General features: G+C 40.8%; 14 protein-coding genes, 2 long non-coding RNA genes and 1 pseudogene across 30 annotated transcripts; 8 read left to right on the top strand and 9 right to left on the bottom strand.

Annotated features, from left to right (window-relative positions):
- Window positions 1-26,262: 26,262 nt before the first annotated feature.
- Window positions 26,263-27,833, bottom strand: ascl1b (achaete-scute family bHLH transcription factor 1b). The gene has a single exon (XM_040025267.1). It carries the CDS (start codon window positions 27,593-27,595, stop codon window positions 26,984-26,986), a length of 612 nt encoding a protein of 203 aa, XP_039881201.1. The 5' UTR covers window positions 27,596-27,833; the 3' UTR covers window positions 26,263-26,983.
- Window positions 27,834-33,935: 6,102 nt separating this feature from the next.
- On the top strand, window positions 33,936-39,089 carry irf7 (interferon regulatory factor 7). Its single transcript, XM_040025264.1, is given in 11 exon segments — window positions 33,936-34,149; window positions 34,360-34,513; window positions 35,084-35,255; window positions 35,349-35,449; window positions 35,561-35,612; window positions 35,697-35,813; window positions 35,925-36,115; window positions 36,349-36,464; window positions 36,466-36,551; window positions 37,160-37,275; window positions 38,182-39,089. Coding segments are annotated over 11 exon segments (1,359 nt in total). The 5' UTR covers window positions 33,936-34,084; the 3' UTR covers window positions 38,371-39,089.
- A 2-nt stretch (window positions 39,090-39,091) lies between these two features.
- phrf1 (PHD and ring finger domains 1) lies at window positions 39,092-59,369 on the bottom strand. 4 transcript variants are annotated; one of them, XM_040025263.1, is made up of 20 exons: window positions 59,247-59,369; window positions 58,390-58,512; window positions 58,148-58,270; window positions 56,697-56,893; window positions 55,283-55,366; window positions 55,052-55,185; window positions 52,973-53,064; window positions 52,504-52,682; window positions 51,870-52,002; window positions 51,631-51,746; window positions 51,309-51,502; window positions 50,319-50,441; window positions 47,652-47,806; window positions 45,291-47,205; window positions 44,002-45,185; window positions 43,552-43,628; window positions 43,015-43,068; window positions 42,919-42,984; window positions 40,748-40,876; window positions 39,092-40,617 (listed from the first exon to the last, which is right to left on the bottom strand). In XM_040025263.1, the coding sequence occupies exons 2-20, from the start codon at window positions 58,475-58,477 to the stop codon at window positions 40,450-40,452; spliced, it is 5,211 nt and encodes a 1,736-aa protein (XP_039881197.1). In that variant the 5' UTR covers window positions 58,478-58,512; window positions 59,247-59,369; the 3' UTR covers window positions 39,092-40,449. The 4 variants fall into 4 exon arrangements, with proteins under 4 accessions (XP_039881197.1, XP_039881194.1, XP_039881196.1 ...); XM_040025260.1 differs by having other exon boundaries at window positions 42,919-43,068; XM_040025262.1 differs by having other exon boundaries at window positions 42,919-43,068; window positions 52,519-52,682.
- A 2,954-nt stretch (window positions 59,370-62,323) lies between these two features.
- On the top strand, window positions 62,324-66,588 carry LOC120729567. Its single transcript, XR_005694952.1, has 2 exons — window positions 62,324-62,529; window positions 62,926-66,588. It is a non-coding gene; the product is annotated as an uncharacterized LOC120729567 (long non-coding RNA).
- On the bottom strand, window positions 65,256-70,933 carry rassf7a (Ras association domain family member 7a). Its single transcript, XM_040025266.1, has 5 exons — window positions 70,799-70,933; window positions 69,169-70,097; window positions 67,414-67,573; window positions 67,215-67,322; window positions 65,256-65,567 (listed from the first exon to the last, which is right to left on the bottom strand). The coding sequence occupies exons 1-5, from the start codon at window positions 70,899-70,901 to the stop codon at window positions 65,536-65,538; spliced, it is 1,332 nt and encodes a 443-aa protein (XP_039881200.1). The 5' UTR covers window positions 70,902-70,933; the 3' UTR covers window positions 65,256-65,535.
- Window positions 70,934-109,713: 38,780 nt separating this feature from the next.
- On the bottom strand, window positions 109,714-119,256 carry lrrc56 (leucine rich repeat containing 56). Of its 3 annotated transcripts, none has more exons than XM_040025251.1 (13): window positions 119,127-119,256; window positions 118,760-118,932; window positions 118,239-118,326; window positions 116,407-116,467; window positions 114,398-114,494; window positions 113,755-113,952; window positions 112,385-112,559; window positions 112,061-112,291; window positions 111,793-111,860; window positions 111,061-111,203; window positions 110,586-110,791; window positions 110,118-110,433; window positions 109,714-109,951 (listed from the first exon to the last, which is right to left on the bottom strand). In XM_040025251.1, exons 2-13 carry the CDS (start codon window positions 118,922-118,924, stop codon window positions 109,789-109,791), a joined length of 1,911 nt encoding a protein of 636 aa, XP_039881185.1. In that variant the 5' UTR covers window positions 118,925-118,932; window positions 119,127-119,256; the 3' UTR covers window positions 109,714-109,788. The 3 variants fall into 3 exon arrangements, with proteins under 3 accessions (XP_039881185.1, XP_039881186.1, XP_039881187.1); XM_040025252.1 differs by having other exon boundaries at window positions 112,391-112,559; XM_040025253.1 differs by having other exon boundaries at window positions 114,464-114,494.
- A 1,832-nt stretch (window positions 119,257-121,088) lies between these two features.
- On the top strand, window positions 121,089-135,373 carry LOC120729563 (GTPase HRas). 2 transcript variants are annotated; one of them, XM_040025259.1, is made up of 6 exons: window positions 121,089-121,383; window positions 128,163-128,316; window positions 129,097-129,275; window positions 130,623-130,782; window positions 131,475-131,599; window positions 132,574-135,373. In XM_040025259.1, the coding sequence occupies exons 2-5, from the start codon at window positions 128,206-128,208 to the stop codon at window positions 131,592-131,594; spliced, it is 570 nt and encodes a 189-aa protein (XP_039881193.1). In that variant the 5' UTR covers window positions 121,089-121,383; window positions 128,163-128,205; the 3' UTR covers window positions 131,595-131,599; window positions 132,574-135,373. The 2 variants fall into 2 exon arrangements, with proteins under 2 accessions (XP_039881193.1, XP_039881192.1); XM_040025258.1 differs by having other exon boundaries at window positions 121,090-121,383; window positions 128,160-128,316.
- A 725-nt stretch (window positions 135,374-136,098) lies between these two features.
- Window positions 136,099-138,561, top strand: zgc:123278 (uncharacterized protein LOC641569 homolog). Its single transcript, XM_040025257.1, has 6 exons — window positions 136,099-136,606; window positions 136,727-136,811; window positions 136,909-136,974; window positions 137,092-137,255; window positions 137,397-137,499; window positions 137,679-138,561. The coding sequence occupies exons 1-6, from the start codon at window positions 136,565-136,567 to the stop codon at window positions 137,795-137,797; spliced, it is 579 nt and encodes a 192-aa protein (XP_039881191.1). The 5' UTR covers window positions 136,099-136,564; the 3' UTR covers window positions 137,798-138,561.
- A 1,967-nt stretch (window positions 138,562-140,528) lies between these two features.
- Window positions 140,529-148,318, top strand: tsg101a (tumor susceptibility 101a). Its single transcript, XM_040025254.1, has 10 exons — window positions 140,529-140,937; window positions 143,024-143,111; window positions 143,199-143,264; window positions 143,741-143,904; window positions 144,151-144,277; window positions 144,546-144,603; window positions 144,839-144,933; window positions 146,382-146,584; window positions 146,716-146,955; window positions 147,052-148,318. The coding sequence occupies exons 1-10, from the start codon at window positions 140,896-140,898 to the stop codon at window positions 147,139-147,141; spliced, it is 1,173 nt and encodes a 390-aa protein (XP_039881188.1). The 5' UTR covers window positions 140,529-140,895; the 3' UTR covers window positions 147,142-148,318.
- Window positions 148,319-149,042: 724 nt separating this feature from the next.
- On the bottom strand, window positions 149,043-154,343 carry ldha (lactate dehydrogenase A4). Its single transcript, XM_040025255.1, has 8 exons — window positions 154,213-154,343; window positions 152,091-152,216; window positions 151,741-151,858; window positions 151,467-151,640; window positions 151,196-151,369; window positions 150,990-151,107; window positions 150,135-150,258; window positions 149,043-150,019 (listed from the first exon to the last, which is right to left on the bottom strand). The coding sequence occupies exons 2-8, from the start codon at window positions 152,214-152,216 to the stop codon at window positions 149,855-149,857; spliced, it is 999 nt and encodes a 332-aa protein (XP_039881189.1). The 5' UTR covers window positions 154,213-154,343; the 3' UTR covers window positions 149,043-149,854.
- A 21,784-nt stretch (window positions 154,344-176,127) lies between these two features.
- Window positions 176,128-353,295, top strand: brsk2a (BR serine/threonine kinase 2a). Of its 6 annotated transcripts, none has more exons than XM_040025242.1 (21): window positions 176,128-176,493; window positions 176,630-176,730; window positions 276,665-276,759; window positions 292,575-292,660; window positions 297,175-297,315; window positions 313,849-313,965; window positions 319,489-319,522; window positions 319,653-319,721; window positions 321,215-321,361; window positions 326,185-326,216; window positions 330,019-330,183; window positions 331,334-331,431; window positions 332,374-332,524; window positions 332,765-332,830; window positions 338,828-338,888; window positions 340,823-341,030; window positions 341,182-341,230; window positions 342,135-342,258; window positions 343,414-343,594; window positions 345,682-345,771; window positions 349,170-351,177. In XM_040025242.1, the coding sequence occupies exons 2-21, from the start codon at window positions 176,637-176,639 to the stop codon at window positions 349,388-349,390; spliced, it is 2,229 nt and encodes a 742-aa protein (XP_039881176.1). In that variant the 5' UTR covers window positions 176,128-176,493; window positions 176,630-176,636; the 3' UTR covers window positions 349,391-351,177. The 6 variants fall into 6 exon arrangements, with proteins under 6 accessions (XP_039881176.1, XP_039881175.1, XP_039881177.1 ...); XM_040025245.1 differs by lacking the exon at window positions 349,170-351,177 and adding exons at window positions 352,171-352,210; window positions 353,184-353,295 and having other exon boundaries at window positions 176,134-176,730; XM_040025241.1 differs by having other exon boundaries at window positions 176,130-176,730.
- LOC120729557 lies at window positions 263,152-268,218 on the bottom strand. 3 transcript variants are annotated; one of them, XM_040025249.1, is made up of 6 exons: window positions 267,114-268,218; window positions 266,179-266,301; window positions 265,952-266,021; window positions 265,369-265,543; window positions 263,646-263,811; window positions 263,152-263,493 (listed from the first exon to the last, which is right to left on the bottom strand). In XM_040025249.1, the coding sequence occupies exons 1-5, from the start codon at window positions 267,189-267,191 to the stop codon at window positions 263,646-263,648; spliced, it is 612 nt and encodes a 203-aa protein (XP_039881183.1). In that variant the 5' UTR covers window positions 267,192-268,218; the 3' UTR covers window positions 263,152-263,493. The 3 variants fall into 3 exon arrangements, 2 of the variants coding, with proteins under 2 accessions (XP_039881183.1, XP_039881184.1); XM_040025250.1 differs by having other exon boundaries at window positions 266,136-266,301; window positions 267,114-268,212; XR_005694950.1 differs by lacking the exon at window positions 267,114-268,218 and adding an exon at window positions 266,762-266,908 and having other exon boundaries at window positions 265,952-266,301.
- On the bottom strand, window positions 352,081-391,108 carry abtb2b (ankyrin repeat and BTB (POZ) domain containing 2b). Of its 2 annotated transcripts, XM_040025240.1 has the most exons (18): window positions 390,829-391,108; window positions 389,645-390,736; window positions 366,573-366,722; window positions 363,756-363,966; window positions 358,465-358,617; window positions 357,930-358,095; window positions 357,610-357,699; window positions 357,314-357,415; window positions 357,109-357,205; window positions 356,275-356,410; window positions 355,495-355,772; window positions 355,234-355,412; window positions 355,026-355,131; window positions 354,561-354,663; window positions 354,395-354,482; window positions 354,229-354,297; window positions 353,610-353,723; window positions 352,081-353,434 (listed from the first exon to the last, which is right to left on the bottom strand). In XM_040025240.1, the coding sequence occupies exons 2-18, from the start codon at window positions 390,534-390,536 to the stop codon at window positions 353,201-353,203; spliced, it is 3,168 nt and encodes a 1,055-aa protein (XP_039881174.1). In that variant the 5' UTR covers window positions 390,537-390,736; window positions 390,829-391,108; the 3' UTR covers window positions 352,081-353,200. The 2 variants fall into 2 exon arrangements, with proteins under 2 accessions (XP_039881174.1, XP_039881173.1); XM_040025239.1 differs by having other exon boundaries at window positions 389,645-391,108.
- A 1,985-nt stretch (window positions 391,109-393,093) lies between these two features.
- Window positions 393,094-535,585, bottom strand: b4galnt4a (beta-1,4-N-acetyl-galactosaminyl transferase 4a). The gene is made up of 20 exons (XM_040025237.1): window positions 533,947-535,585; window positions 487,729-487,841; window positions 454,641-454,739; window positions 446,497-446,592; window positions 445,553-445,643; window positions 442,661-442,761; window positions 432,602-432,669; window positions 416,366-416,444; window positions 403,056-403,122; window positions 401,103-401,267; window positions 400,668-400,777; window positions 400,017-400,117; window positions 399,688-399,761; window positions 398,086-399,604; window positions 397,288-397,670; window positions 397,014-397,167; window positions 396,853-396,925; window positions 395,950-396,103; window positions 395,611-395,737; window positions 393,094-394,958 (listed from the first exon to the last, which is right to left on the bottom strand). The coding sequence occupies exons 1-20, from the start codon at window positions 534,086-534,088 to the stop codon at window positions 394,844-394,846; spliced, it is 3,831 nt and encodes a 1,276-aa protein (XP_039881171.1). The 5' UTR covers window positions 534,089-535,585; the 3' UTR covers window positions 393,094-394,843.
- Window positions 429,583-458,095, top strand: LOC120729558. The gene is made up of 4 exons (XR_005694951.1): window positions 429,583-429,754; window positions 430,332-430,338; window positions 452,952-452,961; window positions 458,084-458,095. It is a non-coding gene; the product is annotated as an uncharacterized LOC120729558 (long non-coding RNA).
- Window positions 535,586-547,215: 11,630 nt separating the features above from the next.
- On the top strand, window positions 547,216-558,417 carry LOC120730465 (annotated as a pseudogene).
- Window positions 558,418-560,149: 1,732 nt separating this feature from the next.
- tmem86a (transmembrane protein 86A) lies at window positions 560,150-572,683 on the bottom strand. The gene is made up of 3 exons (XM_040025247.1): window positions 572,255-572,683; window positions 565,177-565,441; window positions 560,150-564,879 (listed from the first exon to the last, which is right to left on the bottom strand). The coding sequence occupies exons 1-3, from the start codon at window positions 572,273-572,275 to the stop codon at window positions 564,452-564,454; spliced, it is 714 nt and encodes a 237-aa protein (XP_039881181.1). The 5' UTR covers window positions 572,276-572,683; the 3' UTR covers window positions 560,150-564,451.
- Between the last annotated feature and the right edge of the window lie 4,033 nt (window positions 572,684-576,716).

Below are 576,716 nucleotides of genomic sequence, written 5' to 3'. Positions count from 1 at the left end.
CTCCACATTTTCAAGCAATCTCAAGCCGACAGCCATCAGTGAGAAAAAAGCAGAGCGGATGTAGGCATTCGAAAGAGCAATTCATTCAAGAAATCATTCATGACAGAGTGCCGAATTGCATGTGGTATATGCAGTGAATGCACAGCTAGAATAATACAACCTGAGTTCTTCTTAGTGTAACCCACCGTCTTCTAATATTTGAATACATTTTATGTTGTTTTTAAATAATGTTTTCAGCTGACATATATAAATATAGCTTGAATTACTGGGTACTCGTTGAGTGTTTATGGTCAAATTTGGTTGGAGAACATTTGTATGATAGAAAGTGCACAAGGCTGCTCTAATAGGTCAGTGTTTGGTCGGCTATTATTACAAACTGCTTCCATAACTCACACAAACTGTGGCTCAGGTGGGAGAGTGAGTTGTCTGCCAATCAGAAGGTCAGTGAGTTAATCCCTGACTCCTGCAGTCTACGTGTTGAAGTGTCCTTGAGCAAGGTACTGAACGTGAGTTGCCCCAGATGCAACGTAGCCATTAGATGTGTACGTATCAGTGCTGAAAGTAAGACTGCACCTTGAGTGCTTAACTGAGTAGAAAGCTATAGAAACTTCAGTGCATTTACCATCACCTCTAAAAATACAGCTCCAATTTATAGAGTGTATACATTTTATACGAATGCCTTTATCACTGTATATGTACTATAGGTTTCTGTATTTTGATCTGTCCAATAACGTGGGGTAAACTTAATTACACTGCCCATGTTATATTACCATCATGCTTTAATTATGTTAATAATTGCATTGTAACCTGGTAACTCTCAAAGTCACTTAACTAAACCTCTGCATTCATAACTTTGGTATCACTCAATTCATGATCACTCAGTATCCCTTTCCACTGCCATGTCTTCATCATGGCTCATTATGACACAGTATAAAGTTGTAAGAATATACACATGTTTCCAAAACCCTTTATTTGACTTTGTTTTTCTTGCCAACCTTGAAAAGTGCAAGGCGGGCAAAAAAAACTAATAAAACCTCCTCTTCTCTGAGGTTTAAAAACACTCTAAAATAGATCGCTATGCGGCAGATTCAACCCTCAGGGAAGAGCCGAGAGACGCTGTTCTTCCCTAACAAATTCAGCCATTCAACACTCATTCACACAGTTCACCTTTGCAGAATAACCGAGTTCTTGTGTAGCCTCTCGGGACAAGCATAAATTTAAAACAAACATATAAACCACTTTTTAAATAAATGGCTGAAAATCCGCAACGAGCAGTGCAACCTTTTGTCTGGATTCTGGGTTTTAATGACATGTCAACGTCTGCACCAAAGAGAAATACACGAGTGTACAAGCAGGAAAGAAAATCGGGAAAAATAAAAAGGCAATATACAGTATGTAAAGTTCCTCACTGGGTGTGTTTTTCAAGCAGGTCATTCTGGACTTGGATATTTGCATTAGATGAGATTATGTGTATTTTATTCACACAAAGAGAAAAACTTTGCATTTTCATGGCTTTGCTTCTTCCCCTCTTTCCACATCAGTACGTGTGATGACACGCTTGAAACAGTTAACGGTCGCGGTGGTGGGAGTGTATTTGTGTAAAAATCCTATACAAGTGTTAAATATAAACAGACTTATCTGTTAACATAAATACCCTGCAGACACGGGGAGGCAAACATGCTGTCTGTAGTCTGGCAAGTGAGAAGTTCTTTTTATCTTGCTTTTTTCAGCTTCATCTGTGCTGTAGAAACTAAATAAAGATGTATTTGTTTTTTTCTGCTGTTTTAACTTTTATTCAAATTCCTACTCTGAAAACAAAATCAGGGCTTTGTGATTTCCTGTCACTGCCTATCAGATGTTCACACGTGTCAGGATGGAGGGAAAAGCTACGTGCATACCTGGCCTCCTTCCCTGCAGGTTACCTGTCAATCAGCAGGTCACGGCTCACAGAAGCTGCCCTTAACACCGTGAACTAGACAGATGATTAGTGCTCACACAACATTAGAAATGTTAACCATGTAGCTTCAGACAGTTGTCAACTAAAAAAATCATTTGGCTAAAATAATTATTTTACAGATTTTCGCTGTAACTGTACGTCTTTTTGCAGATATTAGAGTGTAACTGCATGATGCTTGTGATGATTTAGTTAGATACTGTCACCTATTTCACCCATACAGAGCTCTTATTCTAAGCATTTTAGCTTTGCATTCATCTATCACACATGCACACACACACACACACTGGGAGTGCAATTGTGGTTCAGTAACCCACTTAATGACACTTTGACAGGCAGACCAGCAAAGCCTGGGGATTGAACCACCAACCTTCCAATTAATGTTGGAGCCCATTTGTCAGATGGTTTGGTGGGAGACCCACATTGCCTCCTCAGCATAGTAAGGTCTGCAGTTGGCACTGTTTTACATAGATTTGGGTTCATTTGTAGCCGTGAGTCATTCCAGTAACTCTTTCACCTGATTTACAGATGAAAAAATGTGAGGAACTGAGAGACATGTATCAAAACCTTTTTGTTCAGAGCTGTGATCAATATTTTCATATTACTGTGTGTAATGTTATATGTTTTTTTGCATTTCTGTTGTAATTTTATGTATTTGTTGTCTGGACTAGATTGCTTTACATTGTCTGATGGTGTGCTAAATTCCTTATTTTCTCGTTTTTGTCTGACCTGCCAGGGACTACAGATGAAAAGTAGCCTTTTGCCTGAATCTGACATATTTACATTGATATATGTTCATTAACATACACTGTCCCGTTTCAATAAATAAATTCAAATTCAAAATGTTGTTATAAACAGTTTAGATTACACTAAGGGAACTGATTAACAGCATCTTTTTTACTAGCCTCTTGGGGCTCCTCTACACTATGTTTTCAGAAAATCTGAATTCCTTCACATTTGTTGTAAAAATGTGTAAAAATGGCAAATCAGGATGGTGAGAGTGTGCATCATCCTAGTTCCCTTATAAAGTGGGAAGTTTTGATGAGCTGACTCTCATCTTCATTGTTGTTCTTCTTCTTCTGACTGGTCCCTTTAGGGGTTGCCACAGCAGATCATCCGCCTCCATTTCACCTTATCCCGAGCATCCTCTACCGTCATGCCAACCCTCTGCATGTCCTCCTTCACCTCCTTCTGATGTGTTCATTTCTAATCCTGTTCACTGTGATCATTCCCAATAAAAATCTAGTCACTTTTGATTCTGCCACCTCAATCTGCACCTCCTGTCTTTTTGTTAGTGCCACTGTCTCCAATCCACACATCAGCTGCATAGTGTAGTGGTAAGACCACACACCTTTGAAGCAGACGTAGCAAGTTCGATTCCCTCCCAGTATCCAGTAAAGGTAAACACCAAGCCCTGGAATGGCACGGCTGCGTCTGCAGCCTGTCCGCAGCTCGGACATGACAGAGTTCCCTGCATGTTGTACTCTGTGTGATTGTGTATGTGACCAGTAAAGCTTCTTTCTTCTATCAAAACAGGTCTAACTACAGAAAGGGAAGGTTTGCAAGGTGGTAGTGAGACCTGCGAAGGAGATGTGACCCTCTTTTTTATATTATGGCATTTGCTGATGTGTACAGTCTTTTTTATCCAATTGTTTAGTAACTGTCCACAACTAAACTTATTTAGGGTGATAATATAAATGTGTGTATATATATAAATATGCACTGAAAGGCCTAGATATATTCATATATTGGCATCAACACATTAGTTTATAAAAACAGAAGATATGTGAAAAGTCGCCACTGGTCTTGAGAAGGCAGGTTTTGTAAGCAGTTGTGAGATTACATCAACCAGGATAAACGTTACTGGCTTTGAATAGAAACAGGCTGTTTACGCCCTTGAGTTTGCATTACAGTTCAAATGGCCCGGAGCTTTCCAAATATCAAAAGCTGAAATGCTGAGAGAAATAAGAAGATGACACTGTTATCTGTCATGATTGACAAAGTGATGGATACTTCACCTCAAAGAGGGTTTGGTGGGAAAAAAGAACAACATCCCGGAGGGTCTAATTTTCATGTAACTCCCTTCTTGTTTTTCTTACTTCATTCTGAGTCCATTTTTTTAAGATCATACTTTCTTCATCCTGTTCAAAACAGTCGATAGTAGTGAGTTCAGGAAACCAAAGTTAGATACCCTGGCAGCAACCGCATTTACATATCTGGCGCAAAAAACTTGTCTTTTCTATTAAGTGATGTGATAATCCAACTGTAACACAATCTCTGATTGGGTGGAATAAAAAGCAGCTGATCTCTGAACAATTTTATGAACTCTGTGCCCAGTTCTCTATAATATAATCTGTATGAATAATGCCTCATTTATCCTCAACAGTCACTTCATTAGGTACACTTTGTTATTCTATATCCACTTAATTCCGTTCGGTTTTATTTATATGGCATCAAACCACAACATCGGTGAACTAACTTTATATACTCACTCAGGCACTTTATATTGTACGGTAAAGACCCCACATTAATACAGATAAAACTCCTGCAATAACACGAGCAAGTGCTTGGTGACAGTGGAAAGGACAAACTCTCTTTTAACAGGAACAAACCTCCAATATGAACCAGTGTCAGGTAGGGGCAGGTTGGGGGTGACGGGAGGAAGAAGGGACAAAAGACACACTCTGGAAGAGAGCCAGAGATTAAAAATAACTAATGATTAAATGTGGTGTATAAACACACTGAGAGTGAAAAGAGATGATAAAGAATAAACACGCAGTGCATCTTTAGATTATTAGATATAAAAGAAACATTTTAACCAACATGTTTCCTGTGCTTTTTATGTGTATAGTATCTATATCTGCTTAGATTTGCTGCCGGAATCAAAATGAAATAATGCATGCTTTCGGCTATCTCTTTCTATTAGCTTGGTATGAAACTATCTGTTACTCAGTCTCAACCTGCCCACAGACTTGTGTTGATGCAGTTGAGTAAAAGGAGAAATGGGAAAATGGATTGGAAGTCAGAGGAAAAAATATGTAATGATGAAAATTATACAAAATAATTTATGATAATTTTGAGAGAAAAAAAACATATTTGTCCATATTTTAATGTAATTTATGTTATATGATTTTGAACTTACATGTGAACTTATATGTGCACGAATGCATGCATGTATGCCCACATGGTTGAATGTGTGAATAGGGTGGGGGTACCCAGCAGCGTCAGGGACAGCCAGCAGCCATTTCTTGTGCTTGATGGAGCTGTCAGAATGCATTGGCTTGTCCTCTCTCTTTTGGGAGAGAGGGCATGTACTCTTCCATCAGAAAATGGAAAGATGAGACCTGGAAGGTGTCTTCATCTATAAGGAGAGACATTTCTTTCACAAAGAAAGGTAGGGTAGACTTGCAAACATACAGAATATGACAGGGTGAGGCCCTGTGAGCCATCCTTTCTGCTGGTCACGCCAGTGCCGTTCAGTATTGGACACAGGGACAAAACCTGGTGTACAAAAATGTGACATTTTACTTTGGAGAAAAACTGTGTTCAGACTAAAGTTCAAACGTGTGGTTGGAAGCTTTTGCAAACAATGACAGCAAAAACTAGTGTTTATAACTTGTCTTTGAGGTTCAGTTTGAGGTTCAACTTGCTGAAACTGACACGAATGCTTAGAGAGTCACATCCATTCTTGCTCCAGGCTACTTTCATGCTCTGTGTTCTGAGACAAGAGCAGACCTGCCTGTCATATCCCAAGCCAATTATACTTAGAGAATGCTCTTAACTGCCAAGTGACTCCGATTATGTGTTTGTGAACGTACAGAACAGTGTATGTGTTATGGTAAATGCAGACAGTCAAGAAAAGTTGTTTTTATAGATGCAAATAAAATTTCAAGGACATTCAGTCTTTGATCAAGTACAGAAACCCCGGAGCTGCGAGTGAACCTATTGCCAAAGGGTTATATTCATTAATCATGCTTTACAACTACCATATTACATTCCTTGGATTTCATTTTCCATAACTATGACATATAAAACTCATAACTCAGTTGGATGGCTCTCACTACATTTAATTTAATACGGGATTTTGAAGGAGCACTGGTAATAAAAAAAATTAAAATAAAGAAAACTGATAAAATCTCTCTGTCCTTATTTGTCAGGATTTTTCAGGCAGAAAGAAAAAAAACTGTAAATGAAAAAGTCGTTGCTGAACTCTTGTTTAGTCACCAGGCCTGAATCCACATGTCACAAAAACAAACCACCAGTATCTGTCCTGGTGGTTGATGTAAACACGTTGCCCTTTTGTTTACCGAACCATGAGATCAGCTAAACTCAAAACATAGCAAATGCTCAACGTGCTTCAACGATCCTTTTCACTGGAATGACACTGAGCTTCCCCGAAGGTAGTCAGGTTTTACTGGAGTGGGTGGGTGTGTCTCATATTTACACATATGCAAACAAGGCTAGAAACTAAGTCACTGTTGCCAAAAGGGAGGGGGGGGGAACAGAGAAAAAGATCATTCAAAAAATTTTAATGTGTAATTACATTTTTGGGAATGGAAAGGTAGACAATGACAGTTTCAGAAGGAAATTATCAGTCAAAGTAGACTCTTGGGAACTTTGACATGCAAATTGTGTCATGGCCATGCATGTTAGGTGGCTGGGTGAAAGCCAGAGAACCATAAAATATCTGTAATGAGAACATAAAAGGTGCAACATGTACTTTTATTTAACCTGCCTCCCTCCAGCACAACTATGCTTAACTACCCCACACTCAGTCAAGTACATCTTCTTTGAATTCTAAGATTTTCACATATCAAGACGTAATACAAAATTATCTTATCTTCATACAAATAACACGACATATAACACTGTAACATTACTCATTTCACAAAAACTAAGCCAAAACCCAAAAGCACTGTGTGAAAAAATCAGTCTCCAGCCCTTACAGTGTGACCATCTCTATAAGAGCAGATGTTTTAGCAATTTGCTGGTCCACCAATGAGGGAAAACATCAGCAATGAATCAGAGAAACAATTAGCTGGAGCCTATCCCTGCTACCACAAACCTGACAGTTTTTTTGCTTCAAGGTCAGAGTGGACAGTCAGAGTTAAAGACGTCAAAAATTCCCGAAGTGTGCAATATCTCACACTCAGTAAAAATATTTCTAACAGTATGAACAACTCATAGCCTTAGTCACAGGCAATTCATCTAAAGAAAACAGAGCTATTTCTACAGTAAAAAAAAAACATGATGTAGGCCAAATCAGTGCTGACTTGTATTTTTTACTGACCCCGCCTCCGCCTTGTATTTTTAGCAACCATGTCACATTGCAATGTCACTTAAATTGCTTCTCTTCCCCACTCTGCTGCACAGTTTGAACTTCAGCAGGTCATATTGACTACGTCTACATGATTAAACACACTGACTTGCTGCAATGTAATTGGCTGATGTTTGGACAAACATGTAGCTGAACAGGTGTACCTAATAAAGAGGCAGTGGCATGTATTTTTTTATCATCCTTCTCACACATTGATAAACCACACTCACCACTGTCAAAACTTGAATAAAGATATTTATGATGCAAGCGTTAGCTTTGGTTTACGCCTTTGAAACACTGATTCTCTGGTGGTTCCGTTTAATCTGCAGTCTCAATCACTGATTCGTGATTTCATTGCAGAGCAACAGCGGTAACGCCAAGGATCTCATGTAAATCATCCAACATAACCAACACACATCAGCACACACGCACGCAAATGCACAACATAATCCTGTATCTTTTGTTATCGAGGGGTTTTTTTTTCCTTTCTTTTCTTTTTTCAATTTATGCATTCCTGCATCTTGGCTGGTGTATTTACAGAAAGCGTAACAAGGTGATTGGAGCCAATTATACAAAGAACGGTCTCCATACTTATCATCCAGGCGGAGGAATCACAGAAATATTTATCCTGTTTAATAGTTTAGGAAGGAGAGAAAGGGCCTTGGCACTAAACCCTTTAGTGAGGCAAGGGGAATGAAAAACTCCAGTGTAAAAGGACCTATTAGTCTCAGGACATGGGCATTAGCATGACAGTAGACTTATCCTCAGGGCTGAAGGGGAGGGACGCTGTCTCTGTGCTTTCAGCTAGTGAGAGTGAGGGAAGGGGGGTTTCTATACATAGACACACACATACACACAAGCACAACCAAATGCAAAGTGGGGCCCTATGCAGAGCATGAGGCGCACCAGCACCATAGTAAATAAGGAGGAGGAGGAGGCAGGGAGGAGAGAGGGCGGGTCGGGGAGTGAAGGAGGGTGATGAAGAGAGAGAAGATTTAAACTTGCTCATAACAGACCAAGAAGAGCCATTAAAAGATGCAAGGAGCAATTTGTAAACCTGCAAAAGAACAACAATGCTCTGCAAGAATGAGTTTCTAGGGGTTTTTTTAATCACTTTCTTAAAGCTGAAAACGCCTTAATAGTTGAACATTACACAACTCAGTGTAAATCCTGTAACAGATGCACTAAAACTACACTGTAGCACTAAGTCCTGCAGTTTTAGAAGGTCACCTGGGTCTAAGTTTCATATTATTTCATGCACATGAGAAAATAAAAGGAATAGATAGCAAAAAAAAAAAAGCTTAACGAAAAAAGAAAAACACCAGCAAAAAGATGAAGGGGTTAACTTGCGCAAGAATACTTTACCAATACTTCATAGTCCAAGTCTGAAGTGAAAATGTCCACATGGGAAACCACCAATCAGATATCACTATTCTAAACACACACGTAAACAAACACACAGCGTAAGCAGCACACACACACAAGCTCAAAACTGTGTAATTATGCAAACATGGAAATGTGAATGGGGGTGTGTCAGTGGCAGATGAAGGGAGTTTCCTCAGCCTGGGGTCACAGAGGGCAGTTATGTACAAAGCTTGTGTTGATGTAGTTTAAAGATGGAACGCGCACACAAGCTACCCATGCAGAGAGAGGGCAAAAAGTGCAGAGAATGAACCTCATTGTATGTCAGCTAGAGAGATGCTGTGCATGGTGGTCTGGCAGTGGTGGTGGCAAGAATGGGGTGTTGAAAAACCAAACAACTGAAACAGAAAGTGTGCAATGGCACTGAACTGTGCAGTGGCTAAACAATCACAAGGCAGAGTTAGGAGGGAGTGTAGGTTATAGAGAGGAGACACCTCCAGTGAGCCTCTGAAAATATGATAAATGGGCTGTTTAATCACAGCATTCAGAGTTTGGAGACAAGGCAAGACATTGAGGGATTAGACCATAAAAGTCAATATTAGTGTTGGTAGTATTAGGAAAAGCCCTGCCTGGTTAAACAGAGCTGGGAATAAAGCGCTTCCAGCTGATGTCAGTGTTTGAACAATGATTCTAATCATTTGCACAGAGATGAGGCCTGTCTTGGTTTATCTCATCTCTACACACTGATATCTGTGCATTATGCAGAATGTGTTGGCAACAAACAGGATTTTTTTGGTATAAGAAGCACTCTCTTTTTTATTTTAGTCTGAGTTTTATTGACAAATCTTAGCAAACTTTGGCTGCATGCAAGGTGAACAGCCCAAAACGCTGTCTCAAAATCTTCAGCTAGTGTCTGATGCCAGCAAAGCTACACGTATAGTCTTACTACAATCAATAACAGGCACGTGGAACAATCTGTTATCCAGATAACAGCTCTGAAATATTGGTCACTGCTCTGTCCTACTGAATGATCATACACTAGGCTTCAGCTCTACTAAAGAACTCTTGGTTTCCCAAACACTCATTACAAATAAGGTTATTATCATGGTAATGTAAAGAACACTGATGCATTCAGTGTTGTTTTGGTCAAATTGGGGTCTTGGAAATCCTGTTGATGTTTTTTTGACATATAACACCTACTGAATCATTATTGCCTTACCCTTTAGGAGGAGGAGACCTATGCAGTGATAGGCAGATGGTTTTAAAGTTGCAAATGATTGGTGTATATTATATATGCAATACATTATACTTGTATGTTATATTTTTGTTTGTTTTTGATTCAGCAAAGCACATATTAACTAGAATCTCCTCATCAGCATCCACAACATTGGGCAATAGCTTGTTTTGTCAGTTTAGACAGAGATGAAAAGCATAGATTAAAAAAGTGTATGGTATCATTTGATCCATATCTAAGAGAAAAAGTGTTTATACCCACTACAAATGGAAATACTTGAAGGAAAACATGTTGTGATAGTTTTGTCCTACCTGCATCCACCTAACACCCACATGGGAAAGTTGCTTTGAATGCTTTCTGCTTGACAGCCTCTCTAAGACGCGGTTAACATTTTTTTAAAGGTGTATTTGAGCCCAATTCATGATTCTTTCATAGTCCTACCCAACACTTCTATCCACCTAAACCTAACCAAAAAAAGTGTCTGATAACTGAAACTGATGTAAAGGAAGAGGGGGCTCTGTGCCAAAAAAATCTGCCCTAGAGGCAAAAGTCTCCCCCTTGTCTTTTTCCGATTGTTGGATAAGATCAGCACGATTATCACATTGTGTACTTCTAGTTTTTTCAAACACTGACCGACAACAAACAAAAGTAGGCTTAAATCTGATCTTTTTTTAAATTAAAGTTGCATCAATAACAGAAATAAAACAGTTACATTCATGACAAAAACAGCACCCAGAATGGTGACTTTGTTACTTCTTTTCATATCTTATTTATGAAAAATCTGCTGTAGTTTTTATTTATTTTCTTTTATTCTGATCAATCGAACAGATGAGAATATAACAAAACATTGTCAGACGTGTCATCCACTCACACGACTACCTTTATCTGGCTGATCTTTTAACCGGACATAATGGTTGTGCACAGACTTTGCTGTGACAGTTTACATGGTGTTTTCTTTAGTTTCTGGTTAATTCACTTTCATTGTTGCACAGTATTAAGTGTTAAGATTGTATATTTATAATTCATACTGTAGAGTTCAGACATCTCAGTTCCATCACTTTACTCCAGCTTGAGCCTAATGTGTGTCATACTTTCTTTCTCTTTCACATCTCTTTAGCCACAACCATTTTAGCTCCTTGTCATTAATTTGAGTAATTTAGCAAAACTGTACCTAGAATCTGAGTTGCTGTGTTTTATAAACATTTCATTGTGGAACATGTAGGAGGGAAGACATTTTTTAAACCGACATGTTGAAATGATGGCATCCCATTAGTGTAGCACGCTTTAATTCAGTGAGAAATCCCTTCTTTCCCAGAAGTTTGCAACGACAGATTGCATGGCCATTAGCTTGATTTTATACACCTGTGGTTAACGGGCTGAAACAGTTGGATTCTTTCAGTCTTGTGAGGGTGCACGGGCGTTTGCAGTTATTTCTAGCCTTTCATGCAAAAAATAAAAAAATAAAGCTAATGTCCATTTCGCCTCTCTTCAAAAGCCATTTTTCTTTTTCCTGTACGGGTTGCGCAAGTTCAGGGGAAAAAGCTCACTCAAAGGCGCAAAAAAAAGAAACTGAAATAAATACTGAAAAAAAGGCTGCCTTGTTATTTGAGGGGGATTCAGAGTCATGTTTCAACAGTTCATCTAAATAACTGAAGGTCTTTATTGTGTGGGAATCCCAATTTTGCAACCGTGAGCTGAAAACGGTTCCACAGCACAGTACAGTTGCTGCTACGGTATGCCATGTAAATGAGGCTAGCTGGTACTGCAGATACACAGATAACATGCAAATAAATCCACTTCTAAGATGCCACTGATAACGTGCAGTATTTCATCGAGAGCTATCATGACTCACGTTTACTGTATGAATAACTGTTCTACAAGTGTTTGCATACACACACCACTCAGACCATAACAAACTGGAATCGTTCAGTGTGTGTGTGTGTGTGTGTGTGTGTGTGGAGGTATCCCTATAAGACAGAGGGAATATGCTTGGCCCGCCTACAGCTGTGATGAATGGGTCTGAGGCTTTGTGCCACAATGCCCCTCACTTCATTACTGTCACATGGAACAGATGGTGCCTTTCACCGTAGTATCACACATACGTACATGCACACACACACACACACGCTCACTTTAACTGGGGATGCCGTCGTTATGGGATGTGCGCACACACAAACGAGCAGGGGGACAAGCAGGCTTAATGAATTCTACACCACATGCAGCTTCTGCACTCAGCTGAGGCATTAATTTACAGATCTGAAGAGCAACCAAATAAAAAATTAGACCATGAGTATGAAATGTTAAACAAACTGAAGAGGGGGTAATTGAATGAAGCAGGGAATAAACAAAGACCTGTGTTCCATCTTCTGAATGGAAAATTGTTTTTGGATGCTTGGGAGTCTTAATTTGCCAGCACAGCAACTCCAAATCCCAAGATGTTTGAGGAAAAACAACAATGTGTTTGCGTGCATATGTCTGTGTTTGTGCACTAATGCCTCGGAGACACGGCAGCTTACACACTCTTCTTTTCGCTGTGTATCTCAACTGGTGGCAAACACACTTAGACCGAGTTCAAAGTTTGCACAAGTGCTTTTCTTTATTATGCAGGCAAACACATTTACTAAATCAAACTGAAATATATGCCAAGAATAACATTTAATATTGCACTTGTTTTTACACAAAAATAAATCAGCTGCATGTCGATGAGCTGAGAATAGAAATCTGTCCATCTTTTTTCCCCACTTTCCTTTTTTTTTTTTTTTTTTCACTCCAGTGTCCTAAACCTGTGGCTATGTGTCATATTTGTAAAGGACCACTGACTTTCTGCTCCCTCCAACCAAATTTCCCCCAACATAGACTATCCCCTTCTCTTCTGCATGGGTCACAAACTGGGAGCATCCTTGGAGCGTGAAAATGTGGTCAGGAAATGGGGCACAAGCCCCGGATGAGCTGTGTGGTAGAGAAGTGAGAAAACAGGGTGATGATGGGTGGCAAGATTGCCCCTGGTGAGGTGTTTTGGCACAGTATACATAGCAGTCTATTCCTCCTGTATTAGTCATCATCTTCTATATTATCATCACTTTTCTTCTGTCCCAACAAAATGAGACCGAGCAAACACAACTTGAGGAGCAGAGTTCACAGGTTTACTCACTGCACTTTAAAGTCACACCTGCCGGTGAATGGGTGCTGTAAAACCTTTTAACACACACACACGCACAGACACAATTTGGCTCTATCTAACTGAAAATCAGAGCCACTGATACAGGGACCACACGCCACACAATTCTCTGTCTACGTGGTCCCTGTATTATCTTATTAGTTTAACATTAAGCAAACTCTGGCAGCACACTAGAAAACCAACTATTAGTTCCTCTTTGCTTTATCATATTTCTGTTTATCCGCCTGTCTTCTGCTATCTTTAAGGGACCAGTTAAAGACGAGTCTTTCCTAAGTGAACAACGACAGTTTGCGAGCAACTTTCCGTGTGTTTAAATGTGTTTACTTAAATGAAGGTTGGCAGTAACAGAAGAGGTGGATGAAACCTGGGTAACTTAAATTTTATTTTAACCCATCTTTAAAAGACAGGATATTTTAAACTAATTCATGGCGCCCTGTTTAAAATGAAATTCATATCTACCTCTTTATTCCATACAGCTTGAACACATCGGTTTACTGAGCACCAACAATACCTGAATGAATGGAATTTTGGAGGGACTGTTAATGGAGTAACTGGTCCCAGTGGGCAGCAGATGCAGGACAACCTGCCCACCGTGTAACAATAGCACCAAATACATGCTGTCCATCCATCTGTATTTGTCGAATACAGTAAAGAATCCCTGCAGGAAAACCAACTGCCATTCTTTTGTTGTCTATTGTGATGAAACTATCACAGGAATGGATTACTAGGAAGACAATCCAACTTAACTCTCTGATGTCAACCCATAAAGGACTTTGATTGATCAGGGAACAAATGAACCAGATTCTCTCTGCCTGGCTTCCTCTGCACAGACTAGCAACTGAAAGGCTAACTTAGTTAATTTTCACAGCCTGTGGCTTCGTTCCTGTCAAACTCTGATGGAGTTGCTTGCCTCGGTAGGTGGCTATCGTAATTGTTTGCATGGGGGGTGCAAACATGCTACTGCTGCTGGTGCAAGTTGCTGCTGTTCATGAGATAAGTGAATGTGGACCCCCCAGTAGAGGCGAAAGCATATCACACATTCTTGTGTCTACAAGGAGATTACTTATCTCGGCACTGATACTGGATGCCTAAGGGTTAAATAGACCTGTGTGTTTTAGTCCTGTTGTAGGACACCTCTCTAATTAAAGGACCTGATTCAGGGATTATATACACATATATAGATATATAAATCCAAAAAGATCTACTTTAGGAATCGGGGCCAGTGATGTATCTCGTGACTATTTGCTTGTTAAGGCTGACAAAGGCTGACATCATTAACCGTTTTCAGGTCCCAATGCTCTTCTAGTTCCCAAAATCAAACAAACTCTGAGGCACCACTGAGAGTCCAAAGTCTTACAGCTCCAATAAAATCAGTGTGGCTGTTCCTGCAGCTCTTATAATTAAGTTTAACATCCCGTCATCCATGAAAAAGAGCGTTTACAAGGTTTAGCAGAGCTAGCAGGAAGTTAACAAGCTAGTTTTCTCCTAAAGATGATAGCTCTGACACTGGGAGGATTCATGAATTTGGACTAGCTGACATATAATGTCCATAAAGCTTAAAATGAGTTTTATTTAGCTGAATTTTTCATTATAAAGTAAATGTTAATTATGCAATACTGGCAATGTAGGTTGATAATGTATGCAGCTTAGAGGAGGGCTAGCGGTGGGTTTCGTCCTTTCTTGTCAGAGAGGACTGGAGTCACTGGTGTGTAGTTTAAAAAAAACACCTGCTGGGATGTTGACTTCAAATCTTTATCACCAATAACTAATCGCTGAGCTTCTCCCCCTGATAAATGGGCTCATGTTGGAATTTTCGCTCTCCAGCTAAAAGACATGCTGAACACAGGTGTGTCTGAGTATGGGTCAGATGGAAAGGGTATGTGAGGACCTGTGCATTCATTCACTTATGGAGGACATGGTTAATGCTTAAACGGGGGTGAATGCTGCCTTCGTGTTTGGCTACGAATCCTCTACACCCATGGAGGCCATGAGCAACCAAAAGAACAGAAACAGTAAAGAGTGAGACTGAAGTTGTTATCTAACAGGCTGTGATTAATGGTGAAAAGGTCAGACTTGTTGCTACTCGCCTTAAAGATTAAAGATTAAAGTACATGCATGAAACTAATAGGCTGTTTATTCCTATTATATGGTGGATAAATAAACTGAAAGGCTGTATTGAGTCATTTGTTTCTACTGTTTTTCTTTTTTGTAACTCTTCAAGAAATGACTCTGAAATTCCTCCTTTGAGAGTAAAAAATAAAAAGAATAATCAAGTGAAGTTCAAAGCTGAAAGCAGCCTGGTGGTTTCTTTAAATCAATATCAATGATAGGGCTTTTCAGGTGCTCCGTGTGATGTGAGATCGCACCGTCTTATGCACTTCAAAGCGTTAGGATTACGCTCTTTGCTTCTGTTAATCCCTGGACTCAAATGACATGACCAGTCCTGTTTGCTCACAGTGATGACAAGAGCCAAAGAAAAACTGCTAAAGAAAATACAGAAGGGAGAAAGTAACAAGGATCTAAGTTCAAATATTGACTCTGATGTCTATCGTTGCATACATGTTTTTGCGTCACTTCTGTTGACACGATAACAAGAAACTAAATTAGGGTGAAAACGCTTAACCTTGAGACCATACATGCACAAACATGAAAAAGGCCAAATCAATGAGTGCTGTTTCAGCCCATGCTCATGCATTAATAATCGATACAGTATCATAAGAAGAAACATCACCCAAAAGCTCTCCATAGACAATGGTGGCGGTAAGGGTAATAAACTGGACAGGTCTGAGGTCTGATAGCAGTTTGTCATTGGCAGCACAGTGCAGCTCAAGGTCCTCAAGATAACCTGGAAGGGTTGTGTTATTGTGTCTGTGTCATAGATGTGTGAACAATGACACTGTCCGTAGTGTGCTATAATGGTTCAAATAGAATGTGAACACACATGTGGGTGCATACACAGTGACCTACATTGTCCGATGGGGTAAATTTCCAAGTCCAATGTTTAAGTCCAGTGGTGGAATGTAACACATTAATGCTACTACTTTAAATTTTGAGTCTATTTTTATGGTACTTTACCCAGCGATATTTTGGGGGAAAATAAATGTGCTCTTGAACTTTTTTTTAAATGTTTATATGACATCTAGCTGTAGGGTGACCAGATCAATGCTGAGAGGTAGTCTGAAATTGTTATATCTTACTCAAAAATACAATAAATTGTGTGTGTTACTGCATTACTCTAATTTTCTCTGATGAGTACAGCATTACACAGGCTAACCTTCTTCTGACTATACATTCATATACACTGAGTAAAAGCCAGACTTTAGAAAAGTGCATGTCCTGCAGAACCAGTCAAAATGTGGGACATTTTCTCAACACGTGGGACAGGGGGGACGAGGAAAAATGCAGTGCAGTAAAAAAGACACATCTGATCACCTTATCTAGCTGTGCAGTGGCGGCTCCTGATGAAAAAGCTCCCATTGCCAGGTTTTTAATTTCTGTGCTGGTGAATAATTGTGGTCAGGGCTAGGCTCGGTGAAATATACTTTGCATTTCCTGTGATGCTTTCAGATAAAAACCAAAAAAGCCTAAATTAAAAATAAGACACAGTTAATTCAGTAAAATTGTGTAGTTAACTGTGCATACTTGGTTTCCTGTGTGAACATATTTAAAGTAATTTTCTTTAAATATGCAGTGAAAGCAAAGAAATTTTGAATCCACCATGACAGTAAGTCTGTACTTCTGTACAGAGGCACAAATATAAGCACAACACAGAAAAAGGATTTTATTTAATTTTGCAATAAATTTGGTAACAAAGCAGTTTTGTGTTGTTTTTATTGCCCGAGTTAGTAAAGCCAAACTATGAGCCTGCTGTGCTCTGGTGTCATAAGTCTCGTAGTTCCTTATCTGTATGCTAACGATATCTATTAGCCCGCCCTTCATTAATTTTATTACAGGCCTGTCGAAAATAAATCACTCTCGCTTATAGTTTAACTTATGGTTTTACAGTGTTTAAATGACATTTATCTTTAGCATCCGTAAAGGATTTTTTTTATCTGCGCCAATGAAGCCTAATTACTCTTCCTGCCTACATGTGACAACCCCTGCCATGTTGACTGTTCCACAAAGTCTTTACTGGCTTATCTGAAAGCAACCCAATAAAGGGGAACTACAAATCAAACAAGTAGAGTTAAATGTATGAATTATGAGGCAAACCACCCACTGAGCAGGTGAGCATACACATGAACACACAAACACACATATCTAAAAATGGTCAGCAGATAGAGGCTGAACAATGGAAGCAGGGCCATTGCTCCACTGCCGGGATTCACAGATGGAACAGCAGACACATACTGATAGTCAATGACCTGTTAAAAAGAGAAAGCAGAAGACTGCCTACGAACAAGGCCACACAGGATCAGCCTCGTGTTGCTAATTTACCTGACCCTTGGTTAGCTTATGTTTGTTTGTTTGTTTGTGGGTGGTGATAGCTGTGAACTGACCCCACTCTCTGTCTCAAACACTGGGCACCCAAACTGGCATTGGTGAATACAGCCGAATGGGATTACACACTGACTTGTCCTCCACCTTTGTTTTTTTAGAGTTCTGGTCTGGACCTGGCTCCATGTCTCAGGTCTATAAAGCCACATTGATGAGACTGACTGGCCGTGGCCTCTTAGGGGGCAGTAATAATCTCTCTTTAGGAGGCTGAGAGGGTGAAGTGAGCCATAAGAACCCTCTCTGTCAGCTTTAACCAGCCAGCAAAAAGAAAAAGTCATAATTATAGTACTCTCTCTGGCTGGATTTAAATAAAGCTTTCTGGCTGGGGCCCTATAGAGACACACAGTCTCTGTTGCTCATACACACACACACACACACACACACTTCAATAAAGAGGCACTAATCAATCAGGGGGTTCCCCTTCCACAGCTTCATTGGAGCCCCTGTCTGAAAGAAGGACTGACAGCCCTCAACCTCCCAGTATTGTCACAGGAAACTGATTAGGCTTCTGACTGGATACCTCATCCACCAGCTAGAAAAGCACGAAGGTTAAAGGGTCTCCATTTGAAATCGACGAGCACTGAAAAGTTGTAGACACCTGCTTTTTAAAGTGATGCTTGTCTCTGCTGTGCTATCCTCCGTTTTTTGTTATCTGCAATTTGAGGGCAGCACGGGGGAGAGGGACAGAGTTGTTTGAGGGAGTAAAAAAGGGGTGAGTGGGGTACTGTGTGTGCGTGTGCGTGCATGTGTGTGTGGCTTAAGTTTTGAAGGGGGGAGCTTGGCTGTGGGCCCAAGACTGGAACAAAGAGGGGACACTCTTTACATGCATAGCCAGACAGAGTAAACTGGCCAGCAGCAGTGCCAGCAAGGCAAGGCATACAAGGCAGGAAAGAAGGAAGGAAAAAAACAGGGATATCAGGCAACCATCGCACTGCACCACCCTCAAAACTTTTCATCCTTCATGTTGGGATAAAAAAAATAAAAATGCATTGGTTGGCATGCTTGTTAGGCATTAAATAGCACAAGTTGCAAAGATTATTGTGTTTGCATTTAGTATGGAGCTGTGTGGCCACGGTCAAATGGAAACTATCCTTTTGCAAACACCCACAGGATGGACAAATACAGGCAACTGGTGCATCAGAGCAACAGATGGACAGGTGGACTTTAAAGAAAGGAGCAATTTGTTTCATAATTCCAGCTACATATGCATGATCAGAATGTGAAACTGTCAGAAAGTGGCCACAGCAACAGACTTGACATTTGAGCGATTCACCTGAAATCGCTTGAATTTTTTCAAGCATTACAATTTTTATTCTCTTGTCGACTTCACGAGTGAAAAACAAAAGTGTATTCTGAGGTCTTAACACCACCCTGCCATCACCAGGTTCCTTTCAATACAGCCTCTGCCTGTGACTGATAAATGCCACTTTCAGTTTTTCCCATTTCGTGCCTCTCTCCTATTCACGTCTCCCATTTCTTACCCTCAATGGGTGTGTTAAGTATTGTGCTTTCTGGGGAGGGGGGGGGTGAGTCAGTCAGGATCATCAAAAGCAGGCCAAGCCTTTGGCCAGATCAAAATAATTAACTGGAGAGGTCACAAGCTAATGAAATGAAATGGAAGGCTGAAAGGAAGCCCTAAATGGTGCACACTAATCCTCCCTCTACCTTGTCTTAGGGAGGAGGGTGCAGGACTCTAAGCCTGGGCATCTCTGCTGATAATAATGCACGGGGTGCAGGGGGACCTGAGACTATGGATTTGTATGTGAATGTGTGTGTGTGTGAGTGAACAAGAGAAGGAGAGAGTGACCAAGTGCTGCAAATATCTATATATCTCACCATATATTCACATTTCAAATGCATTTGTCACATTCTGACCTTTCTTTGGCTCTAATACAGCTTTTTATAATCTTTATAAAAAGCTGAAGTGACCAGGAAGCATAGCTGTCAAAAAATGTAGTTGAATAGGGTGCAGTATTTGATGCTGCCATAATATACAGTAATTTAAAAATGTAAATTAACTCCAATTAAGCATGGTGCCCTGTATCTTGCTGTAATTTTGAATACCTACAAAGGTTCCAAAACAAGATCAATATATGAATAAGAAGTAAGTGAATAAAATGCATCATCAATACTGCGAAACCAGACGAATCAAACAAAACATCATTCATCCACCTGTGTGTGTAGTATCTTTTTTTACCCCAATCCTGCAAGCACTTTCATGTTTCTATTGAATCTTTACACCGCAACCTTTCATAACTACAAGCGAGGGTACACTTTGCTTTGACGCCATAAAGAAGGCACATCTATTGTGCCATGCAGAGTTATTCACAAGCCATATAAAGGAAAATATCTAAGTGTCCTACTGTCTGTCTGAATCAAACAATAGAAGAATGAAGCGTGTGATCTAAAAAGCTGATGGCGAAACATGTCAGAAACCGATGAAGCCATGGTGTGTCACTGTGAACAAGTTCTCCAGGGGCAGGCTTGAACCTGCTGAAGACCCTGGGACATGTCTGCATGCATGTATCCAGTTTGTGCGTTTGTGTGTGTGTGTGTGTGTGTGAGAGAGAGAGCGGGGAGGGGCTAGAGCTTGTTTAAGTAGAGCGTGGAAAGGTGTTTTTTTAGAGTTAGATGTGCGACCTTTGACAAACACACAATCATAAATATTTGCACACCGACCCAACACATACACAAATGTTAAAACATTACATATTGTTGAGTGATGGAATGCACCTGAACTCGGTAAACACACACACACGCAAACCTTTCTTTTTTTGTTGATGACTTACCATGTTATCATCACAAAAGTGAGCACGGAACAAGTGAGGGTGCGGTACTAAGGAGCTCCCAGCAGCTCTCCAGGGGAGGAAATGCATTTTTAGTTAGGCTGAAATTAAACTGACAGCATGAAAGTATTTAATGAATATGACTTTTGGAGTGTTTTGTTTTTTGCTAATCAGAGAATTATCACTGCAACTTCTGAAACCAGTACATTTCAAGTGCCTACGGTGCAGTTCCACTCTTAGCCACTAGATGCTGCTTCAAAGAAAACTTGTTTATTTGTCTGTCCTGTGTACCACTGTTACTGCACTGCCTCTATAATAAGCCTCACTTTGACACGCTCTGTACTTCTGTGTGGTGCTCCCACATCAGCACTAAAAGTTCACTGATCTTACATTCTTCTAGTCATCACTAACTTGATTCTTGTGGTTATATTAAATTCATCCTGCACTTGTAAGAAACCAAGCACTGCTGCTGGACGCATCGGTTTGAAGTCCCTTCATTTTTAAGCCTCTTTCCTTCAGCTAACCCTAACATCAGGCTGAGCTCTGCTCTTCATTTCCTATCAGCCCATACAAATCTAAAAGAAAAAACATCTCCCTCTCAAGCTCTATACAAGCAGTCCACTCCAGGCTGCAGGCTGCAGTCTCTCTGAGCCATCATTACAGTCATTAGGCAAGGATAAGCTCTGTATCACAGGAGTCCACCAGCATCCAGTTTAACCCAGCACAATTAGCACATCCGTTGGAGTAGAATTACCCTGTAAAATGAGAATGCTCTGGACAAAAGAGGCAGGAGAGTTGGAGCTGAAAAAGGAGGGTAAGTGTGAGGGAAAGGGGGAGAGAGAAGAAGAAGAGAAATAAGAGAGGACAGGGTGAGATTAAAATTGTTTGAATTGAGTCCACGCTCGCCCCATTCATTTGGTATTCTGCTCAAATCAGGGCTTTTGTTCGGCCTGGCGTAAAGTAGTGTCAATCATCTCGACCCGGTTTTGTAGAATGGGGAAATTTATTATGAATTTGCTCCTGCAAATAATGAGGACTACCCCCTGCCTGTTCTCCCTTTCCCTCCTCCTTCTCCCTCTAAGCTACCTCTTCTCAGTCCCCTTTGCCTCCTCCCCCATATCAATGCTGCAGAATAGGCAATAGAGAGTGAAGTTAGCAATCTCAGGGCCACTCGCACTCTGGACCCACATCAAAGTGACAGAGACGTCCAATCAGATTTGTCTTACAGGCATTACATGATGAATATGGTGCGGCCGTAGCACAAAAGCGTCTTTGTGTCTCCTCCAAGCAGAGACTATTCACAGCTCGCCACAGCCAGCCAGAGTGGAAGTAAATGGCCAAAAGGGCCCAAGCCAGAAAAAAAGCACCCAAACTTGTGCAGCACAATGGCCCATGCAAATCACAGCCCCACCGCCTCCACCCAATCACACATCCCTACCTCCTCCATCCCTCCAACCTTCAGGCCTGAGCTGGGTTCTTCCTCTACTGGGTCGACCGAAGTTTAGGGCCTATTCACACACATACAGAGGTGTCAGTTAAAAGTGCTGAGGTGAATGCATGCATGCATTCAAACGTCCTTTCTCCGTTAAGCTAAGAAAGAAGACTTTGCTTTCTTTTAGTTTGGGAAGACAGAAGAACAACATGAGTCAAATTGCTGACTTTTTTTTTTTGTCAGAAAGCAAAAGTGACTTGGGCAAGATTCCTACTAGTAACTAGTAACTAGACTTTAAGGCTTTTGCAGCATTCTTGTGTGGCCCTGTAATATTTGCTGAAAAATACAATGTGACAGGCCCAATTTGGCAAAGATAAAGATCTTGTGTTGACACTTATATTCAAGTGGGCTTTCAGTTCTAACTTTAGGACACCTTCAAGAGATATTCAGAAATTAGGCTACAATGAAGGAGTTAAAAAAAAAAAAACAGTTTAGTACAAATCATAAAAACTGTAAAGAACAAGCAGGTTTCTCTATGAAAGTTTGATTTGATCATCTTAAAAGCTCGTAGGAAAAAAACATGTTGCTTACTCCAGCGTCCCTAGCAGTTAACTGAATGGGTGCGGAGTCCACACACCACGCTTGGTGTTAGTAAATGACACATTTGCTGAGATATGACCTCAGCTCATGTTTAGCCACTTCAGCATTAGATTAGATTAGAGAAACATTTTGGTATCTGAAAACTCTAAAGCTTCACATCTATGAAGAAAGTGTATGAAGAATAGGAGCAAATCTATTGCTATGAAGAATTTTCGCTTTTTGGAGCACCCCCTGGTGGTTCATTTTCACACTTTGGTCCGAAGATCATTTACACCAAATTTGTTTAATATCATTTGGAAGCTTTTAAATGGGTTTCTTTTTTTAAAAATGGGTTTGAAAGTTGCATCCAAAAATAAATACCTAGACTAGACTTTTACTTACTTGGTGAAATGACTTTGGTTAGTTTTGACCCAGATTTCAGTTCTTTGTGGCGCCAATGAAAGAAAAAATAAATACAATGTATAGACATTTCTGTATCTCTACAGCTTCACTGCTTAGACCCCAGTAATGCTTAATGAAGCATACGGCAGCTCTGAATTATTTCCAACATAGAGAGAAAGGTCACACCTTCATGATAAACAGTTTTTTTTATTGTAATGAAAGCTTGAGTCATTGCTATACTTATTTTAATGTTACCTGTTAGTGTTTATGGATTATTTTGTTGTGTTAGTAATGAGCCACTGTCAGATTGTTACTGTTGACAGGCAGTGTTGTGAGCGCACTGGTACAAGAGTCGATCCTGTGATGTGTGTCTTTTGGTTGTAACCGGTGCCCAAGGAGTGGGAGATTAAGGACTTTGCTGAGTTGCTTGTTAGTGCACAGCTTTGGGAAAAAATGAACTCTTCGTTTTTTTTAAGGCAAAAAAAACCCTACAACAATAAACAGTCTTTCTACTACCTAGCTCAGGTAATAGCCGCAGGGTCCAGCTACAATAACTCTTTCCAAGTGTGTGTGTGTGTGTGTGTGTGTGTGTGTGTGTGTGTGTGTGTGTGTGTGTGTGTGTGTGTGTGTGGTGTTTCTATGTTAAACAGAAACACATCTGTGCCTCTGCTTAAACATTAACACCTCTGTAAGCATCGCTCAAGGTTGCACACCACCTACTCATCTGTCTTCTTCTTGCACTTATCTCTAAACATCTTCTCTTGTCTAACATGCCGCTAAAATCCTTATATTTGGTACCTCTTGAAGTTTTCTACCTTGTTTATCATATTTGTCTTCATTTAAAATACAAAAGCAAAAAAAGGAAATAGTTTCAGTGCACACACGTTAAGCACTCAGACTCTCTTCACTCACTTAAAAATGTTTTAAGTGCTTCTATCAGCCAAAATGAATCTGTTGTGGATTGTGTACATTTATTTTGATCGTGTTACATCAATGTTAAGTTTGAAAGGAGGTGATGATGTTTGTTAAGGTCATTATGAAAAATCAAAAACTGTGACACACTGACAAGGTGGTATTAATCTAAAGCAATACTTTCAACAGGAGGATGTGACTCTGAGCCATGACTGGATGAGCCATTCACTCACATCTTACAGATTCTGACTATGTTTGGGGTAGTATTACTTCAAAACATCCATCCAACATCTCTGCAACCAACATCCCTGAACTTGTCTTCACTAATGACCATAATAAGAATCCTTGTCCTCACAGACAACATCACAACAGTAAACTCAAACCCCTTTACAAAGAATTTATGTTAAATGAAAAGCAGAAATTTCATCCTGGGCTTTTTCGGATCCTGATTTAAAAACAGGACAAAGTAACAGTTGTCTCACATTTTAATGCAGCCATGACTTTTATTTTGATATGCTGAAATAATATTTCTATAACCCACTTTTTTGTCTTTTTTTTTGCTAAAAAAGTGATGATTATACTTTTTTGTTTCTATGGGAATCATCCCGAGTTGCTCACGTTTTGATTCAAGGGAAAGATAATGAAAAGAAAAACTGTTTGGTAAATAGTGTCAGTTAGACTGTAATTGCGTGTTGTCTGCCTTCGAAAATGATTCATGTTGTGGGATAACAAAGATAAACGTTTTTGCCGAAGGGGTCAAAACATTCGTACCCAACATATCCGAAGTAGCTCATTAATGTGCAAAATACGCATGCAAAAGCGTCATGAAAAATAAGCCAAAATTCACCAGGCAAACTCAATACTGCATTCAAAGCAACAGATGACCTCTCATCACTCCGCTCTTGGCCAGTTTATCCCTATATTATACGTTCCCATTTGGCGTTTCCATGGTTTAAGCGTAAATCATGGCTTTGCGCACGAAAACGCATGCATAAATGGGCTCCATGTGATTGATATTCACCAGTGGACTATGGCTAAATTAACATCGCCCTTATGTATTGTCAAAGTGAAAATGAGCCATGGACAAAATGACATGAATAAATCTACTTTCGCCCCTTCTCCTCCCTACATGGCCGCGGAGAAAATTGCATATCAATCTTAGGAGGACATGAGACAAGCGCTTATTTTTACTTTGTGCCGTGGCCTCTGCCTGACACTGAAGGACATAGCAAACGCCATTTCAGCCGAATAATAATGGACCAGCGGGGTATTTTGCGCCTAACATTGAGTTGTCTCTTTGAGGCGCGGTGACGTAGGAGGTTATAATGCCGAGCGTAATTAATGCCATTTATCACTTGTTTGATTTTGTCACTGCCTCCACCGACAGGGCTCACATTCGCGAGCCATTAACCAATGGGAGAGCCGGAGCCCTTTGTGACCAAGTACAGGCACGTGGCTTACACCTGCAGGCTCCATTGTGTGTGTGTGTGTGTGTGTGTGTGTGTGTGTGTGTGTGTGTGTGTGTGTGTGTGTGTGTGTGTGTGTGTGTGTGTGTGTGTGAGAGAGAGAGAGAGAGAGAGAGAGAGAGAGACATCTTACTCATCTTGACTTTGCTACTTTTTAACGTTTTTGTCCGGATATACAATTTGTTTTGATATCGGGCTATTTTGTTTACATACTTTTTGTTTTTAAGTAATATATGAAGTGATCAAAAGTGATTTAAAAAAACGTCTCTTCTTTAACAAGAGCAGCTTCTCTTGCTCCCGTTTTCCACACCCCAAAGGCGCGCCAGGTGAGAATAAACTCGTTATACTTCGTTCTGCTTAGTTGAACACGGAATGAGTGTTTATTTACAATAGAAGATCTTCAATAATTCGTATAATGAGGCGCAAAGGCGCACACAATAGTGCTCACAATGGGGCGTTGTGCTCCCCATTTCGCAGGAGATGGGCTTTTTGATTGGCCTGTGTGCGCCATGAAAAACACAGTTGGGGATACAACTAGTCTACAACCCCAGGTTTCATTTAGATTGATCTCAATCGGGCAATAAGAATTTTGACCCCGTCTCATTGTCTTGCTGACTTTCCCCAGGCTGTATTTCAAAGTGTCTATACCCTTTGAGTGAATTGCCACCCCCACCCCCTCCTTTCCCTCAGCTCCAGGCACTCTGGGACATTGGGTAAAAGCAGAGTACGCAAAAGAAACAATGCATGGATGAAACGTAATATTAATCTCCCTGCCCTGAATGCAGACAAAGCGCCGTGGAAGGTGCGCGTTTATAATGGTTGGTGAGTGTTCGCCCAGCTGCGCAATTTTCTCCCGTGTGCCCAACCAAGTCGGCAAAAGGTCATGCAGGGGCTTTGAATAAAAGAGAAGCTCCCTCGTTTGCTCAATTAGCGCCGCTGCTGACACACACAGACTCACACGCACACGCAATATCAGCTAAAGAACCAAGCCACTGCAAAAACATATAATATAAATAGATTAATCTTTATTTATAAAACTTGTTTTACACAAAATATATCTGTTAAAATCAAATATTTACATTTTAGGCTACGGGAAGCTGAGAGTGCATACATTAATAAATGTCTCCTTGACAACTATTTTTAAAAAAAGACATACACACACAAATAAACTACAGGCAGTAGCCTTGATGTTGCTGCCCAGTCACACAACTCATACATGCCAGCTCGCCGCCCCGCTGACAGCTGGTTGTCAAAACACTGTCAGGGAAAAAAAGTGGCAGTGAACGTTCTGCTACAACACTGTTTGACTGTATGTACAAAAATATGTCTTCGTGTTAAAACAGTTTGTTGTATGGTACAGCTTTGTTATGAAAGGAGAGGACACGTACATCACGAAAAAAGAAAAACAAAAGTCTGTTGACGCATCTTTTATGTTGTACATCTTCAACAGATGTGGCAGCTGAGGAAGGCAGTCCGGGTCTGATGAACTACTGACGAACAGATCTTGTAGACAGCGCCGTCCCTGCAGAGTCTGCTGTGTCACATTTTAATTGCACTTATTCAAACAGTTTTTTACTTCCACGCGTCAACGTGTCCAATTCCCTCCTTCCTGTGAGGACTACGCTCTATGCAACAAGATGCTCCCTCTCTCACGCATTCATACTCATTCTCCCTGTTTGTCACTATTGCTTTGCTCCTGCAGAAGCAGCCCGAGTGAGGGAGGCAACAGATCACTTGGAAGCACAGAGAGCAAGACAGATCTGATGCCTTTATCGAGTCTTTCGAAGCATTTCTGGAAGAAGTCAGACGCTTTTCTTCTTTTTTGCGCGCACACGCTGCTATGCGGTTCATTTACATGACAGCCTCAGTACCTGTCAAACCAAGTTGTGAAGTCCAATAACTCCTGTTCCTCTGAGCTCAGAGGCTCATAGCCACCTTCATCTGATGAGTAGGTGGAGTGAGGCGACTCCGGGTCGGCAGAGTAGCTGTTGGACAGTGTCGGGGATGGCAGTCCACACTGGAAAGCAGCCGACACCGCGTCGTGTTCGTCTAGAAGTTGCTGTAAAGCTCTGATGTACTCCACCGCGGACCTCAGCGTCTCCACTTTGCTCATCTTCTTGTTGGCGGCGCCGTTTGGCACATGCTGACGCAGAGTCTGGAAGCCCATGTTAACCTGTTTGACCCGGTTCCTCTCTCTTTCGTTCCGCCTGGCCACGGCCACAGGCTGCTGCTGGGGGATGGAGTAGCCGAGGCCGTTGAAGCTCAGGCGACGCTTGCAGCGCAGGAGCTCCGGAGAGCTGGAGCGCTGTCTCTTCAGCACCTTGGCTTTGCTTTGGTAGCCGGCAACGTTGGTGTTCTGGTGCACAGCGCTCACCGAGCAGTCCTGGGCCGGGGCGTGCAGGCTGATGCTGGCGCGTCTTTCGCTAAGTCCAAAGGTGAATGCAGTCTGAGTGGTGGTGATGGTCGCGGTTTCCATCTCGCAAAGAGGGACAGCCTGAAACTTGTGGCAGGAGGAGAAGAGTTGGCAGTGTACAGCTCTCGTGTCCTTCGCGTGGGGACCGTGTGGCTAACTCTAGTCCAAGTCTCTCTTGACTGCTTACTCCACGAGCCGATCTGACCCAAACTTTGGCAGCACTCCTCTTTTTCAACACGCGCCTCCAACACACACCCCACCCACCCCTTTTTTGAGACGCACGCTTCGTCGCGAGGCCCCGCCCCCGCTGTGTGATTCTTCTGCACACCGACTCCCCCGGGCCAGGCGCGTGGCTCCGGGAGCTCAATAAACAATCCCGGGCTTTCACTGCGCCGGGAGCACGCGCTGGGCTCATTTACATTCCAATGTCTCTAACTTGAAGGCCCATTGGTCGATTCAAACGGTCTGCAACCGTGCGAAAAGAAAGAAAGGGAGGAAAAAAAGACAGAGAAAGAAGAAAAAAGAAGATAGAATGAAAAAGTGAATGGTGTGGTTCTTTGAAATGCCTTTTGAATTTGACAATGTACCTCTGGCAAGTCTTCAAATTATCAGTCTTACCCCCCCCCCCCTCCAGCTCTTTACAATCGCAAATGCCAAGGACGCTCTCTGCTGTATCCAGGCTACAGCTTTGCAAACTGCAAGCGTGTCTCTGAACACAGTTATAAAACTCGCAGAGACGCGATTCATGAGATGATTGTGAAAGGAAATATAATATTACTGCTACCTCTCGAGTCTGTGCCCTGCAGGTCCACTTTGTTTGCGCTTAATCGACAGGTTATCCCGGAAAAATCTTTTTCAGATGCACGGCATCTCTTCATTTCCCATCTGTGTTTGAAAAAAGATTCCCTTATGTTATAATAATCCCATTTACGTCTGTAGGATGATACAGGCTAGATGAACCCAAACCCAAATGTGCTGGTGCACGGATGCAATATTTCAGCACCACAGCGTGACTGGACAGCTTCATGCAACCATTTTCTTCTAAACTGAAGCCTTTTTTGTTTGTTTGTTTTATTTGAATTTAGTTTCATTCAGCATCGACTCGAATCTTAGAAATATATTTTGTATGTGTAAAACTTTCCTTAACAGCAAAAACACCAACAGGTCAGCGTGGAAACGGAGAGTTTTGCATCGTGTTTTTCTAAAGGACATTTGCAGCATCTGGCGGTGAAAAATAGCAATTACATCATCCAAAACCACTTTACACTTTTGAAGAAAACGAAATTCCCTGATAGTTTTTGCCCCTCTGTGCCTAGATTGCGCTTTTCTACTGTACTATGTGGCTACATTTAGTTTACACTTACATTACATGTTAGTTAAGGCAAAGTGACTTCTTGTTCGAGGTTTCTGGGACAGAATCTGAAATTCGTACTCCGGTCCTGCTGTTATTATCGCTCCACTATCAGCATTGCGTCCTCCAATACCGGAGGGTAGAGTCACACCCGGTTACCCTAAGCCTGTTTATTGGCTCACATTCAGCTGGAACTTCCATGAGAGAATTCACAATCATTTTATTGTCATTTTTTAATGACATTTTATGTCATTATGTATGTGTATGTTTGGGGGTTTTTGCATTTTGTGTTTACTTGCGTTATTATTTTCTAATATTTGAATTTATTTGATTATCTGAAATATTTAAGGATGACACACATAGAAAAAACAGGAAATCACGATGGGGTAAAGTTTATTTTACACCACTAAATATAAATAAAAGCTTAAGTGGGTTCACTTTGGGGACTTTCTAAACCTGCCTTAAGAACCCATACACTCCTGCATTCATATGCTTGAGTGCCATATAATAATCAGCTGTGTTTTGATGTTGTTAATTTTATATGCGTATTTTCCATGTAATATAATATAATTACACGGTGATAAACATAATAACCTGCCTTTTCCAGCTTGAAGGATAGCGTCTTGTAGCCTATGGCAAACCCCGGTGTGGTGCCAAGGTTTCGCTTCTCTCCGTAAAAACAGCAGGGGGCGCCGAGTGAACGCTCTGTAAGAACAAGTTCATTCAGCACGGTCACTGCCACGACTGATCTGTGGACCTTGATAACCTCATCTTAGGGGAAGTCATATAATCCACACTTTATGCTGCTTTCTCGCTTTGAGACATCGTTAAAAAAAAAAAAACATACTGCATCATACCTCCAGGATTTTAGTTTCTGTTTTGAACAAACTGCTTTTGTTTTGAGACACGCTTTCATTGGAACCTACAGTGCAAGTCAGTCTTGGCTCAGCAGATGTCTGACTTCCTGACATAGTGCTGATTAGGCATATCAAACATTATTAAAAATTATATTAGAAACCATCTTAGAGCAAAATTGTAGAATATGAAATCTGTTTCAAAGGACAGTCACTGGGCTGGACAACTGCCCAAAAGACGCACCTGATCACAGGATATTATTAGAGTATTATCAATTAACCAACAATGACACAGGGCTGGAAAAGAGGTATCCTATAAATGATCCTAAAACAAGCAATATACAAAAGGATGGACAACAATTGCCAGAACTCTGTGTGTGTATAATGCAACTCAATAAAGGCAAACATCGTTGCCAGTAAATCAATAAATCTTGAATCAACAAACGCTATCTTCTTGGAATATCAACCCATGTTCATACAGCTTCAGGTGAAATCTCATTCACCTGTAAGGGCGTGTCTATTTACGAAAAAGCGGTGGTTCTCTTTTTTCCAATCAAACCTCTTTACTCCAGTGTATCAACACCCCCGCAAGTCTGTTTATTTTTCTTACTTACAATACGTTAAGCCAGCACTGCTCCCTGTTAAAGTATGTGCGTGTATGTGGCATGATATAGCACACAGAGAGAAAGAATGCAAAACAGAGAGATGAATGTGTGTGTGTGTGTGTGTGTGTGTGTGTGTGGAGGGAGGGGGGGGGGGCAGAATCTATATTTAAAATTCCCAGTAGAAATCCCCTTTAAAAGCATAACAAGTCTGACTTGAAATGCACCTGCTTAACATAAGTTTGTCTTTCAAGGACTAGCTGAGTGCTTCTTATGTTGTTTGTATGTTATCTCTCAAACGCGGGAATGATCTGCTGTTGTGTTCTGCAGACAAGTCAAAATATTACCCTTGAATTATGCATAAACTAGCAAAATAGGATGTAACAATCTGTGTTCTGTGTCAATATTAAAGCCAGATCCTTCTTGATTAGCTTCTTTGAGCCTTGGGGGGGGGGGGGGGGGGGGGGGGTTCTACAAGGTCCAACTACAAAGACTACAAACACACAGTTTTCAGTGAGCAAGAAAAGAGAAGTGCTCCATCTACAGCATGAATCACTTCCTTATTCCTGACACAGATGCTCGGCCCTGAGAGCTATATTCCCTAAAAAGTGAGAATGTCAGCAACCCAATCTGTGGTCAGAACATGGTTGTGCAATCTGAATATGTGAAGTATCTAAAGCACACAAAGAAACTGACATTTTGTGCTGGGATTGTGGGTGAAAGGTAGAAAGGGTTCCTAGGAGGATAAGGTGAAGAAATTACCTTTCAGTTAGTCTTTTGTGCACAGAGAAATTCTAAAAACACAACAGCGGAAAGAGGAAATGATGCCTGTGTTGGATCAAGTAGCTCAACAAAGGTTTATTCTTCAATAACGCAAACTACAATGCATGCAGCTGAGACGCCCCCAAAGCAGTATCACTGTCAGGTTATTAATATTCTTTCTGATTCTACCGCATGACACAAGTCTGTACAACACCTGCAGAACTTTGACTCAGAAAGTCTCAAACACAGAGACACACAGCTTTTAATACACACTGTGGGGTATTCACTGGTGGATTTATTTTTCTGAACTCACTGGAACTTGGTGGTTTCAAGGGGGACTCGTTTAGCAAGAGTTTAAAAAAAGTACAGACAAGGTGAAACCATTCAATAATGTAGACTATTCAGAAAATCAGAAACATGTCAGGTATCTGAGTCGAAACTGCTTAAGTGATGTTTAGCAGTTGCTAAATCATATGATACGTGTGAAAGATTAACATATATATTGCTATTTGATATTCTGACACTATAATGAAAACATTCACCCTATTATATAATATAGCGTGTGCACTAGTGTAATTTGTATATCTCTTTTTACACATTATTAATGTTAAGATGTACAACAACACTTGCAATTATTCAGCATCATATATGTGTAGAAATCTTTGAATACACCAGATTTTTCATATTTAATAAACTGGCAATATTTACATAACACTGAAATGCATAACTCATAAATCCATGGAAGTGATGTATAGAGTCTACTTGATCAGTTTAAAGTTTATGGTAAACAATAAACATTGTCGTAAAACTTTGTATTGATAAGGTTTTCAAATATGACTCTACTACTGTTGACACTATGTACATTACCAGCCACTGTTCAACTATTTGCTAACACAAGTATCCAGTCCAAACAGCAAACATCAAGACAGCCTGATGAAGTCCAAACCATGCATCAGAATGGAGAAGGTGATTACAGTGACTTTGAACATGTCATGTGTATCGGTGCAAAACAGCCTGATCTAAGTATTTCAAAAATGCTGTTCTATTGTAATTTTCATGCACAATCATCTCTAGGGCTTACAGAATATGCCCAGAATATAAGAAAGTTAGTGAGTGGCAGTTCTCTGGGTGAAACTGGCTTGTTTCACCCTTGTCAGAGGTAAGAAGAGAATGGCCAAACTGCTTTAAGCTGACAAGAAGGCAATATTAACTCACTTGTTACAACCAAGGTGTGCAGAAGAGCTTCTATGCAGAGCACTTCATACCTTGAAGCAGATACAGGTCTTCTGCTATCAGCTGAGAACGGGAAACCAAGGCTACAATATGCACGGGCTCACCAAAATTGAACGATAGAAGATGGGGAAATGTTGCTGTTGGGTCTCAGTTTCTGCAGTGAAATTCAGATGAATGCCAAAATTTTAGACTTAAACTACATGAAAGTATGGCTCCATCCTGCCTTGTATCAAGAGTTCAGGCTAGCGGTGATGCTGTTGGTGGTGTAATGTATGGAGGATATGCCAGCACTGGTTATATGGCTGTTACTGTCTAATTCATATTTTTTTCATTAGATGAATGTGAAATTTCAGCTAGAATTTGTGGTGATGTGGACAGAGTCTTCAAAATTCTCCAAAATGTCACTGATATATATATTGTAGAGCCTAGGTTTGTAGACCACATGATCGCAAAATAGGTCACGTTTGGAATGATCCACCGGTTAACATATCTGAGCCTTGGATGCAGGCCGTTAATAATACGCTAAATGATGCATATTTTTAATCAGATGCTCGTGAATTTTCGTGACACTGGTGAAACTCCCAGCTGATCACTATAACTGAGCGTGACCCAAAGTTTCAGCGGGCAAAAAACTCTTCGAGTAAGCATTTAACTATGGGACAGTAATCCTATGGGATGATGTAATGATTCTGACGGAGTGACGAAATAGTTACTCCAGTCCCGTGTTTCCCCGCGTCGGGAGCGCGCACTGAGCAGGGAGAGCGTATCCGGTTGAGCCTGGCTCATATTCCAAACAACCAGACGCGGAAGTAGTGACGTGTTACTTTTGTTTAAAAGTGAAAGATGGGTTTCTTTACATTACCGTTCAGTTTTTGGTTACAACAGACACTGATATATCATTACGGATTATTAAGAGATAAGAGAATAGGAGGAGAATCTTTATCGCTCAATATACCAATTTCTCAACAAGTAGTCGTTTTCAGACGTCCTATAAAAATACTATTTGCTCGGATTTTTGCACATCGCCAAAGGTTATGTCTGCTGAGCACATGACTGAAAACAATTGTCAACTGTCTATTTATTTTTATAAAACAGATTTCTGTAGCTAAAACACAGAAATCCCCCTTCCCCCAGATAGACCACATGACTGAATACTGGTCGAATGGATATACATTTAAAGTGTTTTGGGGTTTCTTCAAAAAAGAAGTCGGTATTTTGACATTTTTCATTCATCCAGGCTGCAAGGCCTCCTTGTCATCACCATAATCTCCAGCTCACTGCACAGATTCTGTATCAGATTGAATATGACGGTCTGGCTGGGCCGCTCCAAAATGTTTAGATTACTTCCAGTCAGAAGACAACTTTAAGCCTCCATACGGCAGGGCGATGAAGCATTTGGAGCTCTATGTTTGTGTTGCCTATTTGCACAGTAGACACGAAACCTGTTTATGTTATATTCTCTTCTATTAAAAAACAAAACAAAAAAAACCCCACTCCTTCTCACTGCAAAGTGCGCGCTCCCGACGCAAGAGAAACAAATTTCGCTTGGCACGCAGCCAGCGACTTTCAGATCTCTCCCAGTAATCTCCAGCGAGAAATTCCATTATACAAACCCACTAACACGCCCATTACATCCGGTCGGCGAGGCTGTCTTGCAATTTCTCTGTAAGAAGCAAACACCCGTGCCTCGAAAATCCCACGCCGGTGATGCTTCCACCCTCTGAAGGAGGGACTTATAATCGGAGTATAAATGTTAGAAGACGTGTTCGGAAAAATCAGACCGACGGCTTTACAGAGAATCGGTGAAATGCAAAGGTAAGAAGAAACCCGTCTTGTTTTTCTCCCTTGCACATTTAATAGTTAATATTACTGCGGTTTATTGCTGTAGAATAAATCTGCAGCTTCCAGATTTAGGAGTTTCTTTTTGAATGTCTTTAGATTTCCCCTTGTGCGCTCGTAAGCCGTCTCTTTATTCACGGTTGTTGTCGCTGTAGAACAGCACTGACCTGTCGCGTTTCCCTTCAGCTTCCCAAAACCTCAGTTCTCCAACTGGCTATTAGAGCAGGTGGAAACGGGCCAGTATGCTGGCCTGTGCTATGTTGCAACAAACAAGTTCAGAGTCCCCTGGAAGCACAACTCCAGAAAAGACTGCAGTGACGAGGACAGTAAAATCTTCCGGGTAAGTTTATTGCCAGATTAACCTTTGTTATCCGTGCGATCAGATAAAAGGCTTAAAATGACTATGATGACATTTTTACTGAAATAATAAGCTACTACATTCATGAGTAAGCGACTTACAAACTAAGCGTGTGCTTTAAATAGTTCCAAAAATAGTTTTGTCGTGTTATTTTTACTATCAGGCTGGAGTTGTTTGGCTTGTTGCAGCTGTTCCCAGAGGCATCGTTATGGCATACCATCTCTAGTAGTGACACTTGATCTTGAGTCAAAGAAATCCTGTACTAATGTTTTTGATACATTTGATGTGCAAAACCACAGCTTGTTTTCATACTTGGAGCACAATTATTCGCTGGTGCCAGTATTATTAAAGGAATTCTACAGATTTCAGCCAAGTGTCTAAATCTTTCATAAACAGCCACTTCTTCTTAGATGTGAAATGCAAATAGTGTGTAAAACAATTAGGAGGTGCATGTGAAGTCTAATGTGTGTAATTATCTCATAAAATGTATAGTAAGTCTGAATTTTCTACCCGGCTGTCATTATGTTTACACCTCTCGGCGTTCCTCCATAGGCCTGGGCAGTAGCAAGTGGGAAAATTAATGAGTTCCCTAATGACAAAGCCAGGTGGAAAACAAACTTCCGCTGTGCTCTGAACAACCTCTCTGTGCGCTTCAAGATGGTAAAAGATAACTCCAAGAATTCTGATGACCCACATAAAGTCTATGAGATTATCAACACTGCACGTAAGCTAATTGTCACTTAGGCCGAGATTCTGGGGTAAAACCGTTCCGAGTTTGAATGTATAAATAACGCTGATCTTTCATCTTTCCCTGAAGAAAACCAAGACGGTCTGGCAACACGCGACCCTTGGGAGGGCAATGACATTATACCAGATATATACAGCTCTTCCACAGAGTACCTCCTTTCAGCAAATGAGGTTCAGCATCACATAAAGCACACTTTCACTTCTCTTTGTTGGTGTAATCTCACTTGTCTTTGTGCTTCTGTCTAAAAATTAACAGTTTCACTGCCTCTCCCCAATAAACAGCATGATCTGGTTAACGATTTGATGGCCTTGGGTCTTGGCAGCCAGCCAACAGGTAAAGTTTGTCGATTGCATTTGGTTTTCTGTGGTTTATAATGGAGGTTAATTGTAGTTTAAAATGATTTTACTGTCAAAACAGAGGAGCAACTGTGGACAGAGAACTATGGCCAGCAAAATCCACCCCCAACTGAAAGCTATCCTGTAGCAGCCGGAAACAACCAACAGCTTTTACCAGTTCAGCAAACCTGTTATGGGGGTATGTTTATACAAATTTATCTTCCTAGATGAAAGGTTTACTAAAAATATGTGTACATAGTTACCCAAGAAGGAGGGATCTGTTGTCTATTAACTGTTTTGTTTTGTACAGTAACTCCTGCACCAGTACCTCAGCCGGGGCTATTTGACCTAGAGGTATCCATCCACTACAGGAAAAAAGAAATGGTAAAGATGACTTTGAACACTCCCAAACTGCAGCTTCACTACAACTCAGAGGCCCTTGAGTATGACACATTCAAACTCTGCTTCCCCTCCACTGATGGTCTGCTGGACCACAAACAGGTATAATCATTGCATTAGCTAGATGCATGTTTTACACAGTTGTACCATCCAAGCAGACACTAGAAATTATTTTTTATGTTACTTCAGGCATGAAGCTGACAGATTCTGATGTGATAAATAAAATTTGACTTTAGAATAGGACAGATGGATTTTACCCCTAATTTTAGGTACAGTATACTGCTGTGTGATGAAGCATTTTCATGTTTTACTCACCACAACCTTCTTATTACCAGGTTGAATACACCAACCGCATACTTAATAGCATCCAGAGAGGTCTATTCTTGGAAGTGCGAGAAACTGGTATTTATGCCTGGAGGCAGGATAGATGCCATGTGTTTGCCAGCACCAGTGATCCCTAGTTTGGCTAATGCAGAGCCAGCAAAGCTTCCCCAAAACACCATGGTGGAGCTCCTTAATTTTGAAAAGTTTGTGAATGGTAGGTGTAGATCTTTGCTCATTTATATATTTGTATATACACCATATACTGTCTGTGAAGGTTCTTAGTCATCTAGGTCATCATAGTCTAAGGAGCTTGGAAAGAAAAGCGTCTGGGCTTCTTTGAGTTGCTTGAAGACGTTTCACCTCGTAAGCCAACACCTCTTTTCAAACAGAGGTGGTGGCTCACGGCACCAACTGCCATCCATAATCCAGTTTTGAGATCCCTTCCCAGGCGCCTTAATGCCCACTCACATCCTGGGCCTTCTGACCTCTGGAAATCACATGATAGGGTGGCGCTTGGTTTCATAATGAGTTCACCCGAAAACTTGGCTGATTGTGACCTACACCCATTTTCACGCCTTGGCTCATGTGATTAGGTAGAGGATCATTAGGGGGTCCATTGTTCCTCCTGAGGGGACACTCCCATAGGGCTTAAATCTGGGACTCTCCACCATTTGACCTTAGAACTGAAGAAGCTTCTCGGATGACAGGTGAAACGTCTTAAAGCAACTTAAAGAAGACACTTTTCTTTTCAAGCTCCTTAGACTACTGAAGTAAAAATGGATTTCATCCTGAAATAAATGACTCCCCCTGAATTTGTTTCAGAATTGAAACAGTTTAAGGAGAACAATGGTAGATCTCCTGAATACACCATCACCATGTGCTTTGGAGAGAAGTTTCCAGATGGAAAACCGCTGGAGAAGAAGCTTATTGTAGTGAAGGTAACACCATCCCCCGAGCCATGCTTCACCTCAAAGACAGTCAGTTATTCGATTTAATTCAATTTTGTTTTATTTTCTTAGCAATAATTCATGAAAAAAGCACAGCTGGGTACTTACACTGTAAGACAGAGACTGAACAAAAATAACCCCAAAATTCCCTTTGAGGAAACACCTGGCAACACTTGGCTTTTGGCTGCCATCTGGTGTGGGCTGCCAACTGCCTCAACCAGTTAAAGTTAGAGGGAAGAGGATTTAAAACAGACTACACAGAATATAATAATAAAACAACTGGCGTGTTGGGGAATCCAGTAATTGCAGATAAGACCATGCAGGGGCCGAATGACAGATAACAGTGAAGAAGACTAGACTAAAGGTGCTCTGTGCGTAATGGAATATGACCAGTCAGACCTTATAGTAATTAGGTTGTTTATTAGCATAAGTTATCCTGGTCATCCAGACCTTTCTCGCTTCATGGTATGCTTGTAGTTTAACTACCCCAGTTGTTTCAGTGGGTTTCATCTGCATAGAAAAATGTATCCAGCACTTTCAGTAGCAAAAGAACCAATCATTGATATGAAAAAAAAAAAATATATATATATATATAGAAATAAAGTGTATATACAAGTTTAAATCAAATGTAAGCTTAATTGCATAAAAGCAGAAGGGTGCATAGTATAGTTATAGTTAGAAGAAGTTTGGTGACAAAACGTTAGAGGCAATAGTTTAGACGTGCCGAGGAGGGATAGTGGATATACTGGACAAAGAATGTTGAATGTCGACTTGCCAAGTAGGACATGTTTTTCCTATAGCTATTGTTGCTTATCATCAGCCGTCACTTTCAATGGTTACTTTGTCATCAGCAGTTATGCAACTCTTTACCGTAAATCTTTCTCTCCATTTCTGCAGGTGGTACCTTTAATCTGTCGACATCTTCATGAGATGGCCCAGATGGAGGGAGCGTCGTCTCTTTACAGCTCCAACGTCAGCCTACAGATCTCACATAACAGCCTCTATGATCTCATCAGCTCCTGCTTTCCCTTGCTAACAGCTGAAGACCCGATGCGGGATGCTGCACTTTTCCCGAACCAGATTTGAAATTTGATCTTTCACTGACTTTTATTTGAAACCACTTTAATTTCCTATGGGGTAATGGGACACATTCTACACTAGGTTCTGAATCAGCTAAAAAGTTGGCCGCTCAGCAGCTGAATGTGATTGTGTTATAGCTGCCAATACTGCCATGTGCCTGCTTTTCACTACATGAGGGGAAATGCCCCATCTACTGCTGTACTGTTACATTACTAACCTCAGTTTAAAAATCGCTTTAGAACTGTCCAATTGTCTTTCATCTAATGTATTGTTAAACTGATATCATTCTATATTAAATGAAATGAATGCTTATTATAATGGTAAATCCATTCTGACAAGCTAAGTTTATATTACTGATTACATATTTATAGAACTACTGTGTGTATGTTTGAAGATAATGATGTATGTGTATAGTAATATTTTTGTGTCATACTGCCACTGGCTATATATGAGAAACTGACCAGCTATTCTTCTTTTCATCTTGCACTTTTTATACTGAATAAACTGCCATTTCCATACCCTTTGCTGTATATGAGTTATGCACAAAGAGTTATGTAAAATCTAAAATAGATTATTTTAAACTTGGTATAGTTTCGTCTAAAGCTAAGACTGTTAATAAAATTTTAAAATAAAATAAAACTGCTAATGTTGAAAAATCCCGAAAACACAACTGTAAAAAACAGGACAGACTGTAAGTGAGTACTTGAAATAAACTAAGACAAACATCTCTTTGTCATCAGTGATTTATTATTTGATGTTTCCCTGTAGAAACACCTGGACTGATCAAGTAAATAGAGAAAAAAAAACAACAAAACACATACATTCAGATAACATGAGCACCTATTTGTTAAATTCTTCCATTCCAAGTTCCTGGCTTTATACAGCACAATTAAAGATAATGACAAGGAAGTAGTACAAGGCAGGTCCAGCAACCTAATTAATCAGTGTTTACAGTCGACAAACTAGTAGAGATAACAGAGTGGAAATTTGCACCACATTCTTTGCAAAAATAACTGGGGTTTTCCACCTTTGCCACTGAGAAATGTGTTGCCCTCACTCCTGAGTAAAAGCTATATTATTTACTATGGAATTGTATCCCTTGTCTAAAAACATAATACTGAAACAAATGAAATCTCACCTATGGATCTTGTATTCATTTTACTCCTTTGGCACAAAAAACTAATATTCTCTGGTTCTTTTAAAAAAATTATGGGTTTAAAAGGAGCTGAAGCTACAGCAAAGGAGAACAGTGAATATGACTATTCACTCCAAATTCACCTGCATTATGCTGAACTGAGCTCATTAGACATGGATATTAGAAATATGAATATGAAAAGAAGCGCTAAATTTAAAACATTAAACACAGTCAACTTGAACTAAAACAAATTTATGTCAATCATTCGCAACAGGCAACACGGATGAAAGGAACATACAGGTGAATGTATCAAATCTATATATTATATTTACAACCAAACCTAAAATTATTTTTAAGTCTACTGATAAATTTTCTACAAAAATTGCATAACCATGTGCTCTCTTAACATGTAATTTTCTTAAATATGCATATTCTTCATATTTTCCCGCTTCTCGTCTGACAAATTGAGTTTTGCCTATGATAAATACCCCTTCCCTCTCAAACAAACAAACAAAAGAAATACATAGAAAACTCAAACGCCACGCCACATTGTATCCTACCAGTGATATGCCGGTGGAGAAAGCTACCCGGTTTTTACCTCTATGGGATGGTCTTTGAGTTTTGCCTCTTTAAGGCACACTCTCAAAGTCTCCCATTAAGTTTCTCAGCTGTGTTACAAACGGAGAATAGTTCTTGGCAAGAGACACCAATAGGTACTGTTCAAGTCATCAATGAATAAAGGTTGTGTTCAAAATACCATTAAGATAGAAATCTCAACATTATAGAAAATGTTCCATTTTGAAACTGTGAGCAAAGGTTGGTTGACCTTTTGCACTTGGTATGTTTAGAGTGTGATCACGCCCAATTCTAGGACATAGAATAATATAGCATAATATATGAATATGAAGTGAATATTGTGGGTGTAGTTGTCCCTGCCTATAGTTCCTGCCTCATCGTGGACTGTCAGAGGTTTTGGCTGCTTCAGCCTGGGTGTCTGGGGCTTTTCCTAAATCGTCTCCCTTTTTATGTTTCCTAGCATGTTTATATTTGTCCACATATGCCTTAACCAGATTTCCAACTTTCACTGGGTTGATTTCTCCACTCTTGCTGTGGCACACCTGAGAAAAAGATCATTTCAAATTGTTAAAAGAGACACTGAGAAACTCCTGAGTCACACCTTAAAAAAAACTGTTTAAGCAAATAAAGAATTAAAAAGAATTTCATCATCATCATATTTTTCTAACCCACCTTCTGGACAGCTTTGCGAAGAATCTCCTTGTATTCATCCTTGTTGATATCTCTCCTTTGGTAGAAAGGTTTGATAGCTAGCTTAACTTCTTCTATCGCTCTCTCTTGCATGTGCAGTTTTTTCAAATACTGTTAGGAGAAATAGAATCATAATTCATGCAGTGACATAATTTTTTCCACACGTTCATTTTGAAACTAACATTTGTGCATGCTTTTGCTTTCATTCGAACTTCAAATTCTTTGATAAATTCGTTCTTCAGTATAGGAAAATGTGTGAAATTTAATTGCACAAAGGTTCCCTGCAGCATGGAACATTTGTGCAATTAAATTTCACACATTTTCCAAAGTGTTATCCAAGCAAGCCCAAACATGAAGCATGGTGTCACAATCTTTCTCTCTCTTTCGAATTTGGGGGGCTGGCCAGAGAAGTGATTTTGCACAACATAAAGTGAAGCTGAACGTTGACATTTCCTGCAAATAAAAGGCTACCATGTCTTCCTTTCATTTTGTTGGGCACTTTTTTAATAATTACAGTTCGAAATAATAATAATGATGAAAAAGAAGAGAAAGAAACAGCTTTATGAAGTTACAGGGACCATAACCTTTTACAGTTAACATGTAATTAGTTCATCATTGTAGGCAGCACGGTGGCACAGTGGTTAGCACTGTTGCCGCACAGCAAGAAGGTCCTGATTTCAATTCCACCATCAGGCCAGTGTGAGGGCCCGGTGGCGCCAGTGTCCGGCAGCCTCGCCTCTGTCAGTGCGCCCCAGGGTGGCTGTGGCTACATTGTAGCCTGCAATGCGTCCTGTCATAGAACCCTCCAACGCATAGTGAGAGCTGCAGAGAGGATCATTGGTGTCTCTCTCCCCTCCCTCCAGGACATTTACAGCACCCGTCTCACTAAAAAATCCCTTTGCATAGCGGCTGATCCCACGCACCCAATGCAAAGCTTCTTCAAGCTGCTGCCGTCGGGGAGGAGACTGCGGAGTCTCCAGGCCAGGACCAGCAGGCTGAAGGACAGCTTCATCCATCAGGCTGTCAGGAAGCTTAACTCCCTCCCGATTCTGCCCCCTCTCCCCTCTCTCCTCCACGGTCTCACTGAACTCTGTCACACACACTCACACACACACACACTCTCTGACTCACTCACTGGCCTGCACCAGTTACCAGTCACTTTGTGGAGCATTGGACTGCCATTACCTCATAAGACTTTGTTGTTACACTATCTCTTACCGTACATTACTAAATCTCCATTTGCACTATTTGCCTATTTGCACTACTCTGCCTGGTTTGCACTCAATGTCATTTACCCTTATATTGTATATTGTATAGCTTTCTTGTTATATGTAAAATTGTATTATATTATTTAATTTTATTTAATTTTTTTTACTTTAAAATATTTTACTTGCATTTTTAATCACTCTTATATTTAAATGTTCATTTTCTATTTTATCTAGGGATTGAGAGTAACGAAGTTTCTATTCTCTGTATGTCCTGTACATGTGGCAGAATTGACAATAAAGTTGACTTTGACTTTGACTTTTGACTTTGACTTGATTGTAGCTTGCCATCACCAGTGTGTGAATGTGTGTGTGAATGGGTGGATGACAGGTTGTGTAAAGCGCTTTGGGGTCCTTAGGGACTAGAAAAGCCCTATACAAATACAGGCCATTTACCATTTCTGTGTGGAGTTTGAATGTTCTCCCCGTGTTTGCGTGAGTTCTCTCCGGGTACTCCGGCTTCCTCCCACTGTCCAAAGACATGCACTTAGTGGGGATAGGTTAATTGGTTAATCCAAATTGCCCATAGGTGTGAATGTGAGTGCGAATGGTTGTCTGTCTTTGTGTGTTGGCCCTGCGACAGACTGGCGACCTGTCCAGGGTGTACCCTGCCTCTCGCCCTATGACAGCTGGGATAGGCTCCAGCGCCCCCCGCGACCCTGAAAAGGATAAGCGGACGCGAATGGATGGATGGATAGTTCATCCATGTATCTCAGTTATCTGAAAAAATTCCCATACAGCCTTCCTGGGATAAAGTTAATGGGAATGGCCCAGACCAGCCCCCCCCCCAAAAAAAAACAACCAACAAATTCAGTCTGCAGGGGCATAACATGAAGGTAAAAGTTATAATCAAATATTTATTTAAGCCGAAAATGCATTTCTATTCACCTTGTCTTTCCTTGATAAATCTCCTTCTTCTGTCTCTCCTTGTGCAGTGGCCGATAACTCCCCAGAATGAAGACCATCAGATTTAGAGGAAGTACTGAGAAGACCATCAGCACACTTCTTGGAGGGGTCACTAACAGCTGCAGTAATATCCTGTAAAAGTCAAGGGAGATTATACAGTGACCACCACCTACAAAAATTCAAAATATTCCATCATATAAACACACAGAAAATTGTGGTCATGAATTTAAAATCAAGTCACACTCCAAATGCACAATTATTTAAAATTCAATTTGTACACATTTGTCCTATATTTAACAACCTGTGTTTTATTGTGTGTCTATACAAATAATTACTAATACTGATGGGTCTAAAACAATACTGTTGTGTCTCTTACAGATACTTGTATGGGGACACAGTTTATAAGTACTGCTTACATGCACAGTTCTACTTTCAGTTACTCTGAAACTGCTTTGGTATCAGTTTCACTTTCTATCACATGTCTCTATAAAAACACCAAACTTGCTTCTTCTGGATAAACACTGCCACCTTCCTACGAATATTGCCATTACATAAGAAATAGCACATGCAAAAAATATCTGGTAAATACTGCAGTGGCAAGTAGCTCAGACCTACCTGACTGGATGCCTGGACTGTCAAAGAAGGTCTGCGAGCCCCTTCCTGCTTTAGCTTCAGTTTATATAGAGCAAGTTCTGTGCAAGGGGGCGAAAAGGAAAGCACAAAAACACACAATTAGCAACATAAGATACACAACACACCTCGGATCTCGGCACATCTTTATACTTGTACTGTAAAACATTAGTTCTGCATGTCTTATGGTAAAAAAAATAAAATAAATAATATTATTTATTTACATATTAAAAATCTTTGCTTAAAGACTAGAAAAAGCTGCTAGAAACAGTGTTCAGAGCAGTTTGAAGCTTGAGTTTTCAGTTTATAGGGAACAGTTGTATCCAGGCTATATTGAACAGCAATCACTTCTAAAGGCATTTAAAAATAATGAAGTGACTTAAATAAAAACACATTAGTTAGCATGATATAGTAAAGTAACAATATACCACTTACTGCTCGCAGACTTCTCTGGTTGCGGACCCTCAGGCTCCTGTATATTCCAGGTAACACGCTTCACTTGTGTTTTGGATGTTTTTGCTCCTGCTTTTGTTGATATCTGCTGTACCTCATTCTTCCCGGCCACTACTTCTTTCTCTTGTACGACAGCTGCACCACTACTCTCTGTGTGCTCAGATTTCACGTAATCCAAGGTGTCTAGCATCACATCAATATTAAAGTCATCATCAGAGTCTGAAGGCTGCTGAACTTCCAGTTTTACAGGGACAGTCAATTCAGTGTTTTGATGTTTGGCCACGGCCAACGGCTGAGTCTCAGAGACTGTGTCCTGGTGGCTTTCGTCTGCAACAGGAGGGGTCAGCGTAGAAAAGGAAGTATCGGGGGGTAAGCTGGATACACAGACTGGTTCTGATTTAACAATTGGAATTTCGCAAGTCTCGGTCTTAATGGGGACTTCGATATCCTCTTTGCTTACTGCCAAAGAACAAGTGTCTGTTTCCTCTTTCTTAATCGATATACTAATAGGATTATCTTCAAACATGCCAACCGATGCCTGTTTTTCTTTCTTAATTTCTTTTCTATCCTTTGCTTCTTTTGTACTTTCTGTAGTTTTGAACTGGCTCTCTGCACTGAGGACTTTGTCCGGCTTTTTTACTTTAGAGGTGAAAGAACAGGATGGACCCTCCTTTTTATTCAGATTGGCTTCAACTTTTTCATCTTTACTGTAGCTTTGAGAAACATCTTTCTCTTTTTTCTTGTCTTGCAACCTCTTTGCGTCTTTAGAGGATGAAAGAGAAGTTGGGTGTGAGCTTTTGGATGATCTTTCTTCTTTCCTTTTCTCTCTTGAACTGGATCTAGACCTGTTTCTCCTCTTCTCTTTAGATCGTGACTCCACCTTGTCTCTTGAAGAGAGAGACAAATGTTTGCTGTGTTCTCTCCTCCTCTCCCTGGATCTGGACCGGGATTTTGACCGACCGTGCTTACGGTCCTTTGATCTAGATCGGGTTCTGGACCTGGAACGTGAATTGGACTGGGACTTTGACCGAGACCGACCACGTCTTTTGTCTTTTGAAACTCGTCGTCTTTCGTGGTCCCTCTCTTTGTCATCACTTCTCTCCTTGCTCCTTCGTTTATGCTTCTTCCTTGTTGAATGGTCTCTACTGCTGGAGCTGGAAGCAGACCTAAAATTTCCACAATTATAAATCATTCCAGTGAAGGTCAAAATAAAACACAGCATCACTGCCTAATTAGTATAAAGTATATTTGAAAAACTGTTATATATTTACCTGGATCGCCGCCTTCTCCTTTCATCTTTTGATCGTGACCTGGACCGCCGTCTCTTTCTGTGAGTCCTATCAGGGGAATTGGGTTGAGAACTGTCTGAGCTTGAGTGTGCCCTATTCCTCTCTCTAGACTGTGATTGCCTGGAACTCCTTTCTTTCTCCTCACGGTCTACTTCTTTTTGCTTTGTGACATGGCCTGAACCATGCTGATCTCCTCTCCTGCCTCTGTCTGTCTCAGATCCACTGGAGGACTGCTCCTTCAAAGCTTTGGAGCTTTTCTTCTTATAGTCCAAATCTCTTGAAGGGGACTTTGAGCATGACATAACATGTGATTTAGTTTCTTCCTTTTGTTTCCTCTTGACAGTTGTAGAGTTATCCACTGATGAATCTTCCTTATCCTTTGAGAGAGATCTGCTGGGAGTTCCAGCACGTTGTCCACGCTTTGCCTCTTGAGTCTCTCTCTCAGTCTTTACAAGATCCAGAGTTTGATCAGCAGGCGGTGTGGTGTCTGTGGTCTCTGAATTAAAAAATCTGTCACCACTGATTTCAGATTCACCTGCATTTTCACAAGGTTCTTTCTTGACTTTGTCAAGTGATACAGTTTGTTCTTCAGTCTTTATGCCTGATAGTCTTGATTCATTTTCAACCTTTACAATGTCCTCCAAGAGTCTGGCCCCAGATGTGGTTTCCTGAGCTATCCCTGGTCCTTCCTGTGTGACCTCAATCTCTGATGTTTCAGTCTTCACCTGTACTAGGTCCTGCTCGTTTTGCATTATAGTCTCATTGTTACTTAGACTAGGAGGCTTCCTGTCAAGTGTTACATACTGAGAAGTGCCATCTGGGCTTGTGCCCTCCGTTTCGTCACCTGAGCTGCTTGAATCTGACAGAGTAGGATTAAAGGGATCATATATATTATCTTGCTCCTTACTACCCAGACTACGTGATGCCAAAAGCATTTGTTTATCCCTGTCCAATTGTCTCTTTTTAGCTTCATCATCCTTCTTCCTCCAGTGTTCCTGGAAGGTGCCTACACTAGAAGAGGATGATGCAATGCCTAGCCGCCTTGATTGCCATGGGTTCCCACTAGAGTTGATGCGGAAGCTCACTGATGATGACGACGATGATGACGATGATGACGATGAGGAGGAGGCATATCGTGGCTGGCCGGCAGGACACCCAGCGGACGAGGATGAAGAGAATGAATTAGAGAAAGCTGAAGATGAGCTACCTCCATCAGGCCTGTGCCTTGGGGCCTGACCGTCAGCCTGGCCCCTTTGCCGGTCTACACTTTGCTGCCTTCCTTTGTCCCCAGAAAGATTATTCATGCCCGTTTCAGGCATGCCATAACCATTACTATTAGGGGTGGATCTCCTACCCTGACCCCTGCTGCTACTAACTTCATGACTGCCATCTTGACTAGTGCCATCATTTGTCATGCCACTACTTTCCCTTTTTATTTTTGGTATTCTAGGAAGTTCTGACACATCTACCCACATGGGTTTTGTAGGTGCCTTTTTAGATTGGCTTTGTGATGGGATCATTCCCTTGCTTTTGGAGCTTGACTCTGCAGTTGGACAGACAGATGACAAGCCTTCCCTAGGGACTCCAAATCCATTGCTTACACGGTGATTAGAGGGTGTGGGTCTGTTTGGACGAGGTGGATGCAAACCTGGATGCCCTCTGAGATCAGAATGGAGAGGTGTTTGTGTGTGGCTAGTTGAAGAAGCTGCTAAAGGAGGTAACCGAGTTGAGCTCTGGGACAATGGTGTGCTCACAGAGGCGCAGGAGGGCCCTGGTTGATCTCTGTTGTAGTTCACAGACACAGAAGTGTCTCCTAGACCTGCTGACATCCCTGGGCTGTTTGCATCTCCAGAGCTACTGCTTTTTCTACTGCCAGGTATTAATGGAGATGGCATCACTGTAACAGAAGAAAGGGAAAAAAAACAAAACAAACAAACTTTAGTTTTCTTGCTAAAAATAAATTTAAGCATCTTAAGGTTTATCATGGTACTTTTTTAAAATATGGACCTCTGCTATGAGGTATCAGGCTATTCTAACTAGAACTGCAATTAAGCTAAGGCAGATCTAGTTCATGTGCCACTAGCTCACCATGGCTGCAAAGAACAACAAAGTATACTATCTCACAGCAGAAGCAGATACTAAACTGCCTGTTCACTTGGCAAAAAATAATTATAACTTAATGTTGCAGTAAAATATAAACAGTAGTATTTAAGAACAAATGCGTGCACCCCGAATGTAAATGTGTGGGATATACTGCACACAGCTAGAAAATACAAGTACACACAATATAAATGCATTTCATAGTCTGGATATGTGACACAAAAATGTATTACATACACCTACTTGGTTTGGTAGCTTTAAGCGAACCATCTCGATTAATGACAACATCAGAACTGTCCATCAAGAGCATGCTCTGTCCTGATAGGATGCTGCCCAGCAGATCAGGTACAGGAGCTGCCTCCACAACACCTCCTGATGGGTGGACATCCATACCCCTCCTGGTATAGCATAGCAAACCTTCAATAAGATTTGTGAAGTATTTACGGATATAAATCAAACGTAACGTTTGTAGATTCATATGTGCATTACAGAATGTATAGGATAAAGGTCTAATCATCTCTTAGTTTACTCAGATTGCACAGAGTGTATATTTGTTAATAATTCGAATCATTTTGGATAAGGATAAGTGTAAGATAATGGGGAATTTCAGTTTTTACTTTATAATTTGTTCAGCGTAAGATTTACAGTTAAATTGTATTTTTTCTTGCCTTATTTAATTTTTATGTACTGTTCCTTTAACACACGGTAACTGTGCACGGGGGGAGCGTTCGCGACGGGCAGTGTGGAGCTACGGGGGCTTTAACTAGTTTCTTACCGTGTTTGCAGTGTACAGGAACATTCAAATGGATCACCGTATTTCAAAACTGTGGAAATACATGTTTGCCTGTTTGTTTTTCGACTACAAGCGGACTTTGTGGATTATGTTCAACTGCACTAAGACACGCGTACGGCCCGACTACCAGCTAGTGCTTCCGCGGTAATAGATATGTTTTAATGTTCACCAGAAATTTCAAGCTTTAAAAAAATGGCAAGTTTTCATCTCCTATCTGGAGCAGATTTAATATTCTATAACTACAATCAAGGGTGAAAAATGGTCACAACAGATGCGACAGAGAGGTGAATCGTTCTAGACATTTGCATGTTATGTTCAAAAACCACAATCAACATAAAAGTAGCTGTCGGGTGTGGCCATTCATTCTTTTGAGGTAAAGTTTTTCCTTACCTTTTCAGCCATTTCCATCTTAATTTCTAAGGTTTACAATTACAAGCCCCTATCATTGATATTAACTGCCTGAACTGTACCAAAATGTTGAAAGTCATGTTTTTTCCTCTCATAGTGACCAACTGAATGTGTAGTTTTAAACACGGCTCAAAATCATATTTAGGAGTAATTTAATAGTAATTTAAGGTATTTATGCTCATGGTTTTTAGGTAGATTAACTTCTACAATTAACAGAAAAAAAAAAGATATGCATACCAATATACGTAAACAGCTGATAATTGACTGTGTGCACATTAGCATATGCTACTTCCGGTGCGGAAACTCCTGTGGGGAGCTTTGTTTCCGGTGTCCTATTCACGCCTGGTTTATGGTCCAAAACAAGTTAAGCAAATGAATGAATCAAGCGGCGATTTACATTTCTATAGATGTCTAGGGCATTTACCCAATATATCTGTAAATGATGTTCATCGACTTGTTGATATTTTTTCCCTGCACCTCAGGGCAAAAGAGAAAATGGATTCAAATGTTATATTTCTCAGCTGTCCCTCGTTTATAGCGGGTGTTATGTTCTAAAAATAACCAGCAATAGGTGAAATCAAGTAGCCAATTTTATTTTTTGACGGTGCAAAATGTTTCGTGGACATCGTGGACATACAGCACTGCACTTCAGAGTCACACTGCTAGCGATTGATGCAGCGACAGGAGAGACGTCACGGAGGAGATCGTCTGCAGCGATCAGGATGCAGGACACAATGTGACGTAAAAAAAAAAAAAAAGCATGCAAACTTGCACTAAAAAAATCTGCGAAACAGCGAGGTGAAAGGTTAACCGCGTTATTAGCGAGGGACCACTGTAATTTTTAAGGTAAGTCACAACATACCCTTCGTAAATACTAATGTATAGAAACCCTTACCAGCAATCATTCATTTTTTGTGTGGCTTTTTTCACGGTTTGTTAACATGCTGTGTAGGTGTGTACTTGACTAGCTGATCTCGACATAATGGGGGAAACATCTGGTTTGACTATTCTTCACCTGTAGTTTGAATGCTGAACATTTGCCTGTTTAAAATCATAAGACCAGTCACTATACAGAGATGTGCTTCTGAATGTGGACGGTGTCTCTTCTGCATGCAGTAATGCAGTTCTGCTCGTGTTGAGTGATGTAAACAACTGATTGATCTAAACTCTTTAAACATCATAATTGATCATTAGATTTTTTATGACACAACAGTGGTGAGTGTTCCCACCTTCTGCTTTTTGTAACTTAACGCGATCTTTCCGTTTTCGAGTTTTGGACATGATTTTGGAGTATATCGTCGAAGTAGCGATTGACTGAAAAGTAAAGCTACCAGAAATGTACAACCCCACATCCGGTCTCAAACCAGGAAGTTAGCATTTTCTCGTGCACAGGGTCAATATGAGCCTTACCATATAAAATTGGGGTTGTTGATAAAATGACTCACTTTATCAGTAGTAGCAGTAGTAGTAAAACAACGTATGATGCATCAATCATGTTGCTTACATTTTTATAAACAACAGTTAGCACAATAGCACAGATCCAACTAAAGCTACCTGTATTTAATTAGTTTGTTTAATACAATAATTATACAGATGAATTAACTATGAATGTCTGAGCATGAGCAAAGCAAACAAATACTGCAAGCTTTATTCAACTTTTCAGTTGTTTTTAACCTAATCCATGTCTCAGGGCAAACAGGAAATGATACCTGGAAAGACTTGCAGTGATTGGTCGAGCCACGGGCTGATGAGAGCGAAGCGCTGAGCAGGAGATCCCTCGTCTCTTGGCCTCCAGTAGCGATGAAACATGAGCCTGCTGTTCATCCTCCTCACTGGTCAAATGGGCACCATAGGTTCAAAAAGAAAAGGAAAAAAGTTAGCTTAATACAGTGGTTCCCAAACTCCCCTTTGTTTTACAAGACCTGCAATAAATTACAGGTTACAATAAAATAAACCACTACCCTCTTGTAGATAACAGAAAAACAAAACATCTTTACGGTGTAATTATTTTACGTTTTTTTTTGTGTGTGTGTAAGAATATTCAACACTGCTATCAATACATCTGGGTTAATAGTTCTAACCGAATAAGTTTAGTGAAACAGTGAGACATACAGGTGCTACTCAAATTTTGAAAATCAGTATTTTTCATCAGTTATTTAAGAAATTAAACATTCAACATGTTCTGCACTTGTGATATGTAAAAAACAAAAACATTTCATTTTTCATTTTTATAATTGACAGTTTGATAAATATTAGAAGATTTAATTTCAAGCTTGAATAAACTGCTGTTCAAACAGGTAAAATACCAATGGGTTTGCTGACTGTCATTGCTGTCATGGGCCAGACACCCAGTCTTTCCTGAAACCCAGAGACAATCTATGGTTTGCTGCCATTATGAAAATGAGAAACACCCAATTTTAAAAATACAGATGAGCTAAAGGCTACTACTAAAGCAACCACCACAGCAGCACAAAAAGCTGATAGCTTTCATGCTACACTGCACTGACACAATAATTTTCTTAGAAATCTGTCTTTGATTGATCTTAGAAAAAATAAATAAAAAGAAAGGCTTGAAATATTTCACTTTGCACGTAACAAATATAGAATTATAATGAAGGCTGATTACTTTTAAATGAAACTACATAAATATGAACTTAATGATATTCTAATCTTTGTATATAGAGCTGGGAGTCTCTTACCGATCCACAAATGGATCCAAATCAAATGGGTCTCCATAGATAGAGAGGGATGCAGCTCCTATGTCAGCACGCATATTGCTTAGTGTGTGCTCTGATGGCCTATAAACTGTTGGAAGCGATGAGCTCTTCTTGTCCTTTACAATTCCAAGACTATTAGCAATACGGCTTCGTGGAGTGGCAACCTTCTTCATCATCTAACAGGAAAAGAGAGTTGTTCTTGAAATCTTTCATAGGACTACAATAGAAATTTCCATTGTTGAAATGAAAATGAAGAATGTTTAAAATCACATATATAAATGTTTGATGTTGATAATAGACTTACCATCCTTCTCCTAGATTTATTCCTCCTTACTTTTCGTTTCCTCCTCTTGACTCCCGTGCTAGACACTTTACCATTTTTAGCAGATGTCTTCCTACTTTTCACCTTTTTGTGCTTTCCTGGACAGGTGACGAAACAGAGGGGAGAGAAAAAAAGCATTTTATCATCAGTTTCTTCACTCATCATCTGTTCATGCAAGTACTTTTATCTAAAATAATTCCTTCATATATGTCCTTACTTACCAGTTCTGCGTTTACGGCTAGATGCTAAACGAGGTGTTAAGTCCCGTATGTATACAGCTGTGTTGAGCCCAGCAACCACAGCATTAATCGTTTCATCCAGCCAAGTGGACTGTATCAGATATGTCGGGGCCAGCTAATGGGAAAAGGTTTGCGTTACTCCACTGCTTTGCTTTCACAACGTTCTGCAAACTTGACTCTCAAACATTAAATGCTACTTAGCAAAAACATATTAGTTGGCATTTAAGACACTTAAAAGTCAAAAATGCATGCCTTTTTTTTTTTTTTGCAGTCAATAGCACTAAAGTATATTATCCAGATACATGACAATACCAACAGCATTCCCAGACTGCATACCTCCACCAGGGCTGAAAATTTGCAGAAAATTTTCAAGCAAATCTGTCCATGACTTTTTGATAGATCCTGCTAACAGCTAAAAAACAATCAAGCTGCTCCAATCACATAATCCCCGTGGTAGAGGTAATAAGTGTTTAATGGTATTAATAAATGTATTACGTGGAACAAATAACTTTGTTAAGCTTTGACAAAATAAGCTGCAAAATCCAACAACGCATGAATGCAACAGTAATGAGTTAGAAAATAAGCCAAGACATAAGCATCACGCTTCATGCCAAACCTGCGACGTGCGTGCCTGTGTGATGCGATGTCGGTTGACATTGGCTCGGACCCTCTCACTCTGCTGGGTACGGGCAATGGCTCTGGTGGGGCCTGAAGCACGGGCTTGTGATCGACTGGCGGCAGGACGTGCAGTAGAAGGCAGGCTGTCAGCATCACTGAGTTCCTCAGCTGAACCTCCTGATAAAAGGAGATTTTAAAGTTTGATTTGTGAAAGGCTGTATTAGGGTGCATTTTTTCCCGAAATCTTTTTTTTTTTTTTTTTAAGAAAATTAAAAGGTATAAACATCAATTACACAAAGAATAAATTTTTAAAAGCAAGATAAAACAAAATTTAAGCCAACAGGGATACTTTTCAGTATATGTACAAAACGGTATATTTATTTAATTAACATTTAGGTTTTGTTTTTAATTACTATCAGTGAATGATCACGTGCTGCACAAAGAACTTCATTAACTTAAAGGCTTACTTGAGTTACGGTTGTTGGCTTCACACTCAGGACAGAACCATTCCTCTACAGGAACAGAGTCAAGGGGCGGCGTGAGGCACTCCATGTGATATCTATAGAATAAAACACCTTACTGTTAAATATGCAAGCATTCATATGCATGAGTCACAATATGAAGGCTATTTAGCAATGATAAGTAGGTTGAGCGATTGGACGAATATTTTTACAAGGGCGATTTATTTATTTACCCGTAAGTACGTTTGCTAATAGTTATGGAGCTAACAGAAGCAGTCAACAGAAAAAAATAATAATAATAGCGCTGTTGTAACACCACCCTCTTTCATCTGTGAGCGAAATGCACCCTCCTCTAGTGATGTGTCGGTCGCGAACAAAACAGCTCTTAGAACCGGATCTTTGACGTGAACGACGCGAGCCGGCTCCTTTTTCCCCCCCCCTTTCTCTCACCCTCTTTCTCGCACGTTGTGCTTTGCGGTGGGAAGAGGGGGGAAGGGGCGGTAGTTACACTCACAGTAGCACAGAAACAGAGCAGGAGGGAAAGACAGAGAAAGAGAGCCAGGGACAACAACGTCACATTAGAAAGGTATAGTAATCATCCACAACTATTTTCAGTTGCAGATGATAAAGGATTCAGAAAGTTTATTCATGCAGGCCCATATGACAGAGAATATGCATCTTCTTTTTGTTTTCATATTTTAATTTATATTTAATTGTGTTGTGGTTTGTAGTGTTTTGTGTTGTTTCACTTTAAATTTGTTTAAAAGGAAAAAGCTGAAAATTTAAATAGTTACAAGTTGAAATGTGAATAGTTGTTTTTGTATTAAATGGTAAATGGTAAATGGCCTGCATTTGTATAGCGCTTTTCTAGTCCCTAAGGACCCCAAAGCGCTTCACACTACATTCAGTCATTCACCCATTCACACACACATTCACACACTGGCGATGGCAAGCTATATTGTAGCCACAGCTGCCCTGGGGCGCACTGACAGAGGCGAGGCTGCCGGACACTGGCGCCACCGGGCCCTCTGGCCACCACCAGTAGGCAAACATGGGGTTAGTATCTTGCCCAAGGATATTTGGCATGCAGCCAGGAGGCAGCCTGGGATCGAACCACTGACCTTCTGATTAGTGGCTGACCTGCTCTGCCACCTGAGCTAAATGATTTATTTATTACATTTTATGTGGAGTGAAAAAATAAAAGTATATTTACAGTGGCCCCTAGAGACAAAGCACGTAAAAACTCCAAAACAAGTACAAAAGACAACAGAAGTGCTCCAGGATGCTAGGCGCAGTGTTGAGCTTTTGTTACCTACTGGCTACACAAGCCAGGAAGTACCAACGACTGGATTTGGTGTGTGGTAGTAACAGGTAAATGAACTTTTTAAAAAAAATTATTTTAATATATATATGAGTGCTTGTGTATAAATACACAAACAACACACACATGCTTTTAGTTGTGTAATTTAAGTGATCTAGGTAGCTCTGTTTTCGAAGGTCAGTTAACGCTAGAAATGTGTTTTGGAGTTTGTACGTGCTTTGTCTCTAGGGGCCACTGTATATATTTATATATAAACATATAATAATTACATCCTTAGATTTACCTCTTTCATCTGGTTTAAAGCCAAAGAAATTCCAAATTGGTGACATTATATATTTTTTTTAGTGCTGTCAGCGTTAACGCGCCGTCATCACGACTCACGCGATTAACAATTAACCCATCTGGAGCGCGGACTGAGTCAAAATACCTGAAATGTCTGTGTCAACGCATTTCGGCAGTTTGTCCAAATTTTGTTCATTCTGCACTCCAGATGGGTTGAGAATGTTAAAATTTTAATCGTGATGACTGCGTTTAGGCTGCTTTAACGCTGACAGCGTTTCGTTTTTTTTGGAAACTAGTTCGTCCATGTTTGGACTTCTGTGTTGTAAACGTGCGAATCAGTCCGTGGATGTTTACATAGCCCCGCCCATCAAAACGTCTGCGCATGCGTGAATATATCACCCATCTGCGATTGTTGGACTGACAATTGCCGGTTGGAAAATTTCTACATAACGCCCAACCCTAAATGATAATGTAAACTTCACCCTGCATCACAGCCGTCACATAGCAGCAGGCGGTCCTCTCGGTCACTGCCCCCACAAACTTCACAGTTGGTCTGTTCCAAGTCCAAATTAACGGTTTCCTCTTGCCCTTCCTTCACAGGCTTTTGCACAGTTATCTAAAAAGAAGCAATAATCATAAAGACACGTAGGAAAATAGAAAACATAACACAATGTACTTTGAGTAAAATGAGTTAATAATTGTTTCAAACTCACCATTTTTTTCACTTTGCCTCCATAACATTTCCTGAGGTATATACTGTTAAAGGCCATACGGTCGACAGGACACGAGTTTGCATTCTGGAGGAGAAACAAACAAAAAACAAACACTATAACTGAGCCGCTGACCTTCCTCTTCCTCTGATTTCTCATCAGTGTTCAACACTCTGCAGCCTTGTATCCTGGCCACTAAACTTTCCTCCCAATTTCACCTGGATGATCAGCTAATCCTGTGGATATTGGACTTTTTGACCAACAGGACTCAGAAAGCTTGGACCAACAACTCTCTTTCCGGTGTCCGTTCCACCTCCACTGGCTCCCCCCAGGGCTGTGTGCTCTCCCCCCTGCTCTTCATCTACAGCGATGACTGCAGATCCACACAGCCCAACTGTCACCTGGTGAAATATGCTGACAGCACAGTTCTCCTGTCACTGCTGTCAGCCCCCCCCTGAGTGGTGTGACAGCTCCAAACTTGAACTGAACATGAGCAAAACCAAAGAGATGGTGGTGACCTTCTCCAATAGGCAGAGGGATCTGGCTGCTTCAGTCACCACTACCATCCATGGGAAGCCAGTGGAGGTAGCTGAGGAGCACAAATACCTGGGAACCATCTTTGACAACCTCCTGAAATTCACTGTGCCACCAACGGCTATACCTCCTAAGGAAACTCAACTCCTTTGGAGCCAGCACACCCATCAAGATGACTTTTTACTATGCCTTCCTGGAAAGCATCATGAGCTTCTCCATTACCTGCTGGTTCCACTCCCTCAGCCTTTAGAACAGGAACAGACTGCAGCACACTGCATCAGTGTGCTCTAAAATCATTGGACTGCCTGTCAGAAGTCTTGCACAGGTTTTCAGCCAACGGGCACTTAGACAGGCAGCCAAAATCATCAATGACCCCTCTCACATTCTTCACCCCACATTTCAATAGCTCCCCTCTGGGCGGCGGCTCCACTGCATTTCCTGCAGGACTAAGAGGAGGAGAGCCACCTTTGTCCCCAAAGCCACTCTGCTTTTTAACTCCAACCGATAAGACCATTTCCCACACCAGAAACATAAACTACTCTACACTCTTTTATATTGCTGACACTTTATTCACTTTTAGTCACTTACGGTTATTTATTCACCTAGTCACTTTAATTTTAAAACTGTGTAATTTTAAAACTGTGTATATACTGTATATTCTGTGTATTTATTATGTCATTCTTATTGCCTGTTTATGCCCTGCCCTTATCTTTAACGTCATGCTGCCCTGTTGTATCCTAATTGCGCCTTGGGGATAAATAAAATCTTTCTGATTCTACCACAAAAGCATAAAACTGCAGAGAAAATAGCGATTATTAAAAAATGTAAGACACTTCATAAATAAACGTTTTCTTTTGTTCATACATCATAAATTCAGACCCACCTTGGCCCATTCCAGGATGCAGTCGAAACAGAAGTAGTGCTCACAGTTCTCTGGTGTTGCCACAGGCTGACTGTTGAGAGAGTTAAGGCAGATGGGACACTTTTCTGCGTCCTCATCAGAGCTCATCATTGCAAGGTCTGCAGAGGTTCCTCCAAAAGCTCCATCTTCCGGCTGAGCATCTTCTTCTTCTTCTAGATCTAATAAAAATTACCAGAAATATATTCTACATAAACTGGCATAAACAAAACAAAAGTTGTGCACAGAGTAGCACAGATCCTTAGGAAAAAAATAACTCTTTACTTTTTTCCTACTGATTATCAGCAAATTTTACGCTTTTCACTTATGCAAAGCTGGGTCATGGGGGCTTAGCCCAACCAACATACACAGGAAACTCATGTCAGCTGCTTGTAACCAGGATCTTGTTCTTTCAGTCACTTCCCCAAGCTCATAAACATAGGTGAGTGTTGGAACATAGATCAATTAGTATACCAAAAACTTTACTTTCTGGTTCAGCTCTCTCTTCACCACAATGGTCCAGTACAGTGCTCATATTACTGTTTCCCATCAACCACACTCTCCAACTTTCCATCACTTACAAACAAGAGCCCAAGATATTTAAACCTGTATGCTCCAGGCAAACAACTCTCCCCCAAACCTGGAGGGATCTGTCAACCATTTTCAAGTAGAGAACAATAGGCTTTAATTTGGAATTTTCTCATGCCTTAATAATAGCATTCAGTCTATTAAATTATACAGTCTGCATTTTGGCCAGCTTTCCTTCCTGGCTCTAAGCAGACTTTTTCAATAAAGCACTTATACGGTAAAGGCACATACTTATTCAAACATCTTTTCTTTAACGTAAGATATGGCATTTCTCCTATCATATACACACTGCAGTGATACTACGCATTTAAACTCATACTTTCATATTTTACAGTCTCTCTTTGTAAAACATGCCATTATGCTGTCCATGTTTGTAACTGATCATGTGATACTAAACCGCTTCTTTCATGTGAAGGTTGATGGTTTGATCCCAGTCTGCATGCCAAGTGTCCTTGGCAGGATACTAATCTCATGTTGCTCTCCGATGCATCCATCGGAGTATGAATGTGTGTGGATGGTAGTTAGGAATCACTTAGAAACAGTAGAAAAAAAGTGCTCATATGAATGGGTGAAAGTACTAGTTGTGTAAAGTGCTTTGAGTGCTCCAGTCCATTTACCATGTGAACACAGTGATAGAGTAGGAAACCCTGCGTTAACTTTGCAAATTGAAAACCACCTTCATGAATCAACTAGCCTGACTGCTGATTTTAAAGTAAGCAAATATAGGTAAGAAGAAGATGTCCTAAGTATGCAAACTTCGCTTCTCAAATATGCTTATGATACTTAAGGTAAGATTCAGATCACAAAGATGTTCAGCCAACAAAAAATACATATTGAGTCACTCCTACCATCCTCTTCTTCATTCCCTTCTTCTTCTTCCTCCTCATCTCCATTTACTTGGCCATCCTTTTCTTCATCCCCACTTTCAGATTCTCCCTCCTCAGACTCCACGTCTGAGTCATCAGAGTCATCTAAAGGGAAAGGTTAACGTGGAAAAAAAAAACAAATAAACAAATAAAAAAAACAAACAAACAGAAAATGCAGTAAAACTTTAAAGTATGTGGGGCTCCCGATCAAGGGAAACTACTACCTGATATGGCCCACAGTGCAGCTCTTTTTCCTCTGCTGTGAGATGTGCTGCAATTGATCAGCTCATCTTGGCTGTCGTCTTCATCCATGGTTGACCATCAGAACAGCATCAGCAGCAACTTTTCTAATACAATATAACAATTCAAATATTTAACACAAATGCAGAAATAAAGAAGGTAATAACCGTTTTCCCCTAATGAAATAGATCGTGATAATCATGTATTGCTGTTAACATATACGCGAATCTACGCACTTAAGGAATTTTGTTATTTACACCCGCCCCTCTTTGCCCCAATCAGGAATCGAAAATGGTCTCAGAGATGTATTACTAGAATGAAGTGACAAATCACTTTTCTTAAGCGACACAAGAGTCATATCACTGTATATGCAGTCATTTCTGAGACGATATTTTCACTCTTTTTATGGTTTTTAATTGCTTGCACACAAATACAAAAGGCTTTCATAACACCCGGTAGCTAAAGGACAACCTATGGACTCTGCAGGAGCTACATTTGTAAACAAAGAAGAAACTAGGCACCAAACATTGCGTTTTTCCTTTTCTCACAGATAAAATAAGCAAGCAGCACATATAAAAACATCCACTTTAAAGCTATCCGCTGCGACAAGAACATAGCATTTTCTGTATAACCGTACTTAAATGCCGCTAGCTAGTAACGTTAGCACCAGTGTAGCATGTTAGCTAGCATTGGGACGCTAAAATTAGAAAACGTCAAGTACAAGCTGGCTTGAAGTCTTTACTGAAAGCACTCAGTGTGTCCATAATTTATTCAAAGTCTCCGTTTAACCCATGTAACTGTGGCGTTCTATTAAAGCAATTAACAGTAATATAAGACCTACCCTATTCAGAGGTGTAGGGTATATGTTCAGAGTGGTTTGAAGTCTCCAGGGTTGTTGACTGACACCACCGGCTGGTTGGAGACGGAAATGGCCGCGTGCAGTCAGAAGAATTGGCTCTTAAAGAGATAGTGTCCTCTTATTTGAAATCAGCTTATATTTAGTGATCACTAGGTTCATTTTTGTTGTTGTTGTTTTTCTTAAAGACACGTTTGAACAGTAGGCTATTTCACGCAAGATTAATTAGGACAAAACGAGTAGTCAAAGCTGTCAGCTTGATATCCAAGGCCAGATTTAGTCATGTCTGCGCCAGCACAAAACCCTAATGGCAATCGATAAAGCTGTTATCAGGGTTTACCAAAGAGGCGCAGTGTCAGTTTTGTGACTGAAAACTAAATAGGGGCAAATTGACGTAATGATGCATTCCCAAAGATGTGACCATAAAAAGTTATTTTGGTAACCTATTGACAGTGCGATAATTCATGGGCCATTCTACGACTGCACAACATTTTCTGTTCCACACGTGATTTTTAATGCACTTTTTCTTTTTTGATTTTGTTTTAAAGAACACTGCCAGTTTTGACCCACAACATTGAGTGGCACGACAAAGAGGAATTGGCATGATCCAGTCATGTGCCAACACCATGGGTGGGACAAAGGTCAGTCTTCTTTGACATATTTTATATTTCATTCAGTCTTTTCTGATTAGACTGGGTGTAATCTTGTTTTACCATATAATTTTTTAATAGAATAATCATAGATTTTTCTAGCTCACAAGTGTTTACTCTATTACCTTTGTAATAGTTCAATTCACTTCAATTTTATTTATATAGCGCCAAATCACAACAACAGTCGCCTGAAGGCGCTTCATATTGTAAGGTAGACCATACAATAATACAGGGGAAAACAACAACAACAACCACATGACCCCCTATGAGCAAGCACTTTGGCGACAGTGGGAAGGAAAAACTCCCTTTTAACAGGAAGAAACCTCCGGCAGAACCAGGCTCAGGGAGGAGCAGCCGGTTGGGGTGAGAGAATGAAGACAGGATGAAAGCCATGCTGTGGAGCCAGAGATTAATAACAAGTGTGATTCAGCAGAGAGGCCTATTAACACATACTGAAAAGGAAATACTCATTGCATCATGGGAATCCTCCAGCAATCCCCCAGTTCATGTAATAGTCTGAGTTATTACATGAATACTGTATTTGAGTAAAGATTTAAGAATGAATTATATTTTTTATTAAATACACAACAGAAACATACAAAATAGGAATATTTAGTTTTAAAATGTTGCTTTTTTTTTTAAAATAACATCTCAACAGCAGTGCAGAGTAGGAGCTCAGAAACTAGCACAGAGGAGCATGAAGGAAAGCATAATGCTTACAGTGTAGATTTTAAACAGATTTCTTCTGAAAACAGTGTGTTAAAAAAATCTATGGGGATTGCATGAGGTCTGATTTTAGGTGGGAGAACTGTATACCATAAAGCAGCTCTCTTTCAATATAACCCTAACCCGAATTTGAAGTCCACTACAATATGCAAGGGAGAGAAATTAAGTTATAGAGAGAGGACACGAGCATTCAGGGAGGAGAGATCTGTAGCAGGGGAATGACAGAAGGGGCAATGAGGTGATACCTCTATTATTTGGCACAATTTGTAGTTCAAATGTAATTTGTAGTTCAGATGTCCAGATGCTAAATAAACAAATAAACCAAGGCAGCTGTTTTTATAGTAACAGCTTTAGAGTGGTAGTCTATTTGAGGTCTTCATTTTTAATCAGAAAATTATGATTAGAAAAATACAGAATGACATTTTAGATGGACACAGTGTAGTCTGGCAGTAATCAACCACAAGACATTTCAAGAAAAACGCTGTTTTAGATTTAACAGTACTTAATTTCAGTAGTTTAAAGTTCACATCATCTTAAGTGGCATGAGGTCAACGAGAGGTCAAGTGCTTTGCGTCCCTTTTTAAAACCGATTTCTTTATTTTTATTGGTTCGTGCCTATGCGCTCCACAGTAAAGGTGATATTTTAAGTTCACTTGCACAAATTCATAACAGTATAGAGGGGTACACCTCCAATAACACCAAGAGGGTCTGTGCCGGATTGTATTGAAACGCCAAACTCTGTCGCCCCCTAGTGATAACTCCAATTTACACAAAATCAACTGTTACGTAATCCTGATTTTCTACTCCATGTCACGGGTTATGTGTATCCTGGCTGTGAATAATCCTACAACGCTCTGACAGTCTAAGACTGATTACAAGAAAACTCCAAAACCGAAAAGTCTGATAACATCTTGGAAAGAGAGAACATGTTACAGTTTAAAAATGGGTTAATTCATCAAAGTAACATTGTTTCACTTTAACAGATAACTACAACTAATTAATCGATGAATAAATATGGGTGGGCGGGGGGGGGGGGTAATGTCATCTAATCGGGGGTCGTTCACAATCACATTGCTTTAACTCGCTATGATATTATGTCATTTGTTAGGGAGTCCTCAACTCTCCCGTCGTAAATAATTGAGAGTTTATCCCCGTCGTCCTCCTCCTCCACCTCCTCGTCACCGTCAGATCAGGCTGTCATGCAGCATCCTTGGTACGTGCTCAGCCACACTCGGCTAATGGCAACACTGTACACAAGCGAGTCGAGTTCAACCACTTCACATCGTAGGGGTAGGGGCGTCTTTTATCAAACTAGCCTAAAGTACAGATATGCCACCTCCAATGGCAGCTGTCGCATCACATGATGTCTATTTAAGGGCAAAGAAACCTGCTCGGCGTTGATGCTCGCAATAAATAATCGAGCAGGGCAGGAAACTGTTAACAACATAATGGTTCATTCCTAATGTACGACGTGCAAAACTGAACGCGCCGCACCCCAACTATAACAGGAGAACTCATCCGAACGGTGCTCTTCTAAAACCCCGCCTCTCCCAGGCTGTGATTGGTCAATTATCCGTAAAAGGTGGACCGTTCAACCCCAGCGCGGGAGCCCGTTGGCTGAGCGTGATGTCAACTTCTTCCTAATTTGAATAACCAGGTCGGGTTGCAGATGCAGAGGAGTGGGCAGGGTAGGGGTAGTGCAAGTGAATTGAACTTCTGCGTCGGTGTAGGCTACACTATATTCTTAAATGCACCCAACTTTAATCATGCTCTGAGATTTATAATAGAGGAAAAAACTAGTTGGATGTTCGGATTATGAGCAGACTGGGACGTAGGCGGAAAACTTCAAGATTTTTCCTAAAAACATATTCCAAAAAGAAAACTTGGGACTGGTAAGTAGCTCTGCTTTATCTGCCACTATTCTTTATTCTCTCTATATGGTGTGGGGAACAGGCCACATATATCCTGCATGTCGTTAGATGTTCTATTTGGTTACAACAGCGTAATATTGTGTTTAGGGTCGCCAAGTGTTCACGTGTGATTATATGTTAATTAGGAACTTTTTTTTTTAATGCCAATTGAAAATGAAAGCATTATTATATATTTCCGTAATCCATAAATCGTGGGCAGGAAGCTAAGTGTAATGTCTTATTCTGGAAGAGACTAGTTTCCAGGAAACCATAGAAGATTCCATGATGATAATTTCATTATCGTGTCGTTTTGTGTGTGTAATAACTTTAAATAATTCAGCTGTTTATGACACAGCGTTTGTCTGTATTACTCCACAGATTGTGCGCGCTTTGAGGCCAAAATCTGCAGTCTAAAAGCAGGTAAGCCACTGACTAACGCACATTGTGCCAGTTTCCAGTTCCACTGTGCGTGTGACAGCGGCTAACCTGGTTTTGGGAACACCTCTCATATTTTTGACTCGTCTGAGACCCAGCCAGAGCCGGATTAGACAGACACCTGTTTACAAGCAGCCCTTGATCGTGGCCCCGTGAGCACATATAAATGCTCTCCCAGTGGTCTCCATGTGTACCGTAACCTACTTCCTACTATGTTCATACAGTACCTTATTTAGGACCGTGTGGCGTTTGCACTCCCTCCTCTTTAATGCCATCATTTGAGACTCCTGGTGAGTGTTTCGTTTCTGTTTCATCTGTTGGGTTTGGATCATGTTCACGTTCACTGGTTACCAATTTGAGGTCAGGGGGCCTCCAGAGGGTTCTTCCAAGAGGTTCCTTTGGGCCCATAAGGAAAAGATGAACAGTGCTATAAAGAAACTCGGTTTCAGGACAGAATGAATAATATTATGCGATATTATGATAATATTATGCATAGTAATCAGACTATAACCATATATAGACTAACTATATTCTATATAGTGACACAACCTTACCGTGTAAGAAAATACATACGGATTGCAGCAATACAGTATGTACAATGTATGCTTGTAAGTAACCAAAGTAAAGTTTCTGCTCAAATCAACTGTCTGTGTGTTGTGCCCTGTAGTGCATTTCTTGGTGTGAGGATGTTTTATCCCCATCAGTGCATAATGACTCACAGTGACACAAAGGAATAGATAAGTGCAGTATGTCAGACTCATTAACTCATGGCCTCATTCATCATCATAACGTGTGGACGTGCAGATGCTCACTCCCATTCCAAGGAGGTTCTTTCCCAGGCAACCAGTGCCCGATGCACATGGTGAGCTGATGAGTTTTTATATCTGAAAGCAATCAAATTTTAAGCTTTGCAGCACCTTTTATGCGCATTTGTTTGATGAGAAAAGATTTTGTCAGCACGTCGTCCTAAAACATAGTCGTAATCTGTTAATGTGCCCTTATGAGATTGGAGCCCTCAGGGTTTAGATATGAAATGGGTGGATGCCTCATTTTGCACGTGGGATGTCTGGGGTGTGGGAACATGCGTAACATTATCCTGTGATAATCTTTTTTTAAAAAGAAAGAAAAAAGTGAAGGGTACTCAAGAAGAGATCAGAATATTACTGTTAATATAGTGAAAGGAAACTATAAAGGTTCCTTTAGGAAAAGGGCACATTTTGTAATTCCTCCTATGTCCACAGGTTGGCATCAGTGTCACATGAGGCTCGTGCTTGTCCAGACACCGGGACCTAAACAAGGATTTGAAGCTTATCTAACCCTTACAAAGCCAGACAGCTCTAAATCTTCTCAGGATAATCCAGTTCCACATAATTGATCATAATATCAAAACTGGCAGTCTCATCTAATTTTCCATAATTCACAAGTCATTAAAATTGGCACAAAGCAGAAAAGGCAGATGAAAAAAAAAAAGAAATCAATGTTTTTGATGGATGGACACAGTTTCTAATAGACACACCTAAATGGACAGACAGAAGAAAAATATTTACTCTCCCTGTAATTATACCTGCTGAGTATCAGTACATGAGAGTATTTATAGACGTCCACAGGGTTTCAGGTGGGGGTTAGCCGGAGAGAGAGGAAGGCTCGCGTCACTCATTGTGTGACAGCCAGAATATTTACCCTCCAGAGTAAACAAAACAGGAAAGGGGTGGAGCACAAATGTGTCGTGCCTTTTTGCACAGGGTGATTCTTATTGCAAATTACATAACAATCAAACTACAAATTGCATAATAATTTAGCACGTCTGCAATTTAACGACACAAGACACTCGATGCACCTGACCTTGTTGTAGTGAAGCAATGGCATCTCCTCTAGTGGAAAGAAAAGAAAAGCCACTGATTAAACAAAGGAACGCCAACATTATTTACAGCTAAACAGATCATAGAGCAATGCTCCTGTTCCTGTTTTTAGTTTCATATAGATGCACTGTGTGACTGCATCCATAACAGGAACAGCTGTGATGCATAGACAAGCAAGGATGCGCTTTGTGAACTTTGGAAATTATTGTGTACTCTCACATCATGTACTGTACCACCCGCTATGAGGAAAACATGCATATTTCAGTACATATAATATATTCATAATGCATTTTGCATGCTGTGTGCCACTGTCCTTTTTAGAAAGTGGATTCTAATGGACTGCACCATTTAAAGAAATATGTCTGTAATAAAATTTGAACAGGAGTGTAGCAAAAACCAGTCAGACAATAAAAGTTTATCTAAAACACTGTGGACATTTTATTATATTTAAATACATAGTTATTGCAATAATTTCTCTAGGTCAAAGGTTCCTAATTATTTTACATTTCATACAGATACTCTGCAGTGTTTACAGTAGGAAAACTCTGTAAATATATTTGTCTTATTTATATACATATATATATATATCATGGTATATTGAAAAAATAAATGAGCGTTACAAAGGAAAGGGTTAAATAAGAGGTGATGGTGACAGAACAGTGAACAACTTTTCCTTGGCCCTGCGGTCCATGTTTTATCTCCATGACGAGTCTCGGGATGTCAGGACTGCAAGACACAAAAATATATGGGGATGATGATCCCTTTGTATTGAGGGAAAGAAAAAAATAACACTTTTCAGCTAAGACACAACACGAGAGATTTGGGTCAATCAAGATATTCACATAACCCTATGAGAAACACAGATAGACCCAAACCCAGTCACTGGGTTCATTCCTGCTCCCACAAGGCTTGAGCACCATGACTGTAGTTTTGCAGTCAGATGAGTATTATTGAACACACGCAGTTTCAAGCTGTGTCTATAACAAGCACTGGGATGCAGTCTGTTTCCAAAGGAGAGAGAATTGATATAACCCCAAAAAGAAAACCGCATCACACAGCAGAAGGTAAAGAGAGTGCACACTTCAACACACGTCACTTTGACCTGTCAGCAAACAGACACATACAAAGATAATATAATGAGATGTTACGTGCTAAGACACAATAAATATTGATTTAAGGTGGTTTGCAGGATCACTTATGGATGATAGCTCCCATTGTTTGTTTGATTGATGATTGTTATTGGAACCTACGTATGTGAACTAAGCTGATCCTAAATCTACAGCACACTGAGGTACAGTGCGAATTGTGACAGGTCAAATGTTAAGTGTGACGAAAGCAAAGGAACCAGGCGGATTCATTCCAGTGGAGGAAAAGAAAAGCATCTTAACAAACCCTGGTCCTGTGGCACTACTTTTGAAATGAATCTCTTCTTTTAGCATGGAGTTTGGCAAAAATGGACTTGCGAGAGATACAAGCTCACCAAATACGATTCACTGTCTCCAGAAAGAGAGCAGGAAGATACCATTTCTTTGCAGGCACACAGGGACCAAGGCTTCACATGGGAAGAGAATGGGACAGTGCAATATATTTTGCAGAGCCCTCGTAAAAGGCTCTTGCTCTTTGGTCAAGCATCACCAAAGTACAAGGCATTGTATAGATACACCCCTCTCATAAATAGTATCCATACATAAAAGGCAAACTGAAATTACATTGGTGGCATGTATTTTCATGTCAAGAGTAAAAAAAACACAAAAACAACAAACACAATCAGAATGCCTGCCACAGTAATTCCCAGTGCGATTGCTGTGTTACATGGAAATACTTTGAAAAGCAGCTGTTGATAGTCGATTATTGACTCGAGGGTGGAAAGGCCACTCTGTTATTACAGAGGAGGGGAAAAGAGTTAGCAGCAAATCCCTAAATGCATTAAAGGATAACAAAAGCAGCTACTGTTAGTACAGAAGCATATAGTAAGATGCGGAGAACAAGGAGTAAGGGAAATTGACAGAGTAAACAGACCCACAAAAGTTAAAGCATACAGGAATATGTGACAAATTGGATGGACTTCTAAGAATACTGTAAAAAGCTGAGGACAAGAATCTGCAGAAGACTGAAAATTAGCCATAGAGGTCTTTATGTCTTTAAATGTAGAGCAGAGGAAAGCTGCTGGGAAGCAGCAGGGACAGCCACCATAGGGATGCTTCGACTACCCAACACCATAAACGACAGCTGTAGCCCGAAACCCAATCAATCAAGCTGGGGTAGAAAATATGGCAGGGGTGAGGGGCTCTGGGACCAAGGGATGGACAGAGCAGGGCAGGAGAGGAGCAGGGTTGTGGACTTGAGAAGCAGCGGGGTCTCACACATACACACCCTCAGGGTTGAGGCTGGACACTAGAGGGTTTTGAAGGTTGCGTGGATGTCCCAGGAACTGCTTTGCAGTAGGACGAGGTGGAGATTCAAATTGAATTACACCCTGATCTGAGTTAAAAGAAGAAATATCTTTAGATGACACAAATCAAGTATACCATAACATAATATTAATATTTGAGGGATTGTTTTGTTTCCTTACTTCCATCCCTGTATCCATCCTGTAGAAATTGCTCCAGTTGCTCCTGAAGCTCTGTGCGTGAGTTGGTTTGAACAGGCAGGACACCCGCCTGTTGAATAAACTGCTGCAGGTTACACTGCCTCAGCTCCTTATTCAGTTCCTCCAGCTCATCCTGTTTGTCCTGAAATGGGAAGAATGTGGATCAGTGAGAGAAATCTAAGACAAGTATTTTACCTGTAAAGTAAAGTGGGTGCAGCATATAAAACCATTACACATTTTCAAGTATGGATGCATATTTAAGGATGTTTAGTAGTGGGTATATGTCCCGTCTGCACAATTGCAGGGACAATTTATCACTGCATTTATAAATGAACGTTTTTTGCTTTCACCACAAGGGGGCACTAGACTCTAAAAGTCTCCCTTCCAGTCACTGATTAAGATTACTGCCCATCACGTCACCACTAGACAGTTTCAGTTGCAATGAATAATCAAATCACCACAAGTGCCATGAGACTTTTTCTGATTCAGTCAGATTTAAGCAGCCTGATGCAAACTTATAAATAGATACAGGCCAAAGCTCATTTGCTTTTTCCCTTTAAATCTGTCTTCAGATGCCTTCAGATTACTGAAAAGCTGGTGTTCAAGAACATTGTGAAGCAGTGGCATCACCTTTAGGCTCGCAGACTAAACTCAGGTGCACACAAACAAGCCATTAAGTGTGTGTCTCTGAGTAATTGATGTTGGACCACAACATTCTGGTGAGGCAGTTCATACCTGCAGGTCTTCCTCCATTAGTCTGATGGCAGGAACACTGTGCTCATCACCACCAACACTTTAAAGACTCGGCTGGCTGCCTCAACCGATCAGCTGACATAGACCCTTTCCATTACTACGAACGGAGGTTTATTATACCCTGTCAGGTTAATATTTCATTTACAGGAAATACTGGTTTCTCATTCCCTCCATACAATTACTGTCTGGGTGGCAAAATGCCTTTGGCGCTACTTTTGGATTATAAGCACTCACAGTGCTGTTGGTTACCTGTTATGACCTGGTGTTTTTATACAGCCATGTACAATCCCCCCCCCAAAAAAACCTGACATCTCTGTTCCGCAGCAAAATGTTTCATGACAAATGCATCCCCATTAGCATGAGTGACGATATATTTTGATATTTATTGTGGCCTACAGGACAAAGAATGGGACAGTCTGGGCTTTCAGTGCATGAGGATTTGAAAAACTGAACTATCACTATCATAGAGGAAACACACGTTTCACTTCAAACTGATGAAGCCACATCTAAGACAACCAAAAGCAAACTGACTTTCTAAACTACAACACGCTGAGGCTGAGAAATAGATCCAATAAAAGAGGCTTTTGTTCTACAAATCAAATCTTTTTAATATTTTTTTTAAATCTATAAACAATACAATATGCATATATAAGCCGACATAATATAAACACAGTCAGTAACCACGTATTTAGAAAGTGCGATACATAAAAGATGATACCTGCTAAACCAGTTAAGCTAGGTTGTAAATAGCTCATGACAATGAAGCACTTTCAGACATGGTAGAATATGAGCATTCAGCAATCATATTACTGCAGTTTCATCAATATGCACCAGGCTTCGTGACGTACTGTTTATTGGAGTGTATAACATGAATACTGTTTTGAGTAATACAAAAAAGGGTATGGACTGCACCCCTGAAATGACAACAGAAGGGCTTGTGTGGATTTACAGCCCTTTTTCTAAAGCACAGACCTCTCTCCTTACCTGCAACAGAGACTCTGCTTTCTCCAGAGCCTTGTCAGTCTCAGATAGCTGTTCCTCTAGCTCTGTCCCATGTCTCTCTTGACTTTGTAACTCTTCCCTTACAGCGTCAAACGACTCCTCAGGTCCTGTGGCTTTCCCTTGTGTCTGGGTTTCCCGCTGGATCTCTTCCTCCAGCTGAGCAGAGCGAACTGAGAATTCATGGAGCCGCCGTCCACAGTCATCTAGCTTTGTATGGAGCTCTCCAAGCTTCCTTCGCATTCCTCGCTCGCTTTCTACCTCGGCTTTTAGCTCCTCCTCCCAGTACTGCTCATGTGCAAGCTCTGCCTGGTTCCTTCGCATTGCTTGCTCCAAAGCGTCCATCTCGTCTTGCAAACGAGCATCAGAAACAGGTGAGGGACATGGAGATGGGTAGGGACGCTCCCAGGTGTGTGACTCCCTCTCTAGGGCTTCTAGCTGGGCCTCAATGGCCCTTAGTCTCTCCTGTTGCTGAAGAACTTTCCTGAATACTTCATCTTTTGAAGGGCCTATAGGTAGTGAGGGAGAAGGGGATGACATATGAGGGGACAGAGGGCTGGATGAAGGAGAGGGGGAGGCTCTTTGTTCTGGAGAGTCCCGTGGAGACCTCTTAAGTTGTTTGGCCTTGGTCTTAGGAGAGGTGGAAGGCCCCAAGTTAAAGGTCAGGGCTTTTTTAGGCTGGCTACGTTTCAAAGGCTCTGGTTCAGGATGCTTAGGCAATGGAAGGGGGTTAGGTCTCTCTTGTTTTGAGCCAGGTCCATCACTGCTGCTGGGGCCAGTGCGACGTAGAAAGAACTGAACTTCATTGCCATGTTGGCCCAACTTTGCGAGAGACTCCAGAGGCCTCTCTGTGGCCAGCAGCTGCCTTTCTGTGTCCCTTAGACGCTGAATAAGAACATAACGGCCTGTCTGACCTGTGACAAAGACAGAAAAAAATAAAGAGTGACTATAAAAAACCTCCTACCCTAAATATTTCCATACAAAGAAGTAGCACACCAATATTTTTATTCCTAAAAAATGATATACATCAGTCAATTTTTTTGTATTCTTAGTTGCTTCTCTCTTTTATTTTTAATAAAACTGTGGGGTTATGTCCTCGTACCAATTCTAAATAATGAACAAATGACATCAGATGCATTATGACGATGCTGATACGTCTAAATCTCTGCCTCTGTGGACTGGAATAAAAGGCAGCTGCGTAAGAGCCACACAACATGTGAAAAATGTTCAAATAAACTGAAGTTTCCACAAGGACCTTGAAATTAGGACAAACCCTCCCTAATGACTTGGCAAGCAGCTTGCTCATAGAAGGAGGAGAGCGCTAAAACTGGAGTTCTGTTCAATCCTACCGCAGCGTATAGCTCAAATAAAGCCGGAGGATATAGGGACAGAGTGCCGGCTCAAATTCAAACTGACCTGCTGACAATCCAGCAGCGTACTTGATTTGGGTCAGCGGAGAGCAAAAAGGTTAATAAAGAACAGGATGAGGGCAATTCTGCGATGCTTCAGTACACTTGTTTGTGTATGCATAAAAATCGAAATGCCAAGCTTTTATCTAAGCAGGCTTAAAGATAAGCTGGTGTCATGAAATGATGACAACGTTTGAGGTACTTACCAATGGCCTGTGCTAGAGCAATGACCACATCCTGACAGGAAGTCTCCTCGGACAGACCGCAGACAACCCGCACTACTCCATCCACCCACACTTTGAGCTCCATCTGGGACTGATAGGGTAGGGTGAAGGGTAAGAAAGTCTTCAGAGCAGATCAGTTCAGCTTGGCTTTCCTCAGCTTACCACTGCATGGCACTAACTCTGTGAAAAAAAAAATTAAACAGCAGAGAAGAAAGTAAGAGGTGTGCTACTGTAACAAAGTTTCCTCAAAGTAACAAGAATACCCAGCAAACAAAAACGTGAGCTCAATGTGCTTATGCAATCCAACACCAACACATGGGACACAACTTGTTGATAACCTAAACATGATGCATCGAAACGTTGATGTACAGTACATATTGCCCTCACTTACTGTACGTTTTGTAGAAATACCAGTTGATACAACAAACAGCACTGACATCCAAAATCTGCTGTGCTGAGACATGGATCATGGAATTAGAAAAGACTGGCAGCTGATGGGTACAGCATTGTGGCGTTTTATTAAGTTCCCAGTGGTTAGTTAAAAGCCCGGCAGTATCGTGTGGACCTGGGAGCATAAATGCCAATCTGTAACCCAATTAAACGCTCTGCTGCCCTCCTTCAAAGCCGTTATGATAGCTTAGTGCCGAGGGGAACAGACAGGGAAAGTGGAGCAACTCAAGTGTGTCTATGTTTTGAAGAGGGTGTTTGGGAGAGTACGAAACATAGCAGGAGAGATGGAACAAATGTGTGTACGTGTGTTCAGTTTGACGGGCCTCAGCAGGACCACAAGTAGGTTTCATCAGACTTCCACAGTTGATCAGCGGGTAGTCTAAAACACGTCCAGGCAGCAGGTTTAACCTAAAGAAATTTCATTATGTGCAGTCCTGCTGTCAGTCTGTACTTTTACAGCTACACTTCAAAACAAGGTAATAAAACACTGTCGTACACATAAAAAGGCCTCAGGCAGAGTTATCTGTAAGGACTTGGCACAGCAAGTGTAGCCTAGGTGGGTAAAAGGCAACTCTTTACCAAACAGTGTGACAGATGGTGTTCTCTTTCTGTCTGTCTCTCTGGTTTTCAATGGGAGGTGTTTAAAACTGAGCCCCAGCATTCACCATGGCCTTCCTTCAATGCTCCACTGACTATTGGGAGCTGCTCTGGAGGAATGCACTGACTTCATCTTCCAGCCGGAAGAATTCCTGTTTTTCGTAACAAAGACCTCGCCCCACCCTTCCTCTGACCTGCCTGGTCCACACCACCATTACTTCTGCGCTGTTTAGATGCCAAACAAGAACTCTGCTCCCCGGCAAATACAAATACAGGCCATTTACCATTTGTTTGGCATCTAAACAGCATCACAGACCCGATGGATGTGGCAACAGCATCCCAGAATGTGGCACCAAAACACATAGCTTAGAGATTGATCACATACAATGAGATCATAGGAAATAAAGCGGGAGATAGTGATGGATGATCACATGAGGTAAAAATTATTTTGAATGAAACGTGTATGATGATTTCATCTGGAATGAAACCTGATATGAAAAAGGGAGTGCATATCAAACTCCAACGCCAGAAATGTCAACGCAAGCAAAGATGTCAACGCTCTTCTTTGAGTGGGCACACAGTGTGCTATGTTGTAATGCACAATCAAGCCTAACAGGTTGACAGAATGTGTAGACAATCGTTTATTTTAGCTCTGAGGCTTTTTATGAACACATACATATGAACTTGAAGAAACATTCATTTTCAAGCATGGGAATGAAAACTAAAGGCTGGAAACCAAACTTTAATTTATAGGAAGGCACCATCATGGATCGGAAACAACCCTGAGAGAAACAGAAACGGAGCTAAAGGAGAGGTTGAGCTCTTGACATTAAGGCTTATTCTGCAACTTCTTCGCAGCACCTCATCTAAAACTTCCTACATTAGACATCCAAGATTTTTATGCACCATAACAATCAGATTAAATGAGAATACAAACACAGAAACATCTCCCAGCACAGAATGTCACTCTCCCATGATATTTAGCTCTTGTACCTCCTGGCTAGTGAAATGTGATAAACTAACAGGAAACAAACGGGCCTGTTAGTCTCAGGTTGCTGTCTATTCTTTTTGTCAAAGGCAGAGCAACACTGACAACCAGACATCCGCCTGACCCAGCTCATTTTCTCAGAACAGCTCTGGAGTCCTGTGTCAGTTCTCGTGGAAAAACAGGAGGAGGAGAACCAAAGGTACCATTAAAAACATGGACTAAAATCACCAAAGATAAAGAGTGGGAATACACTGACAATATAACACATAAATATGCAAATGCTACGGACAAACACCAGCTGCAGTTTGCTGTGCACATGTTATGAGCCTCTAAACATGCTAGAGCCTGATTTTAGCCTATTACAGATATCAGCTGCCTTATATATTGCCTGACAGATGCATCTTATGTGTGTCTTGTAGAACAGAGTCCAGTTGGCAATAGTTATTCAGGCAGTAAATCCGCTGTTTCCAAAAATCTCAGGACTGTCTGGCAGCACATGCAGCAGAGTAGCATTCACAGCTGAGCAGATGATGGTGTGAAGGCAATCACTCAGAGTCATCCTTCATTTATTTTACTTTGTGAGCTTTATTACTTCACCATTATACCTAATAAGGCAGAAAGGAGAACAAAAGCTTGTAAATCAGCAGGAATAAAAGACAACGAAAACATAAATAATTAAGCTTAAATGTACTCAACATTCTCCAACGCTTCACTTGGCAAACTATCAAGGTTAATGAATCCGCGTGAGTGACTCATTCTAAATGTAGGAAGTGAGTCTCCTGTTGTGTAGTTGCTGCAGCAACAGAAAAGTAAATGTTTTTAGTGTTACGAATCAGTTTTGTCCCCACATGGGAATTAAATTCCAACCGTACACCTTAAACTCACATTGACCCACCCTACCCAATTCTAATGGAAAAAAAAACATAATACACCACCACATACCCAACTTTACCCATGACAAAAAACAGGTTGCAATTTTCACTGAAACTCTGACCAGTCACAAATCCCCTGAAGAGAAATAAACAGTAATCAATAATCTCTGACTCCAAGCTCAGATAAGAACACACTCACAAAAGAGCCACTTGAGGAGCTCATCTGGTGAATTTCACAAGGAAAACACATAAGTCATTTTTATATAATGAAAGATAAAGAAAGACAGTGACAGTGCATAAATGAGAAAGCCAACGAATATATAAGAAAAAATGCTGACAGTTTAAAAAAAAAGAGAGTGGTAGAGAAAATGTGCCACCCTTATTATCACTCATCCATCTAGCAAACCTGCTTTGTGTCTTTCATCACCCTGTCTATGCCTCTGTTTGTGTCTCTTCAATACAGGTCTCCCATCTGCTTTGTAAATTTGACTAAAAGAAAAAGTGGCTTTTATCACAGCACTGCAAATACACAAGGCTTGATCTGTCTCAAGCTGTGAACTGATGGGAACTTAAAGCCTAGATTATACTTGGTTGCATATACGGACAGCGGGAGACCAGAAGACCGAGTTAGCCACTCCTGTAATACTTCTTTGAAGTCCGCTTGAAATTTGCTGCCTGGACGCATGCGTAGTTGGTGCATTGCAATGTAAATTCTCCACAAACGAGTCCACGCTGTCAATGGACCACCTTGGTCGTGGTCCGATGACGACATTTACGTCACAAGGACCCCAAAAAAAAAACCCCCTAAAGTTCAAACATTTGAGGCTGCTCAGACAGGAATCAAGTGTTTTGAAAGACACCCAATCCCCTTTTTTCCTACATACATATAAACACACAAGACATGTAAAGACATAAAAGCTGACACTCAAGCACAATGCACTTGGTTTGATGCAGCTGGGCAGACACACCTTAACCTTCAATTTCCTTTCTAAAGGTCTGAACAAGTCATTTCTGTTAGTCATACACAATATTAGGAAACCTGCGGAAACAAAAGCTTTGCAGAAAAATTCCAAGCAGGGTTAATAATGTACTAGAGCTCCTAAATGCTCGAGGCTACGTGTGGCTGTGTAATATGAATGTGAGTGTGTGTGCAGGGGCAGTACACAACCCTGTGTCATGCACATGCAGTGGTCAAAGGTTGGGAATGCACGCCTGTATATGTTTGGGAGTTCACAAAAAGAAGACAGACCGTGTAGGCTTATCTTTATAAGAATCTGCTCCAGCTCTGAGTAAGGGCAGCAACACGAGTCTGAGGAACAATGGCAGGAGTAAAGGGCAGAGTTTACATCGCATTTGTCAATGGATCGTAGCAACAAATGCATGCAAACATTTATCCCTATCAGTATACGCAGGGGAAATAAGACCCTGTCCCACGCTGCTTTACATGTATATAATAGGATAAATATTGTTGTTAAAGGACAATTAAGAGTACTGGGAGAAGCTAGGCCCTCAGTGCCACTCTGTTCCAGGTTGGCAAAGACAAACACTCAAAGAGACAGCAACACGCTGGCACAGAACAGCCTGGTCTCATCTAAACTGCAGAGAGACTATTGTTGCTCTGGTTCTACACTCAGCAGACAATGCTGTCTCTTTTGTGGCCTCTGGCATCGCTGAGTCGTCTGACACACCAGCTTTTACTGCCATTCTGGAGTGTTACCACAGATAAGCACTGTTACCACCAATAAAATGGAATACAGATATTTTATTTCATTCTGCCTGGCTTCCTTGTTTCGCATTCTTTGTCACACCTCCTCCTATTTCATTTTTCAGTATCTACTACGTCAGCACAGGTTATGTTGCACAGAAAGATGAGAACAAAAAGTTCCATGACACAATCAGATGAGAACAGCACTAAAAATTGTTCACAGTGGCAGAAAAGTGTTCTTTAGCCTCAGCAAATAGAACTGGTTTTACATGTTGAAATCTCAATTGTCTTGCACACTGGCTGCAAAAGAGTTGCAACGGATACAAACTAAAAAATGGAAATGTTCTTAATTTACACATTAAACTGTTCATGTATTCACTGATAAGGCCAATGATGGGTCATATCTGAACAGGAGAACTATGACGGAAAAAGCAACTGAATTTAAAGAGAAAAAAAAATCATTAGTAGTCCCAGTACCCATACATTTAAATCTCTCTTCTTCCACCTGCACATTTTTAACTAAAAGTTGCCTCTGGGATTGAACTGTACTGTACTGGATAAAACATCTGTGCAATCCCGGATCAACTCAGCCTTCAGGCACAATTAGAAGGTATTCAGGGAGTTGCTTTAAATTAATAACGCTAACAAGCCTAGCCTAGCCTCATGTATTTATCAGCAGCGATTGTATCTTTAACAGAGCTCCTTCCAAACCTTACATGATGAAAACATGTAAGAAACGCTTTCTAAATTCTCCAACGGACACCAGCAGCTCCTTTGCATAAGTTATTATCAGCAGGGACCAAGTGCCAGCAGCAGACAGAGGCACACTGAGTATTGTGAGGAAAGTGCTGTACATTTACAAGGGGTGAGGGCTTCTACTGCACAAATTAACACTAAAGTTTCCATGTATACACACCTCTCTAGTGGTCAATAAGTTTGTTTAGGTGTTAGGAAAGCAACTCTAAAAAGGGTCAGTAAGTGACACATGGAAACATTTCTTCTACTTTTGAGAATAAACATTGGTTTCCTCTTGCAAAGTCACATTTAATTTAATGCGAGCATTAGGGTAGCCTTATGTGTAAAATTATGTGTGACACTGATGGTGACACTTCTTCCTCACAGTCCAGGGCCAGGCTCCAGACACGATGTTTGCTGATTAGAGACTGAACAATTGCCTGTGTTTCTACTAGCAAAGCTTCAGTGAAGCTTCAACACACGTGATGAATAATGCAGTTTTTCACAGTACACTATTTTGGTAAATATTTCTCAGAAAAAAGTCCAAGTGCTTGTTACTGACAAGCCCTTTTGAAAATGCCTCCATTGACATGCTAATGACTGAGCGCAAAAGAATCAGAAACAGCATTAATAAGCTTTGGTTGTCATACTTCCATACAGGGATCTGTCACTCCAGCCTTTTAGCCTTCTCCATTATAATGATTACCTAATCCAAGTGTGAAATCTCAGTGAAAGTGGATCAGTGGTTCATTAACGCAGGCAGAACCTTTGCAAGGGCAAATATAGGAAACAATATAGTATTAATAGAATCAGAGTAGTTATACTTAGCTGCTAAAATGAGCTTCATGAGGGTGGTTATACACATTTAAAAAGTTGCTCTTGATATAGATTAGTTATGTCATTTGTTTTGCTCTTTTTTAAATGTTAACTCTAAATCAGATGGTGCAACTCACTGCATCATACATATATCTAAAATAAAATACAAGCTGTCCTTGCGCTAAGCATGCAACTGATGATCAGTGAGAGTTTACAGCTTAAACTCAATTACTTCCACTTGAAGGACACCTTGAAATGGCCGTTCAGAGTCTTGCCATCACCCTTGGCAGTCAATACCCCTGCAGTCACACTGTGAAAAACAGCACTTAGTGTAAAATCCCACTCACCGTGAATCACCAGCAGCACTCACAGTGGCAAATCGTAACCTGCCCTTAACCACAAGGGAGGAAGAGCATATGTAGATGTCATACAAAGAACATTTGTTCAAATTCAGTTCTTGAAATTACAAATTCTCGCCCAACACCAGCCTGGAGAGGCTCCAATCCTACCGCGATTATGAATTTGAAAAGCGATGAAAACAAAATGGACCGATGGCCCAAGAAAGTAGGTTTTGCTTTTATTATTCTACTCTGGAAATTTAAAGAACTTGTGGCACAATTTTGGATTTCACTGTAAGCCAATAAACTAGACACCTATAAGCACGTGGTCACAATAGTTTACACAGGCCTGGCCGCAATACAACAATACTGCATTATTCACCGCACTGTGATGAATACTTACTCATACCTGATTTGGCAGTTGCCATTCACTTATTTGCTTCAAGCCTGGAAGCCGAGCGGAGGTGAATACATTACAGGGGACATATTTGTTTGCGCTGACTCATGGATCTGCCCATAGAGCCAGCAGCTAATGGTGAGAATGATAATAAAGTCCTTTTCACATAGCCAATGAGAGGTCAAGCAAAGCTGGCCTCCACTGAGAGCTCAGCTCAGGATGACTGGTTTGGTTGCCTGCAAGCTGAGCCATGCAAGCACAGGAGTTTATATTGTTGGGTGAGCCATAGAAGAAGACTTTCTGACTGCTGATGGGTACCCATATGTAATTATATACTCCCAACCTGACTCAGCAGTGCTTGCCAGGGAAGGAGGATATCACTCTGTTCCCAGCCAAACTCATATAAAACACATAGTAGTGGCAGACCCACTTATATAGGATGCGCAATAAGTACATGGTCATATATAGCCTACGAACAGACACGCAGAAGAAGATATTCAGTTATCAGATAGACTAAATAATACGTTACATGAGAATAAGTATAGACACCAGGGAGCCTGACTCAAAAATGATTATGCTTGAACCCACTAATTTAACAAATGCAATTTACACAGTACATAAGTGGAAAATTTGTATTTTCCAGCACACGTTATTTATGTGCCCATGCATGTGCCATTGAGGAGGAAAGCTATCCTCCAGTGTCACAAGTTTGACGCTAAACTCATTAGTAATTTAAAGGTCGCTTCCATGTCTGCTCATATCAATTATTTACTCTTGTTTTTTTGTTTTCTCGTTTTTGTTTTTTTTTCCTAGATCTTAAAGCAAAATCAGAATAAGGCCTCGAATGCAAAAGAGCAAAACAATGATTAGGGTTGACAACATGCAATCTTTATAATTAAGTATTGAGCCCTGTCTAATTACTTTTTATCTTTTGATATGATTAACTGTATTTAAAGTATATGGAATTAGCAACTCCTTTGACTTTAGAGCCTCAGAACTGAGAGAGGTGGTGTTTTGTTCATCACACTCTACTAAGTCCATGCAATCCATGATGCAACATACACTCGTCAATCCTTATAAGCTTAAGAGCTGAAGGGATTGTTACCATTAGTTGCTCAAGTTTGAAGAAAAAAATCGCACATATAGACACACACACACACATACATACATACATATATATATATATATATATATATATATATATATATATATATATATATATATATATATATATATATATATATATATATATATATATATATATATATATATATATATATATATATATATCTGTGTTGCAGCAAGAAAAATAGCACAAAAGAAATCTCAAAGCATCAGATCATCATTATCAACACACCTGTCCATCACAGGTCTGTTTGCCTGTTAGGTGAGGCAGTTATTACTTAAGGATACAGCAGGTACTCATTCTTGCACAGCGATGAACTATTACAACAAAAAACACACAACTCCAGCACATACATCTCTCTGTGTGAAGCATGTTTTCACAGATCAAAGTGAGGAATTCCACTTGTCTCTTTTTACAGGCCGTGAACATTACATGGGTAGTTCACATGTGACTACTATAGCTAATGCAGTCCATTCACTGCTGGTTTTGATTAGACTCGACTTTGAAACTGAAAGCTGGGTCCCGACCGTGACAATCATTGAAAGACAGCCAGAAAGTTTGAGAAGCAGCCACCAGCTGTACAAATTAACATGTTATTCCATCGCTAAGGACCTTCAGCTATGCAAAACATTCATCCTCACACCTTTACAGTATTTACCTAGGGAGTTTCAACATGCCTGGCCTTTAGCTAGGAATACAGCACAGCATTAGAGTGAGAGCAACCAAGAGTGTGCATGTGCATGGCTGTGTGTAAGTAAAACTAAAGGTAGAATATTGCAGCAGGACCTTGTTAAGTCTTGCTACAAAGATAAGATCCGCAGGAAAGGAGATTCATTCCACAAAGACGCTATTTGTGTGCGCTAAGATAAAGGCTCCTAAGGGGTTAAACAGGTAAACACTTTGGTATTTACAATGCGTCACAGAACTGCGATGTCACATGTGTGTGGTCTAAATGTTACATGAGTCAAACAAAACATCAGTCAGAGAGTGTAGCAAATAAACATTAAAAGATAAAAAAAGATCCAGAGTAACTTAGGGAGTACATTCAAGATATATATATTTAACTATTTAAATAAAATAAATAAATAAAAAACACGCTACATTTTTAGATACCTTACTTTAAAAATGTGTGCTTATTTTTACAGGATAAGTCAAACTCTGAGTAAGTATAGAGAAGATTAAACAATACAATTGAAATTGATACGAGCTTTCAGACCTGTTTCTTATACACAGTGCTCTTAATAGTATAATTTTGAGTTTTAATACTCAACTGCACAGAAAGTGAACGATGAAATGCCTGTGTTGCAAGAAGATCATAAGGTTCAGGTGATTTATAGTTTGATGGGAAGGTGGTGTCACGCATGACTTTCTCTCCCCATCATTACTTTGAGAGGAGTAACAACGATGCCCGAGCAGTGCAGCAGACGGATGTGTGCATCAGAAAAAAGTAGGAGAGCATGCAGGGTGCCGATTTCTAGCATCCTTGGAGCACCTTTGGGACTAAGATCTTCCACATGATCACCACGGTGATCTTTGGTATGGATACACAAGTATATACACAAACTGACAAGGATCCTGTGGCTGAGTATACTTGTGAGAGATATGTTAGCTACCCTTTTGGAATAACAAGGACAACAAGGACAAGATGGAACAATGACGAGGTGTTTCTTAATGAAGGAATATTAAAAGTAGCAAGCATAAAGATGGAAATACCAAATGTGAGATATATCAAAATAAAACTTACAAAAAATATATATCTTATAAATAACACTTATGACATGCTCCACTTTTGAGGGTTTTACCCAGATAAGATATCCAGGAAACTCAGTAAAGTTAAGTCTTGGAGCAGGGCCCAGGTATGACGGTAATCTGATGCTGAAAATATGTCTGTATCTTTCCTATATCTGCTTATCTCTCTGGATGAAATAAAGGACCAGTTTTGGTGTCTCTGTCACAGGGTTAAAGGAAGTGCAGTAAAGTAAACTGTACAGGTGATGAAGACTCAACTCCATAGGGTTGCATGAAACGTACTGATACTGCTTACAGCAAGGGTAGGCAACTCCAGGGCTCAAGTGTTGGTGTCCTGCAGGTTTTAGATGTGTTCTTGATCCAACACAGCTGATTCAAATGGCTAAATTACCTCCCCAACATTTCTTGAAGTTCTCCAGAGGCCTGGGAATGAACCAACCACTTGATTCAGGTGTGTTGACACAGGGAGATATCCAAAACCTGCAGGACACCGGCACTCGAGGCCTAGAGTTGCCTATCTCTGGCTTACAGGATCATTAGACTCTTGTAACTTTGTTTACTTAGAACCTGTTTTTGTACTTCAATCAAAATGAAGTAGCAATATTATGTATAGGCTGTAATGTTGTCATGTTTGGTGTATTTATAAGAGGATGTATAAGCGAATCTCTCAGACCAAAAGTTTCCAGAGAATTTTTGTTTTACCTACATCTACCCATGAGCAATGGTGGTTTGTTTTGCATGTTTTATGCTTGATCTACCATATCAACATTCAGTGACAGGTCTACCGTCAAGCCTCTCAGCATGACGGGCAAATCTGTCAGATCCACCTGCCTCTCTCCTGTCCTATATGATGATTTACTATCTCTGCTCCCAGAGGCAGATATTTTTTTCGCTTTCTTGTTGGAGTCTTGACCCCCCTCGTGGACCTTTCCAGGTCCCCCGGCTGAGGCACCGTGTTATTTACTGCCCAGAGAGCTCTGTGTGCAGAGAATCGGTATAGCATGGCTGGTTCAGCAAGGGAGCAACTAGCTGCTTGCTCGCTCACTCTCACACAGATTCACAGATCCACACAAACACAAACGGTCACATGACCATCCTAGCGGGAATAAGATGTTTACCGCAGTATAATGACTACACATTGAGTGTCTGTCCATGCGTCTCAAGCCTACAAACAGACACAGATTGTTCATTACCTCAGCAACAGTAACCTGCCACTGGTGTCAAATAGCGACAGGAAATACGACGCTATTGGTTTGACAATGTCACAAGAAGTTTATCCTGATAAGACATGAAAACATTGACTCAGATGAACTTTATAGCCAGCTGGGCTTACTTGGGAACATATCCTAAGGTGGACCAAGTCTGCGTAGTTCTGAGAGTAGATGGCTTTAGGTAACCTCTGACCTGAACATGTTAGATGAATGAAGGGAGATTGTGGCTATTTGTGTCACTCGGTGACCTCGAATTATTTCAACAGCTTCCCCTGAAAGGGATAACTGAGGACAAAAGTAAGCACAATTCAGAAAAGTTGGCATAAAAAACAAAAAAAGCCTCACTGCCTCAGGGAAATGCCTCTCCAACTTCAAGGATCAAAAGACTTCAACACTTGTTTATAATCAGTCCACAAATTTCTGTACAGCTTTACAACTCGCACATAAAAAGTAAAAAGCCAGGTGCTCTTGAAAAGAGAGGTTTCTAAAAAATCTCAAAACAGAGCCACAGTGAAATTCCTTTTTTAAATCCTCCCTTCCTCTCAGTAATTATAACCTCTATGCTGACAAACTACAGGTCTGCTGTGTTTGTCTTTGCCTCTTCAGATAAAACAGGCGAAGAAAAGGCCTGTGTGTGTGTGTGTGTGTTGGGCTGGATGCCAGTCTCTCACTGGTTCTTCTAGCAAAGTACATACTACCCTACCCGATACAGCAAGAACACTAAAGAAAGGAGACACTGAAACAGAGCCGTCCCAATTTTTTCTTTTTTTAAACAAACACACCATCGAGAACATTTCATAAGTGAGAACTTGTAAGACTCTACAGCATCCTACAAGACTGTGTTCTCCTTTATGAAATCCTGTGGGAAAACGTCTGCCATAGTAAACTCGGTGAGGATGATTTATTTAGAGGAGTACAAATGATTTGATAAATTGAAAACTGGGTTGACTTTGGATTGGAAAGAGGGGTGTGAGGGAGGATAAGGGAGCAAGATGTGAGGGATGTGAATGTGATGCAAGAAGTACTGGATCAATCTTTTATCACTGCAGTGTGCTTTCATCCCTAATGGATCCGACATGAGCAAGGCACAGCATTACCTTCCGTCACATTGCACAGGCAGGGGGAAGGACGCACGGAAAAGTACAGGAGAGAGCAAGTGAGGTAAGCACAGCAACACACGAGAAAGAAAGACAGTTTTATCGGAAAAGACGAGAAAGTGGCTCAAACCACCCGCCTGAAAATAATCACAGCCTCATACATGCAAAAATATTATTTCACCAACATGTGGCCGTAGAGTTTCCAATTACATCTGCACCTGAGTGCATCGGCAGGAGTACGGAAATGCTACTGATAAGGACTGTGAGAAATTCAGACGCTTCACAGCATGAAGGATGACTTCGAAAGTTCCCATCAAGAATCCCAAGAGATATCTTGCTGTGCATGGGCAGGCTTGCCTTCCTTGCCATGTGAGCTGAGTGACAGACAGACACACTGACAGAGACGGAGAGAGACAGACGGACTATTCTAGAAGAGGAGTCCATCTGTGTATTCAAGCAGGAAAAGAGCATTAAAAATAACACTGCAGAGAACAAGGCACAACCACTCTCACAGGACACTCTACTGTCTCAATGCTAAAAAGGCTCATTCATGTGACAGAAAATAAGAAATATCTAAGCACTTGATGGAGACTTGAAGGGTAGCAGAGAGAAAATAAGGCTGAGAATAAAAGTTGAACGTTTTATGATGCATTCCTAGGAATAGGGAGTATACCGCCTTTTAAATCACATTATCTCATTTGAAAATATTTCAAAGGATGAGATAATACCATTTATATAGTTCATAACAGAGTTCCTACCACCGGGCCATGCAGCAGTGAAAGTTTTAAACATTAGCATTAATATTTTCTTAAACCTGCCGCTCAGCCGGCTTTACCTTGGTGATGATAAACTGGATACTCTTCCCTTTGGCTATTGTTGCATATTAATAAAAAATTGCTACAGAAATATAGCCGTTGAAGTTGAAAACATCGAGGCAAGTGCTACCACTTAATATAGTTTCAAACCTTCAGCAGATATGCCTTCACATATGTTCATAGTACAATAGAGTTATTTATTCATAGTTTTACGTAAACAGAAGCCACAGTTTGGTGCCAAAACTTTCTTTTGTATCTGCAACCAAAGCCCTGCTTCACTTGCTCACAACTTCTTTTTATTGTTGGGAACTTAGCGACTTTGTACCTCCTGTAGTGACATAAAAAAAAAAATGACATAAATAAATGCACCTGGCAACAATTCGAATGATGTTTTGAACCAACATTGATCGTTTCCTTTATAATCGCTTGATTTTTTTGCACCAGACAAATGAGCTGTGCATGTCCACCAACTTCCTTTTTTTTTTTAATGGGACATCTTACATTTTCCTGTACACACAACCAAAGTCATAATGCAGCTCTACTTTCAAACTATTTGTATGCGTTATTTTTAAGTGATATCGCATATATAGAAGCACAATTTTAGCCATGAAGAGCAGCTGCTTGGAAATGGCTTTGAAGTGACTGCAGTAATCTAATCTGATTTAATATAATAACATAATAACGCAGTCTTAATGGGCTGCATTTCAGTCACTATTACTTAACAGGAAAATAAAATAAAATCATGTATGTGAGACGAACTTTTCCTGGAAATTCAGGTGGAAAAAAAATAAAATGTTTTTATAGCAGCTGTGAAAGGGCAAACACTAGGCCGAGGCAAATATGATGCGATTACATCATGGATATGCTAAGTGGCACATGGCATTATTCAAGCAGGCTTTAGTCACTTTCTACTGACAGCTGGAAACACTTGAGCAACATAAAGGGATCTTATTTTAACCACAATATGTTTAATTAAAAGTGCCTTTCACGTTTCACATGTGGCTTTTTCTTATGACTATAATAGCCACTCTGTTTTCTAGTACATTAAATCGTCATACTTCTGTTCCCTTCAAAGATCTCAAGCAAACATGGTCCACTACATTTACTTAGGATAATAAATTTACTGTCCTTGATAACTCTGAGCAAACATCAGGTGGGACTGATCATTTGAATAAGGGTTACACACTGTAGTATAACAACTGCTAACAATTACATAACCTAAAACTAAACTAAAACTAAATAATTAGAACCAAGCGCATGCGTCAAAGTCCATATGGCTCCCTTCCCTTAACCATCTATTATTCTGACACTATCTTTCTGGAAACAAGTCAACTTTGTGAAACATACTAACAGAGATAACACACGAGGTGTAACTGTTTGACTCCCACAACCTGGAAAAAAAAATATTCCCTCCTGGAGAGAGGGATTTAAAACCAGCAGCCCTGATTGGACAACAAATACAGCCTGCTAATGAGCTTCACTGTCTAACACAAACCATGCTGAGAATCTGTAACTAAGATGCTAGCCATGCATAATGATGAGTCAACGTTTATATAGGTTCACTTCCACTGGATTTGGTGCATTAGATTTGCACAGTGTTTGAGATGTATAGCACGGAACGTGCAGTAAGTGAGCTGAACTCTGCCCGTGACTTTCATAAATTAATCTTTAATCCTGGGGTAGTAAAAAGAGCAGCCTGTGATACATTACACTTGTGGACAGCCTCTATTTGCACAGGCAGGCTGGCTTTGTGACTGACACAAGAAGTTTTTTGTTTTTTTTTAAAGAAAAAAGGGGGGGGAAGGGGCATAATTGCACAAGTGCACAGTCAATGAGGTTTCCTCCAAACAGGTTTGGGTCCTTTTGTCTCAGGCAAGAATACTTGGGTGACGGGTCTAGTGTCAACAGGTACATGTAAAGACACAGTTCATCACTCTACAGACATAACACAAGAGTCTCTTCATTATTATGCCATTCAAACAACAATACAAACAGAAACTCGCCATTTATAATAAAAACTAACAGTATTTATAGTAGTAATAATAACAGGTTTTTACGTGCATGCTGGAACATATGGCAAAGCCGGCTGTATTCAGAGAAACTTCCTGACACCGTGATTCAAGCAGTCAAGGACACGTTGAAACAATCACCAAAAGAAGCCCGTACACTTACCGAGTAAAAGAGAAGCCTTTCCGCCTCTTCAGTGATTTCAATTTCTTTTCCTCAATCTGTTTTTTTTATTCTTTCTGTCCCTGTGCCTCAATCGGGGAAATCCTTTACTTCTGACAGGGCAGCAGAGCTGGTTGAGCGGCTGGTGCGTTACGCAGCTTAGCAAGTGTCTGTGTGAGCAGCGCGTGAGCCGAGAGGAGGTGAGAGGCAGTCCTATGTGGTCACGAAGAGATTTAAAGGATGTCGCGACTTCTCCTCCGCACTGTCCCGCTGCCTTTTCGTCGCTGGCTGCTTGAGGAATGTGCTTCAACCAGGAGCCCTCGCCACAGCCGAGATCTGAGAGGTGCCAGAGTTCTCTCTCCCTCTGTCATTCTACACTCCTCCTCCTCGCCGTCTCTCTCACCCACACAGAAACACACCCTCCCCGCCAGTCCATTCTCTCTCTCTCTCACTCTTTTTCTCCCCACCCTTTCTTGCTGTGCTGACAGATCAGATCACCTCCCCCCTTTTTCAGGTAGTTGAAAGAGTGTTTTGTGTGTTGCCGTACTCTATCAGCATCAATTTTTGCAGTTCTTCTGTTCACAATCTGTATTTCTGAATGACACAAAGGACTACTTAGAGGAGAATTTAAAATTTAAGAGCAGTATAAACTCCCTGCTGTTAGCACAATCAGTAGCTCGAGGCATTAGACATACACGCAGTGGCCTCTGGTTACAGCTGATTACACAAATGAGTCTGTCAGGTGATTTTTCTCTTCCTTTTCCTGGAATGAGGTCATAGTCCGACAGACCAGGTGGAACTGGACAACGTGTGTGTGTGTTTGTGTGTGTGCGTGTGCGTGCGTGCATGTGTTTGAGTCAGGCAACGCCCTGTGGGAAAATGAGAGAAAGAAGCAACTTAAATCTAACGACTACTGTCCAGAAAGCAACACAGTCACATTATAAGAGAAACTCATTACTTTACAAAAGTAGGATAGAAACTATTTAACATTTTAAAATAATGTAACAATCTTGAGTTGTGCTCCTACCTCCATAACCTTCTCTCACAAACACACACAGAGCTGAGACATGCATGACCAATGGGCTAGGCAGAATGTGTGGGAGCCCCCAGCATGAGCCATACCCCACTCTCTTGACATTATCCTCATCTTTATCCGTACGTCTCCCTCAATCTTAACCGTAAACTAATTTTTTTAGTGTCTTATTTCTCCCTCACTATCTTCCCTACAGAAGAAACTAGAAAATGGCCACTTAGACGTTATGTAAAAGCAAGCAAACATCTCGAGTTTAAAAGGAGGACTAACTGAGGCCCAGATAATGAAGCAAAACAGCTAATATATTAGCACCGAGACTATAACAGCCTATATGATGCTAAATAAAGCACACATTAAAAACTGATTGTTACCAGTTTTTATAGCAACATAAAACAACACCCTTCAGACTGTCACGGCTTAAAATGAACACGTTCATGGGTTTTAAAAATAAATAAATAAAACTTTTATGGCTCTTTTCAGTATGAAGCAATCCCCGCTCTCTGTCTGGCACCCCTCCACTGTGCCTCGCACATGAAAAACAAAGTGCAGCCGCGGAAGTAATAAGTTCATGTCTAACACATACACCTGCATACCATTTAACCACAGTGGTAGTTTTCTTATGTGAACTACTGACAACCTCATTATAAATTTGAGACACAGGCTCAGCTCAAAAGCACACATGTTATATCTTTTCCTTTGACTTTTCATAATAATACATTTTCAAAATGCATAAAAAGAAGAATTTCAATGAATCTACATATCGCCCTGAGGCTTTTCTGATACCAATCGATCGCGCCACCAATTTGTACCCATGGACATTTTACAGCTCCAGGTGGCATGTCATATATTTTCCTCCAACTTTTCACCTAGAGGCAACATGTAATCTCAAGATTACAGATTTGCATGTTAACCAGATAATTTATTTATTTTTTTTTTTTTAAAAGTAGCAGTTGATACACTCTTTTACATGAACAGAAAACATACGCAAATATTTCTGATGAGAATCCCAAAAATTTGCTTGTATTAATAAGACTGAGACCAAATACTCAGCAGCATATCTTACAGGAACACCTGCTGTTACCAGAAGTTCTTTTTAAACTATAAAGTGGTGTTTATACCACTATACCCACAGTAACTCATAAGCAAATATATATACACCAATACTGACATATAAGTGACATTTAGCATTCTCAATTAATACATCAGTTCTTATTTAGTTACACCTCTTTTTAGTTAATTTATAATCAATGTGTTTTGTGGCATTAATTAAGTAAAAACTAACCAAGTCCAAGGGAATAAAAAGGCCAATTTCACAATTTTCCTTTAGTGTCACAAAATATCAGAGCAAATTTTTTTACTTCCCCTCTACTTTAATCCTTTGTAGTTTTGGAACTCTGATGCAAAGATGCAGCAGCAGACGATCAACAAAACCTTTGTCATCCTTTTCTTTACTTTGCCTCCATCTGACAACAAACTGTATTCCAACCAAACTAATGAGGACACGCAGTCACAGTGCCTAATAACCAGCGCGCACATTGTATAAAGCAGATGTTCCAAAAATAGATGTTGGGGATTAATTGCATTAATTTCATGAATTAAATCATGCAAAAAACAAAAGATCCCTGCGAAGAATTCTGTAGCTTTTAGCCAGGCTGACTCAGAGGCTCACGGAGGGTCAGTTCCCATCAGTGTAAAGTGTTTCACTGTTCTGTCTATACAGCAAAGCTTTTGACACATCTAAGAGCTATGATGTCTGGCAAAATTTAAACCCCTCTTGAATAAAATAGGGGAACAACCTCCTGAGGTGGTGCTTAGGTCCAAAAGGCCACAGTTAAAAAAGTAACCACACTTGTTGGGTCCTGATGGGCTATTACTTGTAAATGGATCATCTGCTCGTCCGTCCACAGACCCACATCCACTTAATTTAAGATAGAGGGCATTGTGATGTAAAGGATAATCAGTCCAAAGCCTCCCAGACTTTGCTGACACCTTCCAGGCATTCCTCAGGGTACCTCCCACTGCTGTGCCCCACCCCACACCCCCTTGTCAAGCTCTACATATCATCCCTTTTTTCCTGTGACTCAAACATTCCTGCAACCCCCTCCCCTTCTCAATTTCCAGCTCCGCCTCTGCATTCAGCAAAGACGCTAAAGAAAACAAAGATGAGGCCAAAACAGCTTTAAAACCTGCACTTTTTCGAGGCAAGTCTTTCAAGTAGTTCTTTATCATTTATCCGCATTCAAAAAGTAAAAATGTCACGCAGCTGTTTCGAAACACCAGCTATAAACTAAGGTAATACTTCAACGAGCAAGTGGTTGTAAATCTGTCTAAAGATGACCCATCCATAACTCGACTCAGGAGAGGCAAGAAGATGGCTCTGAGAGTGAGAAATAGACTGGCTGTGTCTGGCAGCAGTTCAACTTGGGAGCAAAGAGAGGGGAATGCATGCTGACACTGTCTTTGTTGGCTATTATTCAACAACAATGAATAGCATGAAGTTGCTCCTGAGGCTCATCCATTTCCATCTCCCCTGTTGAAACCACCACCATTTTCTTCCCTCAGTTAATTCAACCCTTCACTAAAAGCACTCTCCAACAAGTAGTCAACAGGTTGGCTAAGACTAAAACCTGGACAATGAATGGAATGATACACTTCTATTTTCAGAACGCCAAACAAGCTTTAAAAAAATAATAATAAATAAATCCTGAACTTTTGTTGACATCAGTTTTCATTCTCAAGCAACACAAGGTAGTAATGCTCTGTTTTTCCCAAACATGGCTAAGTATAGGGTTGCTGTCTCATTATGGTCAGGCCAATGTTGGTGCTCCCATATTGCAGCTATGTCTTGTGTATCATTATGACAGACAACATGGTTTTGCCAGTGAAGGTAATTGCCCTGTTGAGATGTAAATATAGCACATCCCACATCAAGAACAGACAAAGACTTTTGTTTTCTTCCCAGAAACTTGGATCACAAGATGATTTGTGGTTTGAAAGCAAATACATGTCACCGCATTATCGCCTGACAAATAACAACGGGTGATTCGACAATCTGCCGCCAAGGTGAATCTGAACACAAAGGGATGACAAGTGAGCACAAAAGGAAAATGACAGCAAGATACGGTCAACTGGATCAGCTGATACACTCCAGGTAAACAAACTTTGAATTCTTCTAAACAGGATAGAAAAGACAGAAAAAAATATACAGAGAGCCGCCTCGCTCTCTGATCACTCTTTTTAAGACCGCTTCAATGAAGCAAAAGAGATTCTCAGTTGGCTTTCACAGCTTCCAAGTTGTCAGGACTTTGGCTACACTCTGGCACTTTCTCCATCATCTCTTTTTCTGCTTCTTTATTCAGAACCAGTCTAGACTGGCTCAGGACAAAGTTACCACCATTCAAAAACACTGCTGCGTCACACATTGCATCACGTTGCATTTTGAGCAGCTGAATGAAAAGCTATTTTGAGAGATGAAATACATTTTTGGACAGCGATCACACGCTGCAGTGTGTTTATCTTCAGTGTCTTCGTGTTGGAAGCAGCAAACTAGTACTTCAAAATATCTCGACTGCTTAAAAATCACGCTTTCTGGTAAGACACTGTCTCTGGAGAAAAAGCTGTGCCATTAGTGTCACACTGTGTTGCCCCATGCTGTTCCTATCAGTAAATGGATACTACAACCAGCCTCAATGCTACAGGGAGAGAGAGCTGTGACACACAAAGTTGGGTAGACTGTTTGTACCAGATGTAGCAGCCGTTTCCAATTTTTCCTTTCCTTCTCCCATACAAGAAAAGGAAGTGATCGGAGGGGACAAAAAGACAAAAACCAACAAGTCATTATAAAGTGATTATAAAGGGCTTCATCTGAATTTTATAGTCCGTTTATGAATACGAATGCATCATATTATATGCAAAAGCATGGGGTGAAGATATGGAAACTGCAACCTCAGCAGGTGACTTGATATCAGCTTGTGCTGAAAGGGAATTGTGAATAAACACCTCAGATTAACACACTTTAGTTGCCTCATGAGAACATGCGACTCTTGCCACATTAAATCACTATAATAAAAACACACCAGACATATTCTTGTTGCTATTTGTTACTATTGTTTCACATTTTTCTTTTTTCGGTTTAAGGGAGCTCATTTTTGTGTCATATTTTAACATTCCGAGCTACTTGGTTTTGTGACAGTGAATTATTATTTCTTTTTATTTAGCTGCAAGGATATGAATAATATAGAAACATTTTATTGTTCTTTTTGCTGTTTATTTGTTACGCCCTTTAAAAGTTCAATAAAGGCATTATTAACCTCCTAAGACCCAAACTCTTCCAAGACATGCATTTTTAATTTCTCTTTGATATTTGGGCATATTGGGGCCCAATGAATGTAAAAACAAAGAATTACCAGATTTTTTTTTTTAACCTTATTTTTGTTTTTAAGAAAAATAAGAGCCACATATGAGGATATTTGTTTAAAATTTTGATAGAACAGTAGCAGTATAATGTCCTCGTAAGTGGATATCAGGCCCTTGTAGAGCAAAATTGAGTATTTTAGTCTAAATAACCCAAAATGTGATGTCCACATATGTGGACGCCAGGTCCTAGGAGGTTGAAAAATACTTGTAATGATCAAGACAATCCTGTGAGGGCCTGTTTGTCTCAGCCTCAGGGCCTGACTAACCCAAAGACTTCTTTAGAAAAAGGGAGGACCCAACCCATGAGTTACAATCCTAGCTAATGTGCGATTACAGAGCGAGAATACAAAGAAAGAGAAATTAGTGCAAGATTAAGGTGTTGTCTTCTACAGGTAGTAATCACTAGATTGTGATACAAAATTATCACAAAACCTCACTCATAATACAAAGTTACTGTGATTTTTTTTCAACATTTTTCAATATGCTGAGTAAAGCATTAACATATGTTGTGATTTATCATGCATGCAAATTATGTCCTTTGTTAGTATGTTTCACTCAATAACAAAGAGGTAGAGCCAGAGGTAGCTTCATCACGCCAAGTGTGTCGAGCAAGCCCAACAAAGTGAAGAAGTGGATGGACAGGAAATCCAGGTTACAGAGAGGGGAGTTATCAGATGGGTGCAGGTTAGGGGTCGGGTCAAATGTGAACAAAAGCTTTGTAAACCTCACACAGTGTGAGGCAGAATCCAAACTGAACACTCACAGATACCCAGCCTGTTCGTCTACACCTTTGTCTCCAGTCTTCAGTTTGTTGATTTACAATATTCCTTACAACTGTTTGTTGAGTCTAAATCCTTTTCCATTTGTCCTCCATATGGTCTCAGATGTCACACTCCATTTTCTAACCACTTATTCTTAACATTGTTTACAATACTGGCCTTTGCTGTGAAAGGACTATCCAAGCACCTGCGGGAACAGCAGCGTTTAAAAGCTTTCACCGCAGCAGGCCTGTCATCTCTTTCCTTCTGTGGCTTGGCTGAATCAAAGGAAAGCTGTAGCTGTACTATAGCAAGTCTTTTGTAGTAAAATAAAAATAAGCATTATAAGCAAATACTCAAGCACCCCAAAAAAACTGAGGCGCATAGAGAGACAAAGAAGTGATAACACTAATGCAAAATGAATCTCTAATCATACCATTTTAACGATAGACATTTTAGTTTGAAGGACAGAATGAATGCAAAACTGATTCACCGAAAATTCAAGCAGAGACACTTAAAGATCTGTTGAATTTTAACGAAGCTGATGAGACTCGCCATCACCGTCTTTATTCGGCTTGTAGAGCATTTGAGTGTGCTGGAGTGGGCATATGCGTGAGACTGAATTAATGACGTGTGTGTTGGTGTATATGCCAGATTACTAATCAGTGCTTAGACAAAGGCCGTATGTGTGCAAGTCTGTGCATCTCTCTCACATATTGCCCTCCACGTCTGCATAAAACCTCTATCAGCAGGAATGTCAGGACTGTCGGGTCAGCAGTGGTGACATCATGGCAGCCAGTCAGAGGCAACAACAAGGCCTCGGCACCAGTTTCCTCTTGGTTGCATCAGCAATGCAATACCAGACTGCGGATCAATGACACCCACTCCAGCCCTGTTTCCCGCTTACTGAGTCTACAAACGATTAATGCAGACAAGAAACGGATATACTTAAAAAAAAACAAAAAAACATTAAATTTAAATCTTCATGAACTGACTGTGCAGAGTTAAACCTCAGTCAGTAACAACAGGCTTGAAATGCTTTAAGCCCTAAATTTGGCCCCAATGTAAGCTGGCAAAAAAAAAAAAAAAAAAAGCACAGATAAATGGCTTTATACAAAACATGAACGCAGATGAGACTCAAATCTTCATTAGTTTTAAGAGATTTTAAAGTCAGGAGTGAAGAAAATATATCTGCAAAGGCTCCTTTTCTTAGAATTAACACTGATAAACCTAAGAAACCAACATATATAACAACATTGTTCCCACTACACCGTCACTTCTAGAATGGACAAAGTCGTCTTTCATATTTCCCCGTGTCAGCAATCAAGGTCCTAGTGTGTGTTTGTATATGGGAGTGCAAGTGTATGTGTATTTGTACGTGCAAAGTGTCCTTCGGGTCATAAGATAAAGTACACCTGAGGCAGGGGCAGGGAGCCACTTTGCAGTGTTACCACAGTAACCAAACACAGAAGCAACCACCTGGTTGGTAGAGCCTAAGAAATGAAGCTCAAGGGGAACCACTTCAGGACAGCAACCAATGTTTAAAATCCTCTCAAATTGGCCTCATTCCCAAACACAGGCCTTATTGTGTCCGTGCCACGATGAGTGGAGCACAGATCACAGACAGCTGTTGAATCTTTCATGGAAATTCAAGAATAACCGAGGTTATTGTTCAGCTCTCATTACAACATAGAAATAAGTTAGGCCAATAATGTTCATATAATCTCCACACAGTTTAGGGCACAGTATATCCTGTGAGACATTTAAAAACCCATGCCAGCCATGACTGTTTTAGTTCTCTGCTTCATCATAACCAAGGACCTACTACCATGCTTTGAGCCTGAAAGCACTATGGCAGTTGTACTTACTTGTATAGCAAAATTCATTGTACTTAGGCTACGTCCACACGTACCCGGGTATTTTTGAAAACGGAGCTTTTTCTATGCATTTGCACCTTTCGTCCACACATAAACGGCGTCACTGAAAACGGAGATTTTTAAAAACGCCTGCCAGGGTGGATATTTTTGAAAACTCAGTTTTTGCATGTACATGTGGACGAGGAAAACTGAGAAAACGCAGCGTCAAAGGTGTGTGCCATTTTTGACGTCACACTGTGCGCCACGTTATTGTTTCGGTGAAATGAATTTCTACAATACTGTTAATTGTACTCTCTGCAGTGTTTAAATGCTTACATATACACACACAGTTACTGTCCCTCCACACATACGACTCGGTTCTGTTTCTATGTCCTATCTTTGTTTACCATTTCCCACCGAGGCTTCTAGACTTCTGATTGGCCAACATTTCTACACGGTTAGGAATATATCGCCACCTGTTGCTTTGGCATATTCCTAGCAGTGTTTTCCTTTATTTTTGCGCTTACGTGAGGACGGGATTTTTTTTTTTTTTTTTTTTTTTTTTTTTTTTAAACGAAAACGGAAAATCTCCATTTTCAAAAATACCCATGTACGTGCGGACGTAGCCTTAAATGTGCATAAGACAGAAGATGAAAAGATAAAAACCTATGCAGGTTTACAGTGAAAATGCAAAGTAGTAAAATACAAGTTAAATACATACAAAATACACACACACACACACACACACACACACACACACACACACACACACAAAAACCTACAGCTGTGTAAGGCTGGAGAACAAGAAGGCAGAAGTAGACAAAGGAGCTGTTGGGACGCTACTATACAGGTAATTCCAGCGGAAGGGGTTACATGAAGAATTAAAGGCAGTAACCCCAAACTGTGTGAGCGGCTCCAGCAGATCCCAGGAACGACATCCGAGATCCTACTCCAGCAGAGTGCAGTCGTTGGAACCTCTAGCTCCCAGACCTCTTGTAGAGGTCTGGGAGCTAGAAGGATAAAGACTGCCAGCACGGATGAGTGGGGAAATATATATAACAAGACAGAGGCTCTCTATGATGATGTTCATCTAACCTGGCACAGAAATCATATTTTGAAGATTAAAGATTAAACGTTTTTCCAAATAACAGCTTTACCCGTGTATTTATTTCTAAGAGCAGATTATACAATTTTTTTTTTCTCTGTGCAAAATAGTTTTTAGTAATCAAATTCTAAATATATAGAAAACCTCTGCGATGTCCCAAACATGAAGCAGACACGTTGTATGAAAAATAAAAACAATATAATGAATAACCCAGACACCTTAAAGATTTATGAAAACATGGGCGCCAGTTTAGCTCACAGGGTGAGCAGGCAACCATACGCTGCAAGGCCTTTTCTACTCTCCACTACTGCACCATCTACTAAAGTCAGAAGGCTCCAAAAAATAATTAAAGTACAGCATGTATGACTAGCTAGCTTTTTCCCAAGAGATTTATTTAAAAGGTATTTATTAGAAATTACCCACAAAATAGCTTTGGGCTCTTATGGTTAATACTGATACTTAATTAAATTACCTGTTTGCACTAGTTACTATCAGCCCCTATGTGAACCAGCCAGTTTTCCCTCAGAGACGACTTAATAGACAGCCGGCTTAATTACAAAATCCTAAACACAAAGTTATAGACCTCTGTCAAAGACCGTGTTTTTCCCCATCCATATCTCGAAAGATCAAATCAACAGTCCAAACAGGAACTATGTTAGCCAATCATGTTTTTGCAGTGATGGATGCAAGTAGCAGAGAGGAAGAACAGTTTCAACTTCACTGTAGCAAGCACACTTCTCTATTTTTGTGTGTTTGACTTCCATGAATAACATGAATCAACAGAGTATTTCTTCAGTACTCTCACTGGATGGGCAGAAATGTAATCGTATCAGCGCTCTGAATTAGACCATTAATGAATTATCATTCTGTTCCGAAAACAAGCATCACTTCTTTCATTCAGTTGGACGGGGACTTAAAAAGTTACTCCTCACATAACTACCCAGAGACATCAGCAAGATGCTTATTAAGAAGTGAACTTGCCTCTTGATGGACTTTGATTTCCTTCCTTTTTGGAATGTGTAAAATGAGTGCGTGATGCCACATCTTTAAATTTCAAAATAAAACATGGATAAAACTTTGTGCTAGACACATACAAGTTAGCAGGAATCCCAGTAGATCAAACGGTTAGAGTTAAAAAAATATTTTTTAACAAGCATCAAATAGTGCTCCCACTCTATTGCTAACATGGACATTAGAGTTAGAGTATCTCTAAAATAAGGCCAATTTATTTTTTAACTTTAAGATTACTGTTCCAATTAGTAATGATTGTTTAATCACTGACTAATTTGTACTGGATGCTCTATTTACTTAGTAGGTGGATAGTTTAGTACTTAGTATTTTAAACAAGTTCAACCATGTGCTCAGCTAGAAAAGAAACAGTGCAACGCAACAAAAAAAAAAAAAAGCACCTAAATCTAAACAAATAAGGTCATTTGTTTCACTCACCTCCTGCAGTCTAATGGACTCTGCAACTGCCAGCCTGATGAAAAAGGAGAAGAAGGAGAGGAGGAAGAGCGAGACAACCCTCTCACTGCATGTGTGTGTCGTGCTCACAGGCTACCTGATCCACAGCCTGACGAAGAGACGGCGACAGAGAGAACGAGAGAGAGAGACCAGGTCAGAACAACGCAGACGGGAGGGGGCAGCTGGAGAGAAAAGCGAAGTGGTGCCGCCATTCCCCGTTACCCGGGAAACCAACGCTCTTTCAAAGAAAAATGGCCAATGGCAAACACCGGCAATTGTGTTCAGACAAAAAGTCACATGACTGCCCAAACACCACTCCCTATACACTGAGAGAGAGGAGAAGAGAATAAAAAAGAAGGATGGCGTTTTTGGGTGGAGGGGTGATAGAGGACCTAAGATAAAGAGACAAGGATAGAAAGGGAAAGAAACTCAAAGTATAACTGACCTGACGCTTGAGTGAAAAAACTTTTTCCACAGTCTAAACTCAACACGAAATAAATTGGAAACTATTTTTTTTTCCTGTTAACAATAGGATATTAAAAGAACAGTTGACGCACTCTATAACTTCCTTTCCACTTTAGTAATGTTTTATTACATGTAGTGCATTAGCATACACTTTCTGACAGGACACCATCATGACCAAATGACACTTGTTGTCATCATGAAACATTAACCAAAACCACCCGTCACACATATACCAGCTTTAATAAAAACAAAACAGCTGTATGTGTAAATGTTAGATTAACATTTTATATTCTGTTGGGCCATCATTAGACCACTATAATCATGAAAAGGGAAAATTTGGGCTTTCTCAGTCATCTCAGTTTACTATGCCCCCCCAATGTAATAAGATACTGGCTTCAGCTGCTCTCTTGCAGAAGAAAAGGATTAAAAAAAAAAAAAAAAAAAGGCTGAGAATATGACTGAACAGTGGTTGTGGTGCTAGCAGCAGGGACTCGTGCCGGTTTCATTACCAACAGCTCAGTAGTGCATTTAGAATTACTTGAAACAATCTGAGGAACCCCCACTTAACACCACACACACAATATTGCCATTAACAGTGTGTATAGCTTGTAACTGTGTGATAGCAAAAAAAATGAATCAATTATCAGAAGAAAACACTAATAGACCATTTAAAAAAAAAAAAAAAAAAAAAACACACACACACACACACACACACACACACACACAATTTGTAACTGCATTGAAAAAATAATGAGTATTAATACTAGGAACTTGGGAAAAAAAAAGATTCCATCTTAACAGCACTCATGGAGGTACTTCTCTTAAAACCCAAAGGAGTCGATCCAGTGTTTACCGAAAGGCTTGAAGACTTGGAAATCGGTAACTGCATCATCTCAAACACTTCAATACGCCCGACTTACAAACAGCCCCAGAGCACAGCAGATGTCTGAGCCAAATGAAGCCAGCAAAGCTGCATCATCTGTAGGAAGTGGCGATGCAGAAATCCGTTTTCAGGTTGATTTATTTGATCCAATATCAACAGATGACTGAAGCGTGATCTGAAATCCATGTGCACAGGAGAACTTATTACTGATCCTATCCTGGATACGATCACTCCCCCACAGGTTAGTGTTATCTCGGCGCATGAATGGCCAACGATTCTTCAGTCTAAACGGATTCAACTGTTTTAAGCTAAAATCTTTTCAAAGCTACTTTTACATTTGTTTATTTTATTGTTGTCATGACTTATTTATGTTTCCACTTTAGACCATTTTAATAAACCTAAACTTCAAAATTAGTTTGTATTTTTTTTTTTTTACTATGCACTCCCTGAATAGTCAAGTAAATTGTAGTGAGGCTTTCCAGCTAACTGTAAATTCCCTACAAAGCAGTGAGACAAATATGGTCTACAAGTGATAGGCAGATGGTTTATTACCCTGATGATATCACACATCCATCACTCTCTCTGCAATATAGTGAACACTTGAACACAATCATCTGCCTTTTAATACATTGCTTCAGTGACACTAAATTACCCTGCTTCAGCTGTGGCTGGTAGGTCTCATTCTCCAAAGGCATCTAGCAAGAAATAAGGGGCTCAATTACCTCCCTACAACATGAATGGCGACACAATAACAGCAATAAGCCTCAGCAAATGAAGACGACAGAGCCGCCTGTATCAACTGCATGGACAGTCATGAAAAAAAAAAAGAAAGAAAGGTTATGGGGAGGTCTGCCAGAGGCTTAACAATCCTGTACCAGCTTATCAATAGATAGCACACACATTGTAGCTCTAGGCTTATCACAGATTCTTGTGATATGCTTGGGGATACCTGAAGATTGACCCATTCATACAGTGACACATTGAGTTATTTGTCAGTCTTTCTAAAAGTGTGTGACCGACAGTCTTAATAACTTTCTTCTATGAATATTCAGAAGAAATAGGAATGCATTTTCTCAATTAAATTAATTAAAAGTCAGAATTACAAAGTATCCACGTGCGGATTTGCTCCCGAGAGTGTATGATGTGACTGAGTTTGAGATTATTTTCTCCTGCCTTATTGGATTGAAAGAGAGAAGGAAAAGCAGGAGTCTGGAGGCGAGAGTGAGGAATTTAAATGTAAGGACTCACAGATGTAATGAACAAGGCTATACAGAGAGTTGGTGTGACACAGGAGGATGGTAGGGATAGGCTGATGTGAGGGAGATGATCCACTGTGGTGGCCCCCTAAAGGGAGCAGCCGAAAGATGAAGAAGGAGAAAAAGATAATTGACATTTACTTATCAAATAGTCAGAAATTGCAATATGATGCAAAGCTTTGTGTCAAATATGGTAGCAGACTCAATTAAATTTAAAAAATAAAAATTCCTCAATTTAAAATTGACTAAACTGGGGGTAGTTCACTGGCCGACATATACTGGTGATTGTTTATAGAAGAATACTTATCAGTGAGCACTGGTATTGTGGTGATTGTTGTATCTGTCAGGAGAAAGTATCTGATGCACTGTTTAACATCTGCAGTGGAGCGTACTGTTGCTGGCTATCTATCCTTCATTTCACAAACACAAAGAGCTGTTAAAGTACAGTGTGCTGCATGTACCTGTTCCAACGTTTTCAAAGCACGGTGTTAAGTTAAAAAAAAAAAAAAAGTTTGTTAAAGGGCGTTGCATTGCACTTTTGCATTAATCTGAATGGACTAAAGGAGACCACTCAGTACTCGGTTTCACTCAGTGATTCCAAGTAAAACATGAAGAGGAAACAAAAACAGTTTACAGAGCTGAACAATTGTTTTAAAAAGTGAAGTGGGAAAGTTTTTATTTTTTCAAAAGAAGGAAGAAGCCAATATAATACAACATGGTGTGTGAGGGATGGGAAAGAGAAGTACAAACAACATATGAGAAGTGGAGGAGATACATGAAATCAATACGAGGAAGAATCAAATACCAAATACAAATAATCAATCTTAAAACGCCTCACATCAGAATAGCTAGGCAAACATAAATAACAGATAAAAAGTAAATAAACTGATAAACGTCTTTGTATACAGGTATACTTTGAATACTTGGTGGAAATATATGTGATATATTTATAAAATCAATTATTTGCATCAGCAATTTATGAATATTTTTGTTGCTTTTCCATTTATTGGCCTTTAGAGTTTTGACTGTCGATAAAGACATTTGAAGAAATAGATAACGTGGAAAAGTGATGTGTACTTTTCCTTATTATCTATCAAGCCAAACAATAAGCAGATTGTAAATCAGCACAAAACACAGATACATCAGTAGGCCAATAAAAAAAATGGCTGACAACTACAGATCGGTGTTGACGTAACGTATTTAGATTTTAAAAATAATACAAATGATGTGTGAAAATATGTCAACGTGTCAGGTGTACCAATGGCCAGCACCTCCATCAAAAATGTTTAGTCTACATAGACACTATGGTCATGCCATACCATACCGTCCCTAATGATTCCAGTCATTGTCATCTGACATGTATGATAGCAAGAGCTGCACGTCAACCTCCAGTGACGTTATAGCAAAACGAGAACTACTTCACCAACCACCAACAAAACACAGCGCTATGGAAATATGCAAGAAATCTGTTCCTGCTGAAGGTGGAAACAAAATAAACATACTTGTTTCACCAACTGAGGCGAAAACACACCGTCATGTGCAACCAGGCTACAAGGAGAGCAGCTGCTAATGTGTGGCCCAAAAGTAAACAAATGACTCAACCGAGCATTGCTGAAGCACTTGCTAGTTGCACTCCTTTTGACGGGAAGAGCAAACATGGAAATTGCTGACATGGTTACGCAGTGGAAAAGCACAGCTTTAAAGAACTGGTGAAAAAGCTCAACTAAGGTTACAACATCGCAGGCTGAAAATATTTTTCAAGTTCCATTTGAGTATGTGTGAATACTGAGCGTCTCCTTAAAAGTTACAGGGTTAAGTTACTTCGCTTATTGCTGTTGTTAAAGTGTTAATCAGTTATTTATGCTTTTATTTAAAATTTCACAGGAAATCACTACATAGGCTACTTTTGTCCTTACACTTGACTTCTGCGGTGTCACTGCTATTGCCCTATATTGTTGGGCGGCCTTGAATAAATTGACAGCTTGAATTCTGTTACCCGTTTGGTGGGTGGAGTGGTTGGTGTTCTGGCAGTAACTCACTGAAAAAGGAGGACATAAAAATGCCCTTCATTTTGTTTGCACTACTAAATGCTGCTTCCTTTGGGCTGCACTCAGTAAAACGTTTTTCAGCATTAATTTTCTATGCTGACAAAAAAAAATGTATATACCGGTATACACATTACAAATTTCCTTGAAATATTGTTATATAACGTTGATGCTAACAAACATGAATCAGTATTTCGAGACCTGGAAAGATGAAAAATCATGTTCTGGCAGACAAAAATAATGTTGGAAAAATTTGTTGTTCAGGAAAATAAATCAATAGATTAGAGGTTATGACTAATTCCCAAATCGTTCTATGACATAATTGCATATTCAGCATGATTTGAAACTAGTTACTGAGTGCATAGTGTTGTTAGGAAAGTGTTCATTAAGGTGACTGTGCAAGGAAGCAGAGGGTCATTTTCCTATGGACTTCTATAACGCTTCAACTGTCTTCTGGCAACCAGAGAAGTGCCCCCTACTGGCCAATCAAAGGAATGAATGTTTACTTCACATTAGCATTGGCTTCATTTTTGAGACCTGAGAGCTACGTCCATCTTCTATATGCAGTCAATGAGCATCGTGGAGCTTTGTGAAATGATAACGCTCAATGATAACATTTCTTCTCATTGCCAGTAACTTCAGTGTACTGTATAAACATCATTTAAGCGATTATTTGTAAAGCTTCAGTTGATCTATTTACATAAAAATATATTAACATAGCAACAATCCAACTAAACCTACACAGGAGCTGCTCCCATCAACATAAGTGGACCATTAACACCACAAAGTGGGTAGGTAAATTTTGTATCCCAGTTTATCGTTAGCCTGTCACCATACTGCAGGTGCTCTGAGCTCAGTTGCCAGCACTTGTTGCATTACCACCAGTCTTAAAAAACATTTCCGTTCAACTTTATCTTGATATAAACAAAGATTTAAAAAAGAAAAAGAAACGAAATGAAATGAAAACAACTTACAAGTGAGTTAGCAGGCGTTTTCAATTCAGCGGACAGTCGAGTGCTTCATCTCATCTTCCAGCTGCTCACTGTGGGCAAAAGTCCGCACTCCAGTCCGGTAAAGGCAAACTACACGACTTCCGGTTCGCCCTTTCAAATTAAAGGTCTTAACGACAAGCTTGTGAAAAGATAAAATGAAATAACGTGAAATGCAATGCTTCTGGGGAGTTGTACCTCCCCAGAAGCGAAAATTATATTGGAAATAAACAAAAACTCGTGAACATCTGCATTAAAAATAAGTGAGTTATAATAATATTAATGAGCAAAGATCTCCTGTGCCCCAAAGCAACATGGCTCCGAGGTAAGGAAGTAACAATTCACCTTACACCTCACCTAACAATTGCTTCACCGCACACAAAGGTGTGATCTGACGTCTGTTCCTCCTGTCATCTCTTACTGGAGTCATTTTGTTAGGGAATTTGGGAAGAATTTGGTCTTTCTCACACTTTTTTTGTTTGTTTATCACAAACAAAATGAAGGCGGTCTCTTTCAAATTAATTCATAGGTTTTAGCCTGTGAAAAACACTCGTTGTGAGCCCTTTCTAGAGACTTGCTCCCATTTATTTTGGTCTTGTACTTACGCACAGCTTTCATGGAAAGACATTGTTTATTTTATTTCTAACAAAATCTTTGTACTTTTCTACAAAAAAAAAAAAAATCTTACATGGTGTACTGACTCAAAAGCTTTTTACCTCATCTACTTGACTTTACTCCTTGCCAAACACATACATAAATGATAAAAACATTAAAATTTGTAATGCTTGTAATATCTTTGTTTAATGTTACCGTCGCTCTTTTCTTTTTTTTCTTCTTCCCCTATATGTATCTGTATTTGTTTATATACATGCTTGTATATAAACTGACTCCTTTAATCCACTCACATTAATGCAAAATTGCAATGCGACACCTTTTCTAAAAAAACAGGTATATGCACCACGCCGTCCTTGAACAGCTCTTTGTGTTTGTGGAATGAAGCATTGATAGCCTGTATCACAAAGCAACAGTACACATGTTTATTTGTGAAAAACAAAATCTGGGAACAACAGTGATAAGGTATAATTTAAAAATACCAGTGTAAAGTACCAAATAATTTAAAAATACCAGTGTAAAATACCAGTTCAAAATAAGGCAAGTGAAAGGGGATAAAAATGTTTTCCAGAGGAAAGCGGGAGCTATCACTTTCCTGTCATTCTTTTTAATTGATACCCATGGTTGCACTGATATGATAAGGCATCAACAAGTGGGGCCAGTGCCACCCCAGGCTATGCCCTGTGCGTCCATGCATACTTATACACATTTTTATAGAAATGACTAATGGCAAATGATTAACCGCCACTTTTGGAGGAACAACCTGGAGCTGTGTCTCCATGGCAGCAGCAAACACTAATAAGCCTTTTAGGATTGGCTCATTGTTTATTATGATAAAAAGCTAGTTAACCTGTGTCAGCACATAGCTTTAGGTAGTCACAACAAACAGCATGATGGATGTAGCAGAAAAGCATTTGTCCTTCAGACTGTTAGATCATTTAATGGATTGTAAGTAACAGCAGTTTTAATGATTTTGAAAGTGAAAATCACCTCTCTCCTCCTCAAACAAATCTGATTTGATCTGACAGGAGGAAGTTGGCACTATTAATAGATATTTTTCTGACTAAACTGATTGTGTTACATCACAATCTCTTCAGTATCTATGTAATGCATGAATATTGACTGTTACCCATGACTGATCTTACATAAGATTGTTATTCATTTAATTAAAAGAATGTATTTGTTGGTTCAAGAACATGTAGAACAACAATATTACTGAGTATTACTGAGTATATAGATTTTTTGCCAAATTGTTATTAATTGTAACAGTTAACATTATAACTGCTGTTACAGTTATTAATAATTATTGTTTCAAAATAAAGACAAAATCTAGGTCTGTGAATGTTAGCCTAAGTGTTTCATTCACATCAGTTTGAGCAAAAAAAACAAAAAAAACACTAATGAATATCGGTCTGTTTAAGACTCTCTCTTGCACATCAGGTAATCCTTGTTGCCTCTGTTCAAAGTTTCTGAACACACGGCATTGAAACACAATGAGTGGTAAGTGCTATATAGCTCCAGTATGCCAATTTAAGATTGCAAAACAGTGACTCAAAGCAGTGCCTTAGGTCATCATTCCTGATATACTCTCTCCGTGCAGTGTGAAGCTGCAGTTTTTAATCTATATTATCTTACGTTTTATATTGCAAAAAGGCAATGACAAAGAAATCACGTTTCAGCAGCTTTACGTAATGTGACTTTCTCTCATACATAACGTGACTTTCTCCTAGCCACTCTTCAGTGGTTCCCCGGTAAATCCAGAATTTCTCGACACATACAAATGCTTCAGGCCCTCATACTATCATATTATGCCCACAGTGCACTATCAAAATGCAGGCTTGCTTGTAGTTTCTAGAGATTCTAAATTGGGAGGCAGAGCCTTTAGCTACCAGGACCCTCTCCTGTGGAGTCAGCTCCCTATTTGGATTTGGGAGACAGGTGTCTTTACTTTTAAAATAAACCGAAAACGTTCCTTTTTCATAAAGCTTAGTCAGGACAGGATCAGGTGCCCTTGAACCATCCCTTAGATATGCTGATATTGGCTCAGATTGCTGCGGGACTTCATGTGATGCACAGAGCACTTCTTCTCCATGTGTTTATATACCTCTGCAACATGTCATTATAATTTTATCTTCTCTCTCCCTTAGTGTGTTTGGTCCGTCTTCCTATGCTTTGTTTTCTTTTGTCTTCTCTTTCTTCTTTTCTCTTTCCTTTCACCCCCAACCGGTCCTGTCAGATTGCTGCCCCTCCCTGAGCCTGGTTCTGCCAGAGGTTTCTTCCTGTTAAACGGGAGTTTCCCTTCCCATTGTCACAAAGTGCTTGCTCATCGGGGGGGACTTGATTGTTAGGGGTTTTTCCAATACTTTATCTTAGAACTATGGTATCTAACCAGATTCTTACTCTGGATGGCATTACCTTGGCCTCCAGTAACACTGTGAGGAACCTTGGAGTCATTTTTGACCAGGACATGTCCTTCAATGCACATATTAAACAAATATGTAAGACTGCGTTCTTCCATTTGCACAACATCTCTAAAGTTAGAAATACCCTGTCTCAGAGTGACGCTGAAAAACTAGTTCATGCATTTATTACTTCCAGGCTGGACTACTGTCATTCATTATTATCAGGATGTCTTAAAAATTCCCTGAAAAGCCTTCAACTAATCCAAAATGCTGCAGCAAAAGTCCTGACAGGGACTAGAAAGAGAGAGCATATTTCTCCTGTATTGGCTTCCCTTCATTGGCTCCCTGTTAAATCCAGAATTGAATTCAAAATCCTGCTCTCCACATACAAGGTCTTAAATAATCAGGCCCCATCTTATCTTAATGACCTTATAGTACCATATCACCCCATTAGAGCACTTCGCTCTCGCACTGCAGGCCTACTTGTTGTTCCTAGAGTATTTAAAAGTAGAATGGGAGGCAGAGCCTTCAGTTTTCAGGCCCCTCTTCTGTGGAACCAGCTTCCAGTTTGGATTCGGGAGACAGACACTATCTCTACTTTTAAGATAAGGCTTAAAACTTTCCTTTTTGCTAAAGCATATAGTTAGGGCTGGATCAGGTGACCCTGAATTCTCCCTTAGTTATGCTGCAATAGGCATAGGCTGTTGGGGGACTCCCATGATGCATTGAGTTTTTCCTTTTCAGTCATCTTTTTCACTCACTATATGTTAACAGACCTCTCTGCATTGAATCATACTTGTTATTAATCTCTGTCTCTTTTCCACAGTATGTCTTCTATCCTGTCTTCCTTCTCTCACCCCAACCGGTCACAACAGATGGCCCCGCCCCTCCCTGAGCCTGGTTCTGCCGGAGGTTTCTTCCTGTTAAAAGGAAGTTTTTCTCTCCCACTGTCGCCAAAGTGCTTGCTCATAGGGGGTCATTTGATTTTTGGGTTTTTCTCTGTATGTATTATTGTAGGGTCTACCTTACAATATAAAGCACCTTGAAGTGACTGTTGTTGTGATTTGGCACTGTAGAAATAAAACTGAATTGAATTAAATTACAGTATAAAGTACTTTGAGGTTACTGTTGTTGTAAACCTGAATTGAATAGAATATATTTTTACCATACAGATCAAATTAAATTCAAATTAAACACCTGCAAATGTAAAGGAATAATTATTGTGTTCATGCCTTTTGTTTGCCATTATGGACAGCATGTCTGCATTTGGTTGTAAAGGTGTCAGTGGAAAATGAGTTATGAAACCTAAATATCTTACAAAGGAATGTTCCTCGCGGCAGAATCGTGTGGTACTGTACAAATGGCGTCTCCCAGACCTGTCTGAACTCATGTAGGTATTTCCAGTTCCAACGCCTGATAGAAAAAGTGACTCGTCTCAAGTCAAAACACGATGATATTATCATAATATCTCATTTTCACTATCAATTTTCCGTTAATTTATTTGGACATTTTTTTACAGCAATTACAGCAAGAAGGTGCGGCTTTGATAGTATTCTGAAGAATGTAACCTGGGTCCTATTCACCACATCTGGAACTTATTATTATAAGTATTCATGGCATGTGCTGACATACAGTATGTGCTGCTCCACTTCACTGTTGACAAATACTGTATGTGTAAAGTCTATTGTGTGGGTGTATTAGCGGCAGACAGGAGCATTTTTTCTTGAAGTCTACTTGATTCTCTTTTAGAACTTTCTGAATAATCTTATACATTTTTATAATTAACAAGTTTATGATTCAGTTTTCTTTGTACATTGGTACTATATATGATGCAACTCTAAAGATAGAGGGGGGTTTTAAATTTAGAAAAGCACCATGTCTTTTGACGTTAAGGGCAAATAAATCTGTTGTTTTTAGTACATGTACAACCCAATTTGCTCAGTTCAAAAGCCTGTATCTTTGATGTTACGGGAGTGCATGGGTGTCTGTGGAATGCTTCTAACTGTCTTGCTACATACTGTTACAACAGCATGGCTTTGTAGTAGAAGAGTCCGGGTGCTGAACCTGGCCCGCCTGTAGTCCAGACCTTTAACCAACAGAAATATCCAAAAGTATTGAGCAGCAAGAATTCTATATAGGAAAAAAAAACTTTCCTCATCTAAAAATCTAGTAACGGGTCTCCTCAGTCTACAGACATTTGCAGATTGTTGTTTTAAAAAAGGAAGGCTGCTATACAGCAGTCAGCAAGGCCTGTTCCAACTTTGTTGTTTCAGTTTAAACATCGGATATTTATCAATGTTCTGTTGTGAATAAAATAGGTTTTGGATTTTTTTTTTTTTACTTTTACATAAAAAATTAACTTCAAAATTAATTAATTATTTTCTTGTTGGGTTTTTTCCACAGTGTTTACCACCCCTAAACATTAGATAGAAACACACCTTTATGGTTTCTGACAACATTTGGTAATAACTGAGTGAGTGAAGAAGAGGCCAGGTTACGTCTCTAGTCTTGACAAGCTAGGAGAATGATCCTTTTGAATAAATTACAAGACTGCTCAGACAGAGTAGGTGGACACCATCCCACTTTCCCACCATAAAAGGCATTGCATTTAATTCCATTCTCCTCTACCTGCATCCTGAGATGTAATACAGAGAGACCAGAGTGATGGGAGTGTGGCTACAAAAGCCTGACAGGGTGTGAGAAAATTAAACAATCCTATAGACAAAGCAGTTATGTGAAAAGATGGGGTGGCTGCCTGATGGAAAGTGCTGCTAGAAAATAAGAAAAGAACTAACGTGTTACATAACAGCTGGATGGCTGTAGGCAATTACATGTTCAAACATACATAAATTCCTACTTTAAGAGCATGTACATCTCTTAAACCAGCACTGTGGTCAGAAATATTAGCAATACTATCCTGTGGTTCTTTTTTTGTACTTTGAGTCATTTATTCACATCCTGTTTCTGTGGACATAAGTGACGCACGACAGACACAAATATGGGACGCGCGTTCTAACCTGTGTGTCCTGCTGTGTGTGTGTGCTTATGTCAGGTGTTCGTACAAAACACGGGGCAAGTTTGGAGACATCACTGTGCTGGTTGTCGGGGTTTCCTTGAAATGAAGTTCCATGTTATAATTATTGTGACGGCTTCAAAACAAACTTGTCCCGGCATAATTTGCTCTTAAGAACCACTAACGAATTAGGCTGCCACTCTGGCCCTCATTTCCACAAATGCAGTGTTGTTAGTTCCAGTTGTTTCTCAGAACAAATGAGTCTGAGATTGACCGTCACAGTGCAGGCGATGGGTAATTCTCCATAGCACTTGGAAAACAAAGATTATATCATAGTTAAAACATATAAACTCTACATGGACTTGATTTTTTTTTCATTCTATTGCGGCATTGCTGTATCAGTAAAATATGAAATATGCTTGTATGTTGTACATTTAAATGGAAAATACTGTAGCATGCACTTTGAGGTAACCCCAGCCGTAAGTGTAGTCAAACAGACAAAAAAAATAATGAATGTCACATGTCAAGGTGGTAGGTTTGAAGGATTGCTTGCTCAGTGTGGTTGAAGCAATGGATTCATTTTCTGATTTAATATTTACACACAGTGCCCTCAAGTGACAATATGAGACTATTACACATTGAACATCAGGAACTTTACCATCACTGCAGGTAGTCTTTGTGGAAGTTCATATTTTACATCTTTCCAGCTAAACAGCACAGGGCTGCATTTGTAAAAATTCTATAGAGCATCCTGAGATGTGCACTTACGGTCTCTTCGATATTTTAAGAGTCTATTTAAAAGCAGTTCTGTGGTGTGAGAGGTTTTGTCTCAGTAAAGGAAAATATCCAACGGTTTTCAAAAGGTTGCAGGTTTTATAAAACAAACATTTCTCTAATCATTTCTGCCGTAGCACTAAATCTGTATATTACTAATCCTCTCTATTGATTATAGTTAAAATGGTTTGGAACAATAAATAATTTTGAAATAATTGGTTGGCCAACTGTCTTGTTTTTTATAGGAAATGCAGAGCATTTTTGAACTGAAATAAAATGAAATGTAAAAAATATAGTTTGAATATATGTAAATCAATTACCTGGCTTCAACACAAACATATTAGTTCATGTTAATTTGGTTCGATGTGAATACATTAGGTTGGTTAAATTTCAATATATTAGCTTGGTTCAATAATTAAAATATGGTTCTATGTAAAAAAAAATCAATTTGGATCAATGCAAAATTTAAAGTTTCAGTCAAGTCTAGTAATATTGTTTATATCAACATAAAAATATCAGGTCATATCAAGTGACTCAATTTGGATTCTATGAAGTCAAATATTTTGGATGTGACAATTGGACATCATTTTTTTTAATTTGAATAGGGTTATTCTTTTTACATGTACTGTTTGTGCTGTGAGCTTCGTGAGCACTGGATGCTGTTGAACTGGTGAACAACAACAGTATCTTCAGTTCTTAAAAAAACAGAGAAAAAGAAACGATGGTGGTAAACTATGACAAATCAATATACGGCTGAGTGATGAGTTGAAAAAGGGGAAAGACCCCATTTAATTGAGCAGTTAAGAGCAGTCATACTGACAGGAGACAGTCAACAGTCAATCTGGCTGTGAGCTCCCTCTGCAGGACTGGAGTATGTGGTGCTGGTGATGTTTCTGTAAAGCTGCCCTGGCTGTGTGAGGGCGAGTTATTGCTGGTCTCTTGAGGATTTTGGATATCTCACACTTCTGGCCTGGCTGCTCACCAGAGTCCATCTTCACACTAAAAGATAGAGATCTTTTTTAATGTCCACATTCCACTGACCAAGTTGAGATCACAATATGGTGATGTCACTGATTTACAAAACTCAACTAAACCTTTTACAACAAAATGTGTTGTTTCGAATCTGACTATTTGAATATAAAGATACTTTTTAATAATGACATACCGTGAATGCTTCAGCCTTTCACTTGGGGCAGCTGTTGGAGGTGGGTGCGGTATGGGTGCAGGCAGAGTCATTGGAGGCACACTCATTTGCAGGTCTGTATCTCCTGAAGTCCTACATATTTCAAAGGCGCTGCTGAATTCAGGTAAATATTGTGGTCTGGCCCGGCTAAGGTGAAGCCTCCGTGCACGGATCCCTTGCGGTTTCAAATCAACAGCAGTTGCACTGCCTTTGAGAGGAGGAGAAGGGGACACTGCGGTTTTGGGGACCAGCGACAGTCGAGCCATATCTGAGGGTAAGTTTTTTCTGGGAAGCAGATCTAAAAATAAACAAACAATAAGAATAATTGAAATAATTCAGTTATTTTTCTCCTTACATTACAAAAAGATCAGACATTACAATTACTGCTTTTATTCTGTACAGCCTTATTTATAATTTGTGAAGTTATAAATAACTTCACAAAGTTCTCACCTGGGGAAAGAGACTGGAAAGAGAAATCTAGTGAGGCTGCATCTTGGTTGTCACACTTTTTCTCCTCTTCATGTTCTTCATTACTGCTGTCACTCCTCATAGCACCACAGCCATCTTCTTCCTCATCACAACGGGCTTCTTCATCATCAGAGTGCTGAATGGACAAGATTTGTGGCAGTCTGTCTTTCGCTATGGCCTCAAGACGTCTGAAACAAAGAATGATGATATTTAGTTTTATGTGCATACAAGTCTTCAGACATAGCCACGTCGACAGCTTCTGCGATTTTAACTGGCTGTGAAGAGGCTTTGTATTTGTGAAATCCTCCACAGCCCTCTGATGGTATTCAATGGACAACTGTTTTAATATGCAATTAATCTATTGCATGGTCAGCAATGGCAAGATATAGATTAAAATGTAGCTTTTATTATTTTTTACATGTATGAGTTTTTAAAAAAGTAATTCAGCATGTAATACCTGCTATGCTGTTCCCTCCAAGCTCTGAGCTCTGCAAAGACATCAGCACGTTCTGTCAGATCAGGCTCCTCGAGGTCATATGTGTGTTCTGGTACGTGAATGGGAATGTCTCGGGGGGTGAAAGTAGACCTGGTGGGTGCTGTCTATCAGACAGTAGAGAGGCACAACAAGCATGAGTGGTAATAGATGATGGTAGGAAACTTAAAGTAATAGAGGCCTAAGAGCATATTAATTATGGATAGCAAAAACAGTGAGGAACAACAAACACAGCAAGGGCAGATTGAATGAGACAGAAAGGTATAAATAAGATGCAGAGTGACAGTGGTGGGGTGTATTTATGCCAGTTATAGCAGATCAGAGGGTGGTGACAGTGATAGCCCCGTCTGTCAACTTCTTCTGACACAACCCTTCTCACATTTCCATCACCCCTCACTATGCTTGTCCTCTCAGGTTGTTTGTCTGCCTGATAATAATTAGCTGATTCTTTTTATACTGACATGACATTAAAGAGACGAGCTGCTGGTGCCAGGCATTCATAATGGCCTGTCAAAGCTCATAAAGCTTGCTGTTCCTCTTAGTGGACAATGAAGACTCTGTTTTATGGGGAACAGCGAGACAGAAATAACTCATGTATATGGATCACAGCGTGTGGTGTATGGATTCATCTCATAATTTATTAAGTGAGATCAAATTATTTTCTCCACTGCATTGCAGGACTTTGTTGCTACTTACCCTTAACTTTTGTCGCTTTGCTCGAATAGCCTGGACTGGGTTCCCACAGAAGATGATGTTACCCGCTCCTTCAAAAATTGACAGAGTAAAACAGGCATCAGTGATTGAAACTGTCATTATTTCATGGCACAATTAAGTCCTCTTGGTGGCACTGTTGAGCAAAGATTGGTTTTACTGCTCCAACAGTTCACCTGCACAGAGTAATGCTAATCAAAATAAAATGGAAATGGCACTAAGACTAATGAGATCAACCACAGGAGTGCCTAACTGTGAGTCAGATTGCTGGTTTCAGCTTCCACTACTGCCAGATCTGAGTCTGCAGAACCAGGTCTGGATCCAGAAGGGGAGAGAACTCCAGGCCTGATCGCTGACATGAGTCTTGAGCCTGAGTGTGGTCTGGTGCCTGACGATGACATGGCCCAGACACCGGAGAAGCTGGGAGAAGGGCATGTGGCTGAACTGGGTCGGCTGTAAGGACGTACACTGTCGGTTGTCTCCTCTACAAAGACAAAAGTGAGGTGTTTGTTAAATCGTCATCTGAATATCTGGACCATGTTGATGGATTTAAAACAGTACACACACACACACAAACCATCACCAGCAGGATAAGAGGAGTTAGAATCTCTAATGGAGTTTCTGAGAATGTCCCAGTCTTCTCCCATGGTGGTACAGCAGCTAAGCCTGTCCTCCTCCACCTTTACATCATCAAGGTAACGCAGCTGAGGGACCAGATCCCTCACCGCTGCCCGGTAACTGTAGTCTGCCATCTGGGCAGGAGGAACGAAACAAGAGAAAATGACAGAGCTAAGGTGTACGACAAGATTCAAGATCACATTTTTTTGCAACAGTGACATTTTTAATAATACGTGGTATTTTTAAATAGGGGGTGCCAGACAGCATAAGCTGATCCCAGCTCGTAACAGCTAGCGTCTGTAAAGTCTTGCAAATAAATAAATAATTTATTTGCTATAAATTCTAGACTTTTATCATTTGGAAGAGAGCAGAGAGCGAGAGAGAGGCCAGTGAATCGCTGGCCTCTCTTTGGTTTCACCAAACCACACAGATGCAGAAAATGAAAAGGAGAGTGTGAGAGGCCTGTAAACAAAAGCAAGAAAATGAGAGAAAAGAGGAGGAGAATGAGTTTTAAATAAGAGGAAGTGAGAGAAAGACAGAGCGCAAGAAGAGTGATCACTTGGCAAGGGAGTAAACCCAAGAACCCCCTCAGTCGTTACAAAGCACGGGCCTAATGCATATTCAGCTCAGCATCTCTCCTCATTGCCCTAGTTTCTTAATTAATGCTCTGCTGGTGGGTGTAAATAAACACATTCACAGTGGCCCAAAAAACTCAGCTCACTGCAGCTTCAGCCGTGTACCCAGCTACAATCAGTTCCACTGACTTGGCCCATGATAAGCTGTTTAAGGCTTTGTCACAGAAACCAAAAAATGCACCTTAACATAAAAATAAAGCATTGATGTTTACATATATACTATTTCAACAGTATGTTATGTCTAATTATTTTGGAGTATTTTGATGTCTCCTGCTCTAGCAGAGTGTTTCTGTTGAGTTAAGGACCCACATACAGAGAGTTGCGATCGCACACATGCTCTCATGTCTCAGCACAAACTGATTACATGTTAGAGATTATCTGTCTTCAGGGCTGACAGCCAGCACAGGCGAGACTGTTGAACGATTAGAACCACAAGTTGCATTTGCAAGTTGGCATTTACAACATCAAATGAATACAACACTTCCTTTTCAGGAACTCTGCCCAGCTCCTTGCTCAAGCTCTATTCAGCTGCAACCATTCTTGGTTTCGTTTTATCTTTTGCCAGACTGCCACTCTGAGCATTGCACCACTCTGTGGCGGTTGCTTCAAGATGTACTGGGTATGTTAATCGCAACAGGAGCATCCGCTTAAAGTCTGAACAACAAAGGACAAACACATCGCATAATACTCATACCTGAGTTGATGTAGGGTTTGGGCGTAAACAGACAGGGTTTCCCTCCAGGGTAAGTCTCTCCAGTTTGCTACATAAACTGAGATACTGAACCTGGACTAAATCATCCACGTCATTCCCTTCCAGATCTAACAGCTGCAGGTTCTCCAGCATGCCAACCTGACTCAGGTCTGACACGTTGTTATAGGACAAGTACAGCTCCTGAGAAGAAGGACAGGAAATAAGTGTTAAGTGGTAGAAAATGTGTGATTAATGAACTGAACCAGCAGAAGGAAAATGCACTAAAGAAAAAAAACATGTTGGACCCAAGTCACACTGTGGTATCGTCCCATGCCACAGACAGTTGGACGTTTTAAACAGCGAAAGTTCAATTACTTGAATCATATGTTACTACCTAGGCACGTTCAGTATTTGCCGCAAAAACGAGGAAATGATTTGGGAAAAAATGGGTCGCTCAGGTACTATGACAAATGGAAATTAATGTTTGAGGTATGAAGGCCTGTTTGAAATGTATCCAAAAATCCTTGACACAATTTATTTTTTGTTCCGTACACACATTTTTTAACATTTGCAAAAAGAGAAAAGAAAGAAGCTACCAAGCTCCTGAATAGTTCCTACAAAGCCACCTGTAACCTATAAAGTCTACCGTAACAGCACAGAAAGTAGTAATCCCATCTAGGTCTCGTAGGCAGCACCGAGACATCCATAGCACCTGCAGTTGGGAGATGGTGGTTCCCAAGTCTCTAGGGAGGCAAAATAACACAAACTTGATTTAGAGGCAGGAAAGAGAGTTACATAATCATGGCTAAAAAAAGGATACTTTCTTGGCTACTGAAGCTTGCAGCTCCTTTCTCTTCGTGAAAATTATGTCCTGTTCACTGTCTCCCGCTTTCCTCCCTGCCTGAACCTTTCCACAATAGTTTCAGTCAGTGTACCTTACACTACAACACCAACTCCACTACAATTCCCACAACCCAAAGCAGGAAATGCTATCAGAGCCGGTGCATGTCCGGCTGACTCTGCTCTGCTCTGGTGCTCTCGGGGTGGAGCAGACAGTTCACTATCTATCTCTGTGTACAGTTCTGTGCAAAAGTCTCAGAGTACTCTTCATTTTATTATATTCTGCTAGGAAAAATTAAAATTAGGTGCAGGGATTTATTGAAATGAACATAAATACAGTCTGTTATACCTGGGGAGGCCAATCCATGACTGACAGTGTTGCAGTTATTGCATTGGCAGTGTGTTGGGGATCGCTGGCGTGTTGAAACATGAAGCTGTTGTCAATCCAGCAATTTTCAGATGGCATTGCAAGGTAGATGGTACTTTTCTGTGATCGTATCGCTATAGACACTAACTCTTGTACATCTCTCCTGTCCTCCTCCATAAATATTGATTATTAGATAGTTAGATAAACGAAACAATTTTTCTCATTTTCATGTAACACTTGTGTCATTGTCCAATTTCCTTATTTTAATTAAAGACACCCTGCCCACCATGTTTAGATATGCCATGTTTTCAGCTAACAGCTCTTTGGGAATCACATTGGTGGTTCAAATATATTACTTTATTGCTTGTGTTATCTTTTGGTATCTTTTATTATCTGTTCATAGATACAACTACAGAACTGGGAACGGATTATGTTTTTTGTGACAGACTGCTACTAACAGAGTGCCTACAGATACAAAAATTCTTCCTTCGCTAAACTTTCTGTTATGTGCACAACATTCACGTTCATCACTTCAGTTGGGTGCATTTTTTTATGCTCGAATAATACATATTTCATATTTCTATGTTAACTTGTTTAACAAACAAACAAAAATTCCTCTGAAAATGGTTAGGTGTAAGCGATGGATTGAAAATGAGTGAAAAACTGCCGATGTCTAAATTAAACCTTTTCAAGACTTTATAACCTATTGTTTATAATTTATTTAAATAGACCACATTCAAGAAAATCTGTCTCGTGAGAAGCAAAATATAAAGTAATGAGAGATGGGTCAAGACTTTTGCACAGTAATGATAAAAAATATTCTCTCCATCTCACTTACTGTGACAACTATTTGTAGCTTTACTTCAATATACGTTTGATGAAACAGCTGTAGCTATGATCACTGGACAAGCTAGGAAAAACTTTAGATATTCCCTGTCTCTTTCTGAGGATCAAATGCATGATTTTGAAATCTGATAGTACCTGAACCCCTCTGTATCCTATTGTGAGAAAGGTGGTTTAACCTGTTCTCTGTGTATCTCTAAACCTGTACACAGGTCTCACCTCCATGGTGTCTGGTTTACAAGTTGCAACAAGCATCTTCCACACATAAATATTGGAAGTCCCTATTTCAAAACCTTGTCACTATAGCCATACTATACTTCTTTGGGTAAGCTCATAACTTTTGACTTCCTGTAATGACAGAGTAAACCACGACAGCATTCACTAAACTATGTTTTTTTTCTGTTCTGGGTTAACATATTTATTTCTCTTCAAGGAAATATGTGGGTTTTCCTATTTTGGAAACATGTATAAAATAAGATAAAAATGACGAGAAGCATGTGTCAGTATCATCTTGGAAATCTATAATTTATAATAATTTGTAAATTTGTTTCTCAGGAATACAAACTTTGAAGTAAAGAAAAAGATGGTATTTTTGTCTTACTTACCTTACTGACAGGATCCTGCTGTTGTTCATTTTTAGCTGCACTAATCCAGGCAAGTAGACACCTGCAAGAAAATTCGTTAAACAAAACTATTTTTCTCATTTTCATGTAACACTGGTGTCATTTTAACATGGTTTCGTTCTTATCACCTGATTTATTTGCTAATCAGATGTTCAGCATCATTTAAGGAAAAGAAAGCGTCCCTGAAGTGGCAGGTAAAACATGACTCATACATGTACAGACAGTGTTTGTCATGCCTTACACAATCTAGGATTTTTTCTGAGGGCAAAGCTCGGTCATAGTAAATATATCCCCCTACCATTATCTAATGATGGCTGGCACACCTGTGAGGTAATCAGGTCTGGAAATTTATGACTGTCTGCTCGTTCTATGTTGTGATTATTACAAGTATCTGTTATGAATCATTACTGTAAATTGTGTTAACAGTTTCTCATTGCTCGTTAGTTTAACTGAACTTAAATGAGATAAAAGTTACTGTATTTTTGTAGCCTTGGCTACACAAAGAAAACAATAACACCACTGATCCTGACTAACAGTTAGTTCTAATAAGTACACATACAAACAGACACCTATTGTTTTACTGTTTTACATATTCAGCTGCAGTACTGTGCAAAAGTCTTGAGCCATTCCTCATTTGTTTGTATCTTGTCTTCAAGGAACCAGACTTTGTTGTATTTAATTATTCTTGAACAACAGGTCTCTAAGCTTTCTGAAGTTTTTCTTGGGACACTGGCTGCTTTTTTACTTATTTTCAGTACAGTCTTTGTACTTGATCATTTTCTTAGTTATTAAACTACTTAACACTGACCTATGAATCATTCAACAACTATAAAAGGTACCTAACTCAAGAGGTGAACTAGTTTTGTGTCTGCACACAACTTACACAACAGACAATTTAGAAAAGAACCAATTTTAATTTCTATATTTAGGGACTTTTTTTACAAGCTGCCTGTCACAGTAACAATTCATTTGTTTAGTCGAGTCTACAAAAGATAACACAGTTTGACAGCCGCAAAATAACTACAGCAGAGGAACAGTATCAACAAGTCATGTATTTAAGAAATTAGAAAAAAAAATCCAGCAAAATTACACAAAAAAAATGGACTAAAAAATTAGTGGCAACAGATCTTGTGGAGTGATAAATACAAATTGGACATTTTTGGTTCAAGTCATCATCAATATGTATGGAGAAGGTCAAGAGAGAGGTAGAACAGTGAATGTCTACAGACATCTGTAAAACCCAGTGTCATGGTTTGGAGCTGCATTTAAGCCAGTGAAAGACCAATATGGGCCAATTTTGATCACAATCTAAAAAGTGTTGTATTTGCAACAACTTCATGTTTAAGCATGCTAATGATCCCAAACACGCTGCCACTGCTGTAAAAGCATACCTGGATAGAAAAACATTCCATGGCCTCTCCAGAACACGGACTTCAACATTACCTAAGCAGTGTGGGATCGTGTTGACTGAGAACAGAACAAAAGGCAGCCAAACTCCCAAGAAGAGCTTTGAAATGTCCTTCTAGAACCCTGAAGACTACTTAAAGAAATGACAAGAAAGCTTGCGTAAGAGAGTTGAGACTGTGTTGAAGAATAAAAGCGGTCATGCTAAATACTGACTTTGGTAGACCAAATCTTGTTAGATTATTACAAATGCTGATTATGGTGTATATTTGTGTATATTTGCACATACTTCAATGAATCACTGCACCTATTTCCCATATTTCTTGCAAAATATAACCGAATGAAGGGTGCCTCAAGACTTGCACAGTGCACAGTACTGTATTTAATCAGTGACATGTCATATGTCTTACCAAAGTTACCAAGTGTGTTTTCTTGAGTGTCTACACAGATCTCCAGTGAGGTCACATTAGAGAGGTCTTGTGTGCCACACAGCAATTTCTGTAGGAGGAGAATAAGAAGCTGACCTGGGCAGAAGGGCACTGTCTCTTTACTGTATGTGGTCTGTATCATTCTGTAGCTACGATTAACAAACATGACTTTGATTTGATGTAAAATCTTTGAAGATTTTTTTTTGCCCAATTTCAGTTTCAAACATAATCTTTTTAAGCAAAAATCAAAGAGGATTTTAATTAGTATAAGAGACAACACTAACGGAATTATTTCAGGAAAAATAGGCATTATAATACAGGCAAGATGTATATGGTAGATGTTATCCAGATGCTAACATTTACTATTGTCAATTTAGAATTATGCTAAACTAACTAAATGCTTTCACTAGTATATTATATATATAGTATATTATATTCGTATAAACAACATGATAAGAGGTTTATAACGGTGATAAATACTAACTGTATTTAAAGGTACCTACCAACTTCTCCGGGGAGAGATAAAATTCCACTGGTGTTTCAGAGTCCTCATAGGGTTTACTTGCAGGAGTTGGGTTGATGGAGCCTGAACCACTCAGCTCAGTCACCAGGACCCGTGCTGTACCAGACCTGACCCCGTGGGGCACAGACCCATGACAGTAACTCATGTTTCACGCTGTATAAAATAAACAATCATAAAGTTATATTGAAAACACCAAAACGGCTTGTGAAACAAAAGGGAAGCAGTGAGCAGTACCTTCTCTACAGCCAGATATTCTAAGTAGCGCTAAATAAAGCAGCATGTACCCTAGCTACATGCTGGTGTATACGGAAATATAATATTATATCTATAATAAGAATATATATCACCTTTTGCAGAATTTTCCCGTCTGTGTCACTAGATAGTCTATACATTTACATTCAAACCTACAACTGAAGGCTCGCAAGCAAAAGTTTCCTTGGCAACCACAGACGACTTCCTGGATACGGCACAAACTGACCCCAGAGCCGCTGAATGGAATTCATTCAGCGGCTCTGGGGTCAGTTTGTGCAGTTAGACCCAGTTAGACCCGTGGCTCCCTGGGATATGTAGTACACTCCGGTATTTCTTATGGTTGGCACTCATCTAATCTATTATCCAGTAGTTACTGGATAATATTCTGTCGATATTGATGAGATCAATCCAGGACTGATAACGTTTTCTTGTGCCTTTCTTTTTTATTTAAATATTTTTTTTGTGTGCACTAGCAGTCTGTTTGGGATCATCAGAATGCTGAAAAATGAAGCTGTTCCCAATCAGACGATTTAGTGGATCAAAATCTAACAGAACCTTTCTACATTCATAATAATAATAATAATAATAAGTCGTTTCATCTCAACATAAGATCTGTTTCCATTGATTTTCAGCCCAGTTCTTGTGTAATTTGGCATACTCCAACCTTTTTTCCCCCTGTTTCCCTTCATGACAGCCACTGAGAACATTTCTGATGAAGATTCAGCAAACAGTAGATTGATCAACTGAAGGACAAGATACATCTCTTAGGTCCTGTGTCGGGTCTTTCTTTCTGTTGATTAGCTGTAAATCGTTTTATGCCTGTCACATTTTTTATTGTCCTCCACTGCCCCAGATTGCCCAGATTTTTTTAGGGGCACACTGCACAGTATTAACGATTTTCCAAGTTTTCAGCAAACAGTTCTTTGGGAAACATCAAACACTGCGTTAAACATGTGTTATCTTTGACATTTGTCATACATACAACTAAAGAAAATGATGCTAGTAACAAAGAGACTAAAAATACCAATTTAAATTATGTTTAGACACAACGCTGATTCATGCCTCGAGTGAGGTACATTTCTTATACTTGAATGATTCATACAGTCAGTGTTAGTGAGTGGTTGAACAAAAAAAAAATATTCCTCAAAAGCATTTGGGTTATGTCTACAACAAGTCCTCAGCCTTGGTCAAGCACATGGACTGGGCTACAAAATGAGTACAAAAAAATCAGTCAGTGTCCAAAGAAAATTGTTGAAACCGTCAGAAAGACTAGAGAACTAAAAGAATTAAGAAAGTCTGGATGAGGAGGGGGAAAATTACAGAAAGGATCAGAGCACAAGCATAAAACCACAATGAGTGGCCAACTGTTGCACTTGCATGGAATAAAAAAAAAAAAAATCCCAGCACCTGGAACAGAAAAATATGAAAAAAAAACATACAGTTAAAAAAAATCAACAATCCTGAATAATTAATCTGTGAAATTGAATATGAAGAGGTTAGAAACATTACTACTTGGAGTGGACCAATAACGGTATTTTGTTTCAAAATTACATCCTACTGAGTTGTAACTACTGAAACAAAAAGTGTTACAATCACGCCTGCTCTCCCCTACCACATAATTTCGACATTACCTTTATAACTATCACCGGTTCCCAACCTTGAGTCATCACATAGAAAAAGAATCATAATGTCTGGGAAGTTTTGGTGATTTAGTTTATTCGTTTTTAAACTTTGGATATTCTCAACCAAAACACTGCTAGTCATCTGTTTGGGTGGCACTTACTTTTCAGAGTGGCGAAGGGTTATGCTGGGTAGAGATGGATAATAGTAATTTTAAAAAAAAGACAGCGTTCCTGTTTGTCAAACGAATTAACTTGGCATTCATGACTTTCAGGTTTTTGCATGAATTCAGATTTACGTGCCTCTTTAAATACTCGGATTTAGCGTTTAAATGTGTAGGTCCAGTGGCCTTCACAGTGGAGTTGCCAAAAATCCGACAGCACAAGAACGCCACGGTAACATGCTTGGTAACCGGGGCGGATCTATGTTTGATAGAGCTGGGCGTGGGCAGTACTCTCCTCATCCCCTCCGCTCTCTCTGGGAAGCACATTGTTCAACGCGGGCACATTATAGGACCCAGGACCAATGAATGCCTTGGTGCAGTTTAGCTACTTAAAATTACACAGTTTCTTACAGTGAATAGGACGCAAATACCTGAAGAAACGGGGAAAGAGACTCGGAATATTTTGTGGCTTTTTTCCGATTTCAGCGGAGAAGCAAAACAATTGAAAGATTTTCTTCTTCCTCTCCGGTAGAAACGCCGCTCCTGTCGCCAATAGACCTCTGCCTGTTGTAAGTATACTGTACACATCCTTGCTTACGAAAAATGTCGGTTTTTTTCCCCTCACCGAGAAATATGTCCTCTCTTAAGTGCTTTCAGTGTTTTGGGCACCGCTGGAGATTGCGGTCCTTACAGAAAAACAGGTTAGCTAGCTATCATAACATTTTTTTAATTCACGCCCGGCGAGCTTGAACATTATCCTGCTTAGAACTCAGCCTTCTTTCTACCCTGCCTACATAGAATGATTTTCCTCCCAGCCCCTGACTGTTTTAAGCCAATTATATATTTTCTGGTAAGCGGTCTTCCTTGAGTTTGGGTGTTAAAACTTGGCTATAAAGGGATAACATGACCATCCAGGATTTCCCCCCGCTTTACCTCACTTTGAAAGAGAAACCGAAGACATTTGCAAGTGCCATTGCAATAGATGCTAATGTACCTCTGTCTTTTGTATTGTATAAGGAAAAGACTGGAGCAGGCTGTGAGGTTGCTGGTCTCGATAGTGGCGTCAGAGACAACTAGGGTGACGCCCCGTCACAGTGAATAAAAGCTATCACTGCGGAAGTGAGATTCCATTACAAGGCATTCACAAAGATGATCATTTCAAGTCTCGTATCTGATAAAAAAAAATGGCTAGTAAGGTGAAAGGGATTTACAAAGACAGCACCAAACACTCAGCGAATGGCCATAGAAGCTGCTGGACAGTAAACAATTAAATGCACTCAGCATTCAAAGTAGTATCAAACATTTGAATGAGTGCCCTCTTAGGCAATACAACAGAAAGTGTTTCACTCATGTGTTTTTCTTGGGGCTTTCTGGTACACGGTTTCTTTTTTTTAATCCGCCACATCGTCACGTTCGCTGACCACAGCATCTTCTGTGAAAGTCATAATCATGCAAGTGAATGTGCATCAGTCTATATGACTACGAGAAGGAGGCTTTGCAGCGATTCTGTGTGAGTAAATATTGGTGTTGGTGTCTGTAGCGTTTTGGCAAGTCAGCTGGAAAACAGTTGGAGGTGGTCCAGTGATTGAGGTGTGAGGTCAATGTGTCTTCGTTTTTTCTTTGAAGGTTTTTATGCAGCCAAGCAGTAAGTGTGACTCTAAAAACCAAGATTTTACGAATAACACCGTTCCCTGCTGGGTTTTAGTATTGATGTGTGTGTGTGTGTGGGGGGATGTTGAATGGACATTAGGTGTTTTTATGTGACCCAGAAGATGCTTTCTTTGCTTTCACATTGTTTCATGAACTAAAACAACTCATTGAGATTTACCCAGAGCCCACATTTAGAGTTTTGGGGGTGTTAGGTGTCTAATGATAACCCTTGCAGCTCCTCCAACCGGCAGGCTTTTGTGTGGAGGTCAGCTGCTCTTTTTATCTCTGCTGCTGCCTCCACTGTGTCACCCTGTCCTACAAACTAAAAGGATGACCCAGTAGGGAAAAGGTCACTAGAGGCTAGTGGCTTTCAGAACAGCTAAAAGGCCTCTTTAGATAGTGAAACATTTAGAAATTTGGAAAGAAATGGTTTATTAAAAGAACCAAATTCAGCTTTGTGTTAAATTCTAGAGAAAAGAGTAAATCCTGTTTTTTAACTATGTTGTAGTCAGTTTGACCCTCCTACCAACTTCATAAAATCTGAACCAATGTCTTCACGTAATTGTGTTTCACTGGCCTGAGAGCAGAATAGCGCTTCATTCCTAAGCTGGTGGAAAACACTTAGTGTTTTGGATGCTGTTTAGAAGAATGATGTCACTGGAAAGCAGAGGGAGGGTGGGGTGGTTATCGAGACTTTAGGATGGGTCTTGGAGTCTCCGTATTTGACCGTGACACCTCCCTTGAGAGGGTCTCCTTACCATCATAGCTCCATTAAAAATCTATTATCTCTACAGTGGGCTTGTGGCTCTGCCAGTATGGAGCCTTTAACCAATTAAGCACTTAAATGGAGACCAGAGTGCATGTTGAGGAAGACGGTCATCCATGTACCTAGCTCCTTGTGTCACGTGTGTTGAGAAGATGAAAAAGATGCAATGAAGTTTGGCTTGGAGGATTTTCATTATGTTTAATATTTTTCACTTTCTTGCTAGACTCTTCTCTTCTGTGTTTGTTATGCCCTTGGTATATATAGAGAGCAGTCTTCTCCCTTGCCAATGAACTCTCCTGCTACCATCTGAATTGCTGCTCTTTGCTTGCACCCTCCGTAAGCTGTCACGTAAGATTATCCTTTTGGTCCAGGCGAGGCTCTAGGGTTTCAAAATGGACTGTTAATTTCAGACCGGCGGTGGTGCACTATAAATAACCCTAAACTCAAACATGCTAAATAGTGGCCCTTGATCATATTAGAGAGCTGCTCTACAAAGGTTTTGGGAACTTTGGAATGAGATAGGTGCGGCCTGTGTGACAGCTGTGGCAGATTCATTACTGTTTTTTTGTTGAATGACTAACAAAAGTCACCCTGCTGTAGGATAATTACTTTGGTCACATGTACACCGTGTGTAAAAAGGACACAGACAATTGCCACATCATGAATGCAAGTTTTTACATGTGTGCAAATAAGGGCAGCAGAGTTTAACCATATGCTGAGAGCAACTCCACTCGGGATTGCAGAGGAGAAGATGGGGATATATTGTGTTTGATACAGCTATACCCAACATACCCATCTGTGTGTAGAGGAGAGAAATGTAGAGGAGAGAAAAGCTCAGACAAAACGCTCTTTTGCTTAGTCCCTGAGTGTGGATGAAATTGATGCAAGTACTAATGATTTTGACCTCCAGAGGCTGTGTCCTCGTCTTTCCTCTCTAACTACACAAAGACCCGCTCAGTATGAGCCCCTCCTGACAACAAGTGGCTGTAGAAACGCAGCACTGTCTGTGTCAGTGACTGATTTTGCTATTCATCTCCATATGTATATGTGGATTATTAATCAGCAGCTGACATGGCCTAGTTTGAGAGAAGACGGCTGTCTGCTTTTCCTCCTCTGAACTCCCAGTAGCGATGCATGGATGTGTTGAATTTGCATTTTTTAGGCTGTAAATATCACTGGCTTGGCAGGTGTACACTAGAGATCTGGTTATGTAGAAAAAATGCTGTAACCACGTGTGTTAAATGTTGAAGAACTGTGTATGATGCTGTATTCGATTATGTAGCTATCTTTTTTTTGTTTTTGTTTGGCCTACATTCTTCATACTAATCAGTTCAGCGCACGAGTTATCACTGCCATATTGATGAATATCGGGTAAAAAGGAGGCATTTCATGCATATTTCTGTGTGAATCTCTCATAGGCTTTGGCAACATTTCATCTTTTGGAAAAAATCTCAACCCAGAATGATTTAGCTTCTTTAGTTTTAGTGCTGTGACCCCATCTAGCTCTTTCAGGCTTGAGTTTCCCTACTGGCTAACTGTCCAGGCCGCTACTGCCACAAATAGAATCCAATTCTGTGAAAAACAGTGCTTTTATTGTTAATTGTGAGGCAGCGAGTGAAGATAAGATGCACAAGTGCTCACCAGTGAGGCTTGTGGCATCTGATCAATCTCTGATTAACAATAATGTTTAGATATGACAAAACAGAGCGAATACGTGGAACAGCTGACCAACAGTATGGTTGAGTATTCAGTTTTAGTCATCAAGTGTTTCATCCTGTATGATGGCATATTGGTCATCCTGTCTTTTAGTGAACTGGAATTAAGTCATATCAAATCTTTGATCTAAATGACTTGTCTATAGTTGAACATTTTATCTTGTGTCCACACTAAACGTGAAATAACTGCCGATGAGTCTATTATTGTTGATCCTTGCCCTGTCTGGAGTTTCAGCAGCCAAAGGTGTTCCAGCGTCTGCCTGCCCCACACAAGTCTCTGTTCGCCACACAGCTGCTGTTTATTTAGTTAGAGGGGGCTCTAAGGAGCTAGACTGGCTCTGCTACTCCACCAGAGTCTGCAGTCCAGCCAGGGCAGGCTGCACTGTGTACCAGGCTGATTTATTTACACTGAGGGAAAAGGAAGCTAAATGTTTAACCACAAGTTTGAGGGGTCAGTATAATTCCCTTCCTGTTGTGTTTCAGAGTTATAGCAGCGAGGGTGTTTTGACAAGGAGGTCGTTGTTGGTAATGGTGATGGTGCTCAGAGCTACCTGTTCCATTAAGGTGAAGCAGTGGCTTACGGGATGCAGGAGTGTGTGCGTTTGTGTGCTTGCGTATCATGGTGATTGAATGAGAGCAGTTAAATGACTGTGTCCTCAACTTAGCAAGTCTGGTTGTCTCTCAATCATTAACATTATTGCAGTCTTGGTTAATCTTAGTTTGTCCTAACGGCACAGGCACATACAGCCTCAGACACAAATAACCCAAACAGGACTTTTTTTTTTCTTTCTGAGAATGCAGATTCTATTAATACAACACCACACCCAGAGACAAATATAGAACGTCTGTTATTTTTTTCCTCTCCACAGCTAAATTGACCTTATATGTTTCATTTTCTTTTGAAATTCTGTGTCTTGTCCGGTTATTGAACTGACCACGGGCTGTGTTTATGACAGTCCACCTGTTACTTCTCTCTTTATACTGTTAGAGTTCAAGATTCACCCCAGCTATTGCTTGTACTTTCATTCCTTTGGGAGTCAAAGCACAAGAGAGAGGGCGTGAGTGTTTACTGCTCAGGTCAACTGAAGCCCTGATGTTTACACTCTTAAGCGCGCAAGTAGTTTGTGTAGCAGCTATAACAAAGAGTGCATTTTATATGAGGGATGACACACGGCTCCCTGCGGAAGGTAAAAGAGCATATGTGAACTGTGCTGCTCATGAAATCCTGACAGATTGATTATACACTGCAGCAGGTGGTGCAGGTTAATGATTTTCCTCTTCAGGACCATTCAGCAAAGTGAGACACTATTAATGAGCATGTGGAGATGTTTAACCCACATGTGCCCGTCTTTTATGCTAAATGAGACATAGTTGAAACTTTTGAGGAAGAGAGATTTAGGGTTACACTGGGTGTTAAGTAAAGTTAGTGTTAATAGTGAACTGTTTTGTTTAGGAGGACTTATAATATACGAGTTTTCACCTTGAATATTTATCAGAGTCATTTTGCATTAGTCACGGTTCAAAATGAGTCTTATTTGTCTCATGCTGGGGGGCTCACTGTCTGAAACAAGCTGTTTTAGCTGCTCTCCCTTTAAGGTCACCCTCCCTTTTTTTTTTTTTGAACCAGCCCATATTATATATAGACTGTATATACACTTTAAATTCATTGTATAGTACAATTATGACAACCGAGGCTTTGCTGTTTGAAAGACAGATATTTGACGTAGAGGTGGCGTCTAGAGGTTGTTGGTCTAAATTGTCAAACAGAAAGTGAAACTATGCTTCTGTTAAGACACATGGCTTTCTATCATTTATAACTGTTCTCAGTTACTTTCCTCTTAGGTCTTTAACCAGATATGACATCATTATTATTCCACTCATTATTAGTACAATGTCAAACTGTAACCATAGTAGAGTCCTGTAGTTACAATGGGCCTCCAGCACACTTGTTGTTAGTCATAGATTTGTAGCCGATTTAATGTTATAAAACCAGCACAACAAGTTCATATCAGTCAGTAATAAATCTAACTCATCATGTCTTCTACTCAGAAGCTATTTGGTCATTTTTAGCTTGCATATTTGGTGAGTTTGTGGTCAGCTGTCCATACAATGAGTCTCACTTTGCCACAGAACATAACAGAAAAACCATATGACTACTTTCTCTTTAACACTGGAATTTTACTGGCCAGCAACGCTGTGGTGGGGGAAGCTGACCTGTGGGTACGTGTCTTTGCACTGGTTTGTGTCTGTACATGAATATTTGCAGCTTCACCTAGTTTGGTGGTGAAATGAGCAAAATTGTAATATACATAAGTTTTCCCACATTTTTAAGCATGCAAAAATCTATTACACTGGAAAAATATCTCATTAATATTTGAATAACTTGGTTTTTCTCCCAGTTTTAATCATTTCTCCTAAATTTATGTAGGTTTGAATGTGCCCGTTTCAGGTAACAGAAAATTGATATCGCACATGTTTCCTCGCGAGACTTGCGTATTTCTTTAATAACATGGGTTGATTTATGGTTAACTTGACCACGTTACATCGACTGGACGTATTAAGTGGGTTTGGTGGAGCGTAGGGGGCAACTGCAGGCACACCTGGGGGTCATAAAATCGTAACCCTCCTGGATGGATCGCTGTAGAGTGAATCAACAAGAAATCCTTCATAACAACAGTCTCGTAGATAGTGATTTACCTCATCGTTAAAATGAAACGGTGGAAGAGTTTTAAATATATTTTTAGAATTATTTTATTAAAAATGTTCTAGTATTGACTCAATTTGATCTTTATTAATATGTATTTATTTATTTTTGGATCACTGTCCCTGTATGGTCTAGGGTAGACCTCAGTAATCTAAACCCTGAGTGATATGGATCTATCTGCCAGTGTGATGCCCCTCCTTTTTCTCTCTTACTCCCTCTCATGCACACTTTTTGCTGCTAACACTGAGCGGGAGAGGACTGGAACATTGAGTACCTTCAGCACATTTTTCACATTCCCCTTTGAGGGTCTCAACTACAGCCCCCACTGCATGCACACACTTCAGCATACACAACCACTCGTGTTTCTCACCAGTGGGCATTAATGGTATTGTCATATGTTTTGTCTGTACCACCAATTGAGGACACGTCAATCTTGACACGTGCTTGTCAAAACTGTGTGTCATGTTTATTTTGGTCATTATACTAACCTGCACCTTTCCCTCTCTCCAGCAGCGGTGGTTGTGTGTGAGTGTGTGGTTGAGCTGCAGCTGCAAACATGACGGAGTATAAGCTGGTGGTGGTGGGAGCTGGAGGCGTGGGCAAGAGTGCACTTACCATACAGCTGATCCAGAACCACTTTGTGGATGAATATGACCCCACAATAGAGGTATGACGTGCTTCTACGTGTTCTGTACATTATTCCTGCAGCAGTTATCTTTAGATGAAGTATTTCCCCTTGAACTGTTGTGTGCTTCTGCGACATTCTTTAAAATGGTTCATGTGCAGTCTTTGCGTAATTAGATGTTTTATATAAATGTCCAACCCCACAGTCTAAACCAAGTTACTTTAATTAATTAACTTCTGTGGCAATCCTCCAAATGACAAGGCTTGAAAGAAATCCATAATTTCAGAAAAGAGAAAAGCATTTTCTCCACCTTTTACTCAATATTTTCCTGAGGAAAAAGACACTGGAATATATTGCAGAGCAAAGAGGAAGGCCAGTGAGAATGTCTTCTCCTGTCTTTTCTCCCCTTTTTCTCCCTCTCTATCCCTCTCTTTCTCACCACGCCTGCCTCTGGCCAGACAATGTCCTTTTTGTGTATTTGCATTCCTGGCCCCTATGCTCTAACAAACAAAGGGACAGCACTCCCATGTTTTTGTGACTGCATGTTGGAAGGCTAAACATTGGCTCTGATACCCTGCTCCTCTGATCTCTTGATTTTCATTTGACCTGAAAGTGAGGAGGGAATTTAACAAAGTAACCTAAGTTGATTACAGTCAAGCAACATTCAGTCACTGACATAGTGTCCCTATAGTATACTTCTTTGCCCTGAGTGACCCAGGGTAACAATCTGCAATGGACCACCGGTTACATTAAGGTGAACTATCAGTTTTGTGTGATGTCTTTAGCACTTCTCTAAAAGTGCAAGTTTGTCTTTTTCTGCAGGACTCATACAGGAAGCAGGTTGTGATCGACGGGGAGACCTGCCTGTTGGACATCCTGGACACTGCAGGTCAAGAGGAGTACAGCGCCATGAGGGATCAGTACATGAGGACGGGGGAGGGTTTCCTGTGTGTCTTCGCCATCAACAATACCAAGTCTTTTGAGGACATTCACCAGTATAGGTGTGTCTAAGAGTAATGCAAAGAAAGAGAACTGGAAAATGTGCACCTCTGTATTTCTTGGCCAGACCGTAGGCCTGTTGGGGTGGAGCTCCGGTGCTAAATCATGTCTGTTAGCTTCTCTGGATGTGCATATGCAGTGTGTGTTAGAGGGACTCCCGTGGGGTCTGCAGGAAAAGGGCTTTATATACGTGTGTGCCAGCTCTCTGCAGTAGTTGATGATGTCATGCTGTAGCGTTTAACACGGCTAAAGAAAGCTTAGCTCCCAACTGGAGGCTTACAGCACGATGCCAATGAAATCGATCCTGACTCAATTAGAGAAGCAGGGAGAGGTAGCGCTCCCAAGGACAGGGAAGGAGAAAGGGAGGGTGGGGGTGAGAGTTTCAGCTGGAAGTGACAGTGTTTTCTCTCTTTGCCACATTTTGTCTTTCTCATCACATTAGGCATCCACTTGCTGGTCTTGCATGAGGCTACACTTTAAGTCACAGGTTTCCAGAGTGTGTAAATGTAGATTTGTTTGGCCTGTCGCCATTGCAACTCAGCTGTTTTGGACCCTGCTTTAACATAACTGCTCTTAAACCATACAGGTATGCAGTGCACTTTGGCTCAGTGCCCAGTTAAATGTTTTGAGTTATCTAGACATCTGCTGCCTGTATTTACAGGCAACAATTGTTTGTGACAAGAAATAAAACCCACAAAAACTTTCCCCCCCACTATCAGTGCTGACTAGCGCTACATGGCAGAGCAGTGTTCATCCATGTACCAAAACACCAAATAAAGACCAGTCCACAACTCTTTAAAGCTAAACTTTAAGCACTCGCCTTAATACCAGGTATACAGGTATCTGTGGTTTGATAGGGTAACTTGTTTGCTTTGACATCAAAACTCAGAGCAAGTGTTGTCATAATTACCATTGGCAGTATTGACTGCAGATGGGTTTGGCTGACTGTACTGCAGGCTATACTGGGGCTGATTGAGAAGAAAGGCTGGGCTGATGGAGTGATCTGACCCTCTCCTCTCACTCAGTCCCCCCTGGCTGCATGGCATTTGGCACTTGCTGCTGTAGTGATGAGGTAATGCTGTTTGCCGCCTGCCTGTTGTCCACCCACCCTCCCTCCTTCAGCAGTGCAGCACAGCCCAGCACCGGTAGGCACTAGCTCTTCCTCTGGGTCCTAAAGTTCCCCGGGTGGTTGGTTCTCCAGGGGTGGAGCTGTTGATGATGCTGGGAGGATCTCATCCAACAGACATGCAACTGTGGCTAAATAAAGTGCTTGGATGTATCAAGGAACAAAAATAATAATAAGGAAATGAAATAAACTAAATTTTCAATTTTCTTGTTTTGCAACGCAGAGAACAGATTAAACGTGTTAAGGATTCCGATGATGTTCCCATGGTCCTTGTGGGAAACAAATGTGACCTCCCTGCGCGCACGGTGGACACGAGGCAAGCCCATGAGCTCGCTCGCTCCTATGGCATCCCCTACATTGAGACCTCTGCCAAAACACGGCAGGTAAGCAGTTTACATAAAGTAAGGAGCAACATAAAGTTTTTCCGCAGAGGAATACTTTTCTCGTGTCCTGCCTCTTTTATTGGTGTTTGAATCTTTAAAATTCCTCATATGCTAATTTTGCTGCATCATCATTATGTTATCTGCAGGTTATGTCAGTGTTCTTATTTAGGCTGTTTAATTTCACATTTTGCAAAAATATTCATGCGCATCTTACAGCAGACCATGCGCTATGATGTGATTTGTGTTGCTGGGAACATTTTATTATGCTGCAGGCAGTGACTCATAGCCAGGTTACCTTGGCTTGAGAACAGAGCTACAGTATTTGAAAGGGCTCATAAGGACCAGTTGCCTCACAGCTCCCACTGTCTGTGACTCACTGTGACACATTATGTAGGTACATACATACTCGCATTCATCGCTACACCTGCAGAATATCTGTCACTCAAAAGGAAATGCAAGAAGTAAAGAAATGCAGTCTTTTTAGTCATCATGATTTCTTGACAATGTATTTAATAATTCTCAGTGCACGCAATGATTAAGGTTGTCATGGTAATGTTGCCAATTAGGTGAGCACACCTAAAAGCTTTGCTGTCAGTCAGAAGACGTGCATTTAATATGGGAGCCTTGAATGGGAGCGTTTTAAGTGCCTGGATTTTTCTGTAACATTTTTGTGTGTTTGCGTGTGTTTACAGGGAGTAGAGGACGCCTTCTACACACTGGTTAGAGAGATCAGGCAGCATAAGTTGAGGAAGTTGAACCCACCCGATGAGAGTGGTCAAGACTGTATGAGCTGTCGCTGTGTGGTGTCGTGATGCAGGTGAGAAATTATATACACAGTAATGGTCACCAAATCAGTTTGCAAAGCTAAGTTGTGAATGCATGGAATGATGGAATTCACTGGCTTTGGGGAGGGTTTACCTTTAAAGGGACATATCATTACAAGTTAATACAAAGTTGTTCACCTTTATCCTGTTAGGGTGGGAGCTGGCCTCTTCCAGGCTGACAAAGCCCCCAACCATAGAGTACAAGCAGCCACTGATTGATGAGTATGAAAATGATGTTATATGCTATTGTAACTGAACATGTAAGGGAGATTTTGGACTGATATGTTAGGTAGCACCAGAGTCGCACATAAATTTTGGGAATATTTTCTCAGAGCTCCAGAGCCTGAGCGATCAAAGCACATGGTAGCCCAAAGCTCTATTGCAAGGGGTATCAAAAATACAGCCCAGGGGCCAGAACTCACCCACCAAAGACTCCAATCTGGCCCACAGGACAGCTTTGGAAAGGCCATATATTTTGAAGTTTTACCATTTTTCCTTCCGATAAAAAACTTCATATTACACTAAAGTAATTAACAAATAGGTGAGCATTTAAATAAGAAAATGTCTATGATTTTTCACCATCTACAATATAAAATTCCATTGTAGATAGTCCTTTTACAATAAAAAAGGCAATGAGCTACTTTTTCTGTAATTTAATACATTTATTACTTATAATTTAGTCCCAAAGAGTCGTGCTGACAGATTTCTTCCATTTACTATAGAATTATTTCTTTATCATGCAGAGAAAACTGAGACATAGTACTTGCAATGGCAGAAAGGGGTGCTTCACTGGGTCAAACATGGAAAATGAGCTTGATATCTCTGTTCTGTTGGTTTCACCATTCATTTGTTGACCACCTGTAACTCTGTGTAGATGATGCTCATTGTAAAAAAAAAAAAAAAGCACTTTTGAAACAATCTGAGTTTTAAAACTTTAATTATATCTTGTGTCACTTTCTTTGCCCAGCTCACTGCTACATGGTGAGAAACGCTACGGCACAAAGTGGCAGCATGGACTTAAGGACTGGAAGATGAAACAACCCAACGATGAAAACAAAAACTTTTCCAACAAAAGGATGATTGAAACAAAAGCCCTGACAGAAACCATCAGGGCTGACTGAACTATAGACTTGTATGGAAAGGGGAATATTGGACTGTTGCCTAAGTGGCTAGCGGAACTCGACTGGTCCAGCCCCATCTTTTTTGTTGGTCCACATCGACCTGTGAGCAACACCACTAATGACTCTTTGTCAGCTGCAATGTGGCGTCGCTGGGTAGCTCCACAACTTTCCTGCTAACTTATTGTTTTCAGTCTCAACACTGGTAATTGGGGGGGCGGGTATCTCACCTCCGCCCTCCTTAAAAGCCTGATTCCACTCCCCATCCCCCACCTAGCTGCTGGAAGGAATGAGTGACTTCAGTGGAAAGAACTGGAATTGACTTTTAGTTAACCCAACACCTCTCATGCTAACCCATCCCATTCCCTGCTTCACCCTACCTGCCTTTGGTTTCTTTTGAATGGCAATGAAATCCCTGCGCTCTAACTGGATACAGGGGGTGGATGCTGACATGGGAAAGACTGTATTTTTTGTTGTTTATCAATTAGCCTACCTGTAAAATAACAAAAAAAATCTTTGATTTTTGTATTTGATATGAAACATTTATTTTTGATTGGCAGTTTTGAAAGTGCTTATTTCAGCTGGCACCTGGTTTGACATTTTTTGACCTGCCTGAGGTAGTTGAAGATCCTTTTGGACTAGATCTCTTGAATGGAGAATTTCTAGATAGATGGCTTACCGCTGCCTTCTCTCTTTACAGATGTTTCATTGCGAGTCGTCTTGTGGAATAATAATAGTAATGGTTAGTGTACGTAGATTCTGGTGCAATAGAATAATTTACTTTCCAAATTACAAAGTATTGGGAATATACCCTCTGTCATGACTACTTATTTTTCTGCTTTACTTTTTGTTTAAGAAGGAGAGGTACCGTGCGTGAAAATGTAGTTGTTGTTGTCTTTGCAGTTGCAAAAGCACGATAGGTTGCCTGTAGAATGGGATAAATACCTTAAAGTTGGCAGCGAGTCGATTTAAAAAAAACAAAAAAAACAAAACAGCAATGCAAAAAGTCTCTGCATTTCATTTTAGTAGCTGTATGGTGTACAACAGCTATTTTTAGATTGCAAGAATCACTCCTTGTGGACGATAAGGCTCAGGAATTGGTGTCCCGGAGGATATCTATCAGTCCAGGAAACCAGGGTTAATAGATGTCATAAGTTAGTTTTTGCAAAGTGTAATGCACAAGTCCTGCCTCAGAGTAAAACTTCAGTTTTTCCACACACCAGACTATCCTCACACTGCTCTGCTTTATCTGCCACTTTCAGCTTTTCAAAGGAACAATATCAAGTCAGGTGCTAGTCATGTCAGAACCATATTTACTGTATATGTGGGACTATTGTGTGTAACAGGTGTAAGGAGCGGGATATGGGAGTGCATTGTTTTGTGTTTCTTATTACAGACAGGCTTGTGCGCTCCGTAACCGGATTAATTTGCTGCCTGAATAAAAAGACTGATGTGTGTTTACTTTGCCTTATCTGTTAGCTAGGTCGTACCTCATGTGTGCAGCGAGATGGTCATCTGTTCAGTTTGCTGAATTGTTTGTTTGTTTGTTTTAACTATGTGTGCAAAAAAAAAAAAAAAAAAAGACACGAGTGTGTTGACTTTCGACATGCGCTGTACAGAATTTGAAAGACAGGTCCCTAAAAACACTACACAGACGGGCTTTTCTGTAGTAATGAACTTTAGAGAGAACCCAGCATAAGCCAATTTGTCATAATCAAATATTCATGACATTTCAGTTCTATCACATTGGAACATGTGATAGTGATTTGACTAAATTGTTGCATTTAGCACAGATTATATCTAGATTATAGTAGTTCACTGAATTGGGCATGTGTCAAAATGTACCGAGTCCTAAACACTACAAGCCTGTTGCTTCAAATCCAAAGCTCTGATGTAACAGATGACAAACTTTATCTGGCCATTGTCCTTGATATTGTTGATAATTGATATTATACATGCAAATGAACTCTCTTTCACTCCCACCATTGCTTACAGAAATATGACCAGTCTAATTACTGTCTGGATGATGGTGGTCAGGTTTTGTGTTCTTTTCTCTGCTTGGAGGAAGGATATGAACTGTGAATGTGTTTGACTCTCTTGATACTGTTTGAAAGAAGCCTCGATTTTACAATTTATATTGCTTACATTATTTGAGGGATAATCGTAGGGGCCCTACTTTTGGCTGTGTTGTACCCAGCTTTTATTTTTCATCCACTGTACTCAGACATTTCAATGGAAAAGGAGCGTGGAGTTTGTAGTATGTAATTACAGTCCTTGTGGTATCCTTGTTAATCTTTAAACAGTACATCCGTGATATAATAATACCATAGAATTTCACAAATCTATGCATTCAGATTACCATTGCATTAGAAAAAGCATCATGTTGTCGCAATACTCAGCCAGTGAACCACCAGTATACATGTCTGAAAACCTGGCGAGCATGACAAAGACTTTCAGGACCATTGGGGGTTTTGCACAAGGATTCGGTGGGCTCAAGGGCTTGTTTGTCCCCTTGCAGACTGTGGAATGGGCGCGTGGATGGATTTTGTGAAAAAATGTCAACTGTTTAGCTATTTAAGATGTATTTACTCTTTGAAAATGTGGCAAATGTATTGCAGGACAGGAATAAAGATGTCAAGATCAAACTGCTTTGGTCCACTCGCCACCAAACTTTTGTTCTTAAGTTTGTGATTTGCTTCCCCCTGCAGGCTACTGCCGTGAAGTTGAAGGACTGGGACAGCTTTGGTTTAAAAAAAGACAAAAGTAACTATTGCTTTTGTCTTATAATAAAAGCTGATGACATATATAGATATTCTTGATAAATGTTTTATATTTAACTGCTTATAAAGAAGAGTCCCAGTGTACAACAGCATGAGGCCTATATAATGTGAGAAAATACAGCTCTGATAAGGGGTTCAAAGGGCAATCATAAACCCTGTGTTTACACATGACTCTACCATATAACACTGCAGTGACAACAAATTTAATATTGCACAACTGAACATTAACGTGTAGTTTTTAAAACCCTTCAGGATGGTTAGATGTTAGAAGAAATTAAAATATTACATTTAAGTTATAGTGATAACAAGCGATAGGGCCCTACATTCATTAATGAAAACTGGGCGGTGACCACGTAGTGAATAAGGGAGCAGGCTTTCAAAAGAAGCCTTGGTTTAAAAAAAAAAAAGTTTGATTGATGTGGGATTCACACTTGTTAGTTATTTGGCTTACTTTACAACTGAATTCAATAAAAGTCAGCAATAGTGGGTCAGGCTTGTGTATTTCAGTCACCTCCAGCATCTGAAAAAGAAGGAAGGACTAAACAAGGAACATTGTATAGTATAAGAAAATCACTGAAGTGTATTACGTATTTCCCAGTTTTACATGAGTAAATGGTATCTGTGATATTAAATTAGCTCAACTAAAGCAGAGCATTTGGAACTTATTTCTATTCTGTCACTACTGGAGTTGACTGTTATTTATATTAGTGCCACAGAGTCAATGGTATGAATGAAATGATTTATTTGACAGTGATAAGTTAGTGTCATCACTAAATCAGGAAGCAGAAAGCAAGACACATGCTAGCAGATTGATCTAACAGTGACCCATGATACAAGTCACTTCCTGTTTTTATGCCTCTTCTTTAAGCCATGTAGAGTAGTTATTGGTTTTCAGCACGGAAGATTTGCATACTCTCTCTTCCTGGCTTTCAAGGGTCATAAAAGATAAGAGGTTCTCGAAAAGCCATGACAGGCAGACATTCGCAGGTCTGACACAGTCAAACAAAGTTTTACTGAATGAAAAAAAAGGTGGCATTTTCTTCTCAGAGAAACTTTAATCATGCCATACAGCGAAGATACGATTAAGAAAATGCTTCCTAAGGTAAGGAATGTTTCATTTATCGCTGGATCAGCGGCTGTAGTTTCATGTACAGATTTCTCCAGTGTTTGTTTGTTTTTTGTCTATTCTCCTTTTAATTTTTTGTTATTTTATGTTTTGAAGATATATCTTCGGAAGTGTGTGGCTCATGAAATAAACGTGGCATTAACTTACTTCAGAAACCTTGTGCCCGTAATGGATAAATATGGTAAGGTTCACAGTCCAATGCTGCTGAACTTTGTAAACTCGGTGGAAAAAGGACCGTTGCATTGTAACAGTAACTGCCTTTGCTGTGTTTTGTACAGTTTACAATGATGGAACTACAAAGAACTTGATGAGCTTAACCGGAACCATTCCTGCCACGATTAACAGTAATAACATTTACATTCCATTTTGTTCTCTTTCATAACAAAATAACTTCAAACAAAAAATATGAAAGGTTAAGAATCTCTCTGATTTTGATATCTTTCTCTTTGCCATTATACAAGATATAACATATAACATTCCCATTTGCCTGTGGATTGAGGAAACCTACCCCCAAACTGCTCCCATCTGCTATATCAGACCCACACAACAGATGATGATCCTCAGCGGAAAGTATATCTCCAGCAATGGTGAAGTCATGCTGCCTTACCTGCGAGAGTGGAAGAATGTGAGAATTGAAGCAATATTTGTTTTCGACAAAGCTGCATGTGGGGTTGATTAGGGGTTGATTTTGCTGGCACTGACACAATGTGGCTGCATAACTCTACAGCCAGAGCGCATGAAAGTGACCCTTTCCTTCTATTATTAGGGGGAGTGTGACCTAATGAGCCTTTTTCAGGTGATGGTTGCCGTGTTTGGAGAATTTCCTCCTGTGTGTATGAAGCCTTCTCCAGAGCCTGAGCAAGCCTCTTGTAAGTAGCACACACAAGCACGAAAGAAGCCTCTATGCTGTCAAAAACAACATCTGCGTCCTGATAAGATGGAGCCAATAATCGAGGATCCGCCTGATTGAGTTTGAAAATACCTTTCACTTGTCAGAATGTCAGACATGATCATTATTTGATTAACGATATTTATTCTATTTGTTCAGGTTGGCTGCAGTTCCACAGACAACCAGAAGTATTTACAGACACAGATGGAAGTTTATATCTGTCTTTAACAAGAGAAGACGGGCAACCTTTTCAGCAAGAAAATGAAACTAATTGTTAGTATTTTGTGCAATTTGGCAACAGTTTGTGAGAGAAACGTTTTTGTCAGTTTTTTTCCCCCCATATTGTGGATATGGTATCTATTGACTGTGTGTTAAATAGTGAAGTCTTCAGATATGAAAAAGCATGCTGTATTTTTATATTTCAAATGATTTTCATCACAAATTAGCACCCTTTCATTTGATTTTGTGTGGTAGCAATAAACATTTTAACCACCTTCATTGCTTTACAAGTGCCTCATAAAGATGTTGCTCAACTGCATCAATATTTTCTGGGCTGTTTGGACTTTAGATGGGTGTGGTCCTCTGTCATTTTATAAAAGCCTGTCTTATTTTATAAACTGATATAAAATAGAAAAAAACTACCTCTGTCAATAGAATATAGGTATAAGCTTTTTTCATCAGTGTAAACACATACCCGGAAGGCTCTGACTGAAATATAATCTTTTGTAAAAACTGACTGATTTATTCTGTTATTGAAAATAAATTGCTATGTTAAACCTGCATTGCTTGTTATTGTTGAAATAACTCTCATGGAATTGTAGTTCACTAACAAAACATTTGATTTTTGCCCATAATATTTAATATAGCAACTATAAATGGCTGAATAAATATAGCCTATGTCTTCCTTGTCCTGCTAAAGAATATAAATGATGGCTAAATGTGTGATTGATGACTATAAGTATGATTTTGGGATACCACATAAAGTTGTGGTCAGAAGTTTCTATACACTCATCATGGGAATCATGGGAATTAGAGGCTTTGCATTTTTTTAAGCTTAAACACACATGAACACATTTGAATTTATTTTGAATTTTCTCTAATCCATACCGGAGCAAAAGTATACATACAGGCTCACATATACGCATATATTTCCACTGATATTTGTTTAAATGTCCTAAGTTAAGTCAAGTGGCTTTTATTGTCATTTCCAACCATGTACAGTGGTACAGTACAGAGTGGTAGTGGTAGTGAGAGCCCGAATGCTCTGGTACCTCTTGCCAGAAGGCAGCAGGGTGAAGAGTGTGTGTGAGGGGTGTGTGGGGTCCTCCACAATGCTGTTGGCTCTGTGGACGGAGCAGGTGCTATAAGTGTCTGGAGGGAAAAGAGGCTTCAGTGATCTTCTCAGGTGCTGTCACGATCTGTTGTAGGGTATTGCAATCCGATACAGTGCAGTTTGCATACCAGACAGTGATGCAGCTACTCAGGATGCTCTTGATAGGCTCTCTGTAGAACATGGTGAGAATGGATGGAGGGAGATGGGCTTTTCTCAGCTTCTGCAGGAAGTAGAGACGCTGTTGGGCCTTCTTATTTATGGAGCTGGTGTTGAGGGACCAGGAGAGGTTCTCCGTCAGGTGGACACCAAGGAATTTGGTGATCTTGATGACCTCCATAGAGGATCCATCGATGTTAAGTGGACAGTGATTGCGCCATGCTGTCCTGAAGTTGTACCTTGAATAGACTCTTTAGCATCAGTAAGCTTCTGGCATACCTGTGGCTGAATATTTGACCAATTCATTTAAACTGGTTGGCTTGCTGGCATGGCCCAGACTTTTAAACATAATCCATAATTGGGACTTTGGGAAGGCCTTTCCAGAAGCTTGATGTTAGTGGCGATCATGGCTCAAGAGTTGGGAGTTTGCCCTGTAATTGGAAGGTTGCTGGTTCGAGCCCCGGCTCGGACAGTCTTGGTCGTTGTGTCCTTGGGCAAGACACTTCACCTACCAGAAGGGCCGATGGTGTGATATGGCAGCCTTGCTTCTGTCAGTCTGCCCCAGGCTACAACTGTAGCTTGCCTCCACCAGTGTGTGACTGGGTGTGTAAAGCGCTTTGGGGTCCCTAGTGGGGACTAGTAAAAGCGCTATACAAATACAGGCCATTTAGTGTGCTTTACTAATTTCAAAGCCAGTTTTGATGTATGGTTTGGATCATTGCCCTGTTGGAATATGGAATTGTGTTTAAGTTTCAATCATCATCATAATTTGAGGTAAAAGTAGAAGAATTTGTAAATACCACTGGCAGCAAAACAGCCCTAAAGTGTGATCCTGCCAACACCATGCCTGTCTCAATTTTACTTTAATATGAGATATTTAATATTTAATATGAGCTCTTAAAAATCTCATATCATATTATCCCAATATTATCCCAGTAGAGCACTAAACTCTTGGAATGAAGACTTACTCATGGTTTCTAGAGTATCCAATAGTTGAATGGCAGGAAGAGCCTGCAGCTCTCTCTCTCTTGTGGAAACAGCTCCTTTGGATTCAGGAGACAGATACTCTCTAGTTTTAAAATTAGATTTCAAACTTGATAACACTTATAATTAGGGGTAGAGCAGGCTTCCTTCACTCCTAATGCATTTGGATGCCACTGCAACATGTGAATAATTTTTGTATATTCTCTTCCATAATGTTTGTTTTGTCCTTGTCTGCTATGCTCCCCTTTTGTTTCTTCTCTATTGCCTCACCCCGAGTCCTGTTGTGGCAGATGAGTGCCCCTCCCTGAACATGTCATGCTTTAGGTCACTTTTTGTAAAAAGGGAGTTCTTCCTTCCCACGGTAGTCAAGTGCTTCCTCGTGGGGATTCTGTTTGTGTGCATCTCACGGAAGTAAAAACAGTAAACATTAAATAAGACGTAATTATTAATTCATTTAATGTGTACTTTTACAGATTTATATCACGGGCTATCGTAGAATTTGGGGATCTTACATTGACGTGTTAATCACATCACGTCACACAGGGACCGGAAGCACTAAAGAGAACTGCCGGAAATTCCTTTTGTTGACCATCGGATTTTTGTTTTCAAGCTCCTTTTTACAATTACTCGTTAGCTATTTTGTCGATTTATGAGTTGTTTTTTGAGTATTCGCGTGGAACACAGATACAGTTCCCGTTTACAAGACTGGAAGATTTCTCGTAGTAGCTGAATCACGCCCTTGTTTGAGTCCGCCCGAGCTAGGGCTAACGTTAGCCTTGCATTTACCGGAGCTCCGCTAGCCAGCTTTAGCTTGCATTCGCTGTCACTTTAGCTGTCATAAAAGTCAGCTGTTAAGACGCTTAACTTATTAATAAGAAAAGTGAAAATAAACACCTGAGAAACATGGCAGTAGTCAACGAAAGTAACCTGAAGAAAATGCTAAAGGTAAGTTTGAGCTTGAGTGTTGACTCTTGAAAAACGATAGCAAATTAGCTCATAGCGTCCTGTTTGACACTGGCTAACGTTAGAAGCCAGTTTAACATTTCCTGGTACGGTTTTGTTTAATAGACTGTCAATTTTCGCCAAATTTAAGATAATAAAGTATCTTAAATATTGTTTTGGTAAAATATATTGTACTAAATTAGATTGAGGCATAACTGTGTAACCATAGAACACACAGTTGCACATATTATTAATTGAAGTTACTTTGGTTAAAAAAATGAGACCACAGTTTTGGAGGTTACCGTAGACCTGTATTTATATTGCCAGTCGTGTTCAGAATACTTTAGAGAATTGTTTATTACCAGGTTTGTGATGCATCGGTGGGAAAAAGCTAATGACTCTCAATCGGTTGCCAGACCAAGGGACTCTATTGACACTAGGGCTGCCACGATTTGTCGACTAGTCACGATTATGTCGACTATCAAAATCGTCGACGACTGATTTAATAGTCGACATGTCGTTTGAAGCTTTGTAAGATCGCAAAAGACGCAGGAATAAGTAGTAGGATTTAAGAGTGTAATAACGGACTGAAACAGAAGATGGCAGCACTGCATGTACAAGGATGCCAGCTGCCGTTAAACCCCGAAGAAGAAGAAGAAGAAGAAGAAGCAGCTGTGTCCCAGAATTCATAGCGCGGCCCAGCTTAGTTTCCAACAATGGCAGTAGCTAGTTAGTTTTAATATTACTCTTATTATTCTTTCTGGGTCACAAAATAAACGTTTAACATATTTTCAGGCGAGAATGTAGCTGTTTAAACCTCAAATATCGGCTCAGTTTATCAGGACACCACATATTTTCAAAAGTGCTCCGACGTTTTCGGAGACGTCTGTTACCCACTAGCTCGATAGCTAGCCGGGGGCTAGGTCACTAGCGCTGTGAGAACACCGGACTCCCGGCAAATTGTTTTCAAACCCACCGCCGTCTTTCGCGACTCAGGTTAAATATATATGAGTCACTTAGATAAATTAAAAATGTTGTTGTTTGGCTTTTTTTTTTTTTTTTTTTTTTTTTTTTTTTTTTTAGTATTTTATTTGTTCCTGAGTAAATCGGTTTGGCTGAGATTAAAGTTATAGTTTTTACACAGCTGAATAAACGTCAAGCAGACAGCTGATTATCAGAAGTGTGAGATGCTGGAGAATATACTAGGGTGTCCTGTTATATTTTAGATAGCAAGGAGTTTATTAAACTTTACCGAAACAATCTGCAAATTTCATTAAAATTGAATAAACTATCATCTTGTCTTTATTTTTAGTTAGCACCTTAAAAGCTTAAAGCTGTAAGCTAATGATAGTTATATAAGAGCAGATGCTGCTGTTGACACTGGTCTTAAACACTTCTCTGATAAAAATGAGTTTAATATGGATAATTGTATCCATACTGGTATTGTACTAATTTACGTTCACAAGGCTTTTTAATTGGATTATTCTAATTTATAAGCAAATGTATAGAGGCAGTAAATTTAATCTGTAAGGTGTTTCAAGTCCTGTTTACAGTATGTAGAATTAAATAATGGTTCTTCAAGGTCACCCCTTGGAAATTTTATCTGTGGTGTACCACAAGGATCTGTTACAGGTCTATTACTGTTTCAGATTTGTCTTTTGAACATTTCCTTTATGTACGTGATTCTTATCCAGCTCTTGTAGTTTGTGTAAAAATCCTAAGGATATTGAGCTTAGCTCAGTAATAAGAATCTGTTATCCCGCGGTTAGAAGAACAGTAAGCTTGCACTTCATTTGTTGAAGAGTGAAAGTATTATTTCTGATAGTAATAAAACAAAACAAACGTGGCCTGTCAGTGAAATATAATTCAGTTAACATTAGCTCAACTGACAGTGCAAAATACCTATCAAATAAGTTGACTTTTATTATTAGTTGTATTTTTTTTAGTCATTATTCTGCTAATTAAGTGATATATGTTTTTAGTCTGTGATATGTTTTGGAGTGAAATAAAATCAATCTTGGTAAACAAAATATTTAAAAAAAAAAAAAAAGTAAAAATATTAATTTTGTCTCCTCTACTTGTTGCCCAGCAATACAAATACAGAGACCTGACTGTTCGTGAAATAACCAATGTGATCTCCCAGTACAAGGATTTGAAGCCAGTCATGGATGCTTATGGTAAATTAAGTAATATTTATCTCGTGTTTTTAACTGCTTGGTTTCACTTGTATGTTGTGTAATGGCATGCATCTGCTTGTATTTCAGTATTTAATGATGGCTCCACAAGAGATCTGATGAGCTTGACAGGAACTGTTCCTGTGAGCTACAGAGGTAATGGATGTTTCTTTGCTCTCTAAAAAGAGGTTTTCCAATAAATTAATAACTTTATATATATTTTTGAAAATTTCAAGCATAATTAAGTGAAGTTTTTTTTTTTTTTTTTTTACTACTATTTATAATGTCTACTAGACTACTTTTTTTTCTATCCGATGTGGTCACTCTGACTTACTGGATTAACTGCACTTTTTTTTTCCCTTTTTACACCATTATCTCAGGACAAATGCCAAACCTAAACTTTCTCACCTTGTGGATGTGGACAGAAAGCAGTTTTTTTAATCTTGCTTGAATATCAGACTTTGTAATTTTTTTAAAATGTGTATTTGATGTACAAAGATACATAAAATGTGTTTCACTTAATATGTTCTTGATAACAGAATATGGAGTTTGTTAAATATTAAGGGAGCAGTGAGGACATTAAGGTTTTGGACAATAGCTATATTATAACACTGTGTATTTGATTTCTGTAGGTAATGTGTACAACATCCCAGTGTGTTTGTGGCTCCTGGACACATATCCCTACAACCCACCTATATGTTTTGTCAAACCTACCAGCGCTATGATGATCAAAACTGGCAAGCACATAGATGCTAATGGAAAGATTTACCTGCCATATCTACATGAATGGAAACATGTAAGTAGTAATTCTTTTAATCCATGTTTAAAAACATGTTTTAAGGTATTAAAAGCATGTAGTGTGACAACTAGAGTTTCTGCACACAAAAATGTAGCTCAAAGAATTTACTAGATGGAGAAAAAGGCAACATTTCGGTATGCTGGATTATAGGACAAAAAAAGGGCCTTTGTGGCTCGAGATGTAATTTGCATTCTTAACTTGCCTGGCAATTTGGTTAATAAAATGTGTCTCACTGTTTTATAGCCTCAATCAGACCTGTATGGTCTGATTCAGGTGATGATTGTGGTGTTCGGGGAGGAGCCCCCTGTGTTTTCTCGTCCGACCACACAAGCTCCTTACCAAGCCTTTCAAGCAGCCGGACCCCCAAATTGTGAGTGACATACATTTCTTGTACACAGTAGTCTGTGAATTCTTTTTCCCAAAGTGTTAGAAATGAGTTTTTTGTTTGTTTTTTTAATGGTGCATTTACTTCCTTGGGCACCAGATGGAGCTCACATACTATGGCAACACAATACTGAAACTGATACTTTATCTCTGCCTCTTCTGTGTGCCTGTGAGCAGTCCCAAAAAAAAATCAATGAAACCTTTGACCTTTGTGTCCTGAGATCTCGTTTTTTGTCTCTCTCTCTCTGCTGCAGCTTCCTACATGCCTGGCATGCCTGCAGTGTCACCGTATGGCCCAAATCCTAACTCTGGGTAAGATTTCTCCCAAGCCCTTTTATTTGCTGCCTACAGCTAACACTTATACGCAATATGTGTGACACAACAAATTCAACATGTTTGATGGTGGAGTATTCACTGACTTTTATTATCAAGACACTGCAGCACTGGCTCTGTTACATGTACAGCTGAATTTTGCAAATACGCTCTTGAAATGTTTCAGAATAGAAAATGTAAAGCATTAGCTTGACAATCATCTAACTATTTTCAGAGGCTACCCAAGTTATCAGTACCCAGGGGGGAACTCTTACCCAGCCACTGCTGGACCGGCACACTACCCCACCCAGACTCCAGTTTCCACAGTGGGTAAGTATTACATCCAGCATCTGGGTGCATATGTTTTCTACTTCCAGGTATCTTTGAAATATTAATTTAGAAAAGTTTTAATTCTCAGCAAAAAACATTATTCACCCTTGATAAAACTTTATGATCTTTAGTTAATCCATACTGAGACACTTGACCTTTTGACTTCGACTCTCTCACCCTCTGAATAACTTCAGTAGCGTACCAAGTCACCAGTGAAAGGTCATTAGTGTAACTAGAGTGGGGTCTATTAAAGGCCAAAGGGTGGGATGGCCCTGAACGGAAAGGGAAAGCTTCTTTTTGCCCCCCACAACTTAAACTTCAGAAGCACACAGGTCTATATTTAGGTTTGGAATGGTAAAGGAGAAGAAATGGGGTCACCTAGTGGGTGAATTAACTCTGACATTTGTGGCGCTGACTCCAGACTGTACACAAGGTGGTCTTGACTCTGCAGACATTTGCCAGTATATTTACTGCTATATAATCTGGAATTTGCCAGTCCTTGAACTGTCTTGTGTAGCTAGTATAAAACACTAATAAATAAACATGTAAATTGTTTTACAATACAGTCCAAAATACCAGCTGTAATGCTTAGTAAGGTTGCCTACATGGAATTTGTTTTTCAATAAAAGTATGAATTTGTTAAGATGTAATTTTCCTTCTGTTGCTTTTTTCACCACCATCCTACAATATTGTTGTCACCGTGGATAGTGCTACAACCAGAACATAAATCATAGATTGGCCAATGGGTGTTAAACTGAAACTAAAACTGGAGGCCAATAAATGGCTTAACTGGGAAAATCATGTGAATACTTCATTCATTTTCCATCATTCTGGAAAACACCCTTTTGGACCCTTTTGTTTGTATATAAACCTTGTTGTCAGATTTCTCTGTGGTGATGCCTTGCTGTGCCTATAAATACTGTTGATATATTTTAAATGTAGTGTGAATTGTTTGAACTGAATAACTGCAATGCAAGGAGGAATAGTGGAGAGTTTTTCTTGGCTCATAGTGAGCTTTAGGGAGTGACTATGTGCGCTGGTAGAGTTGGTCTCTGTATATAGTAAAGGCCACAAGTCCATGTTACCATATTTGACAGAAATCTGTGCATTTTCCTCTTGCCTCCACCAAGAACCTGAAAAAAATGTCTGTTATGGTTTAGTCAAACATCCTCACCTTAGGGTGGCACAGTTTCTCTGTGGAAGAAAAGCCTCCACAGAATTATGATTTAAATTATCATTTTTACAGTTATCTGAAGATGATTAGCTTTTGTCAATTTACAGTAAAGGCCCTTTTACATAGGACATGGTATGTGTAAAAGAGACTTAACAAAATCAAATATAATTATATTTGGGTGAGATTATGATTTAAGTTGTAGTAGTATCTTTTTTTCCATCTGGCTCTCCTGTTCACTGTCTCAGATGACTTATTATAATCTCTTCCTCTTAAGGCCCAAACAGAGATGGCACCATTGGCGAGGACACCATCCGGGCATCTCTAATTTCTGCAGTGAGTGACAAGCTTCGCTGGAGAATGAAGGAGGAGATGGACAGAGCTCAGGCAGAGTTGGATGCCCTGAAGCGAACAGAAGAGGACCTGAAGAAAGGACATCAGAAACTGGAAGAGATGATCTCAAGACTGGACCAGGAAGTGGTGAGAGATGATCATACTTTCAGTGTTAAATCTTTCTGTTTGTTTTGTTCTCTATTCACCACAGTTAACTGTTACAGCAGTCATTTTTGAGATTTGCTAAATATGTGCAATCATCACGATGTTTCCACTAGACTGAAGTTGACAGGAACATCGATCTGCTGAAGAGAAAAGACGAGGAGCTGAGCGAGGCCTTGGAGAAAATGGAGAACCAGTCGGAGAATAATGACATTGATGACGTCATTGTGCCCACAGCGCCATTGTACAAACAGATCCTGAACCTGTACGCTGAAGAGAATGCAATTGAAGACACAATCTTCTACCTGGGCGAAGCCCTCCGCAGGGGTGTCATAGACCTGGAAGTTTTTCTCAAGGTAACCAGATCTAGATAGCTGCTAGCACATATAAGCAGAAACAAGTATACAGACACTTTAACCTACCTGCCTCTTTTTTTTTTTTTTCTGTTATAGCATGTACGTCTTCTGTCCAGGAAGCAGTTCCAGCTTCGTGCTCTTATGCAAAAAGCCCGCAAGACTGCTGGGCTTAGTGACCTCTACTGACCCACGCTTACTACCTAGAAACATTCATATCTTCATGCTCTCTTACTCTCTTCTATCATCTTGTATATCAACCAGCTGCTCTATTTTATAGTCTTATATTGAATTTATTCTGATAGAAATTTGAACAGCACCAACAAAGACAAAATACATATTTGAATGGTAAATTGCAGCCATAGTTGTAGCTAGACAGTTTAGATTTTAAACTAACCAAACACTCCTTTGAGGTCATTGTGTAAGGACATGACCTAAACATGAGAGGGTTATTTTTATGACCAAATATTAAAAGCAAAAAACACTGTCATGACATTAAATTTGGCCTGAAACTAAAGCTTACAGGTTCTGTTGGCAATTTCTTTGCCATAACACATGATTTGGCTAGTAGGTACAGATGGTAGGGGCTTAAGTACAGATGGTAGGGGCTAAAAGTGAAGAGCTTTGTAGAGAGCCCATATGATCACTCCCTTTTGTAATGAAAAGATATGTCTGTAAATACACAGGAGTACTTTTCAGGAAGGGAAGGGTTCATCCTCAGGATTTCTGTTCATGTTTCAGTAGCCATGAAGTTATATCCATTAACCTGAACCGATTTGTTTGGGTCAGACATTCAGCTTTAATTTGAGCTCTTATCCCACTTGCACACACTACTATTACTACATTATTTTCCATTTGTATGTCTCCTTATGGAGGGTGTGTGTGTGTGTGAGAGAGAGGTTCTTTCAGTGTGTGGCGGCTGCTTGTTATACCCGTTGACTGCTTTAACCAGTCAATCATGTACATTTTTTTGTTTCACTCTGTAGAGTGTCTCTAAGGTAGGTGGCAGGCTTGGCATACATTACTGGATCGTAAAGGAATTTCTCCATTGTATCTGATTTTTTTTTTTTTTTTTTTTTTCCCCCCATGCTGTCCATTCTCAGTCCTAGTGAGAAGGTTAAAGTAAACATAAGTTAAAAATTTGTGAATAAAACTGGGTGTTAAGAGGTACAAAAGTAAACAAATGTACTAATCAAAACTTTAACTTGTGTAAAGTTTTTTTTTTCCTTGAATTTAGCCTTTTACTAAATGCACTTTGAATTGTATTATAGATTTTGTTTTGTTGTTTTTCTCAGTTTAACCATAGGCAACTTGCTCTTTTATGTAAAGATGTAAATCAGTACAAATAAATTGATTTAATAGGTCATCTCTTTTTGGTCATGTCATTCATGTGGCTTGCATAATTGATATTATTCAACGATTTTCTGTGTTGCACAACCAAAAGGTAGCGGTGGTTCAGAGTGGGTTGTGTACCAACTTGAAGATTGGTGCTCTAGTCTGTACACCAAAGGCCAAAATAATGAACTATAATTTCCTCCACTGGTTTGTAGAACTGCTTTCTGTAAGAAAAGCAGTTTCATGCTCTTGACACAGACCACTTATGAAACCAGTGATCGTTACATATTAAAATGCTAGTGGTTGTGAGCAGGTAGAATAGTATGAATACGAGTAATTTAAAGGCAAGTTAAATATTTTGATGTCTTGCATGAAAAGCTCAGATCAGCCTCATATTGGGCAACAGCTACTGACCCAGCAGCTCCGCAAACAAACAGACCCCCCACCCCAGGTTTGATGGTAAATGCAGGACAGAACACAGGACAAACTTGAATCATCCTGGCAGATTTATTTGATGTTACAGCAAACAGCTCAATATCCAGCTGCCATGACATGTTTCCCAGTAATTTATCGATAAATCCTCTTTAATATTGTAACATTAATACATAAATATATCTAACATTTATAAATAGAATTTGTTTTTAATGTTCTTTTCCAGAGTCAGGTGGTGTGTTTAAAAAAAAAAAAAAAAAAAAAAAAAAAAAAAAAACCTTGTTAGAACATTTAGGGTACACAAGCAACTTTTTTTTTTTTTTTTTTTTTAAATGGACTGTAGCAGTCTTATGATTCATAACCCAACCCTTTTCCACTGGCTCTGTTATCTGAGTTATATTATGGCAGTCACATTTTATCCTTAATAGATGTAAACTTTGCCAGTTTTCTTTTTGTGCGCCATGAAATTTGCTTTCAAAAGTATTTTGTCAGTGCACTTGTGGTTAGGCTTTTTAAGAAGGCTTCAGTACTAAGCAAGTTTATGGAAGTCTGCTTTACTATAATATAAGGTACTTTGGTATCACAAGATTTTGGACCAGTGACATATGCAGCAGTGTTACTGTGGGTGAATAGGAAGCCCTCCTCATACAGAATGGAATGTCTCCGTTATACTCCAAGATATAAACAGAGATTACCAAGTGGAGAAACATAACTTCAACGGCCACAGAATGCATACAGACTGACCTAGGAGTGTACAGAAAACGCAATAACAGTACTCGTAACATACAGAACACAGAATATATATATGCACAAAGACTGCATGATTTCAGAGAGGACAAATGGATGACAAATACTTGCTCTCCAACACAGGCTGACTTTACGGATACAAGCATGAGTTTCCAAAAATTTCATGGAAGATCAAGGCCAGGTTGAAGGAAGCAAAGGAAAATGACACCTGTATGTGAATCTCTCAAACGTAAAACCCAGCTTTGAGAGGTTTAGTTAGAAGCACTTGGCCTTTTAAGAAATTCACAGGTGACATCAACCAATTACAATGAGAGACACAAGAGGGAAACTAGGAGGGAGTCACATGGTGTCATTTTAGGGACAACTGGAGAATTCAGAGACGTGCTTTTCACAGAGTGAGCTCCTTCTGTACACCCCACAGGGTCTCAGCACTCTTCACCAGCTGCTTCTCCTCCTCAGGCTTCAGCGTCATGTGAATGACATCTGTCAAGCCACTGTTGCCCAGGATACAAGGGATGCTCAGGAAGACTTCCTCCTTCACCCCATGCATGCCCTATACAGTAAAAGGCAAGGAAATGTAATCATTACAAGCTGACCTTGTCACATCTGCGGGAAGTATAGCATTTTCTTTTCAGCAAGTAAAAATAAAGACTGAAATCCTCATCTACCTGGACAAGTGTAGACACAGGGTGCACTTTGTGCAGATTCTTCATGATACTTTCCACTAGGTCAGCAACAGACATACCAATGGCCCAGGAAGTATAGCCCTTCAGCTTGATAACCTCATAGGCTCTGCAGCATGGACAAGAAATAAAAATGAGCATGGCATATAACAGACTGAAAGGAGAAATGTGTCATGTTGTGCGATTTCTTTTTTAAACAAGTTTATAGTAGACATTGATTGCAGCCACTGGTATTTGCATGAGAAACTTAAATTTGACGAGTTGCCCATAAGAGTTTTGAAAACAGGGATACAAAATTGACAAAATTGATTTTTTTAATTAAAATATTTAACTGCCTTTAAAAGATAAGACAAATGAGTTCTACTAGTCATACAGAGGTGCACATTTACAGATACCATTTCTTCTGTTGAAACAACGCATGTGGATTTCTCTCATCTTTGTAAAGATAAGTGAAATGATAAGACTCAACTGGGACACAAAGAACATTGTATTGCACATGGCTGAACTCTAAAGACCCAGCTATTACAATACAAGTCTACGGATTGGCAGACAATAAATGATGGTGCAATATTAACCTTTCTGCTGAGAGTTGCATACAACTTTCAGACATACCAATACAGATAATGGGTCATACGGCGTCATTACTGCCATTTATGGATTCAGTGTTAATCATTGTCAGGCACTTCAGTTAGACACAGGAGTCAAAGAGAACAAGTGAGCTTTAGTCTAACACAGCATTTCATGGGGAATAGTATAGGCACTCCATACATGTTGTTAAAAACAAAAATCAGTACGTTTGAAGAGGCTGACAGACTCCAGCAAATAAATTGCAACACTCACCCATCAACCACCATCTTGTGCACTGCCTTCCAGTCCTCTGGGTCACCCTCAGCCCCCATCTTTGGGTTGAGGCCTTGAAGAGAAACTCCAGCAACGTTCACACCACTCCACACAGGCACTATGAGAAAGAAATACACCCCACTGAAACAGGAAATTCCGAACTGTACGTGACAGTATAAATTTCGCAAATAATGTCGCTAGCGTACCACTAGAGTCTCCATGCTCTCCGATGATCCAACCATGGCAGCTAGAAGGATGCAGGTGGAGCTTCTCTCCCATGATGTGGCGGAAACGAGCAGAGTCTAGGTTAGTGCCAGAGCCAATCACACGGTGACGGGGGAAGCCACTCAGTTTCCAGGCAACATAGGTCAGGATGTCCACTGGGAAGGTGCCAAATGAGAAATCATCAGCCATTAATCTGCTTCGAACAGGAATTGGACCATGTAAACCCCACATGATGTAGACTCCTTGTCTAACCTGGGTTGGAGACCACCATCAGGATGCAGTTGGGGCTGTACTTGACGATGTTGGGGATGATAAACTTGAAGATGTTAACGTTACGCTGCACCAGATTGAGACGGCTCTCGCCCTCCTGCTGGCGGGCACCTGCAGTCACTACCACCACCTTAGAGTTGGCTGTCACACTGTAGTCTGAAGAGATGGAGGGAGAAAAGACAAAAAAAAAAAAAAAGTTGTATTCCACTCCAGGTTAGTCAGTAAGTAAACTAAATGACAGTTTGTCAATTCTCACCTTTATCAGCTACAATCTTGTGCGTCTTAAGGAAGAGGGATCCGTGCTGCAGGTCCATCGCCTCACCCTTCAACTTGTCCTCCATCACATCAACCAGTGCCAGCTCATCACACAAGTCCTAATTATCATATTATAGGTCATTTTAACAACCAAACAAACTTTACATAACACAGCAAACACATCATTTCTGGTAAATGTCGTTGGATCTGGTAAGTCTATTGCTCTAGCCATCACAACCTTTACATCTATCCCAGTGAAATCCTATTGAGTAAACCTTTTTCAATCCCCAAATAAGGATAGTAGCAATCTTCTTAATTTCAACAAGTTTATTCCCCTCCTACCCGTCTTACCTTGAGCAGGATACTGACAGCAGTGGCCATGCCCACCATGCCAACACCCACTACAGTCACTTTGCACCTGCTGCCAACAGGCTCCTCCTTCATCACATGGCCAATGAGCTTCTCCATGGTGGACATCTATTAAGAGTAAAGATAAAAGGAAATTAAGGATATGAGACACAAGACGTAAGGACGCCATGCAGAAGTATAAAGGGGAAGAGAATGAAGGGAGGGGGAGTAAACAGAGGGGAGTGAGAGAGCATGAAGAAAGCGAGACGCATAATCTATGAAGCAATTTGAATGTGTGGTTACTAGTTGGCTCACAAAAAAAGTTTCCATGACTGATTTCACATCCCACAATGAATCAAGCCTGGATTTTATTTTATTTCATCATTACAGAACTGAAATGTCATTTTCATTTGAACACTTTCATTAAGGTTGAGAGATTGAGCTTTAAAGAGCCTCTCCTTGCATCCATGGCAACCACTGCTTGTGAAAGCACTGCAGCTTGCCTCTGTGCAACAGGGAACATCCCCAGATGACCTCACACATGCACACACACTGCGTTTCCTGGCTCCACCACCGGTGTGACAAGGCACAGTTTCCACTGAGACGTGTAGATGAGCACGTATGGCCAAGTACAGGCCCAGATTAATGCACTGAGACATCTACTAGAGCTCACTTGAAACCTCTAAAGTGTATGAATGTGACCTTACATCTTCCATGATTTATGTCCTCGGTAAAGCTTTCCCAAACGGGTTTATGGTGTTAATTGCTCCCTTCTAGTCTTAAATGCTGCGCGTTAAGAGAAGAGGATAAAGCGGCCTCTGCATTAGGGTGCGGCTTACTTTTGAATGAGCATCCACTAGTGTACAAGTGACCAGTGTCCTTGAGCTGCCAGGCATCCATCAGTTTACTTGAAACAAACAAGATGGCTGGAGCCAGAATGTCAGTCTGACATCAAGGTGACCATCTACAGCTTGTTTAATATACAGTTTGCTCAAAACTGTAGGATAAAAATGTAGTAGTGTAATCCATACTACATGTACCAGCATTTGGACCCATTATAATCTAGGATTATTGCCAGTGTTCTATATGGGACAGTGCTTCACTGCTGTGCTCCACAAACCAGGCAAACTGCTTCCTTAGTTGCCTGAATAAGAGGATGACTTTTAGTAGCTGGAAGAGTATAATGGGACATTACACACAGTCCTAGTGTTATCATGTTTCCCAACATTATTGTGCTCATTTGGTTAATTCTTTTGCCAGCAGGCCACTAAAGGCTATACAGGGTGTCAGGTAACGGCTGCCGTTCAGCATCTCAGTTACAATGCTGCTGCACATCTCTTGTCCACATCTGAATTCAAGAAAAGACAGTTGTTGAATTTAAGTCCTAGAAAAGCTTTACCGCCCTGCAGTCGTCATAGAACCAGACATTAGTTTCCCCACAGTCTGCATCTATCAAATATTTATCCACAACTCTGTGCCAAGAAAGGTCCGATGAATCAGACAAAGCCGACAACGCGGGGACGGCATTTCTGGCAAAGCCATAAAACACCAACGAGACAGTTAAAGACACTGCGTCCCTGCGATAGACAAGCACGCCCAAGCGCAGTAAATTGCAAGGGCCAGGGTCATTTATAGCTGTTGGAAGATGGTCGCCACCGCGGCTGTAGGCATGCGTAGCCAATGCGCATTTTACGTCACCAAAACCAAGCGCCTCGATCACGGGGATGGATTCAAACAGAAAGAACATAAAAAGGTTTTTAAACACCAACGAGTCGGAATATTTCCTGTTTTTATTACATTTTATACAACGGGCGAATAAAATACTCCATAACAGCCCACAAGTAACTATGCATCTGCAGAATGCCCAAGACAACCTGTTACCTCTGCTTGACTTGTTTACTTACGCTATAAGGAAAATAAAGAAATAATACTGACAGAAATCTTAATTGAATTTAATCTGCAGTTGAACCCAATTAATGCTGATTACACATCGTCACGCCCCGGTCTGTCCTCTAGCACGCGGTTTGAGAGATTCAGCTTTTAAAATCTTTAAATAAAAACAGTCTTTAGAGAGTCCTGGGTGCAGATGTGGTGTGTAGAGTCAGAGTAACGCGACCCATCTTACCTTGAAGGTTTCAAAGAAACGGGTGAAAACAGGAGTTGGAATGTGTCAGCTCCACACTAACGCTCTTTGACTGAAGTGCTGCCGGTGTGGGGGTGTCTCCCCGTATTTAAAGACAGCCTCCGGCGTGGACGTTACGTACCTACATATTAATGAGGTCGGATGGTTGTGTGGGCACTAACCCGTGTTGAATGTCACGTCCACGGCAGGATGCGGTACTGAGGTCTGGTATAATCTGCTCTGTGTCCTTTAATATTTTCAGGCAACTTGCATTTAAAACGATGGAAAACACGCACTCCGTTCTCGCCCGTGATAGATTAACGCACAGGTTACAGTGTAAGGTGAAAGTACAGGGACGCACTGCGCAGTCTGTCACAGTCCGCACATAGAAGAAATAGTTCCCACCTAAATTACTTCAAAAAGCCTCAGTGCTGGTTTCTAATGCAGTTCTGTCATCCACACGGACACAGTAACAGATAATGATTTTAAATGAGGGTAGCAACATTCTCAACATATCATTATAACCGCGGCTTGGTTGCCGGACGTGAGTGGATATTTCGTGACAATAATAAGGGAATTTGTGTTAAAAGTGTGTAAGTCACCGAGATAAATATCACGTGGCTGTTAATTTAACAGGAAACGTTACGGTTTTGATTTGAGGATAGCCTTTCATACGCCGCCCATGTGGCCGTGACTGGAAGGAAACAGTGACTGTGTCGTCATACAGTCAGACGAGCAGCATTTCGCGCCACCTCCTGTCCACTCTGAGTTATTTCAAAACTAGTCGAGTTACTCACCCGTGTGCAATAAAACAACTCATTTGTCCTACATGTCAGGGGAAGTTTTCTTACACAGATATGATTCGGCTGACAAAAGGCGCGGAAACTAGCATCCCAACCCTCACCCCGCCTTATTAAAATTCGGTGTTCTGAATCATCAAGTGGCTTACACTGGCACAAAAAAGTGTGCTCTCAGACTGTCGATTGCTGTTGGCTGCTCTTTACACCTCTCCCGACTTGAATTTTTTTGTTGCAAAACAAAAGCTTTCAGTTAGGACTATTTCACCAACGTGATGTCCTCTTGGCTCACAGCTTTCAATGCATTTTTGAGCATGTGAGAAAAAAAAAAACACATGAAAATAAATGGACGGTAAAAGGTCAAATCGGGTCGACTTTAGTTAAATCGCTTTTCTGGGCAGTTTAAAACCAAAGATTTAATAGTGGAGTGATTATGCACCCTTTTCTCATTTTAATAAGGTTATCAGTCATTGCTAATTGAAAAGTTCACTCAAATGAATGTACAAATTATGCTTTAACCAATGTGTAATTTTCTAAGCATGCCCGTTTAATATATATCCTTCTGGAAGCAATGTGTTTGATGAAGTTGGAAACTGAAATTGTCACCTATTTATTTGACACAGTTCTTGGAGGATATGGAAAAGAGAATTCAAGTATCCCAGAGGATTTTCTGTCAGAGCACGTGTGAATAGTGGAATATGTTAACTTGCCCTTGAAAGGATCATAAAGATAACTTAGGTATTCTTCAGTCATGACACCTAAAATACGCACTCACACAGGCCCTGGCCACTTTGTTAGGTACACCTGTTCAGCTGTGATTCACATGGCAGGAACTCACTCCATTTACTCATGTAGACATAGCCAAGGCAACCTGCTGAAGTTCAAACTGAGCATCAGAATAGAAAAGGAAGGTGATTTAAGTAACACAAAATGTGACATGGGTTTTGATGCTAAACAGGCTGGTGTGAGTATTTCAGAAACGTCCAGTGTACTGGGGTTTTTCTATACTGTTTACAGAGGATGGCCTGAAAAAAAGGACCTATCCAGTGAAATGCAGTTCTCTGGGAGAACATGCCTTATCATGCCAAAGTTCAGACAAGAGTGACCAGACTGCTTCAGTCTGATAGGAAGGCAACAGTAATTCAAATAACCATTAGTTATAACCAGGGTATGTAGAAGAACATCTCAGGTTGCACAACACATTGAACTTTGAAGTATAGGAGCAGCAAATCACACAAGTTGCCACTCCTGTGTAAGAACAGGAAACTGAGGCCACAGTTGGCATTAGTTCACTAAAATTGGACAATAAAACATTGCATCATCTGATTCTGACATTCTGATGGTAGGTTCAGAATCTGGCAAAAAAGAAAATTATAGGATGAAGTCATCCTGCCTTGTATCAAGAGTTCAGTCTGGTGGTGGTGGGATCTATTTTCTTTGCATACTTTGGCTTCCTTAGTACCAATTACTATTAATTCATTATTTGGAAGTTTGCTCATTTACAAAGACATGAACACCAAAATCCAGGAAAAAGCACATTACATAACAGTTATAGATTGATTTGCTTGTCATTGAGTAAAGGAAGTATTTCATCCCCAAGCAAAACACGACTTACTTGGAGACGTACTTGGAGAAGAGTGCCTGCTCGGCAACTTGAAGCTTCAGCTCCCTCTACTGATTTCCTACAGAACTGAGGTCTGGAGACCAGCTAGGCCACTCCACAACCTTTATGTGCTTCTTCTTTAACCACTCTTTTGTTGCCTTGGAGTTACATTTTGGGTCACTGTCATGCTGGAAGACCCATTCACAACCTCTCTTCAGTGTTCTGGCTGGGAGAAGCAGGTTTCAATCCAGGATTTTACATTAGTGCAGCAAAGTCGCCATGTAAAACCACCTCAAAGCATCAGAATCAGAATCAGAATACTTTATTGATCCCTAGGGGAAATTATTTTATGTTACAGTGCTCCATTATAAACAAACATTAACAAGACAGACAATACGCTAACTAAGAATAGTACAATATATACATATATATATATATATTAGAGATTGCACGATACCACTTTTTTATGTCCGATACCGATATCATAAATTTGGATATCGGCCGATACCGATATGAATCAGATATAGTGTGTTTTTTAATCAATAAAACTGTTTTTTTAATATCTTGCTGCTTTTTGTGTAAGTTCATACTCAAGTTAAAAAAACAAACAAAAAAAAAACACTAAAGCTATTCTGTTATACCTGTATGCAAAAAATGCACTGCACCCAAAATATTTCATAGTTCAGCAATACTGATCAATCTAATAAACTTAAACCTACTCCATCCTCCCTATTCTGGTATTTTAAAGAGTAAGCAACCTAACTAATAGGGCTCTAAAACTCCCAGCAAAAAAAAAAACGAAAAAATAAGGAACCACCCCCCACCCTCCACCTCATGATGCTTAATCGACGTAATCAACTTTAATTTGATGCAGTGTGAAAAAAAATGCCCGGAAATAAATTATTTTTCAAGAATAATTAAATAGATTCAACATCTTTCTTCAACAGAACTGCAGACTGCACAGATGGTACCTTCCCAAAGGAAAAAGTACTATAGCTTACTAGGGTATATTAGACTTAATAGTTACTATATACAGTAATGGACTTCTATTCATTTTACATCAGATTAAAACTTTGGGTGTAAGATTCAGATAATTATTTAATAAAAGCTAGACATTTTAAATGAGAATAAGAAAGAAAAGTATGTCTTTGTGCCCCCTTCTCCCTGTTCATGCCCTATCGGCCCCCCTGGCTAAACTTTGCTAGATCCGCCCCTGCACAGTTACCAGCCGTCAGCTACATAGAAAAGGATCCTGGTCTAGAAAGTAATATTAAATAAATTCTAACAACAGATTATCAAGCTTAAACGTGCTGCTGTTATTCAGCCGCTGGTTTCCTCTTTCTGGTGCAAAGTGGGAGATAAACAAACAAGAGAGACGGACTGATCAGACTGATCACTGATCAGTTTCATGATTGAAGTAGCAGCAGGAGAGGGAGGAGGAGAGAAGAGGCAGTCGCTCCATATATCGGTTGTTAAGCTTAACCTGGGAATGCTTTACAAACATTCAGAGATGAACTTACACACTTGCTTTACTTCCTCAGCCTGCTCCCCCAGCATGCAACAGCATAGAGGATCACACTGGACACAACAGACTCGTAGAAAATCCTGAGCATTTTCTGGCAGATGTTGAAGGACCTCAGTCGCCTAAAAAAATAGAGACGACTCTGGCCCTTCCTGTAAAGTGCTATGGTGTTTTTAGCCCAGTCCAGTTTATTGTCAATGTGTACTCCAAGGTATTTATAGTCCTCCACAATGTCAACACTGACCCCCTGGATTGAAACAGGGGTCAAGTGTTTCCTGGTCTTCCTGAAGTCCACTATCAATTCCTTGGTCTTTGCCACGTTGAGCTGCAGATGATTCTGCTCACACAACGTGACAAAGGAGTCGACCACAGCCCGGTACTCTGTCTCATCATCCCAGCTGATGCATCCAACCACCGCAGAGTCATCAGAAAATTTCTGAAGATTGCAGGTCTCTGTGCAGTGGCTGAAGTCTGTGGTGTAGAGGGTGAAGAGGAAGGGGGAGAGGACAGTCCCCTGTGGTGCCCCTCTTTTGCTGATTACCTTGTCAGACACACACTGTGGGAGACGTACATATTGTGGTCTTCCTGTCAGGTAATCAACAGTCCAGGACACCAGAGAAGCATCCACCTGCATCGCTGCTAACTTATCACCCAGGAGGATCGGCCTGATGGTATTGAAAGCACTAGAAAAGTAAAAAGACATGACCCTCACAGTGCTCGCCGGCTGGTCCAGATGGGTGTAGAGACGATTGACCAGGTAGATGATGGCGTCCTCAGTTCCGAGACGAGGCCGATAAGCGAATTGAAGGGGATCCAGATGTGGTCTTACTATGGGTCGCAGCTGGTCCAGGATGAGCCTTTCCAGGATCTTCATGATGTGGGAGGTCAGTGCCACGGGCCTGTAATCCTGGGGGCCACTGGGACGTGGCGTCTTTGGTACAGGGACGAGGCATGATGTCTTCCACATCACTGGTACCCTCTGCAGACTCAGACTCAGCATAAACAGTTTATGAAAGACCCCACACAGCTGGGGGGCACAGGTCTTGAGGCCGAGGGGACTCACTCCGTCTGGTCCAGCAGACTTGCCTGAGTGAAGTCTCCTCATTTGCATCTCAACCTGGTATAGAGTGAAAGTGATGGGAGGGGTGTCAGGAATCTCACAGGAGGCAACAGCGCCATGTGAAGAGAGAGGCTGGCACAGTGGTGTGGCTCTGGATTACAGGCTGACTACAGGTGAGGTTGTGGGGGTGGGAGCAGACACTGTGGTGTCGAATCTATTGAAAAACAGATTCAACTCGTTAGCTCTATCCTCACCTCCCTCAGCTCCCCTGCTGTTGGTTGGCCTGAATCCAGTGATGGTCTTCATGCCCCTCCACACCTCTCTCATGCTGTTCTGCTGGAGCTTCCACTTCCATAATGTTTCTACCTCCATGCTTGTCTGTGGGGATTGTGTTTTTTGGGTCATACTCAGCATTTCTCGTCCTCCAAACACGATGGGTTAAGTTAAGTGTCAAAAAGTTTGATTTTATTTTCAGCTGACCACAGCACTTTCCCCTCAACCCTTTTCTCAATCATTTAGATGTTCACTGGCAAACTAATGATGGGTCTGTACATGTGGGTTCTTGAGCAGGGAGACGTTGTGGGTGCTGCAAGTTTTCCATCTGTTGCGGTGTAGTGTGTTACCAGTGGTGTTTGTGCTCCCAACTGCCTTCAGATCAGTAACAAGCTCTACTTGTGTGGTTTTGTGCTGATCCACCATCTTTCTCATAATCATCCTCCCACCATGAGGAACAATCTTGCATAGAACTCCAGACCAAGGACAATTGATAGTCATTTTATATTTCTTCTATTTTAGAATAATCATATTGACAGTTGTCACCTTCTCACTAAGCTTCTTGCTGGTGTTCGGTAGCCCATTCTAGCCTTGTGCAGGTCCACAATCTTGTCCCTGACTTCCTTTGACAGCCCTTTGGTCTTGCCTACGGTGGTGAAGAGGTTGGAATGGAAGAAATTGATTCTGTGGATGGGTGCGCTTTATTCACATAACAAACTGAGATCATGAGTATCTGATATTGATTGACTGACTGATTGTTTAATTGGCTGTAAGCTGTTTGCCCCATGAGCAGACCGCCAGTCTGTGGGAGCCAGAATTCTGGCCGGGTTGTCAGTGATCAAATAAAGCACCTTTGGGATGTGGTGGAGTAGAAGATTCACATTATGGATGTGCAACTGACAAATCCACTGCATCTGTTAGAACATTGCCTGTCTAAGACAGTGCAGACAGTTCACTGTTGTGCAGTCATGGCTGCTGCCCCCTGAAAACCTCCGTTGCAGCTGCCGCTGCCACATGCTGCCACTGCTGCTGTTCACATAACATTTCCTAAACCTCACCTTTACCACAGTCTTATTCTTTTTTCTGTTAGCTAGTTGGAGCTTAATAGCGATGAAACAGTATAGTCAGAAAGTTAATAGAATTGTTATCTGCTTCCTGTTGTGTCTGCTTTGTGTATATTGTGCATTCATGAAACAATCCATTGCGTGTGATTTGGCTGGGAGAACTGTGTGATAATGTTTTGTGTGGGTTGTTTTTTTTTTTTTTCAATTAAATTGATGTCTAATAAATGAGGATATTGTTAAAAGCCTAAATGAATGAAATTAAATCAAGTAAAAAATGCAATTACACTTAGATTTTAATGCATATAATTGTAAACAGTGGTGTGGTGGTTATCACCGTTTACAGAAAGAAGGTCCGTGATTTGAATAGAGTCTGGGACCTTTCTGTGTTGAGTTTGCATGTTTTTCCTGTCTCTGCATATGCCATCTTTGAGTGCCGGGCTTCCCATCTACAGTCCAAAGACATGCATGGCGTTAGAATAATTAGTGATTCTAAATTGACAGTAGGTGGGAGTGTGAGCATGAATGGTTGTTTGTCTCTGTGTATTAGCCCTGCGACAGACTGGCATCCTGTCACGAGTGTGCCCCGTCTCTTACCCGTTGACAGCTGGTAAATGCTCCAGCACCCCCTCGTGCCCCTGAATTGGATAAGTGGAATAAAATGGCTGAGTGGATGGAAGCTGCTTTATTCATTACTCCCAGGTTTTACCACAGCTATCACATTCACTGATGTTCTTCATTGATAACCTTTTACATGTCCATTTATCAATCCTAATGCAATGCAAGCTGCTCACCAGCAGGAGGTGCTGTTATAAAAGCAGCAAAACTAACTCAGCCTCCTCTTTAAATTGAAATCATTTCCAGTTGGGTTTGATTATAATGCAAGCAGCATCTAAACAGTTATTTCATCCAGCAAAATCCTGCACCAAACTCGCTGAAATTAAATCATTCGCAATTATGCGGTAAATTGAAATCTCTCGTAAGGCTATGAATTATTCATCACATTGAGTTCTAGTCTAGTGGCTCAGTAGGAGTCCACAACGAGTAGTGGTTTTAGACCCACAGGGGTCTTCTACTTTATCTTAGTGCAGCACAGCTGAAGAAAATTTGTTGACTGAGATGTATTTCACAGTTTTTAGGTAAACATTTTAGATCAACTACTCCTGCGCAACAATATACCCTGCTGTATCAAATCAGATGTAACAAATTATCCCAAGAACCCCAGGCTGTTTCTCCTTAAACTGTAGCACCAGCTGTTGACATTCAACAAGCTCAGTCTCACTGCCTGTGACTTTAAAAATAATAAACACTTCACTACATTGTGTTGAGGTGATCCAGTGTATGGCAAAGACAGTATATGACACTGCTGAAAACAGATGAAGTTTCATTAGATGTGTGAGAAATCATGCTTCATCTCCTGGCGTTTAATGTTCTCAGTTTGCCTGCAGCGATATATATACTCCAAACTTTCCCAGACTCCAAGCAGCTTCTTCTTGTCCTTGCTATTGAATTTCTTGTCTTTGCCTCCATCATGCGCCGTCACTTTCAATGCGCTCCAGAGAGTGTGTAAATTGAGTCACTGCTGGGCCCCACAGTGGAATAAAAAGACACCAGTTTGTCATGTTAGCTTCCCCTTTCTCACCACAGCATCATTTGCCAACATACAGTTATTGCACAGGGCGTTGGGACCGGGGGGTGTCTGTTGTGGGTGATATCTGTCTCAGGCTGCTCCAGTAATGGAGAGGAATCTAATCACCTCACTACAGCCTCCTCTTCCTCCTCCAGCCTGTGTTTAGAAATAGAACTGTGGCAGAGAAAATAAGGCCACATCAATCATAAAAGGATTCTCCAGGGAGCCACTTGATGCTCAGAACTCTGGCAGAACAACATCCAGCTTACTGGTGTTACCTCATTTTACCTCTGATGCACACAGTCTAATTTATAGTTTTCCTTTGCTCATTTGTCCTTCGGTTTCTTTCGGCACGACTCGAACACTCTCGCTCCTCTTTCCCTTTCTTCTCACAATCAAGTTGCATCGTTCTCATTCTTACATCTCTCCTTCCTTCCCAGCTCCCAGCGCTCCCTCTCCTTTCTTCTCCTTGCTTCCAAATTTGCTTCACACACACCTTCTGCCTAAGACTGATAACATCCCTGATGGAGTTCCTTTATTAGCCACCCACAGGCAGATTAACCAGAGCAATAATACACCAATCAACAGCAATTACGCACTGATAAGCCCAGGGAGATCTCTGCTGGGTGTGGGAAAGGATGTGGCATTTGTAGAGTGATTGCATGTGTTTTAGTGCAGGATTAAAGGTTGTGTGTCTGTGCATACATTTACACGTGTTTTACAAGTATATTTAATTGAGCACGCTTTGTTTTTTGCCTGCGGTTTTAATCCCTTCATAGGGCATATTATTATGATCAGATGTGAAATCAGTCCTAGTCTCAAGGTTCTTCTCAGGTGCTAATTGAAGCCATGACTAGGCAAGCTGTATTCTCATCTGTGCAGTTGCAAAGTTATTAATGAAAGCATGAGTGCAGCAAACCAGCTGGGTAAACAGGGGCTTAGAATCAATATGGTATATCATTTATTCTCCAAGTATACCATTATGATTGAAGACATCCTTTCTCCCATCATTACACATTAAAACACTTCATTTGCAATGTTGGCACTTGTTCGTTTTTGGACATCACAGCTTAAACAGCAGGCTGGCATTGTTATAGAGCACCTAAATGATGATGAAAACGAGTGGAAGCATAGATATGAGTTTTCCCCCTGCAGGCATTCACACACCAGCCAAGTCTGACTTCAACAACAGCTGCATGAATTTAACCTGCTCCCCTTCCAGTCTGTTTTTCTGTGCATGTGCAAAGACGCTTTCACGTGCATGCATGTACACACCTGCTTGTGCACAAACTCATGCGTTTGCGAGCACAGTCTTCCTTTTAATGCCAAACCAGAGACCTTGGAATCTGTTTACTGCTGTGCTGCTGGAAAGCCCACCAATCTTTCAGTTCCAGATTTGCTTTAAGTGAACTTGGCGAACTGTGTGTGGATACAGCAGATTAGTCCTCCTTCAGAAACAGTGATCCAGCGGACCTCTGATTATTTTTATTTTTTTTAATTTGCTGTTTTATTCAGTCACAGGGCAGCAGATATTGATTAACTATGGTGTTTTGTGTCTGAATGTTTGCCATGTTGGTCTTCTGTAACTGTGAGGCAGCTCCAGTTGTGACCTCAGAAAGTTATTCCGAGAACACAAAATAAAAGACATTCAATTTCGATTTCAAGCCTGAAACTGAATACATTTCCCGTTGCTGTCCAATCTCTAATTATTTCGTAGGACTTACAACTGTGCCACTGTTTAAAGACAGCGTGCGCACATGCATGGTAGACTGCAGCAGGTAGCCTCACATTCTTTTATATGTCACTGGAGATGCTATGTGAAGCTTCTGCCTCCCAGTCCGGTGACCTTAACACCTGTGATTGATATTGGAAGGGAGATGTATGTGTGCAGGCACGGTCTAGGTGGTGTGTGTGTAAGTGTGTGCGCTTGCGTGCATGAATGGTTAAGGTTAATTGAAGTTGTTAGAGTGAAAATGATTCCCTCAGGGGGGACGTAGCAGGTGGAGGCAATGGGTGGGTGCAGCAGCCGGTGACGGAGAGAGGGGTGAGATGGAGGAATAAAGAGAAGGGGGGGGGGGGGGTCAAAGGGATTGCTCGTCCCCTCCAGTGCTAAGAGGCAGTGATACATGAGGACGGAGAGATGATGTGATTCATCTAAAGGTCAAGTTTGTCTGTCCGTCCCTCCATCTGACCCCTCCACCCATCACTGTTTCTTGCCTCAGAGCTCCTTGTGTTTCTCCTTACTTATCTTGAGTAAACCGGGTCCAAGTGAGTCTTTTTCACATAGTCATTCACACCAGAGCATCTGTTAAAGCACCCTCATCCTGTCTCACGCATCCTTCTATATCTCTTGCTCTGTCTGTCTGTCCCCCCCCTGTGGCCTTTCCCCTCTCCTCCCATACTAGCCTTCATTTCACAGATGACAGGTTGGCTGACTGTAATCCAACAGATGCTGGGGCGGGAAGGCCTGACCAACTGTTTTAACTCCAATCAGCTTTTATTGCTCTCCAGAGGAGCCCCACACAACCCCCTGCCAGCATGACATTTCAGAGAGCAGGAGAGTAAAGGCGAAAGTAGGAGAGAGCAGTAGCTATACTCTGCGTATCTGTATGCACATGTGTGACTATGCGTGTGTGATGATAAAGGTAGGGGGCTGATGGAGAAAAAGGGTGACAGTCATTACCCTCTGTGCCTGGTGTGGAGCCAAACTGCTGGCCTCAATCAACTTAGACACATGTGTTTGTGTGTGTGCGAGACAGCGAGAGTCCAGTGTCAGCAGGGATGGAGATGTCGCTGGTAATACATCTGCCACCGTTGCCCGCTCCCGACAGCCCGAGCCACCCCTGCATCGCCCACGTCTGTCGCCTCCTTCCCGCTCTCCATCCATCTCTGCAGCCCACCTCCATTCCACAGCCTCTCAGCCTCTCAGCCACAGCCTCCCACAAAGACAAAGGAAGCGGCAACTTACAGTAGTGTGACTTTGAAGCTATAGTTGCTTGTGTCATACGTATAATCTATGATCCAAAGCCATGTATTTGAAGGCGTACTAAATGTTACTGTATGCACAGTTACTATCAAAGGTGCTGCATGTTTAGCAGTCTTCCTGAAGTAGCAATAGTATGTTTTTGTGTTTTTGTATTAGTAAAACAATGATAGTCTTTCAGATATTATGCAGGCAATTTTATGTTATTGACATATAAATCCAGTGAAAACTAAAAAACAATTACTTGGTAATGGCATAAGTGTAGAACAAAGCATTGAGGCTAAGCAGCTTAGCTTTGACTGGTGATTAATGCACTGATTTACCCTCTGGTAATTTAAACTAGTTATGCTAACTGCAAATGGGGTACCTCAATGTTTGTGATGTTGTGATGGAGTACCTACAGTAACAAAAAATAATAGAAAAAAAGAGTGTTTACTGAAGCACAAACATTTAAATGGCACATCTACAAATTCTCACTGGGTTCTGCTAAGTAGCACAATAGCAGACACCAAGAAGCAATTCAGTATTTGATATAATGGCACCTCTGTTTATTGGATGATTAGTAGGGTTTTACTGCTCTCTGTAGAAGCGTGGGCCACTTGAACTCTGCAGCTTGACCTGCAGGCAATTAAAAGCAGTGAAAGCTAGAGAAAGATTTATTGGGGTGCAGGAGAAGCTTAGCTCTTCTAATCACTTTTACTGGTGCTGCCACAAAGAGGTCATGTGACCTTGCCCAGGAAGGTGTTGTTCAACAGGACATTATACTGTCACACCTCCACTGAGACACACACGCCTACTGTACATTCTTTGAAGCATGGCCCTGTTCATGTTCCTCTGAATACTTCTTCACATGAACATGTACTGTACGTTCTAGCTGTCATTTTCGGATTAACTTCTCTGCCCTTTTTATCATAGCAGCAGAAGATGGTGGTAGAAGTGGTTATACACGTGACAATTCCTATTACTTTCTTTGTAATACTACTTAGTATTGGACATGTTTATAGAGAGCTTGCTAGTTTTGGATAAGCTGACTATTATTTTTAGAGTCAACCATTCAAGATGTGCTTAAAGTGCACATTTTTCATCTTAAATTCAAGGGATTTCACTAAAGTATTTCATTAATCCAGATTTTCTGAGGTTCCAAAGTAATTAGACAAACTAATATAATGTTAAATATACTGTAAGTATTACTGTAGAAGGCATGGACCACCATCACTTGCATTTCCTCCCTGCCTGCTCTGCTAGACCTGTATCTTAGTTTCCTTTATTGGCTGCTTGTTTGTGGGTCTCTGCCTTCGTTTTTGTCTTCAGTAATGGAAAAACATGCTCTATTGGGTGAGATCAGGTGACTGACTTGGCCCTTGAAGATTATCCAATTTCTTTGCCTCGATAAAGTCTTGGGTTGTTTTTGCAGTATGTGTTGGGTCATTAGCCATTTGCCCTGTGAAATGCCATGTGATCAGTTTTGCTACATTAGGCTGAATCTGAGCAGAGAATATAGCTCTGTACACTTCAGAATTCCCCCTACTTCCTCCAGCAGCAGTCACATCATCAATAAACACTAGTGACCCAGTTCCACTGGCCCTGCCGTAACATTGCCTCAACAATGTTTGACAGATGATGTGCTATGCTTTGGATTATGAATTGTTTCTCTCCTTCTCCATATTTTTCTATTTCCATTATTCTGGTAAGAGTTAATCTTGGTTGTTTTTCAGAGCTGTGCACAGTCTTTTAGATGTTTTCTGGCAAAATCTAATCTGGTGTTCATGTTCTTGAGTATAAACAAGGACCAGCCTTCCACTTCAGTTGTCCACCATGATCTTTCAGACATTTTTGTGTTGAACTGGCTGGAGCTTTCCCCTTTTTGAGAATGCACTGTTGTTGATTTTTCATACCCAAAGATATATTTAAATTTGCTTTATTTTATTATTTAAGTCTAATGATGCCTTCTCCACTTGCAACATTGTCTTTTGGAATATGGAGAGTACAAGTGAAAATCTACTAAATTCAAGTTCAATCAACTCCAGGTCTTTTGTATTCTTAACATGTCATTGAATAATAAGGGGACCGGCCTTGCTTGGCCAAAGTGTTCAGTGTTTTGAGCCTCGGAAAATAAGGGAATATGTATGAAAATGCCTCTAATTCTTAAACAGTTAATACAGTATATTTTCCAAACCTCTTGAGTTAAAGCTAAAAGGCTTCACTCCAATCACATGTTTAAAATCCACTGTGGTGGTGCACAGAGACAAAATTACATAAACTTTTGGTCTTACTGTATTTGCCTTGGTCCAAATACATGAATATGTGATGTTCGTAGGGATAAAATTGTATCACCACTGCCAGCGCAGCGATCTGCCACTGTTGGAAAAAGAGGTACAAAAAAGCTTCATCTCTCTGTAAGTTTTTGCCTATATTATTCTTTCAATAATTCTACGACAGGCAACATGTTAACATAAGACGATTCCTTAAATGTCTCCTCCTAAAATTTGTTTGGAGGAGACATGTCACCGCTTAATGCTCCACTCTGTTCGATGTACCAGGGAGTGATGAATAATGAGGCTGTATTCAATGTACATGATACATGAGGTTAAAGTTTGTTTTTATTTTAAGTAAGACCATTAGATCATGTAACTGGCACACGTAGCCAGGTTCACAAGGCTAGCGAGAATGACATTGCCAGAAGCAGATTTCAAATTGGCTAGAGAGTGAAGCTTGCTTCAGTACGTGTGTGTGAGTCATTTTCAAGGTTACTCAGCTAACAGAGAAAGGTCACCCGTGTTGCCAGCTCCACATGCAGCTGCTTTAAGTCCAGACTAAATAATATTGGCACATGTTCAAGAATTTAAAAGTGTCTGTTTTCCTTTTTCTGATAAGAACTTTATAAAAAGGTGAAACAGCATGTAAGAGGACTTTTTAAAGGGTTAAGGAGAAAAAGAGTAAAGAAAAATGCTTTTAAGTAACTATCTGCACTTCATACGGACACTCTAACATCTCCAACACAGGCACTGAAAACTGTGGAGAAACAGTGTTAACTTGTAACCATTGCTTCCACTATCTTAATTGCTGAAGAAAACATTCCTGTACTTATATGTGTTTGTACTTTAAACTCAAACTGACAGTGTGGAAGAGGGTTTGTGCACGCTAAATCAATGATCAGTAAGTTTATTACGGCTAGATGTAGTTGTTTTAGTCCTTCACCCCACGCTTCCATTAAATGTCCCTGTGATTAGCGAGGCGCACACAGCCAACCTAATTATCCAACGGCACAGCCAAACCCTCTACATGATTACTAACAGTTTGCTTCTAATACTGCAATTACATTCTTCGTAATGGCAAAAAGCTATGATTAAAGAGGAAATGCCTGCTTTGTGTCTGAGCATGTTTGTAAAGGCACAAGTAGCTAGCTGAATGCAGTTGTGTGCTTAAAACTGAGGTATTTCTCCATGCCTTCATAGATAACACCATTGGTCGCAGCCCCCGCTTAAATTTTGTATTTAATTCTAAAATTGAAGAAAAAAATAGGGCTTGAATGAAGGTTTCTTTTCTGTTTGATATTGAAAATGTAATCATCTCTCTCATGAGTCACAATAGGAAAGAGCAGCACACCTTAATTCTAGCATATTTCTCTGTTAACTGAAGTGTTGAGGGCTTAAAGGCTGCAGCACCACAGAGGAGAAACAGAAGCAAACTGGGTCAGATGAGTGTGGTTGTGATTTCATGATGTCAGTGAAGAAAGATGAGATGTGTGAGACTGTGTGAGAGCCGAGAAAATCTGAGACAGAGCGTCACTTATTCTGCCAAGATTTTGACTGGAAATGTTTAAAAAATTGTATAAATGTGTCTATTGTCATAACTAAAACGGGGCGATCAGCATTTCCTTATCCTATTATTAGAACATTGTGAAGATGGATGTTAAAGAGGTGCTGCTAGTGGTAGAATGTAAATTATTATTATTATTTTTAACCAGCAGGGGGCAGTGGAACTGCAGAGGTGTGACAGTGAAACACAGAGACAGAGAGGCTTATTCCCTGTGGAGAATATTCCTTCCACGGCTCCACTCCCGGGCATGTCAGTGTACAACTAACATACTGTGGTGACATTTGAAATGAACACCAGCTGACCACTGATCATGGTACATGAACATGCTGGATGGTGGAGCATATGTCTGTGTGTGATTGTGTATGGGTGTGTTTTTCAATCAATGTGTGTGATACCAGTCATTTGCATATATATATATATATATATATATATATATATATATATATATATTAGGGGTGCAACGATACACAAAATTCACGGTTCGGTTCGATACTTTGGTGTCACGGTTCGATATTTTTCGATACAAAAAAATGTTCATGCCTTTTTAATTTGTCATTTATTAAAATTATAAATATATATTTTAACTCAAAAGTACAGTTTTTAAATTTAATGTTGCTGAAACAAAAGTAATTAAAAAAATAAATATATCACTGTGATTGAGGAATCACTCATCTTTGGAAAAGAGAGTTTATTACAGAGAAATGGCTCTTTCCAAAATAAAAGTTATACTATACGCTTCTTCTGGGCTATATTCTCAGCAGCATATTGTAGCGGGTCAGGGCTCTGTTTGTATAGTTATGTTTTGTTTATGTTGCCATAGTGACGGGTGACGCCCTCTCGCTGCGACGGTGTGTCCTTCCGGGGTCAGAGGGCGCCCTGTGTGTTATTGTTGTTGCTGTGCGGTTGCCACGCTGAGCAGTTAGCTAGCGGCAGTGTTCTTCTGCAGATGTCAATAAACGGCTGTGCTCCCTGGCTAGCTCATGGAAGCAAGACCAAACAACACCCCCGTCTCCTCGTTGTCTGAGCTCGCCACATTGGTGTCAGAAGTGGGATGATGGTGGCACCCCATGTTCTGACCCGAGTGACTTTTTCCCCCGCCGGTCGTGACCAGCCGGTGCGCCAAAAGAAGGCACCTGGACATTTGCAAAGTGAAAGCAAAAAACAAGTGCAAATTCAAACGCGATTTCAATATGTCACATATTGACAGTGGCTCACCGATGCCAATGACATAATTACCCAGCTACATTTCCGAAAGAATGCAAAAGCATTGACATATATTTTTCCTTCCTACAATAGCCCGACGGGCAGGGCAGAGATAGATTTTGGTAGTACGACTGGAAAAATCGCTAGCCCCGGGACGTCGGGCTAGCGATTTTGCAAGCCCTGTGTTACAGGCATGGCCCTTTAAGGATGAAGCCTGATGGGAAATGTATTCGGGATGTGTGTTAGCGGGACTGCCTGGTGTGTGTGTGTGTGTGTGTGTGAAGAGAGAGAGCGGAGAAGGGGAAAAAGTAACGGTTAGCTACAGAAGAGACGGAAAGAAAATAAATAAAAGGAATATAATAACTCCCTCGACAGCCAGAGTTGTGTCGGCGATGCTCGCTGTGAGTAAACTGTTTCAGCCCACTGTACGCGGTGTTCGTGCCTTAGAGAAGAAATAAAGTTCGGTGAAGCAGTTTCCTATGCCTCCTTCGATCTTTTTGCTAGCTGAGTTGACCTGTATAGTAAGCTGTTGCCGGCTACGAGTCAGTTACGGAACCTTCAAGTAACTGCCAGAGGTTTCCTTACTACGGTTCGGGGCCGCGGATCTGGCGCGGTAACACCTGTATCTGATTGAGGAATCACTCATCTTTGGAAAAGAGAGTTTATTACAGAGAAATGGCTCTTTCCAAAATAAAAGCTATACTATACGCTTCTTCTGGGCTATATTCTCAGCAGCATATTGTAGCGGGACAGGGCTGTTCGGGGTTCTGTTTGTACAGTTATGTTTTGTTTATGTTGCCATAGTGACGGGTGACGCCCTCTCGCTGCGACGGTGTGTCCTTCCGGGGTCAGAGGGCGCCCTGTGTGTTGTTGTTGTTGTTGTTGCTGTGCGGTTGCCACGCTGAGCAGTTAGCTAGCGGCAGTGTTCTTCTGCAGATGTCAATAAACGGCTGTGCTCCCTGGCTAGCTCACGGAAGCAAGACCAAACAACACCCCTGTCTCCTCGTTGTCTGAGCTCGCCACATTGGTGTCAGAAGTGGGATGATGGTGGCAGCCCATGTTCTGACCCGAGTGACTTTCCCCCCGCCGGTCATGACCGGCCGGTGCGCCAAAAGAAGGCACCTGGACATTTGCAGGACTTTGTGTGGGGCAATGGGGTCATCGGGGACGACTGACCCCTTAGGTGGGGGCTATGTAGCGGGTCAGGGCTGTTCGGGGTTCTGTTTGTACAGTTATGTTTTGCTTATGTTGCCATAGTGACGGGTGACGCCTTCTCGCTGAGACGGTGTGTCCTGCCGGGGTCAGAGGGCGCTCCGTGTGTTGTTGTTGCTGTGCGGTTGCCGCGCTGAGCAGTTAGCTAGCGGCAGTGTTCTTCTGCAGATGTCAATAAACGGCTGTGCTCCCTGGCTAGGGAAGCAAGACCAAACGATACCTCCGTCTCCTCCTTGTCTGAGCTCGCCACAATATTAAACATATCAGGTCCCCATAAGGAGAATCATGTGCTAACGGCTGTCTAAATGACCCGGGTAAAGTTTGTAGCATGCATGCTTGTTGTTTTTGTCTGCTTCCACTTGTCTTTTCACTAGGATGATGTCGGAGTAAATGTGCAGTCATATTCGTTGTGTTCCCACTAGTGCTGTCAGCGTTAATCTCGTTGAAATGACGTTAACGCCACAACAAGGCAAATCTCTATTAAGGAGCTACCCCTGCTTGGGGCTAGACGGCTAACACGTTAACGAGCTAACTGCGCGCTAACACACTAGTTCCCACCCATGTAATTGAGCATTGCGTGGCACATCCAACATACTGTTTTACTTTAGTCCATGACCAAAATAATTCCAAACGCCAGATCTGAATGAGGGTGGGGGAGCTTAACTTCTGTCTCGCTAGCTTGCCCTGCTCTCTTCCTTCTGATGATGCTGTCTGTGTTGAGCGCTCAGTGGATCTGCGCTAGACAGTGCAGCCTAGGCGGAGTAGTCAAACGCATATTCACTGAGCGCTCAACACAGACAGCATCGTCAGAAGGAAAGTTGATAAAATAAATTGCAAATTTTGTATTGTTCGATACATATGCGTACCAAACCGAAAGCACTGTATCGAACGGTTCAATATCGATACGAGTATCGTTGCACCCCTAATATATATGTATAAGTGGCTCATGTGTCCCACATTTTAAAGTCATCTTACACCCTCTGAGATGTGGACAAATCTCCTCTAGCCTCTTGATAATTATGATATTTTATCCCCAGATATGTACATGTGACCGTGCAATGTGATCCTGCTGTGAACATGTAACCAGCCTTTTTGTGTTATTCTCAAAGCTATCAGCCTTTCTTGAGTATATAGTTACCCTGCTTCTGTTAACTTTTGTCCTTTTATTCACCTTTTTTTGTGTGAACCTCAGCAGACAAAAGCACGTATATGCCCACAAACCTGCACGCAAGGTGTGGAAATGAAAACCTCACTATAGAAGTCCTTGGGTGGAGATCTGCTTGAGACGTGGAGAGAGTATTCTGTATTATTTCCCCTTGGGTGCTTGGTTTATGGTTCACCTTCACTGCCCTTTCATTAATCTCTCTTCTCCCCAGTTTTGTAATGTTTGCAGATGATCGCTAATAGTCTCTGTATGTGGATGACACTCTAATTAATCAAGCACTCTATGCTGGCCAGTCCAGTAGCAACCAACAGCTTCTGACATGCAGCTAGCTGGCAATAACCAGTTTGTACAACCCTGAAGGGCTGCAAGTTCACACATATGTGTTTGTCCGTGTGTGGCAGTTGTTTCTGGCTGGAAACGCTACACTACAACAAGAGAGTGAATTTGTGTGTTGGCGAGGGATTTCCTATGTGCACACATTCGGTATGAGTTAATGTGTTTATGGCCCCCTCTTGATTTGGTCAGACTCTCCTATAAAGCTATTCATTACATGGTAGTATGGTGAAGTAATTATGCAGTCTGGGCTTCCTGTCACGTCCAGAGGTTATTGGACTCTTGCCGCACATCAAATATGTTGCACTTTTTAGTAAACCTCTCTCTCTCCATATCCATCTCTCTCCCTCCCTCTGTGTTTTACTCTCTGGCACACCTCGTCTTTCATCACATTTCTGCAAAGCAGACAGAGAGAGAGAGAGAGAGATGTATCAAACATCAAACCTGATAATTTCTGTTAAAGAGATCTTACACCTTTCTTAGGCATTTTTATATCTTAATTTCAGAATTGTTTATTTGTTTGGCAACACACTATTAGTATGCTCATGCTGTGGAGTGTTGGAGGCTCCAATTGCAGCCGATTGCTTTTTGGCCGTTGGTAAATTTGTGTTATCTAACACAACTCTTTGATAATTCTTGCTCCACTGAATATTCAGCAAACATCCAGAAGACAAGAAGCTCTTTCTGAATTTTGTTTATCCTTCTGATTGGATTTTGCAGCTTGGTGGCTCTGTGTGTGTTAACGCATGTAAATAATGCACATAAACACATTCGCACACGAACTAAGAAGGCTCCTCGTTAATTTGTGTGCAGAAAAAGGGGGTGGGCGTGGGGGTGTGGGCTGTGAAGGAGTGGAGATGGATTGATAGGAAGCAGGGAGGTACAGGCAAGGTGATTAAAAACTCAGGCTACAGATGTTTCTGGAACACTTCAAAGTGTTGCGCCTGCCAGTGCTGGGCATGATGCATTATTGAAACGGAGCCCACCTGGCGCTGACATCACATACCCTGTCCACCTGGTGCCGCGCGGTCACGTGGGTGACACTCTGGGTCACACCTCCTCACACAAACCTAGCTCCCAGTGCGTTGAAGGGCATCAGGGGATACAGCACACATTCTCAACATAGACCTCAAAGGCACTAAACTGGGGCATGTGCAGACTGTAAACTTGGCCTCATGAATTGAAAGTGAGGAGGAATAATTTGCCAGTTGCAAAACTTTTTTTCTCCTATATGTGGAATTGATAACATGAAAAATATTATTTCCTTATTTGGCTTGTACCTGCTTCTAAAGTTTTTTTTTTTAAGTAATCTGAGAAAAGATTAAAGAGGACTGTTCTGCTCATTTCCCATTCCATGTTTTGACTATCACTCTACTAAAGTAGCTTTGCATGATTTACAGTTTAAAATAATGCTTGTTTGTCTTGCACTGGGTTTCGGTGCGGTTGCAACCTTCCCCCTCCATTTAAGTCAACTTTTCTCTGACTGGCTGGTCCTTCCAGAGAGTCTGAACAGCAGCGGAGGGGTTCCTGAGCTGTGTGCCTGAGCTGTGTACCTAACGTGACCATGTTAAGGATGTAACCTACAACTGACATAATCCAAAACCAAGAAAAAACTAACTGAAACTGAGTGGTTGCAGAAGTCCGAGGCCTGAGCTTTTTACTCAGAGAGTTACTTGCAAATCTGCTGACCTCACTGTTTGAAATTTTGCCTATGTTTAATACAAGCATCCATCTTGTAAGAGGATATAAAAATACAGCATAAAAGGTCTGTTTTATGGTCAAATTCATGCAAACATGCACAAAGATGCAGCAGCGTAACAGTTTAATTTCTTATGGAGTCAATAATTGAAATGCAGTGACCATGATTCAGTAGAGTCTGCATTATTGAGCATATTCAGAGGAAAGCCTGTGAATCTTTCTGGAATATCCTCATCTTTGAAGTAACCTCCAGTGTGGTGTTGATGCAATTCTTGCTGCTTAATATTTCAGCAGCCTCCTCAACCTTGTTTTGTTCAAAAAAAAAAAAAAAAAAGGAAAAGGAAAAAAAAAGTAACTAGAGGTCACGGTTGTGTTTGTGCGTGTGCATGTGCATGAATATATGTGCGTGTGTTTCTCCTGCATGTGTCCCCTGACACCTGTACTCTCTCAGGGTGTGAGGAACAGACAGAGGCCAGAGCCACAGTCACAGGTCTCAGACCAGTGGGGTGTGAAATGAATCACAGGGCCAACACACTCTCCCACTGCTGCACACACTCGACTCGCTGTGTGGGTGTGTGTTGCGTGGCGTGTACGCGCGCTTGCGAGAGACAGAGGAGCATAAAAGGAGAGAAAGGACACTGAAAGAAAGGGAAGAAGGGGAGGTAGAGACAAGAAACTCCTACACTGTGGTTTTAGCTGCATTAATAGGTCCTCAGTTAATAAAGTCAGTATAAATATTTATCAGCGCTGTAACGCTTTCTCATGAGAGATGCCGTTTGGACTAATTGCGGTGTAGCTTTGGCATTTCATTTTCGTTCAGTCTTTATTGTCGACAAGACTGGGAAAGGCAAATGTGTAACAGTCTCAGGACTTCAGACCCTGCAAGAACCAGAGTCACAACTGCTTTTGTTATTTTGATTAATTTCAGTGTCATTAGGGAATTTGAACCTCATAAGTCAGCCCTAAAATCTTGTTTTGTGGATTTTTTCCCCCCACATTATGCTCACGTGGTGCAAATTCATAAATAAATTTGTGTTTGAATGACCCCAAATGAATTTAAGTCTAGCTTTAATATAACACCGGTGTACTGCTTGCACGGGTTTGCCTGTGAGAAACCATAAAACACAACAGGGTACAATTCTTTCGCTAATTTTTATTTCACTTGGATATTTCAGCTTCCTTTTGTAGATAGCAAAAATGATCTCATTCATCTGCCTAAGGTGAAAAGCTTCTCGGTGCTTACCATAAATCTGAATTTAAGATGTGCGGGTGCAAGTGACCTTTTGTGACCTGTAAGGAGAAAACTTGAAATCAGTTTTTTTTAAGCTTTTCTTTTCAGCATATTTGCATACTTGAGTGGAGTATTTGAATGAAAGTGAGACATATTTGAATAATCATGGATAAAGGGTTTTTATTGCACGACAGAGAGTAAACATACAAATATTTGAAGAATTTCAAATGAACTTGATCAGAGAAGCTCCTTAATAGTAGATGTAAATCTTGGGCTTAAGTTGAAGATTTACATTATATTTCTTATTTTTTAAAAAGGCTTCAGTTGATGGGCACATTCACGGGGGCATTTAAATTTTGCGGCTTATGCTTTACATGTTATTAGGCACTTACCTTGCTTTTAATGAACTGTTCATTCGGGATTAAACTCTTTAAGATCACAACCTGCAGCTCTTCTGGAAAAAGCAAAAATCCTCCAGCAACAAGAAACGGGGCGGCAGAGTAGGGGATCCGGTGCTCTGGTTGGTTGTATCGGCTGTCAATCATCCACGAGTACTCGGCAGCACCTCCCACAGACGCACAGCGGCAGCGCAGCTTTCACCCACAATGATATTCAAGGCACTTGCGGCTCGTCTGCAGCGATAGGAGAAAAGAGGACAGAAAAGAGAGCCTCACCTCCTCTAACAGCGAGTGAGGTAGGGAAAAAGAGTCAGAGAGCGAGAGGAAGACGAGAGGCTGTGGAGTTAAAAGAAAGACAACGGCGGCTTGGACCTCCTGCCAGGACTCTTTAATTGTCTGCGCTTTATTATAAAGTGTCTAATTTTCACACAGATTCGACATGTCATCATCCGGTAAAGACAACAGCGGTGCCCAACACGCCAATTACGTGGGACCTTACCGTTTGGAGAAGACGCTCGGAAAAGGACAGACAGGTTAGTTGGGACAGCTTGCTCGCGGCATCCTCTCTAATTGCACAATTTATTTTCGGAGCGCTCCGCAGCGAGTTGAAATTTGGCCGGCTAGGGTGTCTGCAGGTGATAAATAACTAACCGCTTAGTTACAAACACCTGCCCAGCCTTGTGGGGAATTTGGAGGGTTGTTTCGCCAGCGGTCTGACATAATCATTGTTCACACAGGATGTTGCTTTACATTGTTTTATTGGCTGTGCGTTGGCGTTGGACTGTGTGTGTGTGAATTAAGGAGCAGCAGCGTGGAAGCCGTTCAGCAGCAGAAATGATGACAGTGTGATGGGCAATGAAAATGAACTTTTTGTGTTTTGGCTCCCCTGTTTGTATGTGTGTGCGTGTGTGTGTGTGCTCTGTGATTGGAGCACAACGCCCGTTAATCCCGATTTGCCTGATACATTGATCTATTCTTAGTCCGCAGGCACGCAAGGGGGAGGCAGGCGTTTCTCCTATAGGCTCTGGCTGCAATACGTGGGTTTCCTCCGTTACGGAGTAACATGTCCCACCTTGACAGATGAGCTGTTCACAGAGCTGGGAAATAAGAGCCACGCTGATGTATATTCATACACCCCCAGCCAGGAGATGCGACTGGGGCTTCCTATACGAGTCACATGCTTTATCTGAGCCTAGACAGCAATGACACTGCAGTTTCTAAAGTTGCATGGCACATGCTCTCTCCAATCAGCAGGTCTCGATTCCATAATATTTCACGCTAGGTTATGAGTAGCCCACAAGGCAGTAGCACATCACTGTCCAGTACGTCCCCCTGTTGAACGGTGAGAATCCTCTGCGATCAAGTACATGCAGCCAGTGGAGCCATGTGAAAGGAGAGGCAGGCACAGCCCTGTGTAGGCAGAAATAGCAGGAGTGATGCAGCATGCTCTGTAAGCTCAACAGCACTTAGAATGAGAGAGGGAGTGGGACTTTTTCTTCTGCTCTTTCACTATCTCTCTCTGTAGATTTTTCTTCCCATCTGTTGTCTAAAATGGCTACAACAGGCGTCAGTTCCCCTAGCCCGTCCAGCTGGTCATGCTGAGCAACCCTGTGTGTATGTGCAAATGTTTGTGCACGCTCTCAGACAGTATGCTTTCTTAAAATGACCACTTAGTCACCTGACCAGCGCTCACTGTTCATTAGTGGGTCTGAGGGGGGAGGGAGCACGTCTTCATAATCCCTCTTTAACTGTAGAAGATATTTGAACGAGTCCTGTTTCGCACCATGACGCCCACAGGTGGATTCAATAAAAGTTTGTTAACCAGCACAGTGCGATGCATAATGATTTCCATATGATCTATTAGTCGTAGTTAAAGTTTATGCAGCAGTTGATTTTTAAAACAACCTAATAATACACGCAGTATTCACATCCTCCTGACACCTATCTATTTTATCATTTGTATTTATAGGAACCCCTCACTCACTTTTAAATAGCTCTCAGGAGTCCCTAATGTGTGTTTATGATGGTGCAGAGCTGGTTCCATGGCTGGATATTTAATCATATGTTGTCTCTGTAATCTATGGCACAGTGTGTATTCATGTGAATGCTGGGGCAGATTTCGATGAACGTTTCGTACTCTCCTCTGAAGTCTAGTATGGAGTATGCAAGTTACAGGTCAGCTTGCAAGATATAACTTTTATCAAACTTACTTGGGCTGAATTTATCAAAAGGTTTTTACTTTTTAAAACATTTTTCAGTCAGACAGGTTTTTCTAATTGAATAACAGTCATTTAGTTTGAATGCTTTTGCTCTGGTTTTTCAATTACATCTCGGGGCTCATATGCACTGAAATAACCAGGCCCAGCGTTATGTGTTTGTCCATGTTCTCTGTTAGAAAATTCATTTGGTTATTGGCATCTGTGGTGCTAGTCCACGCCAAACCTATTCAGATTAATGACACTGCCTAATATCCCATTCTCCCATTTACCATTTGTTAATCTGTCAGATCTTTTTCCCAGGCCCCACGGAAAGGGTTGGCCTGGCAACTGAGTGCACCCAATGGGCTGGTCTTAACCGCAAGTGGCAGCTGAGACTGTCCAATGAGCAAAGTCCTCTGTGAGCTTTCCCAGGCTATGGTTGGCTGGTATTATTGGAGGGGAGAAAGCGGAAGCCCTCTGGTAGATCTGGCGATCCTGCTCAGAGGAGTTGTGCTTTTCCATGTTCATTAAGTGATTAGGCCCTGTCCTGACATATACACATAAACACACACACATGGCCACCTCAGTAATTCTGGTTGGCTTTCTGATCTAATCCTCTACACAGCCAAAGCCCCGTCAGCTCTTACTCACACGTTCACGTGGCCCAAAGGTAGCATTCTAACTCCTGTCCCACTCTGGCTTTCAAACTCCACCTTCATGTTACTGTGCAGCTTGCATACAACAAGTCACATATACTCTTTTGCAGTGATGCAGTACAAATAGTGGGATGCATATTCTATATATTCCCTTGTCACAGAAGAGCAAGCGTGTTTACTCAGTACTTGTAGACCATATGACGATTTCTTTGTCAGGTGTAAGATGGGGCCTGAAGCAGTCTTGAAATATTGAGTGTTCTTATCGGGGCTGAAGCATCAAAAGTATGGAATCCAGGTTTTGGCCCAACCTGCCCAGTGCACTGTCTACGGTTCTATGTAGTCAATGAGCCTAAAATCCAAGATTTAGTTCATTCTGGAAGGTGGTGGGAAGACTAAGGAAAAACTCATAATTTGTTTTGATTTCACCATGATTTGATCACGACAGACAGACAAACCCTGTTATCCTGATGCAACTCTAGTTCACGCTTTACATGAAGAATATTTAAACACCACAGTGCTCACCGGATTAACATCCTTAACACCTCCACATGGCTAATTAGCATGAACAACATGAACACATGGCTAATGATTGTATCATTATGCATGATATAAACTTGACTGAAGCTACTTCTCAGTTGGACTTTCTCAGCCTTTATTTACATGTGTGTTGTTTACCCCAACACAAAACGTGCTCTTAATGGCTAAAAGTTTTGGCTAACACGGTGGTGTCTTTGCAGTTAGCTACAGGGCCGAACTGGTCTCATTTTAGCGTCTATGGAGGATCTGAGAAGCTGTGTTTCACAACTTTCACTAGATTTCTTCCCTAAAACATCCTATGAACAGCTCTGGTAGCCATGGGATGACAGGATGAGGGCAAGAAACGTACAATAGATGCAGAAGGTGGAACATTTGCATTGTGGATTCTGGATTTGTATTTGGTATATGTGTGCATTTACTCTCTCAGAATTCCCATTCAGCTTTACTTTCTGTCAAACACTTAAGTTGAACTCCATGCACTGTTAGGCTGTATTATATCCTATATTAGCTTCACGAGCCTCTAATCTGTGTCACGATGGCCTAGAGACTGAGGTAGCACTTATTAAAACCCTTATTAAAATGTAGAACTTGAATGTCTCCATCACGCTGGGATTTGCAGTCACAGCCTTCTTGCATTTCAAAATCGTGTAGCTTTGTTTGACAAAGCTGAATATGTTTAATTTGTGTTTTTGCCAGTGCACTGACTTAACACAGGCTGAATCACCGCTCTGTTCCTTAATGCTTTGGAAAACACTGCCTTGCTTTGCCTTTACTTTGTTCCTGAAGGCTGTTGATTAGTGAAATAGAGGCCTATTGTCTGGAAAACACTGCATGCTAATCCAGCGTAAATCCCAGTTTTGTTTTTTGTTTTTTGTTTTTTCATGCTAGACTTGGATATTGACAGGCTAAGCGATGGAGGTTGATGTGTAGGCTCCTTGATTCTTTGGTTGACGTTTAGAGAGTGAAATCATTTGTGCTTCAGTGACTTTCATATTGACTGCTCAGCTGATAAAAAGCTCTGCGTGAAGTTGTGTCTTGCGTTCTCTTTCTCTCTTTAGGTCTCTCTGCTTTTATCTATATGCTGGAGAGTTCTTGTTTTGGGTTTCCTGTGCCTACCAGGCATTGGAGCCAGCATCTAGCTGGTCTCGCTGTTTTAGAGTCAGCAAAGGGCCGGCTGGTTTCTAACTCCAACTGCCGATTTCACTATTTGTAGTATTGGGTTGTGTTTGTGCATCTTTGTGTATGAACGATGGAGGAAAATCCATCCATGTATACATTACCCAGATTGTTCTTGGAGCCTGGTGCAATGGTGATGCACAACCGTTAATTCTGCATTGATTGATAGCTAGTAAGCCGGTGATTTAGTTCATCGGCCACTCCCAAAGATTTCCTGTCAGGTGAAATAGATCCATACTGTTTCACAACACATGATATTCCTGATGATGACAAGTGACTAGGACATGTTCGTTCAATGCTGTCAATGAAAAGCCACTTGGCAAATCCACAAAAGTGAAATGCATTTGGGTGCTTACACGTGTGCGTCTTGTGAATCGAACAGGTGATCGTACTACAGGTGATCTATAGCCTCCTTGCCATTTTTTAAAAAATAAAAATAAAAAAGGAGAAAAAATGAAACACAAAAAGCTCAAACACAACTCTCTTACTCCCCCGTGTTCACAAGATTACCCAGAAAAAGTTGCCAGGTTTGACCTAAAATTGGTGAGTGAGGGGAAATAAATGAAAGGCTGCGATGATAGGCCCATGTTTCAAGGGGCCTGTTCAAAGATTCAGGTCAGAGAAGCCCTGACCCAAAAGCTGTACTCTGTTGCTCCCAGCTGGATAGCACCTCATGTTAGGATGCTGGATCAGAGCTGTAGAGCAGGAAGGCAAGCTTCCTCGGTCTCAGCCGTTTGGCTGTCTAGCTAAAGCTGAAGCCCTGCTCTCTCTGTATTGAAATGTATCTGAAATAATGGGAGATGTGTGCGTGTCTCGCCTAGGTTGTTATATTTTGGATAAAAATATATATTTAATGTGTATTTAGGCTGTTGCTTCAATGTTCTGGTCATTTTTATGGGTTCTTTAAGTAACTCAAACCAAGAATGTAGTCTTTTCACAGTCTGCATCGTTGGCTGACGTTATATAATGATGATGGTCTCTGTCATTTAATGTCCCTCTCTTCTCATCTCCCTCGCTCCATCTCGTTCCCTCTCTGTGTCCCTCTTCCCCATGGCCAGTCAAGATTCATACAGGGATTCAGCCATGTGGTAAATCAGACAAGACCTCAGTGGAATTGCATCGATTGGGAGGAATGTATGTAGCCAACGATTTTCAGAGATTAATGACGAGGAAAGAGGTGGAGAACTGGTGCAGGGGGGGCAAAGGGAAGGAGGAACCTTGAACCGAGAGAGCATGAAGCTGTGGTGAATGTTCTGACTGAAGTGGAGGTTATTAATTAAGGCAAAGTATCGATCATTCTCTTCATTATTCTCCCCTCCTCCCTGATTTTCATCTCTCTATTGCTGACCTCCAGGCCAGGAAAGGGTTCAGTCTTTAAATGGGAGGACAGTGAATAAAGAGCGGGAGTGCTGGAATAGTCTCTGTGGCTGATCATGAATGAGGGTGTTTATTTATTGTGTGTATTTTTTTGGACAGGCCCTATCACATCCTATTTGGTTTTCAACCTAACTCAGTGCATGTGCTGTCACTACATCTCTGTTACATTACATAGCATGGAGAATCGGGTTAGGGCGACGTGATGCTACGGTCTGTTTTCCCTGAGTTACAGCGGGCCACATACACACCCACGCAAACAATATCTGTTCACTCTGTCCATATCTTTCTCTCTATCACTGAGGTCCCCACTTCTGCTCAGCTTCTGTGTTTCGTGTAATGTGTTATCGTCTCGCACTATTTAAAATTTCACACTGCTAGTTTTGCAACGCAGCACTGAGAATGCGAGCAGAAACGTACCGTTTTTCTTTTCACGGTGCAAAAACTGTTACATTTATACTTGATTTTGTTTGCACTGTTCAAACAAAGTCACTGTTTAGTAAAACATGCCTCTTGTTCGGCTTTTAAACATCCTTCTACCAGCCGCAGTCTCTGTGAATGTTTGATGCTGCCAGTCAGCTTTTCAGTCAGTCAAGTCAGCTGCCACATCTTTTGTTCTGTGTTAACTTGGAGCATTTAGGAGACACTATAATGTATTAAACGTCTGTGCGCACAGCAGTTGTCTTAATCAGCCAGCCTCTCTTTCTTTCGCGCTCTCTCTCTCTCTCTCCTCTCCCAGTTCAGATTAACCCTTGCTGAGCTGCTTGTCTGGCTCTGACTGTGAGAACACCGGGTTGGTTGCCAAGGTTGGCTGTCTGGTTGTCATGGTTTCCCTGCTTCTTGCTGGTTCCCAGTCTTCCCTCATGAAGAAATAAAGGGAATACTCTCTCTCTAACTCTCTCCTCTTACTGTCTCTCATGCTGTCTCTATTGCTCTCATTCCTCTCGCTTTCTAGCTCTGTAAGTGGCTGCAATCTGAAGTTAGCATCGTAACAGTCATGCTGCAAAGTCCTCCGCTGCTTTTCGCAAGCTTGTCTTTGTTTCTGTTTCCCTGCCTCGCTGCTACATGCCTCTGGAAAAAGAGTCTGTGAACGACTGTTTTGAAGAAATGCTGCATGTGTGTGTTGGCCGTGTGCTCGCGCGTGTGCTCAGACATACGGTCATGGATCAGACCGGCTTGCCCTGCTCTGTGCTCTGCGCTGTGTGCTGTGTTCCCATTTAAATCTGGGAGATTAGCACATGTGGGGAGCCTCGGCTTTAGTTGCTGTCAGCTCAGTTAGCCTTGGCACGCTGTCCTCAGATCAGGGGGGAATCTCTGCGCTCATCCCCCCTCCAATGCTGTCTGTCGCGCTGTACCTTATCCATTAAAAAGTAGAGGAGTGGGCCACTGACCTTGACTTTTGCAGCGTTTTAAAAAACACACACATCACGTTAATGCAGGATGTGAATTTAAAGATATTTTTTTTAAAATGAAATTTTATAAGATTCCAAATGTTAAGTAGCATTATTTAAAATGCTTATACTCCGGCAAGCTTTAAGTGGTATATTTAATTTTGTGAATCTTCCTGTTTCTTTTTAACTAACTAACAAATATCAGCAGATGCACACTAAAAGCCTTTGTGTACTAAATGAATACATTGGAAATCAAGTGTGAAGATAAATGAAAGAGTCGTGTTTGTCATTTTAGGATTCTTTTTAGCCAAGCTGGCTAATTCACCTGGGGTGCTTTGCCATTAAGAAAGTCAGCTAGCCTGGAAAGTTTTGCTTATTGAAGTATAATTGAATTTCCAGTATGAATACACTGAATGAATGACTATTAAATTGCACGAACTGGTGCCTTTGCTTTTGCAGACCTGCTGGCAACTCCCTTTGGACTGCATTCCAAGAAAAAAAAAAATACATGAATGAAAATGTGCGCTCATTTACTGAGTGAAGCGCATCCCAGATGGCAGGGGCAGGGTAATTGTGATGCATTCAGAGTTTCCACTGCCACGCGCTCTGTTGTCAGCTCTTTAGGATATGGAGCACAATGTCATCCACGAAACACCTGAGACGTGGCTCGGCATGTGAAGTGAAGCAGACAGGCCTCAATAAGATTAGGTTAGATGAGCATGACTGGTCACAAACCGGGAACCTGCACTGCCTTCTTGTCTCTTTGACACTGACTTCTAACACTTGGCCGGACTTAAGAGACTTATCACAATGTTTGCGAGCTCAACTCATTTTATCCCAGCGTGAAAGATGAAGGTGACTGTTATTTATCGAGAGAGGGAAGAGGACAGGTTTGGTTTGATAATGGGCCTGGATCACAGGTGTACCACAGTTGTTCGGCCAAAACAAACAGTTTCTTTTGTGTTGCCACTCGATCAGAGACGGGGTCAGCGCTTTGAGCCTGCTGCCAGGTCACATCCTCTGTCATGACTACAAATTAGGATGAAAACTGATCTGAGATGACAGTGAGTCTAGTACAGTGTAACTAATTATTGGGAAAATTCAGAAACTGTATTATTCTCATACATTTTAGGTAAAAAAACAAAACAAAACAACCAATCTGCTTCATATTTTTGCACAATCTTTGCTTTGGTTTGCTCAAAGATTCTGTTAAATTACTACTTTAGAAGTATAGGGGTGTTTATTTCAGTTATTTTGTGTGTAGGCTTTGATTGTTGTTTGTTGTGGCTTCCGGTGTTCAGCTGGAAATGTAGATTACAGTAGCTCTGCTGTGAAATAACAGTTCAGTGACAGCTAAATGTCAGTACTTTACTACTGTAGTTAATGTGTGTTTTGAATGTGTTTTTTCCCTCTTTTGGCCTAAATTGTTGGTTCATCCAGTGCTACTTTCCTCAAAATCTGTGGCCTTGCAGTACTGTGCTAGTTTGTAAAAGTATTTCAGCATAAATCTTTTGATACCACCAGAAAGCTTTCCTATTTGGACATTGCACCAACCAGAATTTAGCTTTCTCCCTGTATTATTATTATTTAACACCAATTAATAGGGGACAGCATTAGACTAAAGATTAGGTGCTATTTATTATGCATCATTACCACTGCACTGCTTGTTCCTTTGTTAATGTTCTCATATGAACTGACTGGAAATATTAAATTAATTCTCATATAATTCGATTATTAACTCTAAAACTCACATTTATGTTGCAGTTGAAAATGAATAGCTCTATTTTTCTTTCAACAGGCTTAAAGTCTGAGTCAGACGAAGTAAATAGAAGCCCTATAGAATCTATTCAATACTGATGAAAAAATATCTTCAAAGGAGCCCAACTTTTGTTGGTGTCAGATCTTTATCTTTTTTTTTTAAAGTTTTGCAATTTTTCTTTCTTACCTTACGTCTCACTTCCCTTTTCACACTCTTTTTTTTTTTTTTACAAATTAGACAGTTTGTGGGGTAATTGTTAAAATAAAAAAGCGATGAAGTCATTGGTTGTTTCATCTTTCGATCCCAGCTAGTTGGCTTTGTTTATTCATTGCTAAGAGCAGCTTGCTTCTGCGGTGGCTGTTGCTGTGTGTTAAGCCACTGTGTGTGTATGTGAGAGTGTGTAGACTGGTCTGACTGCTGGAGCTTTAGTGTGCACTGCGTGTTCCCATTTCACAAGCTCTCTGTCGATACATAACAGCATCTGAGGGCTGTAACTCATGGGACAGGGGTGAACATGAGAGAGGCAGAGAGGAAGGGGGGTACAGCCTTGCCAAAGGAGAGAGTTTCTGAGTGAGAAAAAGAGTCACAGCAGTAAAGCGTCTCTCAGGGTCAGTGCCTCTATTATCATTCAAATCCAGCATGCACACCAACCACGTTGATGCACAGTTGCACATGGTGCACAAACACGAGCACACACACAGAGACTGGAATGTGCTGTGTAGCAGTACTGTGGTGGATTTTTTTTTCTTTCTTTTAGTTATACAGGAGTGGCTGCAGCAGAGCTTCTACGGCATCAGTGGTGGAAATGCATCCACAGCAGGAAGGATTGCTCTTGGTACAGAGCCTGAAGACACACAAACATGTACACACACTTCTTCATGCCCGTAGGATATTTAGGAGGCTTGTTCCTCTACTCTTCACTCCCGTCCTCCGTTTCACCTCACAAGAACTTAACTGTCAGTGAAGACGCGTTGGAAAGTGTTTCATACAGTCTGTATATTTGTAAATTGCACATGTATCTTCTCACTGCTATGATGTGATGAGTCAGTAGCCATAGCAACACAGACACACACTCTTCATGTGTAATTTCACATGCCAGGGGTACGATTGTGGCCAAGCCCAAATAAGTTGTTGTTTTGATTGGTCAGCTGTGTTTTCTATCCTCGGTGCTGTTTTGATGCATTACAGGGTGTGGAATGAGAGCACGATTGTGAGTCAACAGTGTGTTCGTGTCCATTTGGCTCTGCAGACACTGCTGCGTGTTGTAGAAAAGCTGACGGCATATGCAGGTTGGCGTGTGGCACCGCATGACTCATGGGTACATTATTATAATCATTATGACAGTTACTGTCCGTATATGATACTCTTTCAACCCGTCTGCTGTGGTGCAGACAGTACAAGTTTACCTTGAGTTTATATAATATCTCTTTTGGGAAACATTTAAATGACAGTACTTGGACCAAACCACTGAAGGAAAGGCTTTGGTGAAGCTTTCATTCAAAATATTTAAAATTACTACCGAGGATTTCAACGGATAAATAATAAAGCTGAACTTATCCTTCTTACACTTGTAATCTCCAAATTCATTTCACCTGTAACCTCAGAATTCATTCCTGTTCTCTTGTATTTCTGTGTCCATTACACTCTGTCCGTACATGTCTTGCAACAGTCTCCCTTTCTGACCCTTCCTCTTCCTGCTCCCTCGTTTCCTCGCTTTGTGCCTAATGGAGGTATTCCCCTGCAGCCTTCAGACCTCGCACTGCCATTCTGCTCAGGTAGGGCTCATTTCATGCAGCATGATTAGATCTCACTGGCTGCAATTCAGGGCTGGATAAGCCAGAGTGCTGTGGGCCTGCATAGTAGCAGAAGGAATTCAATTAAATCTTTACATATACTCCCCTTGCAGTATATACCTGCCAATCTGCACATAATATGCACATAAATTTTAACCCACACAAGCAAGCATGAATGTAAAAATTCTCATACATTACATCAGGCTTTCATTTTTGCACACTATAGTGGCCGTGGCTTAATATACAATGAAATTTGATCTATGTATATATGATTAACCTTGCATAATGCATTAACTCTTATAAGATTACCACCTCCCCTTCTTTTCCAGCTCAGTTTCCACATCTTTCTCACTGTAACACACCAAAGACCCCATTTGTAACATTAAAAATAGTAAATCACACACACACACAGCCATTCATGGGTGTGTGCGTAAATGGGTTAATTTGATGTGAACCGAGGCTATCACAGTGCATCTAATGAAAGACGCATACCCTGTGTTGGCTTTATGGGCCAGTGCTGGTAATTGCTTGTAAAGACTGATCTGAGCTGAATGTATCCTCATACTTCATGTAACAAACCACAAGGGAAGACACTAATAGTAATTGGACAATGATATAAGACTAAAGTGTGTGCGTGTGATTTTAACGTGGCCTCTTCTCACATTTTATTATCTCTCATTAAAGTTTTTTTTATGTATCTGAGATTTTGTAATGCGTGGCATTTCATATGTTTGTCAGCATAAAACAGAAGTGAGAACTGCACTGCATTATTACTTGATGTTGTTCACTCACGTTTCTGATGCCCTTAAGCTTGTGACTGTGTCTGTACAACTTGAGCTGATTAGCCTTGCAAGGGACCTGAATTTATTACTCTGTCTTCACCAGTGTCATTATACCTCAGCCTCTTATATTCACTCCGTAATGAGACTTTATGAAATATTCTAACCTTTACCTGGAGGTGCTCATTGTATGTGTGTTTCTGTGTATCGGCACTGACGGATACAGCGAAACGAGGGACAGACAGACTCGTGAATACATTTCCACGCACCTGCATGCGGACATAATTCGAGCCTGTGTAATGATTTGTTATTCCAGAGTTTATCGTAGCAGCCGATGAAGGGGTCCAGGCTAGATCAGGCTCATTAAACCTGAGCGAGAGATGTGCCTGTTGGCTGGGTGTGTGTTTGCTTTAGTCTGCGTCTCCTCTCTTCTTACACTTCATCCCCGATCACCCTCTCCCTCTCTTTCTATCGCTGTCTCTAACGGAGTACAACACTAAATCAGCCTGGCCTTTTAATTAAAAGTCACATTTTCTGTGCTCTAAGCGCGCTATAAACAGGCTGAGCTGCACATGGACACCTCGCTGCTCCCTCTCTAAAACATGTACAGTAGACTGTAGACTGTACGTCAGACCAGCGTCGTGAGAGGAATGTTGATCTTTAAGAAAAACCTCTTCATTCGTCATGTACTTAATTTTCTCACTCGTCTAAAAGAAGTAGTTAATTTACCCCCCCTTTGTCTTGTTTGACTTTAGGAGTAGACCCTCTCTGCTGCCCTTGCCCCATTTGAAGATCGCTTTAATGAAGTGCTCTTGTTCCCTGTGAATTATACTGCAGCAGTTTTTATGTCACGTATGAGAAGTCCCATGTATGAGGGCATGGAGGTGAGAGATGAGTACAGAGAGCTCACCGAGGCCCTCTCCCGGGGCCCGAAGTTATGTGTCCAGACTACGGAGCGATTCATTAACCGATTCCCAGCACTCGCATCAGGCCTATTCGGGTTCACACAGGCTCTCAGCCTGATGTTGATCTTGCCTTTACATGCCCCTCACACACAAGGCAGTCTCTGAAGTCTTATGGAGAGGCTAAGCATGGTTGGTGGAGATTGGGGATGAGGGTCCTCCATCTAGTTGGTGTTATATAAGCACAGAGTGATTAGTGGTCTCCCTGTGGGTGTCGTCTTGGTTTAATGGCTAGAACCTCATGTCAAACACAGCTGCTATTTAGTTTTAAGTGGATTTTACCCATTTCTGTTTATGTGGACGCATGCGTAAAATTTCATTTCTGCAACACCAAATCGCATGCAGGGAGTGTTCATAATGTATGAATACGCATAACCCGCATTGTTACTCTGAGAGCAAGCATATGCATAGATATAACAGTGATAGCTTGTATGTGATTAATCTCTGAGGCCCTGAGGTGATGGGGTCAGAGTGGAGTTGCCTGTGGTGCTAATGACAGTGATTAAAGTGGGGGTCGCTGGGGCTTAACCTTCATCAGATTCTTCTCCTCAATATGCTGTCCCCATGGGACATGGCTAACCTTATTACTGCTGAGGAGACCCAGTTTTACTCTTCATAGTCAGCGTGATGAGTAAATTGATGTTTTTTTTTCTTCTTTCACTTTATAATTTTTTACACAATGCCACATCATAACCTTAAACTTTTCTCTTTAGAAATTACATTCAGCAGAAGTAGAACTGGTAGCATTGTAAAGCACTCTACCAAGGCTAGCCCTTATTCTTTCTAACATCTAGTTATTCAAGCAGTTAAATATTTGGCAAATTATTCAGTGATATATTACCTCATTTAGCTGTGGAGTGTATTGCAGGGAAAGTTTAAAGCCTCTATTAGCTGTTCACCCTGTAATCTGAAACAACCCTGTTTGATTTCGTCAATTTATCATATAATATATAAGCCTTTATCACATTGCAGTCCATTTGGCATATTAAATCTTGTAACCCACATTATCCATTGTGGCACAACCCAACATCCACAATGGCAAAGCAGAAGCTGATGACAAGACAATATTTAACTTCAAAAGTTCTTTGAATGTTAATAATCTGGATGAGTGATTAGCCCAATTATAATAATACAAATAATGGCCTACATTTATATTGGTTCAGCCAGTTAGCAAAACAAGTTAATTAAGCCACGCCACATTAGTCTATGATTATTTTATTTGGACATGTAATAGCTTCAGAATGCCTCAGTGCTCACATGTTTCCAACCAAACATTGCAAATGATCCCCATCATATTAAAACCACTGGCCGCTTTGCCTTAATAGGGGTTTCCCATATTCCCCAAGCTTGCGGTAATATCTGAGTTGGATCCACATTCTCAGCCCAGCACACTGGTGAGACTGAACTAAGAGCTGAAGTCTTTTTAATGGGTTTTATCAACCATTTTCAAAGGTGCTTTTTCCTGCACCACTTGCTTTGGTTTTTTTCCATCAACTTCTTCCTCGCTCTCTCCACCCCCTCCCTCATTTCCATCCGCTTCTCCTTTTTTTTTTTTTTTTTTTTTTTACCCTGCCTTTCCAATTCCTCCTTCCTGTCCTCAAACTCCCTCACCATTTTCTCTGCAGCTCTCAGCGTCACCCTGCTGTTCCTCTCCTCCTCCATCTCTCTGTATTACCCCTTTTCAGCCTAATGGGATCATCGGTTAACATGTCTCCCTCTCTAGCCTAGGTCTCTACTATATCCTCGCTTATCGCTGTGAAGTTAATGAAATGGAGTTCAAGAATGACCTCTTCCCTCCATCACTCCCTCTCCACTTTCTCACCTATAGTATCTTCATCCCCTCATAGCAGCCTCCTTCTCTAAGTATCTTTATTCTTATAACCTTATTATTTCTTTCCTCTGACTTTAAATCTAAAGTCCAAAGTGAGCAACCCTCAGTTTTTTTTTCCTTACTCGCCTCTCTCCTATCTTTAATTCCTAATCCTAGTCTTTGCACACAATCGATGAGGCTGTAAATGAATTTCTTCCCTTCCGTCAGTATTATTATCTCCCCAAATCCTTTTTAAATGTCTGTATTCTGTAGCTCTGCCTAATACTGAAATAGAAAGGCCTGGTTGCACATAATGTTGTGTGCTCAATAGGTATAAACACCACCTGCCTACTCCCTTGGCCTCCTTTTAAAGCTTTCTTTCCTCTAACTGCCAATGTTGCGCTTCTATCAGTGACCCTGAGTCTTTTTGTATAAGTTGTAAAGCAGAGAGGAGGAGGAATTCTGCATGTGTTGGTGTATATGTCTTGTGCATGCACGAGTGCTGTCATCTCAAGCCTCCCTAACTGTCAGAAATGTCACATAAGGGTTGCCCACACAGATGGCATTGTTGGTGGGCTGTGTACGTATAATGCTGTCACCGTGTGCGTGTGTTCGTGTGTTAGAGAGAGAGGGAGAGTCTGGCTGGCCTGTCAGACTAATGCACAAATATACTGCCTGTAGCTTGGCTCATGGGTTAGTCAATGAGGAAAATGCATATGTGGATAAATGCAAAGGATTATCTGTCACGGAGTCCCTGAATATAATCACGCACGCACATGCATCCACACACACACACAGACACACACAAAGCAGCAAACCGAGCAGGGAGCGTGTGCCGGCACACCTGGTGAGTTCAGACAGCATGTCAGCATCTCACAGCAAGAGGTTCCAATCAAGACAGCGATGCTGACGTCCCCACCAGCCCCACCCCCACCTGGCTTGTATTCAGTCACCCTCCTTTTACCCCACCTACCCATCCATGCATACATTCCCCCACGCATGAACACTGATATATCTTTACACCACACTTGAGTGCAAAAAGATTCTGCTTTTTTTTTTTTTTTGTTGAGTTGCTTTATTCAGAAGTACACGCGGGTGAGTGAGTGGGAGTGCCGGTTATTTTTATACTGTGCATGCGCCTGTTTGCGTGTTAGTGTGCGCGCATGTGTGCATATTGTTTTCTTCTATACCTGGTTACCTTCATTGCTGGACATCATTATAGTCATATGGTCACCATGGTAACTAGCATAGTGTGTGTGTGTGTGTGTGTTGTTGCTGGCTTTGATGACGCACCTCATTCATTCATTCATTCATTCATTCATTCATTCATTCATTCTTATAACTGTTACTGGGGCTTTGAAACTCCAGGCCACATTACACTTGGGGGTTAGCTATAATTGATAGGACGGTTATGTGATCAAAGGCCCATGTGATCTCTGAGATGTCACAAAAATTGTCAGCGATCGCAGTTTATTGCTGATATGTTTTTAAAATTTTGCTGTCACCCTGCTGTCGCCTCATTATTAACAGCTACCTCATTGGTAAGGCACTCATAAACTCTCTTATGCTAGTTGTTCTTTATGCAATGACAATAAATTAATATTTAAAATTCTCAATAAACATATCAGTAACTGATTTGATTAAGTTATAAATAGTTTGGTATGTAGCCCCCAACACCCAAAAACCTGCCAAAAATGCAACACTTAAATGTCTTAGTCGAAGGGTCTGTCTTCACATTACTTCCTTAGACAACCTTAGATTTTTGTCCTTCCACAAAAATCCCCAAATAAACTAGATCTAAACCAGAGAAAAGAAGCTATTTCTTACATTTGACATGTTGACAATACAAATATTCAGAGAAAACCACTCTAATATATGAAGAAAACAGACCATTAATGGGGATTCAGATCAGTGCAGAATAAGAACAGAATATCATCATGGATATAACACTTAGGAAAAGTAAAAGGTAAACTATTTGGAGGAAAAAGAAGAAAACCATCTTTACAAGAAAGAAAATAGATGGATAAGGCCTGAGAGAAAAGGAGATGGTGGCTAGCTGCAAGGATTAAATCTCACTCAGGCCCAGCCCTGTGAGATTACCAGCTATCCACTCGAGTGCTATGAAAACACCGGCAGATTAGGCGTACACACATACACATGCAGGCACACCCACACACGCACCCTTATGCATGCACGTAAATACACAAACAATGTAGTGGATTAGGTCCCGTTGCTAACCCAGGGGCCAGGGTGAAGCAGATGGCTGCCCTTTGTATTGTTATGCAACCTTACTGAGAAGCACTCCACATTCATGACTCCACAATTCATTTTCCTGATGCATAGCACCCATAAAAACAAATAAGTATAATTACATTATATTATTTTATGCATACTTTGTGAAAACAGTTTGTAATCTTCTCTCACTAATCAGACATCTATTAAAAGCTGTGAAAAGATGAACCGAGTAACAGAAGAAATAGAGGAGGAAGAAGACAGGCGGCCCAGGTAGAGCGAGGGTAGTTGTGGCACAGCGCCACAAGGTTTGGAAAAGTGCCAGATAAGCATCCTTGCGCACACACAGATATACGCATTAAACACTTGCAAAACCCTCCCGGTAGGGTGCTCGGGTGAGCCAAGGTGACCTGACTTGGTGATGGAAGGGTCACCATGCCAACAGGCTGACTGATGTCACCATGGCAGCCTATGTCTGAAGGAAAGGGGGGAATTGAGTGCAGAGGTCTGTGTGTGTGTGCGCGCCTTGTGGTGGCAGGCCCTGTGTGTGTCAGGAGTCAGATGGAGTCAGGCCCTCAGAGTATTCACTGACAAGCTGACATTGAGAAAGTCTGTGTGGTACAATATGGAATGGTTGTAGGGCAAGAAACCGATTAACTGTGTAACTGTGTTCAGCTAGCTCTGAACACAGTTACAGTATATACATTCACTGGCCACTTTATTAGGTATTCTTTGCTATTATCAGTTTTGTTTTGTTTTTTTTACCCCTTTTTGCCTTCACAGTGCCTTAATATTTTGTGGCACAGGTTAAACAAGGTGCTAGAAGCACCGCTCAGAGGCTTTGCATTGCTTTCCATGTTGACATGATAGGGTGACGTGGTAGGCCATTTGATGTGTTATCATGCTAGAAACGGCCATCAGATGATGGGTACACTGTGGTCATAAGGTGACGGGCATGGTCAGCAACAGTACTCAGGCAGGCTGCGGTGTTTAAATGATGTCGCAGCAGAAATTGAGACCGATCAGACCCGGCAACAATTTTCCAATCTTCGGTGTGAATTTTAGCCTCGGGCACTAAGCTGACAGGAGTGGCTGCAAGTGTGGTGTTCTGCTGCTGTAGCCCATCTACTTCACTATTTGAAGTGCTTTGCATTCAGAGATGCTCTTCTGCATGCCTTGGTTGTAATGAGTGGTTATTTGGTTTACTTGCCATCCTGTCAGTGCGAAGCAGTCTGGCCATTTTCCTCTGGCCTCTGGCATCAACAAGGCATTTTTACCTAGAGAACTGTCACTTACTGGATATTTTCAGACCATTCTCTCTAAACCCTAGAGGTAGGTTTGTGGGGAAAATCCCAGTAGATCAGCAGTTTCTGAAATACTCAGACCAGCCCCAGCCAGTCTAGCACCCACAATAATGCCACACATAAAGTCACTTAAATCACCCTTCTTTCCCATTCGGTTGCTCGGTTTGAACTTCATCCATTTCTGTTGACTATATCTACATACCTATGATTAGCTCATTAGAGACTTGTGTTAGCAGGCAGTTGAACGTGTGTACCTAATAAAGCGGACAGTGCTGTTTAAGTGTGTAAATATATATTGTTTTTTTTGGTTCTTGCTGTTACCCTGCTGTCGACTCATTAATAACGGCTACCTCATTGGTAAGACGCTCATAAACTCGCCTCTTTCTTCTCTTTCTGTTCCCTCAGTGATGAGTCTTTAGATGAACACTCCCTACAGTGATTCACTGGTTTCAATTACAGATTATAGAAACACAGACGGCGGGCGATCTGACCAAGCTCTCTGTGTCTGTGATGCCTCGCTTTTTATATATTCTCACCAACGCACGTAACACAAAGGAACTAAAATATCTGTGACTAAGATGATCATTGCCTATTTCCAGTCATTTCACACAAAATAGTCACTTGCTGCTCATTTCTCAAAGCCTGTGGTCTGTCATAGCAACACAGCCTACTATTATGCCACATTTGAAAGATAAGAAGAAATGATAAAATACAGTATGTCCTTTACTCTTTTTTTTTCTCTTCATTTGTTGTACTCGAGTACCAATTTCACATTGGGACACATATTTCTAAGTGCAGTATTTTAATCTGCCGTGAGGTATGATGGGAAATTTCAATCATGCTGGGACACAGTGAATGGTTTCTAGGGGGGGGGGGGGGAGAAAGATACGTGGTGATAAAGAAGGTTTAAATAGCATTACTGTCAGAATAAACCATGAAGTAGTGTTAGAATAAAACCCAGAAGTTAGCTTTCTATTGATTTTTAACTAACCACTAGAAGGCCTTTAATAGCTCTTTGGGGAATAGACTATTTATGTGGAGTGTTTATTTGAACACACTGAGTAGAACTTTTACATGTCATAATGTTACGTAGTTTGTTGCCCGGCATTATTCTTTAACAGCTGAAGTGTTTAAGTATATGGACTAAACCCAGTGTTTTATAGAACTGAGAGCTGGCTGGCCTTACTCTGTTAATGCCAGAGTTTACTGAAAGGTCAGGTCAAAATCACGAGCATGTCTCTGTGTTTCAGTGATTCTCTTGGGAAACAAGTATTCAGCTACTTTTCTCTACCACCGTTTCGCTCACTCTGCTTCTCGCTCTTTAGTCTCTGGTTTTACATCATCTTTTATTTATGCCTACATATCTACAAATGCATATTCAGGCTGTTTCCGAGCCTGCCATTACTTACTACGAAGAGAGAGGCTGGATTTATACATTGGCCTGAGTCTGACTGAGGTCATTCTGAAAAATGGGTGTCAGTCTCACGGTCACATGCGTTGCTCATATGTGCATGCACGTGTGCACATTAAAACTCTGTTGCAGGCACAGCAATAATAATAGTCTGGCATCCATTAATTTTTTTGGGTTAGAACAGTCATTACTGTCATCACTGTTCCTCTCTGAATCACTTACTGTCAGAAGATGTGCACACACAAAGACACTCTCACTCACTTTGAATGTTGCCTATACCCTTTCAACCTCTGCTTCTGTATTTCTGTTTTTCTCCCACCCCCCTCAGAGGTGGTGAATCCCCAGGATGACAACCCACCCACCCCCCTTGTTTGCCCCCCTCCATAGCTGCCTGTCAGCCAGGAAACAATAGGGACTGGGGCACATTTGCCTTTAAAAAGAGGCAACACTGACTTACCCTTCCTTCCTGCCGCACTGGGTGTCTTTCTCCCTAGCTTCTTCTTGACTCTGTCTTCCCCCTCACTTTCTATCAACTGTGATAACTCATTAATGTCACAGACCTGTGTGTATGTGCTACAGTTGGCCTATTGGTGCAAGAGAGCCAGTGAACTATGCGATCAGGTTAAACACAATGAAATGGAAAGAGGTAAAGGCCAACCATGCCCTATCATATGAACAGGTCCATTGCAGTGTACATGTCAGACAAGAAAGAAAGGTTAGCAAAATGTAACGTGAGCACTAACACATTTGATTTGTTTATTTATTTAGGATAAATAAAAAATGTGTATGGCATGCTGAAGTAGACTGATGGAAAAAATGAATTCAATTAATGAATTCAATTAATTAATTAATTAATTAATTCAATTAATGAATTCAATTAATAAGATTAAACCTGTAAAAACTAAATTTTTGAGTGGCACCTGTTTATCAGTTGTTTTATCATCAGTATAACTTAAAGTAAATTGTTCACTATGAGGAGGGGCATGTTATTAATTATGCTTTTTTTTTTTGCTTTTGCAACTGTAAGAATACAAGAAGAGATAATAAAGGTTAAAACATACAAAGAGGGAGACGGATCGAGCTCTTCTAGCACCATCACCCCTGCCCCCCCTCCCAAAGGAAGACAGATTTATGTTTAAAACATCACTCTGACTGAGCCAGGTTCAGCTAGAGTTAAATGCTTTGATCAGCATGCTGATTATGCTATGTTCCGGACACCTCTGTGTGTGTTAACCTGTCCCTTTTTTTTTCCAAAGATGGATGCTGCTTAGCATGGGGACCCTGTAGTCCTACAAACCAAGCTGTGCTGCACTTTAGGCTGGAGAGTGTATGTGTTTTTGTGTGTGTGCCCCGGGCACTTCTTCCTGAGTGGTCCCTTGGTGCTCCTCAAACTGACATAACAATCATGCACAGACACACACTCAAGCAGTTAGACAAGCACACCTAGGGACTGGCATATGAATGCCCACGCCACACACATGCGTACCCATATATCCGTAAGGTAGAGACACACACGCACAAACTAACAGACAGTCATGCACAGTATAGCCGCAGGCAGTATGGATCAGTGAGGTGCTTAGGAAGGCTAAGATAAGGGTGAGGACAGGGTGAATACAACTAAGTACTGCAGAGTATCATTTCAGTATCAGATGAGCTAAGCAACCATGAGAATCCTGCACATTCGCCAATATATAAGATTTTTAGAATTCTTCTAACACCAGGCTGATTTTAAAATGTTCTTTTTTTTTTTTTTTGTTATTGTTGTTCCTCATCGCCATTGATTGACAAGCCACCCTATCAATGCACTTGAAGGATCGCTATTTTCACGATTATACTGCAGCCTAATGGAGGTGAATCATCTGGTTGCAGATTGTTTTCTGTCAGCGCTGTGGGGAGGTGGTGGGAGTTGGTAGTGGCAGCTGCGTATGTGTGTTGCTGAACTGTAGAGCCCTGTAGTTGATTCCTGTCAAGCCCATACCACCACACTCAGATAGAGCTTGACCAAGCGTTTAAACGCTGCTCCAGGATTTCCCGCTGGTATGGGCTGAGTGGAAGTGTCAGTCACTGAGAGGTGTGTTTGTGTAGAACTGGCAGCACTGAGGGATGCTGGCAGTTTAGAGAGGTCGAGAAGGTTCAGGAGGCTAGCTTTTGGCATTAAATATGAAAAGCAAGAGAAAAGATGGGTTTGATTAAAATACAGAGGGCGATTTTAGGAGCATGGAGTGTGAATGACCATGTATGAGAAAGTGGGTCATTGAATACCTCAGGCTTGGGAAAATCTCATAGCAGATACCGAAAGGGGAAGTACTCTGTGTGTGTGGTATACACACAAACCCTTGTTTATATGCCCTTAAAAGTGCATAGGCATGCTGACTGATAGTCAACCTTCAAACTTTTACAATGCTTTATAATGTAATTTTGTTTATTAGAACCACGGGTAATGTTAAGCCTTCAAAGATGCTTTAATAGTTGGGTAACTTTACTTTTTTACCAGCATAACCTTGGTAAGCTCAGTTTATATTAACAAGAAGTATATCTATGACCCTGGCAAACAGATATTAGTGACAAGGAGCAGCACTATATTTATATATATTTTTTTTAATGAACCAAGAAAAGTCTGTCAGTCTTTAAACTGAAAGCACTCATTGATAGCCAAATTCTGCCATAGCATTTCCCTTTATAATAACTCTCAACAACTCTCATTTAGGATTGAAGTGCTTTGCAGACACTTGAAACTTACAAAGTTTTCTAAGGAGTCAATCCAAGCAAACCCAGTTACATTCCAACCTCCCATTTGTAAGCGATTCATGTTGCTGTTTTCACATTGATGGTGCACTTTAACCATCTGTTGGTAGTAAAACAGAATTAAAATCAATGCCGGGGAACGATCATCTTATTACAAAGACACCGGAAAAATGATGGCATCTATTAGGCTGCAGGAAGGACACAGAAAAAAGTAGTTGACTGCTGTAGCAGGTGCTTTGACAAACACTGTGACTGTAACATCAGTTAGGCACCACTTGGAAAGACTTGCTGGTCTACTATTTGGTCTTATTTCAGTTAATTGCTGAAAAGAGAGACTGCTGCTGAGATGGTAGGAAAGAAAGCCCCTAGTGTGTGGATGCTCTGACATTTGTTTGGACCTCGTACCAAAACAGCTTTATGATGTCTGATGTCTTTGGCCATTTTCAGATGGTTAGGCACACTGCCACACTGCCTATTTCTTCATGAATTGTTGAAGATTATGAGAACAAGAGCTCAAGTTATTGATCTCCAATTTCCTATCATCTCAGATGATCGAGCAGCTGTGGGATTTTCTGGGAAAAAAGTGGTTGATAGAAGCCACACGTCTGCGGACTGAAAAGATCTGCAGCTAAGAATTCTGTGCCTGACACCACATAACACCTTGGTAGATTAAAATCCTTATTTTGCTGGGAAATACTTGGAGCCACCACCTGTGGCTCCGTTTTACATGCTATATAGGTAGATGTAGTGCCACCATCTCTAGTTGAGGTGATGCTTCTGTCCACAACAAACCAGAGATGACCTGAAACCAGAGAGAAGGAATGACTAGGGCAGCCAAAGAGTGTGTCTTGAAGGTTAGCCCGACCTCTCTGACTGGGCTGGTGTGGCTTAGAGATTTAAAGGCATCGTATGTATGTGTGAGCCTTTTGTGCCCCTGCGGCATTAAAGTCGCTTTAAAGCAGGAGGTGGGCGGGGGTGGTTGGAGTTCTCACTTCAGAGGGGCAGCTGTGATGCGGGGGTGGTGAACAGGGGGGGGACTGACTCTGTGAATTGGCCTTGAGGGAGCTGAAACCTTGGGAGCGTCAGTCATCCACTGCAACAAAGGAGACTTTCTACGTGTTCATGTATACGTGTGTGAAAAAGTTAAGAGCCTGAGCAATTGTTTTTTAAATTAATTGTTTGGTTTTTTTTGTATATGTGACTCTGTGTTAATGGGAATAAAAAAAAAAAGTGCTGCCACTGCAAGATTTAAATCATAATGAATCTACTGACCCTGAGAAATGCTGCATTTGCGAGTGTTCGGTATGGTGACTGTGTTGGCGTGGGGTGGGGGCAGCTAATGAAAGCGCAGCTTGTATTTGTGAGGGTTTCTACGGTGACCTGCTTTGTCCTTTATACATTTGAAATGCACTGAATCAGGAGGTGGTGGAGCTGTTATTGTGGATGTGTTTATTGGGTGAAATGTGTTTTCCTGTTTTGACTGTGTGAGGGCTTAAGAAGGTACCACGAGAGGCACTCGCACTCAGACTCACTTGGCTTTTATTGGAGCAGACAAAGCACACAGTCAAACAGCTGGCAGCCCGACGGCCACGATAACATTAACGAAACATCTATCCAAACATATTAGTAAGCATTTGGAAATAGTGTGTTTGACGGTGTCCTTGTGTGTGTTTCTGCTGCTGTCAAGATCTATGTCTGTTTGTGGAAGTGCAGAATCTTAAAGTCCAAGGTCAAAGTGTTTTTTTTACAGTCTTTCTAGCAATCTGCCAATTTCTCTGGTACAAGTACCCTCTCCCTCTCATCCCTTCTCTCATTTGTCCTCTCACTTTTTCCATTTCTTTTCCTATTGTCACTTTATCTCCTCTTTCATCCGGCTTTTCCCGAGTTTGGCTTTCCACGTGCTTCTGGCTAGAGGACAGCCATTTCTGTGTGTGTGTTTCTTTAACCTCTAATTCATCCACTTCCTTTTATTATCACTGTATTCATCCTTCTGTGTCCTACTCTTTGTCTCTCCCCCTCTCCTTTTTTTCCCCCTTTTCCTGTCACTTCTCTCTATTGTCCTGCTTAATCTGGCCTGCTCTCCGGCTGTGCCTTGTGTGTCCAAATGATGCATTAATCCAGGTTACCCTGACCGATTGTTCATGCTGAATATGCCACGCAACACACACACCCACACCGGCTCCCCACATCATGCAGACTTAACGCATGTTGCTTGGAACATAGCTGAATGTAATCTGTGATCCTTAAACAAAAGGCATCACTGACAATGAATGAAGCCATCATTTCAACTCCCAGCCAGCTGAAATCACCCTGATAAATACATGAACTGGTCGCCTGTGATGTATCACCCTGGACTATTTGAGTTGCAAGTTAAGTGCTTCTCAGTGCATACATCTGACTGTTATCACATTGAAATACTCATTGTCTCCAAGTAGCTTTGATTCTGTTAATTGTGCATGCTTCGTGTGGGCTGTATCAAATTGTAGTTTCTTGTTTTCTTCTTTAATTATTTATTTTATTGCAAACATAAATGTGATATAGATCAGAAACTCTGGGCTTTTCTGTTTGATCAGTCATAAACTCCCCATTCCCTAATATTCTCATTTAGTCCTTGTGGCATTTAGAAATGTATTTAACTTATATTATTTCCAGCTGTGATTAATTTCCCTACGAGGTAGATCTGAGATGGTGAATGCTGTGTGTGAAAAGTGTGTATGTGTGTAAAAGACATGGTGTCCTTGAACAGGCTTATTGCTGCAGCTGGAACACACTCGCTTACTCTCTCGCTCTCTCTCTCTCACACACACACACACACACACACACACACACACACACACACACACACACACACACACACACACACACACACACACACACACACACTCTCTCTTACAAACCAACACTGCATGCCTACCACCTACCAGAGCTGTTCTCCCTCTTTTTCTCCCCATTTGTCCCAGCTTGACTGAAGATGTGAAAGTTGTGAGATGGAGGAGATGGTAACAGAGGGTCATTAAAGTGGCTGGCATTTTTACAGGGCAACATAAATCAGAGAAGCACAGCAGAAGTTTTTGGTCAATGGTTTTCTCTTTCGCACTGAAGGGATAAAGAGGCAGATAGCGAGAGCGATTAAGCTTTGAAGAGACTACCCGAATCTCATAGGGGGAACTGATCCTGCCTATTTAAGCCAACACGATTTTGCAATAGGCCCAAAACCAAATCAAGTGCTTTAGTTTATTTTAGCAGAACACAAACCAGTGTTATATTTAACTCTTAGTTGCATTTTCTTTTTTAAATGTCAGCTGTTACAAACGGATATTTCTCGAAAAACTAAACTGAAGGCACAAAAGCACAAAGCTAGTGTTAATCAATACATACAGAGTTCAGACTTTATTGGATGTCCTCATACGCACAGGGAAAGAAGCCCGAGGCTGCAGGAACTCTTCCTCTCGATCACGTACGTGCACACAAACACACACACTCACACATACTTCCTTCAGGCCCCTTTGCATTTTAGCTGCAGGTCAATCCTTATGAAATGCTCTGAAATAATTTCTCTGCTTCATCCTCTTTTACCATTAGAGCACAGATTTATAATGCAAATGAGTGTGACCTAAGAGCTTAAGCAAGTTTTAGTAAATGGGGCAACTTTTTTAGCCTTGGTGTAGTCATCCCAGGGCGCCCCACCACCCCCACCACTTTCTGTATTTGAAGCTGTCATGAACGCTTCTCTAAATGTGATTGGTCTCAAAAACATATTTTTAACACGAGCGTTTACACCGACTCCCTTGCCCCACAGATCTGCGCTTGTACCTTCAGACTCCGTGTCCAATGGTGTGATTTCACTGTGTTCAAATATTTGTTGCATGCTGAGGTTTTTTCTTTTCTTTTTTCTGCAAGCGCAGTATGTTCCCATGATTCCATTTTGCAAACAGATCATTTCATGGGTGTCAGTACAAGTTGTGTTTTCTGCTTGAGTAACGATATTGAAACCTCTTCCACTACACCCATTTGTGGATTATTGTCCAATCTGTTTGATGTCAGTCTCTATTCCAGTCTCTCTCTAGCACCTCTCCTTCCTGTCTTGCTCTCTTCCTCGCTCCCTGATGCCTTTGCTTTACTTTTGTGCTCATGATTTCCACTCTGCATACCTTAACAATTCCCTCACTTCATTAGCTGGTGACAGAGAGGAAAATATCTCCCTTCCTTTTTTTTCCCCCTTTAAATTCACACCTCACGGTGGCACAAACCAAGTGATATAAGGAAAGGAAAAGAATTCAAGCTCTGGTAAGCACATAAGGGCTTCTAATAATTTTATATCTACTCTCAGCAGTTTCCCCAGAGGCACTGTCCTTGGTCTGGCGTGGCAATGGCTTGGATGGGCTGACAGTATTAGCAGGAATTCTTCGTAGAGCCCTGGTTTAACTTTGGCTTTGATAGCACGGTAGCTTACCTTGAGTCTTTTAGCTTGATGGGTTTTACAGTCTCTTACCATTCTTTTACTTTGTGAAAGGACTGTCGTATAGCAGCAAGTGAAACATTTTTAAGTAAGAGTAAGACATTGCTATTTCTGCTTTGTCCAGGCCTAAAAAAATCAATAAAAATCTTACAGAAAAAGCTGCAGTGTGTCCCCGAGTAGCTGCTAAACCTCTGTACCCAAATGCAGTCTTATCTGCTTCTCCCAGCTGGGCTTCTGTTTGCGGAGTGTTATAAAGCATGTGTGCATGTGCTGTGTATGTGTGTTTTTAGAGAACGAGTGTATGCGTGCACAGGTATGTGTTTTTATGAAGCATTCTTGTTTTAAATAGTGTGTGTGTGTGTGTGTGTGTGTGTGTGTGTGTCTTCACTGTATTTGTATTTGTGTGGTCATAAACACGTCAGTGGCACTCAGAAATTGAAGGTGTGATGCTCTCTGTTAGATGCTGGTAAGGCAGCTGTCAGAGTCACACACACCCTGTATCTGGACCATGATGCATCAGTTCTGAAGCGTGTAGTCTTTGACAGTTCATAAGTAGGGATGGAGAAGGACAATTTGTCACAGAGAAATACTAGATATTCAATAACCTAGTGGCTTTGGCAATACAGGATGCCATTCTTTCTCTCACTCTCACAGTCTGTCTTGGTCTCTGTCTGCTTCCGAAATGAAATGCTTGTCACTATCGCAGATTATTCTCAAAGAGAATAGTCATAAATGAACAAATCAACCTGGATTATTGTCATACTCCTGGAAAGATTCACATTACCGACACAGTTTCCTGCCTAGTGTTTGACTAAACAGGCCTTCGAGTGGGAAATGACTTGTTTCAATAGAGGTCCCAGAAACAGCACAGCAGGTCCTTGTGAGGATGAAGCACTTCTTTGATCATTACTTAAGAGGCAAAAAGACCTTCTCTCTGTTTTAATTTCTTCCCATCTTACCTGGGACCGGAGGCTAGAGCACAGACAGGGAGGCAGCAGAAGAAAAGCATGCTCCCTTTGAAGTTATTGAAACAAGAGGAGGGAGGAGTGGGAAATACCAGGGAAGGGTAGAAAGTTGTTGGGCTGCTGGAGAGGTTGACCCAAACTGTCAGGTTCAGCTTTCTCTCTTTGGAGTTGAAAGTGAGAGCATTTGATAGAGTTGAGCTGAGTTGGTACTTGTGGAAAAATAGTAAATATTTTGGACCTTTTTCCCACAATGCATCAATTCACACATCTGCACTGAAGAAAAACCACCAGTTGCTGTCTGCATTGTCTGTAATGAGAGATGCCTCCGCGTGCTTGGCTGTTTGCACTCAGTGTGGTGCTGTTTAGTCAACATGGCGAGAAGCCAGTGAGATTCCATTGATTCCATGGACAACAAATCCCACAAAAACCCTTCATCTTGAAAAGCATTTTTCACGGCTCTTAACCCTTTAGAAAACGCTTGTTTCTGACAGGGTCAGTGTGATGTCATTTGAAAGCAATGAGGATCTGACACCAGTGACAGGCGTAGAGAAACCTCTGAATGGAGCCATATGCATTACTGGCATTAAGCCTGTCAGGCTGTGGCAGAGCGTAGAATGTTCTGGAACATCGTCTTCAAAGAAACGAGAAGACAAGTTTCTTTATTTGAATACGACATCAGGGTTGGTGTGAGTCAATCATAACTGAAGTCTGGGGATGCATAAAGAACATGAGAGGAGGGAGACATGGAAAATACATCATGACTAACCTCCATCTGTCCAGCAGATAAGAATATTCTTAAGAGTCAATTTTTTTTTCCATTTCTGTTGCATTTTTATTGTGAATATAAATTGAGCTTGAGATGAACATATCATTGCAGGTATGCATAGTAGCGTGGTGCACAGGTGGCATAGACGCCGGTCTTATTTTTGTGTGGGCAGATGGACCTCATACTATTTTGTGCAGGTAACATGAATGATCCAATTACCATGTTCCAGGCTGCAAGACAAAACCTGCCTCAACACAGAAAACAGCAGCTTATCATTCCAAGAGAGTTGATTTTTGTGATCGTAGGTAACTTTCTCCTTTCCACCACGACTGAAAGCAAAGTGGACTAAATGCCTTCAAAACTTCAAATTGAATAAAAGATGTCATTTTTTGCGCATTACACGTGGGAAGAAATGTAATTCTTCTCTCGGTCTGCCTTCAGGGACACAAACAATTTGTTTACTCAAATTCAGCAGATTTGTGACATTCAAAAACACACACGCAGATGCGACTAAGACTTGACTTTTTAATTCTCTATAAATTAGAGTGTAGATGTTTGTGCACCTCACCCAGATTGCTTCACGGCTTAATGTGAGTCTCAGATCTGATAAGTGCTCTCCAATTTCTCCACTAGTCCCTCCTTAATAATAATTTTGTGTGTGTAATGTGTTTATAGTAGCCATGAATAACGCACCATGCAGAGAAAGATTTTTTGTTTTGATAATCATAATGAGGCAAAATAGCAGCTTTGATGCATGCAGCTTTGAGATAAATTGTTGTGATCTAACCATTCTACTACAAATATTGGCTCTATCCAACAAAATGAACTGCTAACACATTTTTAACCTTTTCCCTGTATTTTTCTAAGCTGTGCTGACAGATATGAGTGGCATCAGCAATATATTATGGGCTGGACTTGCAGAACTAAAGAGTGCTGTTTACTGAATGCTACGTGTACGTGGTTATTATGCTGTTAAAAGCTGCACAGTGCATCTGTGATCATGCATGAATCTGCGTGTGCCTGTAAAAGTTGTATTGCGTTGGCATTGATGTTAATTAGTCCTGATGCGTTTCCTGTTTCATCCACAGCAGAGCGTTCCCTGTTCACAAACCTTGAACAACTCTCATTCTTTTGAGCCCATTACTCCCCCATCCGCCGCCCATCTTTCTCTCTCACCCTCTCTGACTGCCTCTGTCTGTGTCAGCTTGTAGATAAGTTGGCCATTAACCCTGCTAATTTACACTGCAACAGGGCGAGAGGGAAATGAGCAAAGGGAGGTGAGTAGAACACAGTGCCCCGGTGCTGTTCTTCCTAATAACCAAATGTTTTCTCTAGCTTTTTCATGTGACACCAGCTTGGAAGGCTTTCACTGACAAAGAGGTTTTAGGATGAAAAATAGCCAATTAAGTATTTAAATTTGCCTTCTTGAGGAAAATGTAGAAGTTGATGATGACAGATGATGGGTAGATGGGGGAGCCTACCACCACATTTTCTGGCAAAATTTATCAAAGTTAAAGAGCCCAGGTGTGCACTGACTATGACTTATTCAGCTATGCTGACAATTGCTGGTTGGAAATCTGTCTATTCAGACTTTATTCCCATCACGATTTTTTTTACAGGCCTTTCTGCTGTCAGTTGTTTTCTGTGTGTTTGTGTGTCACGCTGATATTATTATAATACATAATATTAAAGACGGTCACGCTTTCTGCTGGTGCAGCAGACAAATTGAAAGTCTGCACACTGGTGCAATGGTTAGCAATGTTTCCCCACAGCAATAAGGTCCTGGGTTCAAATGCACCAGCTGCGATTTGAACTGAGCGCAGTTGCATGCTCTCGTTGTGCCTCTGTGGGTTCTCTCCAGGTACTCTGGCTTCCTTCCACAATCCAAAGAAAGCATGTTAGTTAAACTGGTGATTCTAATGGGTGTAAATATGAGTGAGTTTGTCTGCCTCTGTGACAGGCTGGCAGCCATCGTGTACCCCATCTCTCGCCACATGATGAAATAATGAAACAATGAAAATTTGGCAAGTTAGAAAAGTCTTTAAGAAAAGGATGAATGAATTTTAACAGGAAAATCCGATTTTTTTTTTTTTAACATTGAAAATAACAGTTATAGATCTTCCATATGTGGAGACCTGTGTGCATTATAATGCATCATGCTGTTTTGACCTTAGACCTTGTAAATCATTCAGTTATTATTCACCAACAGAAAGTAGGCCATGATCCTATACCGTAGATGTAGGACCACACTGTGCTACACATGCACACATTGCTGTTACAGCCGTTCTCAAGGTCACGGTCCTCCCATCCTCCTCTGTGTTTGTCCCCATTTATCCCATGTATAATGGGAATTGCTGACTGGTTTAGGACATGCATTTTCCACCCCCGTACTTGCTCCCTATACAGGCTTTTGTAGATGCATGACAACTACATTGACACATGCAGGCTTTTGTGTTCAAAGCTTTGCTTCTATGTAATAGTTGTTTGTCAATTATAATCAGTCCGACTCTGCATAAACGTAATGACATCAGTACCACAGTACCTTGTGCTGTAATACTCCACTGTGTTAAAATACCTTCCGGTTTGACATCCGTGCTTTGATTTAAAGCCTTCAAAACATAGATGTCAACAGTAGCGACTAGTATACCTGTTTTTTTGTTGTTGTTTTTTTTACCTCTTCCTTCTCTGTGTTCTCCCCTTTCTTATTAACCGTGCACATTTTTATTAGGACACTCACAGTGAAGAAAGAAATTAAAAAATGGGTCGGGGCAGAGCCTGACACATTGTTTTATTGTGCCTTTCTGGATTGAAATGCTCTTGGTCTGGGTGTGTGCTGGGGGGAAGGGGTGTGTTGGAGGGTGATATAGGGTTAACGACTCCCAATGCCCGAGGTCTAGCTGCTGTAACCTTGTCAGTTAGTGAGGCCAGGTAATTACCTTAGAATGACAGGTCTGGAGGGCAGTGTGTGCGTGTGCGCGTAGACAAGGTATACAATCGGTGTACACAGATATGTGTACACATGGAGGTTTGCGTGTGTATATGTGTGTTATTTGGGAGGTTGGAAGAGATAGGAGATGGATGGTAGGAGGCAGCATTTCTTATCCTATTCAATTAGGCAAGATAAATTGACATGTGCAGAGGAGCTCCTCATTGTATATGCAAAACACTCAGCAAATGGTTTCACTTGAGAGCTACATCCAAATGCAAACCTCGCCTAAGATAAATTAATGTTATTGTGTAGACATTTTGCTCTAACAGGCCTTTCCTCTCCTTTCCTTTCCCCTGTCTGGTTGCTAGTACCTGAAAGACATCTATGTGTTTATCCCATTTTCCATAATAACAGCTGCAGTTATAGACATAAAGTGACTTGGAAGAAGTTTTGATCACAGACATTTTTTAACAACCTTTCCACTTATCTCTCCCCAAGCTGTTAGTTTCTCCCCTGATGCTACACGCGCATTTCATTTCTTGCCTCCTCATGTGTATCAGTACAGGTAGGGGTACGCCTAGGCTTGTTGATCATTCGGGTTTGTGTCCCTAGTGATTTAAGCTACTCAGCTCCCGTCATGGTCCCTACAATGCAGTAGGATTTATCCAAGGATGTGTTTAAAATGACGCCTCCAGCACAGTATGTTAGAACACCTTAATCCATAGTGGGTATACAGGAGGAGGAGAGAAAACGAGAGAGATTGCGGTCAAAAAGGACAAGAATAAAGGCAAAGAGTACAAGGAAAAGGAAAACAAGGAGAAAGAGCGCAGAGAGAATGACTTTGAAAGTGAAAATGGATTACATGCTGTGTGTAAATGTTGTCATCAAATACTCTATTAATACACGCTTGTGGCATTATTGCAGTACTGCTGCTCCAGAGGAGGAAGTTTCTGTAAACTGTAAATGTGAAGGGTTTAAAGGAGATATTTATGGCACAGAAAATGAGTGATTATTAACAGGGATGCAACACTTAATTTTTTTCCAGTGCCACTACCAATGTGGAAACCTCTGCTTTCCTGATACTGAATACTAATCCAGTTTTAAATTATAACCTGTATTCCTGTGATAATTTCTCTTGCGTTCAAGGCTATACCAGGCTTGACTTAAACATTGATTTCTCTACTTTTTAAAGGAAATTGCAAGAAATTCACATTAAAAAATGTACCAAGTGTTATTTTTTTTTTAATACATAACAACATCTCTGCCGTTTGCTTTCACACTCTTCTTGTTTCTTACACTGTGTGCAGGTGTCTAGCCCTTCAGAGGAAGGTGTAGTGAAACTAATATTACTCTATTTGATGACAACTTATTACGTTACTACAACCTTTCAAATTAGTTATTTTTTAACAGAAATAAAGGAATGAAAAATGTAATGAATGAACAGGGAAAAGTCCCACCGGCAATCACAGTTAGTTTGGTGTTAAATCAAATTATACTAAACTCATGTAAGCAAATAAACGTAACTCCTTGGAGTAATGGTCATTGTCACAGGTAACTAATGCAGTCTCGGTATCAGCAGTGAATTGATGCATCTCTAATTATTAGGCTAAAGATAAGCAGCGTCCTCCAGGGTTTAAAAATTAAGCCACACAGACTGAATCAAAAAATGGTTTTGGCCTCTATAGCTTATTTACCCCTCCATGACTACATTATGATGGATGTTTTATTTTTTTTAAATTTGTTTAGACAACTAACTCCTTTACATTTTATTGAGATTTAAAGGTGCTGAGGTGGAGGTAGCCAGTAGCTATCTGCTTGCCCACACCATAAGTGTGTTTATGCTGCTGGCACCTTTTGGAATCATTTTAAACTTGGTCCTGCAGTTTTGCCACACTGGCAAAATTTTGTTTGGTTCAGTAAATCTGAGATTAGTGTCAATGATATTTTTAACATTTAGATCCACTGGTTATTTAGTACTTTTAAATGATCAGAACCAAATCTGTGCGTGCCAGTGGATGTAAAATTGTGTTGCACAGTTGTTCAGAAAATGACTCCAGAGTGATGCTGGAATTTCTCCTCTCAATCCTGCTTTCACCTCCTGCTGCCCTCTCCCCCAGCCTCTCCCCACTTCATCCAGCCTCTTTTCTGCCTGTTGAGTTCTTAAGGAAAATATCTCTCCTGACCACACATCACGCTTTAATCTCATTTGTGCTCCTTTTTTCACAGCAACTCCAGAGTTGGCAGTGACTGGTTCAGAGTATTTGCAGTACTTTCGCAATTCCCCGTGGGGTCCAACTTTTTTTTGAACACTAATTCTGTGTTTGTGGACCGCCTTTAGTCCTATGATCACAATAAGGAAACTAATTTAAAAAGCTTCCAAGTGTAATCTTTTAAGCTACACCTCTCATCCATAATACCTCTCCTGTGACTGCCTGTAAAGGGCTATTTAAGATGCTTGTTTCTGAGACTTAGACTTTTCTTGATCACTCTGATCTTATTTAGAGGGGCTAAGCTGTCTTTCATTCAGCGAGATCTTAGCAGGGTAGAGTAGCATGATTAATATATACAGTTAGGTCCAGAAGTGTTTGGACAATGACACAATTTTGTAGTTTTTCTTTTGCACACCAACACAGAGGAGTTTAGATCAACCAAGATGTGAGTGAAGAGCAGACTTTCAGCTTTATTTCCAGGGGTTTAATAAAAGCACTGCATGCATTAAGTCTTTAGGAGCTACAGCAATTGTTATTCATAGTTGCCCATTGTCAGAAGCCTAAATATAATTGGACCAGGGACAGACAGTCTGTTTTGTGGCCAGGTGAGGCTTGTCCCCTTATTATTTCACAACAGTTTAAGCAGAGAAAAGATCTGGACTTGATTTCAAACAATAAACTTACATTTTTTTAGCTTTTCATTAGAACTGGAGCCCAAAGAGATGTTGCTGCAAGTGAAGCAGGTTGTTATTAGAATAAAACATCTAAATAAATGTATCAGAGAGATTGCAAAAATGGACAAATCCATAATTCGGTAGATTCTTAAAGAAAGAATGCACTGGGCAGCTTTGCTGTGGACTAATATCCTCTTTCTGCTTCACCTAAGAAGGACAAAAATGGGAAACAGATGGCTGGAAATGTTTTTGATTCTGTTGGTCCTCAAAACCTTAAAGGTCAGTGCTGAACCTGTTATATTCTGGAATCCATTTCATGTAATTGCCACCAGTACTGCACATTAGATCATAAAATAAAATAAAATATTATTCATAGACTGAATGTGTTAACTGTGGAATTGTTCGATTTTTGCCATCTTTTTGTTCTTAGCTACTAAAAGTGCAAGCATACATGTAACTCCTATGGAAATACGGCGCATGTTTAAGCTAACCACTTTCGATTCGGGTTCGGGAAATTACTCCCAGCAAAATGAGTCTCATTCTGTCCTGTGGAAAATGTAGGACCGAAGCGAGGCAAAGAGAGAAAACGAGAAAGGAAGGGAGTGTTATTTTGGGAGAAAAGAGAGGGGATCTAATCCACAGCTATTCTCCCTCTTCTCAGTCATTGCTGCCTCCCCAGACAGATTACTGGGCTTTGAAGGCACCCTCCAAAGAGGCAGATTTTTAAAATGGGGGCCATTGGTGAAATAGAGAGGGGAGCTGGGGTGGAGAGGGGATAGGATATATCTCAGAGAGGAAGATTAGTATTGCTCCTCAGTATTGTGTGTCTATGTGTGTGTGTGTGTGTGTTTGTGTGTAGGGAGGGGCTGTTGTCAGACAGAGTGACAGAATGAGTCTTTATCAGTGTATGTTTGTGCACTTCTTGTTTCATGTGCAGGTACTTATTCCAAGTGTTATATGTTTGAAAGGTCTGACAGCCTCTCCAATCCATCCATTTCTTCCTACTTTCCGTCTTTACCCTCCTGCTTCTTCCTTCCTTCCTTCCTTCTTTCCTCCCCTCCGTCCTCCCACACCATTCCCCTGTGACGCGGTATAGTTATAATCCACTCAGACATGTTCTGATGTTTTTTTTTTCTTTTTCTGCTTTCTGTTGAGTGTTGGTACTCACCCACACACTCTCTTTCACTCCATCTCTCTAAATCCCTCACTCCGTCTATTTCGACTTTCCCTAGAGAGAGAGAAAACGAGCAAAAGAGAGAGAGAGGGAGAGCGCTACTGTATGGTCTGGTATTTTTGTGGCAGCCATTATGTGAATCTGCTGTTTGTTTGTCTTTGTTTGTTCACTGTGTAGCCAGTAAAGATGTCATGATAATGTGTCTGTGTGCTTTGCTTGTGTGCACATTCATCTGCAGTACAGTGCATCTATTTTGTCAGATGAAGAGTAAATATTGTATCTCTATGTATCTTTGAATGTAACAATTTGTACACGTGGGTGTGTGTCGCTGTGTGTCTGCTGGGCGCTGTGTGGTCCACAGTGGGTGTTCCTTGTGCAGTGCAGGCCAGGTGTTTCTCTTCTCTCCTTCTTTGCCTCCTAGTGCTCGGCAGACTGTTTGATCTCAGGACAAGCTGTGAGCATGTTTATTCTGATGGGTGGTGGGTTTTTTTTTTTTTTTTTTTGCCTGCCCAATAAATGGAAAGGTCAGTTTAATATGTTTAATTGATACAGCTTTATATATATCGCATAATTTCTTTGCAAAGTAATAACATAAATGTGCAGTTTTAGCTGCAGACATCACCTCCTGACAGTGATGTGATCACTTGCTAACAGAAGATTATGTGAATCAAAGTCTGTCCATGAAAACAGTTGTTACACATGACACGTATGACTAAATTTACAAGTTTATGGTCTCGGTTATTAAATTCTACTCCTCATCAATATAGCATAAAAATTTAGAGGAAAGCAGACAATAGTAGTATTAATACTACTAATACTGAGAACTAACTGCTTTGCTGGTTTTCAAGCAGATCCACTCTCATGTGCCACCTGTGGCTCCAGAAACTCAAGATGGCAACAGGGGACAGAGGAATTGATCTTCTCATCTGTCTTTTGTCAGGTTAATTTCCCACAGTATGATGAATATGAATATGTGCTTGCTGGTGGTGCATATTCTCTGTTTTCATGTTTCCTGTTATTTAAGCCTCTGTGCACATTTTTTGGCTGCATGTCTTTCGCTTTGGATGCTAAATTAGATTCAGCCTGGAGTCGCACAAAAGATTAGACACATGGTGTGGGCACTGACGCCATGCATCTCTCCTATTGCAAATGTTTTCCATTTATTGTGGTGTGATCTATGACTACCAATGAATGGATGAGAGATTCAGGTCACACTCACATTTCTGTCATTTTCTGCTTCGTTCTTGTTGGTTATCTATTCATTGTTGCAGAGTAAAACCTTAGTGAGTGAGCCATAGTTTTCTGCTCGAGGATACCCACAATGCAACAGTCTCCATGGTTAATCCTATTGGCTACTGACGAATCATCAACATTCTGCAGTATGCGTCACTGCTGAGCAGAGTGCCAGAACAAGGCGAGACCAAATACTTAACTACACCTTAAGCTTGTCATATATGAATGAGCTGGAGAATGTAGAATAGAGCTGGGCCTTAATGTCTGGCTTTTTGTTAGTTTGCGTGCATGGTTTTCTTTGCAGAAGAGTATGTATGTCTACATTAAGTTATCGGAGACTGCGTGGGTGTTGTTTGAGGGGGTGAACCTCCCATCTCTTCTAGTGAAGTTGAATTAGCAGAGCTTATGGAACGATTTCATGTTAATGCTGCCAAATACAGTTCCTTAATCTGCCACAATTCCCTGTGCAGCACGGCCTTACTGCTTAAGAATACCCTGATTACTCTTCTATCGCATACATTAACTTTTACTTCTCCCTGAGTTAAAAGCAGAAGTGGCGAAAGGTTTTGGAGAGCTGGAAGACCCAAAGGGAAGATGAGTTACTGGAGATGCTGTATGACAAAAAAGATGATAAAGGTGTATTAGAAAACAAAAGGAATAGAAGGAAAACACAAAGACTGCTTTTGTCAAAATGACCTTGACATTACAGGTTGTTCATACTTTTTCAGTCATGTGAGTGGTGTAGAAACCTGGAGAGCAAAACGAGTTTCAACAAGCCAACAAGAAACACTATAAAGCTGAAGCACAGGCCAATTTCAATTTGAAAAAACAAAGCTATATAAAATGTGAACACATTCCCATCACCAAAACAGGCCCTGCGTCAATATCACTCTGGCAACATCCATGTAGATCTCATCCTGTATCCCTCCCATTACACTATCGCCCTAATAAAAGCATGCAAAAATTACATTTATAATTATGTGCCGATCATAGTGCTGCTGTTTTGTGGGGGAAGGACAAGAAATGCTTCAATCAGACCAGGGTGGCTTTTGATTAGCTAACATTAGCTAGCTACCTGGGTTTTTAGTTTTGTCAGGATTGTTGTGATGAGGGTGTTCTAACCAATAAATGTTTAGATTTGGTTTAAGTCCGTGCAATATTATATGATATAAATGTAATCAAAACTAATACAAAATGTCAGTTTGCAATATCTCGTCACTGATAGTGTGGTTGGAGTGCAGAAAGAGAAAGATGTGTGCACATTAATAGACATAACCTACCTTACACTTGACTAGCAGCTGTGAACAAAATGAGCAGCAAATAAACCTGTCAAAAACAGCTGAAAAGAGCCCTTTTTGCACTCCAGGTGTGCAGTTCCCGTGTGTATGTGACATCAGGGGAAAAACCCTGAGTCAGCTGCATTTCCACAATGATAAGCACTTCTGATTAGCTGTTTATTTCAAACTACAGAACCATCAGAAAGCAGCTATGCATTATGATTTCTAATTAGTAACAAACACAGCAACAATGCCACACACACAACATAAGCATAATTTACCGTCACTGACTTGGTTACATGGATAGGGAAGAGGGGGGGTAAGGAACAGAAAAGGGGCAGAGGCAACAGAGGGGGGTTCGGGGCTCAGGATTTAATTTCCGCTTTGCACTGTGAGATAAGTCAAGCTTAATGAGCTGACAGAGAGAGATGGGGGGGATCGGAGGAGCTATGAGAGCTCGGCCTCAGAGAACAAGGGAGTGAAGAGGAAGAGCGAGGAAGGCCAAGAATGGAGGAGGAGGGTAAATGATTGTGGAACTTGGGGGTATCTTGCCAATTCTTTCAGGCCTGATATGTGATGAGAAGGAGAAGTGATGAAGAAGACAGAGGTAGAAATCTTTTCTCTTTGTGCCCTTGTGTGTATATGTACTTGTATTACTCCACAGTATGGAGACAAAATAGCAACTCTAAATATCATAAATTTGAAAATTTTAGTGCTAATATTGGGTTTGGGTAAAGGCTAAGCTTAGGAAAGTAGGGGCAGGTTTTAAGATATTTCTCCAGATAATGAACGTGTCAGTGTAATGTCCCCCGAAGTGACGAAGCCCAAATAAGTGAGCTCATGCAGGTGAGATCCTGAATTTCTGAGTGTAGAAAGCCCGTGTTTTTAAGGAGGTATTGAATGATTTAAACGTTTGCTATTCTCCTGTGTATGTGTGAGTGCCCGTCTGTGTCTGTGTGTGTGTTTGTGTGTCCATAGAGACTCTGAGATGAACACTACTGATTCATCTTATGCTGACAGTAGCTTCAGGACTTTTTGCTGAAAGCAGCTTATTTTACTGACTGTGTGTGTGTGTGTGTGTGTGTGTGTGTGTGTGTGTGTGTGTGTGTGTGTGTGTTTTCCTTTTTGTGAATATGTTTACTTGTGTTTCAGAGGATATCTAGAGTTACTTTATTGTAGATAATTCGATTTGTAATATTAATCGAACTTCATATACTAATTTTACACCGGAGAGAATGCTATAGAGAAATGCTCGATGTGAAGTAAGTGAATTAAAACCAAACGCAACAACTAACTTGGGACGCTTTGTTTTTCCTGTTTTCTTAATGAATGTGTCTGTTTGTGTGACTGTTTCCACTCAGCTGCCTGTTCCAAGCAATCCTGGCCTGGGGCTAAATTAGTTGTTCCTTCTCCGCAATTACAACTTTCCTGCATTTTTATTAAAAAACGACTGACTGCGGTGCTGGTTGAAAATCATAGCAATGTGAATTTAACAGGTCTTTAGGCGAGAGGTTGACAGCTGCATGGAATAATAGAATAGTGTTGCCTTGAAAGCGGCTGAAAGCACTCTTGGGCTTGAAAAAGCTGTCCCAGTGCTGTTTGTGTGCGCTGACACTAGGAGCTCTCCTTGGTACTGAAGGCACCGTGCGCTCCATTTGCTTCCACTCGCAGCCCTTTCTTTTTTTTTAAGACAACTGCTGAGCTGTATTGACATCGCCTCACATTATTGCAAGGTGCCAATAAATCCTCCCTTTATTAGACCTCGTGTATTGATCCATGTTTTTTCCTCTTTTCAGATCTCTAACTCTCTCTGCCCATTTCGGCTTAATCCTTGCAATTTTTTTTCTCCTGCTTTTGCCTTCTTCATCATTTGGAGCCAAATGTCAAGCTCTATATCTGTCGCAACTCTGGGAGCTGCATAGAAGGAGAAGGGGTTGTCCGATGGAGGAGGGGGAGGGGAGACATGCCATGACCTGCTTTTCTGGGGCTTAATGTGAGAGATTTGCTTAAATGCCAGCAAGGCTTTGATGCTGGTATATATGGGACGGAGGCAAAGGGAATGATTTTTACGTTTTTACTATTATCAAGGTCCGAAAAATATTCACATAATTATTGCTTAGCATGCATCGACAGTACTTTGAACCCCTTTGAAAGCATATGCTTGAGAGTTGATGCTTTCCTTTGTGTTGCTTGATGCTGATATGCTGTTGCATGCACACATGGGCACATATCTAAAACTGCTAAAACAGGTGGGAGATAAGCTTGAATGATTTGCTGTGTGTGTGTGTGTGTGTGTGTGTGTGTGTGTGTGTGTGTGTGTGTGTTGCACCTGTTCCCTCGAGATGTGGCTCATGGATGTATGATGTGCATGTGCATCTGTGTGAGACTGTGAGTGTGATGTTAATCAGACTGTGACACTAAGACAGAGTCCTGCAGGGAAAAGCTTGTTGTGTCTGGAGTTCTCCACAGGACACCCCTTCACAAACCTAAAGTGCACGCAGACACAAAGACGTGCGCACACACACGTGCATAATACACACAGTGTTTGTTTTTTTTTTTGTCTTTGTCTTTGTTTTCCCATTTTCTCCTCAAGCCTGTGTACTTAGCTGATGAAAAAGTTTGGGGTCTTATAGCAATTCAAACTCACATCAGTTAAACTGACAAACAGAAAGTGTCTGCTAAGTCTTAACGCATATGCATCAAAATAACAATCTTAAGAAAAGAAGAGCTGCAAATAATGGCTCCTATGTCTTTTTCTTCTTCTTTTCCCTCTTTCCACTGCTTCTTTTTCTTCTTGTTCGCTTTAGGGGTGAATCAGTGAATCATCTCCTTCCCTCTCACACTATCCCCTGCATCCTCTTCTGCCGTAAAAACCTGCATGTCCTCTTTCACTGCATCCATGAATCTTCAAGCGGTCTTCCGCTTTTCTTCTTGCCAAATGGCTCCATATTCAGCATCCTTTGTCCAGTATATCCACGATCCCTCTTGGCTCCTATGTCTTTCGCTTCTTCTTTTTCCTCTTTCCACTGCTTCTCCTTCTTCTTGTTCGCTTTAGGGATCAACAGTGAATCATCTGCCTCCCTCTCACACTATCCCCTGCATCCTCTTCTGCCACAAAAACCTGGATGTCCTCCTTCACTGCATCCATGAATCTTCAAGCGGTCTTCCTCTTTTCTTCATTCCAAACAACGCCAATATTCAACTTCCGTCGTATATGCACGATCCCTTTGTGTACATATCCAAACCATCTGAGCCTTGGCTCTCTATATTTGTCTCCATACCACTATTGAGCGATCCCTCTGATATACTCGTTTGTAATTATGTCCATTCTGGTCACTTCAACAAACTCCTGTGTACGTAAATTAAAGTGGGAAAGCGGAGGAGTAAGCGGGATGCAGCACAGCATATTATAGGAGAGCAGCATCATTCGCCACCTTTCCTCACATGAACCACAGCTGTCTGTGGTTTCACACAGTTATACACACTCACACACCCTCACAAAGCCCAGAAGGGCTTTTGTCAAATCGTCACCTCGGCTTACACATGTTCTAACTGGTAAAGTCACTCACACACTAACGCCCGATTCTAACACTTACACATCATACATTTTTCTTCACGCTCACACAAGCATGAATACATTGACAATACTCCAGCTGTACAAATACAGATGAACACACACACTTTGGCCTCTGGGCTGTAATTTGTCTTCCGTTATCCATTAGAGCAGTTGGATGGAGCAGTGGGGAGAGACTGGAAAATGGCAAACAACAGTGAGGAAGTTGTAAAGAGATATAGTTTCTTGCAGCATGGAAAATGTGGCACATAAAGAAAATATCAGTGGGATATCTGTGTGAAGGATATTTACCATCTTCAGCTTAACTTTAAAAAACAAAACAAAAAAACAACTCTGTGTAATCCCCTGTGTAAACGCGAGTGGTAACAGACAGCATATCCTAAGGCTGCAAAGGCCAGTGAACCCTTGGCATTTGCATTATTAGATGTCTGCTTGTATCTTCTTTGCAGCTGTCAGGGTCATGGCTATAGAGGTTACTGACATTTCTGGCTGTCCAGTTAGCCTCGACCTCACATGCTTTTTATTTTTTTCCCTTTTCTCTCTCTTTCTTTTTTCACATAAGCACACACGCATGGTAGGGGATGATTTTGTATTCCAGATAAGATATCTGTTTAATGGAGATAATCCACTTTTGAACTGCTGGACATCTCTTTGATTTCTGTCTTTAACACAAATGTTACACACGTGATACACGTTACCGGATTAATTACCAAAGCGAGCACATATACAGTTGCTTTTAAGGAGTCAAAATACCAGGCATACTCACATCATCAACAGCTGACATCGTTGTCATCAAAGCCACTACCAGCATGGATTCTCACTCTGGAGAGCAGTGCATGGCAGGATAAGGTCACCCTGTTCTGAGAACTGGCTGCTTCATTTCCCAGAGTGCTGCTTGAGTGACTGCTTCAGTGGTTGTGTGTGTGTGTGTGTGTGTGCTTGTGTCTGTGTGTGCTTGTTAGAAGTAGAGTGAGTGATGTCAGGGCCCTGAGCGGACAGCCTTTTTTCAGCTGCTGTTAATCACACTCATCTCTGACAGAAGCCCAGTGTTCAGGCCTTTACTCTGCTCTCTGTCTTCTTCATACACTTCTTCATGTCCTCTTTCTTGATTCGAGAACGTAAAGAGTTTCTCTTCTAAATGTAAAAAGATACTGTGCTGCTTCTTCCTAAGGAACTACTACTTGTTGACTTGACAGACTCGTAGAGCATCTGCCCAAACAACATGTGGTACTGGAAGAAAGACGAACAGCTACAGTTATCACATATGTTAAAGGAGACTCTGTAACAGTGAGCACGAGCAAAAATATAACGTTTCATAGGATCGCTGTAGCACAGCGATTCTCTCACAGCAATGGGCAGCAGCACAAGTAAAGCTGATAAAATGCGATGGCTGACCTTCTCAATAGTTAGTGCATTTTAGACACACATTCATCCACAGGCAGTTAATACGCCCACAGTCCCCAAATAGCTACATGCCTAAATTTAATTTCTCTTGTGCACTCATTCCTGAGAGGGAAATGAACATTGTCTACTTCTGATAGAATGGAAAGGTCACAGTAGCATCTGGTCTCAAAATAGTTTTCAGATATTTTGTCCCTTTTCTAACAAAGTTGCGCAGATTACTTTGGGGGCTAACAAAACACTTTCTGTAAACTTCACCATCACCCCTCCTGCCTCCTTATTCAGCTCCAGCCTCCAGCCTCTCTTCAGTGCCAGATGGTATAGACCATCACTGTTAACAGGCAGAGATGGGAAGAAGAGAAGAATAGTGAGAAGGGGATAGCCTGCCGGGCTATCCATTTATTATTAATTTTGAGTAATAGAGGCTTGTATGGCTGCATACATTATTGAGGCCAGGTCCTTCTGAGGGCAGTTAAACTGAAGTGATGCTCGGCTTAATGGATTGGGACACAGTCAGGCTGAAAGTGCATTTACAAAGTAGCTGATGTAAAGTTAACACCTGTTTACACTTGGCTGCAGATGAGGAGAATTTAAAAACTTTTAAATTACTTTGCAGTGGTAGAGTTCAAAGACATGATGAAACAAGCGGGCCGTTTAGGGTTTGGTGCTGTTCACTTACTAAAGCTGTGGAGGGATTAAACGATGACGCGAGGTAACTTTAAGTAAATTCTGTTTTCGAGGTACGTCAACATTATTACTTATGTCAGGCTTATACCTTTGGTAGTTGTGATGAGAATGTGCATGGGTCAGAGTGATGTCAATTTTGCCATTTGGCATTTATTTATTTATTTATTTATTTATTTATTTATTAAAGGTATGCAAACGTCTGGCTGGTCACTATATCGCAAGAGCACTAGCTGTATAGACTTCCTTCATGCAAACTCCAACCAGATAAGTGGTGCAAATGTGTGCATTGGGTGCTTCTGCAAGAGTGGACAATCCCTGCCCCTGACATTGAATTAAATATTTCTTGGACTGCACTGAAAAGGATCCATGTTTGGCAATCGGCACTTAACTCTAACCACTCAAACTCCTACTTCAGCATCATATGAAGTACTTATTTCTGGGAGTGCATTCTAAACCTTTCTTGTACACGAGGCTATAATAAATATCTGCCATACTTACGGTGTGATAAAATCTGTCTACTGCTTATATTGTGTGGTCTTAATATTGCTGCAGATATCTGCCTACCTTTCACCGGAGGGATCTAATCTGATATTAGTATTGTTTTCTGGCCTGCATTAGCATGCACTGTCGGCTTCCCTTGTGCTTCTTGTGTAGGTGTATAAAAACATGACACTGATAAAGAGAATCTGATATGAAGGATGTCGAGAATCTTAATGTGTTTGCTGTTGCATAAGTAATCTCAGATTTCATCTGTATTGGCTGACTTCTCATGGGCACGCACATTTACAGTGCATACATGCACAGCTGTTGTAGTGTGGAGAAGCCTGGATGTGGGTTTGAGTGGGAGGAGAGTCGGGTGATCCTCTCAGCTCTGTGGCAGGTCCTGTCATTGGAAAGAACAGTATCATTCTGCATTTACATTGATCCTTATTAGGCCTGGAGATTAAACTCTAAGCAAGTGTGAACTAGCTCGGGCTGCAGCGCCTTGAAGTTTTCGCTGTACCACTCTTACATAGACCTCAGCTCCCACACACACACTCACTCAACACTCTTGCTGTCATGCTTTGGCGTTAATCTGGGACACAGTCACCAGGAGATGTTTCTCTGTCTAAACCTTTTTTAAAAAAAAAATACATTTTCTAATTCACGCTCCTTGTGATAAATGTGGCAGACAGGAGTTGTTTCTCTTTAATTCAGTTTTTAAAAATAATTAGTTTTTAATCAGCAGAGGTTGCCTTTAGAAAATTATTTTTTTGTGTTACTCACGCATTTTTTTTTTTCTTTCTTTCAGTTAAAGCCAGAATTGCTACTGTTACGATTCATTTCATCGTTACTTATATCCTATAGCACCGCAGCCTCCAATCAAAACCGTCTTTGTTTCAGAGGGGAGGCGGGTAGATCTGAGTATGGTGAGATAGAAGGAGGTCTCCTGGGTAACAGGACAGGTCATGCCATGTTGTCATGTTGTACAGTTTCCAATTATATTATGGGCTGTTTGTTTCCCCAATCCTGAGTTGCTGGTGTCACCCTGGCAACTAGCCAGTGATGCAAAGTGCAGGACCGCAACATCCAAGGCACCTGTTTGTGTGTGTGACTTGTGTTTGTGTGAGAGTCACAAGAAGACTAACATGAACGCAAAACATAGTGAAGGTGGAGAAAGGATACAATCACATATAACCATAGCCTCAGTAGAAACTACATCTTTTCTTGACCTTTCAAAAATATCTTTGGCAGGGATTGACTTTCCCCCCCCACTTGGAGTAATCCAAACCTTCATATCAGCATACATATCTTTTTACATATGAGCTCATATCATATTGAATGTAACATTTTCCAGCATATGAATTGACCCGTGCTGTGTAAGCACAGAGACACATTAACACATGTGCCTTTAATGTTTGTGTGTTTATTATAATGCCTTATCTGTTCCTGTCTCTCAGAAAGCCTCTTCTGTACCAGTGATGTGAGCTTTATATATTTTCCTCCCCAGGGGGGGACAAGAAACTGCGATCACATGGTAGACGTATACACACGTCGACTTACATCACATGAAGAGGCATAGAGAGAAGGGGAAAAAAGGATAAAGAGAGATATCGAATATCCTTTTCTGGGCGTCTCATGTTGTGTATTCTTCAGAGAGCAGAGATGGGTATCAGGGTGTGTTTCTCCTCTGACATGGACGAAGAGCCGCAGAGCACAGACCAGAGCACAGATAGGAAGGAAGGACTTAAGGAGGGAGGGAGAATTATGAGGGCAGGGAAGGAGGGTAGGAAAAGAGGGAGCAAGGCGAGGGAGAGTGTTCAGGAGATACAGATCAGGACCTGGAAGCAGTTCTCCTGTGTCCTGTCATAGATGAAATGCGAGGTGATAAGAAGAAAAAAGTCAGAGGACAGAGAGACGAGGGCATGAAAATGGAGGGGTGAGGAAAGGGCAACACAAGGCATTTTACTACTTGTTCTCAAACGGAGCAGCAGGTGAAGAGATCAGTACAGGAGAAAAATGTCAGAGAGTCACTGCAGTATATTATGCAGAACAAGAAAGTTCAGCAGGAACTCAAATGGTTCAGATGTTCTCTTTCTGTAGCTCTACATTTTAGAGCAACTTATATGTAACTGCAATGTGAAAGCACAATTTAAGTGCCTCATTTAGTACAACATTAGCGCATGCAGGGTATATACAGTATACAAGTCACTTTGTTAGGTATACCAGTTTCACTGCCCGTTAATGCAAATATCTAATCAGCCAATCATATGGAAACAACTCAGTGCATTTAGGCCTCTACATAGGAGATGATGTTCAAACCAAGCACCAGAATGAGGAAGAATGGTGATTTACGTTACTTTGAATGTGACATGGCTGGCCTGAGTATTTCAGAAAATGCTGATCTGCTGAAATTCATTCACACAAGCATTTCTGGGGTTTACAGAGGCTGATCCGAAAATGAGAAAATATTCTTTGTCACATATGCTTCCATGTGACAAAGTGAGAATAATAATTTTTCTCACTAAATCAATAGCAGTTCTGAAACTGAAAGGGGGTCCAACCTGGCACTACCAAGGTGTACATATAATGTTCTTCCTGTACGCCCCCCCCCCATTTTTGCACATGTCGAGGAGCGTGTCAGGCTACATTTCACTGTGTGTTATACTTGTATAACTATGCATGTGACAAATAAAGAACCTTGAACAAGTGGGTTTGGGTTTATTTACACTTACCTGAAGCATTGGACATTTAGGATTCCACCTTTCCATGCATCCAATTCTGTTACTGCAGTAGCGTTAGGTAAGTGTATGAGTAGAAACAACTTCTGAATTAAAAATGTTAGTGGCAGTAGAATTTAGACAAAAGAGGTTTAAATATAATCAAGTCAATGTAAAATCACTAAACCCTGACAAATACTTTCTAAGTCCTTGTAAGGTTCTTATAGAAATATTACACCCAGCTTTAAATGATACTCTAAATGAACACCGTGCAGTGGATTCTTTTCTTTTACTGTTTCAGTAATGGCATTTCCACCCAGCATGTTGCTTGTCTTTAACACATAGTCAGCCAAAAACCTATCAAGTTTACTCAAGTGTATCCTGTTTATTTTGTTGATGCAAAAACCTCTTTATAACCTTGATGGATAAATCAAGTAGCTTTTAACAGCTTATTTCTGTTATTTTGCCATTTGTCTGTTGAGTTTATTGGGCTTTAAAATTAAATTTGTGCTGTTTTTGTAACACACAGTCTATAACAACATTTGCCCTTAATTATCACTTCTCATACAAAGGACAATGTGATGAGTTCTTCTAGGGACACACTGCACTTTAACACTGTAAATAAGGTAATTTGCAGAGTGCAGAAGAGACACACAATTCCTGAAGTCCCCTTTGGTTTCCATGCTGATAACAGGCATTTTGGAGTTTGCAGCTTTCAGTCAAAAAATAGTCCGGCACAAAACACATCGTAAAACAAATGTTTTCACTATACTTTAGGATTTTGTATCATTTTTAGGTGATCGCTTTGTATAGAGTTGGGCTAACTGTCTGCTTGTTCCCTGTGCATTCATAGGAAGAGTATTAATCAAAGAATGGGAATAGTTGTTCCCAAAACGATTCTGCTTTTCCTTTATTCCATTGTCCGGGTGAGGATTTCTTTCCTCAAGTGGTTTAATCCTTTGTGTCCAGAGGCCAATATGTCTCTTTGTTAACTGAAACTTTACCTTTCTGAAAAGAGCTAAACGTGAAATGTATTGCAGAGCAGTATACTGCTTTACTGGCTTTGTTTTTCAAAGCACTTTAATTTAATAGTGGCCACAGACTGTCCCAGCATTACAAAGAGTCTATATTTGGTGAGCTTTGAGCTCCTTAAATGTGTTACTGTGTCAGTTTCCCTTCACACAGAATGCGTATGTATATTCAACTCCTATTATTAGAAGAGGACATTCTCCGCTGGCTGTATTTACAATAGAGGTGTTGAATATTGAATTTCACTTTAAACAAGGAGCTTGAAAATACTGCTTTACCCTGCATGGAAACACATGCTCACACGAAGAATCAGCAATGCTGGGTATCACCCTGACTTCTCATTGCTGTTATTCCCATCCTGTTGCCCAGGAGACCAGTGGCATGTAGCTGCAGGTGGGTGTCGATGCCTTCCTGCCTCCCACTGGAGTTCAAGGTCTGCAGATCACATGCTGACATCAAACAAAGGATTTGTTCTAAAGACCGTACGTCTTTCTTGGCTAATCTCTACATTAATCTTCATCATGAAGTCTTTTTTTTTTTTTTTTTTTTTTTTTTTTTTTTTACAGTATGACATTGTTTGTCTCTCTCACCTTTTTTCTCTGTCTTCCCCTCCGTCGCTCCCCTCTGTGAGTACCATTATGTTACTAAGCAAAAGTCTCGTATCAGTATGTTCATTGGCGGAGCTCATCTTTGGCTGGTATTACATAACTGCTCCCCTCTCATCTCAGTGCAGATCGTAAGATAAATGGCAGTTAAGCAGAAGCAGAAAACTTTTCACTGAGTTCACCACTCTTATTTGCTTACATCTCCTCTAGCACATCGGCATGTTGCTTGAAAAGGGCAATAGATAAAGAAGCAGCAGGGGAAAAAAATACATCTAAATTCACTCACTGCTCTAAGCAGATCTTTTTTTAAATGGAGCTCAGATATGTCAAAGGGATTGGCTTAGTGAATGCATAAGCTTCTACTTCCTTTTATTGCCCTTTTATTCCTAATGTTGGATAAATATGTATTTTACATAGTGGACTAGATAGAGATAAAGTTCAGAAGGGGGGGTGGTGAAAACATTCTTGGACCACAATAGTTGTCAAGGTACTTTAGTTTGCAGGAGCTTCCCTCGTCTACCTATGGAGGGAACAGTTGCTGTTGCATGCACTGTGACACTGCTGATTCATAGGTTTTTTTTGTTGCCAGGATGTAGAGGATGCCCCATCTGTCAGATTGTGATCTGTCTCTGGTTTTGTTCACATAGAGAGGGACAGAGAGGGTACAGAAAAGCAGTAAAAAGACCTTCTCATTTAATAGTTTTTCTTTTTTCTTTTTTTTATTTTTTATGTCTATTTACATTGTAGATTCTCACTGAAGACATCAAAACTAATGATTCCACATTAAACTAAAAGTGTGAAATAACTCAAAACATGTTTTATATTTTAGATTCTAAAACAACAGCCACCTTTTTGCTTTGTACATTCCTGGCATTCTCTCAATGAGCTTTGCAAGGTAGTCACCTGAAATTTTTTTCAACAGTCTTGAAGAAGTTCCCAGAGATGCTGAGCACTTGTTGGTCCTTTTGCCTTCACTCTGCGGCCCATCTCATCCCAAACCATCTCGATTGGGTTTAGGTCAGGTGACTGTGGAGACCAGGCCATCTGGCGCAGCACTCCAGCACTCTCCTTCTTGGTCAAATAGCCCTTACACAGCCTGGAGGTGTGTTTTGGATCCTTGTACTGTTGAAAAATAAATTATGGTCCAACTAAACGCAAACCAGATGGGATAGCATGTCGCTGTAGGATGCTGTGGTAGTCATCTTGGTTCAGTGTACCAACAGTGTCACCAGCAAAGCACCATCACACCACCTCCTCCATGCTTCGTGGTGGGAACCATGCATATAAAGACTATCCGTTCACCCTTAGAGGCGGATAGAACCAAAGATCTCAAATTTGGACTCATAAGACCAGAGCACAGATTTCCACTGGTCTAATGTCCATTCTTAGTGTTTCTTGGCCCAAACAAATCTCTTCTGCTTGTTTCTTTTCCTTAGCAGTGGTTTCTTAGCAGCTATTTGACCAACTGATGGTCCCAACCCCATTAAGAAGGCAAGAAATCCCACAAATAGAATAGAATAGAATAATCCTTTAATTGTCCCACAAGGGGAAATTTGGTATGAACCCTGACAACCCTGACAAGGCACAAAGCAGTCAACAAAGCAAAGGTTGGCTTCTTTTAGGAATCTAAAATTAAAGACACATTTAGTATTTTATACATTTTTTTTTCTTTGCTACATAATTGCAGGGATAGCTCAGTAGGTAGAGTGGTGGCCCCATGATCGGAAGGTCGGGGGTTTAATTCCCCTGAACAGCTACCCTGAGGTAACCCTGAGCAAGGTACCATCCCTACACACTGCTCTGCAGGCGCCCAATGGCTGCCCACTGCTTCACTGAGTGAATGGGTTAAATGCAGAGAGGAATTTCCCCACGGGGATCAATAAAGTACACTTTCTTTCTTTCTTCTTAATTCCAGATATCTTGCTTCGTATATTTGATTTCTTCAGTATGTATCTGCATTGTAAAAAGTAGTAAAAATAAGGAAAACCCATTAAATGAGAAGGTGTGTCCAAACTTTTGACTGTTTATATCTATCTATCTAGATATATAGCTATATAGATATACATACATACATACATTTTACTGTTCAGATTTTAGGTTGTTTGATCTGCTGTGTGGAGCAAGCTTTTGTCTGATAGCTGCTTCTTATCTGTAAAACCATAATTTTGCTAATCTGTTGTGTCTTTCCCTGTGCTGCAGAAGATGCATGCATACATTCGCACCCTCCTCCATCCTTCTTTCCCCCCCTTTTCCCGTCCTTGCAGGAGCCTTTGAAAAGTAATGGGTGTACACAGAGTACGCTATTGATTTAGTCTTGCTGTGCTCAGGGAAAAAGTGAGCTTTATTTTCTCCAAAATACAAACCAAAGAGGAAAACATTGGCCATGTTATAGAGGGCTTTTCACATTCAATTTCTGTCTGTTTTCTTTTTCTTCCCCTTTTGCTGTTTTGTCCTTCTCTTTGTTCCGCCTGTCTTTCTTGTCAGTCTTCCTTTTGTTTATGAATTTTCTTTCTCAATTCATGTCTCTCTCTCGCTGAGCTTCAGCTGTCTATTTACTGCGCGTTTTGTATGTTAGACACCAGGTAGTGCCCAACACTGACCTAACACACCCACATACTGCATGCTACTCCTGCATCTGTAGCTGCCTTTGTGACCTAAACTTGAGTGAAACACACATCTGCACAGAATGGAAACACAGGCACATACACTACACATGTAGCAGGGCTGTGTTGTGGTGTGTTGTGCGCCTTGGGCAGTCCTTCAAGCTACTGATAGAGGTTTAAGACAAGTGGCTGCTCTTTCATGTTACCGAGACAGTGTGCAACCACCCATACTAAACGTTTGGATACAGAAGGGGTGGATGCATGGTCAGGTTGAAATCGAATGGATAAACTGATCAATAAATTGATGTGTAGGCATACACAGGCTTGAACACAAAAAGAAAGCCTTACCAACTTTATAAATAAATCACTTGCTGCTGTGGGACTAACCACAAAACCACAGTGATCAAATAAACAGCCTTCTTTCAAATTAATGGATCTGATCTGAAGAGATACTGAGACAGGTTTTTACATATCTTGGTGTCATCTGTTATGTGGTCTTTCTCTTTACTCCAGGGACTGGATGATTATGAAGTGTGCCCCTCTTAGAATTGAACTCGCTTTCACTGCAACGTGTCATCAATAAATTGTTTGTGAATAAATAAATGAATAAATATGAACCACAATATGTTGTGCAAGACGGTATTCTTTGTTAAGAATTTCCTCCTCCTCTATCGGCAGCCACCAGCGTCATCACCCTGATTAAGTTGCATAAGAGAAAAGAGAAAATTTGGCCTCATTTACATCCCCTGGGAAAGAACAAGTGTGGAGAGGGAGCTGAGGGAGGGAACGAGGAGAGAGCGAGGGAGCGATGTAGAAAACAAGGTGTCCTTGCGATCACATTGCAGTTTTTCTTTAAGTGTTTGTCATTTGATTGCTCAGCGGTGGAAAGGCTTTTAGAGCATATGAGGAGCAAATTAAGAAAAAGGGAAGAAGCTGGAGAACTAGAGCTCTATAAATAGTGTTTGTGTTTGCGTGTGTTATCCCTGCAGCCTCATTGCAGCAATATTGAGTTTGAACCTCAGATTATGCAAAAGGGATTTAACCTGTGACATCAGCCCAGGGTGCAGCTTATACATAAGGTGGTAGTCCACATGGCTGGTGTTTGTGCTATTTGTTATTTTTACCTTGGTTATGTGTCAATTTTAAAAAGTAAGAGCTTGCATTCTTTTGGGATGTGCAAACAAATACAGAACTGTGTATTATTTGAAATGTATTCTTATCCCTTTAGGAGGTATGACTTGTCACCCTCTCCATTGGTGTTGTTTACTCCCCCCTACTTGGCTACATGGGGGAGAAGTGTAGCCCTGTCACTGTGTCCCTGCAGACACCAGCAGCTTAGCTGTCATGGAAGTTTCTTAGCTACTTGAAGCTGTGGACCCATTCACACAAATGGGGAACAAGCCAAAGAAGAAACTTGAATTGAATATAAGAAATATTTCTTGAATATGAAATAAGGACACAGTGTTAGAGTTTATATTTACGCGTATGCACCTTTCATGTTAATCCTTTAATTACTTAACACTGCTCAGAACTCGTTCTGCCTTTTGGTTTTGTAGCTGTGACTGCTCATGTTAACACAATACCCCGTGTTCTTGTTGCAATAAGTGTAACGTGTATGACTTGTGTCCGTGGATTGTAAAGGGTGTGCTGAGGCTACTCCAGCAATGACAACATTTCTTATGTTTACTGTCTAAGAGAATCAGCCAGATAAAATCAACAGGAGTAATCTCAATATCTGCTTGAAAGCCTGAAATTTGGCACAAAATAACCCCCCAACCGCCCCATCCCACAATCTGGTACATGAAGTCAGAGAGTGTTAACTATTAACCAGGCAGGGGAATGAAGGCTACGGTTGACTTTCATTACAGGGAAATGTAGGATTCAGCATTTTTGGATCTCCACCAGTGCTCTGTAACAACACAGTGTTATATTTTCCACATACGTGAATATGCAAGGGCCTGCCTGGGCCAGACAAAAGTCTACCTAAACAAAGGTGAATGCAGACGTCTGCGTTTTGTCCAGTGTGTTGTTGTAACACTGCATTATAAGTCACAAACTCTCCATGTTTTCTCCATGTAGACTCAAAATGGACTATAAAATAGTATAAGAAGAACTGCTCATCTGTTGTGTCTGCAGCTGTCAGAATAACCAAGCCTGTACCTTTTTATTTTTTTTAATTTTTTATTATTATTAAATGTTCACCAACATCCTGGGATTCTAGTTACAGTGAGTGATGCTGTGTTTTCTCGGTATTTAGGGATATCTGACAGTCACATTCCAGACCAGTATCTAAAATGACAACACTAAACTATATCAAATAAATTGAACAGTATAAGAATGATGAATCAGTTTCTGAGAGAATTCCCTAAAGGCACGTAAGTTAAGGATCAACCCTGTTGAAGCAGAACAAGCCAATTCCCTTAAGTTACATTTAATATTCACTACATCTATTTAATATCCCCATATTGTGCAGCTTGCACTTGTGTTGCGTTTATTGGTTATATAGTTTCTTGAGCAAATAAAGATGAAATGTAGTACATTCGACTATAACCCACCCCGCTACATTTATGAAATGACGCTATTTAAGTTGATGGGAGAGAGTTAGTCTGGCTGCATTAGGTATGAGTGCATTAATGTCATGGAAATACTTAAACACACTAAAATATAAACACTAAACATGTGCTTATATTTTATACCCATGCAGAAATACTAAAGAGTCAGGATGCATTTCTTTCCTTTACATTTATGGACATGTCCACAGCTTAAAGACTGCTGCAGCCAAGTGTAGATTTCTAATCACCTCATTGTCTAATGAGATGCTGATGGAAGCGGGCATGCTGAGTATATTAAGAGACCGTAAGAATTCCAAGCTGCAGTTAACATCAGAGGGTGCAAGTGTGTTGGCTTATGCTGGCTTGACTTGCAGTACCACACTATTTTATGCTACTGCTTTGATTAACAATGGATGACTCTGCTTTGTTCTTTTCTATCTCTCTCTGTCACTCTATCGCTCATCCTTCTTGTTTTTGAGTAAACTCAGTGTAGATATGTGAGAGGAAGAAAGATGGGAGCTGAGACTGAAAATATAGAAATATCGAGAGGGAAAGATGAGGAGAAGGAGAAAGTTGGGTGGCAGAGTAACAGGTGAGTGACAGGAATGATGGGGACAGGAAATGGGGTGGGGGGGGGGGGCAGATGGATAAAAGAATTCGGTCCATTTCTTGCTTGTATAAATGTTTGAATTTCAAAGGTGCTACTGCTGATGTGGTGAACACTACACCCCCACCCCTGCTCCTTCTCTTAGCCAATCATCGCACCACACTGCTGTATTTGGGTCATGGCAACGTGTTGCTACTGTCTCCACTGGCAGATACAATGTGCTGTAATCTCCAAAAAATAGGTTGGGAGAAAAGTGAGGAAACTGGAAGAAGAGAAGAGCCTTCTTAAAAAATTGAACCTCCTCTCCTATGATTTTCTTGTAAACACAGTATCATTTTTTGCTGTTATTTCCCTTTTTCTTTCTTTATCTGAGAAATTAACAGTTTTCCCAGTTTGCCACAGGATTCCCATTCTCCCATCCCATCTCTGGCCTTTGCTCACTTTTATTCACAAGATGTGAATAAAGTGTCATCAATGAAATCTTCACAAAAATCACATGTTTAAAATGAATCTAAAAATCGCTGGTGTTTAACGGAGACTGAGCCATTGATTTTCCTACTGCTCACAAACCCTGCTGATATTTAATGGATGGTCCATCGGGAGAAAGAATTAGAGATGGAGGCAGTGAGAAAGATCAAGTAGAGGGGAGAAAGGCAGACGAGAAAGAAAGACAGAGTTTACAACACACCTAGATAGAATTTCATGTCCCTGTGTGACTAAATTGATTGTTGCTGCTCGTACATCCTTAAATTAATCAAGATTGTTGTAGTTTGGTGACGGTGGCCACTGTGCTCCTTCATCTGCACCTTCCCTTGTAATTATTTTGGTCCTAGGACAATGCTTGCACTTCTGAGCTGACCCCAAAACACGTTAGTGTACCCTATATGATTTATTTGTGTTTATTCATCTTGTCCTTTAAATTACTACTTACTGTATGGTTGGTATTTTAGAGGGCTCTTCTTCCTGTGGATGTCAGTTGATAGGGTAGATGGTGTTCATGTAGTTAATGCCAGCTTGCAAATCTGTAGCAAAAAAGCAAACAGCTATGTAGCCACACAAGAGCCAAATGTAAAGACTGACTGAGCAGTCATAACCAACACAGTAGAAGTGATCATGTGTTTGTTAAACAAATGCACATAGACACAGTCTGCATAATTGTGTTTCTGAGACTAAAACGAACGCTGTATTTTCAAAAAAAAGTACAGAGCAAAACTTCCAAGATTCATGCATAGAAACATGAATTTGTATTTTATTTGGAGTTCTGAAACTTGATTATGTAACAAAGGTTTTTATTCTTTTTGTATCAATAAAATGCTGGTGTGGTTTGTGTGGTTTAAGCTAACAAGATAAAATCAGTTATTTTGGGTTTGTTTTCACAACCGCTGTGAGTGGTATGCATTTTTGCCAAATCTCAGCAACACGGTGCTTAAAGAAGCAAATTCACAATTCATTTCTGCATGTTAACTGGCAGTGCCTCATTTTGCAACCTTTTGAAACCCAAAAATCATGAATCAACCAGACTGACACAATGTAAAACTCCACCAAACTTTTCGTTATCTGTGCACTCTGCTGGTGTTTGGATACTCATAAATATGAATAAGGTTATGAGTCACACAGAGTTCAAACGTGTGTGTGTGTGTGTGTGTTCTTCCTGGGGATGTTGTGTGTTGAGGTAGAAAATGTTTCCCTGAAGGCTCCTTCATGCAGTTTATTACACATCAGTCCCATAACAACTATAATCTCTCTTCCTCTCTCTCTCCCTGTCTGTCAGTCCGTCTATCCTTCTCCCTTCCCTCTTCACTACATCTCCTTCTGTTCACTAGTTCTTGTTGCCCCCTTACTCTCAGCACTCACAATCCCTCTCCTCTCTGTATGTTGATTTTCTCTGAGCATCCTCCCTCACCCACCCGTCTTGCTCTCTCTCTGGTAGCGGATGTGGGATGTTGGGACCGCTCCACAATTTTCCCTGCATCATTGCTATCTGGTGGCAGCGATAATGATGGCTGGAGCGAGGGATGGAGGGGTAGAGAGAGGGAAGAGGTGAGATGGAGTGCTCATCCACAACAGCTGCCAGTGACTGCATTAAGCAGCCTATGTATGTTGCAAAGGGTCTGACGAGGGACATTGTCATCTACCCTCTGTTGCTTTGCTCTTCCTTACACACATAGAGTATAGATGAGAGTTTGTGAATGTGTTTTTACACGCTTGTGTAGAAAAGTACCCTGGACTCAATGCTGCACACAAGAATGTGTAAAGGTGTCGTCATTCAAATGGAGGTTTTGTGCAATGAAAAATGCTAATATTCAAACCGTCAAGCTAAATTTATCTAAGGCTCCAACCAAGAGGCTGAAAAGGACTGGGGGAAAAAAAAAAAGCCAGTGTGGGAAGTGGCAAAAAAGAGCAGGTCTTTGAATGGCCACTTTAGACAGGCTCTAAGAATGAGTCAGTCTCCATAGACTCCATGATAAAATGCAAATATACAGCAAAAATAAAGATGTTCACAGCCTGGCACTGACAATAGATTTTTAGCTAAATTCCCCATTCTTTATAACTGTGTAGTGGTAAATTGTTTTATAGCTCAACTATTTTAATTCTTATGCCTTAAGGTTATCATTATTGGGGTTGTGGCTGTTTTGATTGACAAGTACAAGCCAAGGAGGCTTCTGTAGCCAATAGCGATCTGCTATGCCTCATCTCACCTAATCTGACTCACTGAATCACTTGTGGTGTTGCTGCTTTTTCAAGCATCTCTAATGGAATTATTGGGCAAATTATTTTGATTGCTGTGCAACGAGTGTACTAACAGCCAAACCAAGGTGATTGTGCTTATATTTGGGTGAGTGAATTTCTAGTAATTTTTATATTCTTGGCACTAATTAGTAGGTAAGTCTGTAGGTATGCAGCTTGGTAACACAGTGAGGTACCTGATAACTATACTTCCTTGTCCAAATATGGCTACTTCTGAATTCAAAACAGCAACACAACTTCACAAATAAATTGAAGAGGCCAACATATACTAAGAGTGGGTAATTATCCTCAAGATTACATCAAGTTTTTGGATTATTTCAGTATCTCAAGAAAATTTGCTATAAAATGGGGGGTATGTTACATCCTTATGTGAGCACAAAATTAACCTTCATAGAATTCACCATTGAAATATTAAGTAAAAGCCTAAAATAATTGCTTAACACAACAACAACTAAAGTAACCTAACCCTTTAACTTGACAACAGTACGTTATTGTCACGTAATCAAACTGAAAAATATTTTCTACCTTGGATTTTGTATTTCGCTTAAAGCCCTCCTTTTTCCACTATATAACCACATTAGTAATTTCCATCCACCGATTGCGTTTCCTGTTATATGGATTCTAACGAGCCAGTGTTCCAGTGATGCTCGGTTGACTTATTTATTTACATTTGGGTCGCACATCACATCTGCTAGTATCTCCTCCTTGCTTGCCTTCCTAGCCTGGTTGTACTCAGTGGTGTATTTTTGCCTCAAGTGGTGACACAAGTTTGTTATTTCCACCTTCAGCAGCAACAGATTTCTTGCATATTTTGCAAAGTACTGTGGTTTGCTGGAGGTTGCTGAAGTAGCTCCCTTTTTCGGTACTAAATCAACATCGGAGGCTGGCACGTCACTCCCAGACATGTTTGGGTTTGTGTCATTGTTGTGCGCTCTAGGAAACACTAACACATGGTGCCGATATGTCATTGCAAGATGACATTTTTGGTCATGTAAAAAGGTATTCCTGTATTACTGGTGGATGGTTTGATATGACACAGCGCTAACGTTTATAACTTTTAATGTACGGTTCAAGCCTCCAACCTTTAATTTTAACAGAAGCTCTCCTTGCATTTGTAATAATGTATCAACAAATATGGAAACAAAATCAGGGCATTGCGCAGGTTCGGCTTGATTGCAAACTGAATCGTGAAATTGTTGCCACACCATTGCAGTGTTTACTCCTCTTTGTCCTTTGTGGTGCTCTCTGAATGGATTTGTTTTCTATCTAGCCAGCCTGAAATGTTACAGAGGTATTGTGAAGGTAGATGATCGACTACAATCTCCTCCCCCTCTTCCCTTTTACGAGTTGGACCCCATGGAGTGAATTAGGTTAGCTATTTGTCTCCCTGTACAGAAGTGTGTTATAATTTTAGCAGAGGGTATGCTTGGATGTGGTTGTGCTTCCTTTTTCTGATTTGTAGGAAAGCATGAGAAGCACAAAAAGAAAATAAAAGTGTGACCTTTAGTTGGGTGACAGCGTCCTGGATTTAATGTTTATTGTCACAGATTGACTAAAGACACTTGTGAATCAGTTTGCTTGTTGTTTATGTTTTGTCTTTGGGGCATTATATCATATTATAACATCAACATTACACTAACTAAAGAACAGGAAAAAACAAGATATATGTAATTAATGAAGTCCACTGTGGTCTATGATTTTTTTTTTTTTTTTTAATCTGCATTACTTATCATTCCTTCAAGCATTTAATAATTGATGGAAAAAAATGTTCCCCATCCTTTAAATGTTCTTTCTCTGCTTTCTTGCGCTCTCTCTCTGGGTCTCTTGATACCCCATTAGCTAAGTTTTTTGCTTCCTCTTCTCTTACGCCTCTTAGGCCCATAGCATAAGTACATCCATCCACACGTGGCATATGTATTGTACATCAAGTTAAACCGACCTCTAAATCTCTTTCAGTTTCCACATTTTCCCATTCTCTTTGAAGGATATGTTGTTTTTGGTGCAGTGGCATGCTGTTTGCTTATGGCATAAATATCTTCTCTTTTCTGACTCCTCTCCTCTTCTTGTCATTTGAAATTCTCGGATACTCACTTTTCCTCTCTAACCTCCTGCTAGGTAAACCCATTGACCTCAGCTTCCACTGTCTGCATCCTACTTGGAGAGCCGGTCCTCTTACTGGCTGACCTGGCTTTTGCTTTCACAGTGTTGTTGTATTTATGGAGCTGCGAGTTTGTTGCATAGCTCTGGTCTGTTGCTTGACCTAACTTTACAGGATCCGGTCTGTGCGTGTGGCTATGTGTGTGTCTGTATAGTCATGCATGTCTTCTCTTTCATCTATTTATGTGTTAGTGTGACAGTTCTGTTTCCCAGCACACTTTCTTTACCCGTTGCCTTTCCATTCGGGTCAGAATAGAGAGCCTCCTTCTCCTCCATGAGATGCAGGCCACAACTGGCCAGAATGTTTCGAGCCTGGGCAAGAGGACTAGTAGAGGTCCAGTCTCTAGTCAGAGCCCCCAGAAGGCTTTTTGAAGTGTGTTCAACAACTGAACAGGGAAATAAACCATCATTTTCAAAAGTGAATTGGGCTATGGACCCAACAGCTCTCTTTCATACTCTCTTATTCTCATTATGTTCCCTCTTTCCTCGCTGTGGTTTCTATCTCTCTCCTTCTATAATATTCTCACCCTTCCAGCCTTTCTGCTCACATCCCCTGACTACGGGAGCTGAATGGTGCTCATTACTGAGCCCTTTAGACCAGTACTGGTGGCTCTCTGCAAGCTGTGAACCAGCTAGCTGTCTTGTTCTGACTGGCTCTTTGTGTTGCTGCCTTGGAAGCAGGGAACACTCCTCTGCCTCTGCCCTCCTAGGAGTGTAAAGCTCAGACGTAGCCACTTTAAATCGGGTACAGTGAGCATGGTTCATTGAATGATGGCCGCTGAAAGAGAATAGAGGGGGTGAGGAAAAACATGGGAATAGTAAGCAAAGGTGACTGCACTGCAAGTTTTTCAAGAGGAGAGATTCTGCAGTGCTCTGCCTTAGAAGAGACACCGAAACAGCCACAGACAGGTGCGCACACACCACAGATCATCAGTGTCACCAGTTTGCGCTGTTTTAATTAATAATTTGGTTGCAAAACATACAAAAACACAAGAGGAGTAATTAATCTTAATTTGTCACCAAGGTAAAGTATTGTAGTAAGGGACTTGTCATGTTCTTTGGTTAACATTAACAGACACTATATGGATCACATCTGCCTGATGTTTTTGCAAAAATAAGGATGCAGTGAGTTCTATCAGTGTAGTGCTGTCGTACAGTCTAATACATTACTGCATAGATATGGTTTTGTTTGTACAGGGCAACACATTTATTAGGCCACCTGTCATGAAAACATAAATATTTTCAGAATCTGTCAAAAATATGTTTAAAACCATCAATTATGTCATTTATTAGGAAAATAACAAACTGATTTAACGTTTTTAAACCCAAATTTGAGCTGACACGTTGTACTTCTCTGGGAAGTTAGAAATTAATCAAGCATAACATTCAACCACTAAAACTAATGTTTCGTATTTCAAGTAAATAACTGTAATTCTGCATCTTAATCAAAAAAATGATAATGTGCATTACTATTTTTTTTTTCTTTTTCTATGTAAAACAGTAAATTTGAAAGTTTGCAGATGACAGCAGTAATTATATTTTAACATTCAAAATATCATTTTAATTTCAAGAGCTTGGACATATTAAACTTTATAGAAATATAAAAATGATTTTGGTAGCAGTACTGTGAATTTCAGGGCGGCTGCAGTGTAAACCTTACACTGGGTGGTGGTATAATAAATTTGTGCAAAAGCACCCAAGTATTGCCTCTCTGCTGCACAACAGCAGTTTTTTAACCTTTTGAGACTTTTCCGTAATGCATTCTTTGACTCTTTAAGTGTTATTATTTCATTTATTTCATTACACTGCTGGTGGGGCTACAATTGCTGTTTTATTATGGACTGGAAAGAATCGTTTTTGGGGTTTTTTTTGTTTTTTTTTATTGTTAGCCAACAACTTCAGTGGCTCAGGTTTCTTAACTTCACAAATCATTAAATGAAAATCGTGAAAGATAAACGGTACAGCATAAAAACATATTAAAAATGATGATCTGCACATTTCACGATCCACTATTGGCTATAAAACACCAGGCAATCTGATTATTAGTTAATATTTCATATGGAACGATTGTAATTCACCTACCCCCACCCATCCCCTCAGACATACAAAACTCTGAACCTCCACTTTCACTGATTCCCCAACCCAACTCGCACATGAACTCTTGCCCACAAACACTCAGATTGTGTTGTGCACTGTTGTTTTTATACGATTGTATTGTCTTTGTACGGTAACTTTATGTTGTTCTAGTGTAACTCTGAGGGCTGTTGGAGCACTGCAATTTCAAATTCCTGTCCATGATCTGTGCATATTGTTTTTGACAGTAAAGCTGACTTTGACTAGTCAAAGTCAAAGTCGCTACACAACTTTTTATTTTGTTAATGTCAGCCATAGTGTTTTTCATCACATTCCTCAGATTTCTTCTTTTAATGCTCTATGTGGACATGATATCTCCTCATTGTGTTTGTGTGGGCAATATGTCTGTGAGCGTTTACTCTAAGAGCAGTCCACCAAGCTGTGTGGTAATGCCCGCAAAGAGAGGTCTACAACTCTTTAGCAAGGGGCAGGACTCCCTTTGGAGACACCAGTTATGTTGTGTGTTTGTGTCCTTGCAAATGCCGATATGTTTGTGGGGCATTAATGTTGCTGGTGGCAATCTACAAAGGATTTGTGGTTTGTGTGAGCTTGTGTGTAAGCACGTATGTTTGACAGCCTCACAAGTGGCCCACTCTTAATGAATTCCTGCAGGTTGGTTTTGCTCTGTGTAGAGCAGTGTTGGATTACATCCCAATGATTCCCACTTTACTACAATCTTCTTCACTGGAAAGCAGCCACAACATCACCAACAGCCCTTTCGACTGAGAGCTGCCCAGAGCCAAATTAATATGCTGGCTGACCACTTCCTTAAAGATATGGAGGGAGACAATGAGACAGCTCAATTTAGCCTGAACTCCTCACAGTTTGGGGGGGGAAAAAAGAGAGAGAGAGAAAAAACACTGGAATCGGGCTGGTTGAATAGTGTTGTTTCTTACTAATTTACACTTTCTGTCCCACAGCTTGAATATTAAACTATGTCTATATGTTATATTTTGTTACTGTGTGTTATTTAATTATCTGGACTAGTTTATTTCACATCTTTGAGCAGCTATGTGGCATGCAAGATGCAGTATATAGGTTATGACTTGGTAGCATAGAAGTGACTAAAGTTTTGAAAATCATATTAGTATCTAAAACTTCTTTCACCTGCTTCCTTTTGGAAGCTACAGCACGTCGTGTAGGTCATCCTGTAGCATCTGTCACACCGACTCTCTGCATGTTCTCCTTCACTGGGTACATGAATCTGCTCTGTGGTCTTCCTTTATCCAACATATTCACTGTCCCTCCACCCCACCACGCATGTTCAGACCATCTCAGCCTTGCCTCTTTAAACTTGTCTCCAAACTACTCAACCTGAGCTATTCCGCTGATCTACTCATTTCTGATCTTGTCCGTCCTGGTCAGGGTGGGAATCATATTTGCAACACACTCTCACCTGTATCCACAAGCCTTAAAGCATTCTGCTGAGAGAAAGAAAATGACACAATATTTGGTTTTCTAGTTATTCACTTAAACTAGTAAAAATGCAATTATAATGCTTATTTATGTTTCACTTTTGCTGCTGCTCCCCTACATGTTATGAAGGGGGTGACAAGAGAACAAGATTATGCACCACATTAATAATTTATGTAGGAATATTATTGTATTCTCTATGTTATTAGATTGTACTGATGCAAAGTACACACTATTTAATAGAGGATTTGTTGGGATACTGATTTGGTTTGCATTGTGTTTTGCATGACTTAGAGTGTGTATGTTTTCGTTCTTTGTCAGTGTATACAGTCATTTGCACTGGACTCTCTTCTCATGTCTCTCCTTCCTCTGTGTATACATAATTTCCCTCATTGATTTCTGGCTGGACTATTTGTCACCCACTTACTCAAGTCAAATTAGTGAGCACCGTTCGTCGTATCCACAGTTCAATCTATTACCAGGGGTGGGGTGGGGGGCATTCCCACACTAAGCATAATGAACATCATGCTTACTGGGGGAAAAGCCTTTGTGCATAGTGTGTTTGGGTGGAATTAATGGGAAATTTCCAGCTTGACAAAGCATGAGTTATCCAGCATGTGCATGGATGGAATGAAACTGTGGCACAGAGCTGGTAGGTGTAATTTACATTAGTGCAAGTCACTGCTTCGGTGACCCTTTGCCACACACAAGCCCGGAAGGAACGCTTAGCTTCCCAGATGTGTATTACATTAAATACAAAACCAGTTCATTTGAAAATAATGCATTAAATATACGGTATCGTCATCTCTTACATTTACTCCCTTGCCTCACTGCATAGAACCAGCTAGCTTTGTATAGCACAACAGCCAAGATATAATAGATTCCCATCATTAATAAAAGAAAATCAAAATTTTGTTGTTGGGGGGAAAAAAAGTGAAGCAACTGCTCACGATCATGCTCACATACACTTACACACACCCTTGTTTCTATGGGACAGTGAGAGAGTGAAAGCTAATGTTAACCAGTCTGTTTTAAGTGGAGTGGTATTTGGAGAAACTGCCAAACACGAGTCCCATAGATCCCCACACCATTCCCCTCCCCCCCAGCACAAGAACCCATTACTGCCAATTAGCCCAGGTCCCAATGAACTGTGAATGAACTATCACTCTGTGTGCGAGAGAGACAGAAAGAGAGAGACAAACACACCTGTACGCATATAGAGTCGAATTCACGGGCCATTACTGTATGATTAGAAAAATAGCACTCTATTTTTAGTTTGAGAGCTGAAAAGCTGTGACTCAAGCACAGGCACTGTGCCGCTGTGATTAAAATCCAGATTAGAGCACGCATGTTTTTGGTAGTGGATGAAGTGGCTGGCGAAAACTCAAGCAAAACCTGTCTGTGGTGCCTTTTATTTTTATTTGAGCATGTTTAAAGTCATTTATCTGATTTAAAATCTTCACAATAAATGCTTAGATGCAAACATATATGTTCCAGCATTACTCTGAAAACAGAACAAACTGAGAAAATTTTCCACTTTTATATAAAAGCACTGATGTGTTGTGTGTTTCTGCAAAGTCAAAAAAATCTTCACTTGCTTAGTGATGCGAGTGTGTCTGATCAAGCCACTTCATACTGAATCACTGGAATGCCAGAGCTATAGTTGAAGTTAAATAGAGAGTGGCATTTTCTGCTTGTGTCAAAAGCAAGATTTATTTTCAAAGGTTTGTCTGCCTCTGTGTTGGTTCTTCTAATCATATTTGAGGGGAAAACACGTCTCGGCTCACAGAAAACAAAAGAAACACATCTATGAGAAGAAAGCACGTAGCGTAAAGTCACAGAATAATAAGTGAAGATAATGTTGGTGGAACAACTCGGCTCACTATTAGGGCCATCAAACAATGACCATGAATCCTGGCAGGGAGCATGATATGGTGTCTGAATTTGACGAGTGTGGCGTGTTTACAAATTTGGGTATCACGTTATCTGTGAAAAACGATTGTGCACACCTCCTTGGTTCAGTATGCCATGAAAGAAAACTTAAATGAGAGGTAGGCAGAGATAGCAGAAATAGGAGGAAAAGTAAGGATGAAGAGATACAGGAAAGGAGCAGAAAAGATAAGCTGGAAAAGGTCAATACACTGGAGCTCAAGGAAATGAATCAAATCAGAGAAGAAAGGGGTGAAGAGTGAAAAAGTCTATTGTCTCACACGGTGGAACTGGTGCATAAGATAATAGAAATATTATTACACAGAAAGAATCGTTACGGATTCTAATGTGTGTGTTTTGGTGCAGTCTGGACTCAGAGCTGTGAATTGTCTCCATATGACCTTGACTATTTTGTAGGCAAGAATCAGTTGATAATAGCTTAACAACTGTGAGCAGAAAACGGTGAGAAAGGCGAAATTTAAGTTGAACAGCTGAAAGAAATGTGTTTCTGTTCTCCTCGGGTGATTTCTTTTTGTTACCCTAACTGGCATTTAATTGTGGTAGCTTTTGCAGGTTGTCCAGTATGAGGTCTAAGTATGAGCTATTAGGAGCTGCAACTGATGATCATTGTCGTTAATATCTAGCCAATCAGAGTTCCTAGTCGCTTGCTTTGTCCCTTCAGCAGTCCAAAACCCAATTCAATTCCATTTCCAATCAAGCTTTGCTTGAGAAATTACTTTAATGATGGAAGTATTTAATTTGCTGCTGATTTTCAGTCAATCTCTTAATATATTAATCAACTTATCATTTCAGCACTTGAGCTGTTTTTCACTAAATAGATGGAGAAATGGAAATGTAGCTTTGTTCTCGGCTCCCCGTCTGGATTTGCACGCTTCCAAGGGGTACAGCTGGAGAAGGTACACAAGCTGGGTGCAGTTTTTGCAGGTGTATAGTTTGCCTGGGATTGATTTATACATAGCCCCCAAATGGTTTGCCTTTAGAATTTAAGTCACTTTTGTGTATGACTGTGTGTGTGTTCCTTTCTCTGTGCGGATGTGCGTGTATGCCTCTGTATGTGTGTCTGGCGGAGCAGGGAATCCCGGATCCCTGCAGTATTCTCCTCAGTTCAATGCGATGCACCTGAGCCCCACTCTCTCAAACCAATCGGGCGCTTGTGATTCGGATCAGGGGCTTCGCGTCAGGTGTCACAGCGGTAGACCTGGACACACACATGCAATCAGAAACATACACACACTCAAGCACCTGTTATTTGTTTTAGCACCGGACGCGCACAATGTCGTTCTTAAAATGCAATTTCTAATTTGGTTAAAAAAAATGCCAATGTTGACATTGTCTTTGTGCGCACTGACATAATAATAACACAAGCTAGGATGCAATGAAAATAAAAATGTATGCCACAGATTTTCAGTGAAAAAGAGGCTTCGGCCCACTCTTATTATATAGAAAGTGTACTACAAAGAAGCAGTTTCAAAGACAGTGATTTTATGATGTCGCCATGCACAATTAAAATGGGGTATCTAATTTTTATGCTGCATTTTTTAACATGACAGTGAATGTATCTGTTAATATGGCCGACTGAAGGACATTTCAGAGCTCTAGAGTGGTTCAGACAGCTGTTGTTTCCTCTGCAGTGTTTCTGTGGTATTATATACTCTTGTAATTCTACACCATGTGTTGTGTACATATAAGAACGTCTGTTCGGGTCAGTGCAAACAGCATGTCTGATTGTATGTACTGGACATGTGCCAGCCGCTGACCTCCCGTCATGACAACAGACCACAGCATGCAACATGGTTCAGAGGCAACAGGGCGATCAGATGGTCGAGGGAAGGAAGGGGGTTAGGTGATTGAAGTTAATTGGAGGAGAGGGGACAAGAGGAAGAGGAAGAGCCAGGTAGGAGAAAGTGGACACAGGAAAGGAGGACCTGAAGGGTGGAAAAACTAGCCTGATTGAGAAAGATACAGTGAGCCTTTCAGAGTCAAAGCACCCAACAGTTTGGATTTCTTTGCATGAAGAAGCCTCATTATTTTCTCATGGGTGGTCGGACATGATTTCACCGAGAGAGAAAGATAAAGATAAAAAAAATGTAGAGAGGAAACGGAGAATTAGAGCTGCTTTCCCCCTTTGTGATTTTATCAATTTCTGTTACGGTTCCACATAATCAGCCAGTAACCATAGCTGAAAGGAGACTTTCACTGCTTTGCACACGTACACTTCAATTTATTAACAAAGTAAAATTGGGATATTATTAATAAAAAGTTTGCATTTCTACCTTTATGTAACTAGCTTTATTCTACACTTGTTTAAAAAAAAAAAAAAGTACATGTATGTACATGTATTTAAAAGTTGTTATATTATCAAATATGATGAAAACTGAAGTCTTCAGTCACTAAATTAACTGAATAATCTATTCAGTAAAGTTGCAGAAGCTTTGCATTTATGCACATTTTTCCCATATGTGTTTCCTCACAACACTGAGCTGAGAATATACGGCAAAAATAAACCGTTTTTCTGCCCACAAAAACTGTTACACTATGTGGGTGTGTCAGAAGTTCTAGGATTAACGTGGCATAGTTTGCAGGTGTTTGCTAAAATGTAATCTACGGGTTGTCGTAATGACTTGTTTTATGTTACTTTATATTAGTAATGTGTTTTGGGTTTGTTTTTTTTTTCATTTTAAAAGCTTTCCGGTGTTTTACCAACCTTCAGTTATATTTTGTAGAATTGTGAAAATTGTTAAACCATGAGTGCGGTGGATTGCTGGTTTGGTAATGACACCTGTGTTACCACTGACAGGTGTGTGCAGAGAGATGTTTTACTGTTTGTTTAAAGAGCTGTGAAAGCAAAACATTTTTTTTACTAATGTCTTTGAATATTAAGTCAGTTTCCAGTTAAATTTCATGCATAAATTTCCTTACAGTGTCAGTTTCAGTAATCACAATATTAAATTCTAAACCACTTATTACTGCAAGTTACACTTAATGCCACCTAAAGCTAGCATCATTCTGTAATATAAGTAATAAAATTTGCGTGCCATTTATTAACAGTTTTTTTGTTTTTTTTAAAACGTTTCATATACACACCAAACCATTAAATATTAGGATTGACTTTGATTCCATAGCTTCTTTCGTTTGCAAAGGATCACCACAGTAGTCAGATCCAAATATTTGAATTAGCACAGGTTTTTGCAGCACATACTGATGCAACCCTCCCAGGATTTGTGTTCTCAAATATTTGAACCAGGGACCTTTCATGTGTCAGGTGAATGTGTTAACAATTACCATAGAACTGATTAAGGCTTATTGTCCAGGAATTTCATTATTATCAATAAAAAAGTTATCAGTTTAATTTTTGCATTGATAAACTTGTTGTAGATGGGGTTGGATTATCTATAAAGATACTAGAGTCATTTAAAGCACTCATGGACATGTACATACTCCCCATATACCCTCACATACAGTACATAGACATAGTTAACATGAACTCACTGCCTCACACTGCCTCACAGTTCAGTCATTCCTTCCACCCTTTTCCTGCCTTTTCTATTTTCTTTGCTTAAATTTTGTGTTTTCCTTCTGTTCAGTTGGGAAAAGCTTTACTTCTTTTAATTAGTAGTGGTGTTGTTCTCCTCTTCCTCCTCTGGTCTGGACCACTAATACTGCAATTAGCTCCTGTAGGAACATTTCAACCACAGCCTTTGTTCTTGTGCTGTACCATGGCCCACATTTGTGCATTACTCCATAAAATGTTGTGTGTCTGATGCAGAGCTCCATTTTAATAGTGTAGAGAGGCATAATCAAAGCTGGCCTCATTTTACTCTGTCAGAATCACAGCACACAGAGCTCTTGTCGGGTTGGGTGGGGGGGCGGTGTAGGACTTTTTCTTTCTTGGCTGGAAAGGTTTCTTTTTATTCTCTTTGTCTTTTTTCCCTCTGCTTCTTCCTCACATTTTTCATCTCACCTTCCTCCACTTGCTGCATCTCTTACTCATCTTTTTTGTTTCTTGTCAGATCTCTCGCAGCATTCTTTCAGTCTGTCCTTGGGGACAGATTGAGAAGGTCATAAAAAGCAATAGAATTTAATGGTGTGACACAGCACTGTTAACCTATGTGTGGCTCAACTTCCACACTACATTCTAAAGCACGACAGCTCGAGAGGCTGATGGTTGTTTAGGTCGTAAACTTCCTGACCCAGTCTCTCTTACTACCCTGCAGTCTGGCTTTCAAAGGCAAAGCTTCACGAGTGGAATGAATTTTATAAGAGAGAAGTACATATAATATAAAGTTGTTTGAGGTGGAGACAGGCAACCTACCTCTACCTTATACTCTTTAGCATGCATACAGTTCACTTTTAGTTCAGCTGCACAAATAGAAATTTCCTTTTTGTTTGTTTTTTTTCATTAAATTAAGGATATTTTTATAAGTGCAGTTGAAAGAAATACATTAATTACTGTAAATAGTATTGTCAAATTTGCTATGGACCAAAAATTAAGTCAAGTGGCTTCATTGTCATGCCAACCATGTCCAGTACACAGTGGAACGAAACAAGACCACGGTGCTACATATAGCATATAACAGACAATCAACACAGTACTACATAAAGTGCAAGTGTGCAAAAATTGCAAAAAAAACAAAACAAGGATAGTGCAACACCAGACAGAACAGAACAATACAGTCACAAGACAATGCAGACACAATAATGCATTAGAAAAGTGCAACAATGACAGTGGGTTGTGCAAAGACTGAGTATTGTGCAAAAAGTAACCTGATGTATGAAGGTGTGCGTGTGTCATGATTAAAATCACAACTGAATCACAAAGCTTTTTTTTTTTCTTTTCTTTTTTTTAATTCCAAGCTGTCTCCATCTTTGGTAAAACTACCAACAGTTCAGGTGAAAGCTTGATTGTGAATTGCAAGTAGAAGCTAATGAAGTCTTCAGCTGCTAAGGCTTAAGCGGAGATGAAGAGTATCCGTAGAAGATTGCTTCTTTGTAATTCCATAAGTCCAGATTTATCTTTAATTTTAAGACTTCTTCACACCTGATCACTCCTTAGTCATTGTAGCTAAATGTGTTAAATTGGTTTTTAGCAAAATAATTCTCTTTTGTTGTTTATCTAATGTACCACTGGTCCATACACGACGTGTTCGCTTGTTTTGTTTTTTTTAAACCACAATGGTGGCAGAATCTATCTTCATCGAATCATCCAGGGAGTGTTTTTTGAGAGTGTTTGCCTTTCATGAAAAAAAATCACCTATTGGCATTCTATGTAGCTATCCAAACTGCTTTCTGGATTTCAGAGCTCTTTTTTTCCAGTTTCTCTCTACATTCTGTTATTTATATATTGAAGTAAGCCTGTGGTAGAAAATGATCATTTACTAAATGATGTGTGGGGCAACTTTGGTTCAATGTGGAAAACCTTAGATTGTGCTGTGAAAATGGGAATATGTGCAGCAATTGACTGAAACATATAGTGACATAACAAGTGGATGAAATACAGTTAATTAAAGCAAAACAGTGTTTAACAAGCTTGAAAGTCAGTATTTGGTGTCACCACCTTTATTTCTCAACGAAGCCTGAACTCGCTCAGGCAAGCTTTCCAATAACGTCCTTAAGTAGTCCTCAGGAATAGTGTTCCGAGATCTTGAAGGATGTTCAAGAGCCCTTTTGGATGTTGGCTGATTTTTGCTATGATCTCTGTCTACATGATCCCACACTGCTTCAGTAATGTCTGCATGCGTAATTGCATCAAGATTGGCTGAAATACAGCTCCAAACCACCACAGAGCCTCTACCATGTTTTACAAATGGCTTTAGATGCTCACTGTTGTGCATCTTTTCTGGCCTCCACCTTAGATACTGATAATCAAATTGGGATTTTCGTCTTCCATAAGACCTGTTGCACTGATTTTCCAACCAGTTATTGTGTAATTTGGCATACCTCACCCTTTTCTCCCTGTTTCCCTTCTTTAAGAATGGCTTCTTCACAGCAATCCTTCTGCTAAGATCCTTTCTGATGAGCTCTGTGAATAGGACATAGATCTACTAAAGGGCCAGCAATATATCTCTCAGGTTCTGTTTCAGGTCACCCCCACCCCCCCCACCCCAGTGTCTTAACAACAGGACTTTCAGCGTCTGTTTATCTGCTGTGATCATTTTTTTTACGCTTTCAGCAGCTTCTTTTGTCGTTCATTTGTTTAGATTCCCTCAATTTTTTAAGGACACATTCTACACCATGGTGAGATTGAAAGTTAATAGCTCAAATAGCTAATGGCTCTTTGTGACTCACCTTGTTGGTGTGAAAATACTATTTTATGCTTGATAAACAGTGGTGTTACCTTTGCTTTTTTTTTTTTGTAGATTCAACAACTTGTTTTTTGCAGCAAGCTAATAGCATGGAAGTGCTTTTTATTTTTAAAGCACTTTCAGGAACTCTGCAAGTGGTATGAGCTTGAATAATGCTATCTTCATGTGATTCCGCTCGTTGACTCCACAGATTGGTATTATGAAAGTGATAATTGTCTCTGAAGGATGTTTTTTTTTTTTTTTTTTTTTTTACCTGCCATAATACAGCAGTGGACTTAGTTTAAATGTATACCAAATATAAATCTACTCAGGCTCTATGTCTTCTCACACACATTCAAGGTTAGCATTCTCACTAAACATCTGCCTTTCAGATTTAACCTCTGATCCCTTTTCTCTCCCCTCTGCTGAGACTAACCCAGCAACTTTTTTAAAACATGCTTCTCTTCTGGATAAAACTTTCACCCTGTGATCATGGAGGAAAAGATGGAGGGATGGGGAAGGTTGACGGAAACTGAAAGAGTGTCACACTGTGCTGAGCAAGGTGGTGAAAAAAGCAAGGGAAAGCTCTCTTGCATGAAATAAAAAATAAAGAAAAAGGAAGGCAGCAACATCTGTGCGGGAACTTCAAACACCCTTTGAAAGGCAAAATGGGATTCCATTCGGGATTCTCAGGCTTGGTAAACAGCCGGGTTTTATTTTGGAAGTGAGTTAGAGTGTGTGTGCTTGTATGTTTGTTTGTGGTTAGAAGAGGAGTGCTTTGCAGGAGATGAGAAACTGTCAGAGATGGTGTCCGTGAGAGAGGAGAACACATTAAAAGAGGATGAGGACTTTTTTTGAAAGATGAGTACAGTAATTGACATATATATGTAATCACTTTGTTGTCAATGGTGATTCCATTGGATCTGCTTAGTTGTAAATTTCAGGATATAGAAATGTATAAATTTTTCTGCTTTTGTCTGTATCCTGTTACTAACCTTGTTTCTCTCTCTTCCCCCCCCCCCCCTCCTCTTCTTGCCTCTCCGGGGTGTTTGGAACTACAACAATTTACCACGATGTGCTTTCACTCACCTTCCAGGTAAGGCCAAGCCAACTGTTAAGAAAGTTGCTACTTATTTCTGAGCCAAACATGAGATCTGGAGAAGCCTTTACCACCTTTACCAGTGGAGTGCACTGAAAACTCTTCTTTTTCTTTTCTTTTGTTCAAAATGTATCTTTTTGAAACCCCACACTGTTGCCACGAGTACAGTTCAGTAGCAATAGACAGCATCTCCATTTTCATGGTTTAGCGTAGGGGTGGGCGATATAAATGATATACGATAGAAACGATATAAATTTGGCCAACGATAGAGATTTTGACTATACCGCTCTATCGCGATAGCGCATGTTGATGATGTCATCAAGCTGCGCCTGTTTTGGTCGAAAGCGTCGCAGCGGCTAAAACCATTATCATCTGCAAATTATGGCGGGCGACAGTCATAGCAAAGAGATGAAGCACTTTTGAAATATGGGGAAAGCCAAAAACTGCGCTTCCTCCACTTCCGTAACATTGATTCATTAATGTTGAATTCTCTCGCAGCTGTTCTATTCCCATGTTGTTGCAGTATATTAATGACTAACCTCGTATTGTGGATGAATAATCTCAGTTGTTCTCCTGACTGAAGTTTGGCCCGTGTATAGCATCCTGCTATGCGATTGCATTTGTCCCTGACCACCAGAATCCCTCACGTTAACTTATATCGAGTGGAAAAAAGTTGGCGTTCATCCTCCAGCTTCACTGTGCTAATGTTATGCTAACATAGCTGTGTTGCTAGCAATCACGTAGCACAACATTATATACCAGGTAGTCCAACTTCAGTAACCCTACAAACGCCACTGCTGTTTAGTTTTCTGTCTTCATTTATGTTGGAAGTGATAGCAGAGCTGTACGTTTGAATTAGTTTCAAAAATCTCTCAGTCAGAACATGGTATGTCATGTTTAGGTGGAAACTAGCAAGCTAACTTCCTGCTAACTTCTAACTCTGTTAAATTTAATAACTTCTGTTTTCATGGAAGCCTGGATGTTAAACTTAATTGTTACACCTGGTAAAGCAGCAACGCTGCTTATTAAAGATGAAAGAATTCAGACCGTTTTTAACTCTGTGCTCGTTTGACTTTGGGACCTGAAACAGACTCAGCTTTGGACCCAGATTACTCCGCGAAGCTCCTCACTACGGCAGCCGTAATGCTCTGACGATCCATCAAAACATTTTTTAACAGATTTCTGCACGCCAAAATCGGTTCGAGGTCAGTAAGCACAACCAGAATTCATACATAAGGCACACTCGATTTTTGAGAAAATTAAAGGATTTTAAGTGTGCCTTATAGTGTGGAAAATACGTTATACAGAAGAAAAGAATATGTCGCGATATATATCGTTACCACACATGCTTCAAATTATATCGCGATATGGATTTTAGGCCATATCGCCCAGCCCTAGTTTAGCGTTGAAGTGTTTTTTCAAAAGACAGAAGCTAAAAGAAATGTGACCTATGCCTAGAACTTCTGTCCAGTTCTGGTCACAAAAGCTAATTCCTGCAGTATTTGAGAAAGAGATGGTACAATTATAACACCTTTTTCTATAAAAGAAGACATGTTTTTTGCAAAAAAAAAGGTTAAGGCTGACATTACATCCTGTGTTTAGATAATATTATTTTTGCTTCTTCTACTGATAACTGTAGAGACACAAGGAAACAAGAAATATAAAATCTAATGAGTGATTTAATGGATGTTTTAAAAAGCCACCTCTGTAACACGACTTGCCAGGTGAGAGACAGTCTATTCTAGCTTAAAAGACTGGTGTGAAATAGTGACACAATGAATTAATAACGAGTTCTGCTAACTTTCAATACAGGCGATTTTTCACTTACCACTTTATTAAAAGACTCCGAAAGGGGAATTGGGTGCAATAAAATATCTTGAACTGATTGTTTAAGAGGTCTTTCATGCATTAGCAAGGCTTCTGTAATGATGAGGTGCTGTTCATCAAGTGATACAGGCTTCCTGGAGGACTAAGAGGATCTATAAATAGAGACAGAGCTGAAATGGGGAAAACATCAATATGGGCTCGTAGGCTTGTCACTACTACATTGTTATAGGATATGTATTTTACTTTTGCTGTATTTCTCCTTTGGATGTCATTAACTTGTAAATTTCTCTCTCTCACTGTGGGTTTGAATTATTTTTCCCAGCAACTACTTGTGACTGTTGGGGAATATTAGTTTTTCCCTCTTGACTTCTGGTTGTCAGATGATTGCAGACCTTTCTGTAGGCCTTAGTGATGTGATGCAAGGTTCTTATCATGATTGTCACATGTCCAAAATGTCATAAAAATGAATGTCTTCTGGTTAGTGGCTACGTGTCTGCAAAACCTCAGTGTAGGTGTTCAGTGTGTGCGTACATAGGTGTCTGTGATACAGCGGAGTGGAGCTCTGAAGTACGGTGATATGCATAAGTGGAGTAGTGTAAGTCGTGGCATTCCCACTGCACTGCTGTCCTTTAATAGACAGGGGGCACCAACTATATATTACATCCTTTCTCAGTAACATGTTCCTCTATCTCTCTGTTGAGCTGTGTAACCATTTGCTTTTCACTTCAGTCAATTTGTCTCCCACTCTTGGTCGTATCACTGCTGTCTTCTCATGGGGTCCCTGTGACTCTGTGAACTGGTTGGTTACACTGTGTGTTTCACTGTTTCTGCTGTGGTTTATACATTGAGGAAACCAAACAACCTCTGGCTAAGCGGATGGCACAATAAAAAAGAGCTAACTTCTCAGGCCTGGACTCCGCAGTCTGTTTGCACCTACAGGTCAGTGGGTACTCTTTCAATGATGAGGATGTACACATCCTGGACAGGGAGGAACGCTGGTTTGAGCGCGGAGTCAAAGAGCCCGCTTATGTGAAAAGGAAAAGACCATGTCTAAATTGAGGAGGGGGGCCTAAGGGTATATCTTTCACCCTCTTACAATGCTGTCATTCCCCAACTATTTGTGAATGGTACTCATGGCCATTGATAAATGGTCATGATAATTTGCATATTAATGATCCGGAAACTGACCTCACAGTCCATTGTTAGTCAGTGGTGCTGGTTTCAGTCTTTATGCAGATGTACTGTTTACAAGGTTGGGAAAACCTTCAGTCAGCTGAGATGGAAGAAGTCACTTGGATGAGTCACAAAACTTTACTCCCACTGAAAACGCTACGTCCAGATTAACAGAATCAACTTTTTGGAAAAGGTAGAAAGACAGAATGGGGGTGAGATTGAAAGTAATTGGGGAAACAAGGGCAGGTAGAAAACTTCCAGAAGATCATGAAAATACAAGAAGTTGAAAGGCATCAAATACAAAGAAAGTTGCAAAGAACCCTGTGGCAGAAATGGGAAGAGAGTGTGATTAAAAACTGGCAAGAAAAACAGGAGTGCAAGATACATGTGAGGAAAAAGTGCATGCAAAAGGGAGCCCCCATCTGGCTGGAGCTAGTACTGATGCCTCACACCCCATGTCACCCCACACACTCCTTTACTAGCGTCTTCCTCTCTTTCCTCTTCACTCGCTTAGTCCAACCCACCCGTGTGACACTAAGAAACTAATCACTTTATCGGGTTACAGATGATATGCTCATACAGATTAGCAGTAATCACTTTCCCTGATGACCGTGGCCACCGTGTGTGTGTATGTATGTGTGTGTGTGTGTGTGTTGGTTATGCTTAAATGAAAGTTTGCATTCCACTTATAGAAGCAACTAAAACTCCTCTGTTCCTGCCTCTCCTCTCTTTCATTCCACACCCTTCTTTTCCTCCTGTCCCTCCCTATTTACACTTGAGTGCTGCACCAAGACAGAGCTATAAGGCTATTTGCGTCATCAGCTTCAGGCAGAGCGTGTCTCGTGTGTGTGTGTGTGTGTGTGTGTGTGTGTGTGTGTGTGTGTGTGTGTGTGTGTGTGTGTGTGTGTGTGTGTGTGTGTGTGTGTGTGTGTGTGTGTGTGTGTGTGTGTGTGTCTTTGACCTGATCTCTCCACATACAGCGTTTGGGCTCTGGCGACATGCCCTGCTGAGTCCAGAGATGCACAAACAAGGGAGATAGAAGTGACTGAGTACTGTGTAATGTTTGCATGTATGCAAATTCTGTCATTTATTTTCAGGTCTGCGCCTCACATCAGTATCCTCGATAACCACCTCTGCCTTTGTCTTGTCTCTATAAAAGCGCTGTAGCAACCCCCCACTGACCCAGCTAGATACAAGCAAAGCCCTTGACATGAACTCACCTCTCTCAAACCTCTCCATCTGTCATGAGTGCCTGAGAGGATTCTTGATCAGTTGTTCTGACGCCTTGATTGGCAGTTGCTGCACTACATGTAAAGTGAAATAGTGTTCTTTATTTTAATAAATGCTTTTTCCACCCAATTTGAAAATAGATGCCACAGTGTAACAACAGACAATAAACTTGATGCAAAAAAAAAAAAATCACCTGGTGTAACTTTTCACAACTAATTAGATAAATTGGTAACAAGTCATCAACTTAATTAGGTGTAAAAAGAGCAGAGAAGACTGAGTCTTTTAGAAGGATGCCATATGCCCATGTAGGCTCTCATTCACTGTTTCTCAATTTAAATTTGCAAAGAATTTCATCATCTATGATACATAATATCACTAAAAGATTAATAGAGTCCAAAAAAAGCAACGGGGCCCTCGTGCAGCTCTGCATTTTAAAACATTATTCTGCGGTTGAAATCACTGCAGGGCAGAATAATAAGAATTCAGTATTTTTTATTTGTTTTTATTTTTAATTTTCTTTATAAATTAATAAATTTGTTTCCAGGCTATGTTTACTCATTTCAGTTGATTTTTTTCTTGTGTGAAAATATTGAAATTCAGTTTAATTTTTATTAGCTTCATTATTATTTTTAGTATATTTAGATTTTTATTATTGGCAATTATTTGTCAAGGGGGAAATTTATAAAGTCCCGAGTAGATATTACAAGATGAACACAGCACTTAAAATGAATTTGAGTTAAACATATGACTAAAACATTGCCTGTTCATTTTTTTTTGTAGCGCACAACAGTTTTTGGTTGTTTTTGCTTTTTTTATGTTGTTTGATTTGTCAGTTAACTAAAATGTTTTGGGGTTTTTTGACTTTGCTATGGTGGCATAGTAAAGTTAAGAATAGAAAAACATTTCTATATGGACTCTATATGGACCACTGTTAGGACAGACAGCTTGTTGGCAAAGTTAGAAATGCAAAGAAAGAAATATACATAAAAAAGTAAAGTAAAAATGTCGTGACCCATCCCTCATTCCTTTATGTTTCGCTTCCAAGGGGCCAGATATACTTGTAATTTTTAAAACGGTCTTGAGCAAAGTTCTTCTGACTTTCTAAAGGGCCTTCTAAGTTTTTCTTTGGACATTGGCTGCTTTTAAACACCTTTTCAGTTCAGTCCTTGTACAGACCATTTTCCAAGGAAATGTTTTATGTCTTTTTTAAGTTACTTTCTCAAGGGATAGACCAGTGTTGTGTCTATACATAATAGACAAAATGTCAAAAATACAAGTTGCCAGGCATTAAAGTGTATTTTTGGGCCAACAAGATGAATCCCAAAGAGTTATTATCTCAACACAGTGTGCAGTGCATCCTTCAAAAATCGCAGGAAACCAGACAAGTCGAGAACAAAAGACTTGACAGGCCTGAAAATTATCTACAGCAGATGAACGGTATCTGAAAGTCATGCCCTTAAAAATAGGAACAAAAAATCCAGCAAAAACCTGACAGAGAATCTGAGAGATGCATCTGGTTCTTTAGTTGATCAATCTACTGCTCACTGAAGCATCATAAATGGTGTCAGTGGAAGAGTGGCTGTCAAGAAGCCATTCTTGAGGAAGGGAAACGGTGAGAAAAGACTGAGGTATTTGTCAACTTGCACAAGAACTGGACTGAAAATCAGCAATAACGGGTCTTATGGAGTAATAATCCATGTTTGAAAGTGTCAAAATGTGTCTGCAGCCACCTGTAAAACATGGTGGAGGCTCTGTCATGGTTTGGAGAGATATTTCAGCAAGTGCTGTTGGGGATCTTGTTAAAATTGATGGAATTACGAATGCAGAAAAGTACTGTCTGATTTTGATCCATCATGCAATACCACCTGGAAACCTTGGTGGCAACGGCTCAATTTTTCAGTATGACAATGATCCCAAACACACTGCCAATGCCCAGAGTCCAGACCTCAGCATCACTGAAACATTGTAGGGTCATCTCGAGAGACAACACAACGAAAGGCAGGCAACATTCAAAGACACCCAGAGAACTATTCTTGAAGACTACTACGATTTCCCATTTCCCCTGCAAAATATCAAGAAATGCAGGGTGGCTATAGACTTTTGCACAGTACTGTAAACGGTATCCAGAGACATTTACAACTCGTGTTTGAGGCCTAACCTGGCCAGCCTACAGCCCAACCCTGTCATCTATTAATAAATTAGCATTAGCATCCCAGAGAGGATGAAAAATATGCACAACAGGGGGCTTCAATCTGTTGAGCAGCTAAAATACTGTCTAAAGCAAAAAATGGAAAAGGTTTTTCTTTCAGAATTCTTACAGCAATTAGTCTCCATAGTTTGCAAAGGCTTACAGAGTGTCGTTTAAAGAAAAGGTGATGCAACACAGTGGTAAACATGCCTCTGTCCCAGCTTTTTTTTAAACATGTTGCTAGAATTAAATTCAAAATGAAAAGAATATTTTCTAAACCATGATAGAATTCAACTGACTTTAAGTTTCCCTTTTTTGATTTTTTTTCACTCAAATAGATTTGATTCTTGAATGATGAAATGACCCCATGTCCCCACCTGAGTCATGAGTGTGACGCTGGTGAAAGGAATCCTTTTCAGATAAAGAATGACTGGGTAGGGGTTTGAATGGTCACATTTTTTTCTTTGACCATCAAATGATGTTGTATGCCCAGACTGGCCTATAAATATCCATCATGCTTTGGTGAAAGGTTCATTTATTGCAGGACACACACTTTCAGTAACAGTTTTTTGCACAGCAAACATGACTCGTATTTTGAAACCATCCATACAGTGATTTGATCATTTCATTGTACAAATTAACAGTGAGTTCTTGTATTAACCACATGTAAAAATTGATTATATACAAATACAGGACAAGGTTGGAACCCCTTTTGCCTTCAGAACAACCTTAATTCTTCGTTTCATTTATGACATGAAGAATTAAGGTGCTGGAAACCTTCCTCAGAGGTTCTGGTTCATATTGTCACACAGTTGATTCAGATGTATTGGCTGCACATCTTTGATAGCCCTCTCAACCCAACACATTGTACATACACGCCAAAAATAAAAAAATTCTCAATGCAGGATGGACCTGTGCTTTCATATTAATTATGCCAAATTCTGACCCCAACCATCTGAATATCAGAACAGAAGTTGATGCTCAGCAGACGAGGCAATGCTTTTCTAAACTTTTGATGTTCAATTTTGGTCACCCTATTCAAATTTCTAGCCTTAGTTTCCTGTTCTTAGCTGACAGGATGGCACTGTGTGGTCTTCTGCTGTTGTGGCCCATCTGCTTCAACGTTTGACATGTTTTCCATTCACAGAGATGTTCTTCTGCATACCTGAGTTATAAAAAAGGTTATTTATATTGCCATTATTGACCTCGAGCATTAGGAGATAGTTATGTGGGAAAACCATACCAACAATCATGCCACATTCAGTTAAACTGCTTTTCTTTCCCGTTTTGATGCTTAACTTTTTTAGGTCATATTGACCATGTTGCTCTCAAGCGATTGGCTGATTAAATATTTGTGTGCAATTAATGAGCACTTAAACAGTTATACCCAAGAAAGCGCCTTTTAAATTTGTATAGGCGGGCAAACAGCCATGCAGTAACCATCCTCATTATATGGGTCTGTTATTAGTGTAAAGCACCACAGATAGGGGAGGTCTAATCAATACATCATCAGTCTCTCTGACTGTACCATTATAGTTTTAATGACTGCAGTATTTTCCCTACTGATGGCTTTCTAGGCGAACAAAACAGTTATCAGAGATCTCTAAAAGTTCACCGCTGCCATAGTGAGCGAAATGAGCCAGAGGCTCCAGTCAAGTGTCACGTAGGAGGTGGTGACATTTTGAAAACAGAACGCGACTAATGAAAATAATAAAAAGATCACCGATTAATGTTAGTTTAATAAAAGGCTGATTTTTATCTTGTTTGTGAATTCTTTCCTGTCCAAGTGCTTCTTAAATATAATCTTTTTTTAAACTATGCATTACATATTTCTACTGTGGTAATTAATGAGCTACCTGTGGGTGAAGTCCAGATTTGTAGCCACACTGTCTGGTTCGCTGCTGCAGCTAAGCAAGATTAACATTATTGATTAAACATGTTGATTTTAAGATTACAGAAAATGTAAGAACCATCCAAAAACACATGTTTGTATTGTTATAAAAAGGAAAGAAAAGCTCACATGTATATTATCTGAAGTTGGCTACGTCTTATCATGTTTGCTTTATCAATTACATAACATTTAATTATTTGTCGGAAACACTGCTGATTAGTTTTCTGTTTCAAATGCACTCTGGGAAATTAGTATACAAAGTGATAACCCCATCCACCCACGCTCTGCAAAAAACAAAAACCCTTATTAAAAGCAGTTATCGCTCGCTCACTATTTTTAGGAAGTTTTCAAAAACTTGCATAAAATTTGTGAGAGGTTTTGAGGATAAAGCAACGTGATGCTTTACTTTCTTTAGGATTTGGTTTCACTGGTTTTAGCTGTGATTTCATCCATAGCTGTGTGAGAGAGAGAGAGGGGGAGATGGAAATGAAGTGAGACAATGCTTGCTATAGATCGTGCACCTGTGTGTGTGTGTGTGTGTGTGTGTGTGTGTGTGTGTGTGTGTGTGGCTCATGTTCTTCAGGCTCACAGCATGCATCTACTCCTGCGGTCCTGTATGTGGTGACAGGCTGACATCAGAGTAAAAGCCCCCTGAAGTTGTGTTGAACAGATGTCTCTCTCTGCTCTCAGTTTCCCTGATGCTGGTACCTGGCATGCTAACTTCTCTCTCTCTCTCTTCATATGTCTGTCCTTCTGTCTCTTCCGATAAACTTCTGGTAAAGTTTGCTGCTCAAACTGGACATACTTTTCAAACTTTCTCCTTTTTTTTTTTTTTTTTTTAAAAATGATCTCTTTTTGATATTCAGGCAGAGGTTTCTTACAGCTCTGTTAAACATCTCACTCCCTTTGTTCAATAAAAAGGCCAGGTGAAATGGAGTCTTGGTGAAGTGCCCCTGGTGTTCCACTTTGTGTACTTTAATTTGTGTGAGTGTGTGTGTTTCTGGCCTGAGTGTGTCTATACTTTTTGTACAAGGCAGCGTTCCAAGTTCTGTGACGTGAGCGCAGACTCTGAGCAAGCAGGCAATCTGGGAGTTGGATTGTCTCCAGAATCGCTTTCATTTTCATTCACAGGAGAACATGTGTGCTCTTGTGCACACACACAAACACACACGCACACAAACAAACACACAGTGATAATTACAGAGAAGCCGGCGAGTGTTCAAGCAGGGTCAGTGCCCAGCTTTCTTTGTCTTAGTAATATTTTATCTTTTTGTCTATTGTCTTTTGGAGTTGGATATTTTTTTGCTTTGTTTTTTCCTGTTTGCTCATATACACAGACACGCATGCACAGAAACCACCGGAACACATGATGCAGCAGAGCAGAGCTATCCCTCTTTACAATGTGTCTCTTAGGAAAATGAGAGATGAGACAATATCTACTGATCAAAAAAAGGAGAGTAAGGTGAGGAAGAGGGGACTGATAGACGGGGTAGAGGGAATATGCGAAGCAGTGACAATGAGACACTCAATCTACAGGGGTCAAAGACCAACACAGAGACAAAGAGTTTCTGCTCGATGGTTGTTAGAAATTCCCTTGTTGCTCTGTTGAGATACAAAGGTTGCTCGGGCAATGAGTTTGCGGCTGCTGATGCATTGATTTAGTGAGAAGAGTTGCTTAATTTATCCCGCTTCTTGACAGAGATGTCAACAGCTTCACCAATGGCTGCTGGCTACCAGCACTTCCTCCCACCATGAAATCTCCCATAACTCATTATGTATTCTGTTCTTCTACACGGTGCACCATCTCCAACTCTTTCCTGTCTTCATCTTCAGTATGTCCCCCTTGGATGTGGAAAAAGCCAGTACATTAGATGTTAGGAGTACATGATTTAGACCAAAATGATAATCACAATTAATTTGATCAGTATTGAGATCACAATTATTTCCCATGGCTATTCATTGATTTAAATAAGGAAAAATATTTTTATTACACTTTTATGCAAACAGAATACTGCTCTTAGATCTTTATAAATATTTGCATTGAGATCAAATATAAGTAAAATCATTGTGTGAAAACATAACAGAAAATTAAATTGACAGTTAACTGCTTTCACCTTTACATTGTGCTACATTGCAATGTTATAATTAACAGTACCTCACCTAAATGCACCTTCTAAAGCAAAATATGAATACTTTCACTCCATTGTATGCATAATACAATACCTACACGATGGATGTGACTGAAGTTGGCAGGCAGCTGTGAGATCCTGCTCTACTTCCCCTGTAATGTTTTGTGTACGACACAGATATTGCCATCTTGGAAAAGATGTAAGAGGATAATGTAACTTTTTCCCCATTAAGTTGACCGTTTCCTGAAGGCTTCTTTACTCACTGACTTTACTGGACAAATAGAATGGGTTTGGTGAGATATTTAAGTGTCTCTGTGAGCTGGATGGATACTCTGATGCTTTTAAAGATGTCTGAGCTGATGCTGGACGATTCTTATCAACAACTGTTGCTCTGATTTTCTTGGCATTCATTGTACTGTTGTGGTGTGTTTTGAGGTGGTTGAATAAGTTAGTTCTGTTGCTTTGTGGTGTAGAAAACTCCACAACACTGTTTGCAAATGATTTCTTCTTGATTGACATCACCGGCCCAAATATTTCAATATTATTGGATATCTGACTTTTAATGTAGCATGATCTACCTACACTAGTCCAGGGAACCTCAAGCCAGACGGGTTAGAGAACAGCTGTGATTGGCACATTCAGGCAGGTGATGAGATGGTCATTTAGTGACCCCTTGATTTGCATTCTGTTGGTGGGGCACGCATTTTCATCATTGCATAATCATGTTCATTTATTTTTGGAGAGCCCAAATTGTGATCAAGATTAATATTCGATTAATTGTGCAGCCATATTAGGTGTTATGTAAGAAAGGATTGCTGTGAAAGCATACGGCTTAATGAGGTTTTAGTGAAAGCAATGATATACAACTGTGGGTCATGGAACAGCAGCTGAAATGAAAAAGGAGAAGTAAAGTGAGAGGAAAATGAAAGTATAATTGGGTGAGAAATGGCAAAAGGAGAAGCTGTAAAACGGCAAAAAAAAGTTCCTTTAAGATACAGTAATATGCAAATGACCCCGTGTGACTGTGTGTGATTGTGTTCTGGATGGATGGATTATTCATAGATGCAAAAATAGAGAAAACAGGGAAATGTTCCAGATCAGATGAGTCATGTTTACTCATCCCAGTGCTTGCGCTGGTGGTAAAAATACGTGTTTGTAAACGTGTAGTTATGTGAGACATTTTGTTACCTATTGTATGTCGCAACTCATATTAACTTGAGATATGATGTCATAACTGTTTTACCTGCGTATTACTGTAGAGCAGGTATATTTAAAATGTCAAATTAAAGTACAGGTGCAACCATTTTCAACCTTTAAAGCATGTAAAGAATTAAGATGATTGAAAATCACATGATTCATAGTGAATAAATGAAATGATTCAAATGATTAAAAGCTTAATTAAAGCCTTTTTTTTTTTTTTTTTTTTTTTTTTTTTAAATATGAGCAAAAATGTAACAGAGCTGAGAAGCCGCTCGTACTCTATATGTGTGTCTGTGTGTGATAGCCTGTGTCACTCTACTTATATAGTTTTTACTCCCAGCATGGATATTTTCAGGATTCTGTATATTGTTGTCATTACAGTAATATAGTTGCTTTTTGCATGTGTTTGTGAGACAGTTCTTACACAAAGGCAGGCACACACACACACACGCACACACACACATGCACACACACACACACACACACACACACACACACACACACACACACACACACACACACACACACACACACACACACACACACGCGCGCACACACACACATACACATAAATCTCGTCCTGCCCTTGTTTCCATGCCTTGAGGTGTTTCTGATTGGGTCTTGCACTAATGGTGGCTTTGACACTTTGACCTTTTCTCTTGGGCAGCACTAGTTGAAAAAAGAAGGCACTACAAAGATGTCAGAAGCATTAAGAAAAAGCTGAGAGGATTCCTCTTCCCAGTATTATTTATTTATTTATTTTTTTTGCACCTGCTGACTTTTTATCAGGAAAAGTGTGTCTGTGTGTATCAAAGTCACACACCAGGGGGTAGCCCGCTACCTCAAGTGCACACACTGAAGCTCTATAGATCGTCCTGTCCACACACTGGTATGTAATGTGTAATAACAACATGTTGACCATAATAGTGGGGTGTATACTCACCTTGAACAGGCTATCCTGCTGTTACTTTCTTATTCCGTTGCTTGTTTATGAAAAGACTGCATGTCAGAAAAGTTAAAGTCATACTTTTTCTTTTTTTTTTTAAATTTCACAAACAAGGTAAACATTTGTCTGCTAGCCATCTTTGTATGACCAGTTTCACTTCAGTTGTGTGAAACAGAGTTTGCAGTTTGTGTGGGTGCCGTCACCCCCCTGCGAGCCCCAAAGTGAGAACGCAGTACCCTCATTGCCAATTAAACTCCAATCACCAAGCGAAGATGTACTGAGACATCAAATTACATCCAATATCCTCTTCCATACTCAAGCCTGTCTTTGCCAGCCACAAATTAGCTTACAAATTAAGACTCTGAAGATGGGAGAATTCGAGTTGCCAGATAACAACTGAATAACATCCTGCCGTTTTCTTGATGCGTCGTTCCAACTTGGATCCAACGTCCTCCTTTCTCTTTGTGTGTGGAGACAATCTAGTTGTGTTTTTCCTGTTTGAGCTTCGACCATCCATTTCAGTTTTAATTGAGAAGAAAGGTAGTTAATATGACGGGCTGACGAGAACTCATTCTCGGTGAAGTCTATTCCGGTTTGACCCATGTTTAATAATGAAGATGTTGCAGGGAAAACCCAAACACTTTTAATTAATGAAATAACTCAAGCTGAATTGTGGTGGCGGAAGGTTTGATTTATTGCTTCTTCTTTTTTTTTTTCTCTTTCGAGCCCACACAATTGGCCTGGCTGCATGGCTTGTTTGCCAGCAATGTTTTTTCCCATGTTTCTTTGCATTCAGTGTGCATGTGAGTGGAAAAATACAGAAAACCACACTTGTGCTGCCAGGATGTTTTCTATGGTTACAGTGAGGTTTCGTAATATTATCCAGTCAGATATTTAATAATTCATGCTTTCATATTGGGGTTATCTAACAAACGACAGTCACACAGTGTGCAGCTCTTTGAGTAGTGTCTAGAGGCTGTGAAGCCTATCAGAAAGTCATAATCAAGGCATCAACTGACACTCTCCAGGGGTTAAAGGATGAGCTAACACAAATGTTCCAAACATGGCACATGTGTAAACTGGTGAGATTTTTTTTTTTATTTTTGATTGGGCACCTCATTATTGTATGCAGTTATGTATTTACTAGCCTGATGTCAGACACTCGTTAGACCTAGTCTCCATCTTCAATCTGCCATTGCTTTGATTGGTTGGCTGCCATCCATCCATTGCTTTCATTCTAACTAGGTTCTGAGGTTCTGGGGTGATGACATCATTCACTGATGTCATCACTGGTGCATACCCAGGCCTACATCTTGACTTTGCTCTTGACTTTTAAGACAGGGTTTTAAGAATAGAGTGAATTGAAAACACTTCATTAAGTTCCCCAGCACTGACGGCCAGCTTGACAACAGCTTGACATCAGGGAGAGTCCCCCCATAACACTGATTGGCTAGTAGTTGATCCTCCTGTAGTTTCCCTTGTTTCGACTGGTTTTTCATTCGAGAAAGTGCTGTTTCATGATGAATCAGTCGACGCATGGGGTGGACGTAACCAAAGGTCTGGATCCAAACACTGTAACACTGTAGACGAGTGTGTGTGTGTGGGTGTACATGTGTATGTACATGTGCATGTGCACATGTTTGTCCTGTCTGCTGCAGTTGCTGCATTTAGGTCTGGTGTGGCTAATTAAAAGAATCCTGCTTGCATTATTCATGAGGCTGTAATTATACATTCCTTTTGCTGATCCCCAGTCAGACATTAAAAATAGATCTGAGTCTCTCTGCACCGCCCTCCTAGGCCCCACTTTCTCTGTGTTTTGACTGTCTCTCCACGCATCTCTCGATTTAGCTATCCTTATCAGTATTTCTCAGTCTCCCTGTCACTGTCCTCATTGTCACAGCCTTTTTTTGTATTTGTTCTTTCTATTTATCCTCTCATCTCCTCTGCAGTGTCTTCATTCATGCTTGCGCTGATGTCCCCGTTCAGGATTCAGGCAGAACATTCCTCTGACAGTGTCACTCTCGCTTGGCTCTGTAGCCTGACCTCCAGTCACATCAGTCCAGAATTCTGACTCAAATATTTTGAATCCGCAATGACATGTCCACAGCGAGATTCAAAAGAGAAAAGATATCACTGCCTGCACTGTTAGACATTTTATTGTATTTTTACATTAACTTACTGGCAACACTATTGCCAGTAAGTTACTGTAATTACTGATCTACAGTATCTTTACTGTTGTGATGTTTTACAGTTCAACCACTTTACTGTAAACATATATTACAGTATAACACCTTTACTGTAAACGTGGTTTACAGTTAGAAAGACTTACCGTGATTAAGTTTTATAGTATCACTGTACTGCAAATGTGGTTTATGGTATAACACTGTAATTGTGTACAGTATAATTTGTTTAGACTGTAATTGTGTTTTACAGCATATAAAATAATATTAACATTCATATTCAATATAAGAACATTTACAAAAAACAATATAATTCAATAAAGTAGTCTCAGAATAGTGAATTAAACCAACATTTATTGTTGATATTTTTTTTAACAAGAAAAACATTTTTCAACTGAATAAAAACAATGTCAATAACCAAAATAAATAGAAGCGTACATGAAAACTACACAGTCCTTCACCTTTCTGTGTCTGATTTTTTTAAGGAAAACAGTTTTTCATTCCACTAAAAGCAGGACAAACCCACCACCATGAACATTAAATAAACTATTACAATTGTAAAACAAAAATCATTTACAAAATGTAATAATTATCAGTGGGTCCCAGGAAATAGAATGTGACATGGGATTTAGATTTCCGTTACCAGGATGGTCGGGTTCAGCGTAGTCTTCATCACCACCTGTCAAAGACACATCATCAATATTCATGTTTGCTCAGGTTATTCACTTGTTCACATCTGTCTGAGATCATTCATACTGTTGTATGGATGTGTGTACAGTATGTATATAATTATCAGCTATGTAAAAGATATTATCATCTCTGTATTCTTACCTAGTTGGAAGTCCTCCATTCAAACTCAGAGAGCCGCTGGAGGAAGGTGGTGATCCAAGGGCTGATGCTTGTAACCTTCCTCTTTACGACACGACCTGTCTTGCGGCTTGTACCAAGTTTTGCAGGGCATTTTGTTCCCATGTCTGGATTGATCCTCACAAAGAACCTTTTAACGGAAAAAAGGCTGCTTTAATTTCAAAATTAAAACATACATTACAGCAATCACCTATATGTTTCTGCAACTGTAGTCAAGCTAGAGCTGGGCGATATAAGATTTTTTCATATCACGATATGTTTTTTTCATTTCAGGCGATAACGATATCTATCACGATATAAGCCAAATAACTATATTTGTAAGATTTAAATGTGCCGTTGCTCACAAGTAAAATGTGAAATAATCAGCAGCTTGTTTTGATTTAAATATTTATTTCCCATAATAAGTTCAACAGGGTAGATGTACTTAAGGAACATGAGACTTTTTCAGATAAATAAAGGCAAATATTGCAAACTACACAAAAGGCAGCCGCTAAAGCGTTTAAGTTTCAAAATAGAACAAACAAAACAGACTAAACTGTCAATTCCACTTAGAAACAAAATATTAATTCTAAAAATAAATCTTAGTTTGTTTTACAGAAGAACAGACAAAACTAACTTTTGTCAATATCAAATAAACTGAGAACTAAAAGGAAATTCTCAATCTCTCCTTGTTGTATAGCTTAGCTTTTCAAACAGTTTTAACAGTTACTTTAGTCTGACAAAAGCCGAATGACGAATTAGCGCTTCCAGTCAGAGACTGAGGCTACGTCCACACGTACACGGGTATTTTTGAAAACGGAGATTTTCCGTTTTCGTTTTAAAAAATAATCCCGTCCACACATAAAGGCAGAAATGAAGGAAAACGCTGCTAGGAACATGCCAAAGCAGCAGGTGGCGCTAGATTCCTAACCGTGTAGAAATGTTGGCCAATCAGAAGTCTAGAAGCCTCGGTGGGAAAAAGTAAACAAAGCTGGGGCATAGAAGCAGAACCGAGTCGTATGTGTGGACGGACAGTAACTGTGTATATGTAAGCATTTAAACACTGCAGAGAGTACAATTAACAGTAACAGTATTGTAGAAATTCATTTCACCGAAACAATAACGTGGCGCACAGTGTGACGCATGCACCAGTTTATTGTATTTCCAGACTTGCTTTCGGCACAATTTACAGTGCACGCTACTCTGTTTTTTGTCAGACTTGAAATAGCCGAAATACCTTCACACTACGGAACTTCTATGGCTCTTCCGTTCGACAATCTCTCCGGCATTGGAACCATCATCTGTTTTCTCTTCGGTGACCTTCGGTCACGCTCGGTTGATTTTTCTAGTCGGCACACTCATTTCCTCCATTACCCGGGCGGTACGGTGGCTGGCTGCTTCCCAAACAAATACACATGTGCGGCTTGGCACTTGTGCTGTACGTAACAAGTCACGCGACGTGACGTTGCGGCTGTGATTGGTTCGGCTCTGCGCTACTTAATTTGGATTGGCTGACCTTTTTTTTTTTTTTTTTTTTTTTTTAAGAGGACAAGAGCGGCGAGGTCTATCGCGATAGTTTAATTTCTCTATCGAGTAAAAGTTATATCGCGATACATATTGTTATCGTTCTATCGCCCAGCTCTAAGTCAAGCTATCACATATATTTCATTCTTAAATGGTGTAAGCTTTAATGGTGTAAAGTATTTACCTCTGTATCATCTCCAGTGTGATGGACGCTGACTCCTGATACTCAAGGTTGAAAACGTAGTATGACGCAAAGAAGACAGCAAGGGTGCTGGCAAAGTCATGCATCTGCTCAGGCTCATAAAATGCCTTGCCCTCCAAACTGATCATCCAGCGGCTTGCAGACATGAAATTATTCCCTAAAAACAGACAAGAGTCCAATAAGACAATGTGCTCACCCTTACAAATAAGGTTTCCACAAGAATGCTGGATAGCAGGCCTCACACTGTACAAAAATAGAATCCACACGGTTTGCTGCTATTTCTCTTATTATTTATTATGTAATGAAAATTATGATCAATTACAGGGAAAAACTGCCTAATGTTTTGGCATTTTGGCCTGTGCTGAAATGTTAGGCTGTTTTTTCCTGTTGGTCATTGTGTATAATAAATAATAAGAGAAACAGCAGCAAACTGTGTGTATTCTATTTTTATACAATATAAAACAGACAAACCCCTGTTAAGTAAGTTGTTGTGGGTACAAATACCACAATAATTACATAGATTCTTTACAAAAATATTACAAGAGGATTGAAACTATTTACTTACCAAGCGCTATTACCCTTGGTGTGATGGGTAAGGTCATCTCTCTCTCAACAGACATCTTGGTGGAAAAAGCCTTTAAAACACAAAAGGAACTGATTTGAATGATACCCAAAATCATTGAAATATTTTTCCTTTGTTTATGTTGACAGTATTGAGAGTTCATGTGTAAAATTTTAAATATAATTACGTCAGCCAAGATGAAGATTGAGTTCTCTTTTTCTTGGAAGTACTTCATCAGAAGAAGGATGGCTGCTGTGGCGATCTGGTTGTGGTTCAGCTTTGCACTGTGCACTCAAGTAGCAGATGTTCAATCTCCTTGTTCCACTGAAGTCTCTGGCTTGCAATGCACCACACTGGGCGGGAAAAGACAGAGAGACAATTGTTAATTTAATGTTGCATTTATTTAACCCTTGAAAAATATATTTACATAAGTAAATGGAAGGAAAAAAAAACACACAACCCATCTTTTCCAGAATAATTCAACTAATTGCTCTTTTGACCAACCTAACACAGACGTTACATGGTTTTCCTATGAAAAAGACCCTGGAAGACGTTGTATTAAAGGAAAAAAAAACATGCTCCCCTTCCCACTTAAAAAAATAATAAATATTAAACTTAGGTTGGAGTTCCTCGTACCACCAACCTAATGTTATATTAACTTTTTAATGTTGTGTACTGCAGCTCACACAAAATTAAATAAAGCAGGCTAACCTACATGAGCAAGCTCAAAACTGGATAAGATTGTTTTAGCAGTCTCTAAATTTCCAAAAAAAAAGTTGTCTTTCTTTATTCTCATTAAATGTGCATTTTTACCTGCTGCTTTAGCTGAAGCTAAATGTCCCACTGTTAGCGTGGCCAGCTTCTCAATAGTCATAGAACAGAAGCGCAGGAGGACAATGCACCACACTCGGCGGGAAAAAGACAAAGACTGTCGTTGCGCCTGTTCTTCGCCCATCCCCGTGGAAAATATATATCTAAATATATATTTAAATAAGAAAAGAAAAAACACACACACAACCTATTTTTTCCAGAATAATTCAGCTAATGTGCTATTTCGACCAAGCTAACACCGATTTTAAGCCCCCCCTCCCCCATACACAAAAAATATATATGCTCTTAAGAATTAATAAACGAGTATGTTAGGTAGGAGAGTCCTTTGTATTACCTTATGACGTCCCGTTTGCAGTTTCCACACAGAAGTCCAACAATAACGAGGTGCAAAATCTTTTGTCCTCTCGAGCATATCGTAATGAAGAGTTAACAAAGTTGGCCTGTCTTTCCTCTCCTGTCAATCACTGGATCACAGGTCATGTCAGTCAGGATATGGAGTGGTGGTTGGGAGTGGTGGTTGGTAGAGGTAGGTGGGTGGGCGGGGCCAGCATGCATTCAGTGTGTGTTTCACTAAGTTGGGTTGACTAGTTCCCAGAAGAGTTCTGTACATGTTGCACGTTCAGTAAATGAGCAATTCAGTTACTGCTCGACTGAGAAGCCTCCGCCAAATTATTACAATATTCTCCACTGACTGAAGTTCGCCTTTCTGCGTCTTTTTTAAATAACTTTATTCACTACTTGTCACGAGTACAAAATTACACAAAAACAGACAGCAGCAACAACCTAAGTGAAATCCAACAACAGAATAGTGGCAAGTAAAAAAATTAACAAAAGGAAGTGTGAATGTTGTTCAGGGTTAATCAGAGATAAGTGATGGAGATGCAGCAATGTGAATTCTGCTTTTTTTATTTGTAGTTAACCTTATAGTCTTTACATATGAATGGAAGTCAATTAAGAAAACACAGAATTTTGGGAGAGATTTGGAGAACCTTGCTTTATAAAATTTCCCTACAAGGAGGCCTTTCTGCATTCTTTTCCCTCTCCCCAGGAGCAGCTGTCACTTGAATTGATCTCTATGGCAATGCAGTGGCAAGCACACATTTGCAGCAGCTGTGCATGTGCATACAACTGCATGCAGCAGATTAGATGATCAGAATTCTTGAACCTTACACACAGGCAAGTCCCCTAAAAAGTCAAAACCATAATAATTTCACTGGTATCATACTGACAAATGGCATAGGTTGGAGGAAAATCTGGAAATGGTTGGCAGTGAAAGAGTTAAAATGTAATGCACTATTGCAACCAACCACTGAAAGAGTAAAAATACACAAACAGTATGATGAACCATTCAAATCACATAATACAGTAGCACTACTGCTAATGTGTTAACGGTAGGTATAACTACTACCGCAATTTTAAAAAATACAGTAAGTAAATGTAAATAACTTTAATATACCCATAATGCAAAGCAAATTACAGTAATTAACTGTAGAAATGTTTTCAGGTAAGTTACTGGGCATTTTGTGGTATTTTACTGTGAAAAATACAGCAAAGGTTAACAGTGTGTGATCAGCTTAATGGGGAGACAGCCTCCTGAACAATGGACAAAATCACTGCCAAAAAGTTTGGCCTGACTTTTTATTGTATCCATTTGATCTAACAAAAACAGCTGTAGCAGAATTCAGTGTTTCATATGGAAGTGTAACATGAACCCTTTACAAATACCATAGCAAAGGGCTGAGCAATTAGTTTTCTAAAGGAGTCACATGAGAAACTGGGACTGTTGTGGAGGGCCGAAACAACAAGCTGAACTCATTTCTGCTTAAATCTCATTATGTGGTCCTGCACAACATTCCCAGTTTCTTTTGTGGCTCTTTGGGAAAATTCTTTACCCACCTTAGTTTGTGGAAATGTGGGGAAATGTGTAAAGTGCACAACATGTCTAAGCCATAAACCAGGAAGTCAAATATTCATAAGACAGAATGCACCTACCTCAATGACAATGAAGCTTATTTGCCTTGTAGGCAGAAGCAACGGTGTGAAGTTTGCATCTTCCACCAAGCAAGTGATGAGCTTTTCCATTCCTATATTTACATTCTGATAAGGCTAATGTGTAAAGAGTGGGGATTTTGCAAGATATGCCAATCAGAAAGACTGTTACCAACTAAATGGATTGCACTGTTCTTACTGCCCTTGGGCGACGCTCACAATTGTTCTCTTACTTGTATCAGAATGTGTAAAATAGATTACCACCTTGAAGCCATCTACAACTTCCATCACCTCGCTACATTTCATTCTGTGATTGTTGGGGCAATGTTATGCAAATCACAGTTGTATACATGAAATTGGGTTTTCACAGCTTTGGTACCTCCCTCGCTCTACAAACAAACATGCTTGCTTTCTGAAATACTCGACCTACACCTGTGAACACATAGAGAAAACAAATATTATGAAGAATACAAAGTGTGACTTTTTGTGTGTGTGCATGTAATTTGTGTTTAATAATGTAATTTTAGTTGTATGAAAATGTTTCAAAGTATCAAAGGTAAACTGAGACCACTTTGTCTAGAGGCTATTAGTATGGAGTATTAATAAAATACTAAGTTGGGAGTTAACTTATATTGGCGCTGCTGAGGAAACGTCTTATTTTACACAGGCCAAATAAACAGTTTCTGTATTCATGCGTCAGTGTGCCTCCCTTCTCGCTCCATCACTCCAGGGCTAAACTGCTCTTCCTGCTTTTGAAGCTGTTCTGTTGGTCTGGGCCGCTGGTGTTACTGATGTTGTTGCTGTTGCTTTGGTTGGTAGGGCTTAGAGGGTTGCAGGGGAATTCAGGCTGGGTAGACTAACGTCACGGCTGACTGAAAATGCAAAAGGAGTGAAAGAAGAGGCGGAGGAATGGAGAAGATACAGATTTAGTGAATGGGGAGAGGCGAGAAATGATGTGTGTGAGAAGCAGAGAGAGGGAGAGAAACTGAATTCATTGAGTAGCGAAGTGAAAATTGTTTGATCGTCAACATTCCTCCTCCCGCACAATATGACTCAACAGCTTTGTGCTGGTGTATACTTTTTTCCTTTTCTATCTTTCTTTTTGTACATAGGTAAGATGATGAATAGAAATGTGGAGATAAATAAGTCAGAAAACAATGAGGGGTGAAGAAGAATGAGGGGAAAATGGCAGGGAAAAAACAAAGCAAAGAAAAGGATGTGGAGTAACTGTATAAGCAGAGAGAAAAAGCAGAAACTTATTGGAATAGAAAGCTGGGCCAGGCCAAAAGGTAAATCTTTAAACCAGGTCGGGTGTTTTCTTCTCTGCAAATATGACTTCTCACAAATAGCATTGCATAGCATGATGAGTATAGATACATAGTTGGCACATAGTAATATTCTGTGGGAGGGATTCACTGTCTTTCCTTTCTATAAATGCAAGCAAACAATTTGGTGACATTATTTTAATAATAATAATGATAATATTTCTGTATCTGTCACTTTGTCACACCCAAGAATATACAATGAAAATGTGTGCTTGTTGAAGCCACCACCGACTGATGTTTGACATTGCAGACGTTCAATGTAGTGATATTTATTCAGCAAACAAGACTGAAGACGGCATAATTTAGTCAGTTTCTATCCTTGTGCTGGAAAGTCAAAAAAGGTACAAAGGTGTGAAGATGTGGGCGTGAAAGTGTCTTCTACCCTTTGCCCTCGTGGAGGGAATTCCCACGCCCTGCTGCAAGGGCTTTCCACATGGTCAGAAAAGGCTCTAGGAAGCCCTAGTACCACATTGTGTTTCCTTTCAAACACTGATCCTAGGGCAGGGCTGTGGCCCTGATGTAGAGCAGTCAGGGTTAGAGAGCAGAAGTGGAAAGAGGCTCACAGATCTGTGCCTAAGGGCAATGAGCTTCTCACAGCCAGCGCCTCAGGGAGAGAAAGCTAAGCCAGCATAAGCTACTACCATCTGCCTGCATTGGTTTAGCACTTCTGAAAGATCAAGATTTGAAAGTGAGAGAGGTGTGCTAGTGGGAACATCTCTTTTTCATCTTTTGCTCTCCTTGCCTTGTAGTTGCTTCCAGATGGAAATTAATCCAGTAATGATCTTTAACTGCTTGGTTGCCAGGGCTGTGAGGAGGATAAAGCAGAAAACACTGACTCTGTGTGTGGCTCTTGTACCTGTGTGCAGTTAGCAGGTGGAGATCATAAAGCTCTTCTTCTTCTAGGCTCAGGAGAGTACAGGGTGTTCATGTACGCTCTCTCCCTTCTTTGTTTCCTTCTTTTGTCGTTGATTGATAGCATTGGAAATCAGCTTCACAGTCAGGGTCCCACTCCTCTCCTATCTGCTCTTCCCCAGATATCCACTTATGAATCAGCCACTGATCAGACTACTTTGAAAGCTGGAGCGCTCTCACAAGTTAACACCGAAGAAGCGAGTTTCTCTCCTCATGTGTTGGGGGTTTCCCGTCTTTGCCAGGTTAAACAACTTGAAGGGAAGGGAGAAAAAGGCAAACATGCCAACAAGGACCTATTGGGAAAACCTGAGGGTAAAAAAAAAAAAAAAAAATAATGGGGGGTGGGGTCAGATAAACTGACTCTGTCAGTTCCAGTCTTTCAGCTTGATTCTGGTACATATTCAGTTAAGGCTGGACCCTAAGCCAAGTTTTGACTCCCCATGTTGTTTATATACCACTACAGCATGTCGTTAACATTTTTTGTTTTTTCCTTTCCTTTAGTTTGTATTTTGTCTGGTCTTGCTATGCTATGCTCAGGGCACCTCCCTGAGCCTGGTTCTGCTGGAGGTTTCTTCCTGTTAACAGGGGGTTTTTCCTTCCCACTGTTGCAAACTGCTTGCTCATAGGGGGCAGTTTGATTGTTGGGGTTTTCTCCAGTATCCTATGGGGTCTTTAGCTTCCAGTGTAAAGTATCTATAGACAACTGACGTTGTGATTTGGTGCTTTATAAAAATCAGAATTGAACTGTTCTGAAATCATTAACAATATCTAACAGTATCAAATAGAGACGAGCTAAAGTTTGTCAGGGAAATGTGTTGCACACATAAATTGTTGCGTGGGCTGAATGTATGTGTCAAATTGGTAAAAACATTGTTTCTTCAGGCCAGCAGTCTCATGTCAATTAGATCTTTTCCAGAAAAGTTGCTTAATTCAAAATGTTCCAACTTCATGCCGTCATAATGAATACACTCTAGGACCCATTAGAGAGATTTCTTAGGACAGCAAGTTCAGCAGCAATATCTTGAAACAGTGACTTGTGAAGTTAGACCAGAGGTTCATTACCAAATCAGAGCTGACACATGGCTCAGTGATATAGAGAAGCAGATGCACTGCCAGATTTTTTTTTTTTTTTTTTTTTAAAGTTTTTGAAAAGTAGCTGATTAGAGGGATTTTCACAACTGTGCACATTCTGCGGTTAATTAAGTTGTCCCATTGGCGATAAAGAGGTGCTGTACAGCGGATGCTCTATGTGCATGTTCTTTGCTTTTTGCGACCTATTGCTTGCTTCGTGCTTTCTTATTTAAACCTTTTCTTTCAACCCTTGTTTACACCTTTTGTCTAGCTCACTCGGCACAGTTTGCTCAGCTTTTATTTTAAAACTAATATTTCTCAGCCGAGATTTGTGACATCAAGCAAGCTTCCAGCACAGTGCACTTAAACAATGCTCAACTCATGATGCTCACCGAGCAATCGGCCAAAGTTATCACTCTGCGTCTTCCTCCAGCAGTCCCTCCACATTAGGCCATTAATCACAACGGGTGCATGAAAAATAAAGATTGTGTAGCTGGGGTACAGGCTAGAGTGGGGTGGAGGGGGGGTCAGTCAAGTGGTCTCTTCTGCCCACGAGTCCCTGGTCAGTGCCATTATTCTTCTACTGTTGTGAAGGCGAGAGTTTTGATGCTATTGATTTGGGAGGAGGGCAAAGGAGAGGAGACATCAATATACTTGCTGATGCAGTGGCATCGCAACCTTCACTGCACAGCCTGCTTTTGTCCGTATATTGCATGTGTCAGTGAAAAACACGTGCGTGTCTTGTTTGGTTCATAAACCACTCATATGTGATACTAAATCACAATACAGTTCTTCTGTAGCGAGAATCTAAAGAATGCTACACATCAGCTTCAAACTTGCACAGATACTTGCTTCACATGCGCACACAGAGCCATGCGCTGGCAAATGCAGCCCTCATGTGGACCAAACCTTTGTGCTTTCAGCTGAAGCCTTACATTTGAACCTATGTTCAAAGACAGCCTACCTACTCAGCACAGCATGAGCCAGACAAAGTCCTGGTGTCTTCCTCTTCCCTCGCTTGCCACTCCAGCTTTCATTTTTTTTTCTGTTTGTCCAAGGGTGCTGTTATAGACAGGTGAAAGGGGCACTGGCAGTAGGTGAGCTCTTAAATTACAGCACACTCGAGAGCAGAGGAGGGGAGTTTATTTTGGGTCATGGAGAAACTGAAGTTAGCTATCGCAGCATACTTGAAATAAGTGAATCATAGTGCATTTATTTTGAGGGTTTTTTTCTTAAATGTGTTTGATGTTGGGAGAAGGATGTTGGGGTCATGTATGGGACGTACCGTAATATCATCAGCTTTGTCATAGATGTAAGAGCCAGGGAATTTATTTTGAAGGTACAAAATTGCAGAGAGATCTCAACCACTGGCCACCAGTCTACAGCTTGTCCTGTGAACAAAAGCCAATTCACTGACAGAAATCCAAAAGAAAAGAACAGAAATGCTTTACTTATTGCATTTGTCTGGTGTGTTGTGGCAGGATTGACAACTTCTTCAGGGTTTCTTACTTTGCTCTGTGTTGTAGTTTGGCAAATACGGCTTTGAGTTTATAGGGCACACTTTGACATTATGTCCAAATGTTTACTTGGCAAATGTTTTTTTTTTTTTTTTTTGGAATGTCTGAAAGTAAGACCCACACATAATGACATGCTTTAGCTTGTTTTAAGCTCTCTGTGCCTCATTTTCATATAAAGTACAAGCCGTGCTACCAGCCTAGCTTCAGGGATAGCAGTGATTTACATCATTTTGATTCTGACACATTTCAACAACCTTTTATGCAGACATGGACAAGTTGACATTTCTGGCCTTTAGAAATATCCTGACAACGACTGGATGGATTGCTGTAAAGTTTAGTACAACAATTCATGTTCAGCTGAGTATTTAATTGACACATTTGGCATTGTTCAGAAAGGACAATCTGACTTTTGTCTGTTGTTGGTTTTAGCTAGTAATTTGAATGTGTTTTTCCACGAGCATTAGTTTTATTCGCTTCTTGTTGTGAGTCATAATTTTGAGATATTTTGCATAAGAGGGGCTAATGTCTTGTGTCTTATGTACTGAACTTCCTTGTAACAGTTCATTTCAATCCATAAGCAAAGTGGTTGTAAAATCATAATGTGTTGTCTTCTCATTGCACATTTTCTCTTGCTAATGTGCCCCCTGCTCAAGAAAACAAAGGCATTGGAGGAAGATGGATAGTGAGGCGAATAATCCAGTTAGCTTTTCATGTGTTTGCAGGCAGATATTTTCTCTTTAATGTGTTTATCATGACTTATGAGCTTCTCTATAGCAGTCATTAACATATGATTACCATCACAAGTCTAATGGGTTTGTCTGTTGTTCCCCCTTCTGCTCAACTGCTTCATCCCCTTTCCAAAATGTTTTCTTTCTAAATCTTTTATCTTCCTCTTTTTTTAACATTTGCTTCCTATCTCTCTGTCATTCTCTATCTCTCACACCTCCTTTCCATGTGTTTCCACTTTCGGCCCCTGCAGCCTCTCAACTTCCCAAGATAGAGGCTCACACCCACACACTCCCCATTATTGCTTAATTATCTGTGGCCTGTCATTTGAATAATGTTGTGTCCTTTACTTTCAATCTATTTAAATTTTTTTGGTTTCATCTTTCACTTGATCTTTATTCACTTTTTCACTCCTCCTTCACTATATCCCACAATTGGCCCTCCCCCTACCTTCATCTCTGTTGCGTTCAAGGCATTTCATACTTCTGCTTCTCTGTTTTTCAACACCTCCTCAAAGCTCATTGACTCTCCTCTTCTATTGGGTTATACAGAAATAAATCTATGAGAAAGACATAGCTGAGGATCCTAAAAGCCCACATTGGTCTGCTTCACACCAGCAAACCCTTTCTGTAGGATATTACTCTATTCTTTAATCTTTCATTGACTGATCACACCTTATATTAAAATATAGGCTGTGATAAAAAAAAATAAAAAAATATGACTCCATCCATTTAAAAAAAAAACCAAAAAAACTGTACTTGATTGTAATTTGGCCATTATTAACTTCAAGGATGTTTTACTGTACACCTCCGGACCACTGACATTATTCGTGCTATTTTTAGATTGCTCCCTTGAAGTTCCATTCACACCACTTGCACTCGTGCAGCTGCAGCAGCAGGCTTAATCTTCTGCTCTGTGTCAAATCAGCAGTCCTTTCACTTGAATTTCAGTTTGAAGAAGAAGATGCAGTCACAGGAAGCTGACACTTGCAAGTAGGGCAAGGAATCTGTCACTGTAGAACTCCCATGCTGACTGTGATCCTGGGGAATTAATTTATAGTGCACAATGTTGGGGAAAAAAGACAAGCATGCTCCTTACTGTGCTTCTCACCTGATGTGATGTGAGCCACATTTGGGCTTCCACTGAATACTGCTGTCTTCAGTAATGATCATTAATGTGAATGTTGAGTCAGTTTGACACAGACGTTTATGTTTGCTGTCTGTGCAGGTCCGAAGTTCTCTGGTGAAACTGAGTTTTCATCAGGAAGGTATTTCTAGGGAAAATTCTAAATGTATGTGGAGGCACCGAAATAGGTCCTCAAAGTTTAAAGAGGCTAAATTAAATCGGGTTCAATTTTGCTTTTCAGCTGTTAAATTGCTGAAGTCTTTTCTTTTTTTTTTTCTAGATATAGTTTCTAGATATAGTTTGCAGTTTATATCTGCCAAATCATGAGAAATTTCCATGAAAGAGAACCAAAATTTGTTTTTTGGGGTGTTTTGTTTTTCTTGTTTTCTTTTCAAACATCTTTCTAATAAAAATGCAGCTCAAATGAAAATGTATTGGTGCTGTTGTCATGGCTTCCCTGTATCAAATGCACTCATCACTTTGTTCCACTGTAACTACACTCATTGTTGTTGTATCCCTGTCGGTTTTCTACACTTAAGTGAGGACACCTGGGGACATTTAGTAAGGCAAAGCAGAAGATGCTTTTTGGGTTGTGTGAGAAATCACAGGAATTATATGAGTTTTGACAGAGTCTTCGTGTGGGAGTCCCTATACAACTGACTGGCACACTCAGATTTCTACCCATGAATCAGTGTGTTTGTCTTGTGAAGAAAATGGTAATGTTTTCTGCTGTGTTTTTGAAATATGCCACTCTACTTTCAGTTTCTCACTACAGCTCTGTGCAGTTTTTCTTCATTCATGTCATTTTGGATGTTGGTTGATAATTAGTTTTTTATCCTGTAATTCTTTTTTTATAATCCTATTGTTTGTTGCCATTTTAGATGAATTAACATTACTGCATTACAGTGGTTTAATACATTATCGGAATCAATAGAGCAAATGGCCTGCTCACTTACTGCCTTTATGACTCAAATAAACCCCAGAGGGCAGTTAATTTAAGGCTCTGTGTGCACTTCACAAGTCATTACAAGCATTAGCAACATTTGGTCCTTAGCTGCTTTATATTATTCTTGTCAATGCACTTGACAAGAGAATTTTTTTTTTAAGTGTGTTTTTTAGGAATCACAGCCCATTTTAGGACTTTTCCTAATGTGTTCAGTGGAAATTCATATTCAGCAGAGTGTCTGACCTAATGAAATGTGTATTTCCTTTTTTTCCAGGGTTGGTCAAACTTGGAGTCCACTGTGTAACATGCCAGAAAGTCGCCATTAAGATTGTGAACCGTGAGAAACTCAGCGAGTCAGTACTAATGAAGGTATGTTTGCGGCTCTTAGTCTTCGGACTTTCTGATGAGGATGGTTAGTGCAAATGAAAAAATAATTTAGTTTTCTGTATTGTTTTTGCCTTACTATCTTACCTTAAACTTTATTATTTGTCATGTTCCCACAGTTGATGGATGGATAGTATTCTAAGCTAGTGGACTTCCTTAGCAGAACCAAGGTTTCAAAAAAATCAACAGCTGATCTTGCAAAAATTCTTAAATATTAGCAGTTTATATCACAGAGTGGAATCACATGCTGAGGTAGTGACGCATTTCAGACTCAAAGAGTCAGCTGCTTAGCTCCCCCATCAAGCAAGAGTCAGAGCTTCTAATGCACAACAGCAAAGCGGCTTTCTGTGACTATAATTAGTATGCTTTTACTAGTAAGTCTGCATTGTTTCTTTTTAAGGCATACAGTAGGATAGAATTTTTTTTTCTTCTTTTTTTTGTCATTGCATCATAGGACTCCTGCTGGGAAGTTCCATTCAGTTCAACATTGTCCCTTGTTTTGATGGAATAGTTGTAAAGAAACTAAAGAGAAGAAGAAGAGCGAGGGCAACTCAGAGACGCTACAACCTGAAAATGGTAGTTATAGGATACACGCAGAGACAAGTGCTTGCTGTAATTGTTGGCTTATGAGCTGGAAAGCAGGAGGAGAATGGGTCTGCTCACAGTAAAGGTTATCTGAAAATGGAAAATCCCTCAGTTTTGGATCGCTTCACGTGGCATCATTATTCAACTACAGATGAAAAATTCTCTGTCCTTGGATATTGTTATTTGATAAACGGTCTGTATTTATTAGCTTCTTGCTGTGTCAGAGTCTGTTTTGCTCTTTGCTTGCTGCTGATTTGTTCTTGAAGTCTCTCTCTGTTCTGCCTCTTATCCCATTCAACATGCAGTCTTAATGTTCTCATGAAAGACAGGCAGGTCATTTCTGTGAGAGCTTCAGCTCTGACAGACGTATTGTAGCAGAAGTAGAGGAACTATTGTAACACATGTCGGTGAGCTAGGTGACATCTTGCTGTCCTGCAAAGGAAAATGAGGGTAACAGATGCCAAATACTGACAGGTTTCCAACAGGACCGAGTCTTTTGCTGAAGCTGCAATTCAGAGCCAATTACTGACCTCAGCCATTGTCAGTCTTGTCTCAGCAGTGTAGACTGTTGGGTGTGTGTGTGTGTAACAGCAGGTGTAGTGTATGTGCCAGTGAGAACTGAATTACGTCGGGGGGAATATGTATCTACAAAAATTCAAATTTATCAGCATTATTCTACATGTATAAAAAGAGATTCTAGGTTTTTTCCACTCATGCTGCAAGTCAGTATTTTTGGATCACATGCTAAAATGTCAGTGTGTTTGTGTTTGTGTCTACCTGTGCCTGTTGTTGCTAACCTGTAACACTGTTTACATGGAAATGGTGTGTGAGATTGTGTGCTGTTGCTTTGTCAGAGCCATCCCATATGGAAAAGAAATAGTAAAAACTTATATGATTTACTCATGAAAGTGGCCACTTTCTCATTACTTTCATATATTGTTTTAGTAAGTATCCAAAACATGCAAGTTTTATTTATATAACTTTTCAAGGGATCTTATATCAGTTTTCACTCTTATATGCTTTTCATACAAGTTTCACACAAGACAGATACAAACTTTATAAGATTTATATATATCTTTTCCATATGGGATGTAACTCAAGTACAACTCAGCCGTTCTCACAGTCTGGAAATCTAATGGCATGACTCATTACCAAACTTACATGTTACAAGTTACATGTAAATTTCCTGCTAGTTTTGGAACACATTATGCTTATTTTAATGCTTGAGCAGGTATAGTTGAAGGCAGTCTGGTAGCAGTTATGGACTCCTCGTCGACCTGGAGAGAGTGTTTGTTTGGCAGGAGGTTCAGGCTGCTGAGGTCCCGAACAAATAGACTCAAGGACAGCTTTTACAACAGGGCAATAGCCCTGATCAATGCAAATAGCTGACCTGACTGGCTACCTACCTGGACTTTTTTTTTTGGGGGGGGGGTTAACAACGGTAAAAACAGTAATAATAATAGTATTTATATTTATAACAAGGTGCAATAATAATTAATGTGCAATAATAACAGTGTGCAATACAAATACACTTATTCTTCTTTTTTATTACTAAGTTATTATACTGTGTTGTGTTGTTTGTGTTGCGTTGTGATGTGTCGTATCGTGTCGTGTTGTGTTACATGTAGTGCCGACGTAGGACAGTTTTCCAATTTCATTGTACTATTGTACTATGTATGACTGTGCAATGACAATAAAGAGTTATCTTATCTTGTTGTCTGATGGCGGCGGTGTCAAAAAAACGTGGTACAACCAGTGCGTGAGCTATCATCATCATCCAATCAGCATTTGATCAGCACATAAGTAATCCCCATAGGTGGGATATTGGGTGACTACACAGCAGCACGCTCGCTGTGGGTGAAAACCTCTCTCTGTTTGCTGTCCAAATAGTAATGAATACACAGATGGACACATTTGCGGGACCACAAATTACACCTAACACTGATCTCACAAATTAGATTACAAATTCATTCTCATGTTTTGGGGCTTCCTACTATGACTGGACAGGTGTTTTCCAGCTCAAATCTAGTCGAGGTTTTCCCATATTCCCATTGTGTCGCAACCCATACTCTCATGTGTCTGCTCTTCGGACTGCATATTTGGCTGTCAGACTGTCAGAATGATTGGGCTGTAGCTTCCTGCATAGCGCAGGCTGTGAAATGTCACCTTTTAATATGCTAATGTCTTGGGTCCCCGTGGTGCCATTAGGGGAGAGTCTGACTCGCCCAGACAGGTGTGTGTTTGTGTGTGCGTCTGTGTGTGTGTGTGTGTGTGTGCATGTGTATTTGCAACACTCCTGATGACAGATATACTTTGTATGCATGCATACACTCATAGACAAATATAGGCCACACACAAATGTGCAGAGGAATGTGTGCACATGTGCCATAGCAACATCTGCATGTTCTTTAGTATGAGCATGTGCACATCCTCCACGACCTATGTCATCCCTCTCCGTCTGTCCTTCTTATGACTGGCCTTGGGAGTCAGGGGTCTGTGGAGATGAGGAGATGGGTTGAATTAATTGTCTCGGAGTATCTGGCAGAGAGGTCTTTTCTACACTCTCAGTGTGTTGAACTTTATATAACTAATGCTGAACTCTTTATTCCATAACCCTACAGACTGTGACACTAAGGACCAGAAAGACATTGAATTGTCTTGGTTAATGCATGCGTCTATGAACTTTATGTCAGTTTGTAACCAGGGAATGAGCCTTGACTACTTCAAAGAGCAAGTGCGGCCCAATGTTTTTTCACTTCTAAGCAGAAAAGCTAACAATGGAGTTACTTGAATAATAATAAGAGTCTCCGTCAGCGGGAAGTGGTTGCCTGTCATGTTTGGAATGAGAGAGAAAAAGACAGAGAGAGAATACACAGTACGTGCACATATGACAGTATGTCAGCAGTCTTTCGCACTGAGGCCAAACTGAATGAAGGAAGGCAAACCGATACTAAGAGAGAACCAACATTTTGTGCATGAATCTGAGTGCTTGTGGGTATCTCAAGGGAATAGTTGATGTTTCTGAATCTCAGTCAGTTCTCTCTCTACCTCCCTCTACTTTGGACATGTCTCTATGAGATCAGGCCATGAGGTTGAGAGAAAGCAAAAGGGAACTGTAGTAAGAAGAGAGATGGACATGTTGGGAGAAACCCTGCTGGGAAAATATAACACAGATGTCTTTGTCGGGACACCACATCTCTGCGCATTTCTTGTCAGAAGTTCCTGTTTTCTTCTTGATCTATTAACTGTGACATTCCCACATATGGCATGGCCCTTTGTGTTCACTTCCAGCGTAAGAGTACAAATCCAGCTTCCATTTCAACCATATCCCTACCGCACACACACACTCCCTGCCCTCAAAACTGCCTTAATTCTACATGGCATAGATTCAACATGATCCATATTGACATGACGTGTTGGGTGCATATCCATGATGGGAATTACCCCTTCCATCACAAGATGCTGCACTGGTTTGACTGTTGAGGTCATTTCAGAACAGTGAACCCATTGTCATGTTCAAGAAATCATTTTGAGATGAGCTTTGTGACATGGTGGGTAATCCTTCTGGAAGTAAATAGGTGCACTGTTGTCATGAAGGGATTGACATGGTCAGTAACAATACTGAGATAAGCTGTGGTGTTTGAATGTTCAAATTGGCCTAAATGTGGTAAGAATTACAGCATTATACCTCCAGCAGCATCCTGAGCTGTTGATACAAGGAAAGTTGGATCTTTCCTTGTATCATGGTGTTTTTATGCTGTTGGGTGGTTGGGTTGGAATTTATTGTAAACAGCATGAAAGCATAGATCTAAGTCTTGCAGCAGATTCATCAGTGCAGACAGTGTTTTTCCAGACAAATGGAGGACAGAAGTGTCAGGCATAAAAAAAGAGCCAGAAAAAAACTGTCTAGGCAACAAAGAAGTGGTTAAAGAAGAAGCACATTAAGGTCATTGAATGGCCTAGCTAGTCTCCAGACCTCAACTCTACAGGAAATCTGTGCAGGGAGCTAAAGCTTCAAGTTGCCAAGGGGCCGCCAAGAAACCTAAAGTATTTAGAGAGTTTCTGTAAAGAGGAGTGGGCCAACATCCTTCCTGAGATGTGTGCAAATCTGGTGACCAATTAGTCTCGGTTGTGTTTTGCTTGGGGATCAAATACTGTATTTCAATGACACGTAAATTAATTTATAGCTTTTGCATAAAGTGTCTTTTTTCTGGATTTTAGTTGATATTCTGTCTCTCTAGATTAAAATGAAACTACCATAACATTAGAGACATTATGTGATTTCATGTAATCACATAATGATTTTGAAGTTTTCCCTGAAAAAAAGAGGATTCACTGTAACATATTTCTACCATACTGCCTGTCATTATACTGTATATGAAAAAAGCAACTCCGATAAATCTGCAGTTCAGTCTTAGGGTGGGTATTATTGTTACTAGCCATTAGCAGAGGGATCAGGGTATCTTTAACATGCAGCAGTTGGTAGTTGCTGTTGATGCCTGCTCTGTTTTCTTCCTCTGAGCCAGCGAGCTGGTGGCTGCTGCTGCTGCTGTTGGGATAAGGACAACTAATTAGCCAGAGTGACTCCCTCTCTCCTCCTGAAGCAGCACAACTTCAAAGTCACTCTACTGTCCCCAAGCTCAGAGAGCGAAAGGAAGAGAGGGAGAGGAGGGATGAAGTGCAGGATGAAGGAAGATAGGGAGGGAAGAGTGTGAGTGGGTCGGGGGAGGGTTAGAGAGGGTGGTGAATATGAAGTTGGAACATTTTAGATGGATGTCTTATGAGGTAGACATTGCTACATAGCCATGCTCATTTTGATGGCTTTTAAAGACCATAAGGTCAGTAAGGTGGTTTTCTAACTCTGTCCTTGATGTAAGTCAGCTCAGTTTAAATGTGAAATGTGCACCCAAGAAATTGAAAAGTAGTTTGGAGATGCAGCAGTGTGCGCTATAATTGCCCCCTTAAGCAAATATTTGAAACACTGCACTGAGGACTATAAGCCGAGAACAGCACGACAATGCCACAGCTTTGGTGCGAATAAAGGCAGAAATATTTAGAGTTAATTAACAAAATCAGGGCTGTTTGATTATGTGGATTTTCACAAATGAACATATCTAGTATAATTTGTGAAGTCTACATGTCTTAGTACATAATACAGATGCCCTGAAATGAAAGAAAAACTCCTTTTAGACTGTCTATATGACACTATAGTATCTGAGTTTTAAATGCGCAGATTGTAAAATAATAATTTCAAATAAAACAGTCACAGAAAGACAAGGAATCAAGGTTCAGCACACCAACCGACAGAGATTGTGGTGGGCGGGTGAGGAGCAGAATGCCATGGCCACAGATGAATCACACAAGTTCTAATCTTGTTATCCCGACACCTCTGTGACAGCACTGTAGCTTTCTTTCTCTGCCATCTCTTCTTTTCCCTCCTAATGATTATAGATTGTCCCTTCTCTCCCATCTCTGTATTGCCGCAAGTGAGTTGGATATAGAAATGCCTCCAACATACACACATCCTCTTTAACTTAATGTGTGTTTATCTGTTCGTGTGCATGGCCGTGCCTCTGAGTGTGCACAGACACCCTTTAAAATAAATGGGTTTCATATATTGTGCCTTGCCGTGTTGATCCATCGGCTTTGTCTGGTGCTGAGCCAGAAACTAGGACTTAACTTGGTTTGATTTTAACAGGTTGACTGCACAGAAAGACCATAGAATTACCAACTTTGTTTCTCAGCTGTGCTTCCGCTCAATTCTGCTGTTGATATAGAGTATGCTTAGGTTGGGTGCTTGCATGACATGCATATGCATGCTACTGGACACGTTGTAAACGTTGGAAAGAAAAATTCTTCTGAATTGGACTGCAACAGTGACGATTTCGTACAACTGGGAGTACTTTTACCATCGCAGAGCAACACAAAGTGGCTCTGTCCAAAATAGAAAGAAAAGTGGGGGATCCTGTGGCCCCTATCGAGCACGGAGTATACGAGCATCAGTGTCTGTGTTTGAAAAATAGATGCCTCACAGGTCCTCAGCTTGCAGTATTGAAGAAGCCACCAAGCAGAGTTTCAAAGAAAAGCTGGATCTAGGGCTGTCCAAAGTTAAAAACAACAAAGACTTTGGACAGAAACTCTCACAGACACAGGTTTGAGATCTTTGCATTAAATATTTTTGAGACATAAAGCAAATAAACGATTTTATAGGAGTGCATGACATCTGTCAAGCATGTGGAAGAAATATGATGGTACTGATAAATTGGAGGATTTTACAGGATAAAAGATTGCTCCATTTTGCTACATGCCATACTCTATGGGCACAGCTTGACTGGAGACATTTTTCTCTATCAACAGGGCAGTGACCCAAAGCTCCAAACTGTGCAAGAAATATAAGAGAAAAAGTGGTCAGCTGGCTTTCTGCCATTAATGAAGCAGTCACCAGATCTCGACCTGGCTGAGCTGTTGTGAGAACAGCTTGATTCTAAAGTTCTTATCAAAAATATGAGAAAAGTGCCCCGTTTCTTTTCTTTTGTCTCCCAGTTTCCTCACAGCATCCTGTAGGGACCTAAAGAAGAGTATTTTTTTTCCCATATTCGGCCTTGTTCTTTGTCCGCTATCAGTCACGATGAAGGACACTCCATATTTTACATTGTAAATTGCTTTCTAATCATCCAAATCAGTTTTTTCACAGTCTGTACTGAGTGGCAAAGAGGCTCTGGTGAAATGGAGAATAGATTTTACCTCCAGTGCCTGAAGACTGGTTTTGAAGTTGAAAGAAAGTTTTAGCCTTGCTTGTGCGACTGTATAACTCATGGGTCAATATCACTGACTGAAGACACCAGACACTGAGGTTTACACACTTCTGACTGGTACTTGGAATATTAAGCATCCGGCACGTAAAACTGTGCGGCTCTTGACTGCTGCTTTGCTGCTGCTCACTGTGGCGACAAAGCTCATCAAACACATGCAGTGTTGTTTGAGTGATTTTACCTTTCATATGCCTTATCCTGATAAAACAGAGATGGAGTGCAGACTCGAAATAATGAAATGCAGGATAGCAGAACAGAAGATATAGCAGGATCCCCCATTGAGCCCGACAGGAGACAGACAGACATCTGAATCGATGGCATTTGTTTCCCCTCTTCAAAGGCAACAGCTGCTGTGTTGTCAGATAGATGAGAAAGCTTTATTTGCGTTTTTATTTGTTGTTGCTTTAGTTTTTTTTCTTTTTCTTTTACTTTGTGAGCAAAGGGCATATTCTTTCCCCCTTAAGTAGGGAGATGATTTCATTGAAGAGATCAGCTGAGTTCCCCTCCACAGTTCAGATAGCTTTTCATGGCTATTTATTTATGCTTTTCTACCTGTCGAGCGTGAATTTGTCTTCCTTTTCAACCACTGAATGTCGGTAGAATCCTTTATCCACCTGTTTAAGTAGGTACATTGTGTTCCTTTTAGAGGAAAATACTCCAACCTCTATCTTTACTTTCATATTTTACGTCCAATGTGCTGCATAGAATTCTCAACGTGTTCCCTATATAAATATGCTTTTGGCCCATAGCCCAATGGCCTGTGATTGGGCTTACTGCAAGATATCAACCTCCAACACGATGCAATTGTCTTCATTATTGTGAATAAATTCACTACTATTTGTACAGCGCGGTGGAAATTTAGAAAAGAGCAAACATTAGCACGATTCCCATTTAGTGTTGTTTATATAATTCAGCGTGCGTGTGTGTGTGTGCGTGCGTGCGTGTGTGTGTGTGTGCGTACCAGTTTTGTTTTTTTGACCACTGAAGTGAGGACATCAATTGGTAAAGTATCTTCCAGGCTAATTTGCATATATTTACTCGCTTTTATTCACGTTTAGCTGTTGCAAATAAACACGTACATTTGCTCCAAATATGTTAATGACTGGTCAGTGTGTCGAACATCAAAAGCAGAACACTTTTAACTTCATCAGCTCCTGCATCTACATTTCTGAGGGGGATTGTTAGCTAATGACCCCGTTGTGCGAACACTCTCTCAAGGACGTTCTTTCCTCCATCCTTTTCTCAGTCACATACTATACATGACTACAAGGCATAAGTGCAGGCGTGTACTGTAAATTAGTTTGAACACTATATATTATTGCATATGCCATTTATATAATGAAGTGGTAATAATGCGCAGTACTAACAGAGAACTTGCGCCTGTTGTGTTTCTTTAAATATGTCTAATACTCACTGTATCGCCTAATTAACAAGTGTGAATGCTAAAACAACTCCCTCATTACAATGTGAGATTCATTCTGAATTTATTTCCAAAGTTTTGAGCCAATTTAAGTTGTTTCAGCTGACCACTCTTACTTATTGACTTCTTCTGTATACAGTATTGACTTCTCTGTCTGTCTGCAGTTTATGTGTCAGTAAATAAGTCACGTATTCATATGTGAAGTTAATTAGTTGGTAAGTAAATCACATCAGCTCATCACCTATGTCTGCCTGAATTACCGCACCAAATTATCCCTGTCAATTTTTTCATTACCTACTTTCTGTAAGTTGTTGTTTTTGCACATCACTTTACAAACCAGTGCAAACCAGAATGACCACTAGCTTACTAGTGGCAAAACTAAACATTAACGTTTGTGTGTGCAGCTTTTTCTTCTAAAAAGAATTACAAGAATTTAATGTAAATAAGGCATTTAATGCAAATTTGTCAGAATAGTTAGATAATCCACTTTCCTGAACAGCAGCAGCAACTATTTTATTAGCCTCAAATATAGACAACAGTAAGTTCTTAGCTTTACCCTAGTGTAAGTGATACTGTACAGGCGACCTTCAGATCTCATCATCACATTCTGTTCTGAGCTCTACCCTCAGTGTCTATGAAAGCCACTTCATTAATCCACATTTCACATCTCTCCACAATCCAAGGTCACCGTACCAGTCCCGTCTTGTGAAATTAGTGAGTGACACAAATGAATGAATTGACAATAACCAAAAACAACCAAAACAAAAAACCTTTGCTGCCAAAGCGATCCACTGCCTGCCTGTCACTGTTAAATTGCTCGTTCTGCATGTGGCTTTCGCAGAAAAAACATGCATAGTCATTCACATAAGCAATCGCACGTCGTCTCTGCGACTCTTTAGCATGTGTCCTTCAAGCGCATCCATAAGCTCATGCAGTGGATTTGAAGAGGTTTTCATGATTAGACCCAGTGTCCGCAGGGTCTAAAGCACCTCTGCTATTAGACATTATTAGGACCAAGGTTATCCAGGGACATGTCTGTTAGGGTGAAATGATATGGCCTGCCACTGGTCTAAGTGCCAGCCTGATGAATCTGTCAACAGCACAGGAACACATCACAGACATGATTAGAGAGATAGAATGAGAGAAACTGAGAATAAATGAGGGCCAGCAGAAGAAGATGAAGAGGAGGAGTGATACCAGAATTGGTCTTGGGTGGGAAGGGGTAATGAGCACAATTTCAAAGGTTGGAAGATGGATAAAGGATAAGGACTAGCCAGCTAGCAGAGACTATGTCCAGATCGATTTACATGTCTCTGGCATTGATCAAACTCCCCCGTGTAGGGAATTTACCTCCGCTTCACAAAGGATGACTGATAAAGTGATTATCAGAGAAAAACCTGCTGCACTGACTGACTGCGTATGTATCGGTGTATTTTACATTTGTGTATTTGTGTGGTCCACAAGGACGGAGAAGTGATAAACAGAAAAAGATGAAAGTAGAGAGAGATTACTTTTTTCAGTTCAAAAACTTTCACTGAAATGGGATCATACAAATAAATGATTTTATTTTGTGTTTGTTTTGCTCCCAGTGCGACCAGCTCAGCTGTGAGAGATAACGCAGCTACCTAATGCGCACACGCCTCACCTCAACAAACACTGTTAAATCCACTGCCCCGAGCCTGTCTTTGTAAATTTCCAAACCAATTTTGGATAAGCAGGTTCCCCCAGAAGCACACATTAATATCATCTCAAAGTTAGTGATTATTCCCTGCACAAGAAGTAGATTTGGGACACATTACAGACTGATGCCCGCTGCGATGTTGTAACGAGTAGATAGTTTGTGTTTGTCCTTGAAACAGATGTCCTTATATGCTGGTTACCAAGACTGACATGCAGCAGTCTTCAGCGAATCAACTCCTTCCAACTAACATGCATGTGCAAGAACACACACACACACACACACACACACATGCTTGCATGCACACCAGCTTGGCTACCTCCTGTCCCTTATTCTGCCCTACTGGCTCACTGACCGACATATGGATGGATGGAGGTGGCTCTTGGCTTGCCATGATCAGTGGAGTGTATGTGTACAGTGTGTGTGCAGCATAGAGTAATGTATCCACATGTCACAAGTATGAATGCTGACAAGCTGACTGGTTTTGTCTGTGAGCCAGTAGCCAAGCTGTGTTGTCTCCTCCCCTTCTGCTCCCTAACAGTTAGACCAGGTCTCCTTCTCTACAGCCGTTACCCCATCCAGATCTTACGCCTATTTTCCCCATATGTTAACTGTTCATTCTATCATTACCCTAAAATAGTAACTATATATATAAATATCATAATGTAGAGTGAAACATGATATCTACTTGTATAATGTTGAAGACTGGTAGATTAAGAGTAAAAACTGCTTTGTTTAAAAAAAGTAATCTTTGAATTATAAAGCTGAGCTGTATGAAAATACATATTCGGGGGAAAAAGACGTTATGCTGTAAAGATAACGATCTCTGGCACAAAGCTGTTAGAAAACAATATAATAGATTAATGTTAAACCATGACTCATGCCATCATAATCCTATATTTTACACATCTTTCAAAACGCTGAGAAATATGGAAACATAAAAAAAAAAAAAATCATTGTTGTCAGTTAATGTCGATATTTGGTTTGTTCCCCAAAGTAAAGCTATTAAAGTGGAGAGGTCTCTCGCGTCTTTTGATGCTTGTAACTCGTTACGTTGCTGCCTTGTGTTATCATTCACACTCTGCTTGGTGCATGGCAATGTTAAACAGGTTGTCCTTTCCCCATGTTGTGTTAATTAACAATAAAAAGACCCAGGAGATGGGGTGGTGATGTGCAGGGAAGATGGCTCAAGCTGGCACCACTGCTCCTCCCCCCATTTCATAACACTTTTCTTTTGCTGTTCTCCGTTGGAGAGAATTACATGGCTTTTCCTTTATCCCTTCCACATCCACACACCCTCCCCTGTCTCTCCTTTGTTTTTTTTTTTAATCCACCCAGCAGCTTTTGCACGCACTACGGCCTCACTGTTAGCATAGCCACCCTTTTTTTTTTATCTGACACACATGGCTGCCCTGCTGACTTTGATCCTTAGATCTCAGTATCAAGGGGCCATTCACTCACTTGCCTGGGGAGGTGACAGAAATGTCTGTGTTTTCCTTCTGTGGGGTGAGAGAGGCCGGCTGGAAAAATGGTGTGAGGTGCAATAAGTGGAGAGTGAGAGATGACAGAGCCTGTGATCCAGTATTTCACCCTTTGAGATTTTGGGCTGGCTTCTGTGTTTGGTCATTCTGTCACATGCGACATGAATCTAATTTCTTTGCGTCTTTGTTGTTGTCTGCATGCCTGTAATCCCCTGGCCTCTATCACTGGCCATGGTGATAAAACTATTGATGTTGCCACTCATTTGTTTGCTCATCCATTCGGTCATTTAGATCCAGGGCTGTAATTTAACAAATCAATAGCAAGCTGATGGAACTATGCTAAACTGGCTGCCATCCTCTGAATTTGGAGTGACACCACTTACTCCTTTTGTCTTATTTTTCCAAGTAGCTACAGCCTTCTCAGCCTTTCTCCCTCACATATGCGTATTATTCTATTGCAGCATCTACATTTTGCTTGCAAATTGTAGTAAAGGTAATAAATCATATAAGCTGTACTTTTTACACCGAACAGCATCAAGACCATTAGGACCATGAGACTTTTTCTTTCAGCATACAGCTTGCTTTTTTTATTACAGCTTAACTGTAGTTGCAGTTGTTGTCTTAGTTAACATCTTTTAAAAAAATCACTGTTGCTGTTCCTTCCTATTGATTCATCTATTGTGGCAGGATGTGACACTGATGGGAAAGCCTGTGGGTCGAAGTGTGCCGATCAGCTCTTTCACTAACAAGCTCCTGTTCTGATGTCTTCTGCTAATGATGTCCACTTCACAACAATAACCACGCTGCTTTACATTCGACCCCTTTTTTCTGGTGAGGCGTCTTTTTTCCTGCCTTGCAGACCCGTTTTGTTATCGAGAAATTGACCAGAAATTGCTGTAATTTGAACTGCCAAACAAAAAAAGAACCCAAGACAAGATAAAAAGAGTGTCTTCATCTAACCTCTGTTTAGGTGCATGTGTGCATCTTGGTGAACAATGTCCAAGTGCCTGCTAATAAAGGCCTAATGAAGTCCCATGGAGAAATGGCAACTGGAGAGAATTGTCCACACTCACAGATGTGAAATTTAATGAGAGACTGTGGCATGCACAGGAGCCAGGCCAAGATGGAGAATGGCCACCTGGTATTGTTTATTACTAGCATGAAGTTACAGAGTGTGTGTATTTGAGTGAGTGGGCAGTTAGTGGCTGTGTGGATAAATGCAGAAACCGTTGGTGTTCCTCCTTTGTATGTGTTTCATGCATTAGGTATGCATGAATCCACTGCATGAACAGAACACATACTGTGTGACCCCCTTTTCCAGAAGAAAGCAAATGAGGAATAACCGTATTTTTCCAGTCACCTTTTGATAACTGTAGGATACTTAAAGAAAAAAGGCATTACTAGAAAGAGCAAAGGTTGCTTCACAGATTTATAATAGTATGTTAATCAACACCAAATCTTGCAATAAGCAGACTGTTGTTCAGTTAAGTCTTCACATTAAGCCTCATTTCTCTTTTTTTCAATTAACTAAAAGGAGGCGTTAAAAGAAGCTTAGGATGTCGGCCCTGTAGGATTTCGACAGCTCATCTCGAGTCCTGGTTAGCATTAGTCTCCTTGCAGGGAGCCTACTGCCAGCTAGCGAGCTAGCCACCATGGGCTCATTCTTAACAACGCACCTTAGCCTCAGGTGAGAAAGTGGCATAGTGCAGTGCTGCTGATAGCACTCATTAGTGTCTGGATTAACCCTGATTAGCCTAGCTTTTTCTCATGCTGCTTCTTCATACCAGTGGTAATTATCCCTTTATACCCTTTTCAGACTCAGACATGTGCCTAGTTTTTCTAATATATTTTATATAGGTTTTTATTCTCTTGTGGGGTTTTTTTGTTTTTGTTAGGCCCAGCTTGAATAATAAAACGCTGCACCGCATTTTCTTTGGAGAGACTGAATGTATTTAAGCAGTTTTTTGATTGTGTTTTTGCCAGATACAAAGTTATTTGCTTGAAAAATATGAATTGTGTGTAAAGGTATACCACAATCACAGACTGAGCAGAGACCACTAACAAAACCTGTCTTGAAATTAAAGCATTGTGAGTATATAAGTCAATAAGACATGGAGATCTGTGCATATTACTTATTGAACAAACAACTTTGGAGAATTTAATGAGAACATAGTTAGCTGGCAGATCACAGTTTTGACTTCATTCCACACGAGTGTTCATAAAGCCAAGCCACGCTGAGTATGACATTAAAGCAATGTGAAGGCTGTCACAGTCAAATGACATAGTGAAATTGATTTTGATGAGATTGAGAGAGGAGCCTTTAACTCGCGCTGTTCTTTCATCTTCATCCTTGTCAGTCAAAGTTAGATGCTGAAGGTGGAAGGGAAGATGGGCAAGAACTGTGGAAGGGTGAGCTGATGGCCGAGAGGAGACCAGGAGGACAGGGTGCTGAAGAGCAGTGGTGGATTCTCTCGAAGCGGGTTGCATGCTGATTTTCAGTGGCAGCTGTACATGCTGACAAAGACCTCTGGAGATGGTGATACAAATCCAGAGTGATCAGCTGGATTTTGGTGAAATTTTGCTTTGTACAGTGTACATGTCACCTAGTAGCTCTGTACACAAAATTAAACAAAAGGGACTTTAGTTGTCTCAGCTGTCTGTTTCTTCTGGACACAGTAGTGTTTATATTTACAGTACAGTCAATAACTCGAGTGTAAAGAAGCCTCTTGTGGGCAATGTTCATGTACCTGAGTGCACATTTTGACCCATATTGACCTATGCTTTGTGTTGTTGACTGTGGGTAAGAGCCAGTCCGTGGACAGTGTTCAAATGTGGAATTCCTCACATTTCTTATCGAAACAAACCGACTTGTGTTCACGTCAGGAAAACCAGTGGATTATGAAATGTTACAGTGTTTTCAAGGCTTGTTTTGGAAGAGAATGTGTAAGATAAGGCAAATGCAACCTGTTTTCCATCTGTTTTTGAAGCAAACATGAGATAGCAGTTATTACTGGCTGGGAAGCTAACCAGCTCAGAGTCTGATCAAAGCTTATCTTTGTCCGTTCTCTCACTAGAAAGTAACAGTCAGGTCCTTTCCTTAGTTTACTTATTCCAAAAAGTTGTGTGTGTAAAATAGAAAAGAATGTAATGATTTACAAATCGCATAAACCCATTTTTATCAGATGTTTCAAGAACCAGCAGAAAGAACCAATACTGAAAATCACTATTGGATGCTTGTGATCTTTGGGCACTCAGATGACACTGCATTAAAAGCAGATGTGATTCTGTCATGGAAATCACTAAATTGGCTCTGGAACACTTTGAGACAAAGCTTAAAACAGACTGAAGCAAAGTGGAAAGAAGTTCTGTGGTCAACAAGCAATATTTCAAAACTATTTTTGGAAAAAAATTGACTCTGACAATTCGGTTGCCTATGGAATTGTCGGCTGAGACATCTGGAAAAGCACCATTAGTGCTCAAATGCTGAAAAGACTATGCCAAAAGATGTATTTGCATCTATTACAGCAGCTTGACTTCATAGTAGAAGACTCCAGGTGCTAAACTGTTTTGCCTGCAGTTGGTTTGTACAACTGTTACAGACTGGTGGAAACCCTTTCAGCAGTGCCTCATCAGGGGATGTTTTTGGGGTTATTGAGTGCTTTGCACCTAAAACAAAGTACTACACTACTTTGGTACTAAGGTTTAAAAAAGAGAAAGACGGGAATATTTATTTTTTAATAGGCCCGATTATATTCTTGGTGTGGAGTCTTTTTAGGAATGTAGCAATTTACTAATTTCTTCTTCCTTCTTTTTCTTTCTTACAGGTGGAGCGAGAAATAGCTATTCTGAAGCTCATAGAACACCCACATGTTTTAAAGCTACACGATGTCTACGAAAATAAAAAATACTTGTAAGTATCACCAGCTGATTTTGGTCCACATTTGATGTGTGTGAAATATACAAAATCATAATTGTAATGCAAACACAATAAAAGAAGAAGGAAATTTGTGTAGCAACTTTTGTGACTATGAGATATTCTTACAGTCAGCTGCTGTTTTGGACACCAGAACAGTTGTTAAAATGCCACAAATCATTGTGGTGGTCTGCAGAGCAGTTGTGATTGGTGTATTATGATTGCAGGCCAACAACTACAGCCTTAGAGGGATAGATGCTCCATTAGTATTGGCATGAAGCATTTAATTTAGTTGTGCACGCTAGGGGACTGCTAATAGGGCGAGGAAGCCTTCGTAATGTAAACACCATGACGTGCTTATCAGAGGCAACACCATGGCATTAAGAAACATTAGCCACGAAGAGCCTGCTGCAGCAGCTGCACATACACACACAAACACTGCACGCACACTCATGCAGACACTCATACATTTATCAGCTTGCTTTAGCAGTGGTGAGTGACAGCCCCATCAGTTGTTCATAGTAGACCTCTTGATCTATAGTGGACTGTTTGCCAAATAAATTCAATTAGTTTTCATTTTTAGCTTACAAAGCAAATAGGATTGGACATGCAGTGCTGTACATGTCGTCTTTTAAGATGATAGGAACTGCAAAATATTATGATTCATCCTATAATTGGATTATTAAAATCACATTTTGTGCACATTGCTTCATGACTTCTGACAGACGGTCACTAGTAGCGTCACAAAAGACAAATTGATTTACATTTGCACCACGAGTGACTTGAATACACTCTGAGCTTTGCACAAGTGATGTAATTTTTCTCTTAATGTTTCTGATTCTTAGTGCGATATCTCCACCTGAAAGCCAGTAATTGATAGACATACAGCATGTTTGCAGCTTGCAGACCCAGAGCTTGAAATACTTATTATTCTGCTGGCACAAGCTGTTTAAACTGGTGTTGCGGGTGTGTACAAGAGGTGATGGAGAATTTAAAGGAGCCTGAGAGGAATTTTGGTAAAAGAACAAACTATATCAGAGAAATTCTTCAAGTAGCCTCAACTAGGAAATACGAAATTTCTTACAAATCAGATAGTGTGTGAATTTTTTTTTTTTTTTCTTTTTTTTTTTTTTTTTTTAGCCTAAGATGTCAATCAAGGAGTGCAAGATCTACTGTTGTTGTAAGAAATTTACATACACTTATCATGGGCGTGAATGTCATGGTAATATCATTTTCAGTGATTTCTTTGAGCTGTTGTGGAATAATTGCACAGCATAGATTTTTAATGACTTTAAAAAACAAGAATTTGGTCCACAAGTTATAAAATATTTATTCCCTCCACACGGGGACAAAATTATAAATACAGGTCAAATTTTTGCATACACCCCCACTAAGGTTTGGTTAAAAGGCCCTTAGCAAATCGCACCTTAATCAGATGTTTTTGGTAGTCATCAACAAGCTTGTAGCATAATTCTGGCTGGATATTTGACCACTCTTGTAGATAGAATTGGTAGAGTTCATTTAAAGTGCTTGGTTTCCTGGCACAGACCTGCCTTTTAAGAACAGTCCATAAATTTTCAATGAAGTTGAAGTCTGGGCTTTGAGAAAGCTATTCCAGAAGCTTAACGCTAGCTTGCTTTATTCATTCCAAAACCAGTTTTGATGTGTCTTTGAGTTTCCACCATCTAGCTCTCAAACTCTAATTTATTTATAAGGTAAAAACCAAAAAACCCAACTTATATTGACCAAAGTAAATAAGTAAACGTATGCTAGCAGGTGCTAAACATATACAGTCATGGCTGAAAAAAAGCATAGGCGACACAATGAGTAAATCAGACAAACTCAAATTCCTAATAAGTTTAGGTTTAGTTTTAAAATACTCAGTGGAAGGAGCAGACTTCACTGTGAGGGAAATGCTGTTCTACATTGCTAACACTCCTATGATTTAAAATCCAGAGTAGCAGACAGTCAGAAGCATGCGATCAGCTGACTGGAGGAAACAAGAAGTCAAGTAGCTGTGTAAGAGGTTGGACATGTAAAAAGGAGGCAGGTCAAGAAGAGCTTTACAGACAACTTTACAGAGCAAGATCAGAGGATCTTGAAATCACTTCTAAACTTCACTGGCAATAAGTGGAGAATAGCTTAAACAGATTAATATGATTTCTTTTGGAGGTGCCTTTGAGCAGCCTAGCAGCAGTATTTTGGGCTGAGCTGAATCAGAGAAGGAAAAAGCTATTTTTAACCATTGAGTTAATTTGCTTATCTTAAAGCCAGATTCAAATATCACACCAAGCTTTCTGACCAAAGAAGAAGTTGTAAGAACAGGTTGGGACCTAAGACGGAACCCTGCGGTACCCCACAATAAAGTGTAGCTGTGGAAGAAGAATTGTTTCCAAAGCTGACACAGAATGGTCTATTTTTGAACCAGTGTAGTGCCAGCACAGAAGTGCAGGCATTGTAGGGGATGTTGTAAGCAATGGCATCACTGAGATTAAAGAGGACAAGGATCAGGTATTTTCTTGATATGAAGCTGAAAAAAATTCCTTAATTTTTCTATCAATTTTGAGCAATCTACAAGTATCACTCATAGCAAAACAGCTCCATAACATGATGATTCCACTACCATGCTTGACAGCTGATATAGTTTTGTTAGGTTTGAAGGCCCCTCCTTTACTCCTCTAAACATACTGCTTGTCATTGTGGTCAAACAGCTTGTTTTTTGTTTTGTTTGACAGTAAAATTTAGATTTAGAACTTTTATATAGTTCTAGAAATTTAGAACTTTAGAATTGGAGAAGCTTCTTGGATAAGAGCTAAAACATCTTCAAGAAACTTCAAGAAAAAGTTCAGTCGCTTTCTTTCCAAGCTCCTTAGACTAACGTGACCTAGATGACTGAGAACCTACACAGCCATATCTGACAATAAATCTTTTTTTCTTGAAGACATTTTGCTTATACATGTGGGCAGCTGCTAATATTGGTCGAGCCCAGAGGTGTGGATTTTGGGACAGGGGCTTTTATCTTGGTTAGCACCCTCACAGTCTATGGCTATGTAAAACTCTGTTCACCGTGTGACACTGTTGTTTCCGGTTCTTGGCAGGCTTGAGCCTTGGGGGTTCCTCGGTTGTTTCTGAACATCCTAACCAGTTTCCTCTCATCTGAGGTTGTCAGTTTAGGGCTTCCAGACAAGCACAAGTTATTCAGTTGTGACACTTCTGAATAACTTGTACTTGCATACAATTGTTTGAACTGTTGATCTTGGAATCTACAGTTGTTTCCAAATAGCTCCAAGAGACCTTCCCAACTTGTGTAAGTCTACAGTTCTTTTGATCTTCGCTGAAAGCTTCTGACCACAACTGTATGTCTATAAGAGTTAATAGTAGTAGTAGAATTTTCCTAAACCTTGAATACTTTAGCTTAGATATAATATTAAATCTGAAAGGGAAATCCTGATTCTTGCATCATAATAAAGCTATTTTTTCAGAGACAAATACAAATTTAAAACAGAATAATCGGAGGAATTACAGCAGTAACAAAAATGTATCTTTTTTTAGGGTAAACTCAGTGGAGCATCCTGCCTGAACGCCAGTATTTTAAGTCACAGACCAGAAAACTTACCTCACAGAGAAATTAAATTTGTAGCCGTCCTTATTCTGCATGCAAAATGTATGTGTTTTTGTAATTTGTGTTCACTCACTTGTGTTTGGACTGGTTGTTATTTTTGCCAAAGCTGCCGAGGCTTTTCCAACAAAGGTTTTGCCTTTGGACTGAGGGCTGTTTAATGAGCACATGCGCTGTCACTAGTTACAGTTTGAGACGCCATATGTTAATAAAATGAAAGAGACCCATGTGCACCCTAATATCCAGAAGGGGAGAGACAGAATATTTTACTATCAGTCTGGATTTCACTTTGTCCTAGTGAAGATGGAGTGAGTTTGAGTACAGGATATATGAGCAGTTGAGATCGGAGCAGGGCCGGGGCACTCCTTGCTTTCAATCCACAGACGCAGCTGCAGGCATGGGTCAGTGAAGATTCATCTCCTCCCTCTCCCCTTGGAGCTGCAGAGCATGGCCACACAGTCAGGATGACAGAATGCTTGGCCACACAGACTCAAAGGCCACCTGATGAAGGGCCGCATGAAATGATGAAGTGATGGCAAGGAGGGGGTGTGTGTGTGTGTATGTGTGTGCTATGAAACTAAGTAGATGGACAATAGATCGCCAAAGAATTATAAAAAAGATTAATCAGCATGATATAGTTTTTCAAAGATAAAGATTTTAAAGCTTGGTAGTCTTTAATCTATGTGCTTCGAGGGAACTATCATCCTGCCATTGTGCCATTTCTCAGAAACCTTAGAGGTCCAAGGTTTTTCTTTTCTTTAGGGCTTTGTAGAGAGGGCAGGTATTTGTTCTGGCAGGTATTTTTCTTCTTTCTGGGTGCATGTATGAGAGTTTTTTCTCATGTACTCTCTTGATTTCATTCCTATTTCTTTGTCTCCTCTCTGTTTCTCAGGTACCTCGTGCTAGAACACGTGTCTGGTGGTGAACTGTTCGACTACTTGGTGAAGAAAGGCAGGTTAACACCTAAAGAGGCCAGGAAATTTTTCAGACAAATCATGTCTGCCTTGGATTTTTGCCACAGTCATTCCATATGGTAAGTGACATCCTCATGAAAAACATCCTGTCATAGCTGCTGCTACTGTGGAGGGTGTAACGGGTTGGATTGCACTTATGGAACAGGAGCTAATAAAGATACTGAGTGAAACAGTCCAATCTTTTTTTTCATTGATACTCAGCAGTGTTTTTGACATTTGGAGAACAAATATAGTTTTGACATAAATAAAGGAAACTCATATTCTCAAATATACATTGATAAAATAAATGCTTCAATATCTGAGATGTAGAAAAAATATTGAATTTAAAATTGTAATGTAAAAATGTATGTAAGAAATGGGGCCCGGCCGGGCACAGCCCGAAGAGGAGACATGGGCCCATCCTCCCGCAGGCCCACCACCCGCAGGAGGCGCCATAGGGGTCGGGTGCATTGTGTGTCGGGTGGCGGCCAGGAGCGGAGGCCCTGGCGGACTGACCCCCGGCTGCCAAGACTGGCAATAGGGACATGGCATGTCACCTCTCTGGTGGGGAAGGAGCCTGAGTTAGTGCGTGAGGTTGAGAGGTACCGGCTAGATATAGTCGGGCTCACCTCTACGCATGGCTTGGGCTCTGGAACCAGTCTCCTGGAGAGGGGCTGGACTCTGTCTCAGTCTGGAGTTGCCCCTGGTGAGAGGCGGCGGGCTGGGGTGGGTATTCTAATATCCCCTCGGCTTGCTGCCGGTACGTTGGGGTTTTTCCCGGTGGACGAGAGGGTTTGTTCCCTGCGCCTTAGGGTCGGGGAACGGGTCCTGACTGTCATCTGCGCTTACGCGCCGAGTGGCAGTTCAGAGTACCCAGCCTTCTTAGAGTCCCTGGAGGGGGTGCTGGAAGGTGCTCCACCTGGAGACTCTGTTGTCCTGCTGGGAGACTTCAATGCTCACGTGGGTAACGACAGCGAGACCTGGAGGGGCGTGATTGGGAGGAACGGCCTCCCTGATCTGAACCCGAGCGGTGCTTTGTTATTGGCCATAACGAACACCCTGTTCGAACATAAGAGTGTCCATAAGTGCACGTGTCACAAGGACGCTCTAGGTCGTAGGTCGATGATCGATTTTGTAATCGTATCACCAGACCTGCGACCATATGTTCTGGACACTCGGGTAAAGAGAGGGGCTGAGCTGTGAACTGATCACCACCTGGTGGTGAGTTGGATCAGGTGGAGGGGGAGGACGCTGGATAGACCTGGTGCACCTAAACGCGTAGTGAGGGTGTGCTGGGAACGTCTAGCAGAGGCCCCAGTCCGCGAGATCTTCAACGCACACCTCCGGCAGAGCTTCGACAGCATTCCGAGGGAGACTGGGGACATTGAGTCCGAATGGACCATGTTCAGCGTCTCCATCACCGAAGCTGCTGCATTGAGCTGCGGCCGCAAGGTGGTTGGTGCCTGCCGTGGTGGTAATCCCCGAACCAAATGGTGGACACCAGAGGTGAAGGGAGCCACCAGGCTGAAGAAGGAGTCCTATCGGGCTTGGTTAGCCTGTGGGACTCCGGAGGCAGCCGACAGGTATCGACAGGCGAAGCGGAATGCGGCTCGGGCAGTGGCTGAAGCAAAAACTCGGGTGTGGGAGGAGTTCGGAGAGGCCATGGAAAAAGACTTTCCGACTGCCTCGAAGAGATTCTGGCAAACCGTCAGGCGTCTCAGGAGGGGAAAGCGGTGCTCTACCTGCACTGTGTATAGTGCTGGCGGAGCGCTGCTGACGTCGACTGAGAAAATTGTCAGGCGGTGGAAGGAATACTTCGAGGACCTCCTTAATCCCACTGACACGTCTTCCGAGGAGGAAGCAGAGTCTGGGGATGAGGGGAATGACCCGCCAATTTCCGGGGGTGAGGTCACTGAGGCAGTTAAACAACTCCTTGGTGGCGGAGCCCCTGGTGTTGATGAGGTCCGCCCCGAGTTCCTGAAGGCTCTGGACGTTGTAGGGCTGTCCTGGTTGACACGCCTCTACAATGTTGCGTGGAGATCAGGGGCAGTACCTGTGGACTGGCAGACCGGGGTGGTGGTCCCCATCTTTAAGAAGGGGGACCGGAGGGTGTGTTCCAACTACAGGGGGATCACACTCTTCAGCCTCCCTGGGAAAGTCTATGCCAGGGTGCTGGAAAGGAGAGTTCGTCCGCTAGTCGAACCTCGGATACAGGAGGAACAATGCGGTTTTCGTCCTGGTCGCGGAACACTGGACCAGCTCTTTATCCTCTTGAGGATACTTGAGGGTGCATGGGAGTTTGCCCAACCAGTCTACATGTGTTTTGTGGACTTGGAGAAGGCATTCAACCGTGTCCCTCGGGGTGTCCTGTGGGAGGTGTTGCGGGAGTATGGGGTGTCTGGCCCATTGCTATGGGCCATTCGATCCCTATACAACCGTTGCAAGAGCTTGGTTCGCATTGCCGGCAATAAGTCGGACTCGTTCCCGGTGGGTGATGGGCTCCGCCAGGGCTGCCCTTTGTCTCCGGTTCTGTTCATAATTTTTATGGACAGGATTTCTAGGCGCAGCCAAGTGGCGGAGGGCTTTCGCTTTGGTGGCCTCAGAATCTCATCTCTGATTTTTGCAGATGATGTGGTTCTGTTGGCTTCATCGGGTGAGGGCCTCCAGCTCGCACTGGATCGGTTCGCAGCCGAGTGTGAAGCAGCGGGAATGAGGATCAGCACCTCCAAATCTGAGGTCATGGTTCTCAGCCGGAAAAGGGTGGAGTGCCCACTCCGGGTCGGGGATGAGTTCCTGCCCCAAGTGGAGGAGTTCAAGTATCTCGGGGTCTTGTTCGCGAGTGATGGGAGAAGGGAGCCGGAGATCGACATACGGATTGGGGCTGCAGCTGCAGTAATGCGGACGCTGCACCGGTCCGTCGTGGTGAAGAGGGAGCTGAGTCTAAAAGCGAAGCTCTCAATTTACCGGTCGATCTACGTCCCTACCCTCACCTATGGCCACGAGCTGTGGGTAGTGACCGAAAGAACGAGATCGCGGGTACAAGCGGCAGAAATGAGCTTCCTCCGAAGGGTGGCTGGCCTCTCCCTTAGAGATAGGGTGAGAAGTTTGGCCATCCGGGAGGGGCTCAGAGTAGAGCAGCTGCTGCTCCACATCGAAAGGAGCCAGCTGAGGTGGTTCGGGCATCTGACAAGGATGCCCCCTGGGCGCCTCCTGGGCGAGGTGTTCCAGGCATGTCCCATCGGGAGGAGGCCCCGGGGCCAGACCCAGGACACGCTGGAGAGATTATATCTCTCGGCTGGCCTGGGAACGCCTTGGTATTCCCACGGATAAGCTGGAGGAGGTGGCTGGGGAGAGGGAGGTCTGGGCCTCTTTGCTTAGGCTGCTGCCCCCGCGACCCGGCCTCGGATAAAGCAGATGAAGATGGATGGATGGATGGATGGATGGAAAATTGTAATAAGATTAGCTGTCCTCTGCATACATACAAATAGGACTGTAATACAAGAACTTTGTGAAAACCACAGACTAGATGTAATATTTGAGATACTTGGAGTTAAACCCATAAGAGGCACATTCATTATGTGTAATCCATAAAAAACATCAGTTACATTTAAAAAATGTGTAAAACTATCATACCCAGGAGGCGTAACAAAGTCAATTTGGTTGTCATACAACATTGAACAAATAATGAATTCACCAGTAATGACTTCTGGAAAGATGCAGACTTTTCCTAAAGTGAATCTATAATGTAAATTTCAGTCAGTTTATTCAGATCTTTGGAGTGCTGTTTAGCTTTCATACCAATCATTCATTATGGAGATTACAGAATGGAAAAAAAACCCTTAATATTGCTTATTTTGCAACATGTTTGTGAGTATCGCTGACATGTGGCAAAGAGAATCTCAGACACATATCTGAATCTATATGCATTCTTTTCAAACAAAATCAAAAGGAAATATGAGTTTGTTTATCGTGAAGCAGATAAGCCATGACAAATCAGTGAAAAAGATGTGGTGATAACTTGAAAAGTTGAAAATATGATTCAGTGAGAAGCAGAAGGGACATTTTTTTCTCAGTAACATGATAAATTAGGCCTGTGCAAAGGTCTCAGATCACTTTTCAGGTGTCTCTATTTATTTCTGCAAACCTGCGAGGTTAGGCAGAGTGAAGGCAAGAGTAGAAACCCTCTTATCAGGAAGGAGGACAAACAGACATACACAAACTGTGGAATAGTAAAAGCACATCCTGTGGAAGAATAAACGTCAGAACTGGATGACCGTACCTGCTGTAGTGTGTGTGCTCATTTCTCTTCTTCTTGATATGAAATGTTTTCATAGTGAACCCATCTATATTTTATATTCTGTGTCTTTTGGAAGATTATTTTTGCATGACTGTAAACCTGTTCTAAACATAATTTCCATAACATGCTCCAACGTGACACATTTTGTTTGACTTCGGGGGGTAATTTAACTGTTTACCAGCTCATAGGCTAGAGGCAATCATATAGACCTCAGAAGTCAAACATGTCAGCAGGAGACTGATTTAGGAACCTCGTTTGTTTGTATGTGTTTGTTTCTTGCTTTCTATGTGTGTGTGTGTATATAGGGTGTGTCGTGTGGAGATTATACGTAGTGAACATTTGTTTTCCTAAACAAGGCAGTGTGTTTGTTTCTGTGTTTCAGAGTGTATTCTTTTATTCTGTGTTTTATCAGCATCTTCTTACATGGCAGAGCACCAGGACCATAGAGCTGAATAATATCAAATGCATTTATTTTTACCTTCTTGAGGAATAAAAACTGGAAATCTCCAGCTACTTGCCAGAAGCTGCAAAAGGAAATTGCAAGATTCAACATATAGACAAAATATAGTCCTACATTCAGCTACTTGAAATTTATATATACTTTGTGTATTATTTCCTAAATCAAATAACAGCTGGGTCTGTTAATGTAAAACAAAAATTAACAGGATGAGTTTAATTACATAATCTAGTAACATAACACACATAACAGTAAATTCACACAAGTGAAAAATGTTAAAAATTCTTAATGACAGGTTAATTTGGTGAGACGTGGAGAATTGGAGAGGGAACCAAAATGCAGGACGTCCGAGGCAGACAGATTACACAAAAAGGGAGCTGCTTATTTAGGCTGAACTAAAAGTCCAAAAAACACAAAAAACACAAACGTCTACAAGGAAAAATCAAACGCTATCCATATGCTGGCAGGGAATGCACAGGGGATATAACCAGAGAGCTCCACAAAGAACCAAAGAAAGCAGGTGAAGAACAGAGTTTATACACACAGAAGGTTGATTAGGGAGGAGACACAGGAAGGTAACAATTAGGAAATCGAGGGAAGACAGACAGGAAGTAAAACTGACATACGTCTTATACCTAAATACTAAAAACTTCAGTGCAATTATGAGACAGGGAAATACAAAGGGATTAGAGGAGACGGAGGGAGGACTAAGACAACAATCTGTACCAGAAAACCTATAAAATTAACTTGTCCCTAGAAAAACAAATTCAACACACAGTAGAATAAGAAGGAATTAAAATGGCATTCTAAACTCCAAGTACTAGCACAGAAAACCTAAGCAAGAAGTCAGACTTGAACATGTTCAATCAAAGTTTGAAACAAAAATAAAGAAAAAGAGCGCTTCACACTGAATAAAGATGAAGATAGAAAGTCTAACCAGTCAGCTAGAAAGTCAAAAAAGAGAGAATGGAAAAGGAGAAAAAGAGAATAGCCACACCATAAACCAGAATGCAAAACTCAGAGAGCAGACTAAAACATAATACAAAAGGACAAATGGGAAGGAAAATAGTACAAAAATACAAGGGAGCAAATCCCTCTATTCACTCTTTAAGTGAATAGAATTCAAAAGTTATGAGAACAAAACTCAAAACAAAACTGTGGCAAAAGACCATCACATTCATATTATTAAATTATTGATACACTGTGTACCTGAGGCCAATCATGAAGTACAGTAAACAAACCTGCTGCTACACAACAGAACTAAAAGATAATAGAACTGGAGTCATGTTTGTTTTAGTAAATGTGCTGATTGTTTTCACGAGTTAAAAATTCCTGCATATTTATCTACCTGCATATTTGCCAAAGTATGCATATAAAAGTTCTTTGGAACAAGACTATTCACTCTGCTTTTGTTGTTTGTGTCAACTGAGTCAACGTGGTGAGTCAGATTTCACTTCAGCAAAATTAATGTTTGAATAAGCAGTAAAGCGTAGCTAAGGTGCTGTACACAACGTAGGGCAAAGACTAGATCAGGGTCCGTGTTTACTTGCAGAAGTAACAATCAAAATGTGCTCATTATCCAGCACATTATGATTTTGTTTTCTTGCTGATCACACTGTGATAGTCATCACTGGCAGGGGCTTGAGATTTAAACTAGGAGATCATCATAAAACCCTAGCGTAGCCATGGCCAGGCCATGGCCATTGCATTTTTCATTGGCACTATAACTGTTTCCAGTTATAGCCAGTCAACTCATGATGATAATGTATGCCCATCATAACTTTTGTGCCAAGGCTATGTGGCTGAAAGTGCTACAAAGAGACACGGAGGCTTTTCTATTTCTCCGTGCACAGTAGAGTATTATACTGATGAAAGAGACGACTCTAAGCCAGTGAAAAACAGCATTCAATACTCCTTTTAACCTGGAGCGTAGTTGTGAATGGCTCCAATGTAGATTAGTATAATGTTGCACAGTTAATTAAGAGGAAAAATTAAGGTAATTTGTCATGGAATTATACAGTGCAATTCTTATGATTAGATATTATTTGTATTTTACTGCATAGCTTATAAACGACCCTCTTCCAGTATGGCTGTTGTTATTTACTTATTTGTTTGTTTTTTTAAATGAGAGCTCTTGTGCACAAGCTGCTGCTTTCTTCAGACTAACTTTACACTTGAACTATCTTTAGATGATGCAGTCACCTTTATTTTATTGTCTGAACCATCAAATGATGCTGATGCATTTAAACTGGAACACTTGGAGGGCTGAACCCTCCCCCCACAATATAATTGTTGCACAAGCAAAAATAGAACAAAACTGTTCCACCTTAGGAAGGAATAAAAATTAGAAGTCTTTTATCATTCCATGTAAATACATTTCTGATAATGGCTGTGAGAACAGATTAGATCAATTAGGAGGAAGCATCTGGAGCTGATGTTAAGTGCATGCACAAAGAGAGATTATCAGAGCTGGGCAGTTTTACCTCTCCGTCCCTGTTTTACTTTGTTGCTGTCTCACTGTCTTAGCTCCTCAAATCCCCTCACTAACACTCTCAGAAAATGATGCCTTGTAAATCTGTCATGAGGAGGATTATTTGGGAGTGTTGCTACACCGACTCGCCCTCCTCCCAACCTCAATTAGGGCCAAACAGACAGGCAGACGTAGCCCTTCTCACCTCCCTTCCATTCTCACTAGTGAGATCTCAGCATCCCCTCAATAAAAAAGCATTTCTGCAATCATTCCTTCCATTTTGACTTGTCTGCACAGGAGACCTACGCAGGCCATTGAAGTGCCCCTTTTTTCTCTGTGACTCACCGTGCAGAGTGGGGGTAAACACATGCTCCTCAACCTTTTTCTCCCATTTTTACTTCTTCACATTTCCTCATGCTTCCGTTTTCCACCCACGTCTTATCCCCAAATAAGATCTCTTCAGCTTGATGGATGTAAGGCTTGAAATAAATGAAATAATGTAGGGGAAAATGGGGGTTTTATGACTCAGTGTTTTCTCTCCCTGATTCAGATTAGTCTCTGATTCAGAGTAGTCTTTTTTTAGGGAGAGAAGGGGACAAAGTGAAGCACACGGGGATAGCTGCCAAGGGAGATGAGGCGAAGATAGGTACAGCTGGGGTAAAAACCGATGTGCGAAAATAATCTTCATTGGAAGAAATGCATAATAGATGCTGCAGCAGTGAGAGAAAAGCATAAATATAGATCTAGTGTCAAACTAGCTTCCTATTCCCCCTTTCCTTCTCATTAAGACATGCCTTGTATTTGTTATTTGAAGTCTTCTGAAGTGAGATGTGCAAACCTGTGACTCACACAGAGACGGACTGACTGGCAGACTGGTTAGAGCACAGATCAGAGCACAGCGCGCCTATGATAATATGACATTTTACTGATCTTTGTAAAAAAATTGTCTTTCACTTGCTCCTGTCAGGACATCAGAGGTCAACTAGAGAGCAGCACTTCTAGAGTTGCAGTTTGTTGCTCGAGGTCACAGTAACAGTGTAACAATGTTTCAAAGATGTCATACAATTTTTCAGAAATGTACTTCTTCATTTAACTTACGAGTCACAGTAACATGATTCTGTCAGTCTTCAACAACACATATTAATGCATTTAATTGTAGTGTCATAATTGGATGCACTTTTTTTAAATTACAGTTTAGCTTTCTATGATGAACCCAGTTCACAATGTCTCTATTCTTATATTCGCAGCTTTATCTGCATGGACACATTCAAAGCTGTCTACAGATGAGAATAAAAGACTATTTCACCCTAACCAAAGTAGTCTTTCCACCTGTGGGAACTCTAACCCTTTCACCAAGGAAGCTTCCGTTTATGTGCTCACACATATTAACGCAGTCTTTCCTTTTCCCATTCCTGATAATATGATGTGCACATTATTGCTGCCACCTACATGACAAACAAATGCTTGGTCCAGAAGTCACATTAAACCCACGCAGTAGCATAATCCCGCATATCATCCACATCCACCTTTTTCCCTCACTTTGTCTCTCCCACACTTTGTCATTAGCTGCTGCATATCTCCCTCCCGGAGGGAGAACCAACCACATGCATGAATGGAGATGTATTTGGAGCACATATCTCAAGCCCCGCTGATAACATAGTGACATAGTGGAAAAACAGTGGTAGATATATGGACTGTTAATTATTGCTCCAATTCATTTGTGAAGTATAGAATAGGTCATTCTGAAAGAGCATCCATGCCCAATGCCCTTTTGCAGTAAAACAAATGCATCTGTTCCACAATTCAGAAGACTGATTCCTTTAACAGTGTTCCACTGCTTCACCAAGTTTCCTGAAGTATGTCTTGGTAGTTTTTGCAGACTCAGCGTGAAGACAAACAAAGACAAAAATGATCACATACCTCGATAAGCTCTCATCAGTGCACAAACGTGCATGGCTCATGCATGATTTTACACCATTTGAAGCCTGGCTAGCTTTTACTTATGTTAATTAATTAATTATGTTCAACAAGTAGGGTCATCAATATCTCAATTTCTTTGCTGTTTGTGGGTTTGCCAATATTTGTTGGAGAGCTGTCCATGATGATAGTCTGGCTGCCTGCTTACCTGCCTGTAGAAAGCCTGTGCCATATAGCCTATCATTACAGCTGATGGCTCCTACAAACACAGACCTTTTTTCTCTCTTTCTCTTCTTGTCTTTGTATTTGTCTGATATTTTCTTCTCCTGCAGTGCCACTTACTGTTGAAGTGTAACTTTGTGAGAGGAGAGAAATTGATGTTGAGAGGAGGTGAAATGGAAAAATGGAAATGGGATGGGTGAAATGGTTATGGAAAATCAAGCAGGAAGAAGGAAAATGAAAGTAGTGGGTTGGTTTATGGTCCTCGATTTAGGGGGAATGGGCTAGTGGTAGTGAGGGGATGATTGTTCAAAGAAAGGTAAAATAAATTAGGCTGTGAAATAGGAAAACAAAATAAGATCAAGTGCAGGAAAACAAAAACAACAGTTTAAAGACATGACATGCTGTTAGATGACCAGATAAGAGATGATGTTGAAGCCTCCCGAGCAGTCGAATTTCGTACAAGGCATGGATAAACACTTTAAAGGAATTTTACACTTGCATGGCACCATGGATTAGATGGCTGGTGTTACTCTAGGTTTTTAAATATCTATGCCACTCTTTCACTCCACTGCTTTTCTGGCAGCTTGTCTGTTTATTCTGCCTTGAAGGTCCGTTGCTCATCCTATCATCCCTAGTCAAACTCCTCTGGATTAAGAGCAAACGCTGAGTTGCACACACAGATTTGGCACAACAAGCAAACAGTTTGTTTATTGCTGTTCTGGCTGTCATTGTAATCCCACTTTTAGTAACTAGATTATATGCAACAATGCATTAATGCCCCTTTGTTGCTCAAACCCCCCCATAGGCCTAAATAGAACTGGAGGAGATGACACAAGGGGTGCACTGGGAGACGTTCACAGGCAGGTCTTGCTTCTTGATACTGATCCAGTTTAAATGCAAGTCTTGTGACAGGTAATTACTTAAATGTGTACGTCATCTGTGTAAAGATTTTGGCAGCTGCCCAAATGAACTTTTTAATGTCACTCAAATAGAAGATCAAATGAGTCTTAAAGCAATGTGTGGGCTTCAAATCTGGCACTTAAATGTATGTATCATGTGGACTTTTACTTTAAAATTGTGTCAACATTTCTTCAGTCCTTGTATTTCTGTCCTGATTGACAGTTTTGAAAGCATGTGAAAATGGTTCATGACAAAAAAAAATATTTTCAAACAGTATTCAAATCATATGAAATGCATTGTGTTCAGCTGAGAAATGTGGAAAACACTGTAATATATATGCAGTGGGGGGGGGAAATAACTGTTTGATCCCCTGCAGAATTTGGAAGTTTGCTCACTTACAAAGAAATGACCACGCTCTCATTTATATTGTAGTTTAAGTTTAATGGAGAGAGAGAACGTCAACCAAAAATCCAGAAAAACACATGTAAATTGATTTACCTTGAGTGAAATAAGCATTTGATCCCCAATCGTAACACGACGTTTCTTGTTCGCCAGATTTTTACCCACTCCTCTTTACAGAAACTCTCTAAATCCTTTAGGTTTCTTGGTTGTGCATACTTAGCAGCTTAAAAATTCAGCTCCCTCAACAGAGTTTCTGTAGGACTGAGGTCTGGAGACTGGCGAGGTCGCTCCCTTAACGTGCTTCTTCTTTAGCTACTTTTTTGTTGGCTCGGCGGCAATGTTCCCTCTAATTTTTCATGTGTCTGAGCGAACATACAAACTCCCTGAGCGATCCCTTGGACCACTGTGAGCAACATTAGACGTGTGCACTGTGGTCACACCAGCATCCAATCCACCCAGGTTACATGGTTTATTAAAATAATCAAATTACAGCATTTACATTTATGTTAGACTACTTTTAATTAACTGCTTTAGCCCACTGACCTGACCTGTGTAGTATGTTAACACTATTGGAAGTAAAAATAACTTGAACTTCAATTTTTAAAACACAACTTTCTTCTTTTTTTTCCTTTTTTTATTTTATTTTTATAAAGCTCTGACTTGTATTATGAGTCTGAGGTCTGGGAGAGAGTCCTGTAACTCTGTCTGCAAAATACAGTATATAATGACCAATGTTGGGCAATTAATTATATAGTTAGAAGTAACTATATAATTAATTGCCCAACATTGGTCAAAAAAGTAACTGAGTTATGCAAACAACAAAGTTTTTTGCAGCTGTTTACCTAAAAATGCAGCCAAGGTGTTTTTTAAACAAACATTTCAAACTATTTACATAACAATCAGCTGTTCTGCATCAAATTTGATGCCTCACAAATTATTTGTGCCACTCCAAAAATAATTTCTGTCCACTATGAGATAAAGGAGAACAACAACCTGATACCTGCAGGCCTGACAACAGGAGATGTATCACTGCTGTAACACCTGTAACATTCAGCAGTCGCCTCATTGTTCTGACACACACAACAAAACTATTGACTACACTACACACTAACTACACAAGATTTGCGCTAAACTTCGCAAATCTCTCACATCTTAAAACACCACCGTCTCTCCTAAAACTTCCCCTTTCCTAAACAACTAAATGCCATGTTGCCATATCATTTTTTGATTGGTCGACATGGTACATTTTTCAACCAATAGTAAAGGGTGCGGTTTTTTTGGTTTTGTTTTTGCTCACAAGCCGAGAGTGCTTTCGAGCGTTTTCTTTATAAAATGCCGTTTTTACCGTTTCTTCCCGCAGTAAATATAAACAACGATAGTATTCAGGAAGAAAACCAAACATTGCATTTTTATCATAACTCTTTTTTTACGTGGCCTATCAACACAATTTAAAAGCTGGTATAAAGTCCACACTTTTTCCGTCAATTGTTCCGTCTGTCCTGCTCACATCTCCAATGGTTGTTCACGTTGTCATTAACGTGGCTTCACTCCACATCAGCCACGCCGCTTTGCTAGCTAAAACACCGGTGTCTGCACATAAGGACGCTGTCATAGCCTGTCAACGACGTTGATTGGCTGCATATATACGAATGTGAATCACATTATTGGCTGGACTATGGAATAAGGTGGCATCGTTCTAATCCCATACGGGAGCAGCCAGTCACTTACTGACTAACACTGCAAAACAGAATTGTTAAAGTTTTAATTTTAATTTCAATTCAGGTTAGATTTTTTTTGTGCGCAACGCAGATTTTATGTGCGCACAGACCGTGCCAGCAGTGCGCAATTGCGCACGCGCGCAGCTTAGAGGGAACATCGCTCGGCGGTATGTTTTGGGTCATTGTCATGCTGAAAGACCCATCCACAACCTAGCTTCAGTGTTCTGGCTCGATATAAGTAGCATAAAGATTAGAGACTGTTCATTTATTTGTAGGTGCTCAATATCACAAATTCAGCAGGGGATCAAATAATTAATTCCCCCAGTCTACTGTCATTCACTCAGTCTGGACAGAAGCATCACCTTTTTTTTTTTTTTTATCTTTATCAAATAAATTTGAAAATATTTAAATACTTTGACTTTGATGAAGGCTCTAAATGATTTCTTGTGCTATTAAGCAGTGTGTAGCTGATGCAAACATAACTATTTTTTTCACTTGTTTAAGCTGCAATGCAACTACATTACTGAAAAAAATTTAAAAATGCATTTTTATCTTTCTCATCCCTCATTGCTCTGAATACATAATTAACTCCACTGGCTAATGAAGGATTTTGCTTAGCACATTCAAGTCAGCAGTCAGAGTTGTCCTCTTTTTCTAATTCCATACAATATTAGCCTAAAGCTTTCTCTAAGTGAATGTGCTTGGTCTCCCTCTAATTGGGTCACCAGAAACCTAAAAAAGTTTGAGAGGAAAACAGAAAGGTAGAAAGAGGAGAACGACACCAGGGTGCGCCGAAGGCTGAATGGGTGCATTTTGATTCTCAACAGTGGTTTTAAACCCCACTCTGTGCACTGTATTGCACCAGGATAACTGTAGTACCTCATGAAAATTCAAAAACAGGTGAGTCATTTTCCTGGCATGTTAATAGGTCAAAAAGATGCATTTGATCCATTAGTGTTAGTTGTAAGTGTTCTCGTGGCTCCAATTAGAGCCACATTTCTTGGTGTGAGCTGGCCTAATGAAAAGCGACATTAAAACATGGTATATGTCAAATGTGTCAGCATGAGAAAAGTATATTTTCATTGAGCTCCAAACTAGTCATAAAACTGCTCATCGCCATAAACGTGTCTGAGAAATTATAGTGATGTGAGCCCCAAGAGGACAAAGCCATTACAACCTCTTGTAAAACACAACATATCAGCAAAATATGTGCAAATGATCACAGGCAATTAGGCGTACGCTGTTTGGTTACAAGAATCATGTCCAACAGCCCCTTGGGGTAAAATCCTCGCTCAGATAACACGTAGATTTTGTAGACAAATACATATCACCTTTAAATTACAAGGAATCGTCATCAGAGCATAGTGCATAGTGAACTGACAGGCTTGTGTTACAAAGGCAAGACTGCATGGAAATGATGGATGACAGTACTAAACTTTAAATTATGCACCCCCCTTTGGCATTTTCATTTTTCTATTCTGTTCTTTTCAAATGATCCATTTAAAGCAAGCATAGCAGCATTTATACAATTCTCATAGACCTTTGCAAAAAACTATATGCATCCGTGGCATCTAGTGTATTCTTTCTTTTTGTCTTTGATTCCTCAAGCAAGCCAGTGGTATGCAACTCCTATTCTTTTTAAGAAAAACTACTCGATGCCATTGCAATTGTTGAATTTGTTTAACAGCCTCCACCCTTGCTTGACATATACAATATCCCTACTGTGAGGTGTGGTGTGTGAGCAGGATTACAGTAGCAAAGTGCAGTCTAATGTGACAGAGAGGCAGTTTAATGTCCCATTATAGATACCAGGGTCTTGACAACCAATAAAGCATTTAGATGCAATTTGTTCCTCTGGTGCGTTCACTGCTTAAATGTGCTGTTGCCTTTTTTTTGTGGAACAACCTCTTGAGTGTTGACTGTTTGTTTTACGTGTGATGGGCCTGTGACAACGCACTTTCTTTATGCCGTGTTTAGTGCTCTTTAAGAGACAAACTTAATTTTTGTTGTTGCATCTGATGAAGACTGTTCAGGGAGGGAATACTTGCTTTGGTCAGAATTTGTGTTACAGTGATGAGTGATTTAACGGTCATAAAAGACATAAAGTTTAAGATTAAACATAATTTCTTAAGCAAGATTAGTCTTTTTTTTACTTATTATATCAAAATAACAAAAAGGTTAAGGGCCAGAAGCAAAAATTAAAGCACCCTGCATAGTCTGTGCTTACACCTTTTGGAAAGTATCACAGCTTATAAAGACTTTTGGAGCCGCTTCACATGCTATCCGTTTTTATTTGTTAGGTGTGTAGGTGTGGCTCTTTGAGGTTCCTGGGTTGTTTTGCATGCACTGGTCTTTTTAATGTGTATCCAAAGATTTTCAGTGATTTTAGGGAATGTGTGGGCTGTAGCTGAAACTTGAGCTTGCACCTCTAGGGGCTGTGGATTTTGGGGTGTATTTAGGATCACCATGCTGTCTTACAAGTCATTCACTTTTCATCTTTAGTGTTTTTCATGATTGTGTGATGGTAGGTTTCAGAACTGGTATTCCTTTTGCTCTTGGCTCTTGGCTCTACCATTCTCTTGCTTTGTGAGCTGGTAGGTGGGTAAAGGAACCCTTGATGGATGATTTTTGGGAAATATGCGATGAGTTTTTGTAAACTCAGCCTTAGCACCCACAGGCTACTTAAGGTCTGAGATCTGACCTTACTTTTAAAAAATGTATAAGCTAATTAATTAATAATCTGAGAGCTGAAATATTTTGTGCACAAATTTTTTAGGCTTCTCCTTTTTTTTTGTTCCACTCAAAAATAATAATACAAAAACGACTAATACGACATTAATCTCCCTTAAAATTTACAGTGTTTCCTCGTTGTCTTTTAGCTAGGAGACTTTGTCCATTATTTCAATATTAATGAATCTTTTAACACATTCATAAATATCACTCCGATCATTATATAATCAACAGCCACTCTGAACACTTTACAGTAATGCTCTGACCTGTTGGGACAGATGCATGCACCTTGGAGATGCACTGTTCAGACACTCTCATATTGGTGCCCCTGGAGCAGTTTCGTAAATGTTTGTTCCTTCCCCATGACAGTGCTAGTTAAAACTCTCAGGCTACTTGCATCACAGTCAAATGATGGTTGTGTGAATTGATGAAAGATTTAGCCTGGGGAGAACTGTTTTAGATGCTATCTATGTTTTATTTCAATTATAGCTGAGATCACAGAGACTGCCAGGATGATGATAACAAGCCAGCTGACAGTTAATCCCTCAGGACAGGAAACGAGTTTTACAGCAACTGATGTCATCTAAGGTTAAATGTCCATTGTGATGAGGCACTCTTCAAAGGCAGTCACATCCAGCTATTGTTCTATCTCCCCTTTCTATCATTAGAGTAGCAGGAAGATGAAAGTCGAGATAACTCTGGGGCTCTCCAATACCCAAGACCTCCTATTAAAGCAAAATGGAAACTAAGGAAGTACATAAAGATTGTAGAAAAGATAGCCAAGTAAGTGTCAGCGTATACACATACATATACATGTCTGTGCTACCCTCTTCAGCATTGGCAGACATCACAAGAACTGTACAGTATGATGTAATAGAACCCTCAACCCGGGAAGAGATGTTAAACATCCAATAAAATGCTAACGCCACTCCTCTTTGAAGAGCCACTCATCAAAATTGAGGTCTTAACCTCAGAGTCAGCATCAGAAAGTTATTTCTCTCAACGGCTCCTTTTAAGTAGGGAGATTATGTCTGCTGGATATTATCCCCCTTGCTGTGTTTAGTGGTACTGAATGGCATCTAATGAACACCACCTCTGCGGTTGCCTCCCCTTGATGCCCTTTGCTCAGCCAGTTTGCTGGTGGCTGTCTGGGAGATGAGAGGAAGGAGCTGAAGGACAAAGAGAGAAGGAAACAGAAGGAGAAAAGGACACAGCAGGGGGCTCTCACACCTTTTACCAGTGCAGTTACAAGGTGGGAGCCCTTAGTTTTAGCTTGGACAGATCAAAGGAGAGAGGTGTTGCCAAGAGCACGATGGTAGCAGCAATAGCTGGTTACTGTTATGTCTTGTTCATGCATGGATCCAAGTGTGGTGCACAGGTGTTTGATATACCGTTCAGGACCCCTTTTGTTTCTCCTCAGTATCACTTGCTTTTATTAAATATGATGAGCTTTTTCACGTTTCATTAACTGCTGCATGTTTCTATCTCATTTTCTTTCAGTCACAGGGATCTAAAGCCAGAGAACCTCTTGCTAGATGAAAAGAACAACATCAGGATAGCAGACTTTGGCATGGCTTCCCTTCAGGTTGGCGATAGTTTGTTGGAAACCAGCTGTGGGTAAGTAGAATCACAAATGTAATGTCTGTATGTACTGAATGATATTAGATATCAGACGTCCCGAGGGAGTAATTAAAAGGTCATAGTGGAGGTGGAAATGCTGCTATGGAAGAGGAAAACGGGGAGAATTCAGAGAGACTAAGTGGAGTGAGTGGAGCCATCAGGCTCTCAGCTAGGTGCAGCGTTGTCAAAGTGCCCATAATCGTGCTGTGCTGATCTCTTCAGGAGACACTTTCAGTGTCTATCACCGACTGTGGTATCTGGCGATGAGCGTGGCCAGGGCCATGGCCACACATTACTGCTCCCGTCTTCTAATATTTCACACTGGGTTTATGATCTAATAGTCACAACCGCACCAGGCACATCAATCCCATGACATTAATGAATTTGCTTGCAGGAAGAGTCACTTTTAAAGTGGGACTACACTCGAAAAAGGACCGAGGTCTCTTTTATTGTGGGAGTGATTTTCTTCAACCCTAAGGTCAGGTGTGGCGGTCATTGTGCAGGGTCATATTTATCAATAAAAGGCAACACACTTTATGATGACTTTTAAGCACTGGGGTCATAAACTCAGTGACACCATGGATTAACAGAAACACCTCACTGCTGCACTATAGCATTTCACTCTTCCATTAAATTCACTTCAGAAAGATTTGAATATGTAAGCACAACCCAATATGATAGAAGTGCATTGTTATTTTTATTCTCTTTATCACTAGCTGGGCCCACGTCCTCATTTAAGTTTGACAGCGTTTTAGTAGGTAAAAGTGAATGCTTTGACGTGAATTGAGCTGCGGTTTGGCGAAGGCCTCGAAGGGGACTGGCGATGGCTCCCGGGCCTGGCAGATCCCCATGTACTAAACAGAAGTGAAGAAGTTGAAGAATGGAGAAGAAGGACGGAGGGAGGGTGGAGCACGTAAACGAGAATGATCAGCTTGCAGAACTAGGGGAACCTATATAGATGACAGCCGGAAGGAGCGTGTTTGGAGGCGTGGTCCTGCTCCTGAAATTCCGATACATAATCTCCAATTATTTTCCCAAGATAATGAAATCTTATTGTCTAGTGATGGAGTAAAATAACATAGAGTTTTGATAAGTAGGTATAGTTCACCTATTAAAACATATATAGAACACAAGCAGGCACTCGATAGGGAAGTAATGATGAGTCCATGTTTTGATGTCAGAGCTGGCTCAAAGTCTTGCACACACTTGGGACAGACATCCATAACACTCTAGAAATGGTTCCACAAATTTGCTCAAACTGAGTGGTCTAAGTTGTTATCTTGCTTGTAAAGTGGATGTCTTGGGAAAATATTTCCTCTGCATTTGCACATGACACTCTGTGCACGGCTGGATATATGCTCTGTGACAGCTGTCCCCAGCTCAGATTGATTCGGTCCAGATTAAGCCTCCAAATCAGCTGAAACTGAAGTTACACACACTTTACACACGCAATACAGCAACACACATGCGCACACAGAACAGGCTTAGTTCATCCCTCACCTCTAAGTCCCTATGTCCTCTGCTTGTTTGGGTGCCTCTCTGTCTCTGACTCCCTCCCTTTATATAACACACACGCGCGTTCATTGTGCATGTGCATGCAAACACATGCATCCAGTTGAAACTGTTGCATAATTTTTTTTTTTCAGCAGTCGCACAATGCCTAAGCTCTCATGACTCATCGGTAAAAGATCAGGCCAACTCAAAGCAGTGCGCATAGCAATCTGCAAGTCAGATGTGTCCACCGTTTAGTCATTGTTCAGCTTTGATGACCACATTAAAGTTTTCTATTTTCCTAGAAAGCCTATATGCAGCAGCTCTTACTCAGCAGTATCTTTTGACCAACTTGATCTATATTTGATTGCATTCTGCTGCCACTCACTCGGAGGAAGCCTTAATTTGATAGAGGTGGAATGAATATTCTTTGCCCTCTTAAATTTATAAAGTACTAAAAGTACCCTGTTGGAAGCATGAACACAGAGCTGTCCATGAAACAAATGCATGCACGCAGTTTGGTCGGGGCCCACATCTGTTCACGATTTTTTGTTTTTACAGATTAACACTTGATTGCGCTCCTAATAACATAAGTCGTCATCAAGTCATTTGACATTGCGTGCCCTGCATCTGTCTCTCCTCCACTCTGACTCCACATCTGTGAGGAGGAGAGAAGATATATAGGAGAGAAGAGTGAAGATAAAAGCAGCCCCTTACATTAAATTGTTTCCCTGACACAAACACAGAACCTACCACCTTCAGGAAATGAGAAGACAATTGAGAGAAATACTGTTTTCTTTCCAATCAATAAATTTAGCCACTTCCCATCTGCATATTAATTTCAAAGTTTGCACATGTGTCCATGTTTGTGTGTGGATATGTATCGACATGCTTTTGTATCGTGTATGCATATGGCTTCCCATGTGTGTTGGAGTTGCAAATGATGGCTTGCAAATTAAATTAGTTTTACATTATTACTAATGATAATAATTTGATACAGTAACGAGAAAACGAGCAAATAGCATCTTGATTGGCAATCACTTTGAGCATTGTCATTTACAGAGAGATCAGGTGTCTATCTGAACAACCCTACGGCACCAAAAACACGAGCCTTACAGTCTTGATTAGATCTTGTCTGTTTGCATGTACGTCTCATAGCAGAATGTTGGCGCCATTAATGTTTTCGTGTCTTCGTGCTGTTTCCTAATATGTGTGTATGTGTGTTGTTATTGATTATTCATGCCCCTCTGAATGTCCCGTCTCTAAGTGTAGATATGACACTTTTTAATTAAACACATTTATCTGGCCCCTTCTCATCATGCAGCAGTCTGACACAAATGTATTCCATTTGCTGTGGGTAATGGAGCTGAGTGAAGATGAAACTTGCCCCAGGTAGAGTAGTGGGAGCCTCAGAGCACATACATAAATACGTGCAGACATACAGATGTATAGCAGATGCATTGGCAAGCATATTCAAATATGGATTCTGGGATGCAAATACAACCTCTTCCTCTGTCTGTACAAACCCAGCTGGGAGTTCATCACTGCTTACTGTTTATTTACTATAATTCCATGGCACAGATTGATGAAAGGAAATTATCTTATATGCAATGAGGAAGTGCACGGATTTAGTCCAAAAAGATGAATTTTCATGAAGATCAGCTTTATGTCTCAGTGTCTCAGCGCTTCTTTCAATGCTTCTGTCGTAATTCACATCTCTTAAGATCACGATACATCCCTTCATACATATGTGTCCAGTATACTGTGTATTGTAGAGGTCCAGAAATCCCTCTCTAGACAGTTATGACTCATGAACTCTATACATGAGATAAAGCCAACTTTTTATGCATCAATTTTGTGGTATTTGTTGCCCTCTGAAAATAGAAGACAGTCCTTTCCTGCCTGTTGATTTTATTTACGTGATGCTAGTGGTGTTAGTTTGAGAAAGACAGAGAAAAGACTGATGTAATGCCAAACCCACGTTGAACTGTTTTTCTAAAGACTACATTTTTCTGGTCAGTGGGAAGTGGCTCTCACGGTTTTCTATTTATCTTTAGTGTCCCACCATATAACCTGAACCTGGTGTGAGCAGCATGGATGTTTCTACAATATCACCCATACTTGATCCGCAATCAAATGTGAAAGGAACTTTGCAGCATTGGCCCCGTTAACTGGCTTGTTCACTGAAGCGTACTCGGATGGATTTTATCGTGTCATTGAATGGTTGTTAACTTAATGAAACACTGTATACCTGGTGTAGTTAAGCTTGTGCTGCGAGTCGCTGGCAGCAAATTACTGACTAAATAGAGCTGTGATAGTGGGAAACATTGCAGCTGAACTAGGTTAGCCTTTCAAAAGTCAGAATGTTACCATAATAGCAGAAGGGGCTTTCTAAACATAAAATAATGAGTGGACTGAGTGTTTCAAAGTGAGCACTATAAAGCTCATCCTAGACCCGGTGTTCCTAAGGCATACCAAAAGTGGCCGCACCTTTAGAGGATGAATACATTAAACGTTTTCGTTAGATAAAAGAGTAATGCTTCTATTTTAAAAATTTTTGATCAAAAAATCCTAATAACATGAAGCATTTTACTGACTTACCTCTTTTTTTTCGTTATAAAAGAACTACATGGATCCTTTTTTGTAGCAACCACCAGTGGTACCGCGCTTTAAAGTACTGATGCATTGGCTTCAGCTATTTGACCTATTGGCTACTTCCACCTCTTATATGTGGGTCAGTTCATCTGAACCCATCTGAATTCATGAAATGTAACACAAAAGAAACCGTACAGAAAACAAACACAAAACTCCCACCTCACTCTCACAAATTTGCCTGAAAAAATGCTAAAATTTCGCGTTTCCGTTGGTTTGGTTTTTTTGATTTAAGTGTCCCAATGGATGAAGGTTAGGTATGTTTTTACACATGAAGTTCCATATTTTTTTTCTGTGTCAATATCTGCTACTATGGCTCTGTGAATATAGGCTGTAAAGAGTGTGGCATAGAATGGTGGATGCTTGAAGAAATAAAATATTTGCATTCCCAGTCTTTGACAGTAGATTTGAAGTCCTGTCGAAACCAAAGCTGTAGGGGAACGTGTGGCATTTGATGAACTGACAAGGAATGACCTAAATGGGACAAAGCTATAGGTTTTGCATGCCTTGTGTGTTGTGGCCTTCATGAAGTAAAATGAGTGCAGAGCTGATGGGTTTTTTTCTTTGAAGAAAAGTCATCAAGTACTTATTTGCACAGGCACTTGGAGATCCCGAGTTGGCACGGTAGCCGTGTTTGTTTTTGGCCAGTATTTTGACAGTCTGAATAAGCTGGGCTGTCAGAGCTGGTATTCTTGAGTGCACAAGAAAACAGCCAATCTAAAGGCTGTTTACAAACTACGTAGTCCCTCAGTCGACCCAAATGCTATGCCATTAAACAGAGTGAGACAAAGAGGTGGACAACACATTTCATAATGGTAGGAGGTCTAGGGAGACAGGTGATTTGTTTTGAGGAGCAAAGAAATTAAGTTTTTTATCTGATTAATTGATTTCCAGAGAATCCCTTAAAAATATAGGAATGTCAAACAGTGAGAAGAATTAATATATAGAGTAACAAGTCACCCATATGCTGCACTCATCCATAGACCTGGGCTTATGGAGGAGTCTTTGCAAGGTAGCTCCATAAATCTTCATATGATATTGATATGTCAATCTAGTCATTGGCTTTACTGTCAGTCTATCCAGGGGCTGTAAAGATTAGTGGGTCTGTTCACCGTCTGCTGTGAGAGGATGCCCTTGACTGAGCAAGGCAGAGGACATCCAAACACTCTCAGGACCCCTAAACTCCTAAAACACATCTTGATCTACGTTCGCTGGAGAGTTTTACTGTCTGCATAAATTGTTGTCTTCATATTTTCAGACAGTGACTTATGCTTGTTTGTTTTATCTGTTGTGAACTTTTATTTACTCTGCAGCACAACTGAAAAAAGTCCTTAGATAACTTGAACCTTCTGTATCTGTTTGCTCCTTTTCCAACAGATCTCCACACTACGCATGTCCAGAGGTCATCAGGGTAAGTGACTACTCACAGAATCACAATATTCATTCCTCCTGTGCTAACTTATTTTTAGTCGTCCTCCGTCTTGTTTCAGTTGGCCTTAACGTTCAGTCTAAACTTGTCTAACACAATGTTTTGCCCTTAGGGAGAGAAGTATGACGGGAGGAAAGCAGACGTCTGGAGCTGTGGGGTCATTCTTTTTGCTCTGTTGGTGGTGAGTGTCAGCTTGTTCTTCAGTAAATGATGTTAATATTATACTGACACCCAGTTTAACATCTCTAGAGGCATATTGCGTAATACAATTTTGCCATGAAGTGTTGCTTTTGTGTCATATCCAGCAGTAAGTCTAGCCTTTTGCATCGTAGTGAATAAATAAAGAACGGAAGTGAAGCTTGAGAAATAAAAAGGGAGTGCTAGCCTAAACTCACCACGGAGCCTCTGACATAAACTCAGGTGTTAAGGAGTTAAATTCAAATTCTGTCATCTAAATGGAAAAAAAAAACCCTAAATGTTGCATAAACACCCTCTAGCTGATATAGTTGTGCTACAGAAGATCAGAGAAAAGAAGCATCTTTTTATTCATTATCCTGTACCCACAGACGACGCTGTATCCATAATCAGGTCTATTCTCTAGCTGCATTATGTCTGTGGTTCCCCAGCCATGCAGCCCCGAAGCTTTGTTTCATCAACAGCTGTACTGTAGTTCCTACACACTCCAGCTCCATGAATAATTCATACAGCCAAACTGAAAGACAAGAGCCTAAAATAAATACCAATGCTGACAGGGCAGCTTTTGGCCACAGGCCCTGTGTATTTGTCTTTGTTTTTGCCGCTCTCTCCCTCCACTCTGTCTGTCTTATGTGTGTGTGCACTTGTTTTAAGGATAGTATACTTAGTACTGTTGTGTTGCATAAAACTGATGTTGCTTACCATTATCTCCATCATGACCACGCTTTTCTCGCTCCAAACAAAAGTTTTTTTTTTCCGCCTCTGCTGCTTGACTGCAGAAATATGCTGTCTCTCTTCAGTTTCGTCCTGCTGACTAGCCGCGAGATAACCATTTGTCTGATTGTGGGAGACACGCATACTCCGCAGGAGTTAGGCTGCACTCAGATCATCTGTTACACAAGTCTACCTTCCTTTTTCCTGCCTCTTTATTTCTCAGCAGCTCTTTCTGTATTTTCCTCACCCTTTCCATCTTTCTCCACCCCTCCATCTTCTCTTGTGATTGAGGTTGCCATTCATCAAATTGCTACATCTGTGAGGTGTCAGCACCCTCTGATAAATGACTCTTATGAAAGAATTCTAAATGAATGAGGTAAATGAGAAATCTGGGTAATTATTAGCGAAGCCCTTTTTTCAGCTCACTGCAGTTTATTATTTATTTAGCGTTGCTGTTTAGGGCAAAATGCTCCAACTGGAGAGTTGAATGAGTTGCGAAAGCAAGCTGAATTTTTAAGTCGTGCAGGATTAAGATTCGAAATGTGTTTTTGTTTCTTCTAGCGAGTCTTGTTAGTCATTAATAATCTTTTTTTTTCTTTTGTGACTTCAGTCAGTTAAAATCATTTTCTCTGTCATAATGCTGCTGTTGTATTAAGCGCAAATTCTTTCTTCTCTACTTAGTTCCCTGCTCCTACCTCTCACGTCTGCCAACTATCATTTCAGTCTCTTTTCTTTTCTCTTTTCTCTGCCTTTATGTTTCTTCAGGGCGCCCTACCGTTTGATGATGACAACTTAAGGAATCTTTTGGAGAAGGTGAAGCTGGGTGTGTTTCACATGCCACACTTCATCCCTCCAGATTGTCAGAACCTTCTCCGTGGCATGATTGAAGTGGATGCCTCCAAAAGATTAACGGTCAGTTCAGTAAAGAGACTCGGTGTTAACTCAGAATTGTGTGTATTTGTGCATATCTTTTATGCACATAAAAGTAGTCAGTACACTTTGCAACCTTACCTCTTTATGCATAGAGAATAAAAGGGACATGAAATCTAATATGGTGCAGAGGTTTTAGGGGCATTTTAGAAGTTAAGATTGTTAGCATTGCAGCAAGCCCAGACATACAGACAGAATCATAAAGAGCAATCTTCAATAAGAAGAGGAACTTCTGCAACAGATAACATGGCCTTGCAGAGTCCTCAGCATCAACATAATGTCCTATTATCATGTCAACATCACCGAGTCTGCTTAGGACTACATTAAAAGACAGATGCAAATGAGACAGCATATTTCCACTGAGCAGCTTTTGAAAGTTCTCCAAGATGGGTGCAATAACCTGCCCCACAAATGGAGTGAAGAAGGTTCTACTTTTATCTAGTTTAATTCAGTATTCGTATAGTACCTAGAACTTAAACATTACAGTCTATCAGCAAAAAATATTTCGTAGTTAATATTTACTACCAACAGTGTTTACTAATCAATTTTAGAAGCTACAAATTAATTTTATACATAATTCAAGAAACTATTCCTGGAAAATATTTGGACAGATGTGGAGTAAGAGTAAGATCAACTAACTTAAACTAAAATATATAGTATCAGTTTGGTGCTGTTGTTCTTTCTTGATACAAATGTGTTTGTATCATTCCCAGTTCTGTGTAAGTTCAAGTACATTGTGTGGATTCAGGAGAGGAGTGTTGCTTGTGTACCGCACACTGATCACCTTGGCAAGGTAACCGGATTAGAGAGCAAGAACAGAGATATAAAGGACGGAGTGTCGGGTTGAGAGAGATGGACAAAGGCGAATGTAAATAATGAAAGAACTAAAAAAACGGACATGTTTACCAGAGAGACAGTGGAGCCCTTCTTTGTTATCCTGCATTTCACATTCAGAACAGTGCACAAAGCTACACCCAGTCTGCAAGTTACTGTATTTGATCACATCCTCATTTTTACTGTATGCACACAGCTTCTCCAGGTATCTCTGTGAATCAGTGCATCAAACAAAACTATTTTCATGCACTTGCCAGCAACATTCGCCAAGGGTGGTGATGACACCACCCTTGGCGAATGTTGCTGCTCCATTTCTTTATGCATTAAATCATCTCAAACCGTGTCAGAATGAGTAAGAGTAAAGTAACAGGAATGTGAAAAACAGCGGCAGGAGTAGCAGCAGAAAAATAAAGTTTAGAAACCGACATGAAAAGAGATGTTCATATGCAGGATGCTCATTTGTATTGAAACAAGAAACAGAAAGATCAAACCTTTTTATTATGCACTATGCACACTATATTATTTATTTTTCTGGTCCCTCTGTCTGATGAGGACAGGTCACCCTGAGATTCCCTGGATATGTCCACCAGCCTCCAGCAATGTCCTAGTCAAAGGGTTACATGCAGACCATGCTGCTGGGAGAGAATATGCTACCTGTCTGCTCCTCTCTTGCATCAGGACTCCACACAGAGCTCAGGGGATGTGTTGTAACCTCGAGGAATGTCAAATATCCTCGTTAGATCGAGCATTCGTGGAGTTTATAGTGACCGCTAGTCAGACCTGAGCCAGGTACACTGAGGGGCAAAAATGACATCATAATGGAATATGACATTCACTTATGTGGGATTATTTCCATAATAATGTTTGCTGAATCAAATCAATGGGGTAATCAGACTCTAAATACGGGCTGTGTTTCAGTAGGTCTATTGTCACCTTCTGTTAATTAGGTTTGTAAGCAGACGCACACAAGTAAACACACAAAGTCAAGGCCTCCTCAGAGTTTGAGTGGGAGGGCACGTACCTGGGATTAAGGGGCTTAGGCCAATAAAAGCCTTTCTCTCCATTTCCTGTCTGTGCAGTCAGGGACCCAGAGGCAACTAAGCCAACCACCTCAGCGCAATCATCTCATCTTCAGTATTCAAATGATAAAAGACACCGTGGAAAGATCTGCCTCCTCATGGTATCTGAGTAATACAGAGGATTGACTAGATTACTATAATAAAGAGCAAAGTTCCTAGATGGAAATAAAGAAGGTGTTTTGTTTTTTGTAAGAGACACCAGAACCTTTCTAGAAGTGGACTGAAACACTTTGTTTTAATGATGACAATTGTTTTTAGGCCAATGTAATCTTTTAAAGACTTGCCAAAATTGGCAAGTGTTATCTCTGAATCTGAAATACTTACGGATCCTTCTGTTACTGCTCTCTCAGCAATTACAAAGACTGCAATGACTACAGTAAGAGTAAAGCTGAAGAAAATGGGGTTTAGCATTGTCAATTGTCAAGACAACCTGCTAAAGTAAAAAAAAAAGAAAAAAGCATCAGAATGGGAAGAAAGGTGATTTCACACACTGTTGAAATGCTGGGATAACCACTTGTTAAAACCACAACACGTCAGATCTTGGAGCAGATTTGCAACAGCAGCTGAAGAATAGACCAGGGACTGCTCCTGTCAGCTAAGAACAGAGAAACCAAGGCTACAAATAGCATTAGCTCACCAAAATTGGAAAATTGAATATTTTTATAATATATTAGTCTCCATTTCTGATGCAATATTTGGATGAAAAACATGAAAGCATAAATAGACCCCCTATTTTGTATCAACAGTTCAGGCAGTTGGCACACTTTGGACTGTTTAGCACCAAGTGAGCATATCTAAAACGGCGCAGCCTACCTGAATATTGATGTTGACCATGTCTGTCCCTTCATGACCACGGTGCGCCCTTTTTTTCAATGGCTGCCTCCAGCAGGATAATGTGCCTCGTCAGAGAGCTAATCATCGTCTAAAATAATCTCAAACTGGTTACTTGAACATGGCAACGAGTTCACCGTACACAAATGGCCTCCATAGTTTACAGATCTCAATCCAAGAGATCAACTTTGGAATTTAGTCGAACAGGAAACCCACATCAAGGATGTGCAGCAACATGAACCAAAATCTCCGATGCAAGTTTCGGGCACCTTGCAGAATCTATCTCATGAATAGTTAGAACATTTCCATCGGTCACATGGGGTTCAATCGAGCACGAGCAGGACGTACATATATGTTTTATATATTCTACGTAATTCTTTCTTTTTACATTCATCGGGTCCCAGTCGCCCCAAATAGCAAAGAGAAATTAAAAATGCATGCCATGAAAGAGTTTGGGTCTTAGGAGGTTAATTCAATGTTTGTTCATTGTGTAAAAGCGGTTCTTAACTGTATATTTAATTGCATAAAGTCTGTAAGTATTTAGGCAGCGACACAACCTTGGTAATTTTGTTGCTAAAAACATTCAGCTGGAATTCTTTGATTCATGGCCGTAACACGACTGCTTATCATTAAATTATGCAATTAGTTTGGAGCCTGTGAAACTAGAAGGATTAAATCTTTTGTTAAATCCCTTGAATCACAGCTGAAAGTTTTAACTTCGAGCACATCTTTCAGTTACACGGTTTCCAAATACTTATACATCTGACTTTATGTGTTTCTGTATATTATGACTTGAAACAACAGAGTAAGTCTCTACTGTAAACACGGATTGTGGTCCTTCCTCCACTGAACAGCCATGTGACTGTTCTCTTTCTGCTTACAGACCTACAAACACAAGTAAGCTGAGAATCACATATGCAGCACCTTGATAAATATACACCTCGATGTGGACAGAGCATTCTCAGCCAGTATTATACAGCATCTCTTCTGCCTGAAAGCAGCTGGAATCAGTAGTGACACATTTAGAAACTGATTGATGTGATTCTACGTTTCAAACCACATCACTTTCAACCCTGTGTGAGATACCAGACTCTTGCCTCCAGGCCTTCAATAAAAGTCGGACAGAGTAGGTCACCCACTAGTCTCTATCTGACTGGCAGGGTGTCCTTGTCAATATCACGACCTCTGTGGTAGAGTCACCTATAGTCAGTAACCACAGTCTTCTCGGCTCTGTGATTGCACTAACATCTCAGGAAGGCATGCATCGGTGCTGAAGCACAGAGGTAAATTCTCTAGGGAAGTGGTAACATCAAGACATTGATGGAGACACTGACACGAGAACTATGCATCTGAATAAGTGACAATAATTAGAGCTGTCATGTGTATCTCCTGTGGTTCCACAACAACAGCTTGAGCAAATTAAAAAGTCCCAGCAGTGACATTGATCCGCTTTCCTTCTGTGGGCAGTTGAAACACCGTGGAGTCATTCTAGCAGACATCTTCCTTTGTTGCTATTTTGCCCGCTGTTCCTCTCTTTCTGCTTTTCCTTTTTTGACAAAAGACTACGCTGACAGGGTTGGTGACAAAGTGGCCACTCTAGATGTGCGATGACAAGGGTAGTATTAAAAAAAGTGAGTGTGTGAGTCAGTGAAATGGGAAGAGGATGAGAATAGGAGATTCCCTTCAGACCAGAGGGCTTGGCAGGGTCAGCTGCATGTGTGAGGGAGATAATATTCTGTGTTTAGCTCAGTTGTATCACCTTCCTCTTTTTGCCTTTGCTGAACCTTTCTCTCCTTTTCCTCAATATGTTTTTTTTCCATTGGCAGTCTTAACATTTGAAGGTCTCATTATTTACTTCCACACCTTAACCTGCCTGTATTGTCTCTGTTTTATTTCCTTGAAACGTCGTAAGTTCAATACTTACTGGCGTTGTAATGTGCCAACAATTTCTATACCTTCGTTTATCGTTTTATTCTCTTGTCAACAACATGATACTATTTTCCAGTGAATTGCATTTTGTGAACTGATCTTCATTTTTTTCTTTTCTCATTACTTCTCCAGTTAGAACAGATCCAGAAGCACACATGGTACATGTAAGTAGTCCTCTGTTTTTTTTTTTTTTTTCTTTATGTTTACACTCCTGTCCTCCCTTCAGCTATTCTGCAGGGCTTGTAAACCTGAAGGGAGCTGGCACATGAAAAATGACTTTGAGCTCCAGCTCTGTACACAAGAGTACATTTAAGCAGGGCACGACTCCACTCTCGAGGCTGTGGGGGTAAATTGGTAGTGCGTGAAAGAGGATGTGAGGCATATGGTCAGCTGAACAGAGAGCAGGGCAGCAGGAACCGAAATGATGAAGACTAGACTGAACCCAGCTAACCTCAGTGTACCCAGCGTTTGACATGCCGAAAGGGGTGTACCCACCTTTTTAGGCTAACAAATCTTTTGAGATAATTTATTGTACACTTGTAAATAAACGAGTTTATTAACTAGGAAAACAAATTAATAAATGCTAGAGATATGAATACACAAATAGAGTATGCATGAGGCTCTTCTACTAAAGGCTCCAGTTGTGTCTCTATCTTATAGCTTTCCATCCAGAGCACATTATTCAAAAAGGGGCCTAGTCGTTACCGGTTTGGCCATTATCGATCCGTAGATTTGCTATAAATTGACAACATTGGCTTTTCCTGGAACATCATTCAAACAACTGTCTCTGTTTCACTGTAGTTCCACAAACTTTTTTTGTGTGCGGTCAGTCTCTTTTGAAAATTACACTGTTTTTAAATTTACACTACTTGATTAAAGTGAAAAGTGATCAAGTGGAAGAATTTACTTAACCTCCTTGTCATCCACGATCTTAATTTGTGAAGGTGTATAAAGCCCTGTAGGTCTTGACTTAATAACAACACCATTCAATAGAAGAGAAAATCAATTTTTAAGGGGGTGTCTTTGAGCATCCTACTTATCTGCATCCACGATTTAAAGTGTTTACGTCTTCAAATATGCTCGCTATTATCATGAGATTTATTTATTTTTCTCATAACAGTGTTCTTATAATAGATTTTAATAATTTACAAGTGTTTTGTTAAGTATTAAAAACATTTACCAGTAGGTTTGAGGATTGCTTTTGGCAATGCAATACCAACGATGAATCATCAGAGGAGAGTCTGCATCTTGGAAGGGGCTGAGTTATGGTTTCTGTCCTGTACTGAAAGATCATGTAAACACAGGAAGACTGATATAAGAAACAAGAGGAGACAAGAGCTAGGCAAGAAGACTAATGTAGTATGAGTTTTGTCAGTGAGGAAGTTGCCATGCTATCTGTCTCTGCACGGCAGGCTGGCTTGTCAAGTGACTGGCTGAATGAATGAACTTATAAATGAATGAATGAGAGGTGACATTTGTCTGACAAATGTGGTCATTTTCCACAGGCAACTCATCTGTGATGTAAAAACATAATAAAATAAAATAAAAAAAACATGTCAAAATCACAAAAAGAAAAACTTTTGACACAAAATTGAATAAAGCCATCAACCCTGTATTTTTAGATGGTGATTGTTCCAACAATCTTTCAGCACACTTGCCTGGAGCTGTGATGATGAAGAACGCAGTGCCAGGCCAAACAGATAGTTTATTTAACTTTCTGAAACTAAGTGTCCCACGAAAACAGTAAGTCCTATATAAGAAAGGTTGTAAAACTGATTGTTTACACAAACAGTTGCAGAAACATTAGTATAATTCAACCTCGGCAAACTACAGCCATAAAAAATTGCCATGAAGTAGAAACTGTGAAAAGCTGGCAAAGTCAAAAATCATCTTATTCTCTCTGATATTAAGCATTTTTCACTTTTTTTCAATTTCTAAAGAACTTATTCCTGTTTACTGAACCAAATGGTTAGTGTCCTTAAGATCTTTATTGAATCAGTCACTCTTTTAGCAATAAATGAAACAATTTTCACCTAAATAAATACAACTTGCATTCAAAGAATGAAAATTAGGCAAGACAGACAAAATGTAAAAGCCAGTGATCATGCATGTAGCTCATGTATGGTTTCATGGCTGAATGCAGACCAGGGATGACTCTTATGTGCTTCTTATGTTCTGACAGAAAGGGGCTCATATTGTTGACATTATCCTTGATAAAAATGCACTGAAATGCAGAAAAACAGAATCGGAGACAATGCCAACAATTCCAACCTTTCCGCCACTGACCACGGCCCCAAACTCTGCCGAGTAAGCATACACAGTACCATTTCAGAAGGAATCTAAAGTCATGTCAGAGCCTGTGTGCTGGGTACAGACAGGCAAATGAGGCTAATGAGAAGGAACCTCAGAATCGCACATGAAGGTAGGAGGCATTAAGATGCTGGCGAGGGTGATGGTGCACAGTGAGCAAATGGCTGGTAGAGATTTTGGACAAGATGCCCGGGACAACCTGGATGAGGTCAAGATATGGTGGAGGGGGAGGACTGCATGACATACATGGTACTTGCAGTATGCAGTATCAACACTGAAGGTTGCATGGTGGTGCAGTGGTTAGCATTGCTGTCTCACAGCAAAAAGATTCCAGATTTTTCTAGGATAATTGGTGTGCCTGTGAAAGTGTGCGATTGTCTGTGTTAGCCCAGTGAAGGACTGGTCACTTGTTCATGGTGTACTCTCTTTGAACCCAAATTGGATAAGCAGTTAAAATGGAAAAAGGGTAAATGGTCTATTTAAATCACGTTCCTTAGTTGTGGATGATTTGTTTTTTCTGGAGCCATATGATATGACCACGGATTTTCATGTTTTGACGTCTGTCTAAAGTACGCTTAGTGGTGCTTTCATTTTACTAACTGTGGGATGTTAAAAAGAAAAACATGTTTGATTTTTGAGCACGGATAAACCTGTTTTGAGGGGATTGTTTATTTTGCCAGAAGAGTCAGCCAGCTGGTGATAATAAAACATTAAATAGCAGGGAGAATGCGGCGAATTATGACCTCACCGGCTTTCCATATAAATCAAAACTTAAGTAACAGTTTCACCCGTGGGTCGACATTATAAGTCCTCGTGAAGACTTGATTTATTGAAGTTGGACTGTTATATATTTAGATTTCTTTTTCATTACCCTTACCACCCGAATTTATATGCACATACTGAAACAGGAGTGTTGGTGGTTATGTGGGGTGAACAATCAATGTAGGTCTGGTTCACAAGTTCACAGCATATAGAAAAGTGGAGGTCTGTGTCATTTCAATAGCTGCCAGTGAGGTTTATGCTTCACTGGGTTCACTGAAGGAAAAATAATAGATTCAGGGAGGTAAAAAGTGGAAGTGTGTGAGTTCAAATCTGTCTCTGTAATAACTTCTAAGCATTGGCGCATTTCCAGAAGTAGTAGATTTGTGTGTGAAAGAAACATCTAGCATATTATAGAAATCTTTGTGAAAATGGACTGTGCAGTATAACCTTTTATTTCAGTCCTAAAGAATATAAATGTGTGTATGCATGTAAAAAAAACAGCAGAAAAAGGTGACATAAATTAATCTAATAATAATAATAATGAAGAAACTACATTTAGAAATCACGCCAGAGTAGAAGAGGCAGGTTGCTGAATATAACAGCATGACTAAGTCATCTGCCTGAATCCTGCTGACACAATCACCCTCTGGAACATGCAAAAGTGCCTACACCTGAGGAAAACCTGTGACTTTAAAAGTCTCTTAATATAAACTAAAGTCATACTGACACAAAAGGTCATATTAAAGTTTGTACATCTACGATTTTACACAATTGTGTTCCAAATGCAAGTTTCTATATGAAAAAACCAAATTAAATTACTGAAAATTAGTAGCAGTAGCAACCAAACCCACTGATATTGTCCTTATTTCTTTTTGAATGTCTTTGTATTAACAGAGGAGGCAAAAATGAACCAGAGCCAGAGCAGCCAGTTCCCAGGAAGGTGACCATCCGCAGCCTGCCCTCTGCAGAAGATATCGACCCCGACGTACTGGACAGCATGCACTCTTTGGGCTGCTTCAGAGACAAAAACAAATTACTGAAAGACCTGCTCTCAGATGAGTGAGTAAATGGCTGTACAGCAGACAGTAGTACGAAGGAGAAAAAAGAGAATGGGGATTGGTGGTTGTTTTGATAAAAGAAGAGAGCGCTGCAATGAAAGGATAGGTGTGTTGTGTCTGTGTGCTCACTCAGCCTTTGTTTTCCCCAGCTCCTGTAAAATCCTGCGAGCCTGTCGCTTTAGATGTCAGAAGCCATAGATCACTTAATTGTTATCACACAGCGCTTACACCGTTTGCCACCAGATACATTCCCTTTAAACTGATCCTGGTTTCCACTGTGAACATGCTCATGGGTCAAATTGTTGTTGTTCTGCTTTTAATATTTGTGTCTCAGTTGCAGTTTCTAATATTTTTCTCTACTGTGTGTGTGTGTGCGTATAAATGCTGTCCTTGACTTTCATACAGTTGTTTGTTATCAATGTGTGTCCAGTGTGCAGATGTTGCAGTTTTTCTTTGTTTCCTTTTCCTCCTTTACCACTATTTTACATTTGCCTATCCTCTCCACTTTAATGCTAAGCAAGCATTACTCCATCACTGTGCCCTCTACCCATCCCTTCCATTTTCTTCCTTTCTCCTGGGAGGATCTCGTAATAGTGCTGGACTGGAGGAAAATCTGTGGTCTCTATCTCCCTTCCCCTGTTTCATTTTAGCTGAAGTTGCAGGTCCTTGTCTCTTTGCCTCCTACTGCTTTCCAATCTGTCTTTATTATAGAGGGCCAGTCCCTGGGAATTTTGCATAGAGAATATTGGCCTAGAGGCTAAAGATATTAGGCTTCCTGATTTACCGAGAAAGAAAAGGTTGAACTCGTCATGTTTTGAGACTTTCATAAACTTACCAGTCGACTCTGCATATAGAGATGTGCCGCGTCTTTAAAAAATGCATGCATATTATTACACGACGGCTTAATGATCTGTAAAACTAAACTTTTGTTTTAATGATGAGAGATATTTATTGGTGCTTCACAAAGAATCCCAAAAGATTATAGAACATTAATCATAGTGAGGGATTTTACAGTTTGATATGGTATGAGTACTTTTTTTTCCCCTACACACCCTAGGTATCTAATTATACGCATGGTTGTGTAGGAATTAATTAAGTATTTTTACTTTTCCTGACATTTCAGTAGTCTTTTTACTGCCACCTTTTTGCAGCGACAACCAAGAGAAGATGATCTACTTCTTGCTATTGGATCGAAAGGAGAGGTACCCTAGTCAGGAGGACCAGAATCTTCCCCCTCGCAATGAGATTGGTGAGCCCTGGAACAACGAGAGAATTGTTCATAAAGAGTGTAACATTAGAAAATGATATTTTTTTTAAAAAAAGAACAACTCAGAAAGCTAAACCACAATATGACACACAGTACGTATGAACTGTACCACCATGTAAGAATCGTGCCTGTTTTTTAATGATTTTTTTTAAACTAGTCATGGATTTGACTACTGTTTACACAAACAAAACCATCCAATTTGCACAATACTAAGCACTACAAAAAGGTAACTCATGAATGCTCCCAGTTTCTGAACGATTCTGCAGTGTTTTCCTCTGTTAAGAAGAAATTGGATCGGCTCCAGTAGCGGTGGATTGGCTCTGCAGTAGAAAAAGCATTCTGCTTATTGAAAATAAATAAGCTTTTCAATGAAATGTAGTAGCAGAAATAGAAGGTGTCAATAGGGCAGAGAAGTTTTTTTTTATTTTTATTTTTTTAAAAACTGTCACCCCCCAACTGCTTTGGCTCAGATATTAACTCTTCAAAAAAAAGAAAAGATATTCTATCATCCGTACACCGCAACCAAGCACAGATTTCCACCCACAGAAGTCTGAGTAGAGACGGAGATGCTCTGCTTAGACGTCTGCCAGGGTTATTTTCTGACAAGAACACTGAAACAGGAGTATTACGTGCAAATGTGTGTATGTGAGTAACTGCTCTGAGATACCGACATCTTGATGAATAGACTCCCTCTTCAGTGAATGTGATACAGTCAATACAGTGGCCATTAGTTCAAGGTCTAGGAGGAAACCATTACTTATTCACTATTAGTTAAAATGTCATTGCGATCAGCCCTAAACATCACTCAAACCCTCACATATACACAAAACTGAGCAGCACATAGATATACTCACAGAAACATGGACACGTGTCTGGTGCTTTGCATTTATTCCAAATCACCATGTCTTTTTCTGTCACACACAGATCCTCCGAGGAAGAGAGTGGACTCTCCCATGTTGAATCGTCATGGCAAGAGGAGACCAGAGAGGAAGTCCATGGAGGTCCTCAGTGTCACGGACGGAGGCTCACCTGTCCCGGCCAGGAGGGCTATCGATATGACACAGCATGGACAAAGGTACGCGCAGAAGTGAGGAGAAAAACTCTCTCTCTTTTTTCTTTTTTTTAAATCAATACCTTTTTAAATGAACCAGTAAAGACAGACCTTGTCCTGCGTTTGTGTGTGAGGAGGATCTAGCAGCCCTGTGGTGTTTTTACAGCTCTGACAGTGAGTCTGGATCCAGTGTCAGCAGGCTGCATTGTAGACAAACATAAACAGAGACTGACTCTCTGCTCACTTTATCTCCTGTCTCACTAGTAAATCAGTTTACAGTAAAAGCTTGGATATTCCTGATGCCGGTACAAAATGCAGCAAAGAAGAAAGGTACTCATTTGCCACTCACCCCTCACGCTTTTACCTCTCCCCTCTCTGTCTCACTTATTCAGGCAAAAGAAAGATGCAGCATGGCTTTTTCTAGTCAAATCTTTGTTTTTAAATGATGATGGCATATGTTGCTTGTTGTGGTTGCTTCACATGTCTTGTAGTTTAGTAGCAGTTTAGATGGTTATTTAATCCACAGTATGCATGGCTCCTTACACATAGGTGCAAAAACAGAGGCAGTTACGAGATATGAGACTGAAAGCATAGGCTGGGGTTTAGCCCGTTTACAGCAGCCTAAATAGCACACCCTGTATGAGGTTTGCTAATTGCATGTGTAGGTAGGCGAGCTGAGCTATCAGCTGATGTCAACTTGTATTGAGCCCAGCTGAACCGGAATTGTCTGAGCTTGACTCTGTAGTCGGCGTGAAGTAACACTAATGCTTTTCTTCTGAAGTTTAACTTAACTCTTTTAATTAAGTTTCATCTCAAACCAGGGAAAACTGCATTTGCAATTCAGAGGCTAAATATTTCTACCCCCACCCCTTCATTCTGCCGTTAGCTCAATTATCTCTTCGTTTCGTAATCTGAATGCACTGATAATCACTTCTCCTATGCTGTGTCCCACTTTCTCTAGTTGCAGAACAATTTTCCATTTCTCTATTTTAGAAATGCCGGAACCACACCCCCACAAGGCACAGCGGACTGATTTAAAATCCTTCTCTTCATCTTATTTGAACAACCAATATATCGCCACACCACACATTTGTGCTCAGAGGCAGTGACATTTGTGACAGCGGGGAAGATTGAATCTGAGGGGATGATAACCTGATCTGCCTAATGATAGTCAGATTGGCAGAGTGCTGGAAAAAGCTTTCAGAGATACAGAGCATAAATGGAGAGGTGGGGAGTGCATTTATTATATAGAATAAAAAATGCAGTCCTAAAGTTAAGTTCTTCAAATGTCAGGTGCATTAATAACTTTTCTCCATAGTGCTTTGCCAACAACAAAATATCGAGAATTTGATTCGTACCATTTCACCGAGGGAAGCCACTTGAGAAGTTTTGAATCCGTTTCAAGAGCTCCCACTTCTAAACATGTGTGCTTTTGTTCCTTCTGTCTGCTGGTGCCTCCAAATTCTAGTTTAAGATTCATCCTCTTTTGTTTCTTCACTTCTGCTGTGCCTCTTCATCCCTTCAGGCGGTCCATGTCTTATCTCTTCTTTATTTAAAGGTTGTCTTAGTTTAGTAGCTGCCTTTTTCTGCCCTTCACTCTGACTCATCTCATTTCAAGTCATAACTAGAATCCCAAAAAAGGTCAGTTTGCACTGACTGGATAAACCATTAATAATAGCCTGCTAACATTAATTCGATTGGTGATGACACACATCTTGAATAGTGTGAATTAGAAAGGGGCTCTAAAAGTCGATTTTATGAGGACAACGTTTGCGTCTCAAACTTGCATTTCAGCAGCTCCAGTCAACAAAAACAGCTCTGCTGCATCTTTCTTCAATACAGCTTCAGATCAGTTTGTTTGCTCTTTTCCCTATACCCAAATTTCTTCCAGGGCACCGCGCCACTCTTGTATATCGCCACTGTCTCTATCTTTCCTGTGGGTTCCTTGTGTGCTGCTGACCTTCAATCCCAAACACCCCCCTCTGTTAGTATGGAATTGCTATGCTAATGAGGACATGCTGCTAGTTTTTCTCTGTCTGCCTTCCTATCGGCTGTGGTAGATTGTAGGTATGCCACAGGCCCTCTGCCTCCAAATCAAATCAAATCTTGCTCTCCTGCTATACATGTCTTTCCCCCCTACTGCAATCCATAACTATCCATCTGATCAGTAGGGGGAAAAGAAGTTAGTAACAAAGTCTGTGTGAATCTTGATTTTGGTGTGTGCGCTTGTGTGTGTTTTTCAAACTTTTCTGGCTTTTATCACGTCCTTGTGCACACTGTGTTTGATCATGTGCTTGCTTGCATGTGCGTGGATAGACGATGGTGCTGGGGAAGCGCGTACGTAGCAGAATAACGTCCAAAGATTTAAGTGACTTTGTCTGAACCTAACCTTATCTTTCCTCAACAGCAAACTTTTGTCGACAGCGCAGAAGATTCATAGAACTTCAGATCAGAGGGCCTCAGAGAGCGGACTGACTTTGAAACATGTGTTTTGACAGGATACATTTCCACCAGCGTAAATAGTGAAAGAGAGGGGGAAACGGCTTGATCTGAAATTGCATAACAAAAATGTCTGAATTCCTGTCCTTTATCAGGCATTTTGCCTCTCATTTATCACGTAGTTACATTCAGAGTATCAGCCCTCACTTTAGTTTCATACAAATGATTGTTAATTCGACTGCTCCTATGAAGTACGGATGTTGGAATAAAGGTGCGGTAGCTATGTTGTGCAGTAATGCACATGGAGACTTTCTCATGTGAATGTCCGTTTCAATCTTTCTATGCAAAAATGTCACTTAAAAAGACATTTAAAGCTTAACTCAAAGCATAAGAAATCCACTGATTTAATTTTAAATCTTAACAACACGCCAGGAGAAATGAAGGGGAGGTTAATGATATGTAAATGAAATATGGAAAAATGCTGCAGCGAGGAGGAGAGAATATCAATTGATTTTTTTTTTATTAGAGATTTGCTCTAGTTGCTTCACGCAGTTTGAATGTGGAGTAGTCAGAGCAGTCGTAAGAAGTCAGCTCGCCTGCTAATTACTGACATTAATTTATTTAAGAGACTACAATAAGCACAAATAAAACACCTTAAACTGTGATCTTTACTACAGAAACTGCAGAGGTCTTGCTATATTTAGACATTTAAGCTGTAAATATTAATGCACTGAGTCTGCAGGGACTTGTTGAGGTTCAAAGAAGCAAATGATTTCAAACAGTTTGTGGATTTATATGAATACTTACTATGTGTAAAAAGAGGCCCATTGGTAAGAAGCAGCCAATATAGAGGTGCTAGAAAGGGAATATGTATCTCAGTCGTATTGTGCTTTGGCTTTGGCAGTGTTGTTCATTTTCTGTTTGGCTCTTGGCACCATCCGTTTTATTTTTCTTGCATTTTGTTTTATTTCAGTCCATGCCTTCAACCCAGAATCTGTTATACTTGTTCCACCCCCCCGCAGCCACACGTTAGTTCCCCAGGCGCTTTGGATGGGTTTCTGACAACTGGCGGTCACATACTGAGGACATGGGTCCTGTTTGAAAATAGGCTTATGGGAATTAATGACTACTAGATAAGAGAACTACCATAATAGGTATCAAAATTGCATCAACAACAACCCAAAAAAGAAAAGAAAAACATCTTCTAGTTCAGTACATGTGCCGTATTATTGTCCACAAATAGCAATGGGTATTTCCAGAGACCATGTCTCTGTTAAACACTGCATGCACCAATATTCTTACACAGACACAAAAGTCTGGGTATTAAGTCTTCACATTCCGCATTTATCAAGTTTGTATCTGAGCAGAAAAGAGTAACATTAGTTATGACTCTAGCTCTTGATGTACGGGTCCATTGATAGTCATGACAGTGAACATGCACTTTACTGGGAACGATGCCATCAGCTTCCTGTACTCAAGACAAAGTCAGAGATCCATAGTTGTAGTTACAACTTCTGATTGTAGACACAGCGGGAAGCTTAGTTGGTTGTTGTCAGCATTGGAAAGATGACTCTCTTCTCTCGCCTTGTCACCCAGCAGCTAAGAACAGAATGGCAGAATATAAGAGAGGCCAAACTGACCCAGTAAATCTAGAGAATTTACTGTGCTACTGGATATATTGCTGAAAAGGAACCCCTTTATCAGTGATCTTGGCCCTGGAATATTTAGCTGTAAGATTTCTTGGAATTGGTACGTTCAGCATCAGGCTAGTCAGTATTCCTCCCTTGATAAGAAGGTAACCTGTCAGGGGAGGAGTCCTTTGAGTGACTTGGCAATGATGAGGCTCATGTAGTATCAGGATAAATTTGCCATGTTCACAGCTACCAACAAGCAGCTACAGTAAAGCAAGCTAAGCTAAATGAAATTCACGTGATAACACCCACAGTATACATGTTATAGCAAAGAGGGAAAACCAATCAGTAGCCAGCTTACTGCAAATGATGTCCAAGGGCAAAGCAAAAAGCGCTAAAAATGATTTAAAAGAATAATTATAATAACAGTCAACTGGGAGGGTTCAAGATTTGTTGCAGCATGGCCTTTACATGTGCGCTACATAGCCAGAATATTCCAAAAATAAATCCAGGATACTGTATGTGCATGTAAACATAGTGAGCACACAAGCACAGAGTAGCTCGAGAGTAGAGTAGCTAGCTTGCTACAATGTTGTCTCCAGTGCAGGTTTAATAATGTGGGCTTGTGGTTTCTGTGATACATGATAAATGACTCCCTCCTTGTGTATGCTGTTCCCTATAAATAAAGCACTGAACAACAACATTTTATCCTCTCTCTGAAGCAAGGTTGAGCCTCTGACAGCCTATTACTGTACAGCACAACCATCTGCAACATTAGCTTTATAGGCCTTCTGGTCCAACACTAACAGATGCAGAGTGCTCCTAACAATATGCTCATAATGGCCGGAGGACGTTGTGTTTTGGCCATGTTTAAATGAAGTTCAGTTGGCTACATGGTCACAAGTGCTGCAGTGAGCAACTGTGGCCATGTCTCAGTGGATTGTAGGACTTAAATGTAAATGATACCAACTGTCTGGTCAGTTGTTCCATGAAACAGGAAATCCTTGCCAGCATGGTCTCGGCACGCCTACTCATGTGTAAAAGGATGTGTGCACTAAATAAATTTGTAGAAGGGGAGCGGTAAACTTATAAAAATAGCTCGCCAGTGGGTGTTTCTAAATTTCCCTCACTTTCTTGGTAGCTTTTAATGTTCCTTATTCTGCTTTGTTTACTCTCAGGAGTATGATTATGGCTGTTGCAGTTGTTATAACAGTATTATCATTTTTTAGGCTGATAGCCATAATCATTTTTCGTTTTTGCCTCCTCGAATGCCGTGTGGTCTTGTGGGAATGCTTCCAGCATTAGAAGTGAGCATATGGCCCTGTTACTCCACACACTCTTTATTTTTCCAGCCATCCTCCCTTTTTACTTTTAAATGATCTCAGTCTCTTCTCAAGTTTGTTCATGAGATCTTCTTCAATCAGGTAGTTTAAAAAGAAGAAGTAGTCACTGCTTTTTATCTCTTCCTTTATTCAAGCAGAGATAAAAGATCTATAGCTACAGACATACATTAATAAATGCACCCATGCTGACATAAAAAGAGAAAGTGGGGGGAGAGAAGGAAGAGGGGTATGATTAGATTGAATGACAAAAAAGAACAGTGTTGTGACAGTGAGCAGCTGGTGTTTCCAAGTGTTGACAGGCGTTGTTTTTGGGTGTGCGTGTGTGTCTGTGTGTGTACATGTGTACGTGCGTGCTTGATGAAGACAGATTGTGCTGTGATTGTTCATTTCTGAACAGGACTCCGCTCATAGGGGTTATTGACGGCATCTGCGAGGGAAAAGACAAACATGACAAATGGCGCTCAACCAAATGTCTCTCTTCATTCTCCCTCTCGAGATAGTTTCATGGCCTAAAGGCTTAAGAAGTCAGAATGATTGGTTTATTATCAAACTTTAAATGTGGCTTAAAGCTAGATTGAGTCCTAGTGTGTGGGAAGTTTAAATTTGTCAAATCAATATCTGTTAAACTGACTTTTGAGTGAGATTAATTGCTGGTAGTAGTTTTTACCTCAGTGCTGTTACTGTGTTGTGATACATGTACCCTATTTGTGTGGTAGGTGTTGTGTTTGCAGGGGGCTTGATAGTAACCCGTGTGCTTAGTATGACAGCTCCATATGCTGCTCCACTTTCTAAATAACGTGTAACAAGTAACCAAGCGTTCACCCCCACCTGTGTTCATTCAAACACATAACAGGTCATGTGTTGATACCACAAATTACTGTTCTCCTGTGTGTTCTCACATGTTTGTACCACAGGTCGCGGTCTATTAGTGGAGCCTCCTCTGGTCTCTCCACCAGCCCGCTCAGCAGCCCACGGGTGAGTCGTAATCCTCAGTTCACATCCAAACACGCACACACATAAAAACACACACCTCTTGACCCAGTTCTTAAATAACTAGTTAACCTTCTGGGATAATGGCCAACCAACTACTGCTGATCACATTTTATTGATGTCATATTATGTCAGCAATAGAAAATAAAAAACAAAATTCTTTTTTCTGACCATGAAAGAAACACACACACACACACAAAGAAAACAATATTTCTCTGCACAGCAATATTTTTCCACCAATCTGTTTTACCGTTATATAAACATTTATCAGCCTTGAAGGATCTACCTTTGTGTTTTGAGAAAGTATAGGTCCATTTTGATTACCTTTTCATATCCTGCATCATATCAGGGCTTCCTGTGTGTCCATATAGCTTAGATGTTTCTGTTAATGCTAAGTAAAACCCACTGCTGAATGCACACAGGAGGCATGACAGCACAGAAAACTTTCTCCACCCCACAAAGCCTCTTCTCTCTCCATCCTCTGCACTTATTATCCTTCTCTCTGTTTTCTATGGCCTGAGCTCTTTGGAAATCCAGCTCAGGGAATGCTTCAGAAAATCCCACTTTCCTTTGCTCAAAGCTGGGGAGCTTGTAGTAAACTTTTCCAGCTGACTAACCTGAGAAGGCTCCAGATTAGCCAGGATCCTAAGACGAGCTCCTCACCACACAGGTTCTTGCAGGCTTATCTGAAAGGGAAATTGATTTCTCAAACCCACCCAAAGCCTGGATTGTGTTCTCAGCAAGAAGCTCTGTGTGGGGTTATTTTCTCAGACTTAGCTTCTGGAAGACAGGAATGTGTTGAAGGCAAATATTGAACCAGTGTGAGTGCAAATGAACCATGCAAAATCAGTACATCAATAAATAATCAGGAAATTTGACTGCAGAGTTGCCACCTTCCACTTGTTTTTGAGACAGCCCAATTGGCCTTTTGTCTCTCTCGTGTGTTTGTGTTTGCTTGCTTGTCTCTGCTGGGAATGCCTTGTATGTTTTATGCAAATAAAGTCTGTCTTTTTGTGTTTTGTTTGGATTTTTTTAAAGTGAGCACATTGTTTGCTGGTATTGTTATTCCCATTTCATTTTTGTTTTGTTTTGCTTTGAAATGAGTCACTGAATGGTCTTTATCATGTTTTCTTTCTCTCTTTTTTGTTGTTGCACTTGTTACCTGCCTCCAAATCCTTTGGCTACTTCTTCCTTTACCTGTGTGGTGGTTTGCCCTTCCTTTCCTTTGCTTTGCTTTGTGTGTTTGTGTACTTGCATGCATTCTTGTGTGTGTTTTCTGTTTGTTTCTTTTGTTGTCTTTTTGTTTTACACCTCTTCTTCCTCTTGGCTGTGTTATTCTTTTAATCTAGCCTGTCAGAAAGTTTGGTGTACCACCTCAGTCCCCAGACTTGTCCCCGTCCCCTAACACCAGTCCCTGTCCGTCCCCTGAGCCCGTTCCAAATCGCGCAGGCCAGCGTATCTCCACCCCCAATTCGCTCGCTCCAAACAGTGAGCCCCTGCCAGAAGCACTCAACAAGACACAGACGCTCCCTGCCAAGTCCAAAACTGTCCCAAAGCCCCTCCAAGCCACACGATCAAACCCACTTCCTGAAACCACCCTTGATCCAGAACCTGCAGTCAAATCAGAATCCTCCACTCCCTGCCAGCTTCCATCACAGCCACCCTCTGCCTCTGTGCCTCCTACCCCTACTTCTCCATCTTCCCCATCCTCCCCATTTTCCTCATCCTCCATCGCCAGTGCTACCATCTTAAACAGCCCCCAAGTACGACGAGCTCATTATGCTGCCAACCCCCAACTCTCTGTGCCCTTTAGCCCTGTGTTGCCCCTGTCACCAATCAGGCTGCACCATTTTCACCCTGTAGCACCAGCCCCTTCTCCATTTACTGACCACCCACCCAAATCTATCCCCCTCATACAGGTTACCCCTCACCCTTCCCCTCGAGGCAGCCCCCTCCCCACCCCAAAGGGCACCCCAGTGCACACTCCCAAGGACAGCCCAGCTGGGACACCTACTCCAACACCGCCCCCAAGCCCCTCTATTGGAGGCATGCCTTGGAGGACGCGCCTCAACTCCATCAAGAACAGCTTCCTGGGCTCACCACGTTTCCATCGCAGGAAACTCCAAGGTAGATTTCAGCCAATTTACATGAAAAATTGCTGACTAATGCTACAATCTTGGTTTTCCCCCAAAAGTTTTACTGTACATTGTACCGTAATATACTTTTTGACAATTTTAAGTCTTTCTCAATCGTCTGACATCTAACTCTGCTTCCACAGTTCCCACACAAGAGGAGATGTCCAGCCTCACACCAGAGTCTTCCCCAGAGTAAGCAGACGCTGTCCATTTTGAAAGCACCACTGCTATCATAACTATGCATAACCTCTCAGCCCCTTAGCCACTGGCTCAAACAGGCTCCCTCTCGATAGGATGATGTTTTGGAAAGTGTAACATCTATGAATGTTTGATTTTTGCCTGCTGAGTCGACTTGTAATGACCTCCGGTCTGGTCTGAGTTGGAAAGAGGACAGTAGCAGGAGGTAGTGAGTGGGTTATGAGGGAGGCAGGACGAGCCTGCGTGATGCTTTTGAGTTCCCATGGGCCTGATAACTCAAGGTTGGCCTAGATATGCCTGTTTGGTTGGCTGGTTGCTGTCTGGGTTGGTCATTTCCACCTGGCTAGATAGGAATTTCCCAACTGAAAGAAGTTGGAAAATTGATCAGAGAGAGACCCTGTTTTAGCTCAGCCCGAAGTATACAGTCACGTGAGCTGTAGTCAGTCTCCTACTGCAGAACAGTGCATCTCTTTCGGCTAATCTACATTTGTTTCCATATTTTACTAGGTATTTATATTGGTTTAAATGTAATGCTAAATATTATAAATCTTATATCTAATATTAATGCCAGAAAATAGGAGTCCATATGGCTTACTAGTGGTTGGAAGTGCACCTGGGCTGAGGCCAATAGTAAATTCATCTACCTCTGCTCCTTCTGTTCACAGAGAGACTCAGTTATCTCACCCCACCCCCCTCAAATCCATTCATACACAATGCACTGGAATATCCTCTGTTTGCTCCTTTGAATCCCTACAGAACTGTGGGGAGGTGGTTGTTTCTCAGAATCAATAGACTGATAGGGAACTAAAACAAGGTTGCAAAAATGGTCAGCTGTATAAAGATGTATGTGTACAACATTGGGCTTATATTCTGCTAAATGTCTTTTCTTTCCTCACAGACTTGCCAAAAAATCCTGGTTTGGTAACTTCATCAACCTGGAAAAAGAGGAACAGATCTTCATTGTCATCAAAGACAAACCTCTCAGCTCAATCAAGGCAGACATCGTTCAAGCCTTTCTCTCGGTAGATACACCACGTTTTTGCTAATTTCTTCCTTTGTCCCTTCTGCTGAACCCCTGACCCTTTTCCCATCTGCTGCGTGTCCCCACCTCTCTCTGACACTGTATCTGTTTGTGCATGAATGCAGCCGTATCACCTGGGTATTTGCTCTCTAATGCAGGATGTTGGCTCTGCTACGAGGCAGGCATGCTCTGAGTGTTTGCTAACATGGTGCTGATTTATGTAGCAATCCAGTAAACTGCTTGTATTCACCACTTCTATTTTCTCTTTGACTGTGGACCCACTTGAGGTCAATAGAAAATCAACACTGAGCTTTGGTCATTAGCATATAGATGTCCTGCCCTCAATACAGTGCTCTGAGCATGTGTGTTTGTATATTTAGATGTGCAGGGTGAGAAAAAGCGTAGATTGCATGTGTGTGTGTCTGTGTGTGTGTGTTGTGCTTTATTATTGCGTGGTTCTACAAATACATGCAGAAATGTAAGGCAGCATTAGCTTTTTCAGTAAGCGCAGCAGAATCAGTACCAAGAAACAGTAAGCAGTGGTCGTTGATATTCAGAGTACATAATTGAACAGAACCTATCCTCACCCCAGTTAGATTTAACAAAGTCTAAGTGTACAAACTCTGCCGGTGCGGGTCAATGTCAAATCTGTTTCCTCATCCCTGGAGGAAGCATTTTCCTTTGGGTTATGCTAGCTGGTATTCCAGACAGGAGATTGGCACCTGAATCAGTGGAATTATACCTCTCAGCACTCTAGCATTAATGGAATGTCAAACCCTCTCTAGCACTATGGCAAAACGTGACAATTTCAGGGCTCACCTGTTCATTGGGCATACAAATTCATTTTAGGCGGGAGAGTGCAATGTTGTTGGATGACTCAAGATTACATTAGCTTAAGTCTCTCTGGCATGCATGGCTACTCCCCGAGGCATTAATCTCCTTAGAGTTTCAAATGTGGTTCGTACTATGTGGAGGGTATTTTAATGAGGGTTTATTCACCTTGTCATTTGCAAGGTGTGGGAGAAAAATTTAACATCAGTGCTTCCTATGCATAATCCCATTACTCGTGTCTTTGTGCTACCTATTTTTATTCCTGTTTTTTTTTTTTTCCTCTTTCTGACATTTTCTTTTCATGATTCCTTTTTTGCCCCCACAGATTCCCAGCCTGAGCCACAGTGTCATCTCTCAGACCTCTTTTCGAGCAGAGTACAAGTCAACAGCCGGCCCCACAGTCTTCCAGAAGCCGGTGAAATTTCAGGTGGATATCACCTACACAGAGAGCACAGCTGCCACTAAGGAGAATGGCATCTACTCTGTAACCTTCACCCTGCTCTCAGGTTAGGATACTTCAGCAATCATAAAAACATCTCAACATTTTCACCTGCTTCTACCCTTTTTTTTTTTTTTTTTTTGGTAGAAAGGCTGTCCCTGTTCAGGAAATTACAGTCATGGCCTTTAGAATCAAAAGCAGAATGTTCACCAGCGGTATATTTGGTGGTACGGCTCTGGTATCCACACTTCTGTGAGGATACGTGGAAAAGCAGAAGCAGGAAAAGCATCGGTGACAACAGATATGACGCTGATTAAGTCGGGTACCGGATTAAAATGAGAAGATCTTGTAGAGTGGGGTTGCAGATGTGTATCAACTGTAGGCAGGCTAAAGCAACTTAAATAATCAGCCTTGTTTGAGATTTGCAAGCAAAATACATGAATGACTGTCATGTGAACAATCAGCCGATGGTGGGCTGGAAGTGATACGAGCTGACCTGTCAGAATTGCAGACTAGGTTTAACTTTGTGGCTTGTGTGAACTAACACTTGTCTCAGTTTCCATCATCTGTGGGCACTTGAAGTTTGACCTGCATGTGTCTTCACTGTTTGAGATTCGAGTAGATGCAAACGGTGTAACAGTGGAACTGAAAATCAATGGAGAAGGTGTTGTAACAGTATTGAAAGACACTGTGTTGCATACAAGGGAGGAATTAAATGGTAAATGGCCTGTATTTGTATAGCGCTTTTCTAGTCCCTAAGGACCCCAAAGCGCTTTACACAACCAGTCATCCACCCATTCACACACACACATTCACACACTGGTGATGGCAAGCTACATTGTAGCCACAGCCACCCTGGGGCGCACTGACAGAGGTGGAATTAGTTCTCTAAAAATTCAATACACCAAGTCTTCCTTCTGTACTTGAAGCTGGAATCCAAGAAAGAAAGAAAGAAAGGGTCAAGTTCAAACCAAGGATCTCAACCGATCACAGAGGACAGACATGCATGTATTATTATGGCATTTGAGCAGCTGGCTCTCCATCTCATTAGCCTTAAATTCAAGCTCACAAATGACAAGTGAAACACTTTGAATGTCACACTTTAAACTAATGGAGTCATGTATATTCAACAAACAAACAAGCCTGAAGTCTTTTTTTTCCCCTGAAAGCATGTTGGTGTGTTAAACTTAATGAAAAACATAATTTTTTTTAAATCCTGAATTCTTGATAAGACTTAGCAAACTGAAGTCAAGCTATGCACAATCCCACACTGAAACCGTGTGTTAATGCTTAGTTCTGCACAAACACCTGCATGCTCTCTTTTACTCTCCTCTTTCTGTTTCACATAAATGGGGGCACAGCTGAGCTGAATGGGCTGTAATAGAAGCCAGTTCTTCATGTCACTGACCGTATACTGTACACAACAGGTAGACAGCAGGAGCTCTCAGCAGCACTCATCTCTGGCCCTCATTTATAATCTCAGGCTTTCTGCAGTTTTCCACCTCACATTTTGCACCACGTCCATATCCCTGTTTGCTTTGCCTTCAAAAACCAGTACCTTTAAATCTATTTGGTTATTGCAATATATTTGTACAAGTTCTGCTGTGTGCCTTCATGCTGCTGATACTCTGTATCCCTGAACAGACTTTTTAGGGGTTTTTCAGTATAATAACATGCCCCCTCCCTCCATCACGTGTTTTAGATCTTCTCAGTAGGTATGCACAAGACACATGCAAGTATGGGATCATTCTTATCATCAGTTGCATTTGATGTGTTTGTCTATATATCACACCAAAAATGAATATTAATCCTTTCCAGAAACTTCCTTGTTTCTTGTCTCATTGTGGTGCATGTAAGGGGCGATGATTTTCGAGTCACTGGAGGAGAGTTGGAGGCAAGGAAGCAAAAGTTAGCATAGTGAAAAGCACCCCATGACTTGTCACAGAAGAGAATAGATCTATTGATGGCAGCATTGAACTCGTAGAAGTGCCGCTTTCGTGCATTCTGGTTTACTGTCATGGTTTGCTCACACGCTTAATGGAATAGAGACATCATTTATGCTACTTTTGCTTTACCTACCAAGACAACTGTAAGTGTTTTCCATGAAAGGTCTACTATGTCAGCATTCATGTGTTTATCTATGTTTCTGTGAAGGACCCAGCCGACGCTTTAAACGAGTAGTGGAGACGATTCAGAGCCAGTTGTTAAGCACACACGATCAGCCTGGGGTCCAACAGCTTTCCGGTGAGTAAGAATTCCTTTTCAAAAAAATATTTAAAAAAAAGAAATTCCAAACCTTTACCAAAACCTCTTCACCCATTCCCCTACCGCCTCATCTGCCCATCCCGCCCCTTGATGAGCTACACTCGCCGCTATAGCTAAGCTAAATCCAACCCGTCTTCTCAGTATGCTTGAAATCCTCAAGCCACTCTCTGCTTCTCCAATCGGCTTCCTCTGCATGCCCGTGCCTCACTGCTATGAAAGGGTGGGAGCTGCTCTCAAGCACCGACTGCGGGTCAAATGTTGTCTCTCTGCCCACTGGCAGTGAAGATTAGAGTAGAGGGTAGGGTAAGCCGATTCGCATTCTGTTACTCCTACTTTCAAGACTGATCACTGGAGCCTGTCACCATGGCAACACCTCTGCCCCTTAACGCACTCCCACATTGCACTGCGCCAAATAGCGACACCACACCTGATAAGTGCGCTCTCTAGGCATCCCGTGCGCTTTCACTCTCTGTATGTTCACCAGTCCACCGCTAAAAGCAAGGTACAAACACCTCTGAGGTCAACAATCATCATCACCCAGCCATTCACATGTGAACTTGATGATATTAGTCTCTCTTTCTTCTCTCATCTTTTCAGTAGTTTCAGAGGTGACTGTTTCAGCAGATGTAAGCACGTTTTTTGTGCCATTGTGGCTCGATACTGTTTCATAAAAGTGAAGTCTGGATGATGAAGAGTCATAGGGCTCCGACTCGCCCCTTTCTGCTCTTAACATGTTGACTCTTTTGAATCATTGTGAGCTGTGTGCATCTCACTTGCCATCCAAGAGCTCCATCTGCTGGCCAGACAAGTAAACAACATCAGGAGGAAACGTTACCAGTTGTGAACAATGTCTGCGTCTTTCTGTCCTCTTAAACTCATTTCCAGTTCCATGCCAGGTCTTGGTAGCATGTCCCACTACAGTTTTTTAAGTGTGAGCTGTGTCTTTGCTCTGTGTCTTTTACGCAAAATTACTCTCATTGGCACTCAGAAATGAACAGCAGTCATGACAGCTGTTATGATATTTAACAGTCTGTTATCATTGCTGTGCCTCAGTAAGTTTACCAATTATTTTTGATCTTTTTATATCGTGCAGCTCATTACCAGGCTGAGGTGTGGGAAGGGTAAAATTACAATAAGTTACATTAGATTAGGTTTTAATGGTGGTGGGGGTTTTGACGTAGTGGGCTGTCTCTGTAGGAGAGATGACATTGTTGGAGTATAATATGAGAACCGCTTAAAGCAATAGATGGATAGATACTGAAAAGTACACTACTTTTAGTTTGTGTTGTCCGAGATGATACAGTTGGTATTAAAAGTCAAAGTAAGTTATTTTTGACAAAGGCTAGTTGAATGAATTAATGTCTTTACGGCATCACGCTGAGAAGCAATCGGCATGAAAACAATCCTATTCTCCTCCTCTCTATTTACTTTGACCCACTTACACACCTCTAGTAGTACCTGAACAAAAGGGATTTAAAAATAAAAGTCAGTGACTGTAATTAAGAATAGAAATTGATTTGCATAACATTGTGTCAAAGGGCTTTGTCAAAACCTGGTTATTAATGCCCCTAATCACTAGTGATGACAGCATTTCTGAGACCTGTACTTACCAAGAGTTAAAGTATGGAGGAATGCAGGAAGTAAAATGTAGGTATATTCATTCAGATAAAGATGCTTTTGAGAAAAGGCAATATTATGTGGTCTGTTGTAGTCTTTTCAAAACACGGATTCCCAATCCAGATTGGGAAAGAGTTAATTGACTAATGTGGAATTAGAAGTATAAACATGGGGAAGAAGTTAGCTACAGCCACATTCCTGCAGGATAATGGATCAGTAGAAACTACTACTGGCCTTCTCACATGTGCACTTGCATGCAATTGCTCATTAATCCGTATATGACAAATTTTCTAATTTACACAATACTGCAGGCAGTCATCATACTGGAAGTGCATACAGACTGATAACAGAATGTTTTACCTCAAGAAATTCTATTTTATAATCTACATTTTGCTGATGTGTAGACGCAGCATGTTTGTGCGCTTTATTGTCCGTGTAGCTCCTCAGTCTGTTTTTTCTTGTTTTACTGATGCTATAACTGTTTGCTTGGACTGCAAAGAAGTCAGAAACAGTCTTGTTTTTGACTGATCAGTCACGCTTATGCGGACCATCACCTCTTTTTTTCATTTTTTTTTTTTTGGTGTACTTAATGCTTATATGCATGCGTACTGTTGTCCATACGTACACACACTGCACGTGTTTCCTCTTTCTGAGGTCCATTCAGGTCTCTTACTGTGTTATGTACGTCACTATGAACAATTACCACAAGGTAGACAGCCTCACTAATGAGAAGTCTATGTTGCCCTTCAGTGCTATGGTTATGATATCAAAACACAGTAAAATTGTGTATTAGAGAATACAGCATAAATAGTTCACAATGAAGTAAAATTTGAGGAGTGATTTAAAAGTAGACACTTCCAAATCTAATTTCCTCTGGTAAGGAGGAAATGGATACAGAACTCTATGTAATTCGGGAGGCTCTGTCATGAGGAGCGGGCAGGTTCATAAGGTGTGTGTATGTCTGTAATGGAGATGGGACTGAGGTTGTATAAGTATTTAAAAATAAAATGAATGAAATTTAAGTTTAAGGCCAATTCTGTGTATAACAGGTGGCTAGTGTGGTGTAGTATGGATGGAAGTAACTTCTCTGAATCTGTTAGAAATCTGACAGCTAAGTTTAAACAATCAGAGATGTTTTTTTGGATGTGGTCCCTGTAGAGGGAATTACAGTAGTCTAGAAGTGATGCTGTTTCCTTGAGGTTGAAGGAAAAATAAAAAGCTTGCCAGCTTCTAGCTGGCAAAAACACGACTCATGATTAGTATGTCAAACCAAACGTCTGACACACCTACATTGAGGATGTGTCAGACGTTTGATGCTGGAGGACAGGTTTCCAAGACTTTTTATGTTTCAGGGGGAGCAGTAATGCTTCTTTGACAGGAAGCGTTTTCTTGAATTTCCACGCTTTCTCATTTTTCGCTTCTATCATCTTGTCTGTCCTGCTTCTGGCCAGCCAAACTCGTTCAGACACACCGGACACTATATCGACTTAATGGGCACTTGTGTTTTTTTCCGTGGATTGCGCTGAAACGTATGCATGATTTGCCGGGGCTAATGCATTATGTGGTCTAAACACGGCTGCTTCGGCAGTTCTCATCCTTGCACAGTGTACGTGGGTCTACCACCTCCTCACCTCTGCTCGCTCTGCCTTACATGTAGCCATCTCTCTATCCTGTGAACCCCATTGTTCATTAGTTTGTTTCTTCTGTCTTCTCTCTTTCCCCCCTTTTTTGTCCTCTTTTCTTCCCATCTGTGTACCTAGGCAGCCCATTGAGTAACTTCTTTGACGTAATTAAACAACTTTTTTCAGACGAGAAGAATGGACAGGTGCCCTACCCCCCTGGCACGCCCTCCAAGCACTGCCCCTCACCCATGCACGTCCGGAGGCATGACCCAGAAAATAATGACACCAAATTCCCCGCTGCAGGCCGAGACAGAGCCCACTTGTCGGTGGCATCTGTGGGGACACCAGAGGAATCTTAGACCGTGGCGCTTTGTAGCCATCCCAGTATCACTTTAAGCCAGAGACACAGAGAGAATATGCTATCTGTACATAGCTAGATATATATATAGAAATCATTTATGGACATCTTTTCTATAAAATGACTTTATATAGATAGAAATATATTAAAAGAATCAGAGTGATATTTTGCAAACAACATGTTGCACCAACACAACAGACACACACCCTTGCCATTCCACTCCCCTTTCCATTACCCCTCAGTGTCCACCATCATTACCACCCCTGTACCCTAACCATCTAATCACCTGTGGGCCTCAGTTGTTTGCTCCCATGCCGCTGCTAACCTGTGTGATGACCTGACTTGTTTCTGATACCAGGAATTATCCAGAAAACCTATTAAAGTCCATCCTCCTGCTCCCTGCTCCATTCGCCCTCCCTCGACCACCCCTCCACACCCCTCCAGCGTGCCAAGAGAGACGGACAATTGTTGACGGAGGACTCTTCTTATAGCGGTGTGCTGGGGGAGGGGTTACCATGGAAACAGACCCTTCATGCAGACTTCTACCTTCATCTTCCTCTGCACCCCGACTCCACCCCTGGCAGCCATCAGTAGAAGTAGACAAAAAAAAAAAAATCCTGTAGTGTTCTCGTTCTTAGAAACACACAAGCACACACATCCCAATAAAAACAAGACCACTCGCTCCCCTCACCAGCTATCACCGTTCTCTGACCTCAAGGAGCATTTGCTAATTGGAAAACGAGTATTATTCAAAAACACTACAGACGCCACATACACAAAACATACACGCACAGATCCAGTATGCACAAAAACTCTGGGATGTATCAACAATGATGAACAACATTTTAAAAAAAAAGAAGACAACATGCAGAAACACGAGGAGGAGAGAAGGGAGAGGAGTTTTGTGGAAAGCCCAAACAGCCGACACGGATGCTTGCTGGATTGTATTTGTTTGCTTTTTATTATAATGTACTTTCTTTGTGAAGAACTGGGTTTGAAATACTAACTGACTTTATTAGACTTAATACTATTGCTGCAAAACAGACTGGAATTGTGTTTTCAGAGAGGAGTTGGGTGCGAGCAGAACAGGGCAGCGGGAGATATTAAATGATAGTATAGGGTTGGGGGGAGGGAAGTGGGTGGATATTCGGGTATTTAAAATGAATGATCTATTCTGTTGTACAGACTGATATCATTTCTTATGTAAAAAAAGAAAAAAAAAAAAGAAATGTCTAGTTGTGACACTGTTTAGATACCATAGGAACAGGTTGGTAAACCTGAGCCTGCCACTTACTGTCATTTTAAATTCTGTGTATTTTTGTTACATGATCATGTACGTCTTTGTTTGATTGACCCAATAATGATCCAAACATTCCTGTTTCCTATTATCTGCAGCATTTTTTCTTTGGTTTTCATTTATACCTCTCTCTAGTCTCACTTACCAGCAGTAGGAGTAGAGAAACAAACGAAAAAATGACGTGATAAATGCAACTGTGGATATTTTTGTATTGTTGTCCTTATTTATTCATGTTTGTTCATCTCACTGTTTGATTTCCTAATTTATTATATCTTGGCTATTTATATGAACAAAGCTGTTAGGTCAGTTGAATGTTATTTATTACCCTCTTGTGTGTTCGTAAATGGGACATTTAAAGAAAAAAAAAAAAGAACTTTTATTTCCTTTGCTTTGGTCTGACTTTAACTGAATTATGTGAACTTTGACAAGTCATAAATTCTCTTTTCCATGCTCTCTCTGCAGAGGGAAAGAGAACTTGTGGGAACTCTTGGGAAAAAAATGATTTACCAGTAATTTAAGAATGTAGACTTAGCCTCTTTTTGGAGAGGGAATATGCTCTTCTATTGATATTTGTCAGTTTCATATTATTGTGCGTGTAGGCCAGGCTGGAGGAGAAGAACACCACAGATCCTGATCTGCTTCTTCTCTTTGTAAATAGACAGACAAACCGTGGGGGTTGATTGTTTTCTCAACAATGCTGGGGATTCCTGCTCTGTGCTTTTAGCTTGTATTGCTGTGTGCATGTCAAAACATGAGCTTTTCTTTGCATGGCTTTAGTGTTAATGTTCCATGCCAAACTCACTCCTTCTCTCAGCCTTCATCACTTCTCTTTCCACAAAACTACCTTTTAAAATTTAAATTCCCCTTCTGTCCCTTACTTTCCCACCTTTTCTGCTTTTATTTCTGGCTTTTTTCTTTCTTTTAAATTGTTCCCTTGGCCCTGCTGATCTTTCCCTTCGTCCTCCTCCTCCTTATCTTGTGCACAAAGTTTTTGAAGGATGCTTCCTCAACTCTGTACCTCTCTCTGGAAGGCTCTGAGGTCTGGGCTCTCTCTCTACCCGTTAGTAGTAGAGGCACAGGGAGGGGATACCAGTACTACAAACACAAAGCAATACCCTGATATGCGCCCTCCTTTCTGTTTTCTACAATGGGAAGCTAGCAGCACTAAGGATATCCAATGATTCAGAGGCCTACATGGGTCTTTTGACAGAGCAGGAGCAAAACTGACTGTAATCCCCATAAAACGTAACTGTGAGCATCTTCAGTGCTGAAACAAATAAACTCATTCAGTTATGGTGTGTTTGTTATCCTTATTTCTACCTGTGCAAGCAAGGGTAAGTGTAGACCAGAGAGGAAAAAGGTTTCATAAACAAAGTTAAGATCGATGCAGTAGATTTTTTATTTTTTTTTCCCCCCTCATTATGTCACATGCCATGGATTTGTGGTAAGATTGTATTTCATATGTAATTATTTCCATTTTGTAGGCTTCCTCATTTGTAAATCTGCCGTTTTCCCCGATTCCAGGTGAGTCCAAAACAATTCACACATGAAATGATTTGTTTACCAGGTTTAATAATGTATCCAGCACAAAAACAGACTCTTGTCGTCCAAATCCCATGTTAGCCTCCGCAGCTGTACCTGTGTCGAAGCATTAAACCTCAGCATACACAAGCTTAATAAACTGTTAGAGCGTACCTGGTAAAACAGCAGAAGCATTTTTTCCATACTAATAATCTGCTTTGATTAAAATAAAAAAGGGGACACCCCGTTAAATACTCTCACATCTTTTTCTCATTAAATAGAAAATGTCCATCCCACTCTTCTGAAATTTTCATTACTCTCATCGTACTTAAAAAAACAAAAAACAAACAGAAAATAAAAGCTTTTACATTAAAAAAGTAGATTTGTTAATCCAAAGCTTACATTGATGCAGGGAGTTTAAGGCTGCAGCCTTGCTCCCACTATGCAATACTATAGAACAGAAAGTTTAAAGTCCAGCATCAAAAGGCCACCTCACTCAATTCTTCAATAAAGGCTTCAGTCTGTAATCACTTTACATTGCTTCAGTCAAAACTGTGAGGCTGCCACTGATCCCAATCCTCCAGGGCAATTATTTATGTTGCAAGCTTTGTCCATTAGAGGGCAGCATTGTCTTATTATTCAGACTTTCAACTTGTTGCTTGTCCAGTAAAGCCTCGTGAGCCCTGGAGAAAAGGCATCATATTTTCTTCTTCGGAACGCTGTACGTCACAAAAAACATTTTCATGGAGTGCTCGGCACAAAGTATGAAATGCAGAGTTGCCCACAGAGTAAATCACCGCCAGGCATCTCACCAATCTGTGCCCGTGTCAAAATATTGCTCCTTAACACACAAAAATCAGATTTTACCAAGAAAACTTCTGTATTTGAAACACTTCAGATCTGATTCTGTATCAGTGAAAAGGTGAGACTTCTTAATTGCCACATTTATCCACTTATTTCTGTCCTCTCTCAACAGCATCTGCCATGTTGTCTTCAGACACGGGAAGTGACGTAGAGAGAGCGAAGTCGTTGAGCCAGGGTGGTCTCCAGCTCCTCCACAAGTGAGTCACCCCGGCTGTGCGTCAGCGTAGAAGTGGAGTTGTTTCCTTGTCGGGCCCCCGGGGGTCCCAACAGCAAGCTCCGAAAACTCTCTCTTTCCAGCAGGGCAGGCATCTGCTGCAAGAAGTAACCTTCACACAACGAGCTCAGCTCCACCGAACCATTAACCTGACAGAAGAAAGGACAGTGAAATGACCAAATTTTATAAACCTAATTTATGTAAACCTAAATGATCAAAACAACTTTTATATCAACGTCATATTTTCATGCCTGAAATAGCACTGATGTATACATATGTACTGCACTCACAGTAGTGCAATCCAAGTCTATCAGTAATTGTTACCTTAGCAGTTTTGTAGATGCAGACTGCATTATCTAGGCTGATATGTTGAGAGCAGATGAGTTCACAATGTCTCTGTAGCGCCCCCAACTGGAACAAACTAGCAGCTGACAACAGCTGCAGGAGAAAACATGAACATTTTAATGGAGGAAAAATAATGTCATGCATCCTTTCATTCTGTTTGCATACAAGCAATATTTAACTTTGTGTAACATGTATTTGGAATTTTCCTTTGTTTTCAGTTCAAGAAGCTACGAATTGTCGATAAAAACTAATGAAAAAATGAAGAGAGAACGATTTTTAAATTGATAAATGCACAAAAACACAGGACATATTTGAAAGCCCAGCTGGTGCACTTGTGATAAGGGTACTATATTTCAAAATCAAAGTAACAGCTTCATGCTTAGAAAGCATTGGCCAGACGGGACGATTGAGCTCAATTGTTGCTATGAACACAAACTTGTCTATGTCAAGCTTGCAGCTAAACTCAAATTAAAAAAACAAAAAAAGAACAATCTCCACTGTCAGCAAGAATGAGTAATTCATGTGAAGATGTAGAACTAAAGCTGGGATTTCTAAGATACCAACCCTGAGACAGATTAATGCGATTAACAATTCTTACCTCTAGTAAGTCAGACACCTTCTTTTTCAGTGACTCAGTTCCTCCACAATACAGGTATGACATCATCATCTGTACAGAGGTTAGAGGTTTCTTTATGAGCAATTTGATCTAAATAATGTCTGTTTTGTCATATGCAACACATCTAAATAGGGAATGTGTTTCTTACCTGAAATATGTTGTACTTGACATCGCTGATCTCAATCTCCTTATCGGAGCTTCCATCTGATCCATATGATGCCAGCAAAGACTTGAATCTAGAGCAAAATAAAACCCTTTAAGTAAGGTCTTATCAAAAAGCCTTAAAATGCACTCTTGTACCTTTCTGCACTCACCGGTCAGAGGCAGTAACCAGAAGCACTCTGTGTGCGTAGAATGGTTTTCCCTCAACCACAAATGTCACATCTGACATCTCTTGGTTATTCAAAAAGTGTGGGTCTGTAGAAAAACATCAGCACATGCATAAAACCCATAATGTTCTAGTAACAGCAGAGTCTGTACACATTACTGCTGATAAGATTACCAAAACAAAAATATCAGACACTCTTTTTACTAACTAATATTCATTAAAAAAATCTAATTTACAGCCCAAGTGTTACATTTGTGTTGTTTTAGGGTTTGTATCACTGTATAAGGAATCTGTTGACGGTGACTTTAGGCTTAAGAAAACTGTATTTAAGGATTTACTGGTGTTTTAGATGTCAAAATGACTAATTATCACTAGCCAATACTGAAATCCTATCCTCTTGGAACTCTGAGTATGTATATCCATATACTCTAAAGGATCATAGTTTCCTTACCCAACTGTGCTGAAAGAGTTGCCTTCATCTCAGGGATGGCTGGGAGGGGTGCTGGGCCAAAACAGTGACTAAAAATAGCTGCCAACTGCTGTGTAATGGCGTCACTCTGAAGGAAAGTAATAGAACGAGAAGAAGAGAAATGTATAATTAAATCTGTTTAACACTGAAAAAGTGTGAAAATCATACTCATGATCGCGTTTGACTGTACCTTTGTGGTGCGCAAAATATTGAACATAAGGGGCAGGCCTGTGGTGACCAGTTCCTCACAGTAGTCCTCCTCTTTGATTGTGTTAAAGTCTTTGAGCAGGGAGAGGGTGACCCCTGTCCTGGACTGCTGCTGGGCGCAGCGAAGAGATTCCAGCCACACGTGTAGTTTCCATGGCACGCCTGGTTAAATAGAAAGGATTTATTATTTGGTTCTATAAACTGGAAAAGTAGGCACATCCTCTTCTTGCCATTTGAAAAGTACCCATAGCATGCAGCTCCATGGTGACGTCCAGGTAGCCATGCTCGGCGCTGTAGTAGCTGGCCTCTTGGAGAGCCTTCATCCTGGCTTTGCAGAGCCTTGGTATGCCCACTTCTGGCATCGGCAGGGGACCATTGGAAGAGTTAGGAAGAGGGGAAAGATGGACGAAAGGGCAGATCCCAGCCGTCTCATCTTCAACCCCCTCAGCCAGGATCTCCTCCAGAGACAGGACATCGTCTTTGACTTGCTGCGGCTGAGTCAGTAGCTTTCTCAGCACGTTCCTGACAAGATAAATAGGAAGTAGAACGAGGGCAGAAAGAGGGCATGCAAGGAAGGAAACAAGAAAAGAAAGTTAGAAGGTGGAGGATCATTAATATCTGCCAAAATGGCAACATGTACTTCCAATTCTGCAACCCTGGAGTCTCCTCTCTCATTACGTAATCTATCACCCTCACTGAGCAATGTAAAGTGTTGAGTCTACATCGTGTTCACACAGACAGAGTGAACAGGTGGAGAAGTTTACACCACCAGCTGGTCTTCAGAAACAAATTGACTCTGAATAGAATGACACCTTAAACTTTCCTTTCACACTACAAAACCTTCAAGCTCTTCCTAAATCACACGATAAAACGTTTGAATCTATCCTCACAGCACAAACTCTAACTCTAGTCATGTGTAACATAAAGCTGACAGATGCATTATTTCTGTGCTACGTGTGCAAATGTTTACAGTTGGTCTTCCAGTACTAGTTTTCAGCATATGTTCAGACTGGGGGATACATACCTGTGTCCATGTGCAGCAGCATGACTGAAGCAGTTCATGTCCTCATAGAGGGATGATGTAAGGGCGTTTCCACCATGGTTCTTTGATAAGGGGTCAGCGCCTCGTGCCAGTAGCAAACTCACCATCTCATAGTTGCCTGAGAAGCACAAAGAGATAAATATTTCCACTTTGTTCATAAACTTGCAGATAATTTATTATCCTTGTGCTTATTTTTCCCCACTTGTCCAGTGTACTTGATTTTCCACCATCATTCATCATTCCCGAAATTTCAACATTTTTGTTTGTTACTGGTTTACAGGCCCATTTTAAACATTTATACACCACAAACATAAATGAAAATTTATCACATTTCATTTGGCATATTTAAACAGCCAACACATTCATTGCAGGCACTATTTACACACTGTCACTGCTGCTATGAAGAGCGTGTGTTTTCTTTACTCAAGCTACATGTTGCTTTCAGATGATCCCACAGAGGAATGCAGGCCACAGACTACTAAACAACCACAAGCGGCACACTGCTGCTGTCACTGCCCCTTCATTTACTCTCTCATTTCCTCATTCCTCCTGCTGAGTCACAAGTTAATCCAAGTGTTACTCTAGGTGGTCTTTGGAACTAGCAGTCTGTTAGTTACAAATAACCAATAAAGTTATTATTACCGCTTTTAACAAAGGTGATAGACAAGCTGTACAACAAAATCTTTTCCTTTTCCTACTGACTTTTCGCCTCCATAATTATACATAAGTGGTAATTTAGTGGCCATAACACAGACCCACTGTGAGATGGACACCACTCCCACTCTAACATCAGCTGTTCCTTGTGTGTTTGCCCACCTGCTGCTGAAGCCAGCTGCAGTGGAGTGTCTGCTGTACTCTCCTGTCCATTGCGGACTGCAGCCCCCTCCACATTGGCTCCTGCATCCAGAAGAAGCTGCAAAGGCACATTACCTCTGTTATATTAAACAATATTTGACATCTTGTAAGGGTCATTGTGACATAAACAAGCAACATGTAGCTTGTTTATGTATGTGTTTCGGACCTGCACCACAGAAATGTGTCCATGCAACACTGCAAAGGTGAGGGCTGCCCAGTGTCGACTATCAGGATGCACAGAGGGGTGCTTGGGGGAGCAGGGTGGTACCTGGCAACACAGATTAAATCAGTATTACACACCAAGATCACAAACACACGCACACAGAGAAAACATTACATTCATAAGAGCCTCTTACATGCTTTAATAATGGAAACCTTTCCTGTTTATAGATGTAAAGGGATACAAAATGTGCTTAAATTAAGACGGATTTGACCACATTGGAAATACTTAAGCATATTTACCGCCACGTCAAGGTTGGCCCCAGCATCAATCAGCATCTGGACGAGGGCTTCGTCTCCAGCTGCGCAGGCGTACATCAGAGGGGTCATACCCTGTAATGAAAACAAGAGTAGAAGCAAATGCATGAAGCTTTGAAGAAGTTATAACACAAAGCTATGTTTCCATCACTTCTAAGGATATTTCATGGACTTACAGCAATTTCCTTGAGATTTATCGTATTGTATAAGGGGCCTGCTTTGTGTCCCCAAATGAGAGGTGGTTTGCTCGAGCTAACGGCTTACATTTATATCTCCACAACATAAATTAAGTAAAATTTAAATACCTGGTCATCCATACTGTTCACCCCATCTGGTCCCAGTAGATCGATTGCTTGGCCAATAAGATCTGTGCGACCGCAGTTGAGCATCCGAAAACCCAAATCAAGGTGGAACTTATCAGAGGCAGCTTTGGAGTCGAGACGCTTGAAGGAGCTGAAGCAACACTCAGGCCTGAAACAAAATTAAAACTGAATAAATAACCAGTTACCAATTAATTTCTGAGAGCTGATGGCTAATTTATCAGGATCTACTCGGTCGCTTTTCTAAGATGCTTGTTTTATGCATCTTGTGGCTTACATATGTTAATGATGCTTTCTATAGAAAGAAGTAAAGTTAATGAGCCACACAATAGTTAACAAACATTAATTTACCGCATACAATCATTTGTTAAATACAAATGATTAAACGACAGACGTCCAGCTCAAATAAAACATCAGTCTTAGTTTTTCTTTTCCTGAAATTATTAGTAAGGTTTGTATTTATATTTTAAGCACTTTCATCCCAGCAGAGCGAGTGAGGTGAATGAGTGTTCTCACTTACTTCAGTTGTCTCGGCTCACAGTCCAATCCTGGAAGGAGAAGCCTCGCCGTCTGTCTGACATCATCGCTGTCCACTAATAAACTCCTGCGATGCTCGGCATGAACTATGGCCACCCTCATCCACTCCATTAAAGGTGGCAGCAACAGAAAAGGCCTATGAGCAAAAAAAAGAGAAATCATTCACCTTCTGTTTGCTTTGGTCCAATTATTACTGGTTATGATAATGAGTACCACTCACTGCTAGGTAACAGACATTAGTATTTCCCTGTATGTACACAGAAAGTGAATCTTTATTGAACTGAGCCAGTAAAAGATGAGGCTGTGTGAAAGACTAGATGACTTTAGTGGGGAGTGTAAACTTAAACACTCATAATTCAGTCACTTTGGAAATTAACTCATAGACTGTCTTCAGCCAGATGACTTACAACATCACCAACCCACATTCATTTCACAGCACGAGTCATCTTTCCTAATCTCAGCTGGTATTCTCGCTGATGTCATCCCTCTAAGGCTCAAGAAACAGATGTTTCTATATGACTAGATCGCCAGAGTTGGGAGTTCGCCTTGTAATCGGAAGGTTGCCGGTTCGAGCCCCGGCTTGGACAGTCTTGGTCGTTGTGTCCTTGGGCAAGACACTTCACCCGTTGCCTACTGGTGGTGGCCAGAGGGCCCGGTGGCGTCAGTGTCCGGCAGCCTCGCCTCTGTCAGTGCGCCCCAGGGTGGCTGTGGCTACAATGTAGCTGCCATCACCAGTGTGTTAATCGGGCGGATGACTGGTTGCGTAAAACCCATTGGGGTCCTTAGGGACTAGTAAAGCGCTATACAAATACAGGCCATTTACCATTTAATCTTTGCGGTCATGTAAAAATACAAGATAGCGGCTACTTATGTTTAACCAAGATCTTCAAAAAAAACAGGAAGAATCACCTGAAATTAAAAATTGTGACCTAAAGCTGAAGTAACAGTGTTGTTATTCCTGAAGAAGTATATGTGGGGGAAAAAAAACCACGAGGACACAACATTTGGTCTGCTGCCATGTTTGTGAACGTGGCACTTTGAAAGTCATTGTTTGATTGCAGTCTTTGCATTTGTCCTTTTATAGTCTAGCTTGTTATCTGTTATCAGTCCCTTCTCGTCTGCGCCTCTCTCCCACCATATGTGGATAGAATGTGTTTGTGAACAATGACAAATTAGCAGGAATGTGACTGCTGTTTGCTTTTGATCATATGAAGCCTCATTTAAGAGCCGTTAATGATTGTTTGAACAACGTCTCTGTGTTATTAGACTGCCTTTCTCATGCTGAGACATTGTTTTTTATCAGTGGCCATTCCTTTGTTCTTGGAAAATGAAAGACTTACATAATGAATATCCATGGTAGCAAAAGCATGGGCAGTATACAAGAACACAGCAATGTATTTTGGGATTATAGTTAGTGTCAGTAGCACTGCTGTGCCATTTACTCTCCTTACTGTGCTTACTTTAAAAAGCAGTAGGAGGCTTCCTATAGCAAAGAACCTTCTGCACAAGAGCACTCGTTCATCACGGGTTTGTTAATAATGCATATTGCAAAATGGCTCTCCTCCTCACAATTGATGTGGAGCTTTTAAAACATGAACCTGATATAACTTAAATTGAACAAACAGCTGCATCCCAACTCACATAAATAATAAAGCTTTTCTTAGCTAGACTGTATGAAATTAGTGGTTAATAATAAAGCCATGCTTGTTTGATAATTAACACTGTTCTGCAGAGTCTAATAATAACTTTTTTTTGCTGACATTTGAGGCCTTAACTGAATTTTGGGCATCTGCAGCTCCTCTGCTGTCAGCTCTTCAAGTCTTTTTCTCGAGCTATTCTCTCAGATGTTGCCTCAGTACTTTATCAGTAGCTAGTCAGTCAAAGGGAGGAGCTTCTGCTGTCACCCAGGCGTGACAGTTAACAAGCAGACAAGGGGATCAAGGGGAGGAGGGATGATTAAGTGTGACTGGTAGGTGCATATAATGAAGGTTTTAAGTGTTTGGGAGATAGCAGGTGGGGTATGTCGAAATGAAGACGGGGGTTGGGCGGTAGTCTGTGGGTAGTTCAGAGGGTGCAGAGTGATAAGAATGTGACGTTTCTGAGGATGGGCTCAATGGGCTTGGGAATCAATGTTTATTTCTTCCTTAATGGCCTCCACTCAACACAAATTGGGCTGTGTGAGTGTGTCTGTTCATTTGTGTGTGGCTTCCTGAATGTCATAGGTATCCACCCTACTACTTGACTGCACGCCTGCAATCAGACACTAACTAGAGCCAACTTTGCTACAGTTATTATCCAGATTTTCCCCCTCTGTCCTTCCTTTTGTCAATCAGCCAACAATAAAGGTAGAGTTTTTCTATTAATAATGGACAATAGTGTTTGACAAGATATTTAGCTGCATTCTTATACCAATTAGCCAGACATGTACTGCTGACAGATGCACACTTATAATGTCCCATCCTATCTCTCCTATAGGACCAATCTGCCTTCCTTTTGACCCTCGTATGTGTCCGGGTTATGCCCCTCAGCCTGAAACGCAAATTTTAGCTTCATCAGAGTCTCTGCAACATCAAAAGCCACAGAGCCTGTTAAGACCGAAACCAGATAGTGCCTCTGGCTAGCTTACTGACCTCTCATACTAAGGCTTCATACAGAGAACAGCAGGATATAGAAACACCGACATACACAAACTCTCCAACACGTGAGCATGTAAACGTTAGCTTTGATTCATGGTGCGTTGCTTACCACCATCTGGTAGGTCATAAAGACAGTGAGCTCAAATCATGGTCAGGTGTGTTCGAACGCTGACCTGTCCAAAATGAAAAGCAAAGGCTTTTCTACCTAGGAGGCAAAAATCACACACGCTACACTGGCCCCATGTGTCTTATAAAACCTATAACCCGAAAGGAACTTAAATCAGCTTTTAAAGCGGACCTCATCACAATTTGCCAAAGGGTCAAGGTTAACCACTGATCTTGTTTCAGATTGCAATCGTAAAGGCTCAGATATGAATGGAGACATAACCATATCTGATGTAAATGCAGTTAGAAGTAAGCTCCATTATTAAAATCATCTCTTTTCCTTTAGGGAGCAGAGGAGTAGGGGGTCTGTTTAGAAGAATGTTGGAAGTGCTGCTTTTTAGTGAAGTTGCAATAATAGTAAAAAACAAAAAAAGTTAATTGTTTTTGATCAACTTTTTTCTGTATGTTTAAATAGTGGAGTGTGAAAATAAGACAATAATATCTGCCCTCCCACGCTTTAAGCGCCCTCTTACTCCAAAACAAGATTATTACTCACAACTAAGCACCAGCTTTAAGAGGATCAAAACAAAGAGGGTTTCTCTTGTACTCTCAAGGATTCGGCAATAAGGCTCTCACCAGGCTCCCTCTAATGTCTGACGATGTGGCCCACACAGATCTGGTGGTTTTGGGTTTCCACCAAAGGTTTTACACAGCTCTTAATAGAGGCTGAGCCAGATAGAGGGAGAGGCCCACTGGAGGAGAGAAGCCTGTATCATTACCAGGCACTCGTATTGTAATCGCTACCAGGTTTTCACACCACCTGAGTGTGTTCTCTAACATTCACAGACACGCAGTCACAAAGAGATAGGAATATGAACATGCAGAAAGGCAAACCTGTGTGCAGCAGCTGTCAAGAAAGAAAAAAAAAAAAGCATAAAGTATGATGGGATGCCAAACTGTTTTATCCTGGACACATAAACTAGGCTGATATACATCCAGCATTAAAAACATCTGAGGATTTATAACAACAGCCAGGTGAAAGAAAAGGGTGTATATTTGCTGTTGTGTTCACTTTGAAGCTAACGGGGACTTTGTCTCACATGCACTTTGTCTGCTTTTTATTAAATGCACAGGAGGCAGCTGGGTTTATTTCCATACAAACGTGTAGTGAAGGGAAGACAAGGTGGATATTTTTGGTGATTTCACTGTGAAAACATTCATGTAACTATGATCACCTGACAGATGCTATGCCTTCATCATAATCCTAACATGTGATTTTCATTATCAGCATTAAAGGGCAAAATCTCGTCAACAACATTAACTGATTTACTGCTGCAAACTGAACACTCACACCTTAGTGGGAGCGCCAGCACGTTTATATATGCTTATGTTACCTTTAGACATGCCTGTATAAATCAGTATAAAAAATGTAATTAAGCCGCGAACACTTATTGCTGCCAGTTTTTACATTTCTGGCACAAAAACATAATTGAAGATTTCTTTCTGAGAGCAGACCTCATGTGTGTTGGCAGGCACAGCTACTTTTGTCATGTTACCTTAACCGAAGGCACATAATCCATCACATTTATCTGAAGTGCTGAATATCACAGTATCAGAACTGCAAACCACTGTGAACAACAGTGATGTAATGCAATGTTTTCGAACGTTTTATCACATTTTTTGAGAATAGAGACGTGACTCGGTTGAGTGTTACTCAACAGTTACTTCTGTAGAAAGCAAAAAAAGCAAGAAACGCTGTAATTTCCCAGAGACACCTACAAACATACGGAAGGGGTTGGTATGGAAGGTTTGTAGATAAAGCCACAACTTTTAAATAAAAAACAAGTGGAATGTGCTGCACTGTGTCCAGACTGAGCAAACATTTTAATTCCAAGAAACAACAGGAAATAAAGGGAACAAAAAAACTGCCAGACTTTCTCAATGCAACTAAGGAAGATTGAGCAGACCCTAACAAAATTACAGACCATTTCCACCTCTTAAAATTCTTTTAAACACCAGTCTTCAGCCTAATTTACACTCTAAAGGTGCAAGTCACCCTTCTATCGCACTACTGCTGACACCTAGAAGCCTTTTCTTGCTTGTAATTCAACAACAGAAAGTTAACACTTAAATGAACAAAGGCTAATGGGATTCGGAAAAGGATGAAAGTGAAGTGTTGCCTGCAAAAAGCTTTTCACTTCATTGAGAACCCATTTGTTCATTTTTGAAGTTAAAGGTTTCAATTTGGGTTTGTTTATTTGCAGTGGCTACACTTCTGGCATTGACCGTATTTTGGTCAGCTTCATGAATCAAACCGAATCATTTGAAATTACAAATGTATTTAGGGAGATAAGCATCAAATGTATGAAAGGGAAAATCAGGAGTACCACTTATTTTCTGTGAAAGGGGGGGGGGTCGAAAACAAAATGGAACAGGGTCAATGATTAAGATTAGATCTGTAATTTCACCGCCTATTTTGCACCCAGAGAGGGAGCATCTAAACTGCTTGTGTCCAGTCATGCATAATTCCCACCTCTCTTTGCTAAGTGCCATGCGTGGGGGATCCAGATTGGGATTCTCCATGGACTCCATTTGTGGGCAACGCAGGAAGTAGTAAAGGGTGTGGAGGGCGTCAGGCGACCAGGACACAGGCTGTTGAGGACGGGCGTGGCGGGCAGGGCTCAGCCCTGGACGTACTGAGCTCAGGCGCTGCATGTGGTGCATTGCACGGGACACCAAGTCACCTGGAACCACAGAAACATTAATAGTTAACAAGTCATATGTAATTTAAAAAACTGAAGGTTAAAAATGATTTTCCTGATTCTGTAGTATGAAAAATCAGTTTATGGACATAAATGAGTGGCATATTAAAAACTGTTTACATTAAAAGCCCCATGGGCTCTCAGTCAAACTGGATTCCCCCCTCCAACCATGTCTCTAGTGGTATTTGTCATTAGCAAAGCCAGACGACCAGTCTAAATAGCCATTCACCCATGATCAAGGCTCTACTGAACTGTTCATGTAGTAGCAGAGTAGTTAAAAAACCCTCTACCGTGAAAGTTATGCGTCAGTCACGTGATAATAGCAATGCTAACATTAAGTCTTTTCAGAAAGTAGAATATAGCGATTTGACAGCGAACACTTAAATGAAAGCTGTTTGTATAATGGTGCTCATCAGATGATTCATCAGTTTATACTCTAGCAGTGAACTATGTGCAACTGAATAAAAGTACATTTTGCTTAAAATATGTTCAGTGTGATATGCAAAAATTCTTAAAAAAAAAAAAAAAGAGAGAGAGAGAGAGCCAGACCGACAGGAAAAGAGATCTTAGGCATTAAAGAAAGTGTAAAGTGGACAGTCGTCACAGGGACAGGGAGGAGGGGCAGGGAGAGGCGGTGTGAACGAGGGAGCCCAGGATGAACTTGGGATCTTGTAACACTCATTTAGCATAATTACCCCCGGGTAAAAAGACAGCACATCAGCTAAGGGTGAAGAATTCAACAGAGCGAGTGTGTTTGTGTGTCAGCATTAAGAGGTTTGGGGTACTTCTAGGGGATTAGGCTGGGTAACCCTCCCAAAACAGACCCCACTTAAAGCTGAAGGGCCCCCTTTGTGATAACCACCACCAGCAGTTGCTCCAGGAGGTCTCGTAGGAATCATTGGCCATGATGGAGAGCCTCTCCTTTCCAGAATATATTGTGCCTTGAAGCAAAACTGAGCTCCGGGGGTCAGATGCCTATGAATAACTTCACTCTTAGATTACAGATATATTGGAGTTTTTGTGAAAGCTGCATTTTCCCATAGCCAGTGTGTTTATTATGCTGCTTCCCCTACAATTTTGGCCATATAGTTGAAATGTGCTGTAGCCTACTATCAGTTATCCACCATGTTTGTGTATGGTGTGTGTTTGTGTGTCTGGTCAAGTCCAGTTGAGTGATCAAGTAAAGCCGGGCAGCTTGGTACAGATGCTCCTGTGTCTGCCTGGTGTCTTGGGCTAGGATCAGAGTGCCAAACCCACCGTGTTTTTGCTGCGTGTATGTGAATTAGCGGACACAAGCCTGTGTGTGTTTCTAGGTGTGAATTGGTCTGGATATCAGCCCTGCCCAGAACAGCACAAATTCACCCCACCAGAGAGATGTTGCACAAAGAGACTACTGAGAGAAAGAGCGTGTCTTTGTCCGAGTGCATGTGTATACTTTCTTAATGCCTCACTAACTTCAGCGGTGTATGAACCGTGGCCTTGTGCTTTAGGAACAAACAGCAAAGTGTTAGCTCATTTAGAGAAGGAAATGTATCCCTGCTCCGTCCAACTCTAATATCCACGTTTCCTCTGTGCATGCCCCAAAACTCTCCATCTTCACCTCTCTACCTCTCCATCATTTCCTCCTGACTCTCCACACCTCTAAACCCACTCGCTCCTTAAATTGAATCCTCTGCCTTACAAACTTCCATCTCTCAAACTAACTCTATTCCTGTTTTTATCTTACTTGTTATTCCTACCCCTCGTTGCCGCCAACTCCCTCGCAGCCTGCAGTTTGAACAGACCACACGTACTGTAGAGTACAGTAAAGCTGTGTGCCTGCATGACTCTGTGTTTACCATCCACGATGCGTATGAATGTCTAGAGCTGTCTATGTTTAAACAAAGAATCCGTCCAATCATTCAAGGTCTAATACCTAATGGACAAATAAGTACCAGGCTTTTCAGCGGCTTTATACTTTGTATTACTACATCAATCCAAAGGAAAACATCAGAAGAAAAGACGGATGCAATTGTATTCAGACTGACAGCAGGCTCTAATAAAGTCAATAAAGTCTGAGGCATGCTGACACAGTCCAAGTGTTGCATTGTGGACCAACTTCACTGAAAAAAAGACTGTGTACTGCTTTGCAAACAAATTACAGATGACAAATGTACAATCTGAGGCACTGTGACTTTATTCTCCAGAGCTCCATGTGTAGATAAACTGATCCGCTGTTTATTTTTAGAAGAGCCGGCATTAGATGACTTGCAGATTCAGGCACACAATGAGACTCGGGACAGAAAGTGATAATTATATGTTATCTTTGCTGCCTACTTTGCTGCCTGAACTATTATTTTCTGTTGAATAAAAAAAAAATAAAAGGTTATGTGTCTTTAAGAGAAGAGCAAGAAAAAAGCATTTGTGGTCAAGCACCAACATTTTTTTAAAGTCAGGACATTTTATTATTTCTGGGAACTGGTACTTGTCTTTTCTGGCAAGGATACTGTGTAGCTTCACAGCTCAGAGGACTTTAATCAATTAAAACATGATGTGAAAAAATGCTTCTAATCAGGACCACAAACACTATTTACAATATGTATACTCACTGAGTTCAGAGATGCTGCCTACACAGGTAGCCAGCAGTGACTGTTCCAGTGTCCTCAGCTCCAGCTGGGCATAAGCATCCTCCCTGCTGTCCACAGACGACTGTTGGTTCTCTGTGTAGGGACTGAAATGGGCTGGGAGGGACAAAACACCTACAGGCACAAAAGCAAAAAGGAACAGATATTTAGATATGATATGAATCATTTAAATCAACGTCCATAACTTCTGAAATATCCATCAGGACTGCTGTTGTAGAAATCCCTACACGACCGGTATTTGCTCACTGCAGCCGTCGTAATCCTTATAACATGTAATCCACACCACTGAGGGCAACCAAACACACAAGGGAATCTGAGCCTTGCTCTCAGCACATTCAGGAAAGTAAACAGAGCACATAGTGACATGAGGCTAATGCAAACAAAACCAATCAAAACTGTATTAGACACATGTTGAGTAAAACCAAAACAAAGTTATGAATTTTGTGTTATTCCAAATACTTGCCTTTAACATTACTAACATGTGATTATTTTAACACCGCAGAAAAGACATATGTTGTATGTCTGTAAAAGAATAAGGGTTGCAAAGCTAGTAGATGCATGATGGTTGAGGCTGATTTGTCTGATGTATGAAGGAACAGTAAGTGAGACAGAGGTATACTGGTAGATAAGGATAAAAAATGATGGTAGCACAGACAGCAACCTTCATTATAACCCAGGGGTAGGCAACTCCAGGCCTCGAGTGCTGGTGTCCTGCAGGTTTTAGATCGCACCCTGGGTTAACACACCTGAATCAAATGATTAGTTCATTACCAGGCCTCTGGAGAACTTCAGAAATGCTGAGGAGTCATTTAGCCCTTTAAATCAGCTGTGATGGATCATGGACACATCTAAAACCTGCAGGACACCGGCACTCGAGGCCTGGAGTTGCCTACCCCTGTTATAACCCATACAGCGGACGTGCTTAGCAGCACTTGCTAAATACATCCTTTATAGTTTTAGATTTTATCATGCAAAAAGAGGAAGTGAAAAAAAACACAACTAATCGGGAAACATCTTAATTGAAATACATAAGCAAACATTATAACATGGTTGTTTCCAGCACATTAAAATAATACAATTTCACGAGTTGTGAGACAAAATTCATAATTGTACTAAATTATGAGGCACAGCTACTGATGAAACTATGGCCAATCATGAACACATTTGGCATTTCCTCTTTGAATAAACACTCAGCAGACCCAGTTAGTCCAACCCAACCATCTCCGACAGTTTGAATATGTAATGTTACAAAAAATAAAAACCTGGTTGTCAGATGAGCAGGCAAGGAGATACAATCATTTCTTGCATAACGACATAATGTCCTGTTCTTTCACTGCTCTAATTGCTGTGTTCCAACTAAAATGGATAACAGTAGCGACCAGTCAAAGTAAGAACACAGAGTGGCCTTTTCTGTCTTTCAGAAAAGATCTCCTGGGTAAAGCTCCCAGCTTAATTAGTTTTGCCTGGTTTGTTTTTAGTTTTTTTGGTTGAAAGCCGAGGTAGCTACTGTGCATCTAATTGATCTGAATACAGTTAGCTGCCCAAAAGTTAACCTTTATTTTGGCTTCTGAATATGAAGCAAGCTTTCTGCCAAGCCAGAGGAAATAAGGGGGGATGGCCGAGGATGAAAAAGAGAAATGGAAAAGAGGAAAGATGATCAGAGCAGGTTTGTGATTTATTTATGAAGCCAGAGGAAAAAAAGCTGCATCATCTTAAACTCTCCCTTCTCTCCCAAAAGGGAAAACATGGGCTACCGTCCCTAAAATGACATTCCCATGTGCTTCCGGCAAGTGCTGTGTTCTCACTGGAATCAGAGTGGGGATGTTGAAAGAAAAAAACTGCTGAAACATGTTGAAATAAAATCCCATCATCTTACACTACAGCCTCTTCTTTTTAGTGATACATGCCAGCAAGAGATAACGATACTTTTACTGCTGACAGAATCAAGGAAGGCAAAGGAGGAATGTTGAAAGAACACCAAGGGAAACCACACATACATTTTTGGATATATACTTTTGTTTTAAAGCCTTCAGATACACCAAAATGCCTGGGTATAATATATTCAGTATATTTCATATTTTTGAAATGATGTAAACACATATGAAAAATATGGCAGGCTTCATACTTACAATCTTGTTTCTGGTCTTTCATATAAGTATAGACAAGAGGCAACAGAGGCCTTTGAAAGTGACACACAACTACCACAAGCCATTTTCGGAGGTAAACTGTTGGAAGAATAAGATAGGGGCATTGTCTCAAGATGTCCTTTCTCTCATATAGCACCTAACTGAAGATAATCCACTTCAAAGGGTTTCGCACTACAGGAAACACTTTGTTTGGTTTAAGTGATGGTTCTGCCTGGATGGAGCGTGCAAGACAAACAAGGAACATTGCTCTCTGTGAATTCACTGGACAATTACTTGTGTCTCACATATCAACACAATTAAAGATTACAGGGTGAAGGGTTAAGGTTATAGGGTGTTCAGTGTCTGATCTGACTGCATCTGACATTTGCTTTTCCATCAACTAATGTCTAGAAATGTTGAAGGGGTGCAGTGAATGTAGGTGTCAGCGCCAATGGGTGGAGTTCATCAAAGACTAAATGACTTTGACATGTGATCATGACTGATTCTAAATATGCTGCCTCATTGATAGAGTCATGTGCCAGAGTCACAGTGTGTTTCAGTAAGTACTGTACTGCACTGAGTCTCTGCCCAAACAGGTTAGCAGGATTTGTTCTTATTATACTGCATGATTTATGACTGAGACGAGTCCCCCGCCCAGACAGTAGCAGTCACCTCAGTGCAATTTGTAATCAGGCGGACCTGACAGCTTGAATATCTAAAGGTGTTAGCACTGGATTACTCAACACAGGGTACATGATACACTGACTTCTGCCAAAGGGGAAATCTAGTCTCTCTCTCTCGTACTTTCTCTGCACCATCTGACTTGTATTATATGTGCTGACTCCCCATTCCAACACAATAGAAACGGCTGGCTGTGGCAGACTACTACTGCTACATGCCACACAAACAAATTATACACAAGCTTCAACTCATTCCTAATCACGGATGAGCACAAACACACCAATACACTGTCATCTGTCCAGATAAAAGAATGCAAATGTGCATTATGTGCAACGTCAGCTGTGATTTTATATAGAAAGGTCTCATGGGAATTTGGGGGGGGTTTCTACAGTATTCTACAAAAGGCCTTTGGCAATCTTTCCAAGGAAAGTTGAGGGAAGTTTGTTAAAACACATGCTGCATACATGTGAGACAGGAGTCTGATGATTTCAGTTTCTCTTCCTCTGTAGATGGAATACACCTCAGGTGCTTTACTGTGTGTACACAGTCATGCTTTGTGGACACTATAGCCACAGTGGCCTCAATGTCAGAGTAGTATGCTGTTTGTCATGTGCAATCAGAAGAACTCATTCAAATATAGCTTAGTTCAAGCTGTAAAAGCAATTTTGAAAGATCTGTCTTGTTACTGTGGGTGAGTAAAAAATATGAATATGAAGGTGCAAGACTTGTCTTTAGAAACGAGCAGTGCTATAAAACTTAACACTTATTTTGACTCCCTGTAGTTGGATTTATTAACAAAAAAGTCAAATTGATGTTATTTCTTTCCTCAAAACCTTAACTTAAAAAGAGAAACCCATTACTAACATCGACCTGGTTTCAGTTGTGAAGCGTACCAGCCTCAAACTGAAAAACTGAAGCTCTTTAAACACGATGCTTGTTGAATATTAAGCCTATATTAGCATGTTGCAAGAAGATCTGAAGCAGAATCTTTAAAAATGTTAACACAGCTTCAATTTATTCTGTAATATTTCAAAGCTGTGGCAAATGGTTAAAACCACTTAGTGTTTCTCACAGTCCCACCCCGTTGCTTGCCTCACCCTGAACCCGAGCCTGCGTCATTTGGGCCTGATGTAGGTCTGAAAGCCAACCAGGGCCTGTCTCCACCACCACTAAATAATATGAGTACCAGCAGCTCCAGTACTATGTGAATTATTTTTCTCTGGGAGAAGCAGAGGATAAGATGACAGGATGAGGGCAGGGAGGAAAGGGACTTAGGTCGCAGAGCTTTATAGGAAGACAAATGAGTCATGTAGAAAAAAAAAAAAAAGAATATAACTGAAGAGGAACTGGGGGAAAGGCAGGAATATCTGAGACTATGAAGAGAGCGAGGCACGGGAAGAGAAGTGACACAAGGGATTCATTCTTTTGTGGTCATTATGGTTCCATTTCTGAGGCTGACCTTGCAAATGTCATGTGGGGAATCTCGGCAACAAATCAAAGCTGAAACTTACCACAAAGCCTATGGCAGTTCCCAGCCCATCTCAACCATCTCTCAGGAGCGTTACTGCTGCTCCTAGCTTAGCCAAGCTATCACTCACGACTATGTTTGACATGCTGTCGAAAGAAGGTCAGAACAATCCAACAACTAACTTTTTGGTGTGCAGAAAGCTTTTTGAATGTAGTCCAGGGAGCCTGTCACTCCATGTGTCTTTATAAGTGGTGTTACATGGTTTCAGTTTCAAAATTGAAAAACTAAAGTATAAACTGCAATCTGCAAGGACAATATGCCAAAAACTCTGATGGAAGAGCTGATGAAAGTTGATGCATCCTTGCCTTCCTTCTTGTGCCTCGACCCTCACTCTGTTACTCTTGTGTTATCTCTCAGTGCAACAGTTTGTTCTACTTGAATAACTTGTTCAGCAGAAATGCTTTGTAGCAATATTAATAGGCTGGATATCTAGACTCTGGAGGACATTACTGCTTCTCATATCACCGTCCTTGGGAACTTACCTATTCAGAGCATGTTAGGCATGCCAGGCTTTCAGACTGCATTTTAAACTCTCAGAAAATAACTGTCATACATAACAAGGCAAGAACATCTGTGTGATTTTTAGATTTTAACTTTTCGGTTTAACTTCTTCTTCCCACTGGCAAAAAATACATTCTTTGACCATAATTGGTCTGTGTGTGTTAATCTGTTTTGTCTACTGTAAAGAGAGCGTGTGAAAGACACAATACATTGCTGCATATTCTCACTGAGCTGATAGAAAACTTGAGACTTCTCACACACAGCATGCGCACACACACACACACACACACACACACACACGCACACACACACACACGTAAACACCTGCCTCTCCTCCTTTAACAGCCTCTTCATTCATTACAGGGTGGATGGATCAGAGAGTCAAGGAAAGGGGGCTTCAAAGACACTTCCCCTGGCAAAGAAGGAGCTCTGACTCTGGTTTAGGAGGCTATAGACTTGTCCCTTTGTGGAGACTGGAATGTGGACAATCACACAATAGTACAGTGTTTGAAAGAGCTGTCTTTGGGCGTATATCACTCCCACCGTCTCTTGTCTTTGACACCACAAACGACCACACTCCTGCTTCATTCCTCTCCAGTGGAATCCATATGCCAGATGTGATCCTTCACTCATAGACCTGACCTCTTGTTTTCCACATGTAAAGGCTCCAAAACACCTGTTTTTCACACTTCCAACGTCACCCGCACAGCCCCATTCTTTTGTTTCTAGGCATTCCGTCTTTAACACGGCATTGACCGGGATTTGAGAGAGAGAATAACTGTAAAACTGATGACACAATTTTATTACTGTATATGTGTATATCTCTGTTGAATCACCATGATTAGTTTTGGTCAGCTCCACTGATTACAGTACACGGTGTTAAAAATATACATGGATTTTCTAGCCCTGGCAAACCCTCCTAATGATCTTATCTAAACAGATTTTTTTTGTAAGACAAAGAACCATTCAGAAACTTGAAGTGGGTATTAATATTTGTGCTTAAAATAATCTAGCATTTGACAAGTTAGCATACAAGTTCGCACTACCTATGTGGAGCATGGACAGAGAAGCATTCATAAGTCGAAGCTGCTGACAGTTAAAATCTCAGTATTCACTAAAGTGGCCATACACTGCAGTATTTGTGTTCAAATCGTTATGGTTCTGAATTAAAAGGCAACAGAAGCTAAGCCTCTCTTTCATACGCAGTCATGCACACACCCAGTCACACACCTTTCAAAGCCTGAAAAATCACAGACCTTGGTAGACAAGTGAAGTGAGGTCTGGCCAACATCCCTCTGACACCTTTGGCAACCCCTGGCTTTAGGGGGGCACAGGTCAGAGGTGGTCTTCAGCTGGGGCTAAAAAGGGAAGTAACCTTATCAGCTGTGTAAATGTAGCGTCCTGAAGTCACTGACTGAGAACAATTACAGAACACACTAAGATACAAAGTTACGTGAGAAACTATTTTCTTTACTAGAAAGATATGTAGGGTAATAATGCGCTACTCCTGTCCTCCAACTGCTCCCTTAGAACTGGCTTAAAAGTAAGTGAGTAAAACTAAGATCGGAAAACAAGCATTTAAAAGTGTGACATGTAATTGCAATGCCTGTGCTGAAAGTCTAATTTCTGCATTGTTCCACTGTCAGAAGTCAAGCCAAAAACCCAGAATGGAAAGCCACAAAGATTAGATCTGAACCTCCATGTAGGGACTACTAATGTGAACAGAATGTCTGAACTTAAGGTTTTAGGTCTTACTATTTGAACATCAACGGATATTTTTTAAAAGTGTTACTTCAACCATGAACTGTGCTGCTCATTTGTAAACTCCACCAAGATGGATAAAAGATCTAACATCTAGACATGCTCAAAGCCATGCTGACAAGCCAAATTAAGTGGTTCCATCAGTGCAACAATATGACCATTGAGCTGTAAATATGCTCTGCAGTAGCATACCTACAACCACCCCAACACACTTTCACTCATATTAGGAGTGGCAGGATTCAGGAGGGCTGGCTTCGGTTTCCCACAGACTTGAAAATATCACATTAAGCTCCACACAACCAGCCCTAATCCTAAACATGACTTCAGCTTTCTCCCCTTATCCTCTGCCTTCCTCTTACCCTCTCTAATCATGTTTTATATTTTACACTCCAGGCTGACTGTGGTGCCTGGGGTGAGCTCGTTTTATTCAGAAATCCCCTTTTCCATATGCTCCATATAGTGTGCAGGAAAGGGACGCTATAGCTCTATTATTGGATGACTTGTTTTATAGGGTTCGCTGGCTTGTTGTACAGTACTCAGGCTGTAACTATACAGCACAGGGAAGCTGGTCTTGTTTCTCTAATGACACAGGATGATTGTCATTACGCACACATATAAACATAACCTCAAATCCACCCTCTTGTAATCAATGCCCATGAGGTGAAGCCCTTAAACAAAACTACAAAAACAAAACACAGGAAAAATAGAGGAGTGCAAGTATAATAGGAGCAGTGTAACTGTGCTTAGGTTTATAGACAAGTTCTCATTATTGTCCTTTTTAAACATCAACAGATCCATCCGCTGAGTGTTATCTCATGGTCTTAATAAGAGTGGACATTATTGCCTGTAACAGATCAAGGGCTGGCCTTTTAAACAGAGAAACAGTTAACCTCCTCATGGGCTGTAGGCTGGGCAAACACGTACAAATTGTCTACGTGTTTGCATGTGAGTGTGTATTTGCGCTAATTGCTCCCTTTCTGTCTCTGTGATCAGCTCATTTTCTCTCAGCTGGAACTTGAGAGTAGGAACAAAGAGCCAGTCAGTTTGGATGGCAGACAACATGGTCATTGAGCAACGGTCTGAACCTGAACTCGACACCGACTCAACTCTCAGTAGCACATGCTAACAAAAATGAAACAATATTACAACAATCACAATCCTCAAGAGTCCGGTTTATAGGAAAAAAGGAGAAATCAGCTTTACTGTCCAGCTGGCTGTGTGTGTGTGTGTGTGTGTGTGTGTGTGTGTGTGTGTGTGTGTGTGTGTGTGTGTGTGTGAGAGATGGATGCTTAAAGCCAGAACTTTGAAGGTTAAACGTGGTTTTTAGCTGGCAGGACCAATTCACAGCTTCAGTGATTCATGGGACGTGCATGAATCCACTACCTTAGTTTGAATTTGATTCACATAAACGCATTACTTCTGCCACCATTAAATTATCACACTACCCCCAAAATAAACATGAAGATGACGACAGAAATAACCCTCAGCAGCATGAGGCGGTTCGATGCACATGGAACTGTTTAATTATCACTTCAATCCCTCTCTATGTCTAACGCCTTTAAAAAACATTTTTGTGACTCACCATTTATTAGACTGAGCTTCTAATTTCTCTCAGCTCCCTAATTTATTTTTTCTTTAAACAAACTAAATTTAGCATTCACAAATTAGTCTGGGCAATATTTAACACAATTTCAAGAGTGGCGTCCACAGACAGTCACACTTTCAAAAAGCTTGAGGAGATAAATTCACACACCGTATCCCTCTGAATGTCTGTGTTCAGATATAAACTTTTTTCTACTGCAGCATGGTTCTCATAATCCAAGTAGTGGTTTTGATAGTTAGGCTTTGGAGTCTGATGTTTTCAAAGAATTGGATCCAAATTCCCCCTTGTAAATCTAAAGCAGTTTTCTGCTGATTAACATTCCGGGTTTGCCTAGGCAGAGAGCAAAATCATGATGCAGTGAGTCAAACTGGGGGCTGGAAACAAGGCTGGGTGGTGGGTAGATTACGATAAGTACTGTAGGTCCTCTCACTCTTTCAATCACTGCTTTGCTTCCTTATCTTTGTCACTTCTAAGCTAAATCTGTTTCCCCCTCACTGAAACAAACTGATACAGAGGGCAGCAATCAATCAGATCCTGTTTTAAGCAACACAACATCCAAGAATATTAAACAGTGAACAAAAAATCAAGATGCTAAATAAGTGAAACAGTAGAAACAAACCTTTTGTCATTCAGCATTATCAAGAAAAGCTCCACGTTTTGCATACTGCTCGTATATTCTAGTTGTATACAACTGCATCATAAAATATTCTGTGATTACAACAACATAGTCTGTGTAATGTGTAGCACCCAAACAAACTCGAGCAAAGACACTTTCAGTTTAAGTGATTAAAAACTCCAGAGTCAGCGCAATGAATGTGGAAGGCTATGATGTCTCTTGAAGACAATAAAGGATTTGTAGAGTAGTGCTGCATTAACCCTCTTACTACTACACATTCCAATTAAACCTGCATTAAGAAAGGACAACCCACAGACATCCCATTATAGCCTGCCATTGGTGAGATAAATAAAGCAGATGAATGTGCATCATTTCATGGACATTACAACTCATCAGCATTTCTCAGCAGCAGTGAGTGAACAAAGCTGAGCTTTGCTCAAAAGGCCAGCGGTTCTTTGTGTGGCGTAATTAGCAGGGCTGGGTCCATTTACATCTGTCTGCCTTTACAGGCCACTGATGACAACAACAACTGTCCTCAGTACAAAAAGACAGGAGATAGTTCAATACTGGGAGGGGATGCACAATTGTAACGTTGTACTTTGAAAGCGGACAGAGCACCTCATGCAGTTAGTCAGGAAATCAATGTCAGTGATGGAACATCTGCAATATTGCAAATAAATCAACGGGCCACCCTAACCTCAGGCACAAATGATGACATTGTGATAAATGTGCTTGCTCCAGTCTGGCCACACACATATAAAAACAGAACGAACTAATTGTATGCGCCAATCACTGACATGTCATAAAGAGCACAAATGATGGGGTCATGTGTCAGTCTCACAGATGACAGCAATAAGCGGATCAGAGCACTAAATATCCTCCGTCTGTGCGACCTGGGTGCGTTAGGGACCGGCAGGGTGTGTCAAGATGTCGACCTCTTTAGCAAGACGTAGTAAAATAGCTTTAACCGTACCAGTCACTTTATTCAAAATGCTCTATGACCCATCTGACACCCACTGAGGTTTACAGCTCGCCTATGACCCCAGCACACCCCTTATACGCCCCTTCACACACACGGAACATAGAGGGAGTGTCCGCACCTCCAAACAAAGCCGACTAAAAGACCATTCCTGTATTCAGTTATGTAATCTCTTGACCCCAAACTCTTCACATACATAAAGCCACAACTGGACACACAAAGACACATATCCACCCTCTTTTGTGTTCATGAGGTAGCAAGTGTCCACGTGGTGGGCAGCAATACAGGAGACACGTAAAAGCTAAACAAAGCGTCATTGTGTCTTTACTCTACTTACAAACATGCCGATGGCACAGTGGTGGTGGGCACGGAGTTTGGGAGTTCTTGTGTTATCTACTCTGTTTTCCTTAAATAAGCTCAAAATGAGAAACTGAGAAAAGAACTTACTAACTTTGTGGTAATCTGCATATATGTGAAACCACAATGCCCTTCTGTACTAAAACTGAAAATACAGATACAGTGTTCGCTCCAGCGTTTCTCCGCTTCCTGTAGAAATGATGACTGTGCTTCTCTGCATTTCTGGACTTGAGTTCCCATTTTGTGTCATGAGTGTGAGAAAAAGAAAGAATGAATAGAAAGAAATAGAAATAACGAACAAAGAAAGAAAATTAAAGCACCAGGCTGTGTGAATCTGGTTTTGGCCGGTTTATTTTTGTGCACCTCAAGATATAACAAGACATGAAAAAGCATAAATCTCTGTCTGGTGTACCCATTTATTTCTTATTTCTGTACTTCTGACTAACTGCAAGCCGGCCAAATATCACAAAAAGCAGTCAGTGTTAATATTTCTGGTTAAATAAGAAAATGACTCCACTAAGAAATACAAATACTGCAGCAATTATGTTAAGTCATCATTATTTTGTAGCACAGAGTAACCAAACAGTGATGTGTGTCCAGCACAAATATTTCAGAAGTCTATGATGAGTTTGTGTTGCTTCTTCTCTATAGGGGGCACCTGCTCACACATTCCACAGCAGCAATCATGGGAGCTACACAAATAAAGTTGTGGGAGGTGAGCATGTGTGTGTATACAGGGGTTATGTTTGTTACTGCGTTCCCAGCTGTTGCTTCTGCAAGTGCTATAGACAAGCTTCGCTCATTCCGTCTCCTTTAAATGTTACTAGGAGTTCATTTTAGCAACTTAACGTGAGATTTACCCCTGAGGTACGTTTTATTGGGTCTTTCCGCTATTGTAGCTCTGTGAGTATGAATGTGTGTGTGACTGTGTGCAGTCAAGACGTAGGTCAAGATGAGTCTCTTCCATGGGTCTCTGTGGACCACCCACTGAAGCCCCATGCTCTAAGCAGCAGATGGGGGAAAAAGGCAAGCATCCCAGACAAGACATCACAAGAGACTGTTGCCTTTCTCAATCTCTGCTTCTTACAACTGCAAAACCAGAATACTTTAACAAACAGAGGATTGTAAGAAGTACAAACCATGCAATGGATGAAGCCAATTTGCCTTTAAAGAGATTAATAGCTTTGGCAACTAGTGCGTGCATGTGTGTGTGTGTGTGTGTGTGTACACATTTCTCCCTGAGCATAGCAGAAGAACTGGTCACTTTACTTCAGCTGACTTTCCCACACTGCTACCCAAAGCCACAATGGCTAAATAATAACTGACAGTCTGTTAGCCCTTCCTAACACAAACACGCAAAAACTCACACCCTGGCACACATGTGAATTTTATATTACCAACTGTATCCTTTACAGAAATTAATATAACCTGGCAGGAAACAAATGATAAATCATTGTGACTGACACTGCTTGAAACATATTCGCAATCTTAACAAAATAAGAGGGTATAGCGAGTGGAGAAAAGTTTCCAAATTGCTGTACAGTAAACCCACTCAGACCTGTAATATGTGCTGAGTGTTGGGCTCAAACCACCATGGGTATTGTTAGTAAATCATGACTATTGAGAGGTGCTAGCCACATCCTGACCACACACAATAAAACACACACACCCCTCTACCCTTCCCAAAGAAAAATAACTGCCCAACAGCCAGAGACGCTTTAAACAGGGTGGTGTGCGTGGGTGTGTGAGTCTTGTAGAGGAATGTTTATGTGTAACAAATTTGGGGAGAGGACTGTTATTGCGTGCACACATACACAGATCTAATACAAATGAACAACCTATTTTCATTCTCCTGTTCTATATGCTGCTATAGTCTGACTGTGTGTGATGATGACAGCTGAGCATATGCACGGGTCTCGCCATCTTTATTCACCATCCCTTGCAATTCTTTCTTGACAGGCTTTCACTGGGCAAAATCTCTATTTTCTGCCCCATAATTCAACAGTTTTTAAAACTCTCTCTAACTTTTAGTTCTTGCACTTCCTGTCCCATTCCAAGACAAACAATAATGCTTGCTTTGCCCACACGGGAAACCCCAGAACCACATATGGCTAGACAGACAGAAGGAAAGGTTCATGGGATATTTCATTCAACTGCTTGCCAAGTGTTCAGAGTTGGGTCTTGGAATACCTAACCTCATAGGTTTAACACACACACACACACACACACACACACACACACACACACACACACACACACACACACAGTGTTTCCTTACCCTTGAACAATTCCCAGGCTCCAATTTCAGCCCCCATGCAATCTCAGAAGGGCGTTCAGAAACAGGAGAGTGATAACAAGAAACATTTTTACCTTCAACCACTTGAAAGAAACATGAAGAAAACAGAACATAAGATACTAATGATGAGATCTAGTGCACAGAAGGAATTCTACATAAAGACAGTGATATATATTTGTATATATAAAAAAAAAGAAAGATTTTTCTGGTCCACTGCTGAAAGCCAGGGTTAACCTAGCAGTCAAGATGTATACAATATGATACCCAGAGATCGCTAAATATATTCAAAATAAGACCTCTTGGGTGCGTTTTCATGTGAACATAATTATGCTTTCCCCAGTCATCCTCTCTGGGTAGCAGGAGTCTGCAGGAGTGTGCGATACAGATTTGCATGGGAAGTCTCTGGCTGACCTTTGGCCAGGGGTAATTGGCAAGACAGAACTAGAGATGAGAAAAGAAAGAAAAAGAAGGCAAAACAGGGAGGAAAAGGGTTTGGAAGGTAGAAGACGAGGAGGAGTGATTCCTTGATTTTGGTTTTACACTGTGGTGACACACAAATCATCTTGCAGAAATGCAAATGAACTCATACATAACAAAGACAACCACAGAAAAAAAGCCAGAGAGTGTTAAATGGAAAGTTGCATGCAGTGTATGAGCAAGGGCATGAATAGCACTTGACCTGTCAGCTAACTGCTGACCTCACTACTCTGTAGCTACTAACACAAGTTGGCCAGAGGGTAATTATGGGCTACAGAGCAGCAGTCCACAAGAGCCAAGAACCACTAGGCAGGTTCAGCTGTGTTTTTTCCCCTCTGTGCTTGTCCCTCAGGCCTGCTTTTCTCACTGTGCAATTCACTACTTTTGAGTAAGTCCATAATTTATTCCTCAGTATGGACATGTTAAATTATTTTAAAACACACATTCATAACCTTTCTCTCTTCCTGTCTGCTGGCAAATTGTACCGAAATCAAAGCCCAATACAAATCTATCATTCAATCACTGTCTCACACATACAAAACACTATGTCACTGGTTTCCTTGTAATTAGATGATGAAGACTCTCGCAGTAACGCAGAGTAGCAAGTGTGACTGATAAGAATAAAGAGCCCTCTCTTTATTCTTATCGGGGGGGGCGGCATGGAAGGAGAGAAAGATGGAGCCTTTGGGAAGCTTCCAGGGGTCAGGGCAAGCAGAAGCTTAAATCAAGTTGTTCTTTCCCAGCATGGCGCTGGAGATTATAGCTATCCATTCAGATATGATGGATGTAAAGAATGTGTGTTTTCTTTTCCACTTTCCTTTCCTGAAAAGCAACAGATATCACATAGAGATCCCAATGAGGTTAAGAAGTACTTGCTATCACAACTCCATTCAGAAAACAAATAAACCCGCTCCATGCTGATAGTGTAGGGTTCCTTTCTATCTGTGTCTGCCCATTTGCTACTTATCAGACTGTGCTTATATCTCTGGTGTTTTTGATTTTTTTGTCTTAGTGTGCAAGCGTGTTCTGTTTGAGTTATCTTTGTATATTCAGACAGCAAGATAGAGCCACAATGTTATCAGAGCCAGAGAAGCACCAAGACTTCTCCTTCCTCAGTCTCCACATTTGGGCTTTCCTCTCAGGCTGCTGTCGTATGTACATTCTCCCTCGTTCCCCTGACATCAGACTGCCTGGACTGTGGAGCCTGCCTGCAGACCTCATGTCAAAACAAAGCCTTTCAGCAAAACAAATTAAGGCAGTTATGTTGAAATGTTTGCATGGCACCACCTGAAAGAGTAAAAGCTGTTCTTTTTGGCTGGGGCTCGGCTAACTGGCTGGGTGTTGGCGTTGCAATATTTATGACTTGCTAACCCTCAGGCTGACTCCCTCCCCACTGCAAGCCTTAAACTCGCAACACATATGCCCCCTGCATCTCCATCATGCAGACAGACACACCCTTTCTTAGCACCTGACTGGAGTACTGAAAGGCTCCTTCTGTGGTGGAGGCATTTCCTGCCAGGCTATAGACAAGTATGTAATTGCTCGGGCATTTGTCTAATGGAAAGTCATGTTGACCAGCTCCACAACCTTATTTTTCACCTCTGTTAACTGGGTAGGTTTTAGATTTTAACTTATTTGTGAATGAGCTTTTGAGAATTCCTTTATAAGACTTATTAACAGAAGCGCCACAAGGCTATATGCGGTGCGTGGTCTAATATCTAATGCAAAGCATGTGGAAATAAGAATGGGCTATAATTAGTCACACTTGTATTTACAGGCCACGCTGGTGGAAGAAATGTCTAATCCTAACACGTTTAAAAATCCCATTGGGCTCATGGAGAGTTAAACCAAATTAGGTTTGATGAGCTGATGAATGTGTTGGCATTGAGGCTGTTTTCTGAGGCTGTAATTTGCTCCTAGAAGTCTAAAAGAGGGGAAAATATTGAGTATTTTAGTTTAACTCGTGCTCTGTTTAACTCCTGTCTGACTCACTTCCTCTACAGCCTCTCCATGCATAGACAAAAGCAATACAAACTCACTTCAGATCACTGAAGATACTAATAGACCAATTCACATTCAGAGAGAATGCAAGCTAGACTGCAGAATTAATCAATGCCAATGAAATAATGAAAAAACAACAACAATAAAAAAATAAATAAAACTGGATCACTGTCCACCCTTTTTCTTAAGCCCTTAACTATTAGATTTTTTTTTAAGGTTACATTTCTCTGAACACGTTCAACAAAGCCTCCTTTCACTGGTATAAAATTCCTACCACATAACACGCTTTCCCCTCCACAGCTCAGATTATATCAGTCCTGGAGAGGAAATAGTGCTGGTGTCCAGCACTGTCTGTGACCCAGCAGTGACACACAGATGGCCAACACAACACAGAAACAGAGAGAGCAGATGTGGTTAAAAACACAGAGGCCATCAATTCGCAGAACACATCCAGTCAAACACACACTTCCATGGACATGGGCCCACATATGTACACAGTTAAATACAGATGTAGCCCAAATAAGCGGGATCGTGCCCAAGGGACAAATCCAGTGCAGACACATAGTAACACAAACAGAGTGTTAGGTCAGAATTTTCTTAGTGCAACAGCAATAGCATTTAAGCCCTATAAACACAACAGAAACAAAACCTATGACCTATGTATAATGGCTAACATTTTCAAAGGAAATGCATGGTGATTATGTATAACTAGGAGTCTTTAAAGTCTGGAACTTGGGAACTAGGATAATCTGATGATGTCCCCACAAACTCTGTCCTCAGCGTTAATCTAACCTTTCATGTCCAAAAACATACCTCTTAAATCAAAGTGTATGTCAGATATTCTTAAAGTCATACTTTTATTTCATCAAATTCATTTCATTGTTGGCTTTTCCTAATAGTAGACATCCTCTTTTGGTTACCTATGAGATTTGATCTGTTTATTTCAGTTTCAGGAAGGAGTACACATGTGGTGGATGTGCTGTACAGATCTTATCGACAGAAAGAGGCTTAAGTCTGGAGCAGAGGGTGTCCTGTCTTGACAGAGTCTGCTTTCCTGTGCCCACATGTGTACTCCATATGGCTCCTTCCCTGCACTAACCACAAGGGAATTCCAGGAAACCTAACTGTACATGGTTTTTGGTCTAAATATGCTGTGTGCTGCGGTGGCTCTTTTAATCACCACATATCCATGTGGATGACCATGCCCCAACAGGTGATGTTTTTAGAAGATGCCACTGCTGGTTAGAAGGTTTCAGATGCAAAAAAAAAAAAGAAAAGAAAGAGAGAAGATATACAGCAGTAGGATTGGATAGAGAAAAATAACATAAATGTGCCAGAAAAGACTGGAATATGACTACCTGATATGCTGTTACAGAGGTCAAATAAATAAATAAATAACCAGATTTGATAGGCCATACCAAAAGAAACATTTCAGATGAAGCCAAAGAAGTCTGCAAATCAGCACAACTTGGGAAAGGGTTGATATATCCTGCGATGTCGGCAAAATCTGCTGAGCCTCAGAGTTTATATACGTGTTGTTGTTGATGAAGCTGCAGGCTCGACATGCAAACAAACACATTCCAGTGTCTGGTGAAGAAAGATTAGACAGTTCAGGGAAGGGAAGACTAAACAAGTAGTACCCTTACTTACGATGGCAATGATAACCAACAGCCATACTCTGCATCCATTTCTGTCACTGGTCACGGGCATTTTGAGAAAATTTTAAAAAGCAAAACTCCTCTTTGGGCATTCAGATAACTGCATCTTCTTGAATTCGGTGAAACAGAAGTAGACAGTCTCCACTCATCACTGTGTTTTAATGCCTTTGTTAGCTGTCACTCTGTCAGCCCTTAATCAACCATGTTGACAGATAAGACTAACTCAGGACTGCACACAGTCCCAGTATGCACACTGCAGTCCCTCTTAAAAGCACAGATACCATCAGAATCGGACTAGAGGCAGAAATGGATGAGAGTGCACGACATCAAAGCAGAGACAAGCGCAAGAAATTTCAAAGGCTGCAATGACCTACTTCTGGCATGTATGCACACAACTCCTTTAACCTGTCAAAATGGGCACTGTGCTCACTGAGCCTGACACACTTACCAAAAAGCTTGTCATAAATGCTGTTCTTGCATTGTGCTTGCTTTTTATTTTCCATTGCTTCCATCCTATTCTCTCTATCCAACTTCTCCCTCTGGAAAATTGGCTCGCTGTTCAGGGAGTTAGAGAAACTACTCCCATCGTTAATGCAAACTATGAACCAATGCTCAACCTGCGAGTGATGTACTGCGAGTTGGGCCTTGGTTTGTCCCAGTGAGGAAGAAGCTGGTATGTAGTGTATAACAGCTTGTTCTAGCCATGCAATGGCAACTATTAAGCTAGCGTACTTGTGCAATTTTGTTCGTCTTTTTTGTACTGTTAACTACACTTATGGGAATAGTAATACAAAGACAACAAACTACAATAAATAGTGTATTTGGATCCCGAAGGACTAAGGTGAAATACTCTACTTGTGTAAATTTGCAAATGCTCATGTGTACAGTAGTGTATGTGCATATGTAAATGAATATCAGTATGAACTCAAGTGTGACTATCTCGAGGGGATAAATCTGTGTGCACAACGGTGAGGCTACCAGCGACTGTGTTTGCTTTTCCAGTGCAATATATCTGAGATCTGCAGTCTCCACACACTGCTTCTCTGACTCTGGTGGACAAAGAGGTCACTGACAGAGTCACAAAAAGCTCCCTCTTTCAGCTTGTTTACAAAAACAACAGTTTAGACTTTAAAGGAAAGAAGAAGAAAAAAAATACTTTCCAAGCTCGGCTGAAGAACATCCAAAAGAAGCTGTGCCCTCATTCAGCACTGGCTGGAGTGATCACAGCCTTTACTTTGGCTCCCAGGCTGCATGTACACACTGGAGCAATCCTCCACACAGACTCTAACTCTTCCTCAGCTGCAGACATTTGGCTTGAATCTACCTGGCTATATCAAGTCGACTCCAACAGATTTCACCAGAGAACGCAGCACAGAGTAATTAAATCCAATCCCTGCTCACAAAAATGTGTTTCCTCTTAAACTGCACGCTTCCCGATCTTTCTCCATGCAGTCCTCCCATCTGATCTATTTGTGTGTAATTAAAACATTACAACCCAATCACCCACAAAATGGTTCTACATTGACTACAATGGCTGGCTTTAGTTTTGCTGGGGGATACAAGCTGCCGAAAGGGTGCATTCCAGCTAATGCCTATTAGCAATTACAACCATGATGCCTGGCACTGATTTTTTCAGAGTAAGAAGCAGGAAAGCTGATTATTTTAGTAGGGGTTTGTGGTTTGACACAGACTTAGGGAGTTATTCAGAGTTTACTCTTTGGGATATCTGTGAATGGAATGAATGTTTAAAGGCAAGGCGGAACTGATCTGCACTGGCCCAGAAACAACCAAATAAAGGACTGAATGAAATATGAATAAAGAGTTTGTGTGCATCTGTGTATAGAGATATTTTTTCTCTTGTACTTCAGCTAGAATGAATTGGTTGTGTTATTAGGTTAGGTCCTTTATAGCCATTTGATTGGGCAGATCTGACAAAAAAAAAGCAAAAGAAACATAAGCACAGAAAGGCTACTGTAGTTTAACCTCCTTAAAGGTTTCAGAAATTGGTGACCTTCTGGCTCACATCCAATCATAGATGTACATCAACAGTGGCTTTCTGATGACATGCAAATCTACACTGAACACAAAACAAACAAACAAAAAAGTGGTAAAGTGCATTCTTCTGCTGAAATAGACCACTAGTATCAGGGAATACCATTGTGTTGTCAATGATCTCTAAAGATATCAAGTTAGGTGGTGCTTTGTGTCAATGTAACATCCATGTGAACATGATTTCTAAGCTGAGCTCTGCCTACAGTGTCACACTCTCGGGTTAGGCAAATGAGTCACACTGTTTTAACTGTTTACCATTCAGTGATGAAGCGTTTACACTTAAACACCAAAGTATAAATGGTCTCACGCAAACACTGCAGAGACGCGGGCAGGAGTATAAATAAAGCTCGTGTCAGCCCTTACACTGAGATGATGCAATGCACTGTTATTCCTCTTAGATATTGCTGACATTCAGGCAATGCTCCAAGATGCCTGGTTAAAGATTGCAACCATTTGCCAGCCTGTCATCCTGCTTCCCTCATTAGCTTCCCGAGCTGTAATCCCAGCCCTATGGACAGAGGAATGTGACTCTCCCGTTGCACATTTTTCAGTGTAAACAGGTCAAAGAAGTTTTATAAACATATAACTTCCCCAGTTTGCTGACAGAATACCGATTTCCAATATTGAGATTAGAACTCTGAATCTCTAGACACAAAGGAACAACTGCTTTCAACTTTGCAATCACTATTTGTATGTCACTTGACCTCTTTCCCATGAATATCTGCCATGCCCATCTCTTTGGTTCCACTCCCTTCAGTGATTTACTGTAAACAGTGTTAAGAAAAAACGTGACTCATGCTGCTGTAATATGATAGGAGGTACATTGCCAGAAGGCAAAATAATGTTAATACAGTTTTATTAAAAGAGACAGGAGTCATACCTGAGGTGGTTCACAATATGAACTCCAAGATTATTGTTTGACTTTATTTTCATTAATTTAACAGACACAATCACCTGAATGAGAGGATAGGAAGTCAGGGATAGTTTCCTGGTTCGGTGCTATTGGCTTTTTACTAGTCAGACAAACCATTCGTGCCGTCATATCTGTGAAAGCATCACTCATGGTTTGCCAACAAGGGTCAGTATCCGCAAAGCCAAGTATAAGAAACCACATTTAAGTACAGTGAAACACAGCACTGTAAAGGGTTACTGTTTTTACAGCTGGGACAACACAAGCAACCACTGCAATCAGTGACATTGACCATTAGTGTGAATGCAGCCTGGTACATGCAGTCACAAATAAAGCTTTAACACAAAAGCACGAGAGTTTAGTGAAGCATTAACCCCATCTACTAAAGCTTTAACACTTAGTTTTGTTGGCCCTTCAAACAAATGTCTGCCGGCAGTTTTCAAACGGGTCACCTAAATTAATCCGTGTGGATATTTAGGAAAACGGGTTTGTTGTTAATGCTCGTCTCCAACATACTCAACACTCTTGCGAGCCCTTAATATTATTAACATTTTTAGGTTTTTTTCTCCCAAAACTCAGTTTGATCCTCACCAGATTTGTGCAACAGGGGAATGTATTTTCAGAGTGCTGGTTTCTCCATCTGTGTGACCACAGCACTGGGCTCCTCTCCCTGCATCTCTCTGCCCACTGTTCCCACGCCTCTTTATGGGCTAAATACATATTTAGGGAAACACTGAGTAGCAAATCATATGCTCTGACAGTACACCCCAAACCCAATACTAGCAGTCTTTTTACTATCTTCATGGATTTAAAGAAAGAAGAGAGAAGAAAAAAATGTTGTTAGTACTGGACTAAGTTTATCTATCCATGTATGATAGTTTGAGCATGAACGCTCTCTTTCACTGAGCCCCTGCTTCAGACTATACAAGTATTCACATTCAAGTTTTAGAACAGCAACCCAAATATCAAACTACTGCCCAGTGCAAAGTGTGAATGGGGCTGGTGATTGAATTTAAAGTCATGTCCCCAAAATAAATGACCCTCTAGTCAACTGTTTGCAAATCTAACTACTGGACTGCTGTTACAAGCCCCTTGAGCAAACAACTATAAAGTCCGAGAAAAGCGGGAAAAAAGTCCTCCAAACACTTGAATGGTGCTCACTTGGAAATTGTCCTATTAGCCAGACCAAAGCTTAACACATATCTGTGTGCTAGACATAACGATCAATGATTTCATAGCCACTTCTACTGTCCATTAGTAAAGCTACTACTCTGCACTTTAACATGCTCCACTGTACTGTCAATACAAATTATACCAGGAAGTGCTCGCTCACGCCATTTCCTTGTGAGGAGAAATAAATGACAAATGGATTCTTCTGTATAGTCACATTGTGTATAGCGTTCAACCAGTGCTGTAGATCCATTTATATGCAAGCAAAGAAGACTAAATTGGTTTCAGGGTCTGTGTGCATGTCAATGTGCTCGGGTGAGTCTGCAAGTGTAATGAATAAGATCCTGGCACATCACAACTGGGTTTCTCTAATGCACTCCCTGTAGACCAGAAGAAATAAACAGATAAAGATGAAGTGGATGTGGATGTGGATGTGAACGCAATGGCAAAAAAAAAAGGGAGAAAGAGGGAGAGAGAGAGCCAAAAGTTAGACTAAGCATGAGAGGGCAAGAGGAAAGGAGGGAGGGAGGGAGTTTTCAGTTTTGTTATTGGAGCCGTACAAGTCATTTCTAACTTAAAGAGTTCCAGATGTGGGTCAGCCTCTGAGAAAGAGGCAGAAAGATGAAGTGAGATCAAGTGAGAGGGAGGAGTTTTAATAGAATGTGCCATGCATTCTATATGATCAATAATCTACCCTCCCATACTGGTTTGTAAGAAGGAAATGGATATTTGTTCTTTGTTTGGGTGGTAGGCAAAAGAGGGGATGTTGCTCAGCAGTAGGAGGTTGCCGTTTAGGGTGTAGGGTGTCAGGTGGAAAGATGGTAGAGGGGTATGTGGCTTCCATATCCCAGATTTAGCCCTATAAAAAGCTATGGTGGTCAGAATAATAGTCTGTTGTTATTATATGCACACACACACATCACACGATGGTCTTTCTCAAGACCAGTGACTAAACTCACCAAAATAGGCCAAACCTAAGCTAAAGACATCTGGTGAAGTAATGTGAGAAAAGCTGCTTTTTAACTTTTTTATGAAATAGCACCCCAATTCAAACGTAAAACCAAACAACTGGCCTGTCTAGTGTACAGCAATGTTCTGTTTATAGCACTTGCAGGCTTAAATGGAGCAGATATAATGATGAAGCCACTGGAAGCTGTACAGACTTTGAAATGGAAGGTAGCAGTTAATATGTGAGTGCATGCATGTGGGAAAGTACTATCTATTATGAGCACATTGATCTCAGATCAAAAGTTGGCCGTGTTACATTAGCGTCTTCTCCACATGCACGGCACACTTGCACATAATTGTGCAAGTGTGCTTCATAATTGTATTTAATATTAACTATCTATAGTTATTTTTTCTTTCTCTCTCTCTCCGAGTTGTGTATATTGTTCCTTGGTGCGTGTATGCATCCTCAGCATTTGCTTTGACTCCCTCTGTGTTTGACTAAGCTGCACGATCACACAACAAAAGGCCATTGTGCTGCAGTAAAATAGCTCTGCTCCAGGGAGCTGGTAGTGGGCCACAAACAAAGGCTGGTTACACTGTCCCAACACAAGCTCATGCATCAATTCAACACTGGGCTGCCAAAACAGTCATGGAAAGAGCACTGTGAGTGTACTAGGGATCAACAGAGAAGGCGGAGAAAGAGACTTGATTCAGAAGGGATGTGAGGGTGGAGGAAACAAATAGGCAGGGAGCAGGATGCACAGCTGTAGCTGGAGGAGAGAGGAGGGAGAGATGTAAGATACAGTATGCAGGGATGGTGGTGGGTGAAAGAGATCTGTCTACCAGGAGCACAGGATGAGGAAATGGAAGAAAGGGAGGATTTTAAAGGAGTGTGGCCAACACAGCGAGAGGCTGAGAGGTGAAGTCAGCGCATACAGAGAGCTATGTCAACAGACAAGCCTCCTGCCTAGACTCTGAAGGCTCTCTGCACTCCAAACCACAACAGTAGAACACCAGAGTGACATGTGAGGACTCAATCTCGCTGGTTGAGTCTTTTTTCTCAGCAATTTGTTGTTTTGTGACTTTGGTTGAACAGAAAATGCCTTCTTTGCCCACATTAGAGGCAATTTTCTTACTCTGACAAGTCAAATTGGCAACAAATACATCAAATTCTCACACACTAAAAGCTGCTGTTGTAATCAGCACCAGCACCAGGACTCGGAGGGAATGGAAAGTTGTGATCAACACTCAGGAAGACCAATATGTGATACAAAAAAAATAGTATGCAACAAAACATTCACTGAAGGTCCTCACTCTATGCTATGCACTGTGTTAACTTAAATGCACTTTTATATACATCATTTATATTTACCATTAGCGTTCTTCCCGCAGATGAGGTGCTCATAGTGTTGCAGGACTCCCCACAGCTCGGCGTCATTGTTGACCACCCCCTCCATGGCCTCTGCACTCACCGTGACGCACCCTGACCCCAAATCAGGCCCTGAATGACCCCTCTCGGCCATCAGCACCCGGGCACCTATCTCCTCCACCAAAGCTTCCATGCATGCAGTTAGGCATATGGCCGCATACTCGTGGATGCGCACGGAGATGCGGGTGTCCACCATCCAGCGGAAGAAGCGTCCCACAGAGAAGGAGAGGCCGCAGCGGGCGGACTTGCCTTTCCTCAATAGTTCACCGGCACTCATGCTGTACAAGGAGATGGCCTTAACTGTAGCAGAGACGCAGTAGTCGGCGAGGGCCCAGCTGAGCACCAACTTCATGGCACTCTGCACTTCGAAGCGTGTGCAGCGGCAGTGCATGACGCTGAGACGCTGAGCCTCTCTGGAAATGCGGATCAGAGCCCTGCGGAGAAGGGTGGACAGCCGCCTCACAGCCTCCGGTGAGAACACAGGTGTAGTCCCCCATTTCATGCTCCCACTCTCGGCCACTTTACGCAGTATTTTGGCCACCTCCTCCTCAGTCCATGGAAACTCTTCCAGTTCAGGTAAGCGTGGACACTTGGAGAAGATGTCCTCTGGGTCTTCTGGAAGGACAGTGTTGACCGTGTCCCAGCTGTTGTTCCTGCTATTCATGGAGCCCGAGTAGTACCACCAGTTCCCCCGGTGAGGGGCCGTCATGAATGCCTGGGAGTTTGACTTTGAGGAGGACAGGCTGAGGGATTTGCAAGAGTCCCCCGCCCCGTAGCCCGAGTCCAGAGTTAGGTCCTCCAGGGTTTTCATGTGGGCATTGCTCAAGCCAGCCATTGTCGTCCAACGGCCTTCACAGAGACCTTCTGGAAGAGAGGCGAACCTCCTCAGCGGCTTACCTGCAAAGTCAGAGAAGCAGCTGACGAAACTCCTCGGCGAGCTGGACGAACTGGTTACACAGCGCAACACTTGTCAGACATGCTGTGGAGTTCAGCGTGGGACGGCGAAATACTACAACTCCTTCAGCAGACAAAGTCCTGGTTGTTAGAAAGAGCAGACTGAATCAAAACTCTCTCTATTTCATTTACAAAAAGGACAGCCAGGATGATTCAAGTCGCACCCGGCTCACCTTCCCCCTGATCTCACCGGGATTTAAACTTTCCTCCGGTAACCTGTCTTTTAAGAGATGAAAACAGTCCTTCCGCGATTTCAATACAGCCAGAGTCGAGTTTACTTATAAAATAGCTCCATGTAGCCGCTCAACAGACAGAAAGTCTTTCTTTTTTGCGCAGATAATTGTGGAAAAGTTCGAATATATATCTCTGCTCTCCTCTCACAGCTCGTCGTCACGTACAGTGTACCGGAGAGACTCGGCTGCAGATGTGCGTGAGGAGGGACTGCTGCTGAATGACAACGCGGAAGCAGCTCAAACACCAATCAGAAGACGCCCGACTCTCACGTCAGCCAATCAGAGCACACTTAAAAGCTCTCCTAAGTTGGAAAACAAAAGTAAACTTAATTTCCCCTGAAAGAGGGATACCGTAACACTGACGTGTATGACCTACTACTGCATTTGCCCATTATCCAAATATCACACAATGTTTCAGATATTTTGTGAGAACATTATTTTAGAAATATATTATTTTGTCAAATCGAGAGCTCAAAAATACTATTAAATATGATTAAATTATTAAATACTATTTATTGTAACAGTAACAGATACATGGCACATCATCCAGTCCCTAGTTAGTTCCTCACGTTCACTCAGAAGTACATGGCTTGTTCACTGCATATTAGTCAACTGCACTATAAGTGTAACAGATACTCTGAGCGCCTAGTAATGCTGTAAGACTTATACCATATGAGGTGGAGTAAAGTTTACTTTTGACTGTACAAGGTTTAGGGTTTTCACCGAAAACTGCATTTTAAGCTTATTTAGAACAGGAAGGAAGGCAGAAATACTGCAACAGCTCGAATAATGAGAGATTTTGTAGTGGTTAACTAGTAGTGCACTGTACATTCTGCTCATTCAGCACCAGTTCAGCAGAACTAATAAAAAATAGGCCTGTTACTACCTGCTTCTCATTAGTCTGCGCTCACATAGGCAGGGTGTGTCTCGATTACACATAAGGGGTTTAAAGCACAAGACTCACTCTACGTACCTGCTGGACCGCAACAGTGGCTGCAATAAATGTTATCTTGTATATACAGACCCACATGTTACATGACATATCGTCTGTGTGCTTGAAGTGGAAAAACCCAGTCCTGATATGTACATGCACTCGTATCATGCTGTCTGTATTAGTCAGTCATAGAAACTGAAAAAAGTAAAGTACATGTAAACTCCCCAATTTCTTGCTGTTAGTCAGAGCAGAAGACACACGGGACATGGGAGAGGAGATCACAAGGGGTCAGCGCTTGCCTCATCCAGACCTTGTTTAGCTGTGGTGTGGACAGCGCTTACCTCATGGTCTAGAGAGGAAAGCCACAACCGTGTCAATGATTAAATGTCAGTTCTGCTGGGAAGTTTTTTAATGTTAGCGTCATGATGTTTCACTTCTCACATATCACTCATATGTGATCACAGTGTGATATGTGATCAATGCACAATGAGTTCTCTGGACGTATTAGAAACCATTTTTACTCGGAGGAAGCTTCGTCACCTGACTGACGTCATCGTAGCGTATTGAAAGTAGTGTTTCCCGGACAAATTCATGTGTAATACTCTGGCTGTTTTGTTCATGTAGATTTCCCAAAAACAAATGTGTAGCATATAAATAATAACAAAAAGCTATAATTTGCAAATCCTTCGAACACTATAGTTTACAGAAAATATAGCAATGGGAAAATGTTATTTATCCTTTATATTGACAAATAGATGTTCATTAAAAAAAAAAAAAAATCGTGAAATAATTGAAAACTGGAAAAGTCAGCTGTAGTAAGCTTTATTTCTCTGGCAATGAATCACCCTACCTCTGCTCAAAATATGTTGAGCAATGTTATTTCCATGTCTCCATTTTACCACTTCACGGCCCGTGTGGGACGAGCACCACCGTGTGGTCAGAAAAACAAATAACATTTTTATTTTACTTTTGTGTCACTTTTTCTGTATTGAGACCAGGGTTCCAAAAACATAAATAAACGCACAACAAAAAAACTAAAATATTATCCAGATGTAAGGATAAAAGTTTATTTGCAAAAACAAAAAACAAACAAACAAACAACAAATGAAAATAAAAGTACAATACATTCTTAAAACCTTTTCTCTACAAAACAATTTCACAGAAATTACCTCGGAATGTATACTTATTTTTCATTTTGTAAATGTTTCATATATATATATATCTATATATATATATATATATTCTTATATTAATGTGTTTCCTTTATTTTAAATAGTCCCATGTGAATGCAAAATGATGTACAGTGTAGACCTTTTTTTCTGTAGAGGCAAAAAAGGTCTAGAGGGCATTTTGACAATCATATAGTCAATAACAGATCGTTAGTGTTCATCCATATACATGTCCAGCCAAGAGCCCTCCAGCCACTCTTCCTCAATATAAGTGCCATGTTGCATAAACAGAAGGCATTAGGAGCCCGGCCTCCAGCCAAAATAATGGGAGCAGGTGGGGTCCTACTGGACTGCAGCTGCCAGTGACTCTTTATCACACCCTCTGTTCCCACTCAGTAGTCATTCTTAACGATTCTCCTTCTATCTCACCAGTGAACACTTCGTATCACTAAAACCTCAATCAAACCTGTCCTTTCTTTTGAGATAATACAATAAACAGTGACACTTCTATGATCCTTTAAAGAGAATATTATTTTCCTCTTTTTACAGTATATCTGAATTTACACTGACTTTACAGCCTGCTGATAAATACCGTTGTATTTCTGCTTGTCTCGGCCCTCGTCAGTCATTAAAGTAGCTTAAAAACTGCCTGCAGCCAAACCCTGATAAAGGCACACATTTGTGAAACAGCCATGCCTTGCACCACCGTGTCCCACACATGAACTGGTCTCCCTTCTGTTAGCGCTTAAAACAAGCTCAAACAGAAGAGTATCTATATTTTCGACAGCCAAGCATTCCCCGTCTCTGTGGGATTTTAATACGAGAAATGAAGTTTGCAAACAAAAAAATCTGTCAGTAGATCTGAAATGCTCACAAATTCAGTGTCATTGAACAGGAATAGCATGCCAAATGTAAGCACATGCTTAGTCCAGATAAATAAAAGTCCCTTGTTAACAAAAAAATAAGAAAAACCCCCTCATCACTTAAAACAAATCAAGTCATAACCAATAGCTTGCATTATTATAAATGCTCTATTTTAAAATTGACATTATAAAATAATATTACAAACAGATACAAACACACAAGTTAGCATGACAAGGAAAAGGATAAAGAAAGGAATAAAATAAAGGTGATACAGAAGGAGAAAGAGGGGCAGAAAGGGATGTATCTGTTTGAGAAAGGGCTTTTTCTGAACGGAAAACTTTCTGTGGTTTATAATATCAGATACAAAGAGGAGTTCAGCACCTCAGTCATTCTAGTCAATGATATTTAACAGGTAGAAGTTGATGTACTGCTTTATCAAACAAAGTGTTCCTCTACTTGAGCTACAACCCTGCGTCTGAATCGCCTGATGAACACGTTGACACACATTCTATTAGGCTCCCGCGTGAGAGCATGTTAGCAAAAAGATCTTAGGTTGTCTCCACATCTCCGTGTTAGAAAAAAAAAAAAGGGTGCTTTCCGTCATGGCAACACACCCACACGCCTATATATACACATACCCACACATACAAACACACACGCTCTCTGCTTTCCAGTCTGTCTGAAAACATTGCACCAAAAAGGACAGAGAAAAGGAGAATAAAAATAACTCTTCTCTCTGTACAGTAGTTCAGTCAGTGAGGCAAAGTGATGACTCAGGTCCGTCTGCGTAAAAAGCACGCCTCCAAATTTCAAATTTGGAATCAGTTTCCTCGTACAGACAAATACACAACAGGGTCCGAGGAGTCCCTGAAAGGAGCCTGTTTCGAAAAGGCAGAATTCAGGCAGTGAGCGAGCTCCGACAGGTCTCTCTCTCACACACACAGTGGGTCTGCAGGTAGGTTTAGGATCCTCTGACCAACAGGCTGCGCTATCCCTTGGGAGTTTTTTTGTTTTGGGCATTCCACATGCCTCTCTTGGAGTGGTAGTAGTGAAAGAAGTTCCTCAAGCGTAGTCTTTCTACTTCCAAACCGTTCTGCAGGACCCTAACGAACGAGAGAGACAGAGAGAAGTTTCATTTTTTGTCTCGGATCATATTGCAAATACACTTCTACACTAAAAGATAACCCTGCATATAAGCTGATAACCCTGATTTTCATGTGTTCGTGTACTTCTAAATGAGAATTTGGACATGAACAACATGAACATTAGAATGAAGGTACGCTGTATTTTATTACCTTGAGCGTTTAAACAACACGTTGATAGCTGTGTCCTTGCTTTAAATTACTTCTTTTAAGTCAGGTAAGGTCTTTTTTTTTTTCCAAGTCAGAAAATTGTGTTATTCTGATACCGCATGAATACACAATAATCTTCGGTTTCTTTAGCTCAAGTTTTGAAATTGCTACAGCTATAATTTCCTCTGCCACAACGCAGATTAAAGGACTAACATTGAAAAATTACAATTTAAAAGATAATTTCCTGATCACTATAAACATAAATGTTCAGCTTTTTAAAGCTTCTTGTGATCTTCCCTTCCTGAGCTGCACTTTCACTAATAATATAAACTTTTACAAAACACAGGGACGTTTTTTACAACATGCACTGCTTTTACACAGCTTTTGAGGTTAAATTAGATGTTCACTAGTTTGTTCACTCTGTGTCATACATGCTTTGAGAGTGTTTATGTTGCAGAGCTACCTGTCCAACAGTTCCCAATCCTCTCCACCCCAGCGGTCTTTGAACTCTTCTGTGTTCATCCCTCCAATTTTATCAAAATCTGATTTATAAATTCCAAACAGACCAAAGCCGTTTACCTCCCAGTAACCTTAGAGACAAAAGAAAAGCACTGAGTCATACAGTTTGATGGTGCAGCAACAGGAAAATCTGATGCCTACATATGATTGTACTTCAAAAAGTGTATTTACTACACATATAAAATAAAAATCACATATATCACCGTAACTGGGGAATGAGTTTCAGTGCCCCTTCAAACTAAGCCTTTGTTAATATGTAACACGTGTATTTTTTGTGTGTTACCATCAGGCTCCTGTGGTGAACTACCACAGCTGAGTCTCATGACAATGGGAGCAAAAGCAAGGCGTCCCTCCACGCAGTGCTTCCTGATGCTTTCCAAGATGTTGAGAGGGAAATGGATGTGCAGGTCACACAGGAATACGATGCTGTGGCTGTCCTGTGGGAGAAAATGCAAAGAAATGCTCAAGTATGTTTGCTACATCCAAATGATATCAAAATCCTTCCTTCAACTGGGCAAAAGAAGTGTCTGATTTTTGTGTGTGTAAGCTGGTGCAAGACAAGCGGATGTTCACATGCGCTTTACCGCTTTTTACATGGGCTTTTAGGATTAACGAGAGCAGAAGCTCTCTTTAGGTCTGTGCTCGGCATGAGTGGGTTGTCGTCACGTCAACAGCCCATAGGTCATTTAGATATGAGTGACAGTCGTGTCATCCCACCATGACAGCACTGACAGTCAACTGACGGATCAACGTCTGTCCAGACTTCCAGCTGCTCCATTCTCCCATGGGTGGGTAATGCATGCGTGCGAGACAGAGACAGCCACAGAATGGTGTAAGGGCACATGCACACAAATAACCTGTGAGAGGGCGTGGATGTGACAGCTATGGCATACATATGACAGAGGATATGCGGCTATCTGTCTAAGGAATTCCCTGTCAGCCACAGCTGGACTCTGTGCGAGAGAGCCAAGGAAGGCAGTAGGAGGCTTGGAGATAAGGGCGAGATCCACAGTCCATGACAGACCAACCTCGCTGTGATGCATTCATTATGCATGAGTGTTCTTTCTGCCTGTCCATCAGCCAGTAAAGGTCATGTGGTCTGTGCAAGCGTCTGACCTTCAGTGAGTGGCTTTTGCCTGCCAGCTCACATATTGTCGTCTTCTCTATGTGTGCTTGTTTCACTGACCTCAATAGTGTCCACTCCCATCTGCAGTCCTGCCGAGCGCTCAAAGTTGCCTTCTCTCCTAAGATACTCATATCTGCCAAAACACAAATATATATAAAGCGCGGCAGCCTTCAAAATATTAAAAGTCACAGCACACAGCTCCTCGTGTCGCATGCACACACCTTGGCACACTGCTCTCTCGAAGTGCCTGCTCCACGTCCATATCTTCGCTCTCAAAATCCACAATGATGATGCTGAAATTGTCATCTTTTGTCTGCCGGTGAAGATTTTCCATGTCAGAGATGAACTGCTGCACCCAGCGAGCCTGGTTTTTTACTGAAGAACAGTAATACCAAAGGCAAAAGGACAGCAAGTTGAGAAAACAAAGAAAGTATAGGCAAATAAATTATTCATCTGAAGGATGCTGAATCTGCCCTGGATTAACTTTTGACTCACCTGGGACCACAAAGTGTACCATGACATCTTTCCTCCATTGGAGCATGACTGGCTGGCATAGCAGGGGCTTAGCATATGCAGTGCTCCAGGGTGTTGCTGCTGCTCGGCCAGACGACTTGGTGGGAGGAGGAGGAGGCGGTGGGGTGGTGAGGCTGGGAGTGGCAGTGGAGAGGGCCGAAGCCGGTGCTGAGGCAGGGGCAGAGTCTGTGTTCTCTAAACTTTCCTCCCCCTGCTTGCTGCGGTGTAGCAGCAGGTAAATGTATTCTGAAAGGCGTACCACGCTACGTCCTCTCTCCATAAGCTCCAGCTCCACGAGGTACCGGTTCCCTCTTGCCGAGTCACGCCGCTTTTCAACGTTGATAATTCGCAACAGGGTGTAGATCCTAGGGCAGACAGACAGAAAATATTGAAAATGCACAGAGAGGTTGCACATATAGAATACAACGTTTTACATCATTGGCACAAGTGGATTAATTATTGTTTGTGTGTATAAACCACTTCAAAAAAGCTGATTCTCATTATCTGTGGCGCATTGAATTTAGCATGGATGATGAAAATAACAACAGAGAAGCTACTTCACACAAATAGCATCAAGGTTTGCGAGAACTACTGAAGAAAACTGTAATCAGCATACTGAAGACTGAGAGCAAGACTTCAAAGCACCAGGACATGAGCAATATGTTGCAGCAAAATTACCTTTTGCTTTATATAACGATTAGCATAAGTACCACACCTAAACTAACAAGGATGCAGGGAAACATAGACCTTGTCTGTTTTATTTCATTTTGCCATGCTTACCCCCCATTGTGCTCATTGAGTTTCTCCATGTACTGTGCCAGCACATCCACCACCTCGCTCTCTGCTAGCTGCAGGTTCCCAGACACATTACAGCGCAAGTCATTCCAGTCAGAGCGCAGAAGCTCAAAGTCCATCGGATTGACTGAGAAAGTCCTCTGCCAGTTAATGCTCTCCTCTGCCCAACCTGGCCGAGCCTCCACCTCCTCGTAGCTGTAATCTGACATTTCACCCTCCTCTGGCTCTGGCTCGGGGTCGGGATCAGGATTAGAGTGGTTTGTTTCTTGGTCGATATCTGGAGGGTTGGGGTCTGGCTGCTGCTGGGACTCTGTAATCTCTGAGGTTCGCAGGTAAGAAGTAACCCGTGATTGACCTTGGATTGTGTTGTCTGTAAAGTTTAACCTTGGTGGGGTAACAGAGGGATGAGGGGGACCGCGGTGAGAGGACGGTTCGATTAGGTGGTGTTCTTTACTGGGTGGGTCAGCCATGATGGTAGTCTTTAAATCCCGGTGCTCTCCTTTGCTTTTGCTTTTCTCTGGCTGTCTTGCCCCTGTTGCCTTGTTAGAAGACTTTACCACACTTTCATTGTGTGTGTTGGTGCTTCCATTGTGAGGAGAAGCCTTACCTTCTTTTATAGGGGGGTTAGGCCAGAGCTGAGGCGCACTAATCAGACTCCTACTTCCTGTTACGCCTCCCCCACCACGTCTCCTGGCACCCAGGTTTACCAGCCTGGTGGTCTTTCCAGTCTGATACAAAAAGACTCCTGGGAAAACCTCTCTAGGATGGCGAGATGCCCTCTCGTCCCTCCTCTCTCGCCGCTGCTCCCTCTCCTTCTCTCTCTCCCTTGCAGGCTTGGGCCTGGTGATGTAGATCTTGTTCTCCTCCCTCTTCTCTTTTTTGCTCCCGGGAAGCCTATCGTGGAGGTTGTTGCCATGTGCAGAGTTGCTGAGGATCTGCCTGGCTCGGCTAGCAAGGGCAGAGAGGGACGACTTTTGGGGAAAGAGAAGAGAAGACTTGCTGAGTTTAGTCCGTGTGTCAACTCCCCTGTCTTCTCCGCCACCTGTTCCTCCGCCTTTCCTGGCAGGGTCTAGTTCTGCAGAATCAGCGCGGACCCAGGACAGAGAGCGACCCCTAACCACGCTTTCGATATCAGGCTGAAGAACCCTTGCTTCGATGTTTTCAAGTCTCTTCCCCGTGTCCTTTCTCATATTCTCCCTTGTATGATCTCTCCCCCAGTCTCTGTCCAAATCCCTATCCATCTGTCTGTCTCTGCGAGGAAAACGCCTCCTTTCTCTGTGCTGTATGATACTGTTGACTGGGCCCTCATCTTCTTCATCATTAGGATCCTCCTTCTCTTTCTCCTTGTCTCGGCCAGCTGGTGTGGGCTCAGACTTTGATTGCCGATAGGAGGGATTTGAAGTATGGCTGGTCTGGCTTGGATAAGAGGGCTTCTTGGGTGACTGTGTGCCAACAATCTCTGCCTCATCCTCTGTATCTACCACCTCCTCCTCCTCTAGGAAATCTGGGGACACGAAAGAGACTTAAAGTTGAATGAGAGTCTGTACGTGTGCGGGTGGGTGCATGTGTTTGCTCATTATTAGTTACCATCTGGGTTCGGGAAGAAGAACGGCCTGTCATCTTCTTCCTCATCCATCTTCATATATTTGTAGAAACCAAACCTGGCAGACAAAACAAGAGGCAGCCCAGGCACACGCACACACATGGCCACATGCATTAACAGAAGGTTGAAGTTTCGATGTGCCTTGCAGCATAATACACTTAATCTATTAGTGAGGGGTCACATGAATCACTGCCATCAGATTCACAGACACTTGAACACTTATTCTGCATAATCAGTGTACGCGCTCATATATACAAGACAAAGACAAATGTTCCCATACCTCCCTAAGAGATAAAAGTAATAATGTCCTTACTTCTCCAAGTAGATAGGGGACTCTCTGTAGAAACACTTGTTTTCTCGCTCCATGTGGGTGAGGCGCGTGAAGTCATTAGGGTAGACGAAAGACAGATAGACCTGATAAACAGAGACATGTCAATCAAAAATGCAATCGCCCCAGAAAACAGTGACAGGAGGAAAAGTTAGGTTAAACTATGTGCACTTTGTGACAGTGTTTAATTACAACCAGTCACTTTATATAATGCTGCATTTTGTTAAGGTCATTCTTGTCTAATCTGAAATGGATTTGCTGTGTAACTTGCATCTCTCTCTCATACCAGTTATCGTTCATCTTTGCAGATGTTGCAGTAACCTGTGCTGCCCTAAAGGGGGGAGCAGTGCTCAACACTGTCCTCCACTTACTTTGTTCATGCTGTGCTTGACACAAAGGGAGAGATGCAGTGGCGATATCCAAATCAGCACAGATGTAGCTTCTCTGTTTCTCTGTTTGCTGCGCAGTTGATCGGGATATTACACTGGGAATACTTTTTAAGGGCCACTACCATATCTGGTCACATTTCTGATGACCCCGCTAGTCTACTTTTAGCAACAGCTGACTGTCGAAAAATAAAAGCTGATTCGAACAAAAGCGTCACTCTTTTTGTGACCCAGATGGAAAGTGACTTACGAACTGCAGGCCCTGGTATCTGGCAATGGGGAAATCTTTGACTACATAGGTTGGAGAGTAAAGACAGGCCGGAAGAACGTTTTCCAGTCGAGAGGGATCAATCATAGGGGCTGAGAAGAGACAGAGAGTGACAGGAAGAGGAAGAGGCAGGCAGTTATTCAACAACTAGGCCAAACCAATGTGTGTATAGAACACTTAAATAAATGAATAAATACAAATCTAAGAGTCAGATAGGTGAGTGATGAAAAAAAAGCAGGAAAATCCAGAAAAAATGGAACACAGCCAACTGGATGAAATTGCAGTCTGAATACAGCTAAGATGACAACTGCAGACAATCGAGCCAGACAATCAGGCATTTAGAGAAAACGACAGGCCAGAAAATCAGGATGAAGACAGAGAAAGAGGACAGCCTGAAATGATGAATGGCAGATTTACTGCTATAGAAGGTGTCCCTGGGATCCGGCTTCAGCATATCAGCTCCATGCAGGATGGTACGGCCTCCCTCCAGACCCTGAGGCTGTGTCTCCTCTGGGAGACGGATGTGACTGGCCAAGGTCTGAGGGATGTGGTCCACACTGTTCATCTTCAGATTGGACTCATCTGGAAAAAAAAGCAGTGAAGAGACATTAAGTTAGAGTCAGCGGAAAAGAGGAAGATTTTTTATCTCATTTCCTTTTTTATGCTCCTCACAATGGACAAATTTGATATTTAATGTTTAAAAGAAGATATGATTTGGGCCACAATTACAGCAAAATCGCTACCGTCTATGACGAGGTGGCGACTGAGGAAGGAAGAGACGGAAGGAGAAGCAGAGGGGAGATGGCACAAAGGAAGCAGAGGAAGAGGAGGAGAACCCTAACAAAAGCTGAAGTGAAGGATCAGAAAAAAGTTGAAGCAAACAAAAGCAGAACAGAGCCGAGTCATAATTATACCAATCGATAACAGGGTAGGAGGAGAGCGCACGCGTGATTAATGGCATGTCAGTGGCAATGCCTGATGGGAGAAGTGCTTTATAATTAACAGGGTGGTCAGCATAATTTTTATCCTCAGGAGGGTGAATTGTGTCCACCATCTTTCTCTCTTTTTTTCCCCCAAACAATAAGATATCTGTTGATCACACTGCTGGTTTTTACTACACACAAGTCTTGCAAATGTTGACTAATGGGCTCGTTGATCAGCAAAATAATGGAACCCCTTTTTCTTCCTGTGAAAAAATTGCATCATTTTTCATATATTTGTATTATCATCAAAACCACAGCATTCATTTATGTGCAGCAGAGATATTGAGATGGATCTTTGCAACAAAAACAAAGGAAACCAAAGAAAAAAATGCTTGTTTAACTTTACACATTTATAGCAACTAAGTTGACTGCATCTTTGGTGTTTTTTCACTTAAATTATGAAACATAATCTGTGGCATTATTACACAAATGGAGCTTCCAATTCGGGTTGTGCCAGTAAGAAATTACTTTGAAACTATAGACAGAAAAACACTTGCATGAGCAGAGGGAAGCGTGGCACAATGAAAGACATAAAAATAGCTTGGGATAGTTTTTCAGGTACATAACAAAATATCTCTAAATTTATGTGCAAGTATTCCACTTATACAATGCAACACTGATTGCAGAATCAAAGTCCTACAACTTTAACTGGTGTCCCAGAGCAAAGAGATGCATGTTTTTGCTCAAACAGGAAGGATTATTAAATAATTTCCAGAGTGAGTGAATGGAAAAAACAACTGAGGGAGGCAGAGTGACATGAGGGAGGAGAAGGGATGGATGGGTGGAGGACGGGAGACAGATGAGGAGATGGTAATGCTCGAATCCAGCAGGTGACCTCATATATGGTACGAGGCTTCATTCCTCTCTGTCACAGCTTGTCATAAACAAGAAGACAGGATTTGGCATGCATCCACATAACACTGCAGCTTTGCCCAGGATGACAACTCCACACATCATTTTCTGTGCAGCTGGCATTTCCCCCTGTTAACGATGCTGAATCTTTGTGACACATTACTATTCTTGGAGCTATAAAGGTTAGACATCTACTCTGGAGATAGTGTTCTCATTTCTGCTAAGAATGACACCTATGGAAGAAAATAGATCATCTATTAGATCCTGAAACTTCTCTTTAGCCGCACGTAGGGAATACATGCTGTGTTCTCAAACTGACATCTGCAGTGAACCCACAGAAGAACAAATTTCGTTTAAATAGGTTGTTTCTATGGCATGATTGAGCCTTTCCTTTTGGCAAGCTCTCAGCTGAGCATTTTCAGCAGATTTTCTATTAACAAAGTCCAGTGTGTAAATGCCAATAAATACAAAAAATTAATCATGAAATTATTAGATTCCACGACAAGATGACACAAATTTGATGAATTGCTCTTACCTGTGTAGAGGGAGATGTAGGCCGAGTCTATCACTTCATATTTCAGACCAGGCAGGAACGGACGCCACTGTGTGTGAGAGCAGAGAGTGAGAGAAAAGGGACTGAGCGAGAAAACTAAATGCCAACGTGTTCAAAGTATACGGCGAGCAGAAATCGTCCATCGGTCTTTGCTGCCTGAGCTGTGACACTCTGTGTTATTGATCTTAACAACATCACAGGATCGATCTGAAGCAGGGTTTTTGTATAAACACACATAGTTGAAGACAGAAGAGGAAACAGAATAAAGAATGTAGGACATATACATCCTTACAAAAGGTGTAAGCAAGGAAAGGAAACAAGAGGAAAACGACAAACAAAGAAAATAGACCATGAACAAAGAGACAACATGGCTGTATGGATAAGACGGGGATGAGTAGGTGTAGAAAAACGATGTAGTAATGACCTGAAAACAGCAGCGAGAGAGAGAAATAAAAAGGGGATGAGAAAGAGACAGAGAGGCAAGCTACAATTCTTTTAAATAGATTTCACAATTACCTCGTCACTTCTAGTTACCAAGGATATAATCACAGGAGACAGGTCATTTTCCAACCCTCAGCTTGAGAATACAAATATAAACACCCTCCTCAGGCTTATGCAAATGCCCCCAGTGTATGCACGGCATAAAAACATGCACACTGTTTTGGATTTTAGGGCATTTTATCACAAATGAAGCGCTGAGTGTAGCACCAAATTCTGAAATTTGAAAGGCATTTACAACATCTACAGTGCTGCGAAACAGTGTTTCTCCCTCTACCGTATTTGTTCCTTTTTTTCTGGCTATTTGTCACATATTTGGCTAAAATTAACCCAGATAAATAAAAACTCTTTGAAATAAAGTTGGCTCCTAGAACCTGGATGTTGACGTATCCTCGGGCAGGATGCAGAACCCCAAGTTGCCTCTGAGAGCGTGAAAGTTAAAAGTGCTTAGGCATAGAAAAAAAAAAGCATTCGTGTGAATGAGATTTGGAGTAAGAAAGCACTTCGAGTGCTCAAATTGAGTAGAAAAGTGCATATAAGTACCAGTCCATTTACCATTTATCACTTTAACCTAATAACTGGTTCTGCCACCTTTGGCAGCAAGAACTGCAAGCGTCAAGCATTTCCGATAACTACCGATGAGTCTTTCACAAGGCTGTGGAGACGTTTTCAGCCCACTCTCCTTTGCACAAGTGTTTTAATTCAGACACACTAGAGGGTTGAATATTTTTTTCCCTTAAAACATAAAATCACCATTTAAAAACAGCACTTTGTATTTCTTCGGGTTATATTTATCTATTATTAAAATATGTTGTGGATCTAAAACTTTTAAATGTGACATATATACAAAAAGTACAAAATCAGAAAGGCAGCAAATGCTTTTTCACGGCACTGTATACTGTATGCAAATGATACACGCCAATAAAGCATTGTTTCAGAAACACACATAACCGCAGAAGTGCATGTAGTGCATTAATGAACAATAAATAAGGACACAGGGTAACATCATGCAGAAAAGCACCAGGGGGTGGCCCAGCAGGCCAGCAAAGGCTTCACTATCTTGCTGTCATTTCAGGGTGATCGTCTTCAAGGTCAAGCCAGAAGGCTCCACAACCCAACTCCAGGAGGGACAAAAAAAAAAAGTGGACACCACATATTCAGTGTAAAATGCAGCCAACCTTTCTGTTATTCTTACACGCCAGAACACACAGCAAAACTCGAGTGATCATCCATTCAACACTAAAAAAATACATGAATCAATCCTATTTCAAGGTTTACTTCCTTTTTCGCATTACTTTTAATCACATGTCACAGTCTTATTTTGGAGCTCTTTTTCCTGCGTCTCGCCACTTTGTTTCACTGTAGGCTGTAACTGCGTAGCTGCATTTCTGGAATGTATAACGAAAAACAAAAAAAAAAACAGACCCGTTTGTTTTCGCCAAAGAAATGCAACTCAAAATGGCTCAGCTTTACAGGTCAAAGCTGCAAGCGAAAGATGTTGTGAAATTTAAAATGAGAGACAATGACAGTTGATGCTTTGACTTGTGGCTCGGAGCGTGTTTCAGCAGTGCGTTTAGGAAGAATGTCAACACAACCCTTTCCAGAGCTCAGTGGAGCACAGCACCGCTGATGTGTCATCAGCCTTAAGTGAGGCACACAACACTTGTGCTCCTGCAGGGCCCATTTTCTAAATATGTGAACTTCTGTTCATTGGCTGACCTCATATATTTGCTAATGAATTCCTCCAACCCAGCGAGTGTGCGTGTGCATGTGTGGAGACACACAGCATCTTTTATGAAAGCGTAAATGTAGTGTGTCTTGTGTGTACAGGTGTGTTTACTTTAAAACACTTTTGACAGGAAACAGCAGGAAAAAGCAGAGGTGCGCTCACTAGCCCTGCAAGTTCAAAAGAAAGGGGGAGAAAAAAAATCAATATCCAAGGGGAAATAATAAAAAGTACCAACAGTGGAAACAAAATGACAATGAACAACAGGCAGTGTTGTTTCACACAGGCTAGACCACCGACTGATATATAAAGGTTTGATTCTGTTTTCAATCTGATGATCAAAAGAGGGTTTTAATCCTTCTTAGTGTATGGTTTGATACCAAACCGAATAACACACGCAGCTTTTGTTATTTGTTTTTATCATTCAACGATTAGGAGTTTATTGCTTCTGAGAAGACTGACTGCTGGCTGCTGTATTTGTTACCTTAATTCAATCAGTTGCACCAGAGCCCAACGCTCTATCGATAAAAAGTTGTTTTGTTAATGTGACACATAAGTAGGAATGACATAGTGAAAATAACTGACCGCTTCAAGTTTACATACAAACCACTTGAGATTTGTGGTCAAATAAAATTAACAGAAATTAAGCACTTTATTTGTTTGATTTATTCTTGCGAATAATGACTTTTATGCTAGTACTAGCTCACCTTGGTACATTTAAAAGGTTGTCAATTTCCATTTGTTCGACTGAGGACGGAGAGGTTCATTGTGTTCTTTGTATAGCTCATCTCTCGTTTCCTCCATGTTGTACATAGCAGAACAAGACAGATGTTAACAAGCCTGATGAAGCCTGCCTTAGGGGAAAAGGCAAGAAGAGAGCGGCGCTACTCTGATGTTATTTGCAACCCCAATTCCAAAAAAGTTGGGATGATGTGTAAAATAAACACAAAATGTAATGATTTGCAAATCTTATGAACCCATATATCATTCACAACAAACACAGAAAGCATATGAAATTTGTAAATTTAAAAAATATTAGCTCACTTAAATTTGATGGTGGCAACATATCTAAAAAAAAAAAAAAGATTACTATTATGTTTAATCCTCTTTTCTGTTAACAACAGTTTGTAAGCATCTGGGAACTTAGCAGACCAGTTTGCTGGACTGTTGGAGGATGAATCTTATCCCATTCTTTTTGCTGCTCAGCAGTCCTGGGTCTTCTTTGTCATAATTTTTTATTTCATGATGTATTCTTGAATGCATGCAAAGCCAGTTCGGCACTCATCTACTACAAAGCCATTCTCTTGTAATAGTTGGACTATTCAGTTTAGCAGCGTCTTGCTGAAATATGCAAGGACTTCCCTAAAGAAAAAAGCAGTCTTGATTGGAGTATATGCTGCTCTAAAACCTGTATATAACTTTCAGCACTGATGGTGCCTTAACCAGATGTGCAAGTTGCCAATTCCATAGGTACTAATACAGAGGCTTTTGAAGTGACTGCTGATAACAACTCTTCTTTAGTCAAGGAAGATGTGACGATCATGTTTTCAAAAAAGAATTTCAAATTTCAATTCAATTGACATTTTAAGCAAGCTTTACATGATGGAGCTTTAACCAGCATTGGTGGATGGCACAGTGAATTTGCTCACAGACAGTGATTTCTGGAAGTGACCCTGAGCCCACGCAGTGATTTCCACGACAGGATCATGGCTGTTTTTAATGCAGTGCTGCCTGATGGCCTGAAGATCACAGGGTCTGACGTCCCATATTGATTTTCGGCCTTGTCCCTTGTGCAGAGAGATTTTTCAGTTTCTCCTTATCTTTTGATGTTATTATGTACTGCAGAAGATGAGACATTCAACGTCTTTGCAATTTTATGTCAAGGAACATTATCCTGAAGTTGGCACACAATTAGTAGACACAGTGTTTTGCAGTTTCCTTTTCCAGCTTTCCGTTGCCCCTTGTTCCAGAGTTGGGTGTGTGTAGACATGTTTCTGTCATCAAACTCCAAATGAGCTAACATTTTTCATGAAGTAGTAAAATGTCGCATTTTAAACTTTTGATATGTTTTCTATATTCTATTGTAAATAAAATCTTGGTTTATGAGATTTGCAAATCTTAGCTCCACCAAGGATTTAATGTTTTTGGTAGAATTTGTATTCATAGGCATCATTCTGCCTATAAATACAATAGCTCGAAAGGTTTTACATGTATTCTGATAAAACTTTGTAGAGGTGTAGAATGGAGTCACATAAACAATCCATGAAAATTTGGTTTACATCGACCAAGGTCTTCAAGATTAACTCAATGATTTATTGGTTGAAAATTGATTAAAAACCTTCTAACTTAAACATTAAAAGAAATGTGGTGTGTACTGTCAACATATAAAAAGCACCGTATAAAACCTCTGACCTCTTCTTTGAGTTCAAAAGATTGATCTGAAGGTCAAAGTGATATTATTGCTATTTAAAACTAAGTTTCTTATAACTATTCTGATATAATATAATAGGCTAAAGTTACTCATATCCAGTTATTTACAGATCAATGCCTATTAAACATTACTACTTCTACATAATATTTGTGTAATTAAAGTAAACACCTGTCATCCCACCATGCAATTTTTTGTCATGCAATTTTAAATAATTACTTGTTGTTTAAATATGCAAATTACCTAATATGATGTAACATGAGTGGTTACAATAACATACATTGATTGTTGTCCAAGTCGAACTGTCAGACAGAAAGCACTGAGAAATGGGTCAAGGCTAGAACAGAGATAGAGGATGGTAAATAATATATTATCTTAGGAAGGCTTGTTTGTTTTTATGTGTCCTTTGTTAACTGCCCAGGGTTATAATTTAATCATAAATGGATGGAGACGAAAGCAGCTCAAGAAAAAGGCTGTGGTAAGCAGGCCCTATTATATCCATTAGGAAAATAGCTCTGAAATCACGCTGTGCATTCTTTTCAGGTTCTTATATAGTACGAGAAAGCTTGGTTTTTATTACTGAAGTAAAAGAAACAGATGTAATTCTTCCTATTAGGACGATAATTAATATACCTGACAAACCATTTGTTACGATTCACTATGAGTTTGAATGAAAGCCAGAACAAAGCACAGGTGCTTTCATTGACCTGACTGTGTTTCTGTTGCCAGACAACTGTTTGGCCATAGCAACTACGACTGCACTGAGACTGACAGGCTGCTAACAAGCCAAAAATGATAATATTAATACGAATAAGAGTCTCATGGAAATGTATTAAATAGTGCAGGTTTCATTTTTTGTTACACTTAACGTGACTTTTAAACAAATGTATTTCATTTTTAAACATATTTTGTGTCTACACCACATGTTTTAGTTTTCCTGGAGTAGCCTTCATAATTTCCTGTAAATGTTTTAAATGTTAACCATGAAAGATCTAATTTTAATAATGTGACAAGTGCGTTGGAAACAGAGGGATCATATGTGAGGTGAAAGAAAAGGCAAGGAAATATTGCCTATACTGATGAGATGCAAGAAAAGTTGCTTTGGTCAGAAGAGAGAAAGTGTGAATTTTAACACTGGCAGTAATTGAAAGTACTGTGGAGCTGTGGTGCTGCCCATTGACAAGCGCCTGGCAGCAGAGCATCAAGGAGAGACTCCTGACAGGCTCTGAACAAATATCTCCCCAACAGAGCATAGCAGAAACAAAGGACTGCTGGTGTTTTGATGCTATGCTGATACTGTTGCACAAACTTCATAAAATGAAAGCTGACCAGGATGCAGACAGCCAAAAGACTAAGTAAAACACTAAAAACCATGAAAACAAAGATTTAAGCCCATGAATGATTATACTCTTATTTCAATTGACAAGTAAACAGAGCTAAACATTTACATTCTAGAGGATAAATGCCACTTTCCATTCCCAGTCAGTGACACGAAAACAGTGGCTTGTTTCTCCACGTCATATCATCTTGTTTTGCCTGGGGATGAAGGGACAACATTCAAAGGGAGATGAAGAGGTGGATACAGAGACGGGGTGTTTAATTTTCTCAGTTAAATTATACATTAACCAAAATCTCTTAGACCAGACATTTCCAATAGACAAATGAGTCCAATATCCATAGCAATTACGGGGATGTTGTAGTGATTGTGTCTACAGCGACTCAATGTGTGCTCTGAGGGGAAACTAGTTAGTCACACTAAAAATCACACAGGTTTCAAATCAAGGCAAATGTACATGACAAAAAACACTGCAGCTACATAAAGAAAAATGAATAAAAATGGGTGTGCAGGTAATTTGGATTAAAAAATGTTTACTAGAAAAGACCAAAGCAATGAAGTGAGCGCAACAAGTGTGAAAAGTCTGAACTAATCAAATAGTTACATACAAATTAAAAACGATCTGTTTCTAATACATAAAATGGAATGAATATATATATATATACACACACACACACACACATATATACACACACATATATATATACACATACATACATATACAGTGTACTCCGTGTTGATCATTTTGTCATTGTTTAGTTTCCATGCCTGTTTCCTGTTTTATTCTGTCAGTCATCTGTCTGTGTACATTAGCTTTAGTTCTACTTCCTGTTTCATTAGTTACATTTATCCCAGCTGTGTTCTCACCTGTTTCCAGTCATCCCCATTATCCAGTCTATTTAAGCCCTCAGTTTCTCTCAGCCCTCATCATTGTCTCCTGTCTAGTTCAGTCATTCATGTTAAGTTCATCCAGTCTTATAATAAACACTGTGCACTTTCTCGGTCTATCTGCGAGTCCTGCGTTCGGGTCCTCTGTCTCCATTTTCTACACACCCGAATGTGACACTTTATCAACAACCAGCTAAAAATGAGGGGTTCACACCCCCCACAAATTATTAATAGTTTAATAATTTCAGCTCAGTGTCAAAATCTATGTCTTGTTGTCAATTATGGTTCCATTACTCTGTCTCCTTTACTCTCCATTTCACTGTGTGTAAGCCCCTCCCACCACAGACTGGAGCTGTAATAAAAAGACAATTTTACCCAAAATTTGCGAATTCTTCACTCTAATGCCCACAAACCTAATGTCCTTGCAAGTGTGAAATCGACTAGGTTGATGGTTGTAAAGAAAAGCAAAGAACAAACATATACAGAGATTTCTTCCTTCATCTTTTGATAAAGGACAAAAATTCTAAAGATACAGTTTGTTGACTTTCCCACATAAAACAGTGTTTTCACAAGACTTAGAGGGACAGAGAAGCAGTTGGTGAGAGAGTATAAAGGTAGCATAAGCTAATGAAATTAAACATGAATGCGGGTGACAAAGCGCTACATGTTAGCTTTTTTAATGTTGAAACTGTGTGTCATGTGTGGGATGGTGCTCTTTGGGATGTGTCTGATGGAATCTGTGTGATGACCAGTGTTGGTCAAGTTACTTGAAAAAAGTAACGTGATCATAAAAAAAGTAATCCCGTTACTTTACTGATTACTTATTTTCAAAAGTAATTAATTACTTAGTTACTTAGTTACTTTTTAAAAACACGATTTACAACCTGAATAGGTGATAAAGCGATAGATCTTTCAGCACAATTCTACTTTTTCTGCATAATTCATCATACAAAATGTAATCAAATGGAAAAGTCCCTTTTTAAAACTTGTTTTATTAGTTTTAATCTTTTAACTTTATGCATCAAGCAAAAATTTAATTATATGCAACATTCTCTGACTGGAAGAAATGTGTTTAATATTTAAACCTATTTTCTGCACATTCCAGCACATAAAATATATATATATGTATATTTGTGTTTACACTCACTCTTTCAAATAGATGCAAGTAAAACACAGCAGAAAATAAATAAAGTCACAGACTAGCGGTCCTGTTGCTCTATTTTCACCTGTAAAGCAAGAGTAGGTAGGCGGAGGTTTGCCCTGGTGCAGGTGTGCTGCAGCGGTCAGTGGAAGGATACGGCAGTTTCTCTGTGAGTTTCCCATTGCGTTGTAGCGCACTCGGTGCTTGTTTGGAAGTTTAGGTTTTTTTTTTCGCTGTACAAAGAAGTTTTCTTCCCACGCAGTGAACAGCGGACGCTAATGTTTTTGTCACTTTTTATGGAATCAAACTTAAAGTAAGGTCAGTACTTCCACGCTTTAAACGCTGCACGCTCATACTCTCTCCTGCACTGGATATATTATCCATTGTTGATCTGCACACAGCTGTTGTCACGAACGTCGCACTTGCTTACGTCACTGTCATGAGACATTCTCGCAAAAAAAAATCACGGTTTTAGTAACGCAGTAACGCAGCGTTCCCACGGGAAAGTAACGGTAATCCAATTACCGTCTTTGCAATAGTAATCCCTTACTTTACTCGTTACTTGAAAAAAGTAATCGGATTACAGTAACGCGTTACAAGTAACGCATTACTGCCCATCTCTGGTGATGACAAGATGAAAGTCAACATACAAGACAGGAAGAGAGATACGAAGATTAGCTCTGCTAACAGCTTTAATTCCCACTGAGCTTACCCCTTCTTGAGAATAAGACAAATACCATGGGAGTGTTATGATCCCAAGCAATTAAAGACTGTCAGTGTGGTAAATATTATATTGATGTTCTCAATTTTTCCATAAATTCATATGCACTAAATGATTTCTTGGAGTGAAGGTGCCAAAAGCTGAAATGTGTTCTGATTGCAATATGGTGGCTTGCACAATGAGGCAAATAACAATTATAGAGTACTGAATTTGCTGGAAAAACACAAAACAAGAAATTAATTTGATTTACATCAGGAATCTCAAAATTAATGTCCTATTTAAAAAGAGAAATGTAAATATACACATGGGACAAAAAGGATATAAGAAAAAGCTTTAAAATGTATTTGAAATGGTAAAAAGGAGTGAAAGCTGCAAACCAAACTCAAATAAGAAATTGTAAGAAAAGACACACGCAGCAACAGTTTGCTTGGACTGCAGATTTATATGGCGAAGAGAAGTCATAAGCCAGACATTGAGAGGCCTGCATGTGCTTGTGTGATGGTTGTGCCTCTGAATAAATGCAGAATGTGCAGAGTTTGGGTTGACGGGTGTGTGCAGACATGGGCGTGTGTGTTAACTGGTGGGCACTAAATTCCTGCACTGAAATGCCTCACCCCAGCCTGACCATAAACTTGCCATTGCTAATTAAGGCGTGACTTTCTTCTCTTCCTTTCCCTGCGACTCTTTCTCTCAATCATAGCATTTAATGACCAAAGCTTTCCTTCATTCTGTCACAGTGCTAGCAATAGATGTTTTCCATTAGGCGAGTGGAAAGGTTCTGTGTTTTACTGACAAAGATCCAGATGGTAATTAGGAAAGTTAATGAAACTGCTGCTCACTAAATCATCTGTCATATCGCACGTTCCATTTAAAAAATCCATCACTTTAAAAAACATTTATCTGAAGGAAAACACAGAGGCAGGTACGCACAGATTGCAGAGGAAATAGTCACTTGAAATGTGGGTTGGTAATGTGTCTACTTACTCTAACGAGTTAACAGTCTCTTGAGATATTGTCCTGCTCTTCCTAAACACAAAGTTGTTTCCACCCCCTTGAGGAACGAATAGTGAATTCTGAACCCGTCTCTTCCTGTCTCTAATGCTGTTTATGTTCCACCTCCCTGCAGCTATTTTCCCTAAATCGTACCCACAATGAAATGGAAGGATGCCAACACAGGCGAAACAAGGATTTTCTCTCTTATTTTCTAACCAAAATAGAACGTTCAGATTGTGCTTGTGTATTATTCACTATTTACTCCACCTCATTTCTTCAGAGGAATCGCTACTAGAGAAATAAATTCCCCAGAGGAACGAGTCCACCTTTGGCCATACAATCGCCGCTTCCCACAGAACATAGGAGAAAGAGCTGTGAATCCACGCTATCTGTTGTTTAACAAATGAGCGCCTGGGTTCCAGTGGATTTATGTGAGTCCTGGGCTTATGCTGTTCTAGGATGGTCACGGTAAATCTGCTATTTTTGTCAAGGTGTGAAATGTATTCCACAGTTAAATCACACACAGGGGCCTTCCTAAGACAGTGTACCAGACACACCACACATACACGCAACTACACATACATTCCTCCACACAATCTTGAGCTCCTGCAGAACTTTTACGTGCTTCATTAAATTGTTTCTACTAGTAGAAACCCACATTGACAGCCTCATGGGTAGTTGGCTAACAGGCAGAAAAAGAAAGAACAAGAAATGGAAAGAGAGAGATGGATTTCCATGTGGCCTTGATTCATTAGTAGATACAGTCACATTACCTGTATGTGGATGACTGGCAAAGTCTGTTAAGAAAGAATACCATAAGGCAGCGGTCCCCAACCTTTTTTGCGCCACGGACCGGTTTATGCCCGACAATATTTTCACGGACCGGCCTTTAAGGTGTCGCGGATAAATACAACAAAATAAAACTAGTACCGGTACCGAAAAAAAGAAGATTTATTATATATAACACATGTGAAAAGACCCAGGAAAACCGAGTTAACGATAAAAACGATAACAAAATAACGCTGAAAACCGATAAAAACCCTGAAAACCTTAAACATTTCACACCTGAGCCTCAACTCTCGCGGCCCGGTACCAAACGACTCACGCACCGGTACCGGTCCGAGGCCCGGGGGTTGGGGACCGCTGCCATAAAGTATAGAAACACTTCAGATAAGGGCTTTCAGCACATACCGTTTATACATTCTTCTTACTTTTTCTTCATATTTCAGGTCAAATTTATTTCTCCTCCTCTTTCATTTTTCTTTCATTTTACATCATCTACATCTACCGTCTAATGCCTAATTCTATTACCATTTTGTTCCCCTTCTTCCACTTTGCAGTAGGCTGATCTCCAAGTAATGGTCAATACCATTACTTAATCTCCTCTAATACATGAAATCAAGAAAGAAATAACCTTGTCTCTGTTGTCCTTTGTATGCTGCTAGAGGTAACCACAACTAGACATAGCCACAAAATTCTGCAGATTAGCTTTAAATCATATACTATACATGTTTTGAAGATGGTGTAATTAACATTTCATATAAAACAAAAAAAAAAAAATTATGTGTAATGCCCTAGAGAACACTGTGAGAAACTAATAGGATTTTCTTTATAGCTCCTTGCAAATAGCTATGATATAGTTGCTTGGATAGGGTATTCTCTTTTTACTCTTGTACTAGAGTCTGCCTGCTGCTGGAGTTACCTCAACCTTTTGATCTACGCCAGGTATGAGGATAACATATTGTTGATTCCTGCAGTCGCTGGGCGGCAATGACAGTCATCCCTCTAGGGATTATTTGGTGCACTGCGAGGGTTGGCTAACTGTTGCAGGCATAAATGAAGGTCCATTAAAGTGTTTAACAGTCCACTTTTTTTCCTTTCCCACTTTCTTTAAAGCAGTGGATTAGTGCGGTATATTTACAGTTCACAGAAGTTTGGCCAAAGGAGAAAAAAAACCCGACTGTGAAAATCAAATTAAAGCCAAGTGGAGAAACAGTTCTGCATCAGGCTATACCCCATTTAAGTTAGAACCCCTGGCAGCAACGGCACGGCGGCCTGCTTGCCACCATTGTCTGACACAAAATGACAGCACAGTGAGGAGATGCAACTCATGCTATCTAAACAACACCCCCGCCTGATTCCTGAAAATAGCAATTAATTACTCAGCTAATTTAAAACAGCACCATGCTTGTCCTAAACAGCGGAATAATAGGACTAAACACATTAGAAGAATGAACAAGCTTAAAATATCTCCACAATGCATACATAACACTATACATTGATGGATCCCTTTGCAGAGGCACATGTTTCTTCAATTTACGAGTAGCAGTCAGTAGCCCAGTAAAAAGGACAACACTGTATTTCTGCAGATTTAACGGAAATATTCTCCACTATTCTCACTGTCAACTCAGTGGCAGCATATTCATAACACACTCACATCAATGACCCAAAACATCCCACAGAACCTGTATAGTACTGTGACCTGCCAATAATGGATAACTTAACTGTTTGTGTGAAATATTGCCAGTAGACTGAAAAAAGGAGAGATCAGAGTACAATACTGTACTTTATGAGCACCATTCGGTAACATTGGTGTACTAGTGTTTGCCATTGCTAGCAAATGTGGTAATGATTAGCAAAATGGGAAGTGATTACCTTTTTTCTTTAAGTAGAAACTAAAAATATGACAGGACAGTAAAGTATACAATCATGCAGAAAGTAACAAAATTGATTTAGTAGAGGAAAGCAACCAGAGGCTACAGAAAGAGAAAGAAGCGCAAAAAAATAAAACAAATTGTTAACCTTGAGGGTAAAAAAACAACAACTTCTATTTAAGAAGAGTTCAACTCCAAGAGTACAGCTGCTGTTCTTCCTCTTATAATGGTCACCATGATGAAGATAACCTGAGGCTTATTAAAGATTCATTCCATACGCACACAGCAGTGATCTCTTTTTATCATCCGCCTTCCTACTCAAAGTACAAGCTCACACGAGGCGTATGGGCTCTCGTTTGAAACTTCATCTCGAAATTAAGCCTCACTCATCTCTTTGCTTCGCCTGAGGTGCAAAAAAACCAGTGAGTGAGAAATGGTGCAGAGCAGAATCAAAGTGAAAGAAGCACAGAGCAAAGATGCAAAGAAAGGAAAAGCTGAAGAGTGATGACAGATGGAGGACTGGAAAGAGAACAGTTAGAGAGATTTTAAGTGAGTGAAGGAAAAGCCAGTGCACCAACAAGCTGGGCATGTATTGGATAAAGTTGTAGTGGACAGATGAATACACTGAAAGACTAAGAAATGCAAAGTAATACACAGGTGAAGGTTAGCTTTCGCCTTCAAACATTTCCTTTCATTCTTTATCTATTCAGTCACTACTTTGACACTGTTAAACACAGGGTACAAGTTAAAACTAAATGGAAATGTTCCTGTCAAAGGGCAAGGTTTTCACCAGACAGCTGAAGCTATTTTCATACACAGACACTCAGACTGCTGAAGTCGAAATAATTGTGAGGAAAAAGATGTACTCAGAGAGGCAAAACCACAGAAGCGGGGTAGGTACACTTACCCCAACCTCTACGTGATCCGAGCCCTTGTCATCCTGCTTGTGGAGAATCTCAAAGTAGTATCGTCTGGATGAGATCAGACTAGAGGGGAAACAAGGAAAGAGCAATTATTATTATTAGATATTGAACATTACTAATATATATATATATATATATATATATATATATATATATATATATATATATATATATATATGTAGGGTTAATCTATCTAAAATATGCTGTCCTACAGGCAAGAAGGCAAAAAAAATGGCAGTAAGCCACAATCTAAAAATCCTCATTTCCTGAATTAATCACGATCGATGCTGTGCATTAATTAATATTTTGCTCTTATGCAGGCTCCAGTATTTCTCTGAAACTCCTGGCTAGGCTAAGTAGAGGACTGATTTAAAGTTTTACTGGGTATATTTTTTCTTACAATGTGATAATGCAATATTTCAGTTTTAAAAACACTTCATGGATAACAGGCCTCCAACTGTTACTGCGTGGGAGACACCAAAACACTGCTGAACACATCATTACCCCTCAAAACACACATGTACATTAGTGTCATCATGCATATGTATCTATGCGTGGACTGTGATAAGTATTTCCTCCTATGATTTCTGGCGTTATCTGCAGTCATCTCCACCATTTTTGTGTCGTCTGATTTGCTCAGATCTTTCTTTGTTTCTGTTTCCTGTGACTATTTTCTTTGATGTTTTCCCTTCCTTTTCTTCTGTCTCCCGTTTGTCTCCTAACACAAATACAAACTGATTTTCTTTGATGAAGTCTTTGTTTTGAATTGAAAATAGCCTGACAAAAGCAGGACGGATGTGATTTTAAAAAATATAAGGGAAAAGCAAAAGGAAATAATTTTGTTATATGTGATCCTTGACACTATACCCAAGAGGAATCATGATAAGGATGCACAGATACCTCCGAGGAGGTAAGACAGGTTCTTAGAAGCCAGCTGAATGGCTGGAATAAGATCCAAGCCATCAATACATACGACCCACTGATCAGCAGATACACAACTGGAATACAAAAATAATAATAATAATAAAATGGTCACAGGAGGAGACAGATGCCACTGACATCAAGACACGAATACTCCTCACAATGCACTGAGATCTCCACCTGAAGTCCAACACCCTGAGGCTCTATGAACAATGGAAAGAGGGAGAGCGAGCATTAGTGAGTGTCAGAGCCACTATTCAGGATGAAATATGGATGCATCCATAAATACATCACGAAGATAGTCCCCTGAGATGAGCTGCTCCAAGAGTGTCTCAAGCAGCTGAAGACATAACAGGAACAGGAAGAGGAATGGCTTTGTGGAAAACCAAACTGCATGGGGTGTACCAATGACAGACAGAGGAAGTGACTGACATAAAGAAATCCTACCACTCGCTAGAGAAAGCCTGCCTAATGGACAGCACAGAGTATTTGATCATGCGAGTAGAAGAACAAACTAAGGATCAGATCCACGGAGGCTTCAGTAGCCATAGCCGACAGAACCAAGGTTGCAGATTGTGCAAAGGTACCCCGGAGATTATCCAACACATTGTAGCAGGGTGTAAGATGCAAGCTTGGACAGTGTACAGGAATATCTGTGCCTCATATGAACTAAAAGTCCTAAAGCGTCCATGGGAGACACTGACAGAAGTGGTTGAGAAGAACAGGGTTAAGATCCTATGGACATGCTGCTCAACCAACCTGACATAGGACCAGAGGCCTATACTTGTGATAGATCTCTGCAGACTAAATCTCCAAAAAGTTGATTCTGTTCATCTGGACGTAGCATTTTGTGGGAGAAACGTTTCATCACTCATCCAGGTGACTTCTTCAGTCTCAGCTGACTGCAGGTTTCCCCAATCTTGGGGGTGGCTGTCAGTGCGCCCCAGGGCAGCTGTGGCTACAATGTAGCTTGCCATCACCAGTGTGTGAATGTGTGTGTGAATGGGTGAATGACTGAATGTAGTGTAAAGCGCTTTGGGGTCCTTAGGGACTGAGTAAAGCGCTATACAAATGCAGGCCATTTACCATCTTATAAACAGTACATTTGCATAATGACTGAAACCAGCCCACTGAAGGAACAATGGGCTGGGAGGTCAGTTCCTTAATCTTAATTATGCAAATTCTCATGATCATTGATCAACAACCACTGACCAAAACCCTGCAGACTAAAGTGATCCCAGTGGTAACAGCAGCATTAGGAGCTGTGCCCACCCCCAAACTGGAAGACTGGCTCCAGCACAACATCAGAAGGCAAGAATTTGATGCACAGTATCCAAAGTCTCATCAGTGTATCAGTTCTTGTCCAGGTATCTGGACAAGAATTTATACACATATGTTTAATTGTGATCTAAACGTTGCCCTACTGTAGAGCTATAATTGAAACAACATGTCTTGGTTGAATTTAGGTGGAATTGAGCATATATTTTACCATTTAAAACACCCCTTAACAGTTAGACTGTGTGTGTGCGTTTTCATTTCTGATGTTGTTGACCGAGTTGAAAGAAAAGGACAAAAGCTGAAGGAGGATGGTCACGTGTCCCCCCCCCCCTCCCCATGCATAAACGCCGCTGCATCATCCGGCTGCCCAGCTTTCTGTAACCAATAAATCATTGCAGGTGCACGGGAGCAGTGACAGTGTGCTAAGGTCACTCTCTCATGAATAGGGAATATCTCTCTGTGCAGCTGCTAAAATGGCACTCAGAAAAGTAAGTGCCACTTTCAGCTTTTGGAACCCTGCTTGCCCTCTCCCAAACGATTCAAACATCACTCCATTCATAACCCCGTAATTTACGCTGAGCTGTGATTAAAATCCAAAGACAAATCTTATATTTAACTCACCGCTGTAAAAACACAGTGAAAAGACCCATCATGGTTAATGTTAGATATGCAGCAGGATTGAGTAATTGAGATTTGAGAAGAGACCAGTAGGCAATAAACAGTGAAGGATATCACATGAAACTATTACAATCAGACACCAGTTTTAAAAAGGGGAATTTATTAGAGAAACTAATCTCCCTGTCCTAATTCTACCAAATATCATTTTTGGTTAACACATGCCATCTTTTATTTTCCCCTGACCAACCTGGCTTACTAATCAATTTTTTGGACTTTTAGCATATCCACTTCACATCCGTGCCCAAACAACTTGAGATCATTTTAGAGAATATGATCCTATTTCCTGAACCTTCATTAGATTGTCTACTTAAGCCTATAATCTGACTCGATCTGGGGGATAATTTAATATGAGAGCAGAGAGGATGCAGCCTGCCGCCACAATATTTCTGTATTACATTGATTAAAGATATGAAGGACAATCACATTAAAATAAAAGCTGAATACAACATACTACTGCCTGTCAACGTTTGACATCTCTTTCCTTTAGCTCCACTCTTACAGATGCAAGCCTATTCACGGCACACTTGTCCGGCACAGGTTTGCTTCCCTTACTAGTTAAAAGAAGCTAGAAAAACCAAACACACAGAGAGACAGCAGACAAAACTATAACTGAAACAAAGGCAAAGTAAGACAAAGAAAAAAAAACCGTATCACACAGAGAAGCAAATAATGGAAAAATATGAAGAGAGCAGAACATTAAGTTTTATTCACGTACTTTTCTGTTGTTTGTTTATCTATTCCCTTTATAACTTCACAGTCATTTTGTAGGCCATTTCACGTTTGATTTGTGTAATTTTGTTCCACTGTTCATATATTTGTTTACCCAGGAGAGAATAACTGTTGGCACTTTTCGGCTTATAGCTATTTCCTGTTTTAAAACTTTACATAAATTTGTGTCTTTGCCTTGTTTCTGTTTTCAGTCTGTTGTGAAAAATATGAAGATTTTTTTGGGAGAAAATAAAGAACCGGAAAAAGATTTGAATCAAAAATAATTTTTCAAAAATGAGTATGACAAATTATGATGGAGAGAATTTGAGATACTTCAAAGTGTTTTAATAAAACTGAAAGAACGCAGCAAAAGATGGAGAATGAGAAAGGCAAACAAAAGAGCATAGAGGCACAGTGTAGGAGGACTGGTCACACCAATCGTGATGGATGATGAGGCAGGCTCCGGACGAAAGAGATGAAGTGACAAAGACACAGACGGAAAGAAAGATGAAGGAGAAGCGATAAATAGCAAATGAACTGAAAGAAAAAAAAACACAGGGAATTATAAATGATTCCTTGAAGGAAAAAAATACATTACAGTGAATACCACTGATCACTGATCACGTCCTGCCAGAAAAGAAAAGGGGAAAAAAAAATTAAAGAACAAGTGAAGGGCAAATGAGAGATTTAAGAGGAAAGAATAACTATTAGTGTGTGACTCAGAGGATGAGTAGAGGACACAAAACAGCAGTCTAATTGCCTGGCTAATTGGAGTCTTTGTTTCCAGTTTCCCTTCATTGGGCTGAATGGATAGCGAGACAAAGAAACTTGACTTGGCTGGATAACAGAAGAACAGACTGTTGAAGATAAATACAGAGAATATCTTGAGTGCCTGCCGGGTATCTGCTACCTTTAAAGTATAAAATATTTATTTGCCATGAAATGTATAGAAAATCCTCTCACAGAATCGTACAGAAAAGTGTTGGACCAAAGAAATACTCTCACGCCAGCAGACTGACAAACACACACACTCTACTCAGAATTACTGATCTGGTTTGCAGTGAGCAGAAGTGAAGTGAAATAAAGGCAGTATACTGTCCTCCCCTGGTTAATACCCGTCCTTCTTCTCCTATTGTGAAATCATGACACACTCTCCAATCTGCCAATGGCCACGGCAATTTCCTGATTCTACTTTTTCAATATCTCTTCTCTTTTTCAAACTCAATTTCTCATTACGCTATCTGACTGTCACCCTGTCCCCATCTCTCTCCCTTGCCCGATTCCTCCCTCTCTAATACCCACAGGTGGCCTTTAAAAAAAAAAAAAAAAGACCCTTCTCGGTGAGTACACTTCTTTAAACTACATTAATGATACCAGTGTTTAGAGCTGCCCCAAGGAGGCCCACAAACTTCACTTTTCTCTCCTTGCGCTTTCTCCCCTCTTCATTCCATTTCGCATACATTCCTCTAATCCATCAGAGAGCTATCGCGCTGCTCTTCCCTGCAGCCTCAATAAATCCTCTTTCTTCCATCCCCTCCCTTCGCTCTGCCCCTCTCCGTTCTCCTTCATCCCCATCCTCTTTCCCCATCTCTCGCTCCCTCTCTTTTTCGTGTCCGTCACTTCTTTCTGGCTCTTCTCACAGAGTCTCCTTTTCCTTTATCTACCACATCCAATTCCCCCATATGTAATTATCTAATACAACATTATAGCATTACTTTCTCCAGTGCCTTCCTCCCCCCCCACCGTCCATGTGAAGAAAAAAAAAAATAACTAAACTCAGTGGGTGTATTTGTGCTGCGCTAAAGCAGATGCTCTTTTGATCACAGTGAAGTGCAACTATAATTATTACACTGCATCAAGGTAAATCTATAGAACACGTACAAGTGACTGAAAATGTATCTGCAGCTAAAAGATATACACGGATAATTCGTGTGATATTTTATGCCGGTTTTTTTGTAAAGTCACAGTACCCACTATTTTAGTGCCATAAGCACTCATTAATGCACCAAACATGCTTTAATCCACACATTAAAAAAAAACTACTTTAAAAAAATCTACAATTTGTTGAGCAGTGCAGCAGCCTGGCTGTTTCAGAGATGCTCTGATCCTGGCCACACTGACTTGGATCTCATCAAAACCGTTGAGGTCTTTAAACTGACACACATTGCCTGAACCCAACTGAGTGTTCTCTTTATGTCTAATAAATGCCAGATATTTCTCATCTGTTTTAATATTCATGAGCGATTTTCACAGAGTTTCACATACTCAAAAAAAGAGTGCAAGAAGATCAAACACTGATTCCTGCCTCACCTTGGCACACCTGGCCAACTGTTAACCTGTTAAAAGTGTCAAGTTTTCAGTTTCCAGTGTAGAAACCATCTGACAAGCACTCTATATAGAGCTGACACCTTTAAGCACAGTTGGATTCAGTTTATTAACAGGATTTCATAGCAAAACAAAAAAATATATATATTTAAAAAAACTAATGTGCTAATGATGTGTCAGAATTCTTTTCTAAATACTGATCTCTTCTTATCACATGCTGAAAGATCCCGGATATTCCAGTCAATTTCCAAACAGCTTACATATCACTTTGCTGGCTGCTCAGTATGTAAAGTTAGACTAACCTCACCCTTCATCAACATGACTGTCGGTCGCACTCCTGCATTACTGCCAATCAGATGTTAGTTTCTGCAGTTTTACACAGCTCAAAGTACATCAACACCCGAAATTCATTCTGATCAAACCTAAGCCACTGCACACTTGAACAGAAAGAAACTCTCGAGCATAGATTTGCATCTCAGCAGGCTCCCGTCACTCATAGAAACAGATGGTGGAGTAAAGGCCCGAGGGAGGAAAGCAGGACAGAGAAGTCACGGCAGATTGCTGGCAAACAGCTTCATTCTAGTTCAACTGTTACAGGGTATCAGCCAATTACTATTAGCAGAAAGAGGTTAGAAGGTCCTCACACGCAACCAGGGCCATATGTGCACACAAGGAAACAGAGGTCACTTACATACAAAAAAAATAAAATAAAAATACTAAGAGATCCCAACTGGAATCAACATAGAGTGTCTTAACGAGGCAGCAATTTTGGAGTGGTATAGCAGCAATTTATAGTTTTGATTGCTGTCGTACTTCCTAATATGAAATTGAAATTGAACAAAGGTTCAATTTGGCTGAAATCTGGTGACCATGAAGGTCAGAGCACATCATTCAAATCTTTTTTATACTTATCAAACCATTCAGGATCTCTGCTTCAGCCATCCTGGATAATACCACTCCCATCAGGTTAAAAATGCTTCACAGGAAAATGGTAATCACTCATAACATTCTTTTATCGATTTTCAGTAATACGTCCCTCGATGGGCAAAAATGGATCAAAACCACGCCAGAAAAAAAGTCTTTCAGAGCATATCATGAAAGCCAGAAGATCCAATGCTCAGCTCGTGTGCGTGCTAAATCTGTATTCCTATGATGTCATGTGCAAAAATCTCTACACTTTCCTCTCTCAAAGTACTAAAATCTCTTCACCAGCTAATAGCCAGCAGTGCTTAAATGATTCAATTATAGATACTGAGAGATCCCATAGAGAAATAACTGGTCATTCTCCACTAGGTTTCACTCAGTGTTGCTGCAAAAGGTGCAGTGGACTCTCTCCTCCAAGTTACTATCAGTCCTTGAGGTTCTTTACCAAGTCATGCATATAAACAAAACAAAACAAAACTATTGAAATAGAAGTAAAAAAAATGCAAAGGAAGAAGAAAAAAGGTGGTAAAGAAGAAGTAAAAACAAAAAAATCCATCACATGTCACATGTGTACTCACACAAACTGAAGAACAGACCCATGTGTCTTTGGAAGATTTGAGTGTGAATGGCATTTGGAGCTTATAAATTGAATACTGCTCCTTCTAAATGCCAAATGTGGTATCACAGACAACCTTAGAATCATTTTCGACCTTTGCTTCTCATCACATCACTGCCAAAGTTCAGAAACAACCATTTCTGATTCGAGGCATTACAGACTGAAGGAAACGATTCTCAGCATTCTGCATTCAACAGAAGGTTCACACTAAAAGTTAAGGAAACAGTCAGTGTGCCAGGGGCTGGTTCTGTGACCCAGCGTTTTCTGTTATTTTTTATTGTTGATTTCTTATGTTAATATTATGTTAAAATCATGTCCTGTTCTTAAGTTAAGGGTAGAGTTGAGTTGTTTTGTATTAGTTATTTCAAAACTTTAAGTTCTATTATTATTATTATTAGTTTGTCTTTGTTAAGTTTTAGTCTGGTTTATGTTTTTTCTATGTTCCCCTTGTGTCTCTCTCCTCTGTGTCCTTCTCTCTCTCTTACTCCCGCTGTCTCTCGTGTCAAGCTTGCGTGTCCCAGTTCATGTCTCTCCATGTTTCCTGTTTTATTTTGAAAGTATTGTGTTTCTATGTTCAGTGTGCTTAGTTATACTCTTCCCCTGTGCATCATTATGTTCGTTTGTGTTAGCTGTGTCTCCCCATGCGTTTCCACTTTCCTCATTACCCTTATGTGTATTTAATCGGTGTGTTTTCATTCAGTCTTTGTCGGGTCGTCTGTTTGGTTTCATGTCCAGCCACACCATGTCTCAGAGTTCTTCTTACTGATCAGGTTCATGTTCAGTTTATTTCATAGTTCCATAGTCGCATGTAGCTGTTTAGTTCCACGTCCTTGTCTCTCATCACAGTTTTCATAGTTTATTAGTTACTACCCAGTTTAGGTTTTCAGCGTTTTCAGCCAAATAAACGGCTCGCCTTTTGTTTAAACCATAGTTTGTTTCTCCAGTGTCTGCATTTGGGTCCACTTTCTCACTCCCACACAGACTGTGACACAGTGTTTGATTACATTTTTGCAATGGAACTTTTACTTTAACTGAAAAATTTCAAACTGAAAAAATGTAAATACTTTAACAAATTAAATAAAAATACAAATCACAAAAAGCAAAAACTAAATGCACCAAAAATTAAGTGAAACTTTTTTTCACATCAAAACCACACATAATAAATATACACATAACCTTTTTCAGTTCTTTTCAGCGTACAACTACCTCTTCAAACAGTTGTATTTGTATTACAATACCTGTTCTGAACTTCTTAAATTTTGTCCCTGAAACTAATAAAAACTGAACTTTTTCAAAGAAATACCGTGAAATACCCCAAATATGCAAATCTACTCTGGAAACTAATAAACTAACTGAAAAGAAAAATTCTAATTCAATGAAAAAAAAAAAAAAATCAAAGCAATAATAACTTGTGGTGCTGGCAAGATTTTTTTCAGCAATTAAAATGATATTCCAATTTAGCAATACTGCCACATACAGATTTACAAAAGCAAAGAAATGGATGAGCCAGACTAGCAGCACAATAGCTCCCAATAAAAAGGAACACAATAAGGCACCACGTTTTGGAAATGTGCAAATGCAAAAAAAAAGTACATGTCTGAAAATAGGATAATAAACTCATGTGACTAAAGGTGGTGAGTTAGGGTGGTGAGTATCTTTTATGATCCATTGGGTTTGGGCAGTGCATCAATGCTTGTGTATCTCCTGGAGGGCAGGAAAATCACCTCTGAAGTGCGTTGCATTCCTCTACGGTGCAGTTTTTGTACCAGATGATACAGCAGCACAGCAGGATGCTTTCAATGGAACTGAGAATGCTGGAGCTCACGCTAAATTTCTCCAGGTGCCAGAGGTTGTACAGGGGTTGTTGAGTCTTCCTCATCATATTATTGGTGTGCATGTGGACCGTTTGGGATCCTCTGTGATGGTCATCTGAGGTTCTGTTAATGTAAACGGGTCGTGCTCTCTCCTTGTCTGCTTGAAATCCACGATCAGCTACTTGGTCTTATTAACACTGAGGGCAAAGTTTTCTTGGTTATCAAGAAACCATTGTGTCAGATGGCTGATCATCCATGGTTATACCCATCATACTACTTCTAATCTTCAACTAATTGCCAATCACGTTCCAATTTGAGAGCCAAAAAATGTTCTAAAATCGAGCAGAGCAGCAGCCCAGCTCGGTCTGAATTCAGGATGGTTCAACTTATAGAATTTTAGTAAATGTCAATCACGCCCTGGTGTTGTGTGTGCAGCCTGAGGCTCTGTTAGCTGTTTCAGAGAGACGAGATAGTGTTGACAGGGTTATCCGAGTTCCTTATCTGACTACTTCACTGTCACTCATCAAGCTGTTGTGACAGCACCTAGCAGGCACTGCCAAACTATCAATTCACAGCAGAGGCGGAGACAGATAAAAAATTATCTCAAATTGACACTGTTATTCGATTAAAAGTCAAAACAACATATTCTGCTGGCATCAGAAAAAAAAAAAGTTTTTTGTGCTTCTTACTTTGATTTGATGTTTTTAAAGTTTGATTTTAAATGCACAGAAATGTAACAACAAAATATGTTCTATGTTTAGTGTCATTTGATTAAACACAGTAGAGCACTGCTGACTCAGATTCTGGTGTTGAAACTCCCCGAGTGTATACCAAGAGGAGGAAAACGCCCTGGATGGATCACCATCACAGGCAGAAAACGAGAGAACCCGCGGAAAATCCACCAAGACTCTGCAAGAACATGCAAACTTGACACAGAAAGAGCCGAAACAGCAGAACCTTCTTTCTGTAAGGCAGAAAATGAATGTGGGGACATATTAAAGAAACTGGAGCTGTCAAATGTTTTCTATTGTTCTTCACAAATAAAAGAGTAGCTGTCAAATGATGATCAAATATTATTTATATTGTGTTCCAAAAAACGAGCATGTCACCAGAAATCTAAAAATTGGTTTTAGTGCTGGTACTATAATTCATTTGATGATATGCTTACACAAATCCTTACTTGGATCTATTTCAATGAGGAACTAAAAAGTGCTTTGAAAGCAAGGAAATGGCTGAAAGAGAATATCAACACCCTCTATTTTCAAATTTTAATAAGCTTAATCATATTAACCAAAAATACACCCACTCACTAATAGCATGAGTCATCACCTCCAGGAGTTGATAGCCAGGTGGTGTAGATGACTGTGGATGACATCTATTAAAACTGCCACCTAGGATGAACTTCCACACTTCATGGCAACAGGAAGGCCAACATGTGAGAAATACATCATTCCAGCTGGTCTTTGAACTGCGTGCACACAGAGAAAGCATTCCTACTTCTTCCCCTTTTACTGCTTTTAATTCAATGTTGCACTGTTATAGTCACTATGACACGAGGTCCAGCAAGAGAGAAAGAGTGGACCACAAAAAACGAGCAACAAACGTGAGCGATCCTTGAAGGGAAAGATGTGGCAGATGAAAGCACGTTATCCAAGATGACTACATGTTTGATTTGATCTGTTTTATGTGTGCCTGTCCATCTATTTGAATATGCTTAACTCTGTGGATGTACGTTTTCTAGTTGCAGTTGCCTCTGATTGCATTGTACGGAGACCTCCAACAGCCAAGTGAAGTGTTTAAAGTGAACCTCTCAACAACAATATGTTTCATTCTCTGACAATATGATTCAGCCCTGCAGCAGCCATTAGTCACTGTTCACTCAACTCTACTACAATCTGCTGTACAGGTCCAATGAACCAAGACATATAAATAACCACAGTCCAGAGTGTGAAAAAAACGAAACAACCTTGCTAACGTAGGAGTGTCTGTGTTTCACTCTGCTCTCCTCTGTTCAATTACATTTCTGACGGCTGCTCTCTGTTTGGCTCCGTTCTGCTCTGTACTGTTTGAGTCTTTTAGACTCCATTTTAATATAGCGCTGTCTCATTCCATCTAGTTCTGAGCCCACTATGAATAAAACCAAGAACAGCAGCACAGTGTGAGAGCTGTTTTAAATTGCAGTTTTGATTAAGGCTTTGTGCAGAACTTAGCTATGGCAGAATGAAGTCTGTAAATAGGCTCAAATGGCCCTGAACTTATTCTCCAATAACAAATTGTACGAGAAGATCAGGCTGACAAGGGCCTCGTGTGTAATGACTTATAATTTTCGCAGTGCCCATCTACGAAATTGAGTGTAATAAAAACCCGGGAACACTGAAATCATTTAGTTTTGTTCGATTATTCCTTGATTTTATCAGGTTTACAGATCTTTGAAATTACCAGGTTATAAAATCTAATGAGCGATAATAACAGCTGCTCACGTCGTCTCTTTTTTTAAATAAAAAAATAGACGGAAAGTGATATGTTATTCGCTTCTGCACTGCTAATTTGCTCATTTCAATTCCATCCCATCTAATTTGAAGAATACCTTTTTATGAAGGCATGGCAATTAATCCTTCTGCACAGATTTGCCACGTTTGGGAGGATATCCTGCCACAAACAGATCGAGTGCAATGGTGTGTGAGGGATGCAAGTTGCACGGGGCAGCACAGGGAACATGCGGAAAATGACAAATTAATTTTTTTTTTTTGCTTTGAGGTCCCACAATAAAGCCATTAGCTGCAGAGCAGACTTTCAAATGGTGCAGTATTTAACAAGCACATTCACATTAATGCAGACAGGCCTGTATTTTTTTTGCATGCAAAAGTATGAACATGTTCTCCGATGTACATCCACACATGAAATAGCAAAACCGATTTTGTATAATTATATTGAAACTGACTTTCATGTCCTCTTTGACATGGCTCCTCTAAAGCAAGTGAAAGTGAGCAGCTATAAAATCAAAATAGATTTGACTTCAGTTATCAAGCTTAAAAGCGCACAATTTTCAACTTGCTTCATGTCTGGGACGAACAAAATAAATAAATAAATAATGACATGACAGAGAAATCATAAATCACTTTACACATCAAGGCCAGGAAACATTAAACGCTTTCGGAGAGGTAGATGAAGGCAACAACTGCTGTGTGTTAATCATCGTTATATCAGATTTCATTGGGATAGACAACGCGCAGTCCAGCCTTGTTCTCTTGAACACTTCCCCTTGACTGGCATAAGTTAAAAAAAAATAACGACAACACACCCAAAATACTTTTAAAGCAGATGCAAAATACATTCACACGCAGAAACACAGTAACAGGTCACAAAACTTGAAGTGTCACACTCAAATTCCTCTGCTGCACAACCTTTTTAATGTTCCTGTCATAATCTGCCTTCACGCTTGGTTGCTTTGTTGTTGTCTTGTTATTGTGGGAGACTGCAATATACTTGTCAGACAGGAAAAGAAAATAGAAAAACTTTCAACCGCATCCTTCTGTCTCTTCTTCTATTTCATTTTTGTCACCTCTTTGCTCTCCCTCGTAGGCTGGTGAGCTTTCCGTGCTAACCAGACCCAGTTAATCCTACGCACAGAGATAAAGTAACACTTGCACATACAACATTCATGAATAAAAAGGACTTCAGCATTATGATTCGGTTTTATCCCGTCACAAAAACAACCTACACATAACAAACCTGCCAAAAAACAAAAGCACGTAGGCACAAACCGTGACGATAACCTACCGAAACCTCCAAAGCAAACACAATTTAAAAGCACACACACTGAGGTGTTACGTATGTGTAACTTCCAGCCAAGAACCACACTACCACTTTTTTGTCATGAAGACCTGGAATAAGAACAGACTGTACAAACACACAAGAGACTAAACTGTGTGCGTGGGTATAGCTTTACAAAAAACAAGAAAAAAATATTCAGCACCAGTAACGATGAGAATTCAATATATGATTAGACGCTGGTGCGATGGAGAGAGCCAGCCTGAATAAACTGTAATGTAAAATCAATACTGTAATCAATATAAAGAACGTAAAGGTCATCGTGAAACATATTCCTCGTCACCTCAGAGGTCCATTTACACATCCAACCAACACTTCTGATGTTATCACACTATATGTTCTGTCACTTTCTTTTTTTTTTGCTGGTCTGGAGCATTCAGGTGTGTGTTAAAACAATACCAAAGAGTACAGACAACAGCAATGCTCTTGAAGAAGCAATTGTTTCTGCCAATTAGTTGGCGAAGGGTTATATGGTAATTTCCAAACAATTTCAAATCCAGGTGTGGACGTTCCTGCAAATTCATCCCAAGGTCAGACCGAGCAATGTTCAGAGAAATGTTAGAGTCTGAAGGCCTCAGTTAGCATGTTAAACGTTAAAGTTCATGAGAGTACAATTAAAAGAAGACTGAAAATGTATAATTTGTTTGGCTTTCTAGGAGAAAGCTTCTTCTCTCTAAATAGAGCATGGCAGCATGGTTTAGATTTGCCAAGTTTTATCTGAACAAATAGTTTTTACAGCGTCGTTTGGACAGATGAGAGCAAAGTGGAGATGCAGCATCTCCATAATGCACAGTACCAGTTTTGGTGAAAACCAAACACAGCACAACAGCACAAACACTTTATACCAACTGTCAGGACTGTGGTGGATGGATCATTATTTTGGTTTTTGGTTTCTTTGCAGCCACAGGAACTGGACACCTTGCAGTCATTGAGTCGACAATGAACTCCTTCTCCACTGTCCACAGTATTCTATAGTCAAATGTGAGGTTGTCTATCTGACAGCTAAAGCCTTGGGCAAACTGGGTCATGCAAGAGGACAATGATCCCAAGCACAGCAGCAAATCTACAACAGAACGGCTGTAAAATAAAAGAATTAAAGTCTTGCAGTGGCCCAGACAAAGGCCAGACTTCAACCCGACTGAAAGGCTGTGTTGGGACCTTAGGAGAGCTGTGCATAAATGAATTGTCACACACTTGAATAAACCGAAGCAATATTTTAAAGAAGAGTGGGCCAAAATTCCTCCAGAATGACATAAGAGATGGATTAAAAGAAAAAAAGATTACTTTAAGTTGCTTCAAGTTATTGCTGCTCAAAGCAGCTATGAAAGCAATTCAATCATGGAGAGTATTTATTTTTTGCACTCACCACTTCTGCATTTTGGCTTATTTTTGTTAAACAAATAATTACACAGTGTAATACATCATGTATTGTTGTTCATCTCTAATTTTATGCCCTGGTAAGAACTAAGACAACCCACACAGAATGTGAGCTTTCTTTCTACACTGTATGTAGTTGTTATAATTGTTCATAACCTAATTTGTTACATTTAAAAGATCCAAGTATCCCTTAACTTCACCCCAAATGCCAGTGATTTGAATAATTTAGGCCAACACTTGTGCTTCATTCAGTCGGGCAAATGAGGCAACCCAAAGGAACAAGAGCTTTTAGAATCGGTTCTCCTTCACAATCATATAAACTTAACAATGAGTTCAGAAGCAAAGTGGATGCGGATAAGTGCTTACAATCACAATGCGGCAGATATTATGTTCACTTTGTGAATCTGTGGCTGTCTGTATGTCTCTGTTGTCATAAAAATTGGGTTCTGGAGACAGGTAGTGTAGTAAGAACTACGACAAAAGAAGCAGCTTTGAGTACTTTGTCACCTGTCTATTTGCTTGTCAACCTGAGTCTCACAACCATGCAAGATGGAGTCTGAAAACTTAAAGATCAATATTAAAGGAGAGTTTGAAGATGGGTGTGGCCCAAGAACTCAGTGAGTCATCATGTAAACACTAGGGAGAAAGATGTGTCGAGGACTGGATAGTTTAATGCCTCTCCATCTTACATTTACTGAGAAAGAGAGTACTTTCAGGATTAAGACTGTCGACACCTGAGAGCACTTCTTATACAGTATGGTAATTCATCTATAGATATAGGTACTAGCATGCATACAAAACATGCATAGAAGATCTGCTCTTCAGTCTCCAGGGAACACTTTCTTCTTATATGTGAGAAGTTGTAGTGTAGGGTTGCAGGACCAAGGCTTCCTGTTCTATGTGCCAGTTATTGTTTATAAATGTAATCTTGTCAGATATTGGCTGATGGTTTCAAGTTTGCATTTTGGTAAATGTGTTTCTTCCTTTGCTCTCCATAGGAAGCAAAACCTATACTAGGGGTGGGGAAGTCCAGGCCTCAAGGGCCGGTGTCCTGCAGGTTTTAGATCTCACCCTGGGTCAACACACCTGAGTCAAATTATTAGTTCATTACCAGCCCCCTGGAGAACTTCAAGACATGCTGATGATGTAATTTATCCATACAAATGAGCTGTGTTGGTTCAAGGACACAGCTAAAACCAGCAGGACACTGGCTCTTGAGGCCTGGAGTTCCCCCACGCCTGACCTATACAAACACAACTGTTCTGTACTAGTCAGACTGCAAACAGAAACCAGTACCAAAAATCATGTTCCTTGATAATATCTGCATCTACCTAGCAATTACCTTTATTGCTATAAATTAGGTTGTAGAGTAATATTAATGTGCAAATACAGCAATTGCTGCAGACTGCTGCTTAACAGGTAAAGAGACTATTTAACAGAAACAACCATGGAAGACTAGATATTCACATCCTGACTCTTAGTACATATATTGTCTTGCTAACAGCTTTCAAGTATTCCGAATTGTGTTTAGGTACTTCCCCCTACAGTGTATACAGACTGCATTTTGCTATGATGGCACAAATACACACACACTGACAGGTTTACAAGGTGAAACTAACAAAACATCCGGCAAAACCTTTCCTGGGAGATCCTCCATCAGATTCTTGTGCCCTTTTGGTCTCTCTACTGCTGAGAAAGTGAAATCATTTTGCCATCCTGATACGTGTGTGGTTGTCAGAGGTACTTACTGCACAGACTTCGAAGACTGGGACCTGAACTTGCTAAACTCGCCTGGAGCGGTCCACTCTGTCCCCAGCTGCAATACAGAAGAGACAAGACACAGGTCAGAGAGAAGTCTACGACAAGCTGGAGAAGAGAAAGGGGCTCCACAAGCCTCAGAGCAGTATGAAAAATTCAGTTTGGTTTGCAAATCTTTTTAGAAATCAGCTGTGTGCTAAATAAAATATCAACTTTATCTTCATTGGGTACTGACAGAGACTGGTGTCTCAGTTAGCAGGTGGATGTCCTAAATTTATTTTTAAGTCAGAAATTGGATTGGTGGATCGCAAAGGACACCAAAAGATCCTGACTGCCTCCCTGGTTAGCAACATAAATGAAAAGAAAATGGGAAAACAAGCTAATACATCCCAAAACAACAGGAAGAGTCAATCAGAAGGAAAGTTTGGAAAGGCAAAGTGAGCTAACAAATGAGAACTAATGACAATAAACAGACAGAAATAGAGGAAGTCAGATTCCCTGCCAATGCTGACTCTGAGAAGCCAGCTCATCTAAACCCCTGGGGTTCCTGTTTTGGCCCTGTGGTTGAGTCGGTGCCCATTCATTCTCTCAGCAAGCCAACACAAGTAATTAGGGCCCCTGCTGTTGCTGATCCATAATGAAAGAATGAAACTAAGATCACAGTGGGCATGTCTTTAATTGTTTGTGTTGGCCACACAACTGAGTTTGAGACTGGTCAAAAGACATTGCTGCGAGTGGTGCTAACAAATCAAAAGAGACAGTAAATAGCTGTTGATCCTCAATCTGTGTTACACAATACATGTTCCCAGAGGAAAACATATAGTGATGCACATGCATACACAAACAAATCAAAATGCCAATTGTACAGTGGCATATCTGAATGTGTTTGCTGGCATGAAAGGAGAGTCCCTATGATAATAAACCTTAAAATCATGCAGCCTGTCCAAAGCCAATCAGGCCCCTGGCAATGCTGACGCCTCTGAGAGTCTTTGTGAGGCTACTGAGTAGAGAGGAGGAGGACACAATGTGTGCTACTGTGCTTTCAACTCTGGAGCCCACAGCATCTTGCTGCCACAGTGCATATTCACACCAACATTCCCTTCAAATATTCCTCCGGTAGGAGTTAGGTCACTGAAAGTGAACATCAGGGAAGCTAGCTAACCGAGCACTAAGCAAAGTACTCCAGTAGCTTTGCATTAAAGATGAAGATACATTTGCAAACACCTACGTGAGCATTTACTGGAAACAACTGTAATAAACTTTGTCCTCATATTTTTTGTGCATACTTGTTACAAAAACATGTGTGTCAAGTTGTTTTTGTATGTTATTTAAAAAAGAAAGACTCACTTCTTATGCTGATAAGCTAAAATCTGCCATGTGGATATGACAGCCTACAGAGTGAATGTCCGTTAACTGTAAAATTGTGCTGCTGGATACCAGATGTTCCGGCTAACCGTTTGATCTGTTACACCTATTATTTACAGTTTTATCAGTCACAACAATTCCACACATGCTTCTATTACTTTCGACAGTTAGTAACCGACCTCCATGACAGTTAAAATAACTCACAAGTTTCATATGACTGCACAAGGCATTTCTGTAGAAGTGTAAAATCTTTCAAAGCAGAGGAAATTGGTGAAAAATGCAGCACTAAATTGAAATAGTCAACCTATGAGAAGACACTATTGAAAATGCCCCTATTACTGTATTGTACTTGCACGGTTTATGTTATACTCTCCCTTCTTTCAGGGTTTTTTTTTTTTTCTGAACATAAAAGGTAAAATAGAAAGCTATCACACAGCAGAGACAGCACAGGAAAAATATCAATCTCACCAAGTTGTGTCATCTAGTGCTGACTCTACATGCAGGAAACCTTCTGAGGGCGCATACAGGAAATCATTAAATTATATCTCTACAGACATTCGATTTATTTCCAAAGTAAATAGAATTTTTGGAGTGAAACTTGGTTTTATATAACTGGGATTATATTTACGCCGTCCTTTGAGCTCTAAACCTTTATGTGCCACGAGACGACTTACCTATTTATGCTCTGCAAAAATAGTTGATGATTTAGATTATTTTCTGAGCAGCTCAACAAAATATAGGATTCATAAAAACAAAAAGTCAGGGTGAACATAATTCAAAATTAAAGCCTTTTTATTTTTAACTTAATTGTCTTTTTGTGTCTCTTTTTTAGGGTAACAAAGACATCAATCAACGGTGTGCATTGTGGTTACAAGGACACACACACACACACACACACATCTAAGCACACACACACACACACACACACACACAGAATTTTTTTCTCACTGAAGGATGAGTCATTGCTTAGTGAAGGCAGCATCTCCTCACCAGAGTAGGGAAGAGGTAAATCAGAAAGCAAGCAGCCAGAGATTGATGAGGGGTTACTCACACACAGGCACACACACTACTCATATTACACCTTAAAACACAACTTCTCACTTGCATTTTGTCATATTGTACTTCTACTTCTGAAGTCCCCTATAAAAAAAAAAGTAAGCCGGCAAACTTGGCAATCCAATTTCTTCAACTTAAATTGATCGAAGAAGCCAGAGAGATAGGACGCTCATGTACACTCTTTTTTTTTTTTTTTTGCATCTGTAAAGCAGACACAAACACCCACACTGCACATCTGTGTGTGAACCTCACCCACATATGTGGGTACCTTAAGAAATCTAATTTCAGATGGCCACTGGCCCTGAAACACTGAAAAGCGAAACACAAAACAGGGTCGAGAGATAAAAGAAATATGAGTGTGCAGTGGAGCTATGGAGACATTACTCCTCTTTCTATCAGCTCCTTTTCTCCCGCTGCCCAAATAAGACGAGAAAAGTAATAGAAAAACAGCTGACCTGTGATATAATGTGAGTGCTGCTTTCTTGCTCTTATTCTATCTTGCCTTCAATGTGTTTTTTCAATTGAATCCAAACTGCGAAATTTTAATGACTAAAAGCTCCTCAGCACACTTTAACCTTTTACCAGCACTGCTGAAGAGGCGGACACAAGGACATACCGGGATTGGTCTGTGCGTACTGTTTATGTCGGCTTTTATTCAATTTAAGTACACTGGCAACAAAAGAAAATAAGGGGCAAACTTTAAAATGAAAATTGTGCCAGTGCAACGATCCTGACATTTTACATGTATTGGCTATAAAAATATTTAAATTTAACAGACATTTATTTATGTTTTTGGATACAGCTGCATTTTCTTTGAATGTATGACAAAGCAGAGATACAACCTTGGAATGATACAATAAAGCACCTATGGTTATTAACAGGGGATTTAGCTTTATCCTGTTACTGCTCAGGCATTATTCCTCTCTCACACTCAGCTTGAGCAATTTCCTGCCTATCACTAATCAGTCTGTTTGCACACACTACAGACATTTTGGCATGCTGCGAAGCGTCACAACAGGAAAGCATAGTTCTAACTAATATTAATTATAGCCACATTCCATTTAGGACTCTCAGTTCAGTGGACGTCATCATTAAAGTCATTAATTCATAGTGTGAATGAAAAAAGCTATTACATAGCAGAAAATGTAGAAGACTTTTGAAAATGCTTCAATACTGAACCACACTGATGGTGAAGAAGTTCAAGTCTCACGTTTTGCCAGCTGGTTGAATCAAGATGAAATAAAAACAAAAACATTCACAATTCTACCTGTAATAAGAAAAACCTACCCTATTTAAATTGGATCAATCTTCTTTTCCAGCTCGTCTCCCTGCTCACCTCTGGAGAACTTCCAGCATTGCTGCTGTTCTTGGCTGCTGTGAAAGCTGCATTTGACCACTTATATGTTTTGCTTTTGAGATGCCCCCTGGATCTGCTCCAGAGTTTCAAGGTAGTGACCATTATAGTTAATTTTAGAGAACATGAGAACACCACAGAAACACATTTGGCCAGCAGTTTAGTGACGATGCAGAGGCTGTTCTCCCTCATAACCCTCATCTGATCCATCTGATCCAGGGGGGTGAAAAAGGACGAGCATACTTGTGGTCACGCTTCTAACCTGATATACCATCTTTGGGTTTAGTTATTGCATACCCTTCATGGAAACTGTAAACCCAGCAGCTGAGAGATAGCAGTTTCAGCTGTCATCATGAATGAAGGCCCTCAACAGGTTAGTTTGACAGAGAAGTTGTTCTCTGCTCAAGTGTGAGGTTCATGATGAAATTACAGTGGTCTGAGGATTTCTGGGGAAAAATTTAAATGGAGCAGTAGCCCTTAAAGCAATTCATAGACACAGAAGAAGATGATATTGAAGGGAAAATCAGGTAGATTTAGATTCAGTACAGCTGTCTGTGCTGTCGTAGTCGTGCTGGACCCTATTACAGCTGTCATGCGACGAGAGGGTCACAGATCCATTGTAGGGCTATAAAAAAATAATAATAAGTATAGATTTTGTTTTTTTTAATGGTTGGAGCTGCAGAATTTCTTGATTGCACCATTTGTAATAAAAAGAAACAGGTGCACTTGGAGCCAAAGACCATGAAAGTTTTTGTTTACATATTTTGGTATCATTAAGCATGAAGTTGGTTGCTTTAAAATTTGAATTTGAATTTACCAGTTTTCACACATTGCAATCTACCATAAAATCAACCTTCAGATACTTTAAATGGATGTGGACCATCAAACCTACTTTCATGCCTGAATTCATTTTTTTCAGTTGTATGCACACATGTATCTAACTATAACATGAATAACAGCAGACACAGACGTGCTGTGTACTGTGATAGATCTTCTACAAGGCTAGAGAATAAAATGCATCATATGCGCGTTGTCGCTTTTAATCCAAAATCCTATTCAGTGTCTTTGATCAGGTGCTTTTACCTGGTAAAACGATGGGGCATTTGAAACTCATTAACCACTGTTGTTGCAGACATTTTTATTCACTGTGGCAGGAAAACCACAAATGTTAGTAAAATTAATGATGGCATTGTTCCAATTTAGGTGTTCCAGTAAGCTGTGCCACTGACAGTGCAGAAACAGCCCCAGCTAAGTACACGTCAAACATCTTTTATTTTAAACGTTTATATGATTAGGTGAGATTTTATGTGATTTTAAGTCAAAGAAGCTGACTTAATTCCATCCCTCCTTACAATCGATACGGCCAGGTGGTAGAAAAAAGAAAAAACTTTTAAATCTTATCTGCTTATCAGCTGTTCTACAAATTGAGTTTCTTGGTTTTTTGTAGAGTGGGGCAAAGTTGTGAATTGGTGCACGCTCCTACAACAGTGACAATGTCTTGTCTGTCAGGGAATGAGAAGCTACTGGTGCTGTTGAGTCCCATATTGATCGCAGTTCCCTGACCCAGTTTCTCGTACGCCTGTGTATTTTTGTCTCTGCTTTTTGAACCAGACAGATTAGACGTCATAGCATCCACCTTTCATCTCAAAAGCTGGAAAAAAACTGCCCAGGAATGGCTCGAGAAACAACACAAAAATTCTAAGACATTTACTCAGCCTCCAAACTCCTCAAATCTCAATCCGATTGAACATCCTGCAGATAAACAGCAAGCAGCCAGATCTATGGTGGGCCAACATCGCGCCCCATTGTGGAAGGGGGATCTACACAATATAACATAGGTGTTTTAAACATTGTGGCTGATTTGCCATTTGCGCCAAGTGTCTGTGCAACCAGACATGAACTACACTAAGGCATCAGCGCACGCACAGCCTCGCACACATGTGCCGTTTCCTGCTCATAAGGGCCTTTTAATATCAGACAAGACTGGGCTGGTTCTGTGGGAAGCTCTGCGGGAGCTGTCTGGACATTCTGATTGAAGGAAAATCTCATTACAGATTAGCTGTAGGCAAAAATATGATTAACGGCAAGGCGGGACAATGGATAATCCTCATTCACATTAAGTTCTTTCGTATGCGTACAGATAATGTCCCAGCAGGAACATGGAAAGTGTTCTAATAAGAATAGTGTACCCAACCAATCGCACTTCAACAAATTGAGAAGAGGGAGCTGGTACATGTAAGGGACCGAGCAGCAGAACCAAGCATGACGCAAGGTCGATTTTGTTCTCTCACTTGGGTTCGTATATATTTCGTTTTTAAGTAGAGCACCTAAAAATACGAATATTTGAAAGGTTCTTTTTTTAGTCATAAAGTCATAAAGTGAAATATTTCTGTTTTTATGTTTTCAGTTGGATGATTGTTGGCTGATAGTATTTAGTGTGCAGTATTTTAAATGATTAGAATATTTTATTTTGAGTTTGAGTAAATTACCACTCAAACAATACAAATACTGTGTATGTGTTGGTCTAGTTCAGAACAGGTAAATACGATCAAGGCCAAAACTGAGAGACTTGACAGTCCAGATAACAAACATTGCCAAGGTCTACTGGGGAAAAGGCCAGCTGTTCACAAAGTGCTGTATGAAAGCATGTTAATGCTAAGATGACAGGTAGGGGAAAGTGTTTCTGGAAAAGGTGCACAAGCAACGGGGATGACCACTGCCTTGACATGATTGTTAAGAGAAGTCTATTTGAGCAACCTGGGAAAATTCAGAAGGATTGGACTGAGGCTGGTGACGGTGCAATAAGAGCCACCGTCACACAAATCTTCAGGAACAGGATAAAACTGTTGCATTCTTAATATCAAGCTACTTCTGATCCAGAGATGTCAGAAGCATTCTTATCTGGGCTAAGGAGAAAAAGAACAGGACTGCTGCTCGGTCCACAGTCCTGTGATCCACATATGAAAGCAATTTTTTTCATTTTATTTGGAAATATACATCTTAGAGTCTGGAGGAATAATGGAGACAGAATCCAAGGTCTTTTATGTCCAGTGTGAAGTTTCTGCAGTCTGTGATGATTTGGTGTGCCGTGTCATCTGCACGCAGCTATCTACCAGAAGATTTTAGAGCACTTCCTTCCATCTGCTAACAAGCTTCGTGGAAATGCCAATTTCCTTTTCCAGCAGGATTCTGCCCACAGTGCCAAAACTCCTACATAATGCTGAATGTGTTATTATGGTGGTTGATGGGGCAGCTGACTCACCTGACCTGAAACCCACAGAGAATCTCTGGTTTGTTTCAAGAGGAAGATGAGAAGCCGACCCAAAAATACAAACGAGCTGCTGTCATCAAAGCAACCTGAGCTTCAGTAACACCTCAGCAGCACCGCAAACTAATCGCTTCCATGCTACGCTGTACTGATGCAGTAATTTGTGGTAAAGCAACGCCAGCCAGGTACTGAGTGTATAAATGAACACACTTTTTAGAAGCTGGAGATTTCTGTATTGTAAATGCTTTTTTAAATCATGGAAATATCACAATCATGTTTAGATGTGTGATTAATACAAAAGTTGAGTTACATTATGAAAAACTAAGTCAGAATATTCTAATTTTTTGGAGATCCACTGGTACCGTATGCATTTGTGTGGATTTGGGATGACCTACACAGGAACTAGGACTCAAGCTTACCTTTTGAATGTTTTATACATGTTTGAGAATAACAGAAATACACATCTCGAGATTAAATCATTATCTTCTTTGCTGTAATATTTGGAAGACAAGAAAATACTGACAGGGGTCACCATGGAAACAGCACAGAAACACTTCAGCTCTATTTTTCATCACATCACTGTTAAATGCCTCGTGGGAGCGCATTCGAATTATACTTTTAAAGATATATTTGCTAGTCATTGGCGTTTTCATTTGAAAGCACTAGCCTCAAACAGCGCATACTAGGAAGCTTATTCAAATAAAAAAGATCTGGGCTTGCTGGATCCCTCACACACTTGTCTGTCAATCAGTGGATTTTTTTTTTACTGGTGTGCAATCCATTTGGACAGAGGTTTACAGGGAATGCTAACTGGGGTTATTGGGGTTCCTCCAATCTCTGGGCAAGATACAACTCCACAAAAAAAAAGGAGAAAAAGTGCCCTGGTGTGTCCAACGGTGTGTGTATTTGGGATTGGAAAAATGTGGTATGAACAGAATAAAACTGTAGTATACTGTGTATGCTATTTGAGTGAATGGGTGAATTTAGAATTCAGTGTAATGTCCTTCGCATGCACAGGAAGATTAGAAAAATAACCTTTTTTCACTGTCGTAAATGTGACACACAGAACACAGAAGTGGCTGAAGAATAACCCCTGCCTTTAATCTTTATTTAATCTTCAGAAAATAAAAAACAAGCTAAAATTGAGTTATTTTATTATTATCTGGTTTGAAATAACTTAAAAAACAACATAAATTAATTGTGTATTAGAGCAGCGGTCCCCAACCTTTTTTGCGCCACGGACCGGTTTGTGCCCGACAATATTTTCATGGACCGGCCTTTAAGGTGTCGCGGATAAATACAACAAAATGAAACTAGTACCGGTACCGAAAAAAAGAAGATTTATTCATAACACACGTGAAAAGACCCAGGAAAACCGAGTCAACAAAAAAAAAACGATAACAAAATAACGCTAAAAACCCTGAAAACCATACATTTCACACCCGAGTCTCACTCTCGCGGCCCGGTACCAAATGACTCACGGACCGGTACTGGTCCGTGGCCCGGGGGTTGGGGACCGCCGTATTAGAGCTCTTACAAGTCTTAAGGGCAGGCTTTGTAGCAAGCAAAGAAGAGCAGCGCATGTCTCCTCAGGGTGTAAAGTGTTTGTGCTATATGAAACACAAACTCTTAAAAGTTGGGGAAAATCTGACTACTTCAAAATCCTCTTTCAAAAAAAAAAAAAAAACCTACAGTAAGAGAAAATCTAAATAAACTCTTTTTCCACCTAAGCTCATGCAGATGGTTTGAACGGAGCAACGATTTAGATTTTTATCCGTGAAACACAAAGTGCCTCTCGAGACTGGGAAGGCAGTGAGACCTGTCTGTCAGCCGGTGGCAGGATGAATGATCCTTAGCCATAACGCTGCTCCTCTGCCATTACCTAGATGATATTTCTCCACTGCTAAATGTCACATCAATATTCTCTAGCAGCCAATTAATCTCAGCTCCCATGGAACCTGGTGACATCTCGCATCCTGTTGGAATACAGATGGCACCATCGCTGGACCTTTGCTCTTAACACATATTTGCTGAGAGCACTCATATGGTGCAGTTCAAATATTGTGCAACCTCGTGCATCTTTCCCTTCTTAAATCTTTCAGAGGGTTTCGCAGAGAAAACTTTATTAGCAGAGGCAGCGGCAGCAGCACAGCTTGACTTTTATTCAATTGCGGGCAGAGGGTACTTCAAGGATAGATGGGAAAGGAAAACGATTTTTCACAGGATGTTCTACAGGAGGATTTAAGTCTACTGTATTTTGAGGCGTGTGTTGGGGAGGTGAGTGATAGCCTCGGTGTTAGGATGGTGACATGAGGGGAGCGGGTGATTACTAAAGACGAACAAGGTCAAATCGCTCATTGTCCCTGCTGTTGCTGTATCGCTGAACTCTGGCAGAATTAAAGGCTTATGTTGAGGTGTGGTCAGAGCTGGATGCTCTTACTCACATCTCAGCAACGATTTTAGATGGCATCATTTCAGAGTAATAGCTTTGACCCTTTAAAGTCTCAACAGTAACTATGATTCCACAAGAATTGCAGTTAATCATAGTTATACTTGCCTGATCTGTCATAGTGTGCATAGCCATATATGAGAGAAATAAAATCCATTAGAAGCCATTTAGAGATATGAGTCACCGTCACCTGAATATCCTATCAGATAATAAAGTCACTATGTAGTCTAATGATTAAGGTTTGGCTTCCCTGCGCAAACTGTACTATGGATGAACTTCCCTAGAGGTATATATTATACTAAGTGTTTTACTATTTAGGTCATGACATTAAGAGGTTGAATTTAGGCCCCAGAAGATTCAGGCTCTTCCTACAGTAACAGCTTGTTGCTAAGCAATGCCATTTAAAAACAGGAGAGTACTGAAAAATGGGTTGTACTAAATGGCTTTCCTTTGAATCGTAAACTATAAAGAATATAGGGACCCTGCTGATTTTAAATGGAGTGACCCTCTGTGTGTTTCAGATAATATTCAGAAGTGTATCACAGTTTGTTGCTTACCTGTCCTACATAGACCAGCAGTCTGGCATTAAGAGGAGTCTCATCAGGGCTCAGCCAGAACTCAGAGTTATCGTCTGATGATACTGAGAACTGGAAATCACCTGGAAGGGAGAAAATATGATCAAAGTGTGTGTCAGTGGAAGTAGATATGTATGATCTAAGAGAGTATAATCACGAAGGGCAGAATTTCATAAGAAATGTGAAAAAGAAAACGCACCAAAAATGTGGTGCCCTGCCGGGAGCAGTAGTCATGGATGACATGCATGGTTACGGTGATATGAAGATTTTCCTCACATGAATTTCTAATCTGTATGTAACAACTACATGAATGGAAATAAACACTTGAGCACAGACGCAAAACAGTGAGAACATGGGGTGCAGTAAGTGGAGCTCACAAACATTGTCATTCAGTTTATAAGTAATCTCAGGATAGTGACAAATTGTATTTATTTGTCATCTTTCCTCGTAAATGTTTACACGTTCATGGGTAATCAGTGATCTGAGAGACAGTGATCTTGGTTTTCAAATGTGGAGTCATCCTAAGAGCAGAATAAAATCGAAATGGTATCCACACCGTCAGATTATCTTTCATTTCTTCTTGTGGATTGGCATGCAAATTCATATATACTATTGTATATAAAAAAAGCGTAACACAGGTGGACATACCTGTGAATACAGATTTCTTTTTCTTTGTTGTTCTTTTCCACCTTTATTTGATAGACACAGTGAAAGCAGGGGCAGAAAGAGAAGGGGAAGACATGCGGCAAAGGGCCGCGGGTCAGACTCAAACCCGGGCTGGCCGCTCTCAGCCATATGGCATGTGGTCGACTGCTCAACGCACCCCAGTGAATACAGATTTCTAATAATGTTGCTGCACTGACTATTATTTATCGAACTAAAATAAGCTAAAATGCAGCATTGCTATTAGAAAAAACAAGGTATAATCTTACTATTTCCACAGTGATTAAGAGCGGGATAGCTGCCACGGGCTGCTAATCAAAAGCCCTTGATTAACTGATCAAGTGTGGCCATCCTTATAAAAGCAGAAGTTTTGGTTTGGTGTCTTTTTGTTTGTGTTTTTCTGGTCTGGAGCGCTATTGTGCGTGTTAACACACTCCAAAGACTCAATGCCACTTCGGCAATGATTTTAGAGAAGCAATTGTTAGTACCCATCAATCTGGGAAGGGTTATAAGGCCATTTCCAAACAATTTAAAGTCCATCATTCTGAAGTGAAAAACATTATTCACATGTGGACAGCGTTCAAGCCAGCTGCCAATCTTCCCAAGAGTGGACACCTCAGAAAATTCACCCCAAGGTCAAATCATATAATGGTCATAGAAATTGCAAAATTGCACCTGAACAAACCACAAGGCTTCTGAAGTCCTTGGACAGACAAGACCAGAGTGAAATTGTTTGGCCATAATGTGCAGCACTACATTTGGTGACAACCAAAGCGTACAGCATATCAGCATGAACATAGCATACTAAGTGGGGAGCAGAGGAATGGCGAGGGTACAGCTAAAGTTTGGCTGACATTGGGACATTGGCACAGCGGCAAATCTAAAACTGAATGGCCGAAAAAAGAGAAGGATCAAGGTGTTGCACTGACTCAGTCAAAGTTCAAAGTTCAGACCTCAACCTGACTCAAATGCTGTGGCAGGATCTTAAGAGAGCTGTGCATAAATCAGTGCCTGGAAACCCAAATAAACACTGTAAATAAGAGTGGGCCTAAATTCCTCCACACCAATGTGAGCGTCTGATAAATAATTACTTCAAGTTGTTGCTGTTAAAGGTGGTTCTGGAAGCTGTTCAGTTACACTCTGCCTAGCCTTTGACACAGTGTAATATGCCGTGTGTTACTGCTTATCCGAGGTTGTATTCAAATACTTTTAGAAACTGTCAAGCAGACTCTTTGTTTCATTATTCATTTTATAAAATGACAGAATTAAAAACAAAGAGCACACTTTCTTTTTCACATTTGGGAAATCAAGTCTGCCGTGTAAAATGATGAATGACGAACACTCGTGAACACAGAATGAAATGTAATAGTGTTAATGTATTGACTCTTTTCTCCTCTTGAGCACAGACTCTTTCGCTACTGCCGCTGCTGGATTCTTGAAGATAATTGTAGAACGGCACCTGTTAACTTTTCTATCTCCAGTGGATTAAAAACCCAGGCTTTGCTCTTTATTTAGTTATTGTCACGGCGAATTGTGATATTGGTGCTCGACTGATGCTGCCCTTTTTTCCATTCACCGCATAAGCACTAACCTCAGAGTTGACTTAACTGTGTGATCAGCTGTTTCTGAATAGATCTTCCCATTTTGGGGTTGCTGCAAACCCAGGTCAGTACGGTGAGACATTCTAATATTTTGCAGGTGGTAGTGTTCACTATAATAAAACTAATTTGTTACTACACTATTGCAATATTTAGGAATTCTCAAACTACATGTTAAATTGCCACATTATTCTATTTTAAATTTGGTTGCAAAACATAATTGAGAAACGACGCGCAGGCTGTCACCGAGAAGATAATATGACCTTTAAGCCATCAGCAACGGAGAGTGATACCCCAAGTGAAAGCTACATGAGGGGCTGAAATGAATGGTAATCTAATTAATAACTTCATATTCTGCAATTTGTGTAAGGGCACTTGGGCATTAGAGCTTTCAGTTCCCATAGCAACTGGGCTTGAGGGTAAGGCCATGAGGGAACTGCAATGAGATTTAGCTGTGAGACTTCTGGCATTCAGCCCTAATAAAAATGTGAATATCCACTACATTAGTGGCTCCGAAGTGCTTGGATTAAGAGGGCTGTGGAAAATGTCTACTCTTTCAAATGTGCAAATGCTTCCTCAGATTGGTGACTTACTAATAGAAAAAGCTAGTTACCATCTCTGTAAGGGTGAAGGTAGCCAAATATTCTCAAGCCATAGTTCTTCCACTTTGGAGCCACTGCCAGTTTCTTCACTGTTGTCCTGGCCTGTAGTAAGAAAGAGGGAAAAAATATTGCAACTTCAATAGCAGCAAGTTAAACACTATCTCATGTTAAGTCACAGTGAAACATTCAGTTCAAAAAACACACAATGAAGCATAAAGCAAACCTCTGACCCACTTGTTCAAGTCTGCCACTTGATATAAGGACAATGAAGACTAAGAGACGAGATACTGTAATAAAAGAGCCTGCTTTAATTAAACATAAAGCTAGCATGCTCACAGATCACAGTGAGCATGCTAGCTTTTTACCTGGAAATTATTGCCATACAGTATCAGTCCCATCATACAATTTTATGCATGTGGCCATTTTTTGCCATTTTTGATCTTTTTGAGACATCTGAAACTGCTGTAAGTTTTGCCAGTGATGCTGTTAAACTAAATAGGTTAGCAATTAATTATTTAGAATGATATTATCAGATTAATGTTGCTGAGCCTTTGCAGACTCAGAAGGACGTAAAACACAGTGATTTCAGCTACCAGTGAGGCGCGCTCCACTGCTAAAAGCTACTGATTTTATGACAATGATGATTCACTGTTTCACAGGTTGATTTGCACATGCACCAAACACCTCAGCTAGGAGCAGCTGATGAAATGTGCTTGTGGCAGTTGTCAATTTCAGTCAGCAAATCAATAGGTACAAATGAAAAGCCTGCTGTCTGAGACTAAGAGCCATTTTCCAAAATAAATAAATGAATAAAAATTCTGCTGGTAAATATGACACAGACACAGCTAGCTGCATATGTGACTTGTGCGAGCAGGGAGACTGACAGGCATGCACAACCAGTCAATACTATGTGCCTTTAGTGTTAATGCACGAAAATACGCACTGCTGTACTTACATGAGGATAGAGAGGGAAGTGCAAGTTCTTTCTCAGCTGGGCTACAGAGGAGCCGCACCAGTCCTCAAACACGTGAAGGTTAGCCTGGCCCTTATACTGTCAACACACAATCACACACGCACAGAGGACACAGGTCATTGCACACACTAACAGCGGCATCATACGTGCTGTTAAACAGGAGATACGCTTCAGTGCTTCAGAGCTGCCATCCTGCCTAGAACGTGCTGGAATATGTGCAATTTCCTCCATGTTGCAGGAAAAATCAAATCTCTTTGAAACACGCGACTGCGGAGTGAGGTTAGAAATGTTGTGAATAACAGAAGAACTCAACAGGAGTATCGGGGGAGTGTGAACTGAGAATGTCTGGAGCAGTTTCTCAAAGCTCATCCCCTGCCCATAGTATGACATTTGTCTGAATTACACAGGGAAATCACAGGACACAGCAAGGACAGATGGTGAAACCAGTCTGCTTTGGGGCACAGTCTCCTCTCTCGTGCACTCTCTCTCGTTCATCACACACACACACACACACACACACACACACAAGTCTGCTCGTATTGGAGTGGGGATGACTCTCCATGGACTTGTGTGTCAAACTTACAGTGCTATGGAAATTATGTGCTTTGGGTCACGCAATGTTTGAAAAGAGAGAAAAACTCTACAGAGTGAAACAATGAAGAGTGTAATTCTTAATATCTTCACTACGCACTCTGATGCGCTGTTGCACATTAGCACATTAGCACATAACCTCAACTCAGTTTAACGTCAAGCTCTAGGAGCACAGTGGAAAAAAATGTTTATACTTGATGGTCTCGAACTGTACCAATATACTATACCACATACTGTACACACATATGGTATCCTTTCAACGTGTGACAGCAGTCTCAGCAGGTTGCCACTGTAATGCTGCCACAGATATTTACAACATCACAGAGTACTTGAGCAGCAAAGCTGACTCTCTCCAATTGACTATGAAAAACGGCACAGCGAGGTTCCCCCGATTGGATCAAAGGGAAAGATTGCTTCAATACTTTGGCCCCATTTCATTCGTTAAAGGTAACCTTTTTGTGCGTAGAGTAGATGCTGGCTGTGTAGTCAACAAGAAGTGAGCTGTCAAATCAAGAAACTAGAGGAGTGGCAGTGACCTCATGTAAATAAAACACAATCCTCTCATTAGAGAGATTAGAGGAATGGGATATGGAAGGTGAGCAAACGTCTCTCTGACTGCTACTCTAAAGGACAAACATGTTGATGGAGGGTGTTGTGCTCCTTTAGTATGACACAGGTATTCGAACAGATGGCATGACCTGCGTGGTCCCCGTTTCTCTCCACACTCTGCATGGTCAACTAAACGTCCAGGACAATGACAGCAACATGGCAATTACAGTCCATGAATAAACCATGGGATGACTTTGTTTTGAAAACATGTCATTCCCAAACAGTGGGACGCCTGATTTAAGCTCACATATTTTTATTTATTTATTTTTTGGTAAACGTTCATTTTAAAATTAAAGCAGAAAGAGACCGTTGAAAGGCTGACAGATTTAAATCTGAAAAAAGAAATGAATGAAGAAAATGGATGAGACTGTCTGATGTTTAAAAAAAAAGGGGGGGTGGGGGAGTGACAGATAGAGATGGGGAGGCACAGTGAGGTTAGAAGGATTTAGCAGATGGGGACTAGTCCCTGTGTAAATATGCCTTATATAAAGCTTTTAATAGATTTCCTGTGGGTTTTAAAAGACCTTTTTCGGCCTGACCTGCTCCCCCCCCCTCTCTCTCCTTGTCAAATAGCAATAAGCGGACAGCTTTAAAAGTCTCTAATTATTCACACAAACATATCCCTGTGTGGCCCTGGAGAGGCCGTGGGCTGTAAAGTAAAGGCTTTTTACTGTGGGGGGGGGGGGGTCCACTTGTGTATAACTGGCTCTGTTTTGTGGGTGACAGGGAAGCAAGAGCTCTGTCTGTGCTCTGGCCTTAACATGATGCTGGATACGGAGTCAGGGAAAAGGGAAGTTGTCTTTCTCCAACGACTCTAACTTAAACTCAATCATTTTTCTCTGAGTGTTGCTTCAGCCTCCCCTCCCTCTCTCAGGCTTCAGTCCCACTATCCCTAAAGTTGTTTCTTCTTCCCTCTGACCTCTCCATTTCTGCCTCTCCACCCTTCTATCTCTGTCTTTGTTCTGCCAAATGCTGTCAGTGTCTCGACTCTCATTCTTTAGTTTCCCTGAGCTCAGCTGTTGGCTGTCACTCCACCACACTGTCTCACTCCATCTTCTTTTTGCCTCTCTTCTCGTTCCTCGTTCTGCAGCGAGCGATAAAATCATACTCACATTATTTGTTGGTGTATTGACAATGATACTGCCTGTCTGTGTTTTTCTTGTTTTGTGCTTTTTACACGATGGGTATAATATAGGAATGTAGAGATTGTGTCATTTCAGATGACAGCTAACTTTCTTTTATAGCTAACATTTATATTCAGTAACTGGCTAAAGAAGAGACAGAATGACTGCTGCTCTTTCTTACTTTGCTGTTTTACTTCCGTTTATGTAGCTGTTGTTGTTTAATCCAAAATCACACTTTTAGCAATCAAGTAAACAGCCATGGGCACTCTCAGGAAGGATTGTTTCTTCTACTTGAACTAACTAAATATTAAATTACCTCTGTCCATCACAATCATTCTTCTGCATCTGTATTTTATCAGAAGTAAGTCCAAAGTGGCTATGTGCTGGGCTACTTGTTGGGACTTATAGACTTCATATATTTAGTAGTAGATATGGCTTCTGCTTAAATTGCTAAATACACTATCTATCCATCCATCCACTTCCGCTTATCCTTTTTCAGGGTTGCGGGGGTGCTGGAGCCTATCCCAGCTGTCTTAGGGCGAGAGGCGGGGTACACCCTGGACAGGTCGCCAGTCTGTGGCAGAGCTAACACATAGACAGAGACAACCATTCGTGCTCACATTCACTCCTGCACTCACAACTATGGGCAATTTAGAGTTCCCAATTAACCTATCCTCACTAACTGCATGTCTTTGGACTGTGGGAGGAAGCCGGAGTACCCGGGGAGAACCCACGCAAACACAGGGAGAACATGCAAACTCCACACAGGAAGACGCTGGCCTGATGGTGGAATTGAACTCAGGACCTTCTTGCTGTTTACACTAGAAAATATATTCATATTCTTAGAAAAAACTATTATTAGCGACTTGTGTTTATACGCTGCTCTCAAGACAAAGCTGCGTTTGGTTCATTTTAAGATAAATTTCTCTTTACCTGTGACTGAAAGTTCACCATAAATGCAACATGTTGACATGGAAAGCAACATGTAAATATGAACAACCTACAAATCTTCTCTCCTCTACTATCATGTTATACCAATGGACTGATACATATTTCAACTGTCTACATTATATGAAAAATATGGCAAAACATATAGCATATAAACAGCAGTAATACACTGAAAGCATACGTCCGTAATTCTTAAAGTTTTAACAGTCAGTTGTGTTTAAACGCAACCTGTGCCCAGTCATCCTCTTAAATGTAAATGTAGGTATAATCTTGTCCATTAGTTTCTCTTGTTTGAATTCATTTCTTCTTCCCTGTTCATCCACACCCTGCTTAATCTCAAACTATTCCAGATATTGTACAAACACCTGGCCCACCATATGTGACAAAAAACCCCAAAAACAAAAACAAAACAACATTACCTCTTTTGCAATGATCTGCAATTATATTCAACTTCTTTTCTCCTCATCAAGTTCCAACTATGAACAAACAAAATCTACTTTAATTGTCCATAATGAATAGATCATTCAGATATAGAAGTATGGCACAGAGCGACTTCAACTTACTTACAAAAGTATCTGCTGATGATAAAGAGCGCTTTGCAAAAACACTTATGTTAGAGAACTGCATTAAGCTGGAAAGCGTTACAAAGTAATCAGAGAGTTAAGATATTTAATCACTTCACACTGATGATTGTCTAGAAATTGTGGACAATTAAAAGGAGACAATTTTGTTCTGTTATTACTCTCCTTAAGTGGGCACCCAGCTAGGATGGTACCAAAGGCACAATGTAGAATGCTCAATGAGGCGAAGAAAAATCCCAGAGTAACAGCTAAAGGCTCAGAGAAATCACTACAGATGGCAACGTTATGCTCATGAGAATAGAGATGTGGAGAAAGAGTTGGTGTGCTGGTGCCTTTGGGCCTAGACAGCTTGCCGTCATCGGGTTTATCAAAGGGTCTTACAGTGGGGCAGCTAAAACTAAGTAGGAGATGGAGCAAGCAAATGACCCTTTTAAACATTAAAGTAAATGTATTACAGAGTGGTTCAAACAAATAATAATAACAATAATCTAGAGTGGCCCAGCCCTAAAAATGATTCCAAACATCCATATATGACCTGCATTTGTTGGAAATGCTTCTCCAAAGTAATTTATGGCATCTGTCAAACATGAGGAGCAAACTAAAAGAACAAGAAAAAGTACAAGAAAAGCTACCCGATTAAGAAGGGCATTTAATCTAAAGCATCAAATACTGTATAGTACACTACTCTTATCACACCACACATTTCCCCCAGAAAGCTACATACATTCTGCGAGCGTGTCTTTCACCACATCTCCTCTCTCTCATCCATCTGGCTGAACCATCAACCCAGCAAACAAATAAAACTTTCTCTTTTTCCCATCTCTCTTCTCTGCGAGGCTCTCCCTTTCTCAAAATCTGGTGCAGCCTTCTGCGCTTCCCACTGGCAGCAAAGCACTGACAAATGGCTGCTCAGTGTACCCACTGACGAGCTTTCACACCAACTGACACTATTAATCCCTATTGGGTAAGAAAAGTGAGACATGATGTTCCTATCAAGGGCAGATTGGGGTATATACAAAGCCACTTTGCTTGCTCGCATGGGACATGCAGGACAGAAGGCATTAAAACTCAGTGTTGATACATCACAACACTGTACTATATGTAAGTGTTGAATAAATAGGGAATAATTGAACATGCACTATAATTCTATGAACATTTAGTCTCTCCCTCTCCTGTCTCACCTTCCTCTTTCCATTAGTAATTTAGGAAAGAAAAGAAAGTGGGATAAGAACGAAGGTACAGTGAGGGGAAGAAGCACTATATGGACACAGATAATGAGAACTCATTTCACACAGTGAGAGCAACAAAAAAATGGAAGACACGGTTTATATGATCTAGATCCCAGCCACATCAACTACTGTAATGAGGGTTTGTATAATCTGCCATCTGTCCTACAATTACATATCTTCAGTAATGCCAAAGATGTAACATGAGGGGGATGGATAGGCTGCAGTAGATATGTCAAACTGAGGAACATGACACAGGGTACGACGAACGAACAGCATTTTTTCTTATCTCAAACCCTTACATTTAAATGGCAGATAAGAGAAATCACAGTCATTCACCAGTTGGCATTTTGAATAGACCGAGGAAAAAACAGACAAAATCAATAGTGAGAGGGAGACAAATATCAGACGTCTTCTCCCGCATCTTCACCTCATATTACTGAGGTATGAGGAGAGGATCGAAGAGCAGACAAAGATCTGATTTGTCCTACAGTCTTGTCACTCCATGTGTTTCTGTGCGAAGAGACAGCTGTGATGACTGCTTCCATATGAATCATGTGTCTGTGTTGTGCCACAATATCTTCCTCACTTCCCTCGAGTGGTAAATAATAGGCTGTCAAAATCTGTTTCACCAAAAGTACAGACATAAAGATACTTTCAGCTCCACCAAGAGCCAAAAGGCCAGACGCTTTAGTCAGTCAGTCAACTTGGAGACCGTCATCCTCCACCTGTCCTCCTCAGTGCACTAGAATTGAAACCAGGCTTAATGCTTTAATACGACGAAGTTAAATCTCTGCTCCCTGTGGCTTTTAAAATATCAGTGACATGTAAAAAAACATGAAAGTTCCTCTGATATCAACATCTACAATGGCTTAGCAGACTATTAATCCTTCTTACCATCACTTTCTTTCTGCGTGTGACTAAATAAAATTGTTTAAGAAGCTCAAATTCTCCCTAGATACATGTCAGCTTTGCTGCAAATGACTGTTTATCCATTCTTGTCTTGCTAGTGCTTGACTGCTAAAAAGTGGGGCAATTTACTTTCTTATCTATGCCCCATGTCAGTGCATTTAAAGTGCCAATGTCACCTCTGAATGAGCAAGCACGCTCGGCCAAAGATCCTCATCAAGTCAGCAGCGTTTACCTGTTGCAAGCCACACAGTTGTAAATGTATTAAAAGTGATGAAAGTGCCTTTTTTTCTGTCTATGTTGTTGTTGTTTTTTTTCATTTTGCAACTGAATTTATGTGCATGTGGTTTAGGACTGCTTCTGAATGTCCATGTGACCTCTGCCAGTCTGTGACGGCAGGCATATGGCACCACTCTACCTCTGCCAGTATGAGTCTACGCCTTTGACAGTGCCAGCTCAGTGGCCCCACAGACCTCTACCATTTTGGCTGTGCACCAAGAAAACAAGTTAATGCTGGTAATTAGGACAGAAAGCTAGTGAAGAGAGCGGAGGAAGAGCTGCCGCGCTGCATGGTTTCTGACAAACTTGGCTTAGGCCTGACATAGCAGAGATAAGAAAGGATTTTTGAGTGTTGAACTTCCAAGAAATTCTTGAAATATTTGATAGAATTATGCAGGATTTCCAGAAAACTCAGATACTAAATGACAGGGTGCTTTAAGAGTAGGCTGGAAATCAGTCAAAGAAATGCCATGTCGACGTTTAAAAGGGAGCTTTGACGCTAGTCATGCCTAATGTAAGATGTTGTGGGTGTGGATGTTGCAAAATTTATTTTCCTTCTGCGGCTGCTTTGCTTTTTCATTCCACACCATGAATAAGAAAATATGTTTGGTCAATGAAATCACTTACATGTTTGTGAATGCAAAAACATATCCTGTGATCTGCAAAATGATAAAACACAAGGCACAGGAGGAAAAAAACAAAACATAATAAAGCTTCTTGCTATGATCAACCCTTGAAATCTATTTAGATTTGTGCAATTAGTCTACATGGTCCAGTATCAGACTGCCTACTTGGCTGTGGTCCTAGCTTGGCTGTTTCATATCAATGTGACTCCTCATTTTCTAAGTAGCACCGTTTTAAATTATGCCAAAACCATCACCACATTTAGATGCAGCCCCTCGCTATTCAGACAACAGATGTTTGCAGGGCATATTAAATCAGAAAAGCAGACATCATCCACATATGACTGCTTTAAAAGCCAAATGAGAGTGTTTGGCTGTTTTGTTGCTGAGAGAAGTCATGACGGCAAAGATAAGCTAACCTGAGACCAGCTCAGGAGAGTCTGCTGAAATAATGCAGTTACTATAACAATATTAGGCCCATACTGCACTCAGCACTGCTTTAATCTTGCCTTGGACAAAAGATTACGTGCATAAAGCTTTATGGAAGCAGCGAGAAGTCAGAGTAAAAGGCAGAGAACCTACGTGAACTGTCCACTGTGTGCTGGAAGATCATGCTGGTTTGAAGCAAAGACTTTGTAGTTAAACTTTACCCCACTTGGAAAATTACTAATTCAACACATGTCCCAGGCTACAGACACACATACATACATGCACAAAGCTATAATTAAACCCTGCTGAACAGATTACACTTCCACAGCTGCTTTCTCTATCAATAATCCACTGCTTAATACGCCTGTCTGCTGCTCCTGTTGTTACAGCAGGTGTGTCAACTACACACAAAAGACAGCAAAATCACATCACTTCAGCCATGCATGGCTTGAAATCTAATCATTATTTTGGATCAAATATTTTCATCCTGACACAATAATTTATCCTAATAATGATAAATTGCAGTTTGATGTTTCAATAATGCCACCAGAAATTGGCTGGATCTCTGTTTGACCTCAAATACCAACTGCAGTTGAAAGGACAACTGATAGAAAATGAGGAAGATATTCACACTAAGTGGCCTTGCCAAATTGAGTGGATTAATTACACAAACAGCAAAACAACCGAGGAATCACAATAGCTCTGTCTGCGAGATGCAAGAAAGGCTTTAAATTGAAGATGAATAAGTGATATGTGCAAAAGGAGAAATCACATCAAATAAAAAGGAGGGCAAATTATTTGTACTACCTCTGGTTTCCAGGGTAATTTCTTGGTGTGCTGGCTGAGGAACTTCCGAACACGGGCGTGATCTCTGCCGTCAGCCCCTGCTGTCATTGGCTCGTCATCCTTGAAAAACATACAAAAGAAAAAACAGCACTTTTAAAAATCAGTTACCATAAACCAACACCGATAAAAGGAGTCGACTAATGGCGGTCATGGATCTCAGTGGTTAGACTAAGGCCTTACATTCATGAAAGCACAAATCCATTCACCCATTCATCCATCCATCGATTACTGAGGTAATCTGACTCTCCAGAGGCTGCATATAACTGATATAGGAAATGAAAACACATACTGTACATCGTGAAATAACAGGAAACAGCTTTATTTCCCTACTGTTAAAACCTTGTGTAAATGCCTCCGTACTATTCACGCCTAATCCAGCATTTTGAATTGCCAAAGCCCTAATGTCCAACATACTCCAGTTATTCACCCTGCGGCCAAGATTTTTCCTCCAGGGGACTAAGCCTCGTGCTCCAGCCAGAGCACTGCAGGGCTCTTTCTCTGTGGTCTGCTAAGAGGCATGTACATGCTAATGCTGCGCTGTGACGGGTGGGACAGAGCAGAGAGGAGAGCAAGTTCTCAGCCAGCTATGAGGAGATAAAAGGCTGTGTGCCTCCCAGAGGAGGAACAAAGTCGCAGAGCTGTTAAATGAGTGGCAAAGCATCCTCCATTTAGCAGAGATGTCAAAAGAGGCACACCTCCACTGAGAAAAGCTGGAGAGGTTTTCAGCACCCCTGAAATGAGGGGCTTTTGTGGAGAAGGCGCTAGTGTTTGCAAAAGATTCAGGGGAGGAGAAAAAAAAAAGATTTTTTTTTTTTTTTTTTAGAGTGGAGGAAGCAAAGAGCCAGAGCTGTCAGATGCCAAGCCTTTGATTACTTTTTTAACTTCCAAGGGAGAGAGATGAAGGAGGGCAGGGAAAATAATGATGAAGAAATGTGACAACAGGCTCCCCTCCTGTCTGTCACCAGAGGAGCGTAAAGTACCTGATGTTTGTGGGTACCAAAAGACTCACAAACAGACTAGTTCTGTTGCGTTTGTGCATGGCGTGCGCACACACACACACACACACACACACACACACACACACACACACACACAGATCAACTCAACTAAGGACAAAACATTTATATTGCATCAGCTGGTGTCTCATATAAATCAAAAACAACAGGAACACAAAAAGTATGAGAAAGGACTCAGCGGTCAGTCTGATGAATCAAGAGCTGTTTGAACACTAGCAAACTAAATCCCAGTGCCTGAAGCAAAAATATTTTTGACACATTTGCTGGAAAGCTTACATGAAGCTGAATCTCAAATATTTTTGCTGTTTCACAGCCTTCAACAGCAGATTAAGTTTTGTTAGTAGAACTTTAGTTATTAACCAATAACTGAAAACCTCGCTAATTAAAAGCCCCTTGCTCAGTCTTTAATGAATCCACAGTTAGACTTTTTAAACAGGCTCATCTTTAAATATTAATTTCCACAAAGCTCCATACTTTGACCAGTTTTCTTTCTAATATTACTAGGCATTTATTATGATTATTATTGAGATCCACTCATCCTTCTTTATGTTTGAGGTGTTGTTTATCTCAGCATAAAAGCTGCAAATCTCGGTAGTCTTATAGTAAAGTTTAGACCTTGGGCCGTCTCGGTGACATTGCTTATTATATGCAAACCAAGAGCCTCTTGTTCCTGACAAGTCAGCTTTAACTGTTTACAGGTGGGAGCGATGTTTGAATGATGATTAAAGACAATTCGCGTACAACACATTAGAGATTTTGTAGTGCGTGGTTACTGATTCTAATTTAAAGAGCTAATGTTTTAGAAATAACTTGAAAGAACAGACTTTACTTCTTCACTGTGGACAGTAATTCACAGGGACACAACTCAGTAAACTGCTGCCTCAGCGTGATCTAACTCAAAGTCTGCTTATCGATGCAATACTAAAAGGTACAGTTAACTCATTGACCCGAGGCTGCGCTACATTCTTCATGAGCTGTATCTCCTTTTTCCCCACTATAGTGTGTATTGACGTTCCACTTTGACAAGTTGTTGCTATTACTTACAATGCACAAATACTCACAAAGACTCATTATTTCAGACTTACAAATCTCATTGTTCGCTGGCACAGGGCCCAGAACCATGTTAACATGTTTTACTGATAATTAATGTTGATACTAACTGGGGCCTGTCAGATGACATTATATATTAGAAGTTGCATCAAGGCAAAACAGGAAATATCAATCACACTGATGAGGCTGCCTATTTATCATATGTTTACAACGCTATTTACCTTTTTGACTTTTACTCAAATGGAATAACAAATGATCTATTACACAGCGCACACAGATCTGCTGCAGGAGGAATGCATCAGGGACATAAGGAGTTGAGTGATAGAACCGATCAGAGAGATTTTATCACTGAAATCCATCCATCTCGACTGTCAAAACCCTCGCTTTTGTGGGTGCTTGCCTCCCAGCTGTTTCCTTCCAGGCTCCACATGTTCAGAGAGCGAAATTCAAATGGATGACCTTGCTTATCCTAGGCTTGGAAAACAGCTGGGAACAGTGTCCTGGAATACCAATGAGCTTAATTAATCTGCTTTGCTAAACACAAACAAGCACCAGCATCTGCAAAAATCGGTATCGCAGAGAACGGGAAAGAGGGGCAGGGAAGTGGGGCTCATCTCACAAATCGTTTTTTCCCCCCTCCACCAACTAAGACAGATTCCACAAGTCCACAAATCCTAATTTCCAACCACGTGAGACTTGATAACCACAGTGGACTAATTGCAATAAATTAACTTCTTTATTCATATTAACTGCCCCACAGGTATACAGTATGTTAATTAGCCCTAACATAATAGTAATAATTCTTCCGATTTTGCATGTTGTAGTTTCAGTGAATCAGCAGTGGCTCCTGGTAACTGATTGATCTAATTAAAATATGGAAATAGATGCACAGACACTGGGATATGACAAGCGACTAATCACAAATTATTCATCATTTATAATAATGACACATAATATTTTGGGGGAATAACAGAAAAGTAAAAGAAGTAAGTAAAGAGAAAATGAGAATCAATAAGCAAGATAACACGGGACAAATGAAAGGTGATGAACACAAAAGAGGTCAAATATTATCAGTGGCACAACAAAGAGGAACAGGAACAACTGAGAGAAGTTTGATAACAGTGCACGGTATGTTTAGGAAGTCTAGTCCTCAGAAATCTCTCCGGCACAGCCAATGTCTGAAGTGAATGTAGACTGCCAGAATCCCATCTGTCTTTACTGAACAGACCAAACAGACCACTGTCTGCTTCGTTTCTGAGCAGTACCAGATAGCTCTGTGCAGCATTACACACTCACCAGCACCAGTGATCTGTATGTGATGTGACTACAGCTGAAGAGATGGATTTTCAGTTCGCAACTTTCAGGACACACCGGGATCCATAAATTTACTGTTTCTTTCTAGCACGGTTAAACAGTAAGAGGGGAAAAATAACATCAATTTATTTTATTGAAAAGAAAAAAAAACTGTGCTAGCTTAATTTAAATTAACAGGGACAAAGGCAAGTTCTCAGGCCTACAGCTAGACTTTCCTCCTCACTGCCGTAGTAACAAAGTAAAAGAAGCACAGTACATTTTCTTATCCTTACCCAAGGCTAACTTCAACATCCAAATGATAATCTAACTTAAAAAAAGGAAATGAAGCGCCATGGGTTGGCTTGATTTTAATCTTATTCTTGTCAGTTTGTTGCTTTTCACTACTTTACATCATCGTGAAGAAAAATAAAGGAACACTGGGTCTATGATAAACAAAGAAAGCGGCACAGGGAACAATAAGAAACCTTTGATTTTCGAAATGCTCCGCTTGACGGCTGAGGGAGATGAGTCAGACAAAAACATTATTATGTGGCTCACTTTTTCCGCTTCTTTATGCCTTAAAGGGCAATTATGCCAGCTTAACAGAGATATGTATTAGAGAAAATTACTGAATTATCACCACAAGAGTCTTTTAGGGATCCAAAAACATGTTTATGCAAGTCCTTGGAGATTTTTCAAGGAGCACAACAAGGTCATTATTTGAAAGGGCCCATACATTGCGCTTCACTAACCACCAACACGCTCACTATGGCAACACAGGGTTTTTCAGCAGCAGCTGGTATAAAAAAAGCTTATGAGCTAGCGCCTGAGTTTATACATTTTTCCTCATTTGTTCTGTGCATTACAATATATTCTGTAATATTCTATAATACAGGTACAAGTACAGCAAATGAGATGTGAAGGGTAAGTCTGTCACTCAGCTTTGATCCACACACAAAGGTGAATTTCTCGTGGGTGGTCATTGCTTCTCATGACAATATATCGGCAGAGAACATTGCATTTATTGTTGTAACTGCAATGCTATTTAGCTGTAAATAAAAAGAGTCAGGGACATAATTATATCTTTCTACCTATAGACAGTATATTGAGGAAACAATGCCCCGAAAGCATGTTCATGTTCATCAAAGAGTTCATCTTAAACTGTGAAAGCTGCCTGACCAACCCTGGCTATTTTTATAAAAAAGTGTGTCTATCACTAGCACATCAGCGCTGCTGGAAACTGAAATTTAATTTTGCCTGCAAACTGTCATATGCTGGCGTGGCCGCTCTGAGTGTTGGCTAATGAATAGAATTGTCCTGGGAACCACCTCGGTGATCCTGGATCAGTACTCGAGTGTGCTGAGAGGTTGAATAAATCTGCACTCTGATCTCACAATCAGCTGTTCTAGTCTATTTCAGTAAGAATACAGCTTTTGGAGTCCCAATACCCTTACAACCAAAATCCCTATTTCATTTAACAAAGTAGCTGGCACTGCTGAATAGAAATCAGCTCAACCAAATGCATTCAGTTAAATGATTGCAGAACAAATCCCAACCAAGAGAACCAAGGAATGCAACTATTTTTGTCTCACTGCTTGCATTATTCATGTAAGAAATTACATGCTGGTCAATGGAACAACAGTAGCAAGGCTGAGTGAGGAGGAGAAGGAGAAAAATGGAACATAAATAAGGAACGGCTGCAGCCGATAATAAGAGCGATAGAGTCAGGAGCTCCAATTCATTGGCTGGAAGATTAATGGTGCAGAGATGAGTACAGCAGGGAGACAATAAGACACAAAAGGGGAAGAAGGAGGAGAGAGGGGGAGGCAAGAGAGGAGATGGACAGATGGGGAGATGAAAAACTGCAGACAGTTGAAGCAGAAAAGTTAGAGGGTGACCTGTTTGGTATTTACAGAGCACAGATTTTCATGTGATGATGTGTGTAGTGTGTGCACGCATTCATTTTTACTGAAAACATGTGTCTGCATTCATGCATCTAAATGTACAGCCAGCACAAACTGAGTAAGTCGACATCGATTTAATTTAATTTTGGTGGCTGTGTCAGAACTGTATGGAAATATTTAATTAGTTTTTACAATATAACTTATACATTTATAGCTGTTTATACTGTTATACGTACCTTTCGGTACAGCATTAGGAAAATACTCTGTGAAATGACAGTTCAAAGTGTCTTAGATCTTTATCATTTCTGTGTGAATAGTAGTTGATTAGGACAGGGGTCTTATTTAGTGAAAAAGGAGAGATCACGTGAAAGGAATCGAGAACAAACGCAGAAAGTAGAAAGAGAGAGCCAGAATCTGAGCAGGAATCCAGCCTGATGCCAAACACACTGTAAGTTGGAACAGCATGTCAGTATTTTGTTGCCCGGGCAATGAAATGTATTACTCTTCTACCATCGAGCAATTGGGAGGAAAGAGAGAAATGAAGCCACATTAGGCCTGACTTTTATGTCCAGGCTGATTACTATTGACGGGGTGTGACACGGGGCAGCTGGCAAACAGAACAGGCAAACACTCAACTGCCAATCATCGCTGACCTGCCGGGGCTCAGTCTGACCTAATCAACACACAGCCTCCTTCAGAGGTGGCCTCACACAGTGATGGATATACACACATGTACCGACAAACAATTTTGCAGTGCCATAAGGTTACAGTGATGTTGAAAGTACTGGTAAAAACAGGTTTCTTATCAAACATAAGCAGAAGGACAAAAATGTCAAAAGTGTGGATAAATAGTATTTTCCTATTCATATTTTCAAAATATGAACTTGTTGCTACATTACTTGTTCATAAAATGGAGTATTTTTATCAAAAAGCACCTGGTTCCTTTCTTTGAGAGAGCACTGTTCCGCCAAGAAATTGAAAATACATGAATCACTTTCTTATAATGACACGAATGCTGAAGAAAAGGCTTTTTGTGGGATGTCGTTTGCGTGTTCCAACAACAATAGAGAGAAAAAAATATAGCAGAGGAGAAGAGTTTCAAATGTCACAGAAAAGTTTATAGAGTGACAGTAGTTGTTGGGTTGTGTAGATTTGCTGCCAGGGTTTTGGACATATTAAGCCTTTCCCGTACTTTGGTGGGTAATCTAATTAGGATCCTGTTACAGTAAATCCAGATGAGACGGAACAAATAGACGAAGGGTTTGTGCAAGCGGGTCTGATCGACCTTCTGCTGTCTTTGTTGTAGCTTCTGTTTGTGAATTCGCTTTAAGTTCCATTTTATATTCTGTCTTTTTGTCTTACAATCTGTGCATGTCTACATCTGAAATTCTCTGCTGGTGTTATTTGGTTTTCTTACAAGGGGTAGAGTGTGATAGGCACAGAAGTGGTTTGGCAATGATGAAACAGGCTGGTTTCCTGGGGCGAATAGCATCTAAAATGCAATGCCTGACCTGAAAACGAAAGCACTTTTCTCTCTCCGTCGCTTCACCTGTTCATGTGTGTTTGTGTGTTTAAGAATGTGAACTCCGCTATGAACTATGTGCGTATCACATGCCCAGCATCCAAATCTCAGCACATCTGCTAGATGGACATCAAAGCATAAAGATTTTAAAATGCTCTCTCCTCCCGCTTCACACAGCAAATTCAGAATGGGGTGACTTTTCATCCACGCAGCACACAGATGTATACCACATAACTAATTAGTAAAGGAAGCGCATCAAAAAGCTCAAGTGTATTATGAATGACAGATGCATCTGTGAAAAGTTTAATAATTGGATAGGGAATGTTCCAGAGTCTCTAATCTGAAAATGGCCATTTTTAAGCTCAACCACATTATCACATGGAACAGTAAGTACAGCCCTCCGTTTACACTCTCAACTCATTACATTTGGAATTAAGGGTTCCAGATTAGGTGCCAGTGATCTGAACCTCTTTAAACTGCTTAAAACTTTAACAGCTATAGAGTTTTCTCTCAGAAGGGTGGCTGTGGCTCAGCCAACCAGTGGCGAGTGGTTCCTGAGCTCCTTACTGTCACTGGGTGAAATCTCATGCAAAGAGGGTTTTCAGGTTGCTAGCACATGTGGTCTCCTGTATTTTGCATGGAAGACAACCATGTGTCTGTAAATACTTTCAAAAGTCACTACTAAATGGCCGGCAGTCAAACTTGAAGTGCAACCAGAAATATGGAAGTAAAAGTTTTGCGTCAGCACCGCAGCCCACATGTTTAAACAGCACTACTTTTATTTTGACAAACAGCCTTCATTTCCTGTTTGTGTCACACTTTTCACTGTTTCCTCACTGATCAGAGAGCTCCTTGCGAGCGTTTGCAAGCAAGCACTCCATGGTGCTACAGGCAACTGTGGTAATCTGCTAGTGTCCATAGCAATGGCAGGGAACAAAGCATCTAGGAAATATTACGTTTTCCTGTGCAAAGAAGAAAAACGTAGCCTTTAGAAGACATTCAAGGTGAAAAGGGAGAAAACACTGATAAAACTACTTCAGTGTGCTTATGAAAAGCCAAAAAGACATTCAATTGATCCAACTTTGTCACACATTCAAAATGGCAGACAAGTTAATGTCACATGGTTAGCAATCACATGACCTCAATAATCAGCTTTTCTACTCGCTATTTAACTGTGTGGCCCTTTAAGGCTTAGAGTTAAAGCTCTGTAAGACCTCCAGGAAAAAAACAGAAGAAGAAAGAAAGTCTAGCAAAATAACCAAATTATACAAAATAAATGATCCAACTGCAAGTAGTATATTCTATTAAGTGGTTTAGCTTTAACATGACTGCCTTGCTTTAAACCTATAATTTAGTCCACTAGATGCAGTGGACCAACTTCTCTGGCATCATGACAGGAAAAAGGCAGTTTTGTGTTAGAAGGACAACCTTCTTAGATAAGTGCTCTGGAAGATTAATGATTTGCCAATTGGGGCCATGAAAGGGACCTGAGCTATTCTGAACTCATTGTAAAGTCTTGTCATATTTTAAATGGCCAGTGCTCTCTCATTTCCAGCATCCCTGAGACATTGCGACTATATAAGAAAAGGGGAAACTTGCTGAAAAATTTAGACAATTTTATCTCTAAGGTCGACCAGTCGATGCGAAAACAAGGTTTTCAAGGACCTCAAAATTTAATCAAAAGCCATGCAGGTAACTCATAAATGTAGGTGTCTAAATGAACTTTCAGAGAGAGATGAAATAGCAAAAACTCACTTGCATGGAAGTCGTCCCAGAAAAAGCCTTCAAACAAGAAAAAAAAAAAAGAGTTTCCAACAAGAAGATCCGAGTATAATTATAGCCTTCCACTGACACAGGTGTGAACTAGTCATGTGCTATGGGTCTGAACCGGGGATACGGTTGTTTAGCCGCAGTAACAGTGGACATTAGTGCAAACCAAAATGCTTTAAGGAAAATAACTTCTTACCAAATCTGAAACATGATGGTGGAAATGACTCAGGGGCTGAACAGCTGACTGCTATTAGTTTTAAATCACATCAAAGACTGCTTAACCTCCTAAGACCCGAACTCTTCCACAACATGCATTTTTAATCTCTCTTTGATGTTTGGGCATAATGGGACCTGATGAATGTAAAAACAAAGAATTACCAGATTTTTTTTTTAAAATTTTGTTTCTAAGAAAAATTAGAGCCACATATGAGGATATTTGTTTCAAATTTCGATAGAACAGTAGCAGTATAATGTCCTCGTAAGTGGATATCAGGCAAAATTATCAGATATCAGAGCAAAATTAAGTATTTTGGTCTAAATAACCCAAAATGTGATGTCCACATATGTGGACGCCAGGTCCTAGGAGGTTAAAGATAACGTGAAGCCAGATGAAAATGAAACACAAGCAGAGCTATCAACGGGATTCAGAGGTTCCCTTCAATACAGATTAGCACATCCACCAAGGAATGGTTAAAAGAATAAAACGAGGGATTTTGCCCAAAATCAACACGTATAATTGTATAATGTATAGATTTATTTTAATTTATTTTATCCTGCTTTGAATACATTAAGCATACTGACAAGGGACAACAGATGCGCCAGTCATCACAACATAATCAGAAGAAACTGACTGGCTCAAAATTTGATTGCTAATGCTGAATACAAACCATTACAAAGTAAATGTATTTAAATTGCAAAAACAAACAAACAAATGCAACAGTGCAAAAATATGCAAAACCCTTTGTTATAACAACTTATTGTTTTTAACTATAAAAAGCACATTTGTAACTAGCTTCCCTAGTGATAACTGATAACTGATCCCAGTGTCCCAGTTAACAAGTCCAGCGAGTAAACACTCACAGTAACCACTGTACTACACCGGAACACCTAACGGCATCTGAATAAAATGGGGCCATTAGTTACACCTGTATTTGACAAGTTGGAATGTTTTTTATGGGCTAAATGTGAGCTGAGCAGTGTTCTGTGTTGAGCAGCCATTTCAGCTGCAAGTTGAATTTTACCACTCACAGCTTTGTCGCCACTGTGGTGAGAAAACAGTACATTTCTGGGACTTTGGAGCAAACCTTGAAAAATAACTTTCTCCCTAATACATACAATATTAAAGGGAGTTTGAACTCCAAATTATATTTTTCATATTTTTTTAAAGTCCAAAAGAAGTCTAATGATTTATGTATGAGAGTGTGCAATAAATACTCAGCACAGTTGTGTAATTACACATATCTCTGTATTTAAGAGCATCCCAGTAGACAAGACGACAATTACTGTACATCTGAAGGTCGAGCTAACAAGACATACTAACTGTGTAATTTGTGCTGGAGAACCTTTGGCATGCTGTATCTGTAATACGTGCAGCAGATTCTTTACTGCCCGGCCAATTTCTGTAACTGACATTTGTGCAGTCCAGCTTCCTCCGTCCTCCTTTAGTAGTTTCTCCCCTCTATCCATCTTCCTTGGGTAATTTTCCAGTTCTTTTCCATCTACTTTTTACTTTATTTTTAATCTAATTTAACTGATTTCCCTCCAAGTACAGAGAAAGCGAAATGAATTTTAATACAAAACCAACCCATCCCTGATTTGATATATAAGAAACCGCTTATTACGTAAGCTCTTTACATGTAGTTTATGTTTGCCAACCACTCAGCATCAAATTTGCACTACAAAAAGCCCTAAACTTTCTCTCTGCTCTCTATCTCTATCTGAGAAAGACTAATTATTTTTTTAGCTCTAGGAGCAGAGAACATGTCATACTCAGTGTTGCCTCTTAAAGAAAGCTGGGTCTGTAAGTAGCTCTGCATCCTCTCGCGGTTTGCAGACATGCGTCTGTTTCGCATGTCAGGCATCTTTAACCTTAACGACATATTTTGAGAAACTGCTTTAGCCTTTCTCTTTCTTCCTGAAGCCTCTCTTCCTGAGAGCAAGTCAAACTGACAGAATAGATATGGGCGTGTTTGAGTAGGAAGCTGCCAGATAATAAACTGCGTCAAAACTAATGTCTCTTCAGCTTTCGCCTCCACAGCCCACTTCATCAACTGCACACCTGTTTGGAGATCTCAGATCCACGTGTTGGTCTCATCTATTACCATCTCAGTCAAAAAAAATAAATAAATAAGAAATCTCTAACTCACTTCCCTTCATTTGCCTCTAAGATGTTTTATGCAGCATAGTCATCTGTAAACATGCCTCATTCCCGTTTGTCACCAAGACAACAAGACAGACAAAGAGTAATTAAAATTGCCCCTGCTGCTTTGTGCTTAATGTCCCTGTCAACCCAATATAGTCTCAGAGCCACTTCACAGCAATGTGCTGCCTACATTTGGCCCAGGAGCTCTTTTACATTGCCAAGTCACACTGCAAAGTACTGAGCTGAGGTGCAATTCATAAAATTATTCCGCTCACCTGACAGCGAAAATGTACAAAATGGGGAAGCTTTTATTTTTCACAACAGTGAAATGCATCACTATTGGGGGGGGGGGGGGGGGGGTGTACAAGCTCAAGTGGGCTAAGCCTTTAAAAGTTTGACAAAATTACTGCCATACCAAAGAAGAACATGTCAAAGTAGGCAGCAGTGACAGAGAGAACACTCTGAACACTTTATAAGTTAAGATTTATTGTATTTGTAATAAGTGCAGACTACTTCATGCAGACAGTAGATTGGTGCAGTCTTTTAATAAGCTCAACTGGAGGTTTTTCAAAGAGCATATGTTGTGTGAACCATGCTTTTTGTACATATCTGAAAAACACTGAATACAGAATTATAGTTTTGATATGAATGACACCTTTGATCACCTGCGCACGATTCTGACATCACTGCTTTTTCTGACTGGCTTTCAGACGTCATCATTCAGCCTGTAACTTCTTTGAAATCTGCTCTATTTTAGCACCCAAGTAGCAAACTATCAAGCAACTTAGTGGCTGGGCTATTCACTGGTGTCTGCACAAGTTAGTGGAGATGGATAGTAGAGAAAAGCGCAATGAATCTTCATCATAGCCAGTCACTGCTTGTCTCTCGCCCATATACACCCACAGTCCCAAGCTGTTCATTTGTCTTAAAGCTATGATTGTACATCTCAGACCTCATGCTCATTCAGTCCCTTTCCCTGTCCCCCTCCGTGCTTCCATCCATGCTTCTGTCCGTCCAGCCAGTCTCTAGACACTCGGAGGGAGGTGGAAAGGTAATTTATAGCTTATCCCAGGACACGGCATCCACCTCTATTTACAGCACACCCACATTGTTCTGGAGACCCCATCAATATCAGGCAGGTGCGTGGGTTGTAATATCATCTATCTGCAAGTGTCTTGTCAGATCAGAGATGACACGTACCATGGAAAGACACACCAGCACCTCTAGTACTGTATACAGAGACATCAAGAATCCCACACACTATAGGATTCCACTCACTCATACCCTACACACAAAAAGAGAGAAAAAAGGTCTTTGATATACTCTATGATTAAAATTTCACTGTCTGCATGCAATTTATGTTGTGTTCTATGCTGTAAATGATAAAGACTGAAATAACAAAACCTATAAGAAATTCTCCAACATATATAGATGCAATAGGGATACAGAGGAGTATAAATTGGCAAACCCAATAGCTAACAGGTTTGAATCTGATGGCAGGAGAAGAAGATGACTGGCTGTGACAAAGCGGTTGCTCTGGGTCAAGGGTTGTTCTTTCAGTCTTACTACGTACATCTGTCTTGTCACCTCTGCTTCTTTTACCATGACATGACGTCTTTCATCTGATTTTTCTTCTTCTCTCTGTCAGTCACGCCAACAGCTAGAGAAAAAGGTGCAAATCCCCTGAACTTACAAGCATTTCTGCATTCATTTTGCCTAAAATGTAATTTGATTTTCATGTAAGCTTCAATCACACGGAAACATCTGACTAAACTTATAAAACCCAAGAACTTTTTATGTCTTTTTTTGAGCACATTAAGTAATCAGAAGGCTGTCTGGGAAAAGTAAGTGAACTCTAGAAACACATAAAAGCTCCTTTAGCAGCAGCAAAACTCAATCAAAGCTTTTTTTTCTGGTCTTTTGTGAGACTTGAATAATGATAAGACATTCTGGATCATTCCTTTCGCAAAAAAAACGGTTTCAATTCACCATTTTGTTTTGGCTGATGTCTTGATTGAACAGCTCTGTTTGGGTTAAGCCAAACCCTGTCAGATGAGCTAAGGTTAGTTCATTTCCTTGGCCATTTAAGAAACCTATTATACTGATTTACTTTTGTCTTTTCTTTGCACCTCATAAAGCCTCTCCCAAACCTCTGGTTATGGACGGCCGCTCCAGCAGCCTCCAGTAAATTGTTTTTGCTACAATTTCCCAACACTAGATGTTGAGGTCCTTAGGCAAGTCACTCAGGACCAAGATGGTCTGTTGCTTCGCAATTTAGATGTGGTTTTGATATACGTGTGCAATGCACATTCTTGATCGATAGAAATATAGTTCAGCTTTTCTTTATTTTTTTAACTATATATTTATTTATTTATGATCACACCTGTTGGATTTGCTGTGAACTCTGCAGGATGCAAACTCTCAAGGAGAGTAGCAACTTTACACCTCCCCCATTGGTCTATTTGGAGACTAGAAGTAATTTTTTTCCTCACTTTCTCTGTTATGCATCTCTATAATACTAAGGTTTCTATACAGTGCTCTAATGTCCTGTGAAAGTTGTGGCTGAGGCAACGCACCAACCAATCTTCTGGGAAGAGCAGACTTTATCAGTAACAGGGCTCGACAACGCAGTACATTGCACGTATTCCCTTAAATTTAACAGCTGAGTTAGCAGAGAGGTTTAGTGACATTTTCCAGCCTGGACTAAACAATTACTTAGTTTGTTCAATAAACACATGAAAACCGTGTGTCATTACTTCAGTGAAAATGTGCCTATTATTGCAACTTAAGTCCTATTCACATAAAAGCAGCATCACCTCATTGTGTAATAATTACAGAAATGGTCTGTGATCTGAGCCCCATGCAAATCTACCCTGCCCATAATTTCTAAAGAAAAAACAAAAACAACCTCATATTATCCAACATTTTCCCAAACACTGAGGTAATAGTATTTGTCCTATTTAAATTGGCACTCGTGATTTTCATTATTTTCCTTTCCTCCCTCTGTTCTGCTTCATTCTCTCATCACTATGGAGGCTGTGTGAGTACATATGAGGTCTCCTGGTAATACCAACCACACACAAGTAGGACTTTAGATGAAGGCTACATCACATTTCATGTGTAATCAATGCAGAAATTCTGGTAAACGTAAAGGGTTTACTCACTTTTGTGCAACTCTACTTGTACCTAACTTGCTCTTTGCCTAGATAAAATATAGGAGCACATAGTATAATGTGTCTTTTACCACATACAGTTGCTTCATTATGGCTCCAGGTGAGCACGAATTCCCCATCTTTTCTGACAAAAAAAATAAAGTTTTTCTACATGAATAAGTCAGGATAGTCAGTGCTTTCACATTTTCATGCTACATTTCACAAAATAGGCATGCGAAATGATTCAAACACTTCGACATGCCTTCTTTCATGTGCTAGTGTCACAACAAACTGAGTGCAAGCCGCGACTGTACTTTTGTTGTTCTTTGCTATTGCAGCTTTAGATTATTAAAGATGTTTGGCTTTTGTGTCTTCATGAGTTGACTGCCAAGTTCCAGTTTTATCTTTAAATAACCTATAAACGCTTACATATATCTCATCTGTAAATCAGGCACATGCATTCAGATTAATTACAGTAATATAAAATACTACCTACCTACTGCATGAATCATCTTGACCCAGAGAGTCACTTGCTGCATACAAGCAGCTCTAAACACTCAGATGGAGGGAGGTGAAAAAAAAGATCAGTATAGCAGAATAACCTGAGTTGGCCTCTTTAAACTTTTAATAACTGCCACCTGTGCGTTCTTATATGTTCAAAAAAGAGATCAAAGTAAACAGCAAAGAGTGTTCTTGCCAACTAAATCTGTGAAAAGTGTCTGTGAAAAGTCTTCTCAATAGGAAGAAATGCACACAACTCAATTCTGCTCCAGAAATATGAACAAAATTGCATTTTTCAAGCGAATTGGTTGATTTCTGGCGAGCCTGTATGACAGCAGAGAAAAAAGTGGGAAAGCAGATGTGACACGTTTGACCTCTGCTCCATTAGTTTCCAGCAGTCAGCCATCTGACAAAAAAGTACAGACTCTCCTGTGTGGAAGTTTTGGTTTTGTGTCATATGACCCTGGACTATGAAGCAAAGCTGGCTAGTTAGTGTTAGTATCGGGAAGGCGCTTAACGATTCTGTCTGTGATATGTGCTAATTAATGTTTGGTGCAAGCGACACTGTTTGCCTTAAAACTCAGTTCACTAGTTTATGACGAGACCTTATCCAGGACTGAGACAACACGGAGAGGGGAAAAGAAGAGATCGCTTTTATATAAAATCTTGGAAGTACAACCACTGCTTGTTAAAGCATACTTGGTGTTTCTTCGCTCAAAAATTGCCCCCACATGTGCCAAAACACTCCTCATCCAACAATTAGTCACTAAATAGTACACATCTCAGCTTTAATGCATATTTAGTGTAACAATGATGAGCATTAAATTGACCTTGAATAGAAAATAGGTCTCAAAGGGTCATCTAGCTAATTTAGTTAAACAAATCTTTACCTCTTACACACTGGCATCCAGTCATTTGTTTTCAGTTCTGAACAAGAGTGAGCAAAAGATATGTACTTGTGCTACACCATTGACTCACTGGTTACAATTAACATAGTGCTTCTCCAGACTGGTCAGATGCAAATTGAAAAAGCCAATAAAGATTGGTTTTCTCCCACAAGCTGCCATCTCACAGGAGTCTGAATGGCTACTCTGGATCCATCCCTGCCTCCCAGCCAGCAGCATTGACCCACGTGTCGATATACCTGTAAATTTCTTCTGGCTAAAGTGAGAAAAATCAAGGCAGCAGGTTGTTTAATGACAGAATAAATCCAGGAGGATGTTCAAAGCAATTGATATCCTGACAATACCATCAGACTCCAACAAAGCACTTCTGTCCACTATTGTAGCGAGATTAATAGCCTGTTTGGTTGTCCTGCTTAAGTCTTTAACCCAGGATAAGTAGAAAAACCACCATCTTGTCTTTTTTAAAGTTGTTTCATGCTCAAGGTTTGATGACAGTGCAAGTCATCATAGGAGCATGAGAAATGCAAAATATCTGAAATACAGCACGACTGAAACCGAACTGATCATTTACCAGCGTGGCAGAGGTCAAATTTGATCTGGGTTTTCTAAGATAATCAAAGCAGTGTGGCAGTTATACTGACAACGAGGCAGTGTCATAATATCACAAAAATAATAAAACAAAGAAGTGGTATTTTAAAGTAAAAGCAGATCTTTTTCTTAAACCTGAAGAATGAGGTGAGGCTGAGACAATGAAAAGGCTGAGAAAAAAGAAATATTATTTAGGCTTAAGAGAGTTAGGGATGGGTTATCATATGTGCATGCCTTCCTATATTCCATCAAAGTAAACATGAAGGCAGCAGGTGGGCAGCAGGTGCATCATCATATTAACTTGCAGAAAAAGGTCTTTGTCAGCTGTGATAACTGCTGAGACTATTTTCTAAGACTAGTTTATCAGACAGACAGAGAAAATAGGAAAATAAAACAAATCCCTCCTTATCAACGTGTCTTTATTTCTTTTGAACAAACTTATTTTTAAATGTTCATAAACACATTTTGTGGATTCTTTGTACATCAGCATAAACAGTGCAATTGAACAGTGGAATTGCTAATCCGCAATCACATATCAAATATGAATGAAGCTTTGTTACACAGTGTCAAAAATCATTTAATAATTGTTGTCGTTGACAAATACAATAACGGCCTGTCTTGATTATAAGACAGTGTTTATATACTGCTCATAAATACTAAATATGAGTGTGAATCTCTCCACTTACACTAAACAATGATCCCCAATATTCTCTTTATTGTTGAAGATCAGAGACAAAAATTGGTAGAGGTAGAGACAAAGGTGACAAAGAAGTGATGATGAGGCAAATAAAGATCTTTAAAAGAAGAGAAGAAGAAAGTGTGTGACCGTGGATGATGAATCAGACAAAGATCCTGAGAGATCAATCAACAGGCTCCAAGTGTCTGGTTTCTGCCTGGACAGCATGGGGACAGCAGAGATCAATAAGGAGCAAGGCCTCCTGGCTGGTGGCTGCTTCAGCACGGGTGGAAATAGATTATAAACTGAAACACATACTCCAGTTTTCTACTTCAATAAGCAGAGAAATATTAGAGTTAAGGAAGGGAAAATAACAAAACAAACAAAAATGTATATATAATTTCATTTTGATGATGATGACTTATAGCTCATCAGGACTGTCAAGAGAAGCTGGTTCAGGAACTTGTGAGATCCCAGCCATCTACGAGAGGAGCACTCTGTGCTTCCGTCTGCTAACAAGATTTATAGAGATGACAATTTCCTTTTCCAGCAGCACTTTGCATTTGTTCAAAAAACTCCTGCAAAATGGTTTGCAGACCATATTATTACTGAGTTAGCCAACTCGTATGATCTGAATCCCACAGAGAAGCTATGGTGTATTGTCAAGAGGAAGATGAGAAACACCCGACCCAAAATCACTGCTATGAAAGCAACCTGGGCTTCAGTAACACCTCTGCAGTGTCACAAGACTGACTGTCTTCATCCCACGCTGTACAGATGCAGCAATGTGTACGAATATACATCCTATTCAGAAGCTGGGCAATCTTGCATTTTAAATCTTGTTTGGATTGGATTGGTATTAGAATGTTGTGATCATTTGAGATACTGGATTCCAGATTAGCCATGACTGTCAGTAGGGCTGTGCGATATAACCAAAATCTCATATCCCAATATAAGAATTCTATCATCCCGATAACGATATAAATCACAAAAATGTAACATTTTCTGTAAATTCTGTGAATCTCGGGCAGCTCGACTTGCGGGAAGTGTTTCTAGTTGCGCGTCATGTAGCTGGAGTCGAGTGTTTTAACAGATGCATGAAACTATACATTTTTAGACATAAGTTGTAACAGCCGCCGTTTTCTTTGTATTTATTACACAGCGTGCTGCGGGGAAAAGCCTGTTCTAACGTTTGAGTCTAAGGTTTATTTTTTAGCACCTGGTGGCTCTTTTTTACTTCTCATCTGTAAATAATCTGCTATTTCACGCGATTCAGTTTATTTTGAAAAGTCTCAACAGGATCTTGAGCTTTATTGTGAAAGGTTTATGTGGAACATAAACAAGCGGACACGTGATGGTGTTACCATCGTTGTTGCTAACCACAACGCATAAAAACAGGCGCTTGTATATAAGAGAAAGAGAGAACTTTAAGAAATTAATATAGCCACTACAGTGACCATCAAAACGATGAAAAGAATACTGCCATAAACAGTTTATTTTGCGACACCACGAAACAAACAATAGCGTAAAATGAAACGATAGATGTTTTTATATCGTCATCCGACATATATTGTAGCGGGTCAGGGCTATTCGGGGTTCTGTTTTTACAGTTATGTTTTGTTTATGTTACCATAGTGACAGGTGACGCCCTCTCGCTGCGACGGTGTGTCCTTCCGGGGTCAGAGGGCGCCCTGTGTGTTGTTGTTGTTGTGCTGTTGCCGCGCTGAGCAGTTAGCTAGCGGCAGTGTTCTCCTGGCAGATGTAAATAAATGGCTTTGCTCCCTGGCTAGCTCACGGGAAGCAAGACCAAACGATACCTCCGTCTCCTCCTTGTCTGAGCTCGCCACATTGGTGTCAGAAGTGGGATAGCTCACCCTCGCCGTAATGGAGAGAGACATTCAGAGGCTGGAGCAAGCTGTCGAGGAGAACATTCCCCGCTTGGGAAACTGGCGATTGAAGAGAGAGGAGGTGAGCGGCCATGTAAGTCCCCCGACGGGTCCCGATGGCGCGAGCGCACCGCAGCGGCGGCCCGTCGCGACAGATGCTAGGGCAATGCTCCATGGGCTACCTCTGTCGACCCACACGCCGAGCCCCCAACCGCGAGCAGTTATGCCTACCACGCCAGTTAAGGTACCGAAATACAACGGGCTAACCCCGCTAGAGCCCTACCTCTCACAAGTGCAGCTGGCCACCAGACATAGTGGCTGGAGCGAAGAGGAGACTGCTACACACCTAGCGCTAGCATTAGAGGGAGATGCACTGCAGATACTCCTTGACCTAGCCCCGGCAGAGCAGCATGAGCTCCAGGCCCTCACCGCGGCACTCGAGAGGCGATTCGGGCAGCAGCACTTGACTGATCAGAGCAGAGAGCAGCTGACCAACCGGAGCCGTCGACCGGGGGAGAGCCTGGGCACCTTTGCAGCAGACGTGTTGCTGTATGCTCGTCATGGCTACCTGGAGTTTCCAGCAGCAGCCTGTGAGGAGCTTAGCCTGCATGCTTTTCTGCGAGGACTTTTCCCAGAGCGACTACGCCAACATGTCCGCCTGGCCATGCCTATGACCCTCCGTGAGACGCTCCTTGAGGCTGAAAGGGCCAAGCCGGTGCTCACCTCGCGACCTAACCAGCAGGTGCCCCCCCAAACTACCCCCAAATCAGAGCCGCAGACTGCGACGGGGAGGGGGAGGTCACCGAGATGTCCCAGCTGCAACCCTCGGTGCCCCGGAGGCGTCCTCGTCGACCGACCGACCGACCGCTGCTACCGGTGCGATGATCCTGGCCACGTGGCGCATGACTGCCCAGCACCAGCCCCGAAGACCAGAACTACGCAGCCTCAGGGAAACGAGGAGGGAGCGGTGTAGCGAGGGGACCACCGCTCCAGCTTCCTGGCCCCCTCCAAGGACGATGCACAGTGGTGGGCCGAGTTGGGCACCTCAAGGGACTCTACCTGAGCTGCTGTGTTGAGGACCAGCCATGCCAGGCCCTGGTGGACACGGGGTCTACCATTTTCCTGATACGACCTGGCGTGCTCCCTGGAACATCCGGGCCACTGGTGAAGGGTTGGTTGCCCACAGACACCCAGCTGATGACAGTGACGGGGGAGAAAACTCTTATGCGGGGGAAGAAAACGTTGCGGATCCGAGTGAAGGATCTGGAGCTGGTGCACGACTTCTGGCTCGCCGACATTCAAGACCGGTGCATCATTGGCCTGGATCTGCTGAGCCGCTGGGGGGCCTGCGTCGACACCGTGAAGCTGGCTATCACTCTTGGCGCAGAGACTTTTGCCCTCCAGTGCGGCCAAAAGCAGGGAGCGGAGGGGACCAGACGAGACAGTGCCATCGCGACGATGGCCAGCCCCCTCCACCGCCTGACTGACAAGGGACAGCTGTTTGGCTGGGGGGATGCCTGTGCTGCGGCTTTTGCACAGCTGAAGGAGGCCCTCACCAGAGCCCCAGTCCTGGCCTACCCCGACGCCTGGCAACCTTTCATTGTGGACACTGATGCTAGCAATGTAGGAGTCGGGGCGGTCCTTTCCCAGCAGGACGAGGCTGGAGAACGGGTGGTGGCGTACTTCAGTCGTGCCTTGGGGCGAGCCGAGAGGAACTACTGCGTGACCCGGCGGGAGCTGCTGGCCGTAGTGCTAGCGGTGCGGCACTTCCAGCCATATCTGCACGGCTGCCGGTTCCTCCTGCGCACTGACCATGCGTCTCTGACTTGGCTCCTGAACTTCAAACACCCAGAAGGGCAGGTGGCCCGCTGGCTGGAGGTCCTTCAGGGCTACGACTTCGAGATCCAGCATTGGGCAGGTCGACAGCATGGCAACGCTGATGCCCTCTCCAGACGGCCCTGCGTAGCCATTGAGTGCCGCTACTGTCTGCGACAGGAGGAGCGGGCCTAGGAGGTGCTGGGGGTGGCTACAGCTCAGGCCACAGCCAGTGGAGGGGGGTGGCTCCCATTGATAACGCAGCAGGTGAAGCGGGAGCAGGAGGCCGACGCAACGTTGGTTCAGGTGGGGGCCTGGCTGGAGGCGGCGCAACGCCCCGCCTGGACGGGGGTGTCGGGACAGGAGCCCGAGGTGAAGGCCTACTACTCCCAGCACAACAATCTGGAGACCCAGGACGGCCTCCTGTACCGGAGATGGCGGGCCCCCGGTTAGGGCAGACATCACCTGCAGCTGTTGGTGCCTCGGTCGCTGTGGTCGCAGGTGCTTGAGCTGGTCCACGGCTCGGTGGGGGCAGGACACTATGGGAACGCCAAAACTCTCCGCCACCTCAGGGGACTGTTCTACTAGCCTGGCTGTCGACGGGATGTGGAACTTCATGTGCACTGCTGTGACACCTGCACAGCACAGAAGGGCCCAACTCAACGCTCCACTGCCCCCCTTCAGCAGTACCTGGTGGGGGCCCCAATGGAAAGAGTGGGAGTGGATGTCCTGGGGCCTTTCCCTGTCACAGAGTCACGCCTGCCGTCCAAACATCACGCCTGCCGCTCTGATGTTTGGACGGGAGCTCCGGACGCCTGTGGATCTGGTGTTCGGGTCCCCCCCCCCGAGCCGGAGATTGATGGTGGGCCAGAGATGGACTACTACAGGAGGCTGAGGGAGCGGCTGCAGGTGGTTCATGACTACACCCGCCAGGCCCAGGCCAGCGCCGGAGTACGACAGAAAAGAGTCTACGACACCAAGTGCCGAGGGGGAGTTTTCATGCCAGGCGACAAGGTTTGGGTGTACTGCCCGGTCCGCAAGAGAGGAGTGTCCCCCAAACTGTGCAGTCACTGGCAAGGGCCGGCGGAGGTCGTGGAGCGGCTAACAGAAGTGGTCTACCGCATCCACATGCCGGGCCTGGGGCGCATGGTGGTGTTGCACCGGGACAGGCTCTCACCGTACTGACCACTCACTCCGGCAGACGCTGGGGCAGGGGATGATGGTGGCACCCCATGTTCTGACCCGAGTGACTTTTCCCCCGCCGGTCGAGACCGGCCGGTGCGCCAAGAGAAGGCACCTGGACATTTGCAGGACTTTGTGTGTGGTAATGGGGTCGTCGGGGACGACTGACCCCTCAGGTGGGGGCTATGTAGCGGGTCAGGGGTGTTCGGGGTTCTGTTTTTACAGTTATGTTTTGTTTATGTTACCATAGTGACGGGTGACGCCCTCTCGCTGCGACGGTGTGTCCTTCCGGGGTCAGAGGGCACCCTGTGTGTTGTTGTTGCTGTGCTGTTGCCGCGCTGAGCAGTGAGCTAGCGGCAGTGTTCTCCTGGCAGATGTAAATAAATGGCTGTGCTCCCTGGCTAGCTCACGGGAAGCAAGACCAAACGATACCTCCGTCTCCTCCTTGTCTGAGCTCGCCACAATATGTTATATCGAACAGCCCTAACTGTCAGAAATAATACAAAAAAGGCTTGGAATATTTCACATTACATTTAATGAATGTCTCTTTGAGTGTATGTCTAGTATATGACTAACAAATGCTGGGTTTTTTCATGATATTCTAATGTTTTGAGATGCACTAGCAGAAGTAAGGTGACAATCTAAACAGGTAAACAGAAAATGACCTTGAGTGTCAGTGGTATTAAATCGTACCTGCAAATAAAAGAAACATTGCTAACCTGAACAGCATTTGGTTGCTTGTTCACGGCTTCTCAAGCTTTAAAACTGTCATATTAGCATTTTTGTAAGCTTTACATATTCTGTAGGACTCCACATGAGGGTACATCATTAAGTTAATACATCTTCCCGCATACTGGTGAATGTTTTAAAGCACTCTTAGATAAAAGAGTGTGGATTCAACGAAAAAGGGGAGAGACACAAGCCGGCACCTATGGAAAACTCCTGAAGGGAAAGCTGAAAAGTAAATCAAAACACAAAATCCCCTCCAATTCTTCTGGGATATGGCACTCGCTCTAAATCTGGCAAACAGGGAGTACTGATGAAAGCAGGAACTGTTCCCACAGGGATACAAATGAATCTTCTCCACCTCTTCCTTAGACCCATAGCAACACAACATGCCCACACCAACAATTTTATTTCAATTACTCACATCGCTCTCTCCCTCCATCCATCCATTCAGCCATCCACCCATCCATGCTACTCTGCTAAGTCTTCTTATCTGCCTCTTGTCAAATAAATTCATGAGCAGTAGGGGATTTGTCAAGAAAGATGAAGAGACGGGTGAATGCTTTGCTTCTGTTGTTTAGCGTTTTTCAGTGCGGCTCTTATCCCGGCCTTGTTTCTATTGTTAACAGATTCCTTGAGTCTTTATGGGACAGAAAATGGAGGTGTGTGCAGTTTTTGTTTCCCTTTATCAAGTGGCAACAGGAGCAGCAACCTGCCTGTTTAATCTAGCAGACACAAACACTGTCTGAGTATAAACCACTATACTGATGACTGCCACTGCAAAGCCATTTACTGTCATCCAGTCATCTAAAAGCACTTAAAACATTAAGCACTTAAACACATTTGTCTTGATGCATTTCCCATTGAAGGCCTTTGACCAGCAGATCGTTCTCTTCTCATACAGCATTATCTGCTAATGGTGGTGTATGATTAGTTCTGCATCTTATAATACATCACGTTTTTATCTATTGATGGTCATGGCAGCAGCAGTGTAAACCAAGATACCCAAGCTTGTATCTCCATGGCCTCATCCTCCAACTCTTGTGGGACGACACAGAGGCTCGCCAAAGCTCACCAAGAGAAATAATCTCTCCACCAGCTCCTGGATCTACCTGAAGGTCTCCTCCCAGTAGGACATACCCAAGACGCCTGACCTCTCTTTATTCAGAAGGAATTGTAGCTAAATGCCCAAACCACCCCAAGTGGCTCCTCCTGAGAGGAGTAAAAACTTGACTCTTCTAAAATGACCTGTAAGCTGAGCCCATGCAACCATCGGAGAAAACTCACTTCTGCTGCTTGTTTTTTTTTTTTACGTGTTTAATAAATATTTTTAAATTGGTTATTTAACACCAACATATACTATGAAAATTCCATTCAAATCACAATTTACAGGACTGCTGAAACTATGCTAAACTATGCCTCCTAACTAAAAACTATGCTTTTATACATGGGGATAACCCATGGATAACTATCTTGTGATGTAGATATTTTATAGAGTGCAAAAAACATAAAATAAACAAAGGTTTGCCTCATTGTCAAGCTTGACCAGACTTTTATTGCTGTTGCTTTTTACCTTAATGCTCTTTATATTCTATGCAAAACACTTTGAATTGCCTTGTTTTACTTTATTTGTCTTTAACAGACACTTAACTTCACCTACCTTTAATATAACCTACCCCACTGAGGAAGACAGGTGGGGATTAGAAGCAGAAACAGAGATAAAGACCAGTGTTACGTCTTATGATCTAATGACCTTCACCCAGCATGGCCCCAGCGTGAAACTGAGCTGTAACAGCAAACAGACAGCCCGAAACAGATTAACACTGACCACTGGTGAAACAAAGCAAGCTGGTGGGAAGTGGAGCGAGTGCAGGAAGAGCGGGAACCTTCTAAAAGGATTGTAGCCGATACCACAGAGTAATTCTTCTCCTCCTCTCTAACTGGGATACAGCAAATGGCAATAAAGCTAAATGCTTTCAAAGCCTAAAAAGGAAGGGAAAAGACCCCAAAAAACAAAAACAAGGAAAAGTGATAAATTATTTACATCAGTCTGGGAATGTGGGTATCATACTGAGCTGTCCATTTTGAGATTTTTCCTAAAGCATGAATGCATGTTTGCATGTATATTTCAGTGCATGTGTCCACACACACAGCTGTTGATCTTGACAAACAGGCTTCTACTTTGCTGGCATCTGGTTGTGACAGTGCAGACCTCGCTGCTGGAGTCCTGCCTTGGAGTTTACTGCAGGCCCACAGCTTGGATTTCAAGCTTCTGTGAACTAACACCAGGCTGACAAATGCCTCAGTCGTAATAGTAAGAATGAGTGAAGGCACTGAAACACCCGCAGGAAAAACAATTCTGGACTGAATCTTTAAATAGCCTCCTATAACGGAGCTGTCAACACTCAGAAATGTGAAAAATGACAGAGAAGAATTCATTGTCTGTAGGGTTGCAATCAGTTATGAGAGGCATTATCAGAGGCTTATGGCTACATAAGGGATATGCACTGCTGCATACGGATCACAACTTTAAAGAGCATCAAATGAAACATCAGTAGAACTATGCTCAGATTTTTTCTGGAATACATATGTTTTTGTCCTTTAATTGGGATCGATCAAAGAATATACTGAAGGAACAACGTAGTAACCTTAATCACACATGTTACCATTACATTACATGCAAGCCATGAAATCAGGAATCCAACATCCTCATACAATTTCAGGAAACCATTTTTGTTTTGTTCTCCTCTCTGATTTGTTCCACATTCGATCCGTTGTGTAAGATTGTTGCAGTTATTGTGTTTTGTGACTCACTGTTTCTGTGTCATTCTTATAGAGTTATGATTTTAAAAAAAAAACACCCTGTCTTAAGCACGTTTATTTACCTAATTTTAAGAGGTATTAAGGACCTGATTATTTTATTATTATGTCCTGATATTTAAAACCTCACGACTGACAGAGGGTGTATTTTTCTTTTACCATGACCGTATAGAAATCCTCTCCATCTTAGTTTGTTTCTCTTAACCTTCTGCTGCTCGGGCTATCAAGTTGTCCCATTTGTCTTAAGTGCCTTATGAAGTTGCGGGTTCAATAAAAGTTTATACTTTACAGTTTGCTTCATAGCTCATGTAGTGATAGAAAGGATTTTGCTTGTAATAATTCTATTATCTCTCTGTCTCCCATTTGTCCCATTTAGACTGGCAACCTGTAGCTTAACCCCAGAGACTCTGAGTCCTTGATTAAAATACAAAAATGTAATTAAAGTATTTTGGCGACCGGAGTGACAGCACACTGGAAAATTGGACAGAAAACAAAGTATGTCAATGTGAGGTCAGGCATCCTTGAGAAGGGTGCTCAAGCTGATGCACCAAATGTCTCATGGGAGATCCATTTCCACTTGGCTAGCTGCAGATTCAATCAGTTGGCAGGAGAGAACTCTTTCAACCAAATGTCAGCGATGATGTCACTGAGTTGCTGTGAATTCATCATCCTGAATCACTGAATCACATCAACTATCCTTTTTAGCATGTGACAACATTTGAAATGCTAAATGTAATGGGTACTTGGAAAAAAGAAATGGTCATGTGTCACTTTTCAAATGTAAATGTAAAACTGAGGAGTTATGACGCTAATCTCAACGGGTCCATTTACAGATTAAGTGATTAAGTCTAATACCCAACCAGCACACACAGCCTTGCTTCATCAACGACAAGTTTGTGTCGTGCAGCTGAGTGTGCTGAGTGTCACTGATGATCGAATATGTTTATTTACTAGTCAGTCTATGCTCTCTGCTCCTCATTATTCTCCGGGAAGTCTCCTACTGCCATCACCACCTCCATCCCATCTCCCATAAACCATCGGCAAGGCCAGAGCAATGTAAGGCAGCCGTATTTACAGCCCTGAAAGCAATTGGAGGTTAACAATGAGGCCTGGCTGCTGCAGTTTATGGGCCGCTGTAAAATTGCCACTATGATTAAAATCTCCGTCAGGTGAAAGACAATGGTGCAGCCCTTTATCTCAACACTCCCATGAAATATCTACTCGCACTCATCCTCCCTTTCTTTCCTCTATGACCTCATTTGCAGGCCTTTACCTTGGTTAACTGGCCTTTTACGGCTCACTGTCTTATTAAAATCTGGGGAAGCGTTCTAAGAGTTGTTGGCCTGCCCTTTGTGAAAGTGTGTGTGTGTGTGTGTGTGTTTGACAGTGCATTGTTTGCATAGCAAGAGTGCATGATATTTTTACAGACCTGATATTTTTGTGGTGTCTTTATGATTTACCATTTAAACCTTAACTGTTACAAAAAAAAAAAACTTTTGACAGACTCCTCACTGAAGACTGGTAGACCCTCTTGACTTCCAGCTTGTGACTACCAAACTGTCTCTGCTTTGACAGGCAGAGCAGGTTACACTGGATACAGTGTCATTGAGCTGAATTACGTTTGTCACCTTGCAGCATTCTTAAGAAAAAGTTATAAAGCAAAAATCTAAGTGTGGGTTAAACCACCTGGTGGATGGACTTTGGCCATATTACACAAGCAGTGTAAATTCAAAAACCTTCATGTGCACTCAGATAAGGCACCACCAGCTGTTTATTGATTCAGAGGTTCCAACCAGAGGTGTTCACCTAATTCAGAAGTATGAAACATGAGGCCAAAGGGCCAGAATCGGCCTGGCAAAGACTCCAATCCAGCTAACTGGAGAACTTCGGAAAATGTTTAGGGGTGCATAGATTTTGATGTTTTAACTGTATTATGATAAGAACCACATGCTTACCAATTGATAAAGGATGGCCCACTCCATTCCCCATTACTATTACATTCCACACCAAAGTAATTAAGTAACAATTAAACAACTAAGTGACATCTGGTTGTGACAGAGCAGGTACATGCAGTGTTGAATGTCTGCATGTGGCCAACTGTAAAGTGCAAGCAATATGCAATTAGTGAATTGCTTCCAGTATTAACCCCTCCCCCCCGGACTATGAAAGGTGATTTTGAGTTCCGTTTTGCAACTTTTCATGAGCAATTGGTGGTTGAAAAGATAATACATAGCCAATATAATCTAACTGTAAGCTATATTTACTTGTTGGAAGTGAACTTTCTCACAACAGAGACAGCGGGAAAGTTGTGTTTGTTTTTAGACACGATGTGGGTGTTGTATGTAATCAATACATTAATAAATTACAGTATAATAAAATATTGGTATCATCACAGAAATCATTCAGTACAATCCTAGAACGTATAGATAGGGAGTACAATAACATATAATATAGTATTTCACATATTTACATAATGGCTACTGTATGCGCAGCAGCAACACACAGAAACTAAATTAAAGCGACTCCACGGGAGAAGCTCTCCCAGGTTTCTGCTGTTATATTGCATTTTGTGTGTATTTCATACCATCAGAAATACCATTACTGCAAAAGTAAATTTCAGTATTGTGGTATTCTGTATCTAACATCAGTGGCAAGCATGTGACTCAAATATTCATTTACTTTCATACCAATCCAATCTGCTCATCGCTAATGCGTCTCTTTTTTCTCCTTTAGTCTCTTAATTTCTTATGAAGCCTCAGCACTTCCCTTCCCTTCTTATCAGGTACAAGGGATGAAGGGGTGGGCCCATAAAAGCAATCTGCCAGTGACAGGAATAGCAGGAGGCAGGGCACCGAATCTATATCTTGTTCATTTTAACAACATACACATTCATACACACCCACCATTCAACGCCCACATGTCCATATACTCTACATTGGAATATGTATGCACCAAGTGGGAAAGAGGAAAAAAAAAAAAAAAACATCCTTTATGTAACCTCATTCTCATTCTAAAAAAAAGCAAGGCAACCACCTGGAGGCTGCAAATATACAACTACAGGCAGTTTGTGACAGTGGATACATTCATTATAGGTAAAAGCAGGTGGCTGGGAAGATATTATACACCCTGACTTAGTTTCTATAATTTCCAATCATGACAGACAACTATTGAAACAGATTTTTCATTATTATTTATTTACAGGGAAGAATATACTTTTTTTTAAAAAAAAAAAAAAGGTGCAAACATTTGCTTCTCAGATCAGATGGTACTTTGATACTCCTCATCTTTACACGTCTCTAGACACACATCTTATCTGTCCTCTTCTTCAGCGTATTCTTCATCCCATCCTTATATACTTGCCCTTAAAAAGTCCAGATAAACACTTTCTGTGTTTCCTCCGTGCCACCACTCTCTCGATGCATCTGACAGCAACCAAGAGAAGCACAGAACGCATTTACAAGGCCCGTGTGAGGACTGCAGCTTCCTTTTTACACTAACACTCACTAATATCTATGATGCCACTGAGCTTCATCTATCTACCTCTTATCTGGTTGAAAAAAAATACACTTCTATATGGCTCTGCTGTGAGAACCTGCCTCTAAAACACTGCCCGATTGCAATAAGGTCATTCTATTTTGGTTTAGGTTGTCTATTAATCTTGAGTGCATAAAGCCTTAAGGGATTTTCTCTGTTTTCATCCAAGCCATTTCATTTTATTGTTTGAAACTTCTGAAATGGCAGCTTTAGTGAGCTATTAGTGCAGCACTAAACATTAGAAAAGCTGAACAGAAGAGGTAAACAAAAGAGAAAAGACCCATATGCCCATGACCCATATTACAATTTTTTTTGTTTTTCTTTTTTTAAACATACTACACCTTCCTCTCTCTCGCACCAACACACACACACAGACAGACACACTCAGCTTTGACTACCAGGCCTTGAAACACGAACTACAGGTTTGACCTTTGGCAGTGACATTATCTAAATAGGGAAGTGTTCACAGTGGAGCAGCGTAACATGAACTGAAGGTGTCAGTTATGCTGCTTTAGATATTCCTCAAAGATGCCAGTGCTGAATAAGAAGCACTGGCATCTTTGATGCACACACACACGCACACACATGCACACACATGCACACACTCACACACACACACACACGTCAAGCACTGCTGGAACAAAGAGCGGCTAAATGGTCATGTAAATTTATAATGAAGAGAAATGCGGTTATAGAGCCCAACAGGAAAGTCGTACGGGTGAGCCATGTTAACATGCACACACACAAACACAGGTGCACACACACACACAAACACTTGAAAGGAGAAAATAATGCTTGCTACAAACAAAGAGGTGTTATAGATAACCATAAACGGAGCTCCTGTACGGCACAGATCGTAAATCCAAATAAGCACCTCCAGCAGCGGGCCATTCCTATCTCTTATATTGCAGTTGTGATGATTTAGTGCATGTTTACAGTCAAAGTATGAACACCGTTCAATTTAAGTAATCATTATTTGAAGCAAACCAAATCTATCACCTGTCAATTAAGGGACTTATGACAAAGTGGCACTATTAAAATTCATGAAGAGCGTGCCATAAACTTTCTTAAACATTTTGGTGACTTCAGCAAAACGCTTACAGTGTAGCTGAATTTTTGAGCTTCAGCGGACAAGACTGACTCACTCTGAGAGCTGCTTTCATTTAACTATTATGAAAGAGAAACCCTAACACCATCAGGAAGGTTTAGAGTTTAGAGGAAGGCGGTTCAGAAAAAGCCTGCCGGCTTCCCTTCACTACTCTTATCGGTGCAAGCACATTTTCTAAAGTCTTCCCTTAAAACGATTTTGAAGACGACTGCATTTTACAGAGCGAGATACATCGCCCTGTTCTTATGGCCGGGGCCCTCAGCTAGTCGACAGTTGCACAGCAATGTTTTAACAATGTGGATTTTAACTTGAAGTTTAATATTTTTAATATGTCTGAAAAACTCTTGGTTGAAACTCCTTCTGCAACAATAACCTAAAATCAGCATTTCTGGTAACTACAGAGCACACTGGCATAACATGTGGGAGAAATTTAGATTACAGAGCTGCTTTAGCTCTGACATATTCATAGGATATGACATCAGTGTCAATCCACAGAGTGCACAGTGTTTCTATTCTACTATAGTTTCCCAGCTCCTGAAGCAATATCATCCTTTATTATTATCATCCCAAATTCTACTTTCTATTCCATAATTAAGTATAGCTTTATTGATTTGTTCCCTTATTTCATCTGTTTGCCTTTATTATTATGGTTTCTTCTTCTTCTTCTTCTTGTTATCATGTATTATTTATGTATCTGTATCTTTGTAGAGCCTCACAAGTCCAGATAATTCACATCCACATAACCACACAGCACATCCTTGCACATGTAAGACACACACACACACACACACACACACACACACACACACACAGGTTTTAATGAAATATGGAGAAATGCATTAATATTTCTTATTTTTACCTCCACACTTCAATATGTTGTATATTTGCTGTAACATTTTACAAAATCTGGTGATTTCATTTCAGGCAGTTAAAAGTTAGTACATCAGATTAAGCTACATATGTCTATATCATCTGCTTTTCAAGGGCTTATACCTCTTCTGGCATAAAACATTCAGCACAGTCAGTGAGTATTTAATTACTGCATATCCGCCTTCAAAGAGTGAGCTGATCCTTTAGCACTTCCGGTAGTTTTATAGATATCTGAGCCTCAGGCAAGATACTGCTTCAAGGTAGACGGGCTGTCAACATGAGTGGCAAGTGATGGTGTGCAAACCTGGTCAGCTGAGATTTTGAAGAAGATATTAATAATAAATTGCCTGCCTTAAGGCTAGATGACAAACGGTGACTCCTCTGAGTATTAAATGTTCGTTTTTACAGCTAAAAAAAACAACAAAAAACTTTTGAGTCGCCTCCCATTTCTGATTATTTTGTTTCTACTATAAGGAGCCAGACTTTCCTGTAATTTTTTGTAACAGTTTGTCAGGCTTTCTGAAAGTCCTTCAGGAGTGATTTACTTTTTGGGGGGAGATGTTAAGCCACTTTATACTGATCTGCTCATTCAAGCACAAAAAGGCAACTAACTCAAGTTCTGAACCACTGTTGTGTCTCCACAAAACAGAGAAAGAACCAATTTTAAATAGTATCTGAGGCACTTTGTTACTGTTGCAGAAACATGTAAATTGCTCTAGTTTCTTTGACATTCCAACAAAGAAAACCCAGGAATAAAAATTGTGTTTTTGCACCAACAAGGTACTAATAGCTAACGGCTTTTAGCAAAAATAGCAAAAAAAACTTGGGCTATCTCAACATGATGTGTAGTGCGTCCTTAAAAAAAATAAGGAAACTGGATGAGTGGATATGCCATGATTAAGGGAGGGTAACACGGAGAAAAGCCTGAGGTATGCCGAATTACACGAAAAAAAGAAATTGCAAGAAAGTTTCACAAGACTTTGTTGAAGTATTGACTAATATTGACTTTGACCTTGTTAGAATTGTAAAAACTTTATTTTATCCTTATATACCATTTTTCAATTTGTGTTTGCGTCTCAATAAATCACTGCAGCCATTTCCCATGTTCCAAGCAAACCATAAAGAAAGGGTGGTTCGAGACTTCTGCACAGTGCTGCTAAAACAAACAAACACAACCTTGTTGCAGTTGCTGTGAGAAAAGAGAAACTATTTCATGGTAGTTTTATGACTCCATAAATGTTCTCAATTCTGTAAGTCCCCAGATGGTTTTCAATCTCTAAAGACCAAATCACCCAAAGTAAGCAGCAGAAAGTACAACGCAGAAGCTGCTTAAAGCCATTTATCCCTTTCCATGGAGAAATTATCAAAATATTTTTTCTTTGTAATCACTCCGCAAAAACTTCAATTCACATTGTAAATTGTACCACGATGGGTACATATTTAGAGAACGGGGTTGTAATGACAACAGTTTATCACATTTATTTTCACAGCAAGAGTTTTTTAAGAGGATTTTTGATAATAGTCCTCATTTGGACTGCACATGGGAAAAAAAACAAACTGGTTTGTCATTTCAACACACAGCTGGAGGAAGTCTACCCCGGAGGTCCCGTACAACCGAAAATTATCTAAAATAAATGAAATTGTCTAAAATTGCTCTACTTTCCTCTAAATAAGACTTGAAGTAAAGAAAAAAAAAAGACTAAATATGAGCTTAAGTGTCAGATTATCTCTGCGGCTTACTGCTGCATGTACCAAGTGCTAATGATCCCTGGCTGTGGTCCAACTCTGTCTTATATTTTGCCGTTGAAAATAACTCAGACTAATTTCACATCTCTCTGCGTGAAAACTATCAGAGAAATAAATGCTCGAAGAGGAGGTTAGATTGCATAATGTATTCACAATCTAATTTGAGCTGTGGCCTCCCAGAGCTGGAAACATTATTAAAATTCACTGCAGTGGGTGGGGTCAGGAGGCTAAGCTGGAGATGGGCTGGAGTAAAAAAAGAAAACTTTCTAAACAATAAAATCTGATGACAGACGCCTTTATTGTTTCGTCTTCAACATTAGCCAGTTTCATGGACATCTTTACCTATAAGCTGATTGTCCTGTTTAATTATGTTTAATGTTTTTAATTATAATGGGAGGGCTTTGTAGCACTGGACTCTTGCAGAATAAAACATGTAATAAGCAGTAGGTGCATGAACAGGACTACCTGAGCCCCCTGCACATAAGCAACGATCCACATTGCTGCTTAGTCAAAATGATGTGGGCCGGGTAGGGAGCATGTGATTAGTCATGGGCATCAAATTAATATTCACTCTTGAGTGGTAACACAGAAAATAGGAAAGGCATTAAGAAAGAAACACTCACTCCCGCATCGTCCTCCCTGCTGTCGCTGGTGTCCTCGCTCTTGTGGTGTCCGGCTGAGGAGCGAGTGTCCCTCTTTCGGCTGGCGTCGGTCCCCTCCGTCTGTCTCTCTCCATCTGGACCAAGGGGGAACATGGATATTGCTTAGAAAGACAGCGACCGCTATTATCCCAATTTTCAGGTTATTGTCATCCACATTTCCACTTTAATCATCATTAATGGCATCATTGTCATTCAGATTTCTCTCATTATCATCACCGTCATCATCACTGTCGTCAACAATAATTTGAAGCTATCACCCTTTTTTCTTTCAACTCAGCCTCTCCACTGTCATCAACCCCAGATAAAAGTTCCCAGAGAAAGGCAGATTAAGTGTGAAAAAAAATTGTAATTGGAAAAGCGAAAGGAGACAAGAGGGAAGAATAAAACCGAGTCCAGAGGGGAAATGTGAAGCAGGGGGAATGAAAATGGAGGGGGGAGAAGGAAAAAAAAAAGAAGCAAGAGATCGACAAACGGAGAGACAGAGAGAATAGCTTTTGCTGGGAAAGCTAGACTGCGGTCATGCCACCGATGGATTATGGGAGTTTTGCTGCACAATGATGACAGTTGCCTTGGCCAGGAGCGAACAATTGGAACTTAAAACTACTCATTACGCGTGTGTATGCGTGTGTGTCAGCTTTTGTGTGTCTGTCACAGAGCATATGTTCAAAATTGCCATTTCTCTGCCAGTAACACGTGCACATGCATGCACACGCGTTGTCACGGATGATCGCACCGCACGACTCAATACAGAGAAGTTACAAGATATTTAGCACTTTATGAGAGCCTGGTTATTTGGAGTTACAAGGACCAAATAGATACTGTAAGGTTTCCTCTAAGGGTTTTCACCTCTATGAGGACTTCATATAAAAAATAAATAAATAAATAAAAAAAGAGAATCCATACTCAATTCAGTCCAATCTCATTTTATTTGTATTGCCCTGGACTTGATCCCATTTGGCTGACATGGTACATGAATGCACAACACTTCTGCAGCCTGGATGGGCTGCCATAAAAGGTGGCGCCACTGCAATTGACTTGCCAATAAAACGGGAGAAGGAGGGGCCTCGATTGCATTACAGTGAAAGTGGTTCATTACTGTCCGCCTGGCCGCTGTAGCTGCGGCGTATATACACGCATACATTCACACACACACACAAGAATGTGCGCACATGCACACAAGGGATGGAATGTGATTAAAAGACAGAATGGGGAGAGCGGGTGGTCATAAAGCATAATGAGAGCTAATAGTTTTCCAATATGTCCCCTTAACAATGAGTCTGAGTGGGCTGAATTGGATGCGGGTGGTTGAGGGGTGGTGGGGGGGCTGAGCTGTGGGATGATTGATGCAGTCGAGGAGAAAGGGAAAAACAGAGAGGTATACTTGTGCTCATACTCCTCATTCATGTACAGAAACGGAGGGGAACAATTGAACTACTGTCAAAAAGCAATCCAAGCCGAAAACAGACAGAATAAATAAAATGTCGCAAAAGTAAAAGTTTTCATCTCTCTAATTCAGCTTGTCCTGCATCCTATCAAAGTCTCGAGCAAACGTAATATCTGCAGACGGTTTGTTTTCCTCATTTGTTTGGAAATCATCCCGCCTGTCTCTCTTCATTCCCTCCGCAATCTCACTGATTCTACACAACTGTAATAAAAATACACTTTGATCTGAAAAATTATCATCTTTTTGTGGAACAAATGAAGCACTGGAGAAAATTACCATGTTCACAATGACTTTCCTTAAATAAACTCTATTCCCATCTTTCTCTCAGTGATTGTGTTCCCCTCTAGAATGAAGTGTGCCGAAAATGATTTTATAACTAATAAATAAATAAAAGAGACACTTCCACAAAACGGACAATAACACAATAACAACTAGTGGAAGCGGAGGAACCTGTAAGTGCCATTTTCATGTCAAACACAGCCACTTGAGCCACAGGAATTGTGCTACGAAAGCCATCACCCCGCAGTAGAACTCGATATGGACAGCCTAAGTACAGCCTCCGGGGTCTATCAAAGCTCCACCAGATCAAAGAGCAAAGAGCAGCTACGCTAAACCTCATCTCACTTCGAGCCCTACATTGTGGAGTCAAAAATAGAAGGACACTTCAACTTCCAGCACTATAACTTGTCAGATGTTATGAATGCGCATTTCCCTGGTGGGGCGTGTGCCTTAGAATGATTTAGAAGGCTGTGATATTAAAATGCCAAGACGTCATGCGGCATTGTAAATAAAGTATAGCAAGTTACCCAAAAATCACTCCAATGAAAAAACAAAATATCATTTCTTGATAATTTATCCAGCTCTTCATTTTGAAATGTATTTTCGTTCCTCTTCTGAGTAAACAGTGTGTGAGTCACTGCATGAGTCAACTGGCAGCATATCTTTCTGTAACCATTTATCTGAGACTATTAAGAGTAGGCACTGCACCAAGACACTTTTTTCCTTGTCTTGCATCATTTATGTAAGTCATCACCTTAAATGTGAATGTGAATACAGAAATTATTATAAAAATTAAACAACAACAACAAAAAAAAAAATCATCTTTGAAGCTGAGTGAGATAGTTTCAAACCCCACAACGAAGAGCAACCAGAAAGGGAAAAAAAAACCCATCCAAAGCTGATTTCAATAAATCATGATTTGCATGCAAAATAAATATCAAAGCAGTACAGTCAAACAGACAGCCAAATCCATTACAGCTTTTCTGAATGCCAACGATAAACAGAGAAAAGATTAACGGCATTAGAGTTACAAAGAAAGAAAATGGAAAGCAGGTGTCAGAAAGCAGGTGACCAACATGAGAAAGCAAACTTTCTCATGAAAAATTATTCATCTTCCAGCCTCTGAAGCAATGTCTTTTAAAATTTGAGAAGAATATTTATCCTAAAAAAAATAAATAAAATAGTGTATCTTCACGATAATGTCCATATCTCTATAAGAACAGCCCTATCAAATGAAAAGGAAAGTGGAAATTAAATTTATGCTGATATTTGTTACATTATAATTACACTTAAATCCTTTGGGGTCATTTTTAAGATTGAAATGTTTGGAAATACTGAAAAAAAAAAAGGAGAAGATAGTTTTTAAACTAATTAATTCAATCAACTCTTCAACAATACAAAAAAAAAAGTGAAGATAATGAGAACAGCAAGTACTTTTCTGTGTGTGCGTTTTAGTTAGTGTGCACGTGCGTGTGTGTTTTTGAACATTTGTGGACAAATGTTCAAACATTCATTACCAACAAGTCCCTCAGCACGCTTTAATACTCTAAAAATGGAGACAGTAATGCAAATGTAACGCTGCATGGGTGCGAGTTCCTTTCTTAGCATATAAACCAAGTGACGACATGTGGTTCTGCACGGCTCTGGAGAATGACTCATAAATAATAGTCTCTGCTGGAAAGAAGTGATTTGATGACCAAATCAAATGGCACTGTAGTAAACTGGGACACGTATTCTCCTATGTAACCAGCCTGCACTCCTTCAGTGGTTGTGCACCAACTACAAGTTTAAAAAGACCGAAAGAACAGGATGTGCAGACGGACAGCACAAGCAGACCATGATGAAACGTGCAAAAGCCACAGTATGGCGCTGCTAGCAAGTGGCTGAACTGTGACGGGACTTCAAGCCTCAATGCCGGCTCTAATGAAGTAATGAAGAGCCGACTGGCAGGTTAATGGAAGCCAATTGACTGTGCGCTCTGCCACCAGCAGGAGACCAAGCAGAATACTAATCCTTGAGGAGCCACCTCTCTTTTGTTTCTTGTGTTCTGCCTAATCAGTTCATTTCCCCCCACTTCTAAAACAGGAGCACTATTTACTGTGAAGATAAGATGGTGTAGAGCAACTTCTTCAACCTCCAGAGGACACAGATAGTGAATAGCTTTTGGAGCACTTTGCAGATTAGATCTTTTGCGGGGTATATTGAAAATCACAATAAACAGAAGTGTTATCCAAAGGTTGACGTGGGCATAAGGAAGTGTGTGTGTTAGGGGAGGGCGTGGGGGGGGGGGGGGGGGGGTTCTTCGAGCATCTTCTTCTTTGGAGAAGTAAGTAATAAATTCACCTTGCCTGGCTGCCCTTTTAAAAGTAAAGCTATTCTAAACTCTATGCCTTTTTAGTGAACTGCAGCTGTCAGAGCTCTCATCAGGGCTGTACGTGTGCCAATTCAAATGTATGCCTGTACTTTACTGTGTTTGTGCATATATGCATGCATTTGCGTGTGTGTGCAAACGTGCAAGCATTGTCTGCATCTCCTTTCATCTTCTAACAGGACTGACTACACTGGGTTTCACTTCGAGGTGGTGCTCCAGTGTATGTTAAGTGATAGACAGAATGGTGATACAGCAGAATGCTAATCACAGAATCAGAGGAGCGAGTGTAGCAGGAGCTACAGGCTATGCAATGAAGTGAGAAAGAGGAAAACAAAAAAAAAAAAAAATCCAACATTATGGAGAAGAAAAATAAAACAGAGCTGGTTAAGTAGGACAAGTTTAGTTTAAACAGATATGAAAAAGCCAAGTCAAAACAAATTAACTAATAATCTATGTGGGAGCCCCCCAGGATCTGTTCTATGCTCAAGTCCCTCTGGTAAACAGGAAGAAATAATAGCAAATAACAGCACGCAGTCAAACATGCCAGCTCACAGTGGTTCATGAAGAACGCCAAGCGTCATTATCACAATTTATTTGCCAGTGTCATCTCTAGAGCGGCTCCTACATGGTCTCCTTTCAACTTGCGCAGTCAAGCATACTCTGTGTTAACACGGGGCTGGCAACAGAGCCCAAGCAGGAAAGGAATATATTAAATGACTTATGGTTACAAATGGAAATTACAGTGTCAAAAAGGGGGTTAAAAATAACTGTAGTTCATTACTGCTGCAATATTTTTCTGTACAATGTCAGATAATAGTAAAAGTATTTAGTGATAAGTACTAAAATTTTGAACATATCAGCAAATCTGCTCATTGCTTTATTTGTGCTATTATCATATTAGAAAGTGGTCTGTCATTCAGAGCACAAAACACTGAACAACAACACAGCAACAATTACAAAATATTCAGTTTGGGTACAAATATGTCAGATTTGTACATTTCAGCTACTAAGGTCCAAATATTGTTTATTATTTAAGAACACATTAAACAATTTAGCTTAAATGGGCCTTGGGGTGCGGGTGTGTCACCAGGGTGCAGGGGAGACATTCCCCCCCCCCCTCCCCTCCCTCTGGCCACTTCTGGCCACCTGTGCCTCAATTTTATCTCACAACTTAGACATCCACATTACTTACACTCTCATAACACACACATATATATAGGGCCTTGAGGGTGGGCACGTTAACGGCATCCAGTGGACGGTCTGCGTACTCAAACCTACCTCTGGCGCCGGTGCCCACCTCTCAATTTTAAATCCATGTAGACATTGAGGGTTCTCGGGAGGGGCCGTGCTAACACCTGCTGCTCTCTGGCAGCAGCACCATGCTCTCCCTTGTTTTAAATGCACTTTAGAACAACATGCAGCAACACTACACATGAGCGGGAGGAGGGAGGTATGGGGTCTTCACACACCCCCGTTCTCTACTAGCCATCGGGGCGGGGGGGGCTGGGAGGAGATGTTGGCTGTCCGATGGGCCTCCCTGCTGCTGCGGAGCCTGGGACGGTCCGCTTGCCTCCACCCCGGGGGGAAGGGTAACATCTCTTGGGTCTGGGTGCTGTTTCCCCCTCTGGGGGAGAGGGTACCTGGACCCGGGGTATAGAGTATGTTTGGGGAGTGTGATTGTGTGTACATGTCCATTTATATCAATCCTTAGGTTGGGTGAGTGCTGAGTGTTTGTATATGTGTGCATGAGGGTGGGAATGCATGTTTGTGTCTGTGTGTGCCTGTTTGTCTGTGTCTATATGTCAGGTCGGGTCTTAGACTCCACCTCTCTGGGAACTCCCAGGCCCTCCAAAGTGGGGAGGCCTATCTCCCCTCACCACACTCCCTGCCGGTGACTGATGCCCTCAGGGGTCGGTGCATTGGTGGTTCTTGGTGTCCGGGACTGGGCGCTCAGGTATGTACCAGCTCACTCCCGGTGGCTACTTGGCGGGGCCTGGCGCCTGTTGCTCGGTCAGGCCTCCTCCGGGGTGCGGGGGGCCCTCGGGCCTCCGGCCTCTGGGCCTGCGGCTCGGTTCACTCTGGCACAGCTGGCTGCCGGCAGAGCCGGCGGGCACGCCGGTGCAGCCCCCTCTAGCTTCTGCTCGGTGGCTACTGGGTGACACCTCGTCTGGGGATCCTCAGCCCTTCCCATGAGGGTGGCACGGATGCCCCTCCGGTGGTCCTCCTTGGGCTCTCGCACTCTGGGGCCTCTGGATGTCTGGGGCCTGGATCTCCTCCATGCCTGCTTCATGCCCTGGGGGACAGGGCTATGGCTCGCTACATCCTCTTGCAGACCATTACATGTGGAAACCTTTTGAATACAAGCGCACTGATCCACACAGGTGTGCACATGGATGTTCACTGCTCGTAGACTTAAATTACACCTTTCTTGGCTGCTACTTCAAAGCACATTGTGCGCTGTCTGTCCTGCGTGCTGCACAACAACATTGAATATTTAGTATTTACTGCTGTTTACACTTAGCTAGATTAATGCGATGGTGTTGTGTTTAGTATGTTGCTTTGGTTTGTTTTTTTTGCTTGTTTTCTATTCTTTTTCTCCCAACAGGTGATCCAGGAGATTTTTTTTTTCCCCCCTTTCTCACTGTTCCTCTTCCCTTCTGTTTTTCTTTTCCTTCCTCTTTCTTTCTCCCTTCCCTATCCCCCACTCATGTCTGTCCCGTCTGTAACAACTGAAAATAAAATAAAATAAAAAATAAAAACAAAGGTCGATCAAATGGACCAATACGGCAATGCCACGATGATCCATTTGGCAAAATAAATCCATTGGGTATCTTGGTTGGTCTTCAGACAACAATTCTGACGGCTAAAGAACCAAATGGGACAGGCAACTGTACAGCGACAGATGCAAGCTGATGAGGAATAAATCTATCACCTCCTCGCCTGATCTCAAGGTAATAGCAAGGGAGAGATTGTGCAGGGCTGAGACGGGATCCTCCCAGCAAACATTTTGACGTTGAATTATCATCAGCCGGCATCTTGTCATGGCTGAAAGATAGTTCCAAGATGAAAGTTGAACTGATGTTGTGGATATTAGTGCAACATTGGTTCGAGCTACATCTTCAATGCCGTCTAGAGGTCAATGTTAGACTTTCTAGTACTGGAAAGTTTGTGTTCAAGGATTGTTTTCCTACTATCTCTTTATTGATTAGAAAAAACTAAATAAAGAAAATTAAAAACATTTCTCAATAGAAAGAACTGAGAAGAACATATTCCCTTGCTGACATTGCGGACAGCAAGGACATAATTGTATGAATTTGACACGATAAGATGCGCACACCAATAAAATGATAAACTGTAAATGGCTTAATAAAACAAAAACAGTCACTCAGTTTTTCTACTGGACACTCGTCTTTGCCCCAACCATCCTCATACTGTAGGTGCCAAACTGGCAGATATGTTTGAGTTTATATATGATTAATCATCTTGTATTTTTTCTACTCTATATCAGACATCTGTAGTTTTGTTATGATGACCATGAAGAATATCATAAACCCACACATGTTGCTGGATTTTAAAATTCTAGAGTGGGATGACTGTAGGATGGAAATGATAAATGGACTTGTTTTTCAAAGCACTTTATTTTACACACCTCATTCACACAAACACTCTTTTCCCACTATTTGCTTTATATGTGCTTTATATGTAACATTAAAACTCTGGGAGCATCAGGAGGAACTTTGGTTAAGGAGGTAATTGGAAGATTGGTGGATTGATCCCAGTCTGTGTGCCAAAGTACAGTATGTTAAACATTCTGAGAAAAAAAAAAAATCATAAATGACCCCGGTTTGAAAAATTGAGCAAGAAATTTAAAATACAGGATCGCTTTGAATCAAGTATGGGGTGAAATGTAAACTCTGTGGGCAAACATTTGTCTGTCACATGTCAAATCAGACATAGTATTCTCATGTAAAACATGCAGGTAGCCTGATAGCCATGTAGCAGAGCTGCTTTTTCTAGCATAGATAGTGTCTCATAGTTTCTGGGTCACATCCAGAATCATTACCCTTCTGCTGGTGTCACTAAACAGGCACTCTGCTGCTTTGAGCTTTTGTCAGAATTATATTTTAATTACCTTTTTTAATGACCTTTAATTTTTAAAGCCTTATTATCACAATATTGTAATTCTCTATAGTGCACCACAGCATTGAGGCTTGCTCAGGAGGTAAATTAAAAAATAGTTTGTTATTTCTAATATTATGAAGGCACATTATAATCACTCGAACTAACAACTACTATACAACAGGTCCACATATTAATGTGGAAGGTTTAGTAAAATGTAATTGTCTTTAGAGGCCTTTTCTTTCTCTGTAGCATCTTCAGCTTCTTTAGCTTTATACTACAGACTTACTATGTGAAATCATCCCAAGGCCTCTCTATCGTATTAAGTCATAAGGACTGTGCATCTCAGTGGAGCACACTAAGGTCACCGTCATGTTTCTGTAAACATTCTGGGATTCTGAAAAGGGTAGCTGTGGCATTATTTTGCTAGAGGCGGCCATGTGAAAAAGAAAAAAATCTGGTCAGCAACAATCCTTAAGTAGATGCTGGCATTCAAATGAAGCCTAACACCTGGTATCAAGGGGACTAATTTGTGCAAGAAAATACGCCCACCCATTTACCACTAGCGTGTTCTTTGCAACACAAGGCAGGACTGATGGATGACTTCATGCTGTTTACTTCAATTTCTAACCCTGCTGTTAGTGTATCACAACAGGAATTAAAATGGGAAAGTTGCAGTAAGCGAGTAGAGCATTTTAAACAGTTTGATTAACAAAGTTTGATGATTGTGAAACCACAGTATAATCGTCTGCTGCTTCAAAGTTTGACGAACTGAATTTAGAGACGGTTGAGCTGCTAACAGGCATATTTATCTGCCTGTTCGCTTAAATAAGTTTAGTCATCTGGCCCTGACCTTCCTCGCTGTCAAGGTGGTTTTGCATGCTCAACTGTAGCAAACTATGTTTTGTTTTTCTTTGTTGCAGTCAAATCCCAGCAGGCCAGCTGGTTCTGAGATGCTGAAACAACAATGTCAGGAGCAGCAGCAACAACACTTGGTTCAGAGTTACCTTGCTTATGCATCGTGCCTCTTCTATTGTTAGCGTGATCATTTCTGCAGTCACATCCTCTAACTTACTTGTTGAGTACTAATGCATATGTGCTTAGATTTTGGAGGGACATTAAGCAAAAATGAAACCACGAACGCGAGGAAAGCCAACACATGGTATGAAGGTGTTTGGACATCAAAGCAGACGGTGATTTTATAGGAGGTCGGGACAGCAGACACGCACAGTAACAGCATGCGCCGAGTAAATTATTGACGAGTTGAACTCGTCTACTCCACGAGTACACTGTAACTCCATCTCAATGACGTAGGCTGTAGTCCCCTTGAGCTTGCCGCACCAAATGTGTGGGAACACTAAATACACCCCTCCCTCTCTCTATTGGGGAGATTAAAATTGCATAGGAAGATGAAACAAAGGACTGCAGCTTTTAAAAGCATGAGAATGGGAGAAAGAAAGGAAGATCAAGTGAGAGGGGGACAGGTTGCAAAAGTGGAGAGAGAAAGAGGGTAAGAGGGAGGGAATTATATAGAAAGTCAAGTAGAAGACAGGCACAATGGTGAAGACTATAGGCAACTTGAGCGGGATGCAAAGAGACTGTAAGAGAGAATAGAGGTGTGTAACCACAAGGCAAGGAGCCAAAGCTCACCCAGCTGCTCACACGTTCGCTAATTTAATCACTCGTTTCTCAAACAACCATTCATTGACTGATTTAGTCACTTACTTGTTCCCTCTTTATCTCTCCTCCCCTCTCTCTGTAATGCATTTCCAATACACTGCGCTATTTTTTATAAGAGGAGAGCTTGTAAACTTTTACAAAGCACGGCTTTTAACTCCGCAATCAGGCATTACAGTATAAGACATGGTTGGCATAAGCCAGTGAAAGATGTCAAACTGTTGTGCCAGAATAGTTTCTTAATGATTCCTTAAGGACCAACAAACATCCACGCATACACACACACACACATATAGATACACACAGGATAGCATGGCAGGGGGTAACTTAAGTGTAGCAGGCTTCACTGGGGCTCTGCTGGCCAAATGGAGCTAGCTAATTATAGCAAATAAACTGCACTGATCTGTGCTATTAGCTGGTCAGTAATGAAGCAGAGTGGAGGGCTCCTTTGACACTGATGAATGGGCCTGGCTCTGAGTGCTGCACTCCCTGGCCTTTAGTTCAGCTCTACTAACACAGCATTCTGAGCAAAGTGAGGGTGCATTAAGGCAAGGAGCATAACAAAGCTTTGCAGATGAGATAAATAGAGACAAAAGGATTGTGACAGAGAGGAGCGAGAAACAACAAAGAACAGACAGAGAGAACTTGATGGGAGGAAAGATGAAAAAAAAAAAAAAAACACAGCAGGAAAGTGTGCTTGTAGGCCTGTGGGTGTGTAGGGCAGAAATAAAAGACTGCACAGAGATGCATAATGTGCTGTAATATGGGTCAGGGGCAAAGAGGTCCCACAATCTCTCTTTTAGCCTTTCCTGTAGCATCTGTAATGTTTTGCACTTCATTAATAGCCATCTAAAGCCAATTAGGAAAAGTCAAATAACAAAAAACAAAATGCCTGGATGGAGACAAATCAGAGCCGCAACACCCAGCACACACTCAAAGATTAATAGACACCCTGAAAGAAACTAGAATGACCTTATTGCAGCGTCAGGGTAAAAAATACTCACACGTCTACGAGCACACACATGCACACACACTAATACTTAACAGGGTATTGTTGCAGCAAATCTAATGAATAGAATCAATTAAGCATTTGAATTTCAGAGCAGATGATTTTGGCAATTAACAACGACGGGGATCAGTGTGAGGTCTTTTGGCTTCACAATGGAAGTCAGTGCGTAAGAACTTTGCTCATTAATATAACATCTACTTTAGTACATGCATAAATACTAAAGGCAAGCTTTGGCCTTTCATTTCTCCATATTTGCATTACTTAGCATAGCGTGGCAATGCAGAGAGTAGCATTAAGTTGTCAGTTTACATCCACAATTAGGATATGCCAGGAAGCGCTTAGAGTTTGTCTTGAAACCATCTGGACTGTAATGAAGTTTTCAGCTGAATCTACTTGAAAATTTAATACAAATATTATCTGCTCTTAAAGTTTTCAAAGCTTCTGCAATCATCTTTTTCTTAGCTCACTAGGGCCAAGGAAACAAAGAATCAACTTGTTAAAATTACAAGATACATTTTTTCCCAAGGGAGACAGAAAAGCGTAATCTGATCTAATCTAATCAGTGCATGCAATCCGGCGATTGAAGACAATGGTATAAATGTAAATATGTGTAGTTATAAATGTACAGTTTGTATTGCTTCTGTGAATCAGGAAGTTGGTGGTTGGGTCTAGTTCACATGGACTGCAACCCCACAGAGTCCCAGGTCAAATTACTGACCTTCAGGTTATTTCCTTCAGTGTGTAAGTTTGTGGCTAGACATAAAAGAGCTTTATATGGGATAAAGCATTTAAATGTGTGTGTGAATGATTGAATGTTGTTTGTATAAGATGCATTTGAGTGGTCAGTCTAGCTTTCTATTTTGAATCGCATGCAAGAAAAAAAAAAAAAGACAATTCTGTTCGTGCCCATCTAGATGGATGGATCCTGGATATGGGCTGCTGAATATAACAGTCGGATTCCTCTGCTACCTGCCAGTACACTCTCCCCGCTAACCCTCAGATGGCCGTCTACCATCTTCTCCTGCTGCTCAGTGCCCACGGCCACCCTGAACTTCACTGGCCATCTCGAGCCCTCTAAGGTCAGCTTTGGCCCTATGCAGGGTTACCATGGAGACAGGAGTGTAAAATAAAACATTTTCATCAATGGCAAAATCCACCAAAAAGAGAGAAAGTAGAGCCAGAGAGCGAAATAAGGAAGATGTTAAGAAGCTGCAGCAACCACTCACAGACAGACACATGATTGCGACCAGAGCAGATCAACTATATCCAAATGGAAGTACACACACACACACACAAAACAACATTAACTCAACATTGCAAAATGCCTTGACGCACCTGTGTGTTGCATTTGCATCAGTGCAAATAAATGCTCAAAGCGTGCAGACCTCTGGATAATGATGGTTTTAATTACAGCGCTGTGAGCAAAGTGTACAAAGATATATATGCATATGCGCACACACACACCACTATTTAATCCTCACTGTTGCTAGTGACACCCAGAGGCCCCTGCTCCAATCATAGTACAGAAGATAAGGAGGCAACTCTGAGCCAATGCAGAACCACAACCGTCAAAGCTGATGTGTCACCGGGGAAGGAATTAAAGCGAACACACAGGGGTCGCCTGCTTCCTTGAGATCCCTTCGCTCATTAGCATACATTTGTAAACAAAGAAATGAAGGCAACGAGGGCCTTGGTGCTAGTGCGGTGTCATGCTGTTAGCAAGAGTCAGAGCTAAACAGAGCATCTAAATGAGGTGAGAGCTTTGGAGGAGACCTTTCTATGATAATGCATCGATCTTCTGTGCTCCTGACAGCTGAGCAGCTACACTGGAAGACAATGAGAGAGAAACATTTTGTGTCTGTACCACGCCTGCATCTCTCCCAAAAAAAACTTCAGAAGACAATCTCACGAGTCGAGGTCCAGGCTTCAACTTGGTTAGTACCGAGCGACATAAGCCAGACATATTTTTCTGAAGACACTTTGCTTTAAGAGCAGGAAGAAAAGACAACGTAAATGAAAAAGGAAGGTTAAGGAAGAAGAAAATGGGAACTTAGCTATACCACAGTAGGTTTGACCTAGAGCTTTTCAGAGATCTCAAACACTAACCTCTAAATAACCTGTTTACTATCTCTCCATCTTTTTGTCTCCCTCGCAGGCATCCGTCTCCGCTTCCCTTTTGTCTTCACTACCTCATTCTGTGCCATCTCACTTGCAATTACTCTTCCTACACACTTTGTATTTATTATCCCCCTTCTTCTCCGCTTTCTCTCTTCATCTCAATCACTCATTTCTTCCATTTGATGTATTTGTAGCAAAATAATACTTGAATATGGTTTCCGTGTGGAAACCCCGATGTGGTCATTATCTTCCACCAAGTGTCTGATTATCATCATTCCAAGGAGTCATTACTCTGCTGATCATATCACCTTTGTGCTAAGAGAAAGGAAGATGCTATATAAGGGTGGTGATGGGGAGAGGACAGATATAAGAGATAAAGCAGGAGTTTAAAAAAAAGTATGTCTTGACATGGTGAGAGAAGAACAAAAGAAGAGGACAGGAGAGAAGGAGGAAAGAGGAATAAGAGAGTATCTAGGAAAAAGGAAGTGGTGATATGTTACATTCAAGGAGAAGGGGAGGAAAGGGAGATGGAAGAGGAGAAGGAGGAGGACAGAAACAATAATAGCCTTGTCTTATCACTGTACAGTGATAAATTTCCTTCTCAGCAGGGAGTCGGTGCCCAGGCTGGGGCTAGGCCTGATGACAAACCACTTCCACCCTGCAGTGCAGTACTGGCTATTTATGATCAGGGAACATATACGAGCTAGCCACGAAACCAGCAGGGCCCCAATTCATCTTGGGCCGTTGTTGTCACTCTTGGGCCCCAGTGACAACCTGAAATGGGCCTACTCCGTCACATCCCCCAACTCTGCCCTCGACCGTGACAGACACTTCAGCACATCATCCGCTGCTTACTGGTAATGATTCAATGTTACGAGCAGTTTTTCACCTATGTGGATTGTTACCTAACCACACGTGACATCTGACTTACAGTAGTTTTAAGGCGATGGGTAAGCAAATGTTTTATAGTGTTTAAAAACAGATAGCTTATATTAATGTACTTGTTGGTATGGATAGCACGGGTTGCCTAGTCAGCATTTCTGTAATGGAGAACAGTCGGATTAAGAGGCAAATTTAAAATTGCTGCGGTGGTGGGGAAAAAAGTGTAAAACAGTGAAGTTTCCTTTTAAAACGTGACGCAAGAGCATAAAACTGCAAGGCAATTATTATCCCTCATCAACAAGCCCAACTTCACTTAGTTGTTCTGTAGAAAAAAAAACCCAGGACCGCCGACCCCAACTTAGTCACTAAGGACAGAGAGCACCAATAAGCAGAACACAGGGCACTCCATAGTAATTAAATCATGCAAGCTGCTGTGATTGTTTGCATTTTGTTTCTTGTGTCTGTTTACCTCTTTACAGATTCCTGCTTTGCATAAATTATTCATTGGTGTTCCTTTTTGTATCCTCCAGAAACAGCAGAGGCTGGTCGCGCTGCAAATTTGAAGGCAAAAACACAATCCACTGATAGACATCTCTGACAGTGGCTTGGAACTGAATAGGAAGGAAGGAAGTACTGCTGTTAAGCTTTGGCACAAAGCACATAGAGATCAGCCAAATTCTCTATTCTTTTCATGTCAATCCAAATATAAAGCTCCTATTAAGAAATGTCAGACATTTGCAGACATTTATAGCGCAGAAAATGACGATTTGCCATGCATTTCCATCTTGTGAACATACTTTGTTCAAGTAGACCTCAATTGTTTAATGGAAGATATGGAATCTACAGCAAAATGACTATTGAAAATCATTGTAATTGAGGCAAATCACCAGCAGGAATGGAATATATTCAAAAAGGGAAAAGAAGTGTTTCTAGGCACCCCTGAGCCACATTATGGCAATAACGCACCCATCCTATTATTGCAATATGGAATAAAAACAAGAGATTGTCCTTTTATGTGAAAATTAGGGAAGATTTTTGCAACCACATCACTTCCAACAGAAACCAAATTATAGCTTATTGAAAAGTATATTATCAGATGGCAGAGCTGTGTAACAACTGATGAATTCTCAATGTTGTGTATACAGCTCCTTTTGGTATTTGGTGAGTGTCTTTGTGTGTATATCTCTGTCACATGACATGGTTGTGTTTTTGTTGACTTTATAGCAGTAAAGCAACAAAACATCTTTAATGGAATTTTATATTTACACACTCAGGATTCTCTGCAGCTTTGCAGCTTTCAGCGTTACATGTTCACAGTTTGCATCAGTATCAACAGCAGAATTTGGAAAATAAAGATCTAACCAAAATGGTTGCGGATTAAAAAAAAAAATAACATAGCAAACTAATGATGCATGTTGCTGTGTGTGTGTAATTGAGAAAGCAAACTGACAGGTCCACTTCCAATTTTAAGGTATTGTCAAGGGAGATGGTATTACTAGGGTGAGAAGAGTGTGCTACAAAATCATTTTAATGTGCCTAATTGAACAGATGCCTAGCTTGCTCAGTGTTTGAGCACAGGCAGAGCTTCAATCAATGTGTTGTTTCCTCTAATTTGCAAAGCCAGATCACAACATGTCCAAGCACAGTGTGAGAATATCTCCGGCATTTCAGAGACGTAAGACATGATAATAGCTATTTTACAAAAATTGTCTGGTTCAATGTGGACGGAAAGAGCAGTTAAAAAACTGTGACTATTAAGCAAGGTGACATCTATAACTAATTTATTTGAATACGTGCAACATAGGACACAGCTAGCATTTGAATGCAATAAGTAATGTAATGAAACAGAACAATACAAATTAGCGAGTTTCATTAAGACATGCACTTTATCAAAATTAGCGACTATGTTGTGGTATGGAAAAATGAATGTTTCTTAATGAAGTAGACTACTCATACATATAAGAGTAGATATTCATTTCCTTTAGAAACTAATGCGGTGTCATGACTTGGTAGTCATTGCCGAGGTCTTTGATAGTTGCAGTACAGACGTAGGTGAACTTTCAGATGCATGTTTATATAAAATTGTGCGAATAATCTAGAACAAAAACATCGCAAGTCAAAGTCATTCTTAAAAATATATCTACAGTTTCTTCACAGGCTGGTGATTGTCTGGAGACAGGTTGCATCCCTGTGGAATCACGTTGTGATTGAAAGTGGCTCACCTGTGAGCAACCAGTTGGTCACCACAACTACTTGCAATCAGTAGCCAAATGCAAAAAAAATTGCAATTGCTAGACAAGCATCAATTTTTCATAGTCACAGGGATGTTGTCATCCTGTTTTTGTACTAAGCCATTATAAGCACATTTGAAACAATTACAAATCACTTTTGTCTTTTGTTTTAAATAACTGCTACACTTTTCTCCGTACAGGTTTTATCTCAGATATCGTCTACATTGTCTTTTTTATGCCCCACAGTCTGTCTCTGCCAACCAGTCAAATCACAGTTTCGATCCATGTCTGTCCAGACTTGTCATTGCTTTTTTATTTTTATGACATTAGACATTTTTGCGAAATGTTGTCATAGTTGTCATGTCAATTTTAGATAATAGCAAAGCATTTTGTGGTAGCGGTCTGAAAACGGGAAGAGGAGACGAGCGGCGAGGAGCTGTCTTGATTTATTCACCTGTGACTGATATGGAACGTACTGTCACCCATATTTAAACTTACTCTGCAGCCATTTATGACCTACTGAGTCAAGTGATGCATACCTGATTGAAACCTTAGCTAAACGCATAAGTTACACAGCACTGTATAAACACAAGGTTTTTCATTCTGTTTAACCTCAACTAATGAGAACCTGATAGGAGGGGCACTAACAGCTAATGCTTGAGATGTAAATCGGCTTTCACTGTCTCTATGGACCTTTGTAGTATCTCGCTGGGAAACCAGGCATTCACCCTGTAGGAGGATTTAATCTTGAAAACCATCGCCTTGGGCAACAATGCTGACCCAAACATGAGCTAGAGGCAGAAAAGCAGAATTCGATCAGTTACCATTCACAATACTAACGTTATTATCCTGCTTTCGATGTATACACCGGCAGGAAAGGAAAAGCAAGACTTCCCTCGAGTCGTGAGCTAGTATTAACCTGACACAATCGTTCCTTCCTCTCTCCTTCGATTGCAGCAGTGTACTTTCTGTCTTCTGGTTGCACCCCTCTTCCATCTCTGAACTTCTTTTTTCAATTGGTGTTTTATTTTGTAATTCCCCTTTCTGCTCCCAATACAATCTTTAGATTTTAGTTAATACATAAACAGACAAGCGATGAAGCAAATGGACTGACAATCAGCGCTTCAATACAAAGTTGTGCAATAGCGTGTAAACTCCTAATGATTCTAAAAACATATTCACGAGGGAAAAAGCTCACTAAAACACTACCTTATAAAGAGAAAGTCAACACCAGCTTTTCAATTGGATAAAGTTTAAATCTACCACAGTGTGATTTGGGTTGTCTGAGTCTAAAGACCACTACAGATCATGTGACGTAGCAATAACTGCAGACATGCATCCAGCTATTCAGTAGATGTTATCCTACAGCTTATATGTATCTAAAATGACGCCCTCAACAGCTTATTAGAACCGCAGTATGTATGCCACACACACAATGTTTGCTTGTAGCAAACTTCTAAAACGTATAGAATTACTGCAATCTAACAGTGTGCAGGTATCTTAACAGGAATTACCTTATCTTTGGGTCTCATCCCCTATTCAATGCAGGCTCCTGAAGAGTGATCAGTGCATGCCAAAAGGGTGTAAAAGTGAAAGAAGTCTGTCGATTGTGCAGGACTGCAGAAAAGACAAAAGCTCATTCTGCTTACAGTGGACTCATGAAAGCATTGCTTCTGCAACAAGTTATGCAAAGACTGAGGACATTCAACAAATAGGCCAGACAATACAGCCGTGTAACAAACAAGAGGGGGCCCAGACTGTCACTCTGCTATTGTTGCTAAACACATCTACTATGCACGTTGAACAGTAGAAAACAGAGGAAACGGGCCACAGTGTCGGGTGAGGGGATGTGGGTTGATAAGTATGGCAAGGACTCAAAAGACAGACAAATTACACGCAGGCCGTATCCACTTGCGTTCTATAAACTTACAGTTTAATCAGACATACTTCTTTATAACCAGGACACACAGAGACAGGAAGAGAGATAAATAGTAAGAGAGAAGTAATAGGAAGAGGCAAATGAGAATGACAGAAAGAGAGAAAAGGACAGCGGCAAAAATAATGAGATGAGACAGAGGGTGACCTTAATCAGCCACTTGTCAGGATGTACATGTGCATGCACAAGCGCACACACGTATACACCGACACACACACCAAAACACCTATAAACCCGGTTGGTGTGTGTTTGCACAGCAGTACTCTGTTTCATTACAGGACCATTTCGCCCAACTAATACCCAGACAGGAGCTGGTGATAAGGAATGTACACACTCTCCTCAGTACACAACATCTCATTTGAGCAGAGGAAATTGGAACGAAGAGGAGAAAGGAGAAGTGCACAGAGAGGTGAGGAGGACAGCAGATGAGGAGTAAAAAGAGTGGACGGAAGAGTGCAGGATAGCAACGGTGAATGAATGTTTGCAGGAGCAGAGATAAGCCTGGTCCACCTCGCGCAAAGGCAAAGCTGTGAGTCCGAGATTGGGGAGGATGGAGGAGAAAAGGGAAGAGGGCACAGACATAGTGGGAGACTGAGGTAAAAGGGCATGCTGAGGGATGCAAAAGAACAGAGAAAATTATTTTTTCTTTACTTTTTTAATATTAGCCACCAGAGGGATTAAAAAAAATATGCAGAGAACCACAGCTAAAAGAAAGTGTGATGGTTTGCTGGAAAACGCAACTACATAAAAGGAGGGACAGGAGAAAAGAGAGAGGTGTGGTACATCCTGATTTCTTTAATTGCAAGGACATTTTTCTTACACAGCGTCTCCCACTGAAGATGTAAGGAAGGGGACAGGAAATATGTGAGAAAGGACAGACGAAAATAGTTTTGAAAGAAGGAATATGTTCTTTCTTCTTAAATGGCTTCTGAAGTCCCATCTATCTCTAGTGATGGCGGCACAGCAAGTTCAGCTGTCAGTCAGATGTTAAAAGTTCTGTGTTCCCTTTTCTTGGTTTTCAGTTTGTATTTGTCCCCAAATATACAATTTCAAATGCTAATAAAGATTCACGCTGCTGTTTATTTTTCCACTAACTCACAAACAACTTCAAATTTGCTAAAAACCCTGGTCATGCTCAGATGAGTCCAATTTCCTCATTGCTGAATGCAAACAAGTAACATGTTTTCTAAATTGAGTGAAACCTTCTCATGTCATGTGTATAAATTCACTAGTTAATTATACATTTTACCATTACAATGTTTGGAAAAAATACTTTCAATCTCACATGTTACTGAACAGAAATGACAGACAATTAAAATACTCTTGATACTTTACTGTAAGGCTTCATCAGTTAGCATGAATATATTCATGACTTCATGTGTGGAAAAGCACCATGTAAAACCACATGAACTATCGGGAACATACATAAATTAAAAGCATTTCACGCATGCCTTCATCCACAAACAATTGATTAGTGCAACAACTAAAGTGTTTTCAATCAAGATTCATGTTTTATTAATAATGTCCATGTTTTCACTGTCAACTCTGCAGGTCATGGAATGGGCGAGAAAACTGAGCAGTGATGACTGATGATTGATGACGAGGGTGACAAGAAATCGTCCATCTATCCGTGCTTCACCTATCCCAGCTGTCGCAGAGAAAACGTGGGGTACACACTGGAAGAAAGTAACTTTCTTTCCCTTTTTGTATACAGCCTCTGTGTTGGTGTTTCAATTCAGCCTGATGTTGATGTGGAAGCGAAGATGCCCAATTACTTGTGCTGCTCCACCACATCAACATTCTGGATAGAAACAAGTGTTGCAGACATCTCATTCTCAGGTTGATCACCATCTCTCCAGTCTTACTCACATTTACAAGAAGCAGATGATTTCTCCCAGACCACTCCACTAAAAAAAAAAAAAAAAAACAACCCACTAGTGCTCTCCACTCCTCCTCCTGCCCATCACCAATACATCCGACCACTGCAGAATCATCAGACTATTTCTGTAGGTGGCATGACTCAGAGCTGTGCTGAAAGTCTGAGGTGTACAAGATGAACAGGAATGGAGATAGCACAGTTCCCTGTAGAGTTCATGTACCACACATCACCAAATCAGACAGAGCACCGCCCAGTCTCACACATTGCAGCCTGTCTGTCGGTTAGTCAGCACTCTGAGATGGTGGACATCATTAATGACCTTTTCTCTCTCAGTAGCAGGCAGTGGTAGTAAGGGAATATAGTGATGCATAATTCTTCATGACTTCAGAGACTTTCGTAAATAGTGTCGCTCACAGAAATGAAGTCAAAATCTTGGATTAGTTCTACTATTTGGCCACTGTATAATGTTAGAGCGATGATGATGTAGACAGACAAATACGCTGCACAAATCACTAACAGAATCCCAGAAAAGGAGGGCATGTGTCCTCCTGCTGGCTGTTTTTTGTGTTTTTCACCCAAGGGTTCCCTTCTCACCTCTTGTTTCTCAGAGCAGGAAAAAAAACAAACAAAAAAAAACAGTCACACTGGAACAGGTTTTGCTCGAGTGAAACACTTTCTGGTTCCTGCAAAGAGCGAGGACAATCGGTTAAGGGAAAGGGATGCAACACCAATGGCAGCAAAACTACTTAAGGCAAAATTTAAGGGTCAAAGGAAACAAAAACAAGTAGCATGACACATACAGAACAGCAAAAATGCACATGATGTTGATTGCTCAAGACAATAGGCCAGGAGCGCTCACACTATGGCCTGCACTGAGGGTCACAAGAAAATACAGAGGGCGTGACAATATTACTTGTAACACAAAGTAAAATGACTATGGGCTGTGTCAAGGGACATGGGTAACACCAAACTTCTGCCAGGAGCTGACTAATGTCTGTGTTAACAGATCACAAAATAGGGAGTGAGGGGATAAAAATCTTACTCACTATGGCGAATCTAGCCATAAGGAATGCTGCCCAATTTGTATTCATCCGTACAAACAGGGGCAAACAACTAGGGAGGACAGCAAACACTCATGCATACACTGCAGGGTCCTGGCTATGGGTATGCAAACACACATCAGTGATACAGTAAGCACTGAGGAAAAATAAGCAGAGGAACAGAGACACACACTAGCGTTGTGTATCACATTAAAAAGCAAATTGATATAGTATAGTTAGTAGCATGTTTCCCATCCCTTCATCCATACAATCTTCTGTAGCCTGCCAGTGAAGTTTGCAAAAAGATTAATCTGCTGTAGCGTTTGCAGGATGTAAACTGTAGAAAATGAAATGTGAATGAATGTTGTTTTTCTTACAAACTATACCGTAGGATGAATGAATTTCTGCAGAACAACTATGAACAAATTCCATTTCCATTCTTAGCAGCCTCTGCCCATCTGTTCTTGCTCTGTGCAGCATCCATCACAGAGTCTAATGGTGGACCAATACTGTCAAATGTCTACTGCTCAGGATGAATTGAGCACCTACTCACCACCCTTGACCATGCCAGCGCTTGACATCAGAAACCAGGTCAACAGAAAATGAAAAAGGCTGCTGACCAAGCATGCATGCTGACTATCTCCCAACAAATGCACAGACAAATGCGCACATATGGTCCAGTTGTGTATTCATTTATAACCTACAACAAGTTTGAGATGGATACAAGGTAGAAAGCAATTGCTAAATCTAAAATCAAAGGCAAAGCAAAAGCGATTTTTCCTAGTTATTTTTTTCTTCATGCACAACAGGCCCTGTGGTGAGGCTCCCCCCTTCCACATTTCCTTCACTGTAAAAATGAGTAAGGGAGAAAAAAAGAAATCTCACTGAAATGCCTTTAGACAATCAGGGAGAAGAGATGCACTATTATTATCAGGAAGCCCTGAGGCATGATTACTGGCTGAGGCAGCCAATTACATTGAAGCCATGATTGCCATGATTGGTTGATTCCCTCTGTGTTTCAGCAGCTAGCTGAAAAGAGAAATGCTGGCAAAGATGCTCTTGGCCAACTGAATTGCCCGATTAGAGAGGTAAGGACAAGAGAAAGGTGCAGACTGTTGGTGTGTTTCGTCAGAGAGACGAAATACACCACTGTAGATACATGTATGTTGAGATACATCAGTGTCCTGTAACTTTAAGGACAGCACATAGCTCATTATTCAATTTGCATTAGAGAACAATTAGGCACAAAAAAAGCATTCAGAGGCAGAGTTTTGTCTTTGCAAATTGGGCTCTTCAAAGCAATCACCACATAAGCATATAGTCAAAAACAAACATTGATTGGAGCTTATGTTAAACAAAGAAAAAAAACCCAGATGGTGTGTGAGAGGCAGGCAAGCAATTTCAACAATTCCACAAACACGCACAATAAAAAACACTGCAAAGAGCCCTTAGAGGGGTTAGGTGTAATCCTGCTCCAACTCTCACGATGCCACTCTGTTCAATCATGATAAGCATGAGCAATCTCCATAAACTGGTGTAGAATTCGCAGGGGTCTGCGTTGTGTGTTGTGTGCATCTGTGTGGGCAAACATGTGATGCAAGATCAACATTGTTATGAGCAATCATGCTTAGGCTCCGTTTCATTATTTTCATGGTTGTACACACCGAGTGATTGCATGTTAACACACATTTCTGCTCCAAATAGCACCAAGAAGAAAATGGGTATTACCTCATGCAAATAGATATGTGGGCCTGTCCATCTACTGGTGCACATGCTAGAATCAATACACGGACATCATCATTCAAACACCGCTCGATGCTGGCACTAGATGTCAAAAGCTTCACATGGAAAATTTAATGCTACATCAATATTCTTTCACATGGATATTTCTGTACATGAAAGAGGGAACTCACAATGGCATGCTCGAAGAGTTTACGCATGACGTCTCAGCATCTTTTACTTTCTACAGCCTTCTGTACGGTTTAGTGTCATTGGTCTGAGAAAGACCTTTTCAAATTAAAGATGTTTAGTCACGTAATAAAAAGCTTTAAGATAAAAATCAAGAAACAAAAATGATATACATTTAGCAACAACAGTTTAAGGTGGGGAACAAAAACAAACAAAAAAAAAAGAGGAAAAAAGGTCCAACAATATTGGTGTTATTTAGAAAGATAATGGTACTACACCCTCCTCAGCATGTGCCTATATGCCTATGCTTTGAAGGGTAATAACCATTAAAAACGGATAAACATGATGGATGGTCCCTCTCCTCTTTGGTCTGATGACATGGCGTCATGGCATGTTTTCCCCCCAAAAATGTCAAATTTAGATTTGTCTGGCCACAGAACAGTTTTCCACTTTGCCTGAGTGTTTTTAACTTTGGTCCAGAGAACATTGCAGCATTTGTTGATCATGTTGATACATGCCTTCCTCATTGCATGATAAAGCTTTAACCTGTATTGAGTTATTTGGTTGCTCAGCCACCATGGGGGCCATGCTTCTGCCACGCCACGATCCTGGGTTTCGGCACCACTGTGACAGAACGACGGACCCGACCATATAGTTCGCACTTTACAACATTTTATTTGGTTGTTGTTTCCTCTAATACTCTATCACAGCTTTCCAGATGCCACCCACACACTCACAGCAACACCTCAGGTCCTTGCACATCCTTTAAAGGGGAGACGTAATTGGTTGATGGAGCTCCGGTGTGTCTCAGCCTCCCCTGGAGCTGAGCCCCAAGCCACACCCTGCTACAACATCATGTACCATAGATGATAAAATACTCAGTCTTTACAACCTTACATTAAGAAACATTCTAAAATGCAGATTGGTGAGCCTCTGCTTATCTTGACTAGAAATTCTGCCTCTATAAGATGCTCTTTTTATATGCAGCCATGTTTCTGCCAGTTGACCTAATGAATAGCAAAATGTTCCTCCTGCTCTTTCTGTTTAGTACCACTTACTTTTCCAGCCTTTTGTTGACCTCATCCTAATTTTGACACGTCTCTGCTCTTAAATTTAAAATGAGCTAATATTTTTAAGGAAATAGTAAAAAATAAGTAAATGTAAAATGTGACATGTTTTATTGTAAATAAAGTCTGGGTTTATGAGATTTGTTTTTTTACATTTTACACACGGTCTCATCTTTTGGGAACTGGAGTTGTACAATTTCACAATTGCAGTTGACTCACTTTCTGCTACAGTCTAAATACACGTCTACCAGATTAAATAGTGGTTTTAAATCTAACAGGCTGTGTGTCATATATGTGGTTGTCTGTTTCCCTATTCTAGGTTAACCTGTCCAGGTGTCCACTTGCTTAACGACAGCTGGGAAAAGCTCCAACCACACTGCAGAAGTTGGATAAGGGTTAAAAAAAATGAGTGGATGGCTTTATCCTCATTACTTAATAAAAATATCGATGTAAAATATGCAAGACCAGTACTATTTTCTAGCTTTTCAATTCACGGAGGAAGAAAGCATGGGGTATTTTCCATTGTTTTGGCACTCAGGCATATTGTGAGTTCTAAAATACAAGCTGAAAAGACTCATAAAACTTAAAGAGTATCCCCATTAGGCTGGACATGGCCTCCGAGAGGTTTTACTTGTGAAAGGTGAATAAGAATGGATGTCTCTGGGGCATCCCTTCCCTCTCAGTAAATTACAAAGAGATGCTATCGGCCCTCATGACGATAAGTTTGTAAAAAAGTACATGTGATAAAGGTTGAAAAAAGAGAAATACAGAGACAGAATGAAGTCCCTGAGGCCTCAAGTCTAGACTTTAGACCCTGTAATCATATTATCAGTGTTTCATTGTGTGTGGCTGGGCTTTTTTGTCCAAGCAGTATACATTCAATAGTGCCTGCATTTTCCGCCGCTTCCTTCCAGTTTCAGCTTGGAGCCCAGGGTGCTTCCAGCTCCCACATTAGAGCTGGATCACTGCTTTCTTTCAAAACTACATATAGCCACTATGTCCAGAGCTTCTCTGATTCCTTGTCACCCTGGGTCAGGGTTAAGTAATTGGCTTGGCACAGACTCATCGCCTATAGATAGCTATACGATGACACTAACTGGGAAACAGTTCAACTTGCTACAATGTCACAACGAATCCTACCAAAGGTAATGCACTTATGGGATACCCATAGTTGGTGGGTATGATTAAAAATATGTATCTGAAAGATCTACTTCTTAAAGATCACACATTTTTGTGCATCAGACAAATTGGGCGAGTGTGTCTCTGGTGGGCAGGATTTCATTAAACGCTTGGCTCCCATCTGAATTGCTGTTCGTCTGAGTTAAAAGCCATCGATTTCCACACCACCTCCACACAAAACGAAGAAAGAAAAAAAAATGTGCCACATGCAGAAACAAGTCCCCATTGATTCCTCAATGGCATGAAAGAAACCTTGGCACATATAGTCTGACACTAGGACAGTTAGCTCCTTCCTCTCATGATGGGGGTTGCTAATTGACTTGACAAGTCAGTGAAACAGCATCAGAACCACAAGATGCAGCCTTCTCAGCTTGGATGTAGAAAATACTGAAGCTGCTGAAGTGCTAGAATTTTAAAGACTTTATCCTTTTTCTAGCATGGCACTGGCAGATTATGATTCAAGTCCTCAAAGTGGACCAGAAGTCTACTGGCAAAGACTACACAACAAGCTGGACTTCATATAAGTATATTTATGGATAAAATATATGGAAACACGTCCTCGGAAAATATCATAGCTTTTGTTACTTTTAGATCAATAATCTAGACACCACTACATGCCAATCAATGGGTCAGCCTGCTAATTAGTCCCATACTGGGATAATATGGTGGAAGTATTGACTGGTAAGCGTTTGTCTACAATGCTACATAACTTTCAACTGGGATATTCAAACAGCATCTTCTTATTTTTGGAAACTGAAAGCTACAATTAATCTTTCCATCTATTAAAGTCTACAGCATTATGATGACTTATCAAACCTTACTGAAAAAATATATATATATCGATGCTTTAATATTAAATAAAAGCACGGCTAGCTTGAGATCAAACCAAGTGTGGTATTCAGCTCTCATTCTGATATCAACTACACACCTCTGAAGTGTTGTTATTCATGCTGGGTGGTATAAACAGGACTTGATATAAGCTTAAAGTGGCTTATTGTACAGTCAGGAGGATCTGTGATATATATAAAAAAAAAAAAAAAAGAAATGTGATTAAATATTTTCTCAGGATAAAACAAAATATTAAAATGATATCACACAATAAAAAAGTGAATAAAAGCTCCACTAGTAAAAACTGCCCCTAAATAATTAAAAACCAAACATTTGGCACAAGATTCAGGTCATGAAAAAATTAAAGCCAGTACACTGAAGTGGTAAATTGACCTGCAGTATGGCAACATCCTGCAGAGTTGGGATGCTATTATCGAGACAAAATCTGTCTACAGATGGACAGATGGATAAATACCATCTACTCAGAACCCACTGGCTATGCTGTTGTGGGTGGCAATAAAACCCCTATGAGAGAATTATTGTGTCATCGTGCTGCCCATGGTTCTCCATTACATCATCAGAGTTTCCATCTTCTGGCCATGCCGTGTTTCGCTGCCACCCAATGTGCTGGGGGAGGGGTGGCGACAAGGGGCCACAGAGGGCAGACCCTGCAGGGAAATCAGAGCCCGCTCTCTCTTTGTGTGATGCAATATCACGCTTGTGTACCCATGAACGGACGCCAAGACATTTAAGTTCAGAGCCAAAGAACAGGCCATGGCCACATACGGATTTAGCAAGGGCCAGGCTGGTTGCAAGAGCTGTAACACTTACAAATGCACATCCTCTCACACACATTATACACACACAAGGTAATAATGAGATAAAGTAGCTTGCAAACAAATATGCTGCGGGTGAGAGAATTTGCGAGAATCAGGTTAACTTTTAGAAATCCCATCCATGCAGTAAGAGTGTACACATTCTTTCACGCCATTCAAAGCGGCAGGTGAATAAAGAATAAAGAGGACTGCCTACACCGCTGCCAGAGGCTGAAAACCTTTTTCACGTACAGAAAGTGAAAAAGACTTTCAACCAGTCACTTCGGAATTTTTGGAAGTGAAGATAAGGGACGTCCAATTACCAGAACGTCACCTGAAGAAAACATTTTTTTTCTTTACACTGCAGTTTACGCCACAGTCAGAGCAGCCTGCTGTACAAACCTCTGACTCTTCTGCTCATAGTCACTGACGTTCCACACGTCAGTGCGCATGCCCCTCTGTGCTTCTGCTGCTCTCGCCTTGGCAAGTGGGTAGGAAAGGGGAATTGTGAATTATGAAATTGGATTATGAGTTCGGGAATTCACTGAGCCCCATATTGTCTCTCAGATGCTCGAGAGAATATTGGGAAGGGAGAATTTTAATATTTTTGAAATAAAAAATGAACTAGAACGGCTGTTGCACTAACATGCTGGTAAAAAAGAATAAAAGGATGCTTTATGGGGTGGTGAAGAAAAGGCGATTTGATATGTCTCAGTAAAAAGCAGCTTAACAGACTTTTAAAAAAAACATTAAAATAAATAACGTATTTGTGTACAAACTAAAGCACTGAAAAGCAAAATGAAAAATTATAATGAATAATAATTTTAATTTTGAGAAAAATATGATTTTACAGTGAAAGAAATGTGTGGGATGTCTATTGCATGCTATGCTATTATTGTTTAGCCTTCTCGGTTTATTTAAAAACAAAAATCATGCTTTTAAAGGCTAGTTAAGCTTATCAGCAGCAATTTCACTGAACTTTTATTCATTCAACTACATGTACAAACACAGTGATAGCTGGGATTCATATTTTTTTTAAATTATCTAAAACTTTAATTTTATTTTCAATTCAATTTTATTTATATAGTGCCAAAATCACAACAACTGTTGCTTCAAGGCACATTATATTGTAAGGCAAACACCCTGCAATAATACAAAGAAAACAATCCCCAACAATCATATGACCCCCTATTAGCAAGCACTTTGGCGACAGTGGGAAGGAAAAACTCCCTTTTAAAGAGGAAGAAACCTCCAGCAGAACCAGGCTCAGGGAGGGGCGGGGCCATCTGCCATGACTGGTTGGGGATGGGCGGATAAAGACAGGAGAAAGACCTACTGTGGAAGAGAGCCAGAGATGAATAATAACAGATAATTAAATGCAGAAAGGTGTATAAACACATAGCAGGTGAAAAAGGTAACTGACGAAGAAACACTCAGTGCATCATGGGAATCCCCCAGCCGCCTAAAGCCATTGCTTGTCGCATAGGGGGATATGATATCCCAATTAAGTCCAAATCTCCTGTTTTCCATATGCACACTATTCATTTGAGCCCAGATTTAGACCCTAATAAAACATGTTCTCTGCATTAGTTTTTCTCTCTTCCTTACTCCTGACCCACAGTGAGAACTTATGAGTGAGTGGGGCTCACACATGTAAATACAACAAACTTAAAAAATAGATACGGTGCTGTGAGAAAGTAGTTATCCCTTCCTTACACTTACATGTTTCAGATCATTAAACAAAATTTAATATCAAACGGATACTCAGTAAATACAAAGGTACGTTTTCAAGAGGATATTTCTTTTAAGAAAAAAAAAGGCATTCAAATCAACCTGACCTATGTGAAAAAATGACCCCCACCCCCTCTTGAATTCATGAATTAACCATGAGTAACCACATATTTTGGAACACTGAGTTCAAAGAAAACTCATTGACATATATCAGCCAAGAAAGGGTTACAAAGCCATTTCTACATCTTTGAGAATCCAGTGAATCACAGTAAGAGCCATTATCCACAGATGGAGAAAACCTGTAACAGTGCTGAATCTTCCCTGGAGTGCCCAGCCCACCAAAGTCACTCCAAAAGTGCATAAAGGACTCGGGCCTTAAAAGAACTGAGAACAACATCTAAAGAACTTAGTTAAGGTCAGTTTATGTTTCAAAAATTTGAAAATAAAGGAAAGAGTGGGCAAAAAGAGCATCCATGAGTTCCACAGAGAAAACCACTGCTGACCAAAAAGAACACAATGACTGATCTCACATTTGCCAGAAAACATCTTGATGACTTTGAAGTCTTCAAAGTACGAAGGACGAGCCATGGCCACATTCGGATTTGAAGTCTTCTAAGTCATCTATGCACCAATGAGACAAAAGTTAAACTTTCTGGAAGGTTTGCGTCCCGTTACATCAGGTCTAAAACCAAGCATATACCATCCACCAATACTCCAATGTGGTGGTGGTAGTGTGGTGGTCTACAGCTCCTTTGCTGCTTCAGGACCGGGACAATTTGCCGTGAGTTATGAACAATTAATTTTGCTCTCTGCCAAAGAAAATAAAATAAAAAAAATCCTAAAGGTGAATGTTCAGCCATCAGTTGCCCTGAAGCTGAAGCATACTTGGGTTTATGGAGCAGAACAATGATTGCAAAAACACTGGCAAAGTCCACCTTGAACAGCTCAAATTGTTATTTTTTTTTAAAAAACAGACCACTTTTGATTGCTTAGCAAAGTCAAAGTCCAATTGAGATACTTTGGCATGACCTTAAACAGGCCCTTCATGCTTGAAGGTCCGTGTGCAAAGAAGAGTTGGCGAAAATTCCTCCACATTGATGTCAAAGACTTGCTGTCAGTTATCACAACTGCAGTCATCACAGCAGTTCTTGTTGCCAAGGATGGCACAGCAGTTATCAGGTTTTTCACATCGGGTCAGGTAGGTTTGGATGGCTTTTCCCCCCCATTAATAAATGAAATCACCATTTGAAAACTGCAAATTTCTCATTACTCAGACTATCTTTGTCAAATATTAAAAAATGTTTGATGAGCATTGCAAATATCCAGAAAAAACCCCAGAAAGAGTGCAAATACGTCCTCACAGCACTTTAATTTTTATATTCAATCATAAATGTTAGGGGGATTTATTAATGCCAGGAGAAGAGATTCCTGTAATCCATGAGAAATTTGTGACTTTTCTTCATGATTGAATGCCCTGTGCTGTATATGAACAGCCTGTTTTACTGATATTAGGAAAGCAATAACAAAGCGTAGTGGCAGAGCTCCCCTTTATATTTTGTTGCCTGCGTTGTTGTTTGTGATTTTGTTGTTGCCTTTGATGTGTACCAAAGTCACTATGCAAAAGGAAATTTGTAGATGGGAATGCAAAAAAATGTAGTCATTAAAACCATGTCTTTTAACCCCAGAAACATTCGTAGGCACACGCAGACACAGCTGTCTAATTATGTGGACCACAAACATATCCTGACATCTCAGCTCTCAGACAGACGCGAAGGAAATGTTAGTTACCACATGATTGCATGTGTGCACACCCATTCAGCATCAGCAAAGCACTGTAGGCTAGATGTGTCTGTGTGGTCCTAAAGCCTTCTGACACCCCAATCAGCCTAACTCTCAATTAGCAAATCTTAAGACACTTAAAGAGAAAACACTACAGAAATGCCGGGAGAGATTAAACAGAAACGGAAAGACATTTAAAAGAAAAGTTCCAGAACGTTAAGGAAAAAAGCAACTGAAAGGAAATTTTGCAGGTGCCGGCAAACATCCGACTGCACATCAGTTTCTTATTTATTTTATTTTGTTTTTACCATCCTGTTCCAGGAATTATGATATTACACACTGACCAGCTTAAGCTTACATATTCTTGCCAATAGAAAGTTAATCCTACAAGTGTGTGGCTCTTGTGTCATTAGAAACTGTGCTTTACTTTTCTCCTGTCTCACAAATAAGCGGTCAAACCACAGAGCATGACAAGAAAATCGCACAGCCTATCAGTGTGGAGAACAAGATGACATAATGAGAAGATGTCTTTATGTGTCATAATGCAATGTAACCAGAACCTTTTATTTTATAAGACGCTTCCCTTCCTGCAGTCACTTTTCTCAACTAGCAAAAGCATAAAAATATACTGGGGTTGGTTTCACCAGGACGTTAAAGCATTTTTAAGAGTCTCTGCTGGGAGGGTAATGCAGAAAGGAAGTAAAAGTTTCCCAGGGTACCGGCGGGATTTTTCAGACAGCTCAGGTTTACATCCAGATTATTGCTTCATATTCTTCAGAGGTGAAATTGTACATTGAGCCCATATACTCACTGTCACTTCAAAGGCTTTGTTGTCAGCTGAGGGGCAGCAGGCAGAGACTACTCTGGCTTCCCCAGAGCTCTTAAAAATTCAGGGAGAATAGCAAGTTAAACAGAATCTGCTCTGATTGTTCACTGGTCACAGGCGGGTAGTAATCCAGGTCTTAAATAGCTATAAAGATTTTTGAGTGGAAAATAGACTCACCTAATACTGACCTGCTACTTACTCTTCTCACCCTCTTTTCTCGCTCTCCTAGTATTGACGCTCTGTTCTCTCAATCCCCGAAACAATCTTCTACTCTACTCCACAGCCATACAGAACAGAAACCTCGGTTTCTCTTCAAGTTGCTGAAAGTAATTTTGGAAAATGAAGGTGATGACTACCTGAGGCAGGGCGAAGGAGAAGTTGACTCCACAGAATGAGCGACGTGAACTGACATGTTTCCCTTAACGGGTGAAGTTCACGAGTTTACAAGTTGGACTAAATGAAAGTTTCACCCCAATGATTGACTCCTTGCTCTGTATTCATGTTTGACCTTTTAGCCCCAGGGCTGCAAAACAGACTTCTGCAAACAGAGAGAAGCAGGGGGTGTCTGTCTTTTTGTTCTTTTTCTTGCACAAGGGTTGACAAGGAATACAAAAAAAAAAGAAGAAATTTCTATTATTCTGAAAAGAGATTTAACTCCATAGTGATGTATTCATAAGTGTCTTTATTTACACCAACAACTGACGGTGTGATTTCCCAGGCACAATTCAGCTGCCTGACCATAATTTACACATTTCTGTTTTTCTTACATAATAATAAAATAAGTAATTCTTATAAATAACCGGGGTGCTTAAATCTGAGAGGGGAGAGGTTTGTGTTTTGCTCTGACCTGAATACAGCACTGAAGTTGCTGAGGGCTGCAAGCTTGTCTGAGCTAACAGGATGAGGTTGTGAGGCCAGACTCCCAGAGATGCTCAGTCAAGTATAAACAACCACATAGTGTTAGTAGGATGGTGGACAGACAGAAGAACGATGATTTCATTTTTAGGTTGACTTTTAAACTAATGTCCAGTTCATTCATCTTCCAAGGGTGGCTGGGCTACTGCCACTGCCATGTGTGGATGTGGGGGACGGTATTTTGTGTGCGAGTGTGTATTGTTCACTGGGGTGAGGTGTCGGCTGAGTCACATGTAGCTGTGTGAGTCAAGCTGCTGACAGGAAAATGTAGCAGTAGAAAGCTGATACAAGCTTTGGCTTTACTGTCATTTAGATAATACCGTGAGCACACAGAAACACTTGCTCACTCAGTGCACACGGACCTCTTCTATATGCCAATTTCAGCACATTGAAAGCCAACATGCCCTTTTTTCCCCACATGTTCAGCACTTTTTCAGTTTTCTCCACTGATGTCCACAGATCCCACTACCCATTTATGACAACCTTAACAGTACAAAGCTTCGCTTTATGGCGGAGAACAATTTTATTCCCTTTGATATGGAATAAAACCTCAGTTTGACGTAGCTTAACAGGTCTGTAGGTTTGTAAAATATGCAGAGTTCACATTGATCCTCTTTTAAAGGAAATCTCTTGGCAACTGGAGTCTGATAATATTCTCTTTTTTCTACTTGTCACGTTGCCCGCTCCACAGCTCATGCACCTATTTTCCTCGCAGCTGGAACTGAGAGGGCAAATGTTAATGTTTCCAGAGTTAGGTTCCCTGCAGTTTAAATAGGAGGCATGCAAGCAAATTCTACCCACAAATGTCTGTGTGTGTGTGTAGTACCCCACAGGTGCGGGCTCCCACAACCCCGGAAGGAATAGAATCAAGGCAGCAAAATAGGAATCCCCCGCAGCATATGAATGAGCACAGAGTGCTTGAATAAAGGGGACGGATATAGCGGAGGACATGAGTGCGGCTGGGTGTGTGGGTGTGTGGGTACCAACAAGGATAATATCAAACCCAGAGGGAAAGCAGCCTGCAGCAGGACACAGGTGCTACTTTCTCTGGAAGCATCGCACACAGGCAGCATTCTCTCACTGTAGCACAGACAGCAAGAGGTGAAGGGTGAGAGAGACAGAGCGAGAGAGCTGCATGTCTTGGCACATTGAAATGATGGAAGGCCACCACCTGCAGAAAGACCAACCCGAAGTGGAAAACCCACACTGTGGGAAACTGAAAGAGGCACACAGGCTTCACATTTCAGATTTAAAAAAAAAAAAATGGTGTGAAAAGAAACCTTTTTGTTAACCAGGCTTTAGTTTTTAAAGGTACAGTTTGGAAGACCTCACCCATGTCAGGCGACTGCAGTGAACCGAATTCTGTTTTCTGTTTTCTTACTCCTCCCAAATCAAAAGCTTTACTTTTGTGGCCGCTACAGAACAAAAAGATCAAAGATGCTACATATCTACCCGTCGAGCAGAAGCAGGCAACTGCTGAATCACCTTTAAAATCCACCCCTCTCTCTCTGCAGCTACTTTCATCTGGGAAAGACTACTGTGCCAGTATTTACCCTCATTTTATCCCGACGCTGATCACGTCTCTCTTTCCTGCGTTTTCTCTTAACTCAGATCTTTCATATCTTGAGTCTGAAGTTGCAGACACAAATTAAAATTTGCCTCCACGGCAACTGAACACCTATGAGTTACCCGCCCCTCTGCCTCTCAGTGGTCTCTAGCTGCATACACAAAACGGGATTAGGTGGAACGGTGATGTCAATCTCCAAGATTGTATGACGACTGATGGCAGGGCAACATGACCTCTTCCACAAGCCAGTGCTACCTAAACTTAATAGTTTGCATTTCTGAGAATATGTCAGTTTGTTGGAAGACATAATTACACATTAATTAATGTACATTTATGAGTACTACATTATTTCTTTTCTGTTAAATAAATTCAAAAAAGAAATGATTGCACCTCTAAGCATAACTGAAACTGAATAAGGTGCAAGTCTATTTGCAGGGTTACCACTGAGAGACAGACAGCCATTCATGCTCACATTCACACCGATTACCCTAAAATATATGAGTGCGAGAGGAAACTGGAGTACCCAGAGAGATCCCACACATGCAAATTCCACACCGAAAAGGCCCCAAGCTAGTCGTGGATTCAAATCCAGAACCCTCTTTTTGTGCCAATCTTTGTGTTTGCCACCAAAGCAGCAGTGCAGTCCAACACTGGCACAGAATGATGAAGAGGACACAAGAATCATCCTTTTTATCTTCTGGTCATTGCATCTAAGCATAATACATCAAACCCCCTTAAAACATCACAACGTGGACCATGAAGTAAATTATACACAATACACAGCACCTATAGCTACACAGCAGCAGAGAGCTGCCTGCTTGAACTCAGACATACAACGTGTACAGCAAACACACGTAAAGAAGACCGAACTGAGGGTCCAAACTGTGCGATTCCCACAGGTACAAACAGCTCCGACAGTGTAAAAAACTATTTAACGTTTCAATAACCTAATCAAGCTGAGCAAAGCCTTCACCTGAATGAGCATGTCTGTCTGATCAGGGTAACAAGCAGTATCCACTTCAATCTGTGACGACTCGGCTTAACATCAAGGACGCTCTGCTGATTGGATGATTTTTTTTCTCCCCCCAGAGCAGCAGCTAGTTTTAAGGGCACTCAAAGAAAAACAAATTACTCTTCTTTGCGTGCAGATTCGATACACGTATGTGAGAGTGTGTGTTTCACCTTACAAATGTGCGACCTGAAAGCAGATTAGTGTGGAGAGGCAATATAATCAGCAATCCTCCAATTCTAAGCAAAGAAGAAAAAAAATGAGAGGGCGATAGAGAGGAGAATACAAGGTCTATGTGTGTGTTATCCTGCTGCATTGACCCCATTTGCAGAAGGGTCAAATCCCACACTCAATTTTTCCATCACTAACATGAGCTTTTCAAGTGCATAGGTATGGAAAACTGTTGCAAACAAAAAGTCTCCTATTTACCCTCAGGCGCGCGCATACAAAAACGATCCACAGAGGTACAAAACTGCAAAACGTTATGCATAAAAACATCGACACTAAGCTGGGAATTGAGTTCCTGACAAGGACACTGGCTCTGGAAGAGGCGTTGACACAGTTTTTGCCCAAAAGTCTGATAAAAGCTTTTCTTCATGTGCGACAAGCTGCAAAATGACTCGGCAAACACAACTAACAGTCAATGTAATAGTAATTATTTTGCCGTTTAAAATTCTTTTTTCAAAAAATATCTGCGAGTTACACGAGTACGCTTTGTTGTCACTCATGATTATGCTCGATTCTATTAAGCTGAAAACAACAGAGATGTCTGGAGATTGCGCGGGAATATTCTTCCAGCTGCAAACTGGTTTATTTCTAAAGCAGAACGCTGACATCCACACTCTGGTCTGAGGGAGACAAAAGCAGTTAGTCACGCTTTGCTGCCGAGTGCACAACGATATTATATTATAAGAGGGCAACCCCTGAAGAGTGTGACAACAGTCATCATGACAGCGGGCTCGTTTATTTATTTTCGTCTTCGCCGGCCACATTTACTTAGCTTTTGAACAGGACATGATTGTTATTGCTCAGATTAAAAGTGTGACCTTTAGTAAGTCACACAGCCTTTTTTTTTTAATGAAAATTGAATCATATATCCTGATGTATAGGCCACGTTCTAACATGACAAAGTGCATATATTAACATCTACTGCATATTATAATGTCACTGCTGTTTTTACTTTAAATGCCCTTTTAGCAGTTTTATACATGCATATAATTTCTCTTGCCAGTTCCTATTGTTTTTATTTTGGAGAGAGGTGAGCCAGGAGCCACGCATTTATTTATATGGACTGAATGATTTCTAATGCACAGCGCAATAAAGCGTGAACTCTGCATCACTCTGAGCAAAATGCCAAATAATTCCACAAACAAAGACACAACCTGCTTTGAATTAAGAAACCATCCGTCTTGTTATATGCAAGTGTACAAGTGTATACACACACACAATATGCAAACAGATCTATCCATCTACTTGCCAGACCCACATTAAATGCAGCACATTAGAAATATTGCTATATGTCCTCCAGCACTAAACATATACAAGGCCTTGGCTGCTTTCTCCTTCTTCTTTGTGATCTAGAACAAGATCACGTGATCTGAAGAAAGAAAAAAAAAAAAAGTGCTAGACCAATGCATTATACCCATCGGCTCATTGCCAGTTCTCCTGTCCTCCCCAACAAATGTAAAAATACCTCATTTCCACCGGCGGGGCAGGTAGCAGCAGCCTCTTTGACAGAGAGATAATAGAGTTGAATCATTCTGCTCTGCTGAAGAAGGTGAATCTCCATGCCAAATGCACCTGGATGGAAAGCTAGCATTTGTCCCACGTCTCATTTGCAAATGTAAAAACGGATGTAAAAACAGGGAGTGGAGATGCATGTGTCATTTTATTTTATTTTTTTTGCTTTCCCACAGAGGACAGAAGTGAAAGAGAAGCAAGAAGAAAATGTAAAAGCAGGAGGGAAATGGCAGATAAGAGGGTGGAGGAGGAGGTGGAAGAAAGCGTGGTGACATAAGATGTACCTCTGTGAGATGAGCTTTTAAGGATGTCCAGTGGGCACCGTCCTACGAGTGAGCAATAACACTAAGAGAACAAATGTTTTGTTCAGACGTGTGCTTTGATAAAAAATTATTTTAAGATAATTAGCGCTCAAGTTCTCTTTCTTTTATATGCTTTTGCTATCCTTTGATTTCATTTGTCTTTTTGCTGTTGCTTTTATACTGTTAGAGCTAGCAGAGGGAAAATCCCGGATGACAAGCCAGACGGCTCTTAGCATTGATATTCCGCCGAGTTAGATATTGAAGGCTCGGCGTGACGTTTTGTCCTGGAGGAAGGAATTTATAGCAGTGCCTTCAGCTGCAGCCTTTACCGTGTTGGATACTGGGAAAACTGCCTGATACAGTGGGTGCTGAAATTTAAGAGTGAGTGAGTTTCTCATTCGGTATCTAATGGAAAAGACAACTTGGCCCAAACTCGGTCAGGTAATTCACATCGGTTGAAGCCGTAGGCGAGAGAAGTGGCCTATTAAGGATGCAGTTCCAAGGTGGCGAAAATCTAGCTTTGACAGTTAAATATTACCTCCCTGATTTAGTTTGAGTTGGGGGGAGGGTTAAATTTTGTATTACACTGCAAAACATCCAAGTAAGATATGTTGAGTGAGAAGTTTTTTTAATATATAAATGCATAAAGATTCACTCGTGAAAGGTTTTTGTGTGGAGAACAATATGAAAAAAGTATACTGAATTCAGCTAACATGGTGAGTATTGCACTGGCTTACTTTAAAAAATAATGTAATCCTCTAAAGCTCTGACACATTCTTACTTCAAGAAAGATCCTTTTTATAACTGTTTAAAAAAATTACGGCTATAAACGGTCGAGTGTGCGCAGAAAACGTCTAACTGCTCAGCTTGTTTACCATGTTCTTGCTTCTCTGCTTTCAGCACGACAGCGTGCTTTATATCTTCTTGTATACAGCTAGAAGAAGAGCAGCTCTTGAAAATCAAAAGTTGTCAATAAAAGAATTAAAAAAAAAAAAAGATTTGAAAAGGAATTTTGCAACATACGTTAACGTCCACTTCCGTGGCTTTGAGCTTTATCCTCTTATACAGCTGAATCAGCAGGATTAGTGTAACTGAGGCTCAGAAAAGAGGGAAAAACTCAAATAAATTTTGGCCATTACATGATAGCAAATTAAAAAGCTCGGTTAGTGAAGGGATGTTAAAATTCAGTGCACACTGCCGGATCTCCACTCAAAGCAAGCATGCACAGTTATGCAAACACAAACAGAGCCCCAGAGTAAACTGGAAACTTTCCTTTGCTCTTGAATACCTTTCCTCATGACCGGCCACAATAGGAAAATGGGAACAGTGTTTAACAGGCCTCGGGGAGCGATGCCATGCTCCTTCACAAAGCGGCTCACATCAAGCTGCTTTGTGAATCAAGCTGGGCAGCAGGCCTTCGAGACAAAAGACAAAAGAATGACAAAGTGCAGCCCTCGTCCTCTCTCTTTTTCTTGCTCTCATGTCCTGCCTCCTTTGGCACTCCAACACGTAACCAAAAATAAAAAATAAAAATTATACATAGAGGGAGACGGATATAAAATATGACAATGTAGAAAGGAAAAAACCTTAAGAGGAACCTTTATAATTCAGCTTAACTAAGCAAAAAGTTACAAAACTACAAAAGCGTCATATTTGAAAGCTGTCAGCAGGGTAGCTCCATCAGACCAACTGTGGAGCAGTGAGGAACCTTATCCTAACTGCCACATTTTTTTTTTATCCTTTTAAATATATAGCCACACATAAAATGCGGGATTTATAGTAATCTAAATGGTGGAAAAAGTCCTTAAATGTCAGAGTGAAGCAAACCTCAGACTCTCCCCTTCACTTCACCCGAGAAGCTTTCATAAATTTGATGAATTCCTAGCCCACCTCCAGATCTTCCCCACACTTGTAAATATTCATAAGTTTATGATGAATAGTAAAAATGTGCATGCCAGTGCTTTCAAAAGAAAACAGGGAATACAAGCGAAAACTACAAAGAGAGTTGCACGCAGGGACAGTCAAGCTTCAGTCAATTTACTCTTTCATATCAAGTGTTTCCATTTTCTGGAATTTTCTGCAGGGCTTAAAAAAAATAGCATTCAAAGCTGGTTACAATGCAACCAACACCTTTGTCTCCATAAAGTCAGTCTATTCCATCTCCAAGGTTTATCCATCTCTCTCCTCTGATCCCTTCCCTGCCTTTGTTGCAAGTCGTCACAGCCTCCGGGAGAGGTGACCTTTTCCATTAACCACCGCCACAGAAAGCTCATTCTGAGCAGCAGGGAGCGCACAGACACACACTCTTTGATGATTGATTGAAATCCTGCAAGGTCCGGATCGCTTACAGTAAGGCAACACCAAAGCTGATACAGCCCCAACACGGCACAGAAACCCCATGAAAGAAAATACTTTTTGCAGAGGTGGGGAGTAAAAAGCGGAACCAAACCTGAGCACGGAGGAAACTGACAAATCCCATCACGACAGGGATCACGATCATCTACAGTCGATACTCCCACCTGACATCTGTCTTTCTGGCTCTCGCTCTTTTCTCTCTCCGTTTCTCACTTCTTAAACTCACCAATTCATTCTGATTCAAACTCACCTCCCCTGTGTCTCACAGCTGTGTCCTATTAAATTGTCCAAATTGTGTGGGTTTTTACGAGTCTCTGCTGAGGAAATTGGTCTTAATTAAATCTTAATGGCGTTGTTTAACAATGTGATTGGAGAATTATTAGATACCCCCGCTGTATAATCTAGCTACACCTGAATAGGTTTCTATATATTACAGGAAAAACCTTTCTTTAAGAAGGTAGCCTGACTGGCAATGTATTTGTGGCATAGGTCCAATGTTTTGGGAAGGGAGGGACCACCCCCTTTCTTTTGTATTTGTGGTTATGTATGTGTTGATGAATGAGTTAGCGTGAGCGGTAGGTAGTCTCATCTCTCTGTGAGAGCACACTGATAAAAGTAATGGTAAATGGCCTGTATTTATATAGCGCTTTACTAGTCCCTAAGGACCCCAAAACACTTTACACATTCAGTCATGCACCCATTCACACTGGTGATGGCAGCTACATTGTAGCCACAGCCGGACACTGGTGCCACCGGGCCCTCTGACCACCACCAGTAGGCAATAGGTGAATTGTCTTGCCCAAGGACACAACGACCGAGACTGTCCAAGCCGGGGCTCGAACTGGCAACCTTCCGATTACAAGGCGAACTCCCAACTCTTGAGCCACAATCGCCCCATAAAAAAGTAGCTACAGCAGCTATTTTGTGTGTCTAAGCAGCCCCGGTATGAGTAAACTGTTAGTATCCAGCTGTACGCTGTGCTCGCCACCTCCTAAAGGAATAAAGCGATGTTGGTGAAACTTTCCGATGCCTTTCTGTAGCTCTCCACTGTGCTGAGTTGACCCAGAGAGAAAGCTAGTTACCAGCTTTGACCCAGACTAATGGTAGGAGCCACAAATCTGATGTATATACAAAGCTCCATGGACAGCACAGGCAGATTATTATGAATGTGCACCATAAGCACTAAATGGCTTCGGTCATGAGTCATAGCCACATCCTCCCATGATGCATCCTGCTGCATGTCCCACCTGTTGCATGAGAAGGGTGTCCTTCTTCTGCCCAGTCGCTCCTCCCCAATTTACCCCACCCCAACCGGCTCCCCACCTCGCCCCAATCATAGCAAGCGTGCCAGTGGGCAGACAGTGCCATCATTCAGCTGCTTCCTCTTCTGCTCGGCTAAACACTGGGCCTAAAGTGCAGACGGCAGCGAGAGCGGGGAGGTGTGCACTCACAGACACATGCAAAAACACACACGCAAAAAGAAAAAAAAAGAAAGAGAAAAAAAACAGACTACATCACACATACACACTTGCTCCCTTTTGCACAAAATCTCTCCGTTTCACTCGCTTACTCTTGCACATACACAGACAAATCTCCTGCGGCAAAGCTGTGGCAGCGGGCCAGAGATCTCATCTGCATGGGGCAAAGCTGGTACCTTGATGGTGGCTCGTTAGGCAGGCCAACACAAATTTCATTAACCCTGAGGTTAACACACTCTGGACTTGTGTTTTTTCCAGTGCTTTTTACTGACCTATCAACCCGACCTCTTTCATTTCTCAATTCTATATCCGCATCTGTTAAATCTTACATGCAACACTTAGGAGTCATGAAATGCACTGTGGGCATGTGAATGCAACACATGCTGAGTGTGAAATATCTTTGAGCTGTTTTACATTCTGTCCAGCAGCACTGTGCAATTGCTTTAGCATTAGAAAGAAAATGCGAAATGAATTGCAAGAGGAAGCCAAAAGCGTTACTGAGGAAATACACAAATTCTGACTGTGTGTGCAAAAGGAAATGTAATCAAATTCATGTACTGAACGTATCAAAGGTGTAGGGTATCATTTCCCTCCCTTAATCCGTCTCTTGTCTCCACCTTTAACAGGCAGATCTCACCGCGTCCGAAGCACATCGAGGATGCAGTCTGAGCTGTTACAGAAACAGTTTATCCTGGCTGCGGAATAAGCCAAAGAAAGAGAGATTTACTGGGTTGGACAAATAAGCTGTGGGGCAGATTCATGGTTGAGCCTGTGGCAGTTACCCCAGCTCCCAAGACGCAATCTAACAGATGCCACACGGGTATACTTTTATGACTCAACCGCTGAAATGGAATAAGATGTCAAATTAAATGACAGTTTCATGCATAATGTTAATTGTTACATTTAATTATCTCTCAATAACGGTGAACAGAGGCAGGAACATTTTGAGATTCCATTTTCAATTTTCAGATCACAGCAAACGTCCACCTGGAAATTGAATCATGTGCTTGTATACCTTCAGAAACAGTTCTGTGTGGGACTGCAAGAATATAAATTGCAACAGTAGTCCGGCTGCAATTTCATAACTCAGTGCTTTCAGATTTTACTTTGATGAAAAGTGCCTGTGCTCTTTCGCAAAGAAACAAGATACCAAAGTGGAAGCAATCTCTAAAATCCCAACTACCCAGCTGGGTTCACACCTGTCCCTCACTTCAACATGCTCAAACCATTCACCTGATGCAGACCTGCACACTGCGCTCTCGCTGGGCTCGACTAAATAAAAAATAAATAAATAAATAAAATACACCTAAGATATAAAACTATAAAAAGCTCCATAACTGCTTTTTACTAAGCAGAGGGTGCATATCTCTGTTTGTTTGCTTCTTTACCAACAACTATCAAAGTGCAAGTGGGCACTGTGGGTAACTGCATTATTTAGAAAGCTGAAAAGGAAGATATATTATTATATTCACCACTACATGAATAAATGATGAATAAAAAACTGCTATCTATGTGTTTAAGATTTTAAATCCTGATAGATCACAAAGTCTCTATAGAGTGCAAATACATTTATTAACTTACTAATTTTTTATACATTTACATATTTCACCTCATTATACAAATGAAGACGCTGTCATTCCTTTTGTGTTAAGGTGTCGACTACTGCTTGATTGAGCCGAGGCTCTCAACAGAGACGACAGCATTCAGTCAGAATCTTGTACAGAGAAGTGAAACCCCACTACAGTTTCAAATAATACTGTTCCAAAGGACCATTTACGTTTTAAATTACTGATAAATGCCTATGTTTACTTTAATGTTGTTTTAATTGGATATATTTTTATCTAGTCACTTCTTTATTTTTTGTGTCTTTGGTAATTTCAGGCCTTCATGTAAAAGCAGTGTCTGTTACCAGTTTGGTGCAAGAGTGACCAACCATAAGAACCTCAAGAGCTAAAATTAGGAAAAGTGACACCGGAGGGCATGGTTACCATGACAGCGAGCCAACCTGAGCCTGCCGCTGCCGAGATACAACAACAACAAGCTAAATCAAACTTTATGTCCAACTGCAACTACATCTGAATGCTTGAATGTGATTATGTATGTGACTTGGTTAGTTTTTTTCCCCCTCTCAAGATTTATTACATTTTTATGACAACGCATCTATAAGATGCGTCTGTTTTAATTTCAAATTCCATCTAGATATTTAATAGATTCATGCTTCCTGGAAACCTATGAATGCACTTGTCTTCATAAAATAAGCTCCAAGCACCACATGCGCCTTTCCCATATGTTGTCTCCATGGGCAACCAAGCAGTCAAGCTGTTGAAAATCCTGAGATTTCCTCCTCTTCGACTTCCTCTTTATCCACGGTGATGCAAGGAAAGGTATGTTTGGATTATGTGCCGTTCGACAAACACAGGCACCACATCTGTGTTTATATGAGGGGTGGCTGCGTGTATGCACATGCATGAACCGCCGCGTGTGTAATCGCAGTTAATCAATAGAGGGCTGTATGCAGCAGCAAGCTTTCCCCCTTTGCCTTCTCGCCCATTCCAGTGGACCTGTTGAAGCTGGAAAACAGGGGGGCTGCTGTACGACTGGGTGGCTAGGTAAATGTGGCACTCATCTAATATGCACTGCTGATTTACCTGCCAAAACACATCTTCATTAAAATTCAGATTAAATAAAGGCCAGTCTGGCCAGTGTGCCGTCATAAAACTATTTAATTATACCTTTTGGCTTTCGTCATAATCATAGGTGCAACAGCTAGCATGGCTTTCAAGAAAATATAATTAAATGCCCTAAGTAACGCTCATATATTTACAAATGTCTCATTAAAATAAAATTATATTTCTTTGACTGGTCTATTCAGTATATCATAGTCAATCACCTTATTATAAAGATAGAAAATAAAGATTGTTGGGTTTGTAGATTCCCTACTACTAATGGGATATGAGAAAAAACCTCTTGGCCAACAGTTCCTTTTTCAAAGAGAGTCCAAAGGGTCAGAAAAAAGCTAGAAAGAGTCTACTCATGTTTTATCCCTCACTTCACAAGCTACATGTGCTTATAGTGACAGAATCAATAGCTCACTTCATGCTTCCACCTTACAAGCTTTAAAAAAAAAAATCACAAAAAACTAAGTGGACTGCCCATCGCCCTGTTGCCGCTGGTCTATCACACAGATTCATCCTGTATTTAATAATTTAGTGGTATAATAATTTAGCACGGTTGTGGCTGACTTAGTGCTCCTAATGACGACAATCCTGAACCAAAGAGGCCTAATGACACTTCTAATGCAGATGCGGTCAGATTGAACATGAGCTGGTCTTTAACATGCCGGCACTCCTGCGCAAGGTCCTGCGCCCATGTGTGAATAGCACAGTTAATACTCCAGTGAATTCCCAGTGAGCAGGTGGGCGTCACATGTCCGACCTCCTGCCTTCAGCACGAGAACAACGCTTTTCCACAAGTGACAATGCATCTCACTCCAAGCAGACCAGTGAAAAACAGCTCAGATAAAATATCCAAACGTTCGAATAATTTGGTTTACTTATGCCACGCAAAAGGTAAGTCGCTGGGTAAAACCAAAACAGAACCTTGCTCAAGGCCATCAGCGCCCACTGAGAGCACTTTTCTTTCTCTGCAACACAAAGACTCATCAGACAGAGTTCATCCGTTCTGTTTCCATGTTCAAACTGGATTCTCACTTTTCTGCTTTTTTGAGAAACTATCGTGATACAGCTTCTCACAACATTAGTCACAATTAAGCTGGAATGGCCTCCGCTGGGCTCTTCATGCTTCTGTTTCTCAAAGCCCTGCTGGTCATACGGCAGTAACACTTCATCTAGTGGATGATGAAGAACGAACAAGAAAAAAAAAAGAAGGAGAAGATTGGGTCAAGATAAATCTAATTTCCTCCAAAATACAGACGACCAGAATGGAAATTTACCAGTGTCACTTCATATTGAAATAATGTCGTAATCAGGCCAAAAATGAAATTACATTATTTCTACCTGCCCCACCTCACTGCTAAGAATCAATTGAAGATTGTGTGGGAAAAAAAGAAAAAAAACTGGCAGCCCAATATGAATATTTACACACTTCATAGAGCCCCATTTCCAGTAATGGCTACATCTCACTTAGAAACCCTTAGTACGAGAAGGGACATGTTATTCATAAGAGGTTAAGTAAGTTGACCTGCTCAGATGCCTACTAAAAAGGAAGACAGTCAATTAGACACATAGATCGGCACTGCAAGCATAACAGCTTCCTTCCTCACCAGACAGCCGCAGCAGACACGTCACAAAGGCAGTTTATTAAAGGAACCCTTAAAAAGATGAGCATAAGTATATTGAAAATATCTGTGTGTGCTGAGGTCCGTGACTTCACTCAATGAAAGGAACTGTCATGCTCTTGGGCTAATTAATGCAAAATCGGGAACGACACTGCAGCAATAGCAAAAATAAATAAATAAATCACAGGTAGTGAAGAGCTTCCATATATGTGAACACAGGTTATGGATACAAAACCACGAGTGTGAATATTTTTAATAAATGCATATTAAACTGCTGTGAATACAGCAGTTTAATATGCATTTTTTATTCCTCGAGTGATCTGCAGTATACCTGCAGAGTACAATAATATTTGCTTCATAAAAGAGTCAGTGTAGGAATACTTTGCTGGGCATTTACACTCAAAGCCCTGACACAACTTTACAACTAACTTAGCAGCAGTAAATAAAAGATATTGGGCAGTCTCCAGCCCTCCATATGATTCAGGATTCTCATGATCATAAACTATATCTGGTCTGTCACTGGGGAAACCCCAGCACTGAGATCAGACACAATGGAATGATCCTTGTATGTCAATCAGCCATGTGTGCATGTGCACGGACGGTGCCCACAGTTTCAAGGACATCATAATTATTGCATATCACTTTACACAGACAGCTGCAAGAGATACAGGCACACCAGCACCCAGCGTTAAATCTGAAGTAGGCTCGCCAGTGGTGTATTAGTTCCAGTACTTTTTATCATCAGCCATTCCTGTAATGCTCAGCATCATCTACTGTTACAGCCAGCCGCTACTGCTGTGCACTGTGGATAAACGCAATCAAGCCTTGGTAATAAGAAGCACAACAGCAGCAGGTGGAAATGTGCCTCTCGCTGCACTGCCCACCTTCTAATATTTTTCAGGCGTTGCTGTGACCTCTGAAGCCACCTTCACAAGCACCACTTTGATTATTGATGTTGAAGGTGAGGCCCGGACTTTGGACCTGGACACATAAACAGGTGCTTTTTTCTTAGCCTGGAGAAAGAAAAAAAAAGCTCTGGCTAATTTATAAGACATGCTCTCACTCTCTCTGTGAGAGTGTTACTTGTTGTAGTAGATCAGGTTCTACCGATCACAGCAAACAAAGGAGAGCAATGTGTCAAAGCCAGAAGAGCGTTTGTTTCATGAAAACATCTGAGCTACAACTATGTGACTGTTTAGAGACTGTATGGCATTAAAATCTTACTTTTCCTACCCATCCTACAGGAGCTCGCTATTCTAGGTGTTAACTTTATAGCAGTGTTACTTTAGTTAATGATTAAAACAGTTTTCATAAAATGATTGTTAAATGGTTGTTTCCGGTACTCCTCTTAGAAAACTTAAATGAAACGAAAAGACAGGTTTCTCTTAAAAAATCTACCTTTTCCGTAGTTGAAGTGTAGTTTGATAGTCTTGCCCTGGTTGATGTGCAGGTAAGTGAACCAAACCGCCGAGGTGAGCAGTACAAGCAGCAGCAGGAGCTTGAACTGCTTCCGGATCTTCTTCACGGGGAAGCGCAGCATCCTCGCTGAAACATCCTCCGGTAGGCGCCCGGTAGATGGTTAAAACGAGTCCAGAAGGCTGCTGACTGTTCGGGCGCTGCTGTGTTGTGTTTCTGGGCTGTTCGCGCCTCTGCTGAAGGACTACCTCTCCCAGTTACAGCGACGGCATCCCTGCGAGTGTTAACTACAGCCCCAATGCGCGTCTCGTCCTCCCACATCCACGGGGTGCCAGCAGCGCCAAACTCGTTGTATCCTCAGATCTGGTAGCAAACACCTCCGTGGCAGTCATCGTTTATGAATGCAGTCCGTTGTCTCCCCTCCCCTACACGAAAACCGCGGGTTCAGGCTTCCCTGCTGGAGTTTTACAGGCGTCCGAGGGGAAGCGGAGGAAAAAAGGACTGCGGATCAAAAGCCGCTGAGTTCTGCAACCGTGGGAATAAAATAGCAGTCCGACGATAATCTACGCAAATCCCCTAAAGCTCAAGCCCATGCTGACACCACGACGGTTTTATCGGCTACTCGAGGATCATCCACGACCACGGCTTTAGCGCAAAGTATCAAAGAGTAATAGGAGAAGTGTAGTTTCCGAGAGGAGACGTGGTCGCACTTAGCATTTCTGCAGGTGGGTCATTTAATCTTTTTACCGCCGAGCACAAATGAAGTGAAGTGGCCGTCAGTGAAACGCGGGCTACTGCCAGAGAAACCTCGAGGTAACTGGACTAGGAAGGGGGAAAGGTCAGGGTGGCAATCGGCCAAATGTCACAACCCTCCGCGCTCCATCTATTGTTAAACACAGCGCACACAGAGAGCCTGGCTTCCAATCGATGGCAGCGCGTTCAGCTGGAGCGCGTTTTTATTGAAGTCCGGGGAGAGGAGGGGCGATCAGCTGTCATCCTCGTACTCGGGTGGGTTTAAAGCCCAGCGACGAGTAAATATTACGAGATGCAGATAAAAAAACTGCTCCATGGCGGCGTAACAAAGGTGGGTTACTCAAAAGCGACTGTGCAATAATTTGAGGTCCGGGGAAGAGATGCCCATGTGCTCTGGTTTCTCCGTTGTCTTCACGGCAGGTGCATTTTTTTTTTTTTTACCTCATTCTCCCAAAGTAGGCTAGCAGCACTGTCCGACTGCACAATTAACACAAGAAAGACCACAAGCAAGCGAGCACCTCACCAGGATTAAACAAATAAGCACAATACGTGGCACTGCTGGGATGCACTACCTTGTGTTGTTTTTTCTCTCATGAGCTTTTTTTCCCATTAAAACGCCGCAACAGCATCATCAGACCTGCGTGTCAACGAGCACTGGGAGTAAAAAAATAAATAAATAAATAAAAACCAGCTGAGGTCCAGGAAGGGTGTCGCGGAGAGCCCAGCAACAAGCTGAGGAATAACCGGGAGAGAACATGGTTTTGTTTTGCTACAATGAAGGAGGGTATCTCCAGTCCCTGCACAGCTCAGTACGCCCATCAATTGAGCATCTTACGGTGCAGAGCAACCTAACGTGAGAGGACGAGGAATGACAAGTCCGTCGTCCAATTACAAATACGCCATGGGCTCAGAGGAGGCGGGTCTACTTGTTTGCCTTCGCCGTTGCTTGGCACTCACACGATCCAGCATCCAATAGCTGAACGCACATCCTGAAACTTGTTCACCGTTCCTGTTTTACCATATCCCCCCCCCGAATTCAAGGACCCATGTTAATTAGATGAGCAATGATTAGTCGCTTTTCAGGAAATGTAGAAATAACTCGCCAAATGAAACCGCTCAAATGGCCTTTGGAAGATTAATTAAACCACTGTACACCGAAAAGGGGAGGAAAATCACATTTTATTCTAATTTTGGTGTTGGGTTTGTTAATTCCTTCAAAAATGTATTTCTAAATCAATTAGTTTCAGTAACACTCATTGCACGTTTTTTCTGATTAAAGCACACATTTTAATCCCTCGACTGGAGATAAATTTCATTTGTTTGCCAAACTAAATTGAAACAACGTCCCAGTTGTTTCAAAGAAAAATGATTTGGTCGGATTACGATTTAAAACATTAATCGTAAGCCTAATACTTGAAGCGGAAGTGAGAAAATTACTAAATACTTCAGTCATGTCATTACGAGGCTGGAAACCTTGTGAGCCATCTTTACAAATTATCTAGACAGCCTTTGTGTGTGAGCTGTGTGGCGACACCCTGTAGACCAGTCATGACGCACGCTTGACTGCCCCCCAGTGGTCAACGATAAAAAAGAAACTATAATGAACGCAACACTAATTTAAGAAATAAAAATAAAAGAAACGATTGCATATGTGTGAAAAAGTTTCATGACTTGTTGTTGCTGTGAGGGGCTGCTAGTTATTTATATCTCATGAGTCCATAGTGCATACTTTTCTGTGTCGTATTTAATAGTTTAGGTACAGATTTTCTTAATAAAAGTGCTCAGAGGTTCTTTTATTACAGCAGGCCCCGCCCAATGAATTCAAATTTCAAGTTTTAATCATCGTGGTAGAATTTGTCAGCATAACCTGCTCCAGGGAGGCTTTGGTGTACATTTATTAGGCTGTCTGGAGTTGACTGCCCTTAAAAACTGTTGTGTTTGCATTGTAATGCATATTGTGATTTCCCTAAATCTTCCCTCTGACAAATACCCTCCATATGGTAACATTTAAAAAGACTCAAACTAAACCTGAAACTAATAAAAACTTAACTAAATCTAAACAGTTACACACAAAGCCACTCTGGAGAAACCTAAAGTGAACTAAAAACAAAATCCTGAAATGAAATAAAAGGGTAAGTAAAGAAAAATACAAAGTTTTATAAATGTTTTCACAATAAACTAATTGGAAACAGGAATATTTTTGCAGTTAAGCTAAAAATAGTTCAAAACAAAAACCATTACGTGTACTTAAAAAGTCAGTATGAAAGGAAAATGTGCACAAAAAGAAGAAGAATTCTATAGCAGTCAAAACTAATTTTACACCGTGGGGCACATACAGCCCACACTGTTCTTAAGTGGGCCAAATGAGTACATTTCCCCTTTATGTCAGCATAAAGATGTTTAACTACACATTACGTCCCTTAAGTGTTTTAAAATAAGACACAGTAGTGCAACTTCAACAGCATGTTTCAGTTTTTCTGGATGATAAGTGTGTAAAATTACAGAAAAGTTCTGGTAGCTCGACGCCCAGACTCTCTGTATTTATAAAATATAAGTTTATGTTAATTCACACAAAATGTTTTTTTTTTAAAACCAAAATTTCTGTAGGTGGTGAAAAACAGGAACATGTTTGCCATTTAATTGTTTATCTGTTACTTAATTCCTTTGGTTTAGCCTGAATGGCCACGGGATCTTTATCAGCAGGAAAAGTCGCAAAATGTTAAACGTCCAAATATTTATGTCCTCCTTCACATTTTTCAGCTTTCCAGTGGATCGGATTGGAGTCTTTGCTGGGCCGATTCTAGACCCTGGCCTTACCTTTGACACCCCCGTTCTATAGTTTTGGTCTTTGTCAGCTTGGTCAACACAACTGGCAGAGGAGGAGGCTTTGGTGTGTATATGTACTGGTGGCTGGGACTCAGCTGCCTTCAGAAAGATGTTTTTGTCTTTTAATACCTCAGAAATTTTTAAATACTGCTCTTGTGGGTTATTTTTTAAACAAATAAAAATGAAAACATCCATTAAATCAAAACTATAACTCATAAATGAAAAGAAAATCTAAACTGCAATAACAAAACTCTTTCTGGAAACTAAACCAAACTGAAAACGAAGCATCTTGCTGTCTTTTTGGATCCACTGCTAGACTTAAACACAATGCTGTGTTCATTATTTAGTGGCTCTATAGTGTAGTGAGTTACACATATACCTATCAAGCAAAAGATCCCCAGTTCATCTGTGGAAGCAGACACAAATCCCTTGGGGGTTGTATCAGAAAGGGTGTAAAAAATAAAAAAAATAAAAAAAAAAATCTGGCAAATCAAATATGTGGAGCTACCTGCTGTGGCAAACCCTTGTGAATAAGGCAGCAGCTAAAAGTAGCTTCTTCTGCTATAGTGATCATTTCCTACAGTTACATACCATGTTGAGTTAGCACGGCACTGGGATGGTGGGAATGATAAAAAGGTATAAAACCATCTCAGTCTGGCAGGTGGTATCAAAGAAAGGGTTGGGGGAGCTGTCGGTCTGCTCACACCCACACAGCCTGCAGAAGATGTCTAAGTGACAATATCTGTGGGTGTGAAAGAACAAGGCGTGTACACATGTGATATATGAAATAAAAGGAGCCTCGCATAAACCTCTAGAGAACAAGTCGCCCTTTTGAATGACAAAATACATTAAACATGTTGTTTATTCCCAGCAAGATGTAGTTCCAGTCAAACAGCTGCAGCTATAGTAAGACGCTGATGCCATTATGAATCTAGATAGAGATCAAAGACACAAAATCTGTCCTATCATATTATGACCTCAGTTTAGTTTGTCTCGACTGTCCCTTCTGAATCAGTTGGATCACAAACCATAATCCCCTCTCTCTGTGGAATAATAATGTAATCTTCAGAGCAAACACTGAGCGTAAATGAAATGTTTAGGTATTCACCTGGGCCGTATTGAAATGAGTGAATGACCCCAGTCAGACATCATTCACGCCGAAACAAAAACTTCACAGCGTTCACCTTGCTTGGACTGTTGCAGTGAACATTGAAGGTATTTCATCACGCGCACACACGGGGTTTGAAAGTCACCCGAAGTATGTAATCAAGTAGTTTCCTGTACTTCTTTTTTTTTTTTTCCTTTTCCCATTTGGATGCAGGAGATTATCATAGGCCTTCTGAGGGACATTCTTCATTACATTTGATCATCTGACTCATTTTTGTGAGGCTTGAAGTAAAAACCGGTCTCTTTTGTGCTATAATCCCCTGTTTGTCTGTTCTTCCGTTCTTTCTTTTTCATCCAAGATCAGGCAAGCATCCAATGAGCAGCGAGGGACCTTCACTTTTTTAACACATATTACAAGTGAACAAATTGTCACACAGCACATGCAGCTTCATTTAGTGACGACTAACACAAAGAAGAAGGTGTAGACTGGCTTAGTAAACGGTTTAAAATAATCTGAAACATGCGGTCGGTCAGGTTTCACGTTTGTGATTTCTGTTTTGAATTTAACTTGCAGTGATTTTACTTCTGCGGGAACATTTGGCACCCAGTCCCACCCTGCAGGGATCTCCATGAATCCTGGAGGCAGATGAGCTGGTGTGCAGTGCAATGATATGGACAGAGAGGGTATGTTCAAGGTGGGGACAGATAGAGGTAGGTATGCTGCTGTTTTGTACGGTATTGCAGAAACCATGCCCATGGGGAAGAGTCAAGGCCCAGTAGGCTGTGAGGCACTAATTTAGCACTGAAGTTAGAGAAAACTGAACCACAGGGTACAACATCACCAGGAGCTTAGTATGCAGAGGGCATTATCTCAGAATATGATGATGTTTGCAATTTGAAAAAAGAAAACGTGACGCAGACGAGCAAATGAGGAGAAACCAACCTCTTTGTCAAGGGTGCCATAGTTTTAATCAGCAATTCTACTAAACCGGGAACTGCAGCTTTTTAGGAATTTCTTTCTTCGCACTCACCCAACATCTGCTTGTCTATCTTTGACTGTCTCTGCACATCTGTCGGCCTGCCTGCCTGTCTGTCCACCTGTCCTCACAAACACCCCGCCTTGTTGTCCTCCAACCTTCGTTTTTTCCTGGGCAGCACAGCAGCCCACAGGCTTTGATGAGAGGTCTAAGCTAAAATGTCACAGGGATTAACAGGTTTTGCCTCCTGCATCCCTCCGGATCAGTTCTGGCTGCCCTCTGTGCCTCAGCTTCTTCCCCACCAAAACAGGTGCGGATTGGCATTTCTTTCTGCTCCTCTGTGTCCTATTGAATTTATTTCCAGAGAGGGAGGTGGAGGGAATAACATTCTTCCATGTTTATAGATGAGTAAAAGAGGAAACAGGGTATGAGGAGAGGTCAAGTGAAAGGATGAGGAGGAAACAGGAGATCAAAATCCTTTGAGCAAAATATTTGAGTGAAAATTTGTTTTCTATATTTCAGTTCAGCTTTGATTATTCACTTATTTATATCATTTTGATAAATATTGAATCTTCCTTTACAACAGATGCACAGAAACAGATGTGTGCCCTCAGAATATAAATGCAAAATAATGGAAAAGCTGTCATTTAAAACTTTTAAAACTCGACTTTAATTTTTACATTGAGTCGCTGCACAGAAGATGGACGCAAGCACTCTGCAGCTGTCTTCTGCAGCCATCCAAATACCGTTGTCTCCAAATGAGTTGTCTCCAGAGATGTGCGGCTCAGAGGGGCCTTCACATAGATAGAGCTGTTGCCATATTAAGCGGCAACAGCAGTGTTCTCTCTGATTGCTTCTGCAAAAAGTTAAATAGACCTAAACGCCCACACAAGTCCACCCTCTATCTTTCCACAAAGATTTTTGTCAGTTGTGGAGCACTGCTGCAGTGAATTAAAGAGCAAGCTACAATCCCATGTGAACAAGTGAAGAATCTAAATACAGAAACTGTAAAAATAGCTCTGCTGTCAGCGTTATGTTAGCGGTGAATGTATCAAAGTGTGAATTCTTCAGTGTTCTTAGTCGTGAACGGTTTATCTGAGGAGAGGGCACGCAATATCAAAGGACATCGTCAATGTGATCTTTGATGTGCTGAATATCGTAGCTTCTTTTTAAAAGTACCAACTGCTTCCATTATGTAGCCACTGAAGAAGCTCCGACAGCTGAAACCGGAGTGACTTTTTTAGTCTTAGAGTCCATCTTTTATCAAGAGTGAATGTGTATCTTGGTGCTTTCCAGGAATTCAGTGCTGACAGAAAAATCACACGAAATAAAACTCAACCAACTGAATCATCCTGTTTTTGTGTTTTTGAGTATGAATGTGCTTAGAAAGAAATCTAGGTCATTTCGCCATCATTAATATGCCAGCCAGGTGTAGCACAAAGAGGATTAGAGGGAAATGATGCCAATAGGGCTCTCTATGTCTGCCTCTCCTTCATTCTATCTCTTTCTCTCAAACCAAACAATCACACTTAAGTGCTCCCCGCTGTACCTCAAAGAGCATTTCCATGACAAGCAGTCAAAATTTGCAATAAAATATTTCTGTATTATACCAAGCTTCAAGGATGAGCTTGTTTAAAACCCATTAAACAAGAAACAGTTCCAAAATGTAACTTCTGACATTGCATAAAATCATTAAAGTAAATGTCAGCACAGACACTGTATAGTTTCCCTGCTCCTAAAACTCACAGGTAGGAGTTTTAAGCAGCAAGCTTCGCCTGAAAGACAATCATGAGCCAAACTGTGTCATTCACAAATGTGAATCACTGTATCTCTCTGTAAGTTTTCAATATAATTTTGACCCGTCTAGTTGTTGCTCTGCACCCCATTCTAATGCCAAACACACCAGTGCAACTCCACTGCACCCGAAGGTTAACTAGCTAACACAGATGGGCGCAAATACGAAGCTTGATGCAGAAGGCAGAAATCGCATCCGTCTTCGCTGAGTGTAAAAATAGGCTTGCGTCATTTGCCAAGACACAACTTCTGTTTTGAAAGAACATACTCTCTGGCATTATTATGATCTTTGAATAAACACACCAGTAGAGATATGGAGCCATAGACAGGGAACACACGTTTGCAAAGCCACAAACAAACATGAATCTACAGCAAAATTTCTGTTCGAGCCTAGTTCAAAAGGATAGCTCTGTAAAGTGGGAAGGCGCTGGTTTGTGTCACGTTTTCTAGTGAGTCTACATGCTCAACATAGCTATAGTTTTATTCATTTGTATATATATTTTTAAATGCAACTCTAATTCCAGCATCTGTCACATTCTGGCAGGTTAAGAAGTGTCTGTGTGGTAGTCTTCTTGTAAAACTAATCCATTTATAGTTTGTGCTTTATTTTTGACTCCTGTCATTTTCTTGCATGAGTCAGTAAACAAAACAAACGCAGCTCTTCAAAGGTGCATCCAAATGTCTCCGTCCAACATGTCATGGTCCCTTGGTCTCTGACCCGGTTGTTTTAGTTTTTTGTGAGCTCAAAGGTCGTTTGACCATCTGTGTTTGTGTTCTTCATGAGTTCTTTATTCTTTGTTAGCACCCAAAGTTGATCTATATTAAGTTGATCTCTATATTGCTTTGTATGTTGAGTCTTCAGTTCTTGTTAGTTTTTGGTTACTGAAGATTTTGTGGAGTTTGTTTTCAGTTAGTTTCCTTTCAGTTAGTGATTCCCTTGTTTAATTGTGTCTTACTTCCTGTTTTATTTTGATATCTGCTGGTCTTTTGTGTCTCGTGTCCATTTTTACTTCCTTCCTGTCATTTTCTAAGTAAACTTCAGCTGTGTCTTTTTACTCCAGGTGTTTCCAGGGGATTATGGTTTGTGATCCCAAATTACATCTTGTGTACATGTAGTTTCAGTCTCCTCTTCAGCCACAGTGTGGTTTATGCTTCTATTTGCAGACTTTGTGTTATGTAATTTGGTTTCCTGCCAAATAAAGGTTGGTTTTAGTTTGTTCTTGCCTGTCTGTGAGTCCTGTGTTTGGGTGCTATTTCTGCAAACCTCGACACACTGATCATCTGCCAGATAGAGAGGAAGAACTGTCATAAGTTTGAATTTGTACCTTCCTCAGAAATGTAAAAAGAAATGAATATATTTTGGACATAAATGATTATCTGCAGCTTATTTAGCTTAGTCATAACATAAGAAATCTAAAGTGTAGGTCTTGCAACAATATTAAATATTACAATTAAATAAGAATGGTCTCATATTCTCAGTGTTTCTTCCTGAGGTCATGTTTTGTTTTTAGCAGTTTTACAAGAAGCACTTTTTACTGTTTTTTTCCTATCTAGCAGGAAGACAAAATCTCTAAAGATTCATTCTCAGAAAATTGAAGTCAGTAACTATCATCAGTGAAGCAGATGTCTGAGGTCTCAGCGGGCCCCGTCTCTAGAGATGAGAGGAAGATCTACTCTGCCGACCACTCAGACCAGTCCACCTCCCTGGATTTATTTCATAAGAGGCAAAGGAAGTGAAAACAAAAGGGAGATGCCTTCAAAAAGCAAAAACATAGGACGAAAAAAAGAAATGAGCCAGGCAGGATAAAAAGCACAGAGCATCCTTAGAGGGAATCCAATGAAAAATCAGGTGGACTTTAAGGATCTTGTGCTTCTGATAAATTAAGCAAAAAAGAAGTTGGGGGGGGCATTACTAGGAATGCAAAACTGGGTGGATGAATTGATGCATTGATGCATGACCACTACATGGTGCCATGGTTGTTACTGTTGTCTCACAGCAGAGGTGATCTGAGTTCAAATCCCCTCGTTAGCTGGCGTCTTTCTGTGTGGAGTTTACTGAGTTTATATGCTCTCCCTGCACCTATGTGGTTTCCTCCAACTACCTTTCATAGTTTAATTACAGAATCTAAACTGGCCATAGGTACGGATGTAATGTAGAATCAATATAGATGTGAAATCAAGGTCTTGTTGTGTAGAGCAATCAATGCAAATCCATTCAATAATAAAAGATCACTGAAACAGATGAGCAGGAGGAGGCCGCCAGTTTTACACAAGTAAGATCATCTCGACAGCAAACATTCTCACCTTATTTCTCATACCACCATTCTTGTTTTTTTTTAAACTCACTCTTCAACTTTCAGCCAATATGAGTAGGATTGCAACTAAAGAACATTTTCTCAGTTAACTTAGTCATCATCTTTCAGTCATCAGAATCATCTCATCATCTCATCTTCATCAAGACTGGATCATTCAGCTGAAATCGGCTCTGTTTTTTCACCAATGCCTTCCCACCAGTGCTCCTTTAAAGCGCTTCTGTTTTCATAACAGACGAGTTCTTTTTTACCCTGAACTCACACTGCACCAACGCTATCTGTGCCCACCTGCTGCCTTTTGGACTGGTTTGGATATTTAAATATTCTCGTCTCTGTTAGACTCTCCAGACTCCCACTGCTTTCTGGACTTCTAATTTTCTTCCAACTTTCTTTAACTTTTGTAGCAATATTTTCGCATTTGCTTTTTTTTCTCTTTTGAGTTACTCTCATCTCATTGTGCAATCCCCTCACTTTTTCATGTGCTACTTTCTAAACTACTTTTTAACCAAGTAATCATCAGCAGTGATTTTTTTTTTCAGATCCTTTATAGCAATAGCAGAATTAGCATGAAAATGTAAAAAATGTCCCAAAAACACAGTGTATCCACAATAGCTAATTATATGGTAGCAACTAAATGCATTTAGCGATGTAGACATGATCAAGATGACTTGCTGAACTTTAACTCCTCCAAAAAGAGAAACTTTCAAGTGACTGACTGGTCTCTGTCTCTGAACGCACCATTCCACAAAAATCAAATCAAACTCAAACTGCTTCTCTGAACATGACAGTGAGTTCGCTTTACTCAGATGGCCTCCACAGTAACCACATCTCAGTTCAATAGAGCATGTTTGGGATTCGGTTGAAAGGGACAGTTTGCATCATTGATGTGAAACAGAAAAATCTGCATCAACTGTGAGGTGTTAGCATCTCGTTATAGACTAAAATTTTAGCAACTTTTTGAATCTATGCTGCAAAGAATGATTTAGTTCTGAAGACAAAAGTGGTACCTGGTAAAATCAATGAGCTGTAAATGGGCCTTTGCTCAGTATCTGTTTTTTAGGAACTAGACAGAGAAGAACAGGACATACAATGAAGAGGAAAAAGTAAAAATAAAGGGAAAAAAGAAAAAACATGCATATAACATTTTAAAGTTTTTATTAATGTAATGATGTGTTCAGATATTATTATTTCTATCAGTAGTTTTCCTTATCTGCCATACTGGAATCGACAAATACATTTTTTTACCCATACGTTATCTTCTTGAAAACTGTAAAGTGTGATTTTCTTTCTTTTTGCAAATTTGCAGAAAAACATCAAGGGTGTGACCTCAGTGGAATTCATACAGACTTCTTCTTTTTCCTCTGTTAAATGCCGCAGGCATTGCCCCAGTTGGAAAAAAGAAGGGGGGATGGGGGTGCTGTACCGTTTCTCTTCATTATATTATTTTATATTGTATTATATTATTACAGTCTATAGTTTAGCCGTTTATCCTGTGTTGGAGTGATAGACACACTGCAGCTCTCGGCACATGGTATAACCAAGCTTTTTAACATCCTGAAGAGCACACAAGGACACGCAAGGTCTGAGAGCAGAGGATGATAATGTATTGGTTAATGGATGTATCATTGCTAGATGTACATACATTTTCCACTTGTAATGATATACTGAGACCTCTGACACCCAAGCAGAAAGGAAAATGTTCATCAGAAATGGAGGCTGCTAGAAACTCTCTGTCAGCACAAGCTCTTTGGAGAACATTAATGCCTGCAATAGCCCACAGAGTACCATCAAACAAAGTGACCTGTGGGAAATATTAGCATTATGGCCCAGCTGAGTGTAGCCTCAGCAATCATAACCCAGAACAGATCACAGCCTTATTTGTCCAGAGACAGGACACAGCAGGGGTTCAAGCTGAGTGCCCTATCATGGCTCATTCACCAAAAAAGACTCGAGAAAAATGTGGAGACCAAACTGGCAGGATCCCACAGAGCGTGGAGCATTGTGTGGATTAAGAACATCATAAGAAGAGACATTTGGGCTGGAAGCAGTATAACCAGAAACCTTGGGCACAGACTAAATCTATGAAAAACTAAAAGCTTTTTAACAAGTAAGTTTGGTTGGCTGTGTGTCTTGTTTTTTTTCTGAAATAATCGAGCCAAGGGGGGGAATAAAAATCCTTTTGCAATTTGCTATGCTGGCTGCTGAGAGAGAGAGAGAGATCAAGGACACTGAACAAAGAGGCAGCGAAGTAGGCAGGGAGAAAAGACGTTCTTGTGTTCCACTTGCAGTGAGACAGCAACCTGTTCAGCACTTTGTAGCTTGCAGTCACTTGCTACTCGGTTAGACTGTAGAGTTATACCATCAAAGAGTTTGCTGGGGCTGCTTAAAAACGACTCTCTGTGGCAGGTATCAAAGCTTACAGCGCTAATTAGCTCTCAATGTGTAGTTATTTGCTGCAGGAGGCAAAACTTACATAAACTTCTTGGATTTACATTTTTTATCACTCATGTTGAGGTTAATTGCTCATTTCATTGGCTTTTAAAGTCAAATTTACATGCAAAACCCCAGGGTGAGGAAAAAAGGTTGGATTTGTACACTAGCTCACATGTAAACATGCTCACGTGTAGTGAAATGCATGTTCGGTTCTTTTCTTTTGTTAAAAAAAAATCCTATCTAGTAGGTAACAGTATACGGAGCTTGACATTTGCTCATACTTTCACGGAGGTTTTATATGTCCAGTATTGTTCCTTCAGCTTCTCATAGTGTGTATTCATTATGTCCACACAAAGAAGTAGATACACAGCTACACATGTGAAAAGAAATGAGGGCTGGGCATGAGGGAGAAATCCAAATTCAAAGTAAGAAAGAAGGAGCACAGTTCATCAGTGATACAAACACAATGCTTTATCTCACACAGCAGGTGTGTGGATTACCTTTTAATTGGATCTTGGTGTGAGACTGGAAAAGGCAAAGGCCTATTGTAGTCGCTGCTGAAAGGGGGATGACAAAGCAAGAAAAGGACAGGGAATGAGCAGAGGAAGGGAAGTGAGTTACAATCTTGCATGCTTTTGGGAACACACACCCAATCACCACAGGAAGAGTGTGTTAAATGCAACCGGCACACTTTTATATAGACCTAAACACATTCAGGTATATAAGCATGAGCACAGGGCTAGCGGTTCTTCCGCTTGTCCTATTAAGTCACAATATAGGATATTAGCTGTATCACTGTATCAGTTGGAAAGGATGTGCCTTTGTCCCCTCTTATCCACTAGAGTTAAATGATGTTGCACCTAACCCCACGGAAGTGGGAGCCCAATATCTGCCATTTGCAAAACTATACTTCACATCTCTATTGGTGTCTACTTAAAGCCAGGTGCAGTTCACCTCACCTTTACATCACTATCATCATACTATCAGAGCTCCTCCAGACCTCCGGGGTCAAAGCAGAGCACACAGAACAGCACATGTGAGAGAGGCAGATGACCTCTTCCTGCAGCTCGTCCACCTTCGCCTCCTCCATGAGCTCCACCAAGTATCCTAAGGTGGCTCAGGGCTTGGCAAGGAGCGCAGAGGGTAGGGATCTTGCATGCAAGATCCTCCTTCATTCTGGCATTCTTAGCGCTAAATCTTTGGTATTATGAGACAGGCAAGGAAGGACTATCTAAAAGAGCTGTCTTTGCTATAAGCAAAAGCAGCATAATTAACTAACATCAATGATTAGCTTCAACAACCATGTCAAATCCCCTAATGTAGAGAGCAAAAAGAAAGTTTATTACCTACTGCAGACTTCTCAGCACTTAGTCAGGCCTCAGTTCTTTTTTTCTCTTCTCCTTTCTAAAAAAAGGAAAAAGAAACAATTGTGCACTTAGGTTGCCTGTTTGTACAATATTCTGATAGTCTTACTGTGGATGTACTTGACTCACCTTTAGAGCACTCTGGGGTTCAATGTAAGACCTCCGCTGTGGTGGAGTCCTTCAACCAGGTACAAAAATCCCCCCAAATCCCAGAGGGAGAGTCTGTCCCAGATTTTGAAGTGAAGCTACGCCCCATCACTGCCCAAGAGGGTGAGGTGAACCATTCTTTTCATTCCACAGCAGCTTGAAATTTTACAAAATGCCCTTTGCATCTTGCAGAATCTCTCCTCACATTATATTGCAAACAAGTGCCCTTGAGACTATAAGAAAAGCGTGCACCAGCCAAATTTAGACACTTGCCCATGATTTGCCTGGAAACACTGGATGACACAAACAAAACTCTACTGGGAAACAAAAGTTTCATGTGATGTGAAAATTTTAGGTAAACATTTTTTCTTACTGAGCGAAGGTACTGTGGGCTGCATCTGATAAAAGTCCTAACAAAGACCTCACCAAGGACAGAAATACTGTGATAAAGACTTTATAGTTCTCATCACCTCTATTGAAAAAGCATTTGCTGCTTATGCTGAATACCAGTGCCTTTTTAGCATAAAATCTACGTGTTTTAATCTGATTCACTCTACCTCTACCTGTAAATTATAGATTAAGAGAGCTGCAGAAGCTCGCCCATCACAATATGCAGAATACTGCAGAGTAGCCAGGCTATTATCATTCATGGAATGACCCTACAGCTACTCGTCTCAAAAGGAAAGCAGAAAATGATGATCCTAAATCATTTAATGTTATGGCAACTGTTATAACAAAATATAAATCTTAACCTGATCTGTCTTTTTGTCATTCATAGGTGACAATGCTGCATTCAAGGCAAATGTGACTGGGAATCCACAGCCCAGTGTGAGCTGGGAGCGAGCTAGTGGGTTCCCACTGTCTGTGGCAACAAAATCTTCCCATGACAACATCGACAAACAGCATATACTGAAGGTTTGACACTGTAAAACTACATGACTTATCCTTGGCCTAATTGAAATTTGATCTACAAAATACTAGTTAGACCTGCCATGATGTATGAAAAAAAGGATCGGAGGCAGATCTGGAGGTCGCAGAGGTAAAGATGTTAAGATTTTCATTAAGAGTGACTAGGATGGACAAGATAAGAAATGAATACATCAGAGGTTCAGCTCAGGCTGAATGGTTTGGAGACAAAGTTAGAGAAGTGTGTCTGAGATGGTTCGGACATGAGCGGAGGAGGGATTGTGATATATTTGACCAGGATGTTACCAGGCAGGAGGAAAAGAGGAAGATCGCAGAGAAGATTCGTGGATGTAGTGAAGAGGGACATGCAGACTGTTGGTGTGACAGAGGAGAATGCCCTAGAGATAGGATAAGATGGAGGCAGATGATGGGCTGTGACAACTCCTAAAGTGAGCAGCTGAAAGTAGAAGAAGAAGAAGATTAAATTTCCCCCTTTTTATGTGATATTTTAAAACATTAAGGGATTTTGTTCACTGTCATTGTGTTGCTGCTGACTAATGTTAAGCTTGTGTTATATCTGATGAGCATCCCTGTTTAATTTTAGTCATCTAACACTATACATGTAAGTAGTATTTACTGTAGCTTTGCATGTACTTGTGTACTCTGTTTTCTCAAGTTTTTCACTGAATGTTACTCTGTTGACAAATAAATCATGCCATTAATTTTTTTTAAGTTAAGACTGTAATTTCAGCATCATTATCTGAAAGTGTGAATTCAGGGTTTAGGGTATCTAGTAAAAATGTGTTGCTTTAAAAGGTGAAATACTCTTTCTGGGCGTGGTATCTCTGTACAGCCTATCATTAAGCTGAACAGCTCCCCGTTTTGGTGCTGTCAAGTGAGACGACACACCATGCATCATGAGGAAAAGTAGATAGGACGGGGGAAAAAAACTCTCACTGAACCTTTTATCTATAACCACTCCACAGTGGATTTAGTGCTTTCTCTGTACCAGCCGGGGAGCTTAACTGAAGCTTAAATAGCTATTATAAAGCAATTAACTTGTGGGTGCTGACATATGCATCTCCCCTTGCCATCTGTTTCTCTGGTAAGGGATGACTGTTAAGTTCCAATACTGTGTGTTGAGGAGTTATTCCTATCATGCCACTGCCTTCTACTGCTTAAAATGAGTACTGCAGTGGGATAAAAAATGACCTGAATGACAGTGTGACAGTTTGAAACGTCTCACTGTAACTAGACACGTTGCTTTTTCCTTCATTAGTCATTTACCTAATGTCTAATACCTTCTCTCCAAATTAGATCAAAAATCTGACCTTGGAGGATGCCGATGTCTACAAGTGCACTGCCTCCAACAAGCACAGAGATGCTGCCTTCTCCATATCACTCAGTGTTACAGAAAGTAAACCAGCCATATCGTACAGCATGGGTTGTTTGGAAGCCATCAGCACAGTTTGCCTCCAGTTTTCTCCTAGTGCCAGAGGTGAAAGTTGCTTTCTCTTTGTTTCCAGAACCACCAATGGACTTCAAAAAGATGCTGGAGAAGCAGCAGGAGCACACGCATGTTGTCTAATACTAGCTGTGACACTCCTAGAACCTGTCAAGGTGTGATGGAGCACTCTCTGATCAATTGCCAGATATATGTTTTTGCATGTATCCAGAAATACCCACAGGACAAGATCTAAAGAGTTGCTGGTGGGACTGAGGAAGATTCTTTTCAGCTACTATCGCACATATTCCTATTCTATGTCATGCATGCAAACAAGCATAGTATATACCTGTATAACTGCTTCCTGTGTAAGATATTTCTTCTTTTGCAGAGGTATGGAGAAGAGAAGAAGAAGCCACCTACAGAGGAGGAGATGTTAAAGATCCTGGCTGGAGCTGACAAGAAGGACTGGGGGGGGGGGATCTGTGCCAAGTATGGCTTCAGCAACATCAGAGGCATTCTCAAGAAGTTCAAGGAGATGAAGAAGAAAGTGGAGGTGGAGGTAGACCTGTGATGCAGAGAGCTTGCACACATGACACAGGATCAAATAAAGATGAACAGGTTTGGGATATGACATTTTTTAAAAACAGCTTAAAATAGAGCAAGGGAGAACTGAGAAAAGTTTACACAACTTGGCGACAAAGTTAAGTTAGTAAAGCAAAAGTCAGCTGATGTGAAGATGGGAAATAATTCAAAATGTCATTATTTAAGTATTTCTACATTTGATATGTTTTACAAGATGGTGCGTGTCTTGAAGCCCCTGAAAGACATCACTGTCAAAGTTGACATCGTGTTCAACACTGTCTTGGAAGTGAAGGATCCAAACATCAGGATCAGTGGTTTTTGGTAAAGCACATCAGTTTTCTGGTTCAGTGTCAAAGTCTGCTTATTTATGAATGTTACCATGACATAAACCACTTGTGATTTCTCCCCTCATCTCAGCGTTGTGCTTGCAATTCAGGGCACAGAGCCGCAGTGGGTCCAGTACTCTCATGGGAAATATGAAGTGAAACTGATGGGAACTAAGCACATGCTATGCATTTCTATTGCGTGCACCTGAGTGACATGGGCACCTACACTCTGCAGGTTGGAGACAAGAGACTTTCGGCATGTGCAGAGTGGAACTCGGGACTCCTTCTCACTGCTCATAATACAGATTTTATTGTATTTACTGTCCCCATTTACATACTCCTTTTCACATGCTTTCTTTACATTTGTCATTACTTAACACCATGTCATATTTTATCCCCTCCACTCAGTGTCAGTATTTATTTGACCCAGAGATCAGACTTTCTCACTTAGTTCATATTACTCAAAAACCCTCATGTCAACCCCCTCCCCCCCAGATCCATAGCTAGTTGGCTTTGGAATCCTTGGATATCTTTACTTGACTGATCAATAAAAACCCTTCTTGTCTTCTGCTATATCTCATTCAAATGAACTGCTTAAAGTCGTGTCTGACTTAAAGCCAAAAAAGAGTAAATGAGCGACAGACTGCTGTGTTTGAGGTCCATCTTTCCAAGAAAACAGATCGACCCCTAATCTGGAAGGTTAGTGTAGTTAGTGTGTAGTTCAGGAAGAGAATCATAGGATTTAATTACACTTTTACACTATCATATGATATCGCATATAGGATGAGACTGAAAATGCTTTTTAAAGATCGTTTCCTGAATTTCTTAACATCTCAGTTACTCCAATAAAAGGAACCCACAGATACAGTATACTGCCATTGTTTGAGGAAATATAAAACACTGGAATGTGGAAATAGTTTTCCCAGAAGTGTTTTTTGATTTTGCAGGTAAAGGAAAAGGGAAGGGAAAGAGATGAAAAGTCTGATGTCTCTCTGTATGAGGATGGTCTGACCTACACCTTAAAGATTAAGGATATGAAAGCCACTGACACTGGAAACTATACAATCAGCACTGGAGACCTCACTGCCACCTTGCTGCTTTTCATTTGCCAACACAAAAAAAAAACCTAGTTTGTCTTGTTTTTGTTGTTTTGTTTTTCCCAACAGAGCTGTCTTGTTGGAGCTAATATTTCCAGGGAAACAAACCTTCACAGTTGAGATATGAGCTGCCACTGCCTTGTTTTCCTCCCCTGAGATTAGAAGCTTCGCTCCTTCGTAGCTATGCAAAACAACATCATCTTCCCTGTTTTTCAAATGAAGATGTATGGGGAGTGCAATAAATCCTCCCTCCTAGTGCTCAGTTGAAAGTAATCCAACCAAATCCCTGCTCACAACAAGCTCATTTATTACAGCTCTGCCTAACAAGACATTTACTTGCCCAAGGTGCAAGTTGGGGCATGTAAATATCTTTACAAGGACACGTGGCTGTCCTCTGGGTTTGCACCAAGAGAAGCATAGCAATTGAAGTTGTGTTAATTATAGTTATTCATGAATATGAGTACGCTCTATCTTTTTTTTTCTTTTTTTCTGGGGCTGAATATAAAGAACAAGCCTAATAAGTGCAAGAGCATTTAAATTCTGTTCATACTTTCACCTTGTAATCATCAGTGTCTGTGCTTCTACTTCTAAAATTACTAAAACTTTGTAAGTGTAGTATGCTAATAAAGTCCACATTAGCGCTAAAGTGCCTCTCTTATTTTCATCCTTCCTCTGTTTTAATTCTATATAGGCATTCCCATCAAGTTTACCAGAATGTCTGTGTGCATGAGAGAAGCACAGCCCGCCTGGAGTGTGAGATGAGCTCCAAGGACGTGCACATTCACTGGCTGAAGGATGGGTGTGATATCACAGCAAGCGGGCGCTACATCTTCATGCATGAGGGGAAAAGGGCAGAGGTTATTATAGAAGAGTGTCAGCTGGCTGATGAGGGAGAGTACTCTGTTGTCTGCACTCAGGACAACGATACACACGAATATGTCAAGTCTGCTAAAGTCACTGTGGCTGGTAAGAATTCTGCTCTGTAGAGAAAAAGAACCCTTAAATTTTCTTGGACTATAAGGTGAAAGTGCATGTGTTCCTCCACTGATCAAACAATGCAGTAAACTGCAGTTACAGCAAAAGAGAAATAGAAAAATAGCACAGTGCTGTTCAGAACAAAACAGAGTGTCAGTGCCAAAAAAGATGCTTTGTGGAAACAAAACACAGGCCTATTGTGTGTATTATTATAGTACTGCACAGCCACAGAGTAGTGGTGAGAGTAAGTGCTCCAACTGTTGAATTGTTAGCCACAGATTCCTATCAGGCAAGCACCCGGTGCTCTCCCTTGCAACACTGCAGTAGAAAGACTTGCGAGTATGGCGATCTATCTTCTTCACTCTTGTGTAACTTCCCATATTCTTTTGTCTCTCCCTTGTTGCACTCCCACACATCCTTCCTCCTCTTTCAGGCTGTTACCCCTGCAGAATTTTTATCTGAGCAGACTCCACCATGTTCACAAATTGCTTACTGCTCTCAAGTTCTGTAAGTATGTTTTACAATAGTCATGCTCGTGACTTCCACCTTTCAGCTTCTGACAATAAGATGGATCATTTTGGATGTAAAATACTACTAGCATATTTTAGAGAGTAAAATGGATGTTTCTTTTGCAGATTTCAGCTAAAGCCAAGGCAATGGAAAAAACTGTAAAAATCTAACAACACAGCATAACTGATTAATAATTAATTCTATGAATGTTAATTCTCTCTAAGTTCTTTTTCTCTGTGTGTTGCCAGAGTGTTTTGCCTCACTGAAGAGTGGTATGTCAGATGTTCAGTGTTCGACAGGCTCCCCTGCAGAGCCGAGTGTTGTTCTTGCTGATGAGAAGGTGGATGGAGTATGGCTGAAGGATGGGGTGGAGGTAAGAGATAACGCAGAACTGGATAAAAGACTTGTTAGCTGTTAATCCTGAAATGTAAATTTGGCAATTTTTTTTGTCTTTTTCATCCATCCTTTTGTGTTAAATTCAACAGTTTTCGAAGCTGAATGGAGTTCAGGTGGTAAAACAGGGAGCTGTGCACAAACTAATTTTCTCTGGTGTGAATGAGTCCCATGAGAGCAAGTACACATTCAGAGCTAAAGGGGCTGAAAGTGAGGCTGTGCCCAGTATTGCAGGTTAGTGCAGTGGTTCCCAAACTGTTTTGCTAGGTCCCCCTTTGTTTTACAAGAAAAATCCTCGCCCCCCCCCCCCCAAAACCCCCGCGCACAAACACATCCTCCAAACACACACGCCCATGTTTTTTTTTTTCAAACTCCATTGTGGTTTATTTCTATGGGGAACAGCTGGGACAAATCAGACCTAATGAGACAAGGGGAAGCAAAACTAGGCACACTGCACAGGGACTTTCACAATAAAACAGGAAACAAGATTCTTTATTTGTCACATGCATAGTTATACAAGTACAATACTCAGTGAAATGTATCTAAGCTTACAGCATCTGGTATTACAAAGGCAAACCAGATCCTAAGCTTACCTGGTATAAGGATGGTGTGAGGGTTATGGAGGATGAGGGGACCAAGGTGGAGCAGACAGATAATAGCACCTCATTGGTGCTTAGCAGGTGGATTAAAATAAAGGGTGTCATCCTGTATCATATGCAGATACAGTTGTTGTTTTTTATTCACTTTGGATGTTTACTTGATGCGTGAGAGAAGATTAGTGGCGCATTTATGCGTTGTCTCAAGAGCGACTGTGGTGCTGCTGTTACTGACGTGCAACTCATTGTGATTGGTGGATGAAATCACACAATCATATTAATTTAAAGCACTTTTTGAAATGGAGGTTTGTATTTAACTAACACATCACTTTCTTTAGACCGCCCAAAGCCTCCTCAAGGGAAAGTTGAGTTTCTTGAGCCGTAAGAGAAGTGTATCAAGATGAAATGGAAGGCTCGAAGTGACAACGGGGGTAAGCAGGTCACCAGTTTTGTGATCGATCGCTGTATGGTAGGCAAGAGGTCCTGGAACAGGGTTGGAGAAGTGGATAGTAGCATTAATGCCTTCACTGATGATAAAGTGGAGGAGGGCCATGCATACTAGCATTGCATCAGAGCCATCAATGAAGAGGGAATGAGTGACCCTCTGGAGACAGAGGAGGCCCGTGGTGGAGAGCCCATAGGTGAGCACTAATCATGATCAAAATCAGCCCAAATAGGTCCAACTAGAGGTGAAAGGTAAAGAGAAATGCTTTATGGTTTACAGTTCACTGCAGTTCCACTTCATTGCCATGCTAAAAGTTTCATATCCTGGATTTGAGATGTCTATTGACATCTGTTTAAAATCCACTTATCCAGAGCCTCCAGGTACAGCATCACAGCCTCAGGTGTCTAATTTAACTAAGAACACCATGACAGTGAGTTGGAGTCCTCCAGCCAGTGATGGAGGAGCTTCAGTTCACGGCTACATCTGTGAACTGAGGAGAAATAAAGGCTGCAAATCCATAAGGAGCTACTCACTGGTCAGGCTTGGAGCAGCGTGCCAAGCCAAGCAATCTCATGCGTCACTGCAAATTTTTTATTGAAATCAGTGGTACTGTTACAAGCCGAAGTGCCCATTTTAGCATTTTATCTAATAACTCCTGACTCCTAACCTAGCTTCCTTACTGATGCTACATTCACATCTATCACATTCAAGCCTTTATTACTGTTTCTAGAAACCAACTTCATGGTGTATGGATTGGTGGAAGATATGGGGTATGAGTGACTAGTGTAAACAGGGCTGTTGTAGGCACTCCCAGCAACGTTTCTAATCCCATGCTGGCTAAAAATCCAGCACGTACGTCTTCCCCTCACAGTGTGTTGTTTATTTTCTTTCCTGAATCAGCAGGATGGAGCCCATCGGTATGTAGGCTCCCATATTGAAGCTTTGAGTTTTGAATTTGTGTCTTAACCACTTAGTCATTTGCTTTATCACCTATTTTACTCTAAATGGATACCGTGCTGTATTAAAAAAAACTTGAAATTAGCAACTTATCCAGTAATTTGGAAAATGTTTACTCAGATCAAAAATTAAGTGTAAAGTTTTGCCATTTCTAATGTATGGTTTTGCTTTTTTTATGCCCCTGTTGGCCATTAAAAAAAAAACTGAGTAATTCACTTTATATATGTGGAGTTTATGTTCCTTTTATTTCTGTACCTAAATATTTGATTTATTCAACAGTATACAAATTTAATTTTCCCCTGAAGCAGCTCCCGGCCTAGTGAGGAACCTGAATGTATCTGATTCCACAAACTCCTCCGTTTCTCTAAAGTGGACTCCTCCACGCCAAGGAGATGAGCCCATCAAGGAGATGCTAAGACGTGGAGGAAAGCCACTAAGATCCCCGTCTCCTGTACTGCCTTCACAGTGGTGGGACTTCAGGAGCAGATGAGGTACCACGTCCGTGTCCGAGCTGTCAATGAAAAAGGGGTGGGGGAGCCCACTGAGCTAACAAAAGGTGTATTGGCCATAATCGTGTGGTTTTCCAGGCTGGAAAGGCAATTTGCCTTGACTTCAGCTTCACTGTAAGACTTCATCAGTGAAATAAAGTGGCTAATATTTAACAGTTGTCTTTCTCTTCAGGAGGATGTAATAACTGTACCTCGAAACACAAACCACAAACATCCAGTCAGACACATTTATATCCAAGATGGCATTCTCACCACAGGAAGACAGGTCATCACAAACACCAAGAATCACTCCCAGTCATTCACTTCTTCCACTCAGCAACTTGACTCTGACATCTATTCTCCTGAAGAATAACTATGGAGAGGCTCACTATAAAGTCCATGTCAAGGTTATAGGTAAGTGTCGAATGCTTCATTATTTACTCCCCACTTTGTCCTTCTTTAATGATTGTATTCTGTAACAAGAAGTCACTTCAGATCCATTTTTGCTGTTTTTATAGCTTTATACAAACTTCCAGATCTGTCAAGAGAAATTTACAGTAATTTCTTCCTCTTGTTCTCCTGCTGCTGTACTCAGATGTTCCCCAACCGCCAAACAACCTCCAGTTGGTGGAGGAGATCCTGGACACAGTGGCTCTGCAATGGGATCACACCCGTGACCTGGCTGATGAGGATCAGGCAACACATTATGTACAGCTTCCTGGTTTACTGGGACCGAGTGTGTTTTCATTAGCAAGTACACTGTTACTGGACTGCTTCCAGGAAGGAAGTACTATTTTTAGGGTCACTGCACAGAATTCAGTCGGTGACAGGGATCCCTTAGATTCAAAGCAACCTTTCATCATCGCCAAGGAGAAAGGTAACAGTAGTGTATTTCTCAGTCTCAGTCATGCTCTTTACTCAGATTTATTTATGTCTGCTGTGTGTTTCCAAGAGAGCATCAACAGCCTTCAGGGGAAAGAATATGCATTACCTCAAAGTCATGTTAAACTTACTTTCCTGCTGCCGCTGAAGGACTAAGCCGTTCTCAGAGGACATGACTGCACCATGAGCTGTGCCTAACAGGGGCTGCCAACTCCACTGGTATGAAAGACATGGCTACTGATATCAGCAACCATAATATATGTGAAGCAAAATTTAAAACATCTGTGCGTACAATCTTTGTACACACAGATGTTTACTTCTGTTGCCCACAAGTAAAAAAAAATCTCCCCTTTGTAGGCTTGCTGGTATCAAGGGGAATCCATGATCTCTGATTCCACTCACTTTTGGCACCGCACAGTTAATGGAGTGTGCACTCTAGTCATCCCCACTTGTGGAGCTCAAGACAATGTAGAATACACTCTGGTGCTGGAAAACCCTCTGGGGATGGTCAAGTGTACCTGTAACCTAGTAGTGTATGGTAGGTTCTACAATGACAGAGGGTGGAGAGTGAAATAATTAATAATTTATAATGATATTACCTTACTAAATATATATCTATATGTTGTGACTTTCAGATAAAGATGACAAGGGTCTGCTGGAGAGCTTCCTGACTAATCAGAAAAACAAAGAGATGCTTATTTTGGAAGGAGTCTTCTATAATTGGCCACTTCACTCGTTCTTACATTGCTGTTGGCATTTTCACTCATTTTGGTTTGACTAAGTTCTGTATATCACTGATTATAATTGTTAGGCATGCTGTAGTTTTCTGTTTTAATTTTTTTTCAATTCTGGTAATACTTTTAACAAACACTAGAGGTCAGACTCTCACTCTTCCTTCAGGAGTGGCTAAATGTTTGGTATGTTTGGGGATTGCTCTTCATTAGTCAGCTCATTCAGCCAGAGAGATTGTCTTTTATCTTTAGCTCACAAATGCTTTTCTGTCTTAAAAATAAGAAAGAAAGAAAAGAATAGAAAAAAATGTTTTTTTCCCTCCTTATAGGTGTCCAGTTCTTCCAGAATAGCTTGTTTCACGGGACTCTGCATCAGGCCACCTATTAAAAAAAAACCCTCCAGTTTGTTGCTCTAGTTTTTGTGTGACCTTAAGATTCAAACGAAACTAAGTTAACTCACGGTACATGTTGCACCACATCCACAACAGACAATAGTGTGAGAATAGTTTTCTGCCAATTATGCAAAAGGCCACAATTTAAAGCTCACTTATCCCCATGGCTTACTTTGCGGATCTGTATCATGTAATTACAATGACCTGTTCTTGAAGGCAGGCTGGAGCCGTTGTCAGATATCTTTCTTTTCTTGCACACCCAGCATTGCTTGGCGTATTGGACTGTGCTTTAAAAAAAACAAAAATCAAAGTTGCCTCAAGATGTATTTCAAACAAAAACAAGAACTTGTTTACCTCAAAGTGCTACAGGGCCTCAGGTACAACTACGTTTTTAGGACAGTCTGCACGGATCCGTTTTCACTTCTTCGTTTTTGGTTGTCTTTTGTTTTGAGGTTTGTTTGGTTTTTTTTGCTTAGTTTTTTGTGTCTTTTGGCCAGTGACACTAATCTGCAGCCGATTTGAGGTCAGGTGATCAACTTTGCATGCCAGCTGCTTGGCCACTGCTTGCATGCTAACTTACTGTATTGCCTTACAATGCAATGCCGGTATAAAGGGTGTGTATGAATCCAACAGATTCTACTTTCAACCATAACGTCCACTTAACCACAGTGTTATCCATTCCTTTTAAATCCAGTGCTTTAAAAAATACCAGATTACTTTTAATCTGCATATCCGACAGTCTCTTTAAAAGACATTGCCTCAGAGCGGACTTCTGCTGCTTGAGACTGAGTGTGGTCTGGTAAGGAGCTGCCAGCCTGACAGAGAGGGGTTACAACCCCTCTCTATCCTTGCGTCACTATTGCTGGCGCCCACAACTCCATTTGTATAGACCCACCAGAGGACTGGCAGTCAGACTGCCAGGTTCAAATCAATTAAGCACCAAAAGGCACTAAACTGACGTCACAGGTACCTTCCGCTTCTCCCCTATTCAGCTAAGCCACAATAAAGTTGAAATACCGTGGAGTGAAACTTTGAATGGTTAGTCTCGGCATTTCAAAGAAACTAAAGGCTGCTGCGCTCAAACGGAACTTGATTCTTGTGAATTTCTAATGGATTTCTTTGATGTTTTATTGTATCACATTTTCATTAATGTGATTAAGTTTGTTTTTTTTAAAAAAAGAACTTTCTTCACTCTTCAGGAGTGACATTATTTCATCAGTTTCATGTATATTTCGTGTCTCACGAGGTCTGTTTTTATAAGGGCCATAAAAGAGATACTTTATTTCTTAGAAGACTGGACTTCTTTGATGGCAAGACTTTGGCTGCAAATGAATGGGACACATTTGAAAAGAACTGGCACGGATTCAGCAGGACAAAATTCTTAAGATGTCTGTGTGCATGTTGAGGAAGCAAATACAGACAAGGTAAGGTAACAGGAAGCTGAAATGGAAGAGAAACAGAGAGACTTGTCGGTAGAACTCTGACTGAGTTTTCACAGGGTTAACTGCTGTTGAAAGCACATTTCCCTCGGCCAGACAATACTGCACAGCAGCTACTAGAACAGAGCTCTCTGTTGTCCTCCAGTTCATTCTGTCTGTAATGGCACTTTACTGCTGAGGACCATCAGCTTCAGTAGAAACACAAAACACCAAAGAGTTATAAACATCTGCTGACATTTTCAATGCAGTGATCCTAGGAAACAAAAAAAACAACAACAACAAAGAAAAAAAAAAGAGACATTTTGCTGAACTTGCATTGTAATTGCATTTATTTCTCCAATAGTTATTCACATTCATAGCAGTTTCACTACAGGAAAGAAACTATTTCATCTCTACAGTCATGAAAGAAAGAAATCACAATAAAGTGAAAAAAATCAAGGACAACAAGGTAAAGCACGTCATTGAATTAAAAGAAAAGTGAAACATTCTTTCAATAAACGGAATTCAAATTCTGCGTAGCATGGGACCTTAAAACAAGAATTAAATAATCTGTGGGAAACGAATTTGGCTTTTCCCACATTAACAGGCAAAACATTTTGGGTTTTCATTTTCTGCAAATGAAAGGATAACACTTTAAAAAAAGATTTACACATCAAGGTAAGTAACACTTAATTAAAATGAATGTCTTTGAAAGAAAACACATGATTCTCACATGCTGATTTGTCACTTTCAAAACACTAACTTTTCGAGAAAAAATGAAAGGAAAAACGAGCATATACTTTAGAGGATACAGTACACAATAATCCTTTGTTAATAACACTTTCACTGCTAGGTTTAAGGAGAGATCAACTGGCCTTACTTTGGGTACAGAAAAGTGCAGAACATGGTGAGGGGGAGGGGGGTAATTTTACAAAGATGTTTATTTCCACATATTTCTCTTAAGCTCATACTGATGTTGCAGGGCTGTCAGTTGTAGTAAAAAAAAAAAAAAAAAACACATTGGTGTTGATGTGGAGGAGTCACATCAGCCCACTAGTCATGCATGATAAATATACAAACTTTACAGCTATCTGTTTTGAATGCAACCCACTTCATAATCATGAGCACAGTGCATTAGCAGCAAAGTCTTCAAATCAACAATCACAAGAAACAACAGCAAAAAGAATTCAGCAAGAAAACTTCTAATCAAAGAAAAGTGCTAACCTATTCAGAGGACCAAGTGAAACCACAGGACTCACTGTGGAGACCTCTGACAGCTCTCTCTGGTCCCTTTTATATGCGCACACAAAGCTTTGAACAACGGGCCGTTGACAGACTAAGGTAAACTGATGCGCCTGCTGGCCTGCCATCTGTGGGGGAACAGGGTGGTAGCTAACAGCTTCCCCTCTGTGTCATATTTCACCTTGTAATCTAATTCAAGCTACAATATCACCCAATAATAACCTCCGTCCTCAATGAAAAAGCTAAAAGCAATCCTGCACCAGTGGTGGTGGTGGGGGGGGGGGGGTGGGGGGGGGATTTCTGTCACCTGTGAAACAACAACAGCTGGTTTGACACATGACAAACCTCTAATGTTGACAAGTTCCACTCAGTCAAATGAGTTCAGTTTTGGATTATAATTTAAGCTTGGTTTCTGGAGCCCAAATCAAATAAAAGCAGACACTTTAGAGAAGAAACAGTTTGGCCAAGAAGAAATATCTCAAAAATAAATGCTCTGTACTGTAGGAACAACAGTCAGGAGGCTTTGTGTAGCAAAGGACAAAGAAGGAGGTGCCCACAGAAATTGCCCACATAGTAAGGATGAGTAAGACTGCTTGACTAAGTCCCGCCATCCCTGCACGGTTTACTTGAGGCCATGTACTAGAGTCTGTGTTGGCTAGCATCTCTACTTGCACTCCACTTTCTTTTAAGACTGCTATCAAGCTTCGGTGGATGGCTTTTAGCACAAAGGCGGCCGATATTAATTGTTGACAGAGCGTGCTCCATCGGTGATGAAAACAGGGAGAGAACTGCAGAGTCAGAGTCTGCAGTGCTGGGAGGACAAATTAAAACACGCAACAGAAGAAAAGTGGTCACACGACCAGACTGATGGAACATTTCTGACTGACAAAGCAGAAACATTGTGCTGACAAGCATAGTGACAGGCTGAAAGAATATTGAGGAACTTTCTGGCAAAGCAGTAGTCAAGAATAGCCACTTGTGCCAAGTGTCTTTCTCGGTCAAAGCAAAACTGCGATACTGATATTGATAAAAACCTTGATGACAGTCAACACCATTGTCTGCCTGCAGATCTGTCATGGTGGCTAAGGTGATGCCTAAACACCTTTTGAAGTGTTTGAATGTGTGTGGGGTTTTTTTTTGTGGTATGTTTTTTTTTTTGTGCGCATGTAGCTGCTGACAGCTGTTGGGGTCAATGACCCAGCAGAAGAAACCCATAACATGGGCTTGTATTTTTCCACGGTTGCTTCATAAACAATATATACACAGCATCACATCTGAGAGTTTCATTATTAAACTATTGCGCTAAATATGTTCCACTGTCATGTTTAACAGCGATTAATAATTTAAATGTGTGATCAATCAGATTTTTTTCTCCACCAGCATATAAACAGGAGGCATGTCCAGCAATGGAAATTGTCACTATTAAAACACTAGCCTAAAGTTCTTAACTGACAGTAGATCTGCAGTCTGTTACAAAGCTGCAGTTCTGAAGAGGCGATGGGCATGAAGATGGTTTTAAGAGCATTGTGATAATACAATAAAAATATCCAGTAGTGTGTGTACTTCATAGAAACTCCGTTGGTTCACAGCATTTCGGGCCTTAAGTTGGTTCTGATTTGCCACAAGAACACACAGACGTTCAAGCAACAGCTAAGAAAAAAAAAAAAAGCAGTGTACGCACTCTCACACATATGCAGACGCTCAAAAACACGTGCAAGTGTAGACATCTGGAGAAAAAGTTGCAGTGTAATTCTTAAATATTCAGTAAGACACTTAGTTTTAAAATAAAAAAAAATTTGCAGGGGACAAAACAAACGAGAGGTGAGAAGCAGAAATATGTAAGAGATGAAAGACAAAATAGGAGCCAGCCTGTTAGGGATTAGCTGTGGCGGATTTTGCAGGATTAAAGCTGATGAAGTGTCCTGTGAGAGGGAATTATTGGGAATAATGGGATAACTGTTTCCTCACATGACATGCCAGTTCCCTTGTCTTCCCTATTTTTTTCCATTTTGGTTTTTCAGTTCGTTTTGGCTGCCTTAAGGACAAACCGCACACTTTTGTGCATGTATGTGTGCATTTCATTATGAGCGAGTGAGCCCTTTCCCAGGGCCCTGACAGACACACACAGAGTTGATAAACAAAAAGATTCCATCCTGTAACATAGCCCTTCTTTTCAGTCTTCATAACATTGCTATTAGGCCAAATAAACGCATGTCAGCTGATCCATTCTAGCAATAAGATCCCCATGAACTTTTTCCAATAACTAACACAGCAGGAGCTGTGGGTGTCAGGTGTGTGTACGTGGTAACATTTGCACCTGCGTTTCTTAAAAAGCTGCTGGTGGGGAAAACAAATTCCTGGTGGACTTAACACAAAAAGGAGAAGCAGGTGCACACTACACAGCAAGTAATAATGTGTGCAGTAGTCTGCTGTGACTATGGTATTTAGTGTGTTCTCTTTGTGACAGCGGGACACTGACAGCAGTGTGAATCTCAGGAGAAAGCTAAACTTCTTCCCCATCCAACAGAAATGTTCAGTCATGAAACTTACAGTACACACTGGTTTGTCGACACCCAAATTTCCCTCCCTGAATTTCAGCCTTATTGGTTTACTTTTTGTCATTTTTTAAGCTGTGCATCTAGTTATTCGAGGACATCATAGAAGAAAAAATACTTTAAAAAATACGTTGATGATGACGACTTATGAAAGTGTAGAGGGGCAGGATTGTTATAAATAATATCAAGGGGATCGCAGATAACGAAAACAGGTTTGGACAAGCTTTTAGAATAGCACCCTTAATTAAAGGGAACACAGAGCAACAGAGAATGGAAAAAATATGTATACGTCAGTATTAAAAAAAAAACAACTCCCTTTTTAACAACAACAAATAACAAACTAAATGTTAAATAGTAATGCTGGACAACATAAAGCATACGTCTGTGCTGGGAGTGTGAGGTGTGTGAAAGGACTGTGTGCCAAGCGAGGTAAAAATCAAATACATCAACGCACACAGACCCCATTGCTCTCCCATACACACTCCTTGAAGGTGCCCAGTGACATGCTTCCATTAGCCAGTTAAAAGTATGTAATACTCTCTACATAGCAGGTTAATATTACTGCACTTATCACCTTTGTAACTAGGTTGAAAGCCATTCTATCTTTAGAGGAGGCAGGTAGGACTGTTGTTGGGGGAGGCAGAAGATAATACTACTGTATCTTCTTGGTTAGAGGACACATGTGAGATTACAACGCCAATGGGGCAGAAGGGTGATGCAAAGGCTGTAGTGGCCCAGCGGTGTTTGAGCACCATACTGAGATGAAGGCTGGGGGCTGGGAACCTGGCAGTGAGATGTGTCCATAATCACATGGTTTGGAGACTGCTGCGACTCATGTTCTCTTCCTGGCCACCTCCACGTCCTGGCACTCAACAGCTGACAGTGCTATGAGCATCTGGGCAGCGTAGTAGGTGGCCATGATGATGGCTCGCGAATGGGGCACAGGGAAGCAGAACTTGTTGACTGCAATGGTGAGGTCGGAGACCATGAAGAGCACGGCACCCAGGCAGGCAGACAACTTGGTCCAGGTCCACAGGTCATTCGCCAGCTGCAAACCTGCGATGGCCCTCCAGCCCATGAAACCAATTAGGGCGATGTAGACGGCCACCAAATAGGTGAAGGGGCCGGAGAGGTAAGGGTACAGCAGGATATAGCACAGAAAGGATACAGCAGTGATCACCAGCCCAGCACGCACATTAATGGGCTTCATCCCAAAAGCAGAAGAGTAGAGTATATGGGTAATGGCAAACATCAGAAGGCCTGTAGAATATTGAATAATACATGAAACCATAATTAGGTTTTAATACAAGTTGTTTCCATTGAGTTTTATTTAGTCTTTCTAATGGTTCTGATTAATGTTTTCAACGGGCTCAAAAGGCCAAGAAGCCAGGAGGAGTCAGGTGATAAAACAATTCCTGAACCAGGGGTTATGTCTGTTAATATTTGATGGCTGTTTACAACAGACATTTTTTTAAATGGACACACCTAGACATTTATTGTTATACGGTTGAATTACATCTGATGAGATAATTGTTAAAATGCAGAGCTTTTCCTCACCATGGACAAAGTAGCCCTGCTCCTGCCAGATGAGAAAGGCATCACCCAGAGCAGAAAAGATTAGACCAGCCAAGATCTTGCGGGCACTGGAGTGAGCACAGAGAAAGGTGAAGCCATGAGCCAGCAAAAACACCCACAGGCAGAAGATGGGCAGGCATTTGATCAAGGCGCTGAACCAAGATGGGCTTGAGGTGGGCAGCCACAGGACAAAGTATACACAGGTTGCTTTGAAGAATGGCACCAATTTAGGGCCTTCACTCTTGACCTGAAAGTAAAATGAATAGTTACATTAATAACTGAAATATAGTTGCAAATACATGTGATGCTCTTATAATCATCGACTTAAAATAGATGCATTTTCTGTTTGAGCTGCATAGTGTTATATTTGTTTTTTTCCCTCCTTTATTCACAAGTAGTGAGATTTAAAACTGCTGACTTTGTGTGGCCATTAGTTTCTTGCCGTCAGCCATACGTACACGTGTCACTGAAACCAAACTTTGTGGGAAAAGGCTGTTGAAGGAAATGAGAACGCTCCCAAACTGTGACTCCTAGTAACCTTTAAATTTCTCCTTTTTGCAACTAATTTTATTATGTTGTTTTTCTTTCTCGTCTGGTTTACCTTCTTCCTCGTATATGAAGTTACTGAGAACTGTGAAGTGTAATCATCACTCAAGTTCCTCTTTCCAACTGTTTTACCAGTCATACAGGGAGTGCAGAATTATTAGGCAAATGAGTATTTTGTCCACATCATCCTCTTCATGCATGTTGTCTTACTCCAAGCTGTATAGGCTCGAAAGCCTACTACCAATTAAGCATATTAGGTGATGTGCATCTCTGTAATGAGAAGGGGTGTGGTCTAATGACATCAACACCCTATATCAGGTGTGCATAATTATTAGGCAACGTCCTTTCCTTTGGCAAAATGGGTCAAAAGAAGGACTTGACAGGCCCAGAAAAGTCAGAAATAGTGAGATATCTTGCAGAGGGATGCAGCAGTCTCAAAATTGCAAAGCTCCTGAAGCGTGATCATCGAACAATCAAGCGTTTCATTCAAAATAGTCAACAGGGTCGCAAGAAGCGTGTGGAAAAACCAAGGCGCAAAATAACTGCCCATGAACTGAGAAAAGTCAAGCGTGCAGCTGCCAAGATGCCACTTGCCACCAGTTTGGCCATATTTCAGAGCTGCAACATCACTGGAGTGCCCAAAAGCACAAGGTGTGCAATACTCAGAGACATGGCCAAGGTAAGAAAGGCTGAAAGACGACCACCACTGAACAAGACACACAAGCTGAAACAGTCAAGACTGGGCCAAGAAATATCTCAAGACTGATTTTTCTAAGGTTTTATGGACTGATGAAATGAGAGTGAGTCTTGATGGGCCAGATGGATGGGCCCGTGGCTGGATTGGTAAAGGAGCAGAGAGCTCCAGTCCCGACTCAGACGCCAGCAAGGTGGAGGTGGAGTACTGGTTTGGGCTGGTATCATCAAAGATGAGCTTGTGGGGCCTTTTCGGGTTGAGGATGGAGTCAAGCTCAACTCCCAGTCCTACTGCCAGTTTCTGGAAGACACCTTCTTCAAGCAGTGGTACAGGAAGAAGTCTGCATCCTTCAAGAAAAACATGATTTTCATGCAGGACAATGCTCCATCACACGCGTCCAAGTACTCCACAGCGTGGCTGGCAAGAAAGGGTATAAAAGAAGAAAAACTAATGACATGGCCTCCTTGTTCACCTGATCTGAACCCCATTGAGAACCTGTGGTCCATCATCAAATGTGAGATTTACAAGGAGGGAAAACAGTACACCTCTCTGAACAGTGTCTGGGAGGCTGTGGTTGCTGCTGCACGCAATGTTGATGGTGAACAGATCAAAACACTGACAGAATCCATGGATGGCAGGCTTTTGAGTGTCCTTGCAAAGAAAGGTGGCTATATTGGTCACTGATTTGTTTTTTTGTTTTTGAATGTCAGAAATGTATATTTGTGAATGTGGAGATGTTATATTGGTTTCACTGGTAAAAATAAATAATTGAAATGGGTATATATTTGTTTTTTGTTAAGTTGCCTAATAATTATGCACAGTAATAGTCACCTGCACACACAGATATCCCCCTAAAATAGCTAAAACTAAAAACTACTTCCAAAAACATTCAGCTTTGATATTAAGGAATTTTTTGGGTTCATTGAGAACATGGTTGTTGTTCAATAATAAATTTATTCCTCAAAAATACAACTTGCCTAATAATTCTGCACTCCCTGTATTTATTTTTGTCCAAATAGATGAGGCACACAACACACATACAAATTCAGAGTATGAAAAAGTTTCACAAAACCCCTGGAATGATGAGCCACCGGTGATTCTGAGAATCACTTTTGAGGCAGGCCTGTGGGATCAAAAGGCAAAAGAAAAAAAGAAAGTGGGTGAGGTGGAAGGGAAAGGCACTGAGTGTGGGTTCACTAGAGGTGAGATTGCTGGAGGAGAGAAGAAGAGTATATGAAGAAGGCGGGAAGAAGAGGAGGAACAATGGGTCATAGTGCGGCAAGGAAAAGTTTCAAAGGACTGGGCAAGAACTGCTGGTTTGATGTCCCAAAGGGTTATTTTACAGCGTGTTTTTTTGCATCCTACCCTGATATATTCAGTGGTAAGCAAAATGATGTAAAAAAACAAACAAACAAAAAAAGCCCTGGCATGGTTGCAAAGTTCAAAAGAGAAAAAAAAGGAAAGAAAGGGCAACTAGGACAAAGAGAAAGGAAAATAAGAAGAAGCACAAATAAAGAAGCCTTAGGGGAAGAAAACAGTGAATGAGCTGTTGTACCACCATTCAGATGACAGCTGGATGTAGTAGCAGAGGAGGAGTAGGACAGAGAGACTGAAGGATCTTACAGTTTATTACTGTGAAGGAAGGTAGAAAGGAACAGACCAGAATTGCACAATTCTTCAAAAAAGTAACAGATCAAATGACAGTGCAGGATCAACTGAAGTGTTCAGTTTATTTTAATTCAATTTTATTTGTATAGTGCCAATTTTCAATAACAGTAGAATGAATGAGACTTATATAGCAAGGTAAACCCCTACAATATTAACTGGAAAACCCTAATGATCAGACGATTCCCTGTGCTCAAGCACGCAGAAACATGGAGAAGGAAGAAGGGGGTGAGGTTTAAGTGACCGAGTTTAGGTGACCCCAAACCTACTCTAGAGTACCTGATAGACTACCAGCAGGAAAACAACAGGGATCTGACGCATAAGTTCATACAGTCATGACCAGATTGAGCTAAAAGTAGGACAGCAAAATAACTATTGCCTGGGTTCTCCAGTATTAAAAGCAGGATGCTGAGAAGATCATTTGCATGTTCCCTGAAAGCATGCCAGACTAGGAAGGCACTTTGACCATTTTTCTAAATGTATTCAACAGTCTGCTTCAGGGAGGATGCAACAAACACATTACTTCTGTCTAAATTTCCTGAATTATATGGTCTCCAGGAAAGCCCTTGCTTGGAAACAGGTTTCCATCAGGTAGATATGCCAGGAGTGTGTTTTAGCACTCAGTTAGCTATATGTTTATCCACTGCTTACATGTGTTATATGATCCTCCCAGGAGCTCTGCAGACCTACTAAAGCTTCATACACAACATTATTTGATACTGTTCCATAGTCACAATATAAGTTTTAGCTAATTATATATATCCTTAAGATGTGATTGCAGAGTGTATGAAGATACCTAGCACACGCACACAGAGCTTCTGGATACCTAGTGGTCTGCGTGCCAAGATTGGACATTTACTTTTAAACTCACCTCTTAAGCCGCTTCAGCATATGGATTACAATACTAAAATTACCCCTGATTATTACTTCAAATTCCTGCGTTATAAAGTACTTTTAGTTAGATGTATCCTGTAAAAATAAAAGTTGTTTCAGTCATTTTTCTTTGAATATTTAGGCTTCCTACCAAAATGGCAAAAAGTAACAATACTTGCTCTGCCACTTTTTCACTCTGACAAGATTAAGATAAATTTCAGCAGTTTTGTTTTCTGCTTTCACAATACATTTAAGATTAATATCAGTCTCCTCTAGGTACAAGTGTAATGCTGTTTTCCACGGCCATCAAACCAGGGCTAGGTATATAATGGGAACTAATGCACTCCTTTCCATTATCCACTTTGCTGTACTTGTACAGTGAACCTATCTATCACATTAAGGCCACATAGGTGGCGAGGCAAGGAGACGGCCCTGGCAACACTCCCAGACTAACCGATATGAAAATTCTGCTTAAAAAGCCAGGGTTGTCTTACTTTAGGACAGAGCACAAGAAAACACCACATGCCATATCTGTTACACTCCTGGGACTCAAGGATGACTTTAGGTATTCTCATTACACATATAGCAGTTAGTTCTTATTAAATAAGGTCCAGTGAAAACAGTTTACTATGCTCAATAAGGCAGTGTCAGTTTGATTTCTATCTACAGACAAGACTAATGATTGGTTTGGCACTTAAGAAAGGAAAGGAAGTTGGGAGGAAGTCAGTGATTCCTATAACCTTTAGTCTGTTCTATGCTGGGTTTGAGATACTTTTCAGTTTCGTTTTTTATTCTTTGCCATCCAATCATGGCATGTACACGCTAAACAAAATCCTTTAAGAAGGAGAAAGGCATAACTAAAATAGGATTTGAAACATTTATAACATAATCCTTTAAGTCTTCTAATACAATTAGGCTTCAATTTTGTTACAGTGTTCTATAAAAGAAGTTTCATTTTGCTGACTTAGATATGAATCCAGATTATGATAGTATCAGGAGTTCAAGTATTAATTTCTGTCATATCCTAAACAATTACTGCTGTAATATTTCCCCACCCCATTAAAATGTGATTGCACAAATTTTTCCATCAGGAAAGCATAATTGCTTGTGGGAATCCATAAACTGCTTTATACCAGTTTTAATGGGTTTCTTGCTCAGATGATCAGCATTGTTCTCCTGTTCAGTTTCTTGTACTTGACTGAAATTGGTGGAGTTATGTAGCACACTATCATCTCAACTGTAAACCAGTCCACTCTTATTCGTGGAGGCGTCAGTTTGTCTGTGGGAGCACTGAAGACAGGGACATTAGTGATGGCTGTTAGTCCTGTAATAGCCGGCTGTCGCCAGAAAAAAAAAGGAGAACATAATACCTCACTTAAGAAGCAAAGAAAATGAATCGTTTCGTCATCATTTATCTGTCTAAATGATCACATTATAAATAAAGGATGTTTGCAAAAGTGCAGGACCATATAAAGCTGAACAGCTACACACACCTGCTCCTGTCCTCTGTTAAACAATAATACTGTTAATGATTCACTATATTTGCATGATTAGTCAATACAGATCGACTGACCTTTAAAAGGCACCTCGTATCCTAAACCAAAGAAAAGACAATTTGTTCTTTCTTTTTTGTGTCCTTTTGAAGTACAGAAATATGGCGCCTCTAAAGTCTGCACAGCTGGCATATGAGTCTTATGACAATGTTATTTCTACGAAGCATCACACAACTCTGTTTTTTCCACCTTTGAGCTGCTTTAGCTCAACAAAGATGACTTGAAGACATTTGGGGATGCAGACTAGAAAGGAATACAACCTTACTGCTGCACTGTATGACGTCTTGAGTTCCTGACGTAAGAGTAAAAACTTCAGTTTCTGATAAAAAAAAACAAAACAACCCCCCCCCCCCCCCACTGTGGGCACTGGATGTGCTGATGCCTCTACAGATGATCAATATAGCCAAAAATAAGCAAATCAAGTTACGGCATGCAACGTGAGTCAAAGTCTTTGGGCAGTACAGATTGGTTTCAGACTGCATGTGCCCTGCCTGTTTGAATGGTTCCTTGACATATCTACGGTAGATTTAAAAATGTTCATAGAGTCCCTTATAAGGACAACATTCTGCTCACTGTTGTAAAACTGAGTGTAGTACTGTGTTTAAAAAAAACATACCAAAGAATCAAGCAGGAACTGTTGAACTGCATCTAAGTAAAACTGAATAATAGCAGCCTCCAGTGGGACAATAATCACGTTTACTTCTGAACAGGTACTGGCAATTATCAGACACTAACACACCAATATTGCCTGTTTACGTTTTTCAGCATCAGAAAAACAACCCTGAATAAAAGCATACATCTTTTTCTCAGCAATGCTGGGACCCTAATAGAAATAAAGGAAAACCAGGACCTGCACAGTATCTTCATCACTAAGGAAACTAGTCTGTATGGCAGGCATTCCTCCACACAGCCTTACACACCCGGGTTTTCTACAGGCCAACTTACAATGAACCGTCCTTCATGGCCCCAGCAAAGGGGGTAAAATTTCATAGCAGCTCTGCTAGAGCAAGATGATGCTCCACCTGCTTAAATTATTCATGTAGTTATCAGCTTTTTTGTCAAAATGGACGATTTCCAGGTGAGGTCCATTATTGAGCCAATAGATACGCCAAACAATAAACTCTATATAAAGCACAGCTACAACAAGGGAGATGAAAAGAAAGCCAGAATCGACCACAGCTCGGCGCATGCGTTACTGGAGGGTAAGGAACGGGGAAAAAAGACAAAAAAGGTCGTGGCATGACATCTTTTTCTTTTTTGTCAGGGATAGCCTTTCGAAATTTGTGTATGTTCAATACCGAGAAGGAACAAGCGAGCAGCGTCGCTGCTGTGCCAAAAAAGGGAAACGGCTAGACGGAAACAAGAAAGTTTCTGCCTTGTGTCTGCACAAACACATACAGATGGACACTATTTAATGACGAGAAAATGAGATAGCTGCGTGAGTTACCGCGAGCACCTGAGCGAACGGTTTTTCATTTAGCAGACGCGCTTATTTACTGGCAATTAAATAATGAACCAGAGAGCATGCGCTGGCCTTCCGAGATAAAGTATGACAAGATGTGAATAACAACGAAAATGCCCCAGTAAATGCTTGAATAGCGGCTCGAGGCAGTCGACAATGCACACATTAAGGATGTTATCTTCGGAAGTCTCGTTATTGTATCACTAGCTTAACTAGCCGCTGTTTATTCCTGAATGTTTTAAATGGCCATTTGAAACTGGTACTTACCACTGTTACTGGAGAAACCATTTCTCCCTCGGTGCTGTCCGTGCCGCTTAAAAAGGATACACTGATTCGTTTGAGTCTTCTTGTTTATGTTTTACTGAGGACGGCGAGATGCCGATTGTTTTTGTCCTCGATCCTGTGGGCGGTCCGACATCAGAGAGGCAGTGACAGGCCTTTCAGTGTTGACCAATAGGTGCAGAGATTGGTCTTAGAGGGCGGGATAAGGCGTCAGGCGACGCCCTGATAGGAGGAGTCGGGGTGCCTTTTACATACCGGAGCAGATGGCCTTTATTTACATTCTACGGAAATGGAGCTTGATTTGTCGAGCTTGGTTTTTGATTGCACATCGACAGTTCAGCGTTAATTGATCATATTGAGCGTTAGAGATGAGAAAACATTACTGCTGTATGGATGATGAATTGAAAGCTATTAATAACCACTTTTCTGCCGGAGCATTTTCAACTATGACACCTTATGCTCCTCTTTTTTTTGTTTTAATTCAATTAAATTCAGTTTTATTTAGTGCCAAATCACAGCAACCGCTGCTTCAATTTGCTTTAAGGTCATTGTCTCCAAACCATACGCCATGACAGGCCTCACTACTTTCTTGTCAACCTTCACTGTTGCTGCTGTCCTACTGTCACAAACCACTCCTGTCACTCCTCCCCACCTGCTCCAACCTGTGTGCACTCCCTTCTTCAACTCTCTTGTGCACCGTCAATTGCTTTTTATGGCTGACCCCAGGTATTTAAACTAGTCCACCTTCACTACCTCTACCCTCTTGCATTTACTGTAACACCTCTCTTTCTCTAATTCACACATGTATTCTGTTCCGACTTTCATTCTCTTTTCCCTGGAACATACCTCCACCTCTCCAGGATTTTGTCCACCTGCTCCCTGCTCTCACTACAGATCACAATCTCACCCACACTTTGAACTCATCTATCACCCCTACCACCTCACTACAGTCTGGCTTCATACATGTTCTCCACCACCTTCACAGGCATCTCTGCGACTACTTATGTGATACCAGTTTCTCATTTTCTCTAGCTCCACAAAGCTACAGTGCAGCTTCTGATCTTCTCTACACTTCTCTATCAACACCCTCAAAGCAAACATATTTTTATTTATCTATCATTTTCTTCTCCGCTTGAAGACATACTGCTACTCACTGATTATAAACTTTCTTCTTAACCAAGCTTCCACAACTGTTTCCTAGCTTATGTCATGGCTCATCAGCTTTATGCCTCTGTAGCAGGGGCGATTTTAGCCCCATTTCTGGGGGTGCTTCAGCACCCCCAAAATGAATCAAAGCACCCCCAACGATTTCTTACTTTTTTTGAAAATATTTGCTGTTTGTGGGACACACTACTAAAAATATAAAAAGCATATAGTACTTAATTGAGATGGAACATTTTAACAACAAAAGTATAGATAACCCAGGTTATCTATACTTTTGTTATACTTTGTTACAAACCATTTTGGGAGGGGGGGGGGGGCCTCCCCCCCCTCCCAAAATGGTTTGTTCCAGCTCGGCTCTTCCCTGCTCTGGCTCTAGCGCCGTTGCTGCCAGAGCGATAGTGGCTGAGAGCGGAGGTGGAAGTGCCAGGCTTAAAACAGGACATACAGGGAGTGCAGAATTATTAGGCAAGTTGTATTTTTGAGGAATAATTTTATTATTGAACAACAACCATGTTCTCAATGAACCCAAAAAACTCATTAATATCAAAGCTGAATGTTTTTGGAAGTAGTTTTTAGTTTTAGCTATTTTAGGGGGATATCTGTGTGTGCAGGTGACTATTACTGTGCACAATTATTAGGCAACTTAACAAAAAACAAATATATACCCATTTCAATTATTTATTTTTACCAGTGAAACCAATATAACATCTCCACATTCACAAATATACATTTCTGACATTCAAAAACAAAAAAAACAAATCAGCGACCAATATAGCCACCTTTCTTTGCAAGAACACTCAAAAGCCTGCCATCCATGGATTCTGTCAGTGTTTTGATCTGTTCACCATCAACATTGCGTGCAGCAGCAACCACAGCCTCCCAGACACTGTTCAGAGAGGTGTACTGTTTTCCCTCCTTGTAAATCTCACATTTGATGATGGACCACAGGTTCTCAATGGGGTTCAGATCAGGTGAACAAGGTGGCCATGTCATTAGTTTTTCTTCTTTTATACCCTTTCTTGCCAGCCACGCTGTGGAGTACTTGGACGCGTGTGATGGAGCATTGTCCTGCATGAAAATCATGTTTTTCTTGAAGGATGCAGACTTCTTCCTGTACCACTGCTTGAAGAAGGTGTCTTCCAGGAACTGGCAGTAGGACTGGGAGTTGAGCTTGACTCCATCCTCAACCCAAAAAGGCCCCACAAGCTCATCTTTGATGATACCAGCCCAAACCAGTACTCCACCTCCACCTTGCTGGCGTCTGAGTCGGACTGGAGCTCTCTGCCCTTTACCAATCCAGCCACGGGCCCATCCATCTGGCCCATCAAGGCTCACTCTCATTTCATCAGTTCATAAAACCTTAGAAAAATCAGTCTTGAGATATTTCTTGGCCCAGTCTTGACGTTTTAGCTTGTGTGTCTTGTTCAGTGGTGGTCGTCTTTCAGCCTTTCTTACCTTGGCCATGTCTCTGAGTATTGCACACCTTGTGCTTTTGGGCACTCCAGTGATGTTGCAGCTCTGAAATATAGCCAAACTGGTGGCAAGTGGCATCTTGGCAGCTGCACGCTTGACTTTTCTCAGTTCATGGGCAGTTATTTTGCGCCTTGGTTTTTCCACACGCTTCTTGCGACCCTGTTGGCTATCTTGAATGAAACGCTTAATTGTTCGATGATCACGCTTCAGAAGCTTTGCAATTTTGAGACTGCTGCATCCCTCTGCAAGATATCTCACTATTTTTGACTTTTCTGAGCCTGTCAAGTCCTTCTTTTGACCCATTTTGCCAAAGGAAAGGACGTTGCCTAATAATTATGCACACCTGATATAGGGTGTTGATGTCATTAGACCACACCCCTTCTCATTACAGAGATGCACATCACCTAATATGCTTAATTGGTAGTAGGCTTTCGAGCCTATACAGCTTGGAGTAAGACAACATGCATGAAGAGGATGATGTGGACAAAATACTCATTTGCCTAATAATTCTGCACTCCCTGTATTAGCTGCATTTAACTTTCAGTTACTCTTTATATAGTTAGGTAGGAGTCAGGCCATGTTTCTTTTTAGCTGAAAAACATTACACCCAGGTAACCTGCAGTGTTGAAAACTTGTTTTCCAATGATGTTTGCTACCCTACAATCCGTCCTGCTCTGTAGTAACATCCGCAATATTTGACTGTCCTGTTGATCTCATTGAAATGTATATAGCCTATTTAAAATCTAAAACTTAACATTGTCCGTAGCCTGCTGTTGTTACAACTGTTTGAAATATAATGAGAGAAACTGGTTATTTTGTCATATGTGCATGTACCGATATTGAACCCAAGGTACTAACTAGCTAACTGACTGGATGACCATTAACCTTATAACTCCTGTTGTGTGTGTGTGTGTGTATACAGAGAGACAGCCAGGTTCATAATGGATATGAGGACGTTTTTTCAAAAAAAGGAGCCACATTCAGGTAAAAGTGTAAGATCAAATGATCCATCAATAAAGGATAATGTTAGATCAGTGTTTCAATATTTATATGCTTTATTAGATGTACATGTGGTTTGGTTATTTGCCTTTTGGTTGAAAGTACACTGAGAGAGGACTTTTTTTTATTAGTGATCTTAATAGTATTTTTTTTTTAATCTAATTGAATACAATCTATTTGTGTATGATTGTCAGTCCAAAGAGGGGAACATGAGGAGAAAGTACAAGATCAGGAAGAACCAGGTAAGAAAACAGACAGGGAGTACTAACAGGCAAAACAGAAACTGTTAAACTGGCAAAGGAAAAAAAACAAAACAAATTTTACTCATACAATCTGGAAGTTGTGTTCTCCCTATATTAAAGCTGCTATACAGAATCTGCAAAACAAACTGGGTTGTCAGCCTTGGCACTGCATTACCATATTGAGCTTCAGTCAGAGGAAGTCACGGTTGCCAAAGACTTTTTTGAAGCTCAAGAGTGAGGCTGGTGCCATTCCAGATATGTTAACATTGTACAATCTTCTGGATAATCAGATCTTCCTCACACTGAAAACTGTTATTCAGGTTGCCCTAACAAACCCAGTTAGCAGCTGTAGCTGTGAGAGGTCTTTTAGTGTCTTGAGTCAGCTCCATACCTGGCTGAGAAGGACCATGGGTCAAAGCTGACTCCAGCACCTGGCTGTGATGTCAGTTGAGAAAGAGATGCTTGAGAGACTTGACCACCAAAATGTGATAGACAGATTTGCCAACCTCAAGGTGAGCCGACATAGGTTAAAAGAAAAAATCTGCAGAGCCATAGTAGTATCTGCAGTA

Source organism: Simochromis diagramma, unplaced genomic scaffold (genome assembly GCF_900408965.1).
Source record: "Simochromis diagramma unplaced genomic scaffold, fSimDia1.1 OVJJ01000293.1, whole genome shotgun sequence".
Lineage (NCBI taxonomy): Eukaryota > Metazoa > Chordata > Actinopteri > Cichliformes > Cichlidae > Simochromis > Simochromis diagramma.
Note: the sequence above shows the minus strand (reverse complement) of the source record. Positions and strands in the feature narration are given on the sequence as shown.

What these genes read in the sequence shown, in the direction of transcription:
- brsk2a (XM_040025242.1), top strand. Translation starts at nt 176,637, where the DNA reads ATGTCATCATCCGGTAAAGACAACAGCGGTGCCCAACACGCCAATTAC. An exon ending in AAATGCAGCAAAGAAGAAAG is followed by an intron (nt 332,831 to 338,827) that starts GTACTCATTTGC and finishes TTTGTACCACAG; the next exon opens with GTCGCGGTCTATTAGTGGAG. An exon ending in ACACCAGAGTCTTCCCCAGA is followed by an intron (nt 341,231 to 342,134) that starts GTAAGCAGACGC and finishes CTTTCCTCACAG; the next exon opens with ACTTGCCAAAAAATCCTGGT.
- zgc:123278 (XM_040025257.1), top strand. Translation starts at nt 136,565, where the DNA reads ATGCCATACAGCGAAGATACGATTAAGAAAATGCTTCCTAAG. An exon ending in TTAAGAAAATGCTTCCTAAG is followed by an intron (nt 136,607 to 136,726) that starts GTAAGGAATGTT and finishes TATGTTTTGAAG; the next exon opens with ATATATCTTCGGAAGTGTGT. An exon ending in ACCTGCGAGAGTGGAAGAAT is followed by an intron (nt 137,256 to 137,396) that starts GTGAGAATTGAA and finishes TTCTATTATTAG; the next exon opens with GGGGAGTGTGACCTAATGAG.
- rassf7a (XM_040025266.1), bottom strand. Translation starts at nt 70,901, where the DNA reads ATGGAGCTCAAAGTGTGGGTGGATGGAGTAGTGCGGGTTGTCTGCGGT. An exon ending in TGCTCTAGCACAGGCCATTG is followed by an intron (nt 70,098 to 70,798) that starts GTAAGTACCTCA and finishes TCTTTGTCACAG; the next exon opens with GTCAGACAGGCCGTTATGTT. An exon ending in GTCCAGCCTCAACCCTGAGG is followed by an intron (nt 65,568 to 67,214) that starts GTGTGTATGTGT and finishes TGTGTCTTGCAG; the next exon opens with TCCTGACATCCCGAGACTCG.
- ldha (XM_040025255.1), bottom strand. Translation starts at nt 152,216, where the DNA reads ATGTCCACCATGGAGAAGCTCATTGGCCATGTGATGAAGGAGGAGCCT. An exon ending in CTGTCAGTATCCTGCTCAAG is followed by an intron (nt 151,859 to 152,090) that starts GTAAGACGGGTA and finishes TATGATAATTAG; the next exon opens with GACTTGTGTGATGAGCTGGC. An exon ending in GATGGTGGTCTCCAACCCAG is followed by an intron (nt 151,370 to 151,466) that starts GTTAGACAAGGA and finishes GCACCTTCCCAG; the next exon opens with TGGACATCCTGACCTATGTT.
- abtb2b (XM_040025239.1), bottom strand. Translation starts at nt 390,536, where the DNA reads ATGGCTGGCTTGAGCAATGCCCACATGAAAACCCTGGAGGACCTAACT. An exon ending in ATATTTTGCGCACCACAAAG is followed by an intron (nt 355,132 to 355,233) that starts GTACAGTCAAAC and finishes ACTTTCCTTCAG; the next exon opens with AGTGACGCCATTACACAGCA. An exon ending in TCAAGTACAACATATTTCAG is followed by an intron (nt 354,298 to 354,394) that starts GTAAGAAACACA and finishes ACCTCTGTACAG; the next exon opens with ATGATGATGTCATACCTGTA.
- LOC120729563 (XM_040025259.1), top strand. Translation starts at nt 128,206, where the DNA reads ATGACGGAGTATAAGCTGGTGGTGGTGGGAGCTGGAGGCGTGGGCAAG. An exon ending in AATATGACCCCACAATAGAG is followed by an intron (nt 128,317 to 129,096) that starts GTATGACGTGCT and finishes CTTTTTCTGCAG; the next exon opens with GACTCATACAGGAAGCAGGT. An exon ending in GAGGACATTCACCAGTATAG is followed by an intron (nt 129,276 to 130,622) that starts GTGTGTCTAAGA and finishes TTTGCAACGCAG; the next exon opens with AGAACAGATTAAACGTGTTA.
- phrf1 (XM_040025260.1), bottom strand. Translation starts at nt 58,477, where the DNA reads ATGGATGAAGACGACAGCCAAGATGAGCTGATCAATTGCAGCACATCT. An exon ending in TGTGACGGCTGTGATGCAGG is followed by an intron (nt 53,065 to 55,051) that starts GTGAAGTTTACA and finishes TTTATTCTATAG; the next exon opens with ATATCACATGGAGTGCCTCA. An exon ending in CAGTCCAGGCATCCAGTCAG is followed by an intron (nt 43,069 to 43,551) that starts GTAGGTCTGAGC and finishes TGACTTTTACAG; the next exon opens with GATATTACTGCAGCTGTTAG.
- tmem86a (XM_040025247.1), bottom strand. Translation starts at nt 572,275, where the DNA reads ATGGTTTCTCCAGTAACAGTG. An exon ending in TGGTTTCTCCAGTAACAGTG is followed by an intron (nt 565,442 to 572,254) that starts GTAAGTACCAGT and finishes TTTTACTTTCAG; the next exon opens with GTCAAGAGTGAAGGCCCTAA. An exon ending in GCAGGGCTACTTTGTCCATG is followed by an intron (nt 564,880 to 565,176) that starts GTGAGGAAAAGC and finishes AATATTCTACAG; the next exon opens with GCCTTCTGATGTTTGCCATT.
- b4galnt4a (XM_040025237.1), bottom strand. Translation starts at nt 534,088, where the DNA reads ATGCTGCGCTTCCCCGTGAAGAAGATCCGGAAGCAGTTCAAGCTCCTG. An exon ending in CAGTCTTCGAAGTCTGTGCA is followed by an intron (nt 416,445 to 432,601) that starts GTAAGTACCTCT and finishes TTTCCCCTCTAG; the next exon opens with TCTGATCTCATCCAGACGAT. An exon ending in TCCCCTATCTACTTGGAGAA is followed by an intron (nt 399,762 to 400,016) that starts GTAAGGACATTA and finishes TTTGTCTGCCAG; the next exon opens with GTTTGGTTTCTACAAATATA.
- LOC120729557 (XM_040025249.1), bottom strand. Translation starts at nt 267,191, where the DNA reads ATGCTCGAGAGGACAAAAGATTTTGCACCTCGTTATTGTTGGACTTCT. An exon ending in ACCAAGGGTAATAGCGCTTG is followed by an intron (nt 265,544 to 265,951) that starts GTAAGTAAATAG and finishes GTCTGTTTTTAG; the next exon opens with GGAATAATTTCATGTCTGCA. An exon ending in ACACTGGAGATGATACAGAG is followed by an intron (nt 263,812 to 265,368) that starts GTAAATACTTTA and finishes TTCCGTTAAAAG; the next exon opens with GTTCTTTGTGAGGATCAATC.
- ascl1b (XM_040025267.1), bottom strand. Translation starts at nt 27,595, where the DNA reads ATGGAAACCGCGACCATCACCACCACTCAGACTGCATTCACCTTTGGA.
- tsg101a (XM_040025254.1), top strand. Translation starts at nt 140,896, where the DNA reads ATGGCAGTAGTCAACGAAAGTAACCTGAAGAAAATGCTAAAG. An exon ending in ATCTACATGAATGGAAACAT is followed by an intron (nt 143,905 to 144,150) that starts GTAAGTAGTAAT and finishes ACTGTTTTATAG; the next exon opens with CCTCAATCAGACCTGTATGG. An exon ending in AGCAGCCGGACCCCCAAATT is followed by an intron (nt 144,278 to 144,545) that starts GTGAGTGACATA and finishes TCTCTGCTGCAG; the next exon opens with CTTCCTACATGCCTGGCATG.
- lrrc56 (XM_040025251.1), bottom strand. Translation starts at nt 118,924, where the DNA reads ATGAGTTACTGTCATGGGTCTGTGCCCCACGGGGTCAGGTCTGGTACA. An exon ending in CTCTTATCCTGCTGGTGATG is followed by an intron (nt 112,292 to 112,384) that starts GTTTGTGTGTGT and finishes TTGTCTTTGTAG; the next exon opens with AGGAGACAACCGACAGTGTA. An exon ending in TTTCCAGTCTCTTTCCCCAG is followed by an intron (nt 110,434 to 110,585) that starts GTGAGAACTTTG and finishes GTTTATTTTTAG; the next exon opens with ATCTGCTTCCCAGAAAAAAC.